The sequence below is a fragment of the Natator depressus genome, chromosome 8 (assembly GCF_965152275.1).
Source record: "Natator depressus isolate rNatDep1 chromosome 8, rNatDep2.hap1, whole genome shotgun sequence".
Taxonomy (NCBI): domain Eukaryota; kingdom Metazoa; phylum Chordata; order Testudines; family Cheloniidae; genus Natator; species Natator depressus.
Window position 1 is genome coordinate 94,332,734 of NC_134241.1, and position 576,716 is coordinate 94,909,449.

At 42.2% G+C, this 576,716-nt stretch overlaps 11 protein-coding genes and 1 pseudogene across 20 annotated transcripts; 7 read left to right on the forward strand and 5 right to left on the reverse strand.

The window, feature by feature from the left end:
- Nucleotides 1-40,321: 40,321 nt before the first annotated feature.
- TCEANC2 (transcription elongation factor A N-terminal and central domain containing 2) lies at nucleotides 40,322-52,178 on the reverse strand. 2 transcript variants are annotated; one of them, XM_074961694.1, is made up of 5 exons: nucleotides 52,057-52,178; nucleotides 51,160-51,305; nucleotides 46,727-46,868; nucleotides 43,795-43,988; nucleotides 40,322-41,794 (listed from the first exon to the last, which is right to left on the reverse strand). In XM_074961694.1, exons 2-5 carry the CDS (start codon nucleotides 51,259-51,261, stop codon nucleotides 41,606-41,608), a joined length of 627 nt encoding a protein of 208 aa, XP_074817795.1. In that variant the 5' UTR covers nucleotides 51,262-51,305; nucleotides 52,057-52,178; the 3' UTR covers nucleotides 40,322-41,605. The 2 variants fall into 2 exon arrangements, with proteins under 2 accessions (XP_074817795.1, XP_074817796.1); XM_074961695.1 differs by lacking the exon at nucleotides 52,057-52,178 and adding an exon at nucleotides 51,412-51,621.
- Nucleotides 52,179-52,203: 25 nt separating this feature from the next.
- Nucleotides 52,204-65,087, forward strand: TMEM59 (transmembrane protein 59). 3 transcript variants are annotated; one of them, XM_074961691.1, is made up of 8 exons: nucleotides 52,204-52,389; nucleotides 56,547-56,652; nucleotides 58,974-59,068; nucleotides 59,288-59,440; nucleotides 59,767-59,839; nucleotides 60,203-60,287; nucleotides 62,847-62,955; nucleotides 64,708-65,087. In XM_074961691.1, the coding sequence occupies exons 1-8, from the start codon at nucleotides 52,216-52,218 to the stop codon at nucleotides 64,861-64,863; spliced, it is 951 nt and encodes a 316-aa protein (XP_074817792.1). In that variant the 5' UTR covers nucleotides 52,204-52,215; the 3' UTR covers nucleotides 64,864-65,087. The 3 variants fall into 3 exon arrangements, with proteins under 3 accessions (XP_074817792.1, XP_074817793.1, XP_074817794.1); XM_074961692.1 differs by having other exon boundaries at nucleotides 64,711-65,087; XM_074961693.1 differs by having other exon boundaries at nucleotides 60,206-60,287.
- Nucleotides 65,088-67,478: 2,391 nt separating this feature from the next.
- Nucleotides 67,479-79,112, forward strand: LDLRAD1 (low density lipoprotein receptor class A domain containing 1). The gene is made up of 6 exons (XM_074961696.1): nucleotides 67,479-70,216; nucleotides 70,616-70,670; nucleotides 75,252-75,392; nucleotides 75,994-76,131; nucleotides 76,854-76,982; nucleotides 78,307-79,112. Exons 1-6 carry the CDS (start codon nucleotides 70,196-70,198, stop codon nucleotides 78,450-78,452), a joined length of 630 nt encoding a protein of 209 aa, XP_074817797.1. The 5' UTR covers nucleotides 67,479-70,195; the 3' UTR covers nucleotides 78,453-79,112.
- Nucleotides 79,113-88,261: 9,149 nt separating this feature from the next.
- LRRC42 (leucine rich repeat containing 42) lies at nucleotides 88,262-99,544 on the reverse strand. Its single transcript, XM_074961697.1, has 8 exons — nucleotides 99,442-99,544; nucleotides 97,615-98,102; nucleotides 96,001-96,132; nucleotides 94,753-94,871; nucleotides 91,406-91,494; nucleotides 91,200-91,313; nucleotides 89,834-89,918; nucleotides 88,262-89,189 (listed from the first exon to the last, which is right to left on the reverse strand). Exons 2-8 carry the CDS (start codon nucleotides 98,085-98,087, stop codon nucleotides 88,930-88,932), a joined length of 1,272 nt encoding a protein of 423 aa, XP_074817798.1. The 5' UTR covers nucleotides 98,088-98,102; nucleotides 99,442-99,544; the 3' UTR covers nucleotides 88,262-88,929.
- Nucleotides 99,497-108,174, forward strand: IFT25 (intraflagellar transport 25). Its single transcript, XM_074961704.1, has 6 exons — nucleotides 99,497-99,637; nucleotides 102,012-102,123; nucleotides 103,841-103,947; nucleotides 104,754-104,822; nucleotides 107,203-107,246; nucleotides 107,687-108,174. The coding sequence occupies exons 2-6, from the start codon at nucleotides 102,026-102,028 to the stop codon at nucleotides 107,792-107,794; spliced, it is 426 nt and encodes a 141-aa protein (XP_074817805.1). The 5' UTR covers nucleotides 99,497-99,637; nucleotides 102,012-102,025; the 3' UTR covers nucleotides 107,795-108,174.
- A 269-nt stretch (nucleotides 108,175-108,443) lies between these two features.
- On the reverse strand, nucleotides 108,444-123,177 carry DIO1 (iodothyronine deiodinase 1). 2 transcript variants are annotated; one of them, XM_074961703.1, is made up of 5 exons: nucleotides 123,150-123,177; nucleotides 121,053-121,160; nucleotides 118,746-118,889; nucleotides 110,584-110,783; nucleotides 108,444-109,649 (listed from the first exon to the last, which is right to left on the reverse strand). In XM_074961703.1, the coding sequence occupies exons 1-5, from the start codon at nucleotides 123,160-123,162 to the stop codon at nucleotides 109,584-109,586; spliced, it is 531 nt and encodes a 176-aa protein (XP_074817804.1). In that variant the 5' UTR covers nucleotides 123,163-123,177; the 3' UTR covers nucleotides 108,444-109,583. The 2 variants fall into 2 exon arrangements, with proteins under 2 accessions (XP_074817804.1, XP_074817803.1); XM_074961702.1 differs by lacking the exon at nucleotides 123,150-123,177 and having other exon boundaries at nucleotides 121,053-121,483.
- YIPF1 (Yip1 domain family member 1) lies at nucleotides 122,723-133,092 on the forward strand. Of its 4 annotated transcripts, none has more exons than XM_074961699.1 (10): nucleotides 122,723-122,867; nucleotides 123,865-123,966; nucleotides 127,256-127,419; nucleotides 127,971-128,051; nucleotides 128,207-128,294; nucleotides 128,426-128,542; nucleotides 129,427-129,593; nucleotides 130,290-130,472; nucleotides 131,551-131,645; nucleotides 132,660-133,090. In XM_074961699.1, the coding sequence occupies exons 2-9, from the start codon at nucleotides 123,936-123,938 to the stop codon at nucleotides 131,638-131,640; spliced, it is 921 nt and encodes a 306-aa protein (XP_074817800.1). In that variant the 5' UTR covers nucleotides 122,723-122,867; nucleotides 123,865-123,935; the 3' UTR covers nucleotides 131,641-131,645; nucleotides 132,660-133,090. The 4 variants fall into 4 exon arrangements, with proteins under 4 accessions (XP_074817800.1, XP_074817801.1, XP_074817802.1 ...); XM_074961700.1 differs by having other exon boundaries at nucleotides 122,724-122,867; nucleotides 123,743-123,966; XM_074961701.1 differs by having other exon boundaries at nucleotides 122,725-122,867; nucleotides 123,892-123,966; nucleotides 132,660-133,091.
- Nucleotides 133,093-138,430: 5,338 nt separating this feature from the next.
- NDC1 (NDC1 transmembrane nucleoporin) lies at nucleotides 138,431-171,356 on the forward strand. Of its 3 annotated transcripts, none has more exons than XM_074961705.1 (18): nucleotides 138,431-138,544; nucleotides 139,926-140,046; nucleotides 146,086-146,187; nucleotides 146,896-147,070; nucleotides 149,162-149,300; nucleotides 150,765-150,873; nucleotides 151,545-151,596; nucleotides 151,983-152,115; nucleotides 154,892-154,984; nucleotides 157,174-157,255; nucleotides 158,655-158,852; nucleotides 159,735-160,001; nucleotides 165,034-165,152; nucleotides 165,470-165,520; nucleotides 167,114-167,177; nucleotides 168,719-168,819; nucleotides 169,775-169,935; nucleotides 171,072-171,356. In XM_074961705.1, the coding sequence occupies exons 1-18, from the start codon at nucleotides 138,446-138,448 to the stop codon at nucleotides 171,133-171,135; spliced, it is 2,130 nt and encodes a 709-aa protein (XP_074817806.1). In that variant the 5' UTR covers nucleotides 138,431-138,445; the 3' UTR covers nucleotides 171,136-171,356. The 3 variants fall into 3 exon arrangements, with proteins under 3 accessions (XP_074817806.1, XP_074817807.1, XP_074817808.1); XM_074961706.1 differs by having other exon boundaries at nucleotides 159,738-160,001; XM_074961707.1 differs by having other exon boundaries at nucleotides 158,655-158,813.
- Nucleotides 171,357-186,165: 14,809 nt separating this feature from the next.
- GLIS1 (GLIS family zinc finger 1) lies at nucleotides 186,166-452,782 on the forward strand. The gene is made up of 11 exons (XM_074961708.1): nucleotides 186,166-186,210; nucleotides 187,104-187,493; nucleotides 310,816-311,014; nucleotides 318,736-319,840; nucleotides 402,832-402,993; nucleotides 407,214-407,324; nucleotides 411,173-411,305; nucleotides 422,194-422,344; nucleotides 440,683-440,867; nucleotides 448,405-448,572; nucleotides 452,456-452,782. Exons 2-11 carry the CDS (start codon nucleotides 187,142-187,144, stop codon nucleotides 452,590-452,592), a joined length of 2,703 nt encoding a protein of 900 aa, XP_074817809.1. The 5' UTR covers nucleotides 186,166-186,210; nucleotides 187,104-187,141; the 3' UTR covers nucleotides 452,593-452,782.
- A 60,616-nt stretch (nucleotides 452,783-513,398) lies between these two features.
- Nucleotides 513,399-519,858, reverse strand: LOC141993025 (uncharacterized; the record flags this gene model as incomplete). Its single annotated transcript, XM_074962365.1, has 3 exons — nucleotides 513,399-514,698; nucleotides 517,753-517,858; nucleotides 519,661-519,858. Coding segments are annotated over 3 exons (1,062 nt in total), but the record flags the coding sequence as incomplete, so codon positions are not given.
- A 7,912-nt stretch (nucleotides 519,859-527,770) lies between these two features.
- Nucleotides 527,771-538,002, reverse strand: DMRTB1 (DMRT like family B with proline rich C-terminal 1). The gene is made up of 4 exons (XM_074962306.1): nucleotides 537,585-538,002; nucleotides 535,469-535,701; nucleotides 530,840-530,978; nucleotides 527,771-527,988 (listed from the first exon to the last, which is right to left on the reverse strand). The coding sequence occupies exons 1-4, from the start codon at nucleotides 538,000-538,002 to the stop codon at nucleotides 527,885-527,887; spliced, it is 894 nt and encodes a 297-aa protein (XP_074818407.1). The 3' UTR covers nucleotides 527,771-527,884.
- A 14,770-nt stretch (nucleotides 538,003-552,772) lies between these two features.
- On the forward strand, nucleotides 552,773-553,996 carry LOC141992960 (solute carrier family 25 member 3 pseudogene; annotated as a pseudogene).
- The last annotated feature ends 22,720 nt before the right edge of the window (nucleotides 553,997-576,716 follow it).

Genomic DNA, 576,716 nt, shown 5'->3' on the forward strand with positions numbered 1-576,716 from the left:
CAGCTTCCCTTTGACTGTTAGCACCTTGTATGATCCAGCCACAGCTACCTCCAGCCCCCACCAGGACAGCTCCTGGGTCTGCTGGAGCAGGAGCCATTGCAGAGTGATGCAAGTGGCTCCCTCACACCAGTGTCCCCAACCGCTGCTGATCCTTGTGCTTGCTGTTGCGAGATTTTATCTTGCTGCCCAGATCCCGTTACAGAGCCATGTCAAATTCCCTCTAGCATCTCAGTGCCGTAGATAAGGGAAGCCGTTTAGTTTGAAAAGCTGGAGTGTGTAAACAAAACAAATTGTACTGCAGTGCAGCGAGACCTTAAAATACTGTGTGTCCAAACAGGGTCATTCAAAGGATGAGCAACTCAGCCTAAGGGTAGACAGCATGTTAGCGGGTAATCCAAGAGTCCTTTTTAGCAGCATTATCCTTGAACATGGGTCCGTTCTGATGAGGATGCTAACAGGATAATATTTCTATAATAGCATCACATCATGTGGCTAAATCCTCCTGTTGCTGGTTTTACCTGCAGTATTATTAACAGCTGTCAACAGGATTGTGACTCAGGCCTGGTCTACACTTACAAATTAGATTGACTTAGTTATGTCGCTCACGACTGTGAAAAAATTTGGGCCTTGAGTGCCGGAGGTAGGTCGACGTAATCCCTGGTGTTGAGGCAACTAGGTTGACAGAAGGAGTCTCCCATCAGTTATCAGTGGTTCACAGTCATGCTGGAAGGGCATAAAGAGTGGGTTCCCGCAGGGACAAGTTCTGGGTCCGGTTCTGTTCAATATCTTCATCAATGATTTAGAAAATGGCTTACAGAGTACACTTATAAAGTTTGCGGACGATACCAAGCTGGGAGGGGTTGCAAGTGCTTTGGAGGATATGATTAAAATTCAAAATGATCTGGACAGACTGGAGAAATGGTCTGAAGTAAATAGGATGAAATTCAATAAGGAAAAATGCAAAGTACTTCATTTAGAAAGGACCAATCAGTTGCACACATACAAAATGGGAAATGACTGCCTAGGAAGGAGTACTGCAGAAAGGGATCTGGAAGTCATAGTGGATCACAAGCTAAATATGAGTCAACAGTGTAACGCTGTTGCAAAAAAAGCAAACATCCTTCTGGGATATATTAGCAGGAGTGTTGTAAGCAAGACACGAGAAGTAATTCTTCCGCTCTCCTCTGCACTGATTAGGCCTCAACTGGAGTATTGTGTTCAGTTCTGGGTGCCACATTTCGGGAAAGATGTGGACAAATTGGAGAGAGTCCAGAGAATAGCAACAAAAATGATGAAAGGTCTAGAGAACATGACCTGTGAGGGAAGATTGAAAACATTGGGTTTGTTGAATCTGGAGAAAAGAAGACTGCGAGTGGGACATGATAACAGTTTTCAAACACATAAAAGGCTGTTACAAGGAAGAGGGAGAAGAATTGTTCTTAACCTCTGAGGGTAGGCCAAGAAGCAATGGGCTTAAATTGCAGCAAAGGAGGTTTAGGTTGGACATTAGGAAAAAATTCCTAACTGTCAGGGTGGTTAAGCACTGGAATAAATTGCCTAGGGAGGCTGTGGAATCTCCATCATTGGAGATTTTTAAGAGCAGGTTAGACAAACACCTGTCAGGGATGGTCTAGATAATACTTAGTCCTGCCTTGAGTTCAGGGGATTGGACCTCTCTAGATCCCTTCCAGATCCAGTCCTATGATTCTATGATTCTATCAACCTAGCTATGGCCTCTCAGAGATGTGGACTACCTACCTTGATGGAAAAACCCCTTCAGTCTACAGCAGCAGCACAGCTGTAATGTAGACATACTCTCAGACAGTTTTCTTCGGCTATCCCTCGATGCGAGGACGATATTTGCCAACGGGGTTCACTGGTGAGTTTTTAAGTAGCTGAGGAGCCCAATTCTTGCTCTGCGGATTGCAGGTATAATCTTGGAGGCGACGTTGTTGGCTGCAGTGTTGTGCCCTTTCTTTCTTCCTTTGTTGCTTCTCTGTCTTGTGATCACATCTGTTCTCCGCCAAGCGAGCTGTGGTGCCAGCGTGGTGTATGGTGTGGCACCATTGTGTTCTGTTCCGCGCCAAGTCCTCCCAGTTTGTTGGGTTGATGCCTCCCTTTCTGAGGTGTACTTTCAGTATGTCTTTGAAACACTTCTGCTACCTTCCACAAGCCCTTCTTCCCTGACTTAACTGAGAGACGAGTACTTGCTTTGGGAGGCAAGGGTCAGGCATATGTGCACAGTGGCCAGCCCAGCGGAGTTGGTGTTTCATGACCTGCGCTTCTATACTGCTGCTGTTGGCTGCAGAGAGAACGCTGATGTTAGTGCGTCGGTTTTCCCGGCTGATCCTGAGAATCCTCCTTAGGCAGTGCTGCTGGAACCACTCCAGCTTCTTCAGATGTCATCTGTAGATTACCCAGGTCTCACACCCCTAGAGAAGGGTGGGGATGACAACTGCCTTGTAAACCAGGATCTTGGTACCTGTTTGCAGATCCTTATAATCGAAGACTCATTTGAATAGTCTTCCAAAAGATGTGCTGGCACAGCGGATCCTGTATTCAATTTCTGTGTCAAATGCTGGCTGTTTGGAAGAGGTGGCTGCCAAGGTATGGAAAATGGTCCACATTTTCCAGGGGTTCTCCACTGATGGTGATTTGTGGAGTACAAAGAGTAGTTTGCGCAGGTGAGGGCTGGTAGGCTACCTTCGTTTTCCCAATGTTGAGAGAGACCTAGGTTGTGATAGGCATCTGCAAAAAGGTTTAGGGTACTTTGCAGTTGGCCTCTGGGTATGCAAGAATGACACAGTGATCTGCATACTGCCAATTCTTGTGATCTTAGATTTTGTTTGGAGATGTTGAAGATTGAGGAATTGGCCATCCGTGTGATACTGAATCCCGATTCCGTCAGGAAGGCGGTCGTGAATGAGAATCAGGATCATGGCAAGGTAAATGGAGAAGAATGTTGGAGCAATGACACAGCCCTGCTTGACACCAATGCAAATGATGAATGGTTTGGTCTCTAAGCCGTTGCACAGAATGGTGGCAGTCATCCTATCATGGAGCAGTCTGATGATGGAAATTAATTTCTGTGGACAGCCAAACCTACACAGCACCTTCCATAGGGCATCACAATTGATAAAGTCAAAGGCCTTGGTTAGGTCAATGAATGCCATGAACAGTTCCTGGTGTTGCTCTCTGATGGACCGCAACTTTGTCATGGTGGAGAGGCTTGCGTGGGCTAAAGATCCTCAGAGCCATATCATCCGGAGCCTTTATACTCCTGGTAGGGTCCCCTTTGGTGAGCAGGTCTGAGGCGAGGCTCCTGACTCATCATGGTCCAAACTTCAAAAGACCCCGATGGTGGATCAGGCACATATAGAGGAACTTCTAGTACTCTGAGGCTGTGAAGGCAGATGAGGGCTGCAGGAGGAGGGAGGCCCCTGGTTGTCTTGGAGCTCCTTGCCACTGGGTCAGGGTTTTCCTCCTGTCAAGTTTCATGTGGTTACTGACTGCGCACCAGTTTACCCACGTTAAAAGATTTCATGCACAGGCCTCTGCCAAAGGGTTCACACCCACACAAAGTCCTGCGGCGACAGACAAGTGGCAGGAAAGACAGGAGCAGTGATCTCTGGGAGTCCACAAGACAGTCACACGTGTATGAAATCAAATGCTTTACTGGTAGATTTCTTATTTCTTACATAAGGCATCAACTTGCAGCTGTACTAGCTAGGGTTGGGATCTGAGAAACTAAGCAGTATTAAGACTGGTAAGTTCTTGGATGTCAGATCTTCAAAGGAAATCCAAGGAGACTGTAGGAAGTGTTGTTGGTGAATCAATAGGTGGCATTCTTCCTTCTACATTGGTACTACACTAGTGGCCTGGGCTGGGGTTAGGACACTTTTCCTGGAAGTAGGCATCTTTTAGATGAGACATTAAAGTCCCCTGATCAGATTAGATGATCTGTCACTTTCTATCCTACAGTGTTATGTGATACTGCTCAGAGAGGGTGGGTGAGGTAATATCTTTTATTGGACCAACTTCTGTTGGTGAGAGAGACGCACTTTCAAGTCACGCAGAGCTGCTCTTCAGGTCTGGGAATGGTTCTCGCAGCATCACAGCAAAATACCAGGTGGAACAGATTGTTTAGCATAAGTAGTTAACACACATTGTAAGAGACCATTCAAAGTGAAGTGGCCTGTTAACATGTGATGCTCATGTGTGGTGTTAGATAACTGCCATGTTCTTCCTCCAAGTGGCTGCCTTTTATGAATGAATGAATGACGACTTTGTGAGTTTGCCTACAAAGCGTTTGGGAATCCTTTGTGATGAAAGGCTGTTTTTGTAAAATGTAGGGCCAAATTCATCCTCAAGACAAATGGGTACAACTCTACCAAAACCACTGGCACTACCCCAGGGATGAATTTAGCCCCATCCCGATGATAGTATCAGTTTTTGAGTCTTCATTTTGTCTAATCCCCTCCTGTTGGGTTTCCACTTAGACTAGGGTGTCTATGAGAGAGAACATCCAAAGACTATGGGCCATAATAATACCAGGGGTAACCCCACTGAAGGTAGCCAGTTGAATGATTCCATACAATTCTACTCTGGTAAAACACATTCAAACAACTAAAAGGTAATGTATGGCCTCAGCATCTTAGCCTATGTGTACAAGACCAGTGCTGGCTAATCACAATGTTTACATTACAGTACTTAGAAATGCCAACTACTGTTCCCGCAGTAATGAATGGGCCTAATTCCATGCTAATTCTTTTCTGCGTTGATTTAACCTACATTCTTCAACTGGCCAGAGCAAGAGACAGTGGCACTGAGTAGGAAGTTGGAATTCCCAGTCACCTGGCAGCATATTCTGTCATTTTCTGCTCATGAGCCTGCACTGAACCATTATGCTATGTCAGAAGAACGGTGATACTGGGTCAGACCAATGGTCCAACTAGCCCAGTATCCTGTCTTCCAACAGTGGCCAATGCCAAGTGCCTCAGAGGGAATGAACAGAACAGGCAATCATCAAGTCATCCATCCTGTTGTCCACTCCCAGCTTCTGGCAAACAGAGGCTAGGAACACCCAGAGCATGGGGTTGCATCCCTGACCATCTTGGCTAATACCACTGATGGACCTATCCTCCAGGAACTTATCTAGTTCTTTCTTGAACCCTGTTATAGTTTTGACCTTCACAATATCCCCTGGCAAAGAGTTCCACAGGTTGACTGTGCATTCCTTTTATTTCTTTTAAACCTGCTGCCTATTCATTTCATTAGGGTAACCCCTGGTTCTTGTGTTATGTGAAGGAGTAAATAACACTTTATTATTCACTTTTTCCACCCCGTTCATCATTTCATACACCACTATCATATCCCCTCGTAGTCGTCTCTTTTCCAAGCTGAAAAGTCCCAGGTTGTTTTTTTTAATCTCTCCTCATCTGGAAGCTGTTCCATACCCCTAATCATTTGTGTTGCCCTTCTCTGTACTTTTCCAATTCTAATATATATTTTTTGAGATTGGGCAACCAGAACAGCACGCAGTATTCAAGATGTGGGTGTACCATGGATTTATATCATGGCATTATAATATTTTCTGTCTATTATCTATCCCTTCCTAATGGTTCCTAACATTCGCAAAAAGAAAAGGAGTACTTGTGGCACCTTAGAGACTAACCAATTTATTTGAGCATGAGCTTTTGTGAGCTACAGCTCACTTCATCGGATGCATACTGTGGAAATTGCAGAAGACATTATATACACAGACACCATGAAACAATACCTCCTCCCACCCCACTCTCCTGCTGGTAATAGCTTATCTAAAGTGATCATCAAGTTGGGCCATTTCCAGCACAAATCCAGGTTTTCTCACCCTCCGCCCCCCCACAGACAAACTCACTCTCTTGCTGGTAATAGCCCATCCAAAGTGACCACTCTCTTCACAATGTGTATGATAACCAGCAAGAGAGTGAGTTTGTCTGTGGGGGGGCGGAGGGTGAGAAAACCTGGATTTGTGCTGGAAATGGCCCAACTTGATGATCACTTTAGATAAGCTATTACCAGCAGGAGAGTGGGGTGGGAGGAGGTATTGTTTCATGGTGTCTGTGTATATAATGTCTTCTGCAATTTCCACAGTATGCATCCGATGAAGTGAGCTGTAGCTCACGAAAGCTCATGCTCAAATAAATTGGTTAGTCTCTAAGGTGCCACAAGTCCTCCTTTTCTTTTTGCGAATACAGACTAACACGGCTGTTACTCTGAAACCTGGTTCCTAACATTGTTTGCTTTTTTTGATTGCCGCTGCACAGTGGGTGGATGTTTTCAGAGTACTATCCACAATGACTCCACAACCTCTTTCTGGAGTGGTAACGGCTAATTTAGACCCCATCATTTTATATGTATAGTTGGAATTATGTTTTCCACTGTGCATTACTTTGCATTTATCAACAGTCAATTTTGTCTGCCATCTAGATGCCCAGCTGCCCAGTTCAGTGAGATCCCTTTGTAACTCTTTGCAGTCTTTCGATTTAACTATCTTGAGTAATTTTGTATCATCTGCAAACTTTGCCACCTCACTGTTTACCCCTTTTTCCAGATCATTTATGAATATGTTGAATAGGATGCAGATTCCTGGGGGACACCATTATCTACCTCTCTCCATTCTGAAAACTGGCCATTTATTCCTACCCTTTGTTTCCTGTCTTTTAACCTGTTACTGATCCATGAGAGGACCTTCCCTCTTATCCCATGACTGCTTGTCATTCATCATACGTAGATCTCAGCCATTTATATAACAGTAATAAGTCATAACAATAAAAATAAACAATACTTTGCCCTTCTATAGCTCATCTGTGTGTGGGTCTCTGAGTACTTTACAACCACAAGGGAATTCAGCCTCCCAGCCCCTCTGTGGCTGGCTAAGTATCACAGATGGGGAAAATCAAAGAGAGAGAGAGAGCAGACAGCTGGGCTTCTCAGAGAAGCTAAGGGAGTAGGGCACCCAAATCCCTCTGAAATTCTATGGGAAATGGGGGCCTAACTGCCTTAGGCTCATTTGAAAATCCCAGTCCTATGATATAAATGACTACCGTGAATGGCACAATGTAACTTCTTAGGTAGACAGACTTCCCAAAGCCACCTGGGGGTCCTCCACCAGAGCTGCTAGCCACAAAACCTACCCAAGTGACTTGCCCATGGTCACCCAAGAAGTCAGTGGCAGAGCAGAGAATTGAAACTGGGTTAGTCTCAGCCCCCTAACTAAGAGATACAAGTCTTACTATTCAAATTCCTTAAATTGTAGACAAAATAATCACTGTAAAAGCTCAGGCATCATGTTTACATGTTTGTGTGTGTGTGTGACTTAAATCTTATTGAAAGTCAATGGGAGTTAGACACCGAAATACCTTTGAGGATCTGGGCTTTAGGAGCCTGTCACTTTTGAAAATGGGACTTAGTCATCTCAATGGCTTAAGCCTTGCAATGCTGAGCAGAGCAACACCTGAAATATCTTTAAAAATCTGGCTCTTAAATCATTTAGGCACTCCTGAAAATTTCACCCTTAGTCTTTCTATGCCTCATTTGTACAATGGGGATACTAGCTCTGCCCTACCTCACTGGAGTGTTGTGAGGATGACTATATTAAAGACTTTGAGCTACTCAGTTACTACAGTGATGGGCCATATAAATCCTATAGACAGAGGCATGCTGTGAGGTGCAGTTCATGAGTGCTTGTAAAGTGCTTTGAGATCCTTGGGTCGCAATCTCTATAGAGAAATACAAAGGTTTATTATTACTTGCTATGTTTGTGACACCCTGCACCTCTGGCTTCATCAGTGTATTACAGCCAGGGGACCCTGCTTTATTTCTTTTGGTGAAAATATCATCTCCCAGATCACCTTTGCCAAATGCAGGTGGTGAGTAGAAGGGCAATGTCTCACAACCTTTGGGGATCCAAGGTCAATAGTTTCTTTATAAATAGTTTCTAAAGCAAAAAAAAAGAAAAAAAAGGAGGAGGGAGAAACAAGCCAAGAGACTCCATTACAAGGAGCTGAGACACTGCACAAAGAGTGCGGGGCTGATATATTGATATTTACAGTCCCACAGATAAAGGGCATTTGGGGAGGTAAAAAAGAAATGAATCTGCACATGCCACTCGTAACAAGGAGCCTTTTGTTATCAGGGTCTTGACTGATTCAGTGTTTGTTGGAGCAACGCGTTGCTAAATGCAAGATTTATGGGTGGAGTATTTGCCAACCATGTTAAGCTCCATTAAGGAAACGTTTTGTTAGTGTGCGTGTGTGTGTGTGTATTTGTGTATGTGTGTGTACATGCTCGGGAAACAGGGCCAAAACCCCCCACTGTCTGCAAATCTTTTATGCAAGTTAATTGCTACGTATGTAACTGTCAGCTTGAGACTAGTTTCAAGATTTGACAATTGAGGCAACTTAAAGATATAATTAAACTTCTTAGCAGCCTGATCCTGCGAGGTGCTGAGCACCCATAGTTCCTATGGAGCTCGGTGAGAGTGGAGGCTGCTGAGTACCTAGCACAAGGAACTCAGCAGAGGGCAGAATCAAATCCCTAGTCTGCAAATAGGTTTCTGTGGCTGAATCTTCTGGGGCATAAACTGTCCCTGAGCCAGGACTGACACCCTTGGACCTCTGACTGCAGCCAGTGGACCTGTGCTATGCGACAGAAAAGATACTCTGTGTAGCTTTTAGTTTTGCTCTTGAAAAATGAACCTACTTGATTTGATACAGGTCCTCATGTTTAGGACTCCCACTGACTTCAGTGGAGTTCTGCGTGCTTGTAGAGGAGAAAGATCACCTGCTGGATCTGCAAAGCAGGGGATAACAATGCTTTCAGCCTCTTCCCCACTGCTCTGCCCTTTTCCCTGGCCAGGTAAAGAGAGAAGCTCTCAGTCAGGAAGTGGCTGGGCTCTATTTGCGAGTGGGAGTCTGGGATGCTTCTCGCAGCAACCAGGGCTGAGTCACCTTGTTACCACCTGCCTCCAGTGCGAGGGAGTCTTGCCTGTGCCAGCTCCCTCACATCACCAGCCTGCCAGCCATTCAAGCACTCTCTCCTGCGCTACACCAGCCCTGCCTTTGCCCTGCAGGTTGACAATAGATGTACCCCAGCCTGCAACTCCCTTCCAAGCCTCCACCCTGTGGTATCCGGCTCCTGATCACTAGATACCCGTAGACATCCCAGGCCCTCTCTTCCCAAGGGAGCCGTGAACCCCAGTTTTACTTTAGATCATTGCTTCTGTCTCAGACATGGCACTGGGTTGAATTACAGTAAAAGAAAAGGAAAGGTATTTAAGAAAGAATAGAGATTCACTAGAAACAAATGTGAATGATGGAAAAAAATGCTTTACATAAAAAACAAAATAATAAAATGTGAACTAGGCCTGCACTTATTAATAGTTACCTTTCCTAGCTATTAAAGTAGATGATGACCCCAAAGTTTAGTCTCTTGCAGTGTTTTCTGGCCCCAGGGAGCCAGGACCCAGTGCACCCCAGCTCATCAACATACTTTCTCAGTGAATCCATCCAGAGAGTGTCTTTCTCCACCCAGTGATAATTATCTTTGATGGTTTTCCATTGACTTTTCTGGGTTGGTGCATGAGTGGACAATTGAGCAATACATGACATAATCAGCTAGCCAGGGAGAGGTGACAACTCCCTCCTGCTTGAATGGGCCAACACTGAGACATCTGATTCCCTGGTGACCCACTTTCCCTTCAGGACCATAAAGTATAATTTTCAATAGAGTTGCATTATTCCTTAAATATTAATCAGTGCGAGATGTGTGTATGGGTACAAGTATTGAAAAGTTACAAGCTTTCAGCAGAGACCCCACACGCTACCCTTCACAGATAAATGCCAGGGAAGTGAGCTTTGGGGTGGGGATAGTGAGTTTGTCGGGTCTGAGAGAGGAGTTGCTAGTACAGAACAGTGAACCCTTTGCTCGTTGGCACTAATGGGCCTCTGTGTCACAGAGCTGCATGGCAACAGGGGGCTGGAGAGAAGTCCCAGGAATTGTGAAACAGGCTGTGACTGCCGGATAATACAGTTGGGTGTGGGTCTATGTGGGACTTAGGGGGGAGGCAGCAGCAACGGAGCAGGGAGACAGTGCAGAGGGGCCCCAAGGGAGAGATGCTGAGTGAGCCTTGCTTGGAACTCTGCACCTGCCCATTGGCTGGAACAGAGCCTGGATTGGAGAGGGCACCCCAGGCCTGAAAAGCCCTCACTCTCCGCTGGACTGCCCAGGAGGGCCCCAAACAAGAACTGCTATTACTCATGTTGAGCTCTAGCTCTTTAAGCCTCTGTACCTCCGGTATCAGCCACCTTTCCCTTTTCTGCCAGCCCTAGTCAAATACCCTTTTCCTTAGCCATGTTCCTGAGTGCATACTGGGAACCCCTGGGCTAGTGTCTACAAGGCCTGTTACCATCCCAACTGGAATACGCCAGGCACGCTACCGGCACTCTAGGGGTTCAGTGTACTGGGCAGCCACAGTAATTACAGTTGATTCCTTCCCTTTCTACCCCCAATGAAATAGTCCAAGAGCTCTGCAGTGCCAGAGTCCAAAATGGAAAGTGAAACTTCACTATGTTCACACTGAGCCAGATTCTCCTGCTACAGAAATGGCCACAGGAGTGGGGCAAGAAATCACTGCCAGGGTCACGCAGGGCATTTCCTGCAAAGCATCCCCTTAAGAGACAGGGTCCAAGGCCTTGCATCCCAAAGGACCCCCTAGATGTGTATGGACAGACAGTGTTTGCAGGGGTAGTTCCTGGCCCTATTGGTCTCCCTTGGCTGGGTCCCTCATGGCTGTTCAGCAGCTGTTGCAGAGAGGATCCAAAGGGAATGAAGGGTGGGTCATTATCTGCTTGGATATCCATGGGACACTGTGCCATGGAGCAGCGCTAGTCGCCTCCAGCTGGCCTGGTCTAGTCGTTCTCCAGCTCCCAGCCCCGAACATCAGTGGAACCTCTTCTGCATGAAGCAGCCCTGGACTGGTGCTCTTCAGTGCAGACAGAGATCCAGCCATGGATGGATGTTCCCTCCCATAAGCAATCTGTCCCATAGTGTTTATCTTCATTCTCTGAGCACCAGCGATGTAGTCAGCACTTTAACCAGAGAACTCCTGGTTCTCTTCTTTTTTACCCATCTTCTGAGGAGATATAGATCAGTGGAAGGAGGCCATTACCCAGATCAGTGTTTTTATTTACCAGCCAAACCAGGGAGGGCTACTCTGATCTAATGTAGTCTTACTCTCCTCATGAGAAGTACGAGGAATCCTTTGAATAATGAGAGTTCTTCCATGTAGCATGGCCTTCTACCTTGAAAGGTGCTAGACTTCTATGGGGCTCAGCCCAGGTGGAGTCTGGTATAATTCCAATACTTATATGAACAGGACCCTCCCTTATGAACCAGATTCTCTGCTGGTGTAGATCAGCATAGCTCCATGGACTTTGAGGGTGCTGTGCCAATTTTCACCTGCTGAGGTTGTGTCCCTTCAGAGCGATTACCCAGGTGATCCATAGCCCATCTGATTAATGTAATTTGAAAGCACAGGAACATTTCAGGGCAAAGGCAGCCATGCAGCTTATCCCCTCTCTGTCAAATGTTTGCACCCTGTCATGTTTTCTTCTTGTAAGTGCTTGTCTGACTTGTTCTTGTATATGTTCACAGCTGCGTCTGCTCTTGCTGGTGTTAGTGATCCATTCCACTCGTTCATTACCCTCTGTGTAAAGAAATGTCTCTTGTATTCCCTCTGTGCTTGGTCCTTTCTTGGCCTCAATTCATACCCTGATGTACTGGAGTCTCTAATTTTCTCCAATAGGTTTTGGCATCCATTTTCTCACTGTCCTTCAGAATTTTGCACACCTCACTCAGGTCCTCTCTTAAACTTCCTCTTCTCTAATAACTATGGACCTTGATTTCTTAACCTGTAAAAAGCTTTATACCACTGTGATGTCTTCAGACTAATTGACAGTAATTCACCTCACCACCCTTAATTAGAAGCCTAACGGTAGTAATGTCATCCTACATTTATATAGCTTCTCTCATGAAGGCACCCTGAGAGCCATATAACTATACACAAGATAGTACAGCATGTGTTAGCATATTACAGGCATTTACCACACGGCACCCTTCTCAGATAGGTAAACCAGTGTTCCCCACATTTTAGAAACAGGGAAACTGAGTCACTGAGTAAGGTTAAGGCCATTTTCAAAAGCAGCCACTGATTATGTGGGGAGCTGTGTGTTTGAGTGCCCAGCTGGACACATTGAAAGAGCTGATATTTGGAAGTGCTGAGATCCCACAACTCCAGCCAAGATCAATGGGAGCTGCTCGGAACCTCTGAAAACCAGATCCCACCATCCGTATCACAGGTTGGGCACCCAAAACTTGTGAAGCCACAAAAAAGTGTGGCCACATTTGAAAATGTGGACCCCCAGCAAGCCCGTGGCAGAGTCAACACTAGCATTCGGAAGTTCCTGGCTACTCTTCCGGAGCCCCGTCTACTCTAACCACACTGCTTGATGGCGTCAGATGGGAATTGTTTCACTGAAATGCAGCCAACTGGGGTAGCGGGTGACAGCCCCCTGGCTCACAGCACACTAGTGATTTGGGTCAATGGCATCAAGTCAGACCCCCCTAGACCCACAAAAATAAGTGCCATCGTGTCTTTAATATCCATGTCGTCTTGAAATGCACTGCCAAATGATCCACACGTGCCTAGTAACATCAGGAGTGGATGTGACTCTGCCAGGGTATGAACCTGTAATTCTAGAAAACCTGCGGACATCAGGCCTGATGTTTGCGCCATCTAAGCCATCTTCTTGGAGAGCAAATGTCTGATGGAATAAAGGGTTGGATGGAGTCAGTGATCCAACTTCTTGGCTGCTCTGTGGCAGTTCTGAACCAGACAGTCAACCCCAGTGGCCCTGAAGCCAAGGTAGGTGGCCACAGAAGGATCACCCCATTGTAAGGGTATCTTTCAGGGAAGTACAGCTGGTGCAAGGGCTTCTATGCCACCCCCTTCTTATGGCTGGTGGCAGAATCATGGCTGGGTGACAGGAGACATGGCCTTGGCATCACTATGCCCCGCTGCTCCCCAGCTGCTGACAGATAGCACAGGCTCAGGCATTGATTTCAGGGCTTGGCCAGGGCCACAGCTTGCATTACTGCATATATAGCGAGGCCTCGCTTGGATCAGGGTAAATAGCTCGTCTAAAGGTAACGTTATAAATCATAGGTTTCAGAGTAGCAGCCGTGTTAGTCTGTATTCGCAAAAAGAAAAGGAGGACTTGTGGCACCTTAGAGACTAACATATGTATTTGAGCATAAGCTTTCGTGAGCTACAGCTCACTTCATTGGATGCATTTTCCACTGAATGCATCAAATAAATTTGCAGGCTCAAATAAATTTGTTAGTCTTTAAGGTGCCACAAGTCCTCCTTTTCTTGTTATAAATCAAGTGCTGATGGCTTTAACAAAGAGCGATGGTTGACAATGAGGCCTGGACAATGGCTGTATTGTAGCTTTGCAAACCGTGTCTGACTGGTGGAGGCCGGTGCTCCTGTATCCAGCTGACCTTTCCAATCTCAACAGGAGTCTGTACTGCAGTTAGTGTTTGCGTAACTCAAATAATTACGATAAAGCTGGGCCGTTTTTCTGCAATATTTGTAAACGGCTTATTCTTGGGAGTGGATTTAGGACTGGTGAAAGGTGCTGGATTGAAAGCCCTGGAGACTGCAAACCCTCAGTTTATTCACAGACCTAGTACAGCAGAACAAAACTGGGTTAGCCTCTCAGTGGCATTCCAGGAGCTCTACAGATACCCTTGCATGGGTGATCCCCAATGCCCTGCTCCGCTCCCAGTCTAGCTGCAAGTCCTTCCTCCCGGTCAGGTAGAACACGGAGAACCCTTCCACTTAGTTCAGGCTTTGAGCTCATATGTCTTTAGCAACAACCTCCAAAAATGACGATTCTCAAAAATCACAGCCCCTGCTTTCAGACTGTCCTGACAATGGCCATGATGGGGGTTCTCTGGAGAGCTGGAAATATCTGCTGCAGTAGTAGCTAATCAAAAGTAAATTAGTCCCACTGCATTCTGAGGATCTTGCCTTCACGAATCAATTGGGTCTGACCCTCAGTTATCCCATTCCTGGCTTGGTGCAGATACTGAGGGAGCAGTGAGGGGAAATAGCTTTAAGCTGTCTTTGCATACCCCATATTCTGGGGCTGTGCAGGTCCATGCCACCCTCAGCGTAAGTTAGAGTAGCCTCAAGTCTGCTTTAAAGTACATGGTGCTTCCCAAGGAATATGACCCCTGGGAAGCAGAGAATCACTGCATTAGTGTGTTCTGGCCACACCTTTAGCATTAGTGTGTTCTGGCCACACCTTTAGCATGTTCCCAATCTGCCCCTGTACCAGTCTGCAACACCCTTACACCAGTTCTACTCCCTCTGGAGAGGCCTTCTGTGGGATGAATATTCTCAGAGGGATGCTTATGCCTGATTTTATGCCCCTTTATGCTGCCAGAGAGGCATAAAGGGACCTTCATGTCTGTTGTAGCTGTTGCCAAGGCAATAGCGCAGGTGTGGAAAAATGCAATACATATTTGTGAACTCTAAAGGGTGCCAATGAAAAGCGATGGAGAGTAGCATGAAGAATAACAAGATGGAGGAGCTAGTACCTTTTTGCAAGTTAATGTCAATACAAAATCGTGATCCAAAGTGGCACAATTATTTCCTCAGGAAACATTTCCAGCCTTGAGCCTACAGAGTGAAGATGTAGTGAGGCCTCTGAAAAGGGCTTGAGAAATGAAGCCCTGTGGAGATAGAGGTGGTTAGGGACTATTTAGAAAAGCTGGATGTGCACAAGTCCATGGGGCCGGACGAGTTACATCCGAGAGTGCTGAAGGAATTGGCGGCTGTGATTGCAGAGCCCTTGGCCATTATCTTTGAAAACTCGTGGCGAACGGGGGAAGTCCCGGATGACTGGAAAAAGGCTAATGTAGTGCCAATCTTTAAAAAAGGGAAGAAGGAGGATCCTGGGAACTACAGGCCAGTCAGCCTCACCTCAGTCCCTGGAAAAATCATGGAGCAGGTCCTCAAAGAATCAGTCCTGAAGCACTTACATGAGAGGAAAGTGATCAGGAACAGTCAGCATGAATTCACCAAGGGAAGGTCATGCCTGACTAATCTAATCGCCTTTTATGATGAGATTACTGGTTCTGTGGATGAAGGGAAAGCAGTGGATGTATTGTTTCTTGACTTTAGCAAAGCTTTTGACACGGTCTCCCACAGTATTCTTGTCAGCAAGTTAAGGAAGTATGGGCTAGATGAATGCACTATAAGGTGGGTAGAAAGCTGGCTAGATTGTCGGGCTCAACGGGTAGTGATAAATGGCTCCATGTCTAGTTGGCAGCCGGTGTCAAGTGGAGTGCCCCAGGGGTCGGTCCTGGGGCCGGTTTTGTTCAATATCTTCATAAATGATCTGGAGGATGGTGTGGATTGCACTCTCAGCAAATTTGCAGATGATACTAAACTGGGAGGAGTGGTAGATACGCTGGAGGGGAGGGATAGGATACAGAAGGACCTAGACAAATTGGAGGATTGGGCCAAAAGAAATCTGATGAGGTTCAATAAGGATAAGTGCAGGGTCCTGCACTTAGGATGGAAGAATCCAATGCACCGCTACAGACTAGGGACCGAATGGCTAGGCAGCAGTTCTGTGGAAAAGGACCTAGGGGTGACAGTGGACGAGAAGCTGGATATGAGTCAACAGTGTGCCCTTGTTGCCAAGAAGGCCAATGGCATTTTGGGATGTATAAGTAGGGGCATAGCGAGCAGATCGAGGGATGTGATCGTTCCCCTCTATTCGACACTGGTGAGGCCTCATCTGGAGTACTGTGTCCAGTTTTGGGCCCCACACTACAAGAAGGATGTGGATAAATTGGAGAGAGTCCAGCGAAGGGCAACAAAAATGATTAGGGGTCTAGAGCACATGACTTATGAGGAGAGGCTGAGGGAACTGGGATTGTTTAGTCTGCAGAAGAGAAGAATGAGGGGGGATTTGATAGCTGCTTTCAACTACCTGAAAGGGGGTTCCAAAGAGGATGGCTCTAGACTGTTCTCAATGGTAGCAGATGACAGAACGAGGAGTAATGGTCTCAAGTTGCAATGGGGGAGGTTTAGATTGGATATTAGGAAAAACTTTTTCACTAAGAGGGTGGTGAAACACTGGAATGCGTTACCTAGGGAGGTGGTAGAATCTCCTTCCTTAGAGGTTTTTAAGGTCAGGCTTGACAAAGCCCTGGCTGGGATGATTTAACTGGGAATTGGTCCTGCTTCGAGCAGGGGGTTGGACTAGATGACCTTCTGGGGTCCCTTCCAACCCTGATATTCTATGATTCTATGATTCTATGAATCAAAACTTCTGAGAGAAACGAAAGCTAACCACCAATGAGGGCCAGGAAATGTCCAAGATGCTCACAGTTCCTTTCATGGCAAACAGCATCCGAAATGCTGTACGGAGTTAAATGAAATAGTTGGATTGAAATCATAAAGGATAATACAGGAAGAGAGGGATTGCAAAGTGTGACAAAGGGCAAGAAGATCTAGTTTCAGTTTAGATCTGTTTTCAGTTAATTCTTTGAAATTGAGGCCGTTTCTCATCTAAAAGTGGCTCAAATGGATCTTCTGCTAAAGGGCAGCAGAGTTGCATTCCGTCCCAGCTCAGCTTCATTTATCTTAATGGAACAGAAAAGCCCTCACTTACTGAGAGCTCCAATTTCAGTGGAGCTCCAAAGTGTGGTTTTTTCAGTGTTTGAATCCCATGTAGACAATTATTGCTTTTAGCCACCTTAGGAAGAGCCTAGTGAAACTGCAGGGCAAGGATATTTCAGCTAACAGGCAGGGGACTGATTTTTCCCTCCCATCCCTTTAGCTTACTTTTAAATGTAGGTATCAAATTAGAGCTCAGAAAATTAAATAGCCATGCCAAGATGGCATGACCTATACCAAATGGACTGTTATTAAATGCTGAACACCTTTGGCAGAGATTCACTGATAATGAGTTTTACTCCCCTCCATCCCTTTCCTCTCCAGAGAGACAGGATTGCTCAACTGAGGGGACTGGTAGTAAGACAGAGAAACAGCGATCTTAAACTTTATCAAAAAGAAAAGGAGTACTTGTGGCACCTTAGAGACTAACCAATTTATTTGAGCATGAGCTTTCATGAGCTACAGCTCACTTCATCGGATGCATACTGTGGAAAGTATGCATCCGATGAAGTGAGCTGTAGCTCACGAAAGCTCATGCTCAAATAAATTGGTTAGTCTCTAAGGTGCCACAAGTACTCCTTTTCTTTTTGCGAATACAGACTAACACGGCTGCTACTCTGAAACCTAAACTTTATCAGAGGCTGGATCAGACCTGAATAGACAGATCATCTCATGGACACTTCCTCTGTCATTCACTGTTGAGTGGGCCACTCCTCCTCCCAGAAATTGCTTCTGTGGGAAAGTTCGTATTCATGTACTTTTAATGTTCTTTAATGCAATAAGTGTTTTATCCCTTTAAAAAATGTTAATCACACTGCTCACTTTGGTTCTGCATTTCATCCTCCTTCTCATCAGTTCCGTCCCCCTCTCCCTCTATTTGTGCTTCTCTGCTGCCTGGCTGTTGCCAGGTTTCACATGCTTAACTGCCTCTTCCTCCCACCTTCCCCCATTCTTTTCTTCCCCTAGGCATACTCCCTGGCCTTGGATGCCTCATTGCCTTCTCCTCCCCTCCACTGGACATTCCTTTCCTGTTTCTGGCTGGCAGCTGCAGTCTTGCTGCTGGCTGTAGCCTTTCAGGGCAAATCCTGTTTCCTCATCCACTTGCCCCCACTAGGTTGGCTCCTCCACCTTGTTTCCAGATGCTCCGGCTCTTCTTTGCAGTCTGAAGCAAATGGAAACAAAAAGGAGAGCCAGCACCACATGCCCAGCCAGTTCTCAGTGGACCATCAGCACTAGGTCTTGGGAGTCAGGCCACAGCGTGGGAACCACTGATAACCATGGATGGATCCATTCAGCTCTGAACTGCTAGACATGCTCTGGCCCAGGTCAGCAGTGATGGAAAATTGCTACCATCTGCTCTGAAAAGGAAAAAAACTACTAGAAATACTGAGATATTATAAAATCTCCTTTACTTTGGGGAAATGGATCGTAGGGTTTTTTTGGTCCTTTGTTTATTATTGTGCATTTACACATTTGTCTTCAGAGGGTGTGTGTTCAGAATAGTACATTTTTAGAGCCTGACCCAAATCCTATTGAAGTCAATGGAAAGACTTCAATGGATGAAGCCAGAGACAGCATCTTTCATACTAAAAGCACTTCACAAGCTAACGGGATTGAGAGCACTAAGCCATTTCACAAAGGCAGACTCCTGAAACAGACTCCTGATAACTTTCCATGACTATGGACTTGATGAGTCCTGTTAAGGGCTGATATAAGGAAGTTGGTGATTGGTTGTTCTCCATGTCCACTGAAGGTAGGACAAGCAGTAATGGGCTTAATCTACAGTAAAAGAGATTTAGGTTAGATATTGGGGGGAAAAAATCTAACTATAAGGATAGTTAAACTTTGGAACGGGCTTTCGAGGGAGGCTATGGAGGTTTCTAAGAACAGGTTGGACAAATACCTATCAGAGAGGTCTAGGTGTACTTGGTCCTGCCTCAGAGCTGAGGGATAGACTAGCTAGATGACCTCTTGAGGACCTTCCAGCTCTACATTTCTATGATTTTATAACTTTATGTTCATTACCAATCTCTGAGCAATCCAGCCCCCATGTCTCCAGCATTCAAAACTGGGATTTCAGGACTCCTCCATTCTAATCCTGCCTCTGTCCCTGGCCTTGGACAAGTCGCTTAGCCGCTACATCTGTAAATTGAAGATAGTGGTTTACTTGCATACTACCCTTACAATGGTGATGTGACGCTTCATTAGCATTGGCATGTTCATACAGTGCTTTGAAAAAATAGTGATATAAGCTGCTAAATTTATTAATCTTGATGTGGTCACTTAGGACTTTCGGTTGTCACTGTGCTACACACCATGGTTACTCAGAACTTCTGACAAGAAGCAAGTATAAAAATTTTGATCATCATTCTCAAAGCACAGATCCAACTTACAGGAGCTAAAGGAGAATCTCCTTTATTTGCTATCAGCATGGGGCCTATGACACATAGTAGAGCAGTTCTGAGTCCATCCAGTAGAGGGCAGTGGTACACATATAAACTAGCCAGTTTACTATAATAATGAAGGTTCCACAGAGAGCTCTGTTGATGTCTTCCTAGCTGATCATGTAAAAAATCTCCTTAGACCCTTATTAACCTGAAAATACTGGTAGCAAAGATTACCAGCTTACACTCAACCTGAAATTCAGGGATGCCAAAAGGGACTAATAAATGTCTATATAGTTTACAGAGCTGCATTAAGTACTCAAGAGTATTCCTAAGCTCAGAGAACCGTAGCAAACTCAGCACACTAAAATCAGCACTGAGCTGCACTTAATTTCTCTGAAATTGTGCTTAATATTGTCGCCTTGAAGCTTCATAGACACTCATGTGAGAAATTGACTAGACTACTGTACAAGCAGTTTCCTTGGTGTAATTGCTGACAACCTGGGAAAATTGCACCCAAAAACTGAAAAAATAAAATTAAAACATTTACGTGTTTTTAAATCTTTTCTAGTTCAAATGTGTTTCTTATTTTTTAACACTGTATTGTTTTTGTCTTTCACATACCACTTTACCAAAAGGATGTAAAAAAAAAGGGGGGGGGGGAGGGAAGTGCACAGTTAGTGTGGTGGCAATTACCCCACCATGCCATAACATTAATTCTCTGTCTCTGTCGTCTGATATGCCAGACTGTGGCTGACATTCTTGGAATGTGGCATTTGATACTGCGCGGTTACTAAGACAAATGTGCCTGAGTCTCATCAAACTTGCTTTCAGAGAGGAAGCGTGGTCTAGTGGTTAAGGCATAGGAGGACTTTGTCTGTAAACCTGAGCAGGTCACTTCACTTCTCTGCATCTCAGTTTCCCCATCTGTAAAATGGGGATAATGATACTTGTTTACCTCACAGGGATTCTGAGAGGTTCAGTTCATTAATGTTTGCCAGGCACTTTAAGATTATCCAGTGAAAGGCATTATGGACACACATGGTATTATTGTTGTTACTGTTATTATTTATTTATTGATGGTTTTCTTCTTCTGATCTGAATGCCACTTCCTATCATCTCATTTTGCTTAGCGCAAATGAGCTCATTACTCTACATAGAAGATAAAGGCTTTTCCATTAGCTCAGGTGCGGTCTATCTGTCACATGTCTGTATACAAACCTACTCAAGGACAATGGGGAAAGACCTGGGAGGGTAATACACATTGTACTATTGTTCCAAGCAAGGGAATGCATTCTAACTATGTGAGTGTAAGGATGTTGCTTATACAGCCATAAAAATATCCTGCAGGTATATGATGACAGGAGGATCATGGTAGACAGGGTGGCTCAGAATTTTTCTGCCCCATTTGCACTCTCTGGGCCTGGCTTCTGCTGGAGCTGTTGGTGCTGTTCACTTGAGGCTCAAACTCTCTCATGTAGAACACCTGAAAATGAAGGTCCCCAGAGTCAGTGGCTAATTCTGAACAATGTGGCCTGGAGTCATGGATTAGTGCTTTCACTGAGGTGTGAGGGGGAGGACAAAAGTGGTGACTGCCGCACCCTGCATGGAACTTGGAGGGAGGAGTTTGGAAGAGGCCCCAGGAAGTCGGTCTGTGTGCACATGGCTCGAATGCTAGCAGCAATTGCCGCATCTCTGAAAATAATTCTCTTACTAAAGAGCCAGTTTAGTTTTACAACTCTGCGGTTTCCTTGTGTTACTGTCCAGCCAGCAGTACATGAGCCAGTGGAGACATCGGCTATGGCTATACTAACGAGCTTACAGCGGCGCAGCTGCATCAGCGCTGCTAGAGCGCTGACTTAATTACTCCAGCCCCCACGAGTGGCGGTAGCTATGCCAGCGAGAGAAGCTATCCACACCGGCCCTTAAGGTGGTATAACTTACGTCGCTTGGGGGGTGGCTCATTCACATCCCTGAACAACATAACCTATACGGACGTTAGCTGTAGTGTATACGTAGCCTAAGTCATCCCTGAGGTAACTGTTGATGTCAATAGAGTTACTCAAGGGATGACGTTGGTCCATGACGCCTCGGGTAAATGAATGATTACGCTGTATCTTTAATAAGAGAATTCAGAACTTGGAGGCTCATATGACTCATCAGTGGCCATCTTGGAGCTCTTCCAGGAACACCAAACAGAAAAGATGTAACTGGATCTGCTTCTGTGTACAGACTGCAGGTACCGCTATTTCTGACTGTATAACATGTGTTGTTTGCAGTTCTGCTAACCCTCTTTTGTCCTATGACTGCAGAGGTGTTAACTACCCTCTTCATTTTAAGTGATTTCTTTTAACATATTTAACCCCTTATGCTTAGCAGTGTGTTTCACCTTGTATTTAGCTGTTATGCTCTGGTTACTCTCTCCAGATCTGTAGAAGAGCTCTGTGAAGCTCCAAAGCTTGTCTCTTCCACCAGCAGAAGTTGGTCCGATACAAATATTAACTCAGAACTGCATGCACATATCTTCATGGTTTCAAAAACACTAGTGGTGGAGATAACAACAGGGAATGCTGCACCTCATTAAAATAATTAATTAGTCATACAGTATGGGCTAAATTTTCAAATGATCCTAGCACATTAATGACCCACCCGTGGCCTGCGTGCCTAAATGGGAGCTGAATATTTCCAAAAGTTTGGCCGCATTTGTGGGTTGTGAACACTTGAATACCTCAGGCTAAACTAAACTATCCAAAACCTAGCCCTAACTCCAACCCATACAGAAAGAGTCTTCTTTTTAAAATTTTACGCTGCAGCTCTTCTTGGTATTTCTTGTTCTCCCCAAGAGTTGTCTTTCCCTGGCACGTGACCACACTATGATGTTGTCATAGTTACACAGTAGTCAATGTTACAGTTAAGGTTACAAACCTGTTTCAGTGATGACCCTGTTTTCACCTACCTTATAACTTTCTGAAAAATTCACTTTCTGAAAGAGGTTACAGCGCTAAGAGGATCTGAATATTTCAGAGATGAGTTAATAATGGTACAGAAGGCCTTTGTATCCTTATTTCCACTGTAATATAAAATGGAGAATTAAAGGATATTACTTAAGGCTGGGGGGGTTGGTTTTTGAAAAATAAATCTCCAGATTTATGCTGTTCACTAACTGTAACGTCGCCAATATGTTGCTGATATAAAGGATTTTTGAATTAATCGTAGCTGGCCAACAACTTTCAATTCATTGTTTGAGATGTGATGCTCTTATTTTTCATCAATAACAGCAAATGCGTTTCATTTTCTCAGGTATTCTAGAGACACCGTAATGGTGACTTTTTTGGTTTTCTGGGCTGAGCACTGGAGCTAAGAGGGGTAACTGGAATGCATGGTGTGTTGACAATCTGAGGGTGTGCAAACAATTAGCAATCTGGAACCACTTGGTAGGTAAAGCAGTCACTTGCTGACTTCTTCATCACTGAAGTGAAACTTGTCAGTTGGGCCAATTGTTCCCTTCTGTGCGGCCAAACGTGCACTTTGTCATGCCCAGAGAATTGGTTTTGTGTATTAATCCACTCTCTGCACCTTACACCATGCAGCACAGGTCTGTTGTTTTGGATCCTGTGCCCCTCGTGTGCCCGGAGTTCGCTCATGGCTCGCTATGGCAATGTATTGACATCAGAAATAGAAAATCATGAAACAGGGGTGGCTGAAACCTTTATGCGTTAATGAACTGAAGGGTGGGTTGAATAGTGGGGTTGGAGTATATAGCTTTTCCCTAGAAACCCAGGAAGGATGATGTTGTGGTTAAGGCACTGGGCCCTGACTCTGAAAACCTTGGTTCCATTCCTGGGTCAGCTAAAAATATGTGACCTTAATCTCTCCATAATTCAGTTCATAATACTTCCCTGCCTCTCATAAGGCACTTGGTTATTAAGGTGTCTATTCTGTATCAGTATCTATGTAGAAAGCTGAGTGTGGTCAGCTTAGGCCTTCCTCCTTTTGAGTGATATGAATTGAGTACCATGTCACTTGCTGTGGGGGGATGAATCACTTGATGATTATCTGCTCATTCCCCTGGGGGCATCTGGGATTGGCCACTGTCAGGAGACAGGATACTGGGCTAGCTGGACCTTTGGTATGACCCAATATGACTGTTCTTATGTACTGTGTTTGGGGCTTCTGGATAACACTGAAAACTGAAGCCACAGATTCTCTGCATAGATCTCATGGCACTTTTTCATGACCGTAAAGGTTTAGCTTAGCCAAAATAAACTGTCCATCGCTGTGTGCACATCATCTACCACACTCTGCTCCAAAGGCGGCTGACTCTGCATGGCATTGGATGTATCTCTAGTTTGTAGGTACAATATAAATGTAGCAATTTACTAGGCTTTTATGTTCTTACACCTACTATTTGATGGGTTTGCCTCACATTTTAAAGGCCAGTGTCACACAGTCAGGTCTTGAAGAGTTGAGAGCTATGAGTCACACATTCTCTCTTCCTCCAGGAATGTTTTATACATTCCAGGTTTCCAAGCTAACCCTGTCACAAAAACAAACGATACCCTAGCACTCTCTTAAGCAGAGGTGTCAAACACTGAGCCCACTTGGTATATTCATATGGCCTACACGGTATATTTAGATTCTGCAGAATCTCAGCTTTCTTTTTTAAAAGTGGTAAGTTTCTAGCTTTCATGGTTGAAGAAGAAGAATTAATAATAATAATAATCTTCCAAATGTGAGCCATGTGTATCTGCTGAGAATTATCCCTAAGCCTGCAGGCAGCCTGAAACAACGGCTCTGAAAGCACAACCACACAACCTTCAATGTAATTTGGGTTGTTTTTAACTTTCAAACTTAATGATGCTGCCTCACGTACCAGCCTTAACTGTTTCGTCCCTGGACCCTGATCATTTTATCACAGAGAATCTGGGAGTTGCTGCAGGAAGTGAAGAATACCTTTCCCAGCTCCAGTTGCAACTCTATGGTTGTCAGTAAGGCCTTCTGACTTGTAAAGCAGTCCCAGCTAGGACTGGGGCTGGGAACTCGAGCTCACACAAATAGCTCAGCATTTACAGACCAAGCACAGTCAGAGCGTTAGCCACTTCCTACTAGCTAACAATAATACAGACTGCACCTTAGGTTTTATGGTTTCTTTTACTTAATAAGAAGCAGTAGTTTTCACAAAATGAATCACAAAAAAAAATCTGCTCTTGGGACCCGATATTTACACGCCCTGTCTATTGCGATGCTGTTAACAAAGCTCTGGGTGTAGGTCACTTCCAGAGGCAGCATGCTGGGCTCGATGAACCATTGCCTTGTGTGGTGAATCTTCTATTTCACTGTGCTTGAGATTGCACTGGTTTTGCTGTGGCTTGGCCAGAATTGACTGTAACTGGGGTGCTCCAGTCACTCCAAAAGCCTTTCCCGTCCGAGTTCTTGCAGCGGACCACCAGGATGTACACGGTGTCTGGCTTCACATCATAAACATAGTAGCTGGTCTGCTCACCCACATCAGGCTCTTGCTAATATGGAGAAAGAGAAAAACCTGTTTAAATTACTTTCATTTCACTTCCCAAGAACAAGACTAATTCCTTTCCCCCTTTATTCTTCAATTAGGAGAAATAACTGAGAGGAAGAAAGATGACAATACTTAACACTCAGCATCTTTAAAGCATTTTTACATACATTAAGTTATGCACGCAACAAGGAAACTGAGGCACAGCAAAGTGACTGTCTCAAGGCCATAAAATAAATCAGTGTCAGCACCAGGAGAAGAACGCAGGAGGTCTTGGGACCCTGGACCAATAAACCACACACTGGAAGGACTTACCTGTTTAAATAAATATGTTTCCTTTTTAAACAAATTTTGATTTATTCTCAAAAACCATTGTTTAGAATATTCCATGGTATATGGAATCACAGTCTGTCTTAAAGAGGAGGCACTCAATAAAGAAAACAACTGCGATCTATAGACAGAAGGAAACAGACTTCCATGCAGCCTGAGTTCCAGCTTTGTCTCCTTTGTTTACCAGGGACCTCAACCTATCTAGAAATGTATAGCACACAGAGACATCTAGTGGCTAAATGATATACTGCAAGTAAAATATCAATACAGTTTATAGAGCAAGCACTTGGAAACCTACACCTACTCTGTGGGGTCTCAGAACTGTTCTTGAAACCATTTTTATTATAGTGTGGCTGTCACATTGGTTGTGTCCACAGCTAATGCATTTGCAGGCAAAACTGTCGAAGACCAGTTAGGACAAAACCCAGGTCAGCATGTATGAATATGTCCAACACTGCATAAGTCAGTGGAGCTCCACCTGCTTACAGGCTCCAAGACTCACGCAGTTTATAGCAGGGCTGCCCAAAACTACACTGGCTTGTCATAACTCAAGAGGAGCTGTTATGCCAGTGGAGAGTGCTGGAACACCGCGTGCTCCAGCCATATTGGAAGCATGCTCGGGGACACCTCCATACATTGGGCAGGGTGGGGGGGGGGCTAGGAAGACACGGCCTAGAGCTGGTTATGCTGGCTCTGTGCCAGCCAAGGACTTCCCTGTGCTGGAAGGATCTTTAGCTGCCCAGATAGGGCAGCTTACTGGCCCTTGATGCCGCCAGAGGGGCCAAAAGGGGTAGGAGAGGGGAAGAAAGGGGTGGGAACGGGACAGAATCTGGCCATGAAGTTTGGATCCTGAGTTGGGGTAGTCTTTTCTTCTGAGAGAATCATAGACATAAGAGAGGGTTCGGCTCGTTAGTCCACACTCCTGGCCAATGGCTATATTGTTTCCTAAAAGGGGCCTTTCTTTTCAGTCACTTTCAGTGCTCTTCCAGAGTGTATGTGTAACCCAGACACCTCCTGGTTGTGGTGTTCTGTCCCCTCTAGTGGCACGGAGACCACTTAGGGATGAATGAGTCTTCTAGAGCCGTAGCTAAGAGCCACATGGCTTTTAGCTCATGCAGTAAAGGCTCATGCATCTAGCTCCAGAGGTCCCAGATTTGATCCCGCCCACCAACGACCAGGGTCTGTCGGTGTTACATATGGTCAAATACTGAGCTCACAAGTCAATACCCTAGGATACTGACCACAGGGTCAGAGCCATCTCTGATGTAAGCCCAGTGAAGTCCATGGAGCTACACCAGGGATGACACAATTGCTCACTGTTTTGCTTTACTTGTGACAGCTCCTCTGCTGCTGTTGAACACCCTATCTTCTGAAAGTTCCTAGCCCACGTTCACGTTTCCCAGGCAGTGTGCAGACTTCTGTGGCACAAGGTTCCTTGCAAACCAGACATGGTTCCCCAGGGCTTTGGTAAGGAAAGCCCCACGCCTGTTATACTACAGACGCAGCTCATGGAAGGCCAGGAAAGCAAAAGTAACTCACCTCCCATTCACCACTCCCCTGTTCTTGGTACTGAAGCTCAAACACCAGTGGGAAATAGGAGGCTGCCACACCAGGTGGGTACCCCCATTCTACAGATAAGTGGGTACCAAATCCAGTGGCCTTCAGGCCCTCTGGTGGTTCAGTTTTAGCTATTTAAAAAAAAAAAGGAAGAAGAAGGTGAAAGGAGGGGTTAAACTCACATTGTGGGGACATGGGCGGAGGGTTGGCTACATGCCCATGTGTATGTGTGTGATCAGTGGTTTGTTCATGCTCTAGGGTAAAATTTTTGAAAGCTCCTGAGTGATTGAGATGGCTAGGTCCCATTTCCAAGTGACTTATACACTCCGGAGCCTAAGATCCATAGGTTTTCAATGAGACTTTGGTGCCTACATCATTTTGAAAATGGGACTGGGCCCCAGATCCTCCAAGGTATTTAGGCATGACTGAAATCAATGAGCGTTAGGTGCCAAAATACCTTTGAGGATCTGGGCCTTGGCACCTAAGTCACTTAGTTGTTTTTGAAGATTCCCCCTCCCCCCCGTCACAAGAGGAGGAAATCACTAAAACAAATTTATTATATCTTCCCCATAGCAAAGAGTAATTAATCTACAATGGATGAGGAAACTGCCATCTCAGCAGTCTGGACAGGGAGTACAGCTCCCATTTGAATTTTGGCTAAAGCCAGCATTGTGAGTCTTGTTATTTGAAAGCAAACCAAAGTTTCTTTTGGCTGACAGTAACCAATATAACAGCTTCTCACCAGGAGCCCATGGCCACTAGCAGTAAAATTGCCCTGTGCTATCCTGTCTTAGTGGGCAGCACTTGTGAAACAGATGTTCCTAAAATATCTGCCAGCATCACTGCTCAACGTAGGAGTCCTGCCAGCGCAAGACTGGCCCTGAGGTTTTATGGGGATCCAAAGGAACTCCCCTCCTCCCAAGCCCAACCACCGAAAAAACCCAAGTGGTGGTGTTGAGCACCACAAACCACATTGACTTCAGCAAGCTCTTCCCAGAATCCGGCCCCAGTGCTCTTAGTTACATAACTGCACAAGGGCCTATAACTTCACTTCCCCCAAGCAAAGCCCTCGATTCAGGAATGCCCTGAAGCACACGTTTAAGTGCTGCTTTCCTGAATCAGGCCACTTTTCTCAATCAGGCCAAAGTCTTCGAGGAAGTGGGGTGGGGGAAATCCTGAGAAATCTCATTGGCCAATAGACAAGAGCCCTCCATGTTACTAAGAGTAAGTCTCACTGGGAAGAAAGTCTTTAATGTCATTCTTCTAGGTACAATAGGGCAGAGAAGTATTATGACAGAGTAATCTACTGTATGTGCTTCTCAATCTGGAGGTGATTTTCCTGCTCCTCAGTCTGTAGTGTGTGCTACAGTTGCTGGTTTCTGGAGCTGCCTCCCGGAGCGTGGAAGGGAAGAGGCTGTTTGCTGAGGGATCAGAGGGGAGAGGTTTGTGTGTCCGAAGAAAGAACCCCTCCCTTGGGGGAGACAAACCGGTCTCAGTGCAGAAGTAACCAGGGCAGTCTCTGGATGGAAATGTAAGAATGGCCATACATCCATATAAGAACTGGACGAACAATGGTCCAGCTAGTCCAGGCAGTGGCTGGTGCCAGATGCTTCAGTGGGAAGGAACATAACAGGGCAATTTTTGAGGAATCCATCCTGTTGTCCAGTCCCAGCTTGTGGCAAAAAGAAAGACTCCTCTCCTATCGCACACTTGCTCTGTGTATGTTTGTGTGTGTGTGTGTGAGAGAGAGAGATTTGACTCCTATTGCACACTCACTTTGTGTGTGTGACGACTCTCACAGACTGTGTGTGTGTGTGAGAGAGACTCCTATCGCACACTTGCTCTGTGTATGTTTGTGTGTGTGTGTGAGAGAGAGAGAGAGATTTGACTCCTATCACACACTCACTTTGTGTGTGTGAGACGACTCTCACAGACTGTGTGTGTGAGAGAGAGAGACTCCTATCGCACATTTGCTCTGTGTGAGAGAGAGAAAAACTCTACTCCTATCGTACACTCGTTCTGTGTGTGTGTCATGCTCTCTCTCTCTTCCCCCCCCCACACACAAACCTGGCCTTGAATCAAGCAACAGCCACCAGCGGAGGAAAAGGCTGAGCTGTTTCACTCTGCAGCTGGGGGGATGGGTAGTTCACGCTGCTGTAGGCTGAACAAAAAAGGGAAAAAAAGGCAGTTTATAGTGAGGAGAAGCTAGCAGCAAAGAGATGGGAGAGAGGGAAACTGGAGCCAATGTCGGGGCATTTTAACCACCACTGCCCTTGAAGGAGGCCCATTACATTCAGGGGCTGCCACCCACCCCCTGCTTGGGAGTTAACATGCTGTCCAAACAAAAAATATGGGAAGAAACAGCTCTAGTCGTGGGCCTGTCGCTGCAGCACATTTCTCAGTGTCAGGGGACTGGATTAGCACACAGCAGAGCCCCAGCTGTATTTCATTACTGCTGGGTCTTGCCTGTGTAGATGAGAACAATCCGTATTAGAATCATGTTTCAGTCCTTAAAAGACATGGCTAGTGACCTGGCTTAGAGCCATCTACAAGGTGGTTGGGGCATGCTGCGTTAGATCCCGGTCCCCTGACACTGTTCAGAAGGGACCTCGATCAGACCATCGCCCTGCTCTGAATGTTCAGAGGCTCTAAGCTCACAGGTGTGACATGCTGGCTTTCTAGAGTCTCATCCAATTGAAATCTGACTCATCCTGGCCCTTCCACAGGACACTCCTTGATCAGTTTACTTCCTGCTATCTCTGTGTTCTGCCTTAAACACCAGGAGGAGGGGCCTGGTTCTCTGACTCTGGAGCTGCTGCTGCATGCGAGTAGCTCCCCATCGATTTCAGGGGAAGCGGCTAACAGGCAGGGGCGGCAGAACTGAGCCAGTGGCAAACAGCACATTCACGCTGCAAGAGCCACGCTGCATCGAAATGGAACAGGGCAGGTTTTATGGCACCCGGACAGAGTTAGAGATATTGCACTCCTGGGCTAGTAATCCTCGGTTGTCCCAACCCCTCCCCTCCAAAAAGTAATTGTGCTGTGGGAACCATTGTGGGGAAGGGAAAATAAGAAAGTAAAGCGTAGCTGCAGCAGAGCAGGAATTGGGAGGCTGTGTTAAATCCAGCATGCTGTCTAGAGGGATGGGGAGAGAGCAGATACCGGGTAAAGGCCAAGATAAAGCGAGTGGGATGCCTCGAAGGGTAATAAGCCCTGTAAGGAAGGGGTCTGCACAGCACCTGCCCCTGGATGGAATCACAGGAGATAAGGGAGGCCCAGAGGCTTTGCCCCGTGGCTCGATGCCCCCTCTCCTGTTCAGCACCAGAGACTATTGGAGCTTACGCTGTTGGCTGAAGCTCCTTTGTTTATAATTAGAGGAGCAGCAACACTGGGATATGACCTTCCCAGAGAGTGCGCCAGTGGGGGGTTTGTGTTCACACTGGGCGTGGGTCCACACCAGGAAAAAAAAAGTGGTGTTTTACCATGTGTTAGCTAGCACGTATTAAAACCCCACCACGGACAAGGCAGTTGGTAGTTTTCACACGTTAGCATGCTGAGGTTTGACCTGCTAACACATGTGAAAACTGAAAACTGGCTTGTACGCCCCAAGATTTTAACTCATGTTAATTATGATGGCTTAGCTAACGCGTGGTAAAAATACCTTTTGTCCAAGTGAAGACAAGGCCTACGTGGTCAGGAATAGCCAGCCCCTGGCCTAAATAACAGCACTTCTCTACAAAGGGCATTTGAAAGCTTCAGTCATAACTATCCCTTGCGACACCAAGGTGAAGTTGTATTATTCCTACATGATAGATGGGGGAACAGACCCAGGACGTTTGGTTTGCATATGGGCACAGAAGGAAGCAATATCTCAATTTCTTCTGGCTCCCAGTCCTCAGTTAAGGGGGGAAGGACACCTCAGTGGTTTGAGCATTGGCCTGCTAAACCCAGGGTTGTGAGTTCAATCCCTGAGGGGGCCATTTAGGGACCTGGGGCAAAAATTGGGGATTGGTTTTGCTTTGAGCAGGGGATTGGACTAGGTGACTCCTGAGGTCCCTTCCAACCCTGACATTCTATGATTCTAAGATCACTGGAGCATGACACCTTCCTCTCAGGCCGGGGTCGGCAACCTTTCAGAAGTGGTGTGCCAATTCTTCATTTATTCACTCTAATTTAAGGTTAGCATGCCAGTAATACATTTTAACGTTTTTAGAAGGTCTCTTTCTATAAGTCTTTAATATATAACTAAACTATTGTTGTATGTAGAGTAAAAAAGGTTTTTAAAATGTTTAAGAAGCTTCATTTAAAATTAAATTAAAATGCAGAGACCCCCGAACCGGTGGCCAGGACCCGGGCAGTGTGAGTGCCACTGAAAATCAGCTCACGTGCCACCTTTGGCATGCGTGCCATAGGTTGCCTACCTGTGCTCTAAGAGCTTGATCCAAGCCTATTAATGTCATTAAGAGTCTCTCCATCAACTCTAGTGGGCTCAGGGTCAGGACACAAATGTGAATATTTGCTCTAATTTCCTCTCCACCATAAAAACGATTAAACAAAGAACCAACCACCCAAACACGCCCTGCCACGCACACCCCACACACCAATGTCTTCAGTGTTAACAATCAGCTTCTCTGACATCTGGTTCCCAGCTTCCACCCAGATTTCATAGGTCAAGTACAGGCACAGGTTGGTGCGGCTGAAATAGCAGGAGTTGGGGCCACTGGTGACATAGTCTTTGCATTCTTCGGCTTCTGTTACTCCCCTAAACCAAGTGAACAAAGAGTGAGGAGACCGTCCCACCCAGAGATCTCTATGCAGGAAGACATACGATGCCCTCCCACCCCACTGTCCCCTGCACTTTGGGCATGTTCCCAAAGGCAGCTTCTTTTTAAAGCTGCAATTTTTCTGGGTTCGCTCTTTAGGCATGTGGAAATCTCTAGGTAGTTAATTTTTCAACCCATCGCACTGCTGATGGAACCTGCATGTGCTTTGTCAACCACTGGGACGTCCATTTGGATGCTTGGAAAGGTGCACTTGGTGTGTCCAGCTGCAAACACCCCAGCGCCTTTTGCCGAGGTATGCAGCACGTTGTGCTGCTGGAGAGGCTGAAAGAGTAGTTAGCTCAAAGGCCATCGCATTAGTGTGTGTGATTTAGATACACACTTAACAAGAGCTGGTGCGACTTCTTTCTAACCACAGCATTCTAAAGGAAAAGGAGGACTTGTGGCACCTTAGAGACTAACCAATTTATTTGAGCACGAGCTTTCGTGAGCTACAGCTCACTTCATCGGAGTAATCCAGACACCCGCAGTAACACCAAGAAGGCCAATGCTGGAGAATTTATCTCTGTGGGTGGAAAGGCACTTACACAATTATTTTGATTCCCACCCGCCATCTGAGGGGACAGTACAGTGCAGCTACTAAAATAAATACTGCAGCCCACACCACTCACAATACATTAGAATAAAGGGAAAGAGGGGGAACTCCGTGCAGGGAATTATATAATGTCAAAAGAAGAGAGTTACATCCCCTTTGCTGGATGCCATGGAGTCCCCATAAACATGCAGCAATTCAAGGCTCATGTTTCATAGCTGGGATAAAGTTTTCACCCAGTTTTACTTACCTCCTCTTGTATCTGAGGTGGAAAGTTGTATTGGATGCAGCACCATCCTGTGGAGTCCAGTGGCATGACATGCACTTTGGATAAAGCACTAAGCACCGCAGGTGTAAGGCGGAAGAAGCTCCTAGAGAGTGCAAGGGGAGAACGGAGTGATATATCATCAAACAGATCGATGGCCATTTTCATTATGCCACCGGAACTAGGGAGCATCTTACTGGTAATCTTCAGAATGCTCTGCGTAGGGAGGAGTTAACACTCAAAAAAGCCACAATAATCTTACTGCACTTCATCTTGCATATCCCCCGAATATACATCTATACCCACAGGGGGAACGTTGCCTTTTTACACAGCCTAAACCGGAGATCGTCTCTGCCTAGCCTTCATCACAGCCAGGCTGTCTTCCCCTCCAGCCTCTAGTTAGGTGTCTCGTGGAGTGATAATTCTAAGACACTATTTTCAGGGGCTTATAATTTAGCTGTAAAATTTGCTCCAGGCTGGACCTTGGCAGGCACAGTCTCCATATGGGGTTTGTTTTGTTCTAACTCTAGAAGCAAACATCTGTTTACCTATCTTGATGGATAAGAGTGCAAAAAAAGTATCACTCCGGTTGTTTTTCTGCTATACTTAAAATGGACATTTTATGTATTTGATGTGTTTATTTTTGTGCAGGCCCTGGGTCCATATAATGGAAAAGTAGCATTTGCTATCTGGGGCAGGAGGAAGCCAATGAAAGCCACAAAGGTATTTTATTTAGCAATGTGGCTTTCTGCACATACATGCTATGTTTATCTTCCCCCAGTGACTGTGAACACCTGGATTAAGGCCTCAGGATCTTGATACACATACTGCTATTTTACAGCTATTTGTGGAGCGCTGACCCCCTTTGCACCTCAGGTAACAGAAACAGCTGCCAATACCCAGCCCCATCTGCCTGGCCTTCCCACTGCCCAGAACCCTTTCTTGTAGCTTTGACCCTGCAAGTCCTTGCCCATCATGCTGCAGGTTGGTGCACTCCAGCGCAAATGGAAGCTAGGTGTCCAGACAAGTCAGGCTGAGTACTAAGCATACTGCAGGGCAGCAAGCTCCAAGCCTTGCTCCTTTACTTATATGCACATGCAGGGCAGGCTGTGGTCAGAGACCTGGGTCCAAGCATGACCCATTATGCTAATGAGCTGCTGACCTGCATGTTTCCCACTCTGGCTTTGCTCCTGCTGTTAGGCAGGATAACATGGCAGCTGCACAGCGCTTACGTCATCCAGGATCAGTCTCCTCACACTGTCTGGCCTGCTCATCGCTTTCCACCTTCTGATTATAGACACAACACCCCATATCTGCCCTGTGCTGGATCAAGCCCTCTGTCACTAGCAAGACTTCACTGAATATTACCCTCACTGGGATTTAGCGTCGGACACAATGTTGTAAGCTCTTCGGGGGCAGGGCAGGGCTGCGTTTGTGCAGCACCTAGCACTGTGGGGCTGGGTCTATCATTGAGATCCTGAGGTGTGGCTGCAATACAAATAATAGAATGATCACATCCCTATGATTAAACTGATCTCAATTGCAAGCAGCAAGAAGTATCTCCAACGGCTAATAGCTGTGAATTCACCCCTCTTTTGCTTCTTAGTTTACGGTGCATAGATCTTGTATTTTACCTTTCGGTGCCAGGTGCCTGCCAGAGATCCTCATTATTACAGCCCAGATGAGGAAGTAGTAGTTAAGCATCCCTGCCATCTGGAGAAACATAATGGATTGAGCATATGGACAATTAAAAATGCAATGATATATTGAGAGGTCTGTCTCTAGCTTATTTTGAACATTCAGGGCTTCAGCTTCCTGACGATACCATGCACTGGAAGAAGCAAGTGCTTCTTGCTCCCCTCTGTGATTTGGTACATGATCCATGAAAAGAAAAACTCAAGGACTGGCTAGGGTTTGGTGGCTCACTCACAGGTAGCTGACACATTGGATGGGTCAGACGTCCCCCTGACGCCTGTCGGGGGCTTAGGGGGAGAACCAGTGTGGTTGGTGATGACTCTCTCTTATGGTTATGAGAGGCATTCTCTTTGTTTGAGCAACTGGCCCTTTACACTGTGGCCTGTTGGTCAGAGCAGAGGCCTGGGAGTTAGGACTGCTAGGGTCTGCTCCCAGCTCTAAGAGTGACTTGTGATATGCCCTTGGGGAGCCCCGTAATTGCTCTGGTCACTCCTCTTCAAAAATGGTTGTACTGGTACTGGGATGGTGGGAGGCACCATTGATTATTGCCTTCCAAGGCATTGAGATGCCCAGCCGAAAGGCGCTCCCTGACTGCACACAGGATAATGGAGCATGAGTTATGTTTATTGAGCAGAAAATTGAGGCCTCCTAACAGTGCTAAGGTTCAGCCACATCACAGTAAAGGGGGGGATTGAGTTCACAGGGGAGAGAGCTCTCCGTTCCTTGGTGGATGGTTAGGCAGATAAAATACTGTGCAGGGTTTTCCTCTCTTTAATTGCTAGCTATGTTCTCTGTGAGCAATGAGTTCCACAGGTTAATGTGTACAGTGACCCAGCTGCTGCTGCGCTGGGATCATTTCATCATTGGAAATGAGAGCAGATTGGCTGGACTTGTCCCATAGGTGCTCTCAGTGTTCGAGCTGAAGCTGTGCTAGCAACAGCCTTGTCCAGAAAACCAGCAGGTTGTAGCAGGCTTTCCTGGAGCAGTCTGGAAAGGGGATTTTTATCCTGACATCTGTGCTGCTCAGCCCACGCTTTGGACAAAGCCTCAGGTCTGTTGCAGCACATTATTTATGTGGCAGGGACCCTGGAATCATGTGACATTGGCTTTCCCTCTCCCAGGGCTTCTCCTTCACTGCCTCCTCCCTGCTCAGTTCCAAGCAGTGCAAGGGTTTAGAATTTGGGCTAGTGAAAATTCATCTTAAGATAAATATTGGCCTGTGGGAAAACTGCTTGGCCATTTTAATGTTTACAGCTTCATAGCACTAGATGTTTATCCATTCAAGGCGTATTCTATGTATGGAGATTATTGGTTTGTATATAATAATTTCTAATTGGCAAGGATTATCCCATAATCTGGTCTAATTGACAGAGCTCATAGGCACTGCCTAGTGGTCTGACAGCATAGGATTTAAAGACAGGAACTCCTGCAGTATAATCCTGGCACTCCCTCGCTGTCCTTGGGCAAGTCACATCACTTTTCTGCCTCAGTTTCCCCCCTTCCCCCATAAAATGAAGCTAATACCTGCTTACGCACCTCATGGGGATGTTGTGTGGGTTAATGTCTGTAAAAGGCCTTGAAGATGAACCAGTGTATCTGCACCTGTGCGAGAACTGCTTTTAATATATATTTAAACAGGCCTTTTTCATACTGGAGCCTTCCTGTGCTTCATTTGCCATGGGTGATCTTGCTTGTACCATGGGGGCCCACAGGAGTGGGGCTCATAAATAATCAATGATAGTGTAACTGAAATGGTGAATAATACTAGTGGGGTGGATGAGAGTCCAGGACATTGCACTCATTCTGTACAGTGGGCCAAATTCCAGGCTTAATGATGCTCCATGGGCTGGGTTATAAATGGAGGACCCCTACTCCCCTCAATCCAGCTTCAGAATCAACAAACCAATAAGACTAATGATGAACAGGGGAGTCAACACTTCTGAGAGCTACTGTTTAGGCTGCCTGAAGCAGACATTCACAGAATATCAGGGTTGGAAGGGACCTCAGGAGGTCATCTAGTCCAAGCCCCTGCTCAAAGCAGGACCAATCCCCAATTGTTGCCCCAGATCCCTAACTGGACCCCTCAAGGATTGAACTCACAACCTTGGGTTTAGCAGGCCAATGCTCAAACCACTGAGCTATCCCTCCCCAACAACCGCATCAGTTACCCTCAGTTCTTCCCAACCAGGAATGAAATGAAAAAATTAGATTCTGCAGGCTCTGAGGAGGGCCACAGATACATCAGGTGGGCTGGGTGTCCTCCCTTCCCTATGCATTGGTGTTCTTCAGTGACCTGAAGAGGAGCTCAAAGTAAGCCCAAAAGCTTGTCTCTCACCAACAGAAGCTGGGCCAATAAAAGAAATTACCTCACCCTCCTTGTCTCTCTAATATCCCTACCCTATGTCCTAAATGGATAGTCACAAGTATGTCCTTAAGCATCATCCAAATGCATAGGGCTTTAAGGAAATATGCAGCGCACAGCTGGTTAATAATGTTTTACCACCATTTAGTGTGGTTCTGAGCCTGCAAATTGTTCAGCCACAGGATTCCCAGTGCAGACAGTGAGCATTCTGTGCATGGAGAGCTTGCAGGTCCAGGCTCTTGATGGAGAATACTTTTGAAGTCTTTTAAAAAAGAAATTACAGCACCTGTCTACTGCCCCATTGCAACTAATGTGGAATGTCTTAACTCTGTACTTCCTGTCTGACCTGAGTAATTGGCAGAGGATTAAAGCTCTCGTTGGGCATCACTGCCTTGGGGAAATCACTTGTAAATACCTCCCATTTGGTGACCCCTAGTCATTCCAAAGACAAATTATTTAGCTAGGGATAAAAATCAGCCCTGGCAAGGCTGCTTTAGCTGTAACCAGAAGAGGATGAACTCAGCTGTTCTCCCTGCCATTCAGTTCAAGAAGCATCAGAATGATAAGCAATAACAGGAAAGAATCTCTTACTTACCTCAGGAGAAGGTCTCCAGTCTCCTTTCACTTGTTGCAATGAGTCTATATTCACCCTGCAGGTCAGTGTTGGCTCAGGACTATTGGTGGGCTGGGTTTAATTGCAGGGGTGCAGGAGGAAACAAGCATCTTCTCCAGACTATTTTTAGTACTTGATTTTTTTCAAATTTCCTCTTTATAAAGGGAACAAAATTGGTTCAAAGGAAACCAACTTGCCCAGAACCATTCTCATGAAGAGCGCCACCTGTGAACTTCTCTTGGTTCTTTTAATCTAAAAGGACTTCCCCTCATTAGAACAAAGACTTGCGGAGAGTCCCTGGCTTTAGGAAGTGCCTAGCTGGCACTCTGGCTGGCCCACTTTCACACAACTGCTACAAAACAAAACCAGAAGTAGGAAATGACCAGCAATTTACAGGAATTGCATTGTGCATTAACCCCCTGTGTCACAGATGCCACTTGCTGAGGGTCTCCTAACAGGGAGTGTTATTCGTCAGGTAATTTTACTTGGCAGGAAAAGGGATGATTATGCATGGTTTTCCCTTCGTGGGTGTCAAATTGATTGTGTGGAGTGGGTTGAATTCCACATTTAGTCATAGCCCATAAACGGAAGCATAAATCTGGGACTCCATACCCACCTCCATCCACAGCAGAACACCTACTGATGTCAGTAAGAGGTTTGCGTGGAGCTCCAGGAGGGAATCGGGTCTCTATAAAGTAACTAAATGTTTAGATAGTTATTTTTTAAGTATTCCATTGCCACATTCACTATCACTCAGTGGGAAAGTATACTCCTGGGTGGGCCCACTGCTATTTCTGCCCTTTTTGTTCTCTTCCTTCCCCAACCTCCTTTCTGTCTCTCTCTATTCCTCTCTCTGCATTTCCTTCCCTCCTTCTACTCCCAATTCCAACCCCTCCCGCACCTGGAATTTTTTCCCATTACCAATGTTATCAGTAACACAATTGTTAATGTTGACATGAGACTGTCATCATTTTAGTCAACACTCCAATGAGATTAATAGGGGGCAGAGAAGTTCATGTGTCCGAGAAACCTTCTTTGAGGCTGACTGCAGAATCAGGCAGGCATTGTGACATCACTTTACCCTTGGTTTGCATTTGAAAGGTTTCCTTCATAAGCATGAGGAATTTTTTTATTTTTAGTTTAAATAAAAGCTGAGATTCTGCCCAGTCTGAATGCGTTATGGAGGCCAAATGAACACACCAGGTGAGTTGAGTCTGACCCACCAGCTGTGTGTTTGATGCATATGTTGCACTTGAACTTAAAGTCTGGTTTTACTCTGAAAAACAACGTTATCCAAAGGCCATTAATGGGGCTCCATGTATATTGTCAAATGTGCTCAATTTACAGATAAAAATAAGCTTTTTCTAACTGCAGCCATGGAAAGTCACTCTAGCTAAGGTAAGTTATTTTCCCCTCTCCCACCTATCACCATGATGCATAAAGGTGCTGTAAGCCATAGTTAGCCCTTTCACCTTTGGGTTGCCTCATTGTAACTGATTGGAATTTAATTGGAATGATTGTTTACAACAATGGTCCTCAACCAGGAGTACACCGACCTTTGGGGGTACTCAGAGATCTTCCAGGGGATACCTCAACTCATCTAGATATTTGCCTAGTTTTACAACAGGCTACATAAAAAGCACTAGCGAAGTCTGTACAAACTAAAATTTGTTTATACTGCTCTGTATACTATACACTGAAGTGTAAGTACAATATTTATATTCCAATTGTTTTATTTTATAATAATCTGGTAAAAAGGAGAAAGTCAGCACTTTTTCAGTAATAGCATGCTGTGACACTTTTGTAGTTTTGTCTGATTTTGTACATTTTTAAATGAGGTGAAACTTGGGGGTACCCAAGACAAGTCAGATTTTTAAAAGGGGTACAGTAGTCGGGAAAGATTGAGAGCCACTGGTTTACACCAAGAAACCAGCTCACTTTCCCTTAAGTGGGGAACTTTAAGTAAAAACAGAAGTGGAGCTGATTCTGAGTGTACACAGGGAGCAAGTCTCCTGGCTGAGCCGGGGCCATTTGTACTCAGGCAGTGCTCTGGGTAGAACTGCACTTCATATTGCCTAAAATAATCGTTCAAGAAAAAAAACCACAGCTTGGGCACCCCAGAGACAGTTCTGCCTCGAGTCGCACTTTCACTGCCTCAGCAAGGAAGAGTTTGGGGCCTCCCTGCACTTTCTATTCGATCTTTGCTCAGCTTCCAAAACCGCCACACAGTTCAACACAACTTGGCCAGGTTGGGCCAAGGACTGGAGCCCAGCTAGAATATCAACAGAGTTGTGTGGGAAAAAGCTCTCTCCATGGTTGGAAGTTCCTAATGTTTGTGATTTTAAGTTGAACGCATACATCTAAACAGAAAGAGTGAGTAAAATTGACCTGAATCAAAAATGGAGCTGGAAACCAAGCCATGGCCTTTCTGGAATAAAACCTAAGGACTAATGCAGAGCCTGTTGATCCTGAACCGCCTTCATGCCAGTCCAGCATACGGTTGACATGCTACTGTGTCAGCGTGGTTTTGAGTGTTTGACTTGTGTCAATTGGGTCCAGTTACCTGTGAGAAGTGGATTGTGGTTTAGGCACTCTGGGTAGCAACAAGCAGACCAAGCGTTAGGTCTTCACTGAGCTATTACTCCCCTAATGATCAGTCATACATCCTCCCCTAATGCTCTAGAACACACTGTTACTCATTGCGTTGCAAATGGCCATCTTCCAACATCTGACTCAGTCATGTTTCCAGCCCACCCATCTCTAATTTTAAATGAATGTCTGTATTACACTATTCTAAATTAGGGAGTCATTGCTTTGAAATGAATAAAAAGAATTGAGTAGTTTAAGGTGTCTGGAGAATGCAGTGCTGGGCAAAGGCAGTGACCCCACGAAGTTTGGAGTGGAGTGCTGCTTCAGCTTTTAATATCCATGGAGAAAAAAGGGGCTGGCAGATACAACTGGGTGGATAAACATTTATCTCTCATTTTCTTGGAGGAGGAGATCTGAATGTGGACTGTTGTGAACACCTAACTTACAGTCGCTCCACATGCACCAACCATCTTGACTTAGTGGCACTTTGTGAGACAGACACCACCACAAGTACTGACCAGCAGTGATTAGGAGAGGCACTTCCTGAAGCAACTTGACACTACGATGACATGTTGGACTCCTTGCCCCATCACACTTCCGGGGCCACCAATACACAAGTTTCACTATTCCCAGTACTTGGCCATCTCATTGATTACGTTCTGTGACCAGCCTGCACGCAGTCAGAACACATAGCACAGCAGAGAGAGACTGTGTCTGCCACAGCCTCCGGAACAGCATGCGTATCAAGAACAACATGACTCATGGCACTAAGGCAATTGGAGAAAAGACAACGCTTCCACTAATTAATATCTGGAAACACGTGCTGGTTAAAAATAATCTGTTTATTGCTTAAAACGTTGTTCACATAATCGCTCTAAAGTATTAATATTTAGTCCATTGTGGGGGTTAAGAGCCTTTATGAAAGGTCAATTTACTCTCCCACTGAATTATACTTAGAGATTTCATTACACGCTTTCCTCACATTGGTACACACAAAAAACAAGCACCACACTTAAATAAATCAGGAAGGAGTTGATGTTTAAGGTGAGATGCTCATTGAATACCCAGCAAAGAGGTGTCGTAGCAAATACAGGTGCGGCCTCGTTTACCTGAAGGCCTAGGGAGACACTGAGGTTTTGGGATGCAGTGGGATAAAGCTGGCCAGCCAACACAGACTATGGTCTGAGTCCCCAACTCTGGAATACAGTGAAGAAAAGCCCCCTCACTTTGCTAAGCAGTTAGCTCTGGGAGTACCTGGGTATTACTGCAGGGAACATGACTGAACTTGAGTTAACTAGAGCTGTCAGTCATCACCTTCACTTCTGATTGTAAACTCCCACCCCTTCTGTCTGGCCCTGAACATCATTGCTCCTTTCTGATAGTTCCACTATGCTCATGGCTCCTGGAAGAGACAGGGAGTCACACTGAGGGCTGGTCTACGCTACCGCTTAAGTTGATGTAATTTATGTCGCTCAGGGGTGTGAAAAAGACACACACACATCCCAAGTGACGCAAGTTACCGCGACTTAAGCGCTGTTCACACCGGTGCTGTGTCGATGGGAGATACTCTCTCGCCAACATAGCTTCTGCCTCTTGCGGAGGGGGAGTAATTATGCCGATGGGAGAACACTCTCCCAGATGTGCTACAGTAGCAAAGCTGCACCAGTGCAGCTACACTGATGTAACACTGTAGTGTAGACTTGCCCTCAGATGTGTCAAATGGGGGTGCAAGTGATGCGTGGTTCTGCCAGTGCAAGTTGATACAACTTACATGCTGAACAGCTGATGTAACTTACATTCTGTGGGACCAGAAGAGTGGGTTTGTCGTAGGAAAGGTAATCAACAAGAAAGCATAAGGTAAAGTAGGGGAGGCCTATGTACTTTTCCTGCTACAGCCCCACCCATTCTGTTCCCTCAAATGTCCACTGACTCACAGATGATTAATTTACATCACCGCTTACATCTCCACTGAATTTGCCCCAGATACCATCCTGAGATATCTTGTCCTTACAATGGCAGAGTGATTAACATTACCAGTGCTCCTGCACTCTTAAAACACAAGGAATTCTCAATCCCAATATGTGGCATAGGCACGTGAATCCCATGTCCCGCATCAGGCACTCTGAGTCACTTCTTATGGTTTTGTACAAGTGCACTGACTGGGAGCGCACCAGTTTTCACTTGTGCTCGGGTTTCAGGTTTGTGCTTTAACGTGAAGACTAGGGCTCGCACTGTCCTGCGATATGGTGCATTAATGAGACGGGAAGAGAGATGAAAAGCTTCTCGCTCAATATTTTCAGCCAGTGGGTGATCAATCTGAAAACAGCAAAGTGTAAAATTAGATCCTTATGTTTAATAAGGAGACCAACTGATTGAAATTGGAGTTCGGTGGTTTTCAGAGTTTCTTCATTAATCAGCTCAAATTCAAGGAAATCTACTTCCCATCACATGTGAAACAGGAAGAGCAATTTAATTCCACCCAAGCAATTAAGGAACAAGCAACTTGGTCAGTCGCAGGGAACTCATTCACATCTCCAGCTGGGAGGCAATGCTTTGCCCTCACAACAGGACACTAATCTGCAACCAGCTTTGGGTATCAAGTTCAACTGCAATTACAAACTACAGTGCATTGTCTCCATAAATCTCACATTTGATCTTTCTGATATAAGGCACCTTGAATACTATTTTCAGCTCGATCCTAAAAGCAATTTTAAGACACTCCAAATACTTGGGAGCTTTGCCTGGTGCTATAAAGGGAAATGCAGGCTGTGTGTGTGGAAGGAGGTGTAATTAAGAATGCAGAAAGGGATTTGCTAAATGTTAATTATGAAGTTATGTGCCAAGATCTGTAATTTGGCACAGCTTAGAAATGTAAGAAATAAACAATAAAGGAAGAAATGAAACCTCCACTGCCCACCACACTTTTAATTTCACTTTTGCCTTTAGTGATGGGGAATCTCCCACACTTTTGCAGTTGGGAGACTCCAAAACATTGGAGTGTTATTAGAGTATTACTCACCCCCCAAGTCCTTGCCCCATTTTATCCCCCCTCTGCTACCCATCTCCCAGTTAACCGTGTCTTTGTACATCCCCTTCTGACCCATTTAGTCCTTGTACCCTGTCCCCACCTGCAGATTCCCCTCTCCATTGTTCTTGTACTCCCAATTCTTGGACTCCCTCCTTTCCCCGTGACTGTCTATGCAGCCAACTGACCCAGGCTGAAGCAAACCACACCTCTCCGATGATAGCTGCATTCTGGGGAGATTCATGTCTATGGGGGAGCAGGCAATGTTTTCCTTGCCATCCTTTCATTGAGTCCTGTTTGGAGAGGGCAGTTTTAATCTCGGCCCTGCCCTGCCACTGGTGTCTCTACCCAGCTCTGCCTATTTTTGAAGTGGCATGAATTGCCTTGGCAGAGGGTAGACTGTAGGCACCTTGTGCCACTGCAAACCCTGTCTGTTCATACCACCTGGCCCCTGTGCTAGAAACTGACACAGATCTGAAGGGCTGGATTTGAACAATCCACCTAGTGCATTAAGGAGCCTCTCTTTTTTATCAGTCTCTTGAGTCATCCCCACAGAGACATCCCCCCTTTAACCCACCATACCCCTATTTGAAGGGGACAGGTGAGAACTCCCTTCAGAACATACCATTCATGCATTAACTGGCCAGAGTGTTTGTTTTTCTTAAGGCCAGATAAAGCTAAAGAACACATTACCTTTAACTTTGCCTTGTAACTCCTGATTGCCTACCACTTGACTTGCTATTTAAAGGATAATTAATGAATAAATTAAAAGGATAATTATGATGGAGTTTAATACACCAGGCAAACTAATCATTAAGCCTTACAGCACGTCTTGTTCATTCACTTAAAGATACCACAGGGATCTAGTATTTACCACCGCTTTATATATTATTGACCCCTCTCTGTACATTTTTGCAATAAGTTTTAATTTACAAATACTTAATTACTGAAATATAATTTCCCTGAAACACAGAACAACCAAGAGGTCTTTGTGTAGGTTTTATAGCTAATAAATAGTAGGATGTACAGTTTTCCATATTAACGTCCTCTTTCCCCTATACGATCTAAGCATAACAGACACACAGGTGTCCTGTTTGCGGAGTGTGTAAATGAGAGCAATGTCAGACTCATTTTCACCTTTGTTTTCAATAGCCAGAATAATCTGGGCAAAGGAAAACTAACTCCTTTTGAAAAAACCCCCAATAACAGAGATCTCTCAATGCAGCAGCTACCTATGTACTCTCCTTTAAGCTAAAAAAAAATAAAAATAAAGGAGTATTAAGAATATTACCTCTAGTTCCAGAGCATCGCAAAGTAGCTTCCGTGCATTCTTCCTGAGAGTCTCTGTTTTGGGATCGCTCCTGACTTCTATCGATGGTTTGTTTGAATACTCTTTGATGAAAGTTCGCCACTCAGTGTAAACGTCTTTTGCGAGATTGGCCACGTCATGGTCTGAATGTTTGCGCATCTTATTCACCGTGTGACCTGTCAAATAGAAACAGCAACAGAGAGTTCGTTCAACTTTGGTGGGTAGGTAAGCGTAATCCAGACCTGTCAGTGCACATTAGTGACAAAACAGCCACAAAGCATTGTACGTCAGACAGCTTCAGCAGAAAACCAAGCACGTAACACAAAATGCAAATATGAAAACACTGGGGCCAACACTTGCAGAGTCCTTATTCACTGATTCAATGGTGGTTTTGCCTTAGTAACATCCTACGTGCTTGGTTATCCGGCTGTAAAATGGGAGTAGCGTTTCCCTAGATCACAGAGGTGTGTAGTGAGGTGCTCAGACAATACAGGGCTATATGAGTACTTAGACAGATGGTAAATCTAGTGTAAAGCCTTCAGGATTGGCTCACACAGAATAAAAATGTTTGCTGAAAAATTCTTTGGGGAAGTGGATGTTAGGTGATATTTGCAATGTTTTTACATGCGAGTGAGGAAGTAATGATTTCCTACTGTTTTCCAGTCACCATCAGTGACGTCTCTCATGCCCACGGAAATACACAGAGCGCTACAAGAAAAGGCGTACTTGTGGCACCTTAGAGACTAACCAATTTATTTGAGCATAAGCTTTCGCGAGCTACAGCTCACTTCATCACTTCAGCTTATGCTCAAATAAATTGGTTAGTCTCTAAGGTGCCACTAGTCCTCCTTTTCTTTTTGCGAATACAGACTAACACGGCTGCTACTCTGAAACAGAGCGCTACTGCACCCACAAGGAAATGTGCCTTTTGAAAGGGGATATACTACCTAACAGTGGTTTTCAACCTTTTTTCATTTGCGGATCCCTAAAAAATTCCAATTTAAAAAAAAATCAATTCCAATAAAAAATTCCACAGGTTGAAAACCACGGACGTAACACAAAGCAGAAGGCACAGTTCCTCTTCTGCTTGGTGTTCATTTCTAACTGATAACCCTATTGGCCAGGTGGTGTCACTGTTACTCCTTGGGTTTCATACAGCACAACTGTGCTTCGTCTGTCACTCGTGCAGACCTGATATAGGAAGGCTGAATGTGCTACAGAGGACAAATTAAATTACAAAATTCAGACCAGGAAGGCAGAGAGGACCCTCTGCATGAAGATCCTACTGCTTTTGCACAGAAAGGAGGGGGGTCAGCCCTGGCCCTGCTACTCTCCCCCTCCAGTACATCTGGGTTGATCTCTGCAAGATCAGGATCTGCACAAAAAGAGAGCAGGGAACTGGTGGTCTCACATTACAACCTGTCCCCCGGTCCTATGAAAATTAATCAAGTTGTGTCGGTGTTGAAAGCATGTAGCCCCCTCCACGTTGGGGATTCCTTGGGGAAGAAAGGAGCACCGAGGTAGCTGTACTAAGGAGCAGGGCCTCTATGCTGATGGCTTGGGCCTCCAGCAGATCCTGGGAACTTCTCTGGGTTTGCAGATGGATCCCACATCTCATTCCACAGGAGAGCAACCACCCAAAACCAATCAAGGAGGAACTTTGTGGAGATTTCCTTCCCCTCAGTCCTTCTCCCACATATTTTACCATGGAAGGGAGTGACCCAGCCCTTGATTATAAGCAGCCAACATCTAAGGGCTTGGCTACACTTGCAAGTTAGAGCCATTAAAGCAGCCCCGGGCACCCTAGCTCACTACCCGTCCACACTGCCAAGGTACATAGAGTGCTCTGACTCCATGGCTAGAGCACTCCTGGTACTCCACCTCTGCGAGAAGATTAACGCTTGTTGCACCTTGGCTGAAATGCCTGGAGTCAGTGTGAACAAGGTGTTGCATTACTGCGCTCTGATGAGGCGCCGTCCCATAATCCCCTTAAGTCAAGTGGCCACTCTTCTCATTAAGAAAAGGAGTACTTGTGGCACCTTCGAGACTAACCAATTTATTTGAGCATAAGCTTTCGTGAGCTACAGCTCACTTCATCGACTGTAGCTCACGAAAGCTCATGCTCAAATAAATTGGTTAGTCTCTAAGGTGCCACAAGTACTCCTTTTCTTTTTGTGAATACAGACTAACACGGCTGCTACTCTGAAACTCTTCTCATTGTTTGGAATCACTGCAGGAATGCGGATATGCCCTTTGAAAGCTCCCTTTCTGACAGCCGGCTGCTTATCTGCTCCGAGACAAAGCAACCATTACTGTGGAATGCTGTGTGTTTGAAAGAGAGAGGCGGGAGGAGGGGTCTGCTGCTGTCTGAACTTACAAGGCATGCTGACATTCTTTCAGCCCCCCAAAAAATCCACTCTCTCCCCCCACATACATACATACACACACACACACACTCCGTCACACTCCACCCCAACCCCCCATTTTAAAAGCACATTGCAGTCACTTGCATGCTGGGATAACTACCACAATGCACTGCTCTCTGTGGCTGTTGCAAGAGCTGCTAATGTGGCCACGCCAGAGCACTTGTAGCTGTCAAGTGTGGACAGACTGCCGCGCTTTCCCTATTGCGCTCTATGAAGGCTGGTTTAACTCAAAGCGCTCCACAGCTGCAAGTGTAGCCATGCCCTAAATAACTGTGAATAATTCAAGGAGAACTCTTTCTTCGCTGTACTAAGAATTTTGCAGACCACGTAGCTACCTACCACCAGGATTTTATTCAACAATAAGGTAAAGTGCTTAGGACCATTACAGAAAAATACTGTCAACAATTCCCATGTGTATGGAAAAATCCAACAAGCAAAGGACACAAATCGATCTCATTTTTACACTCTAAATTAGATACAAAGTGCACCTATTTTTGTTGAAAGTAACACATCCTTAGAAGGTATTTTCTTCTTTAATTCCTCCAAAGCTTCGATCAAATTATCTTTAGATTGGCCAGGAAGCTCCAGGACAGATTTCCATCTTTTTATGTCTTCTACAACCACCACTCTCTGGGAAAGAGAAAAGTCATTAGGAAAGTGGAATATTCTTATTGCAAATAAAGATGTTGGCCTTCATCTCAGCTAATGGGGCTGTTATCGACACATGAATTATTGATCATGACATGAACCAGAGCACAGAATATGTGATGGTCCAAAATGATGGGTAATTGCTTGAGAGCAGCTCCCTGTTGTAAATCAGGACAGGAATATCTAGAGGGCAAAGTGAGATTCTTAATCTTATTCTGCCAAACACAGGGCAATTAGCTGCAAATGTCTCCTAGAAAAAGACAGTTACGCAAGTGTTCAGACTTTGGGAAGCCCACTGTATAAATGGCTTAATAAAGAGGGGATGAGAGGGAGTGGATGGGGGAAGCAGCTAATTATAATATTGTTAGTAGCAACTTAGTACCAGGCAGGGCCTGAATCTGCCCCACTTCTGTTTTCGACTTCGGAAATCTCAGAGCAGGTAGAGAAAAGGAGGTAGGGAGCACCACAGAGGGACTGAAAGAAGCCAGTCAATAACGTATCTGGCATTTACATAGTGCCTTTCACCCCAAACATCTTGCAGTGACGCTCCCAAATAAAAGATTACAAGAAGCCTGAGTCTTGTTACGTGTAAGATGTAGTGCAAGACCTTTTACAATCATTCAGCAATGGTTATGCAGCTGATATGCTGTTTGTATCCTCCTCTGTCTTATATTTAGATTATACCTCTTTGGTACAAGGCAAAATTTCTCTGTTCTGTTTGCAAGCACCTAGCACAATAAGGCCCTGATCCAAGACTGGGGACACAAGTGCTATCACAATTAATAATAATAATCTCTTGGCTGCAAAATAACCTGCAGGGGGAAAACAATGAAAAAACTAAAGGGGTACTTGTAGCACCTTAGAGACTAACAAATTTATTAGAGCATGAGCTACAGCTCACTTCATCGGATGCATACAGTGGAAAATATAGTGGGGAGATTTTATATACACAGAGAACATGAAACAATGGTATCCGTAAAAAGAAAAGGAGTACCATTGTTTCATGTTCTCTGTGTATATAAAATCTCCCCACTATATTTTCCACTGTATGCATCCGATGAAGTGAGCTGTAGCTCACGAAAGCTTATGCTCAAATAAATTTGCTAGTCTCTAAGGTGCCACAAGTCCTCCTTTTCTTTTTACGGATACAGACTAACACGGCTGCTACTCTGAAACCAATGAAAAAACTGCCACTCAAGAAAGCGGTGTAAGAAGGGAGGGGTGAAAAGCATGCACCTCTACCCACAGATTGTCCTTTTCAATTATCTATATCATGCCCAGATGCTACAGTGATGGGCACGTTAGAAATGCTCAGATACAGACTGACTAATGGATATGCAGGAATCACTTCACTCACTGTTGAAATGCAAGTTACTCTTTTTTTTTTTTTTTAAACTTCTGCAATTAGGACCTGAATGGGAGAAAACTCACCACCCAATTCCCACTTCTAGCAAGATCAAAAGGGGAAGAGTGCTATCAAAAGTGCTATGGTAATACAAATAATAAATTATTATTAATGGCCAATTGGCCTGTGTCCTTTCCCTCTCCCCATCAAGCATGGAGTTCTGCAAATCTTAAAGCCAGTTCAGTGTGGAGATTCAGGAAAAATACATGTCTCAGAGAATCTCTGTTAAGTGCTTTAATCCCATGCAGAGAGGGTGGTGTTGGATCCACCTATACATTCTAAATGTGTCTCAAAATGCATTCTTGCTGCCTATTTGAATAGCGTATGCACATTTTACATTCTTTAAATAAATAGAATCATGCGCCTGATGAATGGCACTCCTGGATGATGCTTCCAGCATTAGTGTTGCTACTTGGAGCATTTTGACATCCCATAGGTTTAGAATGACCTCATATAGTAACTGTACACTGTACCGATGTATTCTGTAACTAATTATGAGTCCAAGTTTCAGCTACACTTTCTTAGCAGCTGCAAAATTATGAGCACAGAAATGCGTATGCACATGGATAGTTACGCAATTACTCTGTATGAGCTGCAAAATCTATATGTACAGATTTACAGGCCACCTGAGACTGGCTGAAAGTTTGACCCTATGTTTGTGTCTTGGTGGTTTTTTGTTTGTGATTAATCATAAAACTTTCTAAACAAATTATAAGCTTTTTGAAGAAAAGATTTAGATCATGCAGAATCTTGTACTCAAGTCACCAAATATCTGACCATTGTTTATAGAATGCCTCTCAATCTGATGGAGAGAGCCTATCCATTGTACTGTTTACTGACAGAGCACACACCACTGAACAGCAGCCATATGTGGGGAGGAATGGAGCAGCCATTCTGTGTCAACTTTACATGATTGTTTTCAGGTAAGGAAATAAATCACTTCTAAAATTGAAGCCACAGGTAAACTTGGACATGGGCTGATTGTAAATACCCAAGTTAGAATTTTGGCCAGAACAACAGGAGTAACACCACACCTTGCTAACATTTGCCATAAGATCTTCAATGACCACACATATTTATTTGACAAATAGTATTTCCAGCAAGCCAGTGCCCCCTCGTGGTGTGGTGAAGCACTGGCTCAGTAGGGAGAGAAGCATCACCTAAATGACCAACACCACTTCTTACAGCACCTGGGCTTCCTTTAGAGGATTTTCATTGAACTATTGACCATGTCTTAGCATAGGAGATCTGATAAAATAAAGCCTGAAGTCTATAGAATAATTGCTACTGGTCATCAGCCCCTTTAGGATCCTAGAGTGCAGGTACACACACTTACACTTCTAATTACAGAATTCCTAATGCTCAAGTGAAAGGGCTAAACTAAACTGTGCCCAATTTTACAGGATACTGAATGGGACTGTTGCACACTGGGTTCTGAAATACTGATTAGGGATGAAAATTTCACCCTAGAGCAGGGGCAGACAAACTTTTTGGCCTAAGGGCTGCATCGGGTTTCTGAAATTGTATGGAGGGCCGGTTAGGGGAGGCTGTGCCTCCCCAAACAACCAAGCATGGCCCAGCCCCCACCGCCTATCCAATCCCCCCTGCTTCTTGCCCCCCGAGACTCCTGCCCCATCCAACCCCCCCGTTCCCTGACGGCCTCCCGGGGACCACTGCCCCATCCACCCCTCCTGCTCTTGGTCCCCTGACTGCCCCCAGACCCCCCGCCCCTAACTGCCCCCCGCTGCCCCATCCAACCCCCCCCCCCCTTCCTGACTGCACACCCAGGACCCCTGCCCCATCCAACCGCCCCTTCTCCCTGACCGCCCCTGGACCCCTCACCCCTAACTGCCCCCTGCCCCTAACTGCCCTCCACCACCCCATTCAACCCCCCCCTCTCCTTCCTGACTGCCCCCCCAGGACCCCTGCCCCATCCACCCCCCTGCTCCCTGTCCCCAACCACCCCTCCATCCAACCCCCCCCTCCTTCCTGACTGTCCCCCCGGGACCCCTGCCCGCATTCAACCCCCCTGTTCCCGGCCCTTTGACCGCCCCGACCCCATCCACACCCCTGACCATCCCCCAAACTCCTCTGCCCTCTATCCAACCCGCCTCCTGCCCCCATACTGCGCTGCCTGGAGCACCAGGACAGACAGCCACGCAGCACAGAGCACTGGGTCAGGCCGGGCTCTGCAGCCCCACTGCCCAGAGCATTGAGCCTCACAGCGGTGTGACTGTGGGGAAGAGGGGACAGCAGGGGAGGGGCCGGGCCGGGGATGAGCCTCCCAGGCCAGGAGCTCAGGGGCGGGGCAGGACGGTCCCGTGGGCCCACCTCTGCCCTAGAAAAAGGGGTGGGAAGTAATCCCATGTTAGCGTTAATGGTCCGAAAGGAAATTCAGAGGCCTATTCCTTGGGGGCCCCACATCTAAGCATCAGATATGAATGACTTGGACTCACTAAAACTGTAACTTCATATCTCAGCAGAGTGAACCTAACACATTATCCTTTCAAGACCCAAATCTGATGTTGCCTCAGTTTATGGTGTACATGCATTAGATGAGCTTAAAACCAATGTCCTATCTGCTTTAGATACACATTAAATGTTCCATGGCCTTTTTTGTAATAGGCCATTGCTCCAGCATCTTTGGAGTACATTTTCTTTCTCCTGGCTGTTGTGCTGAGTGTTTGTTGTCTTCTTGGCTGCTGTCCATCTCAGAGGCAGCAGCATTTCAGTGGTGCTGTACGTATTCGCTCAAGTGCTCTGTGATCCTTTGGGACAGAAGTTGCTATGTAAACTACATCAGGCCTATACTGAAAATACTATACTGATCTCTTATCCATCCATTCCCTTTGCCCTCCCCACTCTTACCTTCAGAGATTCTATAGTGGCTTGCTTGTAAACCTTTGCTCCTGGATCTCTTTTCCTAGGGCTTTCTTGAGCTTTGGGTTTTCGTATCACAAATCTATCCATGATGGACACTTAAAGGTCTCCAAGTTTTTGGTTAGGTGCAGCAGCTGTTTCAGTGAGAAAACAGTTGTCCGTTTTCTTTTATGAAACTGTATTGGTAATATTGCTTTAACTTAAAGGCAGATTGTTGACAGGAATACCAGCAAAACTAACCTCCGCGCCTGAGCTGCAGGTAGATAGGGGACAAGGTGGGGGGGTGGGGGAGGGCTTTGATGGCAATGTTACACTGAGCCCCAACTTCAATGAAGCTGCAGGGCACAAGAGACAATGGGGGGGGGCTTGGGCTGCTACCGTGGCTCCCTGGGGCTGGCTAGAGATTTGGGGTGACGCTGCCGGGTACGCAAAGGGGCGGGGCTACGAGTTACAACATGCACCGTGGGGACGGGCATGGGGTGCCCGGCTCATGCCCCAGGGGGAGGGATGGACTTGGGGGGGCCTGGCCCTTGGAGCGCGCAGGAGGAGGGAGGGAGTCGGGGGGCCCTTCCCGCGGGGGAGGGAGGAGGGAGGGGGGCCCATCCCGCGGGGGCGGGGGGGGAAGTGAGTGAGTCGGGGGGCCCGGCCCGCGGCGGGAGTGGGGGGAGTCGGGGGGCCCGGGGACGGATGGAGTCGGGGTGTCCGGCAGGGCGTGGAGTGGCGGCGATGGGCGCGGTGTTCGGCTGCCCGGCGCTAGGGAGCCGGGGACTGCGGGGCGGGGCTCGGGCGCCCGGGCTGGGCAGCAGCGACCCCCAAAGGCCACGGGAGGCCAGTTACACGGTTCCCCCGAACCTACTCGCGCGGCCCGGCCCGGAAGTGACTTGCCTCGTAGTTCCCGGAGAAGGCGGTTCTCCCTCTCCTGCCCAGCTCACCTCCGACCGGGAAACTGCGTCTCCCGTCAGGCCCCGCGGCGAGGGAACTCTCGCGATATCGCTCAAGCCCCGTCTTCACCGCAGGGCCGGAAGTGGGAGAGGGAGGGGCAAGATGGCGGCGCTGCGGGGGAGGCTGGCGGGGCTGGGTCTCTTTCTGCTGCTCCTGGTCTGCAGGAGGAGCTGGGCGGCCGCGGGCTCCTCCGAGGCCTTTGATTCGGCGCTGGGGAGCACGGCGTCGTGCCACCGGGCCTGTCAGCTGACGTACCCCCTGCACACCTACCCCAAGGTACGGGACCCCCACCGGCTGCCCCCTTCCCAAACGAGCCCGTCCGGGTACGGGCCTCCCCTCCCCCAGCCGCTCCTGCGCTATGGGGCTCCCTTGGCGCCTCCCCCGAAACCTTCCTCCAGGTACAGGCCTCCCAGTGCCGTCCCCCGCCCGGCACGGAGCCAGACGCCGCCCCCTGCACTCTGGCCCCAAGGCGCAGGGCCTTCCGCCGGGCTCCCCCGGCTTCTCCCCAGCTGGCACCGTCCCTGGTGTGGCTCAAGTCAGTGAGGCTCAGTTGGCATGACAAGCTGGGCAAGTGTTGCCGGAACATAAGAGAGACTCCTCAGGTATTTGTCGGGATGAGGAAGATCCGCTTCCCCCGCCCGATAGCTTCTGAGGTTTGTTCACCCTGGTCCATTGGTTGTTGGTGAGTCCTTATCTGGTAGCAAGTGCTTCTAGGTACGGGGTCCTCGGCCAGGAAGATTCCCCCTACACACACCAACCCCAAGATATGCCCGGTTCCTTTCGCGGGCCCCTTCCCACGGGATATAGATAGACTAGAACAGTGGGTCTCAAACTTTTGTACTGGTGACCCCTTTTCGCATAGCAAGCCTCTGAGTGAGACCCCCCCCCCTTATACATTAAAAACACTTTTAATATATTTAACACCATTATAAATACTGGAGGCAAAACGGGGTTTGGGGTGGAGGCTGACAGCTCATGACCCCACATGTAATAACCTTGTGACCCCCTGAGGGGTCCTGACCCCCAGTTTGAGAACCCCTGGACTAGATGAGGTAATATCTCTTATTGGTTCAACTTTTGTTGGTGGAAGGTAAAAGCTTTTGAACTACACAGATCTCTTCTTCAGGTCTGGGGAAGGAAGTAGACCTGAAGAAGAGCTCTGTGTAGCAGTCAGTAATCTCTCTGTAAAATATAATCTTTTGGGGGAAGAGGTTGTTGTGGGGTTTCCATGTGTCCTGTTTTCTTCTCCCTCCTTCCCTCAAAGAAACAATATCAACTTCATTTGGGCTGCTCTGGCTTTAAAACCATACAAACTATCTGTGTGTGTTGACAAGTAAAAAGTCCTGAATCATGACACTGATAAAACATTTGAATTATAGAGGATGAAGTCTGAAGAGTTGTAAAAAATGAGCACTCCAAACCCCTCTCCCCCCCCCCCCCCGGGTTCTAGTTAACTTAGGCAGATGTCTTTCATGGTATCTATCTTTATAAAAGGAAGGTGTTGGAAAACTGTTCCCCCAGCTCTGTTTCATGTTGAGGTTCAGCATCAGTTCAGGATTCCATAGAATTTTGAGTTACTGTTGGAATTTGGAAAATTCATTATTCTTTTCAGTCTTGTGTGAATTTTTGACTGATAATACACTGCTGCAGATAGAGAATAAAATATAACAAGTTGAGTTCAAAATTTGGGGTGCACAAATAACAAATGAGGGAGAAGGGTAATAGAACAGAAAGTTTGAAGTGTGGAATTAATATTTTTAGAATAAAACTACATAACCATGGATTTGAGTCAGTAACTGTGATGTGTATACCTCAACAATGAGTGGAAACAGCAAAGACTTGTGTGGATGGAATGAAATATATATCAAGAATATGGGACTTTATGCCCCATGTTGAGATGTCTAAGCATGATACCAATCGCAAAAAAGGCCAAAGTTTGGGAATTGAATCATTGTAAAATTAAACATCTTTCTTCCTTAATTCCAACCCCAAATCTTTTCCTACTGCAGATCAAATTTCAGACTCCTGTGGTTTTTGTTGGAGGACTTTGGCAAGTTTTTGAAGGAAGTTGAGACTCTGGTGTTTCTTGTAGCTTTTAGAGTTTTTAAAAAAACTAAACACTTTGAGCTCATCATTATAGTATACATCATAAAGAGGCCAATAAAATGACACACACAGTTTTCTTCCTACTGAGTCCTTTGTGACTTAAACAATCCATCCTGTGTTGATTTTAAGCACTATCTACCACTGAGCTACCAAATAGAAATAGAGGTGGCAGGAAACTTTTATTTTGGAAAAATACATTCATTGTTTTGTTTAACTCATGAAAGAGAAACTTTATTAAGACTTATCAGTATAATCTGTGTATGCATCATACCTGCCAAAGCCAATTCAATATGAATGTCAACATCTGTGGCATATTTTTTGCAGCAGAATATTTCTGTTAGAGACACAGTCAAAGTTGTTAGGCTTTATTTAAAAAAAAATAAAATCTTGACCCAGTTTGGCAGTTGTTTTGATATTTTATACTGCAAAAACATATAGAACATCTGTGTCTGAAAGAAACACGCATCAGTTTTTTTGCAAGGGGTTATATGGTAAGGTGTGGTGTGTTTGCCTTGTTCCTTTAATAATTGATTCAAAGTTCTGTCTTCATCTGTGAAGATGGTGACAACCATAAGGATGAGGACAGAGCCAAAAGACCTGTCGTGAGTTTTCCTGTTAACAGATTCACATTGTGTCAAACGCAGAACAATGCTAATGGTTTACAACAACACTACAAACAACTAGTTATGCTGGTCTTAACATATGAGAGAGACAAGGTAGGTGAGCTAATATCTTTTACTGGAACAGCTTCTGTTGGAGGAAGGTACCAACATTCAAACTACACAAAGTTCTTCAGGTCTGTGGAAAGAAGTCAGATGCTTTTTGAAAGCTTGTGCTTTCCACCAACAGAAATTTGTCCAGTAAAAGGTATTACCTTATCTATCTTGTCTCTGACAAGATAGTTTCACAACGTGGAATATTTTTCTAACTCTCTATTTTTATTGCTTTGCTATAAAAAATCAAGCAAAATTTCTAAGATACCAGGGAAGTAGGTACTTGCCTCATCTAAACACAGTTTTTCTACCAGTATGGTATAACTACTCTAGTTGGGGGCATGTTTTTTTATCTAAATAGTTATAATGTTACAACTCCTAGTTACACTCGTGCAACTTAGCGTGGCTGTAGTTATACTAATACAAAGGTGCCATATACCAGTGTAGCTTATTCCCCTTTCCATAAGGAAATAAGCTATGCTTGTATGACTGTGACCACACTAGGGGGGTTGTACTGTCTTAGCTACACCAGTACTGCTCTAGCTATACAACTTTTGTGACTAGACAAGCCCTCAAATGAAGTCTACCTCACAGATCCCATTTCTCTGCCACATGGTACTTCTAGTAATTAAGAGTGTGTTTCTCACAGCTGAGTGAGTATTTTCTTGTGAAACAAAGTACTATAGCACTTCGTTAATTATTGGGAGAAGCATTAAGTTGTTTTTTACTTTGTCTTCTGAATGCTACCATACTATAATCTTGATTGGGGCATTATACAGAGAGCTCGATATAGTCCCTGCCCTGAAGAACTTACAGTCTAAGACTGTAACATATGAAAGGAGAGAAAGAGGGTGACAGTCAAATAGGAACATTGATATACATTTTTTTATACACTTGCTGTATCTCAGTTTTGTAATTACATAAAGGAATACTCTTCTCTCTTTCCCTCAGCAAAACCATTAAATAGTATGTTGACTGGCTATTTTGACAAGTAAGTAGCCATGACACAGGAATAGTGCACCACAAAATATACTCTGGTTACTTATTTTGACAACTCTTTTTACTTCTAATTATATCCCATAACAAATAATTGTTGTTTTGACAATATGCCATTCACCTGCATTATGACTCCTCACTGATAGCATTTGCCATTAAATCTTTGAGAGGTAAGGACTGCCAACTTTCTGTATGGATTAGTGAAGTGAGGGTTAATAGGTTCTACTTCGATTCTTTAGCAGCTAGTACCTTTATTTTTAAAGCTGTCATTTTTCAGAAATGCATTTTTGAACTTGCTGACTTTAGTGATCTGTCTATTCAAGGCCGGCTCCTTGCTGAATAAAGAACCGTGTTCTGCTTGAACTAAGAAAGTCCGTATCAAAGTTGCCCAATAATTTTAAAGAACTGGAATTTGCTTTCATTCCAGACTGTACAGACGTTGGTGTTTGGCTGACTTCTAAGGTTTTCTTTTTGTTTGGGGTTTTTTGCTAGAACATTTTCCAAGGTAGCTTTTATAGTACTCAGAAAAGTAGTAATGTTTGCTTGTTGCTACCCTAGGTTCTTAGGTGGAGTATTAGTAATCTCTTTAGTAACCCTGCTTTTCTTGTAACTTCCCAGGAAGAGGAACTGTATGCATGTCAGCGAGGCTGCAGACTGTTTTCTATTTGTCAGTTTGTGGATGATGGAATTGACTTGAATCGGACCAAACTGGAATGTGACTCTGGTAAGATAATTCTGTGCTCTTTCCACAAGATGTAATATGAAGAGACAAATGAAGGGAAGAGTGGAAAAGTATAAAGGGATACTGTCAGTTTGACTTTTTTAAAATTGATATTACTCTTAAAAAAAAGTTTGATAGAGCACTCATTAAAATTTCTCAAATTTTTAAAAGGGATTTCTGCTTTGTGAGCCTTTAAAACATAAGGGTCCTTTTGGCCAAGGGAAAAACTTAGGTGATGTAACCATATTAGGTGTAAAATGGTTAGCTGACAATGTAATTTTCAAACTAATAGTGTCTCTTTTACTCCATGCAACATTGTGCAATGACATAACATAATAAATGACATCAGTTGCAATGATTTTCGTAGCCCTATTTGTTGGGACTGTATGGGTTTGTATTTACTTCAGCTGAAATGTTTGCTTTACAAAGCACAAATCTTGATGAACTGTGTACTACATCACTAATATGGCCTCATTCAACCTAAATTTACAATCTCTTTACTATGGAAAGAGAAACAAATCTTAATTACATTCTCTGCCTTTCATATAGTTAAACAACTTGGGAGCTGGGTGTATGTCTTGTTGAATTAAGCCATTAAATATCAATCATTCATGAATAACTAATTGTTTAAAAGGATTAATTATCTGAAGATCAGAGAAGAATGTTGATAGTTAAAACTGTGAAAATACTTGTTACAAATTATATACCAAGCTAGTACTGAGATCAAAAGCGTGGTGCCAAGCAAGCGAGGCAGGAGAGGGAGCATCTCTCCCTAAGTGCCAACTCAGCACTAAAAAGAGGCTTAATCGTGTGCTGAAGGCAAAAGGGGCAGTGGCAAGCTCCAACAGCAGAGAGGCATGGGGAAAGGCATGTTAGTACAATACAGAAGTGTGTTATATGAGCTGGGAATAGGCGAGAGCTGCAGAGAAGCAGTATCCTTTGCACAGCTGTGATACAGGCATTTCTTTTCAATTGCCAAACCCCACATCAAGGGGGATCATAAAAAGGGGTGAGGCAGCAAAAGTCCAAATGTAGAGCTGAGTCTGAATTGTTGCCTCCTTTCCTATACAACATTTCCACCCTGGACTGTTGCCTTCCGCCTGTTCATTTGCAGTGGTCTTAGAACACTGGTTTTGTTCATTGCTTGGTGGCTGTCCTGTGCTTTGTGATACACTTCCTGATCATTCTGTTCAGTTCTGTCTCTAGGTGCTTCTGTGGCTGCCAGTTGTCTGACTTTGTGACTGTTTTACCATAGGACTGTTGCTCAGGCTCCTGAGAACTCCACACTCAGATATTTGGTTGATTACTGTGCATTCCCTGCCAGATCTTTGTCTACCCTGTTTCCATAGACTGCCCATTTCCGGTTCTATGCTTGTTCATTTTCCTCTCCTGTGAGGAAATAGATAGTACTAATGTTTGGTATGCACTTTTACTTGTCAAGTCTGTTCTTTTTGTGCCTTCTGGCCTAAGCCTCCCAATACCCTAGTGAGAGAGGATTATCCCCACTTGACTTCTGTGCTTCGGTTCCCCAGATGCAGAGACTTTTCCCAAGGTCATACAGCAGGTGGGTGGCTAAGCCACAAATAGAATACAAATCTTCTGGCTTCTGTACTGCTAGTCCTTTATTTTAAATATTGGATAAAGATATTTGGAAATAAGAGCAGAACTGACTTTATATTTTTGATAAAGCTTGAAATTGGTATAGAAAGTCTAACTATACTCATGCAACACTGATGGGCAAACCCTCCCTTGTTCCCTGTTATGCTATGGCTCTCTGAAGTTTGATGGATTTCTCTGTTAGTTTACTTCCTTCTGGGTTCCCAGTTCCATCCCCTGGAGCAAAACTTAAACTCTTCCATGGTATGTGGGAGGGAAGGCCACAGTACTGTGGGAGGGTTTTATCAGAACTTGGGCTGATAATCCATGCCATCTCTGGAACAAATCCTTGCCTATTCTACTGGGTTGAGGCTGTGTTAATTTACGTCACTCTGTTGGAATTTACTATACCAGTAATTGCTCTTTATTTTGATTGTTTTTTGCTTTTCCTCATTTCTGTGATCAAATGCTATTGCTGCACTCAGCTTTTAGACATAATCCAGCTTTATGCCTATTCTAGATCAATCATCTAGATTGCATCAGCCCAAAGAACCCAGTACCAGCATTGGTATATTGCTCTCATATTATTCCTCAGGTGGGATTGGGAGTTTTTAAAATTGTCACTTGAGTCCTTATCAGACTGTACCTACACCTTACACTCGTGCTTTCAGTTGCTGACTTAAAATGTGAAATTATTTTCCAATTTACACAACTTTTCTTCTTTGCAGCCTGTACTGAAGCATATTCCCAGTCCGATGAACAATATGCTTGCCATCTTGGGTGCCAGAATCAGCAGCCATTTGCTGCACTGAGACAAGAGCAAGTAAGCATGTAGCATGTTTGTCAAATGCCACCTACTTGTTTTCTGCTGCTCACATTGTCTCTTTTTTTTTTTCAAATTTAATAAGTGTGTGTGTGTGTGTGTGTGTAGAAAGATGGAGAGAAATTCTCTATTTAAAGACTAAAACCTTATTGGGGACAGTGTTAAATTGCTCGAATATGTACAGAACAAATTGAAAACCAGTTAGTGATGTGCTTACAGTTAATGTCCCTGATGCCAAGGATTCATCTCCTTTTCCCTCTGACACTGGTGAGATCATTCTGGAGTGACATGATGGACTCAGCACAGAGCTTCATAACTTCCTCATGGACCTTCTACCTTCAAGCAGATGATGGCAAAATAGTTATATTCCAGGTGCTTGCTTGCTTTTTTACTTTTACAAGACTTTGTGTGTCCTGGGTGTTAACTGTTGATCTCCTGCTTCTTCCAATCACAGAACAGTTAGTAGAGCAGTCTCAAAGTAACTGCATGCTTAATGTTTGGCAGCAGTCAGTCTATCTTTGTAGTGGTAACTGGATTTGCAATGTAGAAAGCAAAATTAACTTAAATGGGTAGTGTCACAAAATTTTCCCATTTCTTTTGCAAATGTAAATGATGCTTATGGGATGACTATAATTTTATGGTTAATTGAAGCTTTATGAAATACAAACAAGACCTTACAATTTTCATTATTGTTTTAGTCAAAGCCAGAAGTTCAATACATTCCAGAGGACACCACAGATCTGAAAGAATCGTTGTTGAGCGAAACATCCTGTAAGTTGGTTTGGGTTCTTTAGAGTGCAAATGAAAATATTCATAACGTTCAAGAGTAAGTCAAATCTTCTACAAAGGGAAAAGTGCATGTCATTATGGACAGCCTGTCACTCTCACTGTCACCCTGTGTACATTGCAACAAAGGCCACAGTAGTAAACTCCTTTTAAAATGTATTTTAAATATAGCATGGTATTTATGCCCTTGCCACACTGGAATTAGAACCATTTTAAAGAAGCTGTCTACTATCAATGTCTTCGTATAGACAGGGACTATATGAGACTAGAGTTTTTAAACATAAATCTTGAGTGTGTTTTTTTTTTTTATTGTGACCTTATAATGGAGCTGTCATTGTGATATTTCAGCAGACCTACAGCCAGGAGGTTCACGGGCACACAGAGGATTTTTTGAAGAGGAGGAAAGCAAGAGCTTTTTCAAATGTCTTTCTATGTATGTATCTTCTACTGTCTTATAAAAGCTTAAAGGGTAGGATGACATTCCTTCCCCATATATTTTACATGTCATAGACTCCATCAGAAAATCTCAAAATGACAGAACTGTGTTCAAGAAAGATGATGTTTTGGAGGAGATGCTAAAAGGGAGGTTCTGAGCACTTGTGTTAAAGAGCTCCCTGCTCCCTTCTCAAGAAAATAGATATTAGCCACAATATACTTGTTGGCTATTTGGCCAACCTAATCTCTCCATTCAGTTTAAGCTGACCGTGATATTTGTCATTTCCTGTCCCACACTACTGATATTTTGCAGCAAACTGTTAATTTCACTGGTTTCCTAGATCCGGCTGCCTGTCGAGATGAAGTGATTGATTTGTGTAGTACTTTGGGATTGTCTAGTGTGAAAAGTGCTGTATAAATAAGCAGTTTTACTTTATTTCTAGGTTGATGGGATAAATATAACTTTGCTCTTTTTCTTTCATTAATCTTTGCTGCTGAGCAGCCAGATGCGTTCACACACTTCTAGACATACAAAATAATTGGGTCTAAATTAGTTGCAAGAAAGATCTTGGCATCATTATGAGTACACTGAAAACATCCTCTCAATGTGCAGCAGCAGTCAAAAAAGCTAACAATGTTAATAATTAGGAGGGGAATAGATACAAAAATCAGAAAATCCATGGTACACCTACATATTGAATACTGCATACAGTTCTGGTCACCTCATATTGAAAAATATTTTAGAATCAGAAAAGGCACATAAGAACAGCCATACTGGGTCAGACCAAAAGTCCATCTACCCCAGTATCCTGTCTTCAACAGTGCCCAATGCCAAGAGCCCCAGAGGGAATGAACAGAACAGGTAATGATCAAGTGATATATCCCCTGTCACCCATTCCCAGCTTCTGGCAAACACCATTCCTGCCCATCCTGGCTAATAACCATTGCTGGACCCTATCCTCCATTAATTTATCTAGTTTTTTTTTTAATCCTGTTATAGTCTTGGCCTTCACAACATTCTCAGGCAAGGAGTTCCACAGGTTGACCGTGCGTTGTCAAAAAATACTTCCTTTTGTTTATTTTAAACCGCTGCCTATTAATTTCATTTGGTGGCCCATAGTTCTTGTATTATGAGAAGGAGTAGGTAACACTTCCTTATTTACTTTCTTCCACACCAGTCATGATTTTATAGACCTCTATCATATCCCCCCCTTAGTCGTCTCTTCTCCAGGCTGAAAAGTCTTATTAATTTCTCCTCATAAGGCAGCAGTTCCATACCCCTAATAATTTTTGTTGCCCTTTTTCTGAACCTTTTCCAAGTCCAATATATCTTTTCTGAGATGGGGCAACCACATGTGCACGCAGTATTCAAGATGTGGGTGTACAATGGGTTTATATAGAGGCAATATGATATTTTCTGTCATATTATCTATCCCTATCTTAATGATTCCCAATGTTCTGTATGCTTTTTTGACTGCCACTGCACATTGAGTGGATGTTTTCAGAGAACTATCCACAATGACTTGAAGATCTTTCTTGAGTGGTAACAGCTAATTTAGACCCGATCATTTTATATGTATAGTTGGGATTGTTTTCCAGTGTGCATTACTTTGCATTTATCAACATCAACTGTCGTCAAAATGATTAGGAGTATGGAACAGCTTTCATATGACGGGAGATTAAAAGGACTGGGACTGATCAGCTTAGAAAAGAGATGACTAAAGGGAGATGTGATAGAGGTCTATAAAGTCATGAATGTTGTGGAGATAGTGAATAGGGAAATGTTGTTGTTTACCCCTTCACATAACACAAGAACTAAGGGTCACCAGATTAAATTACTAGGCAGCTGGTTTAAAACAAACAAAAGAAAATAATACTTCACACACTGCACAGTCAACCTGTGGAACTCAGTGCCCTGGGATGTTGTGAAGGCCAAAAGTGTAACTGGGTTGGGTCCACCAGTGCTATTAGCGAAGATGGTCAGGAATGCAACCCCATGCTCCAGGTATCCCTAAACCTCTAACTGCCAGAAGGTGGGACTGGATGACAGTGGGTGGATCACTCAGTTGTCATATTCTGTTCATTCCCTCTGAAGCATCTGGCACTGGCCACTGTCAGACAGGATACTGGGCTAGATGGACCATTGGTCTGACAAGTATGGCCGTTACGTTCTTTAGAATTGTGCTAACCATTTGGCTGCTATTTCCCTGGCATAATGAGGTTCTTAAGGCAGAAAGAGAGATTAGAGATTTAGCTGTCATGCATACAAAATGCAGTTAATGGAGAGATTTGTATGCTAAATAGCTTAAAGCAGGAGTCAGCTTGGGATCTAGTAAAGAAACTGCCAGACTTGATTAGTTCTGCTTCCCTATCCTGTACCTGAAGACTGGTAACTAAGGTGGGGTGGGAGGCTGGTTTCCCAGACTCCTCCAGTGAAGCATTCAACTGAATGATCTAGACCTGGGAACGCAGATTGGTAAAGGCCAGCATATGTCTTTAGGAATATCCTGTTTTCTTAACCTGTTCAACAACTTTAACGATGTTCATTACATTTCAGAAATTCTGGTTGGATTTTAACGACTACACTCGTTCTCTCCGTACTGGTGCTACTCTGGATTTGTTGTGCTACTGTTGCTACCGCGGTACAGCAGTATGTTCCATCTGAGGTAAAGCTAATTATTCCATAGCTTACGGCACCGTGCAGTTACTCATATTGCTTACTGCCTGAAATGCTCTAAGGTCTGAGGTACAGAGCTGGTGTTTTGGTTCACTGGCAGTTCTGCAAAATTAAAAATAAAATATGCTATAATCAAACTAAAAATGTTGGCAAATCAAGTCGGTGCATTTTGATCTGGGTTTAACAAAATGTTTCATCTGCCTCAAAATGAAGCACTTTGTGTTGTGACATTTTAAAAATAAAGACAAAAGAAATGTATAGTCTAGATTCACAAAATGGGGGGAGAAGGTTGTGGGGGTGCCTCCCTTTATAGTCTTTAGCCCAGTAGATAGGGCACTTAGCTGGGATGTGAGTGACCTGTGTTCCCCTCTCTGCGTGCTCTGGAGCAGGGATTTGAACTTTGGTCTCCCACTTGGCAGAAGAGTGCCCTATTGGTATTTGGGGCAGGTCTCAATCTCTCAAAGTTGTTCAATTGTGTGTAAGTAAATTAGTCATTGGACCAAGGACATAAATGTGGGTCCCCCATCTCCAAGGTGAGTGCCCATAACCGTGAGGCTATAGTCATTCTCACTCTTTCGCCCAACGACTATTCAAGCATTTTGTTGAAGCTGTTCCACTTTGTATAAGTGACAGAGACAGTGAAATGACTGCAGAGTCATGATTAGGGCTCTCACCTTGGAGGTGGGAAACCCAAGTTTGTGTCCTTATTCCAATAACTGTTTAATTACAGTGTTCACAGAGAGTGGAACAACTTCAGCAAAAGAGATTAAGATGTGATCTAATACCCTCCCATATCCCAGTGCTTAGGGCAGTGATACTCAATTAGATCTACCTGTGGGCCGTAGGGTTGCCCAGTGTCTGTTTTTTGACTGAAACATCCAGTCAAAAAGAGACCCTGGTGCTGACCCGGCCACTAAAAATCCAGTCAGCAGGGCTAAGGCATGCTCCCTGGCTGCTCTGGCTCTGCATGGCTCCTGGAAGCAGCTGGCATGTTTGCCTCCTATGCAGGGGGTGACCCCGGGGGCTCCGTGCGATGCCCTCACCCCGAGTGCTGGCTCCGCAGCTCCCATTAGCCGGGAACCCTCTTCCCCATGGTAACCATGTTTGACAACTGGAAATCTGCTCTGGCAAAAAGATACTAGAAACAAAAGTATGATTACCGGGAGCATTCACTAAACCATTAAAAGGGTTTTAATAGGATCGTGAAAAGGTTGAGAATGGCCAGAACGTATGGACATGATATGGGTGAGTGGCAGGAATCTGATTGGAGGAGGGGAGAAGGGACTCGCTGAACTGACATCTCCCCACTTTCCTTCCCCTACAAATATGCAAGACTGGCAAGTACCACACTCATTCTGACAGGAACATACCAGTCCTAGCCTGGGACTCAGACTCAACTGTGAACATGAATTTTAGATAGCATGGAAAATATTTCATAGTAAGAGTTGAAGCATTGCTACTTTGAGGACCTTCAAAACCTCACTGAGAAATGTATGCTCATAGTTATATGCCAGAAGCTGGGAATGGGCAACAGGGGATGGATCACTTGATTATCCGTTCTGTTCATTCCCTCTGAAGCACCTGGCATTGGCCACTGTCGGGAAACAGGCTACTGGGCTAGAAGGACTGTTGGCCTGACCCTTTATGGCCTTTCTGTGTTCTTATGGCTAAGCATGTCTTGAGTCTTGCATTCAGAACCTGTAATGATATGATCTTTTTAAAATAAGTTTAATTATTTCAGAAGTTGAGCATCTATGGAGACTTGGAGTACACGAATGAACAAAAACTGACCAGATACCCAGCTTCTGCTCTTGTTGTTATTCGATGCAAGACTGATGAACAGGAAGAAGCAGGACCTCTACCCACAAAAGTTAATCTGGCTCATTCAGCAATTTAAATAGTTTTAAAAGAATTTAATAGACTAATTCTAGCAGTTCTATCAACTCCTGGTGGTTTTTTATGGTTTCTTCAGATGCGGGGCATAGCGGTCAGTGTTTAAATGCAAATAAAGTTACAGAATCAACAAATCAGTCTGTTATGGAATCCTTGTTTTCCTCTAGTAGTGAAGAGAATGGCATGTTTAATTTGCAGGGTTTTGTTTTTTGTTTTTTTTTTTTCAAATATATGTAATTGCTTTCACTGGAGTTCGTAATGTGTCCTTTTTGCTTAACACAAACTGTAAGCATGCTCTCTACACTTCTACCATGGCACTTTCAATCAGTCATTTCTAACTGTTCTATGATGAAAGATCAGAATTAGCTCTGTAAAAGTAGGATATAAATTCTAAGTGGGCAGAAGATGCTTAGGTCAGGCATTTTCAGTTGTGAGGAACTAAGAACATTAATTATAGAACTATTTGCAGAAATTTTGTATTATCCGTTCATCCGTTTGGGAAAAACCCTTTTCCCAAAAATAGAAACATATTTTTTCTACGGTTATCAATATGCAGAGCATTATTGAGGTACTGCAGGTTGAGCTCAGACTGTCAGAAATGCAAGCTTTTAATGACTCGTGGACATATCCTTTTACACACACAAAAGTGACATGCTTATTTATTCGTTTGACAAACTTTAGCCTTAAACTCTTCAATAGCTTGTTAGGTTAGATCATACTTTTTCTGAAGGAACTCCTTTTGCTGTATTGATTAACTAATTGGGTCCAGTTGTTCCATTGTCAGAAAAAAATTGATTACTGAAAACTGAGAATAGATTTAGAAAAGTAGAATGACTGTAGCCTTTCGCTATGACTCTTAGTTAACCATGATGCACTCAGTATGAGACTCATCTACAGCATCCCCCCAATATATGCCACCTGATCACATTCTGCTACATTAGTAAATAACTAATACAATTCAGTAACCATATGAGAGAATATTGTTATAGCTAGTTTGTCCAACACAGTTCTGTTCTTTACTACAGCCGCTATGATCTAGTGGTGCCTGCTAGGCATCTATAAGCAAGAAGGGACTGTGATGGTTTTCCTTACAAAGTCTCTTTGCAAATGTTTAGAAACTGGCCAAAATTCTATCTCAGAGCCTTAACTTTTGGAACTTTGTCTGATTATGTCTACATTCAGGTAAGAAGTAGGCCATAGAAATCTACTGGTTTTGCATAGCTTTTGTACTCTAGCAAAAATTATACTTGAGATGTTCCAGAGAATAGCTCATTACATGAATTAAAACCAGAAGAATAATTTTAAGTTTGGTTGAGAGTGAGGTTTAGAAAAGGGTGAGTTTCTAAAGTTTGAGGACTATATAGTTGTGGTTATAGATCATGTATTATGGGTCCATACTTAGAGTGCATACCACATACACTGTGGTGCTTGCTATATGTGTTAAGCATACACAGAGCTGCTACAAATCGGTGTTCTCTTCAAAACTATGTGCCCCATACATTTTTGTCATGAAGGTGTAAGAAGTTCAGAATCTAATTCTTCAAGGGGTCTAGTGTGTTATTGTATAAAACATTGAATTTAAGCCCGATTACATAGTAACTTTTGGTTGATGTGGCATTGAAAGAGGATCTGACTTACAACCATGAAAGTTGGAGTAAAATCCTGTTCTTAACATGATGTCTTTATTAAATACCTAGGTTATACAAGGGTCTCAAAATGTGATGGTTGGTTGTGCAGTGCTTTAAAAACACTTTCATAATCTGATGCAGAAAAATAGCTTTTTCTATATGTGTAGTAGTAATCAGTCCTAAGACTCTCATTTCTATGCAGTTATGTGCTTCAGACATCAGTCCACAGCCTTGTTTAATGCAGAATGCTGATGTGCTAGTATCAAGTGTAACTTGTGCAATGACAGTTTAAAATCTTTAGGTGCAAATGCAGACTTTATACCAGGCTATGGCTATGGCTGGTATTCTTTGCACTAACTTTGTCTGCAGTGCAGTCTCTGAAGACACTTTAATTATCCCAAATCTTGACTTATAACTAGCATTGAATATAGCATCTATGTAGCATTGAATCTGTTTTCCCTGTGATGTGTAAATGCTGGAAATCGTGTTTATATAGCCTCACTGAAAGTATAACTGTCCAGTTGCCTGTTTCAGCACTATGTATAGTACAGCTTTCATTATGTCAATGACTTTAATTTTTAACTCATGAGTGTAAAACTGTTTTTTCTTAACTTATCTTTCTAAAGGTGGATGTTTTCAAATGTTTAAATTTTTAATTATATTTGGGTTAATCAACAGCTTCTAGTTTTTATTTTGAGCTGTAATATCTGCTTAAACTTCTGAAAACCAGAAATGAAAGGAAGGAAAAAAAATCAACCAATAGATATAAATAAAAGTTCAAGTCTTGGGCCTTGCTACTTACCTGAAATGTTACTATACAATGAATAGATGCTGAAGTCCAGGACTCAGTAACACTCTTCCATGGGTGACGCCTACAAAAGTTGAGTTCCTGTAATGAACTTCTCAAGGTATTAATTTCTATAATATAATTTCTGTAGTCCAAAGAACCAGACTTTCACAGTATTATAAATTTCAGGTTTTATCCAGGTATATCTTCTGTTATCAGAATAAAATTAATGCCAGAAGTTCCTACTCTAAATACAGACTGCAATTCAGTCATCTTGGCATTTGAAAATACGGTAGTTTGTAATCATTGTTGGAGCAGACCTAGGTCCTATTTACCAGTTTTTAAGATGGCAGAACAATCTCTGTTCCACTTCCTTATTTTCAGATGTTCTGTTTTCTGAAACACTAATTTTGTGTGCAGTGATTTGGGTTTGGGCTCGGGCTCTGCCCAAAAATTAAAACTTTAGCAAATTGCTTTAAGATATTGTAGATGAGGAACCAACTACTTCCTCACCTTCCTCTTCCCCATACTAGTGTACTTGTGACCTCTTCTCTCTTGTTTTGAGAACTCAAAAACATCTAAACTTAGAAACTGGAATCCTAGCATGTCCATTGCTCAATAAGCACTGTATGATTTAAGTAACAAAAGACTGATAATTCCTGCTCCTCATGGTACAGTGGCCATAGCTTGGTTATTTTACCATCAGAGTCCTAGGTGAATGGAAGTCATAAGTTTATTTGCTTATCTATTCCACTGACTTTATTACTCTGCATCCATCTAGTTAGGGCTTGCATCACCCTACAAGGCTGGCAAATATTACTTTAGTAGACAGAGAAACTGAGGTACAAAGGTTCTGATTTTGGCCAAAGGCAGTTCCTAATTGAGCTGTGATTTATATATAATCCCACTGCGTAAACCCAAGTGTTATCTAGTAGGGTACAGCAAAGAGTATGCTGGTCTCTGATTTCTTAGTGACTGAAAAAGATGAAATGTTCTCGCTGGGTTCTTAGACTTAGCAGCAGAATATGGAGCTATGAGTATTTGTTAACTCTGCTTTGGATCCTGAATGTGATCATGCGGGGTAGGATCATTCCAATTATTCAGAATGATCCAAGAAGAGGATGTTGGATAACTAGCCTTCCTGAGCATGTGCTGCCTGGGGATTTTACTAAATTCTTTTCATTCCTATTTTGACACTCTGCTTTTTTAAAAAGCTTATGTGACAAGAGCCAAGTGGGAGGACCTATTTTTATAGAGGCACATCCTTATAGTCTTACTCTCCTCAACAGCAGCTGTAAATTCTGCATGTGTTGTGGTCATAAGCAATTACGCTCAGCATTACTGGGTACCAGAATATCTAATTGAAAATCCTTGCGCATTAACTTACACCACCATTTTAGGTCTAAACTTAGAAAGTTTAGCATATCGAAAACTGCAAGGAGACAGCATGCCAAGCCGCTTGTAGCTTTGTTTTTTCAACGTAGTAGTCTTCCCAAAGAGGAACAGCAACCCTAATTGAGGATATTACAAAACTCCTTAAACCGCTGGATCAATATTTTGGCTATATGTAGTATTTCCATAAATGGTTTGTATGGTGTATCTTTAACAAACTTCTAGGGCACCAGTCTGCTTCCCCCTGCCAGAGTATGTTCTCCTAGAACAGTCATTTAGGCTGTAAACCTTGCAGGGGCAGGAACTAGCTCTTTATGCCTGGACAGTATCTGTCACGTTGTTGAGACTGCAGGGGCAATCTTGAACTATTAGGGGAGCATCAGTGTGAGCCAGAGGCTGACCTAAGATGTGCTATGGGCCTGGAAATTTCAACTTGGTAGGTAAAGAGTAGCCCAAGGTGCTTAAATATATGGAAACTGCTGCGTCACCTAGAGTCTCATCACAAATGAAGCATGACCTTATCTCATTCAATGTTTGCTGTATGTTTGGGCCAAGCAATAAATCTTATGTGCTCACAGGGCTACAAAATTGCACTGTAGATATCTGGGCTAGGGCTGGCGACTAGGCTCTGGGATTCCATGAGAGAGGAGGGTCTTTAATGGTGTCTTTGTTTTGGGGAAAGGATCTGTCCCTTTCCTACCTGCCTACAATTGTCCTTGGCTGCTTTAATCTCCCTTTCAGCTTGGGGCTGCATATCATGGCACTGCTGTCTATTTCCTTTCTAGCATTTTCCCTCAAACCAAAGGGAGCGTCTTTCCCTGACAATGAAGGCAGAAAGATGAAAAATGGATTCAGATGGGCAAGGTCAGAAGGACAGGCTTTTCCAAAGTGCCTCTGGGCCTCTGCTCTCACAGCAGGCAGTGGGAGCTCTACACACACTTCAGTGGGAGCAGAGTCAGGCCGGTGACAAGCACTTCCAGAAATCCCACACCAACGCTCTCTGGCAGTTACCTAGTGTCCACAGCACACAATAACTTCAAGGTTGTTTGTTAACACAGTGACACTCAGCGTTCTGGCTGGGGCCAGCTAATGCAGACAGACCGCAGCCTTTCCTCCAGCTCTGCCAAAGCGCCTCCCGCCCTGCCAGCCCAGCTCCAAGTGCAGCTTTAGTTGTGCTGAGCAGTGTGGCGTTTGCTAATGTGTCCACTAGGGACCAGGCTATGACCACCCAACTCTCTCTCACTTCCGCCCAGAGCCAGAGAAAAGGCTGATGCTGCCTCTCCTGCCATCCATCAGGCCCTGTATCATATGTGTATGACTATAGATTAGAATGACTCTTTCCTGTCTACCTCTGTTTCTCTTAGTAACCAGGTAACACAGCAGCAGTGCCCTTCATGGTGTAGACTCCTATTAAAACAGAGCCATCTGAAAGACGATCTGCCTGCAAATGGCATGGCTGAACCCTGTCCTGGAAAAAAATTCCAAGGCTTTTACAACTACTACTAAGTAAAACGTGGCTATGCCTAAATATGAACAGAACTCATCCTCAGGTAATTTTATCTCCTTTGATAAATGTAATGACTTTTTAAAGAATGCTGATATGCATTCAGTTTGTCTGGCCTCTTTCCTGCTGGTTGCTGTACAATATCTAATACTTTATACATAAAAGTAATTCCACCAAAAGAAAAATATTTATCTTAAATGCTGAAATTTTATTAGCTTTTGCTTTACAAATGGGTGAATGAGATGCAAAGACAATCTAGCAACCATTTTGTTAATGAAATATCTTCCACATTTTAAGATGAAATGATCTTTCTTTTTATATAAAGGTAATGAGATGTATAAAATAAATGACAGAAGCACCAGAAAAATGTAACTAACAGTATTTGAAATTACCTGTAAACATTGCTTCTTTAAGCTATGTATTTTATTTCTGTTTTTTTTTATAGAGAAATTTTGGTAGAATCTCATTTGATTCAACAAAGTTCTCCCCTGAAGAAAGAGGTAATTAACAAAGTATAATTGAGTGGCTTGGTAAAGAAAGTAGAAATCAATAGATACATTCTTCTTGTCCACATAATATAAAATACAAGTAATGTTTTACAGTCTCTTGAGTGGCTTTTCTTTTACTAATGATAGGAAAACTGTCTAGAATATAAGACTGATGGGTATAAACTGCCTTTTTCTGGTCTGGAAATGGCATGCTATTTGGTACATAGTACTGCATGCAACATCCTGTAGCAACGGAATCTTTTTGTGAAGAAAGAGACTCATGAAGAATGTCTAAACGCCCTGCAAGTTCTTCATGTATTTCAAAAAAACAGTGTCCTATACTCATCTGGGTGACATCTGCATTGCCAACTTCAGCCATTGTTGTTTATTGTCCATTTTAAAAATAAAAATGTGAAAATAATAAAATTCAGTAGGAAATATTTGAAAGTCGGGAAGCAATGGCACTTTATTGCTATCATTCTTACAGTGGTAACATTGGTTACAATCATTATACTTAATGTTTGTAAACACTTTCCTGTCATAAACACACATTCTATTTTCACATGCTCATGATTTTCTGAAATGTTCACCTTTGGAGATGAACAGTTCCCTGTGTACTCTCTGTACAAAGGTGAATTGTGAGTGTTTCAAATGGGGCCAAAATCTCAGCAACAGTGGGGCAAAGACCATGCTTTCATTCCTGTTTGTACACCACTGAGCACAGCTGGCACTTGACAAATTGCTAATTAAATGCAAACACTATGTTAATGCAACATTACGATTTTGCCGATAAACACTCACGGTCAGAAAAAAATAAGGTGGAACATGCATTCTACTCCTTTGGACTGATGTCTTATGACAGTCTTTAATTATGTGACTACATACTGTTTCTCAAACAACATACTGAAATAAGGGTTTTTTTTCCCCCGTTTACTTTAGAAACGTGTGATGCTATGGAAATGTGATGCTGAATTTGTAGACATAATACGGTGTATAGAGAACAAAGCTAAGGGTTTGTGTACAGCTTTAACTTGCACATTTCCTGACTTTTGGGCACTTAACTGTGCAACCTTAAGGTTGTAAAAATGCAGTTTTAGCATTTCATTTCCTAGGTTTTGCTTTGTTTTTTCTTTTTTTTTTTTTTTTAAATGGTCTATTACTTAAAGACCAGAGAAAAGAATTAGAGAGTTGGGGTAGTAGTCATTGTGAGGGTCTATTCTGTAACAATTTCTCATTTAGTATTGGCTCGGTCCCTATAGCAGAATGTAACATGCTAGTGGTGAGAGTAGGAGTCTTGATGTCCTAAGGGAACATCCTGCTGCATTTGGACATAAAAATAGCTATACTGGGTCAGACTAATGGTCCATCTCACCCAGTATCCTGTCTTCCTACAATGACCTGTGCCAGATGCTTCAGAAGGAATGAACTGAAGAGGGATTATTGAGTGATCCATCCCCTGTCATCCAGTCCAGGTTTCTGTCAGTCACAGGTTTAGGGACACTCAGAGAATGGGGTTGCATCCCTGACTGTCTTGACTAATAACCATTGAAGGACCTATCTTCCATGAATGTATCTAATTCTTTTTTGAACCCAGTATACTTTTGGCCTTCACAACATCCCCTGGCAATGAGTTCCACAGGTTGACTGTGTGTTGTGTTTTGTTTAAACCAGCTGCCTATTAATTTCATTGGGTGATCCCTAGTTCTTATGTTATGTGAAGAGGTAAATAACACTTTTTCTCCACGCCATTTATGACTTTATAGACCTCTATCGTATTCCCCTTTAGTTTTTAATCTGTCCTCATATGGAACTTGTTCTATACCCCTAATCATTTTTTTTTGCTTCTCTGTATCTTTTCCAATTCTAACATATTTTTGTTGAGATGGGGCAACCAGAACTGCACGCAGTATTTGTGATGTGGGGTACCATAGATTTAGATAGTGGCATTATAATCTTTTCTATTTTATTCTCTATCCCTTTCCTTAATGTTCCTAATATTCTGTTAGATTTTTTGATGGCTGCTGCACATTGAACAGATGTTTTCAGAGAACTTCTATGATGACTCCAAGATCTCTTTCTTGAGTGGGAACAACTACTTTAGACCCCATCTTGTTTCTGTATGGTTGGGGATTATGGTTTCCCATGTGCATTATTTTGCATTTATCAACATTGAACTTCATCTGCCATTTTGTTGCCCAGGCACCTAGTTTAGCGAGATCCCTTTGTAACTCCTTGCAGTCAGCTTTGGACTTAACTATCTTGAGTAATTTTGTATTGCCTGCAGACTTTGCCACATCACTATTTCCCCTTTGACGAATAATTGATCATTGATGAATAATTTGAGCAGCACTGGTCCCTATACAGATCCTTGGGGCACTCTATTTACCTCTTTCCATTGATTGGTGAGGCATGATTTCCCTTTACAAAAGCCATTTTGACTCTTCCCCAACATTTTGTATTCATCGATGTGTCTGATAATTCTGTTCTTCGCTACAGTTTCAGCCAATTTGCCTGGTACTGAAGTGAGGCTTACCGACCTGTAATTGCCAGGATTGCTTCTGGAGTCCTTTTTTAAAAATCAGCATTACATTAGCTGTCTTCCAGTTATCTGGCACAGAGGCTGATTTTAAGCATTGGGTTACATATCACAGTTGGTGATTCTGCAATTTCATATTTGAGTTCCTACAGAATTCAGTACATCTAGTCCTGGTGACTTATTACTACGGCGCTACCAAATTCACAGTCCATTTCGGTCAATTTCGTGGTCATAGGATTTTAAACATCATACATTTCTTGAATTCAGCTATTTATATCTGAAATTTCAGTGTTGTAATTGTAGGTGTCCTGACCCAAAAAGGAATGGGGGGGGTCACAAGGTTATTTTAAGGGGGGTTGCTGTACTGCTACCCTTACTTGTGTGCTGCTGCTGGTGGTGGTGCTGCCTACAGAGCTGGGAGGCTGGAGAGCAGCAGCTGCTGGCTTGGAGCCCAGCTCTGAAAGCAGAGCTGCCACCAGCAACAGTGCACAAGTCAGGATGGCATACTATGGTATTGCCACCCTTACTTCTGCACTGCTGCTGGCGGGGCACTGCTTTCAGAGCTGAGCGCCTGGCTAACAGCTGCCACTTTGCAGCCGCTCAGTTCTCAAGGCAGTGCAGAAGTAAGGGTGGCAATACTGCAACCCCCCTAAAATAACCTTGCAACCCTCCCTGCAACTCCCTTTTGGGTCAGGACCCCCAATTTGAGAACTGCTGATCTCCCCATGAAATCTGTATAATAAAGGGTAAAAGCACACAAAAGACCAGATTTCACGGTCTGTGACACGTTTTTTATGGCAGAGAATTTGGTAGAGCCCTGCTTATTACTTTTTAATTTAGCAGTTTGTTCCAAATCCGTCTCTATTGACACCTCAGTCTGGGACAGCTCCTCAGATTTGTCATCTAAAAAGTACATCTCAGGTGTGGGGATTTCCCTCACACCCTCTGCGGTGAACACTGATGCAAAGAATTCATTGACGTTGATGAGAGTTTTGCCACTCATTTAATGGGCCAGCATTTCTCCTGGGGATCTACTCCTAGCCCTACCTCGGACTTTCTCTGTTATTTAACTCTCCTGTGCCTTAGTTACCCTCACCTGTAAAATGACAATAGCTTGCTTTACTTTAGGTTTTATTAGAGTAGCGCCCGTCACCTTTGTAAAGGGCTTTGAGCTTCCTTGAGGAAAGATACTGTAGGGGAGCAAAGTTCTTCTCATTTCACAGTCCACTTGAATATGTTCGGTATAGTTTTGAATTTAACCTTTCATTCAGTTCTTGCGCATTATCGCCTCTGTTTCAACTTACTGTGTCACTGGTCTGCTGGCACTGACAGCATTACTAAGGAGTGTGTTGACAGAGAGAGAACACACAGACTAAATCCTTAACAACAGATTATGCTCATAGATTTTTGAGATATTAGAAGCAGAGCTGAGGTGTGAAAAGACTTTGGTGAATGTTCACATTAATTTTTAAACCTAAATTTGCTCTGACTGAGTTCAACTCCTTTTGTGTTCATTTTGCTGGAAATATTCTAGTGAACAAGCTTAGTTAGCACGAGTCAGCTCTTTGGCGCGTGGAGCATCTTTTTGTTTTGTGTCTGTGCAGTGCGTACCACAATGAGATCCCGGTCCGTGACGAGGGTTTCTAGGCAACACCACTATACAAATAATAATAAGTAGTTATGAAACCAAATGTTAAGATCAGATGTTCACCGAAAGGACATTCTAAATAGTAACCAACAACAATGTGAATTCTCAATTTTAAATTATACTTGCCAGTATGTGTGCTTTTGTTACCCAGTACCATAAGACAGCCAATCGTGTAACAAAAATGATATCACGTGATCCATGAAACTAACCAACACAGCACATGTTTTGAATTTCAAATATTTCCAGTTCTTCTTTGCTCAAAAACTTAGGGAATAACTTTGAATAATGAATGAATGTGAGAATTTTGCAGTCTGTTTGCTTAAACTGCAGTTTACAATGTTCAACTCACTTTAACCCCTGCTCGTCACTTGTGAATCCTCTGACATTTAGGTCCCTTTTATTGTCACAGATCGCTGCCATGAATGCAGGGCATGTTTAAGTTGTACTCGAAGATGCCTCTGTATCTCCATTATTGCGCTGCTTGCACTCGGCGTCGTAGGTGCTGTCATTGGTTTTGCCGTCACATTTGGACTCCCACCACCCACTCCAGGTCAGTCTGGTATTTTTTTCTGTCTAAACAAGTTAGTGAACCTCCAGCCAAAGTGCTGCCATTTTTTCAATAAGTTAGACATAGAAGGCGCCACTTGAAACCTGGAGACGGGAGAGGAAGAGAAGGAGAGAGATGAATTTGCTCCATTCCAAACTCTTGGTGACGCGCACTACTCGGAATGTACACTTGTCCTTGGAGCTTTAATAGGATTGTTGTAAATCTCTAGTACTTTGTGTGGGTGGCGTAATCACATTTTAATACACTTAGGCCTCTAATGTAGAAGAGCATGTTAGCAGGTAGGATCCATGTATAAATAGACCGCTGGTCAGTTCCAGGGTGGCAACTGAATTCCTGAAGTTCTTAATGTTTTTCTTCTGGTTAAAAATATCTTTTTGGTCTGGGCCTTGTGCTCTTGGTGAATGTGGAAATGTCTGTTAGATCTGGTGACCAGAGAGCAATTGTGATAAATCAAGATGGTTGGGAGGTATTAGGCACCTATATAAGACAAAGCCCCAAGTATCAGGACTGTCCCTGTAAAATCTGATCACCCTAGTTAGATCAATCAGTATCTAAGCTCATTTATGTCCTGATTTCTTTTCAGTGAACCGTTTCTGTGTGACTTCAGGTAACCAGACTGGCTTTTTATGTGATGACAGAGTGACTTGCCTTCCAGCCAGTAGGATCTGCAACAGAATCAGAGAGTGTGTTAATGGAGAGGATGAGCAGGAGAAATTATGTAGTAAGCTTTTTTTTTTTTTTCAACATCTTCTCCCTGTGATGGTTTCTCCAGTCCTCCTGTGCATGCTCCTCACAACCCCTGGTTTTCTCATGTTCCCCCATACTCAAAGCTCCATACTTTAGCACAGAATAACTGAACAGAACTCTTCATAACCCAGCTGCTGAATGACCAGTTTGTTCAAGGCTGCACCAGGAGTCTGTGGAGAACCAGAAACAGAAGAGTCCAGGTCCCTTGATTTGCACTTGTGAGCCTTAATCATGAGGCCTCCCTCCTCCTTTGATGAAGTTATTCATAATATGATTAAATGGCCCTAGTGACAGAGCATCGTGTTAGCATGTGGAAGATCTGGTTTTGATTTATGGGTAAGTCAGTGACAGAACAGATGGTCTTGTTAAAGCAGCGGACAGAGAACCAGGAGATCTGGTCTGTACACCTGGCTCTGCTGCAAACTTCCCATGAGACTTTGGGCAAGTCACTTACACGCTCAGTACCTCAGTTTCCCTATTTTAAAATGGGGAATAAGCACATTTCCCTCCATCTACCAGGGGGGTCATGTAGTTTAATATTTTTCACCTGCTTTGAGATCTTTGCATGGAAGGAGAACATAGAAGTGTAAAATAACATTAATACTAATAATTGGTTTCTCAGCCATTATATTTATGTCCAACTGTTGTTGAGTGAAGTCAGAACATTTCACTATCTTCAGGTGTCTCATCTTGTAGATGATTTGCCCAGTAGCCTTCCAGGATACTTGATCTTCCGCTGCAGCAACCCTGTGTACTGGATCTATGCTGATAAGAAGTGTAATGGTGCAAATGACTGTGGAGACTGTTCTGATGAAAAGGGGGCCTGTAAGTCAGCCACTTTTTTTCACTGATGTAAAAAATAGTTAAAGGGCTTGGTGTTTGTAAAGGATGGTGGACTAACAATCTCAGAGACTGACATCCTCCTTTTACCCACAAGATAGATCAGTGGTTCTCAAACTTTTGTACTGGTGACCCCTTTCACACAGCAAGCCTCCGAGTGTGATTTCCCCCTTATAAATTAAAAACACTTTTTTATATATTTAACACCATTATAAATGCTGGAGGCAAAGCTGGGTTTGGGGTGGAGACTGACGGATTGCAATCCCCCATGTAATAACCTCACAACTCCCTGAAGGGTCCCAACCCCCAGTTTGAGATCCCCTGAGTTAGATAGAATGTGAGTAACAACAGTGCAGACTTCTTCAAGTCTTCTTCAACCTTGCCCTTCATTCAGGTGCTATGACTCTCTCAGTCCTTGGTCTGTCTGCTGAGACTGTCAACAAGCATGCCAGATATGGTGGTTTTGTTATGTAGACATCTGTTCAATGGTCACTGGATTGTCACCACCAATTTAATGTCACATACGCTGCCAAGCAGACATCTGATGCTAATAACTCTTGATCACTAACAACTTGGGCCATATTCAGACTTACGACCTAGAGGTGAAAGGCTTCATAGCCCATTGCCAATCCCCTGAGCCATTCATTCTCTGGTGTACGCTGACTTTGGATTGATTTTCTCTCAAAGAATGACTGTAGCCAGCTGCCTAAATTCAAAACTAATGGCTGATTCTTATGAACAGCAGCTTACTAAGTGCCAGCTGGAATTTAACACACCTAAAAAGGTGCCTATTTGAAAATTGAAGCTAAAGGTTAGGATTTTCAAAGCAGCCTAGGAAAGGTAGACACATCTTCCGCTGAAATTAATGGAATTGTGTATCTAAATCACCTAGCCTGTTTTGAAAATCTCAGCCACAATGTGCAGACCTGAACTGATGCATATCAGCAGCTGCATCTAGAGAAGCTAGTTTCAGATATACAGATAGTAACATTTGAGTAATGGCATTTGTATGTCATGAATGTTAACTGGCTGCTCCTCTCACTGGTAGCTAACTGTCCCTGACTTCTGGAGATAGTACTGACTCGGGGACCCCTTTACATGGCAGGTTCGTGTACCCACCCGTATCTACTGCCTCTAAGAAATTAGGTGGCTGCTTAAGGTTAAATATTCTGGTGCTGGGTGAAAGCTTTTCTTCCTTGTGCATTTTCGATGTCGATTAGGTGAGAGTTCAGATCTGCCAACGTAAAGTCTAAAATGTAACGTAAGAAAAGCAGAAGAGCCAATGGCCCCTGTTTTCTTTTCACCCTAGTGGCTAGCTGCTCTCCTTGTGGGACTCAGTGGTGGAGCTGCACACCAGTGTTTTACGAGTATTGCACCTGCATTCCCAGGGCCCTCTGCCGAGACAGAATCCAGCACTGCTCAGACTGGTCCGATGAGTATGCCTGCAATAGATGAAGTACCTAGAGCCAAGAGGTAGCTACGCCCCCTCAGGACATGGTCTGCATTCTCACCTGCTAGTCTTCTCCTGCTGCTGCTTTAATACCCTGGGTTGAAGCTTTTGTCTGAAAATGGCACGGCTTAGTGGTTTCCTGACTACCATGCAACAGCACTGAAAGGAGGAGGAATACTATATAACAGACTCAGCAGAGGACTGGGAACTAGGAATCGCACAGTTCTAATCCTGTCTGTTGCTGACTCGCTGTGAGATCATGGGCAAGTCGCTCACCTTGCTATGTCTTGGTTTCCCCATCTGTAAAATGGGGATAATACTGCTCTACCTCCCAGGGTGTGGTGATGGTAAACTAGTTACCACCTGTAAAGTACTTTGAAGATACAAAGTGCTACCTATGGGTTGAGGTTGTGATTGTTGAGTTGTATATGCAAGTCTGCAGGGAGAGGAGGGAAATTACAGTAGACAGGGACTCTGTTTTTCTTTCCTTTTTAGGGGAAAAACGACAAATACAGATTAAGTATCAACTAAAATAATAATAAAACCAATAAGTGACCTCACACTCTTTTTGGTTTTGATAACAGCAGTCATTGCTAATTGATCACTAATCTGTTAGCATGAAAGGAGGAGAAATTCCCTGAGTTTTTTATAACTCTAAACTATATGAAACCAGGTCGCATTGCTGTCTACCTGTTTAAAAAAATAAATCGTGGTAAATATCCCCTGAAATTAAATTGGGTCTACTTCTTTTCTGCAGAACTATTTCTGATGTGAAAATGAGGGGGAATTTTAATATAAGGCTTTTAAAATAAGTGATATAAAAATGTTACCCGTATTCTTCCATTAGTTTGTTGTTGTGAGGGACGGAGACACCATTTGTTAGCAGTACTGTATACGCTGTGTTGTAGTATCTCCTTTTGTGACTGATCCTAAAGCAGTCCCTCCAGGTGTATGTGTAAGACCCCGTTGCTCATCCCACGGTGAAATAGTAGTGGCTTTATAGGGGGTCAGGTGGACAAGATGCGATGGTGGGCAAAGGGCCACCCCAAAAAGTGAGGTGAGCACAGAAGTGTACATTAGAGTTGGGTAGAACAGTCTGAGCTCTGCACGTGTGCAAGTGTTACATGGGAGCCTTTCTAGCCCTGAACTTTGAGTGTCCATCATCATGTCCTTTCTGTGCTTCAGCACTTAGGAGCAGGACCTCTTCACAATCCCCAAGCAGAAAACCCAGTGCTCTATGGCAGAAACCAGATGCCTAAATGAATGACCACAGCTACCAAGCAGAACACAGAAATAGCTACAATTTCAAACAGAGGGAAAGGCAGAGAGGAGAAACCCACCTTACAAAACCACTTTGCCTGCAAAGCCATTCAGCAACAACCTACTAAAGGCTATCTTTCTGTCAGGCTTCCAGACTGGTCCCTCAGGTGGAGTATTGTTTGTTTTGCCTGTATTATGTGTCTGAGTTGGATGGTCAGTTTATGATGGTAGGGACCTTATCTTCCTTTGTTTGTACGTTGTTCAGCTAATAATAAGGGCCAGAACAGAGGGAGAAATGGAAACATGGATTGAAGCAAGTTTGCCTTTGGGGTGTGTGTCTGCATGCTGGGCAACAAGAGCAGTGCCCACACTCATCATTATATCACCAATTAAATCACCTCAGGCTAAGCGGGGGGATAGCTGTGTCTGTTTGACAGATTAGAATGGGCTGGGGAGAGGTAAAGCCCTAATTAACCCGAGGGAGTAGAACAAGACAGGAAGGAAGTGGCAAGGGGAGCCAGAGAGAGAGGCAGGCTGTGAGAGCCCGGGCCTGAGAGAGATCTCCTCCCTTTCCTAGCCTTGGTAGCCTGAGGAATTATATATTATTGCACCTGTAAAGGTGATGGGGGAACACTAAATACACCATGGGTGGTGTCTATGAGCGGAGAGTCTCCAAGCAGCCTGAGTGTGCAGAGAAAGACAGGAGTGGAGGGGGCACGCTCTTACATGTGGGGATTTGTACAGATAAGATCCTGGACAGACAGAGAGCCTCCGGGGGAGGGGCTGATGTGAAGGTTTGGCAGCCTGGATAATGGAGGAGAACCCGCAATGGCTGGCGGAACAACAAAAGAGAATGCAGAAGACCTTGCAAAGCTTCCAGTAGTGTCACCACCTGGAGAGGCAAGTGTTGCTCGCCTGGCAGGCAGAACAGCAAAAAAGCCTGTATTACTTCATCCAAGAGCAAACGACTGTGCAGCAGCAGTGATGACAAAGGGTAGTGAGTCCCATGGCAGGGAATGGCAAACGGGTACAGGGACTGGCCTCTGTAAGATATGACCCCTATGGATGACCCCAATGCATTAATTGGCACCTTTGGAAGGGTGGATATGAGCAAGCCTCAGACTACAAGTTGGTGAAGGCAGCCATCTTGGATTGGGTGGGCCTGTCTGCTGAAAAGTATGGACAGAAGTGAGATGGATGGGCCATCTGATGTCTGAGACTGGACACCCAAACTGTGGGGGAGATTAGGAATGCTCTGATTTTGGAGCCTCCCCGAGAGCATGCAGGTCTGGGTCAGACAGCATCAGCTAGGAACCTTAGATGAAGCAGTTAAACTGACAGAGGAGTTTGGGGAAGCAGGCTTCCCCAGGAAAGAAGGCCGACCGTTTAGGGGATCAGATCCAGGGAAGAAGTGTGGGGAACCCCCTGCCTAGAAAGTGTGTAGAGAAGAAGAGAGAAGAGCCCAGAGAAGCTCTGACAAGTACTTGTACGTTTACCTTTTACCAGAGTGGGCAGCGGGGATGCTTGAAAAGAGGCTGTCCGTACATGGAATGCGAGGTGTTTTGCCAAGGTCGGTGGTTGGGCTGGGATTCTCAGGCAGGGGAAAGAAAATAAACTGTCAACCATTTCTGTGATGGTGGGGAGGAAGTGTTAAAGGGGCCTGGTAGACACAGCCCCACCTTGCTTTCTGGTCCAGCGGGAATTGGTTAAACCCCACTGGATGGTTCCAGGTAGTCTGAAATTAGTGTGTGTCCATAGGGATAAATAGCACTGCCCTGTGGCAGAGGTACCCTGGAGGTCCATGGGATGCTCACTTGGAAACAAGTAGGGGTAGTAGATAGGTTACACCTCCCTGTTGTGTTGGGCACCAACTGGAGGACCTTCTTTTTGGGAAGACAAGCTGGCATTGGGGGGTCCCAGGTAGGGAAATGCCTCTTGACAAGAAGAGACAAGCCAAGACAAGAGAGTTACCCTAGAGACTGAGGGGGACAGGAAGGAAAACAAGGTGGAAGGTGTAGACACTACTAGACAAGAGAATGCATGCCAAGATATAAGGGGAGAGCCCTGAGACACTGAAGGGGCAGGAATGGAAAATAAGGACATAGGCCCAGTGGGTAAAGATAACCTGAGCTCCTTAATGTGGGTTGGGTAGCCCTTCGAACCACCTGACAGGTACACCAAGGGGAAAAAGCTCAGGTTAAGTTTGGCGGGATAGGAGAACCAGGGCATGGGGGGGAGCCCACTGGTCCCATCACAAGACAGAAGGGGTGAGAGTAGGACAAGGGGCACTCTGGGGGGCTAATGGTGTGAGGGTCTGTGGGCCAGAACAGTGGGTGGAGGTTGTCCCCACAATTCTAAGTGTGTGTTCTGCCAGTGGAGAAGGGCAGACCCTATAAGGAGGGCCTGGATAATCATCCTGAATACAGAGGAAGAACCCCACAAGGAAGCCCTTCTGATAAGGGAGGGAGAGTGTGGGGTAAGAAAAATCTTTGTCAGGTGAGCACGGGAGCTGTGGGACACAGTGCTGGGCAACAATGACAGTACCTGCACTTGGATCACCAATTAAATTGCCCCAGAGTAAAACTGGGGGACGAAACTGTGCCTAATTGACAGATTAGAATGGGTCAGACTCGGAGATAATTAAAACATTAGTTAACACATTAGCTCAGGGAGTAGAACACGATACAGGAAGGAAGTGGGCAAGGAGGGGGAGGGGGAGAGCACCAGAGCCCAGAGAGAGCTCCTCCCTCTCCTGTCCCGGGCCTCAGGGGGTGAGGATTATATGTTGTTGTAGATAAGGTGGGGGGAGGATGTAAATAAACCACAGGTGGGGTTTACAAGCAGAGTCTAGGCAGTCTGTGTACACAGAGCAAGATGGAAGCGGCGGAGGTGCCCTGTGACGGAAGAATGAACCCCACTTTCTCTCTTCATATAACTTGTTACTGCCAATGTACGCCTTGTGCTAGGATTTAAAGTATGTTTAATCTCTTAGAAAGATATAGCTGTGGAGTGGCAGCTTTCTACTCTCAGGGCAACCACAGGGTTAGGCGGCTACTGTATGGCTTGTACCAGGAAGTATCGAAATGAGAAAATAAAACCGGTTCAGTGGCAGCCCTTGGAGAAGTGGGCCACAGAAAAATCAGGTATCTCATCTGCTTCTGTGTGACACCGAGCCCATTAACTGTTCGCACACCAGTGAAATCACCATCGCCCGCTCAGTGGCTGCGACTTCCAGAGCAGTCTAAGAAGTTTACGCAGGTGTCTTCCACTGGAATTAAAGAAAGATGCAATCCCTTTAGACTGCTTTGAAAATCTCAGCCAGTGCATTCCTGATTAGGGATGTTAGGCTTGAAAGACGCACAGCTTTATAGTAAATACAATAGATCTATGTTTATAAGCCAGAAATAAGCATCAGTCAGTATTTTCCCTAGTCCCACCACCACCTCCGTGCATATGTCAGTCCGTTCCTTTTCTCTGTGGCCTGTGCAATCTAAAACTATGGGTGTCCCCATGACTTGTGTAAATGGAGAATGTTGATTGTTGCTTGTAGCTGGGTTACAGCAGTAGATCTGAAACATCCTTTGTAAAATGGCTTTACTGTTTTCTGACTCATACTTTTATCTCAAATGACACAGTAAAAGACTATGTAATGGAACAGCTACTGTAGCAACCTTTAAAGCTGTATGTGGTAACCTATCCCTGCAGAGACGTAAAACCAAGCTATAATGGATGTCTTCCTTTCCCCGTTTGTAGAAAATGCTGCAGTGTATTTAGTGCCCCAGCTAAGAGGAGACGTGGTTAGAAAGCATTAGTTGCATAAGTAAATATTTTCACTTCAGAGCTTAAGAATTCCAGTCCAAGATCAAAACATTAATTAGAGATTCCTAGCTGTTTGAATACTAATGGCAGATTAATAGGATTTGAAATACAGGTCATGCTCAGTAGTTTTGACTTGAAAATCACCCTAATTTAACACTTCAGTAAAGCTGATATTGGGTTGGTAAATTAAGCCTGTTTTGTTTTAATCGTTATAATCATAGTCTGTGTTCCTCATATTAAAGAAGGGAGTGTTCTGTGGCAATCGATGGGGAATAATATTTGCACACTTCTTAAGAGGAGTGAGGAGGATGTGGAGATAACACTGCTGGTCCTTCTGTCCTACATATGAGCTCAGTCCAACTCCCCTTGAACTCAATGGCATCTTGTTGACTTCAGTGGAAGTTGGATCAGGTCCCAGTTGGGTTCTGAAGTCCTAGGCTGTTTGCTTATGTATGCTTATGGTATGCTTTGTGACAGCTTGAAAGTGCCCATAATGAAAAGTGTTTCACCTAAGGGTTCATGGCTTTTTTTCCCCCCGGTGTCATAGGTACAAGTGAGCTGCACCTAATGTGCTGCATTCCAGGAAATAGAAAGGCAGCCTATTTTTTTTTTTTTTTAAGATAAAAATGGCTTGTTAATCACACGATACATTATTGGCCTGTGGAACTCATTGCCACAAGATACCGCAGAGGCCAAGAGTTTAGCCTGTTTCAAAAAATGGGTTGTCACTTCTATGGATGAGAACATCCAGAGTTACTTTAGTAAGGATTAAAATAATCAGTGTTTGGAAGGGATATAAACCCTGATGTTGCGGGGCATAAACCAGTCGCTAACTAAAGGGAGTTAGGAAGAATCTTACCCTGTAACTGTCTACCACTGGGTTTTTTGTACCTTTTTCTAAGTGTCTGATACTGGCCATTGTCAGAAACAGGATCCTGACCTTTATGGACCACTTGTTTTGATCTTTCTGGGCAATTTTTATGTTCTTGTAAAAATATTGAGTAAGTAGTATAACACCTAAAAGTGTTCTAGATGTTTTATAGAACAAATAAGAACCAAGTGCCTCATTTTAGACATGATGCCAAAATCAGGCATCATAATCAATAGACAGGGAGCAGGCTGGGAAAGGATAGGGCTTACAGCAGTAACCCTAACCATGTAACTAGTTTTTAAGCATGTATATTTCTAGATGGCTCTTTTAAGTATTTCTTCATTATAGACTTGTTTCTTGCAAGCATCATGGAAGAAGTATATCTTGAGGGATATGACAAAAGAGAAACTAAAGGGTGTATGGACTAGAGTTGGAGGGCATGTCACAGATAAGAGGGGAGAGGTGGAATTCTGACTTTTGACATCCGTAGCTCCTTGAGAAAAACCTCATAACAATACAAGAGCAGCATAGCACCCTTGCATATATCATTCAAGTTCTCACTAGGCTACACTTTCTGCACAGAGTGCTAAGACAAGGCAGAGTATGGAATTTAGCTTTGCTAACAGTTCTGGAGTAAATTATGCCTTAGGAAATATTTTGATTTTTTTTCTCTTCCAATCTGTATGTGGAAACAAGGCATGGTGGCTGGCTAAAATTATTGCTCAGGTAGACTGAAGAGGGAGAAAAAAAGTTGGAGTTTCAGAAAGAAGAGGATATAGAGCGGTGGCGAGCCTGATTTGTCTTGGGTACCCCGAAGTTTCACCTCACTTAAACTCTTTGTTTACAAAATCAGACATAAAAATTCAAAAGTGTCATAGCACGCTATTACTGAAAAATTGCTTACTTTCTCATTTTTACCAATAACTATAAAATCAATTGGAATATAAATACTCTACTTACATTTCAGTGTACAGTATAGAAAGCAGTAAAATCAAGTTTGTACGAAACTTTAGTTTGTACTGACTTCGCTAGTGCTTTTTATGTAGCCTGGTGTAAAACTAGGCAAATATCTAGATGAGTTGATGTACCCCCAGAAGACCTCTGCGTACTCCCAGAGGTACATGTACCCCTGGTTGAGAACCACTGATCTAGAGAATATGGGAAGGTGTGACAATAATAGTACCAGAAATCATTTCAGTCAGTGCAGCAGGCAGCTAACTATCACCAAAGAATAACGCACATCAGTATAGAATGTTTCAAGCCCAGAGAATACTCTAACCTCAAACTGACCAGAATTATATATGTAGTTCATTCATCCACTGGCGAAGAGGAGCAGTTTTTTAGCAGTGCAAAACAATTACCCCACAACAGTTTAGAATATGAAATGACCCTAAATATATCATCACACTCATTTAATTCTTCCAAGAATTTGTGCATTAGCAGGATTGGCTTTGGGGGTTTATTTGGGTGGTTTTAGAACAGTGTTTCTCAACCTTTTTGATACCAGGAACCAGCTTGCGGCCTTCCTAAACTGTCAGGGAGATCTCAGGGATCCGCACCTGTCCACGGACGGGTTGTTGTGAAACACTGCTTTAGTCCACAAAAGCTGAGGTAATATTAATGCTGTGCTGTGCAGTCATTTTTAAGAGTGAATTTAGCTTTCATGAAGGATATACCAGAATGTAGTTTTGTATAGAGGGATAAGATAGAAGACCAAAAGGCTGAGTAACTTTTCCCAGTGAGAGAACTCAGAACTCCATCACATAGTACTGTCTACTTATATTCAGGGGGTGTTCACCTAAGCAATAACTACATCGCTTCTCCTCAGTTTCATCAGTAGTTGGCAGTGCACCAGAATTAGTGGGGTATACAGAGGTTCCTTGATGGTCAGATATCAATATTCATAGATCAAACACAGGAGTTGGCATTACACTATGCTTACATCTGGATGCTTGTTTCCTCAAATATTTTTAACGCCGCCTATAAAGAAACCTAAATAACTAGACGTACAAATGTCCCTTAGGATGACTAAATGTGACAGTGAGGACATGTGTGTCAGAATGGGAATTAGTATGTTACCTGCAGGGTCAAACCAAAGAGAGTAGGAGACTAAAGCTTCACTCCTTAAACTACAAGTTGTGTCTACGCTAGCCAACTCCACAAACCTAACTCACCACCCCTGAAAGCCAGAGTAGGATTAGATGACATAGTGGTAGAAATGCTTGAACCCCATCTACACTATGATTTCCACTGCTGGTGAGTTACAGCCATGACATCTGTTAGTCCCAAAGAAGAGCAGAAGTGACAGGATGAGAAGAGTTAGTGACCAGTGTTGAGGCTGGGAACATAAAAAGTGCCTTGAAGCCTTGATTTTTAAAAAGAATTTAACCAACATTATTTTTAAAAACAACCCTGGGGTTTTTTTTGTCAGACTTCACTCTACATTACCATAACAAATCTAAGTATAAGACTTTCAGTCTGTCTTTCATCTTATCATGCACATAGTTTCATCTGTTAGATCTTTAACCTAAAAGCAGGGGGGTGCACAGAATTTGGAGGCTTAGAAGGGGAAAAACCCTCCATGTCCAGTACTACCCTGTTCCAGCTTTCCCTATGTAAACAGTTGAGAATAGTCCTTAAAAGGGAGCAAGTAGTCTCAGGGCATTTATAAAAAAGCCCACATTGGCTTTAGGACCCAAGGCCAATTTCATGGGCTGCTTGGTGGTGAGGAATCAGGTGCTTTTGGTGGTTCCAGCCATTGTCTTTTTGAGAACATGGCATTGTCTTTTTGAGAACATGGCATCCACTGTTAGTATCCCTAGTTGGATACTCCCTAGATGGAGAAAGGCATAGGAGTATAAATAGTACCTTTGCACAAGATGGAGAGACCTTCTTAGCATAAATGCCTCAGGGTGGCACATGACCAGGATTCATCACTGAATTTGGTCCACTGGTTGGATCATTAGCTTCCCTGGCTTGGGCTGGGTACTGATGGGGAGTGTGATGGGAACGCTGATCCATGCCCTGCAGAGAGACCCTGAGAAAGCCAGATGGTGCTGGGACTCTCTCCTGGATGGCACATGCATGTAAACCTACTTTGTTTTTACAATCCTTTTGCTTTGTAGTGACTTGAGTGCAAATATGTCAGTAGAACAACAAGCAGAGAATGTGGGTATACTGTATATTTCTGTCTTTTTAGCAGGTTGAAATAAAGACCCCCCCCCAAACAAAGAAACTCTGCTTACAAATTCCAAGGATGCACTTCTTGAGTGTGTCTGGCTTGAAAACAGCTATTTGAAAGAATTACCAGAGGGATATCTAAGTGCTACTAGAAGAAACAAACTGAAGTAAAATTTTGGCCTTAATAATCATGCCACAATTTTCAGAAGTCATTAGTAATTCTGGGTGCCTCAACTTTTAGGTGCCCTAACTTTAAGGTGTTAAGTTAGGCACCCACAATCACTACTGAAGTTCTTAGCTTCAGTGTTTGTAGGACAGACAGACCTCAAGGTAACTAGAGTTAGGAGGTTCCACTAGATTTACACAGAATAATTTAGAACTGTTTTAGATGCAGTAGATCAATTCAACATGTTTTCAACACTACCCATAGCTACATCAATACTTTTCTATATAAACATTTCTAGATAGTGATAATTGCATGCTTAAACATGTTTCAATCCACAAAAGTCTCTTAACTGACAAGTGTAAAGTGCCATTGATTGGTTTGTAAAAAGAGAACATTAACTCTATAAACTCTACCACTGTAACTCAGAGTAAAATGTAGAGTTTAATCTTGAAACTCACCAAACTGCAATATTTTCCCCATTTCCATGTTACAATTTTGATTCCAAAGTAATTGTCTGCCGGAAATTAGCTGTTACTTAACTTTATATCTCACCCCTCCCATAAATTTATTCTCCTTTCTTTGTTAGGCTCTATCCACAGCATTTTGGGTACAGCTCACAGGGTGAGGTGTATGTACTACCTAGATAAGGATTTATACAATCAAATGACACTTTACAAACATAGATTAGTCAGACTCATACTTGCTACCATATTGATGACTTCAAACTCTGACGTCCACAATGCTTTCACACTAGCAAAAGGACCTGACTAACTAGAATCTCTCAACCCAAGTAAGTTTCAAGTTCTACACTACTGTTGTTATGTAGAGTGCTACTGAGCAGAAGAGAGGCAGTCGGGCTAAGTGATAATGAGTTTCTGCCACTGGGGATGCTGTACAGAGCAAGACTTAAGGGGAACCATTTCCCTCAATGTGTTATGCATGTCACAGGCATTAGTTAAGGATGACAAAATTTATTTGAAAAAATTATTATGTATAGAAAATATACATTAGAATGATCATCGCTCCACCTCTTGGGTCTAGCACTCCCCTCTCCCAACACAAGTAGCTATAATTTGCTGCTATGCTACTGCTGTTTAAAAAATATCTGTCTCCTTTCTCCATACACAAATTCATATTGATACTTCTAACAACTTTACCACCAGGAAAAAAGGGAAATCTTTCTGAATCAATAGGTATTCAACAAGTCCCAATCTTCCATGGTCAGGCACGTGTGTGTCTGCTTTGAAGTTCGTTCTTTCTCTTGTTCAGTTAAACCTTTCTCTTTATTTTTCTTTAACTGGTGGCTAGCTGCAGCCTCCTTTTTCAATAAAGGGAAATGGCAGTTTTGTACTTTATCCTTATAGAACTGCAAGTTTTGAGAAGCTTTTGCTTTAGTCTGCACCAATGTGCACTTGACTGGTTCTTCTATCCTGCGTCTCTTTCCATCTACAAAAAAACCCAAAACACAGAGTTAAGCCTGCTCTCTAATTCAGTATGTGCTTGGCACAAAAGCTAGTCATCATTTGTTAAGCCATGTTTTAATACACCTACAAATCCTTAATATTTAGAAATAAAATCAATTTTTCAATATTTGGTTGTATTTAATCAATACAACACATAAGTGTTTTATATTACTCATTATTTTTTGTTGGGAAATGTGCTAATCATATTACAAAGGGAGGATTTTGTGCTTAACTTAATCACTTTGTACAAGTCAGATGACCAAGCTGAAAATGACCTGAGTCACCAGATTCCACCTGCCTCAAGAACTAACCCAAAACCCACTGAGGCCAACAGACTCCCATTGGTTTCAACGCACTTGAGCTCAAGCTGTCAGTGAGTTGGATTTACCTAAGTCATATTCCATCAGATAAAAAAATATATATTCACTAAAAGCAAGGTCCATCACTTTTTAGATATTTTGTAACTTTAAAGATGTTGTATAAGTGAAAAACGCTCAGTTTCACAAGTGGCTGCAGGTGTACATTCAATATGCCACTATTTGGTTTTGTTTTTTTAAATAAGTTTAGTGTAAAAATAATGTACAAATTTAATGAACAAGTTATTCAGAACCTCACACAGTTACGTACAGAAGTGTTGAGCTGCTGTTCTGGACTTCAAGTTTTCCTTGGGCTTGACGGTTTTCATAGCTAACTGCTCCCACTGCAACACTGTCTGAAACATGATTTAAATTATTTTGAATGATTTTCTTAAAGGAAATCATCATCAGAAACAACTCTACACCTTACTCTTTAGCTTTTTTATGCCTTATTACCCGTCAGAGATGACTTATACAGCAACACTAGTTTTCAGTAAAAGCTTTTAGTATTAGCAACCTAAGTAAAATATTCCTTCCTCCAATTCTTACCAATACTATCTTATCAAACAGGAATTCTGATGTATATACGAAGCAAGATGAAGGACCGTGGAGAAACAGAAAAACACCTGCAGCTAACGTGTCCCCTTACAACACTTCCATTACAATAGGAGTCTCTATGGTTGTGATTCTCCTCTTACACGCTGGAGCTTCTGTATGGGCAGCTTTAAGCTGCATTATAGAACACTGAGCCACGTTTGGATGGTATGGCACACACACAAGTCGCACCAGTTTAACTAGACTGATTTAAAATCAATTTAATTAAACTAGTGCAACTTTCCTCCCACAGACATGGTATTAGACTTGGTCTACACTTAGAAGTCAGGTCAACATAGCTATCTCAGTCAGGGGTGTGAAAAAACTACACCCCAACAGATGTAGCTATGCCAGCCTAATCCCAGGGTAGACGCAGCTATTTCAATGAATGAATACTTCCATCAACATAGCTACCGTTGTTCAGGGAGGTAATGTTTCTATACCACCGCAAAACCCCTTCAGTTGCTGAAGGCTGTGTCTACGCTGTGTGGTTATGCTGGCATAGTTATCGGGATGTGGCTATGGCAATACGGTCTCTGTAGTATAGATATACCCCAGTCTGTTACAATGAAATCCCTGCAATTGCGATTTCCCTAACAGAAGGGTAAACAAAGTGTGTCATACCATCCAAATGTGGCTCAGAGTTCTATAATGCAGCTGAAAGCTGCCCATACAGAAGCTCCAGCATGCAATGCTTCATTTTGCTTCAAGTGACCTCACTGGGTGCACGCAGAGACTTCCCAGTCTGAGCACATTATTTGACAAAGTGAGAATACCTGCACTCTGCTTTATTCTCTGCAAATGTAGGTTTGATCCTGGCTGTCAGCAAACAGTCAATGCAACCTCTGGATACTTCCTCTGGCATGTAAGAATGCAGAACATGTTCATTCTCTAAGCTCTTTAACATCTGTTTTCTCAGAATTAAGTACTAAAAAGATATAGAACCTCACTGGGTGAAATGACTTGTGACTGAAAAGGACAAATACTTTGGTTTGGTGGAAATTAAAACAACAAACAAACAAACAAACAAAAAATGAACATACCTGCTCTGCCCATCCCTCTGTTTTGCAGTTACTATGATCAAATTCTTTCAGAGGCACTTTTGAATGAACTAAGCTTATTTGGGTCTGGAGCCTCTGAATGACTGCCTTAACATCCTAGTGGAAAAAGAATATAAAGCAGATTGTGTAGAAGAGCATTTGATCATGCTGTATATATGTAACAGACTTGGGTGGAAACTCTGTTTTACCTTGAGACCTGTTTCGGAAATATCCAAATAATTCAGCTTCTTGAAAGAAAAAAGGTACCCAATTCCCATATCAGTGATTTCAGGGTTACCTATAAAATCAAAAAAGATTAGATTAAGTTTCATGACTATAGAAGTGTGTCCTGCAAAACGGATTTTTTTAAAGTATTAAGATGTAGGCGTGGAAAAAAGACAATATAAATGTTATACTAGCAAGCAACCAATTATTCCCCTGGTAAATATTTTATAAGCTATTCTGGCACATTTCTATTAACATGCTCCATGTTTTGAAAGTTATTTGAAACTGTTTTTTTTTTTCCTCTTCAGAGCAAAATTAAGCTTTCATAGATCGCTTCAATTAGGTTAAGCATTATAAATGAATAAGCCATACTTGTGCATATGTAAATACACATTTATTGCACACGAAAACTAATGTTCTTTTAATGTAAGGTTTCAAAGTCAAGCACCAAAAGATAGGAAATGTCAGTGTTGAGGCTGCCTGTGCAACCTTAATCCAGTCCCCTGGGGTGTATGCATTATGATCCAGTGTTTAATTACATGGTTGCATATTTTTCATTCAGCGCATGGAATGGAGGCTGCTCACTTAATGAGCAACTATTCAATATTTTCTTTTCTCCTTGTTCAATGTGTAGCCCTATACTTTATTTACTGCATAATATTCAAACCTATTCTGAAGACAGAATTATTTTTCTCATGAGCTTTCCTATGGCACTCATCGCAATAGTATGAGTGCTTCACACATTTGTTAATGTTCACAACATCCCTGTGAGAAGAGGGGGAATTATTATCCCCATTTTACAAATGAAGTACTGAGGCACAGAGATTAAGGTCAAAAGTATCCATGCCTTTTGAGTGGCTAATTTGAAACAACTAGGACCTGATTTCTGAAACTATTTAGCATTATATAGCATTTATATAGTCAAAGCTCCCAGTGACTTCAGTTGTAGCTGTGAATGCTCAGCACTTGTGTAAGCCAGTCACAAGGGTCTCAGGTCAGGCACCCAGAGAATGAGGAACATGCAAGGAAGTAGTCACCTGTGAAAAGTCTGACTTTTAAATGACTTGCCCATTATCACACAGGGACAGAATCCAGTTCTCCAGCGCTGTATTCAACTACCTTAACTGAGAGACTGTCCTTTCTCTTTCTGTAGCCTCCTGCCTCATTCACTACACATCTTCCAACTTTTGCAAATGAAGCAGGAATCCAACAGACATCAGTCTCTTTCAAAATACAACTCTGACTCATCCCCAGAGCAGGTCCAGAGCATGCACTGAATGAGGCAGGGGTGCTGTGAGAAAAAAAAATAGTAAGTGCTCATGTAATTAAAGACTATCATACTGCATACTCACAAGGGGACCAAATTAGGGTTACACAGACAGGAAACATCAGAATTAAGGCTAACTTTTGAGTGCTTGACTTTGCAACCTGAAGTGTTTTTTAAAGTAGCATTTTGTGTGCAATTTTTTTAGGTTTCCGAAAATAGCAAAATGGAAAAAAAACTGAATCAGACAGCTTCCTCCTTCATACTGACTGGTCCAGTGGGGGGCAGCATTGAGACCACAGGGGAGACAGGCTCCCTGATCTCACTTCAGGTGCTTAGACCCAGCACGGCACAAAGCTGCAATTGCAGGGAAGGTTCTACTCAGCTCCAGGTTGAAGCATGCTCAGTGCAGATGCAATTTTAGGGAATTTAACTGCTAAATCTAAAAAAAGCGTTCAGTGAGCATGTGCAAACTGTAATTTTTCAAAGGCTTATAACTTGGCCAAATTTGGGCAGATTTTCACATGGTCAGCAAAAGGCCCATCTCTCACCAAAGGCCCCTATCTTCCAAATTTCAGGTCTCTGTCCAGAGCATGGAGGTGATAGAACTTTTCAAAGCAAAGGTAGCCAAAAAATTTTTTTAACATGGGCAAAACAACGTTTTTCCCTAGCCTTGTTCTTGGAAATGGCTGAATGATTCTGGCTGAAGTTGTCCAGAAGAAATCAGCCTAAATCAGACACTGAGCATAGAATATTTCACCCCAAATGGATAAAGTATGGTAAAGTTATGAGCAACTGAGAACACATGATAGGAAGTGACAGGCAACCTTCATAACAGGTGGTGCTATGAGCCCCATCTATAATCAGTACCCTTTGTTAATGTCAAGTCCTGAAAGTTTTCTTTTGATGTTGTATTTGAGACTAAGATGACGGTCACCTTAGTGCCTGGCTACGCTTGCAGTTGTAGAGCGCTTTGAGTTAAACCAGCCTTCGGAGAGCACAGTAGGAAAAGCGCTGCAGTCTGTCCACGCTGACAGCTTCAAGCGCACTGGCGTGGCCACATTTGCGCCACTTGCAGCAGCATTGGGAGCAGTGCATTATGGGCAGCTATCCCAGCATGCAAGTGGCTGCAATGTGCTTTTCAAATGGGGGGGGCTGGAGTTAGACAGGGAGCGTGTTGTGTGTATGTGGGGGGAGAGTGGGTTTTTGGGGGTCTGAGAGCATGCTGTCTTGTAAGTTCAGACAGCAGCAGACCCCCCCCGCCTCTCTCTCTCACACAGCATTCCACACTAATGGCTTGCTTTGTCTCAGAGCAGATAAGCAGCCGGCTGTCAGAAATGGAGCTTTCAAAGGGCATTTCCGCATTTCTACAGCCGATTCCAAACAATGACAAGAGTGGCCACTTGACTTTAGGGGAAGCAACACCTCATTCACACTGGCGCTGCGGCGCTCCAGCGAGGGCGCAACAAACGTTATTCCACTCGCCGAGGTGGAGTACCAGCAGCGCTGTAGCCGTGGAGTCAGAGTGCTCTAAGTGCCTTGCCAGTGTGGACAGGTAGTGAGCTAGTGCGCCTGGAGCTCCTTTATTGCGCTGTAACTTGCAAGTGTAGCCAAGCCATTAGTCTTGTTCTCCGTGTAAAAAGTTTACATGTCGAATAGTGACCACCCTAGCAGAAAGACTAGACAAAGGATGATACTGTTAGGTTCATGTCATATTTAGTAATAGTAAAATACAAAACTTAGATTATAAATTTAGTACTGAGTCACTCAGCTTGGATATTGACGAGTTTGAGTTCCATTTTGGAATGCATAAATGTTCATTTAAATGCTGTATTTATGCCAATCAAGGGCCTGATTCTGCTTTCACTGACTTCAGTTCAGCAGGATAAGGCTATAGGTGCAACATGTGGCTTCTGGCAAGTTGTCGATGAAGTCCTTGTTTGCACTCCTGATACAGGGGCTAATTTTGAACAATTGTCTGCTTTCAATATTCACTTGGAGGAACCCTAGATGAGAAATAACAATGTTTTTCTAAATTTAAATTATGAGGCACTTTGACACACTTACAAGACAAATCTAATACAGACAGATTTTCAAGTCCCCTTTTCATCACTCGAACTGGTGCTGTCATTTTGCGAAGGCCTGCATCTGACAAACAATTATCCTTCAGGAGGAGCCGAGTTACACTAGGATAAGGAATGTAAAGTTAGTTTGTAAAGGAATAATTTCAAAGTTTTTAGTAAAATTATTAGCATTTCATGTGAAAAGTCTACAATCTTCCCCTAACACCTTCTCAATCTACCACTCCTTTGCTGATATTAAAAGGACCAATAAAACAAGAGGCCTCTTTGGTATTTTCCCTGTTGCCTCTGAAGGCTCTGCTGAAGCAATTACCTAACAAACTATTGCCAAAGTTTCACTGACACAGGCAACACTGGAACACAATAGCTTGCTGACACCGGCAATAAGATTCTTTGTAACTAGAAGTTAAGGACAATTAGGCTTGTCAATTTCAAACCCATTCAAAATTGGAGAAAGAAAATCCTTCCTTGACATATAGGAAAGGACAAAATTGGTAGGAGATACAAGGAAGTATTGCAAACAAGAATAAATGACATCCCAAAAAATTTATAGATACACTTTCACAGCATCCTTTTAAAAACAACCTTGAATCAAATGCATGGAAGTCTTATGTAGTAACAACAGTTATTAATTCATAAACATAATTAACCTATCTAATAAAGTTCCACAATTTTCTACCTTTTAGATCTCTGGTAGCTTGAAAAGACTGTTATACAAACATTTTAGCAAACACATACTGGACAAAATATGTAAATTAGGAATATCTCAGGCTGACATACTGATTCAGTTAAAACGATTATTTTGATAAAGTTTTCTCCCAAAAAATCAATAAGCAAATTTAATAGGGAAAGTCTACAAGAGTTGAAAACTAAGTTTTGCAATATATATTATATTACTATATATTGAGTGTATAATATAAACAGAAAATGAAAAATATACAAAACAATTGGTCTTTATATTGGATAGTAGAGTACTTTTTTTTCAAACTTTCATAATTGTAGATCATGTCTAAAGACTCAATACGTGCTTGGTATCATACAATTTGTGTTATTAGTTCTGATGGTTGCTTTTTTCACCTGAAGAAGAGAATTTATAAACAACTAAAAACCCCAATAAAAGTGTTTGTTGCCTGTAAAACTTTCCTTTAAAGAGACAGTGTGATTGTGATTCTGTGAATTTCTTGGTGATGGAAAAGAAAATGCTGGTCAGTTATACATATAAATAAATTGATACCTAGACAGAGCTTCTTTGGTGATATGTTCTAGCAATTCATGGTTATCTCCAAGTTTACAACAGGAAAGATCCAAGCAGGTCAGCTCCCTGAAAGACTTAATTTCTTCAAGTTTTTCAGAAATAACCAGATATCTGTAAAGAGCAGAAAGCTATCAACATTTAGATGCACTAAAGGTACAGTCCTAGAAGGTGCCTACTCATATTGGCATAATGCCAGCTGTCATGTGAAAAATGCCCCAAATGAGCATGCTCTCTTCATTATCTACCCAGGCTGCAGCCCATGTGGAACACATGCTCAAGTACTTACTCAGTGTCTTAGACCAACATTGTGGCTCTGATCTGACTCAAAAAGTACTTTGCTCCATAACTAGTGACTTCAAATTGCAAAGACAGCTATTACAACTAGATCTCAAGCTATATCAGTCCAATTCCGGCAGCACTGCTTGCCAAATGGTAAAACTGATGTTTCATGGCCAAAAACAAAAGCCTTGACTAGAGAAATAAAGAAGACACAAAGATCCTTCAACAGAAGTCATCTTTCACTCATGAAAAGGGCAGTTCATGAGTAGACTGGCAAAAAATGTGATCATTCTGAGGATGAAGTGACACCTGGATCACCTGATGTTTTTTATTAAACCTTTCCTATATTGCTCATGCCACCTTTGGCATCCAAGCCTATATGCTTTGATTTATACTGATTCATACTTAAAGGACTGAAAAGACCATAAACTGTGTGAATGTACAAAAAAAACCCCAACAAATTGTTAGAGCATAGGAAGGTACTTCACCAGGGACAAGGTTTTAGAGGGGTATTATCCTAGTTTAAGCCTTGTAGGGAAAAACTTTTCTTGTTGAGTTAGAACTTGTCCAGAGAAGAGTGGAGAGGGAGAACATCCCTGGTCAAGGTGCATTTAATATTGAGGGCATGCAACACCTCTAGATACAAATAGTAATAAAATGTAATACTAGTCTTCTGACTTCAAAACCTGTGATATAATTACAAGGCTATCCTTTTCTCCCCCGTGCCTTGGGGGTACTGATACCCTTAAAATGAAATGCGATAGTAGACATGGAATAGCTCCCTGGGACTGTGTGCTGGAAAGTTTTGCTGGCTACACAAGTCCAAATAAATGTTTAAATACTTATAGAGAAGGGTTTTTATTAGTTCAGACGCAATTTAGTTATTAACATAACACCCCTGTGAGGTACGTTAAGTTAGACAAGCTTGTCTCTCTCACCAACAGAAGGTCCAATAAAAGATATTACCTCACCTATCTTGTCTCTCTAATACCCTGGGACTGACATGGCTAAAACTATCCTGCACCATACAAATGCTAAATGTTAGCATGTTAAAAATTAAGCTGCAAGTTTTATCCTTCAATTCAGATTGCAGAATGTGTTTGTGTGGATTTGGAGGATTAACTGGCAGTATTATGGGTTCTGCATTACACATAAGAATTAAATCAAGCGCTATTTACCAACAATACTTTATGGAGTGAACACATATAATTTAATAATCCAAATCAAGAAAATGTTTATATTTAAGTAAAAAAATGAAACACTTAAGCAACAACACTGGCGGAGACTCACATTTACATAACTGAATGCACTTACCTATTCTGTAAACATAATGAACAAAGCACCAGACTTCCATAAGCCTCAGTAAATTTTTGTAGTGCTCTGAGTCCTGTAACTGGTTCTGTGAACTTTTGCCTTGCTTCTGCAGCAGAAAAAAGCTTTTCAGCAATCTGCTCTGGAAAGCCAATCAACGAATCAATATGATCAACATTGTCAGAAATGTAACCCAACACTAGACCGAAGAGAGACTTGGCTGAGTACCGGAGATTGCCCTCCTTAGTATAAGTAAAGATGAAATGATCTGTTCTCTCTCTCCTTGCGCTGTCATCTTCTCTGTTCATACAAAGTTCCACAGAGAATCCTTTGGAAAATAGTCTAAAAGGCCTTGGTTTTGGAGTGGCATTTTTTACAGTTCCAGAACCCTGATTTACCATATACAGGTGCCCATTTTCACGCACATATATTGGGCCTGTATCCAAAAGGCTTTCTGACTTGAGGCAGTAAGACATTCCTCTTGACAGTTTCTGCAAAAACAAAATGAGAGATGGATAAATAATTGAAACAAATGATATATATTTCCAAAATAGTCAATTCCAAGTTAATTTCCTTTGGTGCCCTAGGCAGCACATTATAGTGTACCCATACCGTACAGTGAAAGCTGCGTATGATACATATACACCTCAGCTGCCAGCAAAACAAATATGGGGACTAGAACTCAGGACTTTTGCTTCAGAACGACAGGTCTTTTCCACACACAAGTACTCCTTGATCAACAGTACAAACATGTTTCAGAGTAGCAGCTGTGTCCATCTGCATTCACAAAAAGGAGTACTTGTGGCACCTTCGAGACTAACCAATTTATTTGAGCATAAGCTTTTGTGAGCTACAGCTCACTTCATTTGCGCTTATGCTCAAATAAATTGGTTAGTCTCGAAGGTGCCACAAGTCCTCCCTTTCTTTTTTGTGAGTACTAACATGGTGTTGATCTGATTGCATTTAGCAGAGCACACTGCTTGCTATGCCTTACACACACCACTCAAAAAGAAAAGGAGGACTTGTGGCACCTGAGAGACTAACCAATTTATTTGAGCATGAGCTTTTGTGAGCGACAGCTCATTACATTACAACTATTGCACACAAATAGTCCTGTACGTTGCACATGGGGCCTGCTCCATAAAATGATGACTGATTAGGACTGAGGCAAAGTGTGAGCGCGCCACAGAAGTTTGCCTCGTGCCCCATCTCCTTGCTCAACGCTGCCGGCCTGGCTGCGGGGTTTTCAGGGGCACTGCCATTACACCAGCTGGGCCTGCAAAAGGGGACACTTTGTCTGCAGGCACCACCGCCTGGCAGCGGCATGCCCAGGGGTCAGCGTCTGCCCCTTTCGGCGGCGCGGAGCAGCAGCAGCACCTGGCTTTGTTGTCTGACGCCGGGATGGGCTCGGCGCAGCCACCTGGCGGCCGCGGGCGGTCAGCGGCTGTTTTCTGGGATGCAACAGGCGCTGCCCGGCCCCAGGGGGGCTCCTGCTCGGAACCTTTCCCCAGCGCGGCGTCTGCTGCCCCTCTGCACGGGGCCGTGCCGCAGGGCGCAGAGCCCGGCCCGCGCAGCCCTGCCCCGGCGCTGGCCGCGCGCGGCTGGGCCCCCTCAGCCGCCCGGTGCCCACAGCGGGCGGGGCGACGTTCGGGCCGCTCCAAGGCCTGGCCCCTTCCCCTTGCCGGGGTAGGTTCGTGCCCCGCCCGCTCCTGGCGGGGCAGCGCCCCCTTCCCTGGGCCCGCCCCGCGGGGTCCGTCGCTCCGAGCCCGGGGCTCTCGCGGGCGCTGGGAAAGTTTCCCCGAGCCCCCCCAGCCCGAACCCCCGGCCTACCTGCCCCCGCTCGGCGCGGCCGCTCGCAGGGCCGGGGCTCGACACAGGCCAGTCCCGCCCCGGGAGCGCCCCGGGGCCACAAAGGGGAGAGCGGGGGCGCGCCGGGGGAGCTGAGCGAGGGGAGCGCGCGCGCTGGCAGAGAGAGCCCGCGGGAGCCCCAGGCGGGAGCGCGCGGCGTCTCCGCCCGAGACAAGAGGCGAGTCCCTGGGCCAGGGGCGGGGACCCAGGGGAGATAGGGGCTGGGGTGACAGGGTAATAGAGGGGCGTGGGGAGGGGCTGTGGGAGAGAGCCCGGAGTATGGGGGTGTGGGAGGGGCCCCGGGCATGGGGAAGGGGCTCTGGGATTTGGAGGGGATGTGGAAAAAGAAAAGGAGGACTTGTGGCACCTGAGAGACTAACCAGTTTATTTGAGCATAAGCTTTCGTGAGCTACAGCTCACTTCATCGGATGCATTGGGGCATTGGGAGGGGGCTTAGATTTGGAGGGGACATGGGGAGGCGCTGAGGGGATGTGGGGCATTGGGAGGGGCTCTGGGATTTGATGGGGACATGGGGAGGCGCTGAGGGGATGTGGGGCATTGGGAGGGGCTCTGGGATTTGATGGGGACATGGGGAGGCGCTGAGGGGATGTGGGGTATTGGGAGGGGCTCTGGGATTTGATGGGGACATGGGGAGGCGCTGAGAGGATGTGGGGCATTGGGAGGGGCTCTGGGATTTGATGGGGACATGGGGAGACGCTATGGGGATGTGGGGCATTGGGAGGGGTCTTTCGGATTTGAAGGGGACATGGGGAGGCGCTGAGAGGATGTGGGGTATTGGGAGGGGCTCTGGGATTTGGAAGGGACGTGGAGAGGGGATGTGGGGTATTGGGGGGGGCTCTGGGATTGGGAGGGGACATGAGGAGGCGCTGAGGGGATATGGGGTATTGGGAGGGGGCTTGGATTTGGAGGGGACATGGGGAGGCGCTGAGGGGATGTGGGGCATTAGGAGGGGTCTCTCGGATTTGAAGGGGACATGGGGAGACGCTATGGGGATGTGGGGCATTGGGAGGGGTCTTTCGGATTTGAAGGGGACATGGGGAGGCGCTGAGAGGATGTGGGGTATTGGGAGGGCACTCTGGGATTTGGAGGGGACATGGGGAGGTGCTGAGGGGATGTGGGGCATTGGTAGGGGTCTCTCAGATTTGATGGGGACATGGGGAGGCGCTGAGGGGATGTGGGGTATTGGGAGGGGTCTTTCGGATTTGAAGGGGACATGGGGAGGCACTGAGGGGATGTGGGGCATTGGGAGGCGGCTCTGGCATTTGGAGGGGACATGGGGAGGCGCTGAGGGATGCCAGGAGATGATGGAGGTTAGTATAATTGCCCTGTCCCTCATATTTTCCAAAGCTTGGACTAGTGTAAATTTAAATTAAGTGATGGACATCCCGTCCCATGGGAAATTATTCCAGAGTCAACCTCACCCCTTTAGGAAACCTTTTTTGTGATTCAGCCTAAATTATCATGTGCTCAGTTTCATCCCACTATTCTTAGATTCCTCCACTGACATCCCTAAATGATTCTTCTCTCTCTTCGTTTGTTACCCTTTCCCAACACTTGCAGGCGGTTATCCACCCTAGTCATTGTTCTATTAAATGTTCTTGAATAAGGCCTTCCAGTCTCCTAATTATTGTTGCCATTCCCTGAATTCCTTGCAAACTGTTTATAACTTTTTGGTGTTCAGCTCCCTACAACTGAATCCGTTATTTCTGTTGTCTCAGCAATGCCATATGGAGAGAATCTATCAGTTCCCTGTTCTGTGACATAATGCCTCTGTGTATTCAGCTCAAAATGACATTGACTTGTTTTAGATGTCTTATCACCCTGCCAGCTCACATATAATTCATTGTTCACTCTCATGATAAAGACCCAGGACCTCTACCCACATAGATCTCATTGCAGGATTAGGGTCCAAAATACCTACAATCGGGAAAGAAATAGGGAAACTGAAGAGATACCGAGGAAATAGGGGGAATACCAGAAGGGAAAAGGCATACTTTAACTTATAAAGATATTTATTGCAAGGCTTAACTATTTTTTGTAAAGTTCTCTGGGATTTCTATAGAAAAGCACAAAGTACCATACTTACATAGTATCATTTATTAGGAGTTTGGTTACTTTGGCAGCACTACAGCAAACACTCATGATTTTAAAAAGTATTTTTACTTAAATCCTTGTCACTATATTTCTTAATTAGAACGTAGGAGTTTTTGACTATGTAAAATGCATTTTCAGTCTTTTAATAAAGAATACAATTAGAAATGCAAGCAGCTACTCTTACTTTAGAACTGGAACTATTTGTGGGCAGCAGTGTGGTGTGAGGGGACTGTTTTGACTGTAACTCAAGAAATATCGGTGGTTGAATCATAGAGATCTTAAAAGAGACAGACTAGACTGTTGCTCATAAGAGTGTAACATGGTTTCTCTGAATTCCTGTTAGGGACTGAATTTGGCTGCTAGGCAACAAGAGGACAGACACTCCCATTCAATGATATTCTAAGAATGTTCTTTTGGTTTTTTTTAATCTCATGCAGGCTAACAAGAAAGGATGAAATCAACAGACGTGTGCCTTAGCTCTGCAGGGGCTGAAGTTGTTCTAGCCACATCAAGTGATGAAAAATACCCCCCTGAAAACATCATTGATGGGTATGATTTGATTTTTGGTTCTTTATGTAAGTCAAGGTTGTTGGAGAAATAAAGTGCTTTGGTATCATTAACATTCATTTGTTCTTTCACTGGATTTTATGCTATTATGTTTTTATATTACATTACATTAAAAGAACATTAAGGTGGCAAAGTGAAGCACTCAAAAGTGAGGAATTACCAAAATTAAGGTTGCCAGTGCAACTTTACTTTGGTCCCTGTATGTATATGCATTATATGATACCGTATTTAATTACGTGACCACGAGCTATTTTTCCACAGGACACGTGCCTTAATCAGTGCACAGGATGGACAGTACTCACTTAATGCACAGCTATTCAATATTTGTTTTTATCCCTGTGGTTCAGTTTGTCGCCCGATGCCTAATTTACTGCATGTTATTCAAAGCCTCCTCTGAAGACGGAATTATTATGCAGCCCCATGCTCTGGGTGACCCTAAGCCTTAGGCTGCCAGATCCTGAGACTGGGCAACAGGGGATAGATCACTTGTTAATTGCCCTGTTCTGTTCATTGGCTGCTGTTGGAAGATAGGCTACTGGGCTAGATGGACCATTGGTCTGACCCGTTATGGCCATTCTTATGTTCTTATTAATTTCCTTATGGATTTTTCTGTGGTGTTCATCACTATAGTATCTGAATGCTTCACAAATAGTCCTTAATTTTCACAACATCCCTGTGAGATGAGGGGGCATTATTATCATCCCCGTTTTACAGCTAGGGAATTCAGGCACACAGACAGTAAGGTAAAAAATGCCCAATAATTGTGGGTGCCTAATAGGAGACACATGTGGCTTGATTTTTCAAAGTACTTAATATTTTATTGCACTTTATGTGTTCAGAGCACATCTTCCACTGATTTCAGTTGCAGCTGTGAGTGCTCAGTCCCAGGATCTAAAGATGGCACCTAGAAAATGAGGAATCACAGTTGCCATCTGTGAAAAGTTTGGTTTAAGTGACTTGACGAGCATCACCTAGGAAATCTATGACAGAGGTGGGGATAGAATCCGTTTCTCCAGGGCAGCATTCATCTGCCTTAAATATGACCATCCTTTCTATTCCTACAGTCTTCCACTGCATTCACTAAACACCTTCAACGTCTGCAACAAATGAAGCAGGGATCCTACAGACAACAGCGTCCTTCACTGCTCAATCCTGATTCATTCCCAAAGCACCATCCATCTTGTGCACTGAATGAAGCAGGGGTTCTGCAGAAAAATAGTATGTAGTCATGTAACTAAGACTGTATCATAATGGGTGGGTCAGTCGTGGTGTAATGTGCAGGTATGAATTGTCTAACTGCCAGAATTTGTTGTTGTTATTGAGGGAATGGGAAATGCAGCAGAAAGGAGAAGGGAGGGAATGACAATGAAGCTAATCTAAATAGGATCTTTCGAGGTGAGAGTCACTCAAACCCAAATTTTAGACAGGCTGTTGAACTGAGTGGCCAATGAGAAGTCAGATTCAAGAATCTGGGAATATTCTGTGATGAACAGACTTGCAAGTAGTAAAGGAAATAGAGGCTGTTTGTAAGAGAAAGAGAAGATATGGTAAACATTGATATTGTAATGAATCTTCAGATGTATATTGTTCCTTTTCAAAGGAGCCTAAATAGAAATTACTTTGCAGATCTCATTCTTTCACAAATATATCGTACTTAATGTAACAAATAAAAAGTTGTGTTGCTTTTTTTTAACAACAGAAGTTCAGAAACATTTTGGACAACAACAGGAATGTTCCCCCAGGAATTCATTATTAGTTTTCATAAATGTGTAAAAATCAGCAAACTCACAATTCAGTGTTACTTAGGTAAGAACGCAATGTATTTTCATGTTTTAATTTTCATAGTAGTATCACATTCTGCAGCTAATAGTTTAAAAAATAATCCACAAGAATGTAGCTAAGACAGGAAACCAGTGATCCTTTGAGTCCAGTATGTTGCATGGCCCAATTGGGGAAGCAGGATATGCTGGAGAAAGATGAACATCTTTCTTAATAGTGCATTATATCATTATGATATATTGAGGAAGAGAATTATTTTTCCCGATTTCAGCTAGTGATTGATTTATGCCTTGAAGCATGAGGATAAATTGACCTGATAATTTTAACCTAGCTAATGTAACTTTATTGTACTATTTATCTTATAAATGATGATAATTAATAATTTGCTTCAAACACTTCAGTAAATTAATTGTTTCATCAAAAAGTATATTCTCTTTATCTGTTTTGAATGTGTTGCTTTTTAATTTCATAGTATGAACTTCTATCTCCTTTGTTTACATTTTGTCAAATTTCTGTAATCATGTGAGAAAAGATATTATAAAAAAGAAAAAGAAGTATTGTGAACCCAGGAACTAGGAACTCAAGCTTTAGCTGATTTTGGGCAAATCACTTAAACTTTCTTCTTCAGTTTCCCCACCTGTAAAATGAGGATGATGATAAGATTACCTACATACCCAACAGGATACTGTTAATGAACTAACGTTGGTAAAACTCTTTGAAGATGAAAAGTCATACATGATGTTAAGTACTTTTCTTATTAGTAAAACAGTAATATGAAACTAGGTAGACTTCAGTGCTCAGTCTATGCTGATTTCTTTTTAAATATATTTTAGTGCGGAGTTTGAGGATTGAGAAAAGCTTATCTAAAGATCCAGTAGATTTTGAAGTGTGTACTGAAAAAGGTAAGTAATCAAATGTGGAGCAGCTCTGATTGGGTGGAAATTATGTTGGCCTTTATGTATTTGCTCATTGTCTTAATATTTCTACACCTTTAGAAGAATAAAGTTTATTTACTTTATTTATAACATTTGTTTGGTATACTGGAAAGGATTGTGATTGGCTGTTTTTATTACTATGGACATAATCCATAAAAAAAATGAATATTCCATTAATGTTACCAGCGTGATATACTGGAAATCCACGTTAAAATTATATGTGAAAAAACATGTGACTTGAAACAGTATAGCAATAGAACTGCCTTGTTGAGAGAGTTAAAATATTTTCCAGAGCACAACAATCTATATCAGGATAATGTTAAATTGGGTACTGCTGTGTGCTCAGTAGGTATTTGGGGATAGGGGCAGAGGTTAATCTTTGTTTGCGAACTTTCACTCTTTTGTTAGTTTCTCTCAACCCTGAGTTTTGTAAATTTAGGTTTATATTTGAATGTTCATTATTTAAACTATCAGGAAACCCTGTTTTGTTTTTTTAAAAAAAAAAAGCATAAACTGTTATGCTATGGGCCTAATCCATACAAGTACTTTCCTTATGTGAGTGGTCCCATTGATTTCAATAGGGCCCTACCAAATTCATGGCCATGAAAAACATGTCACGGACTATGAAATATGGTCTCCCACTGTGAAATATGGTCTTTTGTGTGCTTTTACCCTGTATTATACAGATTTCATAGGGGAGACCAGCATTTATCAAATTGAGGGTCTTGACCCAAAAGAGTGTTGCAGGGGGGTTGCAAGGTTATTTTAGGCGGGTCACGATATTGCCACCCTTACTTCTGCGCTGCCTTCAGAGCTGGGTAGCTGGAAAGCAGTGTCTGTTGGCCAGATGCCCAGCTCTGAAGGCAGCACCCCGCCAGCAGCAGCGCAGAAGTAAGGGTGGCAATACCGTACCATGCCACCCTTATCTCTGCCTGCAGAGCGGGGCAGCCAGAGAGTGGTGGCTGTTGACTGAGGGCTCAGATCTGCAAGGAGCAGTGAAGTAAGGGTGGCAATACTATACCATGCCATCCTTACTTCTGCGCTGCTGCTGGCGGCAGCTCCGCCTTTGGAGCTGGGCTCCTGGCCAGCAGCTGCCTCTCTCCAGCTGCCTAGCTCTGTAGGCAGCACCACAGCCACCAGCAGCGCAGAAGTAAGGGTAGCAGTATCGCAACCCCCTTTACAATAACCTTGCAACCCCACCCCCAAAAACTCCTTTTCGGGTCAGGACATCTACAATTACAACACCATGAAATTTCAAATTTAAATAGCTGAAATCATGAAATTTATCATTTTTGAAATCCTATGACCATAAAATTGACCAAAATGGACTGAATTTGGTAGGGCCCTATATATAAATGTTTGCAGGATTGGGCTCTGTGTTGGCTCCTTTGACATCAAGTGAGAATGGTGGCATGATGAAAACTAGAATAGCAGAAAGTTTAAAATGTTAGCTATATTTTATATCACAGAAATTGAGTCATATAGTTTTTGACATTTAATAAACCGTTGTCTAGAAAGACAAAGGCTTTGATCCTGCCAATGCTTATGAGCCCTAAAGTTAAGCATGTGCATAAGTGTTTGCTGGATTGAAGCCTTAGCCAGTCCACAAATAATACTAAAACACTGAAAGTATGATGATGATGAGCTCTTTAAACTGTGTAACCATATGCCACGTGTAAGAAAAATGGAAAAAATTAAATCCTGTGATAAGATTAAGTGTTCATTCCTGTGTCTTTGAATTATATTTAGTGTACTGAGGATGTTACAAAGAACTGTGCCTAACAATATGGGGTCTTGATCTCAGTTTGGCCCTTTATGTCCTATTCAAACAGGCATAACTTAATTCTAATCTCAGCTATGTCACTGATTCACTCTGTCACCTGAGGTGGGCTATTTAACCTCGCTCTCTGATTGCCCAGCTATAAAATAGGGCTATTTTATTATTTATGTATTTATTATTCATATTACCTATATTCCATAAATGACAATTGTGAGGATTAATTGTTTGTACAGTACTTTGAAGATATAAATTACTATATATGTGCTAAAAGTACTACTTGTACATTTTATCTAATACTCAAAAATTAAAAGCATATTTGAGTAGCATAATGCAACACAGTTTTTTATGTCCCATTGGAACATTTAAAAAACCAGTTTAATTGTTCGTATATTTAAATTGGAACATTACTAAAATGGTTTGTATTCTTTAATCAGCTTGTTAATAATTTTTGCATACAATGTAAACTCACAATCCTTAACTTCCAGGAACTTTCAAGTCCAGTAGAAACTTATCACAGCATTGTGTATATATATTAACTCATTGTTTGATATAAAATTTATTTTCTAGATTTACAATACACAGAAGGGGCGCTTCAAATGGAAGAATTTTATGTGAGTACATTCAACATGCAGCATTAGTGCCACATGTAATAGGGGTGGATAGACTAGTTAAAAATGCCTTCAATTCGTGCAACTCAATACATGTTATTTTAGAGATTTGGATACATCCCTAGGTCTTGGATATGTGCTTCTACATTATGGTATAAAAATCCATATAGCTAGAGCTCCTAACTTTGCTAAATATCTATCTGAAGAAGTGTGGTAATCTCTCTTGGTCCAGCTGTTGTCTTCAAAGTTTCATGAGTTCCAGGTATTCAAAGGAAAGAGAAGGGCTATTTTGGATTCCTCTAACCCAAGAAAGCTCTGGAAACTGACATGCAGAAATGTCCTGATCCTTCTGTTATATTTTAAATGTTAAATTTCTTTGCAGAAGCTTGTTGAACATTTATATTATTACAATGAAAATAATAAGCTCCTTTTCTCTTCTACAGCTTCCTGAATTCCAAGCTACCTACTTGCGATTCATCATCAAATCTGCCTTTGATCATTTTGTTTCAGTGCACACAGTGATGGCAGAAGGAGTAGCAGAAAATATTTAATATCAAATTTACACAATTGCCTCAAATATTTTGTAATGATATTTGTAGCATAAAGGATATATTTATTATTCAAACATTATATTAAAATGGATTTTTAAAGTATGGCTCCAGTATGTTCCCCCCTCCCCAGCAATTTAATGTGTAATGCAGTACAACCATTAACTCTGATAATACCTTTGTAGTTTTCCAATGTAGAGTACAAATGAAGAATTGCTTTTTGCTTAACCACTAACATACGAGTATAATTGATTCCACTTCTGAATTGCAATATGTTGATATTAAAAGGCTGTTTAATATACATTGTTTTAAAATGCCATTGAATATTTGTTTCTCTGTAAAATATTTCCCTCACAGAAAAAATAAAAGTGTGAAATATTCAAACTTGAGGTCATTCCCCCAACCCTAAAAGAAGTCCTTCCAAAATTCATTAACATCAGCTGAGGACCCTAGGTAAGAAAAGAGGATGATTATAACTTCTACTGAAATATTTAAATACCAAGCTGAAGCCACTCGAGATGGTTTAATATATTTTAATTGCTCCTATTTAGCTCATTGCCTCTATAAATATTTTCTCAAATCAGGTCACAGCTGCCTTTGCTTTATGCTATGACTGTCATAAACAAATATTAATAGAACCAATGCTGATGTACATTAATACAAATTGTTTCATTCATAAACCTGCTGGGGTGTGTGCAAGTGAACATTTAGAAAAACTGCCTGTAAATAATAATCTTTTTTTTTTTTTTTTTTTTTAAACAGGGATCAATGTGCAATCATTTGTTTTGTTTGCTAATACACTACTCCAACATTCATCCAAGCCATTTGTATGGCTTTTAATTAGTAATATTTATTTTATAGATTTCAGTTTCAAAAAGTACTTCAGTGACGAGTTATAACACGTTGTACCATTGCTGTCTCAGTGATACTGAACATTATCTGAATCTGTTGGCACCAGGATGCATTACTAGTAAAGTTTCACTGATAAGGCCACGTTTCAAAACTCAAAAGGATTAATCTTGCAGTCCTAAAGCAGGCAAAAAACTCCCATTAATCTCAGTGGGAATTTTACCTTCATCAGAGCTGAAGGATTGGGCACTAAATTAGAGGTGCGTTCAGTGGAATAAAATATATTTTTTCTTTCCACTCACTATTTCATATTTTAATTACAAGAAATCTTGAGCTAATCAAGGTGTAGAGAATATAGACACAATTTATTTTCTGTTATTTAATATTAAGTTTTATTATATCAGATGCTACCTAAACTAATTAAGGACGGGTGTATGAAAGCCATTACACATTTGGAGTAACATCAGGGATTTTTTTTAGAGACAAGTAATTTCACTATATGAAAAATTTTGGACCAAGGGTGTATGAACAGGGTAGTGACGAAACCTATAAAAACACTTTTGATTTCTGTACTCCTGTTATTCTCTCTTTCTGTTTTGTTTTACTTGTATTTCCTGTATGCTGACCTGTAGCTGATGGGTACATCTATGACTCCATATCTGGGCTAACATTCTTAGAGAGCTTTTCCATTAATTTCAAATGGTGTTGAATCAAGCCATATTGATGTCTGATTCTTGAATAAGGTGTAACTCATACTATATCCTTGTCTACCCATTTTCTTTTTCTCTTGGGTGAGTATATATTCTTTTTAACCTCTGATTTCTATAATTATTTTAAAATAAACAGCAGTAAAAATATATTTTAAAAAAGGCCGGAGCAAGTTGTTCAGTGACCACATTTTCCAGATAGACCACTTTATTTTTGGGGCTTCTGATTTGTTCACCTATTTTAGTTTTTCCAAGATTGCACGTATGTCCTGTGGATGGTAATTCCAAGGTCCCACTCCACCCTGTAAAGTAAATAAAATACAGGATTGTTCAGATATACTCTATGGGGGAGTCTCCAGTGGTGCATAGTTGGCACGGCCATCTCCTGCCACACTCACCCAAAAGCCCTGGTGCAGGAGCAGGAGTGACCTGAGTGTGTTGCATTGCAACTGTGTTCAGCTGGTAGATGAACCCTTGAGACCCATTTCCAGCTGTGCATAGGTTAGAGCAGCCTGCAGCAGAGCCAGCTAGATCATCACGGAGCCTTAAGTGGCTGCCTAATGTCCACCCTTTCTGCCGCACCAAGCAGAAACAGTGCAGTAGAGAGTCTGTCCTAAAGTCTTGTGTACAAACTTTTAGATATATATCAGTATAGTAAATTACACAGTAAAATAAGGTTTTAACTACTAGAAAGTTTAATGCTGAAACTTGAAAGATAATCTAAATTAAATAGAAGTAGATTCTTGTAACAGGCATGGTCTCCAGCTACCAGATAATAATTAGCACTTTATATCTATAAATACTATACAAATATTAACTCAAACTTCAAAACAGCCTTGTGAACTAGGTAAGTATTATTGTCCTCGTTTTATACATGGGTAGACTTTTATGCAGAGGTTAAGGCCAGCCAACAAGTTGGGGAAACAGTTGGAGTTAGAATGTAGGGTTTCTTTGTTTCCAGCCCTGTGCTCAGTAGGCTTTCACTTTGTCCCTTTAGGAAGGACAACATAAATACTGAGGCAGAGCCAAGACATACATAAAAAATATACATCAATGCCAAGACTTTTTTGTTGCTAATCATTATTCAATGAACAATGTGCTTAAAGATAACTGTAACATTATTAGAAATGGAACACAATGAAAAATGTTAATCATTTGTCCATCAAATATGCTATGGGATATTACATGGCTATTTTTAAAAGTTAAAACCACACTAATGTGTTCAGAGTTCATTACCTTATAGACAACCTTTCCTTCTTGCACCAGATAAAGTCTTTCTGGCAGAGCTGCGTATTTTGAACTGCTCAGGTTTTCCATAGTATCTAAAACCACTGGGCATAAAGGATTCTCTTTCAAAAGAAATTGTGCAGCCTTTTTTCGATCTTGAAGGTTTCGGTGATTTTTAATAACAATGTTGTTTTCAAAAGCCCATCCATCTTCCAAAAAAAAAAAAAGAGAGGGGAGAGTGATTATATATTGTGTGTGTACATGCCCCAAAAATCAAGTTAATAGAACGTTATCAAGGTTGCAAAGTCAAGCACTCAGAAATGAAGAAATGCCAGAATTAGGATTGCCTGTGCAACCTTAATTCAGACCGCTCGAGCATATGCATTATGATACGGTTTTCATTTACATGATCACATACCATTGAGAGCACAGGAGACACCATCCCCCTGCTCTGCTTAGGTGCTCAAACCCAGCATGGGTCTCAGCAGCCCGGAGCTGCATTTGCAGGGAAAGTCTTGCTCAGCCCCAGGCTGGAACATGCCCACTTCAGAAAGGATCTTCAGAAATGTAGCTGCTGAAAATCTAAGAAGTCTCTATTGAGCATGTGCAAACTGTGATTTTTTTTTTTTTTTTAAAGGTTTATAATTTGGCCAAAGTTGGGTGGATTTTCAAAGGGATGGCAAAAGGTATATCCCTCACACAAAAGCCACCCTTTGCCAAATTTCAAGTCTCTACTAAATCTGTCTAAAGAAAAGATTGCTGAATTTTTTAATAGGGGCAAAATATATATTTTTTTCCTAGCCTTGTTCTTGGAAACAGCTGAAGCATTTTTCTGAAATTTAAAAAAACTGCCAGCCTGAGAGAAGACACCCAGCATGGAAAATTTCAGCCCAAATAGATAGTTTGGCAAAGTTATGAGCAACTGAAAAATAGTTTATAAGGGGAAGTGTCAGAGAAACTCAACAACAGGCAGGGCTACTAGCCCTGCCTGTAATATTATGCACACTAATCTATATATGATATAATTCCAATAGCTAAGTTAATAACATGAGTAACCAAAGAAATTGCAAAATGTTTAAACTTACAGGAAGGCAGTTGTAGCAAAGAGGCATGGCCTCCCTCAGAGATTGACAGCAAGGGAGGGTTACACATGCCTACCCAGTGTATCAAGCCCTTCATAAAGGAGACGGTAAGTGGGAAACTTTGAGTTCTCATACCACTCTGCCATTGACTCTGGAGTAAGTCACTTTACCCTATTTTTTCATAACTGTCAGCATAATTTTGGGAGGCTTCAATTTTTTGGAGCCCAGCTTGAGACCTACAGAACCAGATATTGATCAGAGCTTGAGCACTGACAACTCCCACTGAGATAAATGGGATTCTGTGAGTGCTCAGCACCTTTGAAAATGAGAGCATAGGGTTGTCAAGTTGGGTACTCAAGATAAGTGGACCCTTCCAAACATGCAGGCCTTCATTTATCTATGCCTCAGTTTCCCCATCTATAAAATAGGGATGATAATATGCACCTTATATAGATAGATATAAAAGTGAAACTCTCTCTCTCTCTCTGTGTATGTATGGTAGACTTATAATGAAAGGTGGCGTCTGATTATCTGGAAGTTCTAGCTGTGTGAGTATCCAATATAACCACATAGGGATTTGTTAACCAGTGTAAAGTGTTAAATTGTAACACCTGTGACAGAGGGAATTAATTTTTTTTCACATAACTTCTGAGTTAAAATACTTAGATTTCAGAAGATTATTGCCCCAGTGACGCTGTAGGTACAATTTGAAATATGGTGTGTATATACAGGTTTCAGAGTAGCAGCCGTGTTAGTCTGTATCCGCAAAAAGAAAAGGAGGACTTGTGACACCTTAGAGACTAACAAATTTATTTGAGCATAAGCTTTCGTGAGCTACAGCTCACTTCATCAGATGCATGCAGTGGAAAATACAGTGGGGAGATTTTATATACACAGAGAATATGAAACAATGGGTGTTACCATACACACTGTAACAAGAGTGATCAGGTAAGGTGAGCTATTACCAGCAGGAGAGCGGTAGGGGCGGGGGAACCTTTTGTAGTGATAATCAAGGTGGTCCATTTCCAGCAGTTGACAAGAACGTGTGAGGAACAGTGGGTGGGTGGGGGAAATAGTTTTACTTTGTGTAATGACACATCCACTCCCAGTCTTTATTCAAGCCTAAGTTAATTGTATCCAGTTTGCAAATTAATTCCAATTCAGCAGTCTTCTGTTTCTGAAACTACAATCCATCGGTGATCTTCCTGAAAACACCATCCTAGCCACTATGGATGTAGAAGCCCTCTACACCAACATTCCACACAAAGATGGACTACAAGCCGCCAGGAACAGTATCCCCGATAATGTCACGGCAAACCTGGTGGCTGAACTTTGTGGCTTTGTCCTCACCCACAACTATTTCACATTTGGGGACAATGTATACCTTCAAATCAGCGGCACTGCTATGGGTACCCGCATGGCCCCACAGTATGCCAACATTTTTATGGCTGACTTAGAACAACGCTTCCTCAGCTCTTGTCCCCTAATGCCCCTACTCTACTTGTGCTACATTGATGACATCTTCATCATCTGGATCCATGGAAAAGAAGCCCTTGAGGAATTCCACCATCATTTCAACAATCTCCATCCCACCATCAACCTCAGCCTGGACCAGTCCACACAAGAGATCCACTTCCTGGACATTACGGTGCTAATAAGCGATGGTCACATAAACACCACCCTATACTGGAAACCTACTGACCGCTATACTTACCTACATGCCTCCAACTTTCATCCAGACCACACCACACGATCCATTGTCTACAGCCAAGCTCTACGATACAACCGCATTTGCTCTAACCCCTCAGACAGAGACAAACACCTACAAGAGCTCTATCAAGCATTCTTACAACTGCAATACCCACCTGCTGAAATGAAGAAACAGATTGACAGAGCCAGAAAAGTATCCAGAAGTTACCTGCTACAGGACAGGCCCAACAAAGAAAATAACAGAACGCCACTAGCCATCACTTTCAGCCCCCAACTAAAACCTCTCCAACACATCATCAGGGATCTACAACCTATCCTGAAGGATCACCGATCTTGGGAGACAGGCCAGTCCTTGCTTACAGACAGCCCCCAAACCTGAAGCAAATACTCCCCAGCAACCACTCCCCAGTAACCACACACCACACAACAAAAACACCAACCCAGGAACCTATCCTTGCAACAAAGCCCGTTGCCAACCGTGTCCACATATCTATTCAGGGGACACCATCGTAGGGCCTAATCACATCAGCCACACTGTCAGAGGCTCATTCACCTGCACATCTACCAATGTGATATATGCCATCATGTGCCAGCAATGCCCCTCTGCCATGTACGTTGGCCAAACGGGACAGTCTCTACGTAAAAGAATAAATGGACACAAATCAGATGTCAAGAATTATAACATTCAAAAACCAGTTTGAGAACACTTCAATCTCTTTGGTCACTCGATTACAGACCTAAAAGTTGCAATTCTTGAACAAAAAAACTTCAAAAACAGACTCCAAGGAGAGACTGCTGAATTGGAATTAATTTGCAAACTGGATACAATTAACTTAGGCTTGAATAGAGACTGGGAGTGGATGTCTCATTACAGAAGGTAAAACTATTTCCCCATGTTTATTTCCCCCTGACTCCCCCACCACTGTTCCTCACACGTTCTTGTCAACTGCTGGAAATGGCTCACCTTGATTATCACTAAAAAAGATTCTCCCCTTCCCCCGCTCTCCTGCTGGTAATAGCTCACCTTACCTGATCACTCTTGTTACAGTATGTACGGTAACACCCATTGTTTCATGTTCTCTGTGTATATAAAATCTCCCCACTGTATTTTCCACTGCATGCATCCAATGAAGTGAGCTGTAGCTCACGAAAGCTTATGCTCAGATCAATTTGTTAATCTCTAAGGGCCACAAGTACTCCTTTTCTTTTTGGTGTTTATATAGTTTCCAACTGATAGCCATCAGTACAGAGGAGTTCTAACAATTCCACTGACTGGCTGCTACTCACTGCTGTTTCTGGTCCTCTAGTAACAGATTTCAGATCTCTGGAAGTGGAGTATGTTACTTAGAAATTTTAAACTGATTTTGAAAATTAAGTTAGTCTGTCTTTCTCATTAATATACAAACAATTGCTAACCCACACACATCATTTTATTCCTTCAAATTGGTATGGTGTAAATACTATTTAAATATTTCAGATGTAAAATGGGTAACATAAGCAACCTTTTTTAAAAACTAGAGAATAAGTCATTTTCAGCTGTTCCACAACTATTTAATAGACATAGGAAGGTGGCACATTGTTAGAATGTTGGTAGAGTGGAGAGATTGTGTTCTGCAAGGCCTTCTCTAGCCTGGATAAATGGTGTGGTTTTAGCTAAAATTGTAGTATGAACAAAGCAGTACATATTTTTAATTAATATGCGCTAAACTGCTTAAATTAAAGCCTAAAGTCTTCCCTTTCACACATGTTAAAGGAGTGTGCCTTGTCTATGATGGACTTCTAAAATCTAACGTGTTGACTTCCTAGTCTAGACAAGGCCCCAAATGTTTTTTTTAACAGTAATGGGAGATGTCAACGATCCTTCTGTTGACTGGGTATATGTCACCTCAGGACAGGATCCAGAGGTAAAATGTCTAGACATCATAAATGACTGCTTCTTGGAGCAGTTTGTTATGGAACCAATAAGAGGAGAGGCCATTCTTGCTTTAGTTCTGAGTGGAGCACAGGATCTGGTCAAAGAGGTGAATACAGCTGAACTGCTTAGTAATAATGACCATAATATAATTAAATTTAACATCCTCACAGGGGGGAAACTGCCAAAGAAACCCACGACAGTAGCATTTAACTTCAAAAAGGAGAACCACACAAAATTAGGAAGCTAGTTAAATGGAAGTTAAAAGGAACAGTCTCAGGGGGTGAAATGCCTATAAATTGCATGGAAACTATTTAAAAACATCACAAGAGAGGCTCAAACTAAATGTAGAGCACTCCCTCCCAAAAGAACAGAGGACCAAAAAAATGCCACTCTGGCTAAACAGCAGAGTAAAAGAGGTGGTTAGAGGCAAAAAGGCATCCTTTAAAATTTAGAAGTTAAATCCTACTGAGTAAAATAGAAAAGACCATAAACTGGCAAGTCAAATGTAAAAGCATAATTAGGCAGGCCAAGAAAGAATTTGAAGAGCAACTAGCTAAAGACACAATAAAGTAAACAGCAGTAAGGCACCAGGACCAGATGGTAATCACCCAAGAGTTCTGAAAGAACTCAAATATGAAATTGCAGAACTACTAACTGTGGTCTGTACCATATGGCTTAAATCAGCATCTGTACCAGATGACTTGAGGGTAGCTAATGTGATGCTGATTATTAAAAAAGCTCCAGTGGTGATCCTGGCAATTACAGGCCATTAAGCCTAACTTCAGTACCAGGCAAATTGATTTAAACAATAGCAAAGAACAGAATTATCACACAGATAAACACAATATGTTGGGAATGAGTCAACACATTTTTCATAGAGGGTAATCTTGCCTCACTAATCTATTAGAATTATTTGAGGGTGTTAACTAGCATGTGGACAAGAGTGAGCCAGTGAATATAGTGTACCTGGACTTTCAGAAAGCCTTTGACAAGGTCGCACATCAACGGCTCTTAAGCAAAGTAAGCAGTCCTGGGATAAGAGAGAAGGTCCTCTCATGGATCAATAACTGGTTAAAAGCCAGGAAACAAAGGGTAGGAATAAATGGTCATTTTTCAGAATGTCAACGTAAAGAGCGGGGTCCCCCAAGTATCTGTACAGGGACCAGTGTTGTTCAACATATTCACAAATAATCTGGAAAAAGGGGTGAGCAGTGAGATAGAAAATTATTCAAGATAGGTAAATCCAAAGCTGATTGCGAAGAATTACAAAGGGATCTCACTAAACTGGATAGCTGGGCAACAAAATGGAAGATGAAATTCAATGTTGATAACTGCAAAATAATGCACATTGAAAAATGTAATTTCAACTCCACATACATAATGATGGGATCTAAATTAGCTGTTCCCACTCAAGAAAGAGATTTTGGAGTCATTGTGGGTAGTTCTCTGAAAACAGCTGCTCAAGGTGCAGTGGCAGTCAAAAAAGCTAACAGAATGTTAGGATCATTAGTAAAGGGATACATTATAAGACAGAAAATATCATAATGCCACTATATAAATCTGTGGTACACCCATACTGAATACTGTGGGCAGTTCTGGTCAAAAAAGATAAAATTGAAAAAGGTACAGAGAAGAGCAACAAAAATTATGAGTATGGAACAACTTCCATAAGAGGACAGATTAAAAATTCTGGGACTGTTCATCTTGGAAGAGACAACTAAGGGGGAATATGATAAGAAATCTATAGCATCATGAATGGTGTGGAGAAAGTGAATAAGGAAATGATTTACCTCTTCACATAGCACAAGAACTGGGGGTCATCTGATGAAATTAATATGCAGATGGTTTAAAACAAACACAAAGAAGTACTTCACACAATGCAGTCAACCTGTGCAACTAGTTGCCATTGGATGTTGTGAAAGCCAAAACTAAAACTGAGTTAAAAAAAGCATTAGGTAAGTTTATGGATGATAGGTCCATCAATGGCTATTATCTCATGCTCCAGGTGTCTCTATATTTCCAACTGCCAGAAGCTCGGACTGGACAATGGGATGGCTCACTCGAAATTGCCCTGTTCTCTTCTTTCCCTTTGAAGCATCTGGCACTGGCCACTGTTGGAAGACAGTTTACTGGGCTAGATGGACTGCTGCTCTGATCCAGTATGGCCGTTCTGATGTGCTTATATGCAGTGATCAGCTGCCAGAACCTGAAGAACTGGTTCCTTCAGTCGCTCCGGGTCTTCGGTGGCCCGACGCCGAAGTGCCGCCGAAGACCTAGAGCGACTGAAGGACCTGCCGCCGAAGTGCCACCGAAGGGCCGCAGGGCCGCTGGGTGAGTAGAAATTCTCAGGGGAGCCTCCCCAGCTGAGAGCTCAGGCGGCACGGACAGGACAGTCCCGTGGGCCGCAGTTTACCGAACCCCTTTAACAACCGGTTCTAAACCAGCTTCAAAATTTAACAACTGGTTCGCACGAACTGGTGCGAACCGGCTCCAGCTCACCACTGCTTATATGCAGACTAAGATCAGGGCCCAAATCTAGAAAAGACTTACATGTGCTCAACTTTACACATGAGTATTTTCATATTATTTTCGACTGAACAACTTATGTGTAAAGTTTAAGCATGTGCACAAGTGATTGCAGGATTAGGGCCCAAAACTGGTTCTTCACATTGACACTGTTACTTTGAATTTCAGTAGATTTTTTCCATCCTGTTTGCAGTTTCATTCTTCTCTCAAATAGACTTTATTATTGAGTCATAGAGTTTAAGGCCAGAAGGAAGGACTAGATCATGTACTCTGACCTCCTGTATATAACTGGCCACCAACACCACCCAGCACCTGGACACTAAACCCAACAACCAAAATAAGACGAAAGATTTAGAGCCCAGAAGTGACTAAATTATGTGCCACAGGCAGAGAATAGGAGAGATGCAGGTGCACCAGTGCCTCAAACCCCTGCAGTGGCTGGGAAATGATTAAGTGATAGATACCTAGATAATCCTGGCAAGTGACCCACACCCACATGTTGCAGGGAAGGCAACCCCTTCCCCCAAGGTCACCGCCAGTCTGACCTGGTGGAAAATTCCTTCCTGACCCCACATAGTGATCATTTAGACCCTGAGCTTGTGAGTAAGAGTTAGCCAGCTAAACCCTGAGAGAGAGAGAGACTGGTCGGTGCCCTGGCCATCCTCATCTAATGTTTCATCTCCAGCTTTGACCATCTCTGATGCTTTAGAGGCAGGAGATTTAAAAAAAACACAGACTATACTGGGGGAAACATATTCCTTCCTGACCCCTGTGGGTGGCCAACTGAAACCCTGAAGCATGAACTTTTAGGAATATAAAACATAAACCAGAAGTAAGCTCCAGAGTGGTTGAGCCCTTCCCCCTACCATGATTCGGACAGAAGGATCCATATCTTATGCTTCATCATACATTTAAATGTTTTGCTTTCTATACTGTACCTGTTGCATGAGCTTCTTCAATATAGATTATAAGGAAATCTGCTATGCAGTTAAAATCTTCAACAAGCTTGTTGAACTCGCTGAATTTGAAAAGAAATGAAGGTCAGGTGCAGCTTCCAAAATTCAGGACTAAAGGCCTGTTGTCTGTAACAGACAAGAAACAATTTTTAAGTATCATGTTAATTGGGTGATGCGAGAAAGGACAGCGTTAGGGTTAAGGCCTGGGCTCAAATCTGGGCTCCATTCTTAGCCTTTGACACACCTCCTGTATTATCTTGGGCAAAGTCACTGATCACCTGATTTTTCAAAGGTGCTGAGCTCTTCTGAAAATCAGGCCGTTAGTTTCTCTGTACCTCAGTATCAGTATGTAAAATAGGCATAGCAATGCTTTCCTTCTCCTACCCTGGCCCTGTCTGGTTTATTCAGACCCCAATCCTACAATAAGTTTTATGAAGGCAGACTCCTATACCCACACAAAGTCTCGATGGAGTCAATGGGGCTCCATACAGGTGCAGGCATCTGCCTAAATGGAGTTCATTGCAGGATCCAAGCCTTAAACTGTAAGCATTTTGGGGTGGCGGAACTCTGTTTTACTAAATGTATGTACAGCAACTAGAACAATGGGCTCTCAATCTCAGCTGAGGTCTCTAAATGCTACTGTACAGCAAATTAGTATGAAGGTACTTTAAAATATATTCTGCATGTTCCTTAACGAATAAACCCCATGAAGGTCCAAATTTTCAAACCTGAAGGCCTAAATTTAGGCTCTCAAATACATTTGTAGGCACCTAATTACAACTGTCTTGATTTTTCAGAAATGTTGTGTTCTCACAGCTCTAGCTGATGTCAGGAGAAGGTAAAGATTCTGAAAATCAGTTCCTTTTTATTTAGATGTCTACATTTTGTTATAGGTGCATAGTTATAGACATCCAGATGGGAAAACTTTAACCATATTTTTGATAATGTATCCCAGGCTTTCATGCTTTTAATGTGATTCAGCAATTTTCTTGTCCAGGCAGAACTCTAATTATTTGTTGTTATTATTTATTAAATAACTTCTGTACAAGCCACAGAAGTAAATGTTTCCTGGACCAGATTGCTTAGTGCTTAAGGGCCAGATCCCGCAAACACTTATGCATGGACCTAACAAAAAGCTTCTGCACAAATATTTACAAGAACACTTTCTTGTGTTTGCAGGACCTTGATTTAAGAGTGGTTTCAGAGTAGCAGCCGTGTTAGTCTGTATTCGCAAAAAGAAAAGGAGTACTTGTGGCACCTTAGAGACTAACAAATTTATTTGAGCATAAGCTTTCGTGAGCTACAGCTCACTTCATCGATGCATCCGATGAAGTGAGCTGTAGCTCACGAAAGCTTATGCTCAAATAAATCTGTTAGTCTCTAAGGTGCCACAAGTACTCCTTTTGATTTAAGAGTGCTTCCAAGGACTTAAAAACATCTATTTTAGTCCAGAGTCATATAATGTAATCTGAAAGTGTGCACGATCTCCTTACTGGCTGTGCTTAATTTCAAAATCTGATGGTATCCTTTTATCCCACTCTGAAAAGGTCTAATCTTGGACCCACTTCCTAATACATTGCTCATATACCTTTCTGATTTGCAAACCATGCTATATCAATTTTGAAATTGTGTTTTTTGGGAGTTTTAAGCCCTGGTTAATATACTGGATACTAGAGCATGCAGGTTAATGATTAAGAATGTGTGCTACAAAGATCAAAAGTGGAGGACAAAGTACAAACCAAATTTTTCTCTCTCAGCATTATTTTGTAACAAACATCATCCATTTTCTGGACTTTAATCTGATTAATGATGGTGGTGTACAGGCTTTCTCCACTTGTGCATAACAGTATACAAAATATATTAAGTACATGGTTCTGGTTATATCTGCCTCTTCTTTCACCACAACAGGTTATTGTATTGGTTTTCAGTGAATGCTTCCCCACAACATCCATGACAGTAGGCCACAAATTTAATAGCTGTATGCATTAGAAAACTGTAACAGTGCAGTAGCAAAGACAAACATAGATTTTCTCTAAAACAACCAGAGTGTGTACATGGTTGAGAAACTCCAGTGTTAGAATGTGATATATTCTTTTCTACTTAACAAATCCCTCTGAAGATAGTTACTTTTAATCTAAACTGCCTTGCAGATTCTGTAATTGAACCCTCTAACCATCACTTAGTCTCCCAATCGCCAGACATCATGTCTCAAACAGTTAGAATATAATGGTCTATTTAATTTACCATCCTAACCATGAGGACTCAACTTATTTGGATGATTGTACTGACCTTGCATGAAGTCCAGGATGTGATGCATTTCATCCCTGAAGTCTGCCACGGGGGTGTTGGGAGCATTATGTCCTTCAAATGCTTCATCTTCCAGCTTTTTCCACTTCACTTTCAAAACAAAGAGTAAATATTTCAGGCTGAAGAAAGTCGGACCCCAATTCTCATAGCTGAACTTTGGATTGATGCCTATGCTGCTCTTTTGCCCCTGTTTTAGAATATATCTTTTCATCATTTCCGGGAACAATATCATCAGCATTTTACCAACAGCAACACACAGAGATACATACAAAAGAATCAAGGTCTTCTGTATAATGACCCTGATTCTGAACATTTTGTCAGAGGCAGACAGCCTGCTTCCAAAGGGAAACAGTGTAAGCGAGCTGGAGCAAAGGTAATGGAGGACGGGAAATGAGGCTGCGTCTAAGAGAATAGTGGCTGGAAAGTCGTTCACGTGTCTGGGCACATTCTACCCTCTCACAGTCCCACTCATGTCAGTGCACAGGGTGTGAATGAGAACAGAATATAGTCCACTACTACACTGTGTATCTTGAAAATAAATCAGGATGTTAATTGCAATAAAGAATGTTTTATTACTGTTAATTGTATTAATGCACATTTAAGGCTTATTCCCAAATGCATTCATGCATTACAAATGAGAGGACTGACTTACATACTGGATGCTTTTCTGGCAGAATAAGGTTATAATAACTTGGGACCCAATCCTGAAAATAAGCACTTGCTTTATTTTACTCACATAGGTAATCCCACCGAAGTCACTGGGACTACTTGTGCTTAACGTTAAGTACATGAATAAATTTCCAGGTTTGGGGCCAGCTGCCTTAGCTCTTATAAAACAGTTTACATTTTCAAAGCACTGTACAAACATTAGCTCATTAATCAATAAAGGCTCTATATGTTCAGCAAACATTCTATGATCCCTGATATTGTCATTAAAGACTTAACCCTTTCTTCTACAAACCCTTTCAACATAATTCCTGAAAGAAAGATGTATTTATATATGTCAGTGTGGTATAAAAAATTTATCAACATGAGTTATGCAGTTCACCCCAGTAGATCCTTGCATTCTGGAAACGCTACATAGATTTCCAAACAACCTATTTTAAGCATGTTTTGAAGCTTACAAAAACATCAGGACTATTGCTTGAATCTCCCCTGCCCTGTTACTCCTTCCCTCCTGCCCCTACCCACCAAATAAATAAAATCAAATCCTGACTCTCTGACTTTACAAGTGAAGCGATACCAGAAACATTCTCCCCCCCCCTTTTTTTATTTTAATCTGTAAAAATTCTTAAAGGAGTTGTACTGTGTGAGCTGTGAAGCAGCAACGGGCTGAGGATTTGTACGTGTATGTAAAGCTGCTGCTGCCATGAGTTGGGGGGGGAGGGGGGCGGTGACTTGCCCAGCTCGTGCTGGTCGCAGCTGCCGAGCACGCCGCCAGGTACAGGCGCACGCAGGTAGACGGCTCCTACTGATCCCCTCCCCATAGCATGCACTACCGCTTTAAGAAGGAGAGCGAGCGGAGAGCTGAGCTCCTGATTGGCCGGCGTTACCAACGGGGCTCCGGCCTGTTTCGGAGGAGAGGCGGGGGAAAGGGAGTAGCTGAGCTCTTGATTGGCTGGCGCCGCCAAGGGGCTCCTGTCTCTGTCACAGGGCGGAGCCGTTAGTTTCTCGCTTCCGGCAACACAGCTCTGTCGCGGTGGCCTCGGTTCCTTCCGCTTATCTCCTCAACGCCCGGCCGAGCTCTTGGAGGCCGCCGCCGCCGCCGCCGCCTCACGAGCCGCTCGGCCCCGCCAGGTGAGAGCCCTGGGCCGGCTTCTTGCGGGCCGCGGAGAGCCTCCCCCTGCAGGCCCGGGCCGGGGGGGGGGCAAAGGCCGGGTCGGCGGGCTGGGCTGGGCTGGGGGTCCAGGTGCTCTTCCCTTTCCCCTGTGCCCGGGTCCTTCCTCGCCTCCCCGGCGGGTGCATTTCGGGGGATGCTAGTAGGGGAGCTACCCCCGTCTCCTCCCTCCCCACCCCCCTTTGTCTCCCGCACGGAGGAGCCGCTCCCTGGAGATGTTCCGGGATCCTTGCCAGACTCACCCCCGCCTGACATAGAGCGAACGGACAATACGTCCCCCGTGTGTGACGAGCCCAGGAGGGACTATGACCAGTCCCGAGCCTCCCGTGGGAGCTGCCTGTCTGTCCCTGCAGCGCTGGCTGCTGCTCGTGGCTTAGGGCCAGCCTGAAGATGCAGGGACCCTTGGAAAGGATGGAAACTGCCCCCTGAGTGTCCCCCTCCAGCTGTTCAATAATTTCTATATTTCTTAGTTGAGCATCTGCATACGTACTCCAGAAATGAATTGCACTCTATAACACTCCTATGAGGTAGCTGAAATATATGTGCCCACCATGGAAATACACCTTTTCTGGGGTGAAACTATCTAATTGTGCACAGGAACATTGTACAACAGGTTAGGACAAGAAATGGAGAATATCACATTAATATTAACTACAGTAGGAGGAAAAGAAAGGAAAACGTAACTAGCCAAAGTGGTATTTGGACAGGATGTTAGGGATAAACCCTTACTCTGGTATTGGATCTTCATTACCACAAACATCAGAACTAGCTTTAAATCTCCGTATATGCCTGAGTATAATGACATTGTAATATCTAAACTTCTATGTTTTTGCAGGAAATCTTAATACCCTACCTATACTATTCATGCTGAAGAGAGGGGGAAGCTACTGTTTCATCAATGTAGTGAGAGAAAAACTGCATTTAAAAATATTTTCAGTCACTTATTTTTCATTTTAGATGTTTAACTTTTGATCTGCTATTCAGATATTTTAAAGTTCTGAATACTCATTCTAGAGCCTAGCGGATGAATGGCGACTGTGGATGATTTAAAGTTTCAAGGTAAATTGTCAAGTTACACTTGGGCCAAAACTTTCATGTTAAGAAAAATGAACAAGTGACAGTAATTGATTCTTTTAAAGTGCTTGCAGCCTTTGCTTTGGTTCCCTGTGAATGTGAGTTTAAGTAACACAAGTTTACACAAATAATGTCTTTAACTGTTTCACTCTTGCATAGCATCTTTTTAGATGAGCATCTCAAAGAACTTAGGTGATTAAATGTTATTTCTATCTTGACTGAAAACATTGGTTATACTCATGTAAATTCGGAGCTGAAGCAGAGCAGAACTGGCTCAGTGGGTGCAGAGATGAGAACGTTCTCACCTATACATAGGATCAGACCTTGAAATGGACATAGTGTCAAACTTATTTTTAAAGATAAAGTTATTTCTAAATCAGATATCTTTGAGGGCTAAGGCTATCTAATCATAAATCAGTTCTGCACATGCAGCTGCCTGCACCAGTGCAGGGCCCCACTTGACTGGTTGTGGATATAAAGGTCTGTCCAGTGACTCTGACTGAAGGATGGGGAGCTAAGTCTGTGATATATAGTTAGCACACCAGGAGGCAGACTAGTTGGAGAGAAGGCACAGCACTCCATTAACTGAACGAGCACCCAGCTTAACCTGAGCTAGTTGAGGCTTTAGGAAACCATTCACACTGGGCATGCCCACGCTAGTAACATGAACCCTAAGGCCTTGTCTACACTACAGAGTTTTGTGGACAAAAGTCAGTTTTCATCGACAAAACAGTGGAGGTTTATACACTACAGTGCTCCTTCCACCAACAAACTCTCTTGCTTTGCCAACAAAATAAAACCACCTCAGCGAGAGGTGTAGAAACAAAGTTGTATTGACAAAGGGTATGTATACTCCGCACATCTTACAATGGTGCGGCTCTGCCACTGCAGCTGCGCTGTTGTAAGGTGCGCTGTGTAGCCGCTTTTTATCTCTGGGAGAGCGCTCTCCCAGCGACAAAATAAAACCATCTGCACCGAGGGGTGATAGCTTTGTCGCCAGGAGCATGGCTCCCACTGACGAAGCGCTGTCCACACCAGTGCTTCTCATCATTAAAACTTTTGTTGTTCGGGGAGGGTGGGGGTTTCACACCCCGAGCGACAAAAGTTTTAACAATAAAATTGTCAATGTAATCACTGCGCTTGGTTATGTCACTGTAAAAAGCCTCCAGGAGGTGTTCCACAGTGCCCATCCTGACTGCTCTGGTCAGCAGTTCAAACTCCACTGCCTTGTACCCAGATACACAAGTGTCTGCCTCTCCCCCTTTAAAGGTCTGGGAATTTTTGAAATTCCACTTCCTGTTTGCTTGGCATGGAGAGCTCAGATTGCATATTCGCAGCTGACCATGGTGGCTCCACGCAGCAAACACTTTCCCGCTTGGAGCACACTTGAGTTGTTGGATCTGCTGGCACTGTGGGGAGAGGAGGCTGTGCAGTCCCAGCTCCACTCCAGCCATAGGAACTTTGTGACATGTTGGATAAGGGCTACAAACGAGACACCCATCAGTGCCGTGCAAAGATAAAGGAGCTGAGGCAGATGTACCAAAAGGCAAGGGAATCAAACCGTTGCTCAGATGCTGCACTGAAGACCTGCTTCTATAGGGAGCTGGATGCCATCCTCGGCGGCGAACCACCTGCATCACCAAGAGCCCCATGGACACTTCTGGGGGGCTGGAGACATTAGACTGGATTCAACCCTGAAAATGAAGTGGTGGACAAGGAGGTTGAGTTGGAGGATGAGATGTGACAGGCGACGGGCTGTCCTGTACAGTGGCCAGTCCCAGCACTCCATCTCTGGCACACATGATGCAGGAGAGAGGAGCTCTGGTAAGTGATCTTTCTGAGTTGATGCTGCTCAGCTATATGAGGTATAGCTGTCCTTTGCTTTGTTATATGCTAGAAATGAGTTAAGGGATAGAAATATACACAACTAGCTGTGTCTGTGTGTGCTTCACATTCCCCTGTGCAGCTACGCAGTAGGGCGGATCCATGTGTTAATGCACACCAAGATTTCATGAGAATCCTCCAGCGAGATCTCTGGGAAACTTTCCTGGAGGTACTCGCCAATCCTCTGCTGAAGGTTCCTTGGCAGAGCTGCTTTATTCCTTCCCCCATTGTAGGAAACTTTCCCACTCTAATTGTCAATCACTTGTGTAGGGACCAAAGTGGCAAACAGGCAACCAGCATAGGGACCAGGTCTGAAGCCACATGCCTGCAGGAGATGTACCCTTGCATTCTTGCTTGCTTTCAGGAGTGAGGTATTGGTTTCAGTGACCCCCCCACTCCTGTAGAAAATGGTGGCAGAATTTACAATTTTGTCCCTAGTCATTTGCAGTGATCCCCTTAAAAAACCACCTAGATCCTTTGCCCTATCTTTAGTCCCCCCTTTCACCCTCGCCCCTGGCTGAACTCACCATGTTTAGGGTGTTCCCTTAGCTATGTTCTTGCCAAGGGACAGTGAGAAACTGATTTGTATTTTAAAAGAGGTGTATTTTACTATCCTGATATGATGCTGTCATGATTCGATGCTGTGAGTGCACTAACAATCACGCTTCTGTTTATTGTTTCTTGTGCTTCTGTAGACGCCTTCAGGAGAACCCCCTATGCACTGGCGGAGTGGGTGAGGAGGAGCAAGAAAGACCTGTTTTGAGAGGCGCTCCAATCCTTAGACACCGAAAAACAAGAACACAGGGCGTCGAGAGAGACTGTAAATGAAAATTATATAATACGCAGGACAGGAGGGAGAGCCAGGAGCAATTTTAATCGGCCAGAAGTGGGTGATAAAAGTGATGGAGGAGCAAACGGAAATGTTGAAGTGCCTAATTACTCTGCAGGGGCTGTTGAAAAATGGTGTGAAACGCAATCGGAAACCCATGGAATGATGGGACAGAAAAAACTGCATCATGGGCTGTTGAGCCCATACCCATGTTGCACTGCAATCCACTCTGTCTTCCCACAACTCCTAGCTGCAGAAGGTAGCGAATAGCACAGTGGGATAGGTACCCACAGTGTACTGCTCTCTCTCGTTCTCTCTGTCAGTCCCTAGAGCATCAACTAGGGATCCGCTCCCCTGACAGAAGGAGCGTTGTGTGAACATACACAAGCAATGTAATTATAGTGGTTTTGGATTGTTGGTGTAACTTGCATCAACTAAACTTTAGTGTAGACAAGGCCTAAGGATTGATGATATATCAGTCTTAAAATGAAGCTTTTTTTTTTTTTTTTTTTTTTTTTTAAACCTTGAAAATCACCTTTGTTGTAATGTGCTTATTTTCAGAATTTGATGATGCAGCTAACTTGCTGGCAGGAAACCCGGATGCCACCACAATAAGTATTGATGAGCCTAGTGAAAACCCCAAGAATCAGTATGGCCTTCTGCAAGACTCTAGGAGAGAGGAGGATGATGAGTTACTGGGGACTGATGACTCAGATAAAACTGAGGTAATAACAACACATTTTTATAATGCCCCCATCAACATGAAGTATCTAAATACCTTTTACAACAGTCAACACTTTTATCAGGAAGGAGCAGGGAACTTCTTTGGTGGCTCTGTCAGTTCTGATGGAAGTACATACTTTAATTCCCACTTACACCTATTATAAGGTGGCGACTGGAAGAAGCTCAGATGTAGTTGACTTCAAGAGACTTGGTGGTAATACAGCATAAGGGGTGAGGTTGAGGTTTTTAGACTTGAAAGGCTAGTTGAACAAGACACTTAATTATTAATGGAAGTTATATTACTTGTAAATCTCCTGACTAAAAAGGAAGTAGGAATTTCAAAACTATTTGCACATCTAGAATATGCAACTCCATAGAAAATATCTTCTGTTGTTAACAAATACCAGAGAAAGAAAGAAAGAGAGAGAATAATGGGAAGTAAGAGAATTATTTCTAACTATGGTGTAAGTAATATTACTGGGCATTAAATGACTTACTAAGTAAATTGGATGATTGTAATAATTTCTATTGAATTATCTTTCCTATTTACAAGTTACTTGCAGGACAGAAGAAAAGTGCCCCCTTCTGGACATTTGAATACTACCAGACTTTCTTTGATGTGGATACGTACCAGGTTTGTAATTGTTCTTCATATTAGGTCTTACTTCACACAAAGGGAATTACAGCAGTTTAACAGTTTTAACTGTGGACTAATATTTATAGATGCTTTATAGTTATTTCATAGTGCATTTTCTTGTTTTCAGTAACATGATTGTATTTTTTTCCTAGGTCCTAGACAGAATAAAAGGCTCGGTTTTCCCAATACCAGGAAAAAACTTTGTAAGACTATATATACGCAGCAATCCAGATCTTTATGGTGTGTACCAATTGTAACATTAACCTTATTTAATAGCTACATTATTGAAATTCATTCTTTTGTTAAAATTAGTACAAGGGTGGGGCTCAGTAGAACTACCTTGTTGTTAAATTGATTTGTTTCCATTTAAGGTCCATTTTGGATATGTGCCACATTAGTCTTTGCCATTGCTATTAGTGGTAATCTTTCAAATTTCTTCATCCATCTGGGTAAACCTGCATTCCGGTATGTGCCGGAGTTCAGAAAAGGTGTGTAAGTAGTTCTCATTCTTGTTTCCTTATCTCTTAAGTTTTTTTTTTTTTTTTTTTTTTTAACAAATCTGTATGTAGAAGTCATAGCTTTGCTTTATCATAACTTTTTGATAACTGTCTCTTTCCACTTCCAGAGAGATGCAAAAATAATTAAAGTTGTAGGTGTATAGACATCTCTTGATAGATAGATAGTGTTCATGTAAGAAGTTAAATAGAATTTCAGCAGATCATACAGTAATAATCACTCAGGCCACTTAACAAAGGGCTTGAAGTTCCTACTTCATGATGGGATACAAAATCAGTAAAGAAAGCTTAATAATTATGTGTTGCTCTAATGAAGTTAGAGAGTGGGGAAGCAATTGCCTGTCCTTTGGCTCTCATTTACATTGTGAAAGAGAATGCAATACCTATAAAAGAACACTTGTTTTAAATGCATGACATATTTAAAGGAATACTGTCAATTTAAAATAAATGAGTTAAAAGTAGCTTCAAATATTACACCTCCTGAGCTCTCCTCCCAGTTTTTGTGGTCCTTAATATTCTTTTTCTAATTTTTAAGTGGGTTTTTCTTTCCACGGTTCCACACAAATGGCGAATTGAGTACCCACAGAAAATACTGAAACTGATGTCATTTTTATATAGTCAAAATAAAAACACTGAAAACAGAAAAATAACCTTTCCCCTATAATCTTAAGCACTAATTTATAATAGTGGTAGGCTTTTTAAAAAGAAAAAGGAGAAAAAAAAAGACATAAATGCAAAAGTTGCCATTGTTCCTTAAAGTAATCTTAGTTGTTCCTAGCAGCACTTTAATTTGAAGCAAAAAATTCAATTAATGATGGTGTTTAGTGTTACTAAATCTCTTTAATGTCTCTTTACAGTGTCCATAGCTGCAACAGCTATCTATGCTTATGCTTGGCTGGTTCCTCTGGCTCTCTGGGGATTCCTTATGTGGAGAAATAGCAAAGTTATGAACATCGTCTCCTACTCGTTTCTTGAGATAGTGTGTGTCTATGGCTATTCACTCTTTATTTATATTCCAACAGCTGTAAGTATGGCCTAAAGAGCATCATCCAATGTATTCTGAAAAATCTCAAGAGTTTTTATTTAAATGTTGTCTGAATGGAAAGTTTACATGGCTATGTTGGCTGGTATATGTTTTTACCTTCCAAATGAAAAGATTGGCTGGAAAGTACATGACATTCATATGTGTATCCTGTGAGACATGAGTACTCTAACTCCTTAAATTATGTAACAGGCTGCCTATTGTGTATTTATGCCATTTATCTCTGTTAGATGGAATACTAGACCTGCTTTTCTGTATGATGTGTTCCTTCAGTGGCTGCAGCCTACAGGACATAGAGTTGGCAACCTAAAAAATGTCAACAGATTTTTACCACTTACACTAGAATTCTTCATTTTAGAGAATATCTCGGGGACTGGTAAATTCTTTCAAACCAGTGGAACTCTTATTAAAGTGCTCTCACTGTAATCTTATTTATTACAGTTATTTCATTGGTTCCAGCTAGTAAGCCTTTGTACTGATACAGCTAATGGAGAGTCTCCTCTGAGCTTGGGTGATAGAAGCCTTTATGTTTTGGTGCCAAATGAAGCATGAATAGTACCTGCTAACAGTTCTGATGAATGGATGTGATATATGGAGCTGTTATGCTATAAACAGTGACTTAAATAAATATATCTTGATATTTAATAAGGCCTTTTCTCTCTCTCTTTTTTTAAACAGATTTTGTGGATTATTCCACAAAAAGCTGTACGATGGATCTTGGTAATGTTTGCTCTGTGCCTTTCGGGGTCAGTTTTAGTAATGACATTTTGGCCTGCTGTTAGAGACGATAACCGAAGGATTGCACTGGCTACTATGGTGACTGTTGTACTTCTTCATGCCCTGCTTGCTATTGGTTGTTTGGTATGATTATGTTCTTTCTTAGCGTCTAAGATATATATTATTTGCATTAAATCAATCCTGTACAATAACAGCTTTATATTAAAATCAAGGGGGTTTGTGGAGCTTTTTGTTTTAGCAGATCTCTTGATAATTGCAAAGCATAAACATAAGGATGCTGTTCTAAAAAAACTCAATACATGTGACAAGCATCAATATTCAAACATAGCACAAAATTTTTTGTAGATCTCTCTCCTAGAGTTTCTACATAAAAGTAGCAATGATGGTTCCATTTTTAGCATAAATTGTTCCTCATATAGCAGTCTTAAGTATCCCTTGCATTTATGACAGCAACCTTTTAAAGCATTAATCTGTATCATATGCAATTAACATCTAATTCAGGTAAGTGTAAAGGTTATTCTTTTAAAGATGATAAAATGTTCAGTGTATATAGTGTTTTTGTACATATTACTTAGCTTTGTAATTTCTAATTATGTGTAAGATAAAAACTTGCTATATCTGTAAACTAACTAGCTCCAGTAGAAAAACAGGAAAACCTAGTGCTAAGTGTAATGAAGAGAACATAAACTACTTCTAGTTTTGTTCCCCCTTTTGTACAAAGCTGAGGAGGCATCATCCAAACTTCAGGTTTGAAATAGCTAGATTCTTTGCACCACAGGTTCAAACCCAAGAAGGTCTGTTAAACCTTTAGCCTTCCAAAGTACATAAATTCAGTACAATGCAAATTACAACGTATGGAGGTCATAATCCTGGCTCCAATGAAGTCAGTAGGAGTTTTGCCATTGACTTCAGAGGGGCCAGGATTTCACCAGCAATCTCCAGCAGAAGTTCAATGGGGCTTCTGTGTGGTGGGTATTTTTCTTTTCTTTTCCAACAGTAAAATTACAAGCAACCAAATAAACTGACATCAAGATCCTTCCACAGAAACCCTTTGAATTAACAATGTGTGACTTTTTGAAAAGAGCTAAAATTTGCCTAAATGCTAAAACTGTACCTGCGTAAAATATAACTTGTGAAAATGAACATGTCAAGGTGAAGTGTCTTGTTTCTAATTCACTCTTACTCCCATCTAATAATGTAGGCATACTTTTTTGATGCTCCTGACCTGAATGTTCTTATACCTACTGCAGCTGCTCAAAATGGAACAATACTAGCAACAAAGACTCAGTAAATAAGGTAAGAATCAAATATAAATTTTCAGCTCTATAGTCACTTTTTTCAAAAATCTTACCAATATTAGGAAGACAAATGTCTGGGGCCATTTTTGCTGAACTTGTGTTACTGAAAGTAAGTTGGAAAGAGTCTGTGGGTCTTATTAGAAATGTTGTGCTGATCTGTACACATATACCATTCAGTATTCAATAATTTCCCTTTTTAATATATATTACGGCTATCAAAATAACTCTTCCTTAGATGCTTTACCTTTTCTTGCAGTTTACCCTCAGTAAACAAATATTACCAAACAAAAATTCTACTTAATAAATATTTATCTCTGCTAAGAGTTTTAAGTTGGGGAAAAACAATGTACTTGCTGAAGGGCTAATAGAGGTTATTTAAAAGTAAATACATATTGTGCAAACCAAATTCTTTAAAAAAAATAAATAAAAATTAAGGGATAATAAATTGTACCTTTGTTTCATTAGACATTCCCCTATCTTCTGATTTGAATGATAACCTAACTTCTACATGAGTTTTCAAAGCACCAGCTTCTGTATGTAGGGAGATTGTTCTCTCTGAACATGTTTCTCTTGGTATCTGAGGCATATGGACTGAATTCCTTGTGTGGGATGGTAGCCAGGGATACTGCCGATGCCATGGGAGCTGGTCCACGGAAGGCTGAAGACCAAAGGGGGGTGGGTGGGGGTGTGTGTGTGTGTGTGTGTGTGAAAATTGGTAGAGCATTATTAGTACTTATTGATTAGCCACTTGTTCTTAGACTTCTTTTCAATGTAGCCAGTTAATCCTAGCAAAGATCAGATGCAAACTAATTACCCTTACTTACCATGATTATCGATAATAAATAAACTGAAGATTTTACGTTTCTCCAAAAAGTAATTTATCCCAGTGGCTAATTGAATTCTGCAATGCTATGGCAGAACCCTTTTTAGACACAAATGCATGTACACTCTTTTTAATCTCTTATCTGTGGAGAATTTTCATATTGATTGGTCCTACTTCTCTGTTTTTCAGATTACAATGCCTGTATTCCCCATCTGTACAGTAATTTTATTTTAGATATTTTTTCACTGACGAAAATGGAAATTGCAAAAACTGAAAAAGAAGGAAGAGCCAGTACAGTTACATGACTCATGGACATCTAAATGCTCATCAGAACGCTACTAGACTTCTAATACTGTTGATCTTATTCCTTGTACAGGGATTTTCTTTTTTCTTAATTTCTGCATACCTTGCACTCATTGCAGTGTATGTCTCGGAATAAAATGCTCCTGAGGGTGGTTTTGAATTTTAGTTCTTTCATAGGTGAGAGATGTTTGTTAATGAACTTTTTTCCAAAGAGTTTGTACAATTTCACTTCTGTCAGTCTATTGGGATTTTTCATATTTCAGATAATTTCATTTTACAAGACTAAATAACAAACCAGGATGGAGGAGAGAATTTTGCTGAGTTAGTTTTAAATCACACTTTTTAAAAACAGGTTTCAGAGTAACAGCCGTGTTAGTCTGTATTTGCAAAAAGTAAAGGAGTACTTGTGGCACCTTAGAGACTAACCAATTTATTTGAGCATGAGCTTTTGTGAGCTACAGATGAAGTGAGCTGTAGCTCACGAAAGCTCATGCTCAAATAAATTGGTTAGTCTCTAAGGTGCCACAAGTACTCCTTTACTTTTAAAAAAGTACTTTGTTTTAAAAGATCATTTTAAGGTTGCACATCAAGCGTTTACTGCCAGACTAAGGTTTCCCATGCAACCTTTATTTGGCCCCCTTGTGTGTATGCATTGATAGTATGTGATTGTGTAATTGGTGAAAATTTTCCACAGGACCTCTGCCTCATTCAGTGAACTCGGCAAACGGTTACTTTCACTATTTATTTTTATCCCTCACATTGCATTATTTAATGCACACAATCCAAGCTCCACGTTGAATATAAAATTAGTAATTTCATCATGGGGGTTTCTCTCACCATAGTGGGTATAGCTATCTTTTGAGACTGAGGTGAAACTTCTGGTTTGAGGAGATATACCCATGATAAAAATAAGAATGTAGCTGCCGTGGCTTGAGGAGTTAGACACACCTGCAGGTGGCTATCATCTTGGAGGGGTAGCCACTCGTGCCACCGTGGCTGTATTTCTGTTCATAGTGTACTAGCTTGATGAGAGCTGGCATCGGTATGTCTCTCAAGATGGAAATTATACCTCCAGATTGAAGTAGAGACATACCCACAGAATGCCTTATATGCCTCTCTGAGATTAAGTGGTAATATTGTCCCTATTTTACAGATGCAGAGTTGAGCCAGAGTATAAAGCCAGAATTGTCAAGTGTTCCCTATCTTCAGGTTCCCAATTTAAAACACCTAAGCTCTAATTTTTTCCTGAATACTTATTTTTATAGCAGTTCATGTGTTCAAAACACGTTTCTTGACTTCAGTTGCAATTAATGAGCATTCAGCAAATTTGGAACCAGGTAACTCAGGTTAGGCACTCAGATTTTTGAAGGTTTACAGCTTGGCCAAGTCCGGGAACTTTCACAATGACTGCAAAAAGCACATTTCTGGCATCAGCATGACCTCCCTGCCAAATTTCAAGTACCTGCTCTAAGGCATTCAAGTGTTTTAAACTTAAAGGGGAGGGGGCGCCCATACTCAACGTGAGAAACTTGAGTCTAAACAGTTTGGTAAGTTATAAGCTAGAGCTAGATCAAATTTGTTCAGCAAATAGTGAATGTGCCAAAACATGTAGTTTCTAGGCAATCCAATTTATTTGTGAATTCAGCAATTATTTTTGACTGAATTTAAAAAAGAGGGGGAGGATGGAGAGACTTTTAAAAAGTTGAGTAGAAGTGACATTTCTTTCCAAAATGTCAATTCAAGTCAATCTGAATGAAATTTTCAGTTGTTGGTGAGGAAAAAAATGAAAACTCAGATTGAAACTTTTTGTTTTTCAGTTCAGCTACCACACTGAAAAATCCATTATTCACTCAACTCTATTATAAACAACTACCAACGCCCGTAAATGGGTAATGGCAGGCAGCCTTGCCTATAGGTGATGCTACCAGCTTCACCTATTACGAACTCCAGAGGTTATTTAAAATTAGGGCTGTCAATCGCAATTAACTCACACGATTTAACTCAAAAAATTAATTGTGATTAAAAAAAAAATTAATCGCACTTAATAGAATACCCTTTATTTAAATATGTTTGGATGTTTTTCTACATTTTCAAAAATATTGATATCTATTACGACACAGAATACGTGTACAGTACTCACTTTATATTTTTTATTACAAATATTTGCACTGTAAAAATGATAAAAGAAATACTATTTTTCAGTTCACCTCATACAAGTACTGTAGTGCAATCTATTGTGAACATGTAACTTACAAATGTAGATTGTGTTTTTTGTTGCATAACTGGACTCAAAAACAAAACAATGTAAAACTTTAAAGCCTGCAAGTCCACTCAGTCCTACTTCTTGTTCAGCCAATCACTAAGACAAAACAAGTTTGTTTACATTTATGGGAGATACTGCTGCCTGCTTCTTATTTACAGTGTCACCTGAAAGTGAGAATAGGCATTCGCATGGCACTTTTGTAGCTGGTGTTGCAAGGTATTTACGTGCCAGACATGCTAAACATTTGTATGCTTCGGCCACTGTTCCAGAGGACATGCTTCCATGCTGAAGATGCTCGTTTAAAAAAAAAAAAAGTGTTAATTAAATTTGTGACTGAACTCCTTGGGAGAGAATTGTATGGCTCCTATTCTGTTTTACCCGCATTCTGCCATATATTTCATGTTATAGCTGTCTCAGATGATGACCTAGCACATGTGAAAGTGTTCTTAAAACAAACAGCAGATTTGCCAAAAGGCAAAGGAGGTACCAATGTGACATTTCTAAAAATAGTTACAGCACTCCACTTAAGGTTTAAGAATCTGAAGTGCTGTCCCAGATCTGAGAGGGAAGAGGTGTGGAACATGCTTTCAGAAGTCTTTAAAAGAGCAATACTCTGCTGGGGAAATTACAGAACCCAAACCACCAAAAAATAAAATCAACCTTCTGCTGGTGGCATCTGCCTCAGATGATGAAAATCAACATGTGTTGGTCCGCTCTGCTTTGGATTGTTATCAAGCAGAACCTGTTATCAGCATGGACGCATGTCCTCTGGAATGGTGGTTGAAGCATGAAGGGACACATGAATCTTTAGCACATCTGGCACATAAATATCTTGCGACACTGGCTACAACAGTGCCATGCGAGTGCCTGTTCTCACTTTCAGGTGACATTGTAAACAAGAAGCAGGCAGTATTATCTCTTGCAAATTGTAACCAAACTTGTTTGTCTGAGTGATTGGCTGAAGATGGACTGAGTAGACATGTTTCAGAGTAACAGCTGTGTTAGTCTGTATTCGCAAAAAGAAAAGGAGTACTTGTGGCACCTTAGAGACTAACCAATTTATTTGAGCATAAGCTTTCGTGAGCTACAGCTCACTTCATCGGATGCAGGCTCTAAAGTTTTGCATTGTTTTATTTTTGAATGTAGTTAATTTTTTTACATAATTCTACATTTGTAAGTTCAACTTTCATGATAAAAAGATTGCACTACAGTACTTGTATTAGGTGAATTGAAAAATACTTTTTTTTTACAGTGCAAATATTTGTAATCAAAAAATAAAGTGAGCACTGTACACTTTGTATTCTGTATTATAACTGAAATCAATGTGTTTGAAAATGTAGAAAACATTCTAAATATATATAAATAAATAGTATTCTATTATTAACAGCGCGATTAATCATGATTAGTTTTTTTTAATCGCTAGACAGCCCTATTTAAAATCTAATAATCCCATGTGTGTGGTAGCTTTATTATGTTTTGTCAACAACAGTATGGGTTAACCGACTAAGGACCAATTAAGGAGTTAAGAACCTCTGTTCTAACATCAGCTCCTGTCAGTGTGGCCTTTGACAAAGGAAGATTTCTTATTCCTATATATACATTACAAGGATTTCTGTGTCTCAGTCTTTGTTTGGTTTTCCCCATTTCTAAAATGAGGCAGGTGTTCCGAGGAAGAATTAATATTAAAGTTGGTAAAGTGCTAAGTATTGTTCTAGATAAATTGTACCACTCCTTGTGTAATTCACATACTGCAATGTAAACACTTCCTCTTCTAATCAGTAAATAGATACCCCCACAGCCTTAATTTAAATACTACTGGATTTAAATTTGCAGTATTTTAAGTATAAGATACTGCTAGAATGATAGTCGCTTTCTTCATTGCATACGTGCACTGGAATTAGCCATTAACTACAGAGGAAAAAATGGGCTTTCATAAAGTCATTCAAAAGTAATAGGCGCAGAATTGTTCAGATTTTTCTCTTTAAATTAAAAAAAAAACCACGCCTTGCCCATAATCTGTGATTAGATGTACGATGGGCCATATGGGGCCCTGGCTTTCAGTGTTCCTTTTTCTTTACAGTGTTGTTTGATGCACAATTGAACAGAAAGAGGCTCTGCTTACGTATTAGACCACAAAAATGCAAGTTGATGTGTGTTAGAAAAAGCAACAGGTGTGTAATGTACATTAAATGTTAATATAAGGCACCAGTTCACAACAGATAAATCTTGTTGGAAGAAGACCCCCTACTCTGTCTTCGTAGAAACAACATACTGATTGCAAGTGTTGTGGTGTCCTCCATTTCCTTTACTAGTTTTGATTTTTAACACGGTACAGGGAAAAAAATTAAAATGTTTCCAGGTAATAGTCTCTGCTTATTCTAAGAAAAGTATGTGCGCATAGGGAATTGGCTCCTAAATTCTGGGGTCTGCTACGGTTCCTTAGAATAACTCTACTGATTTCACTGAAGTTGCTTTAGATTTATGCTAGTCTGAGAGTAAAATCTATCCCATATGGTTTGTTCTGGATGTTTGATGAATACATCATTTATGCAACAAGATGTTTGTTCATATTATCAAGTTTAATGTCCAGCTGAAACTCCTAAGAGTCAAAACCACCTTGCCTAACAAGAGGTATTATGTTGGAGCTTAAATAACAATGTTAAATATAATTGGCATGTTGAAGCCACTGTCCTACTGTTGTTTGTGACAATTATGGGATGAGATCTCATTATGGGCGATCACAAGTCAGTTTCTGTGCTGTGTGAACTTGAGATTTCTTTTTTACTGAAGTGTTAGTGTTGTATATGTGCGGTTTTTTTTAAACAGCCGGCCCCTGTGGTTCCTCTTTCAGCTTCCCTTTGTCTTCACAAGTTTTGTTTTTTTTTAAACCACAGCAGTGCAGTGCCTTCAAACGGATCTGGTTGCTTAGGATCATCCCATTACTCTTTTCACAACGTAGCCTCTTGTGTCCCCTTCAGCTGTGGAAAGAGCCCAGGGCGACTGTCAGTTCCTCGCCACACGAGCAGTATTGAGGAAGTGCCGGGGCAGGAGTGAGTAACGAGCGGTGTGTGTGAGACCACACGGGCTAAAAGAAAGCTCTGCAGCCCGGGACTGGGCCAGGGCCCCCCACCCAAGTCACAGCCGGACTGGAGTCGGTCTGCCGACCCGCGCTACCGGGGGACACTCAGGGGGAGCTGGGCGCGAGGCACGCCGGGAGTCCCGGGACGGGTCGTGCCCGTACAGTGCAAGCTCGGTAGTTGCCCGATTCCGTGGCTGTAATTTCAGCTCCCCTGGCCTCGTCACTTCCGGTTGTGGGGGCCCTGCGGGGGCTGGGCTCGAAGCGCCTGATGGGTGGCTCCAACAGGCAGCGAGATGGGCAGCCCCGGAGGAGGAGGAAGTGGGGGCCTGAATGCTGGCGGCTTTGAATGGCGGCGGCAGCAGGGCTCGTGCTGCAGGGACTATGAGGGCAGGCGGCGGCGGCGGGGAGCAGCAAGCGCTGCTCAGGCAGGTGAGGCCCCCGCCCTCTGGCAGCGTAGGGGTCCCAGGCCCGGTTGTCGGGGCAACCGCCTCAGGCCTCGCCCCCGAGAAGCGGAGTAGGGGTCGTGGGTCCCCTAGGCCGGGCGACGGTCGCCCCGGGCTGTTCTGCGGGGTTGATCCTACGGGAGCCGGGTGGACCGTGGCCTGGCCTGATCCCGCGCGCCAGGGCCCCTGCCCGGGGCTCGGCCGCCTGGGGCTGCTGCCCTGGACTGCACCGGGTGTGTGGAGCCCGCCCTGCCCACAGCGGGGACCTCCGGCCATTGGCGGGTCTGGCCGAAAGCATCGCAGTGCCCGCCGCCTGTCTGGGTCGGTAGGGGGCGGCGGGACTCGATGCCGGTGCCCGGCTGGGTGATGCGGGCCTCGCAGCCGGCGGGGGGTGCGCAGTGAGTGGCCGCCCTTGGGCGGCGGGATCCGGAACGTGACTGAACCCCTGAGAGCTGCAATTCTGCAGGTGCCAAAGGGAATTAAATGCCTGAATCCTCTTGCGTTTCAATGGCTGTTAAGCGCCAAACTCGGGTTCTTGGAGATCCCAGCCTGAAAATTAACTTCAGGACATAATGGGGACAGTCAAAAGAGATCTTGCTTCAGGAATGAATCCTGGGTCCTCATTCTTTTTTGCCATTTGCCACAAATGTGCGCTTTCACGTGTGCAGCAGGTCACAAGCAGCATTACCAGTTCTTGCCATTTTACTACAAACCTTGCTGGAGTTGACTGATTATGTGAGAGTCTCATGGTATGTTATGATACAAGTTGCACAGCTGCAGCACTGCAGTTATGCCACTGTAATGCAGGCATTTGCAATAGAAATGTAAGGGATTTTTTCATTACTGGAGTGTGTCCACCCCCACGAGCAGTGGTAGCTAGGTGGACAGAAGAATTCATGACCTAGCTGCGTCTATAGAGGGGGTTAGTTTGATGTAATTACGTCACAAGGGTGCAAATTTTTTCCCAGCCCTGATTGACATAGTTAGGTTGACCAAAGTTTTAGGTATAGACCAATCCTTGGTTTTCCTTTTTTAAAAAATCAAACCTGCATGTTTCTAACTCTCATGGTTGCAGGGAAAAGCTTGAAAACACAATGCAATTGCCACTTAAAACTTCACAAACCAGAAGTCAACTAAAAAGAACCCCAAATTTATTATCTCTAAAACCTCATGAATTTTAGGTTAATCTCATGGTTTATTGGGACCAGATGCATGCTTTTTGAATGCTTGGTGTGGACAGTATTGCACAAGTATCTGACTTCTCTGATAAATTGGGTTATGTGGTGGTTTGGCTGGCATTTGGTTTACGGAGACAGTATTTAAGATTTGTACTGTACTCCTACTCATGTTTTCCTTTGTCTTCTTAGGTTTTGGGTTGGAGAGTGGCTGCTAGTATTGCCTGGTCAGTACTACTACTACCTCTGTGTACGGCAGTCTTCATAAGTATTAGCAGCATTGACTTGTTTCATCCTGTACAATGGATTTCAAGTAGGTGTCCTTCCCTACACGTGAAATGTTTAACCCTCTGTGCAATTGTTAAAGTATTCTATTTCTGCTTGCTGCTTATGCTCTGATTAAACTAAAAATAACTATATTGGCAACGGCACTGTGCTGAAAACTGAGCTTTGGAGGGCTTGCGTAGCCTGGGAATCATTTTATTTCAAGACTGAATCAAGTCCTTAATTTTTAAATTCACCACTCTTACTGAACTCTGTTTTCCAACTATTTTTCCCTGTGGAATCCTTTGTAAGTGAAAGTTCATCTCATAAATCACCTTCCACTGTCTGGTTTTCAAAGTGTTTAATTCTTTGAGTTATGTTGAGGTGCTCTATAGACCACTGGTGAACCAGAGTTTTGAGAACCAGAGCTCTAGGGACGCTGGTTTACCTGCATTTGAGACCTTTCTAAATTTGTGGGAACTGATATGTAAATATGCTTTCCAATATATAACTTGGTGCTTAAATGATAAAGGCTGATACTTATCTTTATCAAAGGTTCAATGGTTTGTTAAAGTGTCTGAGGAAGGAGATAAATATATGCTACATATTAAATAGATTGCAAAAGGAAAACATATGTTTACAGGAGTGGTGTTGATGGTCTCTAATAAACACCAACTGGAAAGCCTAGTAGTTGTGACATTCAGCCTTTCAGGGAGCTGTCATCTTCCCTACCCTTCCGAAAAAGGAATAAACAAACAAAAAGTAATTACCAAATAACTAATATCATAAGCCTCTCTACATGACAGAAGTTTTGCCAACACAAGTTTTGGCATACACCCTTCACGGTTAGTATATTGCGTGTGTGTGTGTGCATACTTGACTCCTTGGGTTGGTGATGCAGGCACCCACTAGGAGTGCTTGTGTTGATGCACAGTGCAGTGCTGTATGGGTAGGTATCCCAGTATATAACCTGCCACTGTTCAGTGCAATGTCTTTTGGGTAGTTTTGGCAATGCATGGTGGGGCAGAATGGAGTCTCACAAGGGTGACTGGGAGAAATGTGGTCAAATACCCATAATACAGTGTTATCCATCCCATAATATCTCTAGCCTATAATTTTAGCATCTATTTTCAATTTCGTATGAACCTGCATGGAACTTGTCACTGTCGGCCATCTCTGACAGAAGCATGGAGCCTGCACAGCTCTGCACTATTGTCATGACCATTGCAAGCATAGGATGCATGATACTCCAGTATTTGCAGAGTGGCAAGAAGAACTGCGGGGAGCCTGATGATTTCCATGTGGTCAGTTTGCCTTGAGACATAGCAAGAACCAACTCAAGGTTCTTGGTGGCGTTCACTGAGCAGCTGCAGATGATGAAGTGCCGCTTCTGGGCCTGAGAAATAAGGACTGACTGGTGGGATTGGATTGCAGTGCAGGTCTGGGACATGAGCAGTGGCCGTAGAACTTTTGGATGCAAAAGGCCACGTGCCTGGATCTGTGTGCTGAGCTCTCCCCTCCACCCCGTCGTCCAACGCATGGACACCAAACTGAGAACTGCACGGATAGTGGAGAAGCGAGTAATGCTCACGCTGTCAACTTGCAATGCTTTGGATTGCTACCAGTCAGTGGGAAGTAATTCTGGAGTAGAAAAATCCACTGTGGGGGGCTATTGTCATGCAGAGCTACAGCGTTCACAGAGCTACAAACAGGGACCTTCTCTTCTGTCCAGCAGATTACCGTTGGCAATGTTGAAATGGCAGTAGGCATAAGATCCAGCCTGTCCCTTCCTCCCTGACTCATGAAGCCATTCGCTGGCCACCTTGACAGCATCAAGGAAAGATTCAACTACAGGCTCAGCACATGCAGAATGAGAGTTGAATGTGCTTTTGGTAGATTGAAAGGGTGCTGGCATTGTTTCCTCACCAGATTGGATTTCAGTGTGAAAAATATCCCAGTGGTTATAGCTGCCTGTTCTGTCCTGCATGATATTTGTGAAGCAAAGGCAGGAGCCGGGGCGGGGGGAGGGGGGGGGGCGTGATTATTGCAGAGGTAGAAGGTTTAGGTGAACTGGCTGTCTGAGTTTGAACAGTCAGACTCAGGGCTGTTAAATGAGCTCAGTGAGGAGCTGGGTAGCCTAAGGCGGCTTTGAAAGACCGCTTCAGCAGCTAGCCATTGTAATGTGCTGTGCTCAACCTGGTGCTGCAGCTTGGGGATCTGTCAGGATTTGTGCTTGCTGCACATCTGTGCATATATCACTGACAGTGCAGTTAATAATGTTGTGGTGCTTGCTGTACATTTTATGACGACGACTGGCACTGATCCTATGGGTTGTGAGTATACAACAGCACTACTTTCACTGCCAGCAGGCATTATCCACCATATGTTGTTAACTAATAAACATGAATAATTTTCAAAACAAGAAAGTTGTATTCAGTTACAAAAACAGCTACAAACAAAAAATCTGAAGAATTTAAAAGTAAATACGTTTTAACTTAAAATCATTTAGAATCTCAAACAAACAAGAGCAGGGAACACTGTCAGTTGTAGCTACGCATACATCAACCATGGCTCTCCCAGGTCAGTGTATATGAAGCTGTGGTTGTCCATGCTTTTCCCCCAACGTGGAGTGGTAGGGGTAGGCATGCAGGCCTTGAGGCCATGGCGGGGAGGCATTGTGCTGCAGTTCTCCACTGACTGAAATGGCAGTTGAGCCTGGGATTGTTAAACTTGGAGACTGTACCTCTCAAGGCCTCAACAGCTACATCACCAAGTAAAACACATAGAGGTACCATTGTCCGTATAGTAGGAATGGAAAATGAAACTTAGGATTCAGAATTCCCCCCTTCTTTTGCTCCCCTAGGTGTTTAAGTAAGACCTGCTTATTGGCACTCTTTCTTCGGAGTGCTTGTTCATGGCACCAGTCATGGTGAGTATGACTCGCCAGGGGTGAGGGAAATAAGGAGGGAATTGCTTGGTTGCATGAAACTGAGTACAGAGCACTGGCACCCTTTTCCACAGGTGGTGGTGGTTTGTTTTAGCTGATATCTCAGTCCTGAGGGTAACAAAGGCAGAGAACACAATTGCTATTGGCATCCCGAAGCTTCCCAGGCCTGTATGCTGCTAGCCTCTTTATGGCAATGACTCTTGCTGAAGTCCTCACCAAATGGCATGGGAAAGTGTTCTACCACAGAGGAAGAAATAAGACTGCCAACCCTAGAAACCTTCAGGAGAGGACTGCAGAGTACCTCCATGCAAGTTACATTGAGAGCTCTCAGGAGATTCAAGGGACGTTCATCTGTATGTAAACAAACTGCTCTGCATGGCCACCTTTGTCTCACTCTGGAGGGGAATGAGAAGCAGATATCAGCTCTACATCTTTGTTGTACCACTATCTTTTATAGTACAGGTAAATTAATGCAATGGTTTTCAACCTTTTTTCAGTTGTGGACCCTTAAAAAAAATTTCAAATGAAAGTATGGACCACTATGGAAATCTTAGACATAGTCTCACCCCACGGGTCCACAGACCCCAGGTTGAAAACCACTGAATTAATGAAAAGTCAGTAGCTGTGTCTTGCTAAGTTGGGGGTGCTATCAGTGTAATTGGAAAAATTTTTACATGCTTATCTGAGGTTCCTTCCCCTGCTTTGGGCATGCCTGTGCTCAACTGCAGGGACTGGTTGGACTGCGGTGGAGTCAAAAATGGGACCTGACCCCCCTGTTTGCCTTTCTCTCATATTCCTCATTCACCACCACCTTCTCTCTGTTCATGGTAGAGGCCTGTGACTCTGACGCCTTAGAGGTATCCATGGTGGTGGTCAGGATAGTGTTGGGATTTCTCCCAATGATGGTATGCAGCTCTTTGTAAAAGCAGCAGGTCTGCAGCTTCGCACCGGATCAATTGTTGACCTCCCTGGCCTTCTGGTATGCTGCGCCAGTTCCTTGGCTTTCACGAGGCACTGTTGCTGGTCCTTGTCGTACCCCTTTACCTGCATCCCCCAAGCAATCTGCTTATAGATGTTGACATTTCTACAGCTGGTTCAGAGCTGTGCCTACACATCCTCTTCTCCCCACAGACCCAGGAGATCAAATGTCTGCTGTCTACTCCAGGTCAGAGCACGTCTGGAGCATGTAACCAGCATGGCTAGCGGGGCAGTTGTGCACAACAACAAAGAGCAGATAGGTGTGCTCACCAAGCTGGACAACCAGGGAAAAGGCATTTCAGGAATTCTCTGGGGTTTTAAAGGGAGGGCTGGGGGAGCTTCCAGTCTGTGACCCGTGGGCAGTGGAATTCACAATTGTGGCTGGAGTGGTCTGTTGGGCATTGTGGGTATAGCCAGACAGCCAGCCCCCCGCCCCTCTCAGACCAGCATTGCTGGAAACACACGGGAGCCAAAAACCACAGGGCACTTAACATGAATTCCAGCACAGCCTTTGAAGCTGAGAGAAGCACAGGTGTGCTGCTACAATGTGCCACTGGGAACATACACAACAATTGGGCTCACAGCAGGCAGAGGCGCTGTGACAGACATGGCTCTTAGCCCCTACTAAAACAGCATGATGCATACACACCAACATCCTAGGTGGGAAAATATTTACCCTGATAAAAGAAATGTCCAGTAGTCGAAACTTATTGTTTCTCCCTTGCAAGTGTGAACTACTCTTGCGAGAGCTGGCGTCACCCCGACAGACCAGCCCCAATTTGGCATAGAAAGGAGAAAGAGAATAAAGGAGTACAGAGGTATAAGTAGGGGACCTACAGCACCATGATTTTTGAGTGCTTTTCACTATCTATCTGCTGGTCAGATAAGTGACAGCCTCCCAAGGCTTCTGCAGCTAAGAGGGTCCCTAAGCCTTGTCCCTTATTCGTCTTTCCGCGGAATTGAGTGACCGATCCTGGCTTGGCACCGCTGGAATCGAGAGATGCAAGGAGGGTAAGAAGCACCCACACCTGATCTCCTATCTTTAGTGTACACATATTTTGAAATAGAGCTCTATACTTTGTTTTCTTTCTTTGGGATTGTAGCTTCAGTTTTGTAACTTGTTTGTGTGTGTAACATCTCTACATTTAAATAAGTAGGCAGTAGCAATTTTGTAACCACATGATTAGAATCTAGTTTAATAAATTTTGGTAACCATTTGTGCATAAGCCTGACTTGTTTCTCTGGTTTACTGTAAAGCAGCCAACACAATTAAAGAACCTCAGCCGTTTTGGCTATAAAGCCTGGCCATTAGGTGAGAGTACTAAGAGCCTAGCGTTGAGTTGTGCCGCCTCCACGGGGCAAACTCTTGGGGCACCTGTCAGTCAATCCTGATTGCCCGCTGCGAAGGAGCTCTGAGCTCTAGCAGTTAAAGTCACGGGTGGTTAGGACCTTGGGGCATCCGTCAGCCTAGCCCGGGCTGCCCGCCGCGAAGGGACAGTGCGTCCTAGCGGTTAAAGTCACGGATGGTATAAAACGGACATAGCTGGCACCTCACCAAACATCCCTGGCCATCGGCTAACAGTGGGACAGCTGCTGGAGGATTGTTAGGGTCAACAGGTAATGCAGTGTGTACACTGATGGTGTATTGAACCCAGTACATTGACCATGGCTCAACACCACTCAGGGGGGCTGGTGTTGTTATGTCAGCACTTACATTTGTGGGAGATGGATTTAAGTGTAGACACGTGTGCAACTAGGTCCATGTAAGCTGCCTTGCACCGACCTAACTTTGTAGTATAGACCAGGCCTTAATTTTCATAGTAAGGTTTGTCTAGGTATGGGTGCTATTGCTGAAAGGGGAATTACTTCAGCTATATTAGAAATACGTGCATGTGTCCAAATTAAATTGCAACATTCTGTATTTCCATATATGACAAATCCAATTACTAAGATACACAACATGCTTCATTGAAGTATGATTGTTTATCTAGAACCACTGTGCAGCTGCACATTACAAAATACTACGTTCTTAATGAAATAACCTATTGATTGTGATTATGCATTATGTACCTAGATGCTCAATATTAAACATTTGCTAGTATCATAGCTTTATACTGTACTATTGCACCTTATGAACAGTGTCTTCTCTTTCTTTCATTTTAGATTCATTCAATGATTGGTATACTTCCTATGTCATCTTTTGTATCCTTCTTATGTCAGTGGTGATACTGATAATAAGCATCTTCAATGTTGAATTTTATGCAGGTGGGTTATGAAAATTGCTGTCAACAAGATATTTAACCTTTAGCTAAATGAGAGGACTGTCTTGAAGGATTTTGTTTTTATACTTTATGTATTGGCTTTATACAGTGTTGTATGGATTGATTGAAAGTGGAATGCCTTAAAGCTTATTTTAATTAGGTATCTAATGGTGGCTTCTGTGTTAGACACTTCATAATAGTCAAATTGACTTGCTCTGGTCAGAAACGCTGAATAAAAAAACCCGATCCTCTTTAAAATAACTATTTTAATTTTGGATTCTTCCATAAAATTTGGATTCTGTATGTAGCCTCAACAATCCACTTGCGTTTGGGGAGTTGGATCACCAGCGGTGAATGTAGTAGCGGAGCAGTGTCCCCTGGACAGGCTCCTCATCCACTTCAAAATTCTGTACAAGCTTGTTCCAGTGCTATATATTTCCATGTATTCACCAGCCATTTTGCTCTGCCCCACTAACATGACTGCACTTTGGAGTAGGAAGGGGATCTGCTGTTATCCTCGTGCTACTTCATACGCCTGAAACTCTCCTCTGTGCTGCCCAGTTACTTTATCTATTTATATCAGCTTATGGTTGATTGTAACTAAAGTGTTCTGTGATGTCAAAGGTATCACATGCAAATGAAACACAAACTATGAGTTTTATTTAGCAGTAGATAATAATCCTCCATGGTTTTTTATTTTTTTTATTTGCAGTTGTGCCTTCTATTCCCTGCTCTCGATTAGCACTGTTAGGAAAGATTATTCACCCACGGCAAGTTATCCATTCAGTTGTTCATGCTATAATGGGAATGCTGATGGCATGGTGTGCTGCAGTTATGACTAAGGGGAAGTTCCAGTTCCTTGCTTTACCCTGCACAGCTTCAGAAAGGTGACTTTTTTTGTATTGTGCAAGTAGTACCGTTTTGTACTAAAATGAGTTCACTGGACATTTCCTAGAGGAAATAACCCTTTAACTTCTAGCAAAAGATGAGCAATTGTGTGTCTGTTCTTAAACTTTCTTTAGTTTGAGTACTGGAAGGAGAAGAGTACTTCAGTGAAGAATGACAAGTGATTAGTTTACAAACATTGCTGTGGATAATTTTTTTTTAAAGTTTGACCAGAAGCCCTGACCCTCTGTTACTATGATTATTAACAGAAATGGACTATAGAATCATAAAAATGTAGGACTAGAAGGGATCTCGATCTTCTAGTCAGCCCCCTACGCTGAGGTTGGACCAGGAATACCTAGACATTCCCTGATGTGGCTTGTCTAACCGGTTCTTAAAAACCTCCAGTGAGGGGGATTCCACAACCTTAATTGGTATACATTACACAAAAGAGACACAGTAGTGTGAATTCATTGTTTCATTTACTATAGTACTATATATTCATATTTAAACGGTATGATGGGGAAATATTTAGTTTATACACCTCTACCCTGATATAACGCGAATTTGGATGTAACGTGGTAAAGCATTTCCCCTCCTCCCACGCCCTCCCAGGCCCTCCCACACTGCCGCCATAGGTGCCAACTCTGTGAGTGCTCCAGGGCTAGAGCACCCATGGAGAAAAACTGGTGGATGCAGAGCACCCCCCGGCAGCTCCCTGCCCTGCCTCAGCTCACCTCCGCCCCAAAGCATGCTGTTGCTCTGCTTCTCCCCCCCTCCCTCTCTCCCAGGCTTGCAGCGCCAAACAGCTGATTCACGGCAAGCCTGGGAGGAAGGGAGGGAGGGAGGAGAAGCGGAGCACTCGGGGGAGGAGGCGGAGCAGAGGTGAGCTGGGGCTGGGGTGGGGGGGGGCACGGGGGGGCGGCAGCAAGTAACCGGGGGGGCGCAGAGGAACTGCTACCTGCCCCAGCTCACCTCTGCGCCGCCTCCTCCCCTGAGTGCTCCGCTTCTCCTCCCTCCCTCCCTTCCTCCCAGGCTTGCTGTGAATCAGCTGTTTGGTGCTGCAAGCCTGGGAGAGAGGGAGGGGGGGAGAAGCGGAGCAATGGCATGCTTTGGGGCGGAGGTGAGCTGAGGGAGGGCGGGGAGCTGCCGGGGGGTGCTCTGCATCCACCAGTTTTTCTCCATGGGTGCTCCAGCCCTGGAGCACTCACAGAGTCGGCACCTATGGCGGCAGCGTGTCTGGCTCCAACACGCTGCTCTGAGCGGCGTGTTAAGGGGGCCGGGCCAGGGGGTTGGATAAGGGGCAGAGGGTCTCGGGGGGGCAGTCGGGACAGGGAGCCGGGGGAGGGGAGGGTTGGATGGGTCAGAGGTTCTGAGGGGCCAGTCAGGGGGCGGGAAGTAGGTGGGGGTTGGATAGGGGGCGGGGCCAGGCTGTTTGGGGAGGCACAGCCTTCCCTACCCAGCCCTCTATAGCAGGTCTGATATAATGAGGTTTCACATGTAACGCGGTAAGATGTTTTTGGCTCCCGAGGACCGTGTTACATCGGGGTAGCGGTGTATATAAAAAAATTTCACAGTAAAATGACTAAGTATTTTATCAACTACAATTGGTTAATGTAGTAAAAGCATCCTGATCAGCTAATAACTTAGGTTAATAATTAAATCAGTGTTTTAATATCGTGCATTGCAAAGAGCTGCAGGAGACACATAAAGAGCGACTTGTGGCTCACGAGCCTCAGTCTGCGTGTCCGTGATCTAACCTAAATCTCCCTTGCTGCAGGTTCAATGCTGAAAAGGTCAAATGACCCTTCCGCTGTAAAATGACTTAAGAACCTGTCTCCTGTTCTATATGGCATCTTCAGTAGATCTTAGTCCCCCTCACCCCATGATAGACAAGTAGCAAGAACAGGTAATAGGACTAGCAGCTCAGATAAAACTTGCTCTGGTATACATCCCTCACTGATACTTTGAGAATATTTTTCATTTACACCAATCAGATGAATAAAATCAAAGCTCTGCTTAACTAAAGTTAGAAGCTAAAATGGAATCTAGAATAGTAATTTACAGTATTATAAATCATTTCTTTACTTTAGCCTAGATGGTGCTGTTCAACACATGTGTCTAAATGAGTATCACCTCTTCCTCCTGCTGTCTGGAGCTTTCATGGGCTACAATTATAGTCTCTTGTACCTTGTTAACAATATGAACTATTTGCCATTTCCAATCATACAGGTAAGAGGCTAAAAATCTTTGTAAAGATAAATATCTAATCAGCTCAAATGACAAAGGGTAAACTTGGAGGGTTTTTTATTTTTTTTTTTTTCGGTCTGCTTCCAGTATCAAAATATGTGGATGCCAATGGCCAAGCACTTGCATTCTTTTATTAAACCAAACAAGGCTTTCAGCTTAAATCCTAGCAATCCCTCCCCAGATCCCATAAAATCCTAATGTTAAAATAAACCAAAAATCTCTTACTGTTACAACCAAGTAAAATTTACACAGCCCTGAAGCATGGTAAATTCTGGCTCAGGTGGACCACTGTGGGTAGTGAATTCCAGATGTGAGAATGCCCTGCCATTGAGTTTAACTCCAGGAACTTGCATCAGGAGTGGCCTGTGTATTCTAAGCCTCATGATGTGGGGGAAAAACAAGTTTTCAGTGAACAGGTTACTAAACTAATTCAAGCATAAATCATAACCACTTGAATCACACTCAGAAGCAAAAAGCCAGCATCAGTCACTACTGTTACATGTGTATAGTGCTTGTGGGCTGCTGTATTCTGCACTAGCTGAAGCTACTGGGTGCTTTTGAAGGGTACCTGAAGAGGTAGACTCTTGGTACTGCTACTACCTCAGAATCTAGGAGTAGCAATGGATCCCAGTTGATTTCTAGACCGACGCTTGGTCTAAACACAGGTGTACTGGTTTAACTGAAGGTGTCTTAAACAGATTTAGTTAAACTAAACTCATATATGCCAGGTTTAAACTAAATTAAGAGTATCAACACAATGTTTTGTGCTGGTTTGTCAGTAAATTTACATGTGCTTCCTATAATAAAATCTGATATAGCTTTAGAAGCTTGCAGTTTCATATTGGCAACTCTCCTTTTCTGAGACTGTTTATCTAAATGAGAAGGTAAATCTTGCATACATTTTATTGGTGAGACTCTTTTCAGTTTCCAGAGGAAATATGTAATATGACTATCTGCCTCTATTTCATGGTTTTGAAGGATTGTCATAAACTTAAAAATTCTACTGTTGTCTGAATTTTTTCCTGCTTTTTAGTATAGAACACCTGAGGTTCTGATTAAGAGAATAGAGAAGAAACATACTTTCCTCTATTTGCAATTTACTTCGTGCATTTGGCACAAATTAATTTGTGTGTGTGTGTGTGTAGTCAATTTCCCTGTTTCTTCTGTGTGGTCAATTTTCTCTACTTGTATGGTTTTTTTTGTTTTCTTTTTTCCCCACACAGAAACAGGGGAGGAAAAAAGAATGTACAATCACATTTTCTGGTTTCAATTGCAGAAACTACAACCGGGGGACTCGGGAGTTAACGGGTAACACCCGAAACTACTTCTAATTAATCTTTTAAAGTTGACTAGACTTCAGGTTGACTGCATTTGTTTGAGGACTTTATCATACTTGATTTCCTTTGAATGCAGAATGCTTCAACTAATCTTTTTCTTTTTCTTTAGCAATACAAGTACTTACGTTTCAGAAGATCTTTGCCCCTGCTGGTTAAACGTAGTTGTGTGGAATCACTGTACTTGGTTAGAAACATCTGTGTTGCATATTATTTTTTTGGTAAGAGTTCTGACACTTTTTTTCTTGTCCCTATATACTAAGAGAATTTTTTAACCAATTTATTAATATTTATTATTCAGCCCTAAAAATAACTTGTCCAGGGTGCTTAGGTTTTTTTATTAGGTAAGTAAAATAAGTATTTTTCACCATTATGGTAAAGTGTAGGTGAATGGCTTACTGGCTCAGCCACACAATCATGGCCATTTTGTATTCTAAGCCTAAAGGATATTGAAGTATTCCTCTTCCACTTGCCGTATTTATATTCTATAGGTAATGACGGTACTTTAGAAATGCAAAGTATTCTAGATCACTTTCCACTGAAGATTCCAAAGTCTTGTACTGACATTTATCTTTGTAACAGCCCTGTGAAGTAGATGTGCATTAGCCCTGTTACAGAAGTCACTTGGATGAGACCCTTAGAGAAGCCATTAATAGACCTAGGAGTAGAATCCACATCTCCTGATTTAGTCAGGGGCTTTAATCCTAAAAGACATCTATTCTTTCTGTAGTCAGTCTCTGAAAAATATCACCTTTTTCCACTATACACACGTTGCCAGTCTTCATTAGTGTATAATCTGCCTTCATTCTGACCTGAAAGTTCTTACTAGCCTTTTTTTGTGCACTTCAAAGTTTTAGAGATCTATTTTACATGTCATTCTGTTACTACTTAGGTTACATTCCAAGAGCATGGATAAGTACCACAATGGACCTTCATACAGATAGGTAAGTAGTACAAATGACTGCCTTTTAGAATACAAGAAGGGAATATTTTTCCCTCACATCACATACATGTATTCCGTATATATTCTCCTCCCAATCTTTGTAGAATCTCTTTATTTATGACAATTCCTTGTTTAAAATGGCAAATGTTGGGAGCTTAACATCACTCTTAGTTGACTGAAGAGTTTTGGATCTTACAGAGCTATCAGTGCTGACAAGTTAAAAGAACTAAATGGGTTTTTGATAAAATGTTTGTCCAAGTAACTAAATTTCTCATAGTAAGCTTTAATCCATAAATATTTTGTGTTGCAGAAGTCAATTATAAGCATTTTCCAATACTAAACGTGTTTGGAGATATATATACACACAAATTTTTTTTTTACCCCCAGTAAACTTCATCCTCTTGACACACTTACTGGTCTTCTGGATCTATCCTTGCTCTACCATACCTGGTTATGTGGTATATTTCTTCTCATTACTTGGCACATTGCATGGCTACTCTTCAAAATCTATGCTACAGAGGTTAGTATTGGGTGACTGTGTTATATGGGGATGACATCTATGTTGTGGGGAAAAAATGCTTATGTTTAAAAGCAATATTCGCTTAGAATAGTTTAAACCAGTGGTTCTCAAACATTACATAGCAGGGCCCATGCTTTAATGCAGAGACTAGCTGATGAATATCTCTCATCCCTTTTTTGATTGTTTTAACTATTTTCCTTCCCCTTTCCAATAGCATACCAAGGTTGTGGCATCTATAGACAACTACAGTTTAAATGGAAAACTAATATTTGGAGAATATCTGTTTTTTATTGCAGTAGCTCAACTTGAAATGAGAGAGCATCATGTGCTCAGCCAACATTTGGTGAACTGTACCTTTTTAGAAACTTCAAACAAAGTCCCCAAAGTACATAACTCTGTAATGCAAACAATTTTGGTTTAACAGAATACAGACTGAGCTATTGAAAGAGATTTCAAAGCATCTTGGGAATTAATACATTTTTCTTCTCTTTTACTTAATTGTTAAGCATCAAATTAATATGGCTAAAAAGATTTATTTTACTATGACTCATAATGTATTTAAAGCTGAGACCATGATTCAATAAAAGAAACAGTGGAGTCCCAATGGTAAAGAATTGGAGTCTTATTCCTCGTTGTCTAGTTTAGATATTTTTTTTGTAAGACAGCAGAGAATAAAAATACCCCTTCCCCCCCATAACATTACATTATTTTTTTTCATAGACTTTGCTGAGTTGCAGCTTAGCAGGAAAAAAAGGGCTGAGGTTTTAAAACCTAAAGCAATGTTTTCTTAAAATATGGGGCAGGCATCTCAGTTGTTCAGAGTGTCAGCTTTCATTCAAAATCTCTAGCTGTTACGAAGATGGAGAAAACCTTCAAAATGTGACTCAACTATAACTACTGCAGTGATGGCTACCTGAATTTTCAGAGATCCTGGAACGATAGCTTTGAGGTTTGAACTGCCCTATTTCAATGGGTGCTAGCTCAAATGCTAATGATGAAATATCTACATTAATCATTTTACTAGTCATAAAATCATGTAAGACGAGAGGAGGTGTTGTTGTATTATGAAAATGTAAAATATGGGCAGGCCTTTGACAACTTACGGCAGGGCTGAAATGGGTTGCAGTTGGTTTCATGTTCCTGAATGGTAGTGTGGCTCCCAAAAGTTTGGGAAATACTGACCTACAAACAAATTCAGAATGCAAAGAAGTTTTTCTACAAACGTGGGCAGGAAGTTTTAGCAATATCAGAGGAGATATGTACTCCCCTTTACTTTGAGAACACTGGGAGAATTTGGTCTTTATTTTTCAAAATGTAAGTAACTTTCCTGTGATTAGAAGACTGTGCCAGGGTAATAACAGTAAGGCAAGCATGACAAAAATTGCAAGCCAAAGCAGTTTATTTTAATACAAACTACTTCAGAGACTCAAATAGGAGGATTAAAGTTTATTAATGAAATACAAAGATTCAGATGGATTTATAGAAGTCCTCCCTCTCAAGTCCTTCAGGAAAGCCAGGGATATGATTACTTCAGCTTTTAGTATAATTTTAAAATAATTACATTTTCCTATGCACCTTTGTAGACTCCTTAAGAATTCCACATAATGATTTATTGCTGCCCTGCTGAGAGTCTAAAACTGGCATTTTTAGTTTCTCTATTGGTCTGTTTTAAGTCCACCCTAATTTCCAAATTGGAACTTTCTGAAGAAAGTGTCCCATTTATTAAAGGCATCAAAACATGCCTCTAGACCCTGAGGTTTCCTTATAAAATATTTTTTGGCTATTCAACAGAAGAGATCACAGGGAAAGTTTGTTTACGCATAAAAGGTGATGTGGTGGGGTTTTTTTTAGGTTGTTCAGCTCACCAAAAGTAGCTGTACATACAGTTGAGTGTGGTGTAAGCTGGTAGGTCTCTAGAGTAATTCTTATTCTGCTTTGAAGTCATTTTATTAGCTGTTTGGTTTTTTAATGTGATAGAACTTAGTTTCTATTTAGAAATGGAGGGAAGAAAAAAAAATGGTTTCAAGGATAGTCTGCTTTAAATCTGAAACTGCTAGGGAGTCTACGCCCAAACTGCACATCATATCATTTTAATTAAATGTAATGTGAATAGAAGTACATTGATGGATACTTGTAATGGAATTAAATCGGCTTTGTGTTGGGATTTAAACATTTCCCTTCAACATTTGCAGTCTAAATGTTGTAGCATGAGAACCAGAAAGCCGAAAGTATCAAGTGTGAGCATCAGAATGACAACTAAATTAGATGATTTAAAACAAATAATTTTAACCTAAGGAGTTATAGAAATGTTAAAACTGACAGTGCCCCTTGAATCCTTAGGACACAGCTAACTATGTCTAACTTTGAGCTTGCTATTTGACCAATACAGTTTAGGTTGATCTGCCCTTCTGGTAATGGGTTGTGCATCACTTCATGTTATGTGTGTGGCTTTTTCATAAGACATAGTAAAGTATGGGATGGCGTCCCTAATGCTTAACCACAAGGATTATTTGAAGGGTATTAAGATAAATTGAGTGATTTGTCTGATTCTTGTCAGTTTAAAAGTAGATATTGAAGTCCGTTTTTGCTGCATTAAAAACCACTGGCTTGTTTAACAAGATGTCAAAGCTTTTGGGTATATAGTTTTGTAGCTTGTCAGGTTGGCAAATGACAAAAATTAATTTGACTGTGGTCTCTCACTAATGGTTTATTTCAACGTTTGTTCTGCATAATATAACTAGTGATGAACAAATTTAGTTATTTTCTCTAATTTCAGGCACATCATTTTCCTGTTCAACCAACTTTTGCTGAGGAAACAGACCAATGCCTGCCTAAAATCTTAAACAGCAATCCTCCCCTTATTATAAAGGTATCTGAACTGCCACGTTGATATTACATGTGTGTTCGCTAAGCCCTGGTCTATGCTACAGAGTTAGGTTGATGTAAGCTGCCTTGCATTGACCTAACTCTATAAGTTTCTACACTAAAATGTAGCTCCCGCTGAGTTAACTTGCCCACAATGCCAACTTAACTCCACCTCCACGAGAGGAATAGTTCTTAAGTCGATGCAGTGTCAGCGTAAACATTGCATGGCTTACATCGACTGTTGCTGGCTTTCAGAAGCTGACCCACAATGCCACACACTGACAGTTCAATCACTGCAAGCGCTCCTTGTGAAGATGCGCACCACTGACGCAATGAGCATAGTGTGGACACACAAGTGATTGAATTACTGTGGTAGCTGTACGTCGACGTAACTTAGGTCAATATAGTTTTGTAATGTAGACATACCCTAAGACTTCCTGACTGCAGATAATGGGAGACTTAAGTATAATAATTTTGACTGCAGCAAATGTTCCTTTAAAAAATCAGCCTAATTCAGAACAGTCAGAAACATTGTGCAGTGCTTAAACTTCTGTCTGTGGGTTTCATAGTGATACCTTATGTTTGTTTGCTGTACAGGATCAGTGTTTAAGCTGAAGGAAGATTAATTTAGGTAGAAGGAAGCAGTTTCTGGTATTTTATATCACGTAGTCAATTGTGTGTGTACAATACTGTACACTTCTGTTAAAACAGAGCATATATGAAATTCCATTCACTTTGTGTTAACTGCTTTTCAAGCTTGTATCTTTGTCAGATGAATAGGCACTGTTCAGAATTACATGTATGAGATTAAATATATGCACATTTTTGTGTACTCAACGCTTCTGATGCTGCTGCATATCTCCTATTGTTTATCCCTGTTTCCTATCTTCAAGACCCAATATTTTCTTGGATTTTCTGTCCTCAGTAAAAATATATATTTCTAAAAAGGCAATAACACAAAAATTAACATTATTCACAAATTGTAGTGGCAAACGTCCTGTGAATTTAACCACGATAAATGTAGAACTTTGCGTTCTGAAGTGACAAATATAGTGCTTGAACCAATTTACTAAATGTTGCTCTTATTTTGAGGTGTGAAGTCTCAAATTGGTGTTTTTACAAATGATCTAGCTGAGAATATTTCCTTGCACAGGCAAGTGCTATAGTTAATGATTTCAGAGACTTATAGCTTATTTTAACACTACTGCTGAGATGCATTACAACTCCCAGTGTTTCCAGTTCTATTACATTTTGGAAGAGGGCTTGCAGAAGAGAAGTGACCATGAACAGAATTTAACATGTGCAAAGCCTAGTTTGTAATGATTCCTGAAATTGTAATCTCATCTTTATTAAAAGCGTAATTTATAACTGCATTTTGTTTATATCTGCAGGATTTGAGAAATCACACCAGTGATACTCAGACTCAGGCTCGGGAGCAGCAAGTGGCTCCTTAATGTGTCTCCTGCTGCTTTTTGCAGCACATGATATTAAATCACTGTGTGATATAATTATTAATCAGGATGCTTATGTAGTATGAATATAGAGTATTATAGTAAATGAAACAATGAATTTACATTACTGAGGCACTTTTGGGTAATGTTGATTGCTAATTTGGCTCTTGAACCATTGAGGTCTGTGTATCACTGAATCACAGTATTTTGGGGCATCTATTTGGTCCTTGATAAATGTTCAGAAAAGCACTGACACAATTTTTAAATAGTATGACTGACTTGTTATGTAGCCGTGGCAGGCAATGAGAGAACTTACCTTAAAATTATGCTTTCATTTCAATGTAAATTCCATGATTTCTGTCTTGTGTTTAACCACTAGAGCCAGAAACTGGCACTTTAGACTACTCAATGACAAATGAAATGGCATAAAGTCTGCAAAGTTTTCTACAAAGTTCTGATTCACTCAACAGCCCCAATATGAAATTAATCTTTTTCCAGTGGTTAAAGTGAGGGAATCATTCTCCCATTGTTCAGCCTGATTAAATGTTTTTCAGTCATGTGGCTGAATTTTGCCCACAGTTATGGTATCTGTGCACAAATCCCATCGACTTCATTAGGGATAGCATTTTTAGGAAGAATTCTGTGCTGAAATCCAAAAACAAAACCAGTAGATTTTGACTGAAGCGAGTATAAGTGGTCAACTTCTTTTTATAACTTATGAAAACATTTTCCTCCTTTGTAGTTCTTGGCCTTACAGGACTTGATGTTACTTTCCCAGTATTCTCCTGTGCGACGACAAGAGGTCTTCAGCCTCAGTCAGCCAGGTATTGGTAAAATTAATTCTCCATGGCTATAAACTTTTAAGAACTGTTCTAATCGTAAGATTTTTTTTTTAAATAATGTAATAATTTGAAGCATGCTTCATAAACCACGGGGACTTGTATATAAAAAGACCCTGGCATCAGTTTGGCATCATTTGGAGGAGCCTTGATAGTGTTGTGTCCTCTACTAAACTCACCAAATACTAGTGCCTGCTGTTTGTTTGTTAAATGATAACTGTGAGGTGGGTCCTAGAGCAGGGGTGGCCAACCTGAGCCTGAGATGGAGCCAGAATTTACCAATGTACATTGCCAAAGAGCCACAGTAATACGTCAGCAGCTCCCCACCCTGCTCCCAGCGCCTCCCACCCACTGGCAGCCTTGCCAATCAGCGCCTCCCCCTCCCTTCCCACACCTCCCAATCAGCTGTTTTGTGGCATGCAGGAGGCTCGGGGGGATGGGGAGGAGTGAGGGCATGGCAGGCTCAGGAGGTGAGGCGGGAAGGGGTGGAATGGGGACAGGGCCTGTGGCAGAGCCAGGGGTTGAGCAGTGAGCACCCCCCAGCACATTGGAAAGTTGGTGCCTGTAGCTCCAGCCCCAGAGTCGGTGCCTGTACAAGGAGCCGCGTATTAACTTCTGAAGAGCTGCATGTGGCTCTGGAGCCACAGGTTGGCCATCCCTGACCTACAGTATCAAAAGCAGAGTGGTATTGACATCACAGATCATAAGTTTAAACCAAATGATAGAATAACAGATGTGCATAAAAGCCTACTGTGAGGATGTGAGTGAGATGGAACCAAGCATAACAAATGAATCAACCCTGCAGCTGTGAAAGCAAACAGTTGCTGTGATATAAAATAAAGTGTATGAGACTCTTAACATACTAAGAGATGCTGTAGGAGGTCAATAAAAACTGTCTTGAGTCCATTGGGGAACTTTTGTTGCACCTCATCAGGCATTCTGGTGTTATGGACTAGCTTCAAAACTCTTTATTACCATAACTGACATCACTTTTTTGGTCGTCTTAAGTCTCAAACCTACTAAGCAACTAATGGGCCCAAATTCAGCCCTCCAATCTGCCCATGAAATTCTCATTGAGATTACTGGGAGCAGCAAGTGTGGCTTGAAGGTTAGAATTTGGGCAACTGTCTGGAGCAGCAAGTGTGACTTGAAGGTAGAATTTGGGCAACTGTCTGTCGCGTATCTGGTGACTAAAAACTCTCTCAGGGTGAAAATGCAGCATGGCTTTCCTAGGAATTTCATGTTTCAGATAATTCTCTAAGCTTGTACTAAAAGTAAAAGCAAACATAAACACAACTGTCAAAACAGGCTTGGTGGTACCTGTGACTTGAGTAGAGAGAGAACATCTGTTGTGCCTTCAAATAATTTTTCTGTGTTCTGGTAGGTGGGCATCCTCACAACTGGACAGCAATATCAAAAGAGTGCTTGACTCTTTTGAGTGACTTGACGCAGAAACTGATTATGCAGCAGGAAGCTGCAGCTACAAATGGGAGAGTGAAACAGCCATCTACAGGAGAAGTAGGAAGATCCCTGAGATCTTCAGGTATCTTTGTATGGGAGAAGATTCACAATAGCTGTTGTGGTGAGGTTTAAACCTGCATCTACCCCCAAAAGACATGCTGTATTGCAAGGGGTAATGTAATAATACTAGTATAAATTAATATGGAGAACCAAGTGGGTGGTTGTACTGTTCTCAAGTATTAAGGGAACACTGTTAGCTTAAAAATAATTGTTTTTTAACCTACTTTTGTTACAATTAACACCAAAGCGAACTAAAACAGAAAACTTGGAGAGAGAAGACCTTTTCCAGGTTACTTAGTGCACTTGATAGCACTCTTGTTGTCTTTTTTTCTTCCATATTTGTGTGGCTTAAGGAAGTCAAACTATTACTTTTTTTACTAAGTGGTGGAACCTGTTGTAGAGAGGGCTAAAATGTTGCTATAACCCATTTTCTGACTCTGGTGCTGCCTGTAATTTACTATTGCTAGTTTAAGGTGGTAAAATTAGTCTTGATCTAGTGCTGTAGGAGTTTGAGGAACATTTGTTATGATTCAGCTAGTGTTGGTGTAGGAATGTGCAAATAACACTTTAAGGAGAGGCTAGACATGCTGTTTACCAAATTGTCTCGGAATAAGAACTGGAAGTACAAATATTGTACAGAAAATGTCAATCTGTATTGGTGTGTATTAAAAAAAAAAAAAAAAATCCATGAAGGTCCTCCTTAGCTTTTGCAATTCTTAAATCCATAGATAAGATTGAACATAGACTAAAAAGTAAGGGTTCTGAATGTAACGGTGGTAATAGACTTCCAATGGAAACCGTATATCTTGCATTAAGAACTCTCACCAGAAATTGAGTGCTGAAATAGCTATGGGAATAGTAACCTTAGGGGAGACACTAGTAGAAAAATGGGTTGACATATGCCAGCTTGTGTGTCTCCATGCAATGTGTTCTTTATCACCAGAAGCAGCTGTTACAGAAGAAATGGCCTTCCAGACACAGAGATATAATGTCGTTTCGAGAGCCCACGTACCTTCCCTGGTTAAATCATCCCTCTTGCCTCTAAAGGCATTGTCTACATCTGATCTTGGAAGCTCTTTTGGTTCACCTTTCAGTTCTCCTGCTCTAAATCACAAGGCTGGAATTCTGGATTTAAACTCTCCTTGGCATGGATCAGTCCAAAGTCCTCATGTTATGAGAAGAGGACCAAAGCTGTGGACATCAAGTTCAGGTGGGGATCTTCAGTTTCAATCCCCTCTCATCCTCCTCTCTGTAGGTATAATTGGAATATTGTCTTGACTGCACAAATCCTTATCTTTGGAGTTAAACGATTGGTCTATGGGGAGGGTAGCTATTTTTCTCAAACTCGACTGGATTTCTCTTGTAGATCTCAAAAAGAAAAGGAGTACTTGTGGCACCTTAGAGACTAACCAATTTATTTGAGCATAAGCTTTCGTGAGCTACAGCTCACTTCATCGGATGCATACTGTGGAAAGTGTAGAAGATCTTTTTATATACACACAAAGCATGAAAAAATACCTCCCCCCACCCCACTCTCCTGCTGGTAATAGCTTATCTAAAGTGATCACTCTCCTTACAATGTGTATGATGATCAAGGTGGGCCATTTCCAGCACAAATCCAGGGTTTAACAAGAACGTCTCATAGAATCATAGAATATCAGGGTTGGAAGGGACCCCAGAAGGTCATCTAGTCCAATCCCCTGCTCGAAGCAGGACCAATTCCCAGTTAAATCATCCCAGCCAGGGCTTTGTCAAGCCTGACCTTAAAAACCTCTAAGGAAGGAGATTCTACCACCTCCCTAGGTAACGCATTCCAGTGTTTCACCACCCTCTTAGTGAAAAAGTTTTTCCTAATATCCAATCTAAACCTCCCCCATTGCAACTTGAGACCATTACTCCTCGTTCTGTCATCTGCTACCATTGAGAACAGTCTAGAGCCATCCTCTTTGGAACCCCCTTTCAGGTAGTTGAAAGCAGCTATCAAATCCCCCCTCATTCTTCTCTTCTGCAGACTAAACAATCCCAGCTCCCTCAGCCTCTCTTCATAAGTCATGTGCTCTAGACCCCTAATCATTTTTGTTGCCCTTCGCTGGACTCTCTCCAATTTATCCACATCCTTCTTGTAGTGTGGGGCCCAAAACTGGACACAGTACTCCAGATGAGGCCTCACCAGTGTCGAATAGAGGGGAACGATCACATCCCTCGATCTGCTCGCTATGCCCCTACTTATACATCCCAAAATGCCATTGGCCTTCTTGGCAACAAGGGCACACTGCTGACTCATATCCAGCTTCTCGTCCACTGTCACCCCTAGGTCCTTTTCCGCAGAACTGCTGCCTAGCCATTCGGTCCCTAGTCTGTAGCGGTGCATTGGATTCTTCCATCCTAAGTGCAGGACCCTGCACTTATCCTTATTGAACCTCATCAGATTTCTTTTGGCCCAATCCTCCAATTTGTCTAGGTCCTTCTGTATCCTATCCCTCCCCTCCAGCGTATCTACCACTCCTCCCAGTTTAGTATCATCTGCAAATTTGCTGAGAGTGCAATCCACACCATCCTCCAGATCATTTATGAAGATATTGAACAAAACCGGCCCCAGGACCGACCCCTGGGGCACTCCACTTGACACCGGCTGCCAACTAGACATGGAGCCATTGATCACTACTCGTTGAGCCCGACAATCTAGCCAACTTTCTACCCACCTTATAGTGCATTCATCTAGCCCATACTTCCTTAACTTGCTGACAAGAATACTGTGGGAGACCGTGTCAAAAGCTTTGCTAAAGTCAAGAAACAATACATCCACTGCTTTCCCTTCATCCACAGAACCAGTAATCTCATCATAAAAGGCGATTAGATTAGTCAGGCATGACCTTCCCTTGGTGAATCCATGCTGACTGTTCCTGATCACTTTCCTTTCATGTAAGTGCTTCAGGATTGATTCTTTGAGGACCTGCTCCATGATTTTTCCAGGGACTGAGGTGAGGCTGACCGGCCTGTAGTTCCCAGGATTCTCCTTCTTCCCTTTTTTAAAGATTGGCACTACATTAGCCTTTTTCCAGTCATCCGGGACTTCCCCCGTTCGCCACGAGTTTTCAAAGATAATGGCCAAGGGCTCTGCAATCACAGCCGCCAATTCCTTCAGCACTCTCGGATGTAACTCGTCCGGCCCCATGGACTTGTGCACGTCCAGCTTTTCTAAATAGTCCCTAACCACCTCTATCTCCACAGAGGGCTGGCCATCTTTTCCCCATTCTGTGATGCCCAGCGCAGCAGTCTGGGAGCTGACCTTGTTAGTGAAAACAGAGGCAAAAAAAGCATTGAGTACATTAGCTTTTTCCACATCCTCTGTCACTAGGTTGCCTCCCTCATTCAGTAAGGGGCCCACACTTTCCTTGGCTTTCTTCTTGTTGCCAACATACCTGAAGAAACCCTTCTTGTTACTCTTGACATCTCTTGCTAGCTGCAGCTCCAGGTGCGATTTGGCCCTCCTGATATCTTTCCTACATGCCCGAGCAATATTTTTATACTCTTCCCTGGTCATATGTCCAACCTTCCACTTCTTGTAAGCTTCTTTTTTATGTTTAAGATCCGCTAGGATTTCACCATTAAGCCAAGCTGGTCGCTTTCCATGTTTACTATTCTTTCGACTCATCGGGATGGTTTGTCCCTGTAACCTCAACAGGGATTCCTTGAAATACAGCCAGCTCTCCTGGACTCCCTTCCCCTTCATGTTAGTCCCCCAGGGGATCCTGGCCATCCCCTCTCTGAGGGAGTCGAAGTCTGCTTTCCTGAAGTACAGGGTCCGTATCCTGCTGCTTACCTTTCTTCCCTGCGTCAGGATCCTGAACTCAACCAACTCATGGTCACTGCCTCCCAGATTCCCATCCACTTTTGCTTCCCCCACTAATTCTACCCGGTTTGTGAGCAGCAGGTCAAGAAAAGCGCCCCCCCTAGTTGGCTCCCCTAGCACTTGCGCCAGGAAATTGTCCCCTACGCTTTCCAAAAACTTCCTGGATTGTCTATGCACCGCTGTATTGCTCTCCCAGCAGATATCAGGAAAATTAAAGTCACCCATGAGAATCAGGGCATGCGATCTAGTAGCTTCCGTGAGTTGCCGGAAGAAAGCCTCATCCACCTCATCCCCCTGGTCCGGTGGTCTATAGCAGACTCCCACCACTACATCACTCTTGTTGCACACACTTCTAAACTTAATCCAGAGACACTCAGGTTTTTCCACAGTTTTGTACCGGAGCTCTGAGCAGTCATACTGCTCCCTTACATACAGTGCTACTCCCCCACCTTTTCTGCCCTGCCTGTCCTTCCTGAACAGTTTATAACCATCCATGACTGTACTCCAGTCATGTGAGTTATCCCACCAAGTCTCTGTTATTCCAATCACGTCATAGTTCCTTGACATCACCAGGACCTCCAGTTCTCCCTGCTTGTTTCCAAGGCTTTGTGCATTTGTATATAAGCACTTGAGATAACCTGTTGATCGCCCCTCATTCCCAGTATGAGGCAGGAGCCCTCCCCTCGCAGACATTCCTGCCTGTGCTTCCTCCCGGTATCCCGCTTTCCCACTTACCTCAGGGCTTTGGTCTCCTTCCCCCGGTGAACCTAGTTTAAAGCCCTCCTCACTAGGTTTGCCAGCAGGCTGGCAAAGATGCTCTTCCCTCTCTTCGTAAGATGGAGCCCGTCTCTGCCCAGCACTCCTCCTTCATGGAACACCATCCCATGGTCAAAGAATCCAAAGCCTTCTCTCCGACACCACCTGCGTAGCCATTCGTTGACTTCCACGATTCGACGGTCCCTACCCAGGCCTTTTCCTTCCACGGGGAGGATGGACGAGAAGACCACTTGCGCCTCCAACTCCTTTATCCTTCTTCCCAGAGCCACGTAGTCCGCAGTGATCCGCTCAAGGTCATTCTTGGCAGTATCATTGGTGCCCACGTGGAGAAGCAGGAAGGGGTAGCGATCCGAGGGCTTGATGAGTCTCGGCAGTCTCTCCGTCACATCGCGAATCTTAGCCCCTGGCAAGCAGCAGACTTCTCGGTTTTCCCGGTCAGGGCGGCAGATAGATGACTCGGTCCCCCGGAGGAGAGAGTCCCCGACCACCACCACCCGCCTTCTCCTCTTGGGAGTGGTGGTCGTGGAACCCGCAACCTCAGGACATCGCATCTCATGCCTTCCAACCAGCGGAGTCTCCTTCTGCTTTCTCCCCCCAGACATATCATCTGGTCCACTCTCCGCAATGGTACCTGTGGAGAGAACATGAAAGCGGTTGGTTACCTGTGTCTGTGTTACTGGAACCCGGACATTCCGCTTACCTCTTCTGGAGGTCACATGTTGCCAAGCTTCTTCACTGGCCTCTTGGCTCCTCTGTGCAACCTGCTCTATATCTTTAGAGCTTTGTGCCCCTAGAAGCCTATCCTGTGTTTTGTCCAGAAAATCCTCAGTTTCTCGTATACAAGGCAGGGTCGTTATCTGTTGTTCCAGACCTTCAGTCTTCTCTTCCAATATGGAGACCAGCTTGCACTTTGTACAGACAAAGCCGCTTCTGTCCTGTGGAAGAAAGACAAACATGGCACATCCAGTGCAGGTCACAACAGCTGAGCCCCCCCCCCCCCCCCTTCCATATCACCTACCTACTATGAGCTTCCTCAGAGACGTTTGCAAGACGTAAGCCTCACTGGGCTCACTCCAGGCGAACTCCCAGGCAAACTCCTGCTGTGAGCTGCTCTGCTGTCCCCGCTGCTCAGCTGGTTCGCTGCCGCTCAGCTGGTTCGCGAGGCTCTGGCTATTTTTAAACAGCCAGGCTTCCCTGACGCAAACAGACAGACAGTCTCGGGGCGGGGTGTAGGAAAAAACAAGGGGAAATAGGTTACCTTGCATAATTTTTTTTCCTACACCACCCACCCACCCCCCGATGCTCTTGTTAAACCCTGGATTTGTGCTGGAAATGGCCCACCTTGATTATCATACACATTGTAAGGAGAGTGATCACTTTAGATAAGCTATTACCAGCAGGAGAGTGGGGTGGGAGGAGGTATTTTTTCATGCTTTGTGTGTATATAAAAAGATCTTCTACACTTTCCACAGTATGCATCCGATGAAGTGAGCTGTAGCTCACGAAAGCTTATGCTCAAATAAATTGGTTGGTCTCTAAGGTGCCACAAGTACTCCTTTTCTTTTTGCGAATACAGACTAACACGGCTGTTACTCTGAAACCTGTCTTGTAGATCTGCAAATGAATGGCTCTCCTCAAGCGTCCTTCCCTGTGATCTCTGTTGCAAGAGTTGGTAATGAAGCAATACAGCCAAGCTTTATTTATACATGGCTCCAGAACAAGCAAGAGCAGGTGGAGTAAAAATTGCATTACGAACCAGTTAAAACCAGCTTCTGTTTTTGTATGTAGCATGTAAGATTGGGGTTTTTTTGGTTTGTTTTTTTAAAAGGGAAACTTCATCTTATTGTATGACCTTTCTCCTCAGATTATCTGACCTAATCTTAATTTTTTAAAAAATTTTTAAAAACCACCCTAATTCTTCAAAACACTCTTCTCTGTATAGAAAGTTTAGGGACTATAAGGTTGTGGAAGGGTTAAATTGCATATCAGAAAGGTTGCCTGTGTGTGTGTGTATTTCTTAATCTTCATTTTTTCGCTCTTTTACTCAGGTTAGGAGTTTCTTGTCAAAACGAGTGCTGATAATGTATTTCTTCAGCAAGGTAAGGATGAATGTATGTTTTGTGACAGCATTTGATTGGGTACACCAGAAACACATGGGCAGAAGTGGGTTCTAATCCTGTATTAAGTGAACCCTCTAAATTTGGTAGTAACATTTCTAGAACATCTTTTATTCCAAGATCTTACTGCATTTTACATACTGTTGTACTGAAGCCTCCAATATTGGAATCATGTATAGAAGCATTACTGTTCTTTACCACAGGTAAACTGAGGTGCATAAATTGCAATTTCCCCAAAGTCCCACATAGCATCCGGGCCAAAATTAGAACTTAGGAATCCTGACTTCATATCACTACACTAACTGCTAGATAACAGTCTCTAGTTATACCACTTAAAACCAGACTTCTCAGGGGGTTGGTTCTTGTGATGTGGACAAACAACGGGAACTTTCCATAAATCCTTTTGTCAGATGGTCAACCTGCTAGAAACTTTTTTTAAATATTAATATTGGCACAAAAGATTAAATAAAATAAATAGGTAGAGCTCAGTATTTTTTAAACTGTAGATTTAGTTTAATTGACGTACATGATCCAATAATGTGATAAAATTATTCAAAGGATTTCCCTTAATTCTGCTTTTAATCTTTCATAGGCTTAAATGAACATTACCACTGGGCCAGCTCATGTCCCCCCATGTCTCTGCACAGAGGGACCCTCTGCATGCAGATCTCCTCTGCCTAGGATCAAGGGAGGGGTTCAGCTGCCTCACAGCAATTTTTATGCCTCCCAGTTCTGGCCCCACAGAGACCCTTGTGAAGTCTGGGGTAGAGACTGGGCTATATTTGGCCAGTCAGTGGAGCTATGGCATGTACATTGTCCCTCAAGCACAGGGCTTAATTTGTGCCAGGGCTGAGCCCCGGCACCTCTAGGCTTGGCAGTTCATAGCCCCGGCACCTCTGGGATTGCTGTGTCTGTTAGGAAAGTAAAAAAACTGCTTCAGCCCCGGCACCTCTTTCATTACAAATTAAGCACTGCTCACGCCCCGTTGAAGTTAGTCAGAACAGATTATATAGCCCTATTTTTTGTGAAGTCCCCACTCATGGTTTTCGTGGGCAACTGCAATCAGGAAACTGGGGGTACCACTCGGAGGGCAGAGCTAATGTGCCTGTACAGGGCTTTTAAATGGCCCTGGCCTCCCATGCATCTTCTGAGAGCTGCCTGTTTTACAGGTGGGTCCTGCAGCCTTTTCTGTCAGGGTGGGAGGTGATACATAAATACAAGTAGCTTGCCAGATCCTGGGTTAGGTCTGCCCCGCATTTTGAAGCGTGGTTATTTTGTGCAGGCATGCAGATCCCATGGCGGACATTAGCTGCAATGGAGATGAGCGTGCTATAACTATTTAGAGCAGGCAAGTCCCAGTTAAATGGTTCGGTACCTACAGTAGACGCCAGTAAAACTCTATAGCAGACCTTTTCCGGTGGGGACTACACTGTATAACTGTGTATACTGGGCATTTATGGTCTTGTTAAAGAATGTTTGGGGTTGTATTTGAAACAAACAACTTTGATGGCTGGCTGACTGGGGGGGGGCGGGGAAACCTATATGCTTTTCTGAAATCTTATGCTTTCTCCTCAGCATCCAGAGGCCTTGATCCAGGCTGTCTTTTCTGATGCCCAAATGCACATTTGGGCATTAGAAGGTAAGCAACCTCCATTTGAATTAGTGTTTGTTATTCTGGGTTTGTGGTACAACAGCAGTGGACATCATGAAAGGGCCCCAATTCCAGACTTGCTGTATCCATTACTATGTAAATGGATTTAAATAAAGCTCTTCTATTGTAAGTATAACCCACGCTCACACCGTGTGGCTGTTTGTCCACCTCTAGTGGCTGGACTATATAGATCGGACTCTGCTATTGGCTTTGAGCTAGCAGACTTGGATCTCTTAGCTCAAGCAGTCGATGTTCATGGTTTTAGATCCAAAAATCCTGGGTTTAATCCCCACAGTTGATAGCCATCTGGGGCAGCAAGTTACTTCTGTTTTAGTGAAGCATATGCAACATTGAACTTGTAATATAAGACCACAAAAGGAAACCCATTTTCAATTAAGGCGCACTGTGAGTACTTTTCCCTGTTCAGCACAGAACCCAGCACTATACTGGTTCCCTGTTGGATAATCTCAGAGCAGTGTGAGATGCTGTAATACTAAACAATAATGTAATCTTAAGAACACAAGCATTCTCTATACAAACATCGGAAGACTCTGCTTGCTCCAAGAAATGACCTTCTGAGTTAAGACAAACAATAGGTGGAAGTAATGGAGGGAGGTGGAGTGGAGAGAACAAAGGTAACAGCGATGAAAACGCATGGTTGCATCAGATAGCTATTTGCCCAGTTTGGAGAGTTTTTTAAATAGAGACACATGAGCAATAGATATTATAGCAATAATTCCTGCTGGCAGTCTGCCTAGTCACGACCAACATAATTGACTGATTATTTATATTATGTTAGTACCTAGAAACCCCATTGTGCTAGGCTAGGCACTGTACAGCAAACTAAAGACTGCAATCCCTGTGCTAGAAAACTGGTAATTTACATAAGACAGAATTCAAAAGACAAAGGGGACAAGGGTGAGTTCAGGGGGATAAGAACTATAAATTAAACATAGTTTGGCAGAAAAACAGATGTGACAGCTTGCCATTTACCTACCAGTGCCAGATGGAAGTGACTTCTGGGTATCATGGCAGAGGTAAGTTTTGAGAAGGGATTTAAAAGAATAAAGTGGAAGTTTTACCAATATGTGGAGGAAGTATTGCCCATGCAAAACGGGCAGTGTGGGTTAACTAACCGTTAATGGTTCCTAACGGGATAATGCTTGGTTAGAGCTATGGAGCTAGTTCTGGTGATCTCTAAGTGTACGACTTGCAAGGTGATGGGAAAGGCAGCAAAGGTAGATGGGCAGCTAAGGCAACAAATCTGGGGATAGTTCATACCATGGAGCAAGTTAGAGCAGCCTCAGGACAGCTGTAACCTGCAGCTGGCTGCACTGTACTTCAAGGGATCTCCCCCACACTAGTGGAATCTTCAGGTTGCAGATGCTGTAAGCTGCAGTGGGGGCCAGGATCTGGCCCATTAAATCCCTAGAATTGCAGCATGTTTGTTCCGTTTCTGGAGGCTAAATTAAGATTAGTTAGGTCTTCGTTATATTAGACTTAATATTAACTTCTTTCTTTGCTTGGAGGTCTATCTCGTTTGGTAGCAGCCTCATTTACTGAAGACCGATTTGGAGTTGTCCAAACTACTCTGCCAGCTATTCTGAATACCTTACTGACTCTTCAGGAGGTGAGGATCCTTGACATCTCCTTAGTGCAACACTAGTTCAAGGCGGAAGTTTTCCTGTTCGTTTTCCTGTGTCTCACTGTGGCACTGCTGACTGACTATAAAATGAAACACTTCTGTCACCACTTAAAATGGCTTATCGTAATCTTCAGTTAAGCTAAACAAAGCACCAGAGTCCTTTTTTAGACTGAATAAATACCTCATTAGATCCTTCTTAACTGACATTGCACTTGGAAAGTTTTTTAAATTATACAAAATGCTCAATTATAAACATTGTCTCATGGAAGTAACTATTATTATAGTGTCAACATAAGCGTTTAGGATTTAATCTTCAGCTTGATCACAGACATCCCTCACATGTAACGTACAGCATTTCAATTTCAGAGCCAACAAATTACAGGAGATCAAACCTGTTTCATGTTTCTCAGCAAATATTAGAACATTACTTTAGAAGCAATTATCATATCACTACATGATGTATTTGGGAGTGTGTTAATCACACAGATGTGTCTCCAAGGTAATGTTATGTGCCATTTATTATAATCACTGTTCTGTCTTAATGGCAGATTCTCAGAATTTTAGAGAGAATTAAAATCAGTCAGCCGAAGACATTCCAAAACCATGCAATGGAGCTGCTTCCTTATTTCTAAAAGATTAGTCATGGCAAAGTTGGGAATTCTTCCTTCTACTTCAGTGTTTGTACTATGTTCAGTATTTAAAGAATATAAAATGAGGTTCTCCATTTATGGAAAGTCTGCTCCTGTATTTCCATTGGCCAAGATGCAGAAGGAATGCTGGGTCAAGCTGTCTCCAATCTTTTTTTACTCGTCAGTGGTGAAACTTCTGAATTTGCTGTTTGTTAGTCTCTTCGCTTTACTTGGCACAACCACCTGTGCTGCTAGAGTTTGTTTGAAATAGATTCAACAGAACAGTTCTTCTCATTCACTTGTCAATCCAGGTTGTAGATAAGCATTTCAAGCTGCCCCATGCTTCCAGCAAACCACCCAGGACTTCGGGAAGTCTGATGGATACCTCCTACAAAACGCTACGATTTGCGCTTAGAGCATCCCTGAAAACTGCGATATACCGGGTCACTACTACTTTTGGAGAACATCTAAAGTAAGGCCTTTTGTATTGGCAGCTTCCTGCTTAGTTCTGTTTAAATGAATGTAATAACAAAGGCCATGTCTACACTAGCACTTATGTCGGCGCAACTTTTGTTGCTCAGGGGTGTGAAAAAACCACCCCCGAGTGACAAAAGTTTTGCCGTCATAAGCACTCGTGTGCACAGTGCTATGTTGGCAGGAGATGCTTTTCCACTGCCATAGCTTTCGCTGCTCATTGAGCTGGTTTTATTATGTCAACAGGAGAGCTCTCTCCCGTTAGCATAACATGGCTACATGAGAGCTCTTACAGCAGCACACGTGTAGCAGTACAGCTGTGCTGCTCTAAGCTTGTAAGTGTAGGCATGGCCCAAGTGTGCCTATGGAAAGGGAAGTCCCAGGAATAGGACCTTCACAGGACATCAAGTAACAATTTCAGCTGTTGAAAACACAAAGGGAATTTTCCGAATTCCCCCTCCTAATGGCGATGAATGTGTATTATTCACATGGATAATCATCTGTAGAGTCCTGATAGCCCCCAAACATGGGGCTTTGACTGTCAGGCTCTGGCTGGCTGTGCTGTTCTTGTAAAAGCAATAGGCAGCCTCATTCCTAATTTGTGGACATGCGAGTTGATGGAAGTTACATGAACTATGAGATCATCGTTCTTCTGTTGGCATTTGGCCACCGTGCTATTAACTTTGAAAGTAACAGTAACACATGAGCAACAACTACTTTATAAGGGATTTTTCCTTTGCAGACTTCAGATAGATATATTTAAAATAGATTGTTTACATTGGGAGAAGAGTTGCATGAATTTGTTAAATACTAAAGGAGCTTATAAGTGAATTACTGTTTAGGATCTTGTTTAAAAGAACAAATACCTTTCAGTAATTAAAACTATTTAATACTTTCATACATGAGAGCAGGTTTAAGAAGAAGTATCCAACTCCAGATCTGAATTTGCTTGTCTTTGCCCTTAATATTTGAATGTAGGTTTTTATTATATAAGACAGCTGGGTTTTCTAGATTTCTAATGGACTCCCAACTATTGATTTCAGCTTGTACTTAAAATGTTTTGACATATGAGGCTTTGCTCTACAGTTGATGTAACATGTTAATGTACAATTTTATGCTTGTATTTTGTTCTAGTGCAGTTCAAGTGTCTGCAGAGCATAAGAAAAGACTTCAGCAGTTCTTGGAGTTCAAAGAATAGTTAAGTAAATTAAATAGGTTATGTTGCTGATACAGCTACAGATGGACAGTACATGTTTAGCATTCTTGAACTGGAAGAAAGTGGGACTAATTAATCAGTCTTCCTGTCTTGTTTGGCCTTTTCAAAAAGTGTATTTTAAATGTAAATCATGGAATTTTTCAACTGTTAGCAGAATTACAAAAAACTTCTGTTTGGATCACTTTACTTGATCTTTTGTATAATAAAGCTCTTTTTTTAAAAATGTCTTTGTTTAAATATTCTTGGCAATTGAAGAAACCTCAGTCTTTGTTTTAAATATTCTTGGCAATTGAAGAAACCTCAGTTCTCATTTTATGAGATTAGTATCTGCTTTTGAGGCGAACAGGGTTAATCTGTCACTTGTTTTACCAGGTATGTTTTACCTGGAAGCTCATATTAAAGAATGAGGGGCAGATTTGCAAAGGTGCTTAGGCACTTAAAGATGCAGATATGCCCCTTGTAACACTTACACTAGGCACCTATGTGCATCTTTAGGCACCTGAATACCTTTGTAGATCTGGCCCTTAGCATTCTTTAGTGCAAGGAGTTTGTGCTTTAAGTGATTCAAAAGTATGAACGTTGTGCTATAGGATAAAAGGGGCAACATTTCTGTCTGATGGCAAAATAGCTGCAAAACAAAATGGTGTGCAGAAAGCCATATCTAAAGAACACAAGCAAGTACTGTTTACTTTATAAAGTATATAGTTTGAGAAACTAGCAACTTGGATTTTAGTTTCAAGAGGGTGCAGAATTGTTACTGATGAGTGGTTTTTAAATTAAATTGGTCTACATAAAGACATGTAGAAAACATTAAAGTTAGTAAAGCTTGCCTAGTGAATTTCCAAATAGCAATTCTAAGGCTCTGTTGGATCATATTAAAGAAGTTCTGTATTAAAATCACAAATGAGTTTGATTCCCCATAGTTTAAATTCCAGGGTATTACTAATTAAGAGGTCTCTTGGTTTTTGGTACTGTTTCTCTCCCTCTATGTGTGAAACTTGCAAGCTGCTAATTGTGTTAGTACATTCTAAGACAGTCTGTTCTCAAAAAGAAAAGGAGTACTTATGGCACCTTAGAGACTAACAAATTTATTTGAGCATAAGCTTTTGTGAGCTACAGCTCGCTTCATCGGATGCATTCAGTGGCCACTTGATGACAGGTAGCAAGTAGTACATTCTGCAGTGACCCATTAAGGTTTTATGTGTAAAAAATGAACAGACTTGAGACAACTATGGTGCTCTTAGCATTTACTATAAACTGATAACCTCAGTTTAAGGACTTGATGTTTAAATCCCACATAATTTAAGGTTTCCACTGAATTTAAGGTCTGCCTGGCATTTGGGCAGGATTTTTGTTCTTGACTGTTTGGCTTTTTTGTAATTTGACTTACTCATTTTTCATTATTACACAGTACACCTCGGCCAAAATATGGTCTGGTAACTCAATGAGTTACATCTTAGTACTGACTTGTTCAAATGGTTTTGTTAAAAGTTTCAAACACTTAAAAAATCTGCACCTGTTTTCTTAGCAGTACAGTAGGAAGGTGCACATGAGGAAGAACTCCTATGTACTATGAGTTGTAACCAGTTGTATTATGGCTGATACCAGGAGTCTTAAAATGCAGACTTCTGTCTGAAACTAAATGTTTGAGGTTGGTCCCCCTTGTTTTGCAATGGAGATTTACACATCTTCCCCCAACTACTATTGAGTAGGATTTGCTGAATCCTGTGTGAACTAGCTGGAGAGGTACTTTGCAAGGCAAGAACTGATTACTGTGTGATTTCTTTAAAAAGCTACAGCTCTCTGCTCAGAAGGATGGCTATTAAAAGTCACAGAAGAGTCCATGTCTCTCTTTTCATAGCTTTACCCTTGATGGCATTGCCCTTCTTATAGGGTGACCAGATGTCCTGGATTTTATAAGGACAGTCCCGATTTTGGGGGCTTTTTCTTATGTAGACACCTATTACCCCCTACCCGTGGTCCTGATTGTTCACACTTGTCCCCAGGTCACCCTACCTTCTTAAGCACATTCTTGATAGGGTTATGAGCATGAGATACTGTTAAGTGAGCTGTAGCTCACGAAAGATTATGCTCAAATAAATTGGTTAGTCTCTACGGTGCCTCAAGTACTCCTCTTCTTTTTGCGAATACAGACTAACACGGCTGCTCCTCTGAAACCTGTTAAATACAGTTAGTTCTGTTTGTTTTGCTTTATCTCTAAATGGTATAAAATCCATATGCCTACTCCGTTTGTTACAGAAGAGGGGACTACTATACAGCCCAAATGGACGTGGGGGAAACCAGATTTGCTTTAATGTGTGGTTTTTTTTACTGCCTGATAATTACTACTTCCCTCAGGGCCTAATAGATCAACACTTACAGCCTTTTTACATACAATTGCCTCTAAATAAAAATAGCCTTTATTTGCAACCTGTGTCTGAAATGAAATTGGGATTCTTTGTCCTGTCCATCACTGCAGCCTCAGTCTGCAGTGTGGTTAGTGGAGGAGAAATTGCAAAACGTTTCTACAGTTGGGTCTCACCATTCGTTCAATTCATATAAGGCAAACTGCATACAGCAAGGGGTGAGACCTGCTTCACTGAGCTGAGCTGTTGCTGTTTACTGTGTTGTCTGTTGAAAGTGAAAGTAAATCCAACCAAGTGGGGTTGGTTGTGGTGAGAATTTTATGAACCCGTCACCTTTCTAAAAAAGTTAACGGTAGCAGAATGTCTGAAATGAGCTGGGTGCAGCTTTAACTAGCTTCTGTTGAAGTGCACAGTTTTCTTTTAAAATAAAGGTTGAAGTTCTGGGCCTATTATAAGTAATCATTGAAGTGGGATTGCAAAGGTAGCTAAACTTTGAGATTTAGCCGGTTGGTCTGACACTTTTCTCTCTGGAAAACTGGTGCATGATTGCTCGACCTCTGCTCAAAGCCTAAATACATCCCTGAAATGAAGCGGTTTCGGCCTTCAGAGTAGTGTTCTTGGACAGAGACTGCATTGAGCTAAGGCACAATGTCTGTAACGTACAAATAGCTTTTTGTGGAGCAGCCAGCTCCCAGCCGCTGAGAGGCATGCCTGGCTTCTAGGTCAGTGCCTCCTTCCATGATTAGCCCCTCAGACACAAACAGCTGGAAAGGCTATCAGCTGTCTTTCCCTTTCTGCCCTCTATTTTTCTCTACTTTTGATGTTTGTCTCTTTAACTTTTCAAGTCTCAACGTCTGACCAATGAATTTTTTTCTTCCCCAGTTTATCAACAATTGTAAACTTCCCTAAAGTAACAGAGTATGTTGAGCAAAAGTGATGGGTCATACAACAACTTACATAAGATGCACCATAAAGCTCCCACAAGGTGTCAATGTCATGCATCACATCTATTGTTTGCACAGTCTAATGGTTCTTAAGCACCATTCACTGGCTAATGTATTTGGTACATGGTGGTAATTCTGGGGAGAACTTGGTAGGATTTGGGGAGTTTATATAGCACCTTTCAAGCTGAAGGCAGTCAAAGGATGATACAAATTATATCTAAGGATCACTTTCCACTGTAATTCAGCCATGCATAGGATAGCCAATGCTAAGCTAGCACAGTGTAATTTTGTGGGGGTGTTTTGGAGAAGGTTAGCTTAATTTAATGGTCTGTACTTGGTGAACAGGACAGCAGATAACTCTTTTCAAATCTTTGTTTGCCAGCAGAGGTCACTGCTCCAAACATATTTAGGAAAATAGCTAGATTGCAGGCTGATCTGCTTTTTAGTGGTGCTAGGGAAGGACATGCTGAAAACTATCATGCCAAGCTTTATTTAAGGCCCCCATGCTGCAGTGAGAATTGTGTAGGTGCATTCTTACAGCTGTGTAGAGCCCCATAGACTTCAATAGGGCTGTCAGGGGCTTATTCCTTCACCCGCTTACTTCCCTGGTCCTTCTCGCATGAACAGAGAGCAACAATACCCGAAGTCCAAAGGTGCAAACAATTCAATGTTTATTGGGGTGAACTTCCAGCAAGCATGATTCCAGTTTCCTTCCTTAGTGTCCCCCTTCCCAGCTCTGACACTACAGAGCCTTATCTATGTCCCTGTTCCCTTGTTCCCCTGTTCCTTAGCAAAACATGGTTCCAATTCCACACCCCCATTCCCTGTTCCCAGACTATATAGTAAAACTTGAGTTCTGCTTAGCTATACCTTAACCAATCATTTTCCTGAAATTTAACTAACCAATCCTAACATATTGTAACATGATTATTTAACCAATTATATCCCACCACCTTAGTTTACACCCAGCAAAATTAATTATACAGCAGACAGAAACAATCACAGAACGAGACAGATTATACAGACAAACAATAGGGAAATCGGGACTACAGTGATAGAACAACAAAGAAATGAGGATTTCACATCCCAGCTATTGATAAGTGAGTTCTTGCCAGACAGGATGCTATCAAACTAAGTTTCCTTTTACATCTTCTAGGCACTTCCCTTTCTCTGGAGGTGATAGGCATTATCAGGACAGGATTGTATTCCTAACAGCCCAATAGCACCTGATTTCAATGTGACTAGTTTGGAATGTTTGAGTAGCAGTCGTGTTAGTCTGTATTCGCAAAAAGAAAAGGAGTACTAGTGGCACCTTAGAGACTAACCAATTTATTTGGGCATAAGCTTTCGTGAGCTACAGCTCAAAGTTAGCTGTAGCTCACGAAAGCTTATGCTCAAATAAATTGGTTAGTCTCTAAGGTGCCACTAGTACTCCTTTAGTTTGGAATGTGAGGAAGTGACCATTTGCTTCCCAGTTTATGGCTGCTTCTGCTGCTTAGCCAAAGGCCTTAGCCTAAGAACAGGGCCTCAGACTGTCACAGTGAGAGAAGTCCCTTACACCGGCAGGCAGTGATTTTGATTTTTATACCTCTATAACTAGCCAAGTGATCAGAATACACCTAAATTAGAGTACAGGCCTTTACAGACAGGCCTGAATATCTATATCCTAACAAGGGCTTGGAATAGGTGCAGGAGCATGCATACAAGAAATTATAGACCAGTGAGTCTAACTTGGTTCCAGTGTCTTTCCAGGTATCAAATTATTAAACCATCAGTTTGTAAGAACCTAAAGAATAATAGGCTTATAAGAAATAGCCAGCATGGTTTTGTCAAAAGTCAATCATGCCAAGCCAGCCTAATTTCCTATCTGACAGGATTATTGGCTGGATAGATCACATTTACAGCTTCCTCCCTATCTGTCTTGATTTTAGTAAGGCTTTTGACATAGTCCCATGTGACATTCTCATAGGCAAACTAGGGATAGGTTGTCTAGATGAAATTACTACAAAATGCATGCACAACTGGTTGAAAAACTGTACTCAAAGAAAAGGAGAACTTGTGGCACCTTAGAGACTAACCAATTTATTTGAGCATAAGCTTTCATGAGCTACAGCTCACTTCATCGGATGAAGTGAGCTGTAGCTCACGAAAGCTTATGCTCAAATAAATTGGTTAGTCTCTAAGGTGCCACAAGTACTCCTTTTCTTTTTGCGAATACAGACTAACACGGCTGCCACTCTGAAACCTGTACTCAAAGAGTAGTTATCAATGGCTTGCTGTCAAACTGGGGGGATGTTTCTAAAGCGGGCCCATAGGGGCATGTCCTGGGTCTGATACTATTTTAATATTAATTACTTGGACACTAGAATAGCGAGTACACTTATAAAATTTGCAGATGACACCAAGTTGTGAGATTTTGCTAACCCTTTGGAGGACTGGATTAGTGTTCAGTGATCTTGACAGACTGGAGAATTGGTCTGAATTAAATAAGATGAAATTCAATAAAGACAAGTGCAATGTACTTCACTTAGGAAGGAAAAATCAAATACACAATGAGGAATAACTGTTAGGCAGTAGGAAGTACTGCTAAGAGGATCTCATGCCATGAGTGGATCACAAATTGAATACCAGCCAACAAAATGGTGCAGTTACAAAAAATGCTAATATTTTTGGCGGTATCAGCAGGAGTGTTCTGTGTAAGACACAGGAGGTAATTCTCCTGCTTTCATGAGCACTTCTGAAGCCTCAGCTGCTGTGTCCGTTTCTGGGCATGACACTTTAAGAAAGATATGGACAAGCTGGAGAAAGTCCAGAGGAAAGTAATAAAAATAAGTTTAGAAAATCTGACCTATGTTTAGTCTTGGGAAAAGACGATTGAGGGGGAACATAAGTCTTCATAGATGTTAAGGACAGTTTATAAAGAGGACTGTGATCACTTGTTCTCTATGTCCATTGATGGTAGGATAAGAAGTAATCAGCTTTATATGCCACAAAGGAGGTTTAGGTTCGATATAAGGAAAAATTTTCTAACAGGATAATGAAGTTCTGGAATAGGTTTTTAAGGGAGCTTGTCATTTTAAGAACAGTTTGGACAGACACCTGTCAGGGATGGTCTAGGTTTACTTTGTCCTGCCTCAGCATAGTGAGCTGGACTAGATGACCTCATGAGGTCCCTTCCAACCCTTCGTTTCTGTGATTCTAGGATCTCATTGCAGGATTGGGACCTGAATCCATATCTTTAGATGCACATAAGTGAACAAACTTGAACCCTGTTTGCCATACCACCTTTATAGTAACAAGGTCGTTCTAGGAAGAACTGGCAGTGCTGCCTATGGTTAAGGTTACCTAACGCTTTTCCCAGTACAGGACCCCATTTTCAGTTGGTTGTAACTTTGCCGTACTAGAAGTTCGGGTTGAAGAGACCAGATGGGTGAGGTAATACCCTTTATTGGACCAACTTTTGTTGGTGACCGAGACAAGCTTTTGAGCTTATACGGAGCTCTTCAGGTCTGGGAAATGTACTCAGTGTGTCTCTGGGAAATACCAGGTGGAACAGATTTAGCATAAGTAGTTAACACATTTCAAGGGACCATTCAAAATGAAGAGGCTCGTTAACAGCCCTCCAGTCATAGGGCGGAAAGGAAGTGGGGAAGAAGTAGTTGTGGGGGTAGTGAGTTACAGATTAGACACTCTGGATTTATGTCTTATTACAATATTCAGTCCATGATTTTTAGTGTCTAGCAAAGTTATGAAAAGTTCCCAGACTTGTCTTTTGTGCAGACTGTTGTGCAGGTTTTCTTTAAGGGCCCTGACTGATAGGTCAGCTATAGAGTGATTGAAGGTTATAGGGTAAAAATTGGGTAACCGGAAGGGGACACCAAGCAGAAAGCCCCCAACAACGTCCACTACTCCTCAAAGACGTTTAGGGAGTCAGTGGATGCTGTCCGAGGGCAATCTGCTCAGAGGTATGATTGGACAAGGGAACAGAAATAGGCCCCACAGTTGCAGAACATCTGTCCAACATCCTCCTCCTGATATGATGGGTGGCCATCTTGGCCAGTGCTAGGAGGAGGTTGATGGGGAGGTCCCATGATGTGATGGACCAATGGATGGGGTGTGCCCGGATCAGGAGGTGCAGGGAAAAGTGCAGCCGGAACCTCAGTCAGAGGTTCTGAAGGAGCCGGAAGAAGAGCTGCAACCTGACATGCTCTACATAGATGTGTGCCAGGGTTTCCCTCTTACCACAAAAGGGGCAGGTGTCAGGAGTTTGTGAACCACGTTGGGTACATGCCCATGCTTGCAGTTCCATGAAGGAGCTGCCAACTAATGTCCCCAGTGGGCCATGGAACCTGGGTGCATTGGAAGGTGTGGAGTGAATGAGGTAGGGAACTGCAGAAAGAGAAAAGGTGGACTTGTGGTTCAGGCAGTTGAATGGTGCCCTGGAGAACTGGATTCTATTCCTGTCTCTGCTGCAGAGTTTCTGTGTGATGCTGGGCAGCTCCCATAAACCAAACTTTTCACAGGTGGCCACTGTGTGTGCCTTGCAATTTAAAACCTGGTGTCTGGTCTGCAGAAGTGCTGAGTGCTCACAGCTGCACCCGAAGTCAGTGCGGGCTGTGCTTTGAACATAGTAAGTGCTACCCAGTACTAAGGCTATGTCTACACTTACAATGGCATAGCTATGCTGTTGTAAGACATGCAGCGTAGCCACTCTGTCACCAGGAGAGAGCTCTTCTGATGACAAAATAAAACCAACCCCAACAAGGGACGGTAGCTTTGTCAGCGGGAGAGTGTCTCCCGCCAATGAAGCACCGTTCACACTGGTGCTTTTCGTTGTTAGAACTTCTGTCATCTGGGGGGTGGGTGTGTGTGTGTGTGTTCACATCCTTGAGTGACAAGTTTTAACAAAAGTGCAGTATAGACATAGCCTTAGTATGCTGAAAACTCAGGTGCAATGTCTCAAGTTTTGCCCCCTAAACTTAGGGGACACCTTTGACAATTTTTGCTTTAATCTCTGTGCCTCAGGTCCCCATCTGTAAAATGGGGATACTGCTACCCCTCACCTCACAGGGGGTATTGTGAAGATAGATTAACTCACATTCGTGAAGCACTCTGATGGTATGGTGATGAGCGCCATAGAAATGCCGAGGAGGGGATTAACAATTCTGCATTTACTGCATGCCATCCACACCCTGCACTGAATACGCTCAGTGTGTGGCCCTCATGCCAATGAGGAGAAAACAAAATATTAGAGTCACCCATTCGGTGAGCATCATTCATCCTGTGCACTGCATGAGGCAGACGTCCTGTGGAAAAATATGCTATTATTTAATTATAATGCATACACACAGGGGGTTGAATTAATGCAACCTTAATTCTAGCATTTCTAACTTTTGAGGGTTTAACTATTTGCAGCTTCAATTTTCTTTTAAAGTAGGTAGTTGGTTTTGTTTTGCTTTTTTGTATGCATGATGGATCTACTGTGTGAGATGAATCTATAACTGCTTCAGAAATAACTAACATAGTTTTTGCATCCAAAGTACAGTAACCCTAAGTGAATGTGTTAGGTAGAATAGTCCTATTTATCTGGAATCCTGTACAGTTATCTGCCAAATTTCCAATAAAAAGGACCGAAGGAATCGCACTGAGCCTTTGATCCTGGGAACCTGGCCACCTATTATGTTTTTGGTATCTAAAGTGGATTGGAGATTTTTCTTTTGTTTTTCCAAGTCCAGGATATACTGGCTACTAGTTCCATTTGAAAAGAGATTGTTTTTTGTAAGATAAAAATCACACTGATCTGGGGGACTTCTTTCTTTCTTTATTAAACAAATCTGTAAATTATGAAGGAACGGCTGAGCACACCACTAGTTAATGGGTGGTCAGTTTGACCTTGCTGTCTTAATTTAGGAGGTCATTTGAAAACCATTATAAGAAAGGACTCATGGTTTTTGTGCTGCCTTAAAGGGACATTATCAGTCTTTAAAAATGAACCCATCTCCACAGATATCCCCTTTGGTTAAGAATTTGTCTGACTGTTTTTTGTACTATTTGTGTTTCAGTAAATTTAAAATAAAAACAAGCCTGGATTTGTGCATGACATTGTAAATTAATTTGTGTGTGTGAATTAATAGCACATTTGAAAACTGGGTTATTTATAACAGGGGTTTTCATCTCTCCTGCAAGGAATGTTTTTTATTTTAAATAGAATCCTGATGGTAACATCTACCCACTGTAACAACTGTTAAAGCAGGGGGCGTTCTAAGGCGTTTCAATCTCAAGCATATCCCTTTTAAAAATTTCAAAACGCACCCGCCGTTTTTCCTTACAGAAGCAAAATCAGAGCTTTCAGTATGGAAACCAGTGAATAAATCATATCTGTGTGTTCGCTCTTCAGAGTCTATTTTAAAGGTGACTGTTTGTTTTAGTTCTTTTCCTCCAGAAAAAACCTACACAGTGAAACAGAGACCTCAGAGCATAGCTCACATCTAAATAGAGTATCTTGTGGAGATCCCCTGTTCTGTTTGCCTCAGACAACATCCTTGTGGCTACCATAGCAGTTGATTACTAGTGAAGGTGGTAATATAAGAAGAGTATTTTGGAGACAGTATTTTATCCATTGATTCCAGTGGACTCCTGTGGATTTCAGGGATCAAATCCTAATAGGGCTGTCCATTGTGGGGTAGAGGGGAAAAATTAGTTGCATCATCCCCTTTTCATCTTCATTTAATGTCCTTCCTCATCTGTTTTTGTTGTTCCCTGTTCCTCTGCCCCCCGTTACTTTCTGGTTCTTTCCCCTGCAGATGCTTCCTTGTTCCCTTCTCACGTACTCTGATCTCAGAGAGCAGCTCCTGTTCCCTCCTCCTAGAACAGCAGCTTGTACCAGAGACTGCTGTGTTTCATCCTCCATTTTTACAGCTGCCCGTACAGGTGTTGAGGCTCTTCATTGCAAAGAAGAACCTGGATGCCTGTAGAACAGCGTTCTCAAACTGGGGGTTGGGACCCCTCGGGGGTCACGAGGTTATTACAGGGTGGGTTGTGAGCTGTCAGCATCCACCCCAAACCCTGCTTTGCCTCCAGCATTTATAATGGTGTTAAATATATTAAAAAGTGCTTTTCATTTATAAGGGGGGTTCGCACGCAGAGGCTTGGTATGTGAAGGGTCAGCAGTACACAAGTCTGAGAATCACTGCTGTAGAAGCACCTGGAAACAGAGGAGGAACCAGCATCATGGCATTGACCAGTTAGCCACAGACCATCAGTAACAGAACAGCTGCAGTAACCAAACTTGTTCGAACATCAGTCTTTCTTCCCACCCCCATGAACGTTTTTTGTGTTGGGATCTGTGCTTTTCTATGGCCCAGGTCTACAGTGAAAGCATGATCAGCTAGCTGCACGTATATCACGGTTGTTGCTAGCATAGCTTCCCTGGTCAATGGGGTCAGGGATTTGTTTTTGGTCTCAGAACCAAGTTACATCACTGCCATGTTAAGAGCATGCAGACTTCTGCAATGCATCATAATGAGAGGATTTAATTGTTTGGTCTTGATCTAATCTGAATAGGAGCAGCGTTACTCACAATCTAGCCCTAAGGGAGTATAGAGACAGCCCTGAGCAAGGGGTGGTGCCTTTATTGCACCAACCCAGAAATAGATTCAGCAAGCTTTCTGACAAACACCCCTCTGCATCACTCTTCCCTCTCTCTTTCCTTTCCGTTTTGCTGCTGAGAGGTGCTAGTTTACTATTATAATGGTCAGTTACTACCTACCAGTAGCTGAACGCCTGTGCTGTGGCACCAATGCTCAGGTGATGGGTCATTTGATCCATCTCCCTAATACAATCAATGAAACTGTTACATGCAAATTACCTGCAGAGTAAGGGTAGTGATTGGTTTAATTACCTCTGATCACAATGGTCGAGGGTTCTTGGCATGACGTAGATACATGCCTTACTGTAGCAGCGTTCCAGACGGGTGTGATTCGTAAAGTCCAAATGGCTGAGAACTTAAAAATTGGACAGTAACAGACCACAAAACCCAGTGCTGATTCAACCTGGTGATATTCTAACAAAAAGAGCTCTCACCCATGCTAGTAGCGGCTTCCAGCGTGTCACAGTGATGTTTTAGGCTTCAGAGTGAGTCACAGACTGACAAATTTATTAGAGAGGGTCCAAGCTGGGTCAGCTACTCTGCCACTGAGTAGGGGAGGCAAGGTTCTGTTCATTCCCCATCCACATCCTCCCCCTTGGCCTCGGAAGGGAATAAGCAGACAAACAGCCCTACTCCTATGTGCTTGCACCTAAGAACCAGGTCACCCACACAGAGAGGTTTTTACCCCTTTCTGTGGCCACTTAGTCCAAATCACATTCTCGCTCCTACCAACTTAACTAAAGAGTTTTGGAAAGTAAAACTAAAATTGTATGCCAGACAGGGCCACACAGAACTTTATTGGGGGTTGGGGCAAACTCTGAAACTGAGGACCCCCCTCCATCCAGAAAAATTACCACTGAGGTGAGGTCCCGGGAGGCAAATAGAGCAAGCCTGCCCTGTACTCACATCACAGTGGGAGCTCCTATCCAGGGTGCTGAGCCTGCCTACTATGGGGTCACAGCACCACTCAGAGTTGGTCCGGCCACCCCTCCATCATGAGGAAATTTGAGCACGTGGCATTGTGACCTGCCATGCAGCGTTGTAACACCACTCAGGTTTGTGCTAGGTTGCAGCACCAGTCAGTTTGGGAGCTCTCTCAAACAAGGGGCCTGGAGCAAACTACCCCTTCCCCCCGACTTCTAGGCAGTTCTGACTACAGGCCAGCATTGCCTGTACTCTCAGGGAAAAGATGTTCTTCCCTTCTCTGCCACTCCAGGGACGATAATGGTGACTCCATCAGAGGTGGAGAGGAGGCAGAGAGGACAGGCCTGAGCCTGCAACCTTCATAAACGAGTAGCCAGTCACACTGAACTCAGCCCTTAGCGTCCAGACATGTGAACCCAAATGGCTGGTGGAAAAATCATCACTGAAATAACAGAGAGTGACGAGTGAGAGGGCCCAATGATTAACTTTCCTGAGGTGTATGAGGATGGGATTTGATGATCCAGATCAGGGACAGAGTGACAGTGTTGGGGTGAGAAAGCATTCACAACACAAGCCTTGCATCCAGCAAAGTCATGGTGAACTAGTGCAGGAAAGAGTCTTACCAGCAGTAAATGCACTTGCTGCCCTTGCACTCCAGACCTAAAATATATTGTAATGTGCTTTTTGAAGCAGCCAGTGGAGGATACTTGCACACTGTCTATGACATGCAGGTGAACTGGAGTTCTCTGCACAGGCCCTGATTACTTTATGGAGTGTGGTGAGAGCGGGTTTGAACAGGCCTTTGTCGTGGCAGCCATTGGTGTTTGCACTTTGGGTCTGACTCTCTTCTCAGTCATGCTGGCCTCAGTGAAATTACTCTTGATTTACACCAGTGAGTGATCAGAATCAGGCCCAGCATCTGCAGGTTAGAGATCCCATCCTTATCCTTAAGGTGTCAGGCATTTCCTGCAGTGGCCCCTAGGTATGGGACTTGCTTTCCCCTTGAATCCAGCCAAGTCCATATCACACCTCTCTGGTAGAAAGAAGGGTCCTTTTAGACTGACATGTTGGCCCTATATTTCTTACTTCTCTCCCCCGCCCCCCTTTTTGCACTACATTTCCTCAGTTACTTTCACTGAAATGTTTTACTCTAGGGCACAGCTCAGGGAGCTCTGTGGGTTGAGGTGAGGGGTCCTTTAATTGATAATTACATTACTAAGTATGTGGCGGCCTCTGCTGGTATTTTATTCGTCATTTCACACTTTGCATAAACCAGTTCACGCCACTGACTTTAGTAAAGTTGCATCCGCTTACACGAGGGCTGAATTTGGCCCAGTGACGTGCAATGTCATCACTGAACTGTCAAGAGAAAACAGTCTGACTACAAGAACAAATATGCTTAAACCACACAACGGCTGGATGTAAGTGGCCCAAAGCAGGAAATTCACAACGAGGTCAGTACCATAGCAGCCTAAATGTTCAAGTTCCTTCTTTTCTTAGTTTAAAAAGATTCTTAACATCTAAAAAGAAAAATCAACATGAAAAGTTATAAAACATATCTGATGTTACCTGTGTTCCAGGAAAAAACAGAGAAACAAAGTGCGTGAGGCAATATCTGTTATGGACCAATTTTGATTGGTGAGAAAACTCCCAGGAAAAATACATTGTTGGTCTGGACCTTCGCTAGTGTGAATTGGTGTAGCTATACCAATTTATACCAGCTGAGGATTTGACCCTGTGTATTTAAGCTTAACGTAAACATTAGGCCTTTCCTTTTCTAAGATCCAGTATGATTTCCCGTTACGTTGTAGTGTGACATAATATTGTAGTATGACTGGCATAGCTTGTCGTGCCACTAAGAACCTATTGAATTGGTGGCTGAGAAGTTGAACCTGCGATGTAGCTGTAAGTACAAAATACTAACATGTCTATCCCTGGAATGGATGGGTGCATGCGCGTGTGTACACACCCGTGTGAGATTGTGTGGACCTTGGTGCGCATGTATGTAAAGGTGCACACATGCACTTATATGTCACTGTGTGCCCGTACAGGTGTGTGGTGCGCATGAGTGTGTGGTGTGTGCCAGTACGGGTGTGTGGTGTGTAAGGGTGTGTGGTGTGCATGGGTGTGGTGTGTGCCAGTACGGGTTTGTGGTATATATGGGTGTGCGGTGTGCACGGGTGCAGTGTGTGCCAGTATGGGTGTGTGCCCGTCCGGGTTTGTGGTGTGTGGTGTGCATGGATGTAGTGTGTGCCAGTCCAGGTGTGTGGTGTGCATGGGTGTAGTGTGTGTTGTCTGCCAGTACAGGTTTGTGGTGGGCGGTGTGCACGGGTGTAGTGTGTGCCAGCATGGGTGTGTGCCAGTCCGGGTTTGTGGTGTGCAGTGTGCATGGGGGTAGTGTGTGCCAGTCCGGGTGTGCGGTGTGCACGGGTGCAGTGTGTGCCAGCCCGGGTGTGTGGTGTGCACGGGTGCAGTGTGTGCCAGGATGGGTGTGTGCCAGTCTGGGTTTGTGGTGTGTAGTGTACATGGGTGCAGTGTGTGCCAGTATGGGTGTGTGCCAGTCCGGGTGTGTGGTGTGCGGTGTGCACGGGTGCAGTGTGTGCCAGTCTGGGTGTGCGGTGTGCACGGGTGCAGTGTGTGCCAGGATGGGTGTGTGCCAGTCCGGGTTTGTGGTGTGTAGTGTACATGGGTGCAGTGTGTGCCAGTATGGGTGTGTGCCAGTCCAGGTGTGTGGTGTGCGGTGTGCACGGGTGCCCCGGTACCCCTGCGATACGGGTGCGCGTGTCCCGCTGCCCACGGGGGGGGAGAGTGCGCCGCACGTGCCGGTACCTGCGCGCCCCGCCCAGACCCGCGGGGCCGGCCCAGGGCCCCGGCCGCCGCCCCCGGGCTCACGCCGGCTCTCCAGCCTGTCAAGCCCCGGCCGCGGGGGGGCGGCCCAGCCCGCCCCCTCCCCGCCCTGACTGGCTCGGGGGCCGGGCGGGCTGCGGCGCTGCGGCAGGCCAATGGCCCGGGCTGCCGTCCGTCAGACCGGCGGCCCCGGAGGGGCGGGGGCTCGGGCTCGGCGGCGCGGCGCGGCGCGGCGGGACCGGGCGAGCGGCGCGGTGGCGGTGGCGGTGGCGGCGGCGGCGGCGGCCGGGAGGAGGGAGCCCGCCGTCCGCCCGCGTCCCCAGGCCAGGTAGGCGGGCGAGCGCGGGGGCCGCCGGAGGTGTGAGGGGCTGGGCGGTGTCGGGCACACGCTGCCCGGGCAGGTCGCTGCTGTCCAGTGACATCTGCCTCTGCAGCTCCCGCCGCCCTGGCTCCCGGGCCGGGCCGGGCCGGGCTGGGCTGGGCTGGGGGAGCCGGGCGGGTGCCAGCCCCGCCGCGGCTCGGGTTCGCCCGTCCCCGCGGCGGGCTCTGCCTGGCCGAGGCGCTGAGGCAGCGCGTCCCCTCGCGCGCTGCGGTGACCCCCGGGCAGCGGATTAGCACGTCGTGAAAGTCAAGAGCTCAGAAACACGCTGCCTAAACAGCCGCCCCGGGGTTATTTGCGTTTGCACGGCAGCTCTTCTGGTTGTCGGGGCGGCTGCTGTTTGAACGGTTCAGCTGGACGGAACCGGCCTGAACAAATCATTCAGAGTATGTCTTTGCCTTTCCCTGAAACGACTGAAAGGACCAGCGGTGTCCCTGGGGAAATAAAACAACCAACCCACCAAACCTACCGTCAGTTTTAAAAGCTAAACTCCCCGCTCTCTCCCAAACAGCCCCGGAGCCTTGAAAAGTGCCTTCCCATCCCTGTATTTATGATTCTGCATGGGGAGAAAGGGCTGGCTTACCTTCCTTTTACAATAACTCAGGATTTGTTTGACTCAACACCAGGAAAGATCTCACTGAGATTGTATTCATTAACCCTTTAGGGTTTCCAGGTTTGTAGTAGCCTCTTCTTTTAAATGACCCACTGGCTAGAATATATGAAGGCACCTGGCGTTAGACCATGAGTTTGTAGGGTGTTTTTACCTGTTGTTTCCATTGCTTTAAGAGTTAAAGAGGGGCAGCTTCCATGCCATTTGACACTCCTTGTGCTGTTTTATGTAGGAGATAAGCAAGGACCCTTCCAGCAGAGGGACACAAATATGCACTATGAGGTTGCAGAGTTTCAGAAACCCAGTACCAGTGCAGCCTTCTTTGAAGCGATTGATAAATGCCAAGTAGTGCCTATGAAGGAACTGCCACAAGTGACTTGTTCGAACACTGGTAAAACATTTTTGAATTCTCAGATGTCCTTTAAAATAACTGTCAACAACAACAGCGACAATACAGAACCGCAGCAAAATCCCCATGAAATGTCAGTGCCTCTGTTAGATCTCATCCCTAAAAGACCAAGCATATTTGAGAGGCTTCCAATCCTTCAGCGGACACAGGAGTTCCGATGTCCTAAAAGCTCCAAAGAGTATTTCCAGCAACAGAAACATCAAAGTGTGAAGGGTGAGTTATAAAATGCGTGAGCGAAACAAACAAAACCCAACACCAATTCATCTGTATCAACCTTTTTCTTTCTGGTCTTCAGGATATTTTCTGAAATGTTTATGTAATGCTGCAAATTTATTTTCTTTCCACCTTCTAAATGCAAGATAATGTAAACCAGACTTTGTCTGCAGATGGAGTACACAGAGTTCTTGATATGTTTCAAGAAAATCTTGAGACCAGCATCCTCTTTAATTTCCTTGAGCAGCCTCTCCGCAGTTTTGGAAAACACACAGGGGATGGTCATTTAAGCTGGGTCTGCTCACTGGGGTGAACTGGGATAGGTCGTCTTATTTCACCCTGTTCTTGTGGCTTAAGGTAAATGCCTAGTCTTATTAAATTGTTTGTTTGAATTTGTATGTTAGACACTGAGAAGGTGTGATTAACATGTGTGTAAGCAGTGAGTCCTCAGACCCAGGATTCCTGATGTCTGAGAGGGATTGTATAAAATCAATTTTTTTTTTAGTTTAGAAATGCATCTTTTCATCCATCATTCTTAAAGAAGTTAATAACTAATGACATTATATTTCGTTGGAAGTTGGTTATTTAAACCTGTCCACCTTTTGCTATTTGATTGTGTTAGCATATCAAAGTTCAATTTTAAAATATTCCACTCTCTAGATAATCACTTGAGATACATATCTGGTTTCTGAGAGAGTACAAGCATCTCATCCATGTTATAATACACTTACCCAGACAGATGTGCACAGATTATTGGAGCAAAGGCAGTCTTTTCGATAATGTTCACAAGGTGATTTCTCTTTGTATAAAAACCTATGGAAATGTCCTCTATCTGGCTGGTGTAAGATACTTCCCACTAGGAATTGCATCTATTTCTTTCCTTTCTATTGAAAAGTAAAGTAGACTGTTCACACATGGACTAGAAATGTTCTCTTTTGTGAGCTTTTACGTAGGGTAATGGGGCTGGCCACTATATTATTATTCTGAAGTGTCACTGACTCCAGTGAGCCTTAGTAGAGTGTCCATTTCTTCCAGCCTCAGGATGCATTCATTCATCTCAGTCTAATGCAAACTGGAGCAACAGATTATAAATAACCTTTATGTTCTCTAGAGCTTCGGCATTCCCCTTCTGATTAAAGATTTTCCCAAGTTCAGCAAGGGTGAAATTTGTGTCTACTGCACACAGCCCAAATGCATGGGATTTGCAAATTGGGGGGGAATGCACATGGGGGGAATGCACAGAGCTCTAGCACAGCTATGCTGAAGTTTCTACTACAGGCTGTGGAAAGGACTGCATCCTGCCAGTCTCTCCCCCCCCGCCCCCATTTGGGGTGCTACCAGGAACACCTTTGCTGCTTTCTCAGCTTGCCTAAAAGCCCACCCATTTGTTGCCCCACAGCAAGCTGATGTGGAACTCCCCTCTGAGGGGCTCTCAGTCCCCATATGGTTTCCTTACACCCCCTATCCCCATGTTGAATAGCAAAAGTTCCACTGTATGCTGGCTTCCCTGCAGCAGAAAGAAGTGGGTCTGGGGAGAAGGACACACATTCATCTTAACCGATCACACTATCTTCCCTTTCTTCTCCAGTCATCTCTGGAGTTTATTCCTGTTTGTAAAGCATCCAGTTTCTCCATTTAGGGTCCAAGCCTACACATGCTTAAGCATGTAAGTAACCTGTACTACCCACGTGAGCAAAATTATCCACATACAGGATTGGGATTGGGCTCTTTGCCATGTCCACCTGGTGCATAATGCTGGCATATTGGATTTTTCCTGTCTGAGTGGTTCAGCTATGCTGTTGGTTAAGACTTTTTAGCACAGACCAGAAGCTGGGGACCGGGGAAATGAAATGTTGTTGGGATAGATTCTCATTGTTTTGAAGTGTCACTGACTCCAGTGAGCCTTAGTAGAGTGTCTATTTCTTCCGACAAACTACAGTGTGCATTCATTCATCTCAGTCAAATGGAAACTGAAGCAACAGATTATAGTCTTCATGTTCTCTAAAGCTGAAGCGTTGTCCTTCTGATTAAAGATGCGCAGCTTGTGAAGTGACAGCAACTGCACACACACAGTTGTGCATTTTTCAAGTTCTCTTGCTGTGAGCCTCATGCTCGTCCAGTAATAATATTGACATTTCTAAAGCACCCACCGGACACTCCATAAGCAGGGAGATTGTGGTGCTGCTGCACCAACAATTGACTGCTAATAACAAGAGCCACAATTATACAATTAAATAATAGAATAATCAAATAATATACTAAATTGCCATCATTTGGCTTTTTTTAAAATTGCAATCTGTAAGCATCCAGACTTTGCCAATAGCCCTGCAAATAGGCTAACGGTTATAGGAAAAGACAGGTGTATGTGGACATGATGTAAGAAACAACCAAGAAATCAGAAGGGGGGGGAAAAAGGTCAGATGTACCCTGCAAAGGTTTTCAAGGGAGGAACTGGTGACAGCTTGATTTCAGACCATCACACAGCGGGTCTTCTGCACTTCAGTACTGCATATGGAATAACTCCCTCTTCAGTCTGGGTTAGATTACAGAATACGCCTTCTGGTTTAGGTTTATCCCTTTTTGAAGGGTGGGAGCAGGGGGGAAGGACCCTCTTACCGTGAGCGTAAACCATTTTTATAGTTGTCTGTAAACATTTTGCCAAACATGGCGTTAATTTTTTTGTTTAAAAATTAAAAAAAAAAAAGATAACTGCCCCATTAACAAAAAGCACAGCTTTAAGGCAATTGTAATGAGAAGGAGCAGCCTGCTATTGCAATGTGCTCTCTGTTATTCCTCTGCTGTTGCGTGGTATTAAGTCTTGATCCTGCAAACACTTCCATACCTGAACAACTAGTCTAACTGAACTCAGAGCAACTGGCCATGTGCGTAAAGTTACTCGGGTGTGTAAGTGTTTGCAGCCTGGGGCTGTCTATATTTCAGCAAAAATGCAGACTTTTTAAAAAGGGAGCTTCAAATTTGTCCCTTTCTGGCAATGATTTTTATTTTAAATGTGACGTTTTGCCCAACCTCTCTTTCGGTGTGATTGGCTGTGCTACGCACTAAGCCCTCCTTGTTTTACCTCTGATCTCAGTGGATTGCAAGCTGTAGTGTTTGCACCCAAACATTGTTCCCTTAGAGGCACTTGTGGTCCACTGGGCATAGAATAACTGTAATAAAAGGTATGACTAACTTTACAATATTTTCCCAGGGTTATGTGGTTTTGCTGTATTTAATTTACTTTAATGCTATAATATATGATTTGCAGGGTAGCACAGGGCAAAATAATAATCAGTTACACAAAAAATACGTGAGGTTCAGGTAGGGAAGAAAAATTGCGACAAAATACATCAAAATCCTGTCCAATATGTGTTTAAAAAAACCCAATTAAAAGCAGTTTTGATCATTACAATGAAATGCTCTTTTTTGCAGGTTCATGTGATATATTGGATTCATGAGTCATCTGTGTTAACTCATGAAACGATACTTGTCCTGTCCTTTGTGCCGTTAGGGAAAATACTCCCAACTGCACAAACCTTTTCAGGAGCTGCTTCAGACAGTTATTTAAATTAAGAGACAGTAAAGTAGTTTTAGCTTTCAGTATTTGGTCACTTCCTTGATGAGGGTCATAATTATATGATTATTTAAGTAAAGCCACAGATTAACATAATGCTCTATACTAGCAAACTTGCACATAAAAAAGAAAACAAGGGGCCAGGTCTTGCAATACCTTACTCATGTAAGTAAACTGATGACTACAGTGGGCTATCTTTCCTGGATAATTAAAGATTTGCAGGACTGGGACAAAAGGCATAAGATGGTGCAATATAACTAACCCAGTTATTATACAATATATTAGATATACTGACTGTTCTTACTGGGCCTGATCCTGTAACCCTCCCTCACATGAATGATCATCATTTACCCAAATAGTTCCATTGAAGAGAATGAGATTACTTGCATGATTGAGAATTACTCATTTCAGTTTGGTGGGTTGCAGTTTTGGTCCCATTTTGAATGACAATCTCCATATTTACTCAGTTTCATATGTAGTACACGGGGTGTTCTTTCTCACCTCCATTCTGATTCCCATACAAACCCAGCCCACTTCACATTTTGGGAGCATCGTAGTTTTGAATAATCTCTTACAATTAAATCTTATAAATCAAATAAATCTTTTTTTTTTGTTTTAGGGTTTATGTGAATAATGTATAAAAAACATAACTCTCCTAATTTTATTTTATTTTATTTTATTTTTCCCCCTTCTTCCTGGAAAAAAGGGGAGAAACTGCAGCTGAAATCACATTTGCTTTAGGTCATTTTAGGTAAATCTTTTTTTTTTTCTTCTCAAATTAGCTAAAACTGTTATACATTTCCAAAAGAGAAAATAAGTTTTCAGTTATTTTCTGCAGAAGGAAATTCCTTTGTGGTTTGTTTTTTGAGATTGGAAGTCACTGAATCGAATGTGCCCCTCTCATAGATTTCTAAATACTATTGCACAGTTTAAAAAAAAAAAAAAGTGGATCTAATTGCATCCGGTATTTAGGATTGCATTTTTTATCTAGGGATGCTTAATGAAACACAGAATAATTGGCAAATAAAAAACAAAAGAACTAACTACCAATATGTTACGTAAAGGCATATACAGCAACTATAATGTAAAAGCATAGAGCTTTCTGGTTTAGAAATAAATGAGCTGTTAGAAAGATGATAGTAGTAGATATCATTTAGCAATTATATATGATAATGAGCTGTAATTATTTTAGTCAGAAAAAAATGAACCTGATAATTAAAATGATACATTTTATAACCTGTTGTGTTCTTCTTGAAGGAACGGATTTAAATGATTAATAGTTACTTATTATGGCTTTAAAATTTTATATTGACACCTGGAATGAAAACTAGGTTTACAATGTATTTTGTTAAATGGGGTGAGAGGATTGTATTTTATTGTAAACTAAAAGACAGTTAATTTAGGACTTCAGTTCTGCAAGTACGAGTTACTTTGCTCTTATGAGTCGTCCTATTGACCTAATATTCAAACTGTTCTAAATTACTCAATTCTTAAATAGATCTAAATGGCTTTTCCCATTTTAGGGTCCAGTCCTGCAAACACCTACACGTGAGGTGTGTGCTGAATGATTTTTAGTAGATTTAAGACCATGTTATAGAACTGTTGAAAGATTGTTTGTAAAACTGCTGAATTTAGAAAGAAATGTGCATGCAGATGTCTTTTGCAAGAATGCACAAGCTGTCCTGTCTTTAAGCGTATTCAGTCGTAAACTCTGACAGTTATTCCATAGGCTGTGAGAATACTTAAAACGATTAAATGCACCCCTCTTTGACACATTCAAATGGGAAATAAAGTGTAAATTTTAATAATGTGGGTAATTAACCATTGGAACAATTTACCCAGGGTTATGGTGGATTCTCTGTCACTTACAATTTTTAAATCAAGATTGGATGTTTTTGTAGAAGTTATGCTGTAGGAATTATTTTGGGAACGCTATGGCCTGTGTTATAAAGGAGGTCAGGCTAGATGATCACAATGGTGCCTTCTGGCCTTGGAAATTATGAATAGTACTTTTCTTCTACAGAAAGATTCACTTCCTTAACAATGAGCAAAGATGTGCAGTAGGTTGCTATTTAATTGTATAGGGTGAAATCCTGGCTCCATTGAAGTCAATGGAAGGTTTGTTATTGACTTTGATGGGGGCGGGAGGGGGGGGGGTCAGTATTTCAGCCATAATAGTATTGTAGATATACCCTATGCTGTCAGGCGTGCTGAACAAGTATCAGCCCTTGCATTAAATATGTCGGTAAACTTGGAAGTGAAATAATCAGGGGAATGTGTGTGTCTGTGTCAGATTTAGGATATTGTAGGTTAACTTCCATATTTGATCAATATTACGATTACAAAATAAATATTGTAGAAATGAGAATATACCTCTGTTTTAGAGCTTTTTTGAAACACACTTAAAGATGCTGACTGGGCAATTAGAGAGGGATTAGGGATGCAAACTGCTGCATTTCATACTCCAGGTTTCTATCAGTACATGTCAACAGACCAGAGAAGTCACACAATCCGGCAGTCGTTTCACAGTGTACGGTAACTTCTTTTAATATAGGGCTGGTTTGTTTACTTTATTTGTCAGCCTCAAAACTTTATTTTCCAGCACACTGATGCAACTTATAAATACCAAAAAAAAAAGAAAGAAAAAAAAGAAAACTTGGATCAAAAGCAGGGGTGGTGTTTGCTAATTCTCATACAGTGCAATCTTACCCTAGAAATCTGAAAACAAGAGCAAAGATGTGTTTCTGAATATGACACAGCTGTTACCTTGTATCCCGAAAATCCTGAACATTGGAATGAAGTGAACAAAATGACTGGTTGAAGCACTAAAATGGCAGGAGTCATTTTCAATGTGGCAAGTTAAAATCAAAGACCATGTCATCTAAATTCAATTCCAATTCTACCTTTCAGTTTCTACTTTGAAGAATAGTTGCCAAGATTTTTTTTTCTTCACTGTACTTTAAAGCATTCAGTATGTGAAACCCCAGAGGGTATCTCCTGCTTTCTGTTTGCAGAATCCATGCTTCACTGGTAACCTGGCACAAGGCTTTTTTTTCTTTACTATGGTTAATTTAGGTTTATGAAATGATTATTCATCACTGATGATTATTGGGAAAAGTGAGCTGCTATAGGAAATAGACCCACATTCTGTCTTTTAACTTTTCAAATTCTGCCTTTTAGAAGTTGGGAATTGCAAGAACTTACATATTCAGATCGTCAAAAGTGATGATCTCGTTGTCTGTCTCTCCTTTAGATCATTGTATTTGTGTAAATATAATAATGTGAAGTATGTTTGGCCTTTTGTTTCACAGTGCCCGAATATTTTTTTTGGTGCTTTACACAATTAACTAATAAAAAGCATTGTAATAGAATAAATCTCATCGGCTTTGTCTTAAGGGTGAGCTAATGCAAAGCGTTTCAAATAGCATTGGACTCTCTTGTATTCAAGGTTTTTCCAGTGAAGCAGGAGGAAGGATTTGTGAGTATGAGAATACATTAATCTTTCTGGAATAAGTAGAAAGCAAATATATTTTTTGTGTGGTGGTTTGCTTTTTTTGTGCACATTTAACCAGAGGAAAAAATGGTTTTAAGTAGACATAATCAGATACTGTAAAACACTTTTTAATACAGATCTCAATTGTTATTTTAAGCTTTTAAGGGGCTGAAGATTTAGTTTATTTTGGAACATTGCTGAACTGTGTGAAATGTGTCTCTGGGGGACCAGGTATTTTAATACCTAGTAGAAGTTTGCATAACAGTAGATGATGTATTTAGCCTGCCTTCCAACGCTGTAAATAAATTACACATGCTGCTTTAGACAGAGAGCATCCAATGTGTAAATCAAAGGCTAATTTTTTTAAGTTAAGTAATATTTCGTAACCGAGATTTTTTTAAAAGATAAGAGTTAGATTATATGTGACAATACTCAAGCCAAGTAACTTCCCAGCACGACATGGAAGGCCTAAGATTATTTTAAATATGTGCCAGTGATTCATTGCTTTTTGATAATTTGATGTGGTTAAGTAGCTTAAATACTGAAGTCAACAACCCTTGAGGCAAAGAAAGATAATACACTTAGAATTCTATCTTAAAAATGAAATTTGATAGCTTCCACTTTCTAAGCCTATCCAACTCTCAGTGCAGTAAAAGGAAAATAGCAGTAAACGTATTAATTTAGTTATGTACTTTTTCTTATTTACATGTATAACATAACATGCACTTTAGATAAGAAACAAAATAGTTTGAAACAAAAGAAACAAAATGCTGTTAAATACTTCATGCTTAACACAACCCCAATTCCTTTATAATAAGTTTAAATATTAATTCTGTGGAATGTCAGATGCCTAAAGCTAGACATTAGTGATCTGCAGTTTCAAATATCTAGGAGTGGGTTTATGAAACAGGATATTTAACTGGGAGAGATGACTAGCACATTTCAGAGTTATCAGAACACAGACAACAACGCATGATGACTTTTTAAAAAAAAGTCATAAAATAAAGAAAATTGTTTTAGGTGCACAGGGTTTGAAAAACTTAGATTTAATTATTACTGTGGAAGAATAGCAGTGGTTTCTTACGCATTTAATTTCTAGATCTGCTTGTTTTGATTTCTTCTCCTGCCGCCCTCCAGAGCAGCTGGCTTTGATTTAACCTGAATCCTACACTGAGGGCAAATGATCAGTCACTCACTTACAATTACTGTATGTAGAGCTCTTCACTGGAACATCTTCGAAGTGGAGCACTACACGAAAAAGAGTACCAAATGGGACTGGAATAATGTTTGAGGAAGGCAGCGCTCTGGGTTCAAAAGGCCTCAGTTCACCACAAAACAGATCTCTCCACTTACACTTCTTTGTGCAAATCCTGCTCTTTCCCCATCTGTATCTGGTAAGGTGGGGTGGGGCGGGGCGTGGGGAATGTTTTCTATGGATAAAAAGGAAATTGCCATTTTATTTCCCAGTGTTTTCCTGAAAGGATTTCCAGCAGGGGATTTTCGTAAACACTCAGGCCTGGTCTACACTACAGAGTTAGGTCGACGTAAACTTACATTGACCTAACTTTGTAAGCATCTATACTAAAATGTAGCTCTCACCGGTGTAACTCACCCACTACACTGATTTAATAACTCCACCTCCGCAAGAGGCTTAGCGCATAGGTCCATGTAGTTAGGTTAAGGCAGTGTCCGTGCAGACACTTCATTGGTTACATCGACTATTACTGGCTTTCAGAAGCCATCCCACAATGCCTCACACTGACAGTTAAATTGGTGCAAGCACTCCTGGTGAGAATGCACACAGCTGACACAAGGAACGTAGTGTGGACATGCAAAAGCGATTTTAATTATGGCGGTGGCTGTACATCAACGTAACTTAGGTCAACTTAATTTTGTAGCGTAGACTTGCCCTCCATGCTGGCCTAACTGCTCCCACTGAAATCAAAGGCAATTCTACCATTGACTTCAATGGGAGCAGAGTTGGGCCAGCGCTGAGTGCTTTTGAAAATTCCTCCCATATTCTCTTGAGAAACAGCATAATATACGGCCCGGTCCTGCTCCTATGTCCACTTTAGTGGCAACAGAAGCAGGCCTATATTGGGACTCTGGGGTAAGGCAATCAGCAACTCCATGTTAAACATTTTATTTCCTGGTTGGGCCTCACATGGTCCTCTCAGGCCTTTTCCTCTGTGGATTGCATGCTGCTAGAAGAGCCTATGCACATACATTCAATCTGCAGTCAATACCTGGACCTAGTGAGACCCAGAGCCAGGGAAGAGTCAGTGAAGGGGGAGAATGGGACAAGGGTCATGTCAGATGAAGTCAACTAGGCCAGAGTAAATAGATACCATAGTAGAGGAGGATTAAGGGGTCTTGGGTTCTATCCGAGGCTCTGTCACTGAGTTGCTGGGGGACTCTGGGCAAGTCTATGTACACCTACCCTAGTTTCTCCATCCTGTAAGATGGGGTTAATGGCACTTGCTCTATTTTGTAGAGTGCTTTGAGTTTTAGATGAAAAATGCTATGTGAGTGCAAAAGGTTATCTACTATCATTATCCAAAATGTTTCCAGGAAGGCAAGAGCTCCTGGTCAGACACCCCCCTTGTGCTTCCTGGTACCATCCGTCCAGCTCACTGCAGGAAGGAAGCTGAAGGGTAAAGGACATTCCTCATGTCTAGTTCAATGCCCAGTAGTTCAAGTTGTTAGAAATGGAGTTATAAAAGAATTATTGCAAAGTGGATTTAAAATGGATGGAGATGGCCACTGGAGTATTCTTCTTGTGTAGGGGAATTCTGCCCTCAGAGAAAGCTGGCAGCATTGACTCCACTCCACCGTCCCCTCTCTCCTAAAGGCTCAGGGGAGATCCAGCACACCTCAGCTCCGCTGGTGTAAGCTCCCTGAAGGACCGTATGCATGTGGTGTAATTCAGAGCTACCCCTCTGCAGCTCTAACTTGCACTGAAGCTGGACAGTTTGGGATGAGAGAGCTGCTATCAGTTCCCTGATGACCCCATCGCTTAGTCTGAGGAAGGTTTGAATGCAGCTGAGAATCTGTTCGACTTGTTTCCTAAATAAAACACAGCACTAATCATCTCTTTATCTAGATTCTTATACAACCTTGATTGCTGTAGTGTCAGTCTTCAGACTTGATTTACATTTAGTCAACAACTCAGAGGGACTAGTTCCACTTTTCCTGACTTTGGTGTAAATCTGGCATAATTCCATTGATATCAATGTAATTACTCCAGATTTACATCAGAAGTCAGTGAAATTAGTCGTGTAAATGATCAAGCCCAGACGATCTAATCTGCAAACATTCTTTTTGTGAATATAGAATGAAATTAGCTTGAACTGAGCAAATGATTTGCAGCATATAACTTATTTGAGAATGTTACCTTTTATTTTCCTTCTGCAAACTGTCAACAAGCAGCTCATGGGTTTGTCTTGAAAGTGAGTTACTTGAAAATAATTGCTGAATGGAGCTGTCGTAGAACAAATTCTGAAATTCAGGTTATGTTGGTTGGTTTTGATTGAACACATTAATCACATGATTCTTCCTCTCTTTAGTGCATGCTATCAGGGAGCTCTTAGACTGAGGTTACTTGTGTGAGATTGCTAGTTCAGAAATCATTCTTTCTGGATATTTACTTAAAATGTGCTGTTTCCACAAATATTTTTGCTAGTGTCCATTTTCGCTAGATGAGTCACAGAAAGCAAACATAAAGGGGCACAAACCTGGAAAGCCGATGCAAAGCTATTCATGAACAGTGTTTTGAAACATTAATTCAGCTCTAAAATAAGACTAAAGATGCAGCCACAAGCATTGTAATCCCAGCACTCCGAAGGCTCAGCGATGCCTCTCTGCAGATTAAGAGCCTTACTTTGGGAAAGTCAAGCTAAGAAAGTCTTGGGAATGTATTAGAACAGGATTTTGCAGACATTTGCATATAAGGAAATGTGACCTACTGCTTCACTGTAACCCTGCATGACTTTCTCAGGATGGGAGTAATGGTCTTTAGGGATCTTTACTTTCTGGAGGTGGGGAGTGTTAATTTTTATAGCAGTGTTCTGTACCAACTGCTGGAGGAGTTGCTGGGGGACCCACAAACCAAGAACACAAGTAGTTCAGCCATCACTGGAAGCAATAAAGGTGATTTTATATATAGTGTAGAGGCTTCACAGTAGGCAAATTGTCCTGAGAGGTCAGGGAGACAGCTTCACAGTCTAAATAATATGAGACTCAAGAGAAAATTTGCCATGAAAAAAAACTCCCAGTTTATAATCAGCTTGGATTCAGGGAAAACTGAATCATGGTACCAACTACAAGTGCTTAATTTGTGCCATGGCTGAGCCCCGACACTTCTAGGCTTGGCAGTGCATAGCCCCGGCACCTCTGGGCTTGCTGCGTCAGTCATGAATGTAAAAAATTGCTTGAGCCTTGGCACCTAATTGCTTGAGCCCCAGTACCTCTTTCCTAACAAATTAAGCACTGCCAACTACCATCAAAGAAAACAACAAGAGAGGTTAGATGAGACCTCCACCGTTTTGATCAACCTACAAATGCAGTCTTAGCTTGTTGAGTAAACTAGTTGTACTTTAAAGCTAGATACTAGAAGGACTGTCATGTGAGCCGCCAAAGTGTTTCAGGCTCTGCAGCTCAAAGAAATACTATGTACATGGAGTAGCCACAAATTCTTCTGATGCACTATACCTCTGCTGTTATCAATCTAGGCTTCCTACTGCACCCATCACCGTGGAGCATGACAATGGATTTTCTATGCCGGTATTGGGTATTTTAGTAAATGAGCCAGATTTCCAGTGCCCTGCTCTTCTCCCTGCTGGCTCCCCCTAAAGAAACACTTTCCCCATTGCCATCTTCCTGCCATTCCCTTTCTCCTCTGGTCTGCTACCTCATGGTATTACGAGGAGCCCTCAAAACCTTTCAGCATCCCGGTCTCCTACTATCTGACTCACTTATCAAACGTCGGCGGCACCTCTTTCTCCCTCTTAAATGCAGTGTGTGCACAAGGACATTGGAGGACGTGACCATATTTCTTTGTCAAGAAAACTCTGAGAAGGCCCACAATAGAAAACAGACAGACAAAAGTGACAGGAAAGTAGGAATGGGAGAGCCAGCAATGAACAGTTGGGCATAGGGATTATTGATCTTATGTACAAAACAGTTGGGATCTGTTTTATGGCATTCTGGAGACAAGCCTTTGTTAACCCAGGATTGCCTCCTGAGGATAGAAAATGCCAGCCATTGTTCTGAAGAAGGCAACAGCCTCACTGATATTTAATTAGGCTAGGATTGGAATTATTATTCTTTCTCAGAGCATTCCATCTTCCAAATATTAAGAGGCACTGGCAGCACAGAAGCCCTCTAGCACCACTGCCCTGTGTGTCTTATTCCTGTCTCTGAGCTCCTAGATGAAACACAGACAGCGCCTGGTGAAGGTAAATCGCACAGAAACTTTGCATCAATGAAACCACTGAAGAAGATTTTGTAGCAGAATAGTCAAGATTTAACAAGGCAGCTATTTGCCAATGTGTAGAAGAATTGAAAGGATGATGTGAGCGGCTCTTAAACCTCAATAAAAAGGAAGGACTCTAAAAATAGATCAAGCAGTGTATGATTAAGAAAAGGAAGTGAATGTGTGCATGGGTGCAGGCAGTATAGAATGCAGTGCATGAGTGATGAAACCAAGTGTGAATTGCTTTAGTAATATGCTACATTGAGAGAATTAGGGTGATTCAGAAAAGGTGGATGGTAAAAGCAACATTCATTCAGCAGTGTCACCAACACTCTCTTTTGGGACCTGATGTTGGCCAGAGACCACCACCAGCTAGTCCCACCAGAAGGTGCATAAACTGCTGCTGCAGTAGAGCTCCAGCAAACGCAGCTCCTCATCCGGTCTCTGTCAAGGAGAAGCAGCACTGCTATCTAAGGCCATTTCTTGCAACTTTTCACGAGGCTTCCCCTGGTACAGGAGACTGTGCCATGGCCATTCCTATATCAACTTCTCTGGGACTGCCCAAAACCAGCACTCTGCAACAGCTCTTTGTTTACTTTCTGCAAGCCCTGATAACTTCCCACCACATCTCACAGCTTTTCTCTCGCTGTCTGTTGTTGTTCAGGGCCTCTTCCCACAGTCACTGCAAGAAGCTCTTTTCTGAGGTGCGTCACAGCTCCTCCATGTCTCACTGCTGTCTCCATTACAGTGAGCCATACCCTGTATCACGCATTCAGGCAAAACTTCAGTGAGATTCTGTCAGCAAAGAGTTAAAGGATGGAAATGGAGTCAGTGCCAATCAACATTTGTGCTATGGAAAATAGATCTAATCAAACAGAACTGATATAGTTTTTTAACAAGATCACAGGAGTGGTAGATAAGGATAATTGTGCTGATATGTTATATTTGGACATCTGTAAGGTATTTGGCTTAGTGCCACATGACATTCTGGCATTATACAAAATCAATATGGCACATATTGAGTGGATTAAAAGCTGACTAATAAATATCAAGACCTAGATGTTAATCGGGAATTATCAAGCAGCTGTGGTGTTTCTTGTGGGATTCTGCAGGGATCAGTTCTTGGCCCAATATCATTCAGTATTTTTATCAATGACATGGAAGAAAGTAGAAAATCATAGCTGATAAAGTTTGCACGTGACCCCACAATTAGTGGAATGGTAAATAATAGTGAGAAAAGACCACTGATACAATGTGATCTGGATCACATGGTTAGCTGGGAGCAGTCAAACAATGTGCATGGTCTTTGATTAGGAGGGAGAATGCAGGCCGTACTTGTTGGATGGGAGACTGTGTTCTGGAAAGCAGCGACTCTGAAAAGGACTCAAGGATCATTGTAGATAACCAGCTGATCGTGAGTTCCCAGTACGATGTTGTGGAGGAAAGGAGTACCGTGATACTTGGATGTATTAATGGGAATAAGGAAATGATGTTAGCTCTGTATGCAGCATTGGTGAGACTTCTGCTGGAATACTGTGTCCAGGTCTGGTGTTTACACTTTAAAAAGAATTTTAAAAATTGGAGAAGGTTCTGAGAAGAGCTACAAGAACAATTTGTGGTCAAAGAAACCTGCCTTACAATGAGAGATTCAAGGAGCTAGTTTGTAGAGAAGGTTAAGAGGCAGTTTAATCACTGTCTGGAAGTGAGTATCCAGGAAGAAGATATCTGATACTTGAGGGCTCTTTCATTTATCAAAGGCATAACTAGATCCAATGGCTAGAAAAGGAAGCCCGCAAAGTCCAAACTGGAAACGAGACACATTTTTGACTGAAAGGAACTAACCACTGGCACAGATTACCAAAGGATGTGGTAAATTTGCCATCATTTACAGACTTTAAATAAAGATTGGATGTCTTTCTCAAAGATGCTATCTAGTTCAACCACAAATTATTGTGTTCAATGCAGGAATCATGAGGTAAAATGCTGTGTTAGGCAGGAGGCCAGACTAGGTGGTCATAATGGTCCCTTCTGGATAATCTAGGATGTGTTGCAGGATTTGACCAATTAAGATGCCCCAGCACATGGGTTGTAGACCTGGCTTGACATGAGTAACTGAGGATGGGTGAGGCTTTATTTTTTGGGAGGCAGGATTAGGGAGGTAAATAAATCAGCAGGCTGGAAACAGAATGTCCGCAGTAGCTAAGATAAGGGGGAATGCCAGGGAACCATTTACCATGGACAAAATAAGCCTGACACGTAGGATGAAGTAGAGGTGATTGTGCAAGCACAGTGTGTGGACAGAGCATGCTGTACATGGATTGGTTCCTGCAGCGTTACCAAGCCAATCCAGAAACGTGTGATGCAGTACATAGTTAAGAATGCCTGTTTTGTTAGCGTTGGTAAAAATGTAAATAAGGGAAAGTTCTGCTGTGTAACTTCGGATGTGTAATGTGCCTTATACCCACCCCCTACTCTTCCGTCTGATCACCTTAATGTAGCTTTGCTGTATGACAGATGAAGGAACCTAAGTGATGACTGGGACTGCCTACAATGGCATGTGGCCCATCTGCGACTACTAGGAGCAAAAATCTTCAATAGCCAGAGGCGGGACACTGGATGGGGAGGGCTCTGAGTTACTACAGAGAATTCTTTGCCAGGTATCTGCCTGGTGGGTCTTGCCCACATGCTCAGAGTCTAACTAATCACCATATTTGGGGCCAAGAAGGAATTTCCCCCCGGGTCAGATTGGCAGGGACCGTAGGGGTTTTTCCACCTTCCCCTGCAGCATACTTGCAGGTTTAAACTAGTGTGAATGGTGAATTCTCTGTAACTTCAAGTCTTTTAAAACCATGATTTCAGGACTTCAGTAACTCAGCTTGAGGTTAAGGGGCTATTACAGGAGTGGGTGGGTGAGGTTCTTTGGCCTGCAGTGTGCAGGGGGTCAGACTGATGATCACGATGGTCCCTTCTGATCTTAAAGTCCATGAGTCTATGACTTTGGAGTTGAACTGATTTCTTGGGTGCCAGAGAACTAGATAAAGTGTTCTCCCAGAACTGGATGAACTGTTCTAAATAAACTCATAGTTACTTTCATTTTGCAGAGCAAGCACTCTTGTAAGCGGGATCATCTCATGGGTCCTTCCCCTCTGCTTTCTCTGGCCAAACTCACTTCTGAAGTCAAAGGGGCTCTGCACGTATTCAGGGCTTTGCCCATGTGAATCCAGTTGCAGATTCAGGGTCTAATTTTAGATATGAGGTGATGAATGATGGTGACAAAGTGTAGGGCAAGGATGGGCTCGGGAAAGTGGGGTTTCAGCACTAAGATCACACCATTGCTCAGTGTAGGAATGTGTGCATCTTGACGATTCTGTTAGTAATTAATTTGTAATTATTCTATTTTGCTACATAAATGTTTCTAACTATAACTGTGTAACCTGTCCTCCAAGGTGCCTTCTTTTATGGGTGACTGAGCCTCCATGCTGGTTTCTTGCTGGGCTTCTCTCTTATGCAGACGCCACCAGGAATCCCTAGCAGCGCCGGATTTTGTGCAATCGTTTTGTGATGTGTCCCACTGTCCACCAGAGGCTGAGCTGAGACCAATTAAAACCTCATGCTGGGCTCGAAGCATGGACATATTGGAGAAAGCCACAGTTTTATCCTCTCATTGCCCCCTCTGACCAGAATATTGATACTTTTCATCTGTGTCTTCCCTTTGTTTGCTTTCAGAAACTAACACACAAGACCTTCTTCCCAGCCCAGAGATGGTGACATACTAACACAGTTATTACAGCAAACGTGGCCCTTTCTCTGGTATGATGTTTTCTTTCTGTGGGGAGACTGAAATACTAACTCACAAATAATATCTTTAGAAGTCTTATTAGTCACACATTTTTAAGACATTCCAAAATCATACCACACTCCTTCTGAGCTTGTCTGTTGCTACCAATGATTCAAAGTTTGAAAACTCTCCTTTAGGTTTGATTTACATTTTGGTCGTAGGCACTTGTTATTCCTGGCACATGCAAATTCAGTTTCATTAAAGAAAAATCTGTTTTACAGCCACGCGACTCAGATCTGCTGCGCTTCTAATAATTGATGGCTGGTTTCCTTATTTCCTGCATTGTAGAAAAATAAGGACCTTGTTAGGCCCAAATAAGCCTGTATAAAGTCACAGTGTGAAACAGTGGATTGAGGTTGTGCGGGACAGTTGTGGGCAGACTTTACAACGTCAAGTCACAGTCGATGGAGGCAGCGAAGGGAACGGACTGACACAAATTCAACTCAAATTTGGGTGAGCTCTTAGCTCCCTGGTCTTAGATTTATATCAGTGACACCTTTTCTTCCTGCTGGTGCCTAGGCCAGGAACAGATCTGTTTCTGTCCAGGTACTTAGCTGCTCTGAGTTCTCTGTGGTGTGGCTGTTGTGCCCCCTCATTTGCTGTTACGCTACCTAACGTTTATATTTACTATGTCTGCTCTCTTGCTCCAACAGGCCAAGTGTGTGCTTTGGAATAAAGGGCCTGCCATTGGGAGTGCTATAGACTGAGAGTAAATACTTACAGAATATCTACAAGTGGACAAATTAATATCAGTCTGAACTGTCATCACGGGGTTTTTTGGGTGGTATCCGTGATTTATATTTTTGTGCTGGGCAAATGGCTGGCCTTTGATGCCTGCCACGAGGGTCTTTGGGATGTCATAGAATATCTGGGTTGGAAGGGACCTCAGGAGGTCATCTAGTCCAACCCCCTGCTTAAAGCAGGACCAATCCCCCATTTTTGCCCCAGGTCCCTAAATGGCCCCCTCAAGGATTGAACTCACAACCCTGGGTTTAGCAGGCCAATGCTCAAACCACTGAGCTATCCTCCCCCTCATGTGCAACCTGGTTTGCAGACTGGGGTCTGTCTTTCATGGCAGAATCTGTGCTTGTATTTTTATAAGGTCGCCAGTGAAATCGGATAATACCCACATTCATTGAAAACAATCCATCACTTTTAGCGAGTTGTAATGATGTTCAGGTAGGTGTCACCAGAAGGGGTAGCCCAACAAATGCCCACGGCCCCATCATCAGCACCACTCAGCAGGCCTTCTGACTTAGGTGTAATTCTGGGTTAGAGAGCTACTAGGTTAAAAAAAGTAATTAAAACAGCAGCATCATAAAGAAGGTTGGTTCTGAATATTTTGCCCATTTGGTCAGAACCCTCCTTGAACTGCATTTCTTTTAGACAAAGTAGCTGAGTGAAGTCATTTAAAGACTTGATTCTCAACAGTGCTAAGCAGGTGAAGTCAGTGGGAACTACAGCACCTCTGAAAGTTAGGCCTTTAAATTCTCTCAACTGATCCTGTGGCATTTAATGGTACATAGTTCAGGCTTTTTGTGATCCTCCTTTTATGGCACACAACACACAGTTTACCTGGAACTCTTTGTCAGAGGATGTTGTGAAGGCCAAGACTATAACAGGATTCAAAAAAGAACTAGATAAATTCATGGAGGATAGGTCCATCAATGGCTATTAGCCAGGATGGGCAGGGGTGGTGTCCCTAGCCTCTGTTTGCCAGAAGCTGGAAATGGGCGATAGGGGATGGATCACTTATTACCTGTTCTGTTCATTGCTTCTGGGGCACTTGGCATTGGCCACTGTCAGAAGACAGGATACTGGGCTAGATGGACCTTCGGTCTGACCCAGTATGGCCGGTCTTACGGCATTGTGTGTGTGCGTGTTGCAATGTTATTATTTAATTCCTTCCACCCTGAGCTGCAGCATACAATGCAACTCCTTTCCAGGCAGACGGTTGCCTAGAACACTATGCTGGGTCATAGTCCGCTGCTCCACCAAGGAGTCAGGACCTCTCAGAGTAAAGTTAGGACTGGGGTGGGGGAGCTGCCCAAAGAAAATGCACCGTGTTTATTAATTCTACACTTTCAAGGCCTGAAACTCTCACACACGGACTTCCCTAGAGGGGGAACAAAAATGACCTACTCTCTCTGAAAATCCAGCAAAACTGGGAGGTTTTGTCAGTTTCCCTAGCTTTCCCACAGCTTTAGTAGTGGAGCTCCACTGGCTCCATTCCAGCTGATAGCAGCAGAGTCAGCATAAGATGTGTTAGATAGAGGGTCTAGGGGACTTAGGAATACTCTAGCTCTACAGTCATGCAGTATTGATGAGTGGAGTTTTCTGGGGAAGAATAGCATCTTACATGAGATGCACTTACATGAGAGGAAAGTGATCAGGAAGAGTCAGCATGGATTCACCAAGGGAAGGTCATGCCTGACTAATCTAATCGCCTTTTATGATGAGATTACTGGTTCTGTGGATGAAGGGAAAGCAGTGGATGTATTGTTTCTTGACTTTAGCAAAGCTTTTGACACTGTCTCCCACAGTATTCTTGTCAGCAAGTTAAGGAAGTATGGGCTAGATGAATGCACTATAAGGTGGGTAGAAAGCTGGCTAGATTGTCGGGCTCAACGGGTAGTGATCAATGGCTCCATGTCTAGTTGGCAGCCGGTGTCAAGTGGAGTGCCCCAGGGGTCGGTCCTGGGGCCGGTTTTGTTCAATATCTTCATAAATGATCTGGAGGATGGTGTGGATTGCACTCTCAGCAAATTTGCAGATGATACTAAACTGGGAGGAGTGGTAGATACGCTGGAGGGGAGGGATAGGATACAGAAGGACCTAGACAAATTGGAGGATTGGGCCAAAAGAAATCTGATGAGGTTCAATAAGGATAAGTGCAGGGTCCTGCACTTAGGATGGAAGAATCCAATGCACCGCTACAGACTAGGGACCGAATGGCTAGGCAGCAGTTCTGCGGAAAAGGACCTAGGGGTGACAGTGGACGAGAAGCTGGATATGAGTCAACAGTGTGCCCTTGTTGCCAAGAAGGCCAATGGCATTTTGGGATGTATAAGTAGGGGCATAGCGAGCAGATCGAGGGACGTGATCGTTCCCCTCTATTCGACACTGGTGAGGCCTCATCTGGAGTACTGTGTCCAGTTTTGGGCCCCACACTACAAGAAGGATGTGGATAAATTGGAGAGAGTCCAGCGAAGGGCAACAAAAATGATTAGGGGTCTAGAGCACATGACTTATGAGGAGAGGCTGAGGGAGCTGGGATTGTTTAGTCTGCAGAAGAGAAGAATGAGGGGGGATTTGATAGCTGCTTTCAACTACCTGAAAGGGGGTTCCAAAGAGGATGGCTCTAGACTGTTCTCAATGGTAGCAGATGACAGAACGAGGAGTAATGGTCTCAAGTTGCAATGGGGGAGGTTTAGATTGGATATTAGGAAAAACTTTTTCACTAAGAGGGTGGTGAAACACTGGAATGCGTTACCTAGGGAGGTGGTAGAATCTCCTTCCTTAGAGGTTTTTAAGGTCAGGCTTGACAAAGCCCTGGCTGGGATGATTTAACTGGGAATTGGTCCTGCTTCGAGCAGGGGGTTGGACTAGATGACCTTCTGGGGTCCCTTCCAACCCTGATATTCTATGATTCTATGATTCTATGATCTTAAACTCTTGAAGCTAGAAAGTGAAGTGTGATATTTACGGGGTCTAGATGCAGCTGTGATTATCAATCACAGTTGTTAAAAATGATTTACCCCTCCATACAGCAGGACCAGGTTGCTGGTCTTTAGCGAGGTTTGGTCTGTGGTATCTGAGCATGGAGCTCAGAACTCTGGAATTCTCTCTGAAACGGACCCTCTGCACAGCATTGGTCAGCTACGTGACCTCTCAACTACAGTTTTCTCACTATATAAAATGTGGGTAATAATACCTGCCTCATGGAGGGATGAAGTGCAGGACAGCATCTCAGCATTATTGTGGAAGACATTAGGCTGTGGAAACTGAGTTAAACTGCCTCACTGAGCGACCCCAATGCTAGCGTAGTTACAGTGGGGGAATCTCCAGGTAAGGAGAGACTTTGGCGCTGTTGCTTCCTTTTGGCATTGTTGGCACCAGAGGCGGGCCCAGCAGTGAAGAATCATGATGCCCTAGGGAAGAGTTTTGTAAAGCATGTGGCAGTAGTGAGGGAGGGGACACTCGCTGACACACGGGGTAGCTCTTCTCCCGCCACCCCCCGGGAGTGTCCGGCATTCATTGGCCGGCTGGGGGGAGAGGTACTGATTGATCAGCAGTCCTCAGTTCCCTGGATTTAACCTGCAGTGGGGGTCATGTGGAGTCTTTCGGCTCCGTTCCAGCATCCCATCCCTACCCACCCAAACTAGGGATGGGAAGCCAGCCTGACAGATGCCGCGGGTCTAGCCGATAGCCTGTTTGGAGGCCAGGAAGGATTTTTTTCTTCCATGGGCCAATTAGCGGAAGACCAGGGAGGTTTTTTTTTGTTTTTTGTTTTTTTTCCTTCCTTGCAGCACCTTCAAGCCACAGTGGGTTAAGTAGGAATGTGCAGCCCTTGTAGGAACATGCTCGCAAGGGAGTGAGTGAAAGGAGAGCGCTACACCCATAGGCACAATGGGACATCATGGGTGCATGTGGCACACCCTTGCCCAAGTTGGTGGCTGAAGCCGTAGGGTGGAATTGGTGTGATTGGGGTGGGGAGAGGGAGTGTTGGGAACCTTCGGGTGGAGAAACGGGAGTAGGAATTGGAGAAAGCAGCACCCCCTAGACACCATGCATTTCCGCCAGGAATATGCAAGACCTCACTATCTGTACAAAGAGGTGAAAGAGGATATAGAGGAAAAATCAGAGAAATATTTGTTTAAGGGGGAAAAGTAAAAGCATTTTATTTTCTTCGCACAACTTAACCCATTCAGAGTAGTTTCCCCGCCACCCCCTTCAATATTTATTAATAACAATAACACCTTGTATTTCTACAGCATCTCTGTCAATGTGAAGAATCCTAAAGCACTTTATATAGGTTTGATGCTTCAACACCTGTCCAGAGATGCTGAGCAGTTCTCAACTGCTGCTAATATCAGTGGGAGCTGGGGACCTTTCAGGATTGAGCCCTAAGTGCGAAACTCCCTTCAGTCCCTGCTGAAAGGCAGATGGTGCCAGAGGGCACCGACAGCATGCGGCCCAGTGAGGTGGGAGAGGGTATCCTCAGTTGGTACAAACTCCTGATCTTATCTTTGACAAGTAGACAGGATTTTGAGAGCCTGATGCTAAGCCTCTAAAATCACTGTCTGTCCTTCCATTGACTTCAGTGGGCTTGGGATCAGGCCTTTGGTTTTCATGGGCCCTGAACCAAGACCCCAGATCCAAACACTCCTGAAGTCTGGAGAAGTTTGACTCTGGAATGAACTTTGTAATTTGATTTGCTGTAGCTTTTGAGGTCTTGCCCCAAAAATCCTGCACCATAAAGGGCAAAGCACACAGCTTATATACGTGGGAAGGAGGAGGGGCTGGGCTGGCTTGCTGGAATTCAGAGCTGTGCTGGCAGAGTCTCCATATGCCAGCCTGATGCTCAGATCCACTAAACTATTCAGTGGCGGTGCTGGATACTAAAATGCAAAGACCTCTTGCATGGTATTGGGACTTGTTAGCAGTCAGCAGCAGCAGCAATCCCAACCAGTGCTCAAGTCAAGGTGGTTAATTTCCCCCCCCTCTTTTAATAACAAAACATAACGGCTTCTCTGGGTTATGAGGGGTTTTTATAGCAGAGTTCCATGGTGGAGGAAACTGGTTTTCATTGTGCAGTTCCTGATATTGGTTTCAATCCAGGAACAGTGATGTTATTTAACAGGTGCCTTAAAGGCATAGTGCTTGTTTAATTACCATCTACATATCAACATTATGTAAATTGGAATTGCTTAGGTACGCAATTAATTGTGAACATTTTAAACATTTTTGAAGGCATAAGACAATACCTAAGTTCCCATTTTAAGACTATCCAGGTCAAAGGACACACATGTTTTTATTTTCTTATTTGAGGTATAATGTGTTCAAGGCAGATTTATGGCACAACCTTTGTTTATTGACTTGTACTTTTCCACATGAAACTAATGGAACATGACAGATGATATTTATGAGGCATGTGTTTCTGATTAAATCATGTTGGACATTACAACCTGATAAAAGAGCAAATTTTAGAGGGCAGATTAATAGAAAAGGAGGCAGCATTGATTCGGAAGTTTGCACAGAACAAGACACAGTGGTCTTAGACTGAATATTTATAGGGAAAATATGTGGTTATAAAACTCTAGAAGCTGAATAGAAAAGGGCTAATAAGCTTTTGCTGTGTGAAAAGTTTGATTTTGTTTTTCCTCACTTTCCTTGCAATAGGCCATGACACGCCATTGGTTTTCAAGCAGAGCTCCTCAATGGGAAATTCTGCTAAAAACTAGTGGCCTGGTATGTTCCGATAGTTTGACAAGTGTCTATTGCTGTGAATGTGTTCTGTATCATTCAAGATACCCAACTACCTAGTACGTGCAAGCAGTATTTTAAGCAGCAAAAGACAGTAAAGAAAACATTCTAAATTCTGTGTACACTGATGTGGCTTGACGTATTCTCACCTCACTGGACAGGGCTTTGTGCAGGATTGCCCCGTTAGCATTAATGGGAATCACTCGGTGTAATATCACGTGCATCAGGATTGTAGTGTGCCCCATAGCATTTCCTGCACAGGTCAATTAAAGTATTTTGGAAATATAAGAAGTGGAAACAGCATTGAGTTGGTTTTAGTATTATTGAATATTAAGCCTAAAGGGAAAGCAGATATCCACATTCTGCTTTCAGTTATGCTGGTGTAAATCTGGAATAATTTGATTGATTTCAGTCAGACTGGTGTAACTGAGAACAGAATTTGGCTTGGGGCTGCACTGCAGCATTTACACTGCTGACCTTTGGGCCCTTGTGGCTGAATCTGCAGAAGCCTGGATCCTTCAGAACTCTGCATCTTAAGTGATCTGGAAATGTGACTGCATAAGCATAGTGAGATGACTTTCAGTTCACCGCATGGTTTTTATTTTTTTAACCTCTGATCAGTTTAGCTGCTTTGTATCAGCACATACTGTACGTATAAGAAAAAGGTTAAATACACTATTTTCAATGACTAAATGCAGTCCTGTGCTGATGCATAGACTTCCCTTCCAGTTACCTTTTCATCTTAAGTACATGGGTTGTGTCACAGTAGAGGTTGTGCTTTTTTTCTGCCATGGATGCAGCATCCATTCTGCATGTTAAAGCCAGAATAGTAAAAATGTGTTTTAAAGTGAATACACATGTAATGTGAATGTAGGTTTAAAATATCTGAATGAATGTAATGCTTAAATATCCTCTACCTATAGAAGATATACAAATTCCATGCTGACTCATGAGAGGGTGTCACTTAGATGACTGATGTTAGTGGATCAAGAAATGGATGTGAAGGGACAAAATAGTCCAAGGACATGACTACGCTAAGAAAATAGGGTGTTTTAAAAATAGTGTTATCTAATGTGATTTGATTTTTAACCAGACTTTTCACCTAGTGTAACCATGGCAAGTTGTGTTTAAAAATGTATTAGCTGGTCATGGTCAAACCCTAGGATTCCCCTTAACCCAAAGGAATTATTCTTAAGAGAAATTCCTCCTCTAATTAATCTCCTTTGAGTGGGCCACAGTGTTAGTGGAAAGCGCCATTGCACCTTTGGGTTATGCCAGAACACCCAGGTGAAGAGCCAGAACCTCAGCTGGAGGATACATCAGCTAAAGAGAGGGCGCTCAAAATTCAAAGACTTCACAGGCCACATGTAGCCCAAGGGCCTTCTCCTGCTCCCATTGAAATCAATAGCAAAAATCTCTGGTTCAGGCTCCAGTTGAAGATTAACATCAGACATTGATGACCAAACTTCAAATACTGTAAATGGCTGCTCTTACAAATAGCCATCTCCCCAGTGGCCAATAGATTCTCACCTGTGGAATTTGGAACACTGCAGTTCCATGAGTCCAAACCAGGGAATGGGCCTGATCCCAAGTCCAGTGAAGTCAATGGAAAGATTCCTAGTGGATTCACTGGGCTTTGGATCAGGCCCCTTGTAGAAAACATGTGGACATTAGTTTAGGGAATGGGGTTGTTGTGGGGTTTGTTTGTTTTTAATGTCCTCTGTCCTGCTATTCTGCATTATGACTCGCAGGACATCGTTCTTCAGCAGGAATTAAATTGGGGATAGGGAATCTGAAGCAAGGATAGTCTTCCAAGTTCCACCCACAAACCAAGCCCCACCCACTTGAAATACCAAAATGAGACATTGCTCATGTTAGATTGGCAGCTCTTTGTAATACAATCATCCCTGTAACAACTCAGGAAACAAGCCATTGCAGAGTTCTGTGAAAATCTCTGCTCAATGTGCTGTAGTGGCCAGAACAGCAAACAAGATATTAGGGAGTATAAAAATGGAATAGAAAATAGTACTGGAAATATTCTAATGCCATTGCATAAATCAGTGGTATGCCTGTACCTGGGATAACTGTGTTCAGTCCTGGTCTCCCCATCTCAAAAGGATTTAGCAGAAATGAGAAGGGCTTCAGAGCATGGCGCCAAAATTGATCAGAGGCATAGAAAGAAGTAAGCAGAGACAGAAAAGAATGGGATGATTTAGTTTACCAATTAAACAAAAGTAAGGGGTCATGACAGAGGTATACAAAACAATAAATGGCAGAAAGAAAGTAAGGAGCAGAGATCTGGACAATGCAACCCAGTGTAAAACTCAGGGTGGGATTATTTCCAAACAACAGACTCAACTCTGAATTCTAAGGCTAAGACCAGGTGAAATGATGTCTGTGCTTTGTTGTTGCACATGTTTTAGTGTTGATGCTGTAGTGGTTACAACTTTGGATCATCTTGGCAGGATTTTTCAGCAGTTTTTTTGCATAGACCCAACGAGGCCTGCGGCACATTTGGTTGTTGAGGAAGCACCACCCTTGGTCCCCACCAGCCCCTACCCTGGCCCTCTAGACCTTGTCATCGGTCTCCTGCTCTGTGAGCCCCCCCCCCCCTCAGTTGCCCCCTTTGCAGCCCTGGAGCCGGCTGTGTGACCTGCAGCCGGCTTGCCTCCGAACTGCGCCTAGGAAACAACTGTACATGCTCGTGCTCTATACCCCTCATTTCCTCACCCTCATGTGCCGCCCCAACACCAAGTGGCAGGACCTCCTATCACATGTGGAGGGTGAGGAGCCCCTGTGGACCAGTCTGTATTCCACGCTGGTCCCCCAGCTCGCCGGAGATATTGGTTGGCGGCTCCTTCATGGAGCTTTGAGCACAGGGATGTACCTGGCATGGTTCACCTCCCTTCCCAACACTTGCCTCTTCTGTGGCGTGAGGGAGACATGGTGTCTCGAGTGCACCAGGTTGCAGCCCCCTTTCCGGCTCCTCCGGAACCTTCTCCTTAGATTCTGGCTGCACTTTTCCCCACACCTCCTGATGTCTGCACACTCTACCCATGGCCCCAAGAAGTTGCAAGACCTCCTTGTCAACCTCCTCCTGGCATTGACCAAGGTGGCTGTCCACCAAACCAGAAGGAGGATGCTGGACGGGGAGGTGCTCTGCGATTGTGAGGCGTATTTTCACTCCTCTTTCAAATCATGTATCTGTGTAGAGTTCCTCTGGGCTGCATCTGCTGACTCCCTGGATGTCTTTGACTAGCAGAGGGCGCTGTCTGGGGTTCTCTGCTCAGTGTCCCCCTCTGGTTCCCTGGTTTTGACCCTGTGACCTCACTCCCATTCCTGTTTATCATGTGTTGCCCCCTGAACTCTTTTGACGTCTGGGTCCAGTGACTTTTCCCCTTAGGCTGTGTGTGTGGGGGGGGCTTTATATGTGGGTACGTTTGTGCCCATCTGTCCCTGGTGGTTTAATAAGTGCACCGAGGACAGCCTCAGGAGTGGGGAGGGAAGGCAGCTGGCTTTAAAGGAGGTGCCTGCTCCTTTACCCACAGTGACAGGAACGTATATGGTGGGTGGATTGGACAAGACCAGTCTGGAGTAGGCTGCTTTTCCCATCTCCACTACACCTCTGCCTGAGCCTCCCCTCAGTCCTGTCTAGCATTATCCCATTGAGGACCTGACCCAAGCTTGGGTCCCCCTGCCTTAGTCTTACCTAGACGTGCCCTTGACACAGAATAATCAGGGCTCTGAATAGCGGTTTCTTCCTTTCTTTTTTGCTTATGATTCCCATCCAGTCCCTCCTGACTAATCGCTCGGTCCTAGCACTAGAAGTGGCTGCTGCCATCACAGTAAGCAGGCTGCATATCATCCACTGCTGAGGGAAGCAAGATGGGCTGGGAAGGTCTCTGTTAATTACATGTAGTGGCCCTGGGATGGAAGGAGTACTACTCCCTGAAGAGATCATTTAGGAAACCAGTGTAAGTGTTTTGAACTGTTCACAACCACTTCAAAGACAAAGGCCAAAGTCCAGGGAGTCCCAGAAGGTGAGGGGGGAAGAGCTCTGTGAATAGATTTGTGAATTGAGGATACTCAGGTGTTATGGACAGATTTCATTGCTGTAAGCCCACTTACACAGGGGAGTTTGTTTGACTTTAAAGCTAGTTCAGAGCCTGCTCTCGTGGCTTCACTCAGCCTAGGATCAGGCTACTGGATTGTAAGATCCTTGGGGCAGGAGCCCTGCTTTTTCCTTGTCTGTAATGCACTTATGGTGTGATACACAATGAATGGCAATTTTCAAGTCTTTGTTCTTGAGCAGAGTTGAAGTGTCACATAAAAATCTGCTGTCTGTGATGATGTTGTAAACCAGAAACACCCCCAGACCCCACCTCTCAGTGTTATTTGATCAAAGAAAAGCCGTGAGACCCATGAAATCCAAAGTTGTAGGAAGCTTGCGTTTAATCTACACTTCCAACATAAATAGCAAAACAAACACGTATCAGCTAACACTGATTAATTTTATGCCTGTGCTGGTGGCCAAGCACGAAAAGAACATCATGCCATATACAGTATTTAAAACACAGCCTTTTTATGAATCAAAGAGGGAAGCCATCCAAGCTCTTTTAGCAAGCTGGTGAGAAAGTTGGCTATTTTTTCAGATTTAGAAGCCAGCTGGAAAAATTTAGCCAAAATTATCTGCCTCATAGTCCCAAGACAAATCATTTTCCTACTCATACAATTGTTCCTCATTAAACTAGTCAGGTTATGGGAGATTAAGCCATGAGGTTATAGCTCAGGGTTTTATAGAACATCTCACAGATTTAGTTCTGGCGATTGGTTTGACGCTGACACAAGCTCCAAGTAGGGAGAATGACAGGAGGTCATCAGAAATACAGTTTCACGGGGCGGAAAAGTGACCAAACCCCATAAAATAAAAGCAGACAAAAGTGTCTATATATTTTTCAAGACATTCTCCAGTCTGACAAATGTTTCCCCTAAGCAGGTCACTGTGTTCTGTACAATAATTTTTTGTAGAGGGGAGAAAGAAAAAGACGTCCTACATACCTTAGCATCTGTTACAGTAACCAGTAAAAGTTTTGAAACGAAGAAACAAACAATTCCCTTTCAGGAAGCAGCTCTGTTTTGTTCCGAGTCTCTGCTTTGTGTTCACTAGTGGACTCTGTGAGGGGAATAAAAAGAACAATGTTCGCTTTTCTTTAATTGGAAAGAAGTTAATGAACCTGGACACTTCATAAGTGGCTGCGTAATTAAGTGGATGTAAAATGTTCTCATGGCTTAAGTATTTGAAAATAATATTTTCCAGTGCTGGCTTTATTTTTAGAAAATATTCAGGAAAGAAGTGATTTCAGCTCTGGAATTGAAGGGCTTGAGCGTGCAAACTCTTACTAAAGTGAGTAGTCTTTACATACCTGAACACTGACTTCAAAGGGACTACTCATCTGAGTATGCACTGTTAGTTAATAAGGGCTTAAAAACCAGGCCCGGAAGTATATTAGGAAACACAGATTAGGATTTTTGGGCCTATTAAGGGCCAAATTTGTGAATCTTTGCTCACATGAGTAGTGCTTACTCATGCAAGTAGACTGATTGGGTCAGATCTTTGGCAGATATAAATCAGTGTAGCTTCATTAATTTACACCAGTTAATTTAAGCAGTTCACATGAGTTTGAAAAATCAGATCCCAGTTTAGCATTCGTATGTTGCTAGCCAGAATGATGTGTTTTGCCTCCTAACTCTAGTCAAATCTATTACAAATATCCTGTCTATAACATGGGTAGAATTTGTGAAAGGAGGCAGATGTCGTTTAGTGCATGGCTGGGTGCTGGATATGGGTTCTAGGTCTGATTCGGCCACTGACTCACTGTGCAGTCTTGAGCAAGTCACTGGATGGATCTCTCTGTGCCTTGGTCTCCCCGTCTATGAAATGAGGATAGTAATCCTTTTCCACTTTTGTAAAGTGCTTTGAGATGGATGGAGGAACACATGGTCCATAAATATTGTAACCCACAAATCCTTGGAGCTCAGTTTTCTAGAAGAGCTGCAGAAAGCATGATTATACTTAGTGTGGAACTGGTGAAGCTTTTAATTCAACAGCTTGGTAGTGAGACCAAAAGTATGTGCAGAAAATAAAAAAATGCTGGTGCCCAGGTTTGTTCATTCCTAACACTACCAACTCCTCCCCCACCTCCTCCTGCCCTTTGTTGTTGTTCTCCTTGGAATGAGGTTTCTGAATGGACAGAATCGCTCTCTATGTCCACTGCAAGCTCATAGCAGGCAGAGTTAAGAGCCACAATAATTAGCATTGCCAGGATATGCATTTTTACAGAGGATGATAATTGTGGGGTGGACGGGTAGGTAATTGTTAGTAATAGGAAGTCATACCAGTCCAAGGACCTTTCTAAAGCAAAGCTAAGCTGGTAAACCCCCCTCCCTTCCCCACACACACGATTCAGGAAAATACTTTTAAAGTCTGCCAACACTAAAAATCTCCTTTTTTTCATTAACTTGCAGCCCTAGGGTCTGTATACTAACGCAATTCTTCTGCAACTGGGAGATGGAACTCGGTTTATAGTCTTTCATAACTGAGTAGTTTAACGTGCTCTAGAAAGGGTACGATGTCAAGTTTAAATAAAAGAAACATAGAACAAAGATGTTGATGATTCCCCCATTGACATAAAAAGGCCTTTACCGTGTCAGAGAACCAGCTGTGCTAAATTAATTCAACAGTCTTTTTTTATTTATTTATTTGTTAAAGAAACAAATGTCTTGGGCAGATCCTGTCAGTCTTTGAATTCAATGTGAGTTTTGCCTGAATAAAGATGACAGGATTGGGTTCCTGTTTGGATTAGCTTGGACTTAGTTTTTCCCTTGCCATCAGACTGCTAAGCAGAACCTAAAGACATTCACAAGTACCCTCCTGTCTATTTCACAGGCAAATGTCCTCAAGATTTCTTCCATATTACTACTTGTACCCTTCTTGAACTGAGCTGAAGGTAGCTACCCTGTCATTCTTCCAATCCCTGCTCAAGACCCACAGCTGCCGTGTCACCTGCACAAAATCCACCAACCACTGGTGACTAGTTTGGGGTTAAAAAAGAAAAGGACATTTGCACCTACAAATTGTACATATTTTGGTGTTTGGTGTTTCCCTCTCCCCCTTCATTTGTAAATCTGTCTTAAATCCCAATCTTGCAAGTGCTTGTGCCTGTGAGTAACTTTACATATGTGAGTCATCACTATTACATTCAATGAGATGACTTTTATGTATAAAGCATACTCACATGGTAATGCTAGTAGGATCGAGGCCTTAGACTGGAAGCTCTCTGGGGCAGGAGCCATATCTACCTCTGTGTTTATACAGCCCCTAGCACATGGGGAACTGATCCTGATTGGGTTCCCTGTCTGCCAGCATAACATAAGTAATTAAAATAATGGGGAGTTCTGCTTTTAAAAAATGATGGCACAATATGGCCCCAGATCATTGTTAAAAGGGCTGTTTCATGGCTATTTCACCCTTTCCACAAACATAGTTTGTGATCTGATTTAGAAATCTGATTTTTATTTATTTTTATATGTATATATAATTTAATTATGTATATTCATTTTTAAACAGTTGCAGATTCTTTAAGAATCTTTAAGGTGAGGTGAGGAACATGAACATCTTTGCAGAAGACTAAAGAGATTGTTGGAGGGGAGGAATAAATACAATAAAACAACATTAAAGGACTATTGCAAAATATTACAGGAATCTCCAGAACTGCTTACTTTGCAGTACTTACTGGGTGACGGATACGGTGCTACTCAAATGATGAGATGTGCCATAGACTTTTCAAAGCCAAACTACTTATTAAAACAATGTTGAATTGGAACAATAGTGCAGTAAACGCAGCATACAAATAAAAGGTTAGCAGAAAGGTAACTTGATATATGAAACTATAAAAGAGATTTCAGAATTAACGAGGGAGACAATATTTCTCCTGTAGAGACTTTAAGATTTTGGTTTAAGCAGTGCAACAGCAACACATTATTTATTTCTCATGTAGCTTTATTCTTAGGCCCATGGGACTGGACAGGAAGGAATTAGAGAGCACTATATTACAATTTAATTGCTTGAAGGAAAAATATTATTTTTTATTGTTAACCATTAGCTGCTTCTAGTTTTATTAAACTCACATATGTCCCTGCTGTAAGACCGATGTTTGCAACAGGCAATCTCGGCTCAGAAAAGTGTTCAATCTATATAAACCTGGCATAATGGTAAAAAGCAGAGTGCTGGGCCTATCCCTGTGGCAGTCCAGGTGTTGAAAGTTTAAGAACAGAGCACTTTCTTCCCTTTAGACTAGAGCTGTGCAAAACTACCCCGATCTTTCCCTGGAGAAGAATTCATGTGCTAAAATCAATATTTTCACTGATTTGATGCAGGCTTAAGTTTCTCCCAAGCCACCAGGGAATGCTCCCTTTTATGTCGTTACAAGGGCAAGTTTCCAATATCTACGTAAAATCATGACTGTACCTAGACAGATATATCCCTATTTTCACTGACAAGGATTGCTATATTTGATGCAGGAACAACTTTTCAGGGGGAAGCGAGATACTTCAACTGGCAAAACTGTCTTTCATTTCTGAAAACTTAAAATTGAGGCAAAATCATAAGATGTGATGTGTGTCCATGAATTTAGTGCACAGGGAAGCTCTGCACTGACAGCACTGCAGACAAGTCATCCGTGTATGTTGAATAAGTCCGTTGTGGGCTGTGCAACCATTTCCCGCTCTTCTTTGCCAATGCACATCAACACTGAGCTGGTGCTCTCACTGCTAGGTGTGAGAAGATGGTTCAGATGCCACGGCCTATTCCATTTTTAGCTTTTCTGCTGAGACTGACAACTAGATTAATGACTTTGTGTGATATGGTCACCGAGAATTGGACCAAGTCCACTGAGCTCATTTCACAAAGGTCATCAAATAGCTATCAGATGGGAGCAGCTATTCATGGATCTGTGGACCATTATGATCATCTAGTCTGACCTCCTGCATAACACAGGCTATCAAACTGCACCAAGTGATTTCTGCTTCAAGCCCATGTTGGTCTCTGAACCAGCTGTTAGTCAAACTGCAGATCTAGGGGAAGAAGGCTCTATGGTCCACATAGCCCCCCAGGCAACCTCGTTCCCCGAGGAGGGGCGGAAGTGTTTGCTTTCTTGGGCATCCGGTAAATGTGATTTTTCCCTCCACCCTCCCCACCACTGGTTTTGCCAACATTGAGAATTCTTTCACACAGCTGTAATTGAGACATAAAATGGAAGAATGTGTATGTACCACAGAGGTGACAATTATGCTGTAGCTCAAAGGTGAAACAAGGTAGTCTTATAGTTGCTTTTGCTAACTTGTAATTAACTGGAGTCTGTTTAGACAAGGGACAATCTAATTTTACTTTCTGAAAGACAACACAAATTAAGGACCAGTTTATATTCCAGCACAAAGAGGAATACATACAATATATACAGTGAATGGAAAGACTCAGTGACTTCAGTGGAAGATGAATTAGGCTCATCATCCTATACATACTTGGATATAAATTGGCCCTTTAATTTTACCAGCTGAAAGACAGCAAAAAAAGATTCTCCCTTGTATAAGCTGACTCCAGTTAATTAACTGACCTGTAGATAAACTGGCCGATTCATTGACAGTTAGCAACAGCTACATACAATTTCAGCAGTGAAATATATTCCTCAACTCACACTTAGAGTTGGGGTTAGAGTTATTTCAGCATCTGACTCGTTCTGGCAGCCCACCCTCTCTGTGGGCTCCTTGGCCCCTCATCTGTTGTTGCAGCCTGTGTGTTGCTGCATTTGGACCTTTTCATAAGCCAGGTGATTTGAAAATTTAGACTAGATCGTCACAGCTTATACATGGGTATATACAGCACTCAGGATTTCGCTCCACCTAGGCAGCTTGCCTAGGTGAGAACTGATTATGAAGTTGTTTTGGAAATGCAATTCAAATGGGATTGGTCTTGTGGGATACAAATAAAGTAAGAATATATGATCAGCCTTGAAAATGATTAGGGCTACAAGTGTGTATTTTTCTAAGATATACCTAACATGTCAATGCCAGGGCCAGCTCTGCTTTTCTGTGCTCTTGCAAATGTTCTGCGTTGAAGGTGAAGTGGTTCCTATGAATGCTTCCATTGTTTCTCATGGACTCTGGGCAGTAAGTTTACTGGGAAAGTTTCCCACCATTTGATGCACTTTTTTTTTTTTAAAGCCGGCTCCACTCTATTGAATGTAATTTTTAATCGAGTTTCCCCTTTTAACTTGTAATATAACAAGTCTTTAAATGTGTTACTATCCATCAAAGAGGGGGTTTTGGCAGGTTTTCCGCAAAAATGATCCTGCCAAAGCTACTCTTAATGGATGAAGCAACAATTACTTGTGGTGCTGTGAAAATACAAGTCTATACTGTATATGTTGTGGGGTGGGAGACCATGGTGTCTGTGTCATAAGGGTCTGGAGGTATTGAATAATGAATAGATCCATCGATACTGACTCTTCAGAACCAAATTTCTGGTCTTTGCTCCAATCTTGCAGGCAACTGATTGAGCCTACAAACATGAGGGTTTGCTTTTCAGGAAGGATGGGCTTATGGCTAATGCACTGGACTGGGAATTGGGGCACCTGGGTTCAATTTCCATCTCTGCCACAGACTTCCTCTATGACCCTGGGCATATTACTTGAACTCCATGTGCCTTAGTTCCACACCTGTAAAACGGGGATGGTAATTCTTCCTTTCTCTGTCTTGTCTATTTAGACTGTAAGCTCTTTTGGGGTAGGAACTCTCTCTTACTGTGCGTATGTACACTGCCTAGCACAGTGGGGGACTGATCTCAGTAGGGGCCATGAGCTGATACTGTAATAGAAATAACCATCATAATTTTTGCACATGCAAAGTGCCATTTACACATGCATATTGGGCGGGCTGGCTTTCAGCGTGTTGATCTGTGCATGCAAGTGGCTGATTGCACATCCACCGTTGTATGGGCAAAATTAGGCCAGTAGAAATGGCAGCCATTAAAATGGTGTAGTTTGTTTTGGCCATTGTGAATATTTGCAGTAGGGAAAAGAGCAGCAGCAGCAGCAATCAGTAATTTGGAAGCAATGTGACACTTTGACGCAAGCTTGCTGTCGGACAAAATGAATGAGAAAATACTTTTCTTAAGGACCAGATTCTCCAATCCTTATTCAGATTGAGTAGTGCCTTCCTTTACAAGTACCCCTGCTGAATGCCTTTTAGCGGCTGTGGGTATGACTTTTGTTTACCTATGTATGGTTTGTAAGGCATATTGGGACGCGATGGAGTGAAAGGCACTATGAGAAGCCAAGAAGTACCCCTGGATCCCCAGTGCTCTTTCCTACATCTTAAAAATCAAGGACATCTAAAATTTAGGGACTGGCTTGCTCTGGGCACAGGTCTGGGAACTCTACTCCTGCTTCTGACTCCCTCTGTACCCTTGGTCAAGTCACTTAACCTCTGTGCTGCCATTTTTCCCATCTGAAAAATGAGGTTAATATTTAACCTACTGTTTCACAGGGGGTTTGTGAAGATTGAGTAATGTGTATAGAGCACATTGAAGATGAAAAGTGCTAAGGAGGTGCCGACTATTATTAATAACCACCTGCAATATCTCCTTGTTGTATACGATTTTTTCTGCAAAGAGCTTTGGGTATATTAAAATAAACTCACAGCAAAATACGTATTCGATTCAAACATAGCAGGTAATGACAATATAGGTCCTGCTCCTACAGCGAACTCTGTAGAAAAGAGCACTATTTATTCTTGCAAATGAAAATGGGTTTGCAATATCAGCTTAGACCTGGGTGGACATTTGTCAACATCACAGAATCGCCAACTAACTCAACACAAATGAACAGCTCTGCTCCGTGGAGGCCTAGTGCTCAAATAGGAGAGGGCACTGGAGATGGGGTCAGGATTGAAGTGCATTGGCAGAAGGGTCTGAGTAACTCAAGGAGTGGGATAGCAGGTCAAGACAGAAAGGTGTCAGCAGAGCTGTTTGCAGAGTGAGCTCACAGAAACTTACACTCTTGCTCTGTCTAGCCAGTATAGCTATTCCTTCACTTCCACAAGCGTTAAAATTCATGTGAAAACTTTAGAGGAAAAGAAAAAAGGGACAGTGAGAGGAACAGTTCCTCCCACTGTCCTGAGTGTACTTAATGATAAGCAATTCCATTCCCAGGTGACCTTCCCTGGATGAACCCCAGGTTTAAGTTACCAAAGTGAGAGGTCTGGATTTACACCAATAGCTACCGGGTTGCTGAGATGCCTCTGAAAACTGTCCTCTTCCTGCAAGAAGTATATCAAACATTACAGTCTAATAGAGAAAAGAAAAGGAGTACTAGTGGCACCTTAGAGACTAACATTTTGATGCATCCGATGAAGTGAGCTGTAGCTCACAAAAGCTTATGCCCAAATAAATTGGTTAGTCTCTAAGGTGCCACTAGTACTCCTTTTCTTTTTGCGAATACAGACTAACACGGTTGCTACTCTGAAACCAGTCTAATAGAGAGACGCTTCCACTCTGAGCGTAGACGACTTATGACAACCAGGTTCTTTAACGTCATTGAGGCTGCACCAATGCTTGTGGAATCAAGGGATCATTTAATCAACATTCAGGTGGCGGTAATAATTGCTCCTTTGGTTACAAAAACAAGGCTTGGAGTGTTTGAACACTTCTTTGCTCTGCCAGCCAATGGAGGGGCAGGATAGAAGGTTGTCCTTTGTCTTCATCAGCAGAAGGTTTTGTCCCTAGAGTGAGGCCTAAGTGATTCAGATATAGGGAGTAGTTGCTAGCCTATAAGTAGGATGGGGAGTGCAGAATTTATGCACAATCTACCCTCCACAATTGCAGAAGAGTTGGATAATTCATGTGACCATAGGGCAGCTTTCATTTTTGCTCAAGAGTTTGGCTACTAGGCTAAATTCTGTATGCTTGGAAGATAGCCATTTGACGTCATGCCAACAGAGACACCTATGAAGAAGGAGATTAAACTTCTCTCAGTTATATTCATTAAAGAAGAGCCCGCCCCCCCCCCTTTTTTTTTTAAACAATGGATAATAAGATCTCTAGTTACGACTTCAGTCTCTGGCAGTCTGAATGAGCAGCACAACAGTGTCCATTCATGAAAATCATATGAAAGTGTTTAACAAAAAAACCCAACAATCTTAAACCAGGCCTGCTGTGTAAACAGAAATTATACAGTGCCGGAGCGAGTTTTATTTACCTAACACAAGAAAGACCTTTTTAATCTACTGATGGAGCTTTGTCGCTCCTCAATTATCAGCTCAGCCCTTGTCTCTGGAATTCAAAGTGATCTCATGTTCAAACCCATTGGGTATCTTCTCCTCCTCTTCCTCCTGCTTTATAGTATGGTATGTGAGGAGCCAGCCCATAAATTCACACGCTCCTGTAATGCAGGGGGTTGGAGATTTAAAAACAACAACATCATCATCATTTTTCTGGACTGTTGCTTGATAATTTTATTCAGTGCTTAGGTACCAAAGTGATAGGTGTCTATATATAATCAGTTTAAATATCTAAGAATGATAGACGCACACATCAAACTTGGGAGAAACAAGCAGGCAATTTGTTTGTTAGGATTTCTTTCCACAGATAGAGCTTATGTCGATGGAAAGAACTCTTCTTTTTCTTTTTCATCCTATATCTCCCCCACATAACTGACCCACTGTAATATGCATTACCTGCTTCCCCCCAAAATTGCAGATGAATATTTTTAGGTTATTCTTATCAAGGGGAAAAATTAAAGCTGGCATTTTGAAAGTACATTTTTGGTACAGTCTTTTTAAGGGACATAGAAATTGCAGACTCCAAATCTAACTTAAAAGTGTGTATTTTCTTCTAGGAAATGACTTCGAGATTCCAGAACAGATAAGGTTTTTTTTAACGCTTAAATTGAGCTATGATCAGCTAGGATCTACCTGACCCATAGACTCTAAACAAGAGTGCTAACAGTTGCTTGCTAGTGAGGAAAGAGATTGTGAAATTGCAAGAGCACTTAAAAGCGTGGTGTAACTTTCAGGCCACGTAATGCCTTTGTTCAGTACTGACACCAGTGGGAATCCCATGCATGGCCCTGCGCCAGGTAAACGTGTGAAAGGCAAACTGAGGTGTTGTGTAATGTTTGTCATGAATACAGCAGAAAACTGATCTCATTGAGTTTCTTTCAGCGATGAGAGCATTTACCAGTGCATATAAAATAAACTAGTTTACTGATAGAAACCCAGGCCAAGACTGGTGCCAAGCAAATAGAGCATACAAGAACCTGAGTTGGATACATATGAAGCAAATGCTGATTTACACCAGCTGAGGATCTGGTTCATTATGTGTTTTAATGAATTATTGATGATTTTTCATAGCGTGTGACATGCTATTGTATCCTCTTTACTGAACCACTCTGAGTTACAAAGTCATTGGTATGTTATGGCAAGATTGCAACCAGAGCAAGTAACTTGAGAGCTAATTTTCTAACTTTCAAACCATGAGAAGCCCAGGTCTGAGTGTAACTTTGTATCCCATTTAGTCATGTAAGTATCCTGATTGCAAATGCAATCCTGACTGGTTTAAGGCCTAATTGGCCTTTTTTGCCCACAGATACCCAATTTGGGTTTGTAGTCGCCCACTCAAATCAGTAGGTGTCCAGGTGCACTTGCATTTTTGCGCACGGCCCTGGCTTTAATGTATTTTGAAAACCAGGCCTTGAATGTGATCTTGCTAGAGAAAGAGAGAGAGAGAGACTCATAAAGCAAGCATTATATAAGGAGGATTCTGATTGGCTGATAAGTGGTTCCTCTGTGCAGGCTCTGGCTCTGAAGGTGTCTGGTGTAATAACCACATGGGTCAGATCTCAGAAGTCAAATGGTACAGAAATAAAATGCAGTTGAAACATTTTGTAAAGCCATAACACAAGTGTGATTACTCTGGATATGTAGCCTCTTGGGAGGGTGAAAGCACCTGACTTTGTACCCTGGATCGCACCTGATCTAGCTACATTCTTTACTGTAGGTTATTGTATGCTCTCCAATTATGGTTAGGTATGTATAGACTGTGTCATTTGAGGCCGTTGTCTAAGTTTTGTCTGCAGTATGTAATGACTTATATTATTTAAGACACACACAGGTTGTCTTACCCTGAATTATCTTGAGTTCATTTCCTTTGGAAAATAAGAAAAATCAGGGAGATGGGAGGATGATTTAAAGAAGACCAAGATCCTGTGAAATCATTTGAGCATGAAATGTTGAGTTTAAACAATGAAGTAGCTTCTTTTACTGTTCTATTTATCACTTTAATTGCTTAAAACATATTTCTTAGAAATAGTCAAAATACAGACTCAGACATATTTATATTTTATGCATCCCCACTGCTACATTTTTGGATGTAAAATGGATTGGCAAAACCCATGGTTATGTTTATATAGAAAACATAATATAATGAAAGTCTTACTGTGAATTCTATGTTGATACCATTTGTAATATATCAGAGGAGTCAATTACTTTATTCTGCTCTGTGCACAGTAACTGCTGTCATATTGCATGAAAACATTACTTATCTGTGCACTGTAAAGATGCCAACTATCTCTGGATTAAACTGTGCTGAGCTATGAAGTCTGACTCCTCATAAGGAGGAGGACTTGCAAATCTCAGGAATATATGTGTTGGTGATAAAACCAAAGGTTTCTGACAAGCTAATTTACAAAGTTTTTATGTATTTATTTATTTTATTTTTGCATTCTGAAATGGTGGACAGAACCAAAATCAGATCCTTAAGTTGTTAACGCTGAAGTTGCTCCTAGGGACACGAAGGGATCAGATACTATAGATCTCGAATATTTATTGTTTGGCAAACTGCAAAGGAATCAGTCTATCAGGATGTTATGAACTCTAGTTCTAGGGAGAGAAATATACTGTGTAGGTCACACACATTCTTATTTCTAAGAGTCTGGTCTTCTCTCAATACCTCCATTGGTGTTAGGAAACATTTGCTAAACAGGGCAGGGGACATTGGCTTGAGCCAATTTTCAAATATGGATGCCTTAGGAGGATATCAAAATCCTAACTTTGGATACTCAAATTGGCTCTTAAATCAGAAATGTATGTTTCTACCTCCCGAGCATCCATATGCAGGATTTAGACAGTCTAGTAATAATGACAGGTTTCAGAGTAGCAGCCGCGTTAGTCTGTATTCGCAAAAAGAAAAGGAGGACTTGTGGCACCTTAGAGACTAACATTTTGATGCATCCGATGAAGTGAGCTGTAGCTCACGAAAGCTTATGCTCAAATAAATTTGTTAGTCTGTAAGGTGCCACAAGTCCTCCTTTTCTTTTTTCTAGTAATAATGTAATTATTATAGGCATTGATAAGATGTACACATCAACAGAATATCTGTGTGCACTTTACATGCTTTTGTTTAGGAAGAAATATGGGTATAGATAGTTATGGGCTTTGGGGGGCTTTTAGTGCCCTCCACCCCAAATATAGGGACTACGTTAATAAATGTGGTGTTGGAACAGAAGCTCATTTATCTCATTTTATTAAAAATGGCAGCTTTAGTCATGGTACAAAACTGCTCATGAAAGCATTACTTTTTTAAAGATGAGTATAAAGAATGACTTACAAAACTTAAAAAGTTCCAAATAATCGTTGCTTTGGGTTTCTTTAAATGAATTCTTCTGCAACCTTTGTAAGCTGTAAGTCATCAATGTTGCCCATGTGTACATGTAATATCCCAGCTGAGCTGTGATTGTTCGATAGTGGATTGAAACCATGTTTCAATATGGCATAGAGCACTGAAACTATGCTTGCTTATAGCATTGGTAGCTGGTATCAATAAAATCACTTTTATCAGCTTCACCACTTTGGAAAACAGCTGATGTTCAGTTTGGCTAAATGAACTGAGATATTTTTGAACAGACTTCAAGGATCTTTCTTTAAGCTGATAGTTGGCTTGCAGCAGATGAAGCTGAGTAATCAGTCAATCATGGTTGATATCAGAACCATTCACCTGAAGCATATCTTGAACTTGCATTTCTAGTACATATGGAGTTGTTACAAGAGTTTCAAAGCTTTTTGAATTATTTTGTAGCCATTCTGTTCAAATCTTGACTGAATTCTGGACACTGTAAAATCAATTACTTCAAAGTAGATGTACTTATTAAATTCCTTTCCTGAATTTGGGTAGGGGAGGTTAATGTGTACTTCATTTTTGTACCTAGTGAAAAGTAGTTTGCACTGTAGAACAGTAGAGACAAAGGGTCTCCCTATGCTACTGCTGGAAACATGCCTTCCAGCCTGGGTAAATAGACATGTATTCTCTCCACTTGAGCTCGTACACTAAAAATGGCAGTGTGGACCCTGCAGCATGGGCAGTGGCTTAGGCTAGCCACCCAAGCTTGGACCCAGGGTGTTGGGTGGTAAACCTGCATCGCTGCCTGTGCCACAATGTCCATGCCGCTATTTTTAGCGCACTAGCTCGAACAGCGCTAGCGCATGTCTGTGTGAGCTGGGAGGCCCGCTCCCACCTGTAGGGTAGACATACCCAATGTACACTGTTACTAGCTTCAGAATAATGGAGCCACTGACAATAGTCAAAACTGGATGAGCAGAAAGAATGGCCTTGTTATGCAGTGGGAAAGACTTATGTTGTGGTTGATGAAGTGTCTCTGAAATGCAAACAGTATCAGATAACTAGCACGTGGTTCCTGTTGCAGGGGATGGCAGAGATGGCTCAGTATTACAATCAGCAGAAGTTGATCTGCTTTTGTTGGAAGTGTGGTTGCCTCCCTTTAATCAGCCATGTTTTAAGTGATTTCATTTTAGCACCTTGAAAATATATATTCTGTGTTTGTTCTTCACTCAGTCACTGCTGACTTTGTGAAAATGACATAGGGTTGCTGAGTTAAACACCACACACAATACTCCCTGGCAAAGTGAAATGTGCAGCTGACCTCTTGTTTGTATATAGTCACTGCATTCTTTGTAGAAGTCTAGAATATGGCCGACTGAAGAAAGTTAACAGCCTACACCTGATCAGTTGATTACATTGGAAAACAATTGTTTTTATATTTTGCTATAATGGAACCCCGAGGTTCCTTTCTCACTCAGAGAGTTTGACAAGGAAAAGACTACAAATAATATGGCATCTGGAGGCCCGTGGACTCTCAAGCATGATGGGAGTGAGGTCAGACGATGTAAAGACAGCCAAAGAGTCATGGCCTCCAATGATGTCTGGATTTCTTGCTCCCTTTGTTAAAAGAGCACATAGAACTGGTGCAGGAGGCAGGGGAGAAGAAGAGAAGAGCCAGTCAGGAGACTCTGGGAGTGGCAGATGTCTGCACCTATTCCAAATCTCCAGAGGAAAAGAGGGGATCAGAAGTCCTTGTGCACAGAAAGAAAGAGGATCAGTAGCCTTTGTGGGGGAAGGAGGGAAACATCCAGCCTGGCCGCAGAAAGAGTGGGAGAAGCATGTAGGTGACCTTCTCCCGGGCCCACAGCATTCCTTTCACAAGGTGACCCTGCTTGTTGAGCCATTTCACACCCTAAGGCTCCCAAATGGTGCATGCTAATCATAGACTCATAGACTTTAAGGTCAGAAGGGACTGTCATGGTCATCTAGTTTGACCTGCACATGGCAGGCCACAGAACCTCATCCACCCACCCCTGTAATAGACCCATAACCTCTGCCTGGGGTACTGAAGTCCTCAAATCATGGTTTAAATACTTCAAGTTACAGATAATCCACCATTTAATACCAGTGTAAACCTGCAACCTACCTGTGCCCCAAGCTGCAGAGGAATGTGAATCTACCAATCTGACTGGGGGGGAAAATTCCTTCCTGACCTCAAATATGGCGATCAGTAAGACCCTGATCATGTGGGCAAGACCTGCCAGGCAGACACCTGGGAAAGAATTCTCTCTAGTAACGTAGAGCCCTCCCCATCTAGTGTCCTGTCTCCAGCAGTTGGGGATTTTTGCTACTGGCAGTTGCCAGTGGGCTACATGCCATCATAGTCCCCTCACACCTTCCCCTGCATAAACTTATCAAGCTCAGTCTTGAAACCAATTAGGTTTTTTGCCCCCACTGTTCCCCTTGGAAGGTTGTTACAGAACTTCACTCCTCTGTTGATTAGAAATCTTTGCCCAATTTTGAGCCTAAACTTGTTGGTGGCCAGTTTATATCCATTTGTTCTTGTGTCCATATTGGCACTTAATTTAAATAACTTTCTCTTCCTCCCTGGTATTTATCCCTCTGGTGTATTTATAGAGAGCAATCATATCTCCCCTCAGCTGTCTTTTGGTTAGGCTACACAAGCCAAGCTCTTTGAGTCTCTCTTCATAAGGTAGGTTTTTCCATTCTTCAGATCATCCTAGTGGCTCTTCTTTGCACCTGTTCCAGTTTGAATTAATCTTTTATAAACATGGGAGACCAGAACTGCACACAGTTTTCCAGATGAAGTCTCACCAGTGCCTGTATAATGCTAACACTTCCCTGTGTCTACTGGAAATACCTCACCAGATGCATCCTAGGACTGCAATAGCCTTTTTCATGACCACATCACATTGACGGCTCATAGTCATCCTGTGATCAACCACTACACCCAGGTTGTTTCTCCTTCTCTGCACTTCCAACTGATAAGTCCCCAGCTTAAAGCAAAAATTCTGGTTGTTAGTCCCTAAATGCCATGACCTTGCACTTTGTACTATTAAATTTCATTGCATTTCTATTAAGAGTTAGCTCTTGATATCAGAGACCCTCGTTGCAGATCTATTTTTGTTTATCCTTTAATCCCTGCTCTTAGGAAATAATCAAAGAAACATTAGCATGAAATAACAAACACAGTATCTAGAACCGTTAAAAGCTGGTGGGTTCAGTCATATTCATTTAAAAGGAAAATGAAATAATTTCAAAATCAGAATTTTAAAAAATTGTTATATTAATATAAAACCGTGAGCTTAAAAAAAAGGGTAATGAGATTATGTTGTTCCCATACAGAACAGACAAAAGCAGCCAGAGTAGGTTAAGCTTGATTAAATATAACAATATGTTGCTTAAGACTGTTATCTTAGAGTGTACGCAGCCTTAACAGCTATGTAAAAAAATGAAATATAATGTCTCTGAGGCAAAAGAGCAGACACTACGTAATTTCAAGGAGCACATGAGAAAGAAGTGGAGGACATGAAATGCTGCATAGCTCTCTAGTCATACAGTAACTCAGACATATGGCACAAAATAAAGAGATCGCATTGTATTTTGCAAACACTTATTTCCCCCTCCCCTCCGCCCATAAAGGAATGCAAAGACGATGAGGAGACTGTTAACCAGGGGTGTTGGAACAATTTGTATAGTGGGGGTGCTGAGAGCCATTGAACCAAACTGTAAACCCTTTATGTAATGGAAACCACTTCAAGACAGGGGGTGTGGCCGCACCTCTAGTTCCAGCACCTATGATATTAACTGTACTCTGTCATATTTGGGGGCAAGCGATAGCAGCTCCCGGTATCTGTGCAGATCCATCCTTGATTCATGAGATGTCAGAAATGATAATGAGGAAAAGGGCAGGTATTCCAGTCATATTGGTCCAAGTCCTGCTCCCATTGACTTCAATGACAAGACTTTCCATTGACTTTGGGCCTAGGTCTTGGTTCAGTGTATCTGGGGGAAACTGGAAGGCATCCCACGAGACAGATGCAATGCATTTTACTTATAACTCCAGCTGGCAATAGAGCCTGGAGAGTTGCCATGGAAATGCAGAAATTCTAGAGCTAAGAGACTGAGAGAGCCAAAGGAAAAGCACACCCTTGCTAAGTTTGTGTACCAGGGCCAATTTCTCTGCTATTAAAGGAAATAGGGGTTGAAGTTAATGGACTGGTATCAAGAGAGAATTTGGCCACGTAGACTAAGTATGAGTCCACTGGGACCTGTGCCATTGTCTTCAACATGAATAGGACTGGGTCCCATTGCAAAGCAATGATGGGTTGGATTAGAGTAGGCAACTGGGAGCCAGGGCACTGGTGCCTCAAATAGCCCTTTGTTATCAAAACAGGATTGCAAATGTCCTTGCTAACTAGTTGAATCATGTCCATATCACAGAAGGGGAAACTGAGGTATGGAGAAGTTAAGTGACTTGCTGAACATCACACAAAGAATTAAGGGCCATATGTATCTAAATAAAGACTACCAGCAGTCACACAGTGGCCTCGATTTCTATGCCCTTCTCTACCACTCATTGAAAACAAGTAATTTACCACTCCATCTCTAATATAGATGAAATAATTAGAGCAACTCTGAAAAATTTTTCTGCAGAAAAATCAAAACCCACAATATTTCAGTTTTGAAATGCTGCCATGATGCCTCCTGGCAGTTGTGGTTTGGTAGCTCATGCTCCCCTTCTCCCCGATAGGCCAGTTTCCTTGGTCAGACTGCACCTCTCATGATGCATCACAATCTCCCCTCTTGGTGAGAGAAGGGGGTGCACCATAGAAAGCTTATGCCCATGGTGAATCATGGAAGATGAAGTCCTGCTGGGGAGTCCGGCCCTGAAAGGAAAATGAGGACATGAGGTAACTGAACTACAACTCCCATGAGACACTGGCAATATAGTCAAATCAAAATATTTAGGTTTTCCATGGAAAACTTCATTTCTCAGGTGTTTGTGTTTTTGACAAAAAAATTGAACGTGTCTGTGGAAAGCAGATGCTTCTTGTGAAAAATTTAATTTAGTTGAAAACCCAGTTTTCTTTTGAAAAACAGTTTTGATGAGAAATTTTTCACCAGGCCCTAGTAATAATACTGCATGGAGTGTTATGCAAATTAATTTAGCAACTAGTGTATTGAGATCCCTGACTGAATGGTGCTATGCAAAAAGCCATTATCACTTTTACATGTTTACTTTTTTTACTTTTACATCAACCCCAATAAACCTTGCTCTAATTCTGGACATTGTCTGAAACAAATCAATGAAATGGAGCATGGGGTTAAAATTTTCAAAAGCGGGTAAGCCCCATTTTCAAAAGTGATTTAGGAGTCTAACTCTTATTGAATGGGACTTTCCACTGACTTTCAGTTAAATGTAAGCTCCTAAGTGCCTGTCACTTTTGAAAATGGGACTTGAGCTCCTGAGTCACTTAGGTGCTTTTGAAAATTTTACCCATAGACTTTTGAAAATGTTACCCTTGAATAGTACTCTGTAAAGAGGCATTAGGTCAGCCAGGACATTGGAAACAATTTCCAAAGTTTGATTTTCATGTAATAACACAGGGTCATTTGGGGAAAAAAAAAAGAAAAAAAAAGAAAGCATCTGCATGGAGGAGGGAAGGAAAGTGACTAAGACACCTTGGCACATCCCTAATTCTGGATCATGCTGGGGCTGTTACTCGGTCATAATAGCTCCAGCCATGCCTGCTCCCTCTCTGTAAATCTCTGTAGTAATATTAAAGAAGACAATTTCCTGCCTTTCCAATATTTGGTTTGTTACAACTGCAGTGTTTTAATAATGCTTTCCCCCCATTCTAATAATTTGGCTGTGTTTTTAGCAGGCTAACAATGTTGTACAGTATTTGGAACCTTAAATTGATTTTAACTTTTTTTTTAACTTGGAAATCTCTCTCTCTCTCTCTGACTTTCTGTTATCTTCCTTTCTCTCTTACAGATATGGAGGTAGTTAAGTGTGAATTCTAGAGAAGATCACGAGCTACTTAGCAAGCTTTATTTAGACACGTGGCAGTTCCTTTCTGTACTCACTTTAAAAAAGGCCTAAAATCTACATATGACATTTATCTAACAATATATCTAGATAGATCAAATACGTTTTTTAGGCCTTTTTTTTATTGTGGCATAAAGACAGTGTATAAAAGAGGTGCCATATGTATGGTAACTAAAGCCAAGTCTGCCACATTTTCTCTTCTACAATGTCAGTCTTCGTAATGTGCTGTGAAAAGGACTCCATGATGTTGTTACAAGGTTTGATTTTCTTGTTACATCCAAAACAAAGATGAGCCTAAACCAAAATACTATATCCAAACCTTCCGGACTTTCTGGGAGTTCAGGTCTGGATCCAGATTTGGATCTAAACTTGATGGCTCAAGTACATCTCTGATCCAAAGCAAATCCTCTCTACCATAGAAGCAAACCATAGAATGATTTGGGACTTGGGCAATGGTGGCCTGTGTTGTGGCTGGTAACTGAGCAAGTTTCATGGCATGGCCCAAAGTCCACACACTGCACTGCAGGTATTTACAGGCTGGGTTGCACAGTATTTGAAGATAGGTTAGGAAGTAGAGCAGGGGTGGGCAAACTACAGCCCGTGGGCCACATCCGGCTCTTCAGATGTTTTAATCTGGCCCTTGAGCTCCTGATGGTGAGCAGGATCTGGAGCTTGCCCTGCGTAGGGCAGCCAGGGGACTCCAGACACTGCCCCACCCCAAGCGCCACCACTGCAGCTCCCATTGGCTGGGAAACATGAGCATTCATGGCCCACCATACAATTTCCATACCCAGATGTGGCCCTCGGGCCAAAACGTTTGCCCACCCCTGAAGTAGAGCATGTCTTCAGTCTGGGGCACAATTCATTTTTTCCAGGTTCTTTAGCAAACATAAACTTAAAACATGACCTTTATGATAGAATGAGATAATTTTGAAAGGATTTCTAGTTTCTTAAGGAGAAGCCAAGGTTTGATGGGAAAGGGGGGAATCATTAAAAACATAAGCAGTAAATAGCATTGGTTTTGTTCTGTGTTTGGTCCAGATATTTGTCCTAACATCTGGTTTCTCTATCACGTTTATCTTAAGTCTAAACGGGATTCTCTCAGTAAACAAATAGCAAATTCATCAGTATGACCTTCTTTAAAAGCCTTATAAGTTATTTTAAAGATCTTTTTGGAGTTTTATTTTAACTGAACAATAAGCTTCCATTCATAACTGAGAATGTCTGCTCAGGGCGTCAGTGACAGTGTTTTTCCTTCATGATTTCAATTTTCTTCTGTGAAATTGACCACAAAACAAAGGAAAAAAGCTTGAACACCTCTCAAATTAGATACACCAATAGGGATTGGTCTAGAAAGTAAAAATAGATTATTGAAATTTTTTTCAGGTATTTCATACAGCTGTAAATACATCTTGATTCAATTTGTGCCAAGTGGTCGGAAAGCACTTTTGAATGGTTTGACAATGTTTAATAGTCTTACGATGTGCAGTTGATTTACAGCCAAGCTATGCTGGACTTCAGCGGTGTGTCTGAAAGTTTGAAGGTATGATATGGAAAAATATTGCCTTCCTTGTTACTCTGAGAAATCACTCCCTAATGGACTCTTCCAATATTTAGACTATTTTATTGCTTTGCCTTAAAGTAACCTTTAGCTGATGCCTATAAGTATGAGTACAGGTCCTGCACTAGCTCCTGGGGGGATCTTGTATATACATTGCATGCTCCCTAGTCTCTACAAACCCAGTGCTCTTCACTCTTGGTGAGCTTTGAATATGCTCTTATCATAAAGTTTAACACGAATTAACACATAGAAAATATAATAAAAATGGAAAGCAGAGGCCCATTGTTATATGAATGATAATTTACAATAATAGTAACATTGGAATTCTCCCAGACTGGATCAGACCAATGGTCCATCTTGTCCAGTATCCTTTCTCCAATACTATGTTATCAGATGCTTCAGAGGAAGAAACCCTGCAGTAGTCGGTAATGGGATCGTTTCCTTCTAACCACTAGTAGTTAGTTTGGTTTGCTCGCTGAATCTTGAGGTTTTATATCCCTCTCAACACTCTCATTTGTTTTTTAATATGTGCTGTTATACTTCTGGATAGTCTTTTATAAATCTTGCTAAGCTCGTGGCTTCAGTGATGTCTCATCAATGAGTTCCACAGGCTTTTTGTATCCATTCAGTAGTTTATAGGCTTTGACCAGGTCCCCCTTATTTGGCGTCTCTAAGGTAAACAATCTCAGTCTTTTCAACCTCTTTTCATATGAGGTGTTTTCCAGGCCTCTAATCATTCTTGTCACCTGTCTCTGACCCCCTATCTTTTTTTATATGGGTGCCCAGAATTAACACACTGTTCTAAGTGAGGGCGAGCCATACATTTATGTGATAGAAGCTCTGTTATTTCCGCTTCTGTTCAGTTTTCTCTAGTGACCCTCTACTGAGCCGGTGGCATGGATGCATATTATCTGAGTGGACTACCTTTATCTATCAACAGGGGTGACTTTAGGGCCTCAACAAACCTGTGCCTAAAGGGCCAGTGACAGCTGTCAGGACAGGCAAGATAGTGTCTGCACTGTCAGAGGATGTGCAGAGATCATGCATGGATGTTACAAGGAGCAATTGTTCAAGGCTTAATGCGAGTAACATGCAAAGATCATGCTTAGCTAAGGAGACTCTGTCATGTTTATTGCATGCATCCTTATTGCATCATCCATGATTGCTGCATGAAACCATCTGAGGTGGAGGCTGTGGAAGAAGAGGGGAAAATATTATGTTATTCAGATATGAAAATCATCACATCTGTCAGTAATTCATAACACAAATGTCAAACAGAAAGAAATTCAGGTAAAACTAGGCACCTAAATCCATATTGAAGAATTTGAAAAAGAGCCTGGATTTTTTCAAAGGTGTTGAGATGTGTTGAAGTCAATGGGAGCCATGGATACTAAGCACCACTGAAAATCAGGCATCATATTTAGGAGCCTAAATATGGATTTAGGTGCCAAACTGTAGGCACTCAACTCTGAAAATGTTGGTCTAGTTTTTATCTTTGTTGGCACTCACGCAGCATCCAGTTTAGTTAGAGAAGAAAATCAAATGATTAAGGAGCAGCTATCAGCCGCTCTCTTCCCATTAAAAGAATTCTCTGGGACCCCTGCTATGCAGAGACAAGTCACAACAGGCCATTTTATAATTATTTTTAAGCATAGAGTTCTGACTTCCCAAGCTCTACATACAATCTGCTGCTCTCCATGGTCCATAGGCTTTTTGTGATAGAAAATACTCTCCCCACAGAAGATTTACTGGTATGAACATGAAATGTTCCACCAGCATTTCCCACTTTGGCTGCTCCTTACTGCTGCCATCTTTTCATCAGATGTGATAGACCTTCCTAGTGCACGAATTGAGAAGAGGTGAGCTGTCAAAGGTAGGATCCTCCAATAAGGCCCATTGAAGTAAATGGGTAGTCACCCATTCATTTCAGTGGACAGTGATCAGCACCTAGTTTCTTTTGAGAAGATTATTTTCTGCTCCAAAGCTCTTAGGATATGTCTACACTACAAAATTAAGTCAACCTAACTTACATTGGCATACAACCGCCTCAGTAATTACATTGCTTGTGAGTGTCTACTTTTTGCTCCATTTGTCAGCAGTGTATGCATCCTTATCAGGAGTGCTTGCACTGACTGAACTGTCAGTGTGGGTCATTGTGGGATGGCGTCTGAAAACTAGCAACAGTTGATGTAAGCAGAGTCTACACCGACACGGCGACGACCTAATTACATTGCCATTGGCTCTACACTGCTCACAGAGGTGGAGTTTTTAAGTTGATGTAGTGAGTGAGTTACGTCGGCAGGAGCAAAATTTGAGTGTAGAAGCTTACAGAGTTCGGTCGAAATAAGTTGCCTTGCATTGACCTGACTCTGTAGTGTAGACCAGGGCTTTGTTTCTTATACTGTGGTTAACCTGAAAGCAAACAAACAGAATTGTAATCCATCTGGGACTCCAACTCAATGACTCATAACATACGCCAGTAGCTTGTGCACCATGGACAGCTGCATCGCCTTGCAGATAGAGGTGCCATAGCAGTGAGACCGTGGATGTCTTCCCCTGGTCAGGGTAAAGGGCCTGTTGGTTTACTAGGTATGCAGGCGATGCCAGGAGTTGGTGTAGTCCAGTGGCACAGTCACCAGCCTTGGAGTTGGGAGAGCTGGGTTCTCTTCTTGGCTCTGTCGTTGACACTGGGGAAAAAACATGTCACTTCAATCTGTCCCCATCTGTAAAATGGGGATGATAATATTTCCCTTCCGTTGTAAAAGCATTTTGAGATCTATGGATGAAAAGCATAATATAAAAGCTAAGTGTTATCATTGGCATCTAGGTGTCTTAAAAACATGGGGCATGTTTGGAATAGGAAATAAAAGCTTTGCCGTGTCGTAGATGGGAGCTGCCTCAGGATTCCTGTACCACACAATGGTTGCGTAAGCATTCCAGGGAGGCCCCATGCTTCCTTTCTGGTAGAGAAAGAGCCAATCTGCTCTGTGTGTGCTCCCTGCTGGCTCAGCAATGACGATGGTTGTGGAATATTCTGTCACCTTCCTTCCCTTCTGGAAGAATAAAATGCTAGGCCTCTAATTCCTCTGCAGCAGGGTGTGAGTAACTCCCAGAGGCTTTGCAAGTTATTTGTATCCTGTGGCAGGAGAATAGGTCCCCGTGGAGAATAGTTAGTTGCTATGAAGGAGCTGGATGGGGCCCCGAGAGAAGATGGTGGTGAGGGATGAGGCTTTGGAAGCTACGAAATCTGAAAGCAGGGAAGGATAGAGTGAGGGTGAGAGGTGGGTTGCATGGGCCTGTAGTAGGGGGAGAAAGAGCAATGTACTTTTGGAGCATAGAGATGCAAGCTGAGCCTGAGAACCAGGAAGGGAAGCTGAAGCCAAAGAGCATCGCTGAGTGATCCAAACCCTGGGAGACCTGTCTATTCAGAGGAGCAGCAAGTCTGAAATGCATTGTATTTATTTATTTTCACGTCACAATCCATTTAAATAAAATAAAAGCGCGTTCTGATTACACTCTAAACAAGGATAGCTTCCCCTTCATTTTCGAGCTTGTTTTTGTCTGTGGTGCCAAGCAGAATTCTGGGAGACATTTTAGGGCAGTATGGAAATGAGCCTAGTTGGAGGATTTTCCCTCTTTGCTCATTCTCCCCCACTTGCGGAAAGTGAGATTCAAGGAAAGGAGAGAATATTTGGATCCTTTGTAGCGGTTTATAATTTATGAAGCAGTTATGGTATATGGCACCGTACATTCAAGCCAGAGGCACTGAAATGGCCCACAGAATGTACTCTGAAGGAAACTGTGATGCCTGCAGAGGAGACTTTGTAGTATGGATGGAGTTAACTAAAGAGCAAAGATACTAGATAAGATAGCTCTTGGGAAGATGAGACTGTGAGCTGAGCTGAGTTGCAATGCATCTGACATCTCAGCACAATATGAAGTGCTTTGGGTCGTAAAGTTCTTGAATCTGATTATAAGATGCCGGTACAATAAGAAACTAAGGATTTGTTCTTGTTTGCACTGGAGTCAGTGGGCGTAGGAAAAGAGCCTATATTTCTAGGTCAGGGCTAGTAGGGAAGCTTGCATTGTTGCTATTTCTGCTGTATTAGGTCTGTGGATGAACTGTCTTCAGACAAGTTAGTTAGTTACTAGGACCTGTCAGTCTCCAGGGTTCTGAATCCAGCACCTCTGAGCAGCAACAATTCACACAACTGCCCTCCCTCTCTGATAAAATGTCCTAGACAGAGGACCTCAGTCACTGATCAGTGTGAAGTCTAAGAAACAAGAAGGAAAGGCAAGAATTTATGCTGTGAAAATGAGATGGATGCTATAGTTTTGTTGCATAAGGGCTGAGTAAATGTTTTATGATTAAGAGGCCAAGTGACAAGGACTATATGTTCCCGGGGAGGTTGCTGTTCTTTATCCTCCGCAAAGATACAGCACAAGCAAGTGCACTCTTGCTTTTAATTAGTGGCTTTTATTTTACCATTGCATCTTAACACCACTAGAGGGATTTTTCACTCATGAAGCTCATTCAGCGCTGGTCTTCATTTCTCCAAAGGCTACTGTTAGCTGTAGCTGATGTACAGGAGGTTCGTTTAGACATGTGGCTCATGTAACCTGCTCTTCTTTTTTACGTGACTGTATAGTAATTTAACCTATAGTAATATGAAAACAAATTAGGGCCAACATTTTCAAAGGTGGATGCCTAAAGTTAGGCTCCTAAATCCATAGTAGGCAAAATAAATGGCCTGATTTTCAAAGGGCTCAGCATCTTGGAAAATGAATTTACTTTTGTAGGCTCCTAAATGTGAATTTAGATATCTGATTTCAGGCACCCATGTTTGAAAATTGTGACCTGTATTATTACACACACAAATACAAAGGACTTAAAGGCAAAAGGACTGGTCGGAGCCAAAGAAGCAGAAAGGCAACTACATTGTAAGTTTCTGCAAATGCCAGGGCAACTCCCTTGTGATCTTCACTCTAGGTGAGTGCTAGAGTTATGTTATATTGTGCTGAATTAAGTAATGGGTGTTGATCCACCATCCAAAGGGACGGAGTAGAGTTAATCCCAGCATCTTTTGCATTTACTCCATTTATATATTAATTATATAAAGCAAAAATATACAGCGAGGATAGGAGTCAAAGCAAAGAAGTAAAGATGAAGAGGCTGATCAGGGAGAGCAGGAAATGAGAAAACATGCCAGAGTGACTGTCCACACCTGGGATGAGGCCATGGTGGCAGACGTTTTTTCAGAGATAAATTTCAGAGATAAACATGTGCTTGGGAAATCTCTCCCTAAGAGATTTAGGAGAACAAGTTCTGTTAACTGGCAGTGCAAATCAGTGGCGTGAGAGCAGAATTTGGCCATCTAAATGTACTATGAAACAGTGCTCCCTAGTTCAAGTTAATAAAAAACCCTACTGATTTCACCCATATTAAATTGTTTTTTTCTTTTTCTCCTTTGGAGGAAAATGAAGCGTGGGCGGGGGGAGGCAGAATCATCCGCTTGTTCAGAGTCAAAGTGAGCCCTTTTTTAAGATGGTCACTGTGATTAGAAAAGAAAATTATTTTCCTTATCTGAAATCTCAAAAAAATTCCAGAATTTCATCCTGCAGCCTTTTTGAATCCCTTCTGTAACCCAATGTCCCCTGTAGGCAGCAAGATTATGGTATTAGTAGAAAGCTTTGCTGTAAGACATCCCTGAGCATGCCAGCATGGAGTGTAATGCACACCAAGCTGCCTCGCTCGTGAAGAAAAACATGTTTACAGAAACTGAAATGACTTCTTTGCTGTTTATTTCTAAGGAGAATGGCCTTGGGAATGCTACGAAGGGATTCCAGCTTTCGAGCAGTGCATGAAAGAGAAGGGCACCACGGAGAGAGTAGAAAAAATTTCATTCTTCTTTTGAGACTCTGAGATGCCACATCAGGCAGAATGCCTGCTATATATAGAGGAATAGCCATGATCACTTAAACACAAGCTCATTCTTTAGACTCAGAGAATGATACTGCTCGTGGCGTCATTCGAGCAAGGGGAAGACTTAGCAATGGGTGCTTCATGCCTTGAGACAGTTGCAGTCAAACAATCTTTGGTTTCTGTGGCTCTATAAGTGTTTCATAACTGAGTGGAAACTATGGAAAGATCTTCAGGGCAGGAAAGACATGGAAAATGGCAGCCCCACCTCTGTATTGGCCCAGACTAGATTCCTCTGGTAGCAATGTTGGGTGAGTTTGGATTGTTTTGGGTTAAATCTCTTCCAAAGGTGATGTTTAGGTCAAAAATGCCTTGCAGCCATCGCCAGGGTTGGTCAACTCTGGGCCAGCAATCTGTAAGAAGTCTTCATGGAACAAGTGCCCAAATTCAGGACTTGGGATGAATAATATCTAGTTACAAAAGAGACGTTAGGTCACCGTTTGACTGACATTGTGTAGATCAGAGATATCCAGCACGTCGGGGGGAGGGGGGGCACTTAAGGACCATCCGGCTCTACATTGTGGCCCATGAGGTAACTGTGTTGAGAAGAAAACGTGCATTTTATTATGAAGTGAAAATGTGTTTCCTGAGTTGCTCCCTATGATTTTTAAATGGAAATGTTTGAATTAGCCCCATTGCTATGGAGAGGAGGTGAGCAACTACCTCCCACTGCTTTGCCTGCAGCCCCAGGAGTAGCTCTGAGGTGAGCCTCTATGCTCTGACTGAACAGCTGCCATTCCTTGCTTGCTGCATGTGTGTTTCACAGCTCCCTCCACTGGCTGCAGCAGATGGAGGAGAGTGTAGGTCTGGCTGCCCCATTGCCTGATTCCTTGCAGGAGCCCCAGGGAGAGCAGGACGGGTGCTTGCTTCGCTTTCCGTGAGCCTAGGGAAATAAAGCAGCGATTGTGGCCCCTTGGCTTTTATGAAATATTATTTATTTGTGTGGTGGTATCACCTCAGGGCTCTAGTCATGGACCAGGATGCCACTGTGGTAGGTGCTGTACAGACACATATGTTTAGCCCTCAGGCTAAAAAGATTGCGGGGGTCCTGATGTAGCTGATGTGTCTGTTCCATCCAGCGAGCTATCCTGCTGCTGGCTAATAATCCCAGAAGGCTCTCCAGGAACAGAGGAAATGGCCAAATATTTTATTCAGCATTACTGTGCAAATCAGAAATTTGCTGTCACCTTTATATTTACATCCCCTTGGTCTGCTTAGTGGTATTTGGGGCTTGGTTCTCCTCTCACTTCGACTGGTTTTACACCAGTGTAACTCAATTGATTTTGGTGGCATTACTTCAGATTTAGACCAGCGTACATGAGATCAGAATTAGACCTTCCAACGTTGGTTGTGTCAGCCCTGTCTCTGTTAGCACTGGGAACTGGTGTGCACAGCACTGTCCAGGTAGCTCAGATGCTCTACAATACGTTGCAGAAGAGGTCCCATTTATTTATACTGATGTAGAGGCTAGGGCTGGTTCTTACAGGCGATATAGCCTCTGGTTGCAGGGGGAATAAGAATAAGAGGAAATCAGCCATTCTTCTGTTGATTTATATTTCGGGAATCTGTTTTGGGGAGTTTATTGATTTCATTTTTCAGGGTTTATTTTAAAGATATGTGTAGATGTCCAAAACCCAGGGTTTTTGGGAGCTTTCTCTTTGACACTGTAACAAGATTTTTTTCATGTTCTTCCCAAATTCTTGTCTGTTTCAAACTGCACTACATAAAAGTGCAGTAGGGAACCTTTAGAGTATGTCTGCAGTGCAATTAAAAACCAATGGCTGGCCCGTGTCAGCTGACTCAAGGTCATGGGGCTTGGGCTAACAGGCTGTTGAATTGTTCCAGCCTGAGCCCGAGCATTTACACCAGAGTTATTCCCCACTTAGTAGTTCTGAATTCAGTCTTTCCTTCCTAAAGTACTTTGCACTTATCTTTGTTGAATTTCATCGTATTTCACACCAATTCTCCAATTTGTCAAGGTCATTTTGAATTCTAATCCAGTCCTCCAAAATTCTTGCAACCCCTCTTGGCTTGGTGTCATCTGCAAATTTTATAAACATACTCTTCACTCCATTTTTCAAGTCATTAATGAAAATAGAGACTAGTACCAGACCCCCGTAGATGCACCCTCTCAGTTTGACAGCAAACCATTGGTATGTACTCTTTGAGTTTAGTCTTTCAACCAGTTTTGCACCCACCTCATAATAATTTCTGCTGGACCACATTTTCCTAGTTTTCTTATGAGAATGTCACGTGGGACTGTGTCATACTTACTATATGTAGTAAGTATAGCCTTACTAAAATCAAGCTATATCACATCTACTGCTTCCCCATATCCACTAGGCCAGGCTGAGTTGTTTATTTTTGACCCCTACATCTTTTGCAGTCATTGCTTTCTAGGATTCTGTAGGAATTTGTCCCAATATGCATGACCTTGCAATATTAAAATACATATTGCTTGCACATAGCATATCAACCAATCCACATCATTCTGTGTGACCATCTCCCTCATCATCATTTACCAATTTACTTTACCAATCTTTGTGTGATCGGAAAACTTTATCAGTTATGATTTTATGTTTTCTTCCAGGCCATTATTAATAAAACAATATTAACAAGTATAGGGCCAAGAACCGAATCCTGCAGAAACCCACTAGAAACATACCTGCCTCGTGGTGATTACCTCTTTTACAATTTTATTTTTTACTTTTGATACCTCTCAGTTATCCAGTTAATCAATGTAATGGGTCCTAAGTGCCATATTGATTTTGTATCCTTCTAATTCCTTAGTCAAAATGTCATGGGGTAACAAGTCAAATGTCTTAGCAAAATCCATGTGTTTTACATCAATACTTTAACCTTCATCAATTAAAATTATAACCTGATCAAAAATTATATCAAGTTAGTTCGATAAGATCTGTTTTCCACAAACCCATGCTAATTGATATTAATAATATTACCCTATTTTATTCTTTATTAATTGAGTCCTGTATCAGCCACTATTATTTTACCCAGAATCGATGTAAGGCTGACAGGCCTGTAATAACCAAAGTCGTTCCATTTAACGCATTAAAATATTAGAATAGCATTAGCTTTCTTCTAGTCCTCTGGAATTCCCCCAGTATTCCAAGATTTATTTAAAAACAACATTAATGGACCAGAAAGTTTCTCAGCCAGCTCTTTTAAAACTCTTGGATGTGTGTTATCTGGATCTGCTGATTTTAAAAATGTTTAACTTTAATAGCTGCTGTTTAACATCCTCCTTAGTTACTGTTGGAATGGAAAGTATTTCATCATCATTGTGTGATTTGAATTCATCATCTGGGATTTTCCCAATGTAGTACAGAAATATTTATTGAATATTTCTGCCTTTTCTTGATTATTATCAACAACTCCACTATTTCCATCTAGTAATAGACTAATACTATTGTTAGGGTTCCTTTTGCTCCCAAGATACTTAAAAAACTCCTTCTAAATGTCCTTAATCCTGTTGGACATAGATTTCTCCTTGTGTCTTTTTGCTTCCTTTAGCAATTTTCTTCAGTTTCTAGATTCTACTTCATATTCATTGCTATAAACTTAATCTTTTTTCTTTTTGTTTATATATATATATATAGTTTTATTGCTGCTTTCACTTCCCCTCTAAGGAGGCTGTTTTTTTATTTTTGTTTTTTACCAGCGTAGCCTTCTGTCTTGATTGCTGCTTTTGGGGCATCTAGTTAAATGTTCTTAAACAGTTCCTTTATTATCATGATCATTTTTCTGTTTAAATTCTTCCTCCTAATTGTCTGGGCTCATAACTATTTTCAGCTTTGTGAAATTTGCCCTTTTAAAACACCATGTATATACATTGCTAGTTGTGACATCATTCTGTTTGTATATAACAGATGTAATCAAGTCATGATCGTTGCACTTAAACAATCACGGACTTTTTGTTCTGTGAACAATTCCTCTTTACCAGGCAGGATGTGGTCTAATAGATATTTCCACCATGTTGGATGCAACACTTTTTGAGTTAGGAAATTGTCATCTATAATTTTTAGAAATTCGGAGGATGTTTTAGTCCTTGCAGCATGAGTGCCCCAGCATATGTCACTCAAATTGAAGTCTACAATGATAATACAGTTTTTCCTCTACACATTACAGACAGGTACATAAGGAGCTGGTCATCCTGTTCTCTGGTATAATTTGGTGGTCTGTAGCAGACACCAACAAATAGCCCATCTTGTGCTGTGTCTGTTAGGACATTGATCCATAAGTATTGGGATTCTTGTGTGGTGGTGGTCAAAATTCTAAGAAATAAAGTAGTGCTACATTGCAGCCTTCCAGCAAGAGTATTGTGTGTTTTTTTTATCTAACTTCTCTCTGTGTGTGCTGTGAACATAAGAGACAAACATTACAGACAAAATGAAGAACTGACTGGGGAGGATTCTAAGCAGAACTCACAACTTTATCTTCCTAGCTGATGGTGAAATAATTGCCCCTACAAGGCTTCTAGCAAGATGCCAGAGGAGAAGGTGCCCTGTCAAGCAATAGTAATGGAATGTGTTTGTGTTGTGAATGTCCAGTCAGAACTGAGTAAGTGTATTTTGATTAGGAGTCTAGCACACAAAATATGTATTTTTTTTACCAAGAATAAAAAAGAAGGAATGATTCATAAGAATATTAGACACCACTTACTGTAAGTATGTTTCCTTAAGGAGCTTACTTAAGGGAGTGTGCAGACTCCGTAGCTCTCTTTGGATTTGTTGGTAATATAGTTTAATTCAAATTTTTCTTCTTTCTGCATCTGCATAGCACTCAGTATATTTCCCCACTCAAAAATAAATAATAACATTCTTCACATTTACAGCATTTTCCATCCAAAGCTCTCAAAGTGCTTATTAAGAATTCCTGAATTTTGCTTCACCCCTGTGAAGTAGGCAGGGAAACTAAGGCACAGAGAATCTAAGTGACTTGCCTAAGGCAACCCAGTGAGCAAGTGGCAGAGCCAGAAATAGCATCCAGATCTTTTGACTTCTATTCGTTAACCACAAAGGCTCAGGATGTGGTATATAGAAAGCTGTTGTATGGTGATCTCTGGCTGAACATTTTAACTTGGGTGAACAAGCACCTTTTGAAAAAAACAACCTGGGCTTGTGACCTTATTGTGACCAAGTATAGATAGTGTTTTAGGTGGTTAACTAGGAGATTTACAATCTGAACTTTTGGGTGATCGTGAGAAAGACACTTAACCTCTGTGGGCCTCAGTTTTCCCCATCTGTAGTAATGAGGATAGCAATACCTAATAACACCAAGTTATGCTGAGGTCATATCATTTGGTTTTTAAAACCTTCCATTATCTTTTATAGATTGTACTATATTTTAAATTGTTTAGCCAGTACCATAAGTGTCCTGGGGGTGTGGGGGTACTTTTAAAATGTAATTATGGTTTATGGTTTAATATTACATTTTATTCAATGTTTTGCAAATTGCTTTGAGATCCATATACAAAAGGTGCTACATCAATGCAAAGTATTATTAACAATGCAGTAGCAGCTCAACATTCAAATTGGCATGCACCTAAGAGCCATGTATAGTGGAAAAATACCTGGGCCAGATCTCCAGCTACACAGATTTACTCCAGCAGAGGATTTGACCCTTACTGCTTATTGTAGTAAAAGTAACCAAAAACTCCTGGAAATTGTTACTCTGTGGGACGGAAGCAAGTAAGGGGAAATAGTAATTTATCTAGTCATTGCTCTGCAATTGTAAGTGAAGCAAGTGAATGTCTGTATTTAAGGGTGGACTGAAAAGCTTGTCTTTTAAAGTATAGGTAGACTCAGCAATTTAAAGGCTGTATTCTACTCCTGGTTACACAAGTGTAAAGCTAGGGAAAATCTGCTTAAGTCAATAACTTTACCTTTCCACTCATGCAACTAGGTGCATATGATTGCTCCAGGGCCTAAAATTCTTATGTAATCCAGAAATGGCTTGCAGAACTGCACCAGAGTTGGGGAGATACACACAGAGATGAGAAGTGTGTGTGTGGCGGGGGAGGGAGCAGGGGGAATCCTTCCCCAACTCCCCGGCAGTGGAGTAACTGTAGAACCATTAACTGGCTTCTGCTCAACCCTAATGACTGAAGTACTCTACTCATGGCCCTGATGCAGCTTCACATGGAGGATGGGATTGTGGCAGGATCTGGGCCGTGGCAGATCTCTCGACTTAGCGTTGCCCCTCTCCCTCCCACATCCTCTGCATTTCTGCACATGGGGTGCACCTGGTTCACCCCCACCATCCAGACACCTTTCTACTCCTCACACAGAGGATTCACTCTGGTTCCCCTGCACAGGGACCCTCTACAGCCCTGGGTGGGAAGGTGCTGGATTTGTCACTTTAGGATCTGTGAGTGAATGTGAAAATTGTAAATAAATAGTTGTTACAATAGAATAACTAAAAATCAATCAAGATTAGGAAGCCAGAGTAGCTCTACTGACTTCAACAGAGTGCCCAGCGCCAATCAAGATTGGGTCCTTCCTTCTTCACTAACCTGTCTATATGTTTAGAGTTCTTCATTTCCAGTTCCAGCTGATGTCACTATCACCCAATATAGGCAGGGACTGTAGCTTAGTGCTCTTGCTGTATGTGTTAGAGTTTCAGCAGGGAAAATGCAAACCCTTGACTCAGCCTTTGGTTGGAAAGTGATTTACAGTATCTTTTTAAAAGCATATGCAGGAGGAGTGTGTTTTCTTCTGAATAAAGCGAGTGATAGGAGATATTAATGCCACGTGACTTTGCAGAGCATCTTCCCCACAAGCTTTATTCCCGAATACTTTATAGGGTTATGTTACAGAGCTAGATATTAAATAACAGCAGAGGCAGAGAACGTAGTTAATTTGCAAATCTAGAGATAGAAAAGACCTTCCAGTCTTCTCCATGCCAATGCAGGATTGTTTCCTAGTGCAGATTTACTAGTGATTGACCCAGTTGAATTTAATATGGGAGCGGTGGAGTTTGCACCACTTCCCTTAGGGAGACTATTCTGCAGCCAGATAGATTTCATTATCATCCTTTGCTTTCTTGTTTTCAGCCTAAATTCTCCCTTTCTTAATTTCATCCTGTTACACAGTTATAACCTCCCCCCTTCCTTAGAATTGCTGCTGTCCAGTGTTCTGCCTCCCATTGACTATCTGTGTCTCCCATGATTGCTCTCCAGGTCTATTAGCTTCCATGTTTCCGAGCTGAATCTCATTTAATTGTTTTCAGCCAGTTTTTCTAAGCTCTCTAAGCCCATTTTCTATTATTTCTCTGCCTTCCTGAAATAATTTTTCTTCCTGTATCCATGCTGAGGACAGAGCTGTCTGAGCCTCAGACTGCTTCAGTGATGGGAGGTGAGTGACTGGGTGACCAAGCCACAGAAACCTGTTCTGAATATTTCCCCGAAGAGTCACTGGGGGTGAGGGAGAGGGGAGAGAGTTAAAGATGAGAGAAAACTGGGACAAAGAGTGTGGGAGACAGATACACAGAGAAGAGAGGAGAGGAGAGGGGGAGTCATCTGGGGTCAAAAGTACAGCACACCAGTGTGTCATAGCAATGGCAACCTACTTCATGCTCAGAGGCCAAAGCTCTTGTGGTAAGCAGATGTGTGACTCACGGGCTGTGCTGACTATCACAAAGTCTGCATTAGGCTCAGGCTGTCCCAGTGGGCTCTTTGGGAGTCCATCATATTGACACACAGCTGCAGGGCGTCTGGGTGGAGGGGTGAGCTTCATCCCTCATTCCTGTGCCAGTGTGAGCTGTGGAAGCAGCTCTCTGGGACCGCGGGTCAGGAGAGGGTTGGGCAGAGAGTGCCTGCCATGGCTCTCAAGTGACTCCCATCAGCCAACCCAAAAGCAGAATGGAGTGTCACTGGAGGGAGCTGCAGTTGGAGGGATGGGTTATGGCTCTTCTGGGCCATGGAGGAGAATAGGGAGAAATGGAACTCCCCTAAGGATTCTCCAATCCTCCCAAAACATCTCAAGTCTGATTTTTCTGTTTGTGCTTGAGGGGCAATGACCATCAGTTTCTGAAAAGCCTCTCAACAGTTATAGCTCCACTTCTCTTTATCATAGGTACCAATGTATAAGAGGCAGCATGGTCCAGTGAAGAGAGCACTAGACTGGGAATCAGGAGATCTGGACCCTGTTTCTAATTCCGCCACTGACCTGCTTTGTGACCTTGGGCAAGTCACTTTCCTTCTCTGTGCTTCCATTTCCTCTCCCACCATCTGTCTTATCTAGTTAAATGGCAAGCTTTTCAGGGAAGGGACTGTCTCTCCTTAGGTGTATGTACTGCACCTACCACAAAGGGCTCTGATTGCAGTTTGGGCCATTAGGCTGTACTGTAATGTAATGTGTAAGCCAAATCATGCAATTGTTGAATGATTCCATTGCAGAACCAAATAACACAACATGTTTGGGGGTATAAATTGCTTTCCCACTACTTCTACCTACTATTCACAGCATGGCAATAAAAGGGTGAAAGAGTACTGACATTGTGCCAATATTCAATATGGGCAAGCAGTGATGACCGGGTAATTCTAGGCCGTTAGCCTGACATCAATCCCAGGCAAAATAATGGAAAAACTGATACAAGATTCAGTTAATTAAGAATTAAAGGATGGAAATATACTTAATGCCAGACAGTGTGGTTTTATGGAACTTTGGTCTTGTCAAACCAACCAGATTTCATTGTTTGAAATTACAAGTTTTGTTAAAGGTAATTATAGATGAATATGCTTCAACATTTGTAAGGTGTTTGACTTAGTACCACATACATTCTCATTAAAAAATTAGCACTATGCAATATCAGTAAAGCACACATTAAATGGCTTGAAGTCTGACTGACAGATCTCAAAGTGCAATTGTTAACGGGAGTGTTTCTAGTGGGATTCTGCAAGAATTGGTACCTAGATCTGATGCTATTCAACATTTTTAAAATATAAAATTACTGCTGATCATAGAATCATAGAACTGGAAGGGAACTAGAGTGGTCATCTAGTCCAGTCCCCTGTACTCAAGGCAGGACTAAGTATTATCTCGACCATCCCTGACAGGTGTTTGTCTAACCTGCTCTTAAAAATCTGCAATGATGGAGATTCCACAACCGCCCTAGACAATTTATTCTAGTGCTTAACCACCCTGACAGTTAGGAAGTTTTTCCTAATGTCCAACCTAACCTCCCTTGCTGCAATTTTAGCCCATTGTTTCTTGTCCTATCCTCAGAGGCTAAGAAAAACAATTTTTCTTCCTGCTCCTTGCAACAACATTTTACATACTTGAAAACTGTTATCATGTCCCCTCTCAGTCTTCTCTTTTCCAGACTAAACAAACCCAATTTTTTCAGTCTTCCCTCATAGGTCATGTTTTCTAGATCTTTAATCATTTTTTTCTCTGGACTCTCTCCAATTTGTCCAAATCCTGCCTGAAATGTGGCACCCAGAACTGGACACAATACTAGTAGAGCGGAAGAATTACTTCTCGCGTCCTGCTTACAACACTCCTGCTAATACATCCCAGAAGGATGTTCGCTTTTTTTGCAACAGCATTACACTGTTGACTCATATTTAGCTTGTGGTCCACTATGACCCCCAGATCCCTTTCTGCAGTACTCTTTCCTAGGCAGTCATTTCCCATTTTGTATGTGTGCAACTGATTGTCCCTTCCTAAGTGAAGTACTCTGCGTTTTTCCTTATTGAATTTCATCCTATTTACTTCAGACCATTTCTCCAGTTTGTCCAGATCATTTTGAATTTTAATCCTATCCTCCAAAGCACTTGCAACCCCTCCCAGCTTGGTATCGTCCTCAACCTTTATAAGTGTATTCTGTAGGCCATTTTCTAAATCATTGATGAAGATCTTGAACAGAACCAGACCCAGAACTGATCCCGGATGCCCTTCCACCTTGACTGTGAACCACTGATAACTACTCTCAGAGAGTAGTTTTTCCAACCAGTTTTGCACCCACTTTATAGTAGCTCCATCTAGGTTGCATTTCCCTTGTTTGTTTATGAGAACGTCATGCTAGACAGTATCAGAAGCTTTACTTAAATCAAGATATACCATGTCTACCGCTTCTCCCCATCCACAAGGCTTGTTATCCTGTCAGAGAAAGCTATCAGGTTGGTTTGACACTACTTGTTTTTAACAAATCCATGCTGACTGTTACATATCACCTTATTATCTTCTAGATGTTTGCAAATTGATTGCTTAATTATTTGCTCCATTATCTTTCCAGGTACAGAAGTTATGCTGTCTGGTCTGTAATTCCTCGGGTTGTCCTTATTTCCCTTTTTATAGATGGGCACTATATTTGCCCTCTTCCAGTCTTCTGGAATCTCTCCCATCTTCCATGACTTCTCAAAGATAATAGTTAATGGCTCAGATATCTCCTCAGTCAGCTCCTTGAGTATTCCAGAATGCATTTCATCAGGCTCTGGTGACTTCTAATTTGTCCATGTAATTTTCAACTTGTTTTTTCCCTATTTCTGCCTCTTCTGATCCTACCTTATTTTTACTGACATTCACTACGTTAGACATCCAGTCACCACCAACCTTCTTGGAGAAAATCGAAACAAAGAAGTCATTAAGCACCTCTGCCATTTCCACATTTTATGTTATTATTTCCCTCTCCCCCATTGAGTAACGGGCCTATCCTGTCCTTGGTCTTCCTCTTGCTTCTAATGTATTTGTGGAATGTTTCCTTGTTACCCTTTACGTCTCTAGCTATCAAATGTGCAACTGTGATGCACAGATTGGTTGGTGGTGAATCACGATGAGGGTGGGGCAATGACAGAGAGTGATCTGGATTGCTTGGGTGCTTGGGCCCATTCAAGCAAAATGCATTTCAATACAGCCGAATGCAAGGTCATACATCTAGGAACAAGAAATGCAGGCCTATAGAATGGGGTACTCTACTGCAGAAGCAGTGTCTCACTCTGAAAAAGATTTAGGGGGTATAATGGACCAGCAACTCAAAATAAGCTGCCAGTGTGATGCTGTGGCAAAAAGGTTAATGTGATCCTTAGATGCATAAACAGAGGAGTGGTGAATAGGAGTAGGGGAGTGATTTGACTTCTGCATGCTGCATTAGTACACAGATACTGGAATACTGTGTTCAGTTCTAGTGCCCGTGTTTTTAAAAGGATGTTGAAAAATTGAAGAGGGTGCAGAAAAGTGCCATAAAAATGATTTGAGGACTGGAGAAAATGCCTGACAGTGAGAGCCTTAAAGAGCGCAGTCCGTTTAGCTTATCAAAAAGAAGACTTAGAGGTGACTTGGATTATAGCGTACAAGGGTAACTGGGTAGAAATGTAATGGCCTGCGATATACAGGAGGTCAGACCTTCTGTCCTTAAAGTATATGCAGTACTTACAGCAGTACATAAAGTCATCATCTCCGAGTCGGAACCAGAATGATCTAGCAAGGATAAAAGACAGATATTAAGTTCCATTCCCGGTATCTTCATAACATCCACCGTCAGGCTTGTAAAAGCTGTAGCTTTCTGTATCATCTTCCAAAGGGCTTAATCCACGTTGCATTGAAGTCAGTGTGAGTTTTTCCATTGACTTATGTAGAAAAGAGATCGGGTCCACATGACATTGTTCTAGAGCATGATATCTAAAGGGCATTGTTCTGTGAGCAAAAACATTCACCTCTAGGGACCAAAATTGATTTGCATTAAGTGAATCGTCGCCCTTGTCATATACAAGCAAACCCTACAAGTATCATTTCAGATCAAGTACCCACCTTTCTCTGCTTGATTTTAGAATTAATGCTTGATTCTGATCTCATGCTGGTGTACCTCAGGAACCACTACAGTGAATCTCATGGAGCACCACCTGTGTAAATCTAAAGGGGAGGTCAGAATTGGACCCCTATTATTTTCTACATTCTAGCCATCACAAACACATTTTAATTGCTTCCTCATATTTTTGGATGTCAGTTTCTTCATTGACTTTCAGGGAGTTCTCCCTGGACTTTGAGCTTGAAGAATTGCGGGGAGGAGGGAGGGAGGAAGCTTGCCTGCCAGGCAGATTTTCCCCCCCCAAGCTCTCTCAGCTCTATTAAAAAATATCTGGAGATAAATAAAAAGAAGTATTCCTAGCCTGAGCACATGAGTTACGGTTACTCATAAAAATGCAAAAATCTGGTGCCTAACTTAGCTAAAGCTGACTTTGGGCAGTCTTCATTGAAGCACCATACTAGTCATTTACATAACCTCTGAGCTGCATTGTATCTCTCTCTTTGCTTAAAGAAAGTCTGCTAACTCCTCTCTGTATGCAGGATCTGAACCATCTGTGCTGCCACCTGCTTCCCAATGACTTGTGGAAGAAAATACCGGATTTTGAAGGAGATTTATATATTTGTTTGGCGAAAACTTTTTGCAGCCTTGAAATCATCAGGGTGTTTGTTTCTCCTGTGATGCACACATAACTCTTGTGAATGGCAATGAGATTTACAGGTGTACAGCGGGGTAGGGATGGGACAGCCCTAGGGGGTCAGTACAGCATGTAAAGTGATTACCAAATTTCTGTTGGTTAGCACATTGCTTTGTGCACAACACACACAATAGCCGGAGGGAGACAGACAGTACAACAAAGGCTAATGCGAATTACTCTACCTTTTTATATTGCTTTAACAGAAAGAAATAGTGTGTGTATACAATATGAAAGAGACAGAATAATTTGCTTGTAGAATCATAATCTATTATGATTACACATTTTAAGGAGATTTCTTCCCCATTCCCCATAGAATCCAACCTAGATTAGGCCAAAATCAGTTGTACCAGAGACACATTTGGCCTATTTTATTTTCCAGAGCGTATGGGCACACAAGAGAAAGGAGGAGGAGGATGGTCCATAGTTTAGGGCACTAGCCTATGACATGGGAGAGCAAAGTACCTAATATAGACAGAGAACACTGGGAGAGGTTGTTTTAGACTCTGTGTAGGAGAGGCAGCATACATCTGGACAAACCATTCATAGTGAACCTTGCAGCTGGACAGGTTAGCCCTTTTTTCTCTTGATGAATTGTCCATGACCAGGCTTTGATTGTTACTGCTTCATCTGAATTTCTTCTATAAGCGTTCTATGGGATCATATTTCAGTCTGTGGAGCTTGTTTGCAAACTAATTGGTTCAACTGTGTCTTCCACTACTTCCTAGTCTTGGTAAGTCATGTGATACCATTTCTGATTCTTGACTGATTAGCAGAAACTTCATAATGGGGGGGGGCAAGTACCTCCCAGCTGACTAGCAAATAACCATGTTGGCCTTGCCCCCACAAGAATCTGTGTATCCACACTGAGAAAACTTGAAAAGCAATTCAGAGCTTCCTCTTCACCCAGCTCTAAGGCAGAGTGAGGGGCGGTGGGATACCTATCTGATCTACTACTATGGCACTCTGCTGGCCTGTCTGCATGATGGCACACGAAGGCTCTCTGACTGCATCCTGTCATTTGAACTTTATGTTGGATGTTCAGCAAAGTGGCAACTGCTCATACTTTAGTGAATCAGGCTCCAGCTGTGAACACATAGTCACTCATTTCAGAGTGAAGGGCTGATTCCTTTCGGCACATCCATGTGGCAGTTTGGAGTGAGTCTCCACGAGATGCCAAAACTCCATCTGCATGTACCATGTGGTTACTTCCTTTTCTGATTGAGGCGTTCAGATCATACCCTGGCTTCCACAGCTGCTAAAGCACGGGAAGACTGGCACCGTGACCATGTGAAAATAAGAAAATTACAAGAATACTGATTGTATCTTTCACATCTGGCTTTCTGATACCATAAAAATAATTATCACAGCAGCCTTGTTAATAACAGCAAACAAATTAATGCGTGGTCAACTCCATTGCTAAATCGCACTAGCCATGAACTTACCATCCACCTAGAAGGGCTTTTCTCCAATGTCAGAACCATCTATGGATTCCTTTAACCTATTTTTTAACCACATAAGCTTTAATTGTTGCAAATGGAATACTTGTTTTACAGAAGTCTCATAAATCTGCAGTCTGTCTTCCTGGTAATCAATCACAGACTGTGAATTGCATGAGGAAAAATCTATAAGATATGTTCTTCATGTCTAGTACGTTGGGTTATTTTCATGTCTTGTGGTTTGAATTTGGCCACTGTCATTTTAGAGGAATTTCCTGCCATCTGCGTTCAATTGAATTTTCTCACAGATTTGGGCTTGCTTGTAAATACTGGGATCTGGCAAAAGGAGAATCTTTGTTCTTCAGGGGCATTTTCAAAAACCGTTAACATGGTGTTGGCAATGTGCTCAGTTAGGAAAGAGGCAGAAGATGGAAAATGGTGTAAATTCCCCCTCCCATCAATAGCTGATGATTTCTCTAGTGAGTGAAAGAACACCTAATACTTCCGTTAGTGATAGAGTTGTCTTTTCCCCTCTCCCCTAAGTTGGAGCTATCATGCTATTTTATATTTCACTCATTAGCCAGGTGTTGGTCTTGTATATGTGTGATGCAGTATTTGGGCAACAAACTGAACAGCCCAAGTGTTGCAACTAATTCCTAGGGGGAATGTCATTGTAATGTACCAAACAGGTCAGGAGTCTATTTACTACCATCTGTAATTTTGTGTGTTGCCTGCTGGGTTTGCATTGCAAGTTAATATCCTAACAGTGAACATTAGTGCTAGTGGATTTGTGGAATCAGATGTTCCTTGAGAAACACTGGGGTTTTATTTCATTCTCAGTAGAAGGCGTTACCTAGCATTTCATAATGTTTTGCTCTAATCTCATCATCCTAACTGAATACTGGAGGGCTCTGCATTTCTTTCTGAGAATAGTGTATATAATCAAATTAAAAACAAAACTATGCAGCGCTGAGGATCAGGTTTAAACCAACAAAAGCAAAACAGTTCCGAGTGGAGGTTATTTACAGAGTCTTTAATTCATCTTTAAAAAAGGAAAGGAATACTTGTGGCACCTTAGAGACTAACAAATTTATTAGAGCATAAGCTTTCGTGAGCTACAGCTCACTTCATCGGATGCATGCAGTGGAAAATACAGTGGGGAGATTTTATATACACAGAGAACATGAAGCAATGGGTGTTACCATACACACTGTGTAAGGAGAGTGATCTGGTAAGGTGAGCTATTACCAGCAGGAGAGAAAAAAAACCTTTTGTAATGATAATCAAGGAGTGGGCCATTTCCAGCAATTGACAAGAACATGTGAGGAACAGTGGGGGGAGGGGGGGAATAAACATGGGGAAATAGTTTTACTTTGTGTAATGGCACATCCACTCCCAGTCTTTATTCACGCCTAATTTAATTGTGTCCAGTTTGCAGATTAATTCCAATTCAGCAGTCTCTCATTGGAGTCTGTTTTTTGAAGTTTTTTTGTTGAAGAATTGCAACTTTTAGGTCTCTCGTTACAGTGTGTATGGTAACACCCATTGTTTCATGTTCTCGGTGTATATAAAATCTCCCCACTGTATTTTCCACTGCATGCATCCGATGAAGTGAGCTGTAGCTCACGAAAGCTTATGCTCAAATAAATTTGTTAGTCTCTAAGGTGCCACAAGTACTCCTTTTCTTTTTGCGGATACAGACTAACACAGCTGATACTCTGAAACCTTTAATTCATCTGTTACTAGTCATTGCAGGCTTGGATGGGTTTGCCTGTGTGCTAAGCTATTGTGCCTCAACTCTGGGTATTCCTTTTGTTTTAATTCATTTTTTGGGAAGATTTTAATCTTGAGAGTTGTATACTGTTTGGATGTAAATCAGGTTAAAGTCTGAAAAGTAGCTCCATAAAAGTGGTCTTGTGCGTTCTAGATTTATTGTCTCTGATTCCATAACAGTTTGTTCATTTTACAGGTAGGAAGGTGTATTTTAATTGCCAGCTCCTCAAATTCGCTCTGAGCATTAGACAGAATTCTTTCCATCTCCTACATCATTGCCAGGAGTGATGGTTTTGCAGGCCAAATTATGCCCTTGGTGACAGGTATACAGCCCCAGTGCCTTCCATACATTTCCACTGATACTGCTGATTGGAATTTAACCAAGGGTTCTACTGATGATGCAGGAGGAGTAGAATTCTGCTTGTTCTCCTTTAATTCTGCAGATCTGAGAGGACTGAAAATTCCATCAAAACGTTGTTATGGTCAGTAAAGCTAGTAGATGCTCCTACTATTTAGTAAATGTCTCCACCCACAATGTGCAAGGAACTTTCCAGACATAAAAGAAGGCAGTCTGTACCCCAAAGAGCTCCCCACCTAAGCGCTGACTCTGAATTCATCCAGGGATCAGGTTTGTTGTATAAGAAGGGGCCATTTTTACATAGTCCCTCTTTGGAGTAGAACCACAGTAGGAACTGTGATGTTACTTTAACAGTCACATTTTCTATGGAAAGCTATGTACTGGATGTGGTTTGGAAATGGTCCATTTGTGCAAGCTTTGCCTCCATTTGTCCTGAGAGAAGGACCTTGCAATAGCAACACACACCATTGTGGCCACATGGCTTGATTACTGTCACTTCCTCTCAGCAGGGCTTCCAGTACGATCTCTCCGGCTGGTTCAGAATGCACCAGCACGTTCTCAAACTGGTTTGAGCCACTTGCATTCCTGAGCCTGGCTGCCGATAGAACGGTAGATGGAATTTAATTTGGCATAGTCAGTTTTTAAAGTTGTAGACAGCGTAAGGCCTTTGTGTAGGGCCACTGGCCTGTGTCCCCAGCCCAGGAAGGGCGAACGATGCACCCGAAGTGCATTCAGGCCATTTGTTCAGGGCAGTTTCATTCCTCAAATACAAAAGTCACAAAGTAACACAAACAAAGCTATTCCCCTGACTGACACAGGCTGCAGGAGCCCAGAAGCTTTTCCCCTTGCATCTCCTACCCTTCCTCCCCTATTTGCTTCAGGGCCTGCCACGGGAGCTCACCTCCTTCTTGAATCTTCTCCTTATCTGAGCGCTCTCTGCCCTTTACAGGAGTCACCTGGCCCCTTCCCAGATGGGTCCAATAATCAAATAGGATGGGCTAGCCCCAGTCCCCTTGGCAGACCATGCTGTTACATCCAGGTTATATTGGAAATCTCTTCCTTGAACCTACTCCTGATCGGTATCTGCACATCACTGGAGTCCCACCAAAGCCAATTTACACCAGCTTGGGATCTAGCCTAGACTTTTTCCGGATCCCATTGTTATATCCCAGGTTGTCAGGCAACCGTGCATCTGCTGTGGTGGAACTTCTGGTGTGGAATATACCCCTAATCCCCAACACATGTCTCTGCTCATCTCTCCCGAGTTTTCAAAAACATCCTGAGACTATTGTTTTAAAGGTTTTTTGATTCTGACCGCTTTTGGTCCTACATTTATTATCTTTCCTCTTATGACTTCCCCCCTCATTCTTTATATATATTAGTTCTCCCCTCACCACATTTGTATTAGGTGTTTGACTGTTAATTTTAATTTATTTTTATTATGTTGTGCTGCATTACGAGTGTCTTGGCTGGGGGCCGGGGGCTGGCTTTATAAATTGATGATTATTCCTTTCTTTTATGTTTAGTAGGGAATGACTGTCTCAGCAAGAATTACGTCCTTGATATTGTCAGCCTGTCCCATGATAAAACATCTGGAAACACACCTTCCAAAGCATTTCAAGCCATAATTTGCAAAGAGAGGCTCTTTTATTTAAGTAACGCTTCCAAGATTCTCTGGACCACCAGTTTAATTTGCTTGTTTACCAAACAAAGAGTTGCATTTTACACAAGCCAAATGAGCCTGGCACTGCAAATAGAAAACAGATTACATTCACTGCCATTAGTCACTCCCTCTTAAAGGGCAGCTTCTCCTGGAAAAGTGATTCTGTAAAAATGGCTTTGTGGGTTTCCATGTATATTCTCTCTCAACGACTCCAAATCAAATGTACTGAATCTACAACTAAAAAGATGCTTTTTTTTTTAAATAGCTGCCAACCCTGCAAGCTCAACCTGGGATCTGAAAAACAAGCTGGGTTCTTTCCTTTATGTGCTCTCTTGCCCCTAATAAAGGCTTTGCAAGCCAAATTAGGCCTTCAGTTTATGCGTGTAATACCATTGTCTCCAGATTATGTCCTTAATTACATGTGTGCAAGACAATGGTCTCTGGTGTATGCTGTCAGGAAGATATGGAGCACTGTTTTCTTCACTGGGTTTGTCCAGATGTAAATGACAAGAACTTAGTAAGCAATTGTGCAGTCAGATCATATTCCTTCCCTATAGATCTGACCACATCACTATCCTCTTTGAATCCCTCCCTGGCTAACCCATATTTACCGCATTAAGTTCAAGAGCTCTTTGCCCATGTCTTCAAGATTGTCCATAACTCTGCCTGTCTCTACTCATCTGACTATATCTCTCATTACATTGTCCCCCCACCCCACCCCACCCCACCATATACTCCATTTGCATGCTTCTCCTACATCTTCACTTTTTCTTCCTACACAGGCAATGTCCTCCTTGAGCTCATCTGCATGACCATTACATTTCTTGAATCCAAACCTCTCCTTCAGGCTCACAAAGCCAAGGGAAAAATTCATAGATTCCGAGGCCAGAAGGGACCATTGTGATCGAGTCTGACCTCCTGTATAGCTCAGGCCATGGAATTTCCCCAAAATAATTCCAATTGCCAGTGATGGAGAATCCCGCATGATCCTTGGTAAATTGTTCCAATGGTTAATTACCCTTACTGTTAAAAGTTTATGCCTTATTTCCAGTCTGAATTTGTCTAGCTTCAACTTTCAGCCATTGGCTCTTGTTATACCTTTCTCTGCTACACTGAAAAGCCCATTATTAAATATCTGTTCCCCATGTACATACTTATAGATCAAGTCACCCCTTTGTTAAGCTCTTTTAATCTATCACCGCAAGGTATGTTTTCTGATCCTTTATTCATTCTCATCGCTCTTCTCAGAACCCTCTCCATTTTTATCAACATTCTTCTTTAACTGTGGACACCAGAACTGGATGCAGTATTCCAACAGTGGTTGTACTAGTGCCAAACATAAAGGTAAAATAACCTCTTTATTCCTACTTGAGATTCACCTTTTTGTGCATCCAAGGATCGGATTAGCTCTTTTGGCCACAGCCTCGCACTGGGAGCTCATGTGTAGCTGATTATCCATCACAACCCCTCCAATCTTTTTTCAGAGTCACTGCTTCCCAAGATAAAGTCCCCCATCTTGTAAGAGTGACCTAACATTCTTTGACCAACTTAACCAAGACAATTATTTATTTTATTTCTTCAAAGAACAAACAAAAAGAATGCTCCTTTACATCACCCTTCTCCATTCTATCTCTCCCCAAGTAGCTGCGTTGTCTTAATGATGTTACCCTCCTCCATCCTTCTCCACTTCCCTCCCTAATTTCTTGTTAGCCTCTCACTGTGCAATGACTGCCATTAGCATGCAAGCTCCATGGGGCAGGGGATCATGTCTCTTCATGTAAAGTGAGGCACCTAGCAGACTTACTATGGTAAGAAATAAATAATGATGACAATACACAAGGAGGAATAGATTCCAGTGTGCTCTCCTTTGACTGTAAAAATAAGTATTTGTCATTAAAATCAGCAGATCTGACTATGAATACACATGGAAAATGTGTGTTTGCGTGTTTGGAAAAAACCTGCAAATAAACAACTTCATGAGACAACTTTCTTCTTCTTTGACAGAGAGATGGTATAGTACTTTCCAGCACAGAAATTTATTACGCAGAGGTGGTAGATGCTTCATAATTAAGGTTACAAGCAGGTTCCATGATAAAGCTCTATTTTAGCATGCCTGTAACCAGGGCTTGGAAATTTTTGCTTTGGCCTCAAAATTACTACATTAGAAGAATGTTTCTGCAAAGTTTAAGGAAAAATCATCAAATTATTTTTGAGTTACAGGTCATTGCAACACAACAACCTTATCTCTGACTCACAACGAATGCTGATATTCCAGATCTAACATTATGTTGTGATGATGCATGATATGAGACTTGGTAAGAATAATGTATTTATTTTGTGAGCAATGAAAGATTTACAAAGTCCATAACAATACATTTCCTGCTTTTATGTGCTTGAGGTTTGTTAATGATGTGATAAATTAGTACATTGTTATTGCTTAGCAACCTTAATGGGTGCTTTATTTTTGGTTTTGGAGTGTGTGTGAATATCCATGTATGTACGATAGATACATATTCTATCTATCTATCTATGAGTATATTTATCTCTGTGTGTATCTGTGTGCCCACATAATATATCTATGTATCTATCTGCATGAGTGTATATTATCTTAGTATGTGAATGTGCAGATGTGCTACAGTTGCTTTTCTCCAAGGAGAAGCCCTTGAGGCCGTGGACAAGCTGTTCACAGTGGAGTTACTGCCAATAGAGGTCAGACTGACCAAGTGGCTTGCCTCAACCTTCCACTAGAAACTTTATCATTATAGATACTGATGTGCTCTTATATATTATTCAGGAGCTATGTAAGGGAACAGTCAAGCTGGGTGCAGGTGTTTACACTGATCTATGGCCACATTTGTTTAAACCTCTGTGAAGTTTGTCCTATAAATTTCTTTAATAAATAAAATATATAAAAAAGTATAGTAAATATCTTTAAATATGAAACAACAATCTACATGTTTAATTAAATTAATGTACCTCACACAAAAGCAGAGATTTCTTAGCTATGCTAATGCCCTCCACATGTGGAGCATGTAACTGTGAACTAAGACTAAAACTGCCTCTGGACATCTTCAAAGATTCCCATTAAAAACTAGGGGCTGGTTCCTCAGCTGGTGTAAATCAGCATTGCTGCATTGAGCTATGCCAGCTAAGATTGTAGTCCAAGGTGCACAGGTTATGAGCCGATATGCATGCGCTTACTCTTCACATCATTCACAGACCCCAAGCAAGTGACTAGTTGAGGACATCATAAAACGTACACTGCCCAGAAAATAAATATTGATGCATTGGGCAGGATCCTTAGCTAGTATAAAGCAGCATTGCTCCATTTAATCAATTTAAGCACTGCTCCATTTATGTCAATAGAAAATGTACACAAGCTGAAGATCTGGTACAGTATCCCCATCATAGAATGCAAAGAAATGCATATTTATTCACAATTCAAAAACCCTAATTTTGAAGCTAGCATATAACTCCTAGATATGAGGGAAAGCCTGAGGCTCTAGTCACAAGAGTGAAAAGGGCCTGTACTACTGTGCGTATCAGCAGTGCAGGATCACTGACTTTCGTCTTATCGTTCCCTTTATGAGATGTAACTTTTATGAAAAATTATAAACATGTCTTTGGAAGTGCATAGAATACAGAAGTTTCTGAACTTCCATGAAGCATCATTAAAAACATACGAGTGACATTTCATAATGAGATATATATATAGCCTCCTATTTGTGGCTATTCCCTCACTATGTGGCTCTTGGTAAACAATTAGCTTAATTTAAACAGAAGACTTCTCCCCAAGTGGATCATATGTATAACCCATCATTTGTGGCATTACGCAGTCACTTTGGGGATATTTATGAACACTGTTATGGCAAGTACCACTTGGTATCAGTATTAGAATAAGGAGAAGGTTTGGGGATAGAAAGAGGAGGGCTGCCTTCTTAAAACAATATAATAGCTTATAAGCCAGCAGTTGTGCTTTTAGAAACCAGAGTTATAATGCAGAGAGTCAGGTTTGTACCACGGGCTCTCGTTAGGCAGGAAAAGGAAGGTGCCCATTTCATCTTTCCTAGTTAGGATCTAAGGCCCAGATTCAGGAAAGCACGTAAATTTGGGACTTCAATGGGATTTAAGCGTGTGCTTAACATTTAGTATGTGGTAAAGCTTTCCTGAATAGGGCCACTTTCAATCTTGAGCCAGATTGCATCAAATCTTAAGCAGCTGCGTGAAAGGGGATGTTGAAGGTGCAAGGAGTTTTCCCCCAGCTTGTGCAGGGGCTAGTCACTATCTCAGGCCTCGTCTACAATGGGGATTTGCCCCAATTTCAGCAGCAGTGGCCAGTCCCTGGGGTAGCTGCATTCATGCAAACCACTAGGGTAGATGGGGTAAAACAACACAGACCATGCTTTATAATGTTGTAGCCTGACCCCTGCTTGTCTCCAACCACCAATGACTGAAATTGTGGCAAATGCCCCATGTAGCCAAGCCCTCAGTCCTCGCGCCCATTAAGCACAAGGGCTGCTCCACGCTAATGCTGCTGTTGGTGCTAGTGTCCCCAAAGGCAGGGAGAAGAGAAATTGGCGCCACAGCCCCTACCACAACAGTTGATCCAGCATGGTTTTGGGGGAGCTTATCAGGCACTCTCTCAAAGGGAGTAGGAGGGACCACTCTGGCTCATATTCCACTGGTGCCTGCAGGAAAATATTGTGTGGGAGTCAGGTACCCCCTCAGGTGGTGAACTTTACCATGTGGCAGTGGCTCACATGCATGCAGAAGCTCTGCTTGGCAATGATGTGGTTAACAAAGTATTTGATTAAGGGACAAGGGGGAGAAAACGAACATTAGTATTGGGGGGAGAGGGATTATATAAATTCCCAAAGCATTCACAGCCAGCTACTTAATCGTTTTCAGTGAATTAATTTCAAAATGGGAACCTTGTTTCCTTTATTTAATAGAACAAAACGACTTCCATATACTTGCCTGTAACTAGCAAGGTTATATAGCATTCCGCAAACAGAGTAGGCATTAAAGTCCCCTCTGCTCGTATGTGGAATGAATAATTTTGTGCAAAGTATTTATTATAAGCACACTATGCACTTAGATGTTTTACTATCGTGCTGACAGATCCAGCACAGAACTGGATTGTTAAGTAGTGAACACACCACACTTTTATACTGTGTAAAGATTTACCAACGTTTTGAAATGCTATAGGGTTCAAAGGAAAATGTTAGCTCATTTGGCTAAATTGTGGGTTCTACTTAAAATGTCTCTGGCTTTTAGTGTTTAAAGCAGAGTTGGAAAGTTATGGTGTGATTAAATGGATTGTTATAGTAATTAATAAAGGTGAACTGAAAAGTTTGGGGCTGGTGCATCCAAATGGCGGGGCGGTGTGGGGAGGCTGGTCACCTGCCAGCTCCTGGTATCTTACTACTAGCACCATCTGGCTGTCACTGGGTCAGGTAATATAGTTCAAAATATTCTTGGGAACCATGTCTGGAAAACTTTAAGCCTTCCCTGTTACTTGGGAGATACTGGGCCAAACTCAAAGGTGACATATAAGATGGTGTGAGACTCCCTCCCACTCACTTCTGCTCTCTTGGACCTGCCTCTACCCTGGAGTCAGTTGTTGTAATTTGCACCTGAAGGAGCCATACGATGGTGTAAATTAAAGTAGCCCCTAGCCTACTTTAAATTACACTTGCTTATTCCTTTCTGTTAATTTTTGGGGTTTTTTTGCTTCACACCTCTTCTCAGTCCTGCATGGTGCTGAGCAGTCTGGCCCCAATTCAGCAAAGCACTTAAGCACATGCTTAACTTTAAGCATGAGAAGTCTCATTGCTTTTATGTGTTACATCAACTTAGTCTCCTGGAGACTCCCTTACACTCATTTAGACTTGCGGGCCAAATTCAGAGGTGATTTGTATGGAGTGGCAGGGAGTGTAAGGTACCAGTTATAAATGGATGTGAGTCTAAAGGAGTCTAAGTCCAGAGGGAGTCTAAGTGAATGTGACATGCACATTGAGGGGTGCTGGAGAAGATTTAAGTTACACCAACAAAGACTTCCTGTGGTCTCCCTTAGACTCACCTCAGAATTTGGCCCACTCTCATGCTGATGTGATCGCTGTAGAATGTTTTTTGGGCTTGGCAGTGCAGGCAGCTTGTTTCAGTTTGTCTCTCATTGTGCTGGTGGTGGTGACGGGAAAGAAAAGCCAAGTTTAATTTAGAAGAATTTAAAAGTATATTTCCAGTGTTTTCTGGCAGCTTAGGTACCAGACTCCTTTCTGTTCATCACCCCCACTGTACTGGTTGATCGAGTGCAAACAGCCTGCCACCTATGCCTTCAAATCCGATTACAAGATTCATTTCTTCTCCATGTAAGCTTCCCCTAATCCAATTTTCCTCCATCCCAGCTTCTCCCTAAAACTCTGTCCTCCTCCATCCCTACCATGTCACATCTACATCCTGTAAGCAGCAACTGTAAAAGTGTGTTTGCATGTTGCAGGACATCCTGGTTATTCTGATCAAATCTGTACCAGTTTAGTTGATGGTGGTACAAGTGGATGGTCTAGATACTTGTCAGTGTGGGAGCCAAAGTACAAAAAGATACTGAAGAAAAAAGAAATCATGATATGAGACCAACATACGGCATGTTTATTGGTATGATTACTGTGAGTTCTTTGTGCATTCTCTTCTTCTAGGTGAAGCTGTGTGTCATTGAGAGAAGTTCATCTAGGGGAAAATGCCTGTGACTTTTCCTTTTGGGTTTGACCTGTTGCTGGAAAATATCTTCTAGTTTTGCTATGGGACAATTACATCTCTAGTCCTTGGCCAGACACTAAGGATCATGTTTTGTCCTCACTTACACCCATGCAACCTAATGAAGTCAGTGGGGCTGCACAGGTGTAAGTGAGGACAGAATTTCGCCTTCCTAGTGGATTCAAAGTGTGTTTCCAGCTTGCTCTGAATAAAAGAATTTCCCTTTGCTCCCCTTCCTCACTAACTGCACTAATTTTGCATTCTCTTTCAAAGCTAGCCCCTGATTTTGCTTCTTTGTCATCACTGTGTACATAATATAGGGACAAAACAGGACAAAGCTTAGGTGTGCAGCCAAAACTTCTCTGAGCCCCACAGAGGTCTGTAAATGTGCAGCCAAAGCCTGGGAAGTGCTGAGCATCTGTGGCTCCCTTAGCCTTTGTTTTACAGGATCAGGCCTCTGGTCTAGAAGTCTCTTGAGGCCAGGTCTTCTTATGAGACTTCTAGTGCTTCCTGGTTCTGGAGCTACTCTGACAAGTGCTGGGAGTCAAGCTAATTGAAGGGAGGACAGCCAGCACCTCCTTGCAGGCAGCACTCAGCACCTTGAAATATTGGGCTCTTGGTCAGATTGGAAGTATTGTTTAGAGATGTCAGTGCTTCTGCTTCTCACCCCAGTCAGCAACCAAGGACCAGATCCCTAGCTGGTGTAAATGGATGTAGCTCCATTGACTGAGAGACTCATCCTATAAGGTCAGAGGCATGGTAAAATTAGAGGGGGAAAGTAGGGGGAAAATAACCAATCTTTATGAGCCATAAGCAAAGGATCACTGTAGATGTCTGGTTGGTTGTGGGGGGTTTTGGTGGCGAGTTGGGGGTTGGCCTTATACCCTAGCTCTTCCATCCATCCCTAAAAATTAGGGACCTACACAGGTATTAGGTATACACAGAAATATTTTTGAATATTTCAAAGTGATAAAAATAAAATTCTCTGGCCCAGAACAGCCTGTTTTATTTTTTAGAAACTGACATAAACTGCAGATTACAGGCAGCCAATATGCACATCTGTTCTTATGTTGCACTATAGGTTTATTTACCATCATACTTTGAATTGTTTACAGTTCATGAGAACAACAACAGTGTCATTTAATTGGATGTGTGGGTTTCCTTGTGCAGTCATGTTGTTTTTGATAATACAGGGGGCAAAAATCTGTAAAACATTGTTCAAATGGTGGATGGTGATTTTCAGCTTATTTTGAGTCATACACCTGATCTAACTTTAACTAAGTTTTAAATTTACAATACTTATGTCAAGAAGAAACTTGAAAATAAATCATGGTTTATGGTCTCAATAATACAGTCTCTGTTCCAACTGATATTTTATTTCTTCAACCCTTTGATTCTTTCCATCTGAAGGCAACAAAAATTTCCATCAGGACTATGTGGTTGTTTCTTTTCTTAGAACTTGAATACCTTCAGCCTGGCTTGAGTAACCAAGTCCTTGAAATTTACATAAATAAATCAAACCTATACTGTATGTCTTGTGATGTTCAGTGTCTTTATTATTTGATGATTAAAGATATTGCAATTTACTAATGAAGAGATGCATTTTGAAGAGCCAGGTCAGGTCAGGGCCAGATTTGAGGACTTCCATTGCCTGAAATGTCAAAAATGATTATAATCAAAGAATTTCACTTGCCATCATCAAAGCACTGTTCCTTTCATGATTCGAAAGAGCCATACTGCTGATGTTTATAATTATGGTACACCACCATCAAAATCTTTGCTCATCAAACTTCATTACAGTGATTTATTTGACATGCAGGAGTACTTGTAATGCAGAACAGAAATGGAACTATTGATTTACCAGCAAATTCATTAAAATTGTGTAAGTATTATTGCTAATAGATACACCAGGAACATAAATTATTTTATTTCACTCATGGACTTTATAGTTTGTTTCGGTCTAACAATTCCATATAAAACAGTGCAGAAAGCTAGCATTTCCCCCGCATTAGAAAATACTGCTGAAACAACTTTATACTGACTTCAACAGCTTGAGCTGTTGCATTTCACTTATGGAAGTATTTTTGGTTGGTGCAGTCTTCACTTAGAGACATTTTTCTTTCCTGCGATGAAATTCATAATATGGTGAGTGAAATAACAATATTGTATAATGGATATTTAATGGGTATTTTGTATAATATCAATAGGAAAAGACATTTTTCTCTCCTTCTTAGTCACTAATTTGATTGGATTGATCCAGAGAGAGCTGTGTGTTTGGACCATTTTTTTGATGTAAGAACTTCTTTAACTGCTTTTCTATTTTTCTTCTTATTACTATTAGTACGATATTATGGTAGCATCCAGAGGCCAAATATGGGTCCCATTGTGTCAGGCACAGTGCAAAAAGACAGTAAATGACAGTCGCTGCCCACAAATACATGTTCATTCATTGTGTGTTACGTCTCCATCCCCTGCCCTTTGGTCTGTCGTGTCTTTTAGATTGTGAACCCTCTGTTGTCTGTTATGTATGTTTGTACAGCACCCAAGACAATGGTCCCCGTTCCCAGTTAGGGCTTCTGGGTGGTGCCATAAGATAAATGTTTGCTCCTGCTAATCATAATGGTAAAGCTGTAAATTATGTGGATTTACTGTTATATTTAAGCTATAGATTTGAATCTAAATCCTCCTATCAGGTATGTTGGTGCAGCTCCAGTGACTTGAATGGACCTGCCCCAGTGTACCTGATATAAGAATTTGGCCCCCAGAATTAATTTAGTATTTTGGGAGCTGCCCAAATTGACTAGGTTCCTTTGTCTGGAAAACTATGTAGAGTTTTTAGACAGGGCTTCCCATTGAGTATTTTGCTGCTTTCCTTGATTTTACTTTTCTGTTTCCTGTAAGACAGCTCCATTTGATGCTTATTGTGGTGCTCCCAGATGCTGGGCTGATCTCAGGCCACACAGAATCTACTGCTGCCTGGGTTCTGTTGTTTGGTTTTCCTTGCCTAGCCTAGAGCATGATTTGTTTTTTAATTACTAAGTTTTTGTTGTTGTTCTTTCCTTTGGACACTATTCAGGCAGCTATGAGTGATGTCCAAATGCCTATGACAGGTTCTCCGTGTAAACAAAAATTGTTTCTGTCCCCAGGGTCCACCCTCTATGATTGTATATCATTAAACGTTGGCTGTTCTTATAAGGTATGTTGATGAAAATGGACAATGATGTCTTGGAACATGAAGAGCTTATGTTTCTTTGTAGGCTTGGGTAAGCAGACTTCTCCTTTCCTCTATAAAACCTCTGAGTAATGGGCTTAACTTCTGGGGATTGATAGCATATGCCTTTTTGCTTCAGTCTATACCTGTAGAAGAGCTACGAATCTCACTGAAACCATAGAATGAGAGTAGCCCAGGGTCATTTGAGACAATGACGCGAGTAGATAGAAATCATGAGCTGAATTACTAATTGGTCCTAAAACTGAACTTTTTTCCAAAAGAAACTGGAGTCAATTAGTGGGAGAGGAATTAGGAATACCAAAAGCTTCCTCCCCTCCACCCCCAACTTCAAATCTGTTTTTTGTCAAGGGCTTTGAAAACAAATATCAAAAGAATCTTTTTCCATGTGCTTTACTTCTTATGGAAAATCCATGCCAGTAAGACATGCCCAGTGTCAGGTGTTTGCAATGCTGTTGTAGCCATGTTGGTTCCAGGATATATGAGAGACAAGGTAGCTGAGATAATATCTTTTAATGGACCAACTTCTGTTCGTGGAAGAGACAGAGCCAAGCTTTCATGTAGCACAGAGCTCTTCTTCAGCTCTAGAGGCCATGAGTACACTACAAAGTTAAGTCAACTTATATTATGTCGACGATCCTCCACTGCTGTAATTAAACTGCTTTTGCATGTCCACACAATGCTCCTGTTATGGCAGACATGTCCATAATTGGTGCTCTTGCATCGACAGAGAGCAGTGCACCACGGGTACCTATGCCACTGTGCAACTTGCCACCATCTGCCACTGGGCATTCTGGGAAGGGTTCGCAGTGCCTCATGGGGTGGGATCAGCGTCGAATGATGCAGTGTTATCCAGTCCATCATTCCATAGGCTCCCAACTACTTTGCACCACTTTTCAATACCCCTTGTACACTGTACGCCCACTAGCTCTGTCTCAAACCACGGATTCTGCACTGCTCTCCAGTATTGTGATGAGCATTATGAGCACAACGTGGCTGATCCTGCAGCATTTCATGAGTTGCAAACCTGATAATAAATCTGTGGGGTCTTACCTGCTGTGTGCCATGGAAAGAAACAATTCAGGATTGCTTTTGGCATTCACAGAGCAGATGCACATGGTGGACCATTGGTTCTGGGCGCGGGAAGCAAGCACTGAGTGGTGGGATCGCATCGTTATGCAGGTATGGGATGATGAGCAGTGGCTTCAGAACTTCCTGGAAAGCCACCTTCCTGGAAGCTCGCCTCTGCCCTCCAATGTGAGGACACCAGAATGAGAGCTGCTTAATGGTGGAGAAGCGAGTGGCGATTGCTGTATGGAAGCTGATAACTCCAGACTGCCACCAGTCAGTCTTGAATTAGTTTGGAGTTGGAAATTCCTTTGTGGGGGATGTAGTGATACCAGTATGCAGGGCTATTAATCACCTCCTGCGACTAAGGACTGTGATTCTGGGCAATGTACAGGAAATAGTGGATGGCTTTGCAGCAGTGGGATTCCCAAACTGCAGCAGGGCAATAGATGGCATGCATATCCCCATTTTGGCCCCAGACCACCTTGCAATGAAGTACCTCGACAGAAAGGGCTATTTTTCTATGGTCTTGCAAGCTTTGGTGGGTCACTGAGGTCGTTTCATTGACATCAACGTGGAGTGGTCAGGGAAGGTGCATGACACACTCATCTTAAGGAACACTGGGCTGCACAGAAAGCTGCAAGCAGAGACTTTTGTTCCAGACCAGAACATTCCAATTGGGGATGTGGAGATGAAAATAGTGATCCTGGGAGACCCAGCCTACCCCTTGGTCCCATGGCTCATGAAGCCTTACACTGGAAACCTTGACATCGGCAAGGGGCGCTTCCACAGGCTCAGCAGGTGCAGAAGGACTGTCAAATGTGCATTTGGCTGATTAAATGGTAGCTGGCACTGCTTTTTTGGCAGGTTAGACCTCAGTGAGGAAAGTATTCCCAAGGTCATAACAGCCTGCTGTGCTCTGCATAACATTTGTTAAGCTAAGGGGCAGAAGTTTCTACAGCGATGGAGCGTTGAGATGAATCATCTGGCTGCTGATTTTAAGCTGTTAGAGAGGCTCGATGTGGGGCTATTCAAATCAGGGAGGCTTTGAAGAAGCATTTTGACAATGAGCCTCAATAATGTGTCTGTCGTGCATTTAGCCAGGCATTGTTTTCTTGGACCGTAGTATGAATGATTGCTGTGTGTGCATTAATTTTACAATGCAAATGCACCAATTGTCACTGTGTATGAATTTCAGTGGCAATCACCATTTGTAGGAGACAAGTAAAAATTCCTTATCTTTCTATAAGTATGTTTTTATTCAACAGTGATACAAACATGACTGTGTTCTGCAAGGGACATGAAAATGAAGAGCACATTTTCAAATGAGGCTCTCACAGTTTGGTATCTGTCCAGCTGACATTGTGATACATGTTCTTCAGGGTGGAGTGCTTAGGGTACTGAGACAGCCCGGGAACATGCGAGGAATGTGGGAGGGATTGTGCAGAGGGCATGGCAGGCAGCTCTGTATGGGCTGCAGTGGGGGAACGAGCATCGATGTGTTCTGTCTGAAGTTCAGTCAGGGACTTTAGCATGTCTGTTTGGTTCTGTAGCAGCTCTATCATCTGCTCCTGCCCCTGTTTCCTCTCCTGGCTATCCATACACAGTTTCTCATTGATAGCCTCTCTCTATGTTCTCTGCTCGCAACTGGAAGCATCAGAGGATTGCAGCATCTCCTGGAACATGTCTTCCTTACTCCTCCTGTTTGGTCCCCTTATCTGACAGAGCTGCTCAGCTGGTGTGCAAGAGGAGACCCTCAAGGGCACATCTGCAGAAGCTAAAGAAACAATAAACAGAGGCACTGTTGTGAGTGCACTCACTGCCTTGATTCAAAAAAGCTAGAAACACCACTGCTGGTTTTATGTCTCTTTACAACAATCTGTAACCCACTAACCTTCTTTGTTTTATGACTGCAGAGGTGTCCAATAACTTCATTTTGAATGGTTCCTTGCAACATGTGTTAACTCCTTAGTTTAACAATCTTTCCAGCTTGTATTTAGCAGTTGCACTCTGATTACCTTTCCCAGACATGAAGAAGAGCTCTGTGTAGCTCGAAAACTTGTCTCTGTCTCTTCCGTGAACAGAAGTCAGTCCATTAAAAGATATCATCTCACCCACCGTGTCTCTCTCCATGTTGGATGGGCACAGAGACCTAAACTCACATCTTGCTCCAGGTAAAGTTAAAGGAACTACGGGAGCATTTCCCTGTCTGATACTAGATCAGAACTTTGCCAATATACTTGGGCTGTGACAGTTACAAGTAAGTATTACATTGGAATTTTGTTGAACTGATCCTGGAAGGCATGTAAAGCATCATGGATCAGGACGTTAACCAATCTCCATCTGAGCGAGCTAGGAAGAATCTTTCCCTAGGGGCAGGTTATTTTATAATTTCCCACTTCAGGGTTTCAATGGGCAAAAATCATACCATACCTGACTGAAACCCCCCAGCTAACCTCCGCTGCTTACGTTTAGACATCTCCATTCATATCCTCATCCAGACGCTGTCCTGGTTTCACCCAACTGCCCAGGCACCATAATGCAAGAGAGCCTGGCTTAAGGATGTAGGTAAGTGGGGTACTTCTGATCAGCTCCCACTCCTTTATAGTTCATTTGAAGAAACTAGATGTTCTTGAACTCACAACTGTTAAGCAGTTACACTTATGTAACTTAAATTTAACATTTTGAGAAGTTCCTGATCTGTACCTTTGCAAAATTTTCTGTCTTTCCTAGATTTCAGTTATCCTTTAGCTAAGAAACAAATGGGAATCTTCTCCCAGTGGGCTTCCCCTTGCTTCTGTAAAGCCAGGTATATCGGGAAATGAGTTTCCTGCAGCCTCCTGTGTTTGGAAACTGAAGAATTATTGGAATCCTTTCCAAGAGGCAAAAAACCATGAAGAATCCAGCTATCCCAAATCTGAATGGTTTAGGACAGCTATACGTGTTTTCTGCAAGAAATGGAATGAACTTCTTAGACCCTCTCAAGAAAAGAACATAAGATATCACAATCTGTGCACAGTCATAGCTGTATGACCAACCTCCATTTATTTAAATATTTAGGGTCAGCAACTCAGCTGATGTAAATCAATGTACTCAACTGACTTCAAATTCAAGTTGAAGTAGTTGGAATGCTGATGATTTACATTAGTTGAGGATCTGCCTTTTGATCACCCTCGAATATCATTTGACTTCATTGTGGTTTCATGAGTGTAACAGAAGGCAGAATTTGGTGCTGTCAGGTTATCACTGGGGACCTATATCCTAATAAGGCTAGAAGAAATGTCCCTGATGGTTCATCCAGTAGCTCTGAGAGTGAGGCATGAGGACAGTTGGACAGACTTTCCTTCCTTCTGAGAATTTTTAACAGATGTGTAGTTTCCAAGAATAACCCCTCCAAGCGTACAGCCATTTCTCCTGAGGTGCATAAATGTCATTGATTCTATTATTAATCAGATGGATATGATGGTTCAGCTAATTTTAAAGGGCCTACTGGTTGGAAACTGAGGGGTCCATGAGGTCAGGGGGTCTAAAGCTCAGGGAATTATAATTTGTTTGTACCAGATTCTTTTTTTTTCCAATTTCATGGTGCACATCAGCCAAGCCAAATACGCTGACAGTAATTCTCTTCCTCTCTGTATGGCTTTGGAATGCAATGCCTAGTGATGTCGCCTCATATTTCCCCCTCTTAGGCTCAAAGCTGCTGCTGCCCACAGATCAATATGGCTGCCTGTACATTATTTAATATTTTCCCTCCCCACACAAGGGAAGTCTTCCCTTGATGCTCTGTCAGGTTTCAGTTAATATGTAGACTTGAAACAAGCTCATTTCTTCAAGGAAAACGCAGGTACACATCCTCCATCTTCTTCCAGAACAATTGTATCGCCATCAGGGAAGCCCCTCTCTCCTTCTGGACTCAGCCAGAGGGAGTCAAGGTGGGAGGAAACAGCTTTCATAGTTAGCTCCTTCCCCCTAGATTGTGCGTGTGTGTTTCTGTAAAATCAGGTAATTCCATTATGCTCCTTCTCCCTCAGAGAGGACAGGAGAGGCAGTTAATCTGAGCCCTGACTTTTTCATAGACTCAACAGCTGCCCTCCAGGCTGAGAGGAGGGTAAGGTCTCCTCCGGTTACAGCAAGTGTCTTCTCCAGGTTTTTTGATCAGTGAGCCCTAGCAATAGCCCCAGCAGAGAGCTTCTGAGAGAGCTACTTTCCCACCTACACAGAAGTCCCCCAGCTCTGAACACTTCTAAACCAGGCCTCTTCAAGGACAGTGTTTGGCTTGGGCCTGAAACTCTTGTCTGTCTTGAAAATGTAAGTGGCTGCCCTGGGGTTTGCTGTGATTTTGCCTGTGTGCTTTTGCCAGCTTCAACTCTCCCAGCAGGCATTGCACAGAGTTTGTCCTGTAGTGGCTCCCCCTGGTGGCCAGTGCCAGGAGGAGACTTTCTCCCACGGCACTCTCAGTGCCACCCTGCATGTGCAGAGCCAGGGTGCACCCCAGGTGAGGCGGAGACAGAAGCAGCAGCAGGGCCTTGCCAGCAGGAAGAAGGGGGAGATAACAGGGGGCTGAGGAGAATCAAGGGGGAAAAGCCCGAGGGGATGGGGGCAGAATGAGGGGATAGAGGTTTGACAGAGACTAAGGCCCTGTTCCTTCTCCCCATACTCTGCCCAGTTCCCCCCTTTCTGAAGCATGTAAGGGGAGGCTGTTACCACTGTATGTGCACCAGTGTCCTACTCTCTCGTTCAGTTTGATAAAAGTGGGGTCTGATGGTACCAAGTTTGAAAACCAAGCTCCACCCGTCCTTCCTCTCTCCCTCTCTTTCCTCGCCCCTCTCTCTACAGCAGGGTATTCGTTAACGTATGGGGGGGAGGGGGAGACTCAGAGTACTGCAGGGAGTTAACTTTCAGTGCCACTTGTGCTCCGTTAGAGGCTCCTCAAAATCTCCCCCTAATATTTAAAATTCATTATAACAATTTTTCCTGGCAGGCTGCAGGCTCACAAGGTTCAGAGCTCAGGCTTAGTTCTAATACGCATCCCTATAGATACACTTCTCTGAAGCATGCATGAATTCTCCAGCTTCCCCCCTACAAAGACTTTGCAGTCCCACAGTACACTCTGTGCCTGTGGTTTAAGATGCTTTTTGTGGGGGCTTGAACTGGACCTGCCAACAACTATCTACTGCATTGAAAGGAGAGTGGGTCAAAAACCAGCCATGCTCTGCAAATGGCTTCTATGTATAAGGTAATTATATAGCTCCTGTTATTGTACTAGCAGAGCATCTCACGCTCTTTTATGCATTTATCCTCACAACATCCCTGTGAGATAAAGTGCCATTATCTCTATTTCATTGATGGATAAAAGAGGCACAGTGAGAGACAATTACTTGCCCAAGGTCACACAGCAATTGAGCCCTGGTCTCTGAAGTCCTAGATAAATGCCTTAATCACTAGACTATCCTTCCCTGGTCCTTTACCCTACTGGTCCTTTACCCTGAAATGGATGCAGGTCACACAATCACCTCTGAAGTGAAAACCCTGCTTTGTGGGAAGAGACCAGAGCAACATCCGGCAGGCTTTCATCCCCATCGTAATCGAGGTGACCTAATGCATGATGGTAAGAGGCTTCTTGGGTAGAGATTGGTGGTATGAGGTGTTGCTGAGCCTGGGACAGGGGCCTTAAAGATTCAGCTAGGTGGGATCATTCTCAGAAAAGCAGCGAAATATATGGAAGATTATGTGGAAGTTAGTGAAAATAGCACCTGTCTCTCACACACATTTAGTTCAGAGGGACAGCCACCCCTAGGGTGGAGCTGCTTTACAGAGCAAAAACACTCCACAGCTTAGGATGGGAAGTGAAAAAGATGACTGAATTCAATTGCGACTGCAGGAATATTTTTGGTAAGCTGTAATTACCCTGGAGTTTTGCCAGGATACCGTATTTAACACTTTTTCTTACGAAAAGTGTCATGAGCTCTTTAAACACCTTGTATGGCCAGTGTCTTGGTTTTTCATTTCTTCCAAGAGTTTGTGCCTCTAGTTACACAGTGCTACTGATACCATCCTGGAGCACCTGGATTTTCCTGGGAAATTTCCCATCCAAACCCTAACCATGTCCAGTGTTGCTCACCTGGTAAGACTTGGCAAGATCTGAAGCTGAAGGACTGAGGAGTTCCATGGAAATTCTGGCTACATTAGCTTTGGCTAAGAGTTGGGTCTTTTTTGTAATCTTTTTAAAACATTCAGGGAATGCCTGTCCCTTTTACTCGCATAAAGTATCTTTTTGAACATTTACTGAAGACATTTTTTAAAAAAAAGCAACCTTGGTTTCTGCTGAATTTCAACTGGTATTAACAAAAACAATAAAAATCCCCAGCCCCATCCAAGGTAGGAAAAAGTTGGCAAGGGGCAATGCAAAGGAAAATATGTAGTTTGTGGCAGGAGGCACTTACCTTATTTATTTATTTTTATTTGTTTTTATTGTTGTTGTTTATGTGGGAGTTCTTTGTTTTCCATTTGTTCCAATACAAAATAATTGTACAAAATAAAAGCCCTTTGTCCGGGAAGTAGTCCAGTTGCATGTGATTAGTTCCGTTTGAGTCAACAGGACTTTTCAGATGAGCAAGGGCTGCCTTTATTATCAATAGCATCTCTTTCACAAAATGCATGCCAGCACAATTTAGAGAGCTCACTAATGTAATTTCAGATATAAAAATAGTCGAGAGAGAGCGTGAAATTTAAGAGACGATTTGGTTTGTATTTTATTAATATGAATCCAATCACACACATTTCAGTGTAGGTCTGCTGAAATCAAAGACACCCACTGCCACAAAACTGGTGCAAGGAAGTAGAGAATCAGGTCCATTATTTGTACTAGTCACGTGTCCGAAAACACGCTCAGTGCTGTACACATTTGTGGGAGGATAGAGCCCAACCCAGGAAAAGCATATCTCCTATAGCCTATATATAAACTATATAGAGATATATAAACAATATATCAAAGTGTATCAGGTCTTTTAGGCAGGGACTCTCTCTCCTGGATGAGTATACATCCTGTAGCACAATGGAGCTCTGATCTTCAGCTGGGGCCTGTAGGTATTACTGTAATAGAATTAAATAATAAACATGATGGCAGGAGAAAGAGAAATAACATAGAAGCAAAAAGGTCAGGGTGACAATAATTGGCTTGCGTCTTGTTAGGCTTATATGAAGAACATTATTTTTGTCTATTAATTTGGGGTACTGTGGAAGAGATAATAGAAAAGACATTTACAGGTACAGCTAAATGTATCCTTGCAAGGAAAATGCACCCTTTTATAACTAGAAATGGTGTATTCATGCATGTGCACAGCCTTGTTGGCCAGCTGAGGAGAGAGATTACAGGGAGATGAAGTCATGTTGCTGGATGGTGTCCAGAATTCGATGATGGGTGGAAGTGCTAGAAGGAAAATAATGGCAGTTTAAATACACACTGTCAAGATAAAAATCAAATCCTGAAGTCCTTACTCAGTATTTATTGAGTCTTTATTCGCGTAAAATGCCCAGAAACTTCAAAGACAGTGTTGCATAAGGATCCAGGATTTAGCCCAGTATATTGTAAAATATATTTTTCTTTATTAGTTACTAATCATTTAGATGATTAAATCTGAAAGAGTTTAACATTTAGGGCCTGATCCTGTAGTGCTTACTTGGGCAAAGTTCCCATTGAATGTCTAAGCCCCTAATTTATTTTTCATCATTTATGCTGCTTACTAATTTTTTGCAGATCACAGAGACTGGACAGTGAAACAGACTGGTCAGTGTCAACTAATTCCTGACCAGTTTCACTTCCTGTCTTCTCATGCACTAGCATAATGATGTGGTGTTGGGTTTCCAGCCCGGCAGGAGAACTTCTAAATCCCGCCCCAAAATGTTTCATATTTGGTTTGATAAAACCTTTTGTTTTCCCACAAATCCTAAACGTTTTGCCTAAAATGATTGTTTGATGTTCCTCTGAATGAGGAAGAAGCGTTTTAGCAGGATAGGAGGCCCCCTAGAAGAGTGGAAAACCCAAACCGAATGAAAATGCTCAGGACAGGATTCTGCCCCCCTTCAGTAAGATTACTTGTATAGGAAGGTAGTATTCAATAAAAGCAAGGGTAGTAGAATCTGTTTTTTTAAAGACCAAAAAGTGTATTTCAGGGCAACACAATGCATTAATTCTAGCAAAAACAAGTACTGCCTTTCGTGTTCTGAACAGGCAATAGTAGGTAGTAATGCTTTGAAGAATCTTATTTCACAAGTGCATCTTGCCTCATAGTTTGTCTCTTGTTTTATATGTAAGTTGTAAGCTGTTTGAGGCAGTGTTTACACAGCACCTACTGCAGTGGGGATCCAAGGCTATGACGGGGGCTTGTGGGCATTACTGTAATGCAAATCATAAACAGTTAAAAACTAGTTTATATTTGGCATCCCATCTCTTTCTTTCACTTGACCATGTCAGTGTATTGCTATGACGAACTGCTTTGCATTCAGCACGGTGCAACTCAGAAAGCTGGCTCTGAAGTACCTTAGTGTCTTGAGCTGAAATCCCATACTGACAGGCAATGCTGAATTTAGAGTGGTAGGCTATTAAAAATACAGGGTTACTAAGCAACACTGTTTATACAAGGCGCATTTCTTGTTCCTAGTTCTGCCCTGGACAGTTATATCTATAAAATAGCTTAAACCAACATCATTTAGAGGTTTTGGTTTTATGACACGAATAGGGTGACCAGATGTCCCAATTTTATAGGGACAGTCCCGATTTTTGGAGTTTTTTTCTTACATAGGTACCTATTACCCCCCACCCCCTGTCCCAATTTTTCACACTTGCTATCTGGTCACCCTAGACATGATTCATTTTTATTCTAATGAAATCAAGTCTCTGCTGCCTTCCTTTTAGCCCAGTATTTTTGCATAATTTATGAGCAAGGCATAGTATTTTGTAATGGATGGATTGCTTTTGCCACTCCCTTTGTTTTACAAAACCTACTGTTCTATAAACATTAGATTTTTGAATGGCACTTCACTTTGGTGGCCCATAAAATAACATACATTGTCTCAAAAGGTAAGAACATTTGAAAGAAAATATTGGCATGAACACATACAAAACTCCAGCATAGACTTAAATATAATAATATTCTGAAGTGCAAGAGAACATTGCCTTACCCTAAAACTATGGAAAATACTCTTTTCCAAATAAAACAACTTGTACTTGTCTTTGTGGGGTATATATTCTCTCTCTCTTTTTTTTCCTAGTTGATTTATGTAGTGACTTTTACAGGCCTCATGATAGTTAGCAGAATTACCAATTGTTTTCCATATGTATAAAGGGAATGCAGTGACTTTATCCATCATTGAAACGCTATTATCTACAGAGTAGGAGGATACAGCAGCCAATGGGTATTGGATCAGGATCCAGATGAAGAGAATTAAATTGAAGTAGAAATTGCCTGTGTGGAACTTTGGGGAGAACTAAAGTGCCATGGGATCTGCTATGACCATAAATGGTCAGAGTTTGGTTATATATTGGACCTGAAAGACAGCGTTTCCAACAGGATAGTGCCTCTTTCTCTGTGATAGAGCATCTCCTCACGGCTGGCTCTGAATAAAGGGTGCCTCCTAAGGAATCATCCAAACCAACTCCTGCAGTGCATCATTGGATGTCTCCCATCTAAATGGTGACATGAAATAGGGGCCATATTTGGGTATATTCTCTTAAAGCATCTCTGCAACTAATAATGTTATTGAAAGTCCTGTATCGGCATTGGAACAAATCCTGAAGTCCTTATTCAGGTTTTACTCAGGAAAAATTCTGATTAAAAGGGAAAAAATGTGCATGGAAGGGGAGGTGGGGGTGGCTTGAGTTAACAACCGAGGACAAGATTGGGTGGGGGGAAGCTTCCCAAATATCTTGGAAGATTTTTCTAGCTAAAAGTCAAAATCAAGAGTCTTTTAAATTAATTATTTCTAACATACTATTAGACACAAAGATCCATGCTCCTGGGGGTCGACGTAGAAAGAAATTATCAAATTATCCATTTCGGAAAAAATTGGACCAGCTAGAGCTGGGTGAAATTGTTTGACTGGCAAAAAATGCAGGATTGGCAACAAATATACAATATTTGTATATTTCATAAATTCATGTTGATTTTGCCAGTTTTTTTTCAATGGAAAGAAAACCTCAACAAATTTCTGAAAAACATTTAATTTTGACATATCTGAAGTGAATTGTTTTGATTATTTTATTCAAAATAACTGTTTTGAAATGTCCCTTTTATTTTATTTTTTAATGATGTTTAATTGTTAAAAAATGCTCAAAACAAAACATTTTTATTTGGGGTTGAACAAAACATGTAATTTGACCTGAAATGTGTGGGCTTTTTAAAATTAGGTTTTGATTTACTGAAAATTTTGAAAAAAAAATTGTTTTCATGTTGACGTGAAACTAATTTTTTCACGTCAACATGAAAACAATTTTTTTGTAGTTTTCAGAATTGCAAGCGAAACGAAAAATCCATTATTCGCTCAGCTCTCATATTAAACCAAACCTTCACTTACAGTCAGATTCAATTAAAAGAATCTGTTTTTTTATTACAAAAAATTTGGTTCAATTTTCTTTGTGCTAGTACAATATTAGGTTCCCAGGGTGTGATCCACAGCCCATTGAAGTCAATAAATGGAGTCCTATTGATTTCAGTGGGCACTAGTTGGGTCCCTGCTGAGACCATTGACCCCAGCTGAGTCCTTTTGATTGTATTCTCACAGACACTGAGCTTGATTTGGATCTCAGTTGCACTGGTGTAAGTCAGGAGTAACATCACTAGGTCAATGGTGTTACACAACTTTAAAACTAGTGTAAGTGAGAACAGAAATGGGACCATTTTGTTCAAAAACATCTGAAAGAAAATGCTAACTCATCTAATTTCTCCCAGAACTGTGCCACTTCGAAAGAGGAGGCCTAATGAGTTTTCATGATTGTTCCTGAGTTTCCTTCATGCAAGAGTTGCAACTTCTCTGCAAATTTCAGAAAGATGGTCTGAGAAAAATGGTCACAAGAGTTTTCCTTAAAACACCATAAAACTTACCAGCACAGATTTATATTTCGCTCAAGGTACTAGTTCCTTTTTATGGTACTAATCCCTTCAGCATGTCCTAAATCCATATAATATTCCTGAGTACTAATGTTTGCATTGGCACATTCACATATGTATGTGCAAATCCCAGTCTTCCCCCAAATGGCTGAACAACTTAGGAGACTGCCGTGACTCAGTTACTTCTTCTAAAGCCCAAGATGACTTCCCCGCTAGACCTGGTCTTCACTGAAGTCAGTTTTAGGGCTGAAAACTGACTTACTAGTGTTCCAGAGCAAGGTTTAGCCAAAACATATAAGGAATCCGTTAACACCAAAACAGAAAAGGTTTGAATGTATTGTGAAATATGATTTGTAATGCGGAGGAATGCAAGAGATGAAGGTTGTTTTACTCCACACATAATTTAAGCTCCTATCTAATATCCACCCTAAAACTCTTATGCTGGAATTTATCTCTAGACTTGTTCAACTTCATTGGGAGTTTTGCCTGAGCAAAGAATGCAACACTGGACACTTAAGCCCACATCGGCAATCACATGTGAGTAGGTGGTGGCTTCCCGTGGAGCTCCTTTGACTTCAGTGGGATTCTGTCTAAGCACACAGGTTTGGAACAAGTGGCAGATTGGGGGCCATCCTGTGTAAGAGGATCACAACTTTTATATTAGAGGCATGTTTTAACAAGACTTTACTATTCATATAAAAAATTGTAACCCTAATGCAAATCTTGGAAAACATTTCTTAGTTTTTTCTTCACATGCATCATCTTACATGTAAAGGAATGAGTCCAGGACAGCTGGCCAAATTGCACAAAAGGTAGAAATGGCTGTTTATAAGCAAAATATGGTGTTTCCATATGTCGTCCTTCTTCTAGAACATGAGTTATTAGAAAAGTCAATTTGAAATGGACATTGACAGACTCAAAACTGTATTCGTACATAAGCTAAATTATGACTTAACTGGCATCACAGAGATTTGGTGGGATGAATCTCATGAATGGAATATTGGTATAGAGAGGTATAACTTGTTCAGGAAGGACAAGCAGGGTAAAAAGGGAGGATGTATTGCATTACACTTCAAAAATATATACATATGCTGAGGTCCAGAAGGAGGTGAGAGAGAGACCAGTTTAAAGTCTCTGGGTAAAGATAAGAGGAAAATAATAGGGGTGATGTCATGGTAGGAGTCTACTACTGACCACCAAATCAAGAAGAGGAGGTGAATGAGGCATTTCTAGAACAAATAATAGAAATATCCAAACATAAGATCTGGTAGTAAGGGGAAACTATAACTACGTAGACATCTGTTGCAAAAGTAATATGGCAAATCACAAAATTTCCAATAAGTTCTGGTAATGTATGGAGGACAAATTTTTGTTTCAGAAAGTGGAGGAAGTAGTCAAGGGGACAGCCATTTTAGACTTGATTCTGATCAACAGGTAGGAATTGGTTGCAAATCTAAAGGTGGAAGGCAATTTGGGTGAAAGTGATCATAGAATCATAGAACATCAGGGTTGGGAGGGACCTCAGGAGGTCATCCAGTCCAACCCCCTGGTCAAAGCAGGACCAATCCCCGACTAAATCAAAGAAAGTAGTTTTTCACCCCAGGAGGGATTTGAACCCACAATCTCTAGTTTAGAAAGCCAATGCCTTATCCTTATCCTAATCCATCATAGATTTCATGATTCTAAGGAAAGGAAGGAGTGAGAGCAGCAGAATCAGGACAACAGACTTCTCTGAGTTTGTTAAAATCTGATTTTTAGAACTGGCAAGTGAGGTCCCCTGGGAAGAAAATATAAGGGATAAAGAAGTTCAGGAGAGCTGACAGTTTCTCAAGGAGACAACATTAAAGGCATAAAACTATCCCAATGTGAAAACTATCCCAATGTGATGGAAAAATAGGATGAATAGTAAGAGGCCAATCTGGCTCCATCAGGAGCTCTTTAATTACCTGAAAATCTGCAAGGAATTCTACAGAAAGTAGAAACATGGATAAATTGCTAAGGAGGAGAACAAAAGAAAAGCACAAGCATGTAGGAGAAAATCAGAAAGGTTAAGGCACAACATGAGTTACACCTAACTCTTGACATAAAAGGCAACAAGAAGAGGATCTTTAAATACATTAGGAGCAAGAGAAGGACAAAAGGAAGTGTAGGTCCTCTGCTTAGTGGGAAAAGAGAGCTGATGACATCAGAAAGTAGAGATGTTTAATGCCTGTTTTGCTTTAGCCTTCACTAAAAAGGTTAATGGTGACCAGAAACTCAACACAATTAATATTCACAACAAGGGGGAAAGAACACAAGCCAAAATAGGGAAAGAACAGGTTAAAGAATATTTTGATAAGTTAGATGTATTCAAGTTGGCAGGGCCTCATAAAATTCATCCTAGAATACTTAAGGAACTAGCTGAAGCAATTATCCTTGAGAACTCATGGAGCCTGGGTGAGGTCCTTGAGGACTGGAGAAGGGCAAAAATGGCATCTAACTTTAAAGAAGGGAACAAAGAGGACCTGGGAAATTATTGCCCAGTCAGCTTAACTTTGATACCTGGCAAGATATTCGAACAAATTATTAAGTAATCAGTTTGTAAGCACCTAGAGCAGTGGTGGGCAACCTGCTGCCCATCAGGGTAATCCACTGGTGGGCCGCGAGAGAGTTTGTTTACATTGACCATCCGCAGGCATGGCTGCCCGCAGCTCCCAGTGGCTGTGGTTCACCGTTCCCGGCCAACAGGAGCTGCGGAAGCAACGCAGGCCACAGGGATGTGCTGACCACCCGCTTCCCACAGCTCCCATTGGCCTGGAATGGTGAACCACAGCCACTAGGAACTGCGGATGGTCAATGTAAACAAACTGTCTTGCGGCCCGCCAGCGGATTACCCTGACAGGCCGCAGGTTGCCCACCACTGACGTAGAGGATAATAGAGCTATAAGAAATAGCCAGCATGAATTTGTCAAAAACAAATCATACCAAACCCACCTAATTTCCTTCTTTGTCAGGATTACTGGCCTCATGAATGGGGAGAAGCAGTAGATGTGATCTATCTTGATTTTAGTAAGGCTTTTGACATTGTCTCACATGACATTTTCATGAGCAAACTAGATGAAATTACTATAAGAGTGGAGGCACAACTGGTTGAAAGATGTACTCAGAGTAGTTATCAATGGTTCACTGTCAAACTGGGATGGTGTATCTAGTAGGGTCCCACAGGAGTCAGTCCTGGGTCTGATACTGTTCAATATTTTCACTCATGGCTTGGATAATGGAGTGGAGAGTACGGTTATAAAATTTGTTGATGACAGCAAGCTGGAGGGGTTGCAGGGACTTTGGAGGATAGTATTGGAATTCAAAACAACCTTGACAAATTAGAAAATTGGTCTGAAATATGAATTTCAGTAAGGACAAGTGCAAAGTACTTCACTTAGGAAGGAAAAATCAAGTGCACAGCTATAAAATGGGGAATAACTGGCTCAGTGGGGTAGTACTGCTGAAAAAGATCTGGCGCATCACAAATTGAATGTAAGGCAACAATGTGATGCAGTTACTCAAAAGGGTCATATCATTCTGGGATGTATTAATAGGAGTGTCATATGTAAGATATGGGAGGTAATTGTCCCTCTCCACTCAACAGTGGTGAGGCCTTAGCTGGAGAACTATGTCCAATTCTGGGCACCACACTTTTGGAAAGACGTGGACAAATTGGAGAAAGTCCAGATGAGAGCAACAAAAATGATAAAAGCATAAAATCTGACCTATAGTAAAAGTAACTTGATAACAATCTTCAAATACGTTAAGGGCTTTATAAAGAGGATGGTGATCAACTGTTCTTCATATCCACTGAAGATAGAACAAGAAGTAATGGGCTTAATCTGTAGCAAGGGAGATATAGATTAGATATTAGGAAATCTTTCTAACTAGAAAGGTAGTTAAGTCCTGGAATAGGCTTCCAAGAAAGGTTGTGGAATCCCCATCTATTTTTAAGAACAAGTTGGACAAATACCTGTCAGGAATGTACTCGGTTTATTTGGTCTTGCCGCCACAAAGGGAGTGGACTTGATGACCTTTCAAGATCCTTCCAGCCCTACATTTCTATGATTCTATTACAGATGTTCTAAAAATGAACATAAATAGCAATAGTTAGCAAATCTATGTTTTTATACATTTAAAATGCATTGGTCTCAAGTGTTTACTGTGGACAATGATTCTTAAAGCTGGGTAATTGTATGTCTTAAATACAAACATTAGTGGTCTTTTATCTGTCTTCAGTGTGAGCAAATAATGGGGCATGAAACTTGCTCACACTTCAACTGCTAACCTGGTTATAGTACTATAAGTAACTAGGTATGACTTTGCTTTGCAAAAAATAGTGTTGGTTTGTTTTTCTATATCTCTTTGAGATAATAAATATGAAAAAAACATTTATTAACTTCTTATAGACTGGCCATCTGATTTATGGCTTCAAAGCGTCTGCAGTTAATCTGTCAAAACTGACTTTAAACTTCATCTGTCTTCTCCTTTTGGCAGCTTTCTCTACCTTGAATTCAACTGTTTGACATGTATAGTACCAGAGTCACATTTTAAAAACATTTATAGTATGCTGCAAAAAAGTTCAGTTTGCACATCTGTTTTCAATATTCTGCATCTACAAAAGTGAAAACAACTTGAAAGTTGGCATTGGAAATGGATTTTTTTTCTTCTGTAGCTGTGAGGACTGCATTTAGGTAACTTCTAAAAGCAGAGGAATAATTACAGAAAATGCATTGTCACTGAAATAAAAATCTCATGTGATTATCACCAATTACAGTTGTCAGTGCTGGCCATCTGCTGGTCAGATGAGAATACTCTTTCTCTTAAACTGAAAAGATAGTGTCTAAGAAGTGAACTAGCTTTTAAATTACACCTTTAGGGCCAAATTGTGTCCCTGACTATGGGGAATGTGTAGCCCTCTCACTCCCTACATGGCCAACATGTGTTGTGGGTTGCAGTGTCATGAGGGGAGCAGCCTCTGCTGAACCGCTCCTCTCCCTTCTTCTGCCAGGTGGGCAGGGCCTTCACACAGCACCTTCCCCAACCTACTGGTCCCCTCAACTGACCTGGCCCACTAGGGGAGGGCTGATGCTGATTGCTTCCCCCTGGAGCAAAAGGGAACGAGAATCCAGATTGTGACTCTTGTTTCGTTAGCAGTAATGATGCAGCAAGCAAGCACAGTTGTAGGAAAGAGGTCTTTACTGAACATGTGTAGAGGCCACTGCTGCGTGCTCAGGGGCTGGTGGTTGCCTGGTAAGCAATGTTGCCCCTTTTCAAGCTGAGCGGCTAGTCAAATTTTGGGATCCTGGGTTTGTTCCAGTTGGAAGTAGAAATTGATGGACTCTGGTATTTTCTTGCGTGTAGTTTTGTTTATTTACAAAGAACGTACAAAGTCCCATGTCTTGAAATGCAGAAGGAATCAAATATCAGGAAACCGCTTCTTTTGCTCCCATCACCAAGTACACTCTTTTCAGCCTGCACCACTGCCACAAAACCTCTTACCAGCTTTCTTCCAGAGTGGGCCACAGTGCTTTCAGCTGCTCCTTCAGGCTGTGTGGGTCTCTCTCTCTCATCAGTCTTATTCAGTTTTGTATGTGTTTTCTCTCTCGCTCTGTTGCGCAGGAGTGTAAAAAAGTCACACCCCTAACAGAGATAGGTGAGCCAACCTAAAACCCCACTGTAGACACCAGTAGGGGCAGGTCTACACTACAAACACTGCATAGGCACAGTTGCACCGATGCATCTGTGCTGCTGTAGCACTTTGATGAAGACGCTTTAAGCTGACGGGAGAGAGTCTCCTGTTGGCTTAGGTACCTCTCTCCACAAGAGGTGGTAGCTATGTTGGCGGGAGAAGCTCTCCGATCGACATAGCGCTGTCTGCGTGGAGGGGGTTAAAGTAGGGGTAACTACATTGCTCAGGGGTGTGGATTTTTCACATCCCTGAGCAACGTAGTTATACCAAAGTGTGTAGTGTAGACCTAGTGTAGGATGTCAGAAGAATTATTCCATCGACCTAGCTAGCACCTCACAAGGCAGTGGATTTACTACAGTGACAGAAAAAACTTGCTTTGAAGTGCAAGTGTGGTTGTGCGCACGCGCTGGGAGACAGCTCTCCCAGCGCTCCTGGTAATCCACCTCCACTAGGGGATTAGCTCTGAGCGCTGGGAGCATGGCTCCCAGCGCTCGGAGCCTGTTTACACTAGCGCTTTAAAGCGCTGCTCCGACTTGCTGCGCTCAGGGGGGTGATTTTTCACACCCCTGAGCCAGGAATTTAGTGCGCTATAAAATGTAAGTGTAGCCAAGCCCGTAGTATAGTCATAGCCTGAGGTTTTGTTTTCGGTGTGGCCCTTTGTCTGTCTTAAATAGGGGACTCATTCACATTTGAACGAGGTTTTAACTCGATGTATAACAAGGTTTCACCCAGCTCAAAACAGCAGCCTGGACCAAGCTTGCATTCCGGAGCCAGACTAGGTCCTTCCTGAAATTTGACCCTCTTTCTCCTATTCCTCTTCTCATGCTACAGCTCTGAGTCACCAACTGGTTGCTAATCTGCTCTTTGTGGCAGCAAAGTTATGCACTGCCTCTTACTCAGGCCTTGTGGCAAAGGCACAATTGAGCCTTTAAATAATACAATTAATAATGATAATGTTTATGGCCCCCAAAGCATGCTAAGTACCTTAAAGACATGTAAAAAATATGGACCTTGACTGAAGCGGTTCCCATCTAAGGCCAGATTCTATCCCCCTCACATAGACCAGTATCTCTGTCCACACGCAGTCCTGGAGATTTCAGCTGGGCTACTTACAGAGTAAGGTACTGCTTGCAATGAGGAAGGACAGCAAAATCAGGCCCTGAACGAAGACATGGCAGGACAAGTAAAGACAAAACAAAAGGGGAGGAAATAAGGGGACTGTGACAAGGTGAAACAACCTGGAAAGAGTTAAATACTGCCTGTTTGTCATGTGGGCAGGAGGGGATTGAAGGAAGGGTATGAGTCCTCTGGGGGCTGAGAGAGGCAAGGGGAATGGCTTTGGGGACTGTAGCCTGTTTTGCTCAGGGGTATCAATTTGGTTTGTGTTACTTCTTGAGTTTTTGTGTGTTTAAATAAGAAATTGTGCCCTGAGGCAAAGGCCTGAACCAGACTCAGGCATGGATGGCACCGGTCCTGTGCTGGGCTGGTACGAGAGCCCACCAGTTTACCGAGACAAGCATGGAAAAGGTAATAAAACAAGACCAAGAGTTTAGTGGAACCTTCAACAAGCATCTTGTTTGGGTTAGTTTTAAATGTCATTTTATTTACAGCTGAATGTCATTAGATAGTCTGGGGGCTGGGTCACATATAGGTGGGTGTGTGCGAGATAGCTGGGAGGAGGGGAGTCAAAGGTGCAAGAGGGTAGGAAGAAAGAAGGATGAAAAGGCAAGACAGTAGACACCCCATGTTCTGGGTGTCCCTAAACTTCTGACTGACTGGATGACTGGATGGATCACTAGATAAATTGCCCTTTTCTGTTCTCTCCCTCTGGGGCACCTGGCACTGGCCGTTGTTGGAAGACAGGATACTGGTCTAGCTGGACCTTTGGTCTGACCCAGTATGGCCATTCTTATGCCCTTATGAGGTTGGGAGGAGTATGGAAGACTCAGGGAGAGCAAGGCTGATAGCAGAGGGACCCTGGTGACTGGAGAGAAGAGGGAGGAGGTCAGAACAACCCCTGAGCAGGATGTGAGGAATGTCCAGAGATCAAGGTGTAAAAGTGGCCTCTGGAGGCTGGAGTGGGGGTGAGAAGGCCTGATTATACTGATGAATAACACAGGGAGCTGGGCTTTTAAGGCTGCTCCTGAAATCCGCCAGCGTTGCTAGGTTGTGGGGGATGCCATTGGGACTTAATGTGTCTGAACAACTTCCAGTGGGGAGGACTGGTAAGCCTGGACTCACCTCCTGCTTCTGAAGCTGAGGAGCTCCAGTGGGACTGGGGTTTTAGCATCCCCTGAAATAATAATGCTATGAGATTCTTGGATGGAAGGGGCTACAGAAGTCCACAGTAGCTAACAGATCACTTGCATCTTAACTAACTAATTCAGTCACAGCATCCCTACTGGTCAGGGCACCCCAAACATTTTAAGCCAATACGTTTGTTTTTCCTCTTTTTTTGATTAATCTCCTTTTAAAATTCCAACCTGTCGTCATTTCAGTTTGAAGATCTGCTCTTTCCTTCTGCGCTTCTGCAGTCCTTGAGCTCACGAGTGCCAGCTTTGTGATCAGGCAACATCTCCAGAGTGGCTGTCGTGGTCTGGCCTACCGTCTCTGTGCGTGGACATTTTATACGCTTTTGTCAAGGGCAGTAGAAGCAAGTTGCATGCTCCAATCAAGGTCGAATAAGGCTGTTTTATGTATGTCAGGGGAGGGAGGAAAATAGAAGAGAAGAGCTACATAGACAAGTGCATTGTGGAGATAATGATCCCAGTTAGAGTCTGTGTGTTCTTATAAAAAAATATCTTTGACAAACCCCAGCATCTGGTAGTTCAGCTGCGGGTTTCCGTTGTTTGTTTTTCTATTCCAGTGCTAACCTGTCGGCACGCTATCATCCCCATATACTGGATGTGCCTGGCTGTACTAAGCATGCTGAGAGGTACCGAATGTCATAAAGAGAATGGAAACTCCAGGCTCAGCATCATGCACCTTTTAAAAATTATGCTTTAAGACCTTTTTGTATTAATGAAAATCTAGGCAATAATTACCCCCAACCCCATCAATTCATAGGAGAATTTAAGTGGATGACTTCTACTAACTCCCTCCCAGTAGCATTGTCTGCATCAGTCCTTGAATTGCTGATGATTACGTTCCGTGAACAAAGGCATTGTGTTTTTAAGGTCTCTGAGCTCTATTGTTCCACCTAGTGGAAGTCATGAGCGCCCCTGGTGGTGTAGAAGCAGTAGCTGCTGAGCAACCATACTTTGGAGCTGTGGGGTTCTGGCGGTAGGTACAGGATAGAGGCTTATTTCCAACATGGAGAGGAAAGAAGGAACAGAGGGATACTATGGGGGTCTATAGATAGAAGATGCATACATGCCACATCCAAGAGATCACCTCCAAAAGACTGAGTGATAGAGAAGTCCAGTGAAGAAACATGAAATTCATGCAAATATCTGCTTGGGCTAATTTTGGCTTGTCTTCACGGGTAAACGCTACAGGGTGGCACCTTTGCCCCCTTCACTTTAATGAGCCTATGAGGAGGGATATTGTACCCTGGATATTGAGCGGACAACATTAAATATTTCCTGTGATGTGGAATCAATCATAATGCTGTGTGGCAAGGAAAGTTTAGGAAACTCATTGGACCTTAAAGGGAAAAAAATAGACCAAAAAAGTGGTGACTTCTGTACTATTGGCCATAGACTGTAGCAGCAAGTCTGTGTGCACCTGCATCTAATATACAGGACCTGAAGAAAGGTTAGGAGAGATTCCTACCAAAGCCAGTAATTCTTTTATTTTGTATCTTGTTTATTTTATTTGCAGCTAACAAAAAGTGGGGCATAATTCTAGTCATTTGCTCTGTGTGTGTATAGTTAGAATTCCATTACACAGAAGCAAGATACATCTCTAGCCCCCGTTATTACAGAAGAGAAAATTCACTGAATAAATAAGATGCAGCCTCAAGCCCCGGAAAGTCATCTGTGTTATTTACAGACTTCGACCTAACATCAGTGGGAGTCATGTACATGTCTCTGAGCCCAGAATTTGGCCCTATTGGTGCATAGAAAATGCCTGTACTTAGTTGAATCTCATTCACAAGGTTGCAGTTCGTTCCCAGCCTCTTCTTTCCCTGCTAGTGTGTATTCCAGCAGGAAAGTGACTGCAACTAACTCCCATTAGAAATAATGTGACACTCTTATTCCCACAGTATCTGAGGTGCAATTTTTAGAGCCGCACTGTTCTCTTCTCTCTTCTGGTCAATGTCAGCATCAGCTCAGATGAAAAATATGACAACAGAGAGAACCTCTGTTCTTTTTCATTTCCTCAGTTTTCTCTTTTGGCGCTTCTAAGGGCTACCTTTCTTTCACTCCCCACTGTCTCACTCTAATATTTCAGTCAGCATGTTCAGGAGCACACAAATTTCTGCATGGTGAATCCGTATTTCTGTGATCTGTATTCTGATAATTCTCTCAACAGTCAGTTCTGAAGGGCTGCAGCTCGGCATGATGCTGAAACTTCACACAATTTACTTCTTATAGACTGCTCAGTTACAGGCTTGTTTATTTTTTAAATGGCTTCAATTAGTTATGTTCTGCCTTCTGTTGCTGGCCAGCCTCAGGGTTCAGATGTGCTCTTGCTAAAAGAAAACAAGGCAAACCAAAAAATGGCTTAATTAAAAAACCAGAAATCTCATATTCAGTGAATCTTTGCTGTGAATTGCTGGGGCCTTTTTGCGCGCGTGTGTGTGTGTGTGTTTTTAAAAAGTCAAATGCTGAATTTTCTCACTTTAATGAGTGACCTGTGCAGTTGGTGACCTCATTCCAGTTGTTAGTGGGCTCATGTTAATGTCACAAAAACACACTGCACACATAGTGGGCTAGAATTGGCAGCCTCAGCAGAAGCATCAAGAATTTAACCAAATGAACGGAAGCTCCCAGTGTGGCAAAAAAGATACTTGGAAGTATAAATGTAGGACTGTCAAGCAGAAGTAGGGAGGTGATATTACCTCCTTATATGGCATTGATGGGACTAATGCTGTGTCCAGTTCTGGTGGTGACACCTTAACAAGGATGTTGAAAAATTGAACAGGTTCAGAGAAGAACTATAAGAAAGATTCATGGTCTGAAAAATATGCCTTACAATGAAAATCGAAAGCAGCTGAATCTATGTAATTTATTGAAGAGAAGGTTAAGAGGTGACTTGAGCATGGTCTATAATTACCTACACAGGGAGAAGATATCTGATACACAAGAGTTCTTTAATCTATGTCAAAAGGGAATAATGAGATCCTCTGTCTGGAAATTGAAGTCACCAAAGTTCAAACTGGAAAGATGCACTTTGGGAGTCAGAATTAATGGAACAGATTACCGGGGCAGTTGTAATTCTCTATCATTTGGAGTTTTCAGGTAAAGACGGGATAACTTACTAAAAGATACACTGTCGTTCAACTATAAGTTATTGAGCTAGATCCAGGAATCACTTAGTGAAATGCAATGGTCTGTGTGTGTTACACAGAAGGTCACACAAGATGGTTTGAATAGTTCCTTCTTTTCCTAAAATCTATAAACCAAATGGGCCTGTCTTATCGATGTTGTTATGCTATGGCCATTTGCTGTAGTGTCTGAGCCCCATCCAGCTCATTCTAGGCCTCCATGTCCCACCTTCCCATTTCTCAGCCTTAGAAGTGGTTCTCACAGTACACGGTTCAGGCACCTGGACAGGGAAGTATGGGGAAGGTTGCACTTCTTCTGTGCATACTCTACATGCTATGAAGATAAATAGAAGGTTTCAGTCTCCAGGGCTCTTAACCTGGCAGTTTTCTCCTGCAATGAAGTCACATAAAAATACACATTCCAGACATAAATCGTCATTGCCCATCATTATCGAGGCTAGCAGAGTGCGAAGATGGAAGGAGGAAAGGGATGGGAAATTTTCCTGAAGTCATAGCACGCAAGCCTTCCTCAGCCTGAGGCTCTTAAATCAGGTCTGTTCAAACAAGAGCCTTCCCTCTATGGTTCACTACTTGGTTCGGTCAGTTGCCAAGCTTTCCAGAGTTGCTAGCTACAACGTTCGCATCTCTAACTGCGCTTGAAGCTTCCTTTAAAATGGAGGTGTAGGCTCCGACACTAATGTGAATCATCACATAATCAACTATAGAAGACTTTATTGACCTGATCTATCTTACACCAGTTTCATAATGTTGTTATGCCATTGTCTTTGACAGTTACTCCTGACTGACAACTGAACTGGACCCTGTGACCATATGCTAATATACTGCGGGCTTTATTAACATAGTATCAGTTTCAGTAGATCAACTGGATCAACACAGGAGAATAATTTCACACAATTCATGCATTTCCAGGACTGGGAGTGTAGAGGGAGAAAGTGTCAAGACTGTGCTATGACATTCTAAAAGCTGTAATTATGGCTCCACATATTGAATTTGTGTGTGTGTGTGTATGTTTACTTTTTTCACGCTACTCAGGCAAGGTATCAAGTAATAGGAAGAGTGTGGAGATGACTTTAGCCTTTGGGAGGAGTAGAGTTTGTGGATGTGCATGTTTCTTCTCTGTTGCTTGTAAGCGCCCCTTTCTCATCTGTGTCTCCTCTGTTCTTCCCTCTGCCTTTCCTTCCTCGCAGCTACTCCCAATTCCCACTTCCCCGTGAGCATGACTTGCAGCCCTTCCCCAGTTCTTCTGGTAAAGTGATCAGCAACGGAAGAGGTAATGCTGATGTCTTATCACTGAGCTTTAGAGAAACCAATCCAATGAGCTTAATAGGGGTAGGGAAGTTCACACCACTGAGTTATGCAGATGCAGGGAGACTTTACTGCATCAATTGCATTCAGTTCACATATGAAAGATTTTGTTCACAAGCCTAACATACTTTTTTAAAATGAAAGCTGAGGTTCTGTGCTATCTGACAGCCTCTTGCATTAGAGGGAGAGTTAGGGTTGGTTGCCTAACTTTGATTACGCATATCCTGACATTTCAACCTGTACGTTTAGATAACTAATACTCTAATAGTAGTACAACATTAGGGAGAACTATATCCTGTGCAGACAGCTAGCACAAGGCCTCTTCGCTATGTAGGTACCCACTTCGCAGAGGAGTGAACTTCGCTCCTAATTATTCACAACCAGAACTTTCAGTTGTTATACCTCTTCTGTGAATTATTTGGCTTGAAATGCTCATGGTCAAACCATAAAATAAAGCCAAAACCTCAGCAAAAAGTTGTAAAGAAACCAAAATAACAAATGTACTTTGTGAAAAAGCAGAAGAAATAGGCAATTGCTTTAGAACCCATGTTGGAGGAGTCTCATATGAGGTTTGAATTCCATTTTTGCCAGAGGTCATGCCAAGCTGCAGACAAATGATTTTTTTTTAAATGTGAAAAATATTAAACACACAGGTCTTGGGGAAATGGCTGCACGTTAGCAGCTAGCAATGGGGTCTGATTGTGGAAAATGTGTACAGGTGTGATTGGGGATGTGTGAGACGTGGGGAGTGTGAGATGAAGTGGCCATTCTTCAACAAAAAAACTTCAAAAACAGAGGTCAACAAGAAACTGCAGAGCTGGAATTAATTTGCAAACTTGACACCATCAAATTAGGCCTGAGTAAAGACTTGGAGTGGCTGGGTCACGACAAAAAGTAATTTTCTCTCTGTTGATATTCACACCTTCTTGTCAACTGTTTGGGAATGGGCCACATCCACCCTGATTGAATTGGCCTCGTTAGCACTGACCCTCCACTTGGTAAGGCAACTCCCATCTTTTCATGTGCTGTATATTTATACCTGCCCACTGTATTTTTCACTACATGCATCTGATGAAGTGGATTATTGCCCATGAAAGCTTATGCCCAAATAAATTTGTTAGTCTCTAAGGTGCCACAAGGACTCCTCGTTGTTTTTGCTGATACAGACTAACACAGCTACCACTCTGAGATGAAGTAAGAGAATGGGGAAACCAGGGGAAACCATAGAAAGAGTTAACAATGCTTGCTAGATAACAGGAGGAAGGTGCAGCCTCCAGGAATTGGATGCCTTTGGGCAGTGGCTACTTGTCCCAAGGAGAGTGCACTGCGAAAAGGTCCTATAAGCAGATGAACTCAGAGTGAAAAGTTCAGTGGAGAAAAAAAAATCACAGTGTTTCCTAGGAAAGGAGCTGAATTCTTACCTTTGGGAGGGCCCGAGAGTTGAGAGGAGATGGCTCTGAACTGGAGCGCGTGCATGCGGTGTGTGTGTGTGTATGTCCTTTGACATTATTTTTCTGTAATAAAAGTCTGGATGCTTTTGGACATCAGCTGCTTCTTCAATTTAAAGTTTACGTCTCCCATATGACACTGTATGAGCTTGTGAGATGAGGCTGTCTTTGTAGAAATGACTTTCCTTGGCTGTTGGTGGCCTTGCAACACTGTACTTCCACACTTCTGAAGCCTTTTCCTGGTAACTGAACATCATGAAGGAAGCGTTATCGGTCTAGCTATGCTTGGCATATATATTTTTTTTAAATACTGTTGAGTACATGTGTGGCGCCAGTGTCTTCCCACTGGGGGGTAGGGGAGGCTGACGTGGGCTAGACAGAAAATTGGGGGGGGGGATGCGCTATACATCTTGTGGGCACACTTTTTTTTTTAACAATAGGGGGTGTGGAATGTATTTGGGGGGGACGGGTGAGCTGCCCCACTCTGAAGACCCAGCTGCTGGCCGGGCACCCAGCTCTGAAGGCAGCGCTGCCGCCAGCAGCAGAATAGAAGTAAGGGTGGCAATACCATACGAAGCCATCCTTACTTTTGCATAACTTTTTACCTTTGCACTGGGAGGGGTGGCTACAGGGGAGCTAAGGCAAATTTTGGGGTGGCTATAGCCCCCACAAGCCTCCCCTGTTTGAGAAGGATGGTGCATAAGTTCTTCTTTGGGCTATGTGGACACATATGTTGACACAATGCATGTGCAAGGTGCCTTATGGCAACCCCCAACCTCTATGTCAGTGCACACTCTTGTGTTTTTAATGTCCATAGGGATGTATACCTGGCAGAGTATCTAGAAGATCCATAGAATAGAGAGAGAGTAAATGGACTAAGTTAAATATATGGGAATAGAGACCTGTGAGTGTAAGGAGAATTTAGTAAGCAAATGGGAAAGAAAGGAGCCTGCATGTGAACCATAGGAGACGTATGTTGGTTATTAGTGAATTAAATGACTTAAAGGAAAAACCAGTAAAAAATAGACTCATGCTTAATTCAAAGGAGTTGCATTAAATTACTATGAAAGCATATCCACACTAGAGAAAATTCAGCTGCTCTTCATCAAAAAATGTGTGAACTTCTGTATTGAGAGAACCACTCTGTAGTTCCTCTCATCTCTTGGGCCTGTCTGAGTACAGTCTGCTGTAAAAACCCAATGTTTCAAATTCAGAGTAATAAATAAAGACAAACTGAAGACAGAGAGATGTGTGTGCGTGGTGTAGGGTTATGTTTTCTTGTATGTATTGATATGCACAATGAAATTGATTCAAAGTGTTGGATTTGTTATGGTTCCCTTGGACAGTGGGAGCACAGGATTGCCCGTCGACCTGATTAGTAGGAGCAGAAAGCTGAAACCCAAACAGGCTGTCAGCAACTGCCAGTTATTATACAATGCAGTGAATGTTCCTGGCGTTTCAAATGTAATGGGCCAGCACCCAGATGGTGTGATGGGCTTCAGCTGTGGTTGAGAACTGTGAATCCATGCAGAGCAAGGTGGAAGTGACGGTATTGTATAGTGTACCAGTAGAATGCTGTATTTCTCTTCTGTCTGAGCTGTGTATTTATAGGTATATGGAACTATAACAAGGACTGGATTATGAGTGTCCAGAAAAGGAGAGAAGGTGGGGACCCTTCCCTCCACTTTTGTAGGCAGCAGCCAGGATTCTGATGTTTGTCCTTCCTGCAGGTAAGATCCAGGGGCAGCGTAGCACAGTCGGTGGTGCAAGACATTTGAAGGGGGCATGACTAGTTGGAGCAGGGTGTGACCATTGCCTCATTCTCCCTTCCCTATTTGGGCTGGCACTGGGAGAAGCATACTCTGTACACCTCTAACCATCGCTCCCCAAGAGGCATCCTGCCAGTGTCTGTCCCTTGTAAGCAGAATGCCTATAGCCACTGACATTGGTGTGGTACCCCTCTACATCTTCCCCCCAGTATGGCTGTTGGATTGAGGTTGATTGGGGTTCACTTACTCAGCAGATAGATCTAACAAATACTTATTATGGCAAAACACTCAGAGAATAGTGATCAAATACCCACAAGTTGGAAGCTTATCTGGATGGTCTCATCACAGTAACCTCCAGCACCAGACAATACAGCTTCGACCCCTCTTTGTTACACAAACTTATTTATAACTTATCTTTTTTTATACATATGTGTTAGTCTCTCGTTTCCATGTTAACTCTCTTCACCCATCAGTACAGGTTTAGTGTTAGGCCAAACCACTCTTTTCTGGCTTTTTAGTTACCTTATCTTTTCTTGTTCTCACAAACATGATCACGCTGTAGTTTCTTACACATGTGCAACACTAAACATGATTACTCTGCAATTTCTGTCATGTACCCAGTTCTACTTATGCTTTTGCTGTTAAATGTTATCAGGACAGACTCTTAAAATTCACAGCAGGCATCTGTTAGGCCTAAATATGCCTCTGTTCCCAACAGTGACAATGGCTATTAAAGACAATATCTAACCATAACTACGTAACTGTACAATAGAATAACCTAATTCCGTCCAGGGAATTTGTATTTGGGATACTGCAAAAGCTTAGTCTTTATTATTTTTCTGACGTCAACTGAAGTCACTAGGAGTTACTCCCATATGCAGAAATTGTCCCATATGTTGATGGCATATTTTATACCACAGGACTGGAAATGGAAGGTTATGGCTATTTCAAATCTTGTAGATTAATTAAGAGAGTATTTCCTGCCTTTAAAAGCCACAATAACTCCTTTTTGCAGTTCACATTTTCTTGTCTATTCTTAGTCTTGGCTCTCTTGTATTCACCTTAAGCAACAACATGAACTTGATCAGACAAAATGAGCCTATTCCTCCTTTCTTTTGTTTATGACTAGTTAATGGGACTTCTTTGCATGGACCAGCTGCTGGGGTGAGGAATGAAAAAGCCACCTGGAGCCTAAACTAGTGCTAATGTTTACTGCATTAAAGGAAATGAAAGTAAACAACATTCATCTTGTTAACTGGGCACAAACACTACATCACACTAAATACATTCATATGACTGTGTCAGAAAAAAATGCATTTGTGGGGCCCTTCCCATCACTTTCCAGTGTTTCAGGGCCTGAAGATTATATAAGGCCTATCACTTTTAAATCTACTCTTCTGTTAGAGATCTCTATGCTACAGTTTTTTCCCCAAGTAGTGGTACAGTCCATACACACCACTTTTTTTCCTCTGTTCCCATTGCTCCCGGCCATTGCTTCCATATCTTGCTCATGATGCCAAAGTGTTTTTCAAAAGTAAACAGACAGCCACCTCCTCTGGTGTTTCTCCAGTCCCTTTGGAGTGCTGATCCCTCTAGCAGTCCCAGGCTAGTGCAGTCCTCATTCCAATTGTGAATAGCTCCTTTTATAACAGATCTGTATAAAGGCAGGACATATATATGTGATGTGCATCTAGTTAGTCCATATAAAGACTCTTCTGGTGTACAAGAATATGCAGCTTTGTTTGTAAGTTTGTGGTTCAATAAAGCTGTTGTTCACCGCAAAAAGTTTAACAGCCCCTTCCTCATGGAGTTTTCCCTCTGTATGTACCCATCAGCTGATCAAATTCTGGCCCTTCACCATTTTATCACAAAGTATGTGGATTGCTACAGTGTCTGGATCATAACAAATTGCTAGCTGGATGAGAGAAAGTTAGGAGTGTGTCCCTTCTCCACTATATTGAAGACATTAGTTTGAGAGGCATTCTTCAGGCACATTAATGGCTACCTTCTGCTAGAGTTTCTCAGTGTTGTTATTAGATTGTGTTGGCATCAGGATTGTACATAGGGTTGCCAACTTTCTAATCGCATAAAACAGAACACCCCTGCCCCACCCCTTCTCTGAGGCCCCGCCCCCACTCCACCCCCCCATCACTCACTCTCCCCCCACCCTCACTCACTTTCACCGCATTGGGGCAGGGGGTTGGGGTGCGGAGGGGGGTGCGGGCTCCAGCTGGGAATGTGGGCTCTGGAGTGGGGCTAGGGATGAGGGGTTTGAGGTGCAGGAGGGGGTGCAGGCTCTGGAGTGGGGATGGGGATGAGGGATTTGGGGTGAAGGAGGGGGCTCTGGGCTGAGGGAGGAGGTTGGGGTGCGGAGGGGGTGTAGGCTCCAGATGGGGGTGTAGGCTCTGGAGTGGGGATGGGGATGGGGATGAAGGGTTTGGGGTGAAGGAGGGGACTGGGGCAGGGGATTGGTGTGTGGGGAGGGTGCAGGTTCCGGGAGGGAGTTTGGGTGTGGGTGGGGACTCCGGGCTGGGGCATGGGTTTGGGGTGCAGGAGGGGTTTGGGGTCCCGGTGGCACTTACCACAGGTCCCATTGTTCATGATTCCCAGGGGGCAGCGCATGGAGCCTCCCTGGTCACCCGTGAGTCTAGGGGTGGTAGGGACCTGGAGGCCACTTCCAGGAGCCATGCAGAGCTAGGGCAGGCAGAGAGCCTGCCTTAGCCCTGGGCTCCCACTACGCAGCTGACCGGACTTTTAACGGCCCGATTGGCGGTGCTGACTTTTCGACCAGGTGTTCTGGTCAAAAACCGGACACCTGGCAACCTTGATTTTGTACATGTTGTTAAGAGGCAGGGGAGCGCACTTAAAATGAGTACGCTCTCAGCCACGCTCCCGGAAAGTGCAGGATGAGAATAAAACTAATTGACAGCAGGGTTTTATTGCTGGTGGTCTCCAACTAAAAGGAATTGCTGTTCATTTATCAAGGACGTTGCAGGTATTATGGTTTTGTGCATTTCTTTTTTTATTTTAACGTACAAAATTGTATATGTATAAGGACCTGATCCTGCAAACATTCCAGCATGTCATTCCATTCACTTTAATGTCATGATGTGTGGGAGTAAACCTATGCAATACTTAAAAGTTTAGCTATGCCAGTAAAAGCCCTAGTGTGGGTGCAGTTATACCGATATAACAGTGCTTTTATACCAGTGTAACTGCATCTACACTAGAGTGTTTTAGCGATATAACTATGGCAGTAATAATTATACGGGCAAATCCCTCCTAGTGTATAAAAGGGCTAAGTGTTTGTTTACTATCATGCCTTCAACACAAAACTCGGGCACCTGGCAAATTATGTATGTGGCCCTCCGTGCACAGGGTTGGGCGTCCCTACTGTCTAGGGTTATGTTTGCATCTTCTTAGAAATACTTGTTGATGGGTCCACAGAGGAGCCCCTCTTTGCTATTGTTCTGCAGAGCATTGACAAATGTATAACTACAGCCCATTTATCAAAAACCTTGAGAATTACACTTCTATTCATTCATGCTCTTTTTATGTTTTTAAAAAAGAATTACACCAAGTTTCACAAGACAAGGCTTATACTCGCCATGTGCCTGTTAGCAAGGTTTAGGATTTCCTTTTTAATGAAAATCATGTTATGAGAGCTTAATTTTCCTAAAACATTTATTTTAACATTTTTCCCCGTTATTAAAATATAAACTGTGAAGAAGTAAAATACGATCACAGAAAAGGCCAAATGAGCTTCACCAGTGATATTATTGGGGTTGCCTTCACCAATGTCTGAGGTGAAGACCAGACCTATATTTTGTGTGGATTGGAAAAGACTCTCTACTAAGGGACCTAAGCGCATTCCTGAATAGGGATGGACTTCAGTGATTGCTTAAGTGCTTTCCTGAATCTGGGCTTTGCTCACCGAGTATATATGGGTGTTATGAAGAGTCATTTTAGTGTTGTGAATTAGCTAATGTTTGCAAAACCCTTTGAGGATAAAAAATATTAAGTATCATTACTGCATTTGTATGCTGTTGTTGTTTGTATGTATTGGACTCCATATCATGCCAGTACTAATAAAAGGGTTACCGATCTCTAGAAAATATTGGAATATTTTCAAGCTGTTTTAGTTTGGACCAATGTAAAATTAAATGCATTCTCTTTGCTGCTGTAATGTTGTCCCACTTTTTTTACTCTTTCATCATATTATGTGTAATCTGTAAAAAGAAATCCCACAGAATGGGGGGGGGGGAGGGGGAGGACAAACCAAATAGTTTGATTTAAAAAAATAAATTGAACATGAAATAATAAATATAGATGTGGCCAACATTTGTGGTCCACATTTACAAAAAAAAAAATATACATGGAATATATTTATCTTTCACAAGTTTTAATAGACTGAGTTATTTCAACAGGTATTTTCCCTTGATTTTTTGAGTTTGCTCGAGTTCCCCAGTCGTCTTGTATTCAGTCTCACAAATAAATCAGTAACTTGATATCTTTTCTCTTTTACTTTTATTATGCTAACTAGATATCTTTTTAATAAGATTACTAGTTTAATTGATAAAGGTAATAGTGTTGATGTTCTATATGTAGACTTCTGTCATTCATTTGATTTGGTACCATGTGACGACATGATGTTTTGACTAAAAAACTAGAACGATAAAACATTAACATGGCACACATTAAATGGATTAAAAACTGGCTAAGTGTCAAGTCTCAAAATGTAATTGTAAATGGGCTGAGGAATAGGGCTGAGTTTCTAATGGGGTCCCACAGATACGGGTTCTTATGTCTGTTCAACATTTTTGTCAATGACCTGGAACAAAACATAAAATCAGTACTGATAAAATTTGCAGATAACACATAGATTGGAGGAACAGAACTGGGCATAAGCAAACTAGGCATTTTAATATGGCCAAATGTAATTGTATCCATCAAGGGACAAAGAATGTAGGCCCTGCTTACAAGATGCAGGGACTCTATCCTGGGAAGCAGTGATTCTGAAACAGACTTGGGGAAGAGGGGGGGAATGGTGGATAATTAGCTAATCATAAGCTCCCAGTGCTACGCTGTGGCCAAAATGTCTAACGCAATCCTTGGATGAATAAAAAGGAGAATATCAAGTTAGGAGTAAGGAGGTTATATTACTTCTGTATTTGGCACTGGTGCTACCATTTCTGGACTACAGTGTCCAGTTCTGGTGTCCACAATTAAAGAAGGAGGTTGATAAATTGGGAAACTTAGCCCCAAATTCAAACTGGTTTTACCACTGATTCAGCTAAACCAGTGCAGGAACCATAGTTTAGAAAAGCTCCAAAGGCCTGAACTGTTTCCACAATCGTTTCGATTTTCCATGTTTTTTCAGCAACTTCAACTAAAATAATTGTAAAAATGGTTCTGAGCCACAGATCCCTGCTTACACGGTGGCTCCCACTAGTCTTAACACTACTTTAGCTTAATCAGTCCCAGAATTGGTCTGAATTTTTTTTTAAATTTCCCCAGTGTAGATATGACCTTAGGTGACATTTCTCCCATCATGCCATGAACAGAGCCAGAGTAAAGAAGCTTTCTGTGGATTTTGTGGGAGTGATGGAGTACACTGTGTAACTCACAGTCAGGGCAAAAGCAGCTCTGCAGCCTTTCTGCAATAACGTTCAAAATTATGAGGTGTACAAGGGTCACACTGGTTTCTGCAGCTACACTGTAATTATGACCCCAATCCTGATACTAGACTTACCTACTTTGATGTGCTATTCCTAGCTGATGCAGAGCTCTGCTCTGCCAAACAGATGGTATATAGAGTACCTTTGCATCCCTTCTCCATGTTACCCAATTTTGGTGTGTTGGCACCCTGGCATTAGCAATTCTGTTGCACTGGGGGCCTTTCATGGTCTGTTCTATTACTGATGAATTTCACCTTTGAGTGAAAAATCCAGTAGCTTTTTGGTCTTCCACAAAAAGAATGTGGGACCAATAATGGTGCCAATAATAGTGTTCCATTTTTCAGAGATGTCATAGGTGGATTCTGGATGTTGTATCCAAAAAAACTCCAGGGATGGATGGCAAAATATTTAAAAATAAAATGTAATTAAAGAGAATGAAGCAGCAAAAAAAAGCAAATGAGCTAGTTTAGCAGTCACCACAAAACCCACAATGCTCTGAGGATATCTAAGTATGTTAGGCAAATATTTCAAACCTATCTCTCTTTTGAATATGAGTCATTTAAATTATATGTCATTTCAGTTATTTGTTCATTGGCCTTAATTAGGTAAACTCTAAAGCACTGCAGCATATGTTTGTTGTTGAGCAATTATCCTTTCAATAAGACTTTACTCCCATCTGGCTGAAAGCCTAATGGTGAATTTTATCAACCAGAATGAAACCTCCATATACGCAGCCTAAATGAATAAGGAACAAGGTGTTCCCTGGGGAGGGAAAAGAGCTACTGCTATTTAGTTTTGTTGGTTTTAATACTTATTATTCTGGTTATTCAGGCAGGTTTACATGGATTGGGAGGGGGGAGATATTCTATTTTTGAACATTTCTACATAAAATTCACACTGAAGAAGAAATTTAGGACTCAATCTTGCACATTGTGATTGATGAGAATAGTTTTTACATATATAAATTTCCCTTACTCATACGAGCAGTCCCTTTAAAGCCAGTGGGTCTGAATTTGATCTGATTTATGCCAGTATAAATCCAGAGCAACTCCACTGAAGCCATATGTTCAATGGAGTCAATTCCTCTGACATCAGTTACACCAGAATAAAAATGGGGACAAATCAGAATCTGAACCTATTTGATTATTCACATGGAAGGATTTGCAGGATTGAAATTTTCTTATACTTCTGGATAAATCTTTTATATTTCCTTCTTAAGCATTTAAACTAAATACAAAACCAAACCTGGTAGACAGAAAAAAGAAAATGATGGATTCCACTTCCATGAGATCCTTCTGGAAACCAAGGCACCTTCTAGTTTCATTAGGTTTACTCTCTGTAAATTTGGATTCATTTTTAATATGGATTTATGGAATTATTATGGTTCTGCTGAAACGAGGGTAAACCTTTCATACAAGGTAGGGAATATGTGCTCTTTTTTCATCTGTCGTTGGTAAGTTACACAATGTAGGTTAAAGGTCCCCTAATGCCAATGAAAGAGGAACTTCAGTTCCAGGCATGGAAAATATTTCAATCTCCTGTGTACCAGCCAGTGATGTTAAGATTGTACAAAAAAATCAGTTGTCAAAAGGTTAGGTTCTACTCTAAGTTACACTGGTGTAAATTAGAGTAAATCTGTTTAAGGCCGTGAAGTTGCTTCTGTCTATGATGGTGTAACTGAGTGCAGAATCTGGCCAGCTATATTCAGAGGCAATTCCTCTCTAATTTTAGTTTGCTGCTGGAAGAAGGTGATACTTTTAATGTCATTACTTGTCTGCTGTTGTGTCAGCTGCCATATGGTTGGCATGTTTTTAAAGATGCCATTGTGCAAAGGTGACCCGATATGAGATTGTTAGACAGTCTGTTTGGAGCCCAGGTTAACAAATCTTCAAGGTACTTTGTGAAGATAAACATACGGCAGGTTGGCTGAAATTCTAACATGCATAATTCTGTGGATTTGGCTTTTGAGTACTCAGTTTCTTTCTGTGGGGCACGGGGGGGAAAGAGTTTCATGATTTGACAGCTATTGGAAAAAGATAATTGTTTTTGACAGCATGGGGATAGTGTTAATGTTATTCTAGAAAATCTCCCTCTTCAAACAAATCAATATCAGTGTTTTCTGATGTGTTACTACAGGTTAGTACTGCTGAATTCTGGATGGAAGCTTCAAGTTTCTGTGTTCTGATAATATGATAAAATTGTTAAATTGCATGTTTAGAAAGTCCTTAATGAATTTCAGACTTGTATCATCCAGAGACTGAAAAAGAAAGAGAGGCTGCTTTTATTACTGGTCAGGTATAAATGAAAAAAACATAAGAGACAATTGATCATATCCAGGATATAAAGAACACATTAAATAGATATTCTGTAGCCAGCATCTTACTTTCAGCTAGTGAAATAAGTAATGACGCATGGCTAAGATGTCAGGAACCAGGGCTAGGAGGTCATAGGAGGGATATATTTCCCAGCTCTGCCATTATATCTGGGAGCTGTAGCTTTTAAAGATGCATAGAAACTTCTTCCCAAGAAAAATTAACAGTATTTTAAAACATTCAATACATAGAACTGTATGCAAATTAACAACAGTTAGGGATCTGATTATGCCCTTGTTTTGGTGGTGCCTCATGAGAGTTGTAGTTTGGATGCTTCATGCTCCCATTCCCCTCCATGGTCCCTGGGCTACATCTCCCATGGTGCACCATGGCCTCCCCTTTTCCTGAGGCACAGTGGTGCATCATGAGAGATGTAGTCCAGCTGGAGAGTTCAGCCAGTGGAGCAGAATGGGCCAAGAGGCACCCAAACTGCAATTCCCACGAGGTAACATAGCAGCATTTCCAAATCAAAACTGTTGGCCTAATGTTTTTGGGTGGAACTTTTTGGTTTTCAGACAAAAAAAGAAAAGAAAAGAAAACTATTCAGTTTTTGGATTTTTTTTTAATGAAAAGTCAAAATTGTCCTCAGAAAGCAAATACTTTTCTCTCACACACATACACAGAGGCACAAAGTTGAGTCAAAAACCCAATTTTCTGTTGAAAAATTGTTTTGATGGAAAATTTTCAGCCATGTCTAGTGCTGACAACTCTGATTTCAGTAAACTGGAGTAACACCACTGATGTAAGTGAAAGGAAAATCAGTCCTTACTTGACAACTCAGCCTTATGTAACATGAGTAGAGAGAGAAAGTGAGTGACTTGTTTTTGTAGATATAGTGATAGCATAGTTTAGAAGTTTTAAAGCTGAATGGCAAATACTCTGTACAAAGGCTTATGTCCTTTTTTTGCTTTTTATCATGGCCAGAAAGTTCTTCTCCCATCATCTGGCAATTTTTTCCTTCGCTTGTTTCTTCCCTTAGCAATATCAGGAATGTCAAGCCTGGTGTTCCCTAATTGAAAGGACAGGGTTTGAATCTTTAACAAAGTTCTGATTTCCCCCAAAATGTAAGTTAGTCATTGAAGTGAAATAGGTATTTACAGAGTAAACAAAAAACGTAGTTTTAAACAGTGTGACTAAAAACCTCTTCACCCTCTCAAGATCTCAGGTTTGATTTTCTTGACTCTTGCGTTACCATCTTTTTGTATTTTCCACTGAATGGATCCGATGAAGTGAGCTGTAGCTCACAAAAGCTTATGCTCAAATAAATTGGTTAGTCTCTAAGGTGCCACAAGTACTCCTTTTCTTTTTGCGAATACAGACTAACACGGCTGCTACTCTGAAACCCATCTTTTTTACTATTTCTCCACTTATCAGGGAGTCTTCCAGGCCAGAAAAGATCTGGATTTTCAAAGTTTATCTCCAAGATTTACCTACCTTCCATAATCATTGGCTTCCCAGACTGTCGCCTCTCTCATATTCACTACAGCCCTGAACCTGGTCCCATTTAAAGTCCACTGACAGCAACTCAGTGTCCCTCCTGACGGCACGGCGGTAGCCATCTTCCTAGAGGGTAGCATAGCTTCTGTCCCATTGGAAACATGGGAAAGGAAAGCCATCTTTGTTAAACAGAGCTTCACAGTCAAAAGCTGTAGGGAAACATTTTAACAGAGCACAGCCTATGGCTTTGATCCAACAAAGGGAAATGGCAGCCATTTTGAAAAAGTGCAAACTTCATATATACACTGTTAATTACCTTTACCTCATGAAAAGATTTAAAAATGCTATATACCATGATATTCCTGATGCTATCACAACAGAGGCTAATAAGGTAAATGTGAATGTTGGAATGTATGTAAATATGAAAGAATGATATAAATTGTATATAAAGGTTGCATAGAGATAATTCCACTTAAGTATATGTATATGAGAGGAGAATCTGACTCATTTCAATGGGTTGTTCCTGATTATGCATACACACACACAGACACACGCATACAGAGATGTATCTAAGTTTGCAGAATGGGTATTTTGCAAGTATTTCTTTGCCAGAAAGGCTTGTTTTAACATTTTCAAGAAATATATTCAATTAGCAGCAATAACCCAAATTAGGATGGTACGTTAACTTCAGGAAAAATATGCACTTGATGTTCACATTCTTTTCATGCCCCAAAATGGCAATGGACGAGAAAATCAGGCCATTATGCTTGGAACTTTCTTCACAGTTCCAGGCTTGTGTGCCAACCTCTTAGAAGTGGTTACTTCAATTATACTATAGTCAGTGCATTATGAATACTGTTTCTTTTCCCATACCATTTTCAGTGACATTTTAAAGTGTGAATTGCCACATATGGAACTAAGCCATTTGTTCCACCTTATGAGTCAAAACCCTACATTGGGAAACCGGCATGTTACAGAAAGTGTGACCAAGGATATGTCTACACTGCGAGATGGGAGGGTCCCAGAGCTCAGGCTGCTCTGCAATTAAATAGTCCTTCAGCCTGAACCGCATAAGCCCAAATCAGCTGGCAAGGGCTAGCTGTGGGTGTCTAATTGCAATGTAGACATACCCTGAGACTTGATGGAGTCATGTTGCAGTCACACTTTCGGTAATGATACTGAAAATGGTTGTGTTTCATCTACAATAACACAAACCGTTTTCAACTCTAGTTCAGGAAGATCTATTGCTGACCACCATTCTTTGCAATGGGTCAGTTTCCAAATGTAGATGGGGCGAATAAAAGGAAATGTTTTAAAATATTTTACTGTGGCACAAACACATTTTCTGATCAAAGCTCCAGTCCTACTGTGCACAAGCAAGACTCCATTTGGCTTTTCCTGCCGAAGGACTGCAGGATCAGGCCTTTGACTGCAAACTCCTGTTGGTGTTTTTTTGTCTGGTTTGTTTGTTTTTTCTTTTAAATTGAACTGATTTTGCCTTAAATGCATGTCTATACTACACCTTCATCCATAGCACAGTATGCAGCTCAGTTGAGACAGCTTCAAGCAACACTTATGACGTTTCTTTATTGCCGCTCCATTCACTAACATGAAAAGATTCTGTCTGGACTGTTGATTTGGTATGGCAGATCAGAAAACAGGTCAATAGCAAATTATTAGTAGTAGAATATCTGATGGGTTTTGTTGTCATTTTTGTTTATTAAGAGGAAAAATGTAAGTGAAAAGCAGCCAGAACTAGTACAAGTACTTTACCTGCCTCAAGTTCCTTTGATCTGAAGATCTCAAGACATGTTTCAAACATTCATTAAAAAAAACCCTCACAACACACTTTTGAAGTAGGTAAATAAATACAATTCTCCTCTCTGAGGTTAAAAAAAAAAAAAAGTCAGTTATCACCGATGCTCTTCTAAACTGATTTTTGTATGTGTGATTTTAATTCCTTTCTCCTTGATTATATATGTGGTTCATATGGGAGATTCCCACACATGAGCCATTCTTTTTAGATGACAAATCTGAGGAACTGTCCCAGATTGAGGTGTCCGTGGAGGAGATTTTGAAACAAATTTATAAATTAAACAGTAATAAGTCGCCAGGATCAGATGATATTCACCCAAGAGTTCTGAAAGTACTCAGATAAGAAATTGCAGAACTACTGACTGTGGTATGTAACTTACCACTTAAATCAGTCTTTGTACCAGATGACTGGTGGATAGCTAATGTAACATCAATTTTTTATAAAGGCTTCAGAGGCAATCCTGGCAATCACAGGCCAGTAAGTCTAACTTCAGTACCAGGCAAACTGGATGAAACTATAGTAAAAGGACAGATTTTTTCAGACATATAGATGAACACAATACGTTGGGTTTTGTAAAGCGAAATCATGCCTCCCCAATCTATTAGAATTCTTTGAGAGGGTCAACAAGCATGTGGACAAGGGTGATCCAGGGGCTATAGCATACTTGGACTTTCAGAAAGCCTTTGGCAAGGTCCCTCACCAAAGACTTTTAAGCAAAGTAAGCAGTCATGGGATAAGAGGGATCCTCTCATGGATCAGTAACTGGTTAAAAGACAGGAAACAAAGGGTAGGAATAAATGGTCAGTTTTCACAGTGGACAGAGGAAAATAGTGGGTTCCACAAAGATCTGTATTGGAACCAGTGTTGTTCAACATATTCATAAATAATCTGGAAAAGGGGGTAAACAGTGAGGTGGCAAAGTTTGCAGATGACGCTAAATTATTCAAGATAGCTAAGTCCAAAGCTGACTGTGAAGCGTTACAGAGGGACCTCACAAAACTGAGTGACTGGGCAAGAAAATGGCAAATGAAATTCAATGTTGATAAATGCAAAGTAATGCAAATTGGAAAACATAATCCCAACTATACATCCAAAATGATGGGGTCTAAATTGGCTGTTACCATGCAAGAAAGAGATCTTGGAGTCGTTGTGGATAGTTCTGTGAAAACATCTGCTCAGTGTGCAGTGGCAGTCAAAAAAGCTAATAGAATATTAGGAACCATTAGGAAAGGGACAGATAATAAAACAGAAAATATCAATGCCACTATATAAATTATGGTACTCCCACACCTTGAATACTGTGTGCAGTTCTGGTTGTCCCATCTCAGAAAAGATATATTACAATTGGGAAAAGTATAAAGAAGAGCAACAAAAATGAGTTAGGGGTATGGAACAGCTTCCGGATGAGAAGAGAGAAAAAGATTGGGGCTGTTCAGCTTGGAAAATAGACAGCTAATGGGGGAATATGACAGAGATCTATAAAATCATGAAGCGTGCAGAGAAAGGGAATACAGAAGTGTTATTTAACCATCATATAATACAAGAACCAGGAGTCACTCACAGAAAGTAATAGGCAGCATGTTTAAAATAAACATAAGGAAGTACTTCTTCACACCGTGCATAGTCCATCCGTGGAAATTGTTGCTAGGGAATGTTGTGAAGGCCAAAAGTATAACTTGATTCAAAAACAAATTAGATACTTTTATGGAGGATAGGTCCCGCAATGGCTATTAACCAAGATGGTCAGGGCTGCAGCCCTGTGCTCTGGGTATCCCTAAACCTCTGACTGCCAGAAGCTGGGACCGGATGACAGGGGATGGATCACTCTGTAATTGCCCTGTTCTGCTCATTCCCTCTGAAGTATCTGGCACCGGCCACTGTCAGAAGACGAGATACTGGGCTAGGTGGACCATTGATCTGACCAAGTATGGCCATACTTATGATCTAGTATTTTAAAGGCATGGCCCATGTGCAATAAGCATATCATGGTAAATATCTATAGTAATTTTTTTTTGTACCTAGCAGTTTAAGGCCCCTCCTATTCTGCAGATGTTTTCCCACATGTTTAACTTTTAGCTCATGAGTAGTCCCATTAAAGTCAGTGGAATTACTCACATACTTAAATTTAAGCATGTGTGTTGGTGTTTTCAGGCTCAGGATCTAAGTCCTAGGCTATATCTTGCCATCTGCTTTTAAACACATCTGTCGTTTTTGGATCTATGCATCTAATGTCCATGGATAGATTTGAAAATGTGTCCAGAATTCTTTTTCTTAAAATAATTGCTGTATCTTTGGTCCATTTCCCTCATCTTTTGGTGTAAGAGTGAAATTAAACATGTCCAGATCTAGCCAGAGCAGAATAAGAATATAGAAAAATAATCGATTATTTTGAAAATACGAATAAACTTAAACACATGACAAATATTTATTTTTTTCCCATTTGTCATCAGAAAATAAACTAGAATCTCCTCACTAATGCCCTGATCCTGTATATTAAGGGCATGCTAGTACAGGAAAGTTTTGCCAGTATAATTATACTGCTACAGTTCAAACAGTACAGTTAGACTGATATAACTCACTATGTGGACACTCTTATTCTGTTATTAAAGTAGCTTTTTTTTTTTTTTTTTGGTTTAGCTTAAAAATGACATAAGCTAAACCAAAATTTTTAAAGAAAGGCACTCAGGTCATGTTAAGTGTAACTACATGGGGAATTTATGCTGCTGTAACTCTATCAGTTTTAAATCATACCTTAGTTTTCACATCTTATACCAGTATAACTTTCCTGTGTAGACCAAAAATACAAAAAATGAAGACTTCACTTAGACTGCAGAAGACCCTTGCATTAATATTGTCCTCATTAATTTTACTAATAGAAAAAAATCCAATAACCAATCCCACCAAAATAAATGAATAAACCCCAAAACAAAACTAACCAACCAAAAAATGTAGGAAACACTACCTCTTACTGCCCCCCAAAAACGTAGAAGAAAAGGAAACTATTACATTTTTTTTAAAGCTAACATATGAAGTGAAAAACAGCCTCATCTTTAAAAAGAGGAACAAGAGCAATAAATTCTGGACACTAATTCCTTTGCAATTAGTTCTTGGTTCATTGTGAAACCCTTAACATTCTTTGCTGTTGCAATTATAATGCTTTCATGAGAGGAGCCAAAAGTGGGAACAACCGAGAATGATAACTGATATAGCAGCATCCGTGGGTAGAAGCTTATGGTTATTTTCTCTCACTCGCGCTCTCTCTCTTTTTTAATTTATTTAACAGTGAATGGTGGATACAGCCATTGTAATTTGATCTCCGAGAAGAAGAACATGATGGACATGGAAATGACAAATAGCTCAGTACCTGTCTGTAGACAGAGTCTGCTCATCCACACAGGAAATCCACTTACCCGAGACTACCCATTATCTCGTGAGAGATTGCTACATGTCGGTCACCTGAATTTAACACAGTCAGATACCAGGTATTATTCCTGTTTTTGTAGCTTTATATACCTTTCCCTTTTGAAGCCCTTCATTACTATAATCTTTTTTTCCCAGTAGCAACCTTTCAGGATTTGGACATGGGTTCTGCCCTCATTGGGCGTGCTTGAGTGGCCTGATGTGAATGCCAGGGTTGGATGATCTCTTTGGCTTTTGCCTCATCTTCTCATTTCTTCTGGGGCAGCCATTTAATCTCCCCTTCCAATCAGCTAATTCCATTACTCATTAGCGGCTGTCATTGATGGTGCCTTACTGCTGGGCCTGAGGCATGGCCTTTCTGTGCAGATGCACTCATACTGCTCCATGAGCCTACCACTAGCTGATCACTCTAAAGGCAGTGGCACCCTTCACTTTTGGGGTTTAAGTATGTCTCCTCTGTGAGTACGATCCCAGCATCCACTGAAATGAATGATAATTTGCCAGTGACTTAAATAGAAAGAAAACTGCCTCCCCTCCCTTCTCACCACCCACGATGCTTCTAAGTTCCAACCAAGGAAAAAAGGATGGTAGAGTCACTCCCAAACTGGAGTCTTCCATATGGCAGTCTGGCATGCCACCATTAAACCTCCAGGAAGCGGGTGCCACTCTCTTTCTACAGTGTTTCCTTTAACAAACGGAGCTAAATGTTCCCACAGAGCACCATATCCTTGGTATTTGCTTTTAAGGCTACAATGTAAAAATCTGGGCTCTGGTTTTGATATATGCACAGTTCTTAGATTCTGTTCATGGCAGAGCCCTACTTAAACATTTGCTATAAATTAATTATACGAAAATGTAGAACTCTATTATTTTTTGTGTTGTTGTTACAAATTTAACATTACCAGATTTTAAACAAATACCCTAAACAGACATGCATTGTGAATAGAAGCCTGCTCTGAATTAAAATATGTCCATCTATTTTAATTACAATGGTTTCTGGAAAAGCTTATGATATGAAATGATCTTGACCTTTTTGAAGAGATGCAGAAATAAAAAAACTCAATAAAGTTGCAGGCTTTATCTTAAATATTTGGAATAATTGATGCTTTCTGCCTGGAACCATCAAACCCAAATTTCCATAGACCCAGCAAGAGGAAATTTTGACTGTGTAACTTAGTCATGGAAATCTGGCTGTTTTTGATTTTATTATACACATTTATGCATTGTTTTCCCTTTTTCTTTTACTAATGGGACAAGGATATCTGAATTTTCAGGAATAAAAGGCACATCAATGTGACAATCAAGTGGAGAGAACTTTAAGGAAAAAAAGCAGATCATTTTCATGCCAAATAGCAAACATATTCTGCTGCTGGTATTAAAACTTTTATGTTTCTGCTGCATTTAACTCAGCTCCGTCCCAACCATTTTATGTCTCAGTGCGGTTCTTACAGTTATCAGGCTGTTTTTATTCTGTCGTTGAGGATAATTATGAAACAAAGATAATTTGGGCAGAAGAAAACAAAAAGAGAAGGAGAGGACCCTGCTTAGATCTTTGTGGAACTTTTTGTAAAATCCATAATAGGGAAATGACAGATACGTGTATACTGGGGATCACAGTACTACACTCAGAAATATGAACTCCTTCCATCTCTGTCTGAGGGAAGATTCCCAGCACAACATAGAGGATTGTATGCAACAGAATATGAGAGGGCTGCTATTACGATAAAGCAGCAGGTGACTGAGGTAATTCTCTTGTGTTTGTTTTACAACATGTTCTAAAATCGTCAGGTTTCAGCATTTCCTGAGTAACTGTTTGGAGAGCATCTTGAGGTACATTGTGGTTGCTTTCCATTTCTTCATGGGCTGTTTGCTCTCTGTTTGTATGTCCACCCTGTTTCCACAGTTTTGATTTGTACAGGATTTTCAGTGTAGTGTTTGTGCCCTGCTTGGCTCTGTGAGCATGACAGACATACAGTAACTAATCCTAGCACAGTGAATGCACCTGTCTTTCCTAACAGACAGATTATATGGAGTCAAAGCTACTTCTTGGTATGAAAGTGAAAACAGACAGCATTTATTATTATTACTATTCATTATTTACACAGTAACATAGTTTCAGAGGGTAGCCGTGTTAGTCTGGATCTGTAAAAGCGGCAAAGAGTCCTGTGGCACCTTATAGACTAACAGACATATTGGAGCATAAGCTTTCGTGGGTGAATACCCACTTCGTCGGATATTCACCCACGAAAGCTTATGCTCCAATATGTCTGTTAGTCTATAAGATGCCACAGGACTCTTTGCCGCAGTGACATAGTTGTGGTTCTTTACAGACAAATACAAGAAGACAATGTCCTTACCCTGAAGAGTTAAAAATATAAGAGCCCAATTTGCATCGTGCCGAGTGCTCTTGCTTTCAGTGAAGCCAGTGGGAGTTGAGGGTGCTCAGTGCCTTTCAGGACGGAGCCCTTTCTTGGACAATGCCTGGACAAAAAAGGGTGGGAATGGATGTAACAAAACGTACTCTGGACAGCACTGACTGTACTTTGCAGTGGTTGTTCTGACCAGCTCTGATGTCTAATGCATAAATAAGGGGAAATGCAAATTCCAACAAGGATTCTGGGTTAATCTTTGAATGACTAGTGTGTACAACCACACAGAAAACCCAAACAAACAACGACACCTCCACCACAAGCTCAAAATACGGCCAGGAATTCAGTGTTACGACTGGCTTCTGCTGTTTTTCCCAGCACACTGAAATTCATTATCCCCATCAGCTCCCCCCCATGTTTTTTTTCCCTCAGGAACTGTATTCCAGTGATGACTGCATTAATCCACAGATAATACCCCCTTCTCTTCCATCCCAAGCTCAGTTAATAGCTTTTAAGTTATGCAACATAATTTCCACTACATAATATTTGTAAATGAGATGTGTGTGTTATACTGGAAAAGTCCTAATACCTTCTTCACCACAAATGGCCTCCATGTACAGCTAATGTTGGCCATTTGTCAGATAATCCATTATCAGGCATGGAAAACTCTTCCCACATTGTGTTCTTGTTTTTCTGTGTAAAGGCAGCGGAGCAGACAAAAAGCAAGTCGTGCAAAGGGCCCGTAATTGTGTAGCAGAACAATATCCTCTAGCTTCTTAAAACTGTCAGTAGTCAGAAAAGACTTGCTTGCAAGGGAAATTAAAGGCACGTACATTTGTTTAGCCAAAATCTTCAGATTATTTACTATGGGGCTATTTTACTCTGAGGCTGTTTTTAAACTAAAACACTTCTGGCAAAGTGCTACTGTCCTTGTTCTCTGGCTCCAATTACGGTGTATGGAAGTCTCTTTAGAAGTACGACTTCACTTGCCACCACAGGACTGTAACGTACTGTACAAAGACCTTGCTTCCTTGTACAGTGTGCTGTAACATCCTGTGCAATTGGATTGTTGCTTAGAGTGAACATTTAAAGATGTCTCCAAACCTATATGTATTCTGCAGGGGAGGTCAATAGGAATTCCTCCACCTCCAAAATTCACCATCGCCCTCAATTCCTATTGTATATCCCCTGTATCAAACCCACCCACTCTGCCCCGCCCCTATCCCCTGCATGTTGGCACAGCCGTATTGTGTTCATTTTACTGTCCCTTCATCATCCCACCTTCATTTATTTGTTACATCCATGTTTGCAGCAAGTTATAGTTCCTGGACCAGTGGTTCTCAATCTGTTTACCATTGTGGGCCACATATGCAGCTCTCTGTGTTATGTGGGCCACATAACACAAATATACTGCCTGTATGGCCCTGAGAATGTCACATGGGCCGCAGCTGTGTGGTGATTGGGCTGCAGGTTGAGAACCACTGCCCTGGACTGTGAGATCTCTGGGGCAAGGACTGTGTTTTTATCTGTTAGGACAATGCCTAGCATAATGGGGCTCTAATCCCTGACTGAGCCATCTCAAGGCTATCTCAGTACAAATGATAAATAATAACATCAGAAGGAGCTACCTAAAAAGCTGGTCTCCAGGAATCCTGTCCCTCCCGTGCCTGCTCAGTAGAACTGCACCAGTTCTGCTCCAGTTTGGGCCCCACAATGGCTGCGGCGGCAGGGGCCCAGAGTTTGCCCTAGAAGGGTGGTGATAAAATTCTATAGTAAACGCAGAAAATTTGCACTAATGCAACTTTAAGGTTGAAAATGTCTACACCCAAAAGTTGGGAAATGAAAATAATGCAACTTCCTACAGCAATGTTAACTGACTAATGGGGGCATAATGTATATAACATGGTGCATATATCTAGAAAGCTATAATTCTTATGAAGAATTCTGGTATGCAAATCTGCATTAGTAGCCGATATTTATATTTACATAAGCAGAACCTCTGTAACACAAAGCTGTGTGGATGAGAAATGTGAATTCATTCTTTCTTGATTGAAATCATTCACCCCAATGCTTCCTTTTGTTTCTTTTTAGAAATCACACTCTTTTTTACTCTTTATGCATTTCATACTCCGTGTGATACAATTGTCTTCATCACAGAAACTACAGTCCAGATTTTTGAGTAAGGTTGAGTCCTGGAAACTCCCATTGATTTCACTGGAAGGTTTGGGAGCATAGTGCCTCTTGGGATCAGTACCTCTGTGCTGCAGGACCAATCACCATTATTTAGGTCACAAAAGGAAATTATCCCAATGCATAGAAAACATGGTAAGAGACCACTCTGGCTTAACCAGATCTTCAACAAACTGAAACTCAAAAAGGAGTCCTACATAAAGTGGAAACTAGGTCAAATTACAAAGGATGAATATTAAAAAAAATCAAAACACAAGCATATAGGGACAAAATTAGCAAGGCCAAGGCACAAAACAAGATTGAACTAGCTATGGAGATAAAGGGTAACAAGGAAACATTTTACAGATACATTAGAAGCAAAGTGAAGAGTAAGGACAGGAGAGAAAGACAGTAACAGAAAACGCAGCAATGGCCAAAGCATTAAATGTATATTTTGTTTCAGTTTTCACCAAAAAGGTTAGAATGGAGGACTAATGTAGTGAACATCAGTATAAATGGGATAGGATCTGAGGCTGCAATAGGGAAAGAACAAGGTAAGAATTATTCAGACAAGTTAAATGTCTTCAAGTTGATAGGGGCTGGTAAAATACATCCCAGAATACTTAAGGAACTGGCTGCAGAGATATCTGAGCCATTAGCCATTATCTTTGAGGACTCATGGAGGAAGGGAGAGATCCCAGAGGACTGGAAAACTGCAAATATGGTACATATCTATAAAAAGAGGAATAAGGACAGCCCAGGGAATTAAAAATCAGTCAGCTTGACTTTGGTACCTGGAAAGATAATGATGCAAATAATCAAACAATCAATTTGTAAGTACCTAGAAGATAAGAAGGTGACAATCAACATGGATTTGTCATGGACAAATCTTGTCAAACCAACCCAACATCCTTCTTTGATAAGGTGACAAGCCTTGTGGATGGGGGGAAGCAGTAGATGTGATATATCTCAACTTTTTACTAAGGCTATTGATACTGTCTCACATTACCTTCTCCTAAGCAACCTAAGAAAAGATAGCCTACTATAAGGTGGGTGTACAACTGATTGGAAACCATACTCAGAGAGTAGTTATCAGTGGTTCAAAATGAAGCTGGAAAGGGCATATTCAGTGGGGTCCCATGGGGATCTGACCTGGATCCAATTCTATTCAATATCTTCTATAATGATTTGGCTAATGGCATAGAGAGTATACTTAAGTTTGTGAATGATACCAAGCTGGGAGAGGTTGCAAGTGCTTTGGAGGACAGGTTTAGAATTCAAAATAATCTTGACAAACTGGAGAAATGGTCTGAAATAAACAGGATGAAATTCAATAAGGACAAATGCAAAGCATTACACTTAAGAATAATCCATTGTACAAATACAAAATGGTAAATGACTGCCTAGAAAGGAGTACTACAGAAAAGGATCTGGGGTAATAATGGATCACAGACTAAACAGGAGTCGATAATGTAACACTGTTTCAAAAAAGCAAACATCATTCTGGGACATATTAGCCGGTGTGTTGTAAACAAGACACCAGAAGTAATTCATAGATTCATAGATATTGAGGTTAGAAGGGACCATTATGATAATCTAGTCTGACCTCCTGCACAACACAGGCCACAGAATCTCACCCACCCACCCACCCCTGCGAATATTGCCAGTACTGAGTCTCAGTGCACTGTAAACTTTCTGACAAATCTCTCCTCGTTGTGGGTAAGAAACGTTTTTGTGGGTGTGTTTTTTTTTTTAAATTCATAGCAGTTGGAAAGCTGTCCATAGTTGGAATGTTAGAATAGCCCCAGCAAAAATGGATTAGGGAGTAGAATGCAGTTGAAATAGTCAAGTTGTAAGATAAATGAAATCTACCCCATGGTTCTGTGATTTACCCCATAAATATTTCCATTACATATGTGCACAGTAGCTGCATGTTTGACTCATCAGTAGCTATCTGGCTATACATGCTGCATATACAGGCATTGCTCACTCTACAATTTTTCCAATTTTGTTTTAAATGTGGTTTCCTTAAAAACTTGCTGAATAACCATAGTTGCCTCAGTGTTTGCAATATTACCCACAATCCTCTGTAGTGTGAAATTCACCCATGTGAAGAGGGCCAGCACAAGCCCTATATATTACATAAGCTGTAGGAATATCTAGGGAACAGCTGCTAATAGTGAGAAATAATACAGACACAGTTATATCAGCTTTGATAAATATTTATAAGAGAGATAAAACTTTGTGCTTTAGGGCATAAGCCAATCACTGATTGCCTGGAAGAAAATATTAGGAAAAAACTTCTCCTATAGGCAGGTTATTTAAAAATTGTCTGTTATGGAGTTTTTTAGACCCTTTTGCGTGAGCCAATTTGTATTGCCCAGCGTTAGAACAGAACTAAATGGATCATGGATCTGATCTGATATGGCCATTCTTATGTTCCTAACCCTATTTAGTTACCTAAGGCATGGGTTCCTACCTTGGGGGTTGTGACTCTCAGTAGGATCTTGAACAAATGCCAGGGAGTCAGTGCTAACCTATCCTCACATTACTAAATGGCAGAGGGGGCCTGGCTAGATCCCAGCTAGATAAAAATGGGGTGCTCTGCTAGGGAAAAGATTGAGAATCACTGATCTAAGGCAACTAGCAGGTTTTTTTAATTAATGATTATTGTACATTGTAATAGTGGCCAGCAGTTCCAGTTATTTCTTTACATCCCCCTTTTTTCAGCTGATCAAATTTTTTCCTCAAACAAATGCCTTGTGAGTTGAAATGTTGTGAATTTTGCAATGGTGAATGTCTCTAGAGAGCGTGAACAAAATTAACGCCACCACTGTGAGCTATGTGAGAACTCCAAAACACTTTCCCTATGTGCTCTAACGAAAATGCTTGTGTTCAAAAAACTAAAAAATGGCTAAAGCTATCACACTTTTTGCTATGGTTTTGTCCAGTCTGTACATTGACCCTATAGATTATGATTGATGAGATGTCAGTAGTAGGGGTGGGGAGGAGTTTGTGCAATGTGTAACCCACAGTGTAAAATTAATCCCATGTAAAATGATGCTACCTTTACAAGGCCACAGAGGAAACATTGCAGGATTTTTAAAGTTAATTGTTGGAAGACACAAACAACGTGCCGTAGAGAATAAGTGGTTTCATTCTCCAGGGCGTAATAAATGTTGCATCTTGTACAAAAATCATAAATTCTCCCACAGTTGGTGATGTTTAATGAAACTGTATTACAGGTCTCCCAGGTTTCAAGACTCCATCGATTCTTCCACTTTGTGCATGAATGGAAGTCACCCAGCTCAGCACATTAAGCAAGAGTGCCCAGGTGATTATAAGGTTCTTTCGGAGGTTTCTGCACATAGAAGGACTACAGAGGGAATGGAGCTGCGAGCCTCTGGTAGTCTGCATCCTGAAATAGACCTAATGAATAATAGCTTTACAAATTCACTTTCATCATACTTGTTTAATAATGAACATAGCTCCTCCCTGGGTTCATTGTCATTTGGCAGCCCTCAACATTCAGCCAGGCTACAATCAAGCAACCTGAAGAAAAGATGTATCTCTGTTATGCCATCTTCAGCTGAAGGAATCGATATTACAGCTATTATCCGCACGTCGCAGACATCACTGGTCACCTGTGTGAATGGTCTGCGGACTAATTCGGCTGGCATTTCCTCTCATCCTTTGGAGGTCAGTCACCACAGTGCTCAGAAATCTTCTCGTCCTCAGTCTTGCTCTCAGCCTGGGAACCCTTGCAGTCTTCCCTCTCCTTCAGCATGCCTTGTACCTATTTCCACTGATTGTGACAGAGGTGACTGTGATCCGCTACAAATGCAGCAAATAGAGGAAAATGCAAGTCTTAACCTTATGATGAATGGTACTAGTATTCCTCAGCAAGATGCCTCACACAGCAGCCAGAAGGTGAGTTTCTTAAAACAAGAACCAGTCGATGATTATTCCTCTAACACAGATCTCTTTCGGCATCGTCAGGGGCTGCCGCCGCCGCCTTATCATTTACACCAGCAGCTAAGCCAGACTCAAGGGACGTTGCCTCATTTACACGTCTCCATGTCTCCAAAGTCCCTTCAGCCCAGTGAAGGAGATGAACAAGAGGTCAGCAATGGCACGCAGGTCTGTCGGTGGATTGACTGCAATGCCACTTATGACCAACAAGATGGACTGGTCAGACACCTAGAAAAAACACACATTGACCAAAGGAAGGGAGAGGACTTTACTTGCTTCTGGGCAGGCTGTGTCCGTCGGTATAAGCCTTTCAATGCTCGTTACAAATTGCTGATTCATATGAGGGTTCATTCTGGAGAAAAACCAAACAAGTGTATGGTAAGTCTGGAATCTGTTTGTTTGAACAGAAACATGCTACTCTGCTCACTCACTGGCTCTCTCTCTTCAATATTATTCAAATATAATTATCGTACTTTCCTGTAACTTGGTTTGTTCTAAGGAGAATTGGGGAAGGAACTTAATTTTAAAGGAAATGTTTGAGTAATAAATATTGTAGCTCTTGGAAAAGAGATTCAGTCCCCTTTATATGAAAGCTTAACTTTTAATACAATGGTTTATTTTTTTAATATTCATTAAAGCATTAATAAAATGATGATCAAAGCCAGCAGCAGTCATTTAACGTAAAATAAGGGTCACTGAGCCTCAGGTGACATTTTAAATAAAGAAACATAAAACACATCTAATTAAATTCTTTTCATTCCTCCTTCTCAACAATAACCCATGGAGTTAATAGTGCAACAGTTTGAGATGGTAGTTCAGAAAAGAAAAAGAATCATATTAAGGATTTAAAATGGTTAAAAAAATCTGCATATCTTGAGATTTTCTAAGGTTGTTAGGGGTTGGTTTTAGGGGGGTTGTTTTGTTTTTTGAACTAGGCAAAATAGAGTGTTCTAAAAAAATAAAACCCTTTGTTCTCCTCTGATCAAGCTATAGTAAACAACATCAGCATTCCAAAAAGAAGATCTTGAGAACAGCACTGTCTGTTCATCTGCATCCTATGACGATAATGTGGCCAAATTAAAATAGAAGTTAATGACTTCCATGGAGCTTTCCATATGCAGGGAGCAGCGATAATATAAGACCTTGAATAGACTAGATAAAACTAAGCAAGTTTGACATGAGCTTCCAAACTGAGCCATGAGATTTTCAAAGCTTTCTTTGTGTACTGCTGTAAAAAAAAAAAAAAAAAAAAAAATCAAAGGAATAATTGCACCAGCAGGTGATGTTACTCAATTTACACAATTCCCCCCCCATTATTGTATTGGTAGCAAAATCTTATTGCGAGAAATACTCATAAGAAAGTTAGGACAGGATGAAGTCCATTATGGCTTGTGTGTGTTTATATATCTATATATGTAATTTGGTGCTAGAAATCTCTCAAGGCCTTGTGTCAAGTATTAACGATTGGTTGGAGGAGAGGAAAAGTAATACACAACATTTTTTGCTTTGCCAGAGAATAATGCTATTATCACCTTAACAACTTTTCATTTTCCTTAGATATCTTAATAATGTTATCTTAATATTAGTATTCAATTCAATTAGTATTCCCGAAACCATGTATGTGGAATAACAGTGGAAATAATGGAAATAGTGAGGCATCATTATTTAGTTGCTTGAGGTAAAATGACACATTTTAAGAGTGACAACTCTATGTGTCTAATTTATCAAGCAAGAGTACTTATACAAATAATTACCTTTGGCCTCAGTTTCATAAGTAGCATCAACATCTCTTGTAAAAGCACTGAGGAATTTAAACTCTTTACAGTTATTTTTATTGCCGTAAATGTTAAAAGAACAATGAAAACCCCTTTCTTATAAATAAAAATGTAATGAAACTGCTAAACCATCTGGATTTCTCAGTGGAACTGGCTTTTTAATCACTTACAAAGAAATGAAAACAATCTCTTCTCTTGATTTCTTTCAGGCTTTTTTAAAGAAAATGATAAAATGGGGAAACTTGGTTAGCTTTTCTATGATGATGAAAGACACAGTAGAGAGTGCTAGATTTACTCAGGCAGGACCCTTCTTCATTTTTGCTAAGATGCATATTTGACAGCTATTGTGTAGCAGCTTTCTAATGTTACATTCCAGGCAGTGTTTGTATAGGACTCTGTGTATACCACAGAAGTTAGTTCATGTAACACTAAAAATTTTCCCCTTTCAGTCACTTTGTTAGTCTGCCTTAAATAATAGGCTATTGACAACATCTCAAGAATTTAGTGTTGTGAAAGGCCCAACGAAAACCTGCATATTGGACATGCTGGAAATATGTATGTACTCTTGGCCTGTAAATATATAAAGCTCTGTTTCATTACAGCTGACAGTGTAATCACTCCAATACTCTGTGTGTCCCAGAGAGAATTAAGAGCATAACATCACAGGAGCAGTTAACTCCTTCCATAGCCAGAACAAAAATAGTGACTATCAGCAGGTAATAATAATTGAGACCTGGAGTCCTATGCTATAGTAAAACCGGACCTTTGGGGCACATTAAAAATGCATCTTTTCTGCAAGTCTAGCTTCCTGCTGTTGAAATTACTTGATCTAGCAATGCGAGATCTTAAGGCACAGACTCATCTCCTTAAAATTATTATCCTCAAATGGGGATCATTTGCCTGCTGAATTACATTCCATTTTTTAAAAAAGATTTCTTTGTGTTTTCTTTGTGCTATGATGTTATGCCATTTTACATTATTGGTTATCTTTTGATGGGCTAATAATTGTGTAGTTACCCCTGGAAATTAATAAGGCAATTCATTTTGCATCAATTGAGTTCTTAAGTTTTGTTTTGTTATGTTTAGTGGATTGCCCTGTTCCGTAACTTTGCATCTCTTGGTATTTGTAGTGGGGATTTTCTTCATTGCTTACAATTACCCACTGTACACAATTCTACTTCGTTTTTGAGGGTGCTGATTTTCTTCTTTCTTTTGCCCGTTAAGATTGCTGGCCAAGTAGGTTTTGAGACTGTTTGGGGCAGTTAGCACAAATAGCGCTCAATCCATATAAATAAAAGTTTTCTTCCATGTAAAATTATTAATTTCTTATGACAGGCTTTGCTACTATGCACTGTAATAGACAAAGGAATTTTGGAATTCAAGCCACTTGAGAACAGGAAATACATGAGACATTTTGATTGAAAAGTAAATGGTCCACTAAAACTGCAGTTAATCCTTTTATTATCTTTCCAACAGCAGTTTCCACAATACTTTCATGAGGTAAGCTTCCTCCAGTCCAACTGTAACACTCTCATCATTACAGCTGGTTTAAATTTAGCTAGCATGCTTCTTTCTCTACTACCAATGGTTGAAAGGCAAAACGACATCTGCCGTAGAGGAACTACTGAGATTTTGGGTACTTGTGCTTTCTGTATTTTGTTGCCAAAACCTGTACTCTGAGTATTCTGCTTTCCTATTCAGTTAAATATTCTAATTAAGCTGTGTCTTCTCTTCACTGTGTTCCTTGTGTTTGATTTTTCCTTGGGCTCTGCAAGTAGTCTAAAGGAAACTACCTAATCTCTCTGCAATATCCTGTTATGTTTCATACTTAACTCATGTTGTTTTAGTTTTATTAAATTTGGGGTTCATCTGCATTATAATCAAAAATATATCCAACAAAAATAATGATGCAATGTACTTAAGACTTTAACTTTTGAAGATTAATTTCATGCTTTTTTAGATTTGATGTCCCAGACAATTGGAATTTTGATTGTCTGAGACAGCAAAAATTAGCAAGCTTAAATGGTTTTCATTTAAAAAAAATTTCTCATAGCTGCATCTTTTGTAGTCTTTCAGTTCTACTAGCATTTTGGTGTATGGAATAATAGTGATCCCTAAATACTGTAGACTAACCATAAATCCCTGTTTGAGAATGTAAATATATGGCTGCTCGTTTAGTCTTTTTAGGCCTAAGATTGTTTGATTTGGATAAAACCACTACTGGGTAATCTCTTTCAGTCCCTCCTGCATGGTGGCAACTTCATAAAAAATAGACAACAAGGCTGCCATCTCTGTGTGTGTGTGTGTGTGTGTGTTTTTTCAAGGAACCCAATTTTCAAACTTGGGCAACTAAGAGTGAAGAGAAATAAGAAAATCTCTTTTCTACTTATGCAATTTATTTATGTTTATAGAAACTAGGCATCATGAATCGCTGTGCTCCTGTAAACCACCAGTGATAGGTGGCCTGTCTCTCAATCATTAATATCTCTAGTTCACTTATCTTAGAGAAGCGAACTATGTAGCCTTGTTTTCACTCTTCCTTTCTCTTGTCCAACCCTGTGGTGTCCTACACCTACTTGACACATCTTGTTCCTTCTTTGATTGCAAGCTCTTTGGAGTAGACACTCTGTTTTATTTTATGTATGTACTGTATGCAGTGTACAAGGGGGGGACAAGCAGGGGCATGACCCCCACCCCCAATATTTGGCAGGGACACAGAATTCTTCCTTCCGCGGGGCCACAGCAGGGAGAGCGAGCTTCTCTGGCCCAGTGGCTATAGTGGGGATGCACAACATGCCCCACCAAAACTAGCGAAATTTTAAATTCCTGAGCATGCCCTTGGGCCTGGCTGGGGCCTTTGGTTGCAACTGTTGTACCAAAAAAAAACCCACAACTACTTATGTTGTTAATAATTAGCCCTTTTAATCTAAACATAGTAACTTATTAATCAGTTCACATGGGTAGGTATTATAATGGCCTCATTACAAATAGGGAAACTGAGGCACAACAAAGTTAAGTGATTTGCCTAAGTGTACCTAAAGAATATGCATCGGGGCAGCATTAGAACTCAAGAGTTCCTGACCGCAGATCTTGTGCTCAGGCCAGTACATCACATTAGCTAACCATCTACCTCTTTAAAATTGCTACCCGTGTTCTGGTTCTCTGTACAAAGAGCTATATAAATAAGTAACTGTACTACTATGCTTTCTCTCTGTATGTTGTGTGGGTGGTTTAGAATTCCACAGGCCTTTTAAATCTTTAAGCATCAATAGGGCCTGATACATTCGGTAACTAATCAGGGGTTTTAGCTTGATTACTATACCTATGCTGAGTGGGGCATTCTAAGCAGATTCATACTGCTAGCAGCCAATGGGAAATCTATGATCTCAGTAGCTCGTGAGTAGTTGCCAACAGCAGCCAATGAGCAATCTATTTTGATCAAAATGCAGCAAGGTGTGTTGGGTACTGTAGCCTCTATAGTCTGTGGCTCCAGTCACGTATAGTATAGGGGACGATCCTTCATCAGCAAGGAAATTCTCTACTTGTGCATGCAATTACCTGATTTACACAACTATATGTGCATTGATGTGTGTGTAGTTTAAGGAAACTCAGATCCACCTCCTTTCTGTAATTCAGTTCCTTCATCTGTAAAATGAAGCTAATGCTGACCTACCTTAAAGAAGTGTTGTAAGGACTATTTCATTCATGTTTGTAATGTGTTTCCAGATCTCTGAATGGAGGGTGTTGTGGAGCACAGAACAATAATGCACAGATGCCAGGGATAGTATTTTCAGAAATGCCAGTGTTGGCCTAACTTTGCTCCTATTAAAGTAATGGTAAAAAAACACTCATTCTACCCAAGAGTATAACCACATTCCCAGAGGTCCTTTTTTTTAATTGAATCTGACATACACATCTCCCATACAGCACTTCCTGATGCTGTCTGGGAACTGGAGGGTTAAGAGCTTTGTGTGGTGAGGAGGAGGAGGACAGCAAGTAAGTGGTTTGGTGATGATACTAAGTATATTTGTTTATTTAAACCACTGCAGATTGTCTGACATTACAGATAGTCTTGAATGCACTGAAAAACTGGTCAGCAGGATGGCACATGGAATTTAACTTCGCACGTAAGCAAGTCTGAACTTTTTATATGCTATAGGTGTTTGAGCTCTGAATTTGCAGGATCCTGTGAAGCAAATGGTTTAGAAGTGAGTGTGTGTAGTTGGCTCAATGAGGGTGATTGTTCAGTGATCAGAGGCAATTAAAAAGAAAATGAAATTCTTTGGTGCTTTAAAGAGAGAGAAGATAGCACAGACAATATTTTTATCCTAAAAGGCTTGGGACCTACCTACTTGAAGGACCATCTCTGTCCTCAAGCTGAACTGCCATAGGTACAGTCAGCAGAGATTCTTGTGCTGGATTCCTCTCGGCTTCTATGAAGGTCCTCAGCTTTGGAACCAGCTTCCCTCTTTGGGCCAAAATAACCCTAATTTGTTGACCTTCAGGGCATGCATGCATCTATTTGATCAGGCTGATGCAGAGGGAGTGGTTTGATGGGGGTTAGATGTGTGTGGGGTGGGATTTATGGGACCTCTACAAGAAATTGAGTTTTGGTGGCTGTTATGAGGTTGGCTGCTAATTGTTATCTGTGTTCCTCTAATTTGTGTCGGGACACCTAGGGTTTTGGATAGGTGCCTCTCTCTTTACATTTGCATAAATCTACATAAAATCTAAAAAAATCAATTCTTACTGCCACTGTTTAATGCCCTCTTTTAAAGGACTCTGTTCAACTTTGGTCATGCTACCTTCAGAAAGTGACATAGAAGATTGAAGAGATCAAGAGAAGGGTAATAAGGAAGTTTAGAGGTACAGCATGGGACTTTCATAAGACTTATTCCTTTCATAAGGAAGAAGACTCTATTTGCATGGGTCTTTATTTCAATTGACTTGATCAAATTATTCTGGGAGGGCATTGTTAACACATAAGTCACTCCATTCATTTGCTATCTATATGTCGTTCGGGCTGCAATGTTTATGCAGAACCAATCACCATGGCATGTAGGCATTACTATTGACTCTTCATGAGAGAACCGGAAAACATCTATGAAAATAAATTCAGTGGGTTTAGAATCACTAAAAGGAAATACCACTCTAATACAGTGTGTACTCAAACTGTGAAACTCATTGTCATAAGACATAGTCAAATCAGATATTGTACCTGGGTTTTTAAAGGGCTGTGTAACTTCCTTACCACTAATAAAGTTTGTAGTTATGCAATCTAAGAAAACAGGAGTAATGAAGTACAGTTGAGTAGGAGGTAAGCTGATCACCTGCTGGGTTCAAGGTTGGAATTTTTACCTCTCTGTACCACATTGCACAATTGGCAAGGTATATATGAGGTAGGGAGAGGTCACTTTCCTTCAAAGCAGCAGGTCTTAGTCAGAAAACTAAATACTTCAGGATGCTTAAGAAGCCTAACCAATGGCTTGGTCCAGTGTGAGGATTTTAATGAAGAGGGATTTTAATGTTCTCTCCAGTTACTGTGCCATTTGTCACTCCCATGTCATATGCAAAAGTGAACTAGTCACTCCAGAACTCTCCTCCAACATTGACCAGATTCATTCAAGCTCATTTTCTGATAATATAGGGTAAACTATGCCCAGAGTCAAATCTTAAAATATATTAGCTGCAGCCTGCCATCTCTGGCTGCCAAAGACCAAAATTCCAGGCAGTGCTCTCAATCCTCCTTGGAAAATTTCTCCTAGGCTCTCTCTACCTCCCTTTGCCCAACTGGCATGCAAAAATAACATCTCACTATCATTATCCACTTGTCACACAGAACTCAGGGAACAGTGATGCTTTCTCATTGTAAGACACTCGGAATTATTTGCAGCTCTGCTATGGCCAGACTCTGGGTGATATTCCTAACACAAATTCATTTGAAGCCCATTCTTAGCACAGATCCACAGACATCTTGAGGGGAGTCTCCTTTTGAAGATATCCTGGAACCAGCCTCCAACTCCCAAATCATTCCAGCTGCAATATCACAATATCAGTTTCTTTGCAACCCAGATCAATGGATTGAACCAAATAGTCGCATCTGAGGATGCAAAAGTTGAAAGTCCTTCCCAATTCCAAGCAGCTGGTTTGAAATAACTTCTAAAGATTTTAGCCTAGCTCACTATTTCCCATGTTGCAAAAGTGTGACAAGATTTCTCTCTCTCTGTGCATCTCATCTGGGATTGAATTGCCCATTGGTTTCACTATATTGAATCTGCCCAGTGGTAAAGATCCAGTGATACAGCCTAAACTAATCAGTTTTATTCCCCATCTAGTCATAAGTATTGCAAAGCAGTAAATATAATTGTGAGTTTTCTGTTCTCTGTAGGAAAGGCTTAATATTACAAAAATACCTAAAAGTTACGTCCCAAAAGTGAGTGCCAAAAGTGTAATTTAGCTGAGTCTCCACACCATTTCAATAAGGCAGATTTTCTCCAGAAGGTCCAGTTAAGAAGGCTGTTCGTAGTGGGCTCAACTGCAGTTGTTGAGCAGAGTGCAATAACCTTCAATCTGGAAGCAATGTGAGGATACTCGTATTATCAAAAATAATTTCACATATTTGTTTAGTCTTGCATCTGAATATTATTAATTTTATAATACAGAGGTTTGGTAGGCTTTAAAATTCTAAGCTCTAAAATAAAGCATTAGGGAATGTATTCCTGAGGTTACGTGCTTTGCTTTATTTGATTTCAAAGCATGTGCTCCATGGGAATTATTAAAAATGGCATGAGATTCTTCTGAAATTTCAGTGATTTAGCCTTTTTAAAAACCAATTAACCTCAAAGGGAAAAAAGTAGCTTGGATCACCCGACTGAGGATTTGGTCAAATTAAAAACCAGTAAAATTAAATATTGTTAAAAAATTTGACAACAATATACTCATTAACATCTCTTATTAGGTCAGTACATTTTAATGCTGTGTATTATGAAATATGTCTTTTAATAACTATGCTAATCTGCATTTGCAGTCAGCACAAAGGCCTTATAGTGGAGTCTCAAGGGAGAAGGAGGAATTTAGTGCACATCAGAAACTTTATACAGTAATGTACACACTTGGATCTCCGCTCTAAAAAGAGATATTGTTATTTCAGGAAAAGTCAGCAATAGCTGGTCTTTTAACAATCTTATGAGAAATAAAAAGCAATGGTTGTCAGAGCATGATCTTTGTATCTGTGTACAGCTCACTGTGGGGCCAATTCCAATACTCTTATACTGAGGAGTACTTTATTGGACAAGTAGTCTTGTAGATTTCAGTGGGGCCACTTGTCAGGTAAGCATGGGATTCACAAAGGTATTTAGGCGCCTAACTATGCCTTTGAATTCAAGGTGCTATTCAGCATGAGTAAATGTGTCAGAATCTGACCCTCTGTGACTTTTGGCAAAACACCTATTCCAAAGTTACCAAAAGCATCCATCAATTTTGGATAGCTCTTTTTGGAGGAGGGCGCAGATTGATAGTGCACCTGGATGCTAAGCACCAATGAAATTCAGGTTCTAGATGTCTCAATGCATGTCTAGATGCATCCAGTAATTGAGTCACTGAAACTCGATGGACACTTCTGGAAATTTTGGTATTAGCCTTTCTGTCCCTGAGATTCCCCCAATGTAAAATGGCACAGGGGTGTTGTGAGGACTAATGAATGCAAAGTATTTTTATTATTTCATGCATTGCATTAATGGGCCTAATAATAATAATAGATCAATAATAACACTTTATGCCTCAATAGCTCCTTTCATTTACGGATCTCAAAGAGCTTTACAAACCATAATTAATCCTCACAATGGTGATAATTGTGACCACTTCACAAGTAGATAAACCCAGGCACAGATTCTGGGCTAAATTCTGCTCCCATTCACACAAGTGTGAATCCAGAATTACTCTGAATTTACACCTGTTCAAATGAGATCAGAATGTGGCCCAGAGAGCTTCACCTACAGCTTGCTCAGAGTCACACTGAGCCCTTGACAGAAATGAGAAGAGAAAGAACTAGTTTCTCTTTAATTGTTTTCTGTTCCACCTATTTCTTAAGCCTGCTTTGGGAACTGATCCTGTAAACCCTTATTCACACAAGGAGCCCCATCCACTTCTGTAGCATTACTCATATAAGTGAGGTTTGCAGGATCAAGCTTTTGTTTGGCTTTTGAAGACAATACTGTAGCTAATAACTGATCTGACTCTGTATAATGTCTTCAGGACACCTGTGTTTTTTGTGTAGAAAGGTAACTCTCAGGGTGTCGAGGGCAGTTTTTTTGCTGAGATACATGGTAAATAGCTATACATTTACATCACAGACATCTGTCATTGCCTGCCTTTTCTATTCACATCTCTCTGCTAGTCACTGAAGCAAAGAACAATGTGAGTTTTATTTCTGAGACTGGACTTGCTGTCTACAGCAGTATGCCCTCTGGCTCTCATTTTTTTTTATTGTTGTGCATAGATAACATATGTGTGAAGAGATCCTACAGTCAGGTACAGCGTAACTGCAATGTTAAATAATTGATCCTGATCTTTCGTTTGAATCTGCATCCAAGGCATTCAAAAGTGGGAAATGGAAAAAGCATGTTCTCATAATCCTGCTCAGTAAAGTTTGCACAACTGCTCTTTGTTTCATCATCCCAACAATAAATCTTTCATTTTTGCCAATTGAGAATGCCTACCAAATCTGCAAATGATTACTTCCCTGAATTGTGTTGGTATTCTTGCAATACATTTTTCTTACATGGGTAATGATAAAATAGGAGTCCATCAAAAATATTTTATTACCTGGCTGAGAGCCTTTTACGAAGCACTTTTGATTCAGTGAGATTCTTCCAAGTGTTTCAGAACCAATGCTTACAACTTTCCTTTAACCCCTGCAATGAGGTCAGGCAAGCAAAAACATTTCCTAGGAATGTCAAAATCAAAGTTAGTCAATCAGTGACTGGTAGAACATCAGTCTTGGGTATCAATTTAACCAGCAGCCCCTGGACTGGGAGTGAGAGCATGTTGCTTCAACATGTATTTGTAAAGGGTATTTTGTTACTGTTAAATTATAAGGCTGATGAATGTCAGACTGGTGGGAACCTTGTAAAACTAATCTGCTATATCCATATTGTATTGATATCATTTCTCTATGTGTGTGTGTGTGTGTGTGTGTTTGTGTGAAAGAGAGAGTGAGTGTGTGTGTATATATATACACACACACTCTCTTTTTCACACACACATATATATACATACACACACACACGCACACTAGAAATATACAATACCTATCTATACCTATGTATAAAATATGGTATTTGTATGTATAAGAGACGGAGGAAGAATTGTTGATGTCCTAACCAGTGTCTTGGAAGACAGGAGCCTGAGATCCAGTCCTGGTTCTTACATTGACATGTTGTGTGGTTTTGAGCAGTTCACTTCTCTTCTGACTCAGTTTTCTCATCTGCAGAATGGGAATAACAGTATTTACATGCCTTATTGGGGCGTTGAGAGGACTGATTAATTAGTGTTTGTAATGGGAAGCATTATACAAATGTTTGGTACTAGTAATCATTATTTTTGTTGTAGAGCTCTATTCTGATGTACTAAGATTACATTTTTCATGCAGTATGAAAGATGTGTGGGTTGTTCAAATAATGCCAAAGGAACACAGTCACATACCAGTGTCTAGACGTGATTCATTAAATGGTGCAGCTGAATGCAAATATGAAACACTTCACTCTTAAATGGCACCTTGCAAGTAAGGAAGATGCATGGATTTTTCTCCCCATTGGACAAGACGGGAAAGCTGTGACTCAGAGAGGTTAAATGACTTCACACAAGATCACACAGCAAGCCAGTGACAAAATAATGAATAGAACCCAAATCCCCAGATTGCTCTAACAGCTAAACATGCTTTTTCCAAAGAAAAAGGCTTTTTCCATACTCATAGGTGCTACCAATGAGTCTGCATCACAGAAGTTTGCATTTATAGGAAGCGGGCAGCAGACCTGTCTCAGTATTGTGTATCCTTGACAGTGCCACTTCTGATGTTTGAAAAGTTGCCTGCTTGCCTCTCTGCAATCAGTTCTCTCACCAGCCAAGACACAGGGCCTTTAAAATAAAGCAGGATGTCAGAAAATGTATAAAACCTTTTTTACAGTTATTTTACAGATGGTGCCATAGAGTATCTATGATTGCAACAGATTGGTAGGATTTAAAGATTAGACATGTCTATGTGTATTGACCGCATTCAGGGCTACAAACCTTCATGCTTCAGGTCAAGAGCCAAACATAGGTCAAGAAACTTCCCCCAAGGGTAGGCTATGCTATAATATCCACCAGAGGTTTCATGCATCTGCGCTGACGCTGCTGGTACTGGCCACCTTCAGTAGATGGGTCTCTGTAATGGTGTGAACTAAATGGACCACTGGTCAGATCTGCTATGGGAATTCCTATATTGCTAGTACTAGGATTGTAATATGATAGATCTTTATGAAAAACAGCTATTCTGTTGCCTCTTTTAAAACACGCATATTTGGATTGATATTTCTTTTTAATATTGTAAAAAGCCTATCCAATGATCGAATAGCAGCCTTCAGGCTCTCATGTTTTAAACTGCTTGGAATTACAGGAGGTCTATTTCTTCATGGCAAATATCCATCTCCTAGGTTAGTATCTTTGACACTCATCTAAAGGATGGGAAATTTAAAAATGGTTGAGCAGATGGAGAGAGAGGCTTTTTAGGAATGATTAAGTATGTCTAGCTTACTCAAACAAGGTCTAAGGGGGAAAACAAGGAAGGGGAGGAATTGTTTAGGAGGGTGTAGCGGATATAAGTAAGAGTAATAGGAAGAAGCTGACCAATGGGAAATTTGAAGTTGACCTTCAGTAAATATTTCCTAACTGGATCTACTAGAGTGTGGAATAATTTCCGAGTGAAATTAGTAGAAGCCCCATCATTTGAATCACTTAAAACTGGACTGGACAAAGCATTGAGAAATATATTGTAGCAAACCATCTTGAACTTTAACTGGGCTACGTGACTTAATAGGTATCTTCCATTTCTGACTTACGCTGTTCTATGAAAATCAGTGTCTGAATAATGAGGCACATGATAAAGGTGTGCATGAATAATCTACAATGCAAAAAAAAATCTATGGCTTCGTGTCTCAGAGCCCAGGTCACAGGGCTCGCACTACAGTGCTAAAAATAGCAGCGTAGATATTCCCGCTCAGGCTCTGAAATCTGGCAAGTGAGGTGGGTCTTAGAGCCTGAGCTCCAGCTGGGGCGGAACCTCTACTCTGCTATTTTTAGGCTGTAGCGTGAGGCAGAGTGTGTAGAAGGATCTGAGACTCACTGCCACAGATTTTTTTTTTTTTTTTTTTTTTTTTTTTGCAGTGTAGACATACCCATAGAAACACAGCTTGAAAATCAAGAACCGGTGAGCATCTGTGCTCCAAGGGCAGCATTAGTTTATTTAATCCTCCTCATATTCCTTTGATGTCAATGGGAATTGAAGATGACTGGTGATAAGCACCACTCAGGAAGCACCCAGCACTGTGTAGGATGGGGCCCATATAATCGTGTCCATCCAAGGATCCCAGAGCATTTTACAAATGTTTTTTAATTTTCCAGTGTTTAGAAGGGCACTTTCAGAATAGAGCAAGTATGAAAAGTAGCAACTGTGGGATAGAAAAATCGGTTTACTAGGGCAGCCGCTTTCTATGTTTCCTTTTTTATTATCAGATTCAGCTTATATTGGGATAAGATTTTTCTCCTTCCCAGCTTTTCCTTCTGCTGGATGCTAATGCAGCATCTGTTCTATGCTTTTGACCTTGCCAGCCATTGCCACAGAAAGGAATGTGATGTGACAAATGGACAATTTTGACTCTACTGCAGAGTCAAGGATGTAGAGAATGTAGGCTGGGTATAAAGACCTGAACTGTAAAGGCCTGGTCCAAACTCCCTCAGAATTCAGGGGTGTTCAAATGCAGGCATTGAGGCAATCAAAGATTCAGAGTGAGCTGAATCTTCCCAAAATTCTGGGGCATTTGGGTCTGATTTTTTGTGGGGTGGGTTGACCCATCTCTAGTTAGGAAGAAGCAGCTCCTCACTTAAACACCAATATCTGTGCTGATGAAGAGACAAGGCAAGAAAATTAATGAACAAAAGTGTAAGGTAGTTGACTTTATATTTTACTTTGGCATGTTTGAGATTCTGTGGAATTTTCTGGTGTTCATGAAACTTGCAGCATTCTAGTTCATCTTAGTAGCTGTAAAAATGACCTTAATATTTGCACCAGCAGTTCTGAATGAGCAGTTCCTTTTTTTTTGTAGATGCGGGCAATCTTATTAGGTATCTATATGATGGATTTGCGTGTGCAACGTGGAGTTTTTTGCACACAGAACTATAGGTTGAGGCCCACTTTGAACATTCTCTCCCATAGGATGTGGGCTTCGATACATACAAGTTATTCATAAAGAAATACATCCTATGAATTTCTGAATGGCGTACACTGTTCTAGGAGAGAAATGGGTGTAGCAGTCCTCCTACAGACTTTCATTCCAATTATTTATAACAACCCTGAAGAACCTAATGTTATGTGTTGAACTGTTTTTTAGCTGCTCTGTTTTCAATGCTAATGAAGTACGGGCCAGTGGAGTTTTGCCAGCTTACACCAGCTGGCATTTGGCCCTATTTTTGCTGGTAGTAAAAGGTGTAGGGTAAAGAAAACATTTGAGAGTGGGTTTGTGGGAATCTGTGACAGTTGTCCTCTCTTTTCTGCTTTGGGAGAACAAGAGTCAAAATGAAGCCTGGCTGTTTCTATATTATGCTTAGTAAAACTGCTGAATTTTTCTAAGTGCATCCAATGGAAGGCAGTGGTAGACATAAAACTCTAGCCAGTTCATTGCATGTCTTTCCCTCAGTGGTACACTTTGTGACTTCACGTTTAACAGATGTGTACAAATTAGAGCATGCCAGTTTGGAGGGGTTAGGCCAAAAACAAAATCCATCCAGATCTTAGCATATGAGTCTATGGTAACCTGGGAAATTTTCCTTTTATCAAGGCGAAAATATATCTCAGTTTATAAAGTCAAAGGGACCAAAATATTTGCAGTAATTGTAAAGAGAGTCCTTAAAGACAAAGACCATATACTGCTGATTATCTACACAGAGGTGGAATTCACATTAGTGTCATTTATATTAATTAGATTTCCATATATGGCTCTAAAACAGTAAATGGCTCTTAGACTTTTGAATGCTTGTGTATCCGTAAGTACATGGCAATCCTAATTTATTAGTGTGACCAGTCTTCTGTGTCTTAGCATTTCATCATGAATGTTCCTTAGTTGCAAAAGTTTGTGTCTCTATGTATGTTTTCATTATTGGGATGAATGTTATTTAAGTTCACACTAAACTAATTTACTTTGGAGTTTTCAGGCTCAGTTTTCCAGAGACAAATTGTAAAAGCATCTAAATGCAACTTAAACAAAACCATATTTTTTCATAAAAACATGGCACTGTATTACTCCAAATCTATGGTATTGTGCCTAGGAATTACTTAAAGTACAGAAATCCACTGTGCAAAATAGCCACCTTAGACATAACAGACTATTAAACCAGTATATTAAATTGTATGCTTTTGATTGCAATGTTGCACTGAAAATGTTGTAATTGTTTTAACTCTGTCTCTTCATGCATTCAAAGGCACTGTTGTGTATTTAAGAAAATAGTAAATATAGAATACTGGTGAATTTAGCTTAAGTGCAGTTACTAGTAAACAACTGCAGTGGGACTGTCTAATTTCCAGGACTGATTGCAGCCAATTTTAATTAAACCTGTGAAAGATGAAGAACACAGAGAGCCCTTAATCCTGATTTCCAGTTTGTTCCCACATTTGTGCATGTATAATAGCTTTATTCATGGCCTGAGTCAGGTTCTGATAAATTTTGATAAATGTTTTGTAATGTCATAGAAGCAGACACAGCATTTACCTTTCAAATTGTTGCAGGCTTTTTTGTTTTTATTTGTTTTTTTGGGGGTGACATGGTGGTTATCTCGACAAATGTATAGAAATATTTTCTAAAATAAGGGTAGATTTCTGTCCTCAGGCATGGAGGAGTGGATGCAGGGGGTAGCAAAGCAGCTGGAATCCCAAGGAGGAATTCTGGCTAATTCAGACAGCCTGGGAGAAGGTGCAGCCTGCTCCCTGCTCTGCAAGACTGGCGCTATGTCCCTACCCCTCATCCTCTCTTGGATAATTAGTGCCTATGCCAGTGCTCTGAAGAGGAAGGGACTGTACTCCCCAATGGCATTCTGGCCGGCCCTTCTCTGCACAAGGAGGGTCTTGCTCCATCCAGAATCTTGTCCATCCAGAATCTAGCTTTAACTCTCTGCAAACTCCTAGAGCCAATTCCTCACTACATTGAAATCCCCCTGCAAAACTCCCCTTGACCTCTAGGGTAGGAGAACTGGAACCACAGACTAACTACAAAAAGAAAAGGAGTACTTGTGGCACCTTAGAGACTAACAAATTTATTATGCTCAAATAAATTTGTTAGTCTCTAAGGTGCCACAAGTACTCCTTTTCTTTTTGCAGATACAAACTAACATGGCTGCTACTCTGAAGACTAACTACAGTACAACTTTGACTAACCAAACCCCAGTTAATCAAAGTGTGGTTATTAGAGCTGGGTGGGAAATATTTCTCCCATCCCATGAGAATTTTCAACATTTTGAATTTTTTTCCCATCTCAAGCTGGGACAACATGTCAAAATCTTGAAAAATTCCAGTAATTGAAATTCAGAACATGTTCTAACATGGGGTGAGAAAGTTTAGGAGGCTTTGAAGGGCAGGTTTGGTAGATATGTAACATGCATCTGATTGCATCGTCTGCTAGCTTTGCTTTCTTGGTGAATTCCCTGGTGATTGCATATTAAGTTATGTACAGCACGAAACATTAGCATCACACAGAGCCCTGTGTTATAGGCAGTTATTTCCCACTGAGGCCAGTTTTCCTTTAATCTAAGCAGAAAACTCACGCATGGCTTTTTTGCCTAACACTGTACTTGTATTCCCCAATATGGACCGTGTTTTGTGCCCTAGGGTATGTCTACACAGCCAAAAAAAGGACCCGTGACAGTGAGACTCAGAGCCTTGGTCAACTGGCTTGGGCTTGCTCTGCAGGGCTAAAATTAGCAGTGTAGATATTCGTGCTCAAGATGGAGCCCAGGCTCTGAAACTTGGTGAGCAGGAAGGGTCTTGGAGCCAGGGCTACGGCCCAAGCCGGAACATCTGCACTGCTATTTTTAGCTCCACAGCACAAGCCCACGATCCCGAGTCAGTTGACCCGGGTTCTGGGACTCTCTGCCATGGGTTTTATTTTATTTGCTGTCTAGATGTACCCTTAGTGGTTACTTCAAGAGAATGTGCAGAAAGCCAAAACAGGAGGGAAACCACAGGGAAAAGGACAGTCCGACCTAAATTCATAAGCGACATCAATTTAGGAGTAGAATCGTGGGTGGTGACAGCAGCAGCTGCTGCCGCTGCTTTGGGCTATGCTAGAAGATTCAGTTGCATGCCAGGGTGCTTCTGAGGGTATCAAAGTCAGGACTAAAGAGAGAGGTCACAGCTAGGGTTGCCAACTTTCTAATTGCAGAAAACTGAACACCCTTGCCCCACCTCCTGCCCTGCCCTACCCCACCCCGAGGCCCTGCCCCTTCTCTGAGCCCTTCCCTCTATCGCTCACTCTCCCCCACCCTCACTTACTTTCACTGGGCTGGGGCAAAGGGCTGGGGTATGGGAGGGGGTGTGGGCTCTGGAGTGGCGCTGGGGATGAGGGGTTTGGGGTTCGGGGGGGGCTCCAGGCTGGGGCCAAAGGGTTTGGAATGCAAGAGCAGGCTCAGGGATGGGGCAGGGGGTTGGGGTGCAGGAGGGGGCTCTGGGCTGGGGCAGGGGATTGAGGTGCAGGACAGGGTGCAGGCTCTGGCTGGGGATGTGGGCTCTGGGATGGGGCTGGGGATGAGGGGTTTGGGGTGCAGGAGGGGGCTGCAGGCTATGGCCTAGTGGTTTGGAGTGCAGGAGGGGGCTCAGGGCTGAGGCAGGGGTTTGGGGTGTGGGAGGGGGTGCGGGGTGCAGTCTCTGGGAGGGGGCTCAGGCTGGGGTAGGGGCTAGGGTGTGGGAGGAGGTATGGGGTGTGGGCTCTGGGAGGCAGCTCAGGGCTAGGGAAGGGGGCTGGTGTGTGGGAGGGGTTCAGGCTCTGGGATGGAGTTTGGGTGCAGGAGGGAGTTCTGACCTGGGGCAGGGGGATTGGAGTGCAGGCTCCTGTCGGGCAGCGCTTACCTCAGGCAGCTCCTGGTCAGTGGTGCAGCAGGGCTAAGGCAGGTTTCCTGCTTGCCCTGGCTCCTTGCTCCTTCCAGAGGCGGGCAGCATGTCTGGCCCCTAGGTGGAGGCATGCGACCAGGCAGCTCTGCGTGATGCATGCTGCCTACACCTGCAGGCACCACCCCCTCAGCTCCCATTGGCCGCGGTTCCCAGCCAATAGGAGCTGCAGAGCTGGCAGTGGGGGCGGGGGCAGCACATGAAGCTTCCCTGATGGCCCCTGCACCTAGGAACCGTACATGCCATCCACTTCCGAGGAGCTGCGCAGAGCCAGAACCTGCCTCAGCCCTGCCGCGCCACCGACCGGACTTTTAACGGCCCAGTCAGGAGTGCTGACTGGAGCCTCCAGGGTCCCTTTTCGACTGGGCGTTCCAATCGAAAACCGGACGCCTGGCAACCCAAGTCATAGCGCTGGCAGGCAATGCAAGTCTGCAGATGGGTTCACCCATTTACCAGTGGATTTTTGTTGGTTGCTGAAGTCAGTAAAAGGTTGAAAATCCGGTTTTTACTCCTCCTTTGCAGTGTCCAATATCCTGAGGGAGCTGAGGACTTCAGTGTGTTGCAGTAGAACACTAAGTACAGTAGGACCCTAGTGCAGGAAAGAGGATTTCTATTTTTAAGTGTTCAGGAGGCGCTTAACCACTGTGGTGATGGGGTTTGTACTTGGAAACGACATACGTGAAGTATTCAGTACAAGAGAGAAGAGTAAGTTCATGTTTCAGGAAGCAGGCTTTATTTCTTCTCTAAGAAGGGAGACAGCAGCTGTGTAGGAGGCCTGTGACCCAGCTGCAATCCTGCCTATGTGTTTTACTTGGATATTTCTGATCTTGCTACCTTCTTGGTTGGCTTCTTTGGTTTGAGTTGCAGAGCTGTCTCCAAGGTGATGGTGGTTATTTTGGCATTGGGCTTCCTGCGTTGTTCTGGATTTATTTCTTAATAGTAATTTTGAGTCCAAAGGACTTTACATATTTGTTAACAAAGTAAATGTAGAGCCTAAAGACTTCTCCCCTGGCTTTGGTCATATGGGAGGACACTATTTTCTTAAATGTTGTTTAGATTTTCACTGATATCACTATTCATCTCTGCTTGTTGTTAGAGTACCAGTTCCAATGAGGAACAGAGTTCAGATTGTGAGGAAAGATTTTTTTTTTTTAAGTTCAAAAATCCCATCAAAGTTTTAGAAAAATAAATAAAAGGTGCATGCAGAAATAACGTAAAAATACAAACACCAAATAGCCTGAAAACAGGGGGGGAAAGGGAGGGGATATCAGCAGTTACATTATATTATTTAAGAATCCATTGTTTGGTCTTTGAAAATGCTGCTCAACAACAGTGGTGAGTCCTTGAGTCATCCAGCATTTGAACATCCAAAAAAAGCCTTGTGGTTGTTCCATCGTTCTTTTCACACAATCCCAAATGGTACAATAATTAATGGCAGTAATTTATTTTTTGCATAAAGGGCCTGATCCAAAACCTACCAAAGTCAAGGGAAACATTCTCATTGATTTCAACAGGCTTTGGAGTAGACCCCTCTATTTTCAAACTTGTATGTATTCAATTAAAGAAAAATGTGTATGTAAACCACTGGTTACAAAGTTTGGAAAATCTTTCCAATCCTGTAGATTCAGTTTAAGAAACATTGTTGTAAAACTATCTAGGAACCTTGGGGGGGAAAGCGGGGGAGGGAAGGGCGTGCTGTGCTGGCCGTATTAGGGTGAGGCGCCTGGCTGGGTTTACAGCCTCAGCCTACGTATGCAACAAAGTGTGTGACCCTTTAGTGTATATATGTCACATCTTTCAACCTGTTATGCTCATTACGTGTGTCCTGCTGAAGTCTGATGCTTTGCTGAAGTTGTGTGTAAATGTGTATACACAGAATCTTAGAACTGTAGGACTGGAAGGGACCTCGAGAGGTCATCTGGTCTAGTCCCCTGCACTCATGGCAGGACTAAGTTATAATATAATTACATATAATATTAACTATTCTAACCATAATTATATCTATAGATAGACATATATAGATAGATAGATAATAAAATGTATTTGTAATATAGTGCCATAAATGGGCATAGTGTTTGTGTGTGGATGATTTACATATATAAGTAAGTTTCCTATAGTATACATAGCCAATATAAATAAATTCTTTGTCACGGTAGTGGTTTTTAATCTATACATTTGCCTTACAAACTAGTAGGTAATAATTTAATACAAAAGGTCCTTCCAAAAATGCAATTAATGTCTTTTGTTATACTTTCTCTGGGTTTAATAATCCCTTCTTCCAGATTTATATTGGTTTTTGGAAAGTAATGCTTATTAGAGTGTTTTTCCAAATTGGCCACAATAATCCACTGAAATCTGCCAACTGAATCATTGCTATGCTTGTGACATTGCCAGGATTGCCTGACAGTTATTATTGGGGTCAGAGGGGGAGGCGGGTAAAGGCTTCATAATATGTTACTGTTATTGATACCTCGGCTATGGTTCTTATACTTGGATTGAAATGTTTACAGAATTATATGTGAAAGAGCAGCATAGTTATGATGGAGGCATAGATTTACTGATTTCCTTAGGCAATTGTATTTTGTTCTGAGCATATTTAAAATCCTTTTTGCAGATCAAGGAAATACTTGATAATGTTCCACACGCAAACTCCCCACTTCCACCACCGCTGGCAAGCATCATACCAGGCCACTATTGAAAGCTGGCATATGCTGGCTGTTAGACACACTGGCGTTTGAGACTATTAGTTTTCTTTTATATGTTGCATCGGAGAGACTTGCCATAACTGGGTAGCAACACTTGGCAAAAATTTATGTATGTTTTTAAAGCTTCTCCTGAACTTGCAAGTTCACTTACAGACTCTGATTCTGCAGCAGCCGAACGTGCAGAACTTTCATAAACATTCATAGGCAATCCACATGCTGAGCTGTTGCAGAACTGGGCCCTCGTCTAAGGTTATGTCTGCACTGCCCGTGGTTTGGACTGCTGCGGCACCAGCGGTAGTGAGCACCAGAGTGCTGTGCCATAACTCCCTCTGTAGATGCTGCATGCAGACACGAACTAAAGGGTTCCTAGTTCACTTTAGTGTAGTCCTCTTCAAACAGGACTCCATTAATGCAGACTAGGAAACTTAGTTTGCGCCTGCAGCATCCACACGAGGGAGTTACAGTACAGCACTTTGGTGTGCACTGCTATTCACACCCCTATAATCTGAACTTTGGGGCAGTGTAGACATAGCCTAAGGGGCACACTTTCAGCAGGTCTCGCTTGTCTGGCCTAAAGGTAAATAAAATAAGGCCACGGGCCAGATTTCAGTGGGAGTTAGATGTAGTGCTTAATTTGTGCCAGGGCTGACTGCTCGGCACCTCCAGGCTTGGCAGTTCGTAGCCCCAACATCTCAGGGCTTGCTGCATCAGTTATGAAAATTAAAAAAATTGCTTGAGCCCCAGCACCTCTTTCATTACAAATTAAACACTGGTTAGGTGCCTTAATTCGTTTAAAAATCTGTCTTCAAGACTGTGTCCAGCAATTCCATGGTTGTGCCACTGGGGGAGAGACATAATGGCAGCCTTTCCACTGAAGGCGCACCAGGATTATGCAAGGATAGTGCTACTGTTGGCACTGGCCTCACAAAGGCAACAGGATGGGCAGAAAGTGCCTTTCCTCTGTGACACTCTGGAGTGATTTGTCTCTCTTCCAGGCAAATGTCTCCTGATGGTTTCCCTGAGGCAGTGTGTCTATGCTCCTGCCCCAACGAAGATCTGTGCCTTAAAGGAACAATTGAGCAGCTAAGCCTACTGAGTTTTTGAACATGGAGTTTATTTTCTGCATTCATAAATATATTTTTTTTTAAACATTCCAACTGACTAATGAGAATTACCTTTGATGTAAGAAATACCAGCATGCCATGCAGATGACTGACAAAATAACACACAGGAAAGCTGACATGTAGGCAAATGTTGTATGCACCTGTCACAATTCTGTATCTTCTGCCATCCCACTCAAATACATGGGTGACAATCACGTTGTTGACGAAATATCAAATCTAAAGCAAACGTAATTTATATGAAGGAGGGAGGCAAAACTTTTGTTTATTCCCCTGTATAGTGCTGGGTTTGGTCAGACTCAAAATATCAGATCTAGGATCCACATGCAGCCAGTTTTATCATATAAAATGTACCCATGGAAGCCACAATTTGGAAAAATAATTAGTGCTTTTAGGTGCCTCAATTTTTGGGTGTCCATCTTGAGACACCATAAGGGGGCGTAGATTTTCAGAAAATACTGAGCACACGCCCTGTGAATATCGGGACTTTTGACCAACACGAATAAGAAGCTTTCCTTTCTTAAAAGTGCCTTCTGTGATACAATATGTCCTTCAGGCCTCTTGTGCCTGTCTACACTTTTTAATCCCAGTAAGCACTAGTATGGCTCTCCCTTCTTGTTTCAAAGGCACGAGGCATAAGAGCTTAGATATTATCATTTTGTGTCAAGTATTTTTATGTATTTATTTGCAGCTGCATCTTTCTTATGATGAAAACTTGTTTTCCTTTTTATTTGTATATTGCAAACTAAATGATTGGATCATGTCAATTCCAGTATGGTCAGAAAAAAATTCTCAAACAAAGATCCGACATAACACCAGCTCTGGTTTTATATACATATAATTTGCAATTTAGTAAGCATTCGAATGCAAAATAATGATTTGAAGCAATAAATTTACTCTGTGTTGTTTTTGGCACTGATAATTCCCCAACTACTGGCCAATGTGAAAGTCACATCCTTGTTGTGATACTTTCCTGATAGCCATTCCCCTCTGTGTCACTTTTCAAGTAAGGGTCTCTTCCATCTTTCTTAACATTTGAAAATGAAGTAATATATGTATGCAGTTAGCCCTTTATGCATCTAGCTCTGCTGTGGCAAGCTTGAGCTACAAACAAGGTATGAGGGATCAACATTGTTTACACTTGAACACTAAATACTTCAATTAGTACAAGTTAATCAGTCTGCCGAAATAGAACTCTTTAATTTTAATAGCCTTATAATTTGTAACAAGTTTTAGTGCTCTGATTGGAACAGAAGCATGTTTTAAATGTCGTTTATACCATTTCGAACTTAAACATAAATCTAATTTAGCTTTTAAGGGGATTTTGTGGTTTTCTAGGCATTATGAATTTTTTCTTTCTGCATTATGCAGGGTGCATTCTGTAGAAATCAAACCAAAATAAACCTGAGAAAAAGATTGATTCCTTTTCTAATGTTTTTTATTATTGCATCCCAGCTTTGGACAACAGTTTGCATTGGTAGAGGAGGATACAACATTCTATTCAGGCTCAGCCTGCTGATTTACGCTGTGTCATTATAAAAGTCATAATGATCCACAATAACTAGTAACAGGCATCGTAAGGAAAAGCTTTGTAATACAATGCCTCTGCCCCTTTCCACTCAGGGCTTTGTTGGTGGTCCAGTCCTAATTCTTAAATGTATTAGATGATTCTCAGAGAAGAGGGTACTAACTCTTTTATTATAAGAGGATAGGCTGATATCAGGTGATCTTCTTCCTTATCAGTTACGTGTGTGGTGTTCGTTATCAAAAGGAAATGGATTAGAAACAGTAGCTGTTATTTTTCAAACAAAGGAGACCCTGGACTATGAAGGGATAGTTTGTCAGTATTTGGGGCAAGAAATGTGAACTACAAAGTGCTATAGGCATAGGGATAACATTTACGATAGGGGAGAGTATATGTAGCACTATATGCCCGTGCAGATGGGTAATACTAGAGCGGGCTGAGTGGCAGCGGGCTGAGCCGCTCAGCCCACTGCTGGTCTGGGGTCCCGGCTGCCAGCCCCGCTCAGCCCGCTGCTGGTCTGGGGTTCTGGCTGCCAGCCCCTTGCCAGCCAGGGTCCTGGCTGCCGTCCCTGCTCAGCCTGCTGCTGGTCTGGGATCCTGGCCCTGCCCACATAGAGTGGGTACCTACCTTCTCCCTGGTTCTAGCCCATTCTCTTCCTAGTTCAAAAAAAGAGCTAGCTAGTGCCATCCAACTTGACTTCTACCATTCAAAAATTATGATGATATTCCAATGCAATTACATTGGCAACCACTTGGAAATGGAACTCTTGGTCAGTGTCATTCGAGAGCTCATATTCTGGGTATTCCTTTGATATGAAATCACAGTGGTTGTCATTAAAGAGTCAGCATTTGCCAGCAGTTACCACATAGTGGTAGGTGAGGTTTGACAGTTTTCCCTTTACTTAAATATAGAAAACAACTGTGGTATCTGTTGGCAGATATCAACTTTCGAACGCTGCCCGGTGTAAGTGGCTACTGTTTGATCAACATTAACAAGAAACTGATTAATTTTTTAAATTTTAGGATAATCAGTTCACCTCCCGAATAACAAGTGTATCCTACTTAATTTTCATCCTCACACACCATATTTATTAAACTAATTTGCTGCCTAGATCAGGGGTGGGCAAACTACAGCCCATGGGCCGAATCTGGCCTGCAAGCCGTTTTAAGCCGGCCTGCGAGATGCACCACACGGCTTGGCCCCACTCCAGCCAGGGCGCTGGGTCGGGGGCCGCACCACATGGCTCAGCCCCACTCCAGCTGGGTTGGGGGCCGCACCAGGCGGTTCGGCCCCACTCCAGGGCTCTGGCCAGGGCGCAGGGTTGGGGGCTGCACCAGAAGCCATGGCATGGCCCCACTCCGGCTCCTACGCACTCCAGTGGGAGCTGCAGGGGCAGTGCCTGCGGATGGGGCAGCGTGCAGAGCCACCTGGCCGCACCTCCGCATAGGAGCTGGAGAAGGGACATGCCACTGCTTCCAGGAGCCGCTTGAAGTAAGCGCCGCTCGGAGCCTGCACCCCCTGAGCCTCTCCCCATGCCCCAATCCCAAACCCCAGCCCTGATTCCCCCTCCGGCTCTCCAAACCCCTCAATCCTAGCCCGGAGCACCCTCCTGCCTTCGAAGCCTCTCATTCCCAGCCCTAACCCCAGCCAGAACCTGCACCCCTTCCCGCACCCCTGCCCCAGCCCTGATCCCCCTCCTGCTCTCCAAACCCCTCGATCCCAGCCCGGAGCACCCTCCTGCACCCCAAATTCCTCATCCCCAGCCCCACCCCAGAGCCCGCACCCCCTCCCGCACCCCACCCCAATTTGTTGAGCATTCATGGCCTGCCATACAATTTCTATTCCCTGTTATGGCCCTCGGGCCAAAAAGTTTGCCCACCCCGGCCTAGATCTATATCCTGTACATATTCCATCAATTCCAGTCTTGTATATAACTTCCATTAATGTTAACTAGAGTCAAATGTATATTGAGAGGCTAATGTATTTCAGTTCAAGGGTTTTAGATATAAACAAACTTAAATAGTGTAATGTAAATCTTAAAATGAATTCTTTAAAAATCATTGCTAGAGTGCTCTGTACCAGATTTAGAAAAGTGACCTCTAGTCTTTCACCTGGAGATCTGTGTCTGCTTTTTTTCAGGGCTAAGAGTTTACCTGTGTTAAAAAATGGGATTTGTGCATGCAAACTTGACATGAGAGCAGAAAATGGGTTGAACTCGCTAGGCTTCCAGATGTACAAATGATATTTGCAAGAACAAATCTGAGTTCTTTGACACGCACAAATTTAGAATAAAAAATGTCCATTCAAACAGAAGAGCAGAGGCCAAATTGAAGCTCCTTTGAAATTTTGTCCCTGTGAGCCAAATTCCATTCTTGGTTCCAATGATGTGAGCCTATGGAAGTCACTGCAGTTGCGTTGCTGCTACTGAGAGCAGAATGTGGCCCATTATGCCAGTCCTACATTCTGCAATTGATTATATGGAGCAAAAGACACATACGGCATTAAGTTGTTTTAGCAACTAATATTTGACAATTTAAAAAGGTCCCTTTTAGGATGAGTTTTATGGAAAGTTGTTTCCATTAAAGTAACATCCAATTAAAACGTGTCATATAACCCACATCATAGATGAGTGCACATTTTCTGTTTTAACTGACATATGGCCTTATTTATTAAACTAAAAATCATCATGTTTTGATGATATATTCACATAATTTATGTTGAGAGCCACGAGGGAATGCTTTTACTGTGTAAGCTATTATTTTCTGTGATTCATTATATCCCTTTTAACCCATGAGCACAGGCGACTTCCCCCAACCCCCGCCGTTCTCTGCACTGGACAAAAGGAGCTGATGTCAGATTTAGGGAGAATAGGAATCTCATGCCATAAGTACAGTCAATATTTTGAAGTGTGGATCCATTTTGATTCATTTAAATAAACAACCTTTAAACAAATTCCAGAACCGGTAATGAAGGCAACCTGCACATTCACCAGGGATGAAATCCTGGCCTCATGCTGTTCGTGGGAGTTTTGCTATTGACTTTGACTAAACAAGAATTTCACCCCAGGGGTCCAGTCTTGTTCCCACTGAAGTCAGTGGGTGCAGGACCCGGCCACAAATGTGCGTACAATTGCAGGGGGATGAACTGTGTCATTTCCAGTTACCACAGAAATGCAACACTCTGAGGTACAAAAGATGTTTGCTGCAGGGGACACCTCTCAAAATGAGGGGGGGCATCCTCATTTCTTTCTGTTGTTCGTGTTCTGTGGGCTTTATCTTAGAGGGTTTGCTCTTGGTATCACAACTAGCTAGTCTTTGATCCTAAGGATACTTCAGGCTAACGATACTCTTCTATGGCTGCTGCATCAGATCTACTATTTCTTGTAAATACCAGCTTTTAGGTGAGGTTTGAATCCAGGACCTTTGTGAATTCTGCTTGCGTGTTATCCACTCAGACAGCGGAGACACCTGAGAAGCAGAATTTCCTGCACGGTGGGAACTCTGTATTAAAAGTTGCAATATGTTGCTTCTTTTCTTGCATCAAAACCTTTGCAGAGTCTGGTATTTCTCCACACTGCAGTTCATTTCCCACCCCTCATAATTCTCCACTGTTCTGCTCTTGTAAGATATTTCTTAGGCTAGAGCAACTCCTTTCCCCCGGGTTTGTTTAGTGTTTGCATGGGATGTGACACCAAATGCAATGTTCTGTGATATGAATGTAATGCATCTGGGAAACCTTGCATCTGTTTTGGGATATTCCATGTTCATAGCTTTCTACATATCTCTTGCAAAAAAAATGCAATCATATTAAAGATCACTTTCCAGATTCACAACATGACATTTGTGCTGTCTGTAAGTTATCCAAAACCTCCAGTGTAAAATAAATTATTTTCAAACTTCAGATGCCATGCATTTATAAATATTTAAGAATGAACTTCACCAGAGACCGTTTTATGTAAATAGCTTGTAGGCACATAGGTCCCGATTCAGCAAACCACTTAAACCCAATCTCAAATCACATTGAAGTCAATTGGATTTAAATGTATGGTCAAAATTCAGTACGTTTTTAAATGCTTTCAAAATAGGGATAGACTTAAGCACATGCTTAAGTGCTTCCCTGAACTGGGGCCTGAGAGAGTTGTTTTATCTTATAAGTAACCATTAGCCCTCTGAGCTCTTGGCCCAGGTGCTGCAATGCAGCTGTAACATGCTAATCGAAAGAAGGGATTAAATTGATGAAACAGTGTCCCAGATCAAAGGGTGGCTGAACACCCTCCAATCACCATTTGAGTTGACTGTACTCTTTAATAGCTAATTCAGGAAGGTTAGACTCCCTGGGTGAAATTCACCCCATTGCAGAAGGCCCATATAAGGCCCTATGCCCAATGTAATCCTGTCAAGAGGGGATTTAATGGCATATAGAACCTTGTATGAGACTCTTTCCTTGGGGTGTATTTCACCCTATGAGCACATGCCTGCCTGGGTTCAGACTACTGGGCCGAGGAGCCTTGCTTGGCTGTGTGTCTCCTCCATAGCCTCTGAGCTCTGTATTTCAGCTGGACATTTTCTTCTGTGGTTCCTTCATGTGCTTCCCAATCCCCAACCAGCTTTAAAGGGACCATACACACTGGAGCTCTGGCCTTAACCCATGTCTGACTCAGTAGGTAAATTTCAAACCTTTGTCATTAGAATATGTTCAAAATTCTTCACAACACATTATTGCCATTTCAAAAAAAAATTCAACTCTGACTGCAGTGGCCACAACTGGATAAACGCACAAACATTTCTGATGTAGAGTAACCCCGATGGGAGAATACATGTGAATGTTTCTGCACAGCCTGAATTTAATGACAGAGTTCATATTTTAAAGTTAACCTGTTGATAAGAATAATAAATATTGAATCACATTATTCAGTCTCCATAAATCAGACACATCTAAGGTATCAGCGTGGTTAATTCAAGATGTATGCAGCACCGACTGCAAGTTTGACAGTGGTGCTCACATTCTGTAACAGGGCCTGATTCTAGTCTCACACTGGTGCAAATCAGCAGTACCTGCATAAAACAGAATCTGACAACAACTTGGAGCCTATGGGTTTGCAAAGCACTATTTTAAAAGTACTTACAGAGACATATTCAAACCTGTGGGCCCATTTCTTTTATGTACTGACATTGGAGAAAAGTGAAGAAAAAATGACCTACTGGAGAGCAAAGGGCAAAATTCACCTTGGGCTGAGGATCAGCATTTATGTGGTGCACAGCCATGTGAACAGCAGTGACTATCACCCAGAATAAGTTTTTGCATCTTTTTGTGGTTGTTGTGGCCATTTTAAAAATATTCAAGACAAAAAAGCACAAGATGTCATATGGGCACCAATGCAAGGGTATATATAGCAGATTGTGTTTACATTTGAACTCTTCTGGACATGTATTTCAGGCATAATTAAGCATTCAAACATGAAGCAATGGCAGCAGATGGAGAGTCAGTTGTTACCTCTATGCTGTGTACCTGCCAGAGGTAACAACATGGTATTTTACATGCAGATTTTGGGGGCAATAGTAAAGCAGCGATTATGTGCTAGTGCAGTGGTATTGTTCCAACATATTTCTAGTAAAAATCTAAACACTGTTCTAACAAGAGACATGGGTCAATTTCTGGCTTTCCTAATGAGTATTCACCTAAATTGATGAGTTGTACATGGGCTTGGGAGGATAGGATTTAGCACACACTATAAAAATTGGGACAATAGTATACTGATGGAATGTAAGTAAATCCTTTGTTCTACCACCAGTGAAATTATACTGCTATACTTGCGTGACAGTTTCAGAGCTCTGGCAAATGAGTGGTAGTGTTCAATCATGCAGATTCAAGAGGATGAGTTCACACTACATGCCTGCTTCTTAAACCAGTGAATATGGGCATGTACATAGACAGGAGGACGCTTGTTATTTAGAGTCTGAAATTTAAATCTGCCATGTACAGCCTGCACAATTGACATCAGTAGGAGTTTTGTCATTGACTTAAGTGAGAGCTGAATAGGTACCTCAGTGTGGACAATAATGCTGACATCTATATTTATAATATGCATGGATGTTGTGTCAGAAATAAAGGAGGCAGATATTAGTTTTGGGCTATACATTTCCCATGCTGAATATGGCCAGTGATCCATCCAGTAAGGTAACCTGGCTTTGGCAGTGTCCATTCTTAATTTTTTCAGAGGGAGGAATAAAACCTAGCTAGTTGAGGTGCATTATGGGAGAAACACCCTCCTCCTTTTGCTCTCTAATGGCTTCTAGAGTCATCATTCTTGATCCAAATTCAAAAAAAGAAAATGCCTATGCACTTGCCAGAATCCTTTAACAATTCTGAAAACGACTAAATTTATTAGTTACAATTTTAAGTCCAATGGGACATAAACACATGATGATAATATTAATTTCTGAGAAATGTAAAAGTTCCAATCACATGTGACAGTTGTTGGCAGACCCCCTTTTTCTAAAGTAATTTGCTGTACTATGTACAGTTGGATGGTAGACCTAGCCAGGTTACTGAGAACTGTGCATTCTGGTCTTGATTATTGTTACTGAGATTAAATAGGCCCATAGCCAGGATGTTGCAGGATAATAACCCATGAGCAAAATAGGAGGGAATGGAATGGTGATATTTATTGCTTTGATTAATAGGGTTAGCAGTTACAGTATTCAGCAGAGGCTCATTTTCCTTAAGTGGATGACCGTTTAAAGAATGAAGCTCGTGAATGAAGACTGCCTGTCATTTTAGAACAAGAAAAAGCATTATGAGTCAATGGTTAAGCTTCTGGGTAGCTCTAACACCAAAGCAACAAGCTGTAAAGAAAGCTGTGAATATGCTTGGTCTCTGTTTTTGTACGTTGGCTGGTTGTAGGTTTGTTTGCAGGAAACCATCTGCCTTGGGCGGAGGAGTTGTTATTTTCCAAATTTTAAGAACACAGAAATATATTGTATATATTAGTCAGTTTCACTTTACCCCAGAGTCATTAAATCTGCATGGAAAGGAGTATTTCTTGCTAAGTCATCATCACCTTAGAAAGACACTCAGGTTCCTTCAATAGGAATAGTAAAGTAGGGAACCTGAAGTCTGTTTCTATTCTGTAATTTGATTCCATAAGCATTGGAAGTTTCTCTGAGAAAAAGAGGTGTTTTTCAAATTAAAAATATCTAGGAGTTTCATCAGAGAAACTTGTGCATCCATCCAAGGGAGAGAAAACAAAAGCCAACGTATTAAATCATTCTGTAAAAGCTAGAGGTAACAGCTACAACTAACAAACATAAAACTGTTTTAAAGATTCTATTTTACTCTGACATGGAAGTGATTGCCCGCTGGTGGGACTGTAATATCTCACCTTGAGATCACCAAAAACAACCATGTGAATGAGAATCTAATAGTTTATTTAAAAAGACTCTGAACAGACTGTTCCACTTTGTTATGGAATCAGTGCTAATTATCAGTCCCCCCGGGAAATCCAGCACCAACGAGACCCTGTTCTTAAGGGAACTGATCATTATGAAGCCTGCTGCTGTTTATCTGCTGTTTGGCGGACAGGGGTTGCTTATTGACTTCATCTGATCCGGTATTGAAGATGATCTTTTGACAGCTTTATTGGCCCAGGCAGCCAAAAAGAGAATGAGTGTGATTGTACTCACTGGCTGGGGAATTGCTCTAACCGCTGTACCTGGGGAACACTGTACAGAAGCATGTATAAAAGATGCATAGCCATGGGGATTGGGGGAAGAGAGAAAGAAGAGTCCCCTCTCCCCAACTTTGTCCATATTTGAGTTAAAAATGGTGCATTTGGTTGCCTGCCGTGCAATAAAAATCCACCCTACAGGACACTAGGATCAAAATTTTAACACCTGGGTACCTAAAGAAAGGCACCTGGATTTTTTCTGAGGTACCAAGCACTCATTGCCTCAGCACCTTTAAAAACCAGGCCAATTCTTTAGGTGGCTAAATATGGACTTAGGTGAACAAGTTGGCCTGGATTTGGTTGAAATTAAAGATCTACTGCATGCCATATGAGAAGCGTCAACGCAAACAGAATTGCTGGACGAAAACAAAAACAGAGAATGCAGTTATGTGACAGTTAAAAAAACATGACTTGAATTTCAGCTCAAGTTCAGATGTGCGGTTTGTGGGTGGCTGAGCACATTTCTAAATACAATCCTTCTTTCCAAATTCTACTTTCTATGGAAAGACTGTTTGCCAGGTACAATAATTCTTTCCTCTGCTGCTGAGATGAGAGCATCTCACACAGAGCCCTGACTGCCTTATTGGAGTTAGGCAGCTACAAATTTGCATCTGATTAAATTTGAACAATATACATCTTCCTCCGATTTTCTGTTTGCCAGTTCTATACTGACAATTTCTAGAGGGTATGGAAAGCACATGCTGCACATTTGGCTTCAGTGAGATGAATTATTTCTAGAGATCAGTGATATCACTAGGTCAGGGGTCGGCAACCTTTCAGAAGTTAAGAGCAAGAGATGTTAAGAGTAACAAGAAGGGTTTCTTCAGGTATGTTAGCAACAAGAAGAAAGTCAAGGAAAGTGTGGGCCCCTTACTGAATGAGGGAGGCAACCTAGTGACAGAGGATGTGGAAAAAGCTAATGTACTCAATGCTTTTTTTGCCTCTGTCTTCACGAACAAGGTCAGCTCCCAGACTACTGCACTGGTCAGCACAGCATGGGGAGGAGATGACCAGCCCTCTGTGGAGAAAAGTGGTTCGGGACTATTTAGAAAAGCTGGACGAGCACAAGTCCATGGGGCCGGATGCGCCGCATCCGAGAGTGCTAAAGGAGTTGGCAGATGTGGTTGCAGAGCCATTGGCCATTATCTTTGAAAACTCGGGGCGAACGGGGGAAGTCCCAGACGAGTGGAAAAAGGCTAATGTAGTGCCCATCTTTAAAAAAAGGAAGAAGGAGGCTCCTGGGAACTAGAGGCCAGTCAGCCTCACCTCAGTCCCTGGAAAAATCATGGAGCAGGTCCTCAAGGAATCAATTCTGAAGCACTTAGAGAAGAGGAAAGTGCTCAGTCAGCAGTCAGCATGGATTCACCAAGGGCATGTCATGCCTGATTAATCTAATTGCCTTCTATGACAAGATAACTGGGTCTGTGGATGAAGGGAAAGCAGTGGACGTGTTGTTCCTTGACTTTAGCAAAGCTTTTGACACTGTCTCCCACAGTATTCTTGCCAGCAAGTTAAAGAAGTATGGGCTGGATGAATGGACTATAAGGTGGATAGAAAACTGGCTAGATTGTCGGGCTCAACGGGCAGTGATCAATGGCTCCATGTCTAGTTGGCAGCCACTATCAAGTGGAGTGCCCCAAGGGTCAGTTCTCGGGCCGGATTTGTTCAATATCTTCATAAATGATCTGGAGGATGGTGTGGACTGCACCCTCTGCAGGTTTGCAGATGACACTAAACTGGGAGGAGAGGTAGATACGCTGGAGGGTAGGGATAGGATACAGAGGGACCTAGACAAATTAGAGGATTGGGCCAAAAGAAAACTGATGAGGTTCAACAAGGACAAGTGCAGAGTCCTGCACTTAGGACGGAAGAACCCCATGCACCGCTACAGACTAGGGACCGAATGGCTCGGCAGCAGTTCTGCAGAAAAGGGCGTAGGGGTTACAGTGGATGAGAAGCTGGATATGAGTCAACAGTGTGCCCTTGTTGCCAAGAAGGCCAGTGGCATTTTGGGATGTATAAGTAGGGGCATTGCCAGGAGATTGAGGGACATGATCGTTCCCCTCTATTCGACATTGGTGAGGCCTCATCTGGAGTACTGTATCCAGTTTTGGGCCCCACACTACAAGAAGGATGTGGAAAAATTGCAAAGAGTCCAGCGGAGGGCAACAAAAATGATTAGGGGACTGGAACACATGACTTATGAGGAGAGGCTGAGGGAACTGGGATTGTTTAGTCTGCAGAAGAGAAGAATGAGGGGGGGGGATTTAATAGCTGCTTTCAGCTACCTGAAAGGGGGTTCCAAAGAGGATGGATCTAGACTGTTCTAGTGGTAACAGATGATAGAACGAGGAGTAATGGTCTCAAGTTGCAGTAGGGGAGGTTTCGGTTGGATATTAGGAAAAAAAATTTCACTGGGAGGGTGGTGAAACACTGGAATGCGTTACCTGGGGAGGTGGTGGAATCTCCTTCCTTAGAAGTTTTTAAGGTCAGGCTTGACAAAGCCCTGGCTGGGATGATTTAGTTGGGGATTGGTCCTGCTTTGAGCAGGGGGTTGGACTGGATGACCTCCTGAGGTCCCTTCCAACCCTGGTATTCTGTGATTCTAAGTGGTGTGCCGAGTTCTTCATTTATTCACTTTAAGGTTTCGCGTGCCAGTAATACATTTTTAACATTTTTTAGAAGGTCTCTCTCTATAAGTCTATATATTATATAACTAAACTATTGTCATATGTAAACTAAACAAGGTTTTCAAAATGTTTAAGAAGCTTCATTTAAAATTAAATTAAAATGCTGATCTTACGCCGCCAGCCCGCTGCCAGCCTGGGGTTCCGTTCACCTAGGCCGGCAGCAGGCTGAGCGGGGCCTGCGGCCAGGACCCTGGCTGGCAAGGGGTTGGCAGTCAGAATCCCAGACCGGCAGTGGGCTGAGCAGGGCTAGTGGCTGGGACCCCAGGCTGGCAGTGGGCTGAGCAGCTCAGCCCGCTGCCGCTCAGCCCGCTGCCACTCAGCCCGCTGCTGGTCTGGGGTTCCATCCGCCAGCTCCTGCCAGCCAGGGTCCTGGCTGCCGGCCCTGCTCAGCCCGCTTCCAGTCTGGGATCCCAGCCCTGCCCACATAGAGTGTGTACCTACCTTCTCCCTGGTTCTAGCCCATTCTCTTCCTCTCTCTCTGCACTGAGTTGAGGGTGAGAGTGCACTGAGCACAGGGCTGGGAGTGAAGGAGCAGGCTGGGGGTTGGGGTGTAGGGTCTGGCCAGGAGCTAGAATGAGGGAGGGGGCTAAGGGTTGGGGCAGGAGGTTTGGGTGTGGAGTGCTTACCTGGGCAGCCCCCATTTGGTGCGAGGGTGCAGATAGGAATGGGGGGGTGCAGGAGCTCCCGTTTGGTGCGCAGGGTGTGGGTGAGAATGTGGGGGGTACAAGAGTCAGGGCATGGGGTGGGGGGGGCTGGGTATGTGTGTGGGGGGTGCCAGGGTCAGGGCAGAGGGCTGAGAGTGTGAGGGGGGTGCAGGGGTCAGGGCAGGGGGCTGAGGTGTGGGGGGGTGTAAGGGTCAGGACAGGGGGCTGGGGGTGTGGGCTAGGGTCGTGGGGGTGCTCCCAGCCCCCTGCCCAGAGCAACTCACGGCAGGGGCCTGGAGGGGATATGCCCTGATTCCAACCCCCTTCCCCAAGGCCCCGTCTCCACCTAGTCTCCGCCTCCTCCCCAGAGCAGCACGGCTCCGCTTCTCCCCCTCCTCACAAGGGCCATCAGCTGATGGGCGTCAGGGAGGGAGAGGAGGAGGGGCAGGAACCCAGCACGCGGGGGGAAGAGGCGGGGGAGGGGAGAGCTTGCCTGTCCTTGAGCAGCAGCCGGCAGGACCAAGCTTCTTCACCCTGCCCCCGCGGTGGTTGGGGGGAGGCAGCGCAGAGAAGAGGGGGCGGGCAGGATTTTGAATGGCACGCTGCTGCCTGCCGGGGCCCCAGCCTGGGTTCGGCAGCGGGCTGAGCAGGGCCGGCGGCTGGGCCCCAGTAGGCAGCAGCGTGCCATTAAAAATCGGCTCGCGTGCCGTCTTTGGCACACGTGCCATAGGTTGCTGACCCCTGCACTCGGTCCTTCAGGCATAGGCTATAATCAAGAGTCAGGATTATACAAAGGAGAAGGATATGATCCCTCTCCTATTTATTCTTCATGTCCTTATTCGTCCTCATTTATTGTATCCCATTTCATTCTTTCTCTCCTTTTAAATTGCTTATGAATATTTTCATTAATATTAATTGCCTTTTTCGTTCCCACCTTTCCACAGGCCTCTGGTTTGCCTTTGACTCACAATGCTGAATGAATTGTTCTTTGCTCAGAAGTCGCTCCTTCTGTTGGTCACTGTGAGACACTGCGTGTCAGCCTGAGGGAGGAAAGAGCTTTGCCCCCATCTAGTACTTCAGTAAGCCATTTCGAGGCAGGCACTGCCATCTCATAGTATCTCAGTTGCTCAAGAGAAACCTAAAAGAAAGAGTCACTGGTTTGCTATGACACCTTTGCCATAAAAAAGAGAATAGGAGGTTGCAGGGGAATGGGTGAATAGACTCAATACAGAGAAATTCCTCAGCACCTTATCTGCTTAGCAAGGCAGTTTACTCTTTTCCATCTTTATTTCCCCCTCAACCCTGGAAACACAACTTTACTACATACAGCTGTAGCAAGGACAGTCTAAGGAGGGTTTCCCTGGCCAGTGTAGACAGCGCACTGTGATTCGATCCTGCTGCTGAATCATCGTCCTATAGTCTGGCCCCTGCAAATTCCAGCAGTTTCAGAACATCGATTGGTCCTGTCGTCACTGCAAGGCTGAACATTGTTTTAATCATGCTGGTGGGCTGAGTTTTAACAGGAGCCCCATGTCTCCCCCACCTGGCAGTTTTCATAGTGTAGATGAGAGCATAGACTATCTGGCGGCCGGAATGATTGTCTCTAACTAGGGCTGTCAAATGTTTAAAAAAAATTAATCACAATTAATTGTTCTGTTAAACAATAATAGAATACCATTTATTTAAATAATTTTGGATATTTTCTACATTTTCAAATATATTGATTTCAATTACAACGCAGAATACAAAGTGTATAGCGCTCACTTTATTTTTATTACAAATATTTGCACTTTAAAAAACAAAAGTAATAGTATTTTTCAATATACCTAATACAAGTACTGTAGTGCTGTGTCTTTATCATGAAAGTTGAACTTACAAATGTAGAATTAGGTACAAAAAATAACTGCATTCAGAAATAAAACACTGTAAAACTTCAGAGCCTACAAGTCCACTCACTCCTACTTCTTGTTCAGCCAATCGCTCAGACAAACAACTTTGTTTACATTTGCACGAGATAATGCTGTCCATTTCTTGTTTACAATATCACCTGAAAGTGAGAACAGGTGTTTACATGGGGCTGTTGTAGCCAGCATCACAAGATATTTCTGTGCCAGATGCATTAAAGATTCACGTCCCTTCATGCTTCAACCACCATTCCAGGGGACATGCGTCCATGCTGATAATGGGTTCTGCTCAGTAACCATCCAAAGCAGTGCATACCAATGCATGTTCATTTCATTATCTGAGTCAGATGCCACCAGCAGAAGGTTGATTTTCTTTTTTGGTGGTTTGGGTTCTGTAGTTTCCACATTGGAGTGTTGCTTTTTTAAGACTTCTGAAAGCATGTTCTATACCTCGTCCCTCTCAGATTTGGAAGGCACTTCAGATTCTTAAACCATGGGTCCAGTGATGTGAGATTTCTAAAGATAGCTACATTGGTACCTTCTTTGCGTTTTGTCAAATCTGCACTGAAAGTGTTCTTAAAAGAAACGTGCTGGGCCATCATCTGAGACTGCTATAACATGAAATATGTGTCAGAATGTAGGTAAAACAGAGTAGGGGACATTCAGTTCTCCCCCCCAAGGAGAGAGAATTTAGTCACAGATTTAGTTAATGCGTTTTTTTAACGAGCATCATCAGCATGGAAGTATGTCCTCTGGAATGGTGGCCGAAGAATGAAGGGGCATACGAATGTTTAGCATAACTGGCAGGTAAATGCCTTGCAATGCTGGCTACAATAGTGCCATGTGAATGCCTGTTCTCACTTTCAGGTGACATTGTAAATAAGAAAGGGGCAGCATTATCTCCTGTGACAGGGTCGGGCCGGATGGCAACAGGAGAGTGACAGAAGGCAGATATATTTGCCCCAGGTTAAGTAGGTCCCTTTTCCCTAGGTAAGGTAACAGGGAAGGTTCCAGAACAATCAGGAACTTTCTGGAAACAATTAAGGCAGACAGGTTGATTAGAACACCTGCAGCCAATCAAGAAGCTGCTAGAATCAATTAAGGCAGGCTAATCAGGGCACCTGGGTTTAAAAAAGACCTCACTTCAGTTTGTGGCGTGCGTGTGAGGAGCTGGGAACAAGAGGCACTAGGATCTCAGAGTGAGAAGGCATACTGCTGGAGAACTGAGGAGTACAAGCATTATTAGACACCAGGAGGAAGGTCCTATAGCGAGGATAAAGAAAGTTTTGGGAGGAGGGCATGGGGAAGTAGCTCAGGGAATTGTAGCTGTCAGCTGTTCCAAAAGGCACTCTAGACAGCTGCATTCCACAGGGCCCTGGGCTGGTATCCGGAGTAGAGGGCAGGCCCGGGTTCCCCCCAAACCTCCCAACTCCTGATCAGACACAGGAGGAGTTGACCTGGACTGTGGATTCATGAAAACGGCCAAACTGAGCACTATCGTGAATCTCCGAGGCGAGCAAATTCGCCAATAAGCGCAAGACCCACCAAAGTAGAGGAGGAACTTTGTCACACTCCCATAAATGTAAACAAATTTGTTTTTCTTAGTGATTGGCTGAACAAGAAGTAGGACTGAGTGAACTTACAGGCTCTAAAGTTTTACATTGTTTTGTTTGTGAGTGCAGTTATGTAACAAAAAAATTCTGCATTTATAAGTTGCACTTTCACCATAAAGAGATTGCACTTCAGTACTTGCATGAAGTGAATTGAAAAATACTATTTCTTTTGTTTGTCATTTTTACAGTGCAAATATTTGTAATAAAAAATAATAATATAAAATAAGCACTCTCTACTTTGTATACTGTGTTGTAATTGAAACAAAAAATATTTGAAAATGTAGACAAACATCCTAAACTATTTAATAAATTTCAGTTGGTATTCTGTTGTTTAACACTGTGATTAAAACAGCGATTAATAGCAATTAATTTTTTTGAGTTATTTGCGTGACTTAACTGCAATTAATCGACAGCTCTATCTCTAACACAGTGTGGTTAACACAGTGCTCAGGACAAAATCCCTGGCCACGCCTGTCACATTCTAGGACACTGCTAGCAACAGACAGGTATAAACTGGCTTGTAGCTGGCATGATTCTGCTCCCAGGTGGACAAGGCCTTATTGCCTTGTGTTTGCAGTTCTGACTTATCTATTGAATAAATGGGAATCTATTGAATATCTATTGAATAGATGGATAGATGAATAGATATTCAATATCTATTGAATAGATGGGAAGGGAATCTTCCTCCTTTTAGTGATTACTAGGCCATAAAACGAGGCTCATCTGTAGTTGTACAGGAGGCCAATCACTTTGTTTCAACTTCCATCCACATAGGATTTATTACATGAATTGCCATGCGTGTCAACTGAGTTTAACCTAACATCTGACACCAGAGAAGGCACTCTGACTAGCTGAAAGCAGCAATGTGGTGGTCTCAGCCTAGTCCCTATTGAGCCTACACATGTGTCCACTTTCCGTGCCTACCGCGCTTCAAACGGCTGCTGAAAGCAGATATACTAGTAGGTGGGCCTAAGGTATTTTTCATAGTCCTGCATATGAAAACTCAGCTATGCCACTCTGGGGAAGGGCAGGGAGTGTGTTACCCAACTGGAGGTGCTCCCTGGGCAGGGGCAGTTGTTACCCCTGTATAACACAGCACTCTAGGGAGCTGACCCCTGACAAAGCATACCTCAGTGACTACAGAAATCTTTTTTCTGTTTGTACGGCTCCCATCACGGTAGTATCTGCGGCCCCACCTCCCATTTTGGGTGTGCTGGAGGTGGTGGCCCCCTATGATGTCTCCCCACAAGTACGTTCCTGCTGGAGCAGCCCTAAATGAGCTCTAACAATGCCTTAGACAGCACTCTCAGTACTGCAGACTGAGGAGTGTATGAACACAGAAGTAGCCATTTTGTCAGGGCTCTTTTTTCCCTCCTTCATGTTAGCCTATTTTATAAATTGGTCCCTGATCTGTGGGCTCCAGCACCGCTCTTCATCTCCATGGCTGACAGCTCTGTTTTAAGCTTACTGTGGGCTCCAGCCCCTTCAAATTTATTCCTTGACTGACTGACTGACACACACAGTCTGCTGCCCAGAAACAACCCTCCGTCTGGGTCAAGCTCAATGACCTGGAAGGAGGGAGCCCCAGGCCACTATCCTGGATAAAGGAGACCCTCAGAATTTACAGAGTTTCTGAGGTCCAGCAGCTTGGAGACTCATTTGGACTGGATAGAATCCATGTAATATAGGATTGAGGGGTAGATTCCCTCTACTCAAACTGGCTGTTGAGACACTAAAATTACTAGATAGCTTGATCAGACTTAGGCCAGCTGTTCTCTGAAGAGGAGGTGGAAGGAAACATGTTGAACAGATTATTAAGTTTGCCTGACAATGAGTTCTTGCTGAACAGTATATCAAAAAGTGAATACAGCTTTTAAATCTGGGACACATGGCCTGTGCCTTGATGCTCTCCAGGTTGACATTTAAACAGCATCACCACTGCTGAGTGTTTTTTAAAGCCCTACAGTCATTCTTGCTGCTAGAAAATATTGAGAAAAATCAAAGGGGTTTTCAAAGATTTGTAATACGCTGTTGTCTACACAACAGATTTTTAAAAGAGGTTTGAATTTCCTTTCAGTGACTAGAGAATAAAAGACAGACGCGGTGCTTGGCATATATGGTCGACCTGGGCTGCATTATGTGCAATAGGAGGCACTGTCTTTCTTCCTCCTTTTCATGCCTTTTAACACATGTGGGTTTTCCCTCTGCCTATAGTTTTGACTGGAAGTTTTTCTTTATGAAAAAGATGCTGAATCTCTTCCTTAAATATTAACATCCTTGCCAGGAGGAATGAGTCAGATTTCCTGTGCTGCAGTATTGAGGTGCACAGCCTGGCTGTTGTGGTTGCATAGCCTGACTGGTTTGGTTTCAGAGGGCCTGATTCTACAAGATCCTTAGCATCTCTTGAGCTCCTTCCACTCCCAAAGACTACAATGGGAATTTAAGACATTTGGCACCACTCAGCAGGCACTCAGAGCCACACAGGATCAGGCCCAGGACAATTTGCGAGCTTCTACTCCCGTTGGTGTTCATTACCTTGATTCCCCACCTGGCAATGAGCTGTTGCCCCATCCCCTACCCCCAGCCACAGCTGTGGATGGAGGGGAGAGGAAAAGCTATTTGAACAATTGTTGAGAAATAGTTTTTTAAATCACCTTGCACAACGTTTCTGGATTCAGAACCTTAACAGTTTCATAATAGCTTGTTAGTGGTGTTGTAAAACCCTAATACACAAGTTCATTCCACACAAGAACATGGCTGTAAGATTTCAGCTCCAGGTGCCAAAAAGCTAGCCCAGGCTGTTTAAAATGTGGTAAGCTGCAGCGTGCTACACATGCTAATACCAGCCGCCTGCTTTTTACCTGTTCTGTGTGGTGCTATGCCACTGCCAGCCACTTACATAGCCCTCTAACCTGATTCACTTGAGGGGATGAGGCTGCCAAGCCAGATATTTACCTTGGGACCGTAAGTTCTTATCCTGTAACATTTCATCAGTCACAGCTAAAGAAAAGATTTATGGACTTTGTAACCCTACAATTATTTAAGTAACTTGTTAGCCAAAAATAATGTAAAGACATACAGTGCTTGTTTCAAAAAAGTTTGTAATTAGGAGCCCATATTTTGGTCTGATTTACAATGTAAGCTTGGTATCCAATTAGCAATAATAGTGTTCTTTTAACTAAAACACATATCCTTCCAAAATTATGCAGACTTTCCAATTACCGTGCTATGATGAAATTATAGCTAGAGACTCATAAAGTTGTGCATAGTTTATAAATGCAATATATTCTTAACTACCTTGCCATACAGTATACTACCAGGGTTCATATGTTCTCTGTGTTATAGAGGCTTGTTAAAAAGTATGTATAAGATTATTGAAAAAAGTATGTCAAAGCATATTTATGTGCTTTCGACCATTATGATTTGCTGTTACTTGACTGTTCTTGGGGGCACTTCTGGTTAGATAAAAAATTATCAAGTGACTTAAAGTAACTTATCTAATTCTATACTCAGTTTAGAAACTTCTCTTCAATAAACCTTGTAAATTTAAACCAAAGTTTGAACAAATTGGTTACTGTTTGAGTTTATTTGAATTTGTCATTTATTCTTACGATCTTCACTTTGTTTTGCAAAAACATTATTTTTTTAAGTAATACTCTGTATAAAGCTGTTCAGTGTAACGCACCACTAGCTATAAATGAGGCTCAATACTATACAAAGACTTGCCTCTAAGGCCTCCTGCTGCTCTCCTTAATGTCAATGGCTAAACTCCTGTCCTCTTCACTGGAAATTTAAAAATCTTCTATAGAAAGGTAGGTCCACCTTTCATTGCTGTCCATCTGGTGCGAGAGACCACAGAGCTGCTCCATACTCAGCTCCTAATAACTCCCTTCTGGGCATAACACTCCAACCGTTTTGCAGACAGATTCTTGTACCCAAAACGGTGCCTTTTATGGACTAAGGGCCGTTCAGTACTTCAGAAGTGTTAGTAACACTTAATAAGATGACTAAGTAGACTTTGCTGCTGAGCTCTAGCCTTCTGGGACAGGGGCTTTGAAAAGTATTTATTACTGTTTATTCCTCCTCAAAGTTCGCTAAGGAGTATTGGCTGCAGCGTGAAACTCCATTTTGCTGGCAGGAAAGCAATCAAGTGAAACACGGGACTGATAATACAGAATAACGGTGAAGCCTGGGCCAATCCTGAAGAATATGAGCACTGTTAATTAGAAGTATAGAGTTTCTTGTTATTATTTATCAGGGAATTATTTACTTTAGACCATAAAAACACCCTTTTATTCCAAAGGTTCTGAAAATTCCAAATAACTCTGGCCCATCACTACTTTACATAGTTATTAGGCTGTAATCAAAAGTGACAAAAGACAGGTATCTTCTAATCATCCCTTCACTCACACTAAAGAGGCAGAGGAGCATGAGTTAAAGTTGGAGGGCCAAATTCTTTCCTGATCTAACTCCAGTGAACCAGGGATGGGATGTTGTTGAATCCCTCCAGACAGCTGTGGGCTTGTGGCCTAACCATACTCTTTTTATTCAAAAGTACATGTCACATTTAATTGTGTATGCAGTGTAATTTTGTAGCCGTGTCAGTCCGAGGATATTAGAGAGACAAGATGAGTGAGGTAATATCTGTTATTGGACCAATTCCTGTTGGGGTGAGAGTCACCCAGAGCTCTTCAGGTCTGCCTAAACCAGAGTTCTGTGTGGCGTGAAGGCTTGTCTTTCTCAACAGCAGATTCTGGTCCAATAAAAGACATTTCTTCACTCACCTTGTCTCTCTCATATTTAATTCTGGAAAGATTTGAGACATACCTTATCTATTCATGAGACAGGGTTTATCCTGGATCCTCAGATGAATACATGCAAAGAAGGCCTTGTACAGTATATTTAGGTAAGATTAATAGCAAACAGTTAAAGATGGAAGTCAATCTTTGTTGCAATAAATGTTGTTGCATTAAGGAGATGGGGACAGATTATTGTCTAGTGGTTAGCAAAGGGCATTACCAATTGTGATACCTAGGTTATAGTACCAGCTTTGCCACTGACTTGCTATGTAGCCTTGGACAAATCATTTAACCACTCTATTCCTCTCTTTATTCATATGTAAAATGGGGATAGTGTTTACTGTTATCTCAGTGGTATCAAGAGGCTTAGTTAATTGATGTTTGTAAAACACTGAGACACTTGGATGAAAGGCGCTATACAGATAAGGAGATTCCTTTTTGTGCTTTCTGTAACTTCTTGACATATCATAGTGTCACCTTTACTGGCAGTTTCTAGTCTAATTTGTAGACTGATGACAAGCTGTAGACAATACCAAATTTGTGCACTTTTGCATCAGTGCCATCATCTGAGAAGCAAGGCAGCTCCCACCTAAAGCATACTGAAGACTGCGCAGTCCCCTTGCCCACTGCGAAGTTCAGGGAGGGATTGGGCCCTCCAGCCGTGCAGCTGTGGCTGAAGGGTACAATTTAGCACAAGGAGAATTAAAATCAGCTGTTTCTCAATTGTGTAAAGTACCATTCTGGCGGGACGAACATAGCCCCAATCCCTATTATGTTAGGTGTGTTTTGAAACGGAACAGCAATGTGAGTAGGTAGTGCAGCCTTAAAGCGAATCCAGTCTTTAAGACAGCAAAAATCTGCAGCTACCATGAAATCTGTTGTCACTCCAATTACAATTGTGAGTACCTCTCTCTCATTTGTTTCCTGTAAAATCAGACAGACTAGGTAAATATATATCTTTTTTAATGAAGCACAATATAGTTTTTAAATGGTTTATATCAAGTTGTTTCCAGTTTCTTATAAACTCCTGATTTCTAAATATCCCATTATTTGTTCCATATGTTCCACTGAAGTCATTGTGAACAGTACAGCAAAAAGTACATAAATAATCTGGTAATTTAACATAAGTTTGTGATTTTACTTAAGTTACTGCCAATCAAACATCATTAGTATAAACTGAAAATCAAAGCAGAGCCAAGACTTGTAATTAAATAAAGGATGATGTACTGAGATGATGAGAAAATGGGGAATACTCATGAAGACTCTGGTGTACAATTGTCATTGTGTTTGTTGGCAGAGAGACAGCAGAAACCTCGAATAGAAGGTATTTTTCACGATGATGACTAGATCTTTGTCAAACAGGTTTGAGAGACGAATCTTGGCACTTGGTATTAATGCATTAGCAGTGTTTGTTTTTCGCTTATATTAAGTATGCAATATAATAAAAAGAATAAAAACAGCTTACTTTGGTGGAGGAAGGGAGGAAAGTAAAACCATCCTCAAAGAGACTCCCGTGAATCTATTGCTACTGAAACTAAGGTGAAAAGGGCAATCTGGTGGAAATCCTCCCTGGTTTTGTAAGAGTCCCACAAAAGGTCATAAATAGAGCTGGTCAAAAAAGTATGTTTCAGGGGAAAAAATTCATTTGTAAAAATTTTTAAATGAAATAATTCAATTTTTTCTTATCCCCCCCGCAATAACCCCAAAATATAAACATGGAAATTGAGGGTGTCAGTTTTTCATTTTTGTCACACACTCACCCTTTTTTTTTCCTTGTTCTCCCTTTTTTTCAGTGGGCAAAATGAGGAGAAAGGGTGGAAAAAAGGAGAGAAGTAAAATTTGAAAACTTGAAACCAAAAAACAGTTCAGCTTTTGGATCCAACAACAATTTTAAAAAATGGATTCGGGTTTTTTGTTGAAAAAATAGACAATTCGAATTCTTTTTTTAAAATCCCAAGAGAAGTTTTGGTTTTGGAAAAAAGGTTATTTTTATTCAAAAATGAAATTTTTTTTACCAAGTAGTTCAGCCACTTCTGTTGGATGGGGCCAAGTTCTACCATACAGCGAACTAACCACTCTCCTGCAGCATTTGCTGGTGTCACTGTAGTTATGGGTCTTCTAGTGTTTCTGTTCTAAGCCCCATTTTTCAGGGGGTTTATAACTTGCCTATAAAAAATTATTGCAGGCTGTAATTTGCCACACAAGCTTTTAGCCTGGGAGCAAATTCCTTCTCTTATTTAAACTAAATTTGTTTTATTGATGTGTCTGTTTTCAGGTTATAGGAAGTAAAAAATAAGATAGAAATCCAGTTGTTTCAGTTGCTTTTTTTATACTCCTATAACCCCAAAATTGCTTTAAACATGTACTAGTGCCTTTGAGTGTGTCAAAATATTAAAACTAGTTAAGAAATTCATGTTTGAACAGTGGCTGCTCTGCATAGTGAATAACCTATATTTAGCGACTTTCATCCCAAATGACCCCAAAGCAACTTCATACATAGAGAAATCTATTTGCTTACAACGGAAGGGGAGACATTGCTAAAGTGGAACAAAGCAGCTGCTCAACTAGTAGCATACAGTACTGTATATTGGGACTGAATTGAATGAGGCCAGCTCATTCAGGTTAGCACCTTTATTCTTGCAAAAGTTGCCCTAGGAGGTCCAGAGCCATATTTTCAGCCACTGCTCTCCCTATTGGTAGGAGCAAAATTTAAGGCACTGGTGTTAAAGTGTCCCATTTGCGAGCTCAGACTTGGACATCTCATTAGCCTAAATTGCAGGCACAGTATTGTGCACAGAAAAGTGGAGATCAGGTGAAGGCTGGGCTTAGAATTTGGCCATTTCTAAGTGCAAGTGATTGGGATTTTGGTTTTGTAGCTCATCTGAATGACAGAACCTCTAGCATCACAGGGACCCTTAACACGATAGTAAAGTCTTGGTTCAGTACTGACTCAGAGGGAAGGGCACCAGCTATTGAAGTGCTAGCACCAATTCCTGCCACACTTCGCTTTGGCAACCATACACCACACAACAGAACCACTAACCCAGAAACCTATCCTTGCAACAAAGCCCGTTGCCAACTGTGCCCACATATCTATTCAGGGGACACCATCAAAGGGCCTAATCACATCAGCCACACTATCAGAGGCTCATTCACCTGCACATCTACCAATGTGATATATGCCATCATGTGCCAGCAATGCCCCTCTGCCATGTACATTGGTCAAACTGGACAGTCTCTACGTAAAAGAATAAATGGACACAAATCAGATGTCAAGAATTATAACATTCATAAACCAGTCGGAGAACACTTCAATCTCTCTGGTCACTCGATTTCTGATCTAAAAGTGACTATTCTTCGACAAAGAAACTTCGAAAACAGACTCCAACGAGAGACTGCTGAATTGGAATTTAATTTGCAAATTGGATACAATTAACTTAGGCTTGAATAGATACTGGGAGTGGTTGAGTCATTATACAAAGTAAAACTATTTCCCCTTGTTTATTCCTCCCACCCACCCCTCACCCCCCCACTGTTCCTCAAACGTTCTTGTTAACTCCTGGAAATGTGCTGGAAACGGCCCACCTTGATTATCACTTCAAAAGGTTTTCTCTCCCCTCACCCCACTGTCCTGCTGGTAGTAGTTCATCTTAAGTGATCACTCTCCTTACAATGTGTATGATAAACACCCATTTTTTCATGGTCTGTGTGTATATAAATCTCCTCACTGTATTTTCCACTTTATGCATCCGATGAAGTGAACTGTAGCTCATGAAAACTTATGCTCAAATAAATTGGTTAGTCTCTAAGGTGCCACAAGTACTCCTTTTCTTTTTGCGAATACAGACTAACACGGCTGCTACTCTGAAACCTTTGATATCTAGGCATTTCTAACACTCCTGCTGTCACCGTGGTATGTAAATGTCTTCCTGGAAACCATGCTGGCTGCTCCTTAGTTTGTGAAATCTGATGAAATTATAGATGGTCTGCATAAAGGTGGTATTTCTTCCAAACTAACCCTATTACCTGATACAGTTTCAGTTTTATCAGAGATTTTACATGCTCTCAGAGACAAATTTTCATGTTTACTTTTTTAAGAACAAAAATGGAAAATAAGCATTGTAAAGTAAGTCTCGCTCTGGTGTTTGTACATAAACAAAAGAAAATTCTGTGGCAAGCCTTTCTGGGCTGTGCTTAGCTCATGCTGTTGTACACAGGTTCTTCAGGGATCTTGGAACCATGTTACGCTCTTATCTTAGGCAACGCAGCTAGCAACATCTATAGGTAAGGTTGCCTAACACTTTCCATTATAAAAACCTGTTTTCAGTTGTGTATAACTTTCATAAGTTTAACCATTCAGGCTGAAATCTTCCATGCTACATTTGCCTCAGGCTGGTTATCCTCTCCCCCCACCCTCCCTTCAGCAAAAATGATTCAGCTATCTCTCAGACTGAGGTTAGGGGAAAATGCGTTGGTTTGCCCACATGACTGTTTTCTTGAGAACCTCTAGTGCAGTGGTGGGCAACCTGCAGCTTCCCGCCGCTCCCACTGGCCGGGAATGGTGGCCACTGGGAGCTGCGGGCGGCTGAGCCTATGGACGGTCAACGTAAACACTGTCTCGCGGCCCACCAGTGGAGTACCCTGATGGGCTGCGTGTGGGCCGCAGGTTGCCCACCACTGCTCTAGTGCCTCCATGGTTTGGAGCAGGGATTTGGAATTTGGCATGGGGGCCACCCTAGAGTCAGGGATGTGCCTTTTGCCTTCCCCATGAAAACTTGCCCTAATTTGGCCCAGATAAGAACATGTGAAATTCTCAGTTTGTACATGCCCAGTAGAGACCTGTTAGAATTTGGCAGCTAAATTGTCTGAAGATTATGTCTGTAATGTTCCATTCCAGGGATGCAGAGCTGAATAGGACTTTCTGTGCAATTGTTTCTCCCACCAACCAAGGGCCACTGTGCAGGAATTGAGCCCAGAGAAGAGAGCATGGTTGGAAAGGTGAATAGGAGATTGAAACAGAGTTGTGGGGGAGACTGAGACAAGGAGTCAAAGGAATAGGGGAACTGGGCTGATGAGCTGGAGGGGAGAGGGACTGGGACATGAACCGAGGGCAGACTGGGATGAAGACATGCTGGAAGAGCCAAGGGCAAAAGCTATCAGGCTGCAGGGGACAAGGGCAAAAGACTCTGTGTCCACCATAGTATTCTCCCCTCCGAACCTACAATAGAGAACCAAGGATTCCCAAGTCTTAGCATTTTTCTGCTGTAAGCAAATATCTGTGCAATCTACTGGCAAAGTGTGCATCTCATCTCCCGCAAGTGTTTGATGCACCCAGAGGATGACACCCTGCTACTCCTATTGCTTACTCCTTTAGGTCAAGTAGCTGAAGTCTGTGCCATGGAGCTAAAGGTTCTAGTTCTAGTTATGAACTATGGAAAGCAATATGAATCCCCATGATGGAATTTCTGGTTTTCAGTTTTAAAATAAAAACCACAGGAAAGTACATTAAAATAATATTAAGGTTGCAAAGTCAAACACCCAAAACTCAGGAAATGCCAGAATTAAGGTTGCTCATATTCAGCCCTCTTGTATGCTTTATGCTACAGCTGATCTAATTTTTTTTTCATCAAAATGTTTTTTCAACTAAAATTGGCTTTTTGGCTAAAATAAATATTTTCATGGAAAAATTTCATTTTGCTTGAAATTTTCTGGGGGGTCTTGATAAAAAAAACCCCCTGAAACCAAAAAATTTTCAGTAAAATATTTGCTTTCCTGTAAAAAATTTCAATTTTCAAAACCAAAACTGAAAATTCTGCTGAAAATGCTCCCCTTTTTATTTGTTGCATTCACTTGTTATGTTGCACCTACAACTTAGATTGTAAGGTCTTTGGAGCAGGGACCTTGTCTTTTATATTCTATAAAGTATCTAGCCATTTTTTGGCATTGTAACAGAAAATAAAGTAAATAATAACACTAATTAATATAGGTTTCAGAGTAGCTGCCGTGTTAGTCTGTATCTGCAAAAAGAAAAGGAGGACTTGTGGCACTTAGAGACTAACAGATTTATTTGAGCATAAGCTTTCATGAGCTACAGCTCACTTCATCGGATTAATATATAGAGTTAAATGTGTCCCAGTTTGTGAGAAATGGTGTTTGCTATTAGATGTGAGAAAGCATCTGGCTTTCCCAGTATGTGTCTGCATTTCGTTTGGCTCTGAAATATAGCAAGTGTTTTTTCACAATCTAAGCCAATGTAAAAGTAATAGTATTTGTGAAAAAATGCATTTTTGAAACAGCATTCAGAATGCTTTTTTAATATCTTTTGGCAGTGTATGTAGCTGTGTTGGTCCCAGGATATTAGATAAACAAGGTGGATGAGGGAATATCTTTTATTGAACCAGCTTCTGTTGGGGAAAGAGACAAGATTTAGAGCTTACACAAAACTGTTCTTCAGATTTTATAATACCTGGCATCCATACTACTGTAATCTGAAATAGCAAAAAGAAAGATTGGCATTTAATTCGTTGTTTCACTGCTAGGGCCTTGCAGGTGGATTTATTAGACATTTGAAACCAACACATACTGTTGAAAGCCTGGTTACACCTTTAACTTCTGTAATGCAAACATTTGGCTCATACTCACAAGGTAACCCCTACTCCCAAGTTAGTCTGTTGTTTTCAGACTTGAATCCTGCATGTGAATTTTCACAAATACTTAAGTATTAAGGCAGAGCACCAGCTCTTCTATAGTTAAGGTTGAGAGGTACTTTCTGTTTCAGGGACTGCACTCCTAAGTGCTCTAAAATCCACATGCCTACTCAGATTGTCTTGAATTTACAAAATCATAAGGTTCTTATCACTTTTTTCCCCCTGCACACCTGGAGCTGTACTGTGGCTCTGATTGTCCTCAAATTGATCATAGTCACTTGAAATTTATCTCAGCTAGTGCATGGTACCCACTGCCCCTTTGGGCAGGCAATATTGAAATGTTATTGAAGGAAGAGTTTGGCTGTCCAGAATGTTGTGTGCCAGACATTCACATGACACAAAGATTGAAATCCGCATGTGCAGCAAGTTTGGGCAAGAGGGCTTGAAGACACAGTAGCTTGGTGGATCAAAGGGACCTGCTGTCATTGAACTTGAGCTACAACTATACACAGTAAATTCAAACCCTACCTTTGGAAGAAATCTGAGAATAATTGGTAGACACCTAGCTACTAGCCACCTCTATTAATGGTTGGTTATTTTACTTTTGGGAATTGTGCCATGCTAATTTGTACAGCTAGTTTGGAAGGGGATCTGACTATTTTCTGGAAGATAATAAATTACACGTGCTCTACAGAGATATATGAGATGGCTGCTGGGCATGTTGCTACTTTTCCACCTTGGGGGTTACTGTAGCAGATCAGCAGCATGGATTCAGAAGTTAGCATTGATGAAGCAGAGGGAAGTTGAAAGTCAGCTAGGTTAATGTTACCCATCATAACACCCCCACACCACTTTCATATCCCACCACACTGCTGACAATCCACAAGAGAAAAAAATGCCAGGGCACTGCTACTGATGCATGCTACACAGCTCAGTGTTGCTATGACGCAAACTCATCCCTCAGGTACACATGCATCTGTTTCCTTTCATCACATACACAAGGTGAGAGGCAGGCAGAAGCACTTAGACTCTCCCTCCCTTTACCAGGGGCAGGGCCCCCACCCCAGATTGCCTCATATGACAATCACAGCTCTGCCAGGTTTCTCCACCATTCAATACAGCTATGCCTAACACAGTGAATATAGCTGAAGTGCCTGGGGGTGGATGTGCCAGATCTAGGGAGGGCAGAGTTAAGGCTGCATTTGATGTATATCTTAACTCTTTTTTTCCTGGTTTTCAGAGGTTTGAGTTTTGCTAAACTTGACAGTCTGGAAGGGCATGAGATGCCCCCGGAAACCTTAGCTGCTCAATGACGTTTTTTGTCAGTGAGTATTAGAGGAATACGTAATCCCGGCCGAGAGCGAAGCACAATCTTGTGATGTGGTATCTGGATGCACTCTCCCTGTAACTGCAGGGTGTGAACAAAGTGGAGAAACTTTAGCAGTAGTTTTTATTTAGCTCAGCAATATGCAATTTCTATTCATCTACCATGTAAAATTCAATTACAAGAAAATAATGTGTTTATTTGAAAATGTATGTAACTTTACATCCAAATGATGTGCCTCTCCTACCAAGTCATCACTGTGGCCCTCCATGTCACAAATGTTGGGTACTCCAGGAATATGATGCAAGTTTTGCTTTGCAAATCATGCATGAAATGAATTTGCATGGAATTTAGGAAAGAACATGCAGTAAATCTCACTGTCTGGATTAGAAAAGCCCTAGTCCAGATTACTATACATGTAAGTATACAATGCACATTATGACTTAAAATTCGAATTCTAGAATCCTTTTCTTCTCTTCTTACAAAGCTATTATGAAGGTGCTTGTTTTCTCATGACACTATGACAAATACACATGTTGTACTCATGAAAATGCCATCTTCTGAAATCCATATGAATTAGAATAATAATGATCTATAATAATAATAAATAAATATATTATTATTTGTAATAAAAACCTTTTCTCACTGGATCCCAAAGTGCTTTACAAACATTAAATCAGGAATCAATTTGGCCTTCACTGGAATACAGGCATGTTTTAGTACTGCATGGCAGATTATCAGTTTCAGAGAAGTGAAAAATATTATGTATATGTATGTAGACAAAATTTAATTGCACAAACCAGAATTTGGGCAGGACACTGGGGCTAGTTGAAAAGTGCTGTGGTTCCTTTCATGGAGCAAATCCAGCTGTCCTTACTCTGAGAAAACTCCCACTGAGATGGACTGGATTAAATGACCACAGCTAATCTGGATCTCCCTAACTTGCATTTATTTATGCATCATACTTTTCTAAAGCTAATCTGCCTTACTTGAAAATGGTCCATAATTTATACCTGTTCTGCTATTATTCCTCCACTGCGTAAAAGTAAAATAGAAACAAGCTCTTATTCAACTTGCTTTCTTGTTCCATATGTCCTGGTTGTCCAAATAAGTAAATGCATACAGCTGAATCTGGCAACCATAGAGTAGCGATGAGTAGTAGCTATATGTTTTTGATCACATCCCAAATAACGAAGTCATATGTCCAGTATTTAATTAAAAGCAGAAAATTCGATAACAATTAAAAAGCTGGAATGCAAAGCCTTAGGAATGGTGGCCAGCCTGATACTTTTAACACACCAATTGACAAGTCTTGCTTTACAGCTGCATCTGGGACCAGTCTTTGCATTTCCTTTATCTCTTTAATTCCTCTTGCATGGAATAAAACAAATGGTAAATGAAAAACAATGGCTTATTGTATTCATCTACAGACATGGTAATTCAAAATGATTGCTTCATAGTGGGCTACAGTCATAAATATGTGCATCTCTTTTTCTGTCTTTTACACATAAATCCACTGAATATTTATGTAGAAATTATTAGGTCAGAAGGAAGTGAGATCAGCCAACTAGAGAGGCACTCAAGCTGCATGCATGTAATGGGCCAAATCCTTATCCCAGATCCTTTGTCACAGAACAGAGCGCCAGAATCTAAATTTTCATTTTAAAAAAATGTGTTTCTACCTCTCATGGTGGCAAAAATGACCTTGAAAATTTGAACCAGAAAGAAAGATCTGAGCTTTCCTAAGCCTCTAAAGCATAAATACCATCGACTTCTAGATAGACCTGGAAGGTGATTTGATAGACCAATTAACTATGTTGTATGGCGTCAGATGGGATTTTCAATTTCAACCATAAACAGAACATCCTGTGACTGGCAGAAGGGGAAATACTTCAAAACACTGCAAGAAAGATGCACTTTTAAAAACATAAAAATGCATCCTGTAATTTTTATATTTACAAAAATAATTTTCTAGACCTTGAGCCAAAAGCTAACAAGATTTTCCAGGTTGACTTGATTCTCTCACCTGAGTGACCCAGTAGAAAGCACTTAATATTGCCTCATTTTTTTAGATATCACATAAAATTTACATAACGTCTGCATTGCAGGTTGGTGTCCACTTAAAGGATGAAAGTATAAAAAGGAGTTGATTGATGATATAAATGATCCAGTGCTCTAAAACACAGAGACTTTAAGGTGCATGTGCTAAAAAGTACAAACTTTTCCAGTTACGAGTACTCTGTGCACAAACAGAATATAAAGTCCCATGCACAACAGTAGATCAAAGAACAGCAGTAACTTTATGTTTCAGTTGAGAACTGTTTCTGACAGATCACAGATACATAGCAATAAGTTCCTTCATGGCTAAATTACCAGTTATTGAATGGTGGCCAACAGCAAAAAGCAGGTCATAATGACATTTCTTTATTGTGCTGAATTACGTGTTTTCATTATCTTGTTTATTATCTCTATTATTATATTGCCATTTTGCTCATAGGTCATTTCCATAGTTTTGTAAGGGCACAAAAATTGGCCGCCATTATGCACAGGGTTCACCACTTAACAATTTTTCATAACTCCCCAGCTAGCATAAAAAATGCTTTTTGACCTATTGTGCTGTTCGGCTTCTCCTCCCCACCTCCAAATTCGCCTTCCCAAATATTAGCATATATTTGGAGCTGACTTGTTATGTTTGGCATGGAAATCACTCAAATGTTTGTTTGTTGTCATTTTAAGATATCAGATGGAATGCCAATGGGGTTGCATCTGGGATGGCTGTGTCGACGGTATACTTAAAAAAGCAATCACACTAGTTAAGGGGGGAAAGAGCAAATGTAATGGGAGTAAGAGACGGGTGCCGTTGTAACTCTGTTCAGAATGTGTGGATTTTGAGCATGTTGTGGTATTCTGTCAGTGGCAAGCTAGTTGTAACTGGATTTATGTACAAAAAGGATAGGAGAGCAGTTTTGATGATTACCCATCCACCCTTGTCATATCCATGACCAGAGGCATGATAACTCATCTGGTTGAACCAAACAGAATTCATGTAACTTTTATGGTTCCACTATGAAAAGTGACTGTGTAAAACTGACATTGTGAGGCTCCATGTTTATGCTCTCTCAATGATTCTCCATTGAATGCTCTTGGTATATAAGCAAAAGGATGTTTTTTCTAGCTGCATGCCCTGCAATAAACTCATTCGGGGCTCTGAGAGCCAACCCAGTTTCTTTCTTCCTCATCACCTGTAATGACGGTTCTGCAGGCCAAACTAGGGGTTCAGTTTCACCTATGCAACCCCATTATCTTCAAATTATGATGCATTGACACTGATACATCTCTGTGGGCTCCAGTAGAGTTCTTCAGGAGTAAGTGATTGGCCCTGCAACTAATTCTTGATAAATTGTGAAACTAAAACCTCATTCTCTTAATGATGCCCAAGATGGAATGCAATCCAGCCCCCTCTCTCATAGCTCATGCGCTCTACATATCAAAGAGGAGTAAAAAGCAGCACAAGCTTATTGTAGTCACTGCAGCAAGTGACTGGGACTGAATATTCACAGGGAGCAGTTCTGTTGGGCAATAAGATGCCATTTTCACATAGTTATTTTTCAGGGTGGAGCCACATGTTATGGCATCATTCAGAAAAAAGTGTGAGCTCCTGGGGTCTGGCCAGTTCTGAGGCTCATCTGACATAACCTTCTTGGTGGAATCCAGGAGCTGAATGATTCCCTGTACTAATCCTTCAGAAAATGTTTTTCTATTCTATTCTGTTCTATATAGGTTCTTATACCACGCTCATCACGGTAGCAATTGAGTGCCTTCCAGTAGTGCATTAAGCAACGCGACTAATATCTGTCACATATTGTTTGTTCTCTCATCCTCTCCCCACGGAGAGAAGCATGTGCAATGAAAGGTCTTGTTTTTGTAGGATGTTGCTATGTATTTATGTTAGAGAAAGCAAGGTCAGAAAAATATGACGTACACTTGAGGCAGATGGTAGTGAGGTTTGTGGTGGCCCTCCCTTTCTGGGGGAGTCCATTCCACAGTCTTGCACTGGCCCTAGAGAAAATTCCGTCATTAACATAGACAAGCTTTACCCTTGCTGCAGAGAGTTCCACTGGGCCAGTTGTCAACCGGGCTCTTCATCCTGGAGCTTTAGGCTGTCTTGTAGATACTCTGGGTCCAGGCCATGGAGCGCCTTGAAGACAAAGACAGAGAACTTGAAGTTGATTTAAAGTTCTTTGAGAAGCCAGTGTAGAGAGCAGAGGACAGGTATGATGTGCTCAGAGTAGCCTGTGTCAGTCAGGAAATGCACTGCAGTGTTTTGTACCAGCTGGCATTTCCTAGGCTCTGAAGGCTTCGTGCCTGGGTATATCACATTGCTATAATCCAGCCGAGAGGTGATGAAAGCATGAATAACTGAAGCCAGGTCAACATCTGCTTGAATGAGATAGTCTCCTAAGCAACCAGAGATGACAGAATTACTCATGCACGCTGCTATGTAAGAGCATCCTCCCAGCCACTGTTATACATACAAATAGTTCTCATTTTTCCCCCAGAGACACAAGACCCTGCAGCCCATGATGCTTGATCAGATGATCTGGTTCATATGGGTTACAATGCAGAGTCTCAACTGATTTTCAAAAATGACCGGACAATAGGGAGAAAAGAGATGATGTTACCTTTGGGGGTTTGGGGTTGTTGTTTTTTTTTACCCAACACAGTTAGAGGTGCTCCTCACTTCTGCCTGTATGAAAGGGCGTTTCACAAACTCTGTTGTTCACTAAAGTTTGGTGCCTGTGGCTTTGTGGTGTGAGCGCACAACATGTCTGTTTTAATCTGCTAGTGCAATCCTTTGTGGTTGAGTTTGTCCTCAGTGCTGTTGTTTGCCAGGACTTGCTTTAACCCAGAGAGCCTGTGAGCTGTACTCTTATGTTTAAGGGCTGAGATTTTGACATGGTACATTTTGAGGGAAAATCATGGATTAGTCATGGTAAAAATGTCAAATGTTATAGAGAACCTAATGAAATCATGAAAAGCTGGGGTACGTTTTGTACTAACAGACAGTGGGTACTCAGGTACGGGCATGTGTTTTGTACTAACCAGACGTAGCTTTGTATGTTAAAACTAATAATACATACATTTTTCTAAAAAGCATTTTGGGGGCACCTTGTACCCTTTGCACCCCATCAGCCCTTAAAGGCTTAGACCTCACTGTACAAAGAACTTCATATTTAGTGGGCACTATACGCCCCACTGGGTCCTCTATATTTGCCCCTTTTCCCATGCTGTCCTGTGCTGTCGTGATTTCCTCATGGTGGCATACAAAGAGAGTGGGCAAGCCTTAGGGGAGCTTCCTTCAGACCCCACTGTTCAGATGCTTATCTAAAACTTTTGAGGTCTTCTCCCTCTCCACACCATGTCTTTTCCCCCTCTCCGCCCGTCTAACCAAGTTCATCTCTTTTCCTCTTCATTCTCTCTATCTAATCTCTCCTAGTCTGATCCTCTGATCATAGTCCTCTTCCTACACTTGTACAGTCAGCTCTCTGGCTAACCTCTGGTCTATGCCCACTGGTTGCTATTCTCTTCTCTATCTTTCAAAAGCTTCTTTCTGCACCACGACTGAACCCAGAGTCTGAGCTATCACCAACAAGTCCTTAACTGGGAGATTCCACCAAATCCATAGTGCCATCTCCTCTGGTCTGGCATTATCTGCGACATCTCATACCTGGTAAACCCAAAAGAGCATCCGCTGTCAAAGATCCGGCAAGCTATCAGCAAAGTAGAGGGGGAATTGTTGGTGGCAGAAGAGATATAGGGGAGGGGAAGAATGCTTGTCTGAATGAACTGAGCCTTCAGAAAAGTTTATCTTCAATTCAGAATGTTTATTTTTCCAAACCAGATTGTCTGTCTCATGATCCTTGCCACACAGTCTGGTGACCACATCCCATCCACGTTGTTGCTGTTGATTAGCCTAATGGGCTTGTTTTGGAGCTTACAGGGAATGCTCCATTAAAACTTAGTAAAATAGGTTCAGCTTTTCATCCACCCCATACTCCCATTTACCTGCCAACTCACAGCTCGCATAATTTACTCAGACTTACTCATGTCCAAACACAGAGGGTCAGATTAAAGCAGCACAGCAGTTTGAAATGGGAAAGATCTTTTGGATCGTGTAGTCTATCCCTCTGCAAGGACTGGGTAAGGAAACCGATATTAGAATATAGGAATTGCCATACTGGATCGAACCTGTAGTTCATCTAGTCCAGAATCTTGTCTCCGACAGTGGCCAGTACCTGATGCTTCAAAGGAAGGTGTAAGAACCTGGGAGCAAGCAGATGTGGGATAATCTCCCTCCTACATTGTTTCATCATGATCTCAAATAGCTAGAGATTGGCTTAAGTCCTGAAGCATGAGGTTTGCTATCTCTTCCAAAAACATTGTTATAATTATTGATAACTCTGGATACTCTTGTTATCCATAAAAATGTCCAATCCCTTTTTGAATCTTGCTAAATCGTTGGCCTCAGTGACTTCCTGTGGCAGTAAGTTCCACAGTCTAATTATGTGTTGTGTGACAAAGTATTTCCTTGTACTGGTTTTGAATTTGGCACCTTTCAAATACATTGAATGTCCCCTTGTTCTTGTGTTACAAGACTGAGAAAACAGATGCTCCCAGTCTGCCATTTCTAGACCATTCATTATTTTATATCCCTTAATCGTGCCCCTTCTTATTTGTTTCGCTTTTAAAATTAAATAATCCTCGTCTTTTCAATCTCTCTTCGTCTGCCTGTTTTTTCTCTGCCCTGTCATATTGCCCTTTATCTGAGCCAAAAGGCTGCATAGAATTGGGTTGTAAAACCTGTCTGGTGGGAGGTAGTTATGCTGTGGAGGAAACACTGGCTCCCAAGGGGAGGGAGCAGCAACCCTGTTGGTGACCCTTCATGAGCTCTGGAGAGGACCATGTCTAGCCAAGATGGAGATTCATTTATTCAACCAATCATGGAGGTCCAGTAGGGTCCCTGAATGTGAATAAGAAGGAAGAATGGTGATAGAATGCTGGAGAAAAGTAGTGATCATTTGGGCTGTGTATTTATCTTTGTAGGACTGGGGTACTAGGTTCATGGAGGGTGGAAAGGGCCATTCTGAGTGTCCATCTCTCTTTACTCATAGTGCAACGGGCACTCCTTATTGGCTAAAACTAGTTCCCACACAATGGGCATGTTTTTACTTAATACATATTTCAAGACGAATGAATCAGGGCCATATTCCAAGGCCAACTATTTCCTTTGTAGGCTTACATACGTCTAAGTGATGGCTAGAGATTGTACTGTTGTTGATTCACACACTATGATTTTGTCATTATGGCCCTAGAGCCAGCAGTTCATGCATTCTGCTCCCTGTAGACATTGGCACAGCAATATAAGGAGCATGGGAGAGAACCTCTACAGGACAGATATGTCTTCTCTGGGGGTGCAGGAGGGTGTGTCAAGGCATACATGTCTACTAGGGGATGTCATGTTCAATCTGGGTAGGAGATAGCTTACTCTCTCCCTGCTTTGGCATACTAAAGGCTGGCTTTAATAAGATGAATCTCCAAGCCCAGGAGTGTTTTGGAGACACTCAAATCAGAGGGAACAGTGCTGCTCTGATGGTCTGATGTCATGTAGTCGGTGAGGTCATGTGCACATAAAAAATCATGAGAACAGGAAGGACTACTGGAGCCCACCATTCGTGCCCTTTTATTTTCTTTGCTTACATTTTCCAGCTGCACATTCTCCCTGTTTCTCTTCAGCGTCTCCATAGTTAGGGACTAATGAAAAAGGCACTGGCCTCCAAGCTGAAGTATGAAGGAATATTTCATGTTCTGGCATCTTGCAGTAGAAGAATACAAAGGGCTGGCAGAGGGAACATAGGTTTTTTTTCCCAGTTCAGATCATCTGGAAGGAATGGGTGATGAAGGTTAGCTACCTCCGTGGCTGCATCTCCCCCTCTGTTGACTCCTAGAGTTCCTGGAGTTAGAATCCGTGGGATGGGGACTGCACAAATGGGGAGTAGATGGCCTCATGTTCAGTGGTGGGTGTTGAGGGGGGGAGGGCTCCGCTGGGGAGAACGCCTCTTAAAGGAGAGTCCCAGGGCAGCTGTAGCCAGCGGGAATCCCTAGGCTCAGGACCATGCTGCAAAGGATATGGGGCAGGGTTGCTAGGGAGAGAGAGCGTTAGGCGGGTAATCCTGGTTTTCTGTGGATCCCTAGCATCCTTCGGCTTTTGAGGTGTGTCCCCTGGCTCATTCTGAGGGGAAGCAAACTGCTTTCACACAAAAGAATGGTCAGGGAGTCCTCACAGAGCTCTCTTCCCCTTTAGCTGCCTCCTACAGGTTTTACCACAGGAACGAACTAATGGGAGCAACCTATTTTTTGGGCAGTACCATATACGTTCTCACAGCCCTGTACAAACAATCCACACAGCACTTGGACAGACCTACAAGCACGATTATCTCTGTCTTACTGTTGGGGGCACTGAGATCTCAGAGGGATTAAGTGATTTACCCATAGGAGCTGCTACTTCTTACATTGTACTTCTCCAGTTGCCCTTTAAGGACCTAGTCAGACTCTAGGAAGGGACTTCAAAGTTTGAGTGTAAAAGCCAAAACAGAACAGGTGACAGGTAAAAGGTGGCTTTGCTGAGGGGTGAGGGTTTGGTATTTTTGGTCACTACTTCATTCCACGACTCCTTCAAGTAACACTGGCAGAAAGACAGTGGTTATTCCAAACCCACCCTCCTGCTGTTATGTACATAGTACACATGGGGAACAAGAATCCCGCATCAACCAGCATAATTTGAGAATCAGTAGCTAGGTTAGTTTTAGTTCACTTTAATCTGAAAATCGTCATGTAGTTATTTGAGGGTTTGTTTTTCTATAGTTCCTCTACCTTATATTCCCCACTGATATGGCAGTGGCATGGTTCCATTTGGCAGAATAGCATGCTGGAGGCTTTGTCGGATACATTTTCCATTAAAAGGTCAAAAAGATAAAGAGGTAAATAAACACTCTAATTGTAATATATGCAGCTGCCTTTTGACAAGCTGAAAGAAATAGACAACCACCTCAGAGTACTAGAATTGTATCTGATGTCATGACCATAAAGCTGACCCAGTTTTCAGTAAGCTTAAATGTTGTCTTAAGAGCTGAACCTGTCCTACCTACAGATAACCTCACTAATCCCTCCTGGACTACTCACTCTCATCAGCCTCTTCATTTCCAAACAACTGCTCTCAGTCTTCCTTGTGTGCCTTGTACTCAAGAATTAAACTCCTGTGGCTGGCCAGAACAAGTCAGGATCCGAGATCCAGGAACTAAAATACTCAGTACCAGTTTGCATTTGTCCCATTCTGCTTTAGTCCTCCTTCTCTTTCAGACCATCCAGCCATTTATCCTAGAGTTTTCTATAGGGCCCATTGCTACTGGATCTAAGGCCCTGCTCCTGGAATTTACAAAGCACAGATGGACTTCTGCATCCGCGTGGACTCCCACTGAAGTCAAGCAGTTGATTTTCAGAAGTACTGCTCCATTGACTTCAATAGGAGTGGTGGGTCCTCAGTATCTCTGAAAATCAGGCTAGCTCTAAGGCACTGATCCAAAGCCCGTTTTAGTTAATGGAGATGCCCATTGACTTCACTGGGCATTGGATCTAGCGCTAAGTGCTTCCCAAGTACCATCTGCCAAGACATCACATAGTGAAGGCTCTCACAGCACATGATGACCCTTTCCTTGCTTCCACATTTGTGTGACTGGGGGGATTCTTACATAGGAAGAGTGAACAGAGTGACCTCTCTGTATTTGTCTATTCATTTGTACCTGGAAGGTGTGAGTTGTTTCGGGGGGGGGCGGGGATTTCTGCTAAGGGAGAAAGGGGTATAAATGTTTTGAAAAAGATTGATAATAGCAGATGGGAAATGTCCTGATTATTTACTGAGTGTGAAGGTTTGTTTTTTGTTTAGAAGAACTCACTGTGGTCATGTAAATTAGCATTAAAACAAAGCAAGCTGAGCCCCTGAACTCATCTCTGAAAAAGTAAAACAAACTGGTCGTATTGCTTTTCTTGAAAGCATTTTGTTCAGTGAGGCCACACACAAACAAATCCAACCTACAGGCCTGATTCTGTGACTCTTACTCCCATTGAGTATCACTTGCCTGAGAAGTATCTTTGAAGTAAATGGGAGTGGATAAGTACCTCTCAGCATGATGAGAGGTTGCAGAATTGGGCACAACGTTTGTGCAAAAGCAAGCTTAAACTAATGGGAGAATCTGAAATGAAGCTACTGGGGGAATTGGATTGAAAAAAAATCTTTTGAATGTATGTAAAATTAAGAGGGAGATCTGGACATTGGCCACAGAGTGACATAGCCAGAGATTAATCACGAATGTATGCATTTTATTCTCATCTTGATGTATGAGAAGTATGACTGTGAGTATATCTTTGCTTTTCTATAGCACTTTTCATCCAAACATCTCAGATTATGCTATACCCATTAATGACTGAAACCTAACAACAGCCCTGAGAGGTAGAGCGGTATTAATATCCCCATTTTACAGAGGGTGAACTGAGGCACAAGTATGTTAAAGTTTAAGGCCCAGACTTTTAAAGCTATTTAGTTGTTGCTGCACTATGTCACATTGCCTAACTGATTTAGGAGCCTAAATCTCATTTACTAAATGGATTTAGGCACTTGGGAGTCTAAATTCCATTGCTGAGGGCAGCAATGCCTAAACAGCTTTAAAAATCTGTGCTTAAATATTTAAAGGCTTAATTAAAATTCACAAATACACAGTTGTGCATACCCAGACTGGTGCCTGTACCTTGCATGTGAACTTCAAATAGCCTAATTCCTGCACACATGCATGTAGTTTTTGCACCCGAAGACCCATTGGGGCCACTTCAAACAGGCTCACAGGAGTCTGAAATTTTGCCTGTATAGGTGTGAGGCTATATAAAACGTGTGAGCAGGTGTTTATACCCGCAAAGCGCTGGAGCATGTGTATGCACATCCAGTTTAGGTGAAGGACTGAGTTACTTTAAAGGAAATGCAGGAGCAGGTGGGCCGCTTGGCATTTTCCCAAAGATAGCTTAAAGGAGATGTACCATATTGTAAGGAACCTGTTTTCATGATGTGTGGATACAACACTGATTCAATGTTTGTGTTATATTTCAGAGCGGTAGCCGTGTTAGTCTGTATCAGCAAAAACAACGAGGAGTCCTTGTGGCACCTTAGAGACTAACAAATTTATCTGGGCATAAGCTTTCGTGGGCTAGAACCCACTTCATCGGATGCATGGAGTGAAAATACAGGAGCAGGTATAAATACATGAAAGGATGGGGGGTTGCTTTACCAAGTGTTAGGTCAGTCTATTGAGTTAAATTAATTAACAGCAGGATACCAAGGGAGGAAGAATAACTTTTGAAGTGGTAAGAGAGTGGCCCATTACAGACAGGAAGGTGTGAGTAACAGTAGGGAGAAATTAGTATTGGGGAAATTAAGTTTAGGTTTTGTAATGACCCAACCATTGCAAACTGGATACCATTAGATTTGGCCTGAATAGAGACTGGGAGTGGTTGGGTCATTATAAAATAGATAAATTTGTTAGTCTCAAAGGTACAACAAGGACTCCTCATTGTTTGTGTTATGTGGTTGTATCTATCACTTGGAGGGTTCGATGGGAACATCACACTTATCAAGCTATCTGGAGATTAAGTTTCTGGCATACATACATTGGGATATGGCCAATATTTGCAATTTGTCGCTGCTCTAGCACTCCTGCAAAATTGCTTTCAGTAAAACTGCAGTTTGGTTAAAGAAGACTCTTCTGTTATGTTTAGTGCTGTAGCGAGTCGGGTTCTGATTCTCCATTGCCTTGCACTTTGTGCAGTCATTTACACCAGTGCAGAGTGTGTGTAATACACTTCAGAAACCGGAAGTGCTTTTACACCCACTTTGTACTCACTGTGCACAGATTTAATTAATGACGCAAGGTGCAGGGCAACGGAGACTCAGGCCCAATGAGTTTGGAGGTGAGCTAGAAAAAAGATAACTTGAATTCAGTAAGTGCTAAACTGACCTGCACAGGACGGAGAGAAATTTCTCTGAGCCTCTGCAGAATGCTGCCAGGACAACAAGTGGCAGCATGTTCCCCCAGATCAAGTCCAAATGAAAAGCATTATCTCACCAGAACAAAGTGAGGGGATGCCACCCTTTCAAGCAGCATTAAACTGCCTTTTCCAAATTAAAGGATACATTGTACCAGATAGGCAAAATTCTGAGTAGAGCATGCAGCAAATCTAGAGCACCCTGGAGCAATACAGCGAGGCAACATCCCTTGCCAGTATTCCTGGTGCATATACTACACCTGGCAAATTCCAAAGGGCTGTGGTTCTCCTTTCAGTGCAGTGTGATAAGGTTAGGAGGAGGTAACCATTTATTAATTAGTATTATTATTTAGTTGTATTACCATAGTGCCTGGCAGTCCCAAGCAAGAGTGGGATCCCATCATGCTGGACACTGTACAAACATATAGGAAGAGACAGTCTGCCCAAAAGAGCTTACAGTCTAAACAGACAAAAGACAGAAGAAGGGTGGGAAGAGAAAACAAAGAGGTGAAGTGACTTTCCCAAGGCCACACAGCAGGTTAGTGTCAGAGATGGGACAGAACATAGATTTCAGATTCATAGATTCTAAGGCCAGAAGGGACCACTGTGATCATCTAGCCTGACCTCCTGTATGACACAGGCCAGCAAACTTCCCCAAAGTAAGTCCTAGAGCAGATCTGTTAGGAAAACATCTAATCTTAATTTAAAAATTGCTAGTGATAGAGAATCCATCATGACCCTTGGTAAGTTGTTCCAATGGTTAATTATTCTCCCAGTTATCAATTTATGCCTTATTTCCAGTCTGAATTTGTCTAGCTTCAACATCCAGCCATTTGATCATGTTACACCTTTCTCAGCTAGATTGAGGAGCCCACTATTAAATATTTGTTCCCTAATCCGGTGCCCTGCCCACTAGACCACACTGCCTCTCACTTGGCTCATTTTCAGATCTGGCTGCTTCCACACATCCAGGTATCTTAGCTCCCATCTCCAGTGCGCTGACTGAGAAGTGTTGTTCTCATGTAGAGTGAACAGAGTTCTATCCAGGCATCAGCCGAGAGAGGAGAGTAGGGGTGCTGGCTATGGCGCAGTCTGGAAACCGTGGTGCATTTGATCCATGTTCATAGGGATTTACGTCTATTTGAAAGGAACACTGGAGACACTAATGGCCTTTATGTGGCAGGTGTTTCAAGAAATGTCATTTGCTCTGGCTATGGAAATCTGTTCTAGGCAGAGACATGGGTCAGTTTCCAAACCATCCTGTTCCAGAAGGCTCTGTGGATCAAGACCCTAAAACCAAACATTCAAAATGATAAACATGTTTGGGAGAAAGGTTCTCCCCAGATGCTCACCTCCTGATCTACCTCTGTGAATGGTGCCTCACAGTAGTGCAGAAATGCTTTTGTTAGAAAGAGGGTTTCCATGGAGGAAAGATGCTGGCCGGTTCTATAACTGTGCCCAGCTAAAAGAAAGAGCAGCCCACACCCTTGCATTTCATCTAGACACCTAGATTAGGTGGGCAGGGAAGAGGGGCTGAGCACAGGCCTTCACAGAGGATGGAAATCATAAGGCAGCCACAACTAATGATCGGTGAATCTCCGCATTATCATCATTTATGATTTGGTTATTGCTGGCAATGTGCTCAACACTGTCTGTGGCACAAAACAAAGACAGTCCCAGTCACAAAGAGCTTACAAGAAACAAAGAGCCTAAATGAGGACCCAGATTTAGTCTTGCTGAGTGCAGAATGTCCTCAACCCCCATTGACATCTGTAGACCAGATCCAACAAGGTGCAGAGCTCCCTCAGCTCTCACTGAGTGCAGTGAGAATGAAGGGCATTCAACTTGCAAGATTAGGCCTAAAGGGAACTGAAGGTGTTTAGCATCATCTCCCAGGAGGAGCTGAGTATCTTGTACGAGGGGCTTCATCCACAGGAAATCATCCAAGAACCAGCTATATCAGGGTACCACAGCACTTCTGAATCTGATCCCAGCAGAGCCAGAAAGTGCAGTGTCAACAAGCAAAAGTGAAAAATAATGATCTTTGTTACCGAGAATGTATAAAAGTCCATGGAAAAGTTCTGTTTTCGGGTCACTTCTTATTTGACCCAAGATGGTTTGGCTCATCCCTGGCCTGGACCTCTTCAATCTGCACCTTTAACAAAAAACTGAGCGGCACATTTCAAGACACAATGTGCTGCCTGGTGCTGTTGCATAGATAATATCTGGCAATGTGAGTGTTCCAACAAGTACAATAGTAGGCATAAACAACTTAAAAAAAAACACACTCAAATCATTGTTATCCTAGTCATAAGCTGAGCTGTTCAGCACATCACTCTCTGATTTTTATATTTAATTTTAGAAGCTGAAACTAAATGTTTTAATTTTATATTATTCTCAACATAATGCTAATTTGCTCCAGATGTCCACTCAGAGCTGAACGCTGCAATTTTGCATAGAAAGCATGTGCATCAGTGATTTATTCCAAAAAGCTTCTATTTTACTGCATTTCATTTTATTCTGAATGAAGTACTTAACAACATGTTTCTCTTTAACAATCTTACTTAATCATATGGATATAATTTTTTCAATTTACGTTTTCAGTTCTTTAGTGTGGTGGCCACAGGGTGTTTCTTAACCTAAGCAGATTAAATGCACATGTTGAAAGCTGCTTGTACTCAAGTTTGAAGCACTTGCATTTCAAAGTGCTTCATGTAAGGTACAGAAGTGATTGTGGTTTCCTGGTAGGTTAGGGGATGGAGGTATAAGTATCAGGAAAACCTTGTAGATCCCTTCTAAAAGTTGGATAATCATGCATGACAATAACATAATTTCATTTCTTTTAGAAATGTGGTCTGTGGTGAATGTTTAAGACATTTTTTATTGGGGTTCAGGAAAAAAAAGATTTAATTTTCTTGTCATTTCTGGGCTACAGTTCAACATTTCAGTTTAAAACTTATTTCTGTTGAGTTCCATTTCCAGTTTTCCTTAAATATTATCTTGGAAAGCTTCTTTTTAATTTTTTTTTAAGAGAGGTATATAAAGTGTGAGGCGCTTCAGCGTGAAACCTTTGACATGGGAGCTCAGCACATACAGTTGTTCCTGTGTGGAGACTGCTGTTGCTGAAGTATGTGAAGAATGGCATCTGGCAGTGTTCTCTGGAACTGCGTCATACGTGCAGTGCAGTTCAGAATAGGGAGTTCGCATGGACATGTGGTGCTGATCGGAACCTGAGAAAAAAGTCCTGGAGAGATTCCCTTGTTCTTAAAAAAAAAAAAAAAAAAAAAAAAAAAGGCTAAACCTGACCATAGTGAAAGCTCACTACAGAAATCTAGAATTATCCTTGTGCAGTGCATAGATGTATGTTCTAAGCATAAAAATAGTACACTATTTTTCTAAGAAATCAAGAGGTAGCCTTTTTTCCTTTTAAAAATCCTTTCAGCGATCTAATCCCTTTCTCGCTCAGGCTTTTATGTAGTCTATGACCATGGTATATGAATTTCCTGGGGCTATTTCTTTTGCAGGTCTAATATTCCCACCTGAATAACTTTCTTCCACTTATTTGTATTCATTTACATATGATTGTTTTATTTGTAAAAAATTGTAGCTTTTAGTTTTTCCCCAAATCCTCCCTGTTATTTCACATTTGTATTTATTTATAATGTTGAATTGTTGACACAGCTGGTAGGGAGCTAAGTGCTGTGGTTTCACACAATAACATTTCAGGCAATATGTGTAGCACTTATTTTTTATACATACCGTTTGAAAGCAATATGATTCATCAGTATGTTTTATTGTTACCCATCCATGTGGGCTGCAATCTATTTCGAATTAGTGAAGTGACTTGCTAAACACCCTCTAAACAATAGTCTGTGGGAAAACATTAAGTGCTATTCAAGAAGAACATTTCTGTAGAGCCTTTCATCCAAAAGGATCCCACAGTGTAGTAGAGAATGTAGGGATCACTCACTCACCACTGAAATGCAGTCACCTCTGTAGTGGAACATGACAGCTGTTCTGCACAGAGCTACTCTACACCACAGTTTGTAGAAAACAACTTCTCCACTTGAAATTGAAAAGGAATTTAGATAGGCAAAATGTAATTAAAGTGTTTAGTACCCTGCCTCTTGTGAAAAATACCAGAGTGACTTTGGTGAGTGTAAGTTGGCAGGATCTTAATTTTATGTCTCATCTGCAAATGGCACTTCCAATAGCACAGTACCCCTCACACTAGGCTAGGGTTTTAGTCAGGTTTTGGATCAGTGAGAAGAGTGCAACCTACTGATTCACCAACAGCCCTTCCTGCAATTTTTCCGGGTTCATTCTGCAGATCTCTTGTCCAAATAATGAATGTGGCCCATGTGGCTTAGCTTACGGGATCTGAGGAGAATACAGTCCAAAATAGCAAGGCTAAAATTAATATCTAAGAGTGGAAGGAGGGAAAGTTCCTGCCTGTGGAAGGGAGTCTGCGCCCACCCACAGGAGGATGAAGTACTCCTCTGGTATATGTTTCTCCCACTTTAGCCTGACCCCCACAGAAAACTATCTGCAGGAGGGTGAAGCTGGAGTGGAACAGTGATGGAGGGAAGCATCTGGGTTTCTCTGGATTTTTCTCCACAGACTATATGGGGAAGGCAGAGCAAGTTAATACAGCCTGAGGCAAATCATACTGAATCCCTTGCTGCCCCACCTTTAGGGGTGACTCCAGGGACAGCCATGGTAGGGCTCTTGCAGAAGCTCTGCTGTCCAAGACACAGCGGGGCCAAATGGCAGAGCAGAAATCAGGGCATCTGAGCAGATCCCCCAAGATCCCTTGGCTAAAGGGGAGGAACCCCAGCTTCATTTGCAGATGTTCAGACTAGCCCCTACCTTGATGTAAGAATAAGCAGATAGCCCTAGGAGCTGTAGCTGTCCCCTAAATCGGTTATTAATGTGTAGGGAGGAACCGTAAAGAACTGAAACTGGCCCAATCTTATGTTGAGAGTTAGCCATGCAATTCCTATGTGCTGTTCCTCACAGGAATTCAGCCAGTATTTGAAAGTTCATTTAGATCAGGGGTGGGCACACTACGGCCCGGGGGCCACATCTGGCCCTCCAGACATTTTAATCCAGCCCTCAAGCTCCCGCCGGGGAGCGGGGTTAGGGGCTTGCCCCGCTCCCCGCGGCTCCCAAAAGTAGCAGCATGTCCCCCCCTCCGCCTCCTACTCATAGAGGTAGCCAGGGGGCTCCGCACACTGCCTCCGTCCCAACCGCCACCTCTCCAGCTCCCATTGGCTGAGAACCACAGCCAATGGGAGTTACAGAGGTGGCGCCTGCAGATGGGGCAGCGCGCAGAGTTGCCTGGCCATGCCTCCATGTAAGAGCTGGAGTGGGGACATGCCGCTGCTTGTGGGAGTTGCTTGAGGTAAGTGCCCCCCAGAGCCTGCACCCCTGCCCCCCTCCTGTGCCCCTGCCCCAGCCCTGATCCCCCTTGCGCCCTCCGAACCCCTCAGTCCCAGCCCGGAGCACCCTCCTGCACCCCCAACCCCTCATCCCTAGCCCCACCCCAGAGCCTGCACCCCCAGCCAGAACCCTCACCCCACCGCACCTCAACCCCCAATTTCGTGAGCATTCATGGCCCGCCATACAATTTCCATACCCAGATGTGGCCCTTGGGTCAAAAAGTTTGCCCACCTCGATTTAGATATACAAATGTTGCAGATTGTTTGAGGGGAAACATTGAACTTTATTCTTATTTTATGATGTTAGAAATCACAGACTGAGAACAGAGCCCCCTTATTTGCAGAGAGAAATGAATTAGAACAGTGTATGGTAGGGACAGTGCCTTTTAAATACAGGAATGTAAATCTATCCACTTTTGTGAAACAGATTCTGTTTTGAAGGGAACCATTGAACTGTGTCGTACCATATGTAAAAATGCAGATTCATGAAAGAGCACTGTAGACAGGTAGAGCATTATTTTGCTGCTGAACTTCATATTTTCCTACAGGAAATTTAGTGATGACAAATTAAGGGACTAATAGAACTGGCAACAGCCAGAGACAGGGGTTCTGGAGCAATTTGTATAGTAAGGGTGCTGAGAGCCATTGAACCAAATTGTAAACTTTGTATATGATGGAAACCATTTCAAATGAGGGAGTGCAGCAGCACCCCCAACCCCCTAGTTCCAGCACCTATGGCCAGAGATGATATAGCAGCCATTGTATAAGCTTTCTCCCATACTTCAGCCCATACATCACAATCTTGACCTGCAGTTCTATTACTAGTCCCCCCGTGGGCAGAGATTACTAATTGCATCAAATGTGTGTGATCATGATCGAATGTAACAAAGGTTTTGAATTGAGCTCACCAAACTCATTTTCTTTTCTGGCCTGAGCAGCATTTGAACATAGGTTTTCAGAGGGGAAAAGGTATTAACCTATTGCCAGTGTGATAAGTAGCCAATTCCTGCTGTACTTGAAGAGATGTGTGAAGGACTCTCTTGTGCGGCACGTAATTGCTAAGGATCAATATAGAGTTACTTGCAGAAATCAGACCTGGGGGCAGATAGCAAGAGTTATAATAGTTAATGCTAAGAAGAAGAGATTTGGAAGGAATTTAAAACTTCACACTTCAAGGTTTAAGCCAGTCTCTGACTCCTAGGGGTTAGAGTAAGACCTTCATGGGAGGCAGATTATCATACATTTGCCGAGTGCAGGGTTTTTTGCACCTTCCTCTGAAGCATCTGGTGTGAGCCATTGTTAGAGACAGGAGACTGGACGACATACACCACAAGCCTGATCCAGTAAGTGAATTCTTATGGACTATTGGCATGTTCCTAATACAGTCTTATTGTATACAGAATAGTTGATGATGGCCTGTTCAAAAGGCAGACTGGACTGTATGCGGATCTCTCCATATTAGTTCATTCAAAGGAAAAAAGTTATGAAAAAAGAGGGAGAACATTGTGGTGGACTCTGCCATAAAAATGTTAGTTATAAAATAAATTCAAATTATTTAAATAAAAACTGAGCTGAGGATCCAGTGCCAAACTATAATAATTTAATATATTTTACTCAACCTAAAAATGTTTTTATCTAAAGGCTGCACACAACCAGAGTCAGTTATTGGCAAACACTTCAAGTTTAGGCATTCACTCTTCCTCCCAACCCCCCCCAACCTCCTTTCACATTTTAAACTAGGAAAGGCAATTTCTCCTACATCCTCTTCTCCTAGCCACATTGGAATGTTATCAGCTAAAAGTGCCCCAGTTCTGTGCTGCATAGAAGGGATTAATGAATTGCAAAAGCTCCTGTGGATATCATATCTTGGAAGGGAGTGTTCAACATGTTACATAAATAGGTCACTAAATCAGGGTGTGTAGTTTTTAATGAACCAAGATTAAAATTTGAAATAAATTTTCAGTGGCATCTTCAAAATATAAATGCCTTTTTCTTGTCTCTTTTATTCCTTTCCCTTTATTTTTGTCTTTCATCTCTCCTCCCTTCTATTCCATTAAGCTTTGCTGTACTATAATGTATTGCAGTGGACTTTTTTCAGTTATGTTTTTGATTATTTCCTGCTTGTTACTATAAAACTCCAGATGTTTTAAGATTTCATGGTTCTCTGGATATTTTTTCCTTTATTTTAATCTTCTTTTGTAACATGCCACACATGTGGTATTTTGGCCTTTTAGGATGCTATGCTATGCTAATCAGCCATGGTTGTTGGGTTTTTTGTTTTTTGAGGGGTTTTTTTTACCATTTTATCTTCTGTATATTGTCTTCTGTTGAAATGTCTTTATTTTGAGATATGGTTAACCATATACAGAGTATTTGATTTAGGTTTCTCTCATCCTGCTGTAGCATTCATTATACTGGCGAAATTATTTTTAGGCCCAATCTTGCAAACACATTTGTAAGTAAATTATTCGAGTCAATGAGACAACTTATATGAGTAAAATACTTCATGTGCATAATTGTTTGCAGGATCAGGGCCCTTAAAGATGAAAAGCAGGGTTTGTTTTGTTTTGTTTTGTTTGTTTAAAAATAAAATTAAAATGCTGTGCCAGATGAACAAAGTTTAGGCAACTAAACTAACAGAACTTAAATGAAGTCTCAGTATAGATGGATGTAAATATGTTGGAAGTTAAGTGCAAACTTGAATGGAAATACTTTATTTTCCTTTAAGATTAATTAAAACAGTGACTTGCTCATATAGATGACCAGACTTCTGAAGTGCAGGCATTAACTATGTTATACTTTTTTGTTTAAAGAAAAAAATCTAAAGTGAGCTGAAGAATGACATTTTGTGTACTTTTAAACTTAGTAATTGTTGACTCAGGTTTGGATTTTTTAATCAAACTTGTTAATCATATTTTCCTTCCCAAAATGAGCAAATCTGTCTTTAAAAATTGGAAGAGAAAAACAAACAAACAAAACCCTTGGATTCTGTGTTGTCCTTTAATGGCAGATAGCTTGCAAGCTTTTCACAAACCCATAATACCTTTCCAATGTACTTTTGCTAGAGAAAAGAAGATTGTTGTCTTCTTGTTTGCTCATGACATGGCTATCTGAATTTTTCATCCTGCACTTTTCAAAAAACATGCTCTATGCCAGGGTTTCTCAACTTTTTTCTTTCTGAGGCCCCCCCCCCCCCCCGCAACATGCTATTAAAACTCCACAGCCCACCTGTGCCACAATAGCTGGTTTTCTGCATATAAAAGCCAGGGCCAGGGGGTAGCAAGCAGGGCAATTGCCTGGGGCCCCATGCTACAGGGGCCCTCATTGAAGCTTCAGCTTCAGCCCCAGGTGGCAGAGCTCAGGGCCCTGAGCTTCAGCCTCATGCGGTGGGGCTTCGGCTTTCTGCCCTGGGCCCCAGCAAGTCTAATGCTGGCCCTGCTTGGAGGCCCCCCTGAAACCTGCTTGGGGGGCCCAGACTCCTGGTTGAGAACCACTGCTTTATGCAGTGTTATTTTTTTACCAGAAAGCTAAAATACTGCATCCAAATCAACTGTAATGAAGTTTCAGAAAATTCTTTAGTTGCAAACAAAATCTTTTGGCAAAATGGGTGGCGGTCATGCAATTGACCATAAGTCATCTTCAAGATGTTTATATCCTCTTCATACATTTCAGCAAGTATTACACCATGGCACCTCTTTTCAACAAATGTTTATCCCGTAGCATATACTAGGAAGAGTCACCTACAAGGATTTCAGAGATAGCAGAGATAGCTTACACTAACAGAAGGGATTTTTCCATCCAAACTCCACCTCCCCAAATAACGGTAGCTGCATCAATGGAAGCTACATCTGCTATGAAAATCAGAAGCTTGCTTCAGTATTTTTTGAGACAATTTGTATTTTGCTGGAAAATGTATGATAAACAAGATGAAAAAAGACCCTGGGATAATTAAACATTCAGTTCCCGGTGATCTAGTAGTACAGGAGGAATTAAGCCTATAAATAGTTCAATGTGCATTCCTTTGGCAGAACAAGTTTCTCTTTCCTTTTCCTGACAGGGGAAAATTTAAAGTTCAGTAAATACAATTTTTAAAATGATACGTTTTATGTTAATTATCATTACATTTTTGAGAACTCAAAAATGTGCTTAATACTGCACAAAAACAGGTAAAGATGTAAGGCTGTCCTGAAGAGCTTGTAGTCCTAAATCAACATGACACAAGTGAGGGTCATAAACCAACAAAAATGGTAAGAAGAAGGACGAGAATCACAATAATAAGATTATATGATTATCTAATAAGGCACATATGTCCATGATAAAAAAATTCCTTTAAAAAAGAAGTATGTGACCAAGAGTCATCTTCAACTTGACATTGGTTATCCTTTTAAAACTCGTTGACATTGGTTATCCTTTTAAAACTCGTTTAGAAGTTTGTACAACAGCTGGATTTGTGTCTACATGGACTACAGATGTGCTGATCAGTTGTTGTGCATATATATTTCAGTGCCTAAATTTAGATATTTTATAAATTGGTTATGTTGTGATACTTTATAAATTGGTTGGAACAAAAGTTTCATGAAGCCCAGAAGAGTTTTCAGCCCGCTCCTTCTCCCATTAACCACAGCAAGAGCAGAATCTATCTGCATATCTAGGGTACTGATTAAGTACCTCTCATTGTAGTGTCAGGAAGGGTAAGCTGAAGAAGTAAGGTTTCCATTTGCTTCTGAAAGTGGCGTGGTCTGTGATCATACTTACCTTGGGAGTGAGTTCCACAGTCTTGATCTGGCTTCTGTGGAAGTTTTATCTTTTGTGCTGAAGAGTCTTAGTCTCTTGATTGTCATTGTCATAGTTCCAATGCAATATAGTTGTCAGGGAGGTCATAGTTGCCCAAGGAGAAGACACAGCCCTCTAGGAAGTTAGGGTTAGTCCCATGCAGGGATATGAACATCAGGACAGTGACCTCAAATTAGATTTTGCAGTCAGTGGGGACAATGAGCAGAGAATGGAGCTGTGGAGTGATGTGTGGTTCTTAGTAGATGAGCTGCTGAACTTTGAAGTCAATGGGATCTACTCATGTTAGTAAAGTAACTCATGTACGTAAGTGTTTGCAGGGTCAGGACCTTATACTGTGAGCAACTCCATGACTTTAAATGTCTCTGCTGGGCTAGTTCTACATTCTTTCTGCACCCAGAACTCTCAGCAATGTCACTGGGGCTTCTAGGAATGCGTGGCTGGAGCTTGTAAAATTTACACAGATGAGATACAAGGGGCAGAAAACAAATCCTTATTTAACTAAATGAAATATGTTCACTAAACACGTTTCCAGGACCTACAGTGTATTATGTTTTTTCAAAATGAGACCCATCCAACATTAAATGTAACATATCTAAACTGCCTAACCATGTAAAGCAGAGCAAAATACACAAAGCAAATGAATAGCTGCAGTTACTCTAAAACTAGACAAAATTAAAGATCATATTGCATCTACCCACCATTTTATTTTTATAGTTTGTTTTAATTTAAGGCTGCCTCAGTATTAGTTACAAGGGAATTTCAATCTTCCCTTGCTGGACCCTTTCACATTTTCTTCTCGTGGGCACAAACAATGGTACAATAACAGTTGGCAAGAACCCCAATGCTGTTTTTACAAACTTTTTACACATTATAAAATGAGAACAAGTAAGGCTTCTCAAGGCACAAATGAAATATCATGTAGAGGGTTCATTTTGCAAGTGTAAATTGTTCAAAGCTTCCCAGAAAAAAAATAAAAATTGGCAGCCCCTTCATTTGTAACAAATATCTTCCACCATCGTGCTGCTGTAAAGAAAAAAAAACCCTGCCAATTTAAAATCATAAACTAGTTGTCTGAAATGAGCTTCTTAGGGGAAGTTGAGGGCCCAATTCTGCAGACACTTGATGCATGTGAGTCGCTCTGTTGAGATTGATAATTTGATTCCTTGCATGAGTAAAGTCATTTGTGTATTTTCAGGATTAGGTTCTTACACTGTAGCTACTGTAGAGAATTTAAAGTTATTCTCATCACGAGTTAGCAAAAACCATTTTAAAAGGAGACTATCTGGAATACTTTTACAGACTTGGCCCTAAATCTGCAAACAGGCACATGAGAAACCCCACTGACTTCAATAGGACAACTCACATGCATAAAGTTACTCACGTGCATAAGTGTTTGCAGGATTGGGCCTTATATATGACATTAAGCTCAAAGTTATTTAAAACTTTCATGCTTTTAAAGACTCACATAAATGTTTTTCCTCCGTCTGGATGGAATACACATATTTAAAGGATTTTTTTCCCATAACATATTTCAATAAATATTCATAATGTTTTGATATTTGGTAATCAATTGGGAAGAAAGAACATTTCATGATATTGAGAAGGACCTTAGATATTTTGACCAGACATAAGATTTCCTATTGATACTATTAAATGCTTTGGAATGAAATGTTTTGGGTTTTCCACCCGTAGGCTGTCTGAGATGTCAGCAGCCAATATGACCTGCTCTTTCCCTTTTAGGTCTATAAATAAAAGGCAGCTTGTTTAACTGATCTTGCAGCGGAGAGCAGAGGTGTATATTAATGAGCTTTTTCTAATGGCACACTGGACCTATTTAGCACTACAACTGTGAAGGCTTCTCTTTTTCAGTCATAACTCATTTCCGATTAAAATGTCAGTTATTGCTCCACCTCATGGTTTGAGCTATTTAGTTTATAGTTTGTTTCTTCTGATCTATACCACTGACAGACATTCTAGACATGGCTGTGATTAAATATGCTTATGGAAATGGCAAAAATTTGATAATATAAACCCTACTGGGAATGCACTGTTATTCTGCATGGGGACATTTTCAGGTGCATTTAAGATGTAATATGGAAGCAAAGAAAAACATTTTAATCAATTACTGTTATTATATTAAATTATTTTTGTAAGGAAAATTGTGATATGCTTAGAGCACTATCACATAATTTGGTATTTTCATAAATACCCATTTTAAATTGATTACATTCCAGCAATTGCACTGTTGTGTGAGTTGTAGCATTAAATAGACTATTTAGTGTTTGTGTTGGGGGAAATGACAGTTGATGAACAAATCTGATGACCTAAAAATAGTACAACTTATTTGCTTCTGGGGAAAGTTTCACATTCATGTACAGTATTAAAAACCAATTAATTGCACCATTTTATTCCTTGTACCTCAATGGCATCATTTTCTATTCATGTTTGTATTTATATAGGATTCTGGTTTCTAAAGCATGCATTAATGATCTAAACCAAAAGTAGGTTCCAGAAGTATAATTATTATTTTTATTTATAAGCCTGTTTAAAGGCTTAGGTGGCTTTTACTGAAACAAAGGATTGTGGAGCATTTGTTACAATTATCCCCAGCATCAGATCTCAATAAAAAAAAAAAAAAGCATAAGGTAGTAGGATTAAGTACTGACAGATTGATACCAGATGTCTGGGAGATACAATAAGCAGCCTGCTCAGTTGATCAAGTAGTTCAGATGATCCCAATGTTCTTTGGGAACTATACATTAATTCCTTGTAGTTGGATCTTAGAATCTATCAAGCATGACTGATTGCTCTTATTGGCAGATATTTGGAGTGAGGCAAGGGTGCCCAGTTTTCTCCAGTAGAGGGTACACTGTATGGTCAGAGGATTCGGGCTAAGGTGTTGCCTGGTGGCAGGAAAGGTACAAGTAAATAAATATCCTTGCTAAATTTAAGATAGTGCAATATCAGTAGATAAAACTAATGGGACACAGATAGGGGCAGTGAAGTGGAAGTCTCGCTGCTGATGATACTGTTTCTAATAAGTATGTGTCAGTGGGAACCAAAAATAGAGGTTTTTGGTCAAACTAAGAGAGAAATGAATCCATATCTGTTTGGGTGTTTGTGCTGCTACAGTAGCTTAGACCACGTAGGGTGTGCTCCTACTCCTCCTAGGGCCTGGATTCATCAAAGTATGTTTCTATGTAACTACAAGTACAGTATGTGGATAGTCCCACAGAAGTCAATGGGACTTCTCATACGTTTCAAGTTATGCAGGTGCTTAAGGGTTTTGCTGGACTGGGACATTGGCCAGTGGAAGTTTTGCCACCAACATCAGTAGATGCAGAATGGGACCCTTAACTAGTTTGCATTATTCAGAATATTTTGTACTTTGCATTTGACCATAGATATTGGAACTAATTAACAATGCCCTAGAAATCACATTGTAGGTCAAGATCCTACACTGATTGATGCTCTCTATTTCATTCAAGAGTAAAGTGGCTTTAGTTTATACATATGGAGGCTTAACATGCTTTAACTTATGTGCTTTGACTACATACTTGTAGTTGATTTGCCGTAACTTTCCTGAATGTTCCTGTGCAGACCTGGTCTGAGGGGAGAATGGAGGGGTACAGTCCTGGGGACTGCAGTGCAGGGTTTGTAGACATGAGCTGCATTTTCAAAATGTTGCCTTTAAGGAGGGTGTTTTGGGAATGCCAGATTTGCCACTATTGCTTTATTTTTCAATGAATTTCAACATATTTGTTGACTTGTAGCTTCGAAAAATTTGCAAGTCTCAGGTTGCTTATTTCTGAAGCTGTTTTCTGAAGTTTTGCAGTATTTGTAGCTTTTTTTCCTTTTATTTATTTATTTTAATTTATTTTATTTATTTTGCCATGGCTGAATGGAATCTGTCAAGGCTCCTCCCACCTCTCCAAACAACATCAAATGTTCCGAGAGGATCCCTGACCAAATAGAATTTCTGAAGTCATAGGTCACTTGTTTCCAGCTAGTTTTGAGGAGCATTCATGATTACTGGTGGGGAGAAAGTTGGCAGTGTTGATATATAACTTCTGATCTCAGTCTGAGAGTCTGTGTAGGGCCAGGTCTGCCATATAGACACAATAAGCAACTGCGTAGGGCAGCACAGTATTAAGGGTAGCAAAAGCTTAAGAGACCATTTAATGTATGAGTGACTGGGAGAGGCAGAAGCTTTACAGTTTGCCTAGAACAGAAAAACCCTTGCAGCAGGCCCTGGGCTTGTGTATGTGTTTGTGTTAATTTGTCATATGCAGCGCTGCCTGTACATCCAAGAACAAAATATCGTCCACAAAGTAAAAGCCATTCTGGGAATGCAGATCACTTTGTCCACTGTATTTAAAGGATCAGCTGTCATCAGTCTGTGTCTGATGGCATATCCCTTTCTCTGTGAATAGCTAGAGCTGTCATTTTAAGGAACTGGGAGGCCACTGTTACCCTTGGCTGATTTTGGAAAAAATGTAGGGCTAGATTCAGAGCTGGCATCAGTAGGCACAAATCCATTTGGTTTCAATCGAGTCACTGGTTTCTGCCAGCCCTGAATTTTCCCCCTAATATTTTACCCAGGCTTCATTAAACTGTCATGTACTTTTTTTCTCTATTTGCTTTCCTGTCATTGCTGATTACCGAGATATTTGTGTGTAAATAGAAGCTTTCTCTCTGCTGTATAATTAGTCTGCTCCTCCTGTCCAGTTCATTCATTGATCCTGAAATCCAATGTTTTCCTTTATTCTACAGAACTGTGGAATCAAACATCACAAATGAAGACTGTGCTTTACCAAGTTCCAACAGTAATAGAAAGAAGGGTGTCTTCCTTATCACATACTCCAATTAATATGCCAGGACAATGATGCTAGAGCAATCCTTTCACCACCTGTACCAACTCATACTGATCCATGAGCGGTGCCCACTCATGTAGAATTTTGTTCCTAGGCACTAGACTGAGACCACCATCAGATTGTAATGACTTCAGGTCACTGCTGATCTCAGCTACATTGAGCTGGACTCTAGGGGATGACCTAGAGGTGAAAAGCCCCATATCCCATTTCCAATCCCCTGAGCCAGCCAATTACCTGAGCTTGAGCCACTGTTTTCTTTCTTTTTGCCTCCAGTTTACAGTACTTTCTAGAACACAAGTAAGTGCTCCAGCTCCCTGGGGATGGTGAAAGCAGCTGCTGGGTCAGCAGTTCAAAGCAATATTTTATGTAATCATTTCATATGTGACACAGTAGTATTTAAATTACTTAGCCAAGCAGGTGCTGGAACATCTGCATATCTGGCTAGTTTCTAGTACGAGTTGTGATCATTTTGTAGTTGGGAATCACTTTCAGACCCATTCTGACAATGAATAAGGGAAATCTGGGATTTATTTCACACCCCAGCAGCAATGATTATCAACCCATCCCTGCTTCCACTGAAGTCAGTGGGAGCTTTGCTATTGACTTTAATTAGGATCAGGCCTTGCCTTTCTGTTCGTTAGTCAGTCACTCATTGGAAGCCTGCAACACAATCCATGTGTATGTGTGAGAGAAACAAAGAATGTGCTGGAGTTTGGTCGGTTGCACTTGGATAACTAATGTAAACTCTCTTGGTGAAATCTTGATCCACCTGAAGATAATGACAACCCTTCCATAGACTTCAGTAGAGTGAGGAATTCACCCTCTCTCCTGTCTTTGATGTCTTTCATGCAAGTCTCTAGTAAACTAGCGTCACACCAGAAACTTAGTTTCTGTAAATGATCATTTTAAAATACACCTCACTTTTAAAAACTCCTCCATGCAGCTGAGTTCAAGGCTAACGGACTTTGTTTCTCAAATAAACTATTTGAGATCCCAAATGGTTGAGGGGCAACGTCCTCTCACTGCAAGCAGGAGCACCCCTAGCCAGATGGAAAATGTGTTCCACACCCTTACCCCCACCCACACTCCTGCAGCTGAGTCAAAACAAAAAACAAAAAAACCCCAAACCTCCCAGCCTCCCAGTCAGAGCAAGGCAGGGGAGTCGGGGGGAGAATGGCGAGCAGTTTGCTGCTCTTTGGAAGCTTGCACCTAGGGCAACTACCATGCTCACTTGCCCCCATAGAACTGGCCCTGTATGCAAGGATGATGGAAAATGAGCAATGCAGTAAAACTGCAATGGAGAGTAAGCTGGGCAGGGAGTGGAACTCACCCGAGTGCAATACACAACACCTATCCCTAGGAAAACAGTAGAGATGGTTGAAAAAAAAATTCCCCACAGCAAATTTTAACTTTTTGGCAAAAGAATGAAAAATTGAAAAATTTCAGCCAAGAACTGAAAAATGTTGGCTGAAAAAGTTGGCCTGAAAACATTTCCATTCAGAACTGCTGCCATGGTGCTTCGTACGAATGTCAATTCTGGTGCCTCATGCACTCATCCTCCTTTGTGGGCCAGGCTTCCAGACTATATATCCCATGATGCAGCATAGCCACTCCTCTTGCTGAGCCACTGCAGTGTAACATGGAATTCCCTGTCTGCAGTGCATCATGGGAGTGGTATGATGTAAAAACCTGGCCCACAGAAGAGAATAGAGGAATGGGGCACCGCATCAACATTGTTATTTTTTGAACAAAAGTTTTCAGTTTGGGGATGTTCAGTTTTTCAATGAAAAGTCCAAATTTTCCACAGAAAGCAGATGCTCTTTGCAAAAAATTGCCATTTGTTGAAAACTCAATTTTCTTTGAAAAAAAAATTCAAGAGACAATTTTCAGCCAACCCTGGTAAACAAAAGAGCAGTGCATAATGATTTATTTATGTCAGGATTTTAAGGTTCTGACAATTCGATCTTATTAGCACATGTGATGATCTGAAATTACATGCGCGGATGTATTTGTAAGGCCTGATCCTGTAAGGTGTAAGTATCTTTAACTTCCATTAGCATTTCACAAGAGCAGGCTTCTACTAGTGTTAAAGTAGTTACTAGCTGGAAAGGCATACAATAAATGTACGACATGCAGTATTTGAGGAGAAAGTACAGCTCCAATTAATACAATCTTGGATGAGCTTAAATTTTTGCAAAATGCAACAAGCGGGTCTAATGTATCCTTGGTAGTCTCATTTTACTTCTTGGAAATATCACTTACATTACAGGAACATGAACCAGATCCTCAGCTGGGGTAAATCTGTGTGGCTCCTTTGAAGTTTATGGAGTTTATACCACTTTACACCATCTGAGATTCTGGCCCATAGAATTTGCCATGCCAAATCAGGTATTTGGCATCCAGTTTTATTTACTACAAGGAGGGGAGTTTCCTTCTGTTTTTTGTTGTGTAAAATAGGGACTAGGCAAAACATCTGGAAATATGAAATGTAACAGGCTTTTAAAAAACAGCTGCAGTCTTGAAGCAAAGCGAAACAGAGAAAAGTATTTCAAAAGTGTGATTATATACTTCTAAGAGAGCAATGGGTAATGCTGCAAAAAATACAAGGTACCAGGGTACATTTGATTGATTCTAACCACATGTGTTGGGAGAGCATCTGAGTCTGTCTCTCTAATTTTTTGCATTGTGACAAAAAGATGCATATTAGGTTCAGCATGTTTTATTCAGTAATACCAAGTGTGTGTGTGTGTATATGTGTGTGTGTAAGAAGCAAGCTGATGACCAGTTAGGAAATTCGATAAGACCACCCGGTTAATTCACCCCTTCCTGTTATGTATCAGATACCAACAAATTCTATCATTGCATACTTCAAACTACAGATTAGCATCCATACTGGAAACTGATAAAAGAAACCATTCTAACCACTTAGTTTTGTAGTGCAGTGAAACAGTACCAGAACAGAAGCTATGATGCTTATGTTTAATCTTTAACTAGACTCCGTATTTCTTTCACACCAAACCGTCTGTGTTTCAGTCCAATAGAGGGGTTGATATTTCAAGGGAAGAGAAATTATATATAGGATCACAAATATACCAGTTCATGTTAATAACATAAATTTTAGAAATGGACCTTGGAATCCTGTAGTGTAATAGAAACAAAGCTAAACAGGAAAAGGTCTCATATTTTGGTAATGTCACTTGCAGTTAGGTGGTATGTTCCTTCAAAGATCTAACAACCCTTTCAATTTACTTCTGTCAGCTTTGGATCAGGCCCTCTACTTTGTCCATGGGAGTTGAAGGCACCCAGCAACTACTAAAAAACACTTTGTACTGTGCAAAATCAGTTAAACTCACCCATATTATTTGTACAATCAAATTCTTTTTCTCTTTCAGATCTTACATTTTTATAATAGTAGAACTCTGAGTGTAATAATGATAATTCTTATTATGCATGTGTCTATAGAATCTGAATCAGTATCTGTTTCTCTGTATATACGCAGATACTAATTCACACACGCACTTGCGAAATTCTACTCACCCACTATCCAGTGTGGAGAGTGTCTGAGCTGGTGAGTTTTTATGATAATTTTGTAAGACTGACATATCCTCATGAACACTAGTACTTTTACATCTGCAGTTGCTAGCTATAGCTCTTAATACTGCTTGTCCACATCTGTATTGGCTCTTGACCTATAGGATTTGTAATAGATGCTACGCAGCACTATAAACTACCACTTTAAGCTTTCTTAGTGAAACCAGAACAGTAAAAGCCAGTATTGCTCAGCTATATCAATGTGGAGAATAGAGCAAGCAGGTGGGGTGCCAGGTGCAGGCAGGCTAGAGTTAGCAACAGGAGAGTTCATTTGAATGGATCAGGAGGTGGATCAAATCATCTTCTGTAGTCTGTTTTATACTATGCACTGTGCAGGATTTCAGTTCTCTGAAGACAGGTTCTTCTGTGCCACACAGATTCTCTCCGTTCCGTGTGTGGCAGCGGATTGTTATACCCCACAAAGTTTCTTGTGCCAATTCATTTTATACTCCTGGGGGCATTCTGTCCCAAAAAATTAAAAATGCCATGCCAAAAAATTTCATGCTCAAATAAATTGGTTAGTCTCTAAGGTGCCACAAGTACTCCTTTTTATGCCAAAAAATTAAAAATTCTGCACACAATGTTTTGAAATTCTGCAAATTTTACTTGTCAAAATAATGCTATGCAATCATGCCACTTTTAATTACTTTGGTAATTTATTTCAAAATACCTGTCAGCAAGTATGTCTGTAACAATACACGACACACACAAAAATTCCCCCAGGAGTAGAAAGTTAAAGAAATGCCTATGACAACGCAGTTCCTGTTTCTCTGCCCCCTATCCTTCTAGAGCCTAGCCGGGGTGGGGGGAAGGGCAGACACCCACAACCCATCCCACCAAGAGCCCACCTTCGGGACCCCCTCAGCCAATACACCTGCACCCCATCCCCCTCAGAGTGCAGCCGCAGCGCCCCCCCAGCCCAGATACCTGCACCCCCTCCCTCCCAGAGCCCAGCTACAGGGCCCCCCCCAGCCCAGATACCCGCCCCTCTCCCCTCCCCAGAGCCCAGGGATCCAGAGGGAGAAACAGCCTGATGCTGGGTCCCAGGCTTTCACGGAGTTTCCTGTGTGCCGCCCTCTCCTTCCCTCGGGGCGTGCTGGGAACTGCAGCTGCCAGAAACCCTCTAGCTCCCTCTCCCTCCCACCAGCAGTGTCTTCTATGTGCAAGCTGGGCTCTGCAGAGTCCAGTGGCCTCTAGTGGTGACCAGCAGCACTGCAGCCCATTTCTGTGGAGGAAAAGAAATTCTGCGTGCACAATGTTAATTTCTGCAAAATTCTGCATTGTGCAGTGGTGCAGAATTCCCCCCAGACTAATGTTAAAAACACTGTTTAAGAGAACACTTCAGAAGCTGAACGCTTGTTCTTTCTTTAAACTTCCTTACCAAGACCATATTTTTAAGGTTCAGCACTGCACACTGAAAGTGTGAGATATTTATAATAATATAGTATTATCTATCCACACACCGTGCCATTCATGATAGATGAAATTAACAGCACAAAATGATGTGTTTCACCCATAAATTTCAGCAGATGTCTGAGTTTTGGTTGATTTATTACATGTCTAGCTTGGGTTTTAACTGTACTCATTGTGGCTGCCCATGGTTTATTTAATAATGCTTTACAGAGATGTTTTGTGGCTTTATTGCAGTTTGAAGGGTGCAACAAGGCATTCTCTAGGCTTGAAAACCTTAAGATTCACCTGCGGAGTCATACTGGAGAGAAACCTTACCTATGTCAGCACCCTGGCTGCCAGAAAGCTTTCAGTAACTCCAGTGATCGGGCAAAGCACCAGCGCACACACCTGGATACTGTAAGCATTACCTTATTTCATATTATGGCTTGCACAGAGAGTTTAAACAGGCTTTGTACAGGATCTGCATTGAAACTGGCATATGGCAGCTTCCATTTCATTAAAATGTCTAAATAATAATAAGTGAAGGAAGAGGTGCTTTGATTTTTAGCTGCATGTATTGATTTAAATAACGGAGGATTTGCTCATTTAACCATTGAGGGCAAAATTCTATTACCCTTACTCAAACCGAGGAATACCTTACTGTGAGAATACTCCTGGAGTAAGCTGTTGCTCACCTTGAGGAACTGCTTGTAGAGTAAGATACTCCTCTGTGTGAGTAAAGGGGGCAGAATCAAGGCTTGAAAAATTGTCGCTGTAAGAAATTCAATAGTTTTCTTGCTTATTTTGACTAAGTCTGATCTAAATGACCACAGAAACATGGCAAACACCTTAAGAGAAAATAAATTAATGGACACGATTTTGTAAAAAAAAAAAAACCCCCACCCCAAAAGGCAAGAATACCTCAACCATGTGTGATGTGTTAATAATGCTAATGATTAACTAACTGCACTGAAAATGAACCATAAGTACCAAGTTCTTCTCGCATATAGACATGGTAGACCTCGACTCTAATGTTCTGCTCTTAATGCATGCACAGCACATGGGACCTGCTCCAAACCCTACTTATGTTCGTGGGAGTCTTTCTGTTGACTTCTGTGATGGGCTTTGGATCAGGCCCTTGGAGAGCATGCAAGGAGGGCAGAATATCTTCAGTGTGATTCTCAGAAGAGGAGTTTTACCGAAGTGTATCTGCAGTGGGTGAACCTGTGGAAGAAGACACACAATGTGCCTTTCTCCTTGATCCATAATAAAAAGGCCATGTTAGCTGGCCCCAGTCGAGGATGTTTGGGGTTTCTGACATATGATCCGTTCATCAGGGTTTTTTTTTAAGTAGCCATTCTAAAAATTTTAATTTGTGCTGAAGCTGCCCTAAATCCTGATACAATTAACTCGCCAATTTTACGGCAAAGGAAGCAAACAGACATCATAGGCCAATTAAGTCCCCAGCCTAGAGCTTGTGAAGAATAACAGCAAGAGTCTTTCCTTTGTCTTTTTCAAAGAGATGAATGTATGATTTAACATTTGGCCGAGTGTTTATAGGGCAGAACTTTTGAGTTTAATTGATATTTACTCTTTAAGCAGCTACACATTTCAGACAGTGCAGCATTAAGGAATGCGTAATGTACATTATGCCTTGCAAAAACAAACAAGCAAGAGAAGCGAGTCAGTCACATTTTCCAAACCCAAGCACACTTACAATAACAATGTTTTATTTATTTGAAAGTCAACCTGAAATATTTGAATTTGTAATTAGTTCTAAAATGTGTCTTTTGAAACTGAATATACTGTATGGGATACACATTTTTGAAGTTTAACTGCTTGAAGTTAATATAAAAACATATATATAAGCTTGACTCACAAATAGAATATCATTCAGTAGAGCTTTTGTACAATTATATAGTACACTGAACAAAATAACCCACAGTTCTTGTGGCTGTTTATCTATGTGATATTGCAAAGAAATCTCTAAACTTAGCTCTCTCTTTTCTTCTCCTTTTCTCTCTGTTTCTTTAACCTCTGAAATGCTCATACATCAGCACAAAGGTACAGTAATCATTTTTGACTAACTTTCCAAAGTGTCTGGAACTGTTGTTCACATTTCCCTGCTACAGGTTCTTTGAAATTCTCACTATATTCATATTCTGATGAAACTAACGTTCATTTGCCTGCTTCATTTAAGACCTGTGGTTTTTATTTAGTGTGTTGTCTGTTTCAGAATGTCAGCGTAAACAATTAATGATGCATGTATTCTTTTACTGTAAAAACTGGAGCCCAAAGGACCCAGGGACCCCTTTAAAAACTGACTACATATCGAAGGACTGTGTGAATGTCCAAGCAAAAAAGATTAGGCTATTAAAGATGGGCATTTTTCTGATCTAGTTTCCCCATCGCTAATCGTGGTACTATGGCTAGAAAAATATTCTGCTGGTTCTTCTATTAAGGAATTTGTTAAAGGTTTCCATAGTCCTTCCTCACATGTCTGTTCTCTGTGTATTCTAAAGACTCTCAATAAATCAACTTTCCTATGTAAGTTTCTGAGTAGATATTGTGTTAGCCTTTAAGGCTTTGAGTTGGTGAATGATCCTATTATTCCTTTGGAAATTTCCTCCTGGTATAAGGAACAGAGTTATTTATCCTCTGGAGGCACCTAGAAAGAAAAAGGATTTACATGGATGCTTATTTCATATGGAGTGCATTTGGTATTGATTTAAAACTCTGCATGTAGGTCAATCCATCATTTATCTTCTCAGAAAGGAGAATATGTAAATAATTACAGTGACCTGTTAGTTTGGGTTGGTTTGATTAAATAACTGAAATTACTAGGTCACATTTCCCACGGTGAAAGCAGAATTAGGGAAGTTATCTGTGCTGCAATTAGGAAGGGGTGTCATCACTCTTCCAGTGCTGCTGAAATTCATTTTATCTGTACCAAGCCATAGCTACTGGGCTTTATCCAAATGAAGTGTAGGGTTTTATCTAAGCAGAACCATAGCATGGGAATGCAGCTCCAGACTACAGGCTGCAGAATCACGACTCCATCACTTTCCTCTGCGCGTGACCCCTTCTGTGCAAACCAACGGTGCAAATGGCACCCCTATATTGCCATTCTGCTGGGAGCCCCAATCCCACTCCTCCCTTGCTGCCTTTACATAAGACTTTAGTGGTGCAATTGGGCTTGTGTGCACTTTGCACTGCAGGTGAAAGTGACGATGTCGGAATGCTTTCTATGAAAAGAGAAGAGGTTCAAATGTGTGACTCTGATGTCAGCCCTTGAAGGTGATCAAATCATAAAGGTGAGAGGCCTACCAAACTTCCTGGGAGGGTCCTAAAAGAACTTACTGGCACATGTACTGAGGCCCCTCTGGCATAGTACATTGGCATGATGGGTGAGCAGGCAAGCAAGCTCCAAAAAGCCACAGGAAAAAAAAAAGCAAAATTAGCCTCTGGTTAGAGGCTTTGTGAGGCTTGGCATGAGGCGATCATTTGTTACCACCTGATTGTGACCAAGTACCTTGGGAATAACAAATTCATTTAGGATTTCCCTAACAGTTTAAAGGTTGCCTTTTGTTGTCAGGGCCCAGAGGTGGCACAGCCAAATAAAGCATTTGGTCAGGCTTGCATTAGCTGGAAGCTTACCATGAGGGCCCTGCAGCTGTTCTGTTCTAATAGGAAGGAGCTTTGATACGCTCCAGATAGAGAGAAGTGTTCTTCCTACAGGTAGGAGAAGTATCTTTCTACCACGTGAAAGGAATGCATTGGAACTCGTCAGCTAGACTAGGCTGTTCTTGCCACTGGAAGATCTTCATGTTCTGCCATCTAGGAGAGGTAACCTCTGGCAGATACTATTCACAGTTGGAAAGGGCTTTCCCTGGCAAGGTCAACAATGCTGGGTTTTTCTGTATTTGTTGATTTGCTGTAATGTTTGTGTGTAGTGTTGTTTGTATGAGTATAAATTGTGTAAATAAAGCATTTGTGTTATTTAAAACAGGAATGGGAATAATGTATGAAAGCACTCCGGTGTTAATGCCTTCAGCTTTTGCTTTGCAACATATGTGACACTGTCTGTGTAAAACCAGTAGGAAGTCAAAATCAGGAACCAAGTGTTTTCTTTTTTTTGTTATTATACTTAAAGATCTTTGCAATACTGTGTTACATACTGAGTGGATTGCATACAAAGTAAATACCTCTCCAAAGCAGCAAAAAGGTACTATTTTTGTACTTGCAAAAAGTGGAAATACTATAATGTTCTCAAAACCCACCTATTTATTTCTCATTATGATTTAATTCTGTCCAGTAATCAATCCCCAAAAGTGTAAGAGTACAGATGTGTTAAGTGCTCTCAGGATTTGGACTGACTTCAGAATATGAGCTGTCATTGCTGTTCTGTGTGCACCACAGCTGGCCCGCAGCCAGACTTGTTATACACAGAAGTATTTGTAAAACTAGAGGTTGCAAGCTGAGCAAACAGCTTGGGGTTTTACAATAAGTTTTCACATAAATTATAGTCTCTAGCTATTTTGTATTCTAATTGTTGAACTCAGGCTTCATATCATAAAGGTAGGTGCCTATAAAAGCTGAAATTCTTCCCTTTCTTTCTCTTTTCCATGCATTTTCAGAAACCATATGCCTGTCAAATTCCCGGGTGCTCCAAACGCTACACGGATCCAAGTTCCCTGCGCAAGCATGTGAAAGCTCATTCTGCCAAAGAACAACAGGTGCGTAAGAAGGTAAGGCCATTGATCAAAACTGTGGCATGCTCAAATGAACACTTACTGAAATTTCATCAGTATGTTTGTATTTAATTGGTCTGTGATTTATGTTTTTTCAAATCAGGATTTCACTGTGTTGTTGCTAGGTGAAAATTGAACTTCAGTTCAGTTTCCTGATGGTTTTTCACTGGTGCCAGTCAGACTACCATTTTCTTGTTGCAGTGATTTTCAATGCTGTTTTTCCCCCCCTTGCAGAGCCGTTTGCTCTGCACTGTTAAATCAGGCCCTTCTTTCAAATTACCTCCTGTTCATCCTTCTGACCTATGACTCCAAATTCTGCTCTCATTCACACCCAAATCAAATGGGTCGCTTAGTTTAGCAACTCATTTAAAATATGGATGAATCCCACACCTGAATAATTTATAAATGTCAGGAAAGATGTGGTATTTTAGTAGGTTAGAAAAAACACCCCCTATAGATCATAGGGCCTTTGTTTTAAACACGTTTATAGATCATTTCAAACCCACACTGCTCATTATGTATTTACTAGTATTCCATCCAGCCAAATATTTTATTAAAAAACCCATGGGTTTCTATGGGTTCAATCCTGAATTCATTGTTATTTTTGTTGTTATTGGGATAGCACCTGAAGGTTCCAGGCAAAGATCAGGGCGCTATTAAAGTAAGGCATTGTTCTCTAGTTAATGAAAGGATGGCAGCTGCCCCAAATAGCTTACAGTCTAAGTATATGAGAGGAGATAACATGTGGATACAATAGACGAGGGGATGTGGGGGATTATAAGATAACAATGAGGCAATTGTGATTAGCATAATAAGCAGCAGTCACAGCACACCAGCAGCCTAGTCATTGTTCAGAATTTTGTAGGCATCACAGCAAGGTGAGGTTTAAGGATGATGGAGTGGAAGAGAGGTGACAAGACACAAGAGTGGATACAGGTAGGGAGCAGATAGTAGTGAAGAGCCTCAAAGGTGAGGACCAGAAGCTTGTACTTAATGGAGTGGAGTGCAGGAGCCAGTGGAGGGACTCAAAGAGAGAGGCGACAGTATCACAATGGAGGTTATTTTGACAACAGAATTTTGAAGGGACCATGGAGAAGCAAGATGGGTGTCAAGAAGACCAGAGAGAAAGTGGTTGCAGTAGTCAGGACAGGAGATGATAAGGGACTAGACAAATGGTCATGATTTGGACAGAGAAAGGGCCAGAATTGGTCTTGGCATGGAGGAGGAAGAGGCAAAAGCTTTGGAAATGGCCTAGGTGTACATGTGTAGGAGAGGCCAGAGTCAGGGATGACTCGCAGGTTACAGGCCACAGTGATAGGGTGTCCTTATCTGGTAGAACTCCCAGTGAAGTTCTGAATTCAGCGTGGGTTTTTCCTTGACAAGGAGTGATACCCAAATGCTCTGGTCTCCCTCTTCTTGTGGAGCGGCTGGGAACAGACCAGTAACAACAAGAAGTAAAGGCAGTAGGGACAGGAGATGAAATAGCAGCAGCAGCCCATGATACCACCAGTAGCTCCCTACATGGGGTTTCAGATCTACAGTTCCAAGGGTTCTGGTGTAAGAGGTGATGAAGAAAGAAGGCAGTGGAGCCAGGAGGAAGATGGCTTTCTGTGGCATCATCCCCCATGACCCTCTTGGGCATTTGCAGTGCAAAATAGCCCTGTCAGCACTATATTGTGTGGAAACACCCTCTTGCTCCATACCTGTCTCTCCCGTGGGAGTTGCTGAAGCTGGCTGCTGGAGGGGTTCTCATCACAGATTGTGTCCGGGTGGAATGACTCTCATGTGTAGCCTTTCCTCTTCCCCTGGAATTCTGTGGTTTTGCCTCTAGCTCCTTTAGAGTGCTTTATGCGCACCATTTTTTATAGTGGCCTGTAAGAGCGCAGCAAGTTCTGGGACCCTGAATAGAGATACAGAGCTCTTCTACTGACTCACGCTGATGTGAGGACCCTGCAAAGGGAGGCAGTTATTTTTGCTGATTTACCCTGGCAGCCAGATCACATGGGACCTATTATCTCCAAACTCGAAGTATGAAAAGGTGTAAGAGCCCAGGAGTTTCCAATCTCCTCTTTGGATTTTCCCCATGAAGGAGGTGATTTCACTAGTAGTCAGAACTTCATGATTGGGCCATAGGGCCCCACCCTGCAAACACTTCTGTGCATCCTTAACTCTAGGTATGGGCGCAGTCCCTTTGACTCCAAGTATATAGATAGGTGTTTATAGGATTGGGATCCATGTTTATACAGATCTTGGAGCCATTCAGAATTTTTATTAAGAAGACTTCTAAAGATAGCAGCAGATTTATAATGTATTTTGATCAGGCTTCTATGGAAAATGAAGTAAGGCAGGTATCATCCATAAAGAACTAATAAGCAAAATAAATATTTCACTTAAACATATTGGAGGGGGGAAATGTGCAACTGAAAATATAGTTCAGTGTTTCTAAAACTGACTCCAGTCTCTTCCCATCTCCAATCTGAAACAGGAAGAATGAGCAAAGGGCTGTTTTTACTTGCTGCTTCATTTGCAGTTTATGACTCAGCAAAGTCCATTGTTATCTGTGTTTGCTGATTTCTAAGTAGAAGTGACTTAGCCAAGAAAGAAAAATTAACAGGCTGCTCTGCCCACATGTCTGAGGCATCCAACCAATAAGCACAATCTTTGATTTTTTGAAAAATGCTCTGAGCAGAGATTTACATCAGAGGAGCCCTGAATATGTAGTCCATACCTTAGAGGAGGTTTGTTAGATCTTTCTCAATTTTTTTTTTTTTTTAGGAGAACAAAATCTAGGACGCTAGTGGTTAATTTAGTAGTAGTTAAAGTTTTATTGGCTTCAGCTGCAGATTGTTATCCAAAATGCTAGATATTTATCTTAAAAAAAACAAATGCCTGGATAACAGAACCCTAAATAGGTTTGCCTGGGCCTTGCATTTAGAATAACTAATCCCAGGGGAGATTAGTATGCAAAACTGTAAACTTCAAAACAATAACTATTAATGGCCACAGAATACGATGGCTGTTTGTGTAATTTGAGTACTATATTATGACAAACACTTGGCAACATAAGCATGTTTGAAGGAGAATTAGAAATGCTTTTCTTTCTTAATTCTCCTCTCCTGCTGTTTTAAATATGATCGACGTTGTGGTTTTCAGAGCATGCTTCAGACACTTTTGCCAGAGCGTTAATTTACATGGAGACCAGCTGACATATTGCTGATACCTCTTACACATTACTGACAAAAAGAAAAGGAGTACTTGTGGCACCTTAGAGACTATCCGATGAAGTGAGCTGTAGCTCACGAAAGCTTATGCTCAAATAAATTGGTTAGTCTCTAAGGTGCCACAAGTCCTCCTTTTCTTTTTGCGAATACAGACTAACACGGCTGCTACTCTGAAACCTGACATTACTGACAGTGCCTTATTTCACCAGTTTTAATCTGATAAGCACAAACTCTTTTCTTTCCCTATCAAAAGTCTTTCCAAGTGTCACAGTTACAAAAATGATGCAAACGTTTTGCCAAAGAACCCAAAACACTACAGAGAGCTAGAAATACGTAGTGAAATTATGCCATAAAATTGAAGAAACATAGGGTACTTTATGTTTCTGAACCAAAATGCTGTTGATGTAAGATTAGCACTTAACTTGTGTGCTTAAGAAAACCCAATGACCTCTAATTAGAAATACTTAATACCGGGTATATCCTCAATTACACTAAGTTCCTGAGAATGACATTCTGTTCCTTCCTTCTATACATAGGCTATAACCAAACAGACATATGAATTCAATTAGCTACAGTTTGGTGTACTTTGAAATAAGATCTCTTTGTTTTATCCTCCTCTTGCAGCTACATTCATGTACTGATATTGAACAAGATGTACTAAGTGAATGCTTAGCTATACAGCAGCTCCACACATCTTCACAACACATTTTGGATGGGAAGTGTGGTAGATCTATAGGTCACCATGACCTAATAGCAGGTAAGAATAATTCCAATAAATATGGTGTTATATGTGTCATTTTAAGTAAGGATTATTAAAGATCTTGGGCCACTATGGAAAATCAGCCCATTATGTTTAAGATTGTAAAAACCAGAATGTAGGTTATAAATTAGGTGAAAAATGTATAGTGCATTATTTCACCATTATTTCACAGGTTACCAATGATAAATTTTTCAAAGATGCCAAGCACCATCGCTCTCTTTAATTTTATCTGAAGTTCTGGGTCTTCAGCATCTTTGAAAATCATGCTCAATGTCTTTACATTTGTGCTGGTCTCAGCAGTACACAATGCACAAGCTATGTTAAAGCACAGAAGGAGTCCTAACAAAAACAGAAATTCACAGATAAACTTACTGTTCTGCTCACAAACAGATATCCCACAGTAAATATATCTCTTTTTTGGCAGCGGAGATATACGTGTTATCTGGAGTGCAGGAGTTGCTTCCATTACAAAAATATCCCTGCTGCCTCTTCATGGGTGAGCTGCCAGAGGGGTGAGGGTATGGCTTTGTGCATGCCCAACAGGGGAAATTTTACCAATGGAAACTTAGGTACCTATAGGGCTGGTCTGAGCAGGAGTTTTGGGGAAATCTACATTTTGGATTTAGCCCCCTAAAGTGGAAGTTCATCACCTTGATCTAGTGCTTACTCTTTGTTTTTAAATGATGAAAACAGTTTAGCCCTGACACTTATACATTCCCCTTCCCAGCTGATCACAGTGGGCCCCTGGCCTCTGATTTTCACTGATCTCATATTGGATTCTTATGTCACTATTAAGTATGAGGGTGATAATGACTACTGCTATGATACATTATCTATGGAACTGATACCATTCTTCTTTTGATACTGCCATCAAATACTGTGGCAGTTAGTAGCATAGGATTTGCCAGATTGGATCAGACCTATGGTCCATCTAGTCCAGTAGTCTGTCCCTGTAAATGGCCATCACCAGATGCATCAGAGGAATGTGCAAGACACCCTGCAATAGGCAAATGTTGAATAATCTTCCCCCATCCTACTTAGATTGTAAGCTCCTCAGGACCAGAACAGTCTCTTTGTTCTGTGTTGTACAGCATCTAGCACAATAGGGGCCTGGTCCAGAGGCTCCTGCTTCAATACAAATAATAATAATCCCTAATAATTAGAGATTGACTTAAACTTGAAACATGAGGTTTTATATCACTTTTTTGTTAACTTTATTATATTATAACTCTGGATGTTCTTCTTGTCCATATGAATGTCCAGTCTTGCTTTGAATCTTAAGTTCTTGGCCTCAGCAACATCCTGTGGCAGTGAGTTCCACAGTCTACATGTTTTGTGAAAATATTTCTTTTTATCAATTTTGAATTTGCCAACATTCAATTTCAGTAAATGCCCCTTTTTTCCTGTTACAAGAGCGTGGGAACAAAAGCATCTTCCTTCTCTAGACCATTCACTTTATATACTGTTAACAGGTCCCCTTGTATTTGCCTCTTTTCTCAGGTAAACAGTCCCAGTCTTTTTGATCTTTCTTCACAAGAGTTTTTCCAGGCCCCTAATCACTCTTGTCACCTGGCTCTGAATCCCCTATATATCCTTTTTGAAATGGGGTGACCAGTACTTCACAGAGCATTCCAGATGAGGCCAGTCCATTGATTTATATAATGGCATTATAATATTTTCCGTATTATTTTCCATCTTGTTCCTTATGCATCCTAGCATCTTGTTTGCTTTTTTTACCACAGATGCACATTAGAAATGGAAGAGATGTATTGCCTCATTTTGCATCCATCACCTTGTATGGTCTGGATAGAGTCTCCGGAGAGAGGATGTAATAAACATTAATTTGCTGTTTTCATTCTGTATTTGCTTAAATAGCTATCCACATAAATACCAGTTATGGATAGACTGTCCATGGTCCTTGTAGGTGTGCACAGAGGGATGGGGGACCATGGACTCCGGGCATAAGAGCTGAGGCCAATTTCCAGTCCATGTAGTGCGGGGCATCGTGGGTTTCTCAAGTTGGGTTCCTAAAAGTGAGCCACTCAAAAGTAGAGGAGGTCACTTCTGAAAATGTGAGTCTAAGGCTTGGTCTATATTAGAAAACTTGCCCTGGTGTTAAAATCAGTGTAGTTACATAGGTGCAAACCCTTAACACAAACATATTTAAACCAATTTAGATTAATATAGCATTAACTTAAGTCACTTTAAGCATGACTTAAACTGATTCAAGTGAAATTTAAACCAGTTTAATTGCATCTATGTAAGATGTTTGCACTGGTGTCGTTGATCGATTTTAAACTGATCTAGTTATATTGGTGCAAATTTTCTAATGTAGTTAGACCCTAAATGCCTTTGTTCACAGACAGACATGGAGTCCATGGTGAACTGGGGTTACAATACAAGAATTCCTGGCGCTGAGTCCCTCACACATCACAAGGGGTCCTAGTGTCCTTTGTGCGCTTTGTTAGAGCAACTCAGAGAAGCATCTGAATCTACAAAAGATCTTCAGCTTTTTACCAGTCCAGGTCTTCAAAAAACGATTGTATCCTGGTTGATACCTTCTATAACCACTTTCAGCCTATTGTAAATTAAAATAGTGGAATTATAACTCCTTGAGAATAAGATGCAATGGGAAAGGATAGTGACCCTTAATGCTCATGATGTTGTTAGGATTCTGTGACGACACACAGAATGCTCTACAGTATTGTTACATTCCTTCATTCAGTGTGGCAGGAAGATGTAGGAACTATAGGAATGTGGAGGAATCATTTTAACTTTATCACCTGGGCTCTTCAAACTCATGAGGGCACCAGCAGCACCTCCAGGATTGGCTCCTTGGTCGGTGCCATTAGCTGAGAGCCCTGTGTGGATTTCCCCAGCCACTTCAACTCTTCTATGAAGAAACTGAAGGATCATTTATGTCTCCACAGGATTGACTGCAGTGAATAGTCCCATGACCAGTCTAAGATCCCAAAAGTCCTCAGTAAAATAAAATGTATTAGAAAACAGGGAGAAAATTGAGCTCACAGATAAAAGGTTCAGAGACCATACCTAGCTTCTGAGCCTAAAGCCTGAGACACTCCTCCCACCACAACCTTGCCCAGCTTGCTCCACCCTCTGACGTTACAGAAGAAAGATCAGAGAATAGGATGCTCATATTTCTCCAAGCTGTGAAAGCCTCATCCCTTTCTCCCTGACACAGACATTTCAGGTTAGCCCTGGTGTTTGATCCTCCAGAAGGCTGCTGCTGGCTCTCCTCTCACACTGTCAGACTGTGCTGTTTTTTGGTGTATAAATGAAAGCTCAGCTCTTTTGGAAACCTGGCTTTATGCAGCTCTGAGTTATAGTATTAGAGGTAAAATTGCTCTAGTTCATGAATATCCTGTGTTTCTCAATAATACCAATCCATCCCCAATATGATTTCTTGGCTGACTGTATCTAATCTGTCACTGGGGTATTTTTAAGATCTAGTTTTAGTAAATCTCTTCCTATACTTCCACCAGGTCACATTACTCCATTATGAGAAAGAGACAGAGGAAATAAATCAAAGTGGAGAGACTGTTTTACAGTGAAACAGAAGTTACCTCATATTACCTGCCCCACTATTACAGTGGCAAAAATGATCCATCATCATTTTAGAGCATATATAATATAGTGCTGAACATTACAGAATCAAAGTGAAAGGATATTCACACAGTCGCCTATAGTTTGTAATGATATGTTCACTCTTTCAAATAAGCAACAGCAATATTTCAGGACAAGTCAGGCTTCAGCATGGTATATAGTATACCACATGGACAAATATATAATGTCCTTTTCATTCCACTTGAAAATGCTCATGTATTTTTTCAAAGAAACCACAATATTAATGTGCAGAGCCTTGGGCCTCTGGGATTACTTGAATTACTGTGGACTCTTTTTTTTTTTTTCCAAGTTAAAGCTGCAGCATATTTTAAGTATGTCAGAGATGAAAGCCAACAATGCAGAAATGAAATGTTTAAAAAGTTCCCATCCCCTGTGTCCAACTTCAAAGCAGGCTTGTGCTTAGGCCAGTGGCAGATATTACGGGGAAAGAATGCTCTGTGGCATGAAGAGGAATCCACAGTACGCAGCTGCTCAGACCTCGTTCCTTTTTATTTCCATTGCTAGATTGCTTCACTGTTGCCTAATTTAAACCTCAAATATGCCACAGAAATTGTTGGAGGAAGAGCACTATGGTCAGAGACTGAGCATCGTCTACGGCAAGGGAAGCTTTACATGCTGCTTCTATCTTCATTCAAGTCCTATCTGGGCTTGCATTTTTATTATTGATTTTTGCTCTTACTTGGCACACGTCATGAAAAGGCACTAATCACAGATGCTCAAAGCACTGGTTTGGGAACAGATGTTAAGGCTAAAGGTTAAACCATTTAAAATTTTGATTGATGACATGTATTTATAAACTGAAGTAGCTAATGTGTTAAGAGGCCTGAGATGCACAGTCCCAAACTGTGTCCGTAATTTATAAGGCTTTCATGCAACTTTCTGCAGCTAGGAGATAGTTCTCCATTTAAAAAAAAAAAACCTGGAAGAAAAATTTTACAAACATTGAGAAAAGACGAAATTGCAGCCTTTTGGGAGATTTGCCATGGTCACAGAGAGTTTTTCATACATATAGATTTTCTAGGAGAGACAATGAAATTTTGCAGAATGTGGATCTGAGTCTGCTTCCATTAAGCGAAAAATTGACCTCAGAGGGAGCAGGATTGGGCCATAAATAGTCAACTGTTATCCCTAGAGATTGTCTGATTATCATCAATTTACTGGGTGCTAGCCACGCATATTGGAAGACATAGTCCCTACCCAAAAAAGCTCACTTTCTTCCCTTCCTGCATAAAAATCCAGCTTCACCTGGAGGACTCTACCATGGCTGGAGGATGGAATTCATACCTCCAACCTGTTCAGGCTGCGCTATTCCCGTTGGCATAGCCAGAGCTGGAATAGCAGCTGCTGCCCCATGCACCATTTTTTGCAATGTAAATACAGAGTCTGTATTTTTAGGCTTTATGGAGCCTCCATTCTCAGTGCAAGAGGTCCCAGAGTTCCCCTCCCTTTGGCCCCTCTGGCCACACCCTACTTTGCAAGCAGATACCTGGTGCTACACTGTGCAGTACTGTACATATGCATTCTTCCCTGCCAGTGTGACACCTATAATGTTATGTGTACTCCAAAGAATGCAGGACTTGCTCTTTCGGTCCTCATGCAGGCAGAGCTTCCAATGGGCGGTCTGCCTGAGGAAGCAATCAAGATATCAAAATTACAACAAATCTAAACTTCCAGCGTGTCTTGAAACTGAAGTGAAAATATGCAGTTCAAAGCACTCGATGGTTAAAAATGAATTCCATTGAGCAATGCTGATATTTCAGAATAAGACCTAACACTGTGAAGGAAATGAAGTTAGTGTATTTTCTAAGTGGCCTTTCTTTGCAGTAATAAAATTAATAAAAATGTATTCACTTTAAATAAATAGAAGATTGGTTCACAATGACTCAACAGAAATGACTGATTTCGTGTTGCAGCCTAACATGGAATCTACTAGTAACTCGTCTATCCCTTTGTGTGTGCCACATGGGCCTAAATGTACTCCTAATTATAGGCAAAAACCCCATGCTAGCAAAGTGAACAGTAGTGTCAATTATTTCTCTGTATTTCAGCTTGCTTGCTCTTCACAACTCTACCTAGTTCAAGAAATCAAGCCATATTTCTCTTTCCTGCTCTACAAGTTCAATGAACGTGCACAGGCCCAGGGACACCCTACAATCTTAAAACACATTTAATCTTTGCATCCTTGTTTTACTGGAGACTAGATAGTGACTTTGCATAGTGCGAAGGATGGACACATGGGTGCACTGCCCCAGGAGCAACCCAGGGGTAAAATGGTGATTCAGAGTCACAGTGCCTTCCCTGGTCCCTCCCACATTGCTCAACTGGGAAGTCATCTCTACTGGTTCATACCAATGAGAGATTAGTTACCCATATGGGACATCCCAGCTATACTGACTGGCATGTTGGGAGGGAACAGAATCAAAACTCCGCCCATTTCTTGCCCATCTCTGCATACTTCTCACCCACATGCATTAAGGGGGAAGAGCAGCTCCATGGAGCATGTTCAGTTCCCTAGACCACCCAGGGCAGCGAGGGTGTTGTGTGTTATGTCCCTCTGCTTCTCTGTGGGGGCACATCAAAGTTTATGATTTGTTTTTAATTACTCTGGCCCCAGTCTTGGGAGGTGCTGCGCATCCTCCAAACACTCTGGCTTTTATCTATTTCATTGAATGTGATCTGAGGTCAGACCACACTTTTTAGGCTCAGGTCTTTTATTAGCACCCAGCCAATAAGGAAGAAAGTTATCCATCCTTGAACCAGACCCAATAAGGAACTGAAATTATAGTCAATAGTTGAGACAATAAGACAGTCCATGAGAGAGCCATTAAACCTTAGAGACTCCAAGCTCCGTCCAAGAATGTAGAATATTCATGCATGTTCACCAGCTGCTGCACAGATAAAGCTATCATTCACTTCGTGTTTAATTTTTAAGTGAATTATTGATGGTGAAAGGTGCCAGTCTCACAGCTGTGGAGAGAAAATGTCTATCTTTATTCCTGGAACAGGTACTGTATTTTGCTCTACACTGTCCCTCCAATTTATCTGAGTTCAGTCTGTGTAAGAAGCACATCTAGATGTGATCTTCTGACTCAAAGTCTACATCTAATGATCATTTGGCATAGCTTCAAACTGCCAACAAATGTGTAAACTGCTGGGAAGACTTCTGCAATGTGAAAATCAGTATGTTGTAAGGGGAGGGGATCTGAAACCCCCTCTAGGACAGTGACCAAATTCCTGCCATTAACCTTATGTATTGAAATAAGATTGCTGAGAAGGTGACAACAAATCAGTTCCAGCATCATCTGGAAGCATCTGAACTTTCCAGACCTTTTCAGTCTGGCTTTGGATGCTGAGACAGAGCTGATTTCTTTGGCCTAGTTGATCATTTCCCCCTAGCAGTGGGCAAAGATCATGTGCCCAAGATTCATTTAGGTCTGTTTTTGACACTGTTGTTCATGGGGGTGCCGGGGCTTTTAACTCATCTGCAGACCCTGGCAAAGGTGGATGGAATCTTGCTTTATGGTTCTACGCTTTAATCTAAGAGAAACAAACAGACGTTGATGATGAGCAGTTGCTCGTCAGAGAGCTCGCTCACAGATTCCATGTGGATCTGACTTCTTGCTTACCAATTCGACATCTGTGTAATGCCCGTGGGAGAGGTTTGGATGTTGGTACCATCAATACACAAATGACACTCAGCTCTCCGTTTCCCAGCGTACTCAGCCTGATTGACTGGAATGTGCGCTTGGTGGGGAGGAGAGACCCTAAGGAAGGATCCAGTCCTCCCTACTGTCTGGTTATTCCCTCCTTCTTTCCTCATGTCTGTTTTTAGTTTGTCAGCCCTTCAGGGTAGGGATCATGTCTCTGTGTGTGTCTGTGGGGGATTTAGCACACTTGTGGGTGCTGTGAGAAATAATATACAAAAGCATATATCTTTCAGTGTACATTTATTGGGGGGGATTTTCAGATGTACTCAGCATTGACCTAACTGCTCCCATTCAGGTCAATAGGAGCTTTACCACTGACTTTAACGGGAACAATTAAGCCAAAAATCATAACCCTAGACGAGATGATTTGTCCCATTTGACGGCAAAGCTCCCATTGAAGTCAGTGGGCACAGCATCAGAATCTTGTGTATTATGGAGTCATGGTAGCAAAAGAAAAAAGTTAAATGGCTATGAATGTAATTATCATGTATATGTAATAGCTACTTTTCAAGTCTCAATAACTCTGCTGCTATTTTTTTTAAATGTAATTCTTTCAAGTCTAATTTTGGCCTGGATATTTTTAAAGCATTCAAGGTCCTGTATAACACTTCAAACAGATTTTGTTTTTTTCAAACAGAAAGTTTGTACAGTATTATAATTATTATATTGATCTTTCAAAAAGAGAAATTTACATCAGTTTATTCATATTAGAAAGTTAATCTTTCTAGCAACCCCAGAGATGCATACATGAATGTGGTTCTCAAAATTGTATGTAAAAGAAGAAATATATACAACTCTGTAGTTAAAACAGCCACAGGTAATCCAATATCAGTTTAAAACTAAAAAGTACATATGGATAAGGTCACTGTAATTAAACAGAAACAAACCCAGTAAATTATTTATTTCCCTTCATATTTAAAATTTCAACTCATTCATCAAATCACTTTCTAAATCATTAGAAGCAGCATCACAAATGGCCCCAAACCTACACTTGCTGAACTGTAAACATGTGAGTCATTCCATTACCATGTTTGTGAGTCTTTACAGGATTGGGACTTGAGTTTGCGAAAAATTTTACTTTCAATCTTCAATAAAATGAACCAATTGATCAGAGTCATACAAAGTCTATATACTATTATAGTGTGAAACTAGTCACCAGCAAGGAGAAGCTCATAAATATATGTTGTAATAAAATTGTCTGTGATTAAATATAGGCAGATCATCTGTATGTTGATGACATAACTTGATAAAAAAAAACTTTAACCAACAGAGTGCACTATTGAACCTGCAAACTGACACAGCAATAGAAACAGAGGTAGAGTTATCTGTTGTGGAAGATGCTGATGCATTCTGTTTAAGCAAAGAATAAATGAGAGTTGATATAAAGCTATTTTCTCCACGAGTGGAAATATGCTGTCATGTATTCCTAAGGTCTCTGTCACATAATAACATACATGCTATTAGTCAAATGGCTCTGCAAACAAGTCTCTTCTTACAAACACGCATGTGTGTAGTCCCCTTCAGCTCAGTGGTGCTACTCATAGGCCTGATCCAAAATCTAAGGAAGAGCTGCCATTGACTTCAATGAACTTTGGTCAAGGACTCGTGTGTATGTGTTCAGAGGATCTGGGCCTATCTTTGTAAAAGGCAGGCAGCAAGCTTCCTTAAATATTGCCGCAATCCATTCCGTAGACCATGTGGGCCCGCCTGATGTGCCACGTAAACTCATCATAACTTTAAAGAAAACATCACTTTGTCTCCGTGGCAACTTGCAAGTCGTCATACAATTTTTATTATTGGTATGCCTCATCGTGTAACACAGGCTGACAGCCCTGATGTGTAATTTCCTCATTTTTGAGGGTATGATTTTCCTAAACGCTATCCTCATTCCATTTTTTAGTTTAATTCATTGAGATTCCATTTACTTCAAGATGTGTTATTTTAAAATTGCTTCAGTATGTCTACCCCTGGTTTACTAGAAAGTTAGTTGATTTATTTCCAAATTAAAGTGATTTCTAAATGAAATACTAAAACTCCGACGTTTTCTGTGGAGCAGAGAAAAAGCTTTGGGTTCTGGGACTCTCACTGTGTGGAGTGATGTAGCATTATCAAGGAATTACATATTTTAATCAGCACCTGCTCGCCAGTCCTGCCAGGAGAGTAGTCCCATTTCCATCAATTGAACTGTTTGCTAGAGGAGTACTAGTCACGTGAGTAAGAGGCTGAAGGCTCAGGCACCCGGATTGAGAAATGTCCTTGGGCCAGCTCACTCCACCTGATGGGGTCCACCACATGCAGATTTCCCCCTCTGTAGACAGCGAAGAGGCTTGTGTGTCTCTGCAGCACCAGAACTAGCCCCAGCCCTGTGGAGCCAGCTTTCCACAGTCCAGAGTCTATGGGGAAAGGGCTGGAGTCAGGGCAGGCCAGGGAAATATGCATCTTCCCCCTGCTGACCTTGCCTCCCGCTCCATGTCACTTACATGAAAATATGAAAAAGTTAAACAGATCCCAGAAGTCTGAACTTTCCCACAGGCACCTTCCCATGAGAGACCCTAAGGAAGCCACAGTCTGAGGGCATCGGTGGTAGCCTGACTTCATTGGCAGAGAGCCAGGAGGGCACTGCTGGGGTGCCAGAGTTGAAGTATGTGTACATGGTCTCTGCACAGATGGCCTTTGCCTCACACAGATCCCAAGGGCTCTGCCAGATTTAGTGGCAGGCCCTGAGCCTTTACCAAGGAGAGTCAAACCCTGGTCCCACCTCTGATAATGGCAGGATGCACAGGAATCTCTGCCAGGAAATCCTGGGTGATTTCTTCATCCAAAAGCTCCCCTGCCCTGTCCTCTCCCCCCGGCCTCCCAAAAAAAAAAAAAAAAAAACCAAGCAAACTGTAGATCAGTGATTTACATGAGACTTAGGACAGAGTGATCTCTCATCAGGTTTACACCATGGGCATCAGTGGAGTTACTTTGAATGTACAATGGTGCTAGCTAAAGGAAAATTAGACACACTCAGTCTAAAATGAGTGGTCATAGGAAATACCACTGATTAGATTCCAATTTAGAAGAATAATGAAGGTGCTGTATTAATTAATTAATTAATCAAGGGCTTTTTGTTGTTCTCAATTAAGATAAAGGTCACTTCCATACTGAGAGGTGCTTTAGAAGTTGATAAACGTTTTTTTTTTAGGTTTCAGAGTAGCAGCTGTGTTAGTCTGTATTTGCAAAAAGAAAAGGAGGACTTGTGGCACCTTAGAGACTAACCAATTTATTTGAGCATAAGCTTTCATCTGCTATAGCTACAGTTGCACCCGATGAAGTGAGCTGAAGTGAGTTGCATCATGAAAGCTTATGCTCAAATAAATTTGTTAGTCTCTAAGGTGCCACAAGTCCTCCTTTTCTTTCTTTCTTTTTTTTTTTAATAAAAAGAGGTTATTTTTCAGTGGTAGGCATCTAATCTAATAGGATATGAAACAAACCTTCCTTCTTCAGGATGCTCATTTTAGTTTGCAAAATTACATTTGTTTGCCTCACAGGCATGTACACTGGTTCCAGCGCTAACCATAATGGACCATCACCAGGTCTCCTGCCACCTATTCACGACATACCCTCAAGACACCATCCACTGGAATCAACCCTTGCCAGTCCACACCATCATCTGTTACCTTTGGAGAGTACCAGGGAAGGGTATGTACTTTAAGCAAGCACGCCATCACTCTACAAAGATGTACTTAATCCCGTGTCGTTGGGTTTATGTTAAACTCTGTTCAATGCATTGAGAAGGTTATTGAATACGGTATGAATACTCAGAAAGGGTCTAGATTGAACAACTTCATTTCCTTGTTTTGAAAACAATTTTAGATTGTTCTTCATACTGTGTCGTTGCATTGAGATTTTATAATCATTTTATTTTTAAATATTCTTCCTTGGTGGCATGTTATAGCTTTGGCTATGTGCACAGGGCTCCTATTGACTTCACTGGGATACCCACTCCTATCTCAGCAGCCAGAGTACAGCCTGTAGAATCATAAGGCAGTGGCTGCCTGAGTGAGAACTATTTGTTTAAGGATTGCAGACTCTCTCTCTCTGGTACATAACTGCTGTGTTGAAGTGCTGAGAGTGGGACCCACTAAGTGAAATCTACATGAAGCCATTCATTGTATGTTGTATTAATAGATAATGTCTTCTTACAGTATCTTACCCCTTCTATACAAGGCTCTCAAAGCACTTTACAAACAGGAAGGAATTACTGTAAGCCTCACAACTCCCCTCTGAAGTAGGGGATCTGCCTCTCTGGCTAGATTCCTAGCTGGTGCTCTTATTGATCATATCTGAACAGCTCACATAGTAATGAATTTTAATTCCAATGCGCTCCCATCATGGACAAGAGCACTGTCCCCATTTTACTGATGGGGAACTCAGACACACAGGCTTGCCCAAGATCTTTAGCTGTGCCCGGCATTTAATGTAGATTTCTTCAGTCCCATTCCAGTGTAATCACCGTCCCTCCTCAACCCCAATATGTAGCTGGGGAAACTGAAACCCAGAGAGATTACAAATTTAATTGTACACTTAAGATGTAGTCCTACAGTAGTGGCATGTGGCAAGGGAGCAGGCTCCCAAGGAGGAATTCCTCCTGGATCATTTGGGCAGTGCACACTGCAGTAAACCTAGACTTCTCCTCCCCTGCGTCCAGCCCACTCTTCTGGCCAGTGCAAAGGATGGAGAAAGTACATTTGTCCTCCCCTTTTAGGCAGAGAGTGGCAGTACTCACCTCACATAGAGCCTGTACGCTGCAGCCACATTACAGCTGGCCCCAGTGCAGGGACACATGGGGGTGGGAAGGGTCCTTGAGCACACACATGCCCCCACACCCTTTTGCACCTACAGAGGACCAGACCCCATCTGTCCCTAAAAGACATACCCAGTGTCATGTAGGATGCCTGTGGGAGAGCCCAGCTCTCCTGCCTCCCTGTCCTGTGTTTTAACCACAAGACCATCCTCTCTATCCCCCCAAAAAACAGGAGTCAAACTTTCATTTTGCTCCACTCATTTATTTTCACCGTAACAGTTTCCATGCTGGTTTAAAAAGATGGATGGATCCGGTTCTAAACTATGCACTGGGAAGCAAATTCTCACCTCTCTCTTGCCCAGCAGCAGACCCAGCATGATTCTACAGCATAGGCCTCGAGGTAGGGGTCTCCATTCAGGGGTCACAGATCCCCTGCTAGTTGTGAAGCAGTTTCACGAGGGTTCGCCGTACCCACAGGTGGAAGTGAGTGGACAGTAGGAATGGGGTGAGAAAAATCCATGATGAAGCAGATCCAAGGGCCATTTTTTTCCTCCTGTGGGAGGGGAACATATCAACCTAGAAGAGGAGAAGGATCTCTTCCTCCCACTCACCCCTATGTAAATCCTCAGGGCGCCGTCCAGTGACTGAGTGTGGGTGGTGGTTCTGGAAGTGCACCTTATGTGAAATTAGCACCAAAAATCCCAACAGAAAACAATATAACCAAACTAAGGAAGTATTTCACATGCCAGCTCCACAGGTGAGTTCTGAGTTTGTTTTTAAGACATTTTAACGTTTGAAACATATTTGCTCACCTCCATAACAATAATAAAACCAAAGACATGGCTAACATGAGAGCATAATATAGCAGCATTTCAGACTCTATAGCTGAGCGCTCTGGACTGCATAGATTCACTCTTATTGATGCTTCTGAGTTGTCTTCATTCTAAGAAAATCAGTTCCCTTTGAGTTAAAAAAAAAAAAAAAAAAAAAAAAAAAGCTGAGAGTCCAGTTTTTAATTGGAACCTTCTCCACAAGTTTTGATTGCTTAGTGAGTGCCAGGAGCGGATAACTATTCATTTGCTTTGGTCACAATTTGAGTTTCACATTGGAATGGTTTTCCATTTTTGCTGAATAAGCGTTTGTTCTTGTGTGAGAATAGTGTGCTGATTTATTATCTCCCAATGCTTATGTACTTAAGAAATGCAAAGTGGTTACAGAAACACTATAGTTAATTTCCTATGACGTAATACAAGGTTGAGACAATAACAGGGTTCTAACTATGAACCAGCCATCAGGAAACTAAGAATGGAACATATTCTTTGAATGTCTATTTCAAAACAAGGCATTTTGTTCGTTACACAGTGACTGGGGATGTTTCAGCATTTAAAATAGCATTTACTATATTCAAAGTAACCTGTTATTTTGGGCATTGTATTAGCTAGTCCATAAAATACATTTGCTATATTTTAATTGTTTTCACTTTCATTACATACTGAAATAAAGACAATATGTTAATAGCATTTACTTAAGATAGAAAATATAGTCTGAACTAATCAAAATCTCATACTTTACACAAAACCATACTAAATGAAAGTATTCATCAATTTAATCAACTAAACCACTTTATAATCTAATGCTTGGAGCTGCGGAATTATTGGGTCTGTCTTTGTCAGTTAATAGTTCTGTATCTTTATTCAGATAAAAACGTACACTGCATGGAGAGAAAAAAACATTTAAAACTCTATATGAACTGCTTTACAGTTTTGACATACATATAGCATTTTGCCTCATTCATGACCTATCTCTGCATCCATGTTTAGGTACATTTAAAGAATTTCTATACTGTGAATCAATGTGATGACAAGATTGGATTCCAGAGTCTTTGGAGTGGACCAGAATGATTACTATCAAAAACTGTAATTATTGAGTCATCAAATATGTGAGATGCCAAAAGCTACACGGGGCAGAGTACAAATAGTCTACTCAAGGTTGACAGAAGATTCAGAATTTGATTTAAAGGCTTTTAAAAAACCAAAACAAAACACTAGGTTATACCATCCTTTGCCAAAGTCAATACCAAGTGTAGCACTCAGTTTTCCCAAATGGTTTGCGAAGACATTTAAATAGTTTGACAAAATTATCTAATTCACTTGAAAATGTTCTAACAGAATCTGACTTCATTACCAAATATATTTACACTGGCTTTATATGATATGTATGGAATTTTTTTAAATTCTGGTATGAAGTGCACAGCTTGCTGGATCAAGTAATTTTACATTAATTTATACTAATATTAATTGAAGTAGAAGTGTCTGATTTAGGAGTATTTTGGCACATAGAATGTAAGGACTTGTAATGATTCAGGTTGTTTTTGTTTGTTTTTTAATTTCAGGTAGTGAAGAATTACTTTAATATTATTTATGGCAAATGCTATAAGTAGTGTCAAAACTGTTTAACTTCAGCAGTTGCAAAGATAGTACATTTTAATTTGTAGCACCCTGAAGATAGAAAAACAACTCCTAGTATTAACCTTTGGCTTCCCTATATTGATGTTATGCCTGGCCTGGTCTATACTACAAAATTTGCATGAATATAACTAAACCAGTTTAAAAAATCCATCTAGTTAAATTTGTGGGCACCCCGGTGTAGACCCACTTGAACTGGTTTAGCCTACTAATTTAGCTTGCACTGATAAGTTACCAACTTTAACCTTTGCTTATATTAATTTAGCTAAACTAGTCTGAGTGGGTTCCATCAGGAGTTTATACCAGTTTAACTAGATCAGTGTGTGTATTGATTTAATTAAACTGGTGCACTTTTCTAATATAAACAAGGTATCTGTTTTGCTATATCTATATATATATATATAGAGAGAGAGAGAGAGAGAGAGAGATATCCCCCTCTTTTGTAGAATATGCACAGAAATATATAAAGAAGGGTCCTGTTTATGAAATAATAGAGAATAGGGTGGTTTATGAAATACAGTTCTCTATACTTTTATTTTCAGATCACTAAACTATTGTAGAGTAGTAGTCATTCAGACTTGATGAGCCATTTGTATAAATTGGTACAACTATTGCAAGATCTTGTTCACCCTGGAGATAATAAACACCACACAGTATAGTGTAATCTCCACAGCATTATGACATGGTTTTAAAAAGAAAAGTAGATAATCTTAGAATTCAGCATACATTAACAGTCTAACAGCACCAATTATCATGTAATTGTAAGCCTTGCTAACAGAAGGTCATGAGGTTTAGGCACTCTTGCTCAGGTCCATTACATTTTTTGCCCATGGATAGGCAAAACTGAATTTCCCTTCAGTATATGGAGTTGGAGCAAGATTCCATTAAAGTCTTTGAACTCAATCATTTTGCATATGGCTATGTGACCTCAGTCACATGCATTGCATTTAGCAAATAGCATTTACATTCCTGGAGGAAGTCAAGGGCTACTGACAAATAATGACAATTCTACCAATAAGGATGATTTATCCCTTAGGAGGGATTGAGACACTAATTGTTCACACTTCTGTAGCAATTTAGGTCATATCTGCCATGTAAAATCTGTGGCTACTGAAGAATTAATGAGATGATGACATCACAAAAGTCTTAAAGCTGAGCAAATGGTAGGGGATATTTTTAGTTAGATCATTTAAAATGCTAATTTATTTGTGCTTGCTAACAGCTGTTTAACCAGGGACGACCAGACTTGATATTCCTGATATTTTTAAGGTAAAAATGTGCAGGAGAAAATACATTGCTATGACCACTTTACACCACTCTCGCAGTGTAAAGGATCCTCCTACCTCAGGGCCTCTTTACATTGCCGGAGTGGCATGAAGTGGGCCTAGTGCAAACAAGAATGAGGACTAAAGGGTTTCCTCCCCACAAAACCAGCAGTGGAAACACTCAGTCTACCCTCCACCAGCTCAGACTACCCTCCTGAGATGTGAGCCTTGTAAAATGTCCCCGTTTCTTTCCCCCACTTTGAGGTTGTGGTGGTAGCTTGAGGACTGGGGAAGAAGAATTGTGTTAGTGGATAGCAGGAAAGTAAAGTTAATGTCTGTAGGGGTGAAAGCCTTACAGGAGAGGGAGTGGGGTGGCTGGATAGGGCTCTCCTGTGTGGAATTTTTTGTATTATCCTGGCTCTGTGGCAAGGAGGTGAGAGGAGAACAGGGATGGTTTTGTGAATGAAGGAGTTTAGAAGGGTTGTATCCTGTGAGGTGGGATCAGACACATGCAGCGGCTTTAAGGGTTTCACTTTACAAGTAGTTGGTTTTCTGGAGTGTGATTGTAGTGTATGATAGAATTTAGCAAATTGGTTCCAAAAACAAAACAGAAAAGGATAATTCTTTAAAAAACTATTGCAGATCATTTTTATTTTAATAGTTCTTTCTTTCTTGCATGTTAAAGGGCCAACCCCTGTCGAAGGCAGTGAGATCACATGAGTAAGGCAAGTAAGATTTGGCCCATTATTAGAATAGTTGTGGGAAACAAACAAGCCTCTACTATTTAGAGGATGGAACTAAATACCAACACCTTTTTTATAATAGTTCCTGGGACCAGAAAAATGTATCCTTCATTGTTTGTGGATTCCACTGGGACTACTCCTCATTTATAATAGAATACACAAGTCAGTGTTTTATTCTCCTTTAAAAGCACTAAAACCCAATAACAAGAAACAGATATCTCTGAAAGCAGAAAACATTTTCAGTGGAGGTAGCCAAGAACCCATCATAATTTATCACAGTGTTATGGATCTGAGCACGCAAAAGGGGCATCAGTACATCTGTCCAAAGAAAGAACAATGTACAGGTGCGGGGCTGAGGTTTATGTAACAAAGAAAAACAGTAATTAAAAGCATCTGGATTTGAATCCCAAGTCATTTATCTCATTGTAGAAAATGTGAACAGAGTTCATTTATAATCATATCCAGATAGGCTTATCCTGGTTTTAGCAAAATTAGCATTAAAGTGGCCTCACTTCTGCAATATTTGGCTAAGAAAAATGTAGCATCTGATTGCTGATAGAGCACTGACGTTTTCCTGACTGTACCGAGATGTAGGTGAACATTTATTTAATATTACATTTTTCTAAAATAGGTGGATTGACATTTATGATGTCACTTTGATAGTGTCTTCCGTCTGAGCGTCTAAAAGCAAGCACTAACAAATAAAGATACCGGCCGCAGAGATGTGGTGTAAGTGATACAGTCTCAAATTAAGAAATAATAATGCTACAGGGAGAAAAGAGAGATTACATGAGTTACTCAGGAAGCCTTTGACTGAGCGGTGATTAGAACCCAAGTTTTTTGACTTCCAGTCACGTGCTGTAACCACTAGTTAATGTTTTCTGTGATAGTCGGAGGAACAGAATATTTAGTCTCTGTAAACCTGATATTCTTGTAGCTTTTTAGCAAATTCAGTGGTTTAGTAGTAAGCCATACAAAGAGAATGCATGACAGCTTGTCCTGAAGTTAAAAATCAGACAATCATGTCATTGCAGGGCTGGAAGGGACCTTGAGAGGTTTTCCAATCCGGCCCTCTATGCTGAGCAACTAAGGGCCAGATTTTTAAAGATATTCAGGTGCCTAGTAGGGTTTTCAAGAGCCCACAATGGTTGGTATTCCTTAGCCTCTTTTTAAAGATATGTCATGGAGGTTAATTTACTTGCAAGGTCACACTGCATGCTCATGACAAACCAGGGCCTCTGACTTCCAGTGTCCCACTCTCAATACAACCAGTGTCCCAACAACAAGAAAATGGAAACACACTGGAATAACTTGCAATCCCAGAGCAGAGCCTCAGTCTATGTAAAATGTGCAACATGTTACAGCCCAGTAATTTGTTTGCTCATCATTTGTGGGAAAGGATAATAAAATGCAATGATGCCCAGCAAGGTGAGCTACAATGAAGGATTTATTATAGAGGTGGAAAAGGATTCCATGCATTTCAGAGAACTAGCCAAAGACACCTGGCAGTGATTAGTGCAAGGTTCACCAAACTTCAGATAGTCTGTTGTTGGTTTTTTTTTTTTTAAATGGTATAACTGTTTCCTGAGCATGTGCTGACAGAAATTCCCATAGGGCAAGACCCAGAACAGAAACACGTGGCAAGAGATTGGGTGCTATCCAAAGACCAGATTAGCAGAGCTTTACACATCATTTTTAATATATAGGAAGAGATGAAAATCAGTGTTAACTCCCCCCTCCCCCCCAAAAAAATATATCTCCTGATTCTGGAACTGAATTGCACATTCTCATAATATAAGTAACAAAATTGTTGAGCAGGCAAGGTTTTATGAATGAAACAGTTGGAATGAGGAATTTTATGGTAGCACCTGGTTTCACTGAAATCTATCAGCTTTTGAAACTAAATATAACATTGTGCCTCTAACCAGAGCACTATACAGAATCTTTCCTTCAGATTAGTATGTGGTAGATACAATTATCAAAGTCAATATTTTGCAGTGTGGTATTAGACTGGACTTGAGAAGCAGCTTTGAAGTCCAGTCTAATTGCACAATATACACAAGAATTTATTTGAGATAAAGTACAGACATTTCACTCTGGATCTGATCTGGTTCCCACTGAGCTCAATGGGAAAAGGATTGGGGCCTATTGTCTAGCAGAGGAATCTGCCAGTCAAGATATTCTATCAAAAAACCCAACAGTGAGCCACTGTTCATATTGAAAACATCCATGCCTTCAATATTTCTATGCTGTGGTTAGATTTCATCCTCAATTATTATGATTCAAAAAGTATCCTAGGTTGAAGTGAATTTCATTGTTTTTCAGTTCCCTGCAAGTAGTTTCCTATTAAGCATATTGTGCTGTATTTTCAGTATTCAGGAACAGATTAGAAAGATTATCTGAGTAATGGACCATGAAGAAGGTTGCCTTAAAATGGCTAAAAATATAGCTTTATTATTTGCTGTTCTGTAGAATTTGTCCAAGAAGAGTTTTCGAACAGAGTGTGACTAAAGCAAAATATAAAGGCCATTTCTTATTCAGGCTACAGCAATATGGTTAAATTCGGGGGGGTATATATCCCTGTCTTCTCAGAAGGTTTTGAAAAATCTATTTGGCTGTATATTTATTCTTGGTTCTGTACAGTTGAATAGGTTCTAGATAAACTCTTATGTAGTAATAACATTGAGACAAAGAGATTTAGTGTAAATTGTGGGAATAATACAAAGTTGTATATGCACCCCCAGCTACCCAAATGGGGATAGACCAAAGACAGAAAGACAGGACAAATAATGCAAACATACCAAATACCATAGCTATATTTGATGCATATGAAGTGTCTAACAAAGGGATGTCTGTTAACTCATGAGACACCTAGAGACAGAGCCCTGTGCAGGGCTATTTTTTTAATCCTGCTCCCGCATTGTTTGTTGAATTTTTATCCCGCTCCTGCTATTATGGCAATGTGGTGGGGTGACTGCCCCACGCAGGCAAGGTTAAGGCTAGCCTTGGAGAGGCTGTGCAGAACCCAGCCAGTCAAGAAAGCATTTATTGGGAGAGCCAAGCAGGAGAAGGCTTGCTGGAGCAGCCCATATATAAAGGGCTGCTCAGCAGAGCAAGGGGCAGTCTCTTCCTGGAGGGCAAAGGGGAAGGACTGTCTGCCGAGGAGTACCAGAGATACTTTAGGGCTGGGCCGGGTAGCGGAGCAATAGGTGAGCTCTTGGCTGACCATGGCCCAACTGAGACCCTGAAGCAAGGGCAGGGAAGGTGCTAAGGCTACGGGGGAAGTGGCCCAGGGAATGTAGGCAGTGGGAATAGGAGGAGGGGCAATAACTGGCTGCCAGCTATAGATTTCCTGGGCCAGAAGCCAGAGTAGCAGGCGGGCCTGGGTCCCCCCACCTTTACCCCTACTTGCCAATGAGGAGAGTGGCCTAAATCCAGACTGCAGTTTGCCCCTGAAGCCAGGGGCTAGACAAGAGACTGCAGTTGGCCACTGAGGCAAGTGCAAGAACTAAGGACCACCTGTCCCACCAAAAGTGGGAAGACAGCGGGCTGGGGCACAGCTGGAGGGCCGTGTCCCAAAGAGGACACCGCAGTCTGAGAGCGACGCGGGTCCAGATGGTGGAGGAAGTGGAAGTAACGGCAAGTGAATCACTGCTAGTAAAAGACACCCTGGTGGTCAAAGAGAGCTAATTCCCAGCACAGCCAGCAGGAGTCACCGCAGCAGTGAGTCGGAACCACTATTGGCAGGGAGACCTGCAGGACCCCAGTCCTGCTGCAGGGCTTTACCTACACACTTCACTAAAGGGTATCTCATAGTTCAACCTGAACCGTATATCACAACAATCAAAAGTATATTCTGTGGAAACAAATTTAATTGAAAGTTCTGCAGCATTCTTAATGAGGATTTCTTTTTCTGTGAGATATTCATAGATGCATTTAACTTTACAAAACGAGAGAGCTATCGTGTTGCCTAAAACTAGAAGGGATCTTAAGACACAAGATACCTTATGTAATTTCAAGCTCATGGAAAGGAATTAATTTGTTAATTTTCCTTTTAAGCAGACCTGAATTTACAGGTGATACAGAATATCTCTTCATGAACTACACTAGATGTGTTGTCTGAGTGTGTGGTCCTTATATAATGCATTGGCTAAGTCCCCATGATCATAGCTGATCCACCCTGAGATGGGTCTGCTACTTTTACTCAGAACTAAAGGAGTTAGGTCCAGATTTTTAAAGCTGATTAGTCATTGCTGTGCTCAGCTGCCACCTAGCCAGTTATTCCTCATTTTTATTTCTGCATTTGCTTTTTTCTTCCGACGTGTAGTACTTCGCACTTATCTTTATTGAATTTCATCTTGTTGATTTCAGACTAATTCTCCAATTTCTCAAGGTCATCTTGAATTCTAATTCTTTCCTGTAAAGTGCTTGCAATCCCTCCCATCTTGGTATCATCCGCAGATTTTATAAGCATACTCTCCACTCCATTATCCAAGGCATTAAGGAAAATATTGATGACTACTGGACCCAGGACAGACCCCCAGGTTACCCTACATCCTCCCAATTTGATGGCAAACTCTTGATAATGACTCTTTGAACACAGTCTTTCGACCAGTTGTGCATGCACTTTACAGTAATTTAACCTACGCTGTATTTCCCTAATTTGCTTATGAGACGGTCATGTGGGACTGTGAAAAAAGTCTTACAAAATCAAGATATGTCATGTCTACAGCTTCCCCCCATCCACTAGGCCGGTAACCCAGTGAAAGAAGGAAATTAGGTTGGTTTGGCATGATTTCTTCTTGACATATCTATGGTGGCTGTTACTTAATCCTCTAGGTACTTACAAATTGATTGTCTAATTATTCGTTCTAGTATCTTTCTTGGGTATCATAGTTAGGCAGACTGGTCTATAATTTCCTGTGTCCTCTTTGTTCCTCTTTTTAAAGATATGTACTATGTTTGCCCTTCTCCAGTCTCCTGGGACCTCACTTGTCCTTCATGAGTTCTCAAAGATAATCACTAATGGTTTTGAGATTGCTTCAGCTAGTTCTTAAGTATCCTGTTGTGAATTTCATCATACCTTCATGAATGAATATATCTAACTTATCTAAGTAATCTTTATCCTGTTCTTTCCCTGGTCTGGCTTGTGCTCCTTCCCTCTTGTTAATTGTGTTGAGCGTCTGGTCACATTTATACTGGAGCAAAATAGGCAATGAACACCTGGGCCTTCTTGCTGTCATCCGTTATTAGCTCTCCCTCCCTGCTAAGTAAAGGACCTACACTTCCCTTTGTCTTTCTCTTGCTCCTAATGTATTTCTAGAACCTCTTATTGCCTTTCATGTCCCTTCGTAGGTGTAACTCATTTTGTGAGTTTGGCTTTCTGATTTTGTCCCTACGTTTGTGCTATTCTATTGTACTTAGCAAATTGTCCACGTTTTCACTTTCTGAAGGATTCCTTTACATTACAAGGTCATTAAAGAGCTCTGGTTGAAACCATAGTTGCCTCTTACTAGTCTTCCTGTCTTTCCTTCACTGGGATAGTTTGCTGTTGTTCCTTAAATATTGTTTCTTTGAGACACTGCCAGCGGTTCTGAGCTTGTTTCTCCCTTAAAATCTCCAAGATACAGCTTTGCTGTACACACACACAGTCCAGCAGACTGATAGAAATGTGTTTTTTAGCTTAACTGCTCCATAAGAGAAGACGGACATATCTGGAGAGAACACCCACACTGAAAGGGAGAAAATTAGGTATTTTACACAAAATGGATATAGCAAGAAAAGTGCTCCCACCCTAGCAGTGACTTTGTCATCACAATCCTCAGTTTTAGGCTGTGAATTAAACTTTGGAGGGCGGGGGGGTTCCTGTTCTAAAAATATGTTCTGTTGGCACTTCATCTGCCTCTGGGTTGTTAAAAATAGGAGACTAGAAACGGTCTTATTCTCCCTTAGCCTGGGCTCCAGTTCTCATCTCTGCCCTTGTTCTCTTTCACCAAATTTCAGCCTCCTCAATTTCCCTGATTCAGACTCTCTTCTCTTAGTTCTCTCATCCTTAACTCATGTTTCCGGTGGTTCAGTTAGTTCATTTCCACAGTTTTGGTCTTGTCTACTGGCTGAATCTCTATAATTAAATGTGTTCCTGGTTGTCTTCTTCAAAGACCTCCTGCTCCTGATTGCCCTGAGCTTCATTGTGGATGATTGACTAGCTGCATGTTTATCCTCTGGATTTTGACTGTGATGGAATTAAAGAAGACAATGCTGGGTTTATTGTTTGGGTCATGGCACTCTGCTGTGGAAATAGTTTTTCATTGTTCACTGTTACGTGTGTCGCCTGCTCACAAACCACTCTATGATCCTTCTCAGCTCTACAGCCTGCAGACCTACCCTCCAGGCACAGACTTGGCTTCCATGCCTTGCCCACCCTCATCACATGCAGTGGAACTGTTGTGTTTCTGATGCATTTTGGCCCTTTCATGGCACCAGAGGGGGCCAAAGGATTTTATCCACAATGTGTACAATCATGTTAGTTCAAATCTGTAAATATGGAATGAAAGGTGCTACGTTAAAATGTAAGATTCTTATAATTGCATCCCTAAATTGTTGATTGCCTGTTGATGAATCTTTAGATGAGGAACACATTGGATGTGCAATATCAGATCAAATCTCTGGTCCATCAAATCTAGTATTGTGTCTCCACCTGTAGCCAATACTTGATGCTTCAGAGGGAGTGTTGGGGGGGGGGCAGATCATATTACCTGGTCAATTGTGCAATATCCTAAAGTGGGTGGAATTCTTCCATGACCTCTTGAGGTGATCAGTTTGCATCCTGAAGCACAAGAGTTTACTACCCATTATTTAGCATGTATAGGAGTAAATGTAATCTTTGGACATAAAATTATTTAACCCCTCTTTAAATCTACCTGCAGTATTTGATTCTATGTCCTCTTGTAGTTACGAATTCCACAGACTGACTACATGCTGTGTGCAGAAATAGTTCATTTTGTTTTAAATTTACCTGCCATTTACTTTGCTAAGTGGCTTGTTCTCATTTTATGGGACTGTGTGGAAAGAAGGGACTAGATTCTTTATTGTACCATTAATAATCTTAAATACTACAAGTAAGTCTTCTTCTCCTTTGAAGGGTATGTAATCCTAGTTTTTGCAGCCTCTCTTATAAGAAATCCCTGCTATGCTGCTCTGTGGCTCTTCTCCAGATGTTTTCACTCTCCACTCTCTTTTTATGTTGAGGCAACCAAACCTGAATAAAATACTTCCAATTTTACTATACTTTGACATAACATCCTTATGTGCCCTGGATACTTTATGCATCCAAGCATACAATTTTCTTTTCCATTTGCCACTTCAATGAGCCATTAACAATAATTACAAAACCTCTTATCACCACCACCTTGTCTCGGTCCCTCAAAAAGATCATACAAGTTTAGAAGCTAGCAGCATCTGTAAGAAATTCAAAATATTTTTGCTAAACAGCTTACACTTATCCAAGTTTAATTTAGTTTGTCATCATGTTGTCCAATTTCCCAGCATACTCAAATGCATTCAGTGTCTCGGAATCCTCTATGGGTTTTGACTGAGCAGAGCAACTTAAGTGTGATCACAAAATTAATTGTTCACTTCTTCCTCTCAATCACTAATAAAGGTATTAAATGGCATAGGCAGATAACAAATACTACAAGAAAATAGTAAAGCACTGAAGATACAGTTCCAGTTCCATGAAACTTATGGTTTTAGTGGAGAGACAATATAAACCAAAGAGTTACAGGATGACCAGAGGGAGGTTATCATAATGTGTTTCAGGGTGTGTCGTTCTGGCTTATTTTTTATTTAATGGTGTGTATCAGAATTTCTGATTTAGGTGGGTTACCCTAAGTGCTCAGATACTATAGTGATGCACAAGTATAAGCACCAATATCAAATAGAATCTATAGGCTCAGAGGATGGGGTTTTAAGGAAGAATTTGAATGGAGAGAGGGTGGTGGATTGGTGCACCAGGGATTACGGAAATTCAGACATCAGTATGGATGAAGGCACGAACACAAGAGTGGGAAATGGATAAAAAGGGAGTAGTTAGGTGGAAGACTTGGACAGAACATGAGTAGTAAGACGTGAGAGCAGAGATGTAGAGAAAGGGGGGAGGGCAGATTAGTGCATTTTTACCATATATTACAGTCTGGTGAATTTGTTGATTATATCTGCAATGTCTGATTTCACTCACCTCTGTCCTGAAATACAGCCCCGCTATGTGAGCCAGAGTAAGCTGCGTTTTAAAAAGCATAATGAATCCATTAGGGACTGGGAAGAAGGCATCCTCTGCCTCCAAATGCAGGAGGAGGTTGTGAGTGGCTGTTTAATTGCTCTGTGGCTGCTTCCACAGTCCATAAGCTGTTATACAGTTCTGGGCTCCTGTGCCCGACATGGGATTGAGTCTGTGGGAATGAGGGCAGGTGATCTATGTAGCCCTGGATTTGCTGACCTGTCCTTTGCCCATCCTCAAAGCCACTCTTAATGCTACAGAAGAGAACATGGGGTGCACAGTCCTTTCACATGTCTTCTCAGCCTACCACAATAGGGTAACAGATCTATGGTGGTTCTTGGACACTTATATCTTGCCCATGAGAAGAGGTGGGGTGGGCAAAAGATTTTACCTTCTCTGAATATAAATATTCAATATAGTCATGGGACCCAATTTTAGTGAATTAGGAGGGATCTGCGTTTTATTTAATATCTACATTAAACGTATATATTAAAAAGCCACAAGATGTCAAATTTGCAGAACTATACAAGCAAAAATTAAACTAAAAAATGTGGTATATACATATTTATTATTAAAATCCAACCCAAAACAAATTGTGGCTATAGTACAGTGTTAACAGGAAGTGTCCAAACTATTAGATCTTGTAGCCGATATGCCTGAGCTACTGCCTGGGAGTTTCTGATGCAAACAGCTGTCCATACTGAGGTCCTTCTTTAAGTAGGTTAATGTTTCTTCTTCTATAGAGAAGCCATCTCTTTTAAAACTGTTTCCTGTAGCTAATGCATAATTTATTTAATCTGTATCTGGAATGATTTCACCTTCACACCAATAGCAGCTGTGCCAAGGCAACATGTTTAGAAGACAAACACTCCAGAGAGATTTAGAAAAGGACACCAGAAGCTTGAAACTGAAAGCTAGGTCCATGAAAAAAATACTCTATCACACATACATACACAGGATTGTGTTTTAGGGTTGATCTTGAATTCTGGGACACTGCAATTAATATTTTGTTAAGAAGAAAAATTCACCTCTGGGTCACTTATTCAAATTTAAACCTAGTCTTAGTGACAGAAAGTTATTCCTTGGCCTAAGGAAAACGAGCTGGAAGGATGCAGGGGATCTTCATTCAGCTAGATGCCCACATCAGAATGAACACCAACTGATACCCTTATTTGCTGTCTTACAATAATGGGGAAAGATTGCAGCATTGTGCCAAGTATTTGGTATTCTGCTAAAGCTGTTCAGACAGGGTGAAATCCACTTCACCCACATGTAACACAAGTTTAGAGAGGTGATTGCAGACCAGCCGGGGAAATTAAACCCCAGCCCACAACACAGGACTTGAATGGGATTGACCTCAGGCTCCAATTATATAGATTACTATACTAGGGCCACTGGATTGCATACATGAGTGGTTTTCAACCTGTGGGCTGCAGACCCCAGGGGATCCTCAGACTGTGTCTAAGGGGTCCGTGAAAGATTGTCGTTACCACAGAACAGTGGTTTTCAGCCTAGGGTCCGGGGAACCCCTGGGGGTCGGCAGACTATGTCTAAGATTTCCAAAGGAGGCCGCACCTCCATTTGAAATTTTGTAGGGGTCCACAAATGAAAAAAGGTTGAAAACTACTGGCATATACAGATGTTCTGTTCCTACCCTCCCACCCCCTTCCCTGTGGAACCAACCGTGGGCTGTAGTGAGCAGACAGCTCTGCCTGGCTGCTCAACCAGTCTCCCCCCAAGAGGCCTGTATGCAGGGGTGAAGTGGTGTTAAGTCACCACTTGGACAATGCCTTCCCCCCCTCTTTTAATAAGCAGAGGATTTCAGTCTCTAACATTCAGTATCACAGCCATTACAGTCACTTACAGAAAAGGGGGGAAAAGTTAAGCATTTATTTAAAAATATAATTACATTCCTCCCACACATTAAATATGTGAACAAGCTATAGAAAACAAAAGAGTTTAGAACAACTGTGTACTTCAAGATTTTCTGTGTCCCTTTAAGACTGAACATTTGGCTTGAAAAGAATCTTGACCCAGGCCATTTAATAACTGCTTTATTTCTTGCCTTCCCTTTTTGCTTAGGGACATGCATGGTTTCGGTGACCCTGTTATGCACTTAATTTCCTTGTTTTTTACTTTAGTGTCTTTTTGCCTAGCTGTTGTTTTTTTTAATTCCCTTTCATAAGTTGTGTCACAATGGTACCTATTGGCACCTTTACTGTTCCTGGGCTGTTGAATTTAGTTATATTTTGATCACTATTATTTCATAGGTTAACTATATTTACTTCTTGAACCAGCTCTTACGTGTTATTTAGGGCTAAGTCAAAAATAGTCTTACCTTTTGTGGGCTACTCCAAGGAGCAATTTTTATGATGTTGAGAAATTGCTTCTCTAAGTCATGTATCATTGTGACATTTGAACAGTGTATGTGGGTAGTTGAAGTCACCCATTATTACAGTTTTATTAGAGTTGGTAGCATCTTCGATCTCCTGCAACAATGTGCAGTCAATATCCTTTTCCTGGTCAGGTGTCAACAGGTAATCTACTAGTATATTTTTATACTTATGCCTTGGGCTAGCCATACAGATTCTACTGAGTGGTTCTTTCCATACAGAAGTTTTGTTTCATTACATTCTATGGAATCTATTAGATGTAATGCGGCTCCTCCCACCTCTATGACTTAATCTGTCCTTTGTTTTCATTTCAGCCTAAGACATTTGAGGTTGGAGGGCAAAGAAAATACAGCATCTACACAGTACAGTAAACTCTAGACAGTATCTGCATTCAAAAGATCAACATTTGAGACTACCAATCTAAAACCAACCGATCATTATTTCTACTGCTGCAATGAAAGCTCAAAAAAACCAGAGGTCTAAATGCCCCAGCAAAACATTTAGATAATTATTGTTAATTTGTAGAATGATAATATAATTCTAATGGGGTTTGCACAGGAGGACCAGATTCTTGATTCTGCTCTCTGCAAAGCAGCAGGTCTCTGGCCATAAGTGGCCAGCAGATCGTTCCGCTGACAGAGGGGATAAAGCCAATTCCCGTGCTGGCTGCCACCTCTGCCCACAGTGGAGAGGACATGCTGGTGGAGAGGGGAAGCATGCTGAAGCTCCACTATGCTCTACCTATTGGTGTAAAGTTCCTTAGGTACCTTATGCCAGTGGTGTAAGGTAAAGCAGCTCCTAGGCTGGGGTGGCAATGCATGATTAGGGAGCCGCAACCAATTGTCTGACTAACCTCCTGTGCCAAGCACATCACGGGGAAGAGGTTTTACATCTGAGGTACAATCACTTCCCTGCCTTCCTCTGGGGCACTGCAGTAGCATACACATGTTTACCCAGGGCTGTGCTTTTGAAGGACAATCTAGACCTCTCTGTTTAAAACTATGCTGTTAGATGAGAAACCATTGAAAACAAGTATGCATCCTTGACTTGTCTAAACTTTTGGGTATAGATGTTTTGCCCCGTTTTAACTAGTAGTGCATTTAGACAATTCCGACTCAGTAGGGAACCTCCTGGGATGAAAGGAGCTCACCATTAGAGCTTGAGTTTCCTCGTATTTTAGAAAGAGGTAAATTTAATATCAAAATAAGATACTCACACCTGACATGCATTTTAGATCCTTATGCCTTGAAAGAGGAGCCTTTTCCGGGGGGGGTGAGGAGAGAGCAGGGGTGAAGCCTCCTTGATAGAAACAAAAATTGAAACCTGAAACTTCTAAGCACTAATATTATAGTTAATGTTGGATGGTTTTCTAAGCACTGCTTTTATAGTATACAAGACTGCTGATGGTTGAGAAGGGCAATAATTTTATAATTTGTACAGTAGTACAATGATTTGCAAGGGTTCTGAGACACAATAAAGAATTACATGTTTAAAGAAAGTTTCCTCTTGCTTTATTTTTTGTACAAATAGAACAAGGGGGAGGCACTATAGATATTAATGAGGTTATCTATTAATTAGACATAATCATGAAGTGCAAAATTCTGCTATTATTTTACTCCCAGATAGATCTATTTGCATCAGTGGTGTAATGGAATTCAGAATTAGATCCTAAGAGATACCTTTTCGTTGTAATACGTGAGAATTTAATCAAGGAATACCTATTAGCATTAAATTAGTCTCTGCCTGTATTTTCAGATCCATTTGTCAGTTAATAAAGTTTTTAATTAAAACTGACTTTTCTTAATTCTGAAGTCAGACAGCTTGACTAATGGTGTCACTTGTGACCCCAGAAGTGTGAACAGCATGGGAAGCCAGTGTAAAAGATTGTAAATTAGTTTCTAATTTGCTTTACTTCTGGCATACAACTGAAAGAAACATTTTATTGTTTATTTTTTTAAAATATCATTTATGTCAACACAAATTGTAAATAAAGTTCTCTGTATTAAATCACTATGGAAATGCTGCCTAGGGACTTTCAAGTGTTTTATTTTCTCATATTGTAATATAAGCTTCTTCTCTTTTCTTGTTCTAGGCTTGCTCCAAATATTCTTTCACCTCTTATCAGTCCTCTGAAAACACTAGTTCCACCTTCCCTATTGCAGAAACATGGTTCATCATCACCACACAGCCAGTCTCCAAATGGGCAACAGTTTTCAGGAATACCAAATAAACCATATGTTCAGTATCAAAACCAATCTGTACAAGAGGGACTGCAAGGTAACTATATTTTGAGTTTTCCCAGCTGCTGTATTCGTGTTTTAATTATTGCAGTATTTGGCAACACTGGCTGACAACATTTCCATGGAAGCTCCTGTTTTTTTTTCAGAGTAGCAGCCGTGTTAGTCTGTTATTTGCAAAAAGAAAAGGAGGACTTGTGCCACCTTAGAGACTAACAAATGTATTTGAGCATAAGTTTTTGTGAGCTACAGCTTTGTTAGTCTCTAAGGTGCCACAAGTACTCCTTTCCTATTTTTTGAGTCACATGGGGCTGGAGTTTTCATCAGTCAGATCAGTACATACATTACCTACTTATAATGGGGACAAATTATAATCCGTAATAAAGCTGTGCATTTATATAGCACCTTTCATTAGAGGATCTCAAAGTATTTTGCAAGCACATATTAATTACATCCCAAAATACCTCTGATTTAAAGACACTTTAAAAGATTTAACTCTGGATCACCCTTGAAGCTGTAACTGTTTAGTCTATCAGTCTCTGTAGTATTTAGGAAGCTTTAAAATGCATCGTTTATACAATAGACTATAATAGCACTTTCTGGCATTGTACCCATTTAGTATGGTTCGAGTACTACAGAGACAGGAGGTCTTGAGTTCTAATCCTAATTTTGTCACGATCTTGTGTAGTTTAGGCAAATTATTTATCCTCTGCATTTGAATTTCCCAGTCTTTAAAATGGGGATGATGCTTATTTTCCTACCCCAAAGTTGTCTTGTGGGGGATTAGTGTGTCTACAATGTTTTGAAGGTATACATTGACACTTAATATTATCACAGATTATTGTGGTAATGGAAGCTTGGATATTTAGATAACATGTTATATAATCCATATACTATATTGCTTACGTATGGTAAATATTCATCATATTACAGATGTGCAGGACAGCTGTCTGGTTGCAAGTATAACCAAGCATATAAGTATACCCGGGCAGATAACCAGATTCTCAACTCAGTTCACAATTGTACCATTGTTTGAATAAGGCATTTTTCAGAAACGCACAGTTTCATGTATGATAAATGTAGCAAGTGGGCAAAATGACTTGCCTGCTATTCTTTGAATGTTTTAAGGCCAAGTTTTTATAAAGTTTGAAAAAACAAGATTCTGATATAAGCCCAATGGCAGCGTACATCTCTAATACATAGATATTTACCTCCCTTTCCCTCTTGGTGTCCAGGTAGTATTTTAACCTCTAGACTGGGTCAAGTACCATAAATACTCTAAAATTGCTTGATTAGTTTTTGCTATTTGGACTTTGTGTGAAAGGCAAAAGCATGTTATATTAAATGATTTGTGTCAAAGAAAAAAACTCACTAAACCTGATGCTCAACAGATTATTCAATTTTAAAATGACTAACTCTGAGAGCGGAAAAGTGGTAGATTTATGGTAGCATATAATCATATATGATTGTTATTATAATGAGCTAAATAACTACAAACCACAAGAGGACAGATTAGCAGCTCATTATAATGACAGAAACAAATGCATAGACTGAACAAGTTTTGAACCACGTAAATAAATTGACTTTATTCCTTAGAGAAAACCACATTTCCCATTTCAGCAAACCATTTCTTTCTGACTGCTGTGTTGTGTGGTTTTGAAAAAGGCAATAATTTTCCACTTTAACCAAATTTTGAATTATTATTATAATTTCATTATGAAAAAGTTCTAAAATCAATTCTGAGTAATAGCCTTTGAAACCAATTAATCTGTAACCCATACTTGGGCTTAAATTTACTTGACGTCTTTGTTTCAGTTCTCTAATGGCAGCTTTTTAAATGGGAATCTTTTAGTCAAGTTTGTTATATTTTTACTGTAAAAAAGGAAATTCTAAATATCATGATCTGTAAAACCAGTCAGTCTTTATAGAAGCACGTTAATGTTGAGAATTGCTATGGGTTGTCGATAATGAGAAGAATGATAAACCACAGTATTTGTGTCTTTAGCTAGTTACAGTAAAGTCACATGGAAATTATTATACACTGAAAGAATTTGGCAAGCAAACAGCATACTGCATTTATTTATATCTGACATGATTTCTTGTCAGAGATTTTATGGAATTTGAAGAGCTTGGATTTATTTGCACATACATTTAAATAACATGATGTATATGAGTTGTAGTTTAATAGACATATTCCAGTCATTTGCTCATTACATCATTCATTTAAAAAGCGCTTCGGGTTTTTTAGGTTATGGCTTGGGGAAATAGAGGCAAGCAATGTGTTTTCTGATGTGGTTAACTACAGCTATTTTGTCACAAATGATTTCAAAGCAAAATTGGAGCTAAATGTTATATTTGGAACGCAGTTTATTCCTTTATTAACTGTTATACTTCTACATTTACTGTACATAAAACATTTAACAGCGATCATTTAAACTGACAGGCATTTGGTAAATTCTTCAATTGGAACTTAACCTCAGAAAATTTGATTTAAATTAGATAAATAGAAAGAAAACCATTTGGAAAAATATCAGCAGAGCTCCCATTGCCAAATGGGTACTACCCTTCTGCACGCTTAGAACAGGAAAATTTCTACGAAAAAATAATTCTTGCATGCTTCTTATTTTAGCTGCTTAAGAGATTTTTTTTTTTAAGAATCTTTAAAAATGTTCCATGTTTAATTTGTGTTGAGCCATATGTGGTTGTTAATTGAACCATAGTTATAGGATTTAAACCTCATCTTAGCTCCTAAATACTACTCTGTATTGTACTGAGAGACAGTTCCATGTAGAATTAAAGCTTTTCTTAGAACTTAAAGGAATCAGACTAAAATGGAATGAACGAAAAGAACCTTTCTTACAAAAAAAATTTAAAAATTATATATTACATGAAGACCCTGTCTTAGTATTTCCAAAGCAATTAAAGTACAATGCCCATAAACAGTACGTTTCATTTCCTGAGGTTGCCTAAAATAGTCTTATTCAAAATCTCATTCATTTATGACATGTCTTATTTGGCTACCGCACACATTGTTACAGAGGTTCCTTTGCACTAGTACATATGCAAATGTAAGCTAAACACTCATATTGTCCCAGTTGTAGTGCTACTGAAACCAACTCCTGGACTAGCAGATTTACTTTCAAACCAGTTTCGCTTTCATCTGTGGTCTAATGACTGCTTTTTAGCAACACTTGACATTCACCCAAGCTGGTGATTAACTTCCCTTTATTATCAGTATGAAAGATCGCCAAGGGATTTGAGCCCCTAAAAATATTTGCTGGCCTTCTGAGCCATTCCAGCTTGCTGATCTGGCCACTCAGAGGAAAGAATAGTTTGTTGCAAAAGCCAACCCATCTTCCTACCAAAGGAAGGTATCTCTCTGTATCAGAGGATTGCACAACTACCTGGCAGGAAGTGGCCCTACCATGTTGCAAAACCTGTCACCAGGGGGCATAGGGGAGTTCTCATCTGAGAAAGGGCCCTCAGAGTGGTAGTGGTGATGCTGAATGAAGTGAAGAAATATGAAACCGTTATTTCAGTCATCATGGGTGGGGGTGGGGGCTTCTGAAAGCTTTAAAAAAAAAACCCACCTGCCTCAGGGCAGAGATGAATGGATGTCAATGAGCTTCCTGCCTTCCATATCTTCTAATTCCCAGGAGACTCTGTCTACCCACTTGGGGCCACACATCCTATGGATGTTACTGCAGGTGGTTTGGCTGAGCTGATGAAGAGTGAGAAGGACTATTATACTGATAGTAATTTAACCTTTCTTTTTCTCACATCTCCCCTACGCATGCTCGGAGACCCTTCTCAGTGAGACCAATCACACATTTTGAGAAACACTGATCTAGAGTATAGAAAAAGCCTGTCAAAATCTCACTCATGTATAGACATAAAATTGACTTTGCTGTCCTGCATCATTTAGCATTTATCATATCCATGTTTAAGTGTCAGGAAAATCTGACTTTCTCATAAATTAAATTGTGTATGTGCAAATCAAGTGCATTAGCTACAACTGTAGTTGCTTACAATTCCACAGGCTAGGATGAAGTCCCTTTGAATGAATATCAGCTCATCTTGTCATTCCCAGTAAAAATGCCACAAAATGAGTCATTTGTGATGTTATTCCAAAGATGATGATTCATCTTATAAACATACCTATAAGTAATAAAATTACTGCTTGTTAGCTGTACCTCTCAACTGAAGAATGACATGTTGTACAGAAAAAATCAGTGCATGAGGGGCATAGAAGGTATTGCCTGATCAGCTGTCTTTCTGGAGAGCAAAGCTGTCTTGAATGTCCTTTTTGGTAATTAAAAATCTCTGTCTCAGCTTCTCTAGTTGAAAAAGTTATTGGGACTCTGCCAGCTTAGACACACTCTAGAAGCTGCCTTGCCCCTTCTAATTTTCAGCCTTAAGGAATCAGATGTCTAGTCTTGATGCCCTGTTTGTCCATTTCTCCCACAACCATTTCCGTGCCTTTTACCATGTTGCTTCCTATGCCTGGAATACCTTCCCATCTGGTCCTATCACTTTCCTTATTCAAGTCCTTCTTTAACACTCGTTTCTTCCACAGTGCCCTCAAGTGAGCAAACATTTCTGACAACTCTACTCATTTGAAAAGGATTAAAACCCCTACTACTGCCACCAATATTTGCATATTCCTAAACTGAGTAACTGCATGATCATATTGCTGTAACTTTTGTCCTTCCTCATTCCATCTCCTTTCTGCAGTTTTCTACACCCACCAGTCACATCACATATACAAGCTCTATAGAGAAGGGGCCAGGTCTTTTTCCTTGCATTTGTACTGGGAAGCATTTAACAAACACTGTAAAATCCAATAATCGAATATTAAGATGTTTTCATGACACTGCCTCGCCCTAGAATTGTCAAGCTACAGCCACCTCACAGTGCCATATCAGGCTGCCTGTCTGAGGCACTGCTATACACCCAGCCAGTACAAAACATTGGTAGCTGCTTTTGGTAGCTATTTTCAGCACTCCTCATTTTACTGAGAGTGCTCTCTCTCTCTCTTCCCCTGCCCCCTATTTCTTAATGACCAATTATAGAGTACTACCTCAAGCAGTACAAAAATAACCTTATCCATAGATCTTGAAGAGCAGTGGTGGATCCAGCTGCCAATGTAAAAGCTTGTCCAAAGTGAGTTTAATTCAGTTGTGTCGTGTTGGTCTACTGGCTGATTTTCTAAATCACAGTGTCTTGGTCTTAGGGACCAAAAAGATATTTAATTGGTTTAATAAAGCATGCTGGCTGAGCAAGATGAGAGAGACATGATTATAGGGACATAGAATATACACATTGTGCCTTCCCTAGAAGTGATTTGTCTAGCAGGCAGTCTGGAAAGTCTGATTGCTCCAAGCTCATAAAGTGCTCATTTGAGCCAGTAATGCCTCATTTGAAGCCAAGTGTCTAATGGTTTCATTGCTCATCCCTAAAGTTATATAGTGATTTTAGAAGGTGTGCAGAGAGGATTTAACATTTTGTAAATGTAAAAATCAGGATAACTGTTAACATCACTCAATAAGCTACTGTACCTGAAGCTTCATCAAAAGATAGTTTAGCAGCCTCTCATAAGAGCTCTTTGATTCTTTGAGCCAGTCTCTCCTAGCATTAAATAGAGGTGGCTGTTTACTCGTGCCAGGGAAGGACACACATCGTTTAATATTCAACATTCCAAATTTCTAGGCCTTCTTGCCTACTGCAGAAAATACTTGTTCCGTTGGTAAAATGTGCTTGGTATCTTCCTCTGGATCAGTCATCCCTTAGTACTTCAGTCATGAAATATCAAATTGTGTTTTCTGTGACGAGGGACCATAGTTCTCCAGACGTAGGACACCTGATGCTTGCAGGGTCAACCAAAAACCATGTAAAATAGTCAAACTTCCATACAAAACCTAGGTTTCACCCCAACTAGATGTGCTGTATCGTTATTAAAGAATTTAACCAGTTAGCCTGACGTATAACAGTCTGCGGTAACTGTCAGAATCCGCGCTGCCGAGTTTTGTGGACAGGAAGGAGTTTGTTACAGTCTGTGGATTGGTAATTGGTGTATTTGAGCAGTGTAAGGCATCCAGGTGCTTTGGTGATAAGCACCACTGTTACTTTTTAAACATACGAAATTAACCCCACGGTTGAAACAACAGGCTAGTTCTTCAGCTGGTCAGTGGAGCAATGCAGATTTATAGCAGCTGCAGATCTGGCCTGACATCTTCCTTTGATAAAATTGGAGAGAAGTCAGGTGACTTTCCTGGAAGAAAAGTTTCATTCTGCCTGAGTGTGGGCAGGGGAAAAAAAATAGAAGAAAGAGTGCCACTGCCCTGTTCAGGGGAAACGGAGAAATTCCTATGACTCTTACTGCTAAATGGAGAGAGAGAGAATATGAATCCATTTAGACTGGCTGTTAGGAGAAGTAAGGATTCAGATTAGAAAACAGTTAACTTTAACTGTTTCATTAGTGTGAGGGATGTCCTGAGAACCCCTTAGAGCACAGCTTTGCTGACTGCTCCGAGCTCACATTGATGAGGCTGAGTCATCACCTTGTTCTTTCAGGACACTGGCACAAACCTGTGAGGAGTAAAACTCCACTCTCCATTTACAAGTACTTAGCGTGCTCTTTACTTCTAAGTGACTTTCTGCATGAGGCAGGATTTACCCCTAATTTTTGCAGGTTTCTGCTGGTGCAAGACAGCGCGGGACCCCTGGTGGTAGAAAGCATGTGAGGCAAGAGATTCTAGGGAAGGAGGAGACACTAGTGGCCCCAAAATGAATTTTGCTGGCTGTGGAGGGAATGGGCCTATTCAAAACATCCCCTCAGCAGCTTCCATTGGTGGGATTGCCAAGGGGCCCCAGCTGCAAGCTAAAGAGATCCTCCCCTGGCATAAAAGTCCATCAGAATGCAGGGTAGCACCTCTGGGCCAAACTCTTCTTGTCAGATATGGCCCACTGTGACTAGTGAAATTTTCTCATTTGAAACAAGATAGCACTTTGAAAAAGGAGAGGGTTGAAGCATTCTAAAAGGTATTTGTAAATACAGTTATCTCCTGCAATAAATAATTCATGCTGGATGGTAAAAGGCCTTTATTCAGTTACAAATCCAATAGTCTATATCAGTAAAATACTACATTATTTAACTCAGGTAAAGTTATCAGTAATTCATTATAGGCTCAATCCCACAGTGTGCTGAGCATCCTGGCCCCGATCCAGCAAAGCATTTAAGAACATGCTTAATTTGAACTAATGAGTAGCCCATTAACTTCAGTGGGGCAACTCATTCAGTTGCTCAAAGATAAGCATGTCCTTATGTGCTTTGCTGGATAGGGCCACAGTGCTCAGCACCTTGCAGAATCAAGACCAATATAGGTTCTATATTATATTATATTATTACACACAGTGTGTATAAATATGTAAGTAGAATAAAGGCTGTGGCTTGATCATTTTTCCATAGTTAAAACCCTAAGGATCTAAAACCCACAGTAGTAATGAAATGCTATGACATAAATGAAGCTAATATCATCACAGCAGTGTTAAACTGTGTATGCAATATCTGTTTTCAGGTTACCAAGGCAGCTTTCACTCAATACAAAACTGTTTCCACTACGGAGACTGCTACAGAACAGTGGAACAGTCTGTCAACAGTGATGTGCTAACAGGGGAATCCCATTGCTTTAATCCTTTGAGACAGAATGGGTGTCACATACTCAATGCACCTTTAGCTTCAACAGGTAATTTATTCTGATTATGAAGAGTTATCCTTATGATTTTTTTTAGAAATAGAAAAAACACTTTGTCTTATTACTTAAAATGCAACATTTCATTAAACTCAGTTCTTTAGGAAAGTAGATTTGTTTTCTTTTATCCTCCAGTATTTTACCGACAGCCAAATTTTCCTCTTACTTGCGTGGGTAGACCCAGTGACTTTAGTGAGCTTTTGGACAGCTCACTAAAAAAGGCAATTTTGCCCTGTTCCCTTGACATTTATTGTAAAGATTGTGTCAACATTTACACTACAAGCCCTACCTTCAGGTGTGTATAAGTCATTTCAGGCTGCAGTTCATCATCAGGGTCTAAGTCTCGAAACTGGATTTTTATATTCCCATGAAATTCTGTTAAACGTTACTGGCTTCGGGGACTTCTAGTTCACTTAAGAATAAAAAGTGGGATGAATTTTTTTTTATACTGAGATGTACCAAATGGGAACTAGTGACTATGAGAATTTTGTTTGGAAAAGTGACTAGTACACATGCGTACCTTTTTTTCCCAGCCATATATTTGCATAATGGCAAAGGGCCTAGAGATGTACGAGAATCATAACAGTCTAGTGGATGAGCTCCCAGATAGAACTGCTCATGTTTCTGAGGGATTTTTTTCTATTTTTAAAAACCACAGTGAAAAACCAGGGAAGTAACAAAACCCAACATATTTTAAGCAATGCCATAGCAGTTAAATAGTACCAATTCCTCACTCTTCAGTTAGGCAAAACTCACTGATTCCAAAGATGGTTTTGCTGGAGGTCCTGATTCAGGAAAGCATCTCTGCTCAGGACATTCCTGAAAACATTTGCTTAAGTGCTTTCCTGGCCTGGCGTCCGAGTTAGGACTGCAAAATGAGAGCTGACATTCCTGCCCCATTGTGGGGAATCGCAGTTCAGTGTGTGTGTCGTGTTACATACTAAAAAGTAAGTGCTGCAATCACTAGCAAAAGGGAAGAGTTAACGATGCCGTTTCACCCTTAACTTTGATTTTTTGTGTGTGTGTTATTCATAAGTTTGATGTTAATAAAACAGTTGTAAAATGTTGAAATTTGATGTTCGGTTTAGACATTTAGAGAACAGACCAAATGAACTTTCCAAAAGAAATTGTCAGAGCAAAAAAAAAAAAAAATCATGTGGCAAAACACCAACTACGACAACATTTGCTATTTTTGTCTGGGGCTAACCTATTATGGTTTCTCTGCAATCAGTTTATTTTTAGAATGGTTACTGAGGTATACAAATACTTAGCATCTGAAACAAACAAATATATGGAATATATAAATCTTCTCTCATCTTTCTGTGTAAAATAGAACCATTCAGGTTTGCAAGATTCATCAAGGCTGTGCTTTAATTTTTTCAGGGTTTTATAGCACCATTAATATTAATGGAGATCTCATCTCACAGGAATGCCGAATGTGACTGGCAAACAGCTGTTCCATGAATCACATTAACAGTCAATAAATTTTTTATTTTGTGTTCAGGGCTTTTGGATGGTTTACACTATCTGGAATCTAACAGTGATTTCTGGGGTGTGTGTTTATCTTGGTTTTTGTCCATTTATGGTTGTGTACCCCTTTGTATGTGGGCCCTGTCAGATAGAAAATTAACATAATATGCACCCTTACATAAGTTAATAGAATACTGTGCTCTTCAGTTAAGTTATATACACAGTGCTGACTAGACAAACAAACTGGGTTATTTTCTACTCTCATTTACTTTAGATTTACTCTGTGTATCAGAGAGCAGGATTTGATCCACAGATTAGTCAACCCTTGGTTAACTAATACAGTAAACTAGTATAAATCACAAGGGGTTGCATAAGTATAAGTGAGTGCAGAATCTAGTCTCTGATCTATTAAAAAACAAACACCCACCTAACTAATTCACTTGTAAGGACCTGATCGTACAGTCCTACTTAAGGCAAATCTCTTTGATATCAATGGGGGACCTGCCTACATAGGGCTACAGGATCAGGGGCCATTATTAATTCTATTATGTAGAACCTAAAGGCCCCAACCAAGATTGGGGTCCCATTGTGCTCACTCCTATAAAAATACATAGTAAGAGACAGTTCCTACCCCGATGAACATGCAATCTAAATAAACAAGGGAAACAAAGCAGGAGAAATTAAGTATCATTCTCATTTTGTCAATGGGAAACTGAAGCACAGAGAGATTAAGTAAGTTGCCAAACCTCACCCAGAGAGACGGTGGCAAAACAGAAAACTGAACCCAAATCCCCAGAGTCCCAGTCCAGTGTATTAACCGCAAGAGCATCTTTCCTCACATACGTGTGCAGTGGATATGGATGTGATTTGCTGTAAATATTAACGTTTTCCATGTCATCCAGTCAGCCACAAGTGCCTCAATAACTGAAATACACCCTTCCTTCATATGCATAATATTCGGTAATCTGTGCTGAAGAAATACTGGTATGTCCTTGTTCTGAAGAACATACAATCCTTTATAAAGATATAACCAAACATAGACAATGCTGTCTGAGATGAGACAGAATGTGCGGAGTGCGGTGTGAGCATAACACAGCATCAGTGCTTCATGCAATAGGTGGGGTTTGAGACGTATTTGGAAGGAGGAAGCTTAGCGAGCTACTCAGGGCCCCACAGAAGAACACTGGGCTTTGGAGTGGATAAAGGAAACAAAGGGGTCAATGAAGAGGGAAGCTTGGGCACAGAGAGAGGAGCAGGTATCAGAGAAGTGGCAAGATTTGAAGAGGAGATCTTAGTCAAATATCACTTTAAACTGTTTCTGGGAATGGGATTTAAAGGAACCATTTTACACTATTAGGGAAACTGTTAGGGAAACTATTCAGGTATATTGGACTAAACTGAAATCCACTTACTATGTGTGTTCATAACTATTCTTGCTGCAGTCAGCATCAGGCACAAAGTGCATATACTGTTCCTTTTCAAACAAGTAGTATGGAGCAATGTGTATCATGTCAATAAGAGTTTGGCCTGATTAAGAATTGGGGACAAAATCCTGCCTTCACTCAAAGACATGCTAAGAGTAGGGCAGCAGAAGAGCAGTACCAGCAGAATGGAAGATCCATTGGAGATTCTGCCAGCATCGGCAGCCAGAGGGCACCATGCTTCACAACGCTCCTTACCAAAGGAACACCCTGTGCCCCTGATGCTGACTCCAGAGTGCACACAGGGGCACCAGGAGACTGACAACCCCCCAAATTGTAGAATGCAGGCCACACCCTGGGGAGCCAGCCAGTGCATTAGCCAGATTCCTCCAGGATCTCAAGAATGTATGAGGCACACATGAAACATTTCCATACCCACAAAGTACCTTTAAAAGAGAAAAATATACAACACAATCTGTCTGCAGCACTTCCAGAACGCTGTCTAGGATCTTTGTCCATCCATTGCTTTGACATCATGTCCTAGTAACAGTAATTGCTCCAGGGAGGCATACACACCCACATCAGTAGCCAGATTATAGAGAAGCCTCATTAGGGTGACCAGACAGCAAATGTGAAAAATCGGGACAGGGGATGGGGGGTAATAGGAGCTTATATAAGAAAAAGACCCAAAAATTGGGACTGTCCCTATAAAATTGGGACATCTGGTCATCCTAAGCCTCATTGTAAATAAACTTCACTACCACAATGGTACCCGTACAAAGCAGTGAATGGAAACTCATGCACAATGACACAAATTATGAGGTTAGTTTTCATATTGCCTAAGTGAGGCGTTGGCGGTGAAGTCTGCTGTCTGATTAATGTGAGGCTTCACTACATATCTCTGGGACTCAGACTAGTGCTTCCTGCTGCAGCCCTCAGATGTACTATGGTGCTAAATCATGCTCATATGCTTTTCCTGCTTTCAGGCTACGATGTAATTTCTGAAGCACAATGTGGGTCTGAAGAAGCAGTCACCAATGGAACTGAAGAAAATGGATTTTTCCAAAATGGTGCTTTTGATCATTGTTTGAATCACATTCCTTCCATCTATACAGATACCTAAGAACAGCTTTATCCTTTGTTTCCTTTATTATTACTATAACTGTATACGTAGTAACAAAAATGCTCTCCCAGTACTTTTATTTAGTCTGTATCTCTATGTGCTCATTTAAATAAACACCTCACATTTACCAATCCATTTTATAAATGAATATACTGTATAAGAAAAATTATTGGAACCTGTTCCTTTGCTGTGGCACTTTGAATTTCATGCTTTAAGGGAATGAGGAGCATTTGAAACAACTTGTTTTATAATTTCTTACTAAGAATGTAAATGTAAGTTATATAATAACTTGTAAAGATTTTTTTCTGAAATGTATGTTTTCAATTTGAGACTGTTGCTCCCTTTAATCGTTTTAGTTTCATTCATTGGACATTTTCTTGACTAAACGGACTTTTTTAATCACAGACCTCATGTATATAAAGCCTTCATTTGCTCAGCTGGTTTTATATTTTCAGTTTTACAAGAAAGCATTAAAAACTGGATACAAGTATACTGTTGTTTCTTACCTTCAGTCTGATAAACCCTGATCTATTCAAGAAACCCGCTCAATTATTTAACCTAATAGAGATATTTACTTCTGAGATCGCTGTACGGTCTAGGCCAGGGGTGAGCAAACGTTTTGGCCTGAGGGCCACATCAGGGTATGGGAATTGAATGATGGGTCATGAATGCTCACGAAATTGGGGGTAGGAGTGTGGGAGGGGGTGAGGGCTCCGGGGTGGAGCCAGAAATAAGGAGTTCAGGGTGTGGGAGGGGGCTCTGGTGCGGAGGGGTGTGGGAGCTGAGGGCTCTGGGGTGGGGCTGGGGATGAAGGGTTTGGGGTGCAGGAGGAGGCTCCAGGCTGGGACCGAGGGGTTCGGAGGATGGGAGGTGGATCAGGGCTGTGACAGGGGATTGGGGTGCGGGGCGGGCTCAGAGGTGCAGGCTCTGGACGATGCTTACCACAAGCAGCTCTCGGAAGCATGTCCCCCCTCCGGCACTGAGGCGCAGCCAAGTGGCTCTGCACACTGCCTCATCCGCAGGCACCACCCATGCAGCTCCAATTGGCCAGGAACCACAGCCAATGGGAGCCTCCGCCTACTTGCACTGTTAAACGATAGAATACCAATAGAAATTTATTAAATATTTTTGGATGTTTTCCTACATTTTCAAATGTATTGATTTCTATTCCAACACAAAACACAAAGTTGTAAGTTACACTTTCACAATAGCGATTGCACGACAGTACTTGTCTGAGGTGAACTGAAAAGTACTATTTCTTTTGTTTGTCCTTTTACAGTGCAAATATTTGTAATCAAAAATAAATATAAAGTGAGCAGTGTACACGCCGTATTCCGTGTTGTAATTTAAATCAATATATTTGAAAATGTAGAAAACACCCAAAAATATTTAAATAAATGGTATTCTGTTACCGCTTAAGTGCGATTAATCATAATTAATTTTTAATCACTTGACAGCCCTAATATATATATAATTCTCACAGCAAAATGTCTGACCAAGTATTATTATTTTATCAACTACAGTTGATTAATAACATAGTAAAAGCATCTTGATTGGTTAATAACTTAGATTTGTTAATAATTAAATCACAGAGTGATTTAATATCGTGCTGCAAAGAGCTGCACGAGACACATTAAAGAGCCGCTTGCGTGCCTCAGTCTGAGTATCACTGCATGAGAGGCAACGGCACTGAATAATAAATAGAAGGAAAGAATTTAAAGACACAAGGGGAAGCCAAGAGGGTAGAAAATGTCCCTTTACTTGTTAGTTTTACAATATTCACTCAACAAACGGTTTCAACATATACTCGCTAAAAGGGCAATAGGGGGTAGTAGCTGGATGCTGCTGTTTTCCCCCTTGCTCCCACAGGCACTGTGAGGGAACAGAGAGGGGGTCAGGGCCACCAGGTCCTTGAGTGAGCGGACACATGGGCATGCCAGACAATGAACCACTAAGTGCCACTCATTTCCAACCCACCTCCACCACACAACTGTAGCTCATAGCTGAAAACATTCACCGATGTAAAACTGGCCAATGACTATTTCTGAGGCTGGGTTCCCCCCTCCCAGGCTATGTTCTTCATGTGGGTTTGGCTCCACTCCTTTGGCTCCTGCGATATGGTCGAGGCGGGCTGGCTCGGAACCTCCTTGCTCACGTGTGCCACAGGGGACCTTGCAGCCAGCGCCAGCAGTTCATCTCTTTAGGCCGTCCAGCTCATCAGCCAGTATTTCTGCCTTCCCCTGCTCACTGGCTGCAAACTGGGCCTCCAGGCCCCAGCTGCCTGGAACAATGGAGGGAGGGACCATGCACTGGTCATCTAACTAAGTCCCAGATGTGGAAAAAGCTGATGAACAAGAAGAAGCTTCAGGTTGGTCCCCACAGATCTGGGCGACAGAAAGCAAAATGTCGGGCACCTGACTGCAAAAAATCAGCAAATTTGACAGCAAAAAAAAAATGCTCAATTTGGTGGCATTTTGGAAAAAATACCATATTCTGGAGCTGCATAAGCGACATCCACAAACCATTGAGATGAATGGGCCAATTCATAGGCAGGCATCCCTATACTGGTTTATATGCTGTTCACACGGCTGAGGTTTCCTCCACAGTCATCAGGTTAAATAATCATCATGCATACACTTTTTTTTTAATGAAAACAAAGCACAGGTCTGTGGCAAGGAGTGAATTCTGCAGCCACATTAGCTTGGAATATATATTAGCAACAAAGTCCCTAAAGAAGTAGGAGGGTACCGCTAAACCCAGAGGTTTCAGTCACCCTAGCCACTTGATGTATGTGTATGACCCATATGTCATGTTCGGATGCTCCAGAAGGTACACACTGCACACAAAAAAAGTTTCTAACCTTGCTGGTGGTGGTGACAATGTTCCCAGTGTGTTTTGCATGTAAAGTAATGGCGTCCCAAGTCTGCAACTAGCCTAACAATCGCTCTCAGGGAAGTATGCGTCCAAGTTCCTTACCACCCTGTTGAGCTCAGCGTAACATCACAAAAGCCCAGTGCTGAGACTTTAAAAATGGCAGCATTAACTGTTTCATTGCTGATCAGTTTAACAGCTGGGGTAGAGAAGGGGGGGGGGGAGTGTACCCCATAGAGGACAGAATTGGAAGTTGCCACAGAGCAAGAACTACAGAGTAAGGAAACTTCCTAACTGCCAGTGTGGTTAAGCACTGGAATAAATTGCCTAGGAAGGTTGTGGCATCTCCATCATTGGAGATTTTTAAGAGCAGGTTAGACAAACGCCTGTCAGGAATGGTCTAGATAACACTTAGTCCTGCCATGATTATAGGGGACTGGACTAGACGACCTCTCGAGGTCCCTTCCAGTTCTATGATTCTATGAAACAGAAGAGGGAGAGAACTGGTGAAAGGTGGCTGGTGAATGAAGCGCAATAAAGGCCAAGAATAACTGTGCTCCTGAAAGGGCGCATAGTATCCTACCAAGAGCTGCTGAATGTGATGTCATACAGGTGTCAAAAAAAGCAGGAAATCTAGCGCAAAAGATCATAGGAGCTGCAGGCCTAACTTATGTACCAGGCCGGAAGAGCTACACATCCTGATACAGCAAGCCTTAGCGAGGTGCAGGAGCCACAATCCGTGCCACACATGCTAGAAGCTGCCTTACCGCATGCCATACGCCAGTTCTCGTAATGGCCTCGGGGCTAACATTTGCGTAATAGTTTCATGTCTTTGTGATCTTGGGAAAACTGAATCAACTTTGTGAGCCCATTCACAATGTAGTTGTATATACATCACATTAGTTATTTGCGCTAGCGTATTTAGCTACCTACACATATTCCACCCTTTTGTAAACTGACATAAAGATAATCAAGTTCGTATTATATCATGAAGAACATTGAATATTTCATTGAAAAGCACCTTGATTATCTGACTGGAGAACGCAACCTGGTTTTGGATAAGCAGGAGCATAGGCTAACTGAGGGCCTAATAATTGAGGCTGTACCATAGTCCTGTGGAATAAAACCTACTCAACTCCATGTCCTGATATGTCTGCACTGTATTATTTTTTAAAAGCTAATACTGCCTAATAATAGCCAGGTGCTGAAACTGTACTGCCAACATTGTGACCTCCTCTAGAATATTGAGAGGCAGCGCTAAGGGTTTATATAGCTAGTCGATATTCCTATAGGCCTACGCTATTAGTTTGTTCTGCATGCATTCTGGGCAGTAAAGTGCACTGTAAACATTCATAGTGCCACTTTGCAGGCCATGCTGCTTACAGATCACTATACAGTGGCACACTGCAAGAATTGAAGGTATCTGATGCTTGACACTAATGTCAATGCAGCTGTGATCCCTTGATGCCCTCTAGAAGCCTGTTTCTGTATTACAGTATGTACAGATTCATTACCTTGCTTGCAGAACACAGTGAACTTGAACTTGCATTCATCACAGTGGCCATTCATCATGTAGCTCACGAAAGCTTATGCTCAAATAAATTGGTTAGTCTCTAAGGTGCCACAAGTCCTCCTTTTCTTTTTGCGAATACAGACTAACACGGCTGCTACGCTGAAAAAAGTAACATTTTTATGTCCTGAATATTTAATAGCTAAGTGATAATAAGGCCTTATATTATTTATGTGAATGGAGGAAAGGATTCAAATTCTACTCTTATGGAAGCAAGCTTTCAGGCTGGTGTTTGCTAAAAGAAATGCTCAGTCTGCACCTCATTGCACAGAACCATATTAAAACACTATCTCCCCTGTACACTACCCTCCATTGATAGCATACTAGTTAATCAAGCTTTCTGCTCCGCCCCCATGAAGGGTAACACCACTGCACAAAAAAAGTGCCTGGCTTATCCTATAGTATGGCCTTCTGGGAGGTCGCTCCAAAATCACTGAAATTTTTTCCACTCTCCCCTATTATATTTCTTATTAGTATATTTCTCTGCAGCTGCCTAGTGAATCACAGAGCAGATCTGGGTAGGTATGATGGCAGAATACAATATTTTCAGCCAGCAAATGGAAGTTCACTGCAGTTCCTCAAGCTGTGAATGATCTAAGATGATCTGGAACATACTGATCATGGGGCAACTCCATGAGTTTAGAAATAGAAAATCAGCAGACTATATAGCAGGCTAACCTCTGTCCCACTATTTCAGATGTAATAACGTCTCTGTAGCCAAACCAGGCAGTTTGCAGAACTTCTTGTATGTTTATAATCTTTACTGGTCTGGTGCCCGTGACTAAGTTCCCTTTGCTGCCTTCTAGGCCACAATCATGAATACCTCTGGCTCCCAACCATGAGCTTCCAATACAACATGAAAGGAAAAATAGCTGGTAGTTTGCTTGGGTTCTGATGATCTGTTGTGAAAACTTGCATGGTTCTAGCACACAAGCGAATGTTTTGTACTAACACTTGTCCCTCATTATACCTTTTACAAACAGAACATTTTCAAGGGCACATGTACCGTGTAACATGATCGTATGCATCTTCTTAGCTGTAAACAGCTTAAGTAATCTTTGAAAAAATACCAATATTGTATCAGATATTAAAAACATTCAGGGGCAAAAAAATATAAACACAGTGTTTAGCTCTCCCTGGGCATTTAAAAGTGTGACAAATTGGAGTAAATTCAAACCAATAGCAAAATCCTGCCACCTGAGACCAACTCTACATATGCCAACATAAAAGCAATTTCCTAGAGTAGGAGCTCAGAGAGGGAGGTGCTAGCTTTTAAATAAGATTGCGATATTCTTCGTTCACTATTCTCGTCCTCTAAAACAATAGTCTCATGGTTTAGCACAATTAGAATAACAGTATTTTAGGTGCCAAACTGAGCACTTTTACCCAGCACTAGTACAAGTAAAAATTCCATTAAATTCAGTGAGCATTGTTTCTGTGATGGGGTGTCCCCCACAGAAGACACGAAGGAGTTGAAGTGGCTGGGTGGGCCGATTAACTGCCTAGGCTGCACCTGGAAGAGGAGCCAGGGAACAAGGACTAATGAGAGCTGAAGCTCAGCTGGACAGGAACAGGAGGGGCTATATAAAGCCCAGTAGCTGAGACTAGAAGGTGGCTATAGGTAGGACAGACTACAGGATAGGAGTGCAGACTTTGACTGCTAGTTGCAGGGTATCTGGGCTAGAACCCGGCGTAGAGGGTAGGTCTGGCTTTCCCTAATAGACACTAGAGAAGAGCCACTGTTAAGGGGCAGTGGGTCCTGCGAGACTTTGATGTGTGTGATTTCCCTGGAATGGGAAAACCACAGTGATCTGGCCATAGGGCCAAGCCACAAAACGAGAGCAGGCAAGTACTGAGAGTGCAAGACAGTGTAACCGCAGGATGGGGCATCAGCCTGGCAAAGCTAATCCCCAGATGTGTGCTCCAGTGGTGAGTAGCGCATCCTGTGACAGGACCAAAGATGCAACTAGTAGCCAAGTCCCTACATCTTTAGTCCTAGCTCTGAAAAAGATCAGCAGTGGATACTTGCATGCCGTCACCAGAGTTCATCTTCTGGAAAACACAATTGCACTGTAACTAAATGCTGTACAATCTTCTTAATCCTATCATGGTGCTGGTTGAGAGTTTTTTAGACCAGCTGTTCTCTGTTCACCTTTTGTATGAACCTGCAAACCATATGTATGGATATAATTGTGTTATCTTTTCATGCCTAGATAAGTGTTAGGAATAAGGTCAACGATCAGGATCTATTCTGTTTGCTCTAACATAAAATGAACCAATTAACATTATTATCTTCTAATAAGATAGCTATACCCAAGGTAAAAGTCAACCAGACACTTTCTTATGTTCCTCCTGTTAGTGGAAGCTATCCAGGTATTTGGACCCAAATCCACAAAGGTATTTAGGCATGTAACTCCCATTGATTTCAATGGGATTTAGGCACCTAATTACATCTGAGGTGCTGGGTCTTGGAATCATCTTAGAGTTGTAAACATACATACAAGTGAAGCTCTGTTCTCAGTTTCATTATTCAGATGTAGTCCATCCAGTACAAAACAATATCCATTGGCTAACTAGTATAAATAGTTTGTAGTAACACTTTAGGCCAACATTTTCAAAAATGCTTAGGAGCAGATTTTCAAACGTAGGAAGGCACTTGTGAAAGTCTCCTAGGTGCACAAGCAAGTTAAGCACCTAACTCTCATTGGAATCAATGCACCTGTCTGCATCTTTAGGCACTTAAGTACCTTTGCCCTATGTGATTTTGTGTATCCAAATTGAGATCCCTTAAAGGGACTGGATCTTCAGAGGGCGAATGGTCATTAAAATCAGATCTCTTTAAGGTGACCAGTTGGCACCCACAATTAATAGTCACTTTTTTAAGATCTTGGCCTTAAGTTATAAAGGAGTTGAGTCAGACCCTCTAAGCACAGGGATTCCATCACCCACCCCCAAAGTACGTACAACCAGGGGAACATATGCAGTGCCTGCACTACCACCCTCTTTACCCACAGCTCCTACAAAAGGGATAAGAAGCTTTAATATGCAGCCAGAGCTCCCTGTAAGCCCCACTCAGGAAGTCTCCCTCTGAGGCATTATAGGGCAAAAGCCACTGGGATATCTCCTCCTTGATTTAGAAGAAGGAGCTTCCCATTTGTAAATAAATGGTTTGGGTAAGAAACATGATAATACACAGAAGTTTATCAAGGGAACCACAACTAGATCTTGGATCAGAAATTGAGGAGACAAAATGCAAGGGACAAAAGAGTGGTTGTCTATCTTAGCCAATGTTTTGCAATCTAGTTCAAAGCAGAGGGAACCCGCTTTTTTGCTGGAATGTTACTTATGAGAGACATAATTTGAAAGTGGATCTGGAGCATTCTTTCCAGAATGATTAATGCAGGTAGATCTGGGACAGTTACTAATGCCTACCTGCTGGCATAATGGAAGGAAGAGGAAACGGAGCAACCAATAGTTTAAATACCAGCCATCAATCAAGCTGCAAGAGGTGTGGGGTCAGCGGACACACAGGAAGATGCTCTCAAAAGGAAACCAGGGCAATGGCTTTAAGTCAAAATCAATAGAGACAAACCATTGTTCTACCACCTCTGATAGAATTAATGGCAAGAGAGCAGATAACCAGTCAATGTCTCAGTATGCTGAAGCATCTGGGTTTTCTTTTGCTATATTGTTACATCATAATAAAGCAAGTATGTAAACTCAACCTCCTGCGTGAGGTAAAATGCTCACAAGTTCTACAGCTTTTGAAATAAGAACACAGGAGGATCTAAGAGTACCATATCCAAAGTCTAACACAGCTTTAATACTGGCAGAGACAAAGAACAACACAACTTGTATTAACTAATGACAGAGATATTGAAGGGAAATGCTTTGCCAGTTTTTGAATGGTGGCTTATAAAGGGCAGTTTGCTTTTAATTTTTGGAAAAAAGATTCCTTTTTAAAAGGATAGCTGTCAAAAATACAACTCACCAAACATATTTTATCAATTATTTAAGAAGTACATCATGACAATCAGCTTAGGCGAAACCACACAATGATTCATATAGGTCTGGAATATTTAAGCATAGCAGCTGTAGTGATTACTTCATTTAAGAATCTGTGTGATTCAGGTTTCCTGTAAACTAAAAGAATAGGTTCAAAGAAATACCTCAACTTCTTAATTTGTGATGGTGTGGTTTGGGAGGTTATCCATAAGAGATAAACTAGACAATAAAACAAGATAGTTACTTGTGTACTTCATTATTCTCCTTTATTATATTTAAACAGTGAAGTGTCTAATATATGTTTCTCCTTGAGACGCTTACTACTTGGCAGCTTTCTCTTGGTAGTGCTGTAACCAGTAACTGCAAGTATATAATGATTGGAATTAGGCTTTATAATAGAACACTATTGCTCTATGGAATGAACGTGTGACTTGTGGTTTTATTGACTATCATGTTTTCAACCCAAGCAATACAATTTAAATAATAAATAAATATACGAAGGAGCAATGGTTTTCCCTCTGAAATTAAACCCTCCGTCATGATCTTTATATATGTGTCTGTACAATATACACTAGGAATGGGCCCAAGAGATGTCATTCACATCCAGATTACGTTGAGTATAGGAAATGATATTCAGGTTTGAAGCTTAACAATCTTGAATGGTACAAATCTTAGGAAACCTGCAGTTCTTGTGAAATTTCCACACTCTTGGGCTGCATCCAAACCAGATCCATTAAGTAGGTCCATTCCAATTTTTTTTATCTGATCCAGATTTTTATTGTGTAGAGCCAATTCCCCCCTCATTTGTTAACTGTAGTACATCACAAGATACAAAAATGGTCCTCCTCTTAATGAATTATGGCAATGCACTTGCAAAATAGGATAAATGTGAAACTTTGCAAATGTATGGGTACATCATAGAATGCCAGAACAACAACTGTTTGTCATCATTGTAATGATGCAACATTACACAGTAGTTCAGAAGATCAGTCAATCAGGTCTCACCTAAAAGGTATATATAAAGAAGTATGGCACAAAAGTTACCAGATATCATGCCCTAAAAATATAAATTTAATAAATGTAACTTCTAGTTTAGGGGAAAGATTTAGCTGTTGCCAATGGAATAGGATATTGTTTCTCTGAGTCCTTGTAACCATTTCAGCTATACTAGATTCAACTTCCTGCTGCCCAGTTGGTCCAACAATCAACATTTTCCACCCAAACTCTCCCAGATACAATCAACTGCAGAATGCATATTCAAAATGATGTGCAGTTTTAAGGAAGAGAGCATAAAGGGGACACTCCTTATGGCATTAGAGCAACCCAGAAGACAGCTGCAGTCCAAGAATGTGTAAAGAAGGGACCTACAGCTGCACATGTGAGGGAGACATTGGAGAAACCACTGGGAGGTTCAACATGGGTCCAACCCCCTCCTCTGTGTCTAGCTTCCTTCATATTCCTCTTGAAGGTCCTCCCTTTCCCATTTACTGTCACAGGTCTCCTGGGATTCTGCTCTAATCCCTTTCTCAGTTTTAGCTCCTTGTCAACCAGGCTTTCTGGAGACATCCTCCGAGCTCCTACCCCGCCTAACTCTGGAAACACGCCCCTGCTTTATATCTTCTCAGGAATGGAGAATAACTAACCCAGTTTCCGAAGATAAACTTTGAATTCTGTATAACAACTTTTAAGGTAACTACCGTAAATAACAAGGAACTACAAGAGGGGGTTAACGAGAACTTACATGTTTTCTAGATATTAATAATGAATGATGGCAGCTCTGCAAGCAACATCAGGGAAAAAAAGAACTATGACTAAGTTATTCTTAAAATGATGACTAACAACATGGAAATAATTAGCTGTTGTAAAATTCTTTTAATCTAGATTGTATAAGGAACAATATAAAATGTCACTGTTACCATTTTAATAAAATCCATACAAGTAAAAATCAGTTATAAAATTATAACATTGTTATTAATAATTAAAAGAATTAGAGCAATAGAAGAACACCCAGAGAGCTGACAGCTGTATTCCATTTAATTTCAATGTTGGTAAAACGCTATGGGCCAAATTCAACCCTAGTGTAAACTCTACTGAAGTCAGTGGAGTTATACCGCAGATTAAAATTTAAACACACAGGGCTAGATTAAAGATATTAGAGCAGGGTGCAAGTATTGTAGAATCATTCTGAAGTCAAAGGGCTCTCGTTTGCAGAAGAGACCTGAAGGCTCCCCCTTAGATGGGAGCCTTAGATGGTAGCACAACTTTGCTTTATGATCTGTCCAACTCCTCAAAGCTGCAAAATTAGTCAAACCAAGATAGACATTTTTCTTCAAACATGTAGCTAAAAAGTAGAAAGCATTGGGGTAGCTGGAGTCCTGATGCAACTGAGGTTTCTACCTGCTTTGCTTTGAGATTAACACAGTTAATCCATACCCATGGTAGAAGTATTTTTATAGTGGATGACAAGCTAGGAAAAAAATTAAAGTAATTCTTCTGTGCCATCATGGAGTTTTGGCTGTAGCCAACAGCTCTCATTCAACAACTCACCCTGCCCACACCCAACCCACCCAAGCTGATCAATATTTAAAAAATAACAGCACTTCTGGCCTTCTGCAATTTAGAAATTCCTTCCTCATTTACTAGAAAATGGTTCTTAATTTTCCAAACATTTGCAAGTTTCAGGCTCAGAGTTAACTGGCAAACAGAATGAGGGCAAAGCACCTAGAAGAGCCCAGATCTATAAAACACCCCTCTAGATCCCTGGCGCATACTCAGTACCTCGTCACATCCCAGGAGTGGCACTAATCTATTTCTGGCCATCTGCATGTATGTGTGAGTGCACAAGTGGAGACCTCTTTAGAACAACAACTTCCTTGCTCACAGTACCAGGCAAACCCAGTCCCTTTTCTGGAAGGTCCATTGGCAGTGGAACTAGTATAGTTGTCTAGCACAGAGGGTTGTGTATCTGGATATAAGGGGGCTTGTGCAGGCAATTTGTACTGACTGAGCAACAGTTCACAAGAGATGGGAAGAAACAGGGTATGGGCTGGCTGATGAAGCAGTGAGAGAGTTAAGCTTCAGCGTCTATCATTGCAAAGCTCCCACAGTCTTTCCACTGCCAGGAGGCACTATAAGAGGCCGCAGAGGTTCCTGCAACCATTAGGCCTGAGCAGCCTCAGGGGAGCAGCTCCCATTGCCTGGAAGGAGGATTTCTTCTCCTCATTCACCACTGCATTTATCCTGTGCATGGGCTTGCTACTCAGCCGAGGCACAGGACTAAGGATGTGTCCCGTACGTAGTTGCTGAATAGGGTGACCGGGTGTCCAGTTTCCGACCGGAACACCCAGTAGAAAGGGGATCCTGGCGGCTCCAGTCAGCACGGCCGACCAGGCCATTAAAAGTCCGGTCAGCGGTGCTGCAGCGCTAAGGCAGGTGAGTCCCTACCTGTCCTGGCTGGCACCGCGCTGTGCCCCAGAAGCAGCCAGCAGGTCCAGCTCCTAGGCAGGGCGGGCCGGGCCACGGGGCTCTGCACACTGCCCCCACACTGAGCACCGGCTCCGCATTCCCATTGGCTGGGAACCTACCAGTGCCTGGCCCCCCACCTAGGAGTTGGACCTGCTGCTGGCTGCTTACGGGGTGTGCACACCTTCTGCGCTGTGCCCCAGAAGCAGCCTGCCTCAGCACCCCTGGCTGCTGCGCCGCTGACCAGGAGCTGCCAGAGGTAAGCCAGCGCCCCACCCCCCAGCCCCAACCCCCTGCTCCAGCCCTGAGCCCCTCCCCTGCCCCAGACCTCCCTCCCGCACCCTGAACCCCTCATCCTCAGCCCCAGCCCAAAGCCCTCATCCCCTCCTGCACCCCAACCCCGGCTCAGCCTTCAGCCCCATCCTGAACTCTGAATCCCTCAGCTCCGCCCCCCAGCCTGGAGCCCCCTCCTACACCTCAAACCCCTCATCCCCAGCCCCACCCCAGAGCCCGCACCCCCAGCCAGATCCCTCTTCCCTCCTGCATCTCAAGTCCCTGCCCCAGCCCACAGCCCCCTCCTACACCCTGAACCCCTCATTTCTGGCCCCACCCCAGAGCCTGCACCCCCTCCCACACCTCAACCCCCTGCCCCAGCCCAATGGAAGTAAGGGTGGAGCAGAGCGAGCCACTGAGGGAGGGGGAATGTAGTGAGTGGGGGCGTGGCCTCAGCAAAGAGGCAGGGCAGGGGCATGGCCTCAGGAAGGGGTGGGGCTAGGGTGTTCGGTTTTGTGCAACTAGAAAGTTGGCAACCCTATTGCTGAAGCAAGATTAGATTCTACTGGTACCAAGATAGATTCCTCATGAACCTTAGTTTAAATGAAATAGAATCCAAGGTGACATCTTCAAATTCTGAAGATGTTAGGGCCAGATTTGAAAGGCATGTAGGTACCTAAAGATGCAAATAGGGACCTAGTAGAATTTTCTGAAGTGCCTAGGTGTCTAACTCCCATTGGTTTCAATAGGAGCAAGGTGCCTGGACACCTTTGAAAATCCCAGAGGAGTCTATCTGAATATTTACGTCCTAAATTCTTTTCAAAATCTGGCCCTTATTGCATAATGATCTTCCTTTCCTAGCTCTTTAGGAGATGTGCCACACATTTTGCTAGAAATTCTCTATGGAACACAAATCTGTTAAAATTATAAACCTAACACTAGTTGGGAACAGACATTGGAAACTGCCAAGAAGTGCATGTATAGAAAACAGTGATTCTAGTCACTCACTCGATACCCGATATAGTTGGCAGGGGTGCAAAACTAAACAAATGCAGGTTTACATTTTACTATTTAAAGAATAAAATATTCAGCATGAGTTACGTTAACACCTGTCAGGATTTTGGTACATACTCAAATCCACATTTCTAATTTTACTGCTAAGTAATCCCAAACTTGGCAGCTATTAGGTAAAGCAAAACACCCAAATGAAACATCTGAAGTAAATTTTAGAATTCTGGAAGAGCCATTTCGGGTGTATGAATGGAGGTCATATGTATAAATGATTAGAAGCTTAAGGAAATATAAATCTTCTGCTTTTCTAAATTGAAAACATACACATTTCAGTAATATCCCCATAACAATTACTGGCTATGGTCTCCATTGTAAAAGTTTTTGATAAAATGTTCAATAACCCCATGGAATAACATTCTTATGCTAGCACATTTTATGGAGGGCAAAGTCATTAATTTAGTAAATTACAGCCATGCTGATAATACAAAACTACCATCACATTCCCCGGCATTGCCCTGTGCCACTCTGAAGAAGGGGCTCTGATTCTCCCTTCCCGCAGGTAAAGACAGCAGCACACTAAAATTATAATAAATAAAAGACTCCTGCCCTTATATTACAGGTTTCCTCTGTTCAGCATGTGGAGGCAAGTTGCACACTCACTATAGTTTTTTCTCTTAATTTTTGTAGAAACAAATTGGCCTGATAATCACTTTCAAATTTCAATTCCCTAATCTTGAACTGAACTGTGAAGCTGGTAATTTTCTCCCTCTGATTCCTGCTACAGTGAGCAGTCTGTAGGACCAGCTGCTTGCCTGTCTTGTGGAAGCAGAGAGAACAGAAACTGACAGCATGGATTTCACTAGAAAGCTGGAGAAAGACCTCCAAGCCAGAAGTCTTCACTCCTTTCAACACACTCTGATTCCCTCTAGAAACTAGAGGGCCAAGAACTCTGAATTTAACTAACTCCACAGCCACCAGTTCTCATGCTGGGCACTCTGCCATACTCACCCCGATGTTTCCTAGGAAGCCTGTACAGAATGGGGCAGAAAATATTGCAGGGGACCATTACTGAGCTAGGGATTAATGGGAGGTCTCATTCCTTGTTGGGAGTTTGTTGCTGGGAGCTGCGATGCCGCTGATGACATGTTCTGTCTGGAAAGGACACAGCGATATGCAGTGCTGGGTTCCTGTACTTGCTTTGAAGGCAGTGGCAGAGTGACATGAGCTGCAAGTCTGTTTGCTCTCAGAAACAATGGATATTTTTGAATGTTTACGGAGCACAAGAACACTTCTCAAATCAAGTTTATACAGGAGCCTGAGGTTAATGAAAACTAGTCTTGCCAGCTCCAAAAGTTTTTTTTTTTTAAATGAATCATCCTTCAAAAAAGTCACAGGCTATTGGTGGAAAATCATAAGATTTTTAAAAGATTAAATCAGCTATTTAGTCCATCTTCTGATTTGCAATTACCTTCCCCAATGGTGGGGTTATTGCACAGTTGGCATTGCCAGCTGTCACAGATTTATCATGAGTGATGCAAGGTCCTGCTTCAGGAGACCCTTTGCAGGTTGGTGTCCCAATGCATGAGGCACTGTACAAATACTCTGGACGTTCTTCAGGGCAGGGACTTTTGTTTTTTTAAATGTTCTCAGTTACCTATCTGTGAAAATGAGTGAATGATAGTAACCCCCCACCAAAGGCAGTATGAGGACTATGAATCATGCTCTCTCCCTTGCAGTTTAATACAGCTGCCCTTAGGCTATAGGGCACTTCCTCCCTCTCCTCTGAGAATCATAGAATCATAGGCCTGGAAGGGACCTTGAGAGGTCATTTAGTCCAGTCCCCCTCTTGTTCACCAAAATCATATAAAGGCTGGAGCTTGTCACATGACATTATAAGACTGCCTGAAGCAGTGGCCAAAATAATGTTCCTCCTGATAAAATCCTGAGATTTGGCAAAACTCTCATGAAATTACCACTTATTCAAAACACTTCACTCCCTTTCCCCCACGGATTGGTCATACCACATAGATTATGTGGTCTGACATAAAAGATACAATGAAGAAAAAAGATGGATGTGGGGAAAGGTTTCTTTAAGCTGTAAAGGAAACAGGGTACGCCTTAAGACATTGCTAATTCTTTGAGTCCCTTGAAAATATGGTTTTATTTTTGAGAATTCTTTTCAGGACCAAAAATAGTGGCCCAGAAGCTGCAGCATCACTGATCTGCACAGGGTGCAGGTCAGGGTGTGTGCACAAACGTGCGTCAAAACTTTCGTTTGCACCACTCTGATCTTGCTGCTCTGTGCCCGGCTAGTCCATGCCATAGGCTGCTCTAACTTACATCAGATGCAAACAGCCCCAAGGAGCTGAAAATACAGCCAGAGATGCAGGGAGTTTCAATCACTCCCCTTTTCCTCCAGCCACACCCCTCTTCTCCATTCTGTGCCAATAGCAGCAAGGGGGAATTGGGATACGCTGGTGGCATAGAGCCAGAGGATCGTGGTAACACAGGAATGATCTTCCCTGGACCACTTAAAATGGTGTTGGACCCAGATCGCACCAGCAATGTGGTTCAGAGCAGATTCACTGCACTGGAAAGTCTGGCCCAGTGAGTGAATTTTACTGCTATGTATTTTCTGTTAAGAGTTGTTGAATGTGGTTACTTATGTGTCCAAGGGTATAAGGCATTTTTGAGTGTGATGTATTTAAATACTAAATTGCACCAGTGATTTATTGTGAGAAATGTCTTTTCCAAAGAGTTAGGATTCATATTTGGCAATCACTGGTGCTCTCACTGAAAGCACTGCTATTCATATGCGTTAAGTTTTCCATTGTCAAATGACTGCCTCAAATCTAGGTGAACTATTCAGTTAAATCAAGTGATAATATCATCCCAGATGGGCATACTTTAGGGCATTCCCAAATCATATGAATTATTTGTATTGCAGTAGCTTCTAGAGATACCTACCAGGGATCCTTTGTGCCCTTTTAATAAAAAGACAGGCCCTGCCCCAGAGAGTTTACAATCTTAATTAATTAAATTAAAGAGCCTTTTTCCTCTTGGCATTTCCAACATAGGTTTTAAGGGAGATTTTAAATCTGTATAGTAAGAATTAGATCGAACTCACTAGCTGTCTGGTGCTAATGCCCAGCTTTATGGTCTTTTGGAAATCTAGCAGCTTCATATATTCAGCTGGGCCCTCTGCTTCTTCCATGAAACTAATGAACTTGAGGTCTCTTTTGGAACTTTTCCAGATAGGTTTTTGCAGCAGAGGAAACAGAGAGAGTGCAACCCTCTACTGTATGTGATGTAATTCCAGATATAACAGATCTAACACACCCCAACACTAGGGCTGCAACCCACCACCTCAGACTGCTTCCTGGGTGACAGGCCGCTAAGGGACCAACTGTCACTGCAGCAGGGGAAGGAGAGACCCACTCCACCATCCAGGTCTACCTTGGGGGTGACAGCGCTCCCTAAGAGACCTATGTAGTAATTGTCAGGGCAGCCAGAGAAAACAGTGTCCAGACTGCTCCCACCTCCATCAGCTGGGATTGCATGTGATCGGGGCAACAGGGCCCCTAAAAAAACTCAGCAAAATAACAATGCCACTGCAACAGGGAAGTAGGCACCAGGAGCCACTCCAGCACCGTGGGTCTTCCATTCACTAGTGCAGCTCAGGGTAAGATGCTGTCAACTTAGTGTATCTGTCTGTTTCCTTACAGCCTGTGCAAGCATTCAGTAGGTAAGACTTTTCAACATCCTGCATTAAGCATTTGGAAAGTAATTGTCTGACTATCATAACTCAGCTTCAGAACAATCCTGCTGCAAAGGGTTAGTATGAAAAATACAAGTTCAATAGAGACGTTTGAAAAATCTCTGGTGGGAAGCTTTAAAGATGCCCTGTGTAGCATTAGATTGTAATCTGTGGTTACATTTTAATCTGTAAAATAAGATACCTAAAGTTATTTTGACTCTGACACTGGAATGCCAAAACGTTTGATGTTATCATACATACAGTTGGCAAATAACATTTATGTAGCATTTTCTAATCAACTGTACAGTCAAAGGAATTGTCATTTATGCACTGAAAACATATACATACTTAACGGATATCTTGCATTTATGTATATGTAGGAAAAAGGAATATTTCATGCAGCTGATTCCACGTGCCATGTATATGCCTTTACAGTGAAATACAGGGTATATTGATGTAAGCCTGTATATTTGAGCAAACGATACATGTCAAAATTACTAGACGCAACAGGACAAAACAATCCATGTATAAGGCTACTCAAACATCTGCTTTCTCTTTTTAAGGGGCAATTCTTTGTTGGTAGCTGGACCACCCCCAGCACTGAGCTAGATTCTGCCACCAAACTCAAGGACAATTTGTAGAGGTTGCTGGGCCTGTGATACTTACCCCCTTTTTGCCTATTGCTAAATCATACCTGCCAGACAGAATTTATCCCTGGGGCTCAAAAATCCTTCAGAGAGGAAAAGGGTGCTACAGAAGTGCACCAGATGTTACTAAATGCCAAGTATTTTACCAAATGTCTGGTCTACACTACAGGCCTATATCAGTATAATTAGGTTGCTCAGGGGTGTGAAAAATCCATACCCATGAGCGACAAAGTTGTACTGACCTAACACCACCACTCCCACCCCCACCCCCTTGCAGACGCTGCTGTGTCGGCAGGAGAGTTTTTCCCACCAACATCGCTACAACTCTCGGGGAGATGGATTAACTACGCCAATGGCAGAGCTCTCTCCCATTGGCTTAGCGCATCCTCATTAAAGTGCCACCTCGGCGCAGCTGCACCAATGCAGCGTTTTAAGTGTGGACTTGCACGAAGGTTAGATACATGTATTGTCATCCACAATGTCTTCACACATATGCATATTTTATGTATGTATGTTATTATGCCCCCAGTAGCTCAGTTCATTAGAAGATAACTCTTCAAGTAGAACTAACTTTGCAACATCTAAACTTACAACATGCTCCACCCTATCACCTGTCGCAAACACTTTTCACAAAGCAATTACTTCATATCTGACCTATCAGTCCTCCTCCTCAAAGGAAACCTGCACAACACTTCCAAAGATGAGCCTGCGATCTTAAATTCATTACTCTGCTAGAGAGCAAAAATCATGGACTGAACAGCGACCCTGGATTTATGGTTTATTACAACAATCTTTAACCACTAACACCCTCTTTTTTCCTGTGACTGCAGAGGTGTTAACAGGCCACTCTACTTTGAAAAGTCCCTTACAATATCTGCTAACTATTTATGCTAACCAATCTATTCTATCTTGCAAAGGCGCTGACTTCCTGGGAGCACCCACGGAAAAATTAATGGGTGCTTAGCACCCACCAGCAGCCAAGCTTCCTCCCTCTCCCCAGCGCCTCCTGCATACCGCAGAACAGCTGTTCACAGACTAACACGGCTGTTACTCTGAAACCTGTTCAGGAGTGTGCAGAAGGTCCTGGGAGGGAGGGGGAAGAGCAGGGATGGGGTGCACTTGGGAGAGGGGTCAGGAAGAGGCAGGGAGGGGGAGGAGCGGGGTCAGGAAGAGGTGGAGAAGGGGTGGAGTGGGGGCAGGGCTGGGGGCAGAGTGGGGGCAGGAAGAGGCAGGGCAGGGGTGGGGGCTTGAAGGAAGGGGTGGAGTGAAACAGAAGAGAAAAAGCCAAGATGTATACTTGCCTGTGACTTTAAGCCCAACACCTCACTTGCACTGTGCCCTGCACGGCACTGTTACATTTTGTTGTTGTTGTTGTTTTTTCACTGCTGGTTTGATGAAAGTGTTCTTTGTAATTAGACAAGATTGGGTTTTTTTAGTATATCATTTCAGTGGAAGAACATAAGAATGGCCATACCAGGTCAGACCAAATGTCCATCTAGCCCAGTATCCTGTCTTCCGACAGTGGCCAATGCCAGCTGCCCCAGAGGGAATGAACAGAACAGGTAATCACCAAGTGATCCATCCCCTCTCGCCCATTCCCAGCTTCTGGCAAACAGGCTAGGGACACCATCTCTGGAAAGCTAATGTGGTCTTCGTATGCATCAGGCGAGGTATTTCCAGTAGAGATAAGGAGGTTTTAGTACCGTTATACAAGGCACTGGTGAGACCTCACCTGGAATACTGTGAGCAGTTCTGGTCTCCCATGTTTAAGAAGGATGAATTCAAATGAACAGGTACAGAGAAGGGCTACTAGGATGATCCGAGGAATGGAAAACCTCTTATGGAAGGAGACTCAAGGAGCTTGGCTTGTTTAGCCTAACTAAAAGAAGGTTGAGGGGAGATATGATTGCTCTCTATAAATATATCACAGGGATAAATACCGGAGAGGGAGAAGAATTATTTAAGCTCAGTACCAATGTGGACACAAGAACAAATGGATATAAACTGGTCATTGGGAAGTTCAGACTTGAAATTAGATGAAAGTTTCTAACCATCAGAGGAGTGAAGTTTTGGAATAGCCTTCCAAGGGAAGCAGTGGGGGCAAAAGACCTATCTGGCTTTAAGATTAAACTCAATAAGTGTGGCGGTTCAATGACAAGACAGAACACAGCTTTTAGCAAGCAAGCAGGCTGGTCTCTAACGGGCTTCTGCCTGTCAGCTTTCCACCTTCCCCTTTATTCTCTCTCTCTCCCCCCGCGCATTACATTCTCCAACAGATAAAAGGAATACATTGGCTTTGTTTAACATTCTTATTTACCAATTTCTATCTACCGCATTCCTTGCTCTCGGGCCTTGAGCCCAGTCCTGGGAGGCTTCCCATGGTTCATATCATCTTGGCGAGATTCCAAGGTTGATGCCCTTGAAAGGAGCTGTGTGTGCACTACTCCTACACAACACTCCGGGTGTGCCCTGAATGTTGCCAAGCGCATAAACCTTTATGAATCCTACATCCCCTCCTTTTTTGTTTATTTGTGCTCGGCCATCTCATGGTAGCCATCAATTTGCATTTGCAAGCCAATTAACTCCCAGACAGACAAGGTCATAACTCGTGGAGCCTGCCAGGGCGGGTCTCGACAAAGCCTTAACAAAAAGGAATACATTGTACACAGCAGCAACAAAAAATAAGCTTAAGAAGGTAAAGTGTGATTGGCCTGGCCCCGATTAGCCATGCTAGAGTACTGGGAAGAGAGGTTCGAGTAAGCAGCGAGCATCATCTCATTCCCAGTTTCCTCAGGGTGATGACATACTGAAATAAGGCACGTACCTAACAATTCTTCAGCTGCTACAAAATCAAATAAACAAAAGTGGGTAACATTTGCTATTGAAGCCAATCTTTCCCATAGGTTATATGTCATTCGGGCCCATAACGGAGGAGGCGCTCCTGAGTCAACCCCTCCAGAAAATAGCAGGCACAAAAGGCATACAATCAATACAGAATTAGCAATAATTTGGGCGAGAATCGCCACAAACAAAGTCTCAGGAGTCTCTGGCTGTTGGTTTGCTGCCAGTCTTCGTTGAGCTGCGGCGACCAATGCTTTTACTGCTCCCCATGTCACGGGCTGGCTTGTCACGGCCTAGCTTGGGATGCTACGTCTCCTCCGTCTCCGTCTTGCCGTTGTCGACCCGGGAGGCACCGCGTTCTCCTCCAAGGTCAGCTGAAACTCCGGTATGGGGTTCGACAGCCCCTGGTGCCACGCCATGCTGTTTCAGTGCCGGTCGCACACACCGGGCTGGAACCCACAACGGTCCTGCAGGAAGAAACACAGCAGCATATCCCCGACCCCAAGTGATTAAAGGCACTGGGCCCAACCATTGCAGATCAGGCAGCTGACGGTAATAGACACGCGGTCTTTCCATTTGTGAAAATGCCGATCCGCGGGGGTCTGCTGATCTGCGTTCAGCGTTAAATTATTTAAAGTAAACAAAAGGATATGCAGTTGTTGCTGAATGTCTCCTAAAATTCGGAGACGCAGCTCCCCTTGTTTTAATTGTTTGTCAAGCAAGGTTTTTAGCGTGCGATTTGCACGTTCAACAATGGCTTGGCCTGTGGAATTATAAGGAATCCCGTGTTTGAGACGGACGTCCCATTGGGCACAAAAGATGAAAAGTGCTGTGGAGCAATAGGCTGGGGCATTATCCATTTTTATCTGGCTCGGGTGACCCATAACAGCAAAACAGGCTAGCAAATGGTGAATAACTTTGGGAGTGGCTTCCCCATGCTGTGGGGTCGCCCAAAGGAATCCCAAATAGGTATCAATGAAAACATGTAAAAACGAATAGGGGCAGAATTGTGGCACGTGAGTGACATCCATTTGCCACAGCTGATTCGCTGCGGTACCTCTGGGGTTAACGGCATAAGAAAAGGTAGGTGCAGCAGCGGCACAGTGGGGGCAGGAATGAACAATAGAACGTGCATGATCAGCAGGAATATGAAACTGTCGGGCCAAAACAGAGGCAGACTGATGAAAAAAGGAATGGCTTTCAGTGGGGTCAGAAAAAAGGGAATTTACCTGACCACGTAACGCGCGATCGGCGCGTGCATTGCCTTCAATGAGTAGCCCAAGCAGAGGGGTATGACTGCGAATATGAGCAACAAAATAAGGGAAATTACGAGTGGTGAGGAGATACTGTAAAGACAAAAACAGGCGAAGGAGGTCCGCATCGACCTGAGGGGTAATGAGGGCAAGGGGTAAATGATCAATTACCTGATAAACATAATGCGTGTCCACAATCAAATTAAAGGGACAATCAGCAAAAAATTGAAAGGCCAAAATAACAGCAGCTAATTCCAAGGACTAGTAAAGCTCTCCAAGCGCTGTGCATGCAAATATTGTTGTACAAGTGAATGAAGCGCTTTCAGCTTTTCTAGAGGGAGGGGCCACTGGTCAATCCATATGGGCTCTAAGGATTGCCATACCAATGGTAATGCGGATGGCAAGGTGGGTGAGGGAGGATTTTGGGCCATTATATATTAATATCGAGGGTGGTGTCCAGCTTTGTAAGTAAATCACGGCCCCAAATATTGAGGTGGACAGGGAGTACAAAAGGGCGGATTGTAGCAAGGGCACAGCCTCCTGGTTTAGAGACCGTGACCCAAGACAAACTTTGGCGCCCGGGTTTGCTACCCCCGATCCCCCACAACTCTTTAGAAGGAACTGTTGGCCAACCGACTGGCCACTCCGGATCACGAATCACCGTAACGTCAGCTCCAGTGTCCACCAACCCTGTAAAAGGAACATTATTTAAGAGAAGTGTTAACTGAGGTTTTGAGGGGCAGACCGACATTGTCAGAGCAACAAGTGGAGAGGACGTATTGTGAGACGGCGACTGAGACAGCGTCGATCCAAAGCCGTTCCCGCCCCGGGTTCGATCCTCTGCGGCTGGCACCTGATAGGGGACTAAAATCAATTGTGCAATTGACCATCCACGCGGGAGCGATTGCGGAAGATGGGTCCACACCTGAACCTTAATAACACCGGTGTAATCAGCATCGATGACTCCTGGGATGACAAAAAAACCCTGTTTCCCAGCGTGTGAGCGAGGGAGAACCAGACCCACAAATCCGACAGGGAGAGGTCCCGTCACCTGTGTAGGTATGGCGCAAACCTCCCCTGGCAACTGAAAATCAGCGTCCTCCTGCATAATCAAATCAAGCCCTGCACTTCCGGCAGTCGCCGCCCTCATGGAATCTATGGATTGTAAGGCAGAGGAACAGTTGTCTGAGTGGGAAACACCCCCGTTTGGCCCTGGGTTCGGGGGGGACCTGTCGTGTGGTTTCCCGACCCGCTACGACACTGATTAGCCCAGTGATAGCCCTTCCGACACTTGGGGCACTTCTTTGAGGGGCGGGCGGGCGCCGTCGATGAGCAGCACTCCCGCTGAAAGTGACCCTCCTTACCACAGCGGTAACAACGCTTCCCCTCCTTCCCGGTTTTTCGCAGGGCGGCAGCCAGAACTCCAGCCTTATGTGCTTGGGTTCCGATGTTTTGGCACGCCCGCAGCATGTCCGACACCTCTAGAATTCCAGAGGCTTGTGCAGCCTGGAGAGCACGGCGGCAATCCTCGTTCGCATTTTCAACCGCCATTTTTAACAGGATCTCCTGAGCTGCCGCAGGGTTATCCACCTGTCGGAGGATAGCCTCCTGCAATCTGTTGGTAAAATCCATAAAGGACTCTGATGCACCCTGACGGATACTGGCAAAGCTTTTAGTAGGCCTGCCCGAATCCGGGACCTTCCGGAAAGCATGCTGGGCGCAGGCGGAAATAATGGGGAAGACGGCCTGAGGGAGTTGAGACTGCAGCTGAACGGTAGCAAACTGGCCCTCCCCTGCCAACTGCTCATAAATGATACCTTGCTCTCTATATACCTGGGCTTGGCGTTCCGTCATCTGCCGATACTCACTAAGCCAAATAACATACTGACTGGGTGTCAGCATCATGCGCAACAGCGCCTTCCAATCTTCAGGGACCAGGGAGTACCCAGAACCTAGCCCTTCAATGAGACCACGCACATACGTGCTAGTCAGGCCGAACTCGCGAATCGCTTTCTTTACCTCTCTGATCACCGAGTAAGGCAAACTGACCCAGTCTGCAACCTGGTTGCCCTGGCCATCATCCTGCCAGGTCACAGGACAAACTGAGACCAGATCAGCCAGCTCCTCTGCTGTAAGATCTGAGCGAGTCTTCGCTGCGTGAACCATTTGTTGCACCAGCGAAAGCCTCTGAGCAGACGCAGACGACCCCCCGGGGGGCCCCGGAGCATGGGGCCCCACGGGCGGAGGGTGATCACACACCGGCTCTGGTGGGGAAGGCCAGGGAGGCGGTGGTAATAGAGGCACTGGGGGCGAAGCAGGGGGAGGGATGGTTGCAGGAGCGGACGGGGGTGGTGGGATTGGCAGTCCCTCTATTGGCGCAGGAGAGGGTCTTTCTGAGGCGACACACTGTTTCGCATTGTCAGGAGGGGGGATGGCTGCAGGAGCGGACGGGCGTGGCGAGATCACCAGCCTCGCGAGGGAGGGCCTGTCCGAGGCGACACACTGTATTGCGTTGCGGCAGAGGTGCCAGGCATGTAAAGCCTGCACGGACGCCCGAGGCTCTTTGTGCAATGTCTGGCCCAACCGCTCCCAGTCCGCTAGCTTAAGGGTTCCGGCTTCAGGGTACCACGGGCATTGGGCACTCACCTCCTGTAGCAGGAGAGTGAGTTCTCGAGTGGGGCAGTCATGATGAGCCTTATGCAGCAAATACTGTAGCTCACTGCGGTGCTGCACTTGCAAAGCAGAGAGGGAGCTTCCCATACTTACCACAATGAAAAATACTCACCGGGATCCACGAAGTGGATGAGTGACGCGTCTGAAACCCTTGCCGGGCGAGGTGAGTGCTGAGGGCCCCACGTTTGGGCGCCAGTTGTGGCGGTTCAATGACAAGACAGAACACAGCTTTTAGCAAGCAAGCAGGCTGGTCTCTAACGGGCTTCTGCCTGTCAGCTTTCCACCTTCCCCTTTATTCTCTCTCTCTCCCCCCGCGCATTACATTCTCCAACAGATAAAAGGAATACATTGGCTTTGTTTAACATTCTTATTTACCAATTTCTATCTACCGCATTCCTTGCTCTCGGGCCTTGAGCCCAGTCCTGGGAGGCTTCCCATGGTTCATATCATCTTGGCGAGATTCCAAGGTTGATGCCCTTGAAAGGAGCTGTGTGTGCACTACTCCTACACAACACTCCGGGTGTGCCCTGAATGTTGCCAAGCGCATAAACCTTTATGAATCCTACAAATAAGTTTATGGAGGAGATGGTATGATGGGATAACATGATTTTGACAATTAATTGATCTTTAAATATTCATGGTAAATAGGCCCGATGGGATGTTAGATGGGGTAAGATCCGAGTTACCCGGGAAAGAATTTTCTGTAGTATCTGGCTGATGAATCTTGCCCATATGCTCAGGGTTTAGCTGATCGCCATATTTGGGGTCGGGAAGGAATTTTCCTCCAGGGCAGATTGGAAGGCCCTGGAGGTTTTTCGCCTTCCTCTGTAGCATGGGGCACGGATCACTTGCTGGAGGATTCTCTGCTCCTTGAAGTCTTTAAACCACGATTTCAGGACTTCAATAGCTCAGACATAGGTGAGAGGTTTTTCGCAGGAGTGGGTGGGTGAGATTCTGTGTACTGCGTTGTGCAGGAGGTCAGACTAGATGATCATAATGGTCCCTTCTGACCTTAATATCTATGAGTGGGAGCAGGCCTGGGGCAGAAGGGGGAGACAAGCACCCTGTAGGTAGAGAGGAAGTCGGCACCTGTGCCACCTTGTATTTTGCTGTGACACTGCGGGTTCTTTTCCCAGACCTGAAGAAGAGCTCTGGGTGGCTCAAAAGCTTGTCTGTCACCAACAGAAGTTGGTCCAATAAAAGATATTACCTCACCCACCTTGTCTCTCTAACATGCTACAGAACTCAGGCCATGTCTATGCTAGACAGCTTACAGCAGCATAGCTATACCACCACAGCTGAGTCGCTGTAATATCTCCCATGTAGCTGCTCTATGCCGATGGGAGAGATCGCTCTCGTTGACATAACTAAACCATCTCGAACAAATGGTGGTAGGTATGTCAGTGTTGTCCACACCAGTGCTTCTGTGTTTTTTTCACAACCACTGAGCAACATAAGTTATGCCAACAAAAGTGCTACGTAGATATATCCTAAGTTATTAAGCTCTGATAGAGGATAGCAGGAAACTTGCAGATTTATCATTGCTGATTATCAATATAACAGACCCTAAAATGTCAACAATATTGATCACTTACAGATTTATTGTCTGCCTTTCATCCTCATTAGCAAAGGTGATTCTAGCCTTTGTGATCTAGACAGCTGTCAGAGAGAAAAAAGTGTTTGCATGCATAAACTTTTATTCTTCTTATAAAATATCATCACATATCAAGCATGTACTGTGAGCTTGGTGTATATACCAATACTTCACTGACTATTTAATTTTTGCAAGAACGTATCCACACATTTTGTCTTTTCTTTTCAGTGATGTGTGTAAATATGAGATATTCACCTTCCTAATTTAAACACCTGACCCCACACCACCGGTTTCGATTGATACTAGAATAATTTTTTAAGCTTCACTTTTTCCACAAGAGGGAGCTCTGGTTCTGGAATAATAATAAAAGTTCTTCCTGAGCAAGTTATCTGAGCACCCGTCTTTCTATCAATATTTGCAACAGTTTTACAGGTGTACTCGGTACAAACCTATTAGTTATGTATGCTTTGGTTTGTTATCTACAACAATAAAGAGATGAATTCTTAACCCAGCAATCCCGTATCAAAGATTTGACTGACTCGTTGATTATCAAAAAACTTGGTTTTGTCATAACCTTTCCCAGATGTTTGCAGAGTAGGTTTGCTGTTTATAACCGTTCTAGTGACAGACATAAATGTCAAACATTTGTTCTCAAGAAAAAAACGAACCAATTAAATCTGATGAGTCAAGAGAAAAGGAAAAGATCAGAAAATTTGACCAGTGAGAAAAAGGACAATCATGCTCAAATAAATTGGTTAGTCTCTAAGGTGCCACAAGTACTCCTTTTCTTTTTGCGAATACAGACTAACACGGCTGTTACTCTGAAAAATGACAAATATAAGTGATTAATGTTTTGCTGACATGAAGACGTCCAAAAAGATGCCAAAGAAAGTAATCATTACACTCCTTCCTTACTTAAGCCTTCTCTAATGGAATCACATTTAAATCTTGCAATAGTCTCACGGGACTATGGGCTACAAAAATCGTCAGGTCTTTAAATGTTTTAGATGAACTGTCAGAACAGCATCTGTAGTCATGGAAGTTAAAATATTCGAGGCCTTACTGGAAAGATTCAGTCACAGTGACTCAGAAAATGGATCAAAAGATGCTCTGTCTGCATGACTCCTGCTTTGGACTTTTTGTGATGATTCAAACGGGTGTAATGCAAAGGCCTTTGATTGCCCCATGTAGGCAATAACTGAGGGTTTAGGGCCAACCTGTGCGCATAGCACTAACCAGTTAGACAAGATATAAAAGTCAGTTGCAAAGCATAACTTCTGAGCAGCAAACAGGAACTGCTAACAGAAAACACTGGGTGGGAAATCGGTGGGAGTGAGGATGCTTTCTTTCTCGGTGCATAATTCACCGTCAGTGATGAGGGAACAGTTATTGTGATCTGCAATGGTTGTGCCATGTTACTACCTGAACCTGCACAAAGAAGAGACTTTTTGTGAAAGACGTAAGTTGGTGGCCATGCTAGAAGAAAAGGTTTTTGGGCCTGAAGAACAATTAACCTTTGGTAGCATCAGAGTGCTAGGAACTGAGGTGAGAAGCTGTGAGAGGAAGCCAGTTCAGTGCATGACAACAAATGTTGTTGGTCCTACAAAACCCAGGAACTATGCTACATGCTCTTGAATGCCATTTACTGCCACCTTGACCGTTCACATATATGCAAATAGAGCACTACTGTATGGCGGAGAGACTAAAGATATCTCCTCAGACAACCAACTGTAGGCATCCCCATCACCAATTCACAAGAGGAATCAGTCAGGGAACAACAGGAGAGAATGGAAAATGGCTGGCAGTTTGTGATCTCCAGAGGAAAGAGAACCAGGATGCTTCTTGAATGACTAGAAAAATCAGATGAAGCACTCAGCTTGGCAGCCAGAGAGAGAATGTCTATAAGGAATCAGCTAGATGAAGGGAACTGCTAGAAAAATACCTGAGACGAGAGCTGAACAGCCATCTTCAAGGGCCTCAAGCATGCCCAAGGGAAGCAGAAGCATTCAAAAGCAGAAGACCATACTTATTGGGGACCACATGTTAAACAGAGTGGATGAAACATTCCAGAAGGGAAGCAGAATGGTACACAGTTTTCCTGAAGCTTAGGACCTCAGGGAAGGTTACCGGCTGTGTGCCCGAGTTTCCCCAGTTGTAAAATGAGAATAATAATGCTGCCTACTTGTGTGAAGCACTTTTCTATCTATGGATAACAAGCACTATTTAAGTGCTATTATTACCATGATATCTCAGTGCTCAACTCAAAAGTGTTTTCTCTGAGACATCCATCAGCCATGTGGGGAATATATACTGGGATCTATGCTTCTCCTAGAGAGTGCTGAAAGACTGGTTGTTTTAAAATGGGTATTGCTCAGCCAACTACAGAGATTATATTAAATTTTAAACATTTTTGGAAACATTAGCAATATATAAAATCTTTCTATTCATTAGCTGATATAACTTCTACAGTTTCTACTAACTTTATTTTATTATTTCCAAAATAATTTTATTTACTAATGCACAATTGTGTGTGTTAAGAAAACCACACTTTTAAATGACTGTGCTAAAAACTAGTGCAGCGGTAAGTTTGTAATTCATGAATATCTCAGAAATGTTTATATTGCAAACTATCAAATACCATAGTTAACATAAATATGCTTCAATATGTTATGTTATGTCAGCGGTGTTGGCTTTAAAGATCTGCCAAAGTAACTTTTTCATTTTTCTCCAACAAAATTACTCCCTTGTTTCCTTCCTAAGATTCATATTCAACATCTAACAGATTCCAATTGTTACAATTTGTGTTTGAAAAAAATCCAAGAGAGTGCATTCGTCATCTTGCTCAATTTAATTAAGAATATAGAAACCACATATCACAATCTAAATAACTGTAAAATGGGGAACGTTTTGCCAAAGTGGTTCTTTTGATTAGAGAAAAATCATAAAAACAAAGGGCAATGTTCACTTGGCAAAAAATTTCAATTAAAGTTCTGAGGCTCATATTGAGTCATTCCTCCCCACTCCCTGCATTAAAAAGTTTGGGGAAAAGATGAGCTGGCTGATCACATGTAATGAATCAGCTACCTGAATTAAATTCAGCTGTATCTAGTTAGTTTCCAATATTTTTTAGCCTCCAATAACCAAAAACAGTAGTTTCCCTTCATATCACTAATCTTTCTACATAACCTCCTCGAGAAAGTTTCTGCAATTATTACTGTCCCATTTCTAAGGCTATGTACACAAGATCTTCAGTCTCCATGAAATCTCCACCATGACGACCAGCAAGCTCCACAGTTACTGGTTTGCTGGAACACTACAAAAATTTCCACTAATTTTTATGTTTAAAATATAATAAAACTTATAATAAATATGTCAGTGTGGCTTACATACCTATTGTGTAAATATGATGGGGTGTACTCCACACTCTGGCCCTGCAAGAGCTGAATTAGGCCAAGTGGGCCCAATCAGCCAATTAGGCTGCAAATGGGGGAGATTTGGGCTGTGTGGAGGGACCTAATTAGAAGGAAGCTCACCTGTGAGGGAACTGGTGGGGTTTCTATAAAGCCAGGAGGCTGGCAACAAAGGGAAGCTAGTAATCCTCATCCCTGAGGTAAGGGAGGAGGAGTATGGTAGGAAGGCGTCCAGGATGAGAGCAGTAAGGTAGTGTAGATGCAGACCTTGAGTGTTCACTACGGGGCTCTGGACTGGAACCCAGTGTAGTGGGTAGGCCTAGGTTATCCTAGCAACCACTGAAAAGGGGTATTGCTAAGGGCAGTGGATACAAAGACTTGTCTGAGTTACAGTTGGAGTGACATAATGAGGGCAGCGGGCATGAGGACTGCCTGATGCTGCTTATGAGAAGAGACTTTGAAAATCCCTCTCTTTCTCCCCTCCCCTGGAAGGGGAACCTGCTCAGTGACCTGGCTGGTGGGCTGAGTCACAAAGAGGAATCTGGAGTGACAGAGGGGCAGCATAGTGAGAAACAGATAGTGTTGGCCTGGCAGAGCTAATTCCCAGAACCACCAGGAGGTGGCACCAATCCCTAGAACCACCAGGTGAGTAGAGCACCCTGTCACAGTAAACCACACTCCTGAATTGTAGGCCTTATATTTTAATTCAAAGAAAATATCAGCTGTATAACAGTATCCATAGATGTGAAACTAGGGTGATCAGACAGCAAATGTGAAAAATTGGGACAGGGGATGGGGTGGGGGTAATAGGAGCCTATATATAAAAAAAGACCCCAAAATTGGGACTGTCCCTATAAAATGGGGACATCTGGTCACCCTACGTGAAACATTTTGTCATTCAGTAATCTTAAACATCACATTCTCAGCTAGCATTATGCCAGGGTGGAATAGTTTGTATTAATTACTCGTATTGCCATAGCATCTAGAAAATCTAGCCCCATTGTGCGAGGTGTGGAACAAACACATAACAAAACTGTATAAAGACATATTACTGTCGTTGACTTCTGGTAAAATCTGAATTAGTAAAATGTATTTAAACTGTAAAGTGTGTTTCTATGTACCAAAGAAAATTCAGATTTATCATTTCTTCAGCTGTATATGACCCTCTTGTTAGCTTATTTGGAAGCAAATAGAGCCCATCTCTGGTATGCAGATAGTTCGTGTGGAGGCTCGGGACCTCTGCGGGGGTGTGTGGCGCAGGGGGTGTGTGGCACAGAGGGTTTTGTGAAGGTTCTCCAATGTGCGAAATTTCATAAACTGGGCTTCTGTAACAGTTGTGGGGTTCCCCTCCTAGATATGCTGTTAATGACAGAACTCATTTGACTCTTAAGTTTAAAAAAAAAAAGTGTGGGGGGGACAATGTGGGTGAGGAAACATCTTTTGTTGGGCCAACTTCTGTTGGTAAGAGAGACAAGCTTTCAAGACTTGTATCTCATATCCTGGAACTAACCAACCAACCCTGCTACAACAGTTGCAAACAATTTAAGCAAAAGAGGCAACCCTCTGCTTATAAACAAGTATGTCAGCTGATGCAAATTTCAACAAGTTCATTGCACTACAGCAAAGTGAAGCACACCTCAAAAATCTCTGTGGGGAGGGAGAGTGGGCATCTTTTTTTGTAATATTTTCATACGGCACCTAGCACAATGGGGGCCTGATCCGTAATTAGGGCCTAGAGGTGCTGCTTTAAAAAGTCTGACAGACTTGACTTTTTTTAAGTTGTGTCTCATTTTGTATCTCTGCTGCTTGATTTTTCCAGAGACAAGTTAAAGGTATCAGAACACTCAGAGAATAATAGAAACAGGACAAATATTTATTGGCACAGCGGGGGTGCTGTCACCTGCAAATTACTGACACAGTTCTCATTGTCTGACATGAAACCTTCTGATTCCAATATTAAGATGGTCAAAATATGCTTCCTACGTGAGCTCTAAAACACACATGCACAGTAATGACTTCAGGCATTCAGGTGTTTACAGAACTTTTTTCTAGAACTATCCTCTAGGAAATGTCATCTTTATACTTGAGTTTTAGGATGGTTTTTTGTTTTTGTTTTTTTAAATCCAAGTTCACTGAAAGATGGAGTAAGAGGCAGAATTAGACCGTTCCCTACCTGCAACGTATCTGAGGAGGGTCAAGAGCATGAATTAATATTTCCATTGTCAACTGTCACTTACATTCACCAAACTGGCTCAAGATCTATGACCTAGTTCAGATAATAGCATATCTAAATTATGCTTTTTGCTAAAATAGCCACTAAAACCTACCCCACTAAAACGTTAATAAATATACGGAACTGAAGCTCAGCATTGTCTATAGGCTGGAAGAACACTCGTAGAGAACAAACTCACTAAACTGCAGAAACCTCTCTGGTCCATTCAGGGTTTTTTCAGAATGGAGGTGACATGATGTACTCTGAACACTGTGCCCCTCCTTTAGTTCCTTTTGAATATCACCGCAAATGTGTAACACATGGTAGGGTTTCTGGGCTGCTGTCGTCATATAAATGTTTAATAAGTTAGTTTATATTTCAGAGAGCTCTGGAGTGGTATACAGGGGTTGACTCACTAATAGCACCTCCTGGTGACCAGGCATAGCATAGCAGTTCTCCCCCTTCAGGTACCTCTGGCCAACAGTCACTACAGCAGTCTGCCTCTCCTTGGCCCTCTGACTGGGTCATTTTAAAGACTGTCCACTTCCAGGATAGTCAGCAAACAGGAAACAAGGTGGATTAACGCAAGTGAATGACCCCAAAGTTGGGCTAAAGCTCTCTTCCTTCAGAGGGCAGTCCTCATGCTATAGCATTAAACTGAGTTCCCAGGTAATATAGGGGAATGGTCCTCTCTCAGATGAGTCAGCATTTGGCCCTCACTTCCTTCAGGGAAGGGGCCATTGGGCAGCAGGCACCTGGGGCGCTCCTGCTTTCAGTCAGCCCTCTCTTCAAAAGCTGAGGAGTGAAAACCTGTTCTCCTCCCTAGTCGGTCACCCACTGAGCTGTGTTCTTAAGCTCCTCCCTCAAAGCCTGACATCTTTCACAGGGGGGCAGAGTCACCTGAGCCCACATTAACTCAGGTTAGTGAGTTACGCAGTATGGGGTTTCTCCTGCAGGAGAGTGGGTTTGTGGGGGGGGGGTGAGAGAACCTGGATTTGTGCTGGAAATGGCCCAACTTGATTATCATACACATTGTAAGGAGAGTGATCACTTTAGATAAGCTATTACCAGCAGGAGAGTGGGGTGGGAGGAGGTATTTTTTCATGCTTTGTGTGTATATAAAAAGATCTTCTACACTTTCCCCAGTATGCATCCGATGAAGTGAGCTGTAGTTCACGAAAGCTTATGCTCAAATAAATTGGTTAGTCTCTAAGATGCCACAAGTTCCTTTTCTTTTTGCGAATACAGACTAACACGGCTGTTACTCTGAAACCAACATTCTATAGGTAATCCATGAGGGATATTTTAAAAATAAATGTTGCATTACTTCTCCAAAAGAAACCATAATGGCATTTTGTAAATTTTATCCACTGAGTATCTACTAGTCTTGCTATGCTATAATGTAGCATTTATTGTTTTACAGGTATTACTATTGTGGTGGAAAATACAGTAAAAACACACATACTGAAATCATTTTTATCTGAATTTATAGTAAACGTTCAATCAATATAAAGCTTTTTTCAATTTCTAGTTTAAAAATTAGGATTTTTTCTGAGCAATCATAAGTCTCATCCTCAAAGTAAAGTTCCTCACCCCCGTTTTTTCAATGTTACCAGCTTTTTATTTTTACTTTTCAGAAGAATATTCATATAGCAGAATGTTTACCAACTTTTTGGTTCTCACTGGAAATAATGAAAACACTTTAGTGCAAATTTTGCAGGCAATTAAAATGTAATGTGAATTCCAAAGGCTGAAATTCATATGTTTTGAAATAATTAAGGACTTCCCTCTGCAGGGGAAATTGACTGGAATTCCACAGTAGCTCCCCATGGGAACACTATTCTGGAATAAACTGACTTATTTTGGAATAATTTGTGCACTCCAAAGCAAAATAAGTATTCAGGAATAAAATCATAGCCACAGGACAGGTAAGAATAAATGAAGCCCAATGTGAAGGAGGGTGTCTGTGGTAAAAGTCAATTCCAGGGACAGGGAGGTGAGGAAAAGGCTATGAAATATGTGCACTGCAGACAGGTAACTATTGTTTGGGCAGAGCTGAGCATTTGTGGCAGGAGCACCTCTCTAGGAAGCAGAGGCCTTTGTGACTCACCCCACACAGTCAACCTTGCCAAAGGATGTTGTGAAGGTCAAGACTATAACCGGATTCAAAAAAGAACTAGAGAAATTCATGGAGGATAGGTCCATCAATGGCTGTTAGTCAGAATGGGCAGGGATGGTGTCCCTAGCCTGTTTGCCAGAAGCTGGGAATGGGCTATAGGGGATGGATCACTTGATTATCTGTTCTGTTCATTCCCTCTGGGGCACCTGGCATTGGCCACTGTTGAAAGACCGCATACTGGGCTAGATGGACCTTTGGTCTGACCCAGTATGTATGACCCCTTATGTATCTGTATGGAGGTGCCAGCAGCACCATAGGCTGCCCTAGGCCGGGGGTTAGAATCTCTCACCACCAGCCACGCAGAGGCTCCCTGGAGGCAGCAAACTGGCACCAACTGCCACTGACCTCCACAAGCAGGAGGAGCAAGGCAGAGTGTGTGAAACGGAGCCCTGGACACCAAGGGGCTGCTCAGTGGGAGGGGGAAGGTATAAGCCCAGTCCACCAAAAGCCATTGTGTGGGGGGGCAGTCCATTCAGCTTCCATTTTCAGACTGCCACCAACTCTTACAAAATTTAAAATTGTCTAAGAATTATCCCAATTTCCATCAGCTGAGTCCCATGCTATACAGGTCTAGTGAGACTGCACTCAGAATGCTCTGCTCTCGGTATGAGTAGGGGCATCATAATCTGGCCCCCGTATGGAATCATAAACACCAAGAAGTCACTGTTTTTAAAGTGATACAAAAGGCAATGACTAAAAATGAATGGGATGAAATTATGAAAGGGAAAAATGAGGATGAATGTTGGGGGGGATTCATTACAAGATGTATGGTAGCATTAAGTTATGGATTGGTCTCATGAGGAAATCATGGAGGGGCCTTTACTTTGGACATTTAAAACTAGACTGAACAAAACATTTTAAAAATGCAACTTCTATGGCTCTGATATCCAAAAGCAACAGGGGTATTTTCAATCTATTTTTGCATGGTATTTTCACTTGTTTTAGTGTGAATGAGTGAAACATCTGGAAAGTCTATTTAGATTACCTGTCCCGGTAGAAAAGCAGTAACTCTAACATAATTTAACAATGATGTGAAAATGTGCCAAAGTTTTGCTATTCCCACAAGAGGGAGCTCCAATTTTGGAATCTAAAGCAAAATTCTTCCTAATCAGTTTGCTTGAGCAATTGAACAGGTTTAGTTTCAGGTTGTTTGGGTGAAAACATATGTCCAAAATGAAAAATTGATCATTCTGTGGTTTCTAAAATCTCATGTTTCTCACTCATGAAAAGATGGTTAAGGGAAAAACTTGATGCTGCTTTAGAATGCTGAGGGGTCATTACATTCATATTTCTTTAGTTTTCTATTATATGTGATACTTTGTTTTACATTTATTTTATTTCTTTAGATGTATACAAGCTCTAACAGAACACCCAGGGGCAGTGCCAGCCTCTGCCTGGTCAGGGCAGCTGAGGTGGGCTAGACAGAAAATTGGGGAGGCTGCACTATAAATCTTGTGGGCACACATACTTATTTTATTAACAATACACACACTTAAATGTGTGTCTATTATCCTCAAAAGTAGACTAAAAATATATACAGACTGATCAGTTTTAAATGTCCTCTGTGGCAGCTCACTGCTGCAACATTTATTCACAGAAAATCAATATGGAAAAAACTAAGCAATAAATAAACTAATACTAATAAACAAATGCAAACTTCTGCAGGAAAATACTGTTTAAATACTAATTACTTTAATCAGAATTACTGTATTCTATTTTAAAATTAGCCATTTGCGCACATGAAAATGAATCCCCCCCCCCCCACACACACACACTAGTTAAAGCAACATAAACAAAAGTGCCATGTGAACACCTGTTCTCACTTTCAGGTGACATTGTAAATAAGAAGCGGGCAGCAGTACCTCCCATAAATGTAAACAAACTTGTTTGTCTTAGCCATTGGCTGAACAAGAAGTAGGACTGAGTGGACTTGTAGGCTCTAAAGTTTTACATTGTCTTATTTTTGAATGCAGTTTTTTTTGTACATAATTCAACATTTATAAGTTCAACTTTCATGATTGCACTACAGTACTTAGGTGAATTGAAAAACTTTTTTTACAGTGCAAATATTTGTGATAAAAATAAATATAAAGTGAGCACTATACACTTTGTATTCTGTGTTGTAATTGAAATCCATATCTTTGACAATGTAGAAAACATCCAAAAATATTAAATTTCCAATGGTATTCTATTTTAACAGGGAGATTAATCACGATTGATTTTTTTAATTGAAGTTAATTTTTTTGAGTTAATCATGTGAGTTAACTGATTGATAGCCCTAATTAAAAGGTAACCTTTAAAAATATTATTCAGAGACTGAGGGTATCACTTTAACTTCTCACTATTTTGCCTCCTTAAAATTTTTAGAAACTAATACAAATATTTAGACATTTCTGGGTCAGACTATGCTTCATCAAACAATGAAATAAATGATAAGGGATAAAAATGAGGAGAAAGGTGTTTGGGTGATGGAATTACACTGTTAGCCTTGATTATCCTCACAACAGCTTCTTCAGCAAAACCAGTTCAAAAATATTCATCAGTCTGACCAGGGACTTAGAAATGTCAAACTGAAATGTACAGATATATAGAGGCTTTCAAAATCAAAGAGCAATATGAGACAAGATCTTCTAGGTAGAGTTTACATATATGCTGGCAGATTAAACTTGACTGAAAATATAATTTTCATATCTGGTTGGTTGGTTTTAGCTGAAGTTGTGTTGCAGTCACACTTTTACTGAACACTAACCAATGTATAAAGCCGTCAGTACCTAACCAAGTTTTGCTTGTACATGTTTAAATAGCTACAGCTGAATAATAAGACCTAGCCCTGCAAAATCTGGCTAGCACTGCTAGTTGCAATGACTTCAGATGACGATCCCCATTGACTGTGTAAATTGATCCAAATCCCTAGTGAATAGCAATACTATTAGCATTAATTTATTCAGTCTTTCTATCCAAAAACAAGCTTCCACAACATGATGGCCCTCCAGGGATGATGCTTGCTGCAAATATCACTCTGCCACATCACCTACATAAGATAAGTAAGGGCATGGGGAAGTTCTTAGCTCTTATTAGCAACTGCACCTTGGGGCCTGATCTTGCAACATGCTAAGAGTGTCCTCAGCTCCTTGCGAGGTCAGGTCCTAAATATTGTATGCTACAGGTAGATCTAAAAGTAGACTTAAGGAAGTAGGGGGCATTCTGATCAGCAAATCTTGGGAATCTAATTGATAAGTTTGAGGACAAAACCTTTTCCTGAAAGGTTGATAGACATGTCTAAAGGATAACTATGCAGCATTCACTATTAGCTCTGTCTCAAGTATCTAGTTCCCAGTGGATCAATTCCTAATGTGGAAGGGAGCAAAACCCCAGAAAAATCCTGCAGCTGGCCCTGTGGAAGAGCAATAGCCTATGCAGAAAGTGGAGAAGGCCAGAAGAGAGGGGAGAACCTGAGAAGAGCTACACTAAACAGAATCTTCTCTTCACAGACTGTAAACAGCTGCAGGGAAAGTTGAAAACCAACTCTGGTTATATCTGCTCCAGGAAAATGTGGGAACCACAAGAGCAGAAATAAGAAAAGACAAGTGGAATTGATAGCTTTGTCTTCTGAGAATATTGTGCTTATCAAGCTAACTGGATCAACACCAAGCAATGCTAACAACAAAATGCACAGTGTGGATTCACATCAAGGAAGATATTATTCAAAAATGGTCATTTGAAGAGACACTAATGTACTGAACTACTACTTAGGAGGGGAGAGGTCAGGAGAAAGTCAGCCATACAACCTTGCTCTGTAATCTGCTCATGAGCGAAGCATTATTAGGAGTGGCTAGTACTTGGGTGGGAGACACCCCACTCCCCAACACACACACACAAACCCCAGGAAGTATTTACAGAATACATGAGACACTTTCCTCTGTCAGTACTGCACTGATGACCACTTTGGTGCAAGGGGAACTGGGAATCTTTCAGGTGAGAAATATAACCAAACTCCTGACCACTCAATAATAAGATTACTTCCTGGTGCTTTTAGAAAAAGGATGTTAATCCTGAGATCCTGGCCAACTTACACTAAAGTTGTCCCTATAGTTTTAATAGGAGTTTATTGTGTACTGTCACTGGTGCTGAATAACTAGTCTTGTATCTCAGAGGTGGTTAGGCTTTGGTGGGTGAGTGACCCCTCAGTATGTGATGGGTCAGATTCATGGGTATGCTCTGACTGGTTTGTGCCACTCAGGTAAAACTGCATTACTAAACTAGTTAAACTGGATTTAAGGTTGCTTTGCATCACTGGAGCACTCCAAAGCAGTTGCAGCACCGCCGTGAATCTGCCCCCATTCGTAAAATAGTTTGGGAAATGTGATTTTTGGGGTGGGGGGGTGTCTACCCCACACAAGGCCTGATGAGATAAAAAGGGCTAATTGACCCTGTGACAGGCTACAACTGGGGGAGAGACTGGGCTGATAGATCTAATGGCTCATGAACCCCAACTAGAGGAGGAGCCAGAATAGGCATAACGAGAAGAAGTTGGGAGTAAGAGGGATGTAGGGAGAATCACTGTAGTCTCTCCCTAGAGAGGAGGAGAGTTTGCAAGAGACAAGGTAACCCAGAAGATAGGAAGGAGCCCAGGGAAAGAGCAGCAAGGTCAGAGCTTGAGCAGACCATGGTTGCTGGGCCTCAGAGCCCTCACGGGGCATAGGCAGATGAAGTAATTGCTTAGCGCCCTGAGCAGCTCGGGGTGGTGGTGCTTCCCTTCCCTTCACTTTTTATAATAACTTGCTTGTTTTAGTATTGGTGGGGGGAGTGCCCAAAATTATTCCTGTTTAGGGCCACCAATGGGCTAGCACTGGCTCTGCTGGATGTAGGATCCCTGGCCTGGAACCCAGAGTATTGGGCAAGTCTGAGTTTCCCTACCAGCTACTGGAAGAGTGACTGACTGGACAATGGAGCAGAAGGCTGCCTGAGACAGTTTGTCCTGTAAGGAACTATCGTGACCTGGCCAGATGGCCATGCCACAATGAAGGAGTACCCTGAGCGATGAGAGGAAGTATATACCTGACAAAAAAATAACGTGAGACCATGGGAAAAGAAACCAAAGGAAGGGCATCAGACTGGTCATGAGCTAATCCCCAGATGCACCACAAGGAGGTGCCACAGTAGTGAGAAGTGACCCTATGTCAGGTGCTTTCTAGATAAGACACTCTATAATGTAAGATTTCTCATTAACCAGAGGCTGGTTCTGGGGAAAAGACTGACATTTCAAGGAAGAGCAGAGACCTCACGGGAATAGTGTAGGTTTGGGATGACTGATCTAGATTAGACCTCACAGCCCAGGGCTACCAAGGGGGGGAATGGATGAAAAGAGAAAACACATTGAATAGTAGGTATTCTGAAGGTATCTTATTTAAAAAACAAAAAAAATTAGCAGAATCTTCAGGGAACAGAGGGAAGACTTAAAGAATACACACATAATGAATCCCATGAAGTGAGCTGTAGCTCACGAAAGCTTATGCTCAAATAAATTGGTTAGTCTCTAAGGTGCCACAAGTACTCCTGTTCTTTTTGCAGATACAGACTAACACGGCTGCTACTCTGAAACACATAATTAGGGTGACCAATGTCCTCCTTTTTTTTTTTAAAGGGACAGTCCCATATTTAAGCCCTCCTGCAAGTGTCCAACTCTTTGTTAAAAATGGACAAATTGTCTCGTATTTTGTCTCCTCTGCCTCCTCCCACTCCCCCCATCAATACGGGCAAGTCTACTCCTGCTGCTGATCAGGATCCCTGCTCGCCAGCTGCCTGCCCACCAGGGGTGAGTGGGAGGGTCCAGTGGCCAATAATGGAGGTGGGTGTGCAAAGCTGGCGGCGGGATGAAGATGCAGTGCGCGGGGCTGGCCGCTCCCCTGCTGGTCTGTCACCGCAGCCCCTGCTGCATGCTGGCTCTCGGCAAGCAGGGGTCAGTCCCTCGTTCCAGCTGCAGTAGGTGGTGAGTGCAGGCAGAACCAGGTGGCGGCCGGTTACATGTCGCCTCTGCTGCACACCCATTAGCCCTTTACGTTCTCCCCCTCTCGCTGTCCTCTCCTGGCTTTGCCCCTTCACCCCGCCCCCCAAGCCCTTCTGCTCCTCCAGTGTGCGTCCCATTCCCAGCACTGGGTGGAGAATCAGCCCCTGGTTGGAGTGCCTGGGTCACCAACAGCCTGGCTGGCAGGCTCCTTCCTTCCTTCTCCCACTGCCCCTGGCTGGCCTGGTGCCCCAGGAAAGCCCAAGACCCTCCAGCCGGGGGCGCTGGTGAGGAGGAGCCAAGCCCTCCCTGTGCCAAAGCCCCGCACAGCGCTGGCATGAGGAAGCCTCTATGCCCCTCAGCTAAGCTCTGGAGTGGTGGTGGTGGGGGAGCGATTTTCAGCCTCTTCACACCCTAACCCTGCAGGCTCCACAGCACCCTCAGGGGCCTTCACACCCCCTTCACCCGTGCATCCCAACCTGCCCACCCTGGGTCATGCCCCCAGGGCGTGTGGGGCTGCCCTGAAGCCCCTGCAGTCAGGTTCCCTGGGCTCTTGTGCACAATACATCCTGAGGGCTTAACCCTGTCCTGCCCTTGCTGTAGCTGGGGGACAGGAGGCGGCTGGGTTATGTCAGTGGCCAGCATCAGCCTGGAGGTGTTAGCTACTTTTTGACACTGTGCAGGCAGGAAAGGACAAGCTGCTTCCACCACGTGGGTGGGGGGAGGGAGATGAGCTCTTCAAAGACATGGGCCAGGTCATCCCTTCCCCCTCCTCCGTGGCTAGAAGCAGCTCCCATCCCTTCCCTCCTGCACGGTGCTGAAAGGCTGCTGCTGGCCACATTCTGACATGAACCCTAGCAGAAATCTGGGGAGGGGGGGCATGTTACCCTACATGCCTTCCCCCATGAGTTGCCTTGGGAAGACATGGTACCAGGACAGGCAGGTCAGTCCTGGGGACCCAGCTAGGCATGGAGGGTGGGGAGTGCTGGGTAGGGGGGGTTGGGTTGGTGTGAGAGAGGTGTATGGGAGTGTCCCGTGTTCAGCATAAGGAAATATGGTCACCTTACATATAATGGGCAGAAGTGTCTGAACAAACTCCATGCTTGAAGCAGTTAACAAACTATGATGTGGATGCTGGCTGCAGTGGCAATGTTACCAAGAGATTTTGGCAATGGGCACAGGGTTTAGAGCAGTCAATCTCTAGGTGCTATAACCACCCATCTCAAGTGCTGAGACGTGTTGGGTCAAGACATCATTTTCTAAACCAATCTCTGCGCAGCAGTCACTAAAAATGCAGTCAAGTATCAGCACAACACAAAGGAGTCCCAGCAACCCTCTCTTTCCTCTGGGCATGACTCCTTTTGTCTCAGCCATCATAGGATTGCCCATACTTCGGGATGATCCTCACTGGACCAATTAAACTGGCTTTAGGGCCAGATTGTGTTAGTGGAACAAACTCCCAAGTGTAAGCAGTGTCAGGGTGAGCTCCACCCTGACATCTGGTGGTGAGGTGTGGCAAGTTGTGGAAAAAAAACTTTAGGGGCTGATCTCATTTGCATATGCACACCCACCCCGCCTAGACTGAGGCCATAGCTGCCCAAATGGTCACTTCGGCTGCTGTGGGATCCCCAGTGTCTCTGTTATTGGGGCAGGAAGAATAAATTGTTATTACCCTGATTATGGGAACTGTGCTTGGAACTGTACTTGGCCTTTTGCTATGATGGAGGGACTCACCATCAACTAAGTAGCACTCGCTAGGCAAGGGTCATGGGTTCCAAAACTGTGTGAATTGAGAGAGACTTGAGACAGGTATTAGTACCTGGTGGTGTGGGCCCCTTTGTGAGGGCCTGAAGCACCAATTGCACCTCTGTCTCTCTCCACTGTGGAATGTCAGAGCTAATTTTGGGTCTATTAAGAGTCTTGCTACAGGTACTGTGCTGCATTCACTTTGGCCTTAAGGTGCACCAGCACTAAGGCCCCCACTACTGAGAGCTGAAATCACTGAGCACTGTGTCAAGTAGTGGGGAGCCAGAAGATCTAGAGTGCAGCGGTGTGTTCGTGAGACGGCGAGCTGTGCGGAGTGGAGCCGGTCGTGGTGGAGCGGAGCCGTCTGTGAGACAGCGGTGTGTTCGTGAGACGGCGAGCTGTGCAGAGCGGAGCCATTCATGAGACAGCGAGCTGAGCAGAGCTGTTCTTGAGACAGCGAGCGGTGCAGAGCAGAGCCGTTCGTGGTGGAGTGGAGCCGTTCGTGAGACAGCGGTGTGTTCGTGAGACGGCGAGCTGAGCAGAGCTGTTCGTGAGACGGCGAGCGGTGCAGAGCGGAGCTGGTCGTGGTGGAGCAGAGCCGTTCGTGAGACAGCGTAGCAGAGCAGAGCCCTGTGGGGCAGTCAGCTTCAGGACACGTAAGGTGCCCCTTACCCCTTTCCCCCAGGCACATTTTAGCCAGACTGGGGAGTAACACTATGCAGATGAACTTTTGAACTCTGGGGCTGGACTTTTTGGACTTTGGGTGATTTGTGGATTGCTGGACTCAAGAGACGTTTGGGTGCTGGGACTCAAGAACCCGAGGGAAAGGGGCATGCCCCAATTTGCTTGGGGTGGTTTTTTTTGCTCATGGGTTGTGTTATGAATCCTGTTGGTGGTGTTTCCCCAACATAATGCCACATTGTTTCTCTCTGTTATTAAAAGGCTTTTTGCTACACTCAGACTATGTGCTTGCGAGAGGGGAAGTATTGCCTCTTGGAGGCGCCCAGCGGGGGTGGTATATATTTGTCCCAGGTCACTGGGTGGGGGCTCGAGCCGGTTTGCATTGTGTTATTGGAATGGATCCCCTAGATATTGAACCCGGCCCTTGTTGCTGCCAACTCTGATGGGCAGAAGGGTTACACAAGTATTACATTTCTATGAACCATCTACCACTCTTGAGCCCCTTTAAGAAATCAAGGTGAAAACACTTGAAAAGTTAAGGAGCGTTCAAATACAGGCTACCTTACATGATTCCTGTCCGTGATCTCAGTCAGGCCCCTGTTCCCTTCCTTATTTCTTTTCTTTTAATGTTTGGGGTTTTTTAAACAGATACATTATAGTGCAGGAACTAGAAATCTAAAGAAAAGTGAATAAACACAAAGATCTGTGTTTAGGGATTTGGGGGTATGCAAACCAGCGATCTTTGCGAAATGTAAATGGATGGAAAAATTCCTATCTGACACTAGAGTCAACACCCCGAGTAAAAGCTTCAGTTCTGTAGAGTATCCTCTGTACATCTGACTTCAGGATCAGCATGCAGAATTAAGTTTGATGTGTTATTTTCTGTCAAGGACCTGGTTCAGTTGGCAGCAAACCACTGGCAGGACGGAGCAATCCTGTCAATCTCTCATATCTCCTCAGCTTTCTTCTCAGCTGTAGGTCCTCCTCAGTAGACAAACTGGAGATAATTTGTTTCATTTTAATTGCCACTCTTCTCTACCACAGAATGCCTACTCTTTTTGGATCTATGGTACTGACACTATTGAGGAAGATTTCAGAGTAGCAGCCGTGTTAGTCTGTATCTGCAAAAAGAAAAGGAGTACTTGTGGCACCTTAGAGACTAACAAATTTATTTGAGCATAAGCTTTCATGAGCTACAGCTCACTTCATCGGATGTATTCTCAAATAAATTTGTTAGTCTCTAAGGTGCCACAAGTACTCCTTTTCTTATTGAGGAAGGTGGTGAAATAAAGCCCTTTTGTGAAAGCTCACTAGTTTGTTGTTTTCCAGTCTGCCTGCACAAGGCAATTGATGGAAAATACTTTGCCTGCTGTTTACCTGTACGGGTTATTCAACCTGTTGCTGGCTCCCGCTTCACCCCCCTTTCCCCCACCGTAATATATACAAGGGGGCCAAAATTCACTACTTGTTGCACTGGAAAACTTCTGTGAAAGTTATACATATTCTTTATCATTGTGCAGTAGAAGGGTTAGCTTTTCAAGATACAGGGTTTGGGGGGGGCTACAGAGAATGAGGGAGGGAAAGGATGGAAATTTTCCATCAGTTTTACTAATGCACTCTAAAGTGTCTGAATCTGAGGTGTTTGTGAATATCTTATAAAGAAATGTGACTAAAAGCACCTGGTCTGTCTCAAACAATTGTTAGTTTCTTCTATGGGAAGTGAAATTTTCTGTACGATATGGGTGTAAACAAAGTTCCATATTATCCTAACATGTCATTCACTATAATTCATTCCTCCAGATCAAGCTTAAATACTACTTGGAAAAAGCACAGTGATATACATATGATATCTTAAAGACAGATCCTTTTATTACAATTTAGCAACAACTAAGTGGCTAGGGCTAGTGAATATGTTGTAATGAATGTAGCCCTTTACATGACATGCTGTATGTTGTAAGATACTAGAGGATTAAAGCCCTGATTCAGCAACGCCCTGAAGCATACACTTTTTAAGCATGTGAGTAGTCTCGTTGAAGTTCAATGGTTTATGCAAGCCGTCCAATAGGGTTACCTCAATAAGTCATGTTTCAGAGTAGCAGCCGTGTTAGTCTGTATCCGTGTTAGTCTTAAGCTTTCGTGAGCTACAGCTCACTTCATCGGATGTATGCAGTGGGGGGGGAAAAAAAACAACCCCGATGAAGTGAGCTGTAGCTCATGAAAGCTTATGCTCAAATAAATTTGTTAGTCTCTAAGGTGCCACAAGTACTCCTTTTCTTTTTGCTCAATAAGTCATGGGACTGTGATTGGTTCCAAAATGTGTCCTGCTCTGGCATGCCTCAGCCTTTGACATGAGTGGTTATGGCTCCTAGAGACTGATTGTCCAAGGCTGAAAACACAGACCTTCATCAACGGTCAGAAGATGGGAAGGTGAGCTGCGATTGTCAATGCCCGAGCTGGGTCATGCTTTCCTAGCATTCCTGACTGGGGCTATATAATATCCAAATAAGAGCGCAGCTTCTTTGTCTATCTGCCTAACATCCATCTTCATCCTTCTGCAGCATTTCTGATGACTGGCCATGAGTTTTAAAGGCTTGCCTCAGATCTGTGAGGAATAGCAGTAAGAAAATAACTTATTCCATTTACTTTGGCTGGCCAAGAGATCATGCCCTGTTCTATCAGCTGCAGACCTGATCACTGCATCTGTGATTTCCAGATTTGATGACTGCTGTGCACTGTACATTGGAATGAAGCCAGAGACACTAGTGAAACTCCAAATACAGAATGTTCATGAACACCTCATCAGTCCATTGTTCCAGGCACTACACTGGCTACCAGTCAAATATTGAATCAAGTTTCAGGTATCTGTCTTGATATTCAGATCTTTGTTGGGCTGAGCCTTCACTATCTTAGAGACTACCTCCTCCTTCACCTTCATGTCTATGAGGGTTCCTTTGTCTCTGAGGATCATAGCAGCCAAAGGCAAGGGTGACTACTGAGAACAGGAGTTTTTGTTGGTTTTTTGGTGCGGGTTTTTTTTTTTCTTGGCTACTGGCTATGATTGTGGAAAGGAGTTCCACAGTCAGAATAAGATGACCACAAAACTGACCGCCTGCAGAACAAAATGTAAGACCTACCTCTTTTCTATAGCATTCTTATAAAACACCACTACACAGCTCTGAATATTCTTGGAATGGGGAGAGAAGTGGTAAGAGAATTTCTAGGATATTCTCTCTTTTCTGCCAGTTTCTGGGAAAGATAGAACTCAGATGTGTGTAGACCACACATGAGGATTTCTGTAGTTCTGTAAGGCACTCAGCTATGATGGTGAGGTACACAATATAAATATCTAGTTATATTAGCTAGACAGGCAGAGACATTCAACAAGCAAACATTAGAACTTTAGTATTAAATGTCTCCCTACTTGTATGGTCTTTTTCAATGTGTAAGGAGGGCAGTTTGCATTAGGGAATATTTAATTACAGTGTTTTGATTGGGATATGTTACCTCTCAGCCCCCCAAAATAATAAAGTAATCTCTCTTTTTAAATGAAAAACTCACTAAAAATTCCATAAAGCAATGGGCCAAACTCATCCTTAGTGTAGCTTACTTCTGTGAAATTATACAAGGGATGAATTTGGCCCCTTGTAATAAGAGCAGATTATTTTGTTAAAAATATAACAAAATGGAATAAGTGTTTTGTCAGTCTCCACTTATTGTTTCTATTTGAAGCATATATGAAATCTCAACAGACTCTTACTAGCCCATAGGACTCTTGTTTTGTGTCTTACTAAAATTGTTTTGTGCAAATAGTCCTACTGGCTTCAATGGAAATACTTGTGAATTAACTTAGTAAAGATGGCAGAATCAAGATCCTATCTTTATAATTGTATTTTTATATTTATAGGCATATTTTTGCAGATCAAACTTCATAGGACATCTAGCTGGCTGTTTTAGTACAAAGATTTGTTGAATTATGCAGCAGTGAAGAAAGCTGTATTTCTTTAACAAAACCATGAAAGGGACTGAATGGAAGTTGAAAATTTTAACCTTTATTCCAAAAATTATCCACAATCCTACAGATTTAGTTTAGTTATCAGAAAGGAAGTTTCTGAAAGGAAGTTGGAGTTATGACAGCGTAAGAAAAATAATTCTGCTGTCTCTGTAAATCGTTTTTCACAATATGCAGAATTGAAGTCATTCATTTTTTCCTTGCAATCAAAGCGTTTTTAGGGCATTAGTTCAGGTTAGTGTTTATAGGAGTTTCTAGAATATTAGGCAAGATAACTTTACAGTCTAGCCTGGCTTACAGACACAAATGGGCTCTTAGCTCTCCTAATGAGTTGTGTAAGCACAACGCATTAAGAAGAGATTGCATGTCATATATTTCTCCTCCCCAGTGCAAAGCATTGTTTTTATATTTTACTGCAGCCATAACAACTTCTTCTTCCTAAGGCAAAAAAAGCCATCCAATTACATTAAGTTTAGTCAGGCAGAATAGGCTTTGTTCTGCATGCCATTGTGTTGTAGCAGTAAGTTAAGAGGTCAAAAATGTGTGTGAGAGAGGGAATTGTGAAAGAGCTGGAGCTCATCTTGCACTTACTCATGTCAAGTAACCTTTAATTGTGTAAGTGGGACCACTGAATTGATAGCACTAGTCAGAGACATAGGGCAGTCTAATCTATAGGTCACCATCTAGGAGTCAATTGAACTCGGATCTGTTGCTGGCTCTATCTCTGACATGCTGTGTGACCTTACTCAAGTCTCTGTGACTAAGTTTCCCCTCCCACCCTTTGTCTGTCTTGTCTATTTAAACTGTGTAAGCTCTTTGAGGCAGGGATTGTTTTCATCGTGTATGCGTACAATGCCTACCATAATGGTGTCCTGCTGTTGGCTGGGACCTGTAGCTACTATTTTAATACTCTTATCTATTTGTATTTGTAACTGGGTTGGAGGGTGTACCCATTGCCTGGTCTGCCAGATGACAAATCCTGCCCACCACACACAATTTAGGGGAAACTCAGGCAGGGACGCCTCATGTTGTGTCCTACTCCAGAACCCCCTTCTGTGGCTCTTTCCATGGGAGAGGACAAGTAAGCCTTAAATCAGAAAGGGCATTTAAATAGTCTGCTACCGTTTGTGGTTACAACAGCTGAGGGAAATGCTGCAGCTGTAAAATTGATTTGTTTTGCCATTTTTCATATTAACAGTCTCTGGGGGTAAATATTCAAAAGCAGCTATGTGACTTAAGAATCTCAGTCCCTAGGCACCAACGCTAGAGCCACAGGGGATTTAGGTGCCTAATAGCTACTTTGGGTGCCTAAGTCCAAAATTTAGATACTCAAAACTCCCACTCAGCTGCTGCCCAATCTGTAGATGCCTAAATTTCTGGGGTGCCTACGTTTGACAGGTGAACAGCTCAGTGCCAAGTCCCCTTCAGGATCCTCAAATGAGGCATTCCCCTGTTGGGGCCCCACAGGTGAGATAATCTGGTAGATGTTTCTCAGACACCTAACCCACAGAAATCACAGGCAAGGAGGAGAAGGTTGCATCCTTCCCATACCCAACAGGTCAGTGCTTAGAGCACTCACTTGGGATGGCAGAGACGTGTGCTCAGGTCCCTGCTCCAAATCAGGCAGAATGGGTTCTGGGTCACTGGGCTATTGGGCATGAGGGGGACCACAGCACTAGCTCCTCCTTGGCTGTGTTTTGTATCAGTTTAGCCATGCGCTGACAACTGCCACTAGATCAGGCCGCACAGGCAAGTTAAGCAGACGATTCAGAACTCCTACTTGGAGGATCCCACTGAGGCTTTAGTGCTGAGCAGCTCATTGCTGTCAGCACTTAGGTAGCTTTGTTCATGCCCTTTGTGGATCTAGCTTGTAGTATCTATAGCAGCATATTGCATTGCAGAGCAGGATATTTCAGCGGCACATCTGAGTCGAATGGAGCCTTCAAGATATCCTTCCAGTTCTGCCTGAACATGCATCCATTAGGTAACTTTACTTTATAGGACTTGGAAGCCTTAAGAGCTGTTTTTAATCAAAAAACAAACTCCCCTCTGCTTCCTTTCCATAGTCTCCTCTACTCATCTTGCTGCCTTTCATCCTTGCTTTTCTGCATCTGTCTGAGATGTCAGCTGCTTCTTAACTGCACGCAATTATTTTCAGATTGACTCTGCTGGGATTATGCAAGTGCTTAAAGTTCAACACATGCCTCAGTGCTGGGATGGATTGGGTCCAAAATGTTCAGTGTATTGCAGGATCAAGCCATCAATGTTTCTGTGCCTCCGTTCTCTAGCTGCAAAATTGGGATAATGCTTCCTTTCTTCCATCCTTTGTCATGTTTATTTTGACAATAAACTCATCAGAGCAGGGACTCTTCTTGTGTTGTGTTTTGATAGTGAAGCCCCATTGCACTAATGTAGCCTGTGCATGCTACAGTAGTACAAATGAAGAATAATTCCAGTGTATGATTTTGGATCCAATCTTGCAAACTCTGCTTTGCTAATGCTCCTTACCAATGTGAATAGGGACCACCTGTATGAGTAATAGTCTACACTTTAATATTAAATAATCCCTTGATGTATACATGCTTATCTTCTGATTGGGCTAGGAATTGATTAGATTAAATATACACAGTCTATACACAATTAAAATGCAAATTAATTTTGCATCTGGCACATAAATAGCTTGCAATGCCAGATACAAAAGTGCCATGCGAATGCCTGTTCTCATTTTCAGGTGACATAGTAAATAAGAAATGGGCAGCAGCATCTCCAGTAAATGTAAACAATTTGTTTTAGCGATTGGCTGAGCAAGAAGTAGGACTGAGTGGACTTGTAGGCTCTGAAGTTTTACATTGTTTTGTTTTTGAGTGCAGTTAGAGAACAAAAAAATCTACATTTGAAAGCTGCACTTTCACGATAGAGATTGTACTATAGTACTTGTATGAGATGAATTGAAAAATATTTCTTTTATCATTTTTACAGTGCAAATATTTGTAATACAAATAATATAAAGTGAGCAGTGTACACTTTGTATTCTGTGTTGTAATTGAAAGCAATATGTTTGAAAATGTAGAAAAACATCCAAAATATTTAATACATTTCTATTGTTTAACAGTGCAATTAAAACTGCGATTAATCATGATTGATTTTTTTAGTTAATTGCATGAGTTAACTGTGATTATTCAACAGCCCTATTTATTTTATTAAAAACAAAAACCAAAGAGCATCTTACCACAGAGACATCCACACCCCTATCTGAAACCAGATACACTTTTTTTATCACTGTTGTGAGTGGGTTCACCCTTCAGCTCCTGGAAACCTGGCTGGCAGTACGACACTACAGTACCTCCATCAAGTGTCTCTATTATTAACACTATAGGTACATCATCACATAGCAGTTGTCATGTAGAGCCCCCTTCCTGCTCCTTGGCTCAGCCTGGTATCCTGCTTGCTTGCTTCTCTGAGCTACCTAGCTGGAGAGCTAATCAGCCCGTCAGGCTCCCTATCACTGCAAGTGATCCCTTCTACTCTTCCAAACTCCTCCTCTAAGTACACCCAGTGCCCTGTGTGTTCTAAGTGACCAGGGTGCTCGCTTCCAAAGGACTCAATTCATAACTACTAATAGCATCCTGGCACAAATCCATAAGGAATCCATGCTTTTGGCCATTGTACAGTAATACATAATAACTTCAGTATCTCACATACCCAAACCTGTTTGCATTGACTTGAGCAAGAACAGGATTGGGCACTACATCTGTGATTTTACCCTTTTTCCAAAGCAAATGTCTCTGGATCAGTAACTGATCTGGAGCAGCTTCAACAAAACAATTTAATTGATTTGTAAAAGTAAAGCAAACACTTTAAAATTGGTGAAACAGTTCTGTTTCCAACTAGTGCCATTGGTAAGAGCTAAAGAAGGAAAGTCAGAAACACTCTCCTCCTCCCTCACCCACCCATCAAGATTGTGCAATCCTTACTCATATCATTGACCATATCCTCACCCATAAGGTAAGTGATCATGAATATGAGTGAACATTGAACTATGTAACCCTAAATTCCAAACAGGGCACCATAGTTTGTCTTGAATATTTTTTGTTTAAGAATTTGAGTTGTCATTCTAACATGTAGTGACAGTTTCTGGGCAGAAAGAAGTGCTTTAGCAAGCTCTTGTATCTGATATGAATTACGTAATGGGGATCAAGAGGGGTCATCCAAATATTCCCAATAATGCGAAAAATTGCAGCATTGCTCCTTAAGAAGTATGAGGTATTGTAATTCACATTGCATCAATGTACTGCATAACAAAAAGCTAGAGAGTGTGCTGTCATTTTAGAAGTGGCAACTGGGTACAGGCAGTCAGTTAAAGGGCAATCATTTAAAATTACACCACCATAGTGGGTTCAGTTCACTTCACACGCTAGCTTGTTCCAAATACATCCTAAACTTGAATTTCTGCCCAAGCTCTTTTTAAACTTCAGTGATAAACAAAACAGGTCAGATTGTGGAGCCATCCACTCATTATCTCAAGTAAATATTATTTCAGCCAATATGACCACTGAAATGGACAGCTTTTTCTAGCAGAGCTGGCTTCAACTACTACATACACTTAACAAGTTAAATCCAGGCATTAAAAGAGCTTAGCAAAGCTATGTATGTCAAAGTCGTCCTACTACAATGCACATTTCTACTGTAGTTAGAGAATTAACAATGAAAGCACTTTTCAGTCTTCTGAATGAGATTTTGGGACATTTAATAAGTCTTGGCTCAGGACCGACACTTGAAGAAATGTAAAATGCCAGCAATGTTGACATTGGATGACAAATTAGATGTTCCTTAATATGATATGTCACTCCATTCAGTTTTCTAATTGGCACAGATTGCAGCTGAAATCGGAACCAAAGTATACAGGTTTAACTGGCACCTGTTTTGTCCTTACTATTATGTGGCGTCTAGCTTTTCATAAATACTTATTTAACAGTGCAATAGACTAATTTCCCCAATAAAAATACACTTTAATTTTTAAAATATAATTCTTTGTTCTTAACTTCCTGGGTAGCTATATACAGCCAGTTTGAACTATAATTGATGGAAAGCTACCTTTCTTTAGTGTCCAGCCAATGACCAAAACCAGCTGATCAATCTGTATTAACAATACATGATGTCCTTACTCTTCAAACTCTGCCAGCCTCACTGAAACTATTGAAATCCTGTAGCTTATTTGCAATACTATATTTGTTCAGTGCGAAGATTTTTCAAAGACATTTATGATTTTTCCTGGGAAAACATTTTACAATTTGCTTTGGGGAGGTGGAGTTTCAAGGTTCTAATTACTACCTTATTTAACTCTGAAGAGAAGATGCAAAATTAGCAAAACTTCTTGCAAAATCTTATTCTGAGCATGGTTCTGATCTCTCTCTCCATTTGATTTCAATGGAGTTACTCCAAATTGTGTTCTCATCTAAACCAGTTTGTCAATCCTGTTTTTGTTTTTAACTTTACAACTTAAGTGTAGCACTGAAGGAAAGATTAGTTTTTCATTTATTGTATGCATTACATTAGCAGCAGTGGTGTAGTGAAAAGTGTCACTATGACAAGCTATCACTTTAAGGGTAAGAGGATTCCTGGTGCTGCTTCCAGGCTAGGGGATTCTGTAGGGAATCATGTGATCAGTGCTTCCTCAGGAGTCTAGGCTGGCTCTTTGCAGACCAGGTAAGGTGGGTTGAGTTGTGCCTCTCTGCCTTAAGTAGCAGCCTCCTTTGTCTCACTCTGGTTTAGGCTCTTGCATATTAGAGTTCTGGATTCTAAGAAATAGAGCAGTATTACATTGCAGCCTTCCAGAAAGATAAACACACAAAATACTCCAACTTGTCTTTGTGTAGGCCATGAATATAATAAAAAGCCCCAAACAGAGTGGAGCCTGCATTGTGCTAGATCAGGGGTGGGCAAAGTTTTTGGCCCAAGGGCCACATCTGAGTATGGAAATTGTATGGCAGGCCATGAATGCTCATGGTTCCCAGCCAATGGGAGCTTTGGGGGCAGCATTTGGGGCAGGGCAGCGTGTGGAGCCCCCTGGCTACCCCTACGCATAGGAGTCAGAGGGGGAACATGCTGCTGCTTCTGGGAGCCGCCTGGAGCCACAGCACGTGCTGAGCAGGGCAAGCTCCAGACCCCGCTCCCTGTCAGGAGCTCGAGGGCCAGATTAAAACATCTGAAGGGCTGGATGCGGCCCCCGGGCCATAGTTTGCCCACCCCGTGCTAGGTAATGTACAGGCATAGGGCTAGATTGTCACTGTTTTTTCAGCTGAACAGGGGAGTAAACCCCTGTAGGCCTCTGCTCCACCTGCTTAGAGCGAATGTCTGGTTATGGTGTGTAAAGCAGGGGCTTCTAACCCATTACTTGCCACTACAGTGCTGCAATCAAGTGGGTGAATAAAGGGAGGAGAGTTGTAGGAGCCCTAGATTCATCCCCAAGTCCCTTACTCTCATTGAACTCAATGAGATTTAGGCGCATAGGCCCAGATCCTCAAAGGTAAGTGCAGTTGAGGATCTGAACCTTGTTGCTTTTGAAAATCCCACGAAGCATTTATCTGCATTTTTAGGTATCTAAATACTTTTAAAAATCTGGGCCTTAGGGCTTGATCCAAAGCCCATTGAAGGCAAAGGAGGGGATCTTCCCATTGATTCCAAGCCCACTGAAGACAGACCTGTTATGTAAGGAATGGAATAAAACCAAACCAAACCAATCCTTTTCCTATGAGAATACAAAGCATGGATTGCTGGGAGAAGAACTTGGTCTGGATTGGCTAAATACATATATTCTTTCCTGCCTTTTGATAGGTACACTCAGAGCAGTGGTTCTCAACAAGGGGTATGCGTACCCCTGGGGTACCCAGAAGTCTTCCTGGGGGTACATCAACTCATCTAGTTCAGTGTTTCTCAACCCCCAGGGTGGGTTGCAGGACAGGTTTAGAGGTGTCACAAGTGCAGGACCAGCATTAGGAGATGGCAACCATGTCACAAGGGGCCCCATGAAGCTAAATTACATGCTTCCATGCTGGGCGGTGGGCTTCAGCCCCTTGCAGCAGGGCTCGGGCTTCAGGGGTACAGTAGCCTGGAAAGGTTGAGAACCACTGACTCGGAGGACTCCTATCTATCATACTAGATCTAATGACTACGCTAACCTTCTACCAGTTGTTAGTCAGTATTAAATAGACATCCTGGGAAGTATGGTGGTAATCATACACCAGAGGTAGACACAAATCGTATTAGCCCAAACAACTTCTCAGCTCTACGCTCCAGGCCACGTTCTGTTCTCACTCACCTCTGTGTAGATCAAGTGTAACCCATTGAAATCAATGGAGTTACACTAATGCGAGGGGAGAATCAGGCCCTCTTGTTTCAAAACAGTTTTCAAGCAAACACTAAACACATCCTGATCAGCCTCTGGGGTGCAAAATGAAATCACATGACTTGCTTTTTTGTACATACAAAGGTCAATTCCTTTGAAAGAGAAGCACTTACACTACAGTTATTTTCTCCAAGGCTGATTGGAATTGTGGGTATTTTCTCAACCTTCTTGGAACGCCACAACTATTAAAGACCTACCCACAAGGATCACTGTTGTCAGGATTACGTCCATATTTAAATTTAAAAACCTCTGTGCAAGGATTTCCTAACTAGCTGTGAAAATTTATGCCAAATTAATGAAACCTATAGTATCCAAGCTCTTAACACAGGGACTCTTTGGGGGAATTTCTTAACTGTGTTTTTAATTTATATAAGAACAAAACTGTTTTGGTTTCACTTTCTGAATTGAAATTTTGTTCCATAACCCTAACTAAAATACACTGGGTATGATTTAAAAAAATCAGCATTTACGCAGACCTACCACCCCCCGGGACCAGATATATTGCAGTAGGCCTGGGCATTGACAAAGGGTGGAAAACAATTATCTTCCGTAACCTAGAATAATCTATTGCAACACTAGATAGATATAGGAACAGAAGTAAAGGGTATCAGCAGTTTATCTCTTAATTTCTTTGGTCTTGTTGATTTGATTTACAACTATAATACTGCCTAACCATTATTTTCTGTGTGCATGTATGTTAATTTCCTCAAGTCTTCCTCATGCAAGAGTATTACATGAGTGGTAATGTTGTCTAGTAATTAGAGCTATGTCTGGGCATGAGTTCCATTCACAGCTCAGCCATTGACTCATTGTATAGTCTTAAAACAAATTACTTAACCTCTCTGTTCTTCAGGTTATTCATCTATACAACTAGTGTGACAATACTCACTTACCTATTGGTTGTATTGTGACAGTCAGTTAGAATTTGTAAAGCACTTTGAGATCCACAAATAACATTTTGCACATTATGGCAACTTTCATTATTATTCAAATTTCTCATTTACATTCTTGAAGAATTACATGATCTAACTCACCGGTTTCTCATATATACAAATAAATAATAGTTGAATTCATTTTCACTTTACTGAAGTGAACATTTAAACTTTCAAACTTTGACTATAGTCTAATTTCATTATTTTTTATCATAATAACTTGGGCTTCTGGGTAATTGGAACAATTAGGGTGATTAATTGCATGTTTGCAATAAAAACAGAAGACTAGGAGGGTTGCATTACAGGCTAAATATTTTCAGAAAACTCTGTCAGCTGGTAGACATAACAAATGTGATCAGCCCAGTGTGCAATATGAAGTTGAGTAAGTTACTGCTAACGGGTTTGCTCTGAAACTTAAATCTCCTTAAAAGAAGCCAAAGTGTTTAAAAAAATAAATAAAGTCTGAGTGCATAGGGAGAAAAGAAATATTGATATGTGAGGCCACTATACTTCTAACATAAAGAAACATTGTTTTTCCTCTAGTCTTTTTTTTTATTGTGTAAATAAAAAGTGCAAAGCACCTGAGAAATCACACAATAAGGCAAAGTGCATTAGGGAAGGTCACTAGCTTTAGCTTGAAGTAGTTATGTTGGAAGGAAAATCAATAAAGCACCAACAGGATACCCACAAATATTTACATATTTCTTAATGGCACTAAATTTACCTGCCTGTCCCAATAATCCAAGCACAGGAGTGAGGGAGAGAAAGTTTGGAGCAGCAGGACTTGACCCAAGGTCTCCAGCCCCCTAGAAGGGTGCCCTAACCACTGGACTAAAGAGTTATTCTCACTCGTGTGCTCTCTGACCCAATCATGCTTTCATTATTTATCTACAGTGAAGAGCCTCAACAGACTGAAGGAACCCCACATCCTAATATCCCATATCTTAGTGGTTAGAGCCTGCTTATGGAAGTGGGAGGCTCTGCACAGAGCACAGGGAATTGAACCTAGGTCGCCCACATCCCAGGTGAGTGCTTTAACTCCTGGGATACGTGTTACAAGGGAGGTGTGGTAGCAGCAGCACCTCCTCTGGCCGTTTTTTGCAGGGAGCAAGGCAGGCGCCTAACTCATTCCCAGGGCAGATGGGCTGCTGAAGCACTTTAGTGAAGACACTCCTATGCCCACAGCAGAGTTTCTCCCATTGGCATAATTAATCCACCTCCTTGAGAGGTGGTAGCTATGTCAATGGGAGAAGCTCTCCTGTTGACCTAGCGCTGTCTATGTGGGGGCCTACGTTGGTATAACTACATTGCTCAGGGGGGTGAAAAATCCACATCCCTGAGCAATGTAGTTAAACTGATGATGGGTCTGTAGCATACGCCTGGCCTAAGTGTAGCAGTGCCTACATCGGTTTGTGGATTCCATCCTAGGAATTTATAACAGAAGAGGGAATCACCTCAGCCATGGCTTGCTGCACCTCTTCCTCTAGTCCTAGGAGAGCCCTGGCTGAGGGAAAGGTGTAGGGGACACTGTGTGACTGTGGAGGGAGCTGCAGCCCAAGGGCAGAGGGGAGAGAAGCTAGAAGATGCCAGTATCTTTGGGGAGACTGACACCTTTATTAGTTGTAGACTCCGATTGTTTAGAAACATGGCAATAAAACCTTTTATAAACAAAACAAAGTTCCTATAGGTTGGCTACAAGAATCGTGCTAGGTCAGACTACTATGGGAGACTGGACTGATAGGCTACTAAGACTGAGATCTGACAAGGGTTTTGAACCACTTGTCACACATTTCTCAGTGGGTTTTTTTGTGTTTTCCAAGCTGTGAACTAGAAGTTTAGTCTAGGAGAATGCTGGGTTCACCAGGAGCTCAGGTGCAGTTGGACATTTCAAGAAGGCTGTATGTTCTGAGTATTTTTTTAGACTGAATTATCTGCGTCGTGTAAAAAAAACCTTATGTAGAAGTTACCAGCTTGAAAGACAGTGTTGTTTAGTGGATTAAGATTAGGGCTAGGAGTTCTGAGATCTGGGCTGTAGTCTTTATTCTTCCATTGATTTGCTCTCTGGCTTCTGGCAAATCATCTAACTGCTCTGTGCCTCAGTTTCCCCATCTCAAAAATTAGGAATAAAATAGTTACTATCTCACAGAATTGTTGCAAGCACTAATTTAGGTAATATTTTAATGTAAAGAATTAAGTGCTATTGTTTATGGTCCTATAATTTGCATACAAAAGAGTATGAAACTGATAGTGGCTTACTACTAAAACTGTTTCAAAAGCCCAAGGCAAAACCTACTACTGGTATGATGCCATAACAGCTTGCACACTAAATGGGCTCATGCAGAAGATTTTCAAAAGCTCTGCAAAAAATACAAAGAGGGATGTGGAATGTGACAACATGGAGGTATAAAGGAAGTCAAACTACTCTGTATAATGCCCTTGAAAGCTATTCAGTTATTCCAAAACAGTAGTTTTCAACCTCTCTTCATTTGCAGATCCCTAAACAATTTTGAATGAAGGTGTGGAGCCCTTTGGAAATCTTAAGACATAATCTATGGACCCCCAGGGGTGCACGGAACACTTGTTGAAAACCACTGTTCCAAAACAACAACTTACTGCAGAAGTGGCTGCTAAGTTACTGCTGATATAAGTAGTAGTACCATGCCCTCAGCAGAAGTCTGAATCTTTGTACACAATAACATTACTGGTTTTTAGACTCTGATCAAGCAAAACATTTTAGCATACAAATAATCCCATTGAAGTCAATGGGACTGCTCATGGGCTTCTGAGTTAAGGACATGATTAATTGGTTTGCTGGATTGAGACCTTGGTGATTTCTAAGCATATTAGTGCCATCTGCAAAGGGCAGGAGTGCATGAGTTCCATGTCAAATTGAAAAAGGTTTAAAAAAAATAGCTCACTGCATATTTACAAATGCCTTTGCCCCGTTTCATATGCTACCATGTTTACCGCAGGGCTCTGGAGCTGTCCTAGCAAGATATCCCTGGTTTATTAGCAGCTCTACTGCCAGTTACTACAGACCACAAATATTCTTTCCTGTCTGGATGGCATGTTATGTGTGTTAACTTAGTTAATTCTGGTAGAAGATTTCTACAGATCCATGCCCTTGTGTTCATTCACTGCAAAGCATATGGCCCTTATCAATTGTGATCCTAATCTTCATCAGATCACTTGAATTTTGAAAGGTTTTGTGTTCCATTTCTATGATGGGGGACTTTGTATTGTAACATAAGCATCAAGGTCATGGGTCACAAGAACAGTGTTTTCTTTCCAGTCAGCCTGAAACTGACACATTAGATTTATGTTTTGTTCTATTTGTTTTAAGCTGATTACATTTTTAACTCCATTCAGTGGGCTTGGAAAATTTGACAAAACACTCCTGAGCTTTTAATCAACTTAAACTTACTTAATGGATGAACACTTCAGTAAAAAAAACCCTGAATGTTTATCAAACAGCATGTACACAAAGCATGGCTCTACCAGTGCCTCTTTACGCTGCTTAGTAAGCTGTCTAGGTTCCAGCCTAATTGAACAGTGACTTTGAGAATGGTGGGCTAAAATCTGTGATCCTTAACTGAGAGAAAGTGCTCTGTCAATGGGAGTTTTGTAAGATTAAGAATAAAGGGTAAATTTTTTCAATCCTTAATTTTACTCCAATGTTTTAGATGGATCTTTCATGATAAAGATCAGGACATAATATTTCACTATTGAAAAAACATTTTGTAAGGATACAAACCTAGCTGCATAACTATGAAAGAAGTTAAGAGAATACTTGTTATTAGACATTATTAATCTAAACGGTGTGCTTTTGGGAGCAGGGACTGTCCTTTAGTATACTAGTACACTGCCCACCACTATGCGGCCTGCATCCTGATCGGAGTCTCTTAGCACGAATGATAAATAAGTACAAGGTGCAGACTGTATAATACCAAGTAGTCAAAATCTTATCTCCTCTTTCTGAAAACAAATGGAATTGCTTTCGATTTCAGATGTACTAAGTAACTTGTCTGAACCCAGGAATGGCCTTCTCACATATTTATGAGTTCTTGGATTCACCATATTTCAGAGGGTGCTGCTACTCACATTTATCTTCTCCATTGCATTAGATAACAATTGGTGCTCTGGGTCACATTGCCAACCAAGCTATGATTACAACTAGAGTTTCACTGTGTATTGTGCAAGTATTCAGAATTTTCTGCATATCCACATCTGGGGATGTTGGTTGTTTTTTAAGATTCTTATTATTAACTGATATTGTGGTAGCACGTAGGAATCCCAGTCATAGCTCAGGGCCCCACTGTGCTAGGCACTGTATAAATACATCAAAGAGATGGTCCCTCCCCACAGAGTTTACTGTCTCTATGACAGCTGTCAAATATTGAAGTTGTCCACAAAATTTTCATGGTAACGCTATCAGCTATTTGCTCCAGCCCAAAGCTTTTGTCATTCCTGGATTCATGTAAAGAATGATTACCTCCATATTTTTCTGCCTTTTAATGCGGGAGCTAAATATTCCCTCTTCATATCCATGGGAGTTTTGGCAGAGTTAGAATCAGGGCCAATAAATGTAAAATTATCAGCACCTAATAAGATACATCATAGTCAAACATTTTGAGCCTGACCCTGTAAACCCTGTGCGTGCATAAATCCTATTGAAATCAATAGGACTTCAGATAGGACTGACAGGGCACCACTGAAATCTGTTAACATATCTGAGTGTGTTTGTAAGTGGCATAATATAATGTATTTGAATGATGGTGTAAAACTGGGCCATTTGTATCCAATATAGGCCCTCGTATTTTTGTTGCGTTCTTACTATTGCTACTGTTTTCCAGAAACCCTGCCTGTGTTCTATTAGCTATCCTGCTGAAAAAAGATAACTTCCTGATCTTTGAGTGAGATCTTGGCAAAATAAACCTTTGAATTTTGCTGCTTTACTCAGGGGCTGGTTGCTGTTCAAATACAAGATTTCTCATTACATATGGGAAGGGTCTGTTCCCCTAGAGAGAACCCTTGTTCTTACCACAGAATTAATCCACCATTGTGACACAAAATGGGGAGCAGAATTTGGGGAGGTCATGAAAGGGGTGTGCAGAGGCCACTGCCACAGGAACCCCATCTGAGATTTTCCTTTGGAGTAGACAACCAGCTATAACATTATTCCTGCAGTCCTTTGGCCCTGCTTAGTAGGGTGAATAGCAGATTGACTCTATTGCCACTATGTGGCTTAGTGGGGGGATTCACTGGATTCCCTGGTGTCAAGACAAGCTGCTCAGGCAGGCACTGGGGAGAGGCACTTGGCCCTAATGTTGTTCTCATTAAACACTCATATAACTTTTATTTTTGTAGGTTAATTTAAAATTCATGTAAAGCATCACAGCCCTGGAAACCAAAGCTCTTGTGGTCCTTGTCTTCAAAAGGAAAATCATGCCTGTTTTTCCACCAGCAGTGCAGCTCCAGTGATGATGGGGGGGGGGGGGGGACGACCAATCTTTCTAGTGTAGATGCACTCAACTGTGCATAGAACAGGAATAACCCAGTCAATACATGGGCAAGCTTTTCCCTCAAGCTACCCTGCAAAAAGCTCGTTTTCTTGTTAATTGAATGAGATTCTCACATGTGTAATGCTTGAATCCCCTTCCTTAAAAATCCATTTGGATACAAGTCATTTTTTAAACAGAGCTCCCTATTACCTGCTAGCGGAAGTTCTAGTTAATCAATGGCATAATGTGGCCCTGTGGGAGGAGTGAGCATGGATATCTGAAGTGATTGGTAAGTCTTTTCCTCTCCCCAAGGGCACATCACCCTGTAGCATACTCCCTCCAGTTTGGGACCAAATTCTGCCTGTGAATATCTATTAGGATGTTAGAGATTTCATCTGTGTGCATAGCAGCTAAGGATGTGGCCCAGAATCTGTCTTGTACAGTCAAGCCAGAGAGTGTACATATTAAATATGATTACATTATTTTGTTTGCTTGAATATTCTGTTAGGTATGCTGAAAACAGAGCAAGTGCTGAATTTTTTTTTTTTTTTTTGTATGCATGTTAGGGTTTGATTCGCTGGTCATTTAAGCTCACTAAAAATCAGTGGGACTCTTTTCAATGGACTTTAGTCCTGGCTTATACCAATGTGACAACTGAATGATGCCCTAAAATCTGGAACAATGGTGTAAAAATGTGCCTTTGTATCATAATACATCAACAAATTAAGCTTTTGTATCAACTAAGCCCATTTTATTCAAATAAACTGGTTTTCCATTTCCACAAAATGAAATCTTATCACTTTTTTTCAGTATGCAAAACAGACCCATTTACACTGTCTTGCAAAATACATGCACTAACAAGTAATTTTTAAAAAGCCAAAATATTACCCCCAATACATGTTTAGTTTAAAATTATAAAATCTACAGTAGTTCTATATATTTTGATAATATTTTAAATAAAGAAATTAAAACTACGACTATTTTATATACAAACATACATTGTTAGAATAACAGACTCATAAAATAATATTACATAGATTCAGAGTGCTGACTGCGAGTAAAGTAAAGAAAAAACATAATATCTTCAACATTGAGCCTGACCATGCTACTCTCACAAGTAGTCCCATTTGGACTCCAACTAAAGATTGGATGTTTTGCATTGACTTCATTGGGAGCATGATGATCAGACTCAAGTCAATGGGCCTACTCATGTGAGAAAGGGTTAGAGAATCAGGTACACAGTTGATACACTGAGTCAGTAAGATTTTGTCACTGAATTCCAAAGAAGTAGAACTGGGCTCTGAATACCTGTTTAGACTTTTAACAAGGATTCCACTGAAAATGACAAACTCTGATTTTTAATTTTCATTTCTGAATAACACTCTTGGGATATTCTAGCTAAGTGTCTGAGGTTCTCCTTTGCCACAGAACACTTATTTTTCACATGCTGGCTCACATGCTGTTTTTCTGGTATGGAAGGATCACTTTGTAAGATAAAACCTTCTGAGCCAATGCACTGCTTCTGGTTGGTCACAAAATGTTCTTTACCATTTTCAAAACTTGCTTGTGTTTTTGTTGCCTTCAATCTCAAATCGCTCTGAAAGGATCCAAGTTCTTTGGATAAAATATTGGCCTGAGCCAACTCCTTACACACTTGTGCATATTTCTCTGCATTCTTAGTAAAGGTATATTTCTGTAAAAGGTTACTTTCGATTTGACCTGATGTAAAAGTAGTTACACTTGGCAGGAAAAAATCTCTAGTCTGATAAAGCATAGTGCTTGAATGTATCAAAGGAAACCAAACATTTATCAAATTGTGGTTAAAATATGTTGAGTCACAAAGTTGGCTGTGTCCAATCCTAAATGGGTTTGTTTCTGTGCCTGGTAAAAAGTCTTCATTTGGTCTTTGTAGACTTTGAGCTACAGCTAATTCCTTTATTTCTCTCTGCCTAAGTTCTCTCTCCAGCATTATGCATTCCAGCTCTTTATCTGCAAATGTTCTTCGTTTTCTCATTCTCTCACTCAGGTTAGAAAAGAGGACTTGGGTTTCCTGTGAAGGAGGTTTATACCCTAGAAGAACAAATGAAAAGCTTCCATTAGTACTCTTATCATTATCATCATCAATTATTTGTACATTACTGTAGTGTACTGTAGGTCCTAGCTAAGATCAGGGCCCCTTTGTGTTAGATGCTGTGCAAACATGTAGTAACAGACATCCCTGGACCCTGCCTGGAAGAGTTTACGGTCTAACTGGACAAGTCAGACAAAGGATGAGAGGGAAAATGCAGAGAAGGAAAGTAACTTGCCCAGGTTCCTAATTCCTAGTCCAGTGCTCTGTCTGGTACACCATGCTGTCCCATAGAGTAAGAACTTATCTTAATGGACTAATTATTTTAGTGCCTCCTAGAAATATCTGTTGAAAGGTTTTTATTAATTTAAAAAACAGTCACATAGATTTGACTTCATTCTTACATGGATCGTGTAAGAGATAACTTGTCTAACCCTCTCACTAGTCTGGACTATCTAACAAAGATGAAAATTAGAAAGTAGAAACACATATTTTTGATCATTAGCAGTCATAGAATCATAGAAATTAGGGTTGGAAGAGACCTCAGGAGGTCATCTAGTACAACCCCCTGCTCAAAGCAGGACCAACCCCAACTAAATCATCCCAGCCAGGGCTTTGTCAAGCTGGGCCTTAAAAACCTCTAAGGATGGAGATTCCACCACCTCCCGAGGTAACCCATTCTAGTGCTTCACCACCATCCTAGTGAAATAGTTTTTCCTAATATCCAATCTAGACCTCCCCCACTGCAATTTGAGACCATTGCTTCTTGTTCTGTAATCTGCCACCACTGAGAACTGCCTAGCTCCATCCTCTTTGGAACCCCCCCTTCAGGTAGTTGAAGGCTGTTATCAAATCCCCCCTCACTCTTCTCTTCTGCAGACTAAATAACCCCAGTTCCCTCAGCCTCTCCTCATAAGTCATGATCCTTGTCCTCTATTTGCAAAAAGTTTACTAGTAAGGCTAGGATTTTATGTTTAAGTGGAACTACACCTTTGCATTACGATTAAAATTTAAATAACTATTCAGTGCTATAAAATGTACAAGGGGCTTTACAAACATAGGGCCTGAGCATTCTCACTCTGGTCAATGCAGGTAACATAGCTTCTTGCCTGTGGCCCTATTACGTCCGTCACTGACAATATCTTAGGAACACAGGAATTATTGTAACGGATCAGACCGCTGCTCTGTATAGTCCGGTATCCTGTCTTTTACAGTGCCCAGGACCATCTGCTTCAGAAGACACTTATAGAATAACATACCCAAAAGGGAAAGTTTCTTCCTAAGTCAAAATGAAAAAATAATGAATTTTTCAGTTCAGGGGCTGAATGAATCCCCCAAAGAAATCCAATCCAATTCAAATCAAAACAATTTAATTTTTTTCATTAAATCAAAAACTCAGATTGTTTTGAATTAACGAAAACTTTCCCCCCCTCCAAGTTTTTTCGTTTCAATTCAGCTATTTCAGGTGTCTTCCCTTTTTTTCGTGGTGTGTTGTTGTTGGGTTTCTTTTTTAAATGCTATTTCAAATTAGAATTGAAACAAAACATTTCTACTTTTTCAAAATGAAGTCTAAATGAAATGTTGACTTGTTCCAAAAAATAAATAAAATACAACACAACCAAAACTGTCAATTTGATAGTTTTGGGCCCTGAAAAAACCCACATTTTTCTATGAAAGATTTTTTTGAGAATTTCACCCAGCTCTATGCCTAATCCCCATTCAATTCACACGCTTTAAGACTAAAAGGGACCATTATGATATTCTAATCTGACCTGCATAACACAGGCCATAGAATTTCACCTCATAATTCCTTCATCAAGCCAAGTACAATGTGGTTGAACTAGGGCATATCTTTTTAGAGACATTCAGTCTTGATTTAAAGATTTCAAATGACTGAATCCATGACACCCCTTGCTAGTCTGTTCTAATGTTTGATTGCCCATACTGTCAAAATTTTGCACTTTTGGCCTTGTCTACACATATTTGCACCAGTTTAAACTGGACAGGGCACTTGTTTTGGTTTAATAGTAACATGTTTAATTTTAGCTTAAATCTGGTCCTCAACTGAAATATGGGGATGTACTCTACCTTGAGACAGAGAGCATCCTTCTTGGAAATTCCAAAGGCCAACTGTTACAGAGGTTATTTTGGGATGGCCATAGGGTGACCAGATGACAAGAACAAAATATCGGGACACATGGGGGGGCAGCCACAGGCTCACGCCCGCCTGCCCCCTCCCAGGGCCAGCTCTAGGTTTTTTGCCACCCCAAGGTTTTTAAAAAAAAAAAAAAAAAAAAAAAAAAAAAGCAAAAGCCGGAGTGCCGCCAAAGCAAAATATCGGGACAAATGGCATCCCGACCATACATTGGTCGGGACGTGGGACAAACAACTATCGGGACGTCTGGTCACCCTACATGGACAGTGTCACAAAAGGAGAATGTAGAAGTGTAACCACTGATGACAATGGAGCTGGTGGGTGTTCAGCACTTGAAAACCTGGCTACTTGTTTAGGTAGCTAAATACTGATTTTCTGTAGGAGCCTAACTAGTGTACTATACTCATATGTTCAGTAGGTCATCTGGTTTTCACATTTGCAGGAGTAGTGAAGAAATACAACAGAATTTAATCAAATATCAAACTACAGATTATTTAACTGGGGACACAGCAGCCATGTAATTTTTTTAAATTTTTGTGAGTTGTATCATTAAGGGCCAGATTGCTGAGTATCTATCTTACACTACAGGCCGCCTCTCTGAAGTAGGGTACTACTCTACATGAGTAAGTATCACAATCTAGTCCTAAATAAGTGTGCTAAAATTAAAATCAACATATCCCTGTCATATTGATTTAGTGTAAATAAAACAGATATAGGAAGGACTTTGTGTTGATGTGCATTTGTTTAAAAAAAAAAAAATCCTGATTCAGCAACGTGCTTAACTACATGTCTAACTTTAAACACAAGAGCAGTCCTGTGGAATTCAATGGGACTACTCAGATGCTTCAAGTTAGGCATAAGTATCTTGCCAAGCTGAGGCCACAGATAGACAGATCCTTACCTGCCAGTATGCTTTTGGCCCAGGTGCTGGTATTCTTGGGATAGTGCTGATAGTTTAATCTGCAACTGGTTGATAGCAGAGAATGTTCATCTTCATCTTTCTTAACCTGTGCCGAGTCATGGAAAGAGAAAATAAGATAAACCATGCAATCCATTTTAGGCCATGTCTATACTTTGGGTGCCACAGTGACATGGCTACGCCATTGTAGTTATACTGCACACCCCCTAATGCAGACTACAGCAATGGAAGGGGTTTTTCCCTGGCTGTAGGAACTACACTACCATTAGTGATTGTAGCTAGGTTGATGGAAACATTCTTCTATCAACCTAGCTGTGCCTACAGCAGAGGCTAGATTGGGCTAGCTACTTCAGTCAGCAGTGTGGATTTTTCACACCCCTGAGCATCACAGCCATACTGAACTAAGTTTTAAGTGTTGATTGAGGGCTTATGTTTTCATTACTAAGATACTACTAAAGTCAGTATAGCAAGAATATTGAAAGTATTTTGAAGGGCAGGGGAAAATATCACTCCAAATGACGAAAAAAATGTTAGGATCCTATTTTGTGAATACTGAGTATGCATTCAACCTTGTTAAATGTAATACTTGTTAGAGATCGGTTTGGAAACTTAATCTAGCTACCTGAATAAACACTCATTCTGTTGCCAATTTAAGAAAGGGAAATAACTTTTGTCCATTACTCCATCTTCCTTTACCCCACTAAGGAATTACAATAGGATTCTGCCAATAAAAAGCAGACTTGCTACTGCACCATGATTTCATCCGACAGGAGATTGTTCAGAACATCACAATCTACATTTCCTTTTCCTATAGGATTGCAAGTTCTTTTGGAAAACGCTTGTCAGGCTGGCCTATTGGTACTTCCCTCAGTCCTTTAATACTAGGATAATTACAGAGGAACTGAGACTTCAGCCCTGAATTGTTTGGGGCTGCAGTCTAATTCTACAGAAATAATGCATTAACAGTACTATTTTTATATACACACAGCAGCATTAAAGGGTCTTGATCCTACAGTTCATACTGAATACCCTGAGACGAGGTGGGTGAGGTAATATCTTTTATTGGACCAACTTCTGTTGGTAATAGAGACACGCTTTTAAGCTTAACCCAGAGCTCCATTTTCTTGAAGCCTAAGTAAAGCAATTAAATAGTAAGAAATACCTACGCCAAGATGTTTAAGAACAAAAGTCTAAGGGAAAGATAATGATACTTTGTAAAGTCCTTTGTGATCTACTGATGAAAAGTGCTAAGTATTTCATAATACATTTAGGTTCTGACATCCATATTTGGACATCTAAGTACCTGGATCCGTTATCAAGAGTGCTGAACACCCACTGAAGTCAGTGGAGTTGGTGGGTGTTTGGCACTTGAAAACCTGGCTACTTGTTTAGGTAGCTAAATACGGATTTATGGTAGGAGCTGAAGTAGTGTATTATATGTTGAGCATTTATCCAGTTTTCAAATTTGCAGGAATATTTAACAAATCCAATAAATTAACCTCTATCATCCTAAAATGTAGTAAAGCTTCAGCCAGGGCCCCAAGGGCAAGGCTGTACAAAACTGAACCAAGCCGGGGCCAGGGGTAGAGCTACTGCTAATGTAATGCTAACTCTTACCCAGTGCGTTTCATCCAGCGAACTCAAACCACTTTACACAGGAGGGCAGCACCATTATCTATCCCCATTTTACAGAGAGGGAAACTGAGGCACACCGGGCCCGTGGCTAAGCCAGGAACAGAACCCAGCTCGCCTGAGTCCTTTAACAGAACAACTCTCAATACCACATTTACCTCACCAGGTGGGAGATTTACCACCCCCTCCCGGACTCTACCCCGCCCGCCAGCCACTGCAGCCCTGCCTCGGCGGCGCGCGGGGCCGCCCCGGGCTCACCTGGCCGGCGCGCTGCTGCCGCCGCAGAGCCACCTGCGCGGCCGTCACGCGCTGCCGCTCCAGCACCAGGCGGCAGGCGGCGCAGGCGCAGTCCCGCCACCGGCACAGCCGCTTGTGGCCCTTCAGGCCGGACACCACGCCGTGGTTCCTGCAGCGCGCGCACTTGGGCACCCGGCACGAGCGCCGGCCCGCGGCCGCGAGCGGGGGCGGCGGCCGGCTGCCGCCCGTCCCTGCCCTGGCCCCGTGCTGGGGCGGCGGCTGGGCCGGGGAGCCGCTGCGCCGCCCTTTCTCCAGCTCCCCGGGCGGCATCCGGCTCGCCGCGGCAGCCCCAGCCCGGGCTGGCTCAAGCACTAACTTCAGCGGGATGGGGCGTCCCCGCTCCTGCAGCGGCTGCTCCCCTCTACAGCCGGGCTGGCATTGGCACCGCCTGCTCCTGGAGCTTCCCACGGCTGCTCCGCGGCTCCGGCCATGCCCCCGGCTCAGCCCAGCCTTTAATGACGGGCCAGGCAGGCCCGCGCTAGAGCTTGACGTCAGCGGCCTCCCCCTCCGAGGCAGGGGGGCGGGCAGCACCGGCGGAGCGGGCGGCAGTGCCTCCCTCGGGGCAGGGAGCCCTCAGCCCGGCCCCTTGGCAGACACCTGCACCCCCCTCTGCTGCCTTAGCCACGCCAGGTAGGTGAGCTGGTCGCTTGTGTTGGACCAACTTCTGTGGGTGAGCAAGACCAGCTTTGCAGCTGCCCAGAGCTCTGCGTCAGGTCTGGGACAGTACCTCAGAGGGTCACTGCGCAATACAAGATTTGAGCAAATTGTTTCGCAAAAGTAGGGCCCATTGGTTCTAGTCATAGGGGGGGAGGAAGAGAGGGGAGGGGAAAAGGTAACTGGGGGTGGGGGTTGTTAGTGGGTTATAGACCGTGGCAATAAGAGGTAAGTCCAGTGTTTAAAATAGGCTGATTTGTTCCTTCTTTCCAAGAATATGAGCAACTATTTTTATAGTTTTTTAGAAAAAGGCATTGGAGTGTAATAGTAAACTCCCTGATGAGAACCTAGAAGTTCAGAACAGTTACTTAAAATCCAAATAAAGTTAGAAACCTGGGCAAAGCAGGAGCATTCTAAGCAACTTCCCCCCCGCCCCTTCTCCAACAAATGTCTCCTTCATCTGGCCACCTAACAGAACAAATCTGTCTAGATGAAAGGCTGGCTTGTGGTCAGCCTACCTGAGAGTCTGAAATGTAGTACATTCAGTGGTGTTTTGAGATTGATCAAGCTGTGCGTCTATGTTTGCATTGTTGAAGAAGAGATCTGTGTAGATCAAAAGCTTGTCTCTTTCACCAACAGAAATCGGTTCTATAAAGGATATTGCCTCTCCCACCTTGTCATCTGAGACTTAGATCTTTTTAATTCCTCAGTCATCTTTCAGCTGGCCAGATCCAGCTGCACACACATCTTTACACGTTACATTTTGCTGTGTGTGAGAGGTGTGGTATGAGCACAGAAGTGGGAGCCAGTTGTCCAGTTTTTAACTCCAGGCATGACAGTGTCTCCATGTGTGATGTGCAAATCATTTAATCCCCATGCTTCCATTTTTCTATGGGCCAATGGAGATTATACATTTATCACAGGGGGGCTGTGAGAATTAATAGCCCATGTTTTAAAAAGTAACTAGTAATTTTGAGTGACACAGTTTTTTAGGTTTCAGAGTGGTAGCCGTGTTAGTCTGTATCAGCAAAAAGAACGAGGAGTACTTGTGGCACTTTAGAGACCAACAGATTTGTTTGAGCATATCTGTTAGTCTCTAAGGTGCCACAAGTACTCCCCGTTCTTTTTACAATTTTTTAGGTTTCCAATTTGAAACACTGTTTGAAGGGGGTCTGATTTTCAGAAGGTGGATGCTTAGCAATTTCTGTTTATGGTACTGTAATGTCACATACCCTGCACAAGAAAGATCTGCTAAAATTTCAAGATGGACTTTCAGGGCTGTCTAAATTACACTAGAGACTGCAGGCCAGCTCAGGATTGGAAATGCACAAAGCTGCTTTAAAGCTACCAGAGCCCCCCACCTCCACTCCCTGGGCTATGAGCTCTGAGGTGCCCCTCTTAAAGGATGAAGAGGAGTTATTTGATGTAATGCACTGGTGTAACTAGGAGCAGTGGGATAGAATTAAGAAAAGAAAAAAAAAAAAAAAGAGCTTGACTGTATCAGAAAAAGGCTCCTGACTATGAGTTTGTGATAGGGAGTATCGTCTCCTGAGTTCCAACAGATATGCTGGAAGTCCCAACACATGGGATTTTTAAAACTATACAGAACAAAACACTGAACAATATACAGGAAACAAACCTGCGTTGGTAAGCAGATGGATTGGATGACTAGTAGGGTAAATAGGTCTTTTCCATCTCTAACTTTTATGAAACTATGCTGCACTATGACTTGTGACATTCCCCAAAGTTAAACAAAATGTCCCTTGTTGCTCATTCTCTTACACAGCATGCTGTCATATACTAACATATCTGCTGTCAAGACCCATCTGTGCCATATTTTGCAATTTACTTTATGTACATGTATGATTTTCCCCCTCCCACATCTCTACTTATAATATCCCTTTTGGACAGGCACAGTCATTTGTTTTCTTATAGCCCTTGGCACTACGGCTGTGCTCACCTGGAGAGAGCCAGACTGGAAGTTAAGACTAAGAACAGGAAGGATTTTTTACTCTGAAGGAGGAGTGTAGTAGGGTAATAATACTGTCATTAAATCAAAATGGCACCAGTGATAAAGATTCTAAGTCAGAAAGTTTAAGGAAGTTGAAATTATTCTCACTGAAAGAAGACTCCAAGATGTCCTAAGAGGCAAATTCTGCTCTCAGTCTACCCAATTATAACCAGAATAACTCCAGAATTTGGAGACTATCCAAGCATATTTAGTTACACTGGGGTAACTAAGATAAGAAGGTGGCATGATTCCCCCATTTAGTTAAATTTTCAAAACAAGAACCTTTGTGCTTTCTCCCATGCTGCACTTCACACCCCATAAATATTTAAAACCCTGCTTCACTACTCTGGTACCCAAGTGAGCTAGATTAAAAATAGCTTGGGTATGTCTACTAAACTGCAGTCACACCCTGTGTTTGCAGTGTGTAGACATACCCATAGTCCCATTGAAACCAGTATAGCTGCTTGTGTGAGTCATGTGCTCAGCCAGGTGAGGGAGAGTTCCACCATGTGGCCTTATGTGATGAAATCATTGCTCTAATGAAGGACTGTGGTGAACTAAGATGTTTAGTGATGCTCTGATTTTAAGAATAGATTTCACAAGACCTTCCCTTAAGTTTGGATCCCTCTCAAAACATTTTGGCAGACACAACACTGGCATAGCTCAGTGACTAATGCTAACATTGCAGTAGTTAAAATACTTTCTGAAAAACAGGAAAACCAGAGAGATTTGCCTATGAAGAATGATTTAATTAAAGTTTCCGCTGTTCCAAAGTAGGTATTTTTCACATTAAAAAAATAATTTCAATGACTGAACCATTTATAAAGGGGAGGTGGAAATTTTTCCAGCAAACTGTTGACTTCATTGGTCGGCAATTAAATAGTTCTTCAGTTAGCTGGATTACTGTTCAAAATTAACTACTCATTAATGTGGAAAAAACAGGTATATTCTTCCTGGGCTTTCTATAGTCTGCATCTAATTCCAAGAAGAGGAAGAAACCTACATTCTGAGTCTATTTTTTCTTTAAATTGGAAAGAGTTAATGTTCCCCCATTCTAGGCACTGTCATATGAAAGCATGCCTTAGTCCAGAAGCAAAACTGACACTGCAGAATGTTAACATCTTGCAGTCTACTCTTAATACATGGCACTTAAACAGTGATAAATGATTTTTACATATGTTTGCTGAATGCAAATACTATTCCCCTTTTTGGAAACAGGTTGTTTTTCTTACCCCAAACCTCCTACAGAAAATGCAGAAGCAAATTTACGATATTCTGAAGTTTTGGACAATGTCACAGACACTTTTGTACAAAACTTGGAGCCCAGTCTTGCATAGCTTAAACTCACATCAATTGCCTTTATACTCTTACAAGTTGTTCCAGAGAAAGCAATGGGACTACTTATGTGAGTAAGGTTTGAAGCATCAAGGCTGTAATTTTAACTTATCTCCCACAGTACGTAAACAATCATTAGCATTTCATTCATTACAGAATGACAGTGGTTTGTAGGAGAGAATGAAACATGTCAAATATTAAGAGCCACATCTTCAAAAGTGCAGGTACAGAAATGTGCACACAATGGAAGATTTGATCCTAAAAATGCATAGAAACATAATGATCCTGAAAGCGTGTTTCGTGCCCGCAATTCCCACTGCCGTCCATGGTAGCTTTGCTTGCAGAAGGATTGCAGGTGCTGTGCCATAGATTAAAAAAATTTAAGTTCTGTTAACTTGACCAGCATTTGTGCAGTTTCAGCTCCAACATAAACCAATAAAAATCATAGAATTATTTGGATTGGAAGGGCCTTTTAGTGATTTGTCTTGTCCAAACCATTCCATCCTGCTGAAACTGGTTTCATTATTCCTAGCAGTGGATTAATTTAAAAAAAAATCAGAAGAAAACTTGTTTATATTAAATTTGGAATTGCAGTGATTTGGCGAGGAACCTTTTAAACCTACTGTGTTAAAATACCAATTACAATGAGCTTTTCTTTCTTTGGTTAAAAGAGGGTCAGGTGAGGGTAAAATGGAAGGCAGAACCAATGCCATGACATCTCCAGATAATCCCCATTGTCAGCTAAAGAGTCATTCACTGTGGATCTCTTACCAATTTACCCTGATTTTTAGTATAATAGTGAGCACAAAGGAAATGCTGAATAAATTTCCTGAAAGTGTGGAAAAACTAAATGTGTTTTCTCAGATAACACAAAAGCAATTGGTGGGATTGTGTACAAATGTTTCCTAAATAAAATATGTATGTTAAGTAGTTCACCTTTGGGATGAGACTAAGCATGAGAAATGTCAGCACCAGGGGGTAAGCTTTCCAAAAATTAAGTGGTTTAGAACGAAAGAGTCTTGTCAACAAATAACCTCACTGTGAATGAATGGAAGGGAATAAAAATAAAGATAAATAGGAGCATAGTACCACTCCCACAGATATACCTGGGTAAACTCCCATGGACTCAATAGAAGCAGGTTCAAGCCCCATGTGGCAAGATTGCTAACATATCCAGAATGTGTATTGGGTCATATTTTATGTGCAGGTATATGGGTGCAATCTCCATTGATTTCAGTGGAAATAGCACCCTACTAAGTGCCAGGAGAATTTGGCCCATTTTATTTAAAAAAATTTTATCTACCATACACTTAACTGTCTCTCCAACTGTGGCTGTCTCTATTGACTTTCTTCTCCAGCCTCCTGTCTGGTGATGAGATCTCTATGAGTCTGGTGGGGAGCCATTCTGAGCAGTCCAACCTGCATGGCTGTGACCTGGAATGAGCTACAGCAGATACTGGGAAAAATTAATGGAAATTCTTCTCTCCTTGGACTACTTGGAGGAAGCTCTAATCAAAAGCTTCCCAAATCATGGTCAGCAGGACACTTGCTGTTGGTCTACAGAAAGCTGGCTGGTCACATAACTGGCTTAGTTCCTTTTTAGATTTTTTCTAATGGAAATTTAGCTAAGGGCCTGATTCAAAGTCTACTGAAGTCAAATGAATGATTCAAGCTGACTTCATTGTGATTTAGATCAGGGCTAAGTGTTTTTTTTCAGGCTTGGAGTTCAAAAGCCAGGATGGTGCTACATTTCTGAAAGACAAGAGTTTGCTCATATTTATGCCTCATTATACCTGTTCCATAGTACCACAGGGGGTGGGGGCGGGGAAATCATTCTGTGTGATTTCCCCCACCCAAATGAAGCAAAGAAGAGTAGGCAGCCATGACAAAAGTTTCTCCTTGACAAGTGTACCAGAGCGAGTGCTGTAAATCTCCAGTGACAGTGCTTTGCAGTCATTGAACGAAATGTGCTGCAGTCTACCTTGCTTCTGTGTTTTATAGAGTGAAATACAACATGGAGGGTGAATTATGAAAAATATTTGTAACAATGCTTAAAACTGTATTCTACACTGTTTGTATGTTGTCACTGCTTAATATAGCCTTTAATCTTAATTTAAAAACTATAGATGACCTTGTTTTATGGGTGTTATTGGCAATTCTAATCAGACGGCGTGATTTTCAAAAGAACTCAGCTCTCATGTAGATTCTTAAAAGAAATGTCCAGATTTTCAGAAGTCCTCAGCATGCAGCAGTTCCAATTGTTGTGCTGGGTACTCAGATCTTTTAAAAATCTGGCCAATATTGTGCAGTACAGCAAGTTATTCACTATAGGAAAACAAGTTTTTACCTTTTCCTCTTGGCAATTCAAAATAATGCTGTCTCCATTTGTAGCTCCCCAAACACCTTCCACGAGTGCTATAAACCGTTTGAACTGTTAGTTTACTACATTTTTAAAAAGTAAAGTGATTTTGCAGTTGAATTTAGTTCCTTTAAAGCTCTCATTTAGCAAAAGATTGTTAGCACATATACCAAACAGAAGAAATGGAAGACTGTTTATCTTGCCTTCTTATTTTTCACTTCTATAATAGCATTAAAAGACTGCAGAAGCAACATTTCCAAGACTAAATAGCATTGTAGGCTGGTTTGTTATATAGAATTGTTCTTTGGAACGTTTGAAAGTTGCCTAGACTAATTATTTATAAATGTACAAGCTTCAAAACTTAAGTACAGAACAAAACATTTTAATGTATCATGTTTAATTATGCAAAATCAATTCAAACACTAACAACTGATCTACTTACTACAAAACACATTTTCTTGAGAAAGTACAGAAAGAGGAATGCTCCATTCACTATTATTCAAACATTATTGTCCATAGATGGTGATACGTTCTGGTTTAGCTGATTTATTATTGAAACTGGTGTTTTGCCCTAGTTACTTCATAACCAGTTGGCTAGCTAATCTCTCCACATTTTATGTAGTTCACCATGCAATTCCAATCCAGTTATATTGGGCAACCCATACACCCCCTTAAATCAAATCTGGTGGCCAGCTTCCACTGTGTGGGCTCCCAGCATAGTGTGTTTCCCTGGAACTGATGTACAGGGTGTCTCGGGCACACAAAATCCTGAAGATTGAGCGACCAGACTTAACTATGTGCCATCATGCTCACAATTTAAAGTGAAGGTGCCCTGTAAAGGCAGCAGGGCCTCGAGTTCATCTGGAAGGTGATGAGGGGGCCCTGGATGTCAGTATAGAAGATCAGACCCTCCCCAAAACTATTTCCACTGCCTCACTGACAAGTCCCCCTAACCTATTACGCTTCCAGCTTCCAAAGCCCACCTGAACTCCAGTGTATCAAGCCCTGACTCTGCTACATGTATCAGCTGCCAAAACCTTCCTCTCCCCATCACCCAATTTTCAGGCACTAAATCTCATCACTTAACTGTTCCACAATATTCAGAACCAGCTTTTCTTGGTAGCAAACAGACCTACAAACAATGCCCCTTTGAACAATGCCTTAAACATTAAAGGGCTAGATTGAGCCTTTATGCTCAGCCCCCAACCATGGGGTGTCACTAAGGGCTAGTCTCCTGCACTGCGTCTGGTGAAGGTGCTCTGTGCTTACGGGAGAGAGCTCTCCCATCAGCATAATAAAATCACCTCCGCGAGCAGCAGTAGTGATGTCGGCAGGAGAAGTTCTCCTGCGACACAGCCCTGTCTACGCTGGCACTTACATCGGTATAATGTACATTGCTCAGGGGAGTGGCTTATTCACACCCCTGAGCAACATAAGTTTATACCAACATAATCTGTAGTGTAGACAAGCCCCAAGAGAAGCCTCAGGGAAGGAACTGTACCTTGAAGTCACAATTCCTCCCCTCATCTCCACTTGCTCCAGAAGGGAGTAATTTACTGTAACCCTGGGAAAGCTTTGCCAGTTGGTAAGGTAGGAGCCAGTGGAGCAATGGCAGCCCTGGGGCTGTACGCAGCAAGGGAGCCAGAACTGTGTTTATAGTAGCCCTAATGCAACTGTGAAGTGATGTAGGGGGCTTACTCCCCTCTTCTGCCCTGTGTGGTTGCATTAGGGCTAGTGTCAATCTAGCCCAAAATTAACTAATGATATTCTCTCTGAGAGAGAGTGCTGCATGCTCCGCAGCTGTTCCCTAGTACACATACATACATTTAGTGTTTAGAATACGTGGCATGGTCTCCATTGGTTTCTTCCTGAGGAGATGGCTGGCTGCATTCACAGATCACCCCAGAATCCCGGCTATCAGTGGTGCCAGCTAAAACACAAAAGCAGAATATAACACTGTAGTGCTTTTTAAAATTGCACTTAAATTGACATTACATCCAATAGAACTCAAAATTTTTAGCTGTGAATGCTCAATATAAAATAACTGTAGTTAATCCAAACCAGTTTTTCCCTAACCAAGGCAAAGGCACTTGAGATCATGAGGACTATGACTGTCTAGGTCAAGGTTCATATTTCAAACACCAGCTGATTTTGCTGCAGCCATGTCTAAAGAAGTGCAGCGAGACTGTTTTAAAATGGCAAAGGGCATGAATTTCCCTCTTGGCAAGTATTTTAGGAATTTAAGCGCATATGAAAACAGGATTGTAATGCGAGCTGTTTTACAGCCTTGATGACAGTGAGCCTTATCGCATGCCCACTATATACACTTTTTCAATTCTGAAGGTGCAAAAGCCTTGACTGAATAAACAGAACATAAAATAGAAGGAAATAAGTAGGAGACCTCAGTCCTTAATTCATAATGTTGACTTGCTAGTTTGTATTTAAAGCTCTCTCCTTTTCCTACATAAGACAATTCTTTCTTTGGCTGTGGCTACACTAGAGAGCTTACGGCAGTGCAGTTGCAAACTCTCTAGTGTAGCTGCTCTAAGAAGAAGGGAGAGAGCACTTCCATCAACTTAATTAATCCACCCCCAATAAGTGGCTCTCCTGCCAACATAGCACTGTTCTTTAAAGAAAAAAAAACCTGTTAACGGCTTCTGCCCTCAGATACTACTCAGCACGAGCATTGGTGGGCAAATTGGGAAAGTTAGCAAGAGTTACAGCATAGTATCTCTTATGTCAAAAGAATTACTGTGATATTAAATTTTATAATAACATGGTATATATTACAAGTCACCATTATAAAACCTGACTGAGGAATGAATACAGACTGTGGTCATTTAGCTGGAAGGCCTATGATTCAAGACTTTCCAGCAGCTGTTGTTAGCCGAGGAGAAGCCTTTTCTGCTATGATGTTTGTAGCTCCCTTTGTCTTGGAATTTCCATCAGGCCAGAGGCTCAGTGGCATACTTTTTTCCTGCTGTACTTTTCTATATCAATTTTCTCCTAATTACTTTGCCAAAGACTACAGGAGGAGCCCCTGTCACCTTGACTGCCCCAGTTTGACCTGAGTCCAGCAGATCCCTTTGGACAAATGATCTAACAAAGTAAGTTTGAACTTGACAAGATCCCTATGGGTCTGTCTGCTCTGATTTTGAGAGGGTTTTTCACTTTGTTTCTTCACTATTTATTAGTCTTTCACTGGATTTGAAACCAGAACAAAATGCATCTTGAAAAATGGGATCAAACACTGTTTAGTTTCACTGTAGCCCCTCTCATTCTGTATCTTCTGCTGAAATGCTATTTTGTAACCTACAGAAATAATCCCTCACTGATTCACCGTTGATAGTCCTATTCCCCCTGAAGCTGAAGTACAATATGGCTGAGTCAATTTTCCTTATATCCCTCACCCTGAAAGAAAAAAACACAAAAAAGTGCTAAATGAGGACACTGGCCCTTTAAGATCGATACCAGGAAGTCCTGTACTTAGAATCAAATTCTACTGTCAGGTACATGTTGGGGTGTCCCACTGATTTCAATGTGAGCTCCAGACAGGTACCTGAGTGCAGAATTTCTAACTATTCAGGCTGGCTTCTAACTAGCGATGGACCAGAGCTAGAAATTGAACCCTGATTCTGAACTAGGACTCCCAATCCAGCCCCCTAGTATCCTGGAACTCTAGGAAAGTTTGATTCAAGAGCTGACCTTTATGGCTTAGGCTATCCCTGAAACTGGCCTGAGCCGGAACTTCTAATCCAACAAATACCCCCCAACCCAGGAAAAGTTTGAAACCAAACCTCGCTCTCTGGGTCCATCTCTGTCTCTAATGATTGATTCAAATGAAATAATGTTGATAATTACAGTAAAAATCCTCACAAACTCTCAACTGTCTCACATACTATGACTAGCCACAATCACTATTATTTGATGCAATGAAGATGATGTACTCTTCTGTTTACTCCTCACCTCTACTCAAGAGATACTGGACTTTTCCCAGTAGGTGTAAGAAAGGGATATTATTCGTAAATCATCTGTCACAAGAACACGGCATTTAATCAGATTCTCATTTTTCTCTAATAAGCCAAGCACTGAAATATAGAAGTGCACATACAAATATTTTGAACTAGAGCTTGACATAACCCAAGTGCTTCATTCTCTTGATACTGGTGATTTATTCTTTGAGCAGTTCTTCCCTCTTGTGGCCACAAATGGCTGTATTTGGATAGAAACCTTGTCCGAAATTTAAAAAAATCATTACAGACATACCTGCCATGCCCCAAATGTGGGACGCAACATTTGACAAAGACCCAAACTGAGGAATATAAAAAATTATTCAAGCAGAAAATGTAAATTGCTGTGGGATATAGCCCTTTGGTGCGCACAACTTTCTGTGATCTCAGTTTCTGAAGAAATTATTGTTACTGATGTACATCATTTTCAACTACAACAGTGAGAGGCCACTGTATTTGTGTGGAATGTATGCAACTTTGGGATGAAAATTAGAGCCATTTGAGAGGTTTTATTACAGATAATAAAGGTCAAATTCTGCTGTCCTTCCAGGCACAAAATTCCTGTTGATTTTAGTGGGCCATGATATAGTCAGTAAGGGAGATACAAATGCACAGAATTTACCAACCAAAAATGAAAACAATATAGTTGAGAGCTTTTGTTGTATTTTACATACCAATGAGCAGGACACATCAGACATTTTACCATATAAAACAGCTCCCTGAGATCTGATATGCTTCATGCATAATATCGCTCACCTTGCACTTACTTACCAGATGGTTCCTTGGGTGTTTCAGCCAGAAGTGGCAGGGGTGGTGGAATGTAGTGAATCCCTGGCAGAAAGCCCGGAGGTATAAACTGAGGAAGGGTAGGGTAGTAACCTTGTTGGAAATCTCCACCTGCATCTTGCATCTGCACGAACACATAAAACAAAGCTCCTTCAGTCCAGATATTGCCTTAACCACCCTATCAAACCACCACCCTCACTTCCAGACCAAATGCAGTGAAATCAGTGGCATTACATATGATGTGTTAAAATGAAAGGCCATAATTTACTTCACTGGTCAGTATTTTTCTGTTTGTTTTTCTATTGTTAAAACCCTGCTACAGGGGAAATCACAGAATTCTTATTCAGGCAAAACTTCATTGAAGGCAGCCTACCTGTCGAATATAAGTTTTACTCCAGTAATGGAATATGAGTGTCTGAGTAAAGACTTAATGATTTGTCCCAAATACACCTGCAGCATAGAACACAACAAATGCAGGAAATGCTTGTTATTAATGAGACACTGAATTAAAATCCATATTTCCAGGTACTACCCTGGCTCCATAACTAAAAAACAGCAGCTGCTGGTGACTTATTTCCTGGTTTGTATTAGGGATCCTTAATGCCAAATGAGTCGTATGAAAATTTATGAAAAGTCAGTCATTACTGTGCACATGCAGGAGACACTTTTAATCCGCAGTTCAGTTGTTTCCTGTTTTGTTTTTTGTTTTGATGTCCTCATAAAAGTGAGCATCTGTTAGCAATGGCTGGAGACTGGCACAGTAACACATGGAAGTAGGTACTTATATGCATGCATAATTGGATTCAAGAGAGACAAAGTGGGTCCAGTATCTTGTACTGGATCAACGTCTCTTGATGGAAGAGACAGGCCTGCTCTACACTAGAAAAGTAGGTCAATTTCACTATGTCGGTCAGGGGATGTGAAAAATCCACACCCCTGAGCAGTGTCGTTAAGCCAACCTGCATCCATGAATAGACAGCATAAGGTGAATGAAAAATTCTTCTCTCAACCTAGCTACCACCTGTCAGAGAGGTGGATTACCTACACTGAAGGGAAAACCCCGCCCTTTGACATAGACACTGATTCTCAAGCAGCAGTTTTCAGGGGTGCCACCAAGGACTGGGCTTCACCTGCCAGGGCTTGGACTTGGGGAGGGAGTGCCACCACCACCCCTTGACTCATCTCAGAGGGCACCCAGCCTGTCTGGGTTGGGGCACAAATCAAAAATTGCAGTGTCACTGCTGAAGAGAGATCTCCCCCTGCCATCAGATGGGTCTGCCTAACAGCCAGTGACTCCATGAACAGGCAGCAGCTAGCCAAGGAGATATACCACTTCTCTGCTCTGTTACATCAGCACTTCAGGGAGCAGGGCCAAATGGGGAAGGCAGAAATTTGGGAGCACCCCTCTACACATTGCCTCTGGTTGATGGTCCGCAGGTTTGTCTATAAAAGCTTAAAAGTTTCTGGGTAAAGGTTGTGAACCACTGGTGTAGCCAGTGTCTACACTGAAGCGCTACAGCAGCCCAGCTGTGCCATTGTAGCATTTTAAGTGTAGATAAGCCCAGAGACAAGCCTTTGAGCTACAGCAGGCTCTTCAGGGCTGGGAAAGGTAATCAGAGCGTCAAAGCTAAATACAAGGTGGAACAGATTGTTAAGCAGGGTGTTAACACATGTTGCAAGGGACCATTCAAAATGGAGTAGGCTATTAACACCTCTGCAGTAATATGACAAAGATGGGTTAGTAGGTTACAGATTGTTATAATGAGACATAAAACCAGTATTTCTACTGAGTCCAAGATTCTTAGGCCTTGACTACAGTACCACTTATGTTGGCAAAATTTATGTCGCTTGGGGATGTGAATATTCCATCCCCCTGAGCGACATAATTATGCCAGCGTATGTGGTAGTGTGCTTAGCGCTGTGTTGGCAGGAGATCTATTCCTACTAACATAGCTACCGTCGCTCATTGTGGGTGGTTTAATTATGCCGATGGGAGAGCTCTCTCCTGTCGGCATAGAGCGGCTACAAGAGATCTCACAGTGGCACAGCTGCATTGGTATGGTTGTGCTACTGTAAGCTCTGTAGTGTAGACATAGCTTAAGTGTCTAGCAAAGTTCTGAATTTAAGCTCCCAGGCTCATCTTTTGAAGGTACTGTGCAGGTTTCCTTTGAGGACAAGGACTGAAGGTATGTCTATGTTGCAATTAAACACCGGTGGCTGGCCCACGTCAGCTGACTCAGGTTCATGGGGTCGGGCTCAGGCTATGGGGCTGTTTAATTGCTGTGTAGACATTCAGGTTGCAGCCTGGGTTCTGGGCCTCCCGAGATTCCCTTCCCCGCTGACCCATTCCTCACCAGCTTCCCCCTCCAGCTGACCTCTGAGTAGGCTGTTCAAAAATGTTCTGTTGAAAGTGTTTTTGGATGGAAAATTAATTTTCAGTAGAATACATTTTTTTCAGGTAAAGTGTCTACTTTCTGCAAAAAATTTCAATTTTTGTTGAGAAACCAAATGCCCCAAACCAGAAATATTTTAATTACATATGCTGCTGTAGCGCCTCATAAGCAAATGTACTGCAATTCCCATGTCCCCATTCTCCTCTCAGTGCTGTGCTCCTTGGGACTACACCTCCCATGATGCACCAAGGTAGTGCATCCCCCTACAGGGGAGACCAGGGTCATTGTGAGAGAGGGAGCCCAGCCTATAGATGAGAATGGGAATATGGAGCACCTGAAATACAAATCCCATGAGACACCACAACAGCATTTCTGAATCAAAATATTTCAGTTTTTATTGAAATTTGTTTTTGAATTTTTGCCAAAAAATCAAAGTTGTCTGTTATGAAATTAGACAAAAGCTAATTTCTTTCCATTTTTGCTGAAATTTTCTGCTGATTTTTTTTTTTAACCTGGCCTCTACTCCCACCTTCCAGAGCAGCAGAGGGAAGAGCAGAAGGCTCACTATTTAGCATCACATTTCCCTCTACTGTGCCATAACTGCTTGGCAAAATTTTCACACACACTGTTGCTCTCAAAGCAACCCCTCAGTCTCACACAGAAGCAAGATTCATAGGCTCTGCTGGGAATCAAGTTAAACCCTCTTTGAAGGATTTGGTGGCGGAATAAAAGAAAAATGAAGGGGAACCAGAGAGATTTCCTCCCTCTCCAAAAGAAAGATACAAAAAATTAATACAGAAAAATATGAAAGTACAGGCTTTTTATCATATACTGGTATTTGTGAAAAGCTATTGATAATAATAGTGATCTCCTTTGTAAAGCACTTTGAGCTCTACTAATGAAAAGCACTATAAATACATTATTACTATTTTTCTTACCTGTGTGATTAACAATACATAACTATTTTAGACTGGTGGGAAAATCCATATACTTTTCACCATTTATGCTGTTAATATTTTTTAAAAAGAATTTAATTTTTTTTTGCAGTTCTCTCACTTTGGAGACCCTAAATTGATTAGTCCATTTCACTTTTCATGTTTCTTGTCAGTGCCACTTTCTGATTCCCACACAGTAGCACACTGCTGCACATTTGGCTTGCAAACATGCAGGGGGACACAGTTTATTTAAATCCAAACAAAACACTGCTTTAACTGTTTTTTTTTTTAAATTTGCCAATCCCATTTCTGTTAATTGTTAAAATATTTTTATTTTAAAAAAAACAACAACCAAAAAGGCTGCTTGGCAGTGTCTCAGATGTCAGGTTTTTGCCACAATGACCTAAGATACCATACATATGGCTACAGCAAGACACATTTAAACACGGATCTACAATTTTAGGGTCAGATTCATCCCTGTCTGATGCAGTGGCAGAAGAGAAGTTATTCTTGCTGCTCCTATTTTGCTGTTGCTAGAGGCTAAGACATAGGTTAGGACAGCTATAGAGATCCCCTAAATTGCTCCTGCCTGTCACAGCCCCAGGGGGTTGCAGCAGATGGGAATCACAGTCATAGGTGCCGACTCCATGGGTGCTCCTGGGGGTGGGATGGAGTGGGGGTGGGGCTTGGGGCGGACCAGCGGTCGAGCACTCCCCCTCCCCCGGGGAACTGAGGAAGTCGGTGCCTATGATCACAGTGGAGTAGTACTGCCTTCTCCCGCACCGGATCTGCCCTCTCCCAATTCTGGCCAGCTCCTGATCTGTCCCACTCTGGATCTTTCCTATGCCATAACTTCCACCAGGCAGCCAGTTGTCCTGGGGGGGCAGTCCCTGCTATATTAAGAGGATTTCACTGGGGAACCCAGGAGACATTTTGTGATAGCTATGCTGACACAAACTGGTCTCATTTTAGTGGTTAATTTTCCCTCCAAATCTTTATCCTTCAAGGCTTCTGCACACAGAAATGCCACCGAAGTCGACAAGAGCTGTGAGCTCAGAGGGCTTGCAGAATCTGGCCCACAACTTTGAACCCATTTGATTTTTATAGGTTCAGGTCAGACCTTTAACATTATTATTTGTGCCTGTTTTGATCAGCTTATGTATCAAGATACCACTGAAGTAATTAGTGGCCAGGCTAACTTGTCATGGCTACTCTAATGGCAAGATTGCATCCTGCAGTACAAAGAGCAATGTATTCAGCCGCAATTAAAAGAAACCACTACTTACTGACAGAGGAGCAGCACTCCCTGGTCCATGGTTGCTAGGGACATGTCTGAAACCTCTTTGAAGGGGGATCCCTGGAGACACTGGTGCTCCTCTGCAGCTGGGCTGATTGATGGCAAAGCCCATGGGGAATGGGTGGTATGAGTACATACCAGAGTACCCAGGATACAGTTTTGGAGGTTCTCTCTCTAGGTATTCTGGGCTGACAACACATTCTTGAGGCAAAGCAGGATGGGCTATGAAACAAGCAGCGAGGAAAAATAAAAACAAGCAAAAATATCACTGCAAACAGTTTGAAGGTAAATAGAAATAGAGAGTCATGGTGCCAAAATCTGTCCTCAGCCAGTGCAACGGAAGGCAGAATCTGGCCCTTTGGTTTTACATTCACTTCTTATTCAATTTTTTTTTTAAATTAGAAAATTAGGATTGGGGAGGAAAGAAGGGAGCTCAACAGTGATGGAAGACAGGTTAATACAGCTTTGAGAGAGCAAAGTCTGCCTTATGCATCCTGAACCAAGTTGTCAGCAAACTACTGATTGCAGAATCTCTAATACTTCTGCTACCTAACAGGTATGACAAACAGTTTGATTTCTAGTTTCCTGTGGCAACAGTTAGAAAATAATCACCTTTTAGACTTGTAAATCAAGTAAAATTTAATACTGAAATCAATGAGAGGGAATAAAGAGCTCTGTACCCTGTGATAGCTGTCATTTCTACAGAGTTGTTTGCAGTTGGTCCCAGGATATGAGAAAGACAAGGTAGGTGAGGTAATATCTTTTATTGGACCAACTTCTGTTGGTGGAAGGGACAAGTTTTGAGCTTCACAGAGCTCTTTCTTGACCTCGGGTCACCTGCAAAGCTGTGAGGCTTGAAGCTCCACCAACAGAAGTTGCTCCAGTAAAAGATATTTACCTCACCCACCTGGTTTCATTTCTACAGAGTTAATTTTCAAAGAACCACTGTATTTTGCTATTAAAAAAAATCTTGTTCACAAAGTGATCTTCCAAAGTAGTGGAATCCCCATCGTCTATGACTAGACTATATCTGTGTCTCAAGGCCTCATCCATTCAAATCCCTCCTGAAAGCCCACTTCTCCTGTGAGGCCCATACGCATAAAAATTAAATAATCATTGGTAGATGAGGCAGGGCTGGAACTATCTAAAGCGATTCCTTCCTCCCCATCTCCCAGAGCATCTGGTCTTTCTTGCCTTGTCTTCTAGATTGTTAGCTCTCCAGGGTCCCAGTCGAATGACTACTGTGGTCAGTGGGAGTCTTAATAAATAATAATAATAATGGATTAGACAAGGCACACTCTACAGACTCTACTGTGTATAGAACAATGTCAGAAGTGATGGACTAAATGATCATAGGAATTTTCCATCTCTACATTCTATTTTCTCTTCTTAAATACAAAATAAACTTTTACATCAACTGATTCCAGCCAAATCTAGTCTGTGCTACATAAATCCAGCCCAGGAGCTTTCCTTCTCTTTTTTTTTATGTTGCCACCATAAAATGCCTGCTCTAAACAACTCCAGCAGAAACTCCCCAATTTATCTGTACTTTCTGTTTTTCTGTGTTTTTTTTTCTTTTGCTGGAGGGCATGTTTGTAAATGTAAAAATAATAACAGCTCAGAAGAAAGTGCTCAGGGTGCTCTACTGAATAATCAGGATCTTGTCACAGACTCATTTCCCTCTTAAACAAGGACTAGTAGCATGAATCTATCTTTGCAACAAGGAAACAAGCTGAGGAGCTGCCTACAGTGGTTCCTACAGCTACAAAGTCCATGAGCACAGCTTGGAAACTTTGCAAAACCAACAATAAGTGCAGCACTGCATACAAAACACACTTGCCTGAAAACATGTCCCCGGAACGGGGAAGTAGAGTGAGAGCAGCTTCAACAGCCCTGGGGAACAGGACACCTGGGACCTAAAGATTTCTGAGGAACTAGACAGGCATGGACGATGGATGGACAGACACTGACCCAACAGTACCCACTGATAGATGGACAGACACTGAATGATGGACACAGACAGACAGATGGACACAGAGATAGAAGTTAATCATCTTGAGTGGAGGCCTAAGGAACAGACATCCCAATGCTGAGCTGGTCCCTACCAAAGTCTCCGAAGAGCGGGGAGCTGGGAGCAGGTAGTGCCCTGCGGGTCCTGGTTCTGCTGCTTGCTGCTGGGGTGGTCTTGGCTCCTTCACACCCGGTCACGTGGCTGCTGTGTTCAGAGGTGTTGGGGCCAACTGCAGGAACCTTCCGACCTTTCCCATGAACCGGGGTGCAGGCCACAGGCGGAGACGTCTCTCTGGGTGGGGCATCCGGGTCCTGCCCCTGCATCGCCTTCTGAGCCGCCATGATCTTCTGGCGCTCTGTGATGAGCGCACACTTGTCGCAGGGGCAGAGCTTCCAGCGGCAGTGGCCCGTATGGCCCTTGACTGGCACCACAAAGCCATGGTTCCGGCAGCGGGAGCACTTGGGGGTGCGCAGAGCTGCCTTCTCTGCCATCGCTGCCGCCTCGGCCTCCATGGCACCCCCAGCCAGGCAGGCGCCTAGAGCTCCATGTGCAGCAGAACTTGAAGAAGCTCAGCACAGGGGCAGGGCGGGGCAGAGCCTTGGTGTGCCCAAAACCACTAGCTACAATGTCGCAACTGAGCCTGCTGGCCTTTCTGCAAGGAGGAGCAGTTGAGCTCTGCTCCCAGTAAGAGGTAGTGTGCATAGATCTCAGTGCTGCTGGGACAGCAGCAGGTGAGAGAAGAGCAATGCTCCAAGGATCTGGGCAAGAACAGTTCTGCACTTTCCGGCAGCTGGCATCTCCAGCACTGTGGGGCCCAGAGCTACTCTGAGATAGAGCCCTCCATTCCAGCAGGGCTAAGTGGGCAGATCTGCTGCTGGGGATGGAAGTAAGCACTGTGCTGGGGTTGTGAGTGCAGCATGTTGACTTTAGTCCCTTTTCCATGTACTTGCAGGTCCAAGATGTGACAATGAATCAGTGTGGTTTTGAAAAGAAGACATACAGGGCCAAGTTTGCAAAACCATGACTCCTGATTCTGCACAAGCAACCATTTGTGGGCACATCCCTTGCATTTGCATGTGCAGATTGGATAGTAATGCACCTGATTTACACATGCAAAAGCAGTGGTTGCAAAAGGGTATTTTTGGCCATAAAAGCGGAATTTACTTGGGGTCCTTTTAGGGTTGCCAATATTGGTAGGACATATTCCTGGAGGTTTTTCGTCACATGACACAATCTTTAATTAAAAATGAATCTTTAATTCCTGGAGACTCCAGGACAGTCCTGGGGGGTTGGCAACTCTGGGTCCTTTCTGCCTTTCATTTAAAAGGCAATCTTCCCTTTTTGATACCCACAGTTACCATCATATTTTGCATGCATCTTATTATACTGGAATCATTATTTCAGTTCCTTTTTGCAAACTCAAATGTATTTTTCTTGAACAGGAGAGAGAGTCTCACTCCTTCAGTAGAAAAAATACTGATTTCCCATTCTGTTTTTTACAATGTTCATCTAATCCAGCGTATCATGACGAGGGCAGAAAGCATGTCTAATTCCACCAGCCATCTATCTCTCTTTGTAATAATGCTCTAGTTTCAATATTGCTTGTAAAACTACCCGTGTTGTTACTGTTCCACTGGGTTAGCACTAGTATACAGTAGCCCATTTTCAGGGCAAAGCTAAACCCCAGGCAATGGAAGGGAGAATACAGCAAACCTTTTTCAGATGAGAAGAGTTAACCTTGTGACCTTGTGGTGAGTCAGTGGCCTCTACGTTTCCTTCATTAAAAGAAAAAACTGTTTAAAGTAAAGCAACAGTTAACCATAAAATAGTCCTTCACTTACGCATCAGCTTCAAGAGCATTGTCACAAGGTGAAGTATGTATTCTTGCTGCTTTGTGAGAGTTTTAATAAGCAATAGAATATGTTTCAAAGTGACATAGATCCTTCCTTGCAGGGCTTGTATGCACCTCCCACCCCCTCTGGGTGGAAATCGTAACAAAAGCTGGTGACTTTGAAACTAGTCTCCTGTCAGACACTTAGGAGCTTTTGAAAATGTCATTCTAAGTGACTTTCATGTGTGAGTTCCACTGAGTCTTCCGACTTAGGTTAGGGAAAATTTTCAAGAGTGCTCAAATGACTTAGACGCCTAAGTCCCATTGAAATCTGAGAGTTAGGTGCCTAACTTGCTTAGGCACTCTTGAAAAGACAGCTATTGAAACCTTTAGGTGCCCAACTAGCTTTGAAAATCTGGCCTCAAAGGGTATGTCTACACTGCAATTAAACATAGGTTTGTCAGGCATCCAGTTTTTGACCAGAACGCCTGATCAAAAAGGGACCCTGTTGGAACTGGTCCGCACTGCTGACCGGGCCTTTAAAAGTCTGGTTGGCCGCCTGCAGCAGGGCAGGCGGGGTGCCTGCCCGCCTCTGCATGGCTCCCAGGAAGCTGTCAGCATCTCCCTCTGGCTCCTAGGTAGAGGGGAGGCCGGGGGGGCCGCCCCGAGCTCCAGCTGCGCAGCTCCTATTGGCTGGGAACCCCAGCCAATGAGAGCTGCGGGGGCACCACCTGCAGGCAGGGGCAGCACGCAGAGCCACCTGGCTGTGCCTCCACCTAGGAGCCAGAGGGAGATGTCGCTGCTTCTGGGAGCCGCCTGAGGTAAGCACCACCTGCACCCTGTGCCCCATCCTGCACCCAAACTCCCTCCCAGACTCCGCACCCCCTCCCACATCCCCCTCCCACACTCTGAACTCCTAATTTCTGGCCTTACCCCGGAGTTCGCACCCCCAGCCCAGAGCCCATACCCTCTCCCACACTCCAACCCTGTGCCCCAGCCTGGAGCCCCCTCCCACACTCCAAACCCCTCAGCCCAGAGTCCCTTCCTGCACTGCAAGCCCCTCATCTCCAGTCCCACCCCAGAGCTCGCACCCCACCACCAGAGGCAACACCTCCTCTCGCACCCCAACCTCTTGCCCCAGTCCTGTGAAAGTGAGCGAGGATGGGGGAGAGCGAGTGACAGAGGGAGGGGGGATGGAGCGAGCAGGAGGCGGTGACCTCAGAGAAGGGGCGGGACAAGGGTATTTGGTTTTCTGCAAATAGAAAGTTGGCAACCCTAATAACATACCCACGTCTAGCCCACGTCAGTTGACACAGGCTCACAGGGCTCAGGCTTCAGAGTTATAAAATTGCAGTGTAGACATTTGGGCTTGGGTTGGAGCTCAGAGTCTGGAACCTCATGAGAGGGGAAGGTCTCAGAGCCAGGCTCCAACCCGAGCTCAAATGTCTACACTGCAATTGTATAGCCCTGCAACCCAAGCTCCACAAGCCTGTGTTAGCTGATACAGGCCAGCCATAGGTGTTTTATTGCAGTGTAGAAATACCCAAAGTCACTTTGTCTACACTGCAGCCATAAGCCCTGGGTTAGCAGAACTTGCATTAGCAGACCCTGGGTTTGTTAACCTAGGGCTTGAGTGTCTATACTCACTTGTAACCCCAGGTTAGGGATTGTTGAACCCTAGGACCCAACCTGGGGCTCCAGCACCTACACTGCATTATGAGGGCCCGAGTCCAACCACCCATATCCCAGACTTCCTAGCACCTTCCCAAAATGTGGCTACTCTGTGTGGGAAAATTTAATAGTTCACCAAAGTTAACTATCTAGAGGGCAAAGAAAGTTGGCCTGTGGGATGCTTTTGGTGGACTCCCAGAGCACAGTTTCAGTGTGGCTGCAACTACACTGCAAAGTGACAGGGCTTGAACCCTGGGTTCTAGCTTGACTCAGGCCCGGACCCTCCACCTCTGTGGGGTCCTGCGACCCTGGGTCCAAGTCTTGGGTTAGCACGATTTGTGTTTAGACCGGAGGGGTTAGGCTTGAGCTTGAGTTCAAACCCTGGGCTAACATAGCAGTGTAGACATAGCCTTAGACATTTTTGAAATTTTTACCCTTAGGTCCCAGTTCAGGCGAGAACTGAAGCACACGGTTAACTTGACTTCAATAGGATTTAAGCACATGCGCAAGTGATGTCCTGAAGTACTGTTTTCCTGAATCAGGGCCTTAGAAAGATGGAGGATATTTCTTTAATTATTCTTAACATTAATTCTACTCTATAGCAGTTTTTTGGCAGATTCCATATCATCCGTCTCAGTGTTGTTGCCGTATGTTGTGTACATATGCAGATTTACCTGTAAAGTTTAAAAAAAAAAGTATGTATCTTGCCTTAGATACATAATACATCCAAATTCATTGGGATACTAAAAAAGTAGAGGATATTGGTGGGTTATGTACATTTGCTATGATAAATGTTATCTCTCAGTCACATAATATTAATATTCAGGATATTTAATCAAGCATATTTATTTATTTCTCTTGTCCCTCAAGACAAGCTGTGGACATTAATAGTTTCTACATAAATAAAACCAGACTTTTGAAAGCTTTGAACATTTTTCATCTAAGTATAGAGGAGTTATTATTACATTCCATATAATTTGTTTCAAACATGGCAAGACTCTGTAAAGGGGTGAGTTTTTTATTTTCCTTGTGAGATGAATATTCACTTCTGCAGACAATTTGAGGAATCCTGCTATTCCCAATCTGCTATAATTTTATATATACATTTTAATTAGATACCCTATCACACAGAATTAACAAAACTACCAGACAGAGAAGATACACACCCAATTTGTCACAAATCTGAATGTAATGCAGAATTCCATGTGAAAAAGGTGAGCTGGATTTGGCATAAAGACTATTATATGTTTGTTGGAAAAACAGTAAAGCACAATAAAAAAATCCTGTTTTCCCCAGAACTAGCTTTTAGATTTACTTCAATATGTGGAGTAAAATATATAGGAACCATAGCACACAGTATATACAGATAGCATTTTGTAGTAATATAGAGTTTGCTAGAATGATTATTTTGCCAAAAATAAAGAGGAGGCGATCTAGAGGTTTCATAGTATTGAAATCAATAGCAATAATGTCTGTATTTCCCTCTGACTTCTGTACTGTGTAGAGTATAAAGCATGGTTTTGGTACACAGATAATTCTGTATGGAGATCTATGGGCAAAACACAAAGAACAAAAACAATGCTCTTGCCAAAAGAAAGGAACAAATCAGGAAGTTGGTTATCATCAAATTAAATGGCAAAAATAGTGGGTTTTTTGCCTTCTCTGACTTTCCTGCTAATATTATATGATGTAAGTGTATTTTTGGCATGCAAGTTGTTGTGCTTAGCTTTGGGATTTCTGAAGTCTGCAGCACTTCTCAGAGCTATAATAATGTTATAACGATGTATTTAGCAGATGAACATTTGTAGCACATTGCCTTTTTTCTTTAAAAACTGTTTTGGTAATATTACTAACATGCAAAAAACCCAAGTGAAAGCAATTCATTCTTGCACAACCCTTGGTTCTATACTGAAAACATTCGCAGACTTGTTTCGCTGTAAACGAGCACATTTTTCTATTAATGCCAATTAAGTATACCTTTTAAATAGTTAAGAGATTCCTTATTCCTCTTCTTCTGTATGGCAAGAGAGGTGATTAGCAACGTTCAAATAACCAAGTACAGCTCAGTGAGCCAATGTGTCGCTTCAGAAGTGTCTTGTTTTAAGTCTGAGATGACACCAGCAATCAGTCAGAGCAGGCACTGATTTACAATGTGTTCCAGTTTGCAACTGGTGTCCACGGTCACATTGTGTCTCATCTTCCAGAAGTGCAAGAAATGACAGCATCTGCCATGTGATGTTCTGAAAAGATTCAGTGCAGACCATTATTTCCAGGGTAGATTGAAGCCTGGAAGTTCTTTTTGTGTATAAGCAATCAGGTGTTTGTTTGGCAGGGCCGTCCCTAGCTATTCTGGGGTCCTATGCAGCCCCCCCATGGGGGGGGCAGGCCTCTGCGGGAGGGCTCCAGGCCTCGGCGGGGGGCTGGCTTGGGGGACAAGGGTTAACCACCCCCCAGCACTCACCGGCAGCGCAGCTGGAGCAGGGGCGGGGGCCCTGGGGAAGAACCGGAGCAGGGGCTGGAGCAGCACAAAGCTGCGCAAGGCACCAGAAAATTTGGTGCCCCAAATTTCTTGGTGCCCTACACAGCTGCGTACTTTGCGTATGGGTAAGGGCGACCCTGTTGTTTGGGACATTAGCATTATTCCATTGTGCTTCAGGATTGAATTAAGATGCTTTAAGAGCTTTTGTCTGATCCAAAAAAAGGCTAGCAGGATTTCACGTGTCTTTAGAAGGTTCCAGAGATCCTAATTAATTGGTAAGTTTCAGGTTGGTCATTGTTTGATTGTACTCATGTTTCTCTGTGCGTCCCTCCGGATTTTGGGTGGGGGTATATGTGCCAGAGTGGGCAATCATTGGATGGGTGTTGATTATAACGTTCCAGTTATAATTCTCTTTCTAGTATTGAGCTGCACGTCCAGAGATTTGGTATGTGAGCTGCCTACGTAGACTGCTGTGAAATATTCAGTGGCTGAGTATACCATTGTTTGAGTCAAGGTTCAAAGAGTGTGCGCATATGCACCCCATGTTATTCCTGTGAGTTTCCAATTCGGCCTGTCTTTATTTTTATCTTTTTACATGTCTTTTCCAGATGACCTTTACAAGTCAGGCGTCTGCCCAAAGTCACACACAAGTATTTCAGATAGGGCTCATTTTGGATCCATTGATTGGAAAAGGTGATATTAAGTGGCTCTTTGGCAGCTTTGTTGTTTAGGTAAAAGGCTATTACCAAAGTCTTTGAAGCACTGGGATGGAGCTTCCAGCACTGAAAATATTCCACCACTATCTTGAGGTCAGTTGAGAGGATGTCGCTGATGGTGGTGAGGTCTTTGCTTGTACCCACAAGAGCGATGTCACTGGCATATATTAATGTATGCAAAATTCTGTCAGGTAAGTTACTGTTCTAGATGTTGAATAGTGAAGGAGTCAACATGGATACTTGAGAGAGACAATCACTGAGGGTGCATGCTTTGCTGATCTGCCAGTTCAAAAGGACGTGGTATCTACGGTTGCTCAACACTGTGGCTAGGAATTGCATAGTGCTGCGGCATCTGATGAGCCTTGATGCCTTGAGCAACAGCCCATGTCTCCGTACCAGGTTGAAGGTGACGGATAAATCTATCAGAAGATATGCAGAAGTTGAAGACAAGGTACACTGTATCATCCGAGTCCAGAAAACTCTGACTACCTCACCTTCTTATCCAAGCTGTCACAAAACACATTCCTTACAACTATCGCAAGGCCTATACTCCTTGCGGGCAGCTGGAAACAGAAGCACTCTTAAAAGAGTATGAAAAGAGTGGTGAACCAGATACCATGAAAGAACTAATAGTCATTGAACTCTGCCCACCTGAAGAGATGGAATGAGACAGTGAAGGGTCCTGACTTCACACATACCAGTTGCAAAGTCTGGGCATGTTTCTGTAAGCTTGATGCTGCTAACCCAGTAAAACACTGTCAACCAAAAGTGATGGCTAATGCTGTTGCCTCATACCTTCTCTGTAATTCAAAGACAAAAACTGACAAGCTGACTAGATGGAAGATTCAGAAAGAGCTCCTTCTAAATGTCTGACACAGCCCTACCCCTTTATTGTTATCTTCCCCATATACTATAGAAAAAATAAACAAGGCTCCCGTGGCCACTAAAAGCAGAAGAGCGGCTGGTAAGGACAGCATTTATCCTGAATTCCTCAAGGATTAGGGGCCAAAGGGACAAGCCATGACTGGTAGACCTATTCGCTAACGTACATTTGATAGGAAAGATTCCAAAAAGCTGGTGTGAGGTGATATTCGTTTCCCTCCTCAAATGTGAGAAACCATCAAATGATGCCCAATATCACTCCTCTCCACAACTTACAGGTGAATGAAGAGGGTTTTACTGGCCCATTTCATCCCTATCTTTAAAGCCATACTGAGAAAGGAATGGGCCGGTTTCAGACTGGGGCAAAGTTGCCGCGATCAGGCTCTCACCATTACTAGTCATATTGAAGCTGGCTTCCAGCGGAAGTTAAGAGGTAAAGATAAAATCCTGTTTTTAAAATTTCTGTTTGTATGTTGGATGCCTCCGCTATGTATTGCAATATGACATTGATGGTGCTATAGTAGCAGCTTTATTATTAACTATTCTTCATATTCATCATATATTACAGTCAATTAATCCTTTGTTTACAGCTATTAGATACGGTATAATTGAGGTAATGACATAAGAATACATATGGCTGCCCAAGCAAAGATTTTTGAAGTGTACTCGCCCTCCTGTACACCTTTGAGATGCTCACCACCACTCTTGCCATATTCTGCGCCTCCCTGATATCCATCCTAACTCAAGTACCTTGACTCCCAGGCTCCCTGATGGGCTGGTAGATGGTCTCCTGCCATCACTGATTGCTAGTGTCTTTGCTGGCTTCCTGCGCTGGCAGATAAGCTTCTGGGCTAATTTCCTGATCTCCCTACTGGACGGCAGACAGGTCTTTCAGCCTCCCTTCTGGACCAACACCCTGGCTGAAGGAATGAATGCTCTAAACCAGCAAGGAACATCAGAGCTGCTCTTCCTGTCCTGTTACTAGAAGGCAAGGCTTATTCAGATCCATTCCACTATCACTGGGTTACATGGTTCTCCCCTTTACAGATAGGAGCTGTAATGCCTTCTTCTTGGCTCTGTTAATAAAATGAGTCATCTCTGATGGGATCCCTGGACTTAGGTTCCCAAGCACTTGATTGGTCAGTTGCTACTTGACTGCATTGAAGGTTCTCTTTTCATAAGTGATGTGATATGGAATATAGGGTGAGGGAGCAGAACATTTTAGGAAAGGAAAATATGAATACGCCAAACAGCAAGGTATTCTCAGCACAATAGTGTTTCATCAAATTTTCATCAAATAGATATTTTTCACTAAATCAGTGATTCATTTATGAATCATGATATTCAGGTTCAATGTGGATTTTCTTTGGTGGTTATCATTTCTTACAATTCTTTAAGGACTAATCAGATCTATGTTTTTTCCAGCTGTTAGCTACATACATACATTACCTCCCTTTTCATTTTTTTCATTATACGTTTGATACAGTTCAATATGAGAGAATGCACCACAGACACCATAGCATTGTATCAGAATAAATGCAAACATTACAATGACATTTACAATTGAGGATGATTTCTCCTTTTGTGGGTAAATCATCTACCTCTCTACTCCAGATCTATTTTTTTTGCAAACTAATATCTCAGTCTGTTTCTCTGACATCTTCTTGTGGATATCTAGCCATCAGCTCAAGCTCAACGTAGCTAAAACTGAGCTCGTAATCTTTCTGCCAAACCCTCTCCACTACCTCCTTTCTTGATCACCGTGGACAACACCACCATCCTGCCTGTCACTCAAGCCTATAACCTGGGCATCATCTTTGACTCAGATGCCTCTAGGTCCCCACATCCAGGCTGTCTCTAAAACTTTATTCTTTCTGCATTACATCTCTAAGATACTGCCTTTCCTATCCATTCAAACCGCGAAACCTCTCCTCTGGGCTCTTGCCATTTCACATCATAATTACTGCAATAACCTTCTCCCTGGCCTTGACAAATGCAATCTTGCTCCACTGATATCCATTCAGAATGCTGCTACAAAGATCATTTTCCTAGCCTTGGCTTTGACTATGTCACCTCTCTCTTTGCATCCACTGGCACCCCCTTCTCTAGCACATCAAACATAAGCTTCTATGTTCACTTTCAATCTTTTACAACTTATCCCATACTTATCACCGCTTAGTCATTATTGAGATGTCAACTGCTGCCTCCAATTGGCCAATCATGCCAGCCTCCTGGCCCACTTGTTAAATTTTCAGACAAGTACCTTTGTGCTTTCTCCCATGTTGCCCCTCATGATTTGGAGACTCCCCGTAAAACATCCATAAAGCTACCTCATTATCATCTTTCAGATCTCTCCTTAACACTCTCCTTTTCCATAATGCCTACATAAACATGACATAGTCAGCCTGCTGGTGTGCTGAGATCACTGCCTATCATGCTGACCAATGCTGTCTCCTTGTTGCCTTGTAAAGGAAGTATTTCTTCACACAATGCACAGTCAACCTGTGGAACTCTTTGCCACAGGATGTTGTGAAGGCCAAGACTATAACAGGGTTCAAAAAAGAACTAGATAAGTTCATGAACTATAGGTCCATCAATGGCTGTTAACCAGGATGGGCAGGAATGGTGTCCCTAGCCTCTGTTTGCCAAAAGCTGGGAATGGGCGACAGGGGATGGATCACTTGATGATTACCTGTTCATTCCCTCTGCGGCACCTGGAATTGGTCACTGTTGGAAGACAGGATACTGGGCTAGATGGACCTTTGGTCTGACCCAGTATGGCCATACTTATGTACTCCCATCTATCTCTATCCATCAGTTATCTCTCATTTTATACTTAAATTTTAAGCTCTTTGGGGAAGGGTCCATCTTTTTGTTTTGTGGAGCACCTAGCACAATGGGGTCCTGGTCCATGATAGGTCTTCTAAGCATTATGGTAATAGAAATAATAACAGTATTTATGCTCCTCAGTGCTTTGGAGCATCTTCCCAGTAAAGAATCTTACAGGTTCCTTGAGTGCTCATGCTACACCCCTTAATATAGCTACAATATACAAATACTGATACAAGATAAAAATGATCCTGGGACAGTTCCTCAGTGTGTGTAGTTCAGTGTAGCTCTATTGTCTTCAGTGGCGTTACTCTAATTTACACCAGCTGAGGATCTTGCCCAGGCATTTTAATACAAATTCCTTCAGAAAGGCAACATTAGCAGACATTGACATAAAGAGAAATTGCAATTTTGGAATACATCACTCTCTTTTTGCTTCAGATTATACACAGCAATGACATCTGCTCAAAGCCATCCTAATTTAGATGTGTCAGAAATTTGGTAGGGTTTAGCCCTGATTCCAAAACACTGCCTGACAATCAATCTTCTGCCCTGAAAAATAAACACACTTTTAATCCAGAGTCCTCATTCTCCTTCCTCTCAGCTATAGTTCTTGTCAACTTACATTAGACAAGAATACCACAAAATAAAATTTAAATACCTCCAAACACCACAAAGGCACTTTATGCAGAAACAACAGTACTTGCGGCATCAAGCAGGCTGGCCATCTAGATTCATTTGTGCTTAGCACCTATCTAGTGAAACTGTCATATCACCTTGTCAGCAGGCCCACAGCAGTGGTTATAGATGCATCAGTGGGTAGGCAGCTGAAAGACTACTATGAACATCAAATGTATTTGCTGAGGGCAGGATTCCAAGCTGGGAAACTGTTGTACGTCCAGTACTTCTACACATAAAAACATAAGAACAGCCATCCTGGATCAGACGAACACTCCATCTAGCCTAGTATCCTGTCTTCTGACAGTGGCCAATGCAGGGTGCCTCCGTGGGAATTGGCAGAACAGGCAATCATCCAGTGATCCATCCACTGTCAGCCGCTCCCAGCTTCCATCCCTGACCATCCAGGCTAATAGCAATTGATGGACCTATCCTCCGTGAACTTACATAATTCTTTTTTTAACATACTTATGGCATGTACGTTGATATGTGATTATCTCTCTATCTCAGAGCTGAATCAGTTTTGAAAATATCTGAAATTTCTTACATAGTATAAAGTAAAGTAATTTAGAAACTAGCTCAGATTTTCACCTAAGAAACACTTGGGCGAGAGAGAGAAATTATAGCAAAGTCTCCCTCCCACTCCTTACCCACTCCAGTTTGAGCACTTCAGATATAGTCTATATTAAACCAGCTAAAAAACACAAAATGGCCAAATAGCAGCAAACTGATCATGTAGAGCACCAAGCACATTCTCGGTACTTAGTAAATAATAATAATAAGCTAGACAGAGCACATCCAAGACTCTAGGAAACAATCTGAGAGGGAGACGGACTAATTAATGATCAGAGGTATTTTCCATCTCTGATGTCTATTTTCTATATTTAAATACAAAGCACATTTTAACACCAACTGATTCCAGTCAAGTCTAGTCTGTGCTGCATGAATCCAACCCAGGAGTTTTCTTCTCCCTTTCATGTTGCCAACATAAAATGCCTGCTCTAGACAACTACAGCAGAAACTTCCCAATTTATTTGCATTTGCTGGGGTATTTTTGTGTTGTTTCTTGCTGGAGGGGGTGTCTGTAAATTTTAAAATAATAACACAGCTCAGGAGAAAGTGCCCAAGTGCTGTATTGGGTAATCAGAGCTCTGCTCCCATCACAGACTCATTTCCCGCCTGAACATCTTTGCAACAATGAAATGTGCTGATGAGCTACCTTGACTGGATGTTGCAGCTACAAAGTCCATGAGCATGATGTAGAAACTGAAAAAGAAAAATAACTGCGGCACTGAACATAAAATGCACTCACCTGACAATGTGGCACCCTCTCCCCTAGGGCCACTGGTAGACCAACAGTGAGTGAGAGATACTGGTATGGACCAGTAGCAAATTATCATCACCCTGGAGGCAAAAGGGAAGCCAAGGAGGATACATCTACTTGCTACCCCCAGCTCTGTATATGATTGAAAAATCACAGTTTAGCCCATTGTAACCAGTGGGACTACTTGCAGAGAAAGGTGCTATGCATCGTAACGGTTGCAGAATCAGGTCTTGGATTATTGTCTTAGAACCTGTTACAAAAAGTGACTTTGAATCACAGTTTAGTTTGACCATCTCCAAAAAATAAAAACAAAAGATTGAAAATCATGTCAGAATCACCCCAGGAGCTGTGGGACCCAACTGTCACAAAAGGTTGCCAGTTGCTACAGGGCTGTGCTGTTGGAGAGCTTGACCTACACAGCAGTGACTCCTCCAGGAATCCCCCTCTGTAGCTTTGTCCCTTCAACAGTGGAGCTGTCTCTCAGGGCAATGAATAAGACCAGCTCCTCTGAAGCGCTAGTGCTTTGGGCAGCTGTATAAGCCATCCCCACCACCCATCAATACAGCAGCAGAAAGAAATGAAAAGGCAGCAAGCTGCCTAGCAGCAGTACTCAGACTCTTCACACATCTCGTAGAGTTAAGTCACAAATTTAACCTATCTGTGTGAAAAGCTTTTATACTCATGCTTCATTTCCTCTCTATTTATATTCATATTAAAAATCAGGAAATGACATACAAGGTCAGTAGTGATCAGAAGTCATTGCCTCCTGCTGGATGTTTGGTGATTTATGTGTAATGGTCTCAATCCAATTTCTAGTGAACATCTGCCTACCTCACAAAACCCAACCAAAAACTTTACCAATTAGTTCTAATTTCCATCTGGACAGAGACCAAGAAACCAATGGTCATAAGGAGTAAATTCTTTGAGTCCAGGAGTGGTTCTTCCAGGGCAGGCATGAGGCACAGTAAATCTTCTCCAGTTCTCTTTGCATCCCCAAACTGCCAGTAAAGTCAGTGAAGTTCTGGGTGTGTAACGAATTCAAGCCCATAAATAAAGAAGAGCAGAGAAGCTTACATTGAAGATATTGTATTCTAAGATCTCCTTGGTAGGGAGTATTTCTTATTCTGTGTTTGTATAGCACCTAGCACAATGGCCCTTGATCCTCTGGCCCTGCTGTAAAAGAAATAATAAAATAATAATAAAAAAGAACAGTAACAGAAATTAAATATAAATATCGACTGCTACATAATATTAAGGGTCTGAATTGTTGTCATAAAGGCAAGCAAACTCAAAGCTGATTCTGCAGGTCAGATCTTTAGCTGCATCAGAGCTCAGAGCTGAAAGAGGTGGGGAGCACAAGTGACTGTTACCCACCTTTGTGCTCCTTTGATCCTTGAGACCAATTCTTCCCCCTGTAAAACTTAGGGCAGCTTCAGAGCTGCTCTAAATTACACCTGGCTGCAAGAAAGACTGTTTTACAGCCAGGGACTGCTCAAATGCAGCAGGGTTCCAGTCTTCACCTCTTCGATAGCTCTGACATGCCCCTCATTCCAGGGTAGTGAGAGGGTGCCATAGAGCTAGTACTGTGGCCCTATACAAACAGTGGGGGTTCCTCTACACCAGGGGAACTCTGACTGTTTTGAGTTGCCAGAACAGCATTGCCAAGAGCTGGGATCTGGCCCTCCATTCTCAGCCCATCCTGTTGGGAGGGGACCACAATGCTCTGGTCAGTTTCTCGGTATATATTTCTTCATCCTTTTTATATAAGAAACAAAAACAAAAAAACTTTTTTAAGCTGAAAAAATTAATTAAACCCTTGAAATGTTGAATGGATTTCTATTACATCTATAAAGCTCAGGATATTAACTAGAGTATCAAGGTGAAGTGAGGCTGTTCTGCTCTTACTGAAGTAATCAATACAATAACCTCAAATGAGTTTGTGTATTTGATGGATGTTGTACAATTGGATGTAAAAGGCACAACATGTTGCATGATAAGTTATGGCCAAGCAATATGGTTGGCAAAGTGATGGTTAAAAAATGGCTGTGATTGACCACAGCCTGTGACTGACCCCGTAGGAATGGTCTGGTGGGACCTGTCATTTCTATAGACTTGGGGCTCCAGATCAGGATGGATTGCTATACATTGGGACCTACTGATTCCATGGGCCTGGACACTGGGATCTCAAATGGACCACAGCAGCTGGGAGTTGTCTCACATACTGATGCTGGGTCCCACTGTTGTAGAAGAGTGTTACAGCTGAAGTCCCAGAAATTTGGAGATTTTTTTTATGGAAAACCCTTGTTTGCATATTTGCAGGATATTCATCACTTTATTTCCACAAAAATCCCCCACCCTCACTCCGCCAACCATTTCTGCCTGCGCCTCCCCTTGCGTTTTCCCTGTAGCCCTCAATTGGGGTCTCCACCGTTTGCCATTTCAGTGATACCAACAGGTTCTCCTCTCCCCACTCAACTCTCTCCCTGTCCACCACTTCTCTCTAGTTTCCTACATCTGCCCTCAAGTTTTCTCCTGTCCTCCCCATCTCCCCTGCCACACTATGCTCCCTGATGCCGCCTGGAGCATGAGTCCCCTACCCACCCAGGGCCATAGAGATATGGCTAGAGTGGCTGCCGACACACTGTCACCCTGTCCGTCGTGCTGGCACTCTACCCATGCTTATGGTGGCCGGCTGGGCTACACTCTAGGCAGAGTCTCTATGGTTAGAATCCTGTGGCCTCCGAAGGGCACTGGCAGTTGGAAGGAGCCTGAGGCAGGAGGCCACGACAACGGCCCCAGAGACGCACAGCACCCCCCCCCCCGCCACATCACACCAGAGGAGACAGCAGCAGGGCCCCTCCACACCCCAGAGATGGCCCAGCCCCCAGGGGACCCAGAGGGGTGCAGGTCCCAGAGCAGCTGGGAGATGGGCAGCGGCCCGGCCTTCCCTGCTCAGCATCCAGCCTGGCTGTGGGCAGCCGTCTTCCCCACACTCTGCAGCCTGGGGAGGAGTGACAGCAGCGCCGCCCTCCCTCAGCACAGTGACCTGAGCAGCCAGGAGGAGGTGCATCTAGGGGCCCCAGAGAGGAGCAACAGCAGCACTGCCCCTCGTCCTGAGCGCCAGTTCCGGCTATGGGCGGCCGCCTTGCCTGCCCTCTGGGGCGAGGAGGAATACAGCTGCGAGCATGGCTCTGTGAAGTATCTAGCCCTGTGCGGCCTGGGTGGCGTGGTGAGCTGCGGCCTGACCCACACGGCTGTGGTGCCGCTGGACCTGGTGAAGTGCCGCATGCAGGCAGAGCCCAGTCGCTACCAGGGCATGCTGCAGGGCTTTGCTCTCACCGTGAAAGAGGAGGGGATGCGTGGCCTGGCCAAGGGATGGGCCCCCACCTGCGTGGGCTACTCCATGCAGGGCCTCTGCAAGTTTGGCTTATATGAAGTCTTCAAGCTGCGCTATGCTGACATGTTGGGACCTGAGCGAGCCTACCTGTGGCGGACCAGCCTCTATCTGGCTGCCTCAGCCAGTGCTGAGTTCTTCGCTGACATTGCTCTGTCCCCCATGGAGGCAGCCAAGGTGCGAATCCAGACGCAGCCAGGTTACGCCAACACATTACGGGTGGCTCTCCCCAAGATGTACCTTGAGGAAGGGCTCTGGGCCTTCTACAAGGGGGTGGCTCCGCTCTGGATGCGCCAGATCCCCTACACCATGATGAAGTTTGCCTGTTTTGAGCGCACCTTGGAGGCCCTCTATGCCTATGTGGTGCCCAAACCGCGCAGTGAGTGCTCCAAGGCTGAGCAGCTTGGCGTCACCTTTGTTGCTGGCTATGTAGCCGGTATCTTCTGTGCTGTAGTCTCCCACCCAGCTGACTCTGTGGTGTCTGTGCTCAACAAGGAAAAGGGCAGCAGCGCTGTGGAAGTCCTCAAGAAACTGGGCTTCATAGGCGTGTGGAAGGGCCTCTTTCCCCGCATCCTCATGATTGGCACCCTCACAGCCCTGCAGTGGTTCATTTATGATTCAGTCAAGGTCTATTTCAGGCTCCCTCGGCCCCCACCACCAGAGATGCCTGCATCACTGAAAGAGGGGTTTTTCTTTAAGTAGATTCAGCCCATAGATGCTGCATTGTGAGTTTAGTTCCTGCTGCATTGTACTGTTTCATTTGCGACTCTGTGGATCTGTTTCAGGCTCCTGGACCAACTCCCATCTCAAAAAGCTACCTCTCCAGATAGAGACTGAGGGGAGTGGTTAGCCTTTTCCCACAGACCTTGCAGTTATACTGTCACTTCACTACATAGTTCATTCTGCCAATTTCAGGTTCCAACCATCATCTTAGATGCTCCCATCTCTGGACTTTTGCCTAGACATGAATTTACATTTGACAGCTCTGTTAAAGGTCTATTTCTGCAAAGGCTTAAATCTATCAGTATGTGGCTCTTAATGCCTGTGTTTATTTTGTTTGCTGTGGATAGTGACTCTGAAAACTTTGAAACACAACAGAGTCATATTCCCCTGTTATAGAGAAAATTGACATGTATTTTAAATGGGTGCTTATATTACACTCATATACAATATTTAGTGGAATCAAAACATTAAAAATGGCTATGAATAATATAAGTTAATATGTTCAGAATATAATAATTTACAGTATCCCTAGACAAAAGTGTTTACCCACATTGTTTATTGGAATTGCATATTTGAAATTTTGTTTATGGAATGTTATATTTTGTAAAGGTTAGAATATTAATGACAGTTATTTATGTGTGTTTGATATAAAACTGCTGAGATGTTTGAAGGAGTATTTGTTAATGGTTGATTACACAAAGGTGTCCTGGCTCCCAAATTAGAAAAACTGGGCATAAAATAGAGTTAATCCTGCTTACCTCTCACTTACATACCTTATTTTTAATAAATAATTTGGGATAGAAAAATAAATATAATATGCCCTAATTTGGTGCCATTTCTATCTCTTATGTGGCAAACACTCTCCTTTATTTAAACATAGATCAAATTGATGTGTGCTGTGGGTTTTCTTCGATAAAAGGGATATGGGCATGGTGTAACTTAAATGAGATATGGCCTGCAAGTCACTCATTTATGCAAGAATGCCAGACATAATATACATCTGAACATAATTTTTCCAAGAATGTTATTTATTAAATGTTTAGAAATGTTATGTGGAAATTTAAATAGTTAACAAAGCAAATAAAAATGCTTTTTGTCCTGTGGGAAATCATTATTTATAAAAGTGTTTTAGTCACTGTGGAAATATAGAATCTTTATGGAATTGCTGCTATTATAGTAAGACAGTAAAGTAACTGTAGTACACAGGTCATGTGCTGTGGGCATTTACAGTTGTTTGAATGGAATGACTAAGACAATTCTGCAACACTTCTAAATAAATGTAAAAATATAGTGTTCTATTCTTGGGGCCTAATCCAAAGTCCAGTGAAATCAACTGAAAGATTCTGATGGACTTCCCTGGGCTTTGGATCAGTTTCCTGGAGAATTAAAATAGCCACAAGAAATGGCCAAGAAATATGTGACCAGAACTATACATTTCTTTTACCCTTTTGAAATGCTTGCATGGTATATACTACATTACACAAAACATCAAATGGCCCACAACAAGCTGCTGTTCTACATCTTGAATTCACTGACATGCAAAAAGGGTTAAAAATCTCAACATATATATTACATGCCAGTGGTTCTCAACCAGGGTCCGTGGCCCTCTGGGGGGCCGCCAGGAGGTTTCTGGGGGTTTGCCAAGTAGGGCCAGCGTTAGACTCACCGGGGCCCAGGGCTGAAAGCCAAAGCCCCACCACATGGGGCTGAAGCCCTGGACCCTGAGCCTCACCACGTGGGGCTGAAGCTAAAGCCTGAGCAATGTAGCTTTGCCAGGGCTCCTGTGGCATGGGGCCCCAGGCAATTGCCCTGCTTGCTACCCCTTAACACTGGCCATGGCTTTTATATACAGAAAACCAGTTGTGGCACAGGTGGGCTGTGGAGTTTTTAGAAGCATGCTGGGGGGGCCCCAGAAAGAAAAAGGTTGAGAATCCCTGTTATATGCCATCTTTCAGGTAAGCAGTTGTAAAGAATAAGCAATGACAGAGCTGAAAGAATCAGTTCTTTAGCTTGATGTCAGAAAAAATCCAAAGACACCTTCTAATTTCAATACACGTAATTTTGGAAGCACAGAGAAATGTACATTAACTCCCATTTATGTTTTGCAATTGAAGCTGAAAACATATGAGTTTTACAATGATACTAAGCTTAATTAAAGTTCATTGACATCCCAGCAATTATATTGAAATTAGCAATTGTTTAAGGAGCACAGTAATTGATAGACAAGACGCTAACATCCCAGTCCCATGGAGATGTGGGAGAAGTATTAATTTAAAAGTACATGTCTACATGCATCCGACAAAGTGGGTATTCACCCACAAAAGCTTATGCTCCAATATGTCTGTTAGTCTATAAGGTGCCACAGGACTCTTTGCCGCTTTTACAGATCCAGACTAACATGGCTACCCCTCTGATACATTTAAAAGTAGTGAGAACTGTACTCTCATCAAATATGTAAGCAGCTATCACTTTCCATTCATCTTAGTTCCTCTCACCATTGTTGCTGTTATACATCTTTTTCCAAAGATGATATTAAAGTGGAAGAGGGAAAAGAAGGTGCATCTGAATTGTCACCAATGGGTCCTGCGTAGCATAGTAAACTTGGGAATTCCCAAGTTTGCACCCTGTTGCTGGCCTTGAGACACAACACAAACTGGAAGCCAGTTTATACGTAAGTGCCAAACCATTTCAATCTTCTCTGTACTAATTCACTTTTAAGTGAAAAAGCATCTATAATTAAGCAGTAATTCTAACAAATTATATATTTTAGGCTCCTGATATGTTGTCTATAATGTTTTGTAAATGAGATACTGCACAAATCTCATGAATTAAGTTGGTCGACCAGTAAACGTTTTAGAGTCCTACTCATTTGATTAGCAGGCTGGAGAAAGATGACCATGTTTTTAAAAACTCAGCACAAACATTCTCTTGATTTTGGGGGGGGGGGGGGTCAAAATACAAATTGTTTTTAAAAATTGTAACTATATTTTACATATTTTAAGTTTAAAATGAAATGAATATTTCCCTTCTTGGACCCCAGGTCCCCATCCTGCACCACGTGTAGTCATTTACACCAGTGCAAGCTGAGTGCAAAATGGATGTAAAATGTAGCAAATCAGAACGGTAGTAATTTACACCCACTTTGCACTGATGTCATTGCACAAGGTACAAGGCAATGGTGAATTGGGCCTGTACAGTCCAGAGCACTAGATGCATTTGGATACCACCTACCATTTGTACTGCTGCCAGCTGCTATGGGTATGCCTACCTTGCAGTCACAGGGTGTGACTGAAGTGTAGACATTCTAGCTGCCTGAGTAATTATCCAGGGTTCCAGGCAGGTTTGTACGGCCTGCAGTGAAGCCTCTGTTGTTGTGGCTTCACAGTTCTGGTATTCAAGCTAGGTAGATTAATGCTAGCCCAGATATGTCTACGCTAACTGCCATCACACCCTCACTTTAGTTTATGAGCTACTGTTCGTTACATTACATTAGCACTTTTCTGCTTCCAGGAAATACAGAGACAAGTCCACAAAGACTCAATGCCAGAAGCCATGACAACAAATTATTACTCTTCCTTCATGTGCATATATTTTGGTAACTCATTAGTAGGGTTTATTGCCACCCTCCCTGGGCCATCTGGCCAAACAGAAGATGCATATCCACATACACACTGTACAATCTTCAATTCTTCCACAATAAAAACATGATTAGCAACTAGAGAATAACTATAAAGGCAAGACGATATTATGTTCCCAATTGATCTGAGTGAAGCTGTTTATGTGAGCATGATGGGCAGGATTTTGTTTGAAGCCCATTGTATGTTCTTTTCTCCACACTTCAAAACAATCAATGACAATAAAGAATCTATTTCCTCTAGAATTGATTTGTAAAATTACCCAATATCTTGGGAAAAGTATAAAGAAACTATAGCATGAAGTACATACAAATAATATTTTGTAGCAAAATATAGTTAAAGGAATGATTATCTTGCCAAAACAAAGAGAAACCAAACTGGACAATTCATGTTATTGAAATCAATAGCAATAAAGTCTGTCCTTTCTTTTGGCTTTTGTACAGTTTACAGTGCTGTTGGCAAAATAAGTCAACAAATCAGGAGATGTTTTTCTCTGACTTTCCTTCTAACAATTTATGATGTGAATGTATTTTTAGCATGTAAATTGTTCTGCTAAGATTTTGAATTATTATGATAAAAATATGCTTACAAAAGCCTGCAACTAATTCTTGGAGCTCTTACAATGTTATAATGCAATGCAGTTAAGTGGTGAGCATTTGCAGGATATTACATTCACTTTTTACAAAATGCTTGTGTTCTAGTCCTGAAATTTCAGTTATTGACATTCTAAAACACAAGTGAAAAGTGCTTGTCCCTGCAGAATTCTTGTTTTATACCTATGCTCGTGAGTGGTCTTGATTTTATATAAACAAAACCCCTCTTTCATTAATGTCAATCAAAAATATTCTCTAAATATTAGGAGATTAAATCTGATACTAAACCCCTGTCTTTAGAATTTGTAGTTATATTTTGGATGTCCATTCTAACATTGTCTCAGTAAATCAGCAGTTCTATAGTTGATACTAGCTGTTCTTTGTATTAACCATATATGATTATACATGTTTTAGATCTACTATAGCTGAAGCAATGACATAACAATGCACACGGCTGCCCAAAAGTGAACTTTGAAGTGGGCTCCTCCTCCTATGCAAATTTTGAAATATTTCCCAGCTACCCTTTACCTCCCTTCTCCCACCCCCCATCCAAAACAGCTATCCCATCTTGACTGTTTGGCTTACTACTGGGCTGGTTTCTTGGCTCCTGGCTAGAACTCCTTGGTCCCTATTCCGTGCTTTACTGTGACCCCTTTACATGATGTAAAGAATGGAAATGGCCCCTGGGGACTACTGTATTGAATAAAATGCATCAGACAGAGTTGCCAGAGTAGTTTTAAGCCAGCCCTCTCCCAGCTCCTGGCATAGCTACCCTAATGCTGCTCTAACTAACGCCAGGGGCCAGACAGGCCACAAACAGCCTTTGAATATAGGAGGAACAAAGTAGGCCTATTCCCTTCATTCTTATGATGAGTGTGGGTCCAGTGGAACTCAGAATCAGGGCCTATCATGTCTAATTTGGTGCAAACTTAAGTTAATACAGACCAAGCTTTTACAAAACACCATGCTTCCGTGATTAAAAAGAAATCCAACTGAAATAATTAACAAAAATACAATTCACTAGAAACTGACCCTAAACACATCTGGAATTAGTCTATTTTCAGAATACAAGATGCAAGAATGCAAAAAACCAACATCTCAATAGTGAAAAGTTAATTAGATTTTAAAATATTATTCCATTTTAATAACTATTGTTAGTAACATAGAAAACTGAATTGTTAACGATATTTTGCGGTCTAATTCTGCTCTCGCTCCTGTAAATCACAAACAACTCCAGAGTAACTCTACTGAATAGAGTTATACAGGCACAGGTGAAATTAAAATCAAACCCATTGTTTGTAGCCTGATATGTCCCCTTAATTTAGGAGGTCTTGATCTAAAAATATAAAATTAGATGTATGTCAATAAGAATGGATCTCTAAACAGTTTAATATAGTATGTACAAATGACTAAAAATCAACAGGAGTGTTGTGCAGATGATTGAAACAGGCTAGTTTATTATATGTTACATTTCTCTACTGCATATTTTTATCTTTAATTACAAAATGTCTGGTAAGATAGTTACCAGCAGGATTTATTTTCATAATATAGTTCCTTTGTTAAGTCACAATTTTATTAACAATGAAATGTATTAGCTTTTGCCACAATAAATAAGAAATTGCAATGCTTTTGAACTTTTGCAATTCTATATATGAGCTGTAATGTGAAAGGTCAAGGTATATTTGTGCTATGCATGCATATAATAGTGCTATAGTAACATGGCTGCTATCAGATTATGAATTGTTTAGAAATACAACTGGAACTGAAAAATAACTGGATTTGGGGAATGAAAATGGCTGAACAGAAAACACTAAAATTAAATGACTGGTTGGATTCACTGGCTTGATTCTACTCTCACACCATCTACCACTGATGGAATGCTATTGACTTTGGAGGAGTTATTTCTGATTTACACCAATGTGAGTGTAGAATCAGGATGTCTTTTGCTCTTTACACAAGTGAACTATGAAAGAACCCACAGTCACAGTGGGATCCAGATACTTGTGTTTACTAATTATATACAATATGCAAGGCCTTGCTGTATACTACATACATTACTTTGCTTCCAGTATATATCTTTGTCTGGACAGGCAATCTTTAACCAAGTGGAAAGCATGGATCAACTACCTCAGACAAAACTTAGCAATGAAGTTGATAGCACACCACTCACAGAGCACCCAAGCTTTGAAGAAAAGTAAACCACAGCAACTGAGTTGGTCAATAATTAAAATATAGGGCCTGATTCTGATCTTATTTACACCAGTTTTCTGGTGTGTCATTCTATTGGGACAGATTCTGCTATGAATTACACCAATGTAAGTCTACAACAGTTCCACTAAACTTACTAAAGTTACTCTGGATTTACATCAGTGTAACTGACAGCAGAATCCAGCCTACTAGAATTGTACCAGAGTAATTTTAAATTAAAGGCGAATCAGGCACACAGATATGCATGTTCCATACTTTTATTTTTCCACTGAATGACTGATAGAGGCATAACTGCAGTGCCCATAAAATTAAAAGACAAGGTAATGGAAGTTGTCAGGGTATATATAAAAGCCACATTTTCATACCTGGGTGCCTAAAACTAGTAATCTAATTCTATATTTAGATACCAAAATGACCTGGTTTTAAAAGGGCTGAGCATCCAGAAATGTAGGTGTTTTCTGAAAACCAGGCCTCTTGGATGCCTAAGTATGGTTTTAGATGCCTAAATTTAGTTGCAAAATTTTAGACAAAATATTCTAAAGAAACCTACATGAACAGTTGACTCCTCTTCTTAACAAGCTTTTATGTCACTTCCCTGTGCTGCTGCTCCTTCTCTTGGGCCTGCCTGGTGTGCACTGCAATGCACTGGATGGAAGTGTGGCTCCTCCTAGTCCCCTAGGGCCACTGCGGCTGCTGTTTTTGCCTCCATCTCCCAGTGTTGTTCTTTACATTAAAGTAGGGCTTCTCAAACTTCGTTGCACCATGACCCCCTTCTAACAATAAAAATTACTACAGGACCCCAGGGGGGGGACCAAAGCATAAGCCTGTCCAAGCTCTGCCACCCCAGGGGCAAGGGGGCAAAGCCAAAGCCCCATCTCCCCAGGCTTGGGGCCTGTAACCTGAGCCCTGCCACCCAGAGCTGAAGCCCTCAGGCTTCGGCTTTGGCCCCGGGCACCAGCAAGTCTAAGCCAGCCTGGCGACCCCATTAAAACAGGGTCCCAACCCACAGTTTGAGAACCGCTACATTAGAGCAATGAGAGCCTGGATCAATCCATATTATTTTTTTTAAAGATAACAGAACCACAGCAGAAACCACAGTCTGCAGCTTGCTCTGGCTCTACAGTCCAGGGCCCTGCCTTAGTTCCAGTATGGCAACTTCCACCTTCTCTGTATGTATATATATATATATCTTCTTACTATATGTTCCATTCTATGCATCCGATGAAGTGGGCTGTACCTCACGAAAGCTTATGCTCTAATAAATTTGTTAGTCTCTAAGGTGCCACAAGTACTCCTGTTCATTATGCAGGGTGACCCTTCTGACTTCTGCAGTCACAATCTACTCCTCTCAGCAGCTGCTCTACATGCTGCCGGCTCTCAGGCCTCATAGAGCAGCAGCTAGGCTGCTAAGCAGGAAAAAGGGAGCAACCGCAAGCTGAGGAGAGAGCCCCCCACCAAATAAACCTTAGCAACCCAGCCACCCACCAGGTGCTTCCTGCACCTTCCCTGGAGATAGGACTCAGGGGGCTGAGTCTCCCCTACCAGCTGCTTCCAGTGAATGTGTAGTGTGAGAAAGGGAATAGCTCCAGCCTCCCACTCGCTCCCAGTACTCTGCAGGGGTTTGTGCCTCCCTGCCCCTTACTTTCTCCAGGTTGGGTGGGAGGGGGGACAATCGGTGACCACCTCTCCTGTGAGAAACGTTCCACATAGAGCTGCTGCTAAGGGGAATTGTGGGGTGTGCAGGCACTGCCTCAGAAGTGAGACATGGTCCTTCGGCTGGGGGAAGAGATGGATTTGTTTGGGGAGACACTGAAATTTTGGGGGGAGCACTGAATTCATTGAGGGAAGGAAGCACATCATGGATAAACTGGGGGAGGGGGAATAAATGAATTGGGGGCGGGGCTCTGTGATGGGGTATTTAAACCCTATAGTGTAGTAGCCATGAAGGAGTTAATAGGCAGAACAGTTACCTTCCCAGATATGACAAAATGGCTCACCAGCAACAGCTGAGAGACAAGGCTGCTCCTAGAAAGAAAAGCCTCTTAGCAAGAGAATAGTGCAGAGGAACAGAGCTCTACACCCAGGGAACCTTCCAGAAAAGGGAACTTAATGAGAGACCTCCCAGATAGCTGGAGGAGGCCTACCCTGCAAGGGGTTGTGTGCTGCTAGGGAGCCTAAGGGGGCTCTGTATGAGCCTGAAGGTTGGAAGCGGTCCAGGAAAGCATAGTGAGTCTATGGGAGTAGACCCGAGCTGCTTAATATGGGGTCTCTGACTTAGAACCCAGAGGAGAGGGAGGGCCCGGGTTCCCTGGCCTACTGAACCCTATCCATACACCAGGAAGGGGAGGTTTGAGAAAACAAACCAACCCAGACATGAATGGGGACAAGGACTATCAAGCCCAGGGTGGGGCCGAAGGCTTGAAACAGAGTCACTAGACTTTTACTTTACTGGACTCTGTATTACCTCAGAAGGGGTGGGACTACAAGTGATCTGGCTGGAGGGCTGAGTTGTGAGAGGGGACAGGCTGCTGTAGGGACTGAAGTGATTAGTGATGGTGGGTACCCCACAGCTGAAGAGTCTGCTACACCATGCTTGGCCAAGAAGGGGTGCACCGGCTGGTGAGTGACCCCTGTACAGGCAAAGAATAGGAGGATTGAGGGAGCTGCTGGTCTCCTCCCTGAGCCTGGCCTCTTCCCTGGGGTGACTGCTCAATGCAGCTGGGGAAAGAGAGTGTCTCAGCAGCAGCAGCCACGGGTGGGAGAGTAGAGCCCAGTGAAGGGAATGGCTGTGCAGTGGGAAGAGCAGTCCAGTTCTGTGAAGGGACAGGAGAACTGAGCAAGTGAACCCCAGCTCCAGGGCTGCCCCACCCCCATGCCATGGAGGAGTAGCTGTCATGTGTGGGAGAAGGGATCAGGAGAACTGAAGGGATCCCAGGCCTTATTGGGAGAAGTGGCTATGGAAAGGAAGCTAGCTATTTTATTTTATTTTTCCCCGGTTGATTTCCCTTGGTTCTGGTCTGGTGGCTCCCTGGCTTCTAGAGGCTGCTGGTTCCTTGTCCAGCTGGGTCTGAAAAGTAGCAGCAAAAGGGGGGAAAAAAGGCACTGTTCTGAATACACCTCCCCTCCTTGGCTGAACACTGGCACGGATTTAGGCTTCCTAGGGCCTGAACCATCTACAAACCTTCCCTGAGGCAGGGATTTCTTTGGGCTCTTTTGCCTGACTTATGGGATCCTTGACCTCAAAATCTTTATCAGCCCTACTGAAAATACAGGAGCAGGGGGAATTAGCCCAAGCACCCTAGAGGCAGCAATGGGAAGCTGCCTAATCTGTAGACAATAGCCAGGCCCCTACAGATGTGCACAGCCAGATTCTCCAGCACAGCAGCCCAAGTGGTTGTTCCAGATGACAGCACCCTTCTATGCACTAATTGCTGTTTGCTGTGTTTGGTTTGGCAGCTAGTGTTTTACTCATTTTACAGCTACTTCTCTGCAGTCCACCTCTTTCATTGTCCGTTAACATGCATCACAAAACTTTGCTATTATTATGGCAACGTGAAACTCTAAGGGCTTTTCAGTAGTTTAAACAGTGATGTTAACTCTAGAATTTCAAATCAATCTAGTCACTTATGGCATTGAAACATCTAGCTAGGTCTGCTTAGGTCTTATTTCTTTATCTCATGCATTTGTGTTTTGCTTCTCTTGTAACGCCTGGTGGCAGATTTCTTGTAGACAGTAATATCTGAAAAGATTAATTAGTAAAACATTGTGGATTAAGTAGCTGTTTCTTATTCGGGGCAGAACCGTAGCAAAACTCAATAAAAAACAAGAGCCCACACTGATAGATCTGTTACTGATGCTTCTGTTCTTAGTGAGCTGTAAAATCAGCTCTTAATGCTTTGTAATGCATCGTACATATTAAAGAAAAGCATTAATAAGGAAAAAAATTAAATGTACAATAAACCTGGGACATGATCTCAAAAGCACTATGTCAAAGAATGCAGCCAGTAAAAGCTTATTGAGCTTACTTTATCAAAGATGATTCTTGGTCTAATGACTTGTCTGACAGCACAATCTCACTTTGACCTCTTATTGTTTTACATGATTTTTAAATGTCTGTCTGACTGGTTTAAGGGTGGTTGGTTATTACAATTTGACCTGGCGTTTCCCTGGTGCCCTCAAAATGCAGAAGAGTGTGGGGTGGACTTTATAAATATCTATTAATCAATAGCCATCAAAGACCTCTGGTGGGAGGATAGAAAGAGTTTCCTGTGAAGAGCAGTCTGTAAAGACTTCTGTTTTACCACCTCTTACAACTGAGACTTATGGTGGGCTTTAGGGTCACCGTTTTCCTCTTTTATATTCTTATCGCTCTCCTCATGGGTCTGCAGGTGTATGGGCCAGAGGTCATCTGCCTCATCTCCCAGCTGGCATCCTGAACAGAATCTGAGGATCGAGGACAAGAGATCTGATGGGGTCATCTTGCTGACATGTGTAAGTTGCACTTATGTATTGCATGGTTCTCTTACTCCTGGTATGTAAAATGGTGTGTTTTGTGACTTTGTATGTCACGTTCTCAGCGTTGCCAGTGGACTGTGTGTAATATTAGTGTTGGTTGGGAGATCTCTGCAAGCCACAGGCACCATTCATAGACCTCCAAGTTTCTTGATGAGTCATAGCGTCAGCAGAGCACCCCAAGGCATCCTTGCAGCTGTACCAATAGATTGTTGCAGCTGTTACTTCAGTTTTGGGCTGTAGTGGCACACAGCCCTCACTATGGATTGCTGAATCTCCTGCATTATTCTGCGAGTTGTGTCTCGACTGGAGAAAGCCTGGGATATTTGAATGCCTTGGTTGCCACAAGGCTCATGGAGGCCGTAGCATCTGGGATTACGGTTGCCAACTTTCTAATTGCACAAAACTGAACACCCCTGCCCCTTCATCAAGGCCCCTGTCCCCTGCTCACTCCATCTCCCCTCCCTCTGTCGCTGGCTCTCCCCCACCCTCACTCGCTTTCACCCAGCTGGGGCAGGGGGTTGGGATGTGGGAGGGGGTGAGGTCTCTGGGTGTGGGCTCTGGGGTGGGGCTAGAGATGATGGGTTTGGGGTGCAGGAGCAGGCTCAGGGCTGGGACGGGGGGGCTGTGGGGTAGGGGGGGTTGTGGGGTGTGGGCTTCAGAAAGGAGTTTGGGTGCGTGAGAGGGTGTGGGGTCCTGGTGGCTCTTACCGTGGCTTCCAGGAAGCGGCTGCCCGGTCCCTACAGCCCCTAGGCAGAGGCATGGCCAGGTAGCTCCATGTGCTGCCCTTGTGCCTTCAGGCGCTGCCCCCGTAGCACCCATTGGTTGTGGCTCCTGGCCAACGGGAGCTGCAGAGCCGGCACTCGGGCAGGGGCAGCGTGCAGAGCCTCCCTGGCTGCCCATGCACCTAGGGGACACAGAGTCGTGGTGGCTGCTTCCAGGAGCCGCAGGGAGCTAGGGCAGGCAGGGAGCCTGCCTTAGCCCCAGGCCCCCGCTATGCCGCCAACCGGACTTTTAACAGACCCATTGGCGGTGCCAACCGGAACTGCCAGGATCCCTTTTGGACCAGGTGTTCCGGTTGAAAACCGGACACTTGGCAACCCTAGTTGGGGTTCAGGTTAGGGCAGCTGTCAAATCTGTTCTGATCAGCAATGGCTGCTGAACTAGTCCCTGGCAGTCACAGGCTGGAGGGAGGTTTGAGCTGTCTCTTCTTTGTCCTTGCACTGGCACAGGGAGAATGCAGCCCCAGACTGCAACATGCACTTCCTGAGCAGTTAGGTTTGACAGGTATCCAGTTTTCAACAGGAACGCCTGGTCAAAAAGGGACCTCGGCGGCTCCGGTTGGCACTGGTGACCGGGCTGTTAAAAATCCAGTTTGCGGCGCAGTGTGGGTCTCGGGCTAGGGCAGGCCCCACCCCAGAGCTTGTACCCCAGGCCAGGCCCTCTCCTGCGCCCTGTCCCCAGCCCAGTGAAAGTGAGTGAGGGTGGGGAAGAGTGAGTGATGGATGGAGCAAGTGGGAGCGGGGCCTCCGAAAAGGGACGGGGCATGGGCAGGGCCTTGGAGAAGGGGCTGGGTAGGGTTGTTCTGTTTTGTGTGATGAGAAAGTTGGCAACCCTATGAGCAGTCTGTAAGGAGTCAGTCGGAAGAGGTTTGTTACATCTTTGTTATTCCCTGGTCAAACTTTCAGTCCTTTTCCCTCTCCTACTTCCATACAAGTTCAATTTCTTCTATGTAAGTAGTTCCCCATTCACCTTTTTAAAATGATCCTATTATCTATAAAGAGAGTTGGTATCAAATCCTGCTGTGTGGTCAAGATGTTTTAAGTGGCCTATGCTTTCTAAAACATAAAGGGATGAATCATTTTTACAGAGGTGACAATGGGCCAAATTGTGATGCCCTTACTCTGTCATCATCTTCCTTTCCAGATGCAAACAGCTGGACATCAGGAATGCATCTGATGAAGTGAGCTGTAGCTCACAAAAGCTTATGCTCAAATAAATTTTGTTAATCTCTAAGGTGCCACAAGTACTCCTTTTCTTCTTACTCTGAGTGACACCTTACTCCTCAAGCAGTCCCACTGAGATCACGTAGTCTCTGAGGAGTAAGCTACTATTCAGTTTGATTAAAGGTATTTGAATCTGGCTGAAAGTGATTTGGGTCTTAGCAGAAAGAAGACCTGCATTCAGTTTCTAAAGAGGTGGGGTTGGGGTGTGTGTGCATGCATGCCATATTATTTTCATTATGGTATGTTAGATGTGTGAACCAGTTGTGTCTGTTAGGCCTTGTCTATCTTTTTGCTCCATTGTAGCTACACTGGTGTTACTGTACCCAGGCGAAAAGCTAGTGTCCATGTACTGCCCAGGTGTAAAAAGTGACTTGCATCAATGTGGATACCGTGAGTTGAAACAGAGCTAAATTACAGTGGGGCAAGTTACTTTTTACATCAGTGCAGCATGTCTGCATTCAGAGTATGTGTACACAAGATCTGTGGTCCAGTTTTAAATTGAGTTACTAACAGTTAATTCAAGTTAATAGGCACAATTGTAAATGCTAATCTAGACACTCAGCAAATGTTTGTGGTTTATTCTATGGTTCAGTTTATGGTTGCAAGTGATTAATGTAATGGAGATGCAACCTACAGAAAAATATATTTGGGATTAGTGGAAAGATACCAATTATGGACCTGATCTAAGGTTCATTGAAGTCAATGGGAGTTACTTAGAATGACGTATTCTAGAGGGCAAATGCTTTCCAAAGAATAACAGTACAAAAGTCACAATTCTTTGTTTCTAACAAGTTATATCACTCTTGTGTCAGTAGGTGGGGCTCCGAGGTAAATAATTCTAGTCCTGAATCACTAGTCAGCTAAATATACAGCTGTTTTGAGAGTACAAGAGTAAATTATATCCTTAAATAATCACTAGGGATTTATGAACCTTATTCTTAAAAAATTATATTCTATCGGCATAAGGTTAGCGATGGGTCTCTTGTATCTAGTCCACCCCTGCAGGTATGTAGAGTACATTTTCCTAGTGTTTTAAATAACCCAAGTGCTGTTGCTTCCACCAATTCCTTTGAGAGGCTATTCAACAGCTTATGACATCTCATGATCAGAAATCTGTTCCTAATAATTTTCCCTTTCTTAATTTCATACTATTACTCCTAGTTATAATCCTTGTCCCACCATAAATGATTCCTCTCCATCCTTATTGTTTCTGCTCTTCAGATATTTGTAGGTTATCATGCCTGCCCTTACTCACCTTTTTCAGACTAAGGTATACAGTATATTTAGGTCTTTAATCTTTCTTCATAACTCAGTCCCTCCAGCATTGTGATGCTTTTTGTTATTCTTCAGATCATCCCCTCCACTTTTTCTTGTTTGATAACTATCCCCACTAATATATTTTAAATCATTGTTTAAAATTTGGGAAGAGGGGAATACTGAGTTTGATAGAGGAAGGGGTTGGAATAAAATCCATATAACTCCAAAATTAGCACCAAGAATTTTCCTAAAAAACAGAAGTTCATGTAGTGGTTTCAGAATTCTGCTGGAACTGTTGGCCTTTAAAGCACATGCAGTCTTAATGTAATCTACCAAAAAGAAGAGACGGAAGCTTACGAGAGTTCTTTAACATATCAGAAGATAATGGCGTACTGTGACCAGAGACAAGATGTCCAAGGAAGACTAGGTGATTTTTGAAGCCCTTAATAAAATGGCTGATGGGATAAGAATAATAACTTGTTTTGGAAAATTATACCTTGGAAATAACTGTTCAGATAGATGAGAACTAATTAGAAGTCCCACAATAAGAAAAGGATCCCGTATGAGTTTTCTCTTCGTGATGTTTGTAATATCCTTTTTGTGTGAATTGTAAGGGGTTATTCTGTAGTAGCTACTCCTGGGCAGATTCTGCGCACAAAATTTTAAATTCTGCAAATTTTGTCAAAATAACACTGCAGAAATCACATTAGTTTCAATTATTTTGGTTACTTTATTTCAAAATACCTGTCAGCAAGTAGGTCTGTAACAATACAGATGCACAAAAAAATTCCCCCAGGAGTAGAGTTAAAGAAACCCCTATGACAACCCAGTTCCTGCTTCTCTGCCCTGCCCCCCCCCCAACAGAGCCCAGCCAGGAGGCCAGCCATGGGGAGCACGCCAGCTATGGGGGGCACCCCAGCCCAGACACTCTCTCACCCTCCACCCAGAGGCTAGCTGCGTGTGGCTCCCCCTCCCCCCCAAGCCTGGACACTTCTAGACCCTATCCTTCTAGAACCCAGGAAACCAGAGGGAGAAACTTCCCGATGCTGGGTCCCAGGCTTGCACAGTTCTCTGCATGCCACTGCCTCCTTCTTTCAGGGCATGCGGGGAGCTGCAGGTTCTGGGAACCCTCCAGTTCCTTCCCCCTCCCCCCCGCAGTATCTGTTTGTGAGCTGGGCTCTGCCAGGCCCAGTGGCCCCTAGTGGTGGCCAACATCTCTGCAGCCAATTTATGGGGTAGGTGGGAAGGAGGGGAGAAAATTCTGTATGCCCAGTGTTAACTTCTGCAAAATTCTTCATTGTACAGTGATGCAGAATTCCCCCAGGAGTAACTAATATGCTGCTAGGCCCATCTGTTTACTCAGACTTTTGGGGAGAAAGGGGCATAAGGGCTAAATTTGTGGAAGAGCTGGGGAATTGTTGAGGTCCAGTTTCATCTTGAGGTTATATCTTGGCTTATTATGGGGAGAAGCTGCTGATTTTGTCTTGTCTGCTGAACTGATGCAATACCCATGAAGTCAATGCAACTATACTGACTTAGACCAGTGGAGAGACTGGCCATGTATTTTGTGTGTGTGTGTGTGTGTGTGTGTGTGTGTGTGTGTGTGTGTGTGTACACTCAACATGACTAGAACTGAGAAATAGGTGCTCTTTTATACTTTGTGTTTTGTTTTGTTTTTTAATTTAAACAGGATACCATCACTACATCTTGCTTTATGGGCTTTCAGATAGATGTTAACAAACTATTAAAGGCGAGAACAAGGTGAGCCAGGCTGTGTGACCCAATGGCTGGGATGCTGGAATGGGGTTTAGGTGACCTCAGGTCCATTCACACCTTTGCTGCTGAGTCTCTGTGTGGCCATGAACAAGTCACTTCCTTGTTATGCCTCAAGTTTGCCTTTCTATAAGATCAGGGTAATGTAACCTAGCTTTGTGAGCTCTATAAATGGATGTGCAAAGTATTTTATGGGGAGCAGGGTTCATTATAAATGGTACTTGTAAAAGGAGCTGTTAGGGGCCTGAATTCTGATCCAACAAGCAAACGTGAGATGAAAAGGCTTTTCTCACAGGAAGCATGCCATGGTTTGTGGGGATGGAATGTTCCTCACACAGGCTCCTACTTAGTGAGGCGGCAGCCACTACTGCAGTTGATGGGAAGCAGTAGCACATCTGGATCTCTGTGGTCTGAGAGGACATGTTACCCTAAAGATCTGATCCAAGGCCTGCTGGAAAACTATAATGGGAATCCTTCCATAGCCTTCAGTGGCTCTTGGACCAGGCTGGACGCATGGAGGATTGGTTGCGCTCCTTGCTGCAGAGATTTGGCACCATGATCGCTGATGGGCAGGGGTTGCAGCATCTCCCTGGGGAGTCTCTACTGCTTTGATCTCCCTTCAGCTTCTGGGCCAAGTTAGTGGACCTCTAAATGTACAAGAAACTTGCACACAAAGTTCCAATGGGTGCCATTAGCTCTGAGCCCACCCAATATCTATGGGCTGCCAGACTACGGCAGGCTACATTAGTCAGTGGCAAAACTCCCATTGACATCTATGGGAGCAAGAGCAGGCTCCTTACTAAGTAAATTCATTAACTGGAAAGCAAGCTGTCTCCTAATTGTACTGCCATGTATTGTTTTGATTTAGTTTAAAACAGCCTTTCTCTATGTAACTGATCTCCAGGATCTCCTGTAATTCTGATGCTGATAGCAGAAACTTAAATAGGCATTGCAATTGGCTGTTGTTGTAGCAGAAATCCCTTGTACAGCAGCACAGTATCACCACTAAAACTTGCTCCTCGGATACCCTGAAGGAGCGCTGGATCTGCTAGGAATAATGCAAAACATATATTTTGGTTTTCTTTAGTTAAAAAGGTTAAAGTGCAATAGCAACCTCAGTGCATAGCATTGACTGGGGACTGAATGACTATCTCTGGAGCTATAGATCCTCCGCTTCAGCCATCTACTGGCCCAGCTGGTTTTCAATTTTCCCCAGAAAGTACTCTGGGTCTTGATTGTTATCGCTCAGTTATTAAGTGTAGCATCTGAAATTCAGGCAAGACCTGAAATAAGGGCTTTTCAATTAAACTACTTAACTGAAATACATTTAGTGGCTGGAATTTCCATCTGTCCAAGTCCTTTGATCTTTTGTTAAAGAAGGGGAAAAATAGATACAGACAACTAATTACGTTTATGCAGAGGAATCATTGATGCTTGGTCGGAAAGCCCCGTGAAGCTCTGTCAAAAGAGAAAAATTAATAATAAATTAAATTTCCAGTTGTACTAGGTTATCTACAGATCTGCCAGAATTAACCCTAAGATCAGAGAAAGTTAATCCGAGAGACAGCTACTTGGAACCCGAGGGGGGGGGGGGGAGGAAGAGAGAGAGATGGGGGGGGGGAATATATATATTGTCTCTGTAAAGTGTTTCCTTGCATTCTTGTGAGTTGACTCTTAACTGCCTGCAACAGAACAGTTGGATGAGAGTGATGTCAAAAAGTTTCACAACAAAGGGGATAAAACAGTTGATCTACTGACCAGGCATCTGTGACTTGTCCCTTTACTCCTGGCAAAAACACCTGAGCAGTACATAGCTATTATAACCAATAGCGTAGGAGAATCCTAGAATATTAGGGTTGGAAGAGGCCTCAGGAGGTCATCTAGTCCAATCCCCTCCTCAGAGCAGGACCAACACCAACTAAATCATCTCAGCCAAGGCTTTGTCAAGCTGGGCCTTAAAAACCTCTAAGGATGGAGATTCCACCATCTCCCTAGGTAACCCATTCCAGTGAAATAGTGTTTCCTAATATCCAACCTAGACCTTCCCCACTGCAACTTGAGACCATTGCTTCTTGTTCTGTCATCTGCCACCACTGAGAACAGCCTAGCTCCATCCTCTTTGGAACCCCCCCTTCAGGTAATTGAAGGGTGCTATCAAATCCCCCCTCACTCTTCTCTTCTGCAGACTAAATAACCCCAGTTCCCTCAGTTGCTTCTTTTAAGTCGTGTCCCAGTCCCCTAATCATTTTCGTTGCCCTCCAATGGACTCTCTCCAATTTGCCCACATCCCTTTTATAGTGGGGGGGGGGAACTGAAACTGGGTGCAGTACTCCAGGTGTGGCCTCAGCAGTGCCAAATAGAGGGGAATAATCACTTCCCTTGATCTGTTGGCAATGCTCCTACTACTACAGCCCAATATGCCATTGGCCTTCTTGGCAACAAGGGCACACTGCTAACTCATATCCAGCTTCTCATCCACTATAATCCCCAGGTCCTTTTCTGCAGAACTGCTGCTGAGCCAGTAGGTCCCCAGCCTGTAGTGGTGCATGGGATTCTTCCTTCCTAAGTGCAGAGCTCTGCACTTGTCCTTGTTGAACCTCATCAGATTTCTTTTGGCCCAATCCTGTAATTTGTCTAGGTCACTCTGGACCTTATCTCTACCCTCCATTGTATCTACCTCTCCCCCCAGTTTAGTGTCATCTGTGAACTTGCTGAGGGTGCAATTAATCCCATCATCCAGATAATTAATAAAGATGTTGAACAAAACCAGCCCCAGGACCAACCCCTGGGGCACTCCGCTTGATACCAGCTGCCAACTAGACATCGAGCCATTGATCACTACCCGTTGAGCCTGACAATCTAGCCAGCTTTCTATCTACCTTATAGTCCATTCATCCAATCCATACCTTTTTAACTTGCTGGCAAGAATACTGTGGGAGACCGTATCAAAAGAATCCTGGGATGTGCATTTTTATCATTACAACACCCGCTCCCAGGCCAAATTTTATTCAGAATTTTAAACAAACTGTTCCAGGCAGCAGTGTCAAAAAGCAACCTTAGCATCTATAGATGCAACCAGAGTGTTTTTGGGGGAGAAAGGAATTACATTAAGATAGTGTATCAGCCGGAGGACCTCCCAAATAATACACGTTGACAGATTTAGGGTTAACCTGAGGAAAAGGGCTATTGAGCATAGATGCTAGAGGGCAAAGTATGTTGTGCTGGCCCTGGAAGAAAATTCCAGTTTGTCCCATATCTTTTCCTCTGTGTCTTACAACAAAGAATCCACATGGAGACTTAAAGCTTCTACAACCAGAAAGCAAAGGATGCAAAAAGAACAATCAGTCCAAGCCAGTATAAAGGAATCATCCCATCCGTTTAATACTCAGTCTGTTTGCATCCCTTGGCTGGAAGTTGTGGAAGCTTTGATCAGTTCCCCTGCTATCATCATCCAGTATCTGTTTGGAAAGAGTCCAATGGAATTAGGCTAATTTTCTCACTTTCCTATGAGTGATTTCCCAGTTCCTGTTTTCCTCTCTTAAAGTGCTTGCTGGCCTAAGCTTTAGCCAGAATGTCAAGGCAAACGTTAGTGGTCTGAGAAGACCCATAGTCCTTGGAGATTTTTTGTGTGTGGGTAAAGGGCTGTTAAAGAAATATTATACACAGTGCAATGAATGCTTCAGGAAATGCTCCACTTCAGAGCAAAGCATCAAAAAGGGGCAGGATGGGCTCTGTTACTTTAAATGCATGTGGGTTTTAGCCCACAAAAGCTTATGCCCAAATAAATTTGTTAGTCTCTCAGGTGCCACAAGGACTCCTCATTGTTTTTGCTGATACAGACTACCACGGCTACCACTCTGAAACTTGTTTACTAGAGAAACCATGCATTTAATCTACCTTAAATCTCTTTGGGCTAAAGAGATGCCTTATGTTTAGAGATAGCAGGGCAGATTCTCAGCTGGTGGAAATCAGCATAGCTTCACTGACTTCACCTGAAGACATGGCCTGACAGTGCAACCCCTTCAGCCCTGTGCCAGGCAAGGAAGTACAGGCACTACTCCAGGGGTCAAAAAGGAGAGGAGGTCTGGCCAGCCCTCTTCTGGGATTGTGGAACTCTGCCAACAGTGACAGTTTTCTCTGGAGGAAGACAAACATTTAACTGTAAGTGTATTTGAAATTGGTTCAATAAAAGATACCATATTATCTGCCTTATTCACAAAATAACTATGAACGTTGTACAAGGCTGCTGCCCCGATCATGAATCTCCAGCCCATTTCACAGTGCAAAGAACTGAGTAAAATTTTACAGTTCTGGCAAAAAAAAAAAAAAAAAAAACCTGCATGAAGCAAAAAGAAACAGCTCCAAGAATTTTTGTCCAGCTCTAGCTTGGTGGAGTAATTATTATGAAACAGCTAGTCAGTAGCTTTGTTCCTTTGGGGTCATGACAACAAGTAGAGGGATAAAGCCAGACAGACTCTGGGGCTATAAATCAGTAGTATAAAATCCATGATTTAAAAAACACCTCCCCGAATTGGCTCCCTAGGTTAGGAATCTGGTTGTAAAAGCTGATTTGCTTACATTCATAATCAGAGAAATGTCATTCAAGCTGTGTTCTAGCCGGGTGATATTTTACTTCAGATGTACCAAAGACCAAGTAAGCATTTTGCATGCAGCTAAGCTATAGAGAATGAATACTCCATATAAAAATGCTTTATGCAGTGCCCAAGGGGGAAAAAATGCTCATGTACTGCTTGTTTCTTTAAAGAATCCAGCTGGGTGATTTACAGGACCTCCCTAAAATAGAGCTCTACAAAGACGAGAGCACAGCAATTGTAAATCTGGGTGGCAGTAAAGGAGATCCGATACTGGAAAAATTGGTGCCTCGTCTAATTTTGTGGTGTGTCAGTCACAGTGGACTAAGTCCTCATTGGGCTTCCACCAGAGGTGGAATTGGCCCAATAACTTTATTTAGAAGGACTTGCATGACAGACCTCTGACGTGGTGAGAAATATAACCCATCCCCAAGGTCTAAATATGGGAATGGAGGCTCCTCTGACTCACTATTCACTTAACGGTTTAGTGGATCTTTCCTAGGAAGCTTTGTGGCCAATCTGTATCCCAAAGCCTGCATTTCTAGTGTTAGGATTTACCCCTACCACTCCCTGCAAAGAGGGAGGGGGGAGAGAGAACTAAAACAATCCCTCCCCCCCCCCCAATGTAAAGAAAACTCATGGTTCATAATCCTAGCAGAATAGACGTTTAGCCCCAACCTTCCTATGAGGTGACAATAAATTGCATTATTTTTAAGGAACAGCATTCCCATTATGTATAAAATCCATTAGAGATTTCCATATAGCCTCTGTTAGGTCCTCTTTCTTTCTCATTCTCTAGAGGAGCCATCTGGGACTTGCATGCAAACCATTCTGCTTCAACCAGAGCAGACTTTTCCTTCCAGTGTCTTAATCTAACAATCTTCATATCATTAGCTCAATTATCAACCAAATATTCCACCATCAGCCCAACTGGGCTATATCTCTATACTTTAAGATTGAAAAAGAATGAGTGAGGAAAACCCTTTGTCTGTTAAGAGACGCCTTTGTTTCCAGGTATTTTAGAGTATCTCACTTATGAGACCTGTTGGCATGAATTCTGATGACTTATCTTCTGTGGAAGACAGTTTGATATTAGATCCATGGTTCTTGTTGACTTGACTTTCATGTATGGTGGGGAACATTAGGGGGAAAAACAGGAAGATGAAATAATTACACATTCTGAAATAAGTGAAAACAGACCTCCCCAAGAAGCTACTTTAAGTGCCTTGGAGAGTCTGCAGCAAATTTCCACGCCAACAATGTGCTCACTTCCACAAGCTTTATCTTCTTATGCTGTCAATTCACTCTAGTCCCATAGATATAAGCAGTTGCAGATTCACAAACTTTGTATATGCACCAACCATTCCATATAGCGCTGTGTAGCAGATGGCCACACAGATGGAGCAGGTGTGAGACCTGCAAACTGAACCTCAAGGAAAAGGCAGGTTACCCTTTTCCAAGAAAAGAATGCTAGAGAATGCTCATGGTACTGAATAGGAAAAAAAAATTGCAGTGCCCTGATCAGTGATTGCCAAGCCCTGGTTGTCACAGAAATGCATGCAACTCTTGCTAGGAGATTGTTGGTCTTTGCCCCCCTCTAGTGGTTGGTTGACTCAGAGATGTGGCTTGTAAATCTGCTACTGCTTATACACTTTCTAGGCCCAAGGACAGATTTTCAAGGACATTTAGATGCCTAAAGATTCTGGTAGACCCCTAGTGGAGTTTTCAAAAGTGCCTAAGCAGGTTAGGTGCCAAACTCCCATTGAAATCAATCAAGCTTAACCTGCTTAGGTGTGTGTTTAAAAATTCCACTCTGTGTTTATCTGCCTCCTTAGGTGCCTAAATACCTTTTGAAAATGTGGCTCTTAGTCCTTTGGCTCAAATAATAGAGGCTCTTGCTTTAAGCACTACAAGTCCTAAGTTGGCCTAAGTGGGATCAGTTATACCAAGCTGATAAATGTAGTCATCAGGAAAATATATTGTACACACAGACATGCATATATAGGTCCAGAATCACCTCTGCTGCTTTGTGCAAAGCAGCCTTAAACCAGCCTAACTAACCAGGTAAATTCAGTTTATGGCTGCTGTGTGTCACCAGAGCAGCACAAAGTAGCCCATGTACT

Excerpts from the sequence above, each read along its gene's own strand:
- TCEANC2 (XM_074961694.1), bottom strand. The coding sequence starts at position 51,261 with ATGGATAGATTTGTGATACGAAAACCCAAAGCTCAAGAAAGCCCTAGG. Across the intron at positions 46,869-51,159 it reads CCACTATAGAATCTCTGAAG|AGAGTGGTGGTTGTAGAAGA; the intron begins GTAAGAGTGGGG and ends TCTCTTTCCCAG. Across the intron at positions 41,795-43,794 it reads GCGATGCTCTGGAACTAGAG|ATTGATCACCCACTGGCTGA; the intron begins GTAATATTCTTA and ends TGCTGTTTTCAG.
- TMEM59 (XM_074961691.1), top strand. The coding sequence starts at position 52,216 with ATGGCGGCGCTGCGGGGGAGGCTGGCGGGGCTGGGTCTCTTTCTGCTG. Across the intron at positions 59,069-59,287 it reads CTGCACTGAGACAAGAGCAA|TTAATGTCCCTGATGCCAAG; the intron begins GTAAGCATGTAG and ends ATGTGCTTACAG. Across the intron at positions 59,441-59,766 it reads GCAAAATAGTTATATTCCAG|TCAAAGCCAGAAGTTCAATA; the intron begins GTGCTTGCTTGC and ends TTATTGTTTTAG.
- LDLRAD1 (XM_074961696.1), top strand. The coding sequence starts at position 70,196 with ATGAACAGAACTCATCCTCAG. Across the intron at positions 70,217-70,615 it reads TGAACAGAACTCATCCTCAG|AGAAATTTTGGTAGAATCTC; the intron begins GTAATTTTATCT and ends TTTTTTTTATAG. Across the intron at positions 70,671-75,251 it reads GTTCTCCCCTGAAGAAAGAG|ATCGCTGCCATGAATGCAGG; the intron begins GTAATTAACAAA and ends TTATTGTCACAG.
- LRRC42 (XM_074961697.1), bottom strand. The coding sequence starts at position 98,087 with ATGTCTTACTGCCTCAAGTCAGAAAGCCTTTTGGATACAGGCCCAATA. Across the intron at positions 96,133-97,614 it reads TCATTATGTTTACAGAATAG|ATATCTGGTTATTTCTGAAA; the intron begins GTAAGTGCATTC and ends TGCTCTTTACAG. Across the intron at positions 91,495-94,752 it reads GTCTGTATTAGATTTGTCTT|GTAACCCTGAAATCACTGAT; the intron begins GTAAGTGTGTCA and ends TTGATTTTATAG.
- IFT25 (XM_074961704.1), top strand. The coding sequence starts at position 102,026 with ATGAAATCAACAGACGTGTGCCTTAGCTCTGCAGGGGCTGAAGTTGTT. Across the intron at positions 103,948-104,753 it reads CACAATTCAGTGTTACTTAG|TGCGGAGTTTGAGGATTGAG; the intron begins GTAAGAACGCAA and ends AATATATTTTAG. Across the intron at positions 104,823-107,202 it reads TGAAGTGTGTACTGAAAAAG|ATTTACAATACACAGAAGGG; the intron begins GTAAGTAATCAA and ends TTTATTTTCTAG.
- YIPF1 (XM_074961698.1), top strand. The coding sequence starts at position 126,857 with ATGATGGGACAGAAAAAACTGCATCATGGGCTGTTGAGCCCATACCCA. Across the intron at positions 129,594-130,289 it reads TTATTTATATTCCAACAGCT|ATTTTGTGGATTATTCCACA; the intron begins GTAAGTATGGCC and ends TTTTTTAAACAG. Across the intron at positions 130,473-131,550 it reads TGCTTGCTATTGGTTGTTTG|GCATACTTTTTTGATGCTCC; the intron begins GTATGATTATGT and ends CTAATAATGTAG.
- NDC1 (XM_074961705.1), top strand. The coding sequence starts at position 138,446 with ATGCTGGCGGCTTTGAATGGCGGCGGCAGCAGGGCTCGTGCTGCAGGG. Across the intron at positions 151,597-151,982 it reads ATGGACCTTCATACAGATAG|TAAACTTCATCCTCTTGACA; the intron begins GTAAGTAGTACA and ends TTTTACCCCCAG. Across the intron at positions 157,256-158,654 it reads CTTCAGCCTCAGTCAGCCAG|GTGGGCATCCTCACAACTGG; the intron begins GTATTGGTAAAA and ends GTGTTCTGGTAG.
- GLIS1 (XM_074961708.1), top strand. The coding sequence starts at position 187,142 with ATGCACTATGAGGTTGCAGAGTTTCAGAAACCCAGTACCAGTGCAGCC. Across the intron at positions 402,994-407,213 it reads AGCGCACACACCTGGATACT|AAACCATATGCCTGTCAAAT; the intron begins GTAAGCATTACC and ends ATGCATTTTCAG. Across the intron at positions 411,306-422,193 it reads TCACCATGACCTAATAGCAG|GCATGTACACTGGTTCCAGC; the intron begins GTAAGAATAATT and ends TTTGCCTCACAG.
- DMRTB1 (XM_074962306.1), bottom strand. The coding sequence starts at position 538,002 with ATGGAGGCCGAGGCGGCAGCGATGGCAGAGAAGGCAGCTCTGCGCACC. Across the intron at positions 530,979-535,468 it reads GGAGTGCTGCTCCTCTGTCA|ATGCAAGATGCAGGTGGAGA; the intron begins GTAAGTAGTGGT and ends GTGTTCGTGCAG. Across the intron at positions 527,989-530,839 it reads AACACCCAAGGAACCATCTG|CTGGCACCACTGATAGCCGG; the intron begins GTAAGTAAGTGC and ends TTTGTGTTTTAG.